General features: G+C 40.0%; 13 protein-coding genes, 5 long non-coding RNA genes and 1 other non-coding gene across 90 annotated transcripts; 9 read left to right on the top strand and 10 right to left on the bottom strand.

The window, feature by feature from the left end:
* Positions 1 to 8,569: 8,569 nt before the first annotated feature.
* rab38a (RAB38a, member RAS oncogene family) lies at positions 8,570 to 16,435 on the bottom strand. The gene is made up of 3 exons (XM_003441648.5): positions 16,020 to 16,435; positions 12,656 to 12,936; positions 8,570 to 9,857 (listed from the first exon to the last, which is right to left on the bottom strand). The coding sequence occupies exons 1-3, from the start codon at positions 16,219 to 16,221 to the stop codon at positions 9,702 to 9,704; spliced, it is 639 nt and encodes a 212-aa protein (XP_003441696.1). The 5' UTR covers positions 16,222 to 16,435; the 3' UTR covers positions 8,570 to 9,701.
* Positions 16,436 to 17,760: 1,325 nt separating this feature from the next.
* ctsc (cathepsin C) lies at positions 17,761 to 30,223 on the bottom strand. Its single transcript, XM_003441585.5, has 8 exons — positions 29,867 to 30,223; positions 29,379 to 29,524; positions 28,477 to 28,631; positions 26,772 to 26,927; positions 25,646 to 25,764; positions 24,156 to 24,287; positions 19,432 to 19,664; positions 17,761 to 18,915 (listed from the first exon to the last, which is right to left on the bottom strand). Exons 1-8 carry the CDS (start codon positions 30,024 to 30,026, stop codon positions 18,649 to 18,651), a joined length of 1,368 nt encoding a protein of 455 aa, XP_003441633.1. The 5' UTR covers positions 30,027 to 30,223; the 3' UTR covers positions 17,761 to 18,648.
* A 15,609-nt stretch (positions 30,224 to 45,832) lies between these two features.
* On the bottom strand, positions 45,833 to 132,245 carry grm5b (glutamate receptor, metabotropic 5b). Of its 4 annotated transcripts, XM_019345269.2 has the most exons (19): positions 128,634 to 128,830; positions 122,425 to 122,818; positions 121,454 to 121,882; positions 121,129 to 121,243; positions 113,201 to 113,275; positions 112,600 to 112,774; positions 68,279 to 68,514; positions 67,373 to 67,494; positions 65,467 to 65,591; positions 65,206 to 65,374; positions 64,813 to 64,939; positions 61,886 to 62,003; positions 61,593 to 61,779; positions 61,268 to 61,426; positions 60,453 to 60,578; positions 59,532 to 59,714; positions 58,800 to 58,966; positions 54,194 to 54,942; positions 45,833 to 54,152 (listed from the first exon to the last, which is right to left on the bottom strand). In XM_019345269.2, exons 2-19 carry the CDS (start codon positions 122,578 to 122,580, stop codon positions 53,863 to 53,865), a joined length of 3,708 nt encoding a protein of 1,235 aa, XP_019200814.1. In that variant the 5' UTR covers positions 122,581 to 122,818; positions 128,634 to 128,830; the 3' UTR covers positions 45,833 to 53,862. The 4 variants fall into 4 exon arrangements, with proteins under 4 accessions (XP_019200814.1, XP_019200813.1, XP_025754063.1 ...); XM_019345268.2 differs by lacking the exon at positions 128,634 to 128,830 and adding an exon at positions 132,105 to 132,245 and having other exon boundaries at positions 45,833 to 54,942; XM_025898278.1 differs by having other exon boundaries at positions 45,833 to 54,942; positions 128,706 to 128,844.
* Positions 132,246 to 138,462: 6,217 nt separating this feature from the next.
* Positions 138,463 to 143,088, top strand: tyr (tyrosinase). Its single transcript, XM_003441587.5, has 5 exons — positions 138,463 to 139,617; positions 140,022 to 140,238; positions 140,904 to 141,051; positions 141,257 to 141,438; positions 141,520 to 143,088. Exons 1-5 carry the CDS (start codon positions 138,790 to 138,792, stop codon positions 141,765 to 141,767), a joined length of 1,623 nt encoding a protein of 540 aa, XP_003441635.1. The 5' UTR covers positions 138,463 to 138,789; the 3' UTR covers positions 141,768 to 143,088.
* Positions 143,089 to 143,637: 549 nt separating this feature from the next.
* On the bottom strand, positions 143,638 to 161,655 carry nox4 (NADPH oxidase 4). 8 transcript variants are annotated; one of them, XR_003213877.1, is made up of 20 exons: positions 161,155 to 161,655; positions 160,757 to 160,852; positions 158,063 to 158,173; positions 157,688 to 157,772; positions 156,075 to 156,172; positions 155,458 to 155,485; positions 155,157 to 155,229; positions 153,751 to 153,831; positions 153,298 to 153,457; positions 151,840 to 152,004; positions 151,623 to 151,685; positions 150,887 to 150,947; positions 148,073 to 148,154; positions 147,267 to 147,386; positions 147,058 to 147,166; positions 146,626 to 146,694; positions 146,364 to 146,519; positions 145,235 to 145,323; positions 144,922 to 145,022; positions 144,803 to 144,842 (listed from the first exon to the last, which is right to left on the bottom strand). XR_003213877.1 is itself a non-coding variant. In XM_005474642.4 (19 exons), exons 1-19 carry the CDS (start codon positions 161,209 to 161,211, stop codon positions 144,718 to 144,720), a joined length of 1,818 nt encoding a protein of 605 aa, XP_005474699.1. In that variant the 5' UTR covers positions 161,212 to 161,644; the 3' UTR covers positions 143,638 to 144,717. The 8 variants fall into 8 exon arrangements, 2 of the variants coding, with proteins under 2 accessions (XP_005474699.1, XP_005474700.1); XR_003213874.1 differs by having other exon boundaries at positions 146,386 to 146,519; XR_003213876.1 differs by having other exon boundaries at positions 146,051 to 146,519; positions 161,155 to 161,654.
* trnad-guc (transfer RNA aspartic acid (anticodon GUC)) lies at positions 145,834 to 145,905 on the bottom strand. The gene has a single exon. It is a non-coding gene; the product is annotated as a tRNA-Asp (tRNA).
* A 2,455-nt stretch (positions 161,656 to 164,110) lies between the features above and the next one.
* Positions 164,111 to 175,961, top strand: naalad2 (N-acetylated alpha-linked acidic dipeptidase 2). The gene is made up of 20 exons (XM_003441651.4): positions 164,111 to 164,312; positions 164,868 to 164,973; positions 165,472 to 165,658; positions 167,386 to 167,487; positions 167,571 to 167,696; positions 167,899 to 167,979; positions 168,131 to 168,236; positions 169,036 to 169,129; positions 169,300 to 169,395; positions 169,863 to 169,948; positions 170,836 to 170,955; positions 171,035 to 171,117; positions 171,193 to 171,256; positions 171,352 to 171,419; positions 171,520 to 171,611; positions 172,582 to 172,672; positions 173,009 to 173,273; positions 173,381 to 173,462; positions 173,616 to 173,708; positions 175,135 to 175,961. The coding sequence occupies exons 1-20, from the start codon at positions 164,231 to 164,233 to the stop codon at positions 175,322 to 175,324; spliced, it is 2,214 nt and encodes a 737-aa protein (XP_003441699.1). The 5' UTR covers positions 164,111 to 164,230; the 3' UTR covers positions 175,325 to 175,961.
* On the bottom strand, positions 175,514 to 181,312 carry chordc1a (cysteine and histidine-rich domain (CHORD) containing 1a). The gene is made up of 10 exons (XM_013269386.3): positions 181,263 to 181,312; positions 180,982 to 181,039; positions 179,126 to 179,289; positions 178,578 to 178,681; positions 178,430 to 178,488; positions 177,817 to 177,887; positions 177,590 to 177,695; positions 177,104 to 177,223; positions 176,941 to 177,003; positions 175,514 to 176,714 (listed from the first exon to the last, which is right to left on the bottom strand). Exons 1-10 carry the CDS (start codon positions 181,310 to 181,312, stop codon positions 176,568 to 176,570), a joined length of 942 nt encoding a protein of 313 aa, XP_013124840.2. The 3' UTR covers positions 175,514 to 176,567.
* Positions 181,313 to 211,324: 30,012 nt separating this feature from the next.
* On the top strand, positions 211,325 to 220,693 carry LOC106097967 (secretory phospholipase A2 receptor). 2 transcript variants are annotated; one of them, XR_003213724.1, is made up of 6 exons: positions 211,325 to 211,446; positions 212,014 to 212,050; positions 212,470 to 212,673; positions 212,784 to 212,904; positions 218,293 to 218,387; positions 218,874 to 219,500. It is a non-coding gene; the product is annotated as a secretory phospholipase A2 receptor (long non-coding RNA). The 2 variants fall into 2 exon arrangements; XR_001224030.3 differs by lacking the exons at positions 211,325 to 211,446; positions 212,014 to 212,050; positions 212,470 to 212,673; positions 212,784 to 212,904 and adding an exon at positions 219,524 to 220,693 and having other exon boundaries at positions 218,086 to 218,387; positions 218,874 to 219,361.
* A 2,327-nt stretch (positions 220,694 to 223,020) lies between these two features.
* Positions 223,021 to 444,138, bottom strand: LOC100702702 (von Willebrand factor A domain-containing protein 5A). Of its 50 annotated transcripts, none has more exons than XM_019367317.2 (59): positions 443,988 to 444,137; positions 443,239 to 443,286; positions 441,984 to 442,186; positions 441,365 to 441,599; positions 440,076 to 440,242; positions 439,878 to 439,992; positions 439,608 to 439,783; positions 439,429 to 439,517; positions 439,186 to 439,330; positions 437,201 to 437,280; positions 436,996 to 437,110; positions 436,701 to 436,850; positions 436,512 to 436,615; positions 431,190 to 431,401; positions 430,949 to 430,981; positions 430,651 to 430,671; positions 417,244 to 417,291; positions 414,516 to 414,718; positions 414,198 to 414,420; positions 410,992 to 411,119; positions 410,794 to 410,908; positions 410,524 to 410,699; positions 410,345 to 410,433; positions 410,104 to 410,248; positions 409,474 to 409,553; positions 409,274 to 409,388; positions 408,979 to 409,128; positions 408,793 to 408,896; positions 405,759 to 405,979; positions 405,525 to 405,557; positions 405,190 to 405,210; positions 404,837 to 404,884; positions 403,542 to 403,744; positions 403,224 to 403,446; positions 402,476 to 402,642; positions 402,287 to 402,401; positions 402,007 to 402,146; positions 401,837 to 401,925; positions 401,595 to 401,739; positions 400,191 to 400,270; positions 400,000 to 400,114; positions 399,733 to 399,891; positions 399,544 to 399,647; positions 398,576 to 398,796; positions 398,217 to 398,264; positions 397,634 to 397,663; positions 397,351 to 397,383; positions 397,228 to 397,275; positions 396,536 to 396,565; positions 396,253 to 396,285; positions 396,130 to 396,177; positions 332,556 to 332,585; positions 332,273 to 332,305; positions 332,149 to 332,196; positions 331,419 to 331,457; positions 331,139 to 331,171; positions 330,065 to 330,210; positions 328,973 to 329,096; positions 327,803 to 328,856 (listed from the first exon to the last, which is right to left on the bottom strand). In XM_019367317.2, exons 1-59 carry the CDS (start codon positions 444,001 to 444,003, stop codon positions 328,777 to 328,779), a joined length of 6,372 nt encoding a protein of 2,123 aa, XP_019222862.1. In that variant the 5' UTR covers positions 444,004 to 444,137; the 3' UTR covers positions 327,803 to 328,776. The 50 variants fall into 50 exon arrangements, 46 of the variants coding, with proteins under 46 accessions (XP_025753792.1, XP_019222906.1, XP_025753781.1 ...); XM_025897983.1 differs by having other exon boundaries at positions 331,139 to 331,168; XM_019367318.1 differs by lacking the exon at positions 443,988 to 444,137 and adding an exon at positions 443,676 to 443,695.
* LOC112842101 (uncharacterized) lies at positions 292,511 to 293,441 on the top strand. The gene is made up of 2 exons (XR_003213735.1): positions 292,511 to 292,599; positions 293,279 to 293,441. It is a non-coding gene; the product is annotated as an uncharacterized LOC112842101 (long non-coding RNA).
* On the top strand, positions 355,873 to 357,528 carry LOC109205007 (uncharacterized). Its single transcript, XR_002064464.2, has 3 exons — positions 355,873 to 356,131; positions 356,212 to 356,272; positions 357,394 to 357,528. It is a non-coding gene; the product is annotated as an uncharacterized LOC109205007 (long non-coding RNA).
* Positions 444,139 to 445,756: 1,618 nt separating the features above from the next.
* On the bottom strand, positions 445,757 to 464,659 carry LOC100703789 (von Willebrand factor A domain-containing protein 5A). Its single transcript, XM_019367368.2, has 23 exons — positions 464,509 to 464,659; positions 462,394 to 462,441; positions 462,093 to 462,295; positions 461,775 to 461,997; positions 461,296 to 461,462; positions 461,107 to 461,221; positions 460,819 to 460,967; positions 460,640 to 460,728; positions 460,406 to 460,550; positions 458,920 to 458,999; positions 458,716 to 458,830; positions 458,415 to 458,573; positions 458,226 to 458,329; positions 455,764 to 455,978; positions 453,586 to 453,627; positions 453,314 to 453,373; positions 452,926 to 452,967; positions 451,201 to 451,251; positions 450,805 to 450,846; positions 449,676 to 449,819; positions 449,241 to 449,386; positions 446,865 to 446,988; positions 445,757 to 446,778 (listed from the first exon to the last, which is right to left on the bottom strand). The coding sequence occupies exons 2-23, from the start codon at positions 462,434 to 462,436 to the stop codon at positions 446,699 to 446,701; spliced, it is 2,538 nt and encodes an 845-aa protein (XP_019222913.1). The 5' UTR covers positions 462,437 to 462,441; positions 464,509 to 464,659; the 3' UTR covers positions 445,757 to 446,698.
* Positions 464,660 to 465,228: 569 nt separating this feature from the next.
* LOC106097973 (von Willebrand factor A domain-containing protein 5A) lies at positions 465,229 to 499,659 on the bottom strand. Of its 5 annotated transcripts, XM_019367365.2 has the most exons (31): positions 499,556 to 499,659; positions 494,214 to 494,261; positions 493,852 to 494,054; positions 492,442 to 492,664; positions 490,411 to 490,595; positions 490,213 to 490,327; positions 489,943 to 490,082; positions 489,765 to 489,853; positions 489,532 to 489,676; positions 488,701 to 488,780; positions 488,502 to 488,616; positions 488,211 to 488,369; positions 488,037 to 488,140; positions 487,624 to 487,844; positions 486,365 to 486,403; positions 477,923 to 477,943; positions 477,622 to 477,636; positions 477,351 to 477,374; positions 475,518 to 475,538; positions 475,218 to 475,232; positions 474,953 to 474,976; positions 472,996 to 473,016; positions 472,696 to 472,710; positions 472,487 to 472,510; positions 470,721 to 470,735; positions 470,454 to 470,477; positions 469,823 to 469,852; positions 469,104 to 469,247; positions 468,572 to 468,717; positions 465,995 to 466,118; positions 465,229 to 465,888 (listed from the first exon to the last, which is right to left on the bottom strand). In XM_019367365.2, the coding sequence occupies exons 2-31, from the start codon at positions 494,254 to 494,256 to the stop codon at positions 465,809 to 465,811; spliced, it is 2,604 nt and encodes an 867-aa protein (XP_019222910.1). In that variant the 5' UTR covers positions 494,257 to 494,261; positions 499,556 to 499,659; the 3' UTR covers positions 465,229 to 465,808. The 5 variants fall into 5 exon arrangements, 3 of the variants coding, with proteins under 3 accessions (XP_019222910.1, XP_019222911.1, XP_019222912.1); XR_002064460.2 differs by lacking the exons at positions 465,229 to 465,888; positions 465,995 to 466,118 and having other exon boundaries at positions 468,595 to 468,717; positions 469,827 to 469,852; XR_002064461.2 differs by lacking the exons at positions 465,229 to 465,888; positions 465,995 to 466,118 and having other exon boundaries at positions 468,595 to 468,717; positions 469,827 to 469,852; positions 470,721 to 470,732.
* Positions 499,660 to 504,251: 4,592 nt separating this feature from the next.
* On the top strand, positions 504,252 to 515,171 carry vwa7 (von Willebrand factor A domain containing 7). Of its 5 annotated transcripts, none has more exons than XR_002064459.2 (17): positions 504,252 to 504,556; positions 505,255 to 505,526; positions 505,719 to 505,952; positions 506,072 to 506,168; positions 507,256 to 507,390; positions 507,533 to 507,728; positions 507,843 to 508,012; positions 508,113 to 508,225; positions 508,348 to 508,464; positions 509,102 to 509,317; positions 509,483 to 509,615; positions 509,980 to 510,132; positions 510,285 to 510,377; positions 510,468 to 510,748; positions 512,837 to 512,973; positions 513,655 to 513,836; positions 513,956 to 514,072. XR_002064459.2 is itself a non-coding variant. In XM_019367363.2 (17 exons), the coding sequence occupies exons 2-17, from the start codon at positions 505,293 to 505,295 to the stop codon at positions 514,763 to 514,765; spliced, it is 3,030 nt and encodes a 1,009-aa protein (XP_019222908.1). In that variant the 5' UTR covers positions 504,252 to 504,556; positions 505,287 to 505,292; the 3' UTR covers positions 514,766 to 514,943. The 5 variants fall into 5 exon arrangements, 4 of the variants coding, with proteins under 4 accessions (XP_019222908.1, XP_019222907.1, XP_025753812.1 ...); XM_019367363.2 differs by lacking the exon at positions 513,655 to 513,836 and adding an exon at positions 514,205 to 514,943 and having other exon boundaries at positions 505,287 to 505,526; positions 513,956 to 514,115; XM_019367362.2 differs by lacking the exon at positions 513,655 to 513,836 and adding an exon at positions 514,205 to 514,941 and having other exon boundaries at positions 513,956 to 514,115.
* Positions 515,172 to 517,299: 2,128 nt separating this feature from the next.
* LOC100700618 (sodium- and chloride-dependent GABA transporter 2) lies at positions 517,300 to 549,341 on the top strand. 3 transcript variants are annotated; one of them, XR_003213733.1, is made up of 16 exons: positions 517,301 to 517,527; positions 517,616 to 517,831; positions 518,524 to 518,658; positions 519,997 to 520,137; positions 520,246 to 520,333; positions 520,487 to 520,619; positions 521,417 to 521,551; positions 521,623 to 521,726; positions 521,830 to 521,954; positions 522,865 to 522,977; positions 523,054 to 523,191; positions 523,342 to 523,444; positions 523,683 to 523,783; positions 523,860 to 524,030; positions 548,300 to 548,514; positions 549,207 to 549,341. XR_003213733.1 is itself a non-coding variant. In XM_025898030.1 (15 exons), the coding sequence occupies exons 2-15, from the start codon at positions 517,675 to 517,677 to the stop codon at positions 543,067 to 543,069; spliced, it is 1,734 nt and encodes a 577-aa protein (XP_025753815.1). In that variant the 5' UTR covers positions 517,300 to 517,527; positions 517,616 to 517,674; the 3' UTR covers positions 543,070 to 543,124. The 3 variants fall into 3 exon arrangements, 2 of the variants coding, with proteins under 2 accessions (XP_025753815.1, XP_025753814.1); XM_025898030.1 differs by lacking the exons at positions 548,300 to 548,514; positions 549,207 to 549,341 and adding an exon at positions 542,980 to 543,124 and having other exon boundaries at positions 517,300 to 517,527; XM_025898029.1 differs by lacking the exons at positions 548,300 to 548,514; positions 549,207 to 549,341 and adding an exon at positions 524,200 to 524,587 and having other exon boundaries at positions 517,302 to 517,527.
* Positions 529,637 to 533,017, bottom strand: LOC109205008 (uncharacterized). 2 transcript variants are annotated; one of them, XR_002064466.2, is made up of 3 exons: positions 532,754 to 533,017; positions 532,592 to 532,679; positions 529,637 to 529,892 (listed from the first exon to the last, which is right to left on the bottom strand). It is a non-coding gene; the product is annotated as an uncharacterized LOC109205008 (long non-coding RNA). The 2 variants fall into 2 exon arrangements; XR_002064465.2 differs by lacking the exon at positions 529,637 to 529,892 and adding an exon at positions 532,351 to 532,520.
* LOC112841725 (uncharacterized) lies at positions 545,302 to 546,574 on the top strand. Its single transcript, XR_003213734.1, has 2 exons — positions 545,302 to 545,789; positions 546,216 to 546,574. It is a non-coding gene; the product is annotated as an uncharacterized LOC112841725 (long non-coding RNA).
* Positions 549,342 to 549,417: 76 nt separating the features above from the next.
* On the top strand, positions 549,418 to 558,301 carry LOC106097976 (von Willebrand factor A domain-containing protein 7). The gene is made up of 11 exons (XM_025898028.1): positions 549,418 to 549,477; positions 549,670 to 549,903; positions 550,023 to 550,119; positions 552,759 to 552,838; positions 553,008 to 553,140; positions 553,503 to 553,655; positions 553,803 to 553,895; positions 553,986 to 554,266; positions 556,212 to 556,348; positions 557,331 to 557,490; positions 557,580 to 558,301. Exons 2-11 carry the CDS (start codon positions 549,805 to 549,807, stop codon positions 558,141 to 558,143), a joined length of 1,797 nt encoding a protein of 598 aa, XP_025753813.1. The 5' UTR covers positions 549,418 to 549,477; positions 549,670 to 549,804; the 3' UTR covers positions 558,144 to 558,301.
* The last annotated feature ends 332 nt before the right edge of the window (positions 558,302 to 558,633 follow it).

Genomic DNA, 558,633 nt, shown 5'->3' with positions numbered 1-558,633 from the left:
CCAGAAACACAGCTCCACAGGCCTTAAGTAGCTCTCTGCTGATTGACAATTAGCTGGATTCTGTGAGTAGCATCCAATGAGCCTACTGCTGTTACACTGCTGAGCTGCTGTCAGGACAGAGGAGGTGGAGCCTAGGCTCCACCTCCTCTGTCCTGACAAAACATAAGGAGTTAGTTGAGAGAAGAAACATCCTCCTGGGGGATGTAACAATCCAAAATATCCCCAGTTTGACACTGGAGGCTGGAAGGGCACACAAAACTCCCAAGTCCAAATAAAGGTGAGGGCATCTCACATCTGTGTTATATCAAATGAATGGATCCTCTACTGGGGTGGAAATGTGGGAAATAAGGGAGGAGCCAAATGTACCAATTTCCAGTTGCCTCTTTACACAAAATCAATGTGTAATGTGTAATCAATACACACATCACAATCAGTCTTTTTTCAGCTCTGTTTTGGTCTCCACCAAGTTCTCACAAAATTGGTATAAAGTTATTACCAAAATATATAATATTAATAATTTATGTATGTGTGATATTTTTATATTACTTTCCTTTGTAAGGAAACCCAACAGCATTTTTATGTTTTTTGTTCTTTAAATTGTTACTGTTATTATATGTGCAGTATTTTCCCCCCTCAGTGAAAAACCAGTGAAATTTGAGACTGAGTAAAGTTGCATCAGTTTTTTTTTTTGTTTGGTTTTTTTTTTTGCTGCTGTTGATTTTTGTTTGGTAATTTAAAAGCTGGAAATCAGCATGGCTGTAAATTAATGTGTCATGTGTGCAACATGTATAGAGTTCAGTACACACACACACACACATATAAATGCACATCCCAGCACCTTCACTGCAATTTATTACCTCTATTTATATCTGTTACAGCTATGTGGGAGAGGAGGAGTGAAAGTGAGTGGGAGGAGGAGAACTAGCGACTGGAGAATGCAGGGAAATGGGGCAAGAGGCAGCGATAAAGGGATATAGAGAACGTCACAGAAGAGAGAAGGGGATAAGAAGAGGGCAAGGAAGAAAGGAGAGAGTGGGTGTTTTGGCATTTTTTTTTTTAATAAAAAAAGTATTCATAAACAGGAGAAACAGATTAAGTATTGCAGAGAGAGACGAGAGAGGAGCGAGGTCTGTTTGATTCTGGGACAGCTGAGATCTTGCAGAACAAGACGACATCCTCTGTTGCCATGACAACTGCCTCTCTGTGAGCCATCGCTTCGTCCCATGCTCGCTCGCCCACACAGAGCGAAATCGCACACATACGCACACAAACGCACACAAACACACACAAACGCACACAAACGCACACAAACGCACACAAACACACATACATGCACTCACACACGTTTGCTTACAGACACAACTCTTAAACATGGCCTCAAACTCCCACGCTGCCTGGCAACTTACCTCTCATCCACCTACCTCCCTCCTTTCTATCCTCCCACTCTCCATCCATCCGTCCATCCATGCAGTCCACCTTCTATCACATCAACATCTGTGCTTCCTTGTTCTCTGTCTGCTGCCTTTAAGAAGATCAAGTGAGTCATTTCCATGCTTTAAGAATTTAGTTTGAAATATCAGACATACATGCCAAGTGCTAAAAGTGCAACATGCAAGAATCTTTTCAATGTCCTTTTCTTTTTTTTTCTCAATTCCCTGACTTTTACAGCCATAACCTTTTTATTAACATGGCTTCCTTTCTGTTTGTGCATGCCTGCATTTTTGTGTCGTTAGATTAATCCATGAGGTGGGAGTGTGCTTGTTGGTATGCAGTGCTGCACATGCACTGCTAGATAGCGCTGTAAGGCACCAGAGAGGACCGCAGCTGTTGAACTCCGTCTCCACACATACACAGTGACTCCAGAGTACAACTATAAACAGAGTTTTTCATGCATGTAAAAATATGGACAGACACACAAACACACACACACAAACACACACACATTATCAGGCTTTTAACAATTGGGATAGAGCACATTCAGCACAAGGTCACATTAATGTAGAGATTTTGTCCACGTGCTGTTCTGTACACATCCACTAGAGGAGACACGGTTGGCACAGAGAGGAAGGGCACTGCTGACCAATTTTCCACCTAGTCTTTTCCCTGCCAAGGCAAAGACAGACAGCAAACACTTTGCAGCTACACACACACAGAGCTGCAAAATCTGAATGACACATGCAGTAGCGGAGAGATGAATCTGACGGACAAATGAGCAGCAGCAGCAATTAACTTCCTGAGCAAAGATTCACTTATAAGAGAAAAGTAATAAATCTATTCTGACATAAATTAAACTGACATTTCTGAACTTTTATGAACAAAAACACTTTATTTATATACTAAATTGCTATTATACTTAAAATGAATACATCATAACAGCATAATACATGTACTAGTGTCACTATCAGACAGCCCCATGTGTCTTGGTTGCTGTCCAAGGTGCTGATTTTGGACTGCCTGTGGAGTAGTAAATTCTGCGTAACAGAACCATATGCAGTGATGGCAAATCTGTCTTAGGGAAAGGCAATATGTAACTTACTTGTCTTGAACACCACTAATGCCTCTTAAAATGCAGTCATGTATGTACAATGCATTTATTTTTAGCAAGAACTATCAGGGGCCCTTTTATTGTCTCTTTTATTTTGTTTTTCCGGGATTAATGAGACACGTCGGACACGTCATCACTCCACTAATGCACTTCTGGATGAGAAACAAACATCCTTGAAAGCTTTATTTTCTCCCATAAATCTTCTTCTCCGCGTGAGAAACAGTGTATGCTGGGAATAAAGGCAACAAAATACCCCGAAGAAGTCAGTAATCTACAAAGGCAGCATAGCCTTATACATTTACGCATCTGTGGGCTGTAGACAGAGGCCATCCTACCTGACTATGGAGTATCAAAGGGAAATGTAGGTAGAAACATGAGGACAATGCTGAATCAGCACAAGAAGTGCCTGATTTTTTTCTTGCTGTGGGTTGACCAACCTAATCTCTGCACAACTTTACAAAGCTTCTCTTTTTTTTAACAGAAAGGCTCTGTCAGCCCCTCTGGTGATCTCTGAGTTAGGATGGATCGCAGACAGAATTTGCATCTTAGAGAAAATTGTCAGCTTTCCAAACCAGGCACTGATCCAACTGCATACTAAGCTGTCTGAGAAGAGACCAGCAAAACTAATATTTGTTGTTTCAAGCCACAGATTGAAAACCAAAAAAAATGGTGATGTTTAAAAGAGTTTGGTGTGACAGTATAAAAAAATTCATATTTCATAGAGGTGACCTGCTCACTGGCTGATGTGGTGCTCGCTGTACTCACAATCTGAGCACTTGTCTTGCTAAGACAGAGCTCTGTGGCCTCTGTAAGTGTTCAGGTTTATGACTCTAACAAAACAAGCCTCCAGTGGGCAGTTGTTTGCAGTCTGAACAACCTTTCTATTCAGTTACAGACTGGTCAGCATGGATTACTTTATCTATGCATTATTTATTTTTGGCCTAGCTGGCACTATATTAGAGGCTTTGTTTCTGTGTTTCACCAGCGGCAAAGTCACACAAACTAAAAATTCCTGCAGTACTTCTAGCTGTGCTTGTGTGCATTGTCATTTAAGTGGCCTTTACTTCTTATCTCAACAAAGGAAGCAGAGCAACAATGTGAAGCGCAACATTTTCCAAAACATGCTGCCAGGTAATTGGGTAGTGAGTGCAGCAATTTGTCTGAGTATACTGTTGTGGACCGATGATGCAGTTGACCAACAAGTAAGCCAGCTCCACTGCTACAGACAGAAAATGCATTTCTCCACATTACCACTGTTTTACCCTGTATGCGGACAAAAGCTTTCTCCCCAACTGCTTGACTCATTTCATAGCTTCGGTTTAACGCAATCATGTCAGATGAATCAATTCAGCCCATTTGCTGCACAAATGACAATTTTCTAAGAGGCCATCCTCTGATTTTCACTGACATATGAATGCTCTTATGAAGAGCAAACAAAACAACTCCTTAAAATTGCCATCAATTCTAAAAGCACTGAAACGAGTGCTGGCGACGAAAAGCACAGACAAACCTCACGCAGACGTTTCAAATAGGATCTGCTATCCTATGATGTGTAAACAAATCCTCAAGTTTAATCAATAGTGTGTTTGTGTTGTGTGTGTGTGTGTGTGTGTGTGTGTGTGTGTGTGTGTGTGTGTGTGTGTGTGTGTGTGAGAGAGAGAGAGAGAGAGAGAGAGAGACAAAGGGAGAGTGCACTAAGTCTAGTATTGAATCAGATTCACTCTCAGGCTGAACTGGTTGTGAATGATTAGTCATTTGGAGCAAGTCTTTGAGAGTCCACATAGCACTATATTTTAAATTCACTGAAACCTTTGCTACTGTGAGGTCACACAGACATGGGCACACGCACACACACACACACACACACACACACACACACAGACACACAGACACACACATCGATCAGAGCTGGAGGTGCAGCCACTATTTTCATTCATCCAGAGTCTCTCCTGGCTCCTACTATTGATTTTCTTTTACTGTGTGTTTAATTCACAGCCAAAGTAAGCCTGCCACAGCCTCCACTTCCAACACCTCTCTCAGTGTTTATCGATTATGTAGTAGCACTACAACTGAGCTCTATGCCCATATTTTCTCCGTGGCTGCTTTATTGCAGCAGTTATAATTTATTTATACTTATACTGTATACAGTATGAATATCCTTTATCTCTTGAGGGTGATTTTTCACCTGAGAACACGTTGCTAAGTTGAATGCATATCAATTTTTTAGACCTCTGTGGGATTTGTTGCCTTGCAAGGTGAAGAAGAAATTCCTGTAAACTTAAGCTAGAGGCTACAATACAAACATTTAACAATAATAAAATAAAATTAAATAAAATTAAATAAAATTAAATTAAATTAAATTAAATTAAATTAAATTAAATTAAATTTAAAAAAAAGTCTGACTGACGCCATCTCAGGGTCCAAATTGTGGTATCTTTTGGACTATCCGTGAAAAAATATGTGCACATTAATGCATGCCAAGGCAACGCCAAAAACCATTCTGCTCATTATTTTGCTGACAGCAGCATGGCTCTGTAACAAAAGAGTCAGACCTCACCTGTCATTCACCGAAAACAGTTGGAAAACACCAAAAAGGACGCCTGAAACTGTCGAGTAGCTGAAATCAAGTTAGAATGGGAAAATGTTTTGCTTTCAAAACTTTAACTTAACTTAATTCCCAAATGTTTACAGAGGTTTGCTAATAGAAGAAGTGATGAAACAAGGTGCCAAACATGCTCAAAATTTTCCAGCAATTAATCCAGAACGAGCACGTTTTACAAAACTAACAAACTAACTAAATAAATAAATCTCCGTTTAGAAGTTTTACACGTATATATGTTATGCAACTTCTTGCGTTCTCGTTTTGAATGCAGTTGACACAGCATCACTACCTTTTGGACGCAGGTTGGTGTATTGGTGTGAAAACAGAGTGTGTTTGTGTTAGTGAGTGTGTAAATAACACGACTAAAGAGAGACTTTACACCAACCTGAAATCACATGCAGCTCATTTCCTCCTTATCCCTTCCTCCTTATTCCCTCTACTTTTTCCTTTCTGTGTAACATTGGAAAAGAAATAGAGGAGAACTACAAGGGCAGAGTCTTTCAGTAAAGAGAAACAAAGCTATGACTTTCTTGGTAGCTTGTTGCCTTAGAGACTAGCAGAGAGCGAGAGATAAATCTGTGAAACCTTCTGATCATCTGGGCATGTGTGTGTTTGACTGTGTGAGAGAGTGAAGACTGTGTCTGTGTGGGTGTACAGAGAAGGGGTTGGCTTCTGATTCAGAAGAAAAAAGAAGAAGAAGAAGAAGAAGAAATCTCACACAACTCTACCCTGCGCCTAACCTCTCCCCTCCGCTTCCTCGGCCCTGTGGTTTCTCTCTCAAATGATTACATCAATGCTGAAAATCCGAAAATCCAATCTAATTATTGAAAATTAGAAAGTGACACCATCTTCCTGCAGCGTGCGGCCTAACCTCTAAACCAATATGCAACGGAGAGAGAAACGCTAGACAACAGACGGTGTCTTTGTCTCCCAAGGATTAGAAGAAACCACAGTGTTAAACGAGGCTCAAAATGTTATCATTAGAGGGAGATAATTAGACAGTGAGTTTCAGGAGAAAACTGCTGGAAAATGAATTCATGAAAAATAACCACAAACATCAACTCTATGGTTGCTTAGATTTGTGGGGTTAAAGGCTCATTTAGAAATAAGTCACTAAACAATTTGCTTTGTGAGCTCTAGTAGAATTTTCCCTTTTGTAAAGCCTGTGATCAGCCAACTTGTGCTGCCACTCTCTTTTGGTTTTCCAGTTGAATTTAATAAGATATGAGCAAATGTTTCACAAGCTATATGGCCAGAGGGGTTAAAGTAGGCTGGAACAACTCCCATGCAGGATGCAGTAATCAGGAAATAAGGCACAGCCTGGTAGCATCAGATGGTCTGAAACATAATGTGAGGTGTTCTAATAGGAGTCAGGGTTCTGTTGCCTGTAGAGATCGTTGTGTCCCTCCATGGATATCCCCAGATCATCAGTGACCCACCAGCAAACCGGTCATGCTGAACAATGTTACAGGCAGAATAACGTTCTCCATGGCTTCTCACTTTCACGTCTGCCACATGCTAAAGGTGAACCTGCCCTCATCTGTGGCACCCTGTGGACCTGCCAATTGTGGTATTCTATTACAAATACCCATTGGGCTCTGCAGTTCTGGGCAGTGAGCACAGGTCCCGCTTGAAGACATCAGGCCTCAGGCCACCCTCATCAAGTCTGTTTCTCATTATTTGGTCAGAGACATTCACAACAGTGGCCTGCAGGAGGTTATTTTGTAGCTCTGGCAGTACTCATCCTGTTCCTCTTGCACAAAGGAGCAGATACCTGCTAAGGATCTTCTGCAGCCCTGTCCAGCTCTCCTAGAGTAACTGTCTGTCTCCTGGAATCTCTTCCAAGCTCTTGAGACTGTGTTGGGTGTTCCTTTAACGTCTCTGAGCATTGGAACCTTCTGTGTATGCAGCAGTCACATGATGGGTCAAAAACAATGCACAAGAACTATTATTATGTCCCAGTTTGAACTTTTCACTGTGAAATCGGATTTCCATCTTATCACAGGGTGTTACATAAACAGTGAGAAAATCCCTGCTCCAAAAGAAATGTCTGTGATCTCCTGTTAAAGTGTGAAAAATACAATTCAAAGCGTAGTTATGAGGTATGCTTGAATTTCTTCAGTGATCCTGATTTGATTTGATACACTAAACATGTGAATTTAAAATGCTATGCTGTTGAAAACTGCTGTCAGAGTTCAGTTTCTTGTGCAGTGCAAATGAACAACACAGAATGTACGTCAGCTTTAATTAACCACATAATCAAATGGCATATAAACTCATTAGTTGATGTTTTACAGCAAGTTCTATTCTTTTGCTTGCTGTCCTATGAAGCTCTGCCTTAGCTGTTGTTCTGTAAATGTAAACCTAGTTTTTCTGGTATAAAATCTGCATTTGATGTCTGGGAAAAATGTTCTTTTTCTGTTAGATGAGCATAATGCATGAAACTGTTAAAATCAAAAGAACTGAATGACACACAGAGTACAGGTGTGGTTTTTGCATGACCAATAATTCTCTTTTTCATTTACTACAAGATATGATACAAAGGGGAATAAATGCAATCACAAATTCATATCATCAGTTAAATACTGAAGTTACTTGACACCAGGTTTGTCATGCAGCTGGACTTCAGTTGGGATAGGCTCCGGTGGAATCAGTGCATGGTGATCTATTACAGCATGCTCTGATACCAGATACTCTGAATAACTGGTTTCATGTCAATCATTGTAGTATCTGCCATACAAAAGAATAAACACAAAGAAAAACTACATTAAGGTGTTGTTCTGCTGTATGAAATAGCTTGGCCTTTAAAGGCCTCCTGATCTGGGCTGAGTGACTTTATTTGCACTTTGTTCACCAAATTCTCTTCTACATGCCTTGTGTTTGTATTCCATTAGGAAGGATAGAGCCTTGGGGAGCAGGATGGGGGGAGTCTCAATGTTCACTGTTGTCAGTAAAGACAAGCATCACCAGTGCTGATCACTGATTCTTCTTGTGGCACAGCAAATATTTACCCCTTTTCACATCAGACCAGAGGACACTGGCTGGCTGACTTCATGTGGCTATGTGAATGTCTTTAGTCAGCAATAGACTGCTGCAGGCTGACAGTGATGGTTTGTCAGATGTGCTGCTTAGACACAGCCCAGGCTTCTTGTTTTGCCAACAAGGGGCTACTGCCACCTAACCCTTCTTTAGAGTAACCTGTATTGTCTGGTTAGACCTCCTCCCAGGACTGCGCGGCTAAGCATATGAGCAGACTTCTTAACTGACATCTGCCTCACGATCCTTAATTTATTGAATTGTTAGGATCCAGTCATTTATACCCTGATCATAGTGCATAGAGTGGATGTTAAAACCATATATGTGGGTGTATACAGACTTTTTAATGATATAATAAGAAGACAAATGGGAAACAGTTAGTCGTCAGTAAAGCCACGGTTTATTCACATGAACATTTTGAAAACTGGATACATCTTTGGTTCTACTGTATAATCTGTCTCAGTTTGCTGTATATAATATGTACATAGTTGTATACATGTTTGCATTCATCCCATAATTACAAACATTACAAATAAAAAAAATCACAGTGGGATAGAAAGTTAATATAAAACCACTGGATAGAAATAAGGGATACAATGGGCATTAACACACATTCAGCATTATTTTTAAAAGTGCTGAAATTGAAACGAGTTCAGTTCTTAATTAGCGATGAACGGAAAGACAAATGTGCACCATTAAGAGCACTTGTAAATAATATATAGTGGATATCTCTACTGCAGATATTAAATAAAATGTTGCTTTAGAAAAGGCACTTTAATTGCAATAATCTGTGTTACAGTGCTTCACTGGAACTAGTGGATGAACATGAAAAGTTAAAAATAAATGAAGCCATATTTGAAGGAGCCATGTAATGTGGCTGTGGTCTTATTAGGATTGAGAAGGGATTGCTTGGGAAAGAGTCGGTGGGAAAAAATTCTTAACTTGTTTGCTCTGCTTGCTTGTGAGCGAAGCATGAAAAACGTGACAAACCAAAAGTGCCGTCAGGTATGGGTTAGGAATTACAAACAAGCAGAGGGGAAAAAATGAGAGTAGAGGAAAAGAACAGAGACGACAGCAGGAAGAGAGAAAGAGGAGCAGCGACCATGGCTTCTATATAGTGATTACCTCCACACACCTCCAGTACAGATATTCTGTGATTTGCCACAACCTTTCTGTGCATGTGTTCATTAACTCCGTCTCCATGGTAGCCGAAGTGGCAGTGTCGAGGCCTGAAGTCACCCAGAGGGTGACCTTGCCTTTGACAAGAGCACACAGCTGCACCCATCTCTCTTTCTGCCTCTGCTCAAATCCATCCATTTCCTGAGCCAGCTGCCTCTCTGTCACCCACTCAATCCCCACACCCAACCCACCCCAACCCACCTCACCCAAGCTTAAAGACTGGAAAGGAGTTGGCACCCGCATCCTCTTCCTCGAAAACAGCCAAAAGGAGCCCTTCCTTGGTCTCTTTCTCACACACAAACTGAACACTATGTGTAATGAGAATCTATCTGCCAGGTCCTACTGGGATCTGAAGCATGAGGAGCATGTCCCGCCTTTGTCCTTTTCTAATTGAGGCGTGATGGTGTCTGGGACTTCCGACTGGAGCATGTCTTTCTCACTGGCAATGATGTGCTTCACCAAGCAGTTGGCTGCTTCATCGATGTTTATGTTTTCCTGAAAGCAGAGAGGGAAAAAGAGGAGGGGGGGTGATAGAGGAGAGGGGGAAAAGAAAGACAAAGAATATGAAAAGGTAGGAAAACACAGAAGATCAATCAATGTTATAAGGCACTAAACAAGATAGAAAAAAGCGCTTGCAGGAGGAAAAACCTGTGGTAGTAATTGAGTGAATCAAATGGACCGTCACTAAACTGAAAAGGTGGAAGAAACACAACAAAACAGTCAGCAGCAATGATGTGAACGCAAGCTGGAAAGAGATTTTTGCATTTACTCTGAGTGGTTGCCTCTGGTCTGACACACTGACAAATGACAATGCATCCCTCTTTTACACACAAAAATGAGGATAAAAGCATCCACAGCAAAACCTAATGAGACCTGTGATTACACTAAAAATGTATATTTTTTCAATGTAATGTATTTATACAGCACCATATACCAACCACAGTCACCTCAAGGCACTTTATATTGTAAAGTAAAGACTCTACAATAATACAGAGAAAGCCAAAACAATCCGAGATGATTGCAAAAATACTGGAATAGGCAAAACCTGGAATTATCCATTTGCACAGTATATATAGAACACTTATATATGTGTGAAAGACCTGCATTATGCAGACCTGAAATCTAATTTATATAAATTCTCAACATTAGAGTTTTTCTATCCTAATCTTAGAAAGAATTAAAAAACCTAGATGAACTCAGTGATGACACAGTGCGTGTCTTTGATTGATGGATACTGCAGTAGCTCAGAAAGGAAATGTCATCCTAGTCAAATGAGGTCTCTAATAAAAACAGAAATAACTTCCAGAAGTGTCTCTCACCCTACCCTGCTCTACTCTTTCAATATAAATTTAAATAAGCTGCATTTTTCTTTTTTTTCATGATCCAGTTATCAAAGTTTAGTTAGGAGGAATTTTACCTTAGTTTGATACATAAAACGAAGATGATACCAAAAAGTTTCTTCACATAGGAATTGGGATGCCTAGTTTTAACATTCCAGAGCTAAATGATCCTCTAAGGAAACTCATCTTCTACAAAGCTTCTCCACCCACAGGAATACAACCCAAATGTCAAACATCCATTTTATGCTGAGCGTGAAAAAAGACTGACAATCACTTATGATGAGAAAGATGCATTTTTCTAACATGTAAAGTCTACTGCAGCAGCAGTTGTGTGCTTAATATTTTAATATCCTAAAGATCTAGCAGTGTGCCGCTCAAATAAAATGTATTCTCTATCATGTGCCAGCTTCACTTCTTTCCTTTCGCAGTTTTTCACAATAAAAACTGTTGTTGCAAATTTTGTAGGTTACTGAGCTGCAAAAAAGTCCGTTATCACCTAGATATAATATAGTGTTTCCAATTAACATTCGAGGCATTAAGCTCTGAACTACTTAACATTTGTGATGGATTATTATTTATATTTCTGGTTAGTGGAAAAAAAAGATGACAGATGATTTATTAGGTGCGACTGTTTTGCAATGTCATGCTTTCAGCAAGGTTAATACTCAGTTTATCTCTGTGTGTTTTTTTAATCATTCTTCCCCTGAAACAATTATTGTCGTAGACGTTAACGTCATTATTTTTATAAAGCTTCATTAACTTGTTTGTTGGTCTTTTTCTTCTACTGTTTTTATACATTTAAAATATTTTACAGATTGTATTTTGTTTTCTAATGGTATAAATGCCATTTATACAGCAACTAAAACTATAGAGGACAATAATGCTTTGCTGAGGACACTGAGCATAATCTATTTCGGGCCTGTGGCAGCTGTGGACCTCACAGATTTATACAAATATTTGTACAAAAAAGCAAAAGTGAGAACAGATTTTGTATATGGTTAAGTGGCTGAGTGTTTTTGTTAAGTTTTATTTGCACTTTCAGTGCCGTATATGGCTATGCTTTCTCACACCTCAGTCTATTTTCTCCTCTTACCACCCAGCTGTGAGATTCCTAGCAGCCATACTCAGGTCTGAGTGTCCCGTGTGTTACTGTGTCACTGTGTGTTGCTCATTTCACAATTATTTTCTGTCTTCATGAGTGAGCCTTGAATCAAACTTTTACTGTATTGTACTGTCTTTTATTTCTTATTTGTGCTCAGTATTTAAATGTATTATCTAAATTCTTCCGTTCATCTTTAAATATTATTGCTATGCTGTCAGTCCAGTCTAAAATCTGTTACAAAGGCTTCAGACTGACTGAATATAGCAAATGTAACAAAATATACTTTGTAAGCAGTTTAGGTCTTTTAGCTGAAAGTTACGTTTTGGTTAAAAATATAATTTTCTAAATTGCATCCGAGTCTCTGCGAGCATAAGAATAACCACTTTTTTCCTTTATGGTTTGTGCAGTCAGTGGAAAACAGTGTGCCGGTATATTCCCTCAACACTCCTGGACATCCTGTCTGGATAACAGAGCACCTGATGCAAGTGCAGCTGACCTGGAATAACACAGAAGGAACGTCGACTGTGAGACTCTTGTGCAAAAGCAGCAGGGCTCCGTGATTGATATGCAAATACTGAACAGACTGGGACTGTTAAACTCAGCACTTTTAAAGGATTTCTTCACATCCTGAATGTGCCTCTGTGGTGGCATCTCCACAGGGTAATCAGGTGCTAGGTCTGATAGAGTCAAGGAGTCAGCTGCTTCCCAAGGACATCTGAGGAGACAGGACTTGCTGACACAGGGGGATTGAACCTCAGAGCTCTGTTGAAGGCTGCTCTTTGTTTCTTTGTAGTTAAAACACTGTGTGTGTACGTGTATTCGTGTGTGTGTCTGTGTGTCATCTTTCTCACCTTAGCAGAAGTCTCATACCATCCCACAAAGCCATTCTCCTGGCAGAACTGCTCCATCTTTATTCCGTTATTGGTCAGTACATCCCGACCCTGGTCACATTTATTGGCCAGAAGCACAGTGGCTACATGCTTCCCGTTGGCAAGTGTCAGTTTGGAATCCAAATCCTCCTTCCACTTTGTGACAGCCTCAAAGGAGGCAGGCCGTGTGACATCAAACACGATAAATGCACCCATGGCTTCACGGTAATACACACGGGTCATGTTGCCAAACCTCTCCTGACCTGAAAGACGTGCAAACAAAGTGACACACACACACACACATACACACACACACAAGATTATTGCTTGTTGTCACTGTGATGGTTTTTAAACTTTTCATACTTTATTAAAGCACATCGTGAAATTTTCAATAGACCAGTATCACAATGGTCTATCAAAGGTGTCACCTTATCAGCAAAATGTAAATAATGTAACCATTTTATCATTTTGGGTGTATTTATGGATGCTTTCTTCACATATTTCACCTGCATCCGACACTTCAGACACACAATTTTTTTTCCATTCCATTACAAGACAAGCAGCAACAGATGGAAAAAAGGCAGAATGGGAGAAAGAAATGTGTCTTTGGAGTCTCTGTGTGTAAGACTGTCTGTAAAAAAAAATTCCTGAGGGTCAAATTAATTTGATAAGCCCTGTTGGAATGTTGTATCCAAACACATTTTCCCATCCATAATTTCTGCTGGAGGACCATCAGATTCAGCTCCGCAGCTGCAGAATAAAATCAAGACATTTCCACACTGTGGAATAACCAAAAATCAAACTGGTCTACTCATCATGGCGTCCAAGAGAAGATGCGAAGAAAAAAGGTTTTGAGTCCCACAGCAGTGTTTTGGTTTTTTTGAACAGATGGATCAGACCACAAGGTCAGATGCAGAACAGGTGGGAGGCAGAGAGGTTTGCTCAAGGACTTATCTAGGGGCAGATGCTTGTTGAAACAGGTCGGCCATTGGAGTATGTCAAGCAGAAAATTATGCCCCTGGCCTTCTCAAACACACTGCTTTCTGGGCAAGTACATAATAGAGGATGTTTGAAAAAGCCTCACTAGAAAACTTAAGTATCTCTTTACAACAGATCAGATCAGGTATCTTTGAGTGTTACTACTCATGTCTTTGTGGATGTAGTGTTGTAGCTGTTTGCAAATATTGTATCTTTGCTAATATTTAACCTCACTCCTCAAAATAGGTACTACTTAGGGGCCTTTTAGGCTCATAGAAAGGCAGCAATAGTGTAACTCTGCAGTTCAACATAATCCACGAAAGTTCAAAAGACTGAAAATTATATAAAGTCAAAGAGAAAGAAACAAAACCCTAAAGGTTTTTTCTCTTATGTGTACATGTGAAGTTAGTTCTGCTACACTGACAGCACGGCATAGAAAAATGGGAGACAAAAATAGAAAGGTCGAAGTTGTTTATCTTGGTAAATGCACAGAACAGCGAGTGATTTATTACATCTGTTGCATGAGAAAACTGTAGCTCATTACCAAATCCCATAACAGAGGTGGGTGGGTTTTTTCTTAGATTCATAAAAGTGAGACGCAGTCATAAATATTTCAAGAAAAGGTTTGTACGTAGCGTATTTACTTGAGATAATCTTCCATCTTAAAGGGTTTAATAACCTTTAGGTGAGTGTAAGAAGCACAACAAGTACAGTGCAAGACCTGCGGCGCTTTTCTCTGAGGGAGACCCTCATCTTTGGCTCATAATAAAAAGCTTTCTGTGTACAGGAGCTTGGGCCTCAAATCTCCCTCACATGAGTTTGAGACACATGACTGCTTGCGCTTACTGGAGAGAGAGCGCACAGGAGGGGAGAGAGCACCAGGTCTGAGGATTCTTCTAAACCTCAGCAGACACTCATGTGACATGAGGCTGTTGTAGTCTTTCTGTCATCTTAACCAACAGCACTCCAGTCAAAAGCCAGTATTATATCTGATTTCTGTCATCGCCAGAAGCAATCTAAAAACTGTAAACCGACAAGTAAACATACTTGAATTTTTATTATAATAACTTTGGTTTTAAAGCAAATAAAAAACTTTCATTCCTCATCCCTGATGACATGGCATCCTAACACCTACAATTTACACTATTCAACTTATATATAATACTTCATTTACAAAGTATAGACTGAAGGTGTGTGATACTTGGGATCTACTTGGGGAAAAAATGAGAAAACACTTCCTTTAGTTACACTGTGTGTGTGTGTGTGTGTGTGTGTGTGTGTGTGTGTGTGTGTGTGTAAGACAGCTGCTTTAGAGCAGAAAAACTCCGTACTGGGGACCGCATGACATCAAATTATAAAGGTGATATAATAAACATGCTTTTATTATGTCATCAGCTGGAACATGAGCTCCCTGTTTCGTTCCAAATTAGATAAGATTATTAATTTTCTGGCTCAACAGACCAGCTGGTGCAGAAGGTTTTGCATAAGTCTGGAAACAATCTTAAAGTGGCACACCGTTACTATGACGACACTGATTTATCATGGGAGCATCGTGATGCTCCTTCATCAAGGTCACAAGCAAAAGCTCATCGTATATATGGCTTTAACCTTTTTAACATGTGATTGTATGAGTGCATAGCCAAGTGATTGGAAGGCAGGAATTTGGAGTCAGCTGGTACAAATGACGAACAAGTCTCGATGTGTGTGTGTGTGTGTGTGTGTGTGTGTGTGTGTGTGTGTGTATGTGTGTGTGTGTTAAAAAAGGGTGAACTGTAAAAAGAAAAAAAATTCTTGGACTGGTGTGCTTTTGTTTCCTTATAAACCTATGATTTTTTAAATCTAAAATAAACAATATTTTTACAGTCCACAATCAGACAGCTCACACATTTTCCTGAAATTACAAAACATGTCGTTTCTACTGGAGCAGCCAACCTCTCATAAGTATTTCATTAATTATTTGGAAAGCTTTAGCACAGCACTTACCGAGGAGTAGAAAGTGGTTTTTACAACGACAATCATTGTGTGATTGTGTGGCATTTAATGAAGACATAACGGGCTAAATAATTGTAAACAGAAATTTCTTTACGATTATAGCTTGTCACTTTCATTAAAGAGTTTTCAAATGTTATGGTAATTTCACTTAAAAGACTAATTAACCCTCTCCAGCATGTTTTCTGCATAAGAAAATCACACATTACCAAAGAAGTTATAAATTGATAATAATCTGCTTTGCATAACTTCTAAATGTAACATACTTAAAACACTTTTAGGCAAAAAAGGAAACAAATCGCACAAATCCTCTTGTTTCTTACAATCCCCGCGGTGTTATCGAACTGTTTCACCTCCGGTGGGTAAAAAGTTGGTTTACCTGCGATGTCCCACAGCTGAAGGCGCACGGTCTCCTGGTCCCAGTTGAGCACTTTGAGTGCGAAGTCCACGCCGATGGTGGCTCGGTAGTTGGGGCTAAAGTTGTGGTGGACATATCGCTTGATGATACTGGTCTTCCCAACCCCGAGGTCGCCTATCACAAGAATCTTATAGAGATGCTCCTTATGGTGGTTGTTCTGCATGGCGACCGAGGAGGGCGAGAGCCGAGCATGAATCCACCGTATAGGGAAGACCTGGGGATGATAGAGGGAGACGCACAGGACAGCGCAGAGAGAGCTGGGGAGAGCTGGGAATGAGAAGGGGTGGCAAGGTACGCCCTGGCCCACAGAGGGAAACGAAGCAGAGACGTCTGGACCTTGTGACTCACGATGGGCAGCTCCAAGCTGGAGAGGCAGCACTTCTCTTATACTGGCTGACTACTACTGCTTGTTTTGTATTTGCGGACTACTTTTTTAGATAAAAGCAGTCAGCAAAATGTAACCTGCTTTATGGAAATGATAAAAGATGGGGCATAACAGTGCCTGGCACTGGTCTGTATTATGTAAACTGAGCTATCACTACCGAAACGTCAGCACGGTAACATTTTTTGGTTTCGCAGCTCGTCGAAGCAGAGCGCAAGAACGGAATGGCCTATACACACTCCCCGGCCACTTTATTAGGTTCACCTGTTCATAGGCTCCTTAACACGATTCAGCCAATTGCATGTAAGCAGCTCATCGCATTTAGGTTTGTAGACGTGGTCAAGACGACCTGCTGAAGTTCAAACCGCGCAGCAGAATGGGTGATTCAAGTGACTTTGAACGTGGTGTGGTTGTTGGTGCCAGACGGGCTGATCTACTGTGCTCTACTCCCACAAACATCTTACAGGGTTTACAGAGACTGGTCTGGAGAAAATATCGAGTGAGCAGCAGTGAAATGCATTGTAAATGCAAGAGATCAGAGGAGCTCAAATACAACCAAGGTATGCAGAAGAGCATTTCTGAATGCACATGTCCAGCCTTGAAGCTGATGCGCCACTGCAACATAAGTTCATACTGGTTGCCCCTCATGTCGCCTAAGAACAGGAAGAACTGAGGCTATGATTAGCACAGACTGACAAACTGGACAACAGAAAGCTGGAAAGCATTACCTGGTCTGATGAGTCTTATCTCTTCTGCTGCAACATTAAGATGGTAAGGACATAACTCGGTTGCCTTAGCACCAGCCGTGCATCACTTTAAAACCAGTCTACCAGTATATTGTTGCTGACCATGCCATTTCTTTATGACCACAGCACATCAGTCCTATGACGGCTGCATCCAGGAGGATAAAATGCACCTGAGTTCACTCTACACAGACGGACTCCAAAGTCACTGGATCTCAACCCAACAGAGCACCTTTGGGATGTGGTGGAACACAACATGGATGTGCAGCCAACAAATCTACAACTGTGTGATCATGTTAATATAGACCAAGGATCTCTCAGTATCTTATTGAGTCTTTGCCATGAAGAATGAAGGCAGAACTGAAGGGAAGAACCTGGTACCAGCAAGATGTACCTAATAAAGTGACCAGTGGAAGTATCTAAATTTTATATTATGCTTTTTCCAATTATTTTATTTCATTTATACAAAATTGCATGACATTTTGTCTCTCTCTCTCTCTCTCTCACACACACACAAAATCTCAAAGCTTCCAAATTGAAATAGAAAGGGGATAGAGGAGGAGTAAGAGGCACTACAATCAGTTGCATCCCTTTATTAACTGATCCAGCAATCACAGCTCACTGGGGAACTCTTAAAAATCATCCCACAGAAAAACATGGCAGTTTTGGTTTCAATGTAGCAAGGACAAAAGAGGTTTCAACTCCGTTCAGTGCATTCCTGAGTCAAAGAACAAAAAACACATATCTGGACTTCCCTTTAAATGTGACAAGTAAAACTTACTGCTCGTCTAAGTATGTCCTAATCCACAGTGGTAGGTACTTGATTTGAAGTACTTACTGGCAGTTTGAGCTTGAATATTCAAAAGGCAGCTAATCAGTGACTGCTTAAATCAGCAAACATAAAAGAGTGGTGATGTTGGGGAGTGGCATCAAAAGAGCAGCATTACTGTTTCCCTTCAATTAAAAATCCATTTTAAGAGCTGTAAACAAGTGTAATTCATACAAACATAAAATCTTTGATACCCAAATACTAAATTTTTACATTTGGGAGCAAAAACTATAAAAAAAAATTAAAAAAAATCACAGCAACATATGAAATTATGTGGATAACCTACTGTTTGCACCATACTTCCTGATCTGAGAGCTGGCAGTTTATGAAAAATATAAATGAACAATGTTTAGATTTCAGATTTTTTTCCCTTTTAAACAAATTGCATATCCATTTGGAAGATCGCCATTACAGCGCAAATTCATAATTTTTCCATTTAATTAATCTTGCTCTGCTCATTAGTGCCACCCTGTGACAAAGGTTTTTTGTGAAAAGTTATACATTTAGCTTTAAATTGTCAACCTCCAATGGATATGTTGAGAAAAACCAAGGAATATCTGTGCTTAAAAATCTGTGACTCATAATCATTGGTTGTGTCAATCATCATTGGTTATGTCAATTCTGAGGTTTCAGCTTTTACAGCTTAGGTATAGGGTTGGCTGCGACAGCGATGCTCTCGATGGCACACTCGTCATTTCCACGGCGAATTCGGAAGTAGCCTTCCTCGCCCCAGCCGGTGCCCCAGCTGTTCTTGACAATCCAGTAATTCTGCCCAGTCTTGTGGCAGCGGCCATACCCCACCAGCAACACGGCATGGTTGGTAAGCTCAAAGGGATTGAATGGGTCTGCAAGGCCAGTGTGGTGGTAGATGCCCTCCTTATAGTTCATGAAGTCAGGATAGACCTGTGAACAGAAAGGGATCATTTTAATTTTAACTGGAAAGCAAATACACTCAGATATAAAGGATATAGAGTTCAAGGGGTTGCTTCTCTGCTCATCTCTCTGTCTGCTGGCTTACTTATTTGTTTGGGGTTAACAAAATAATTTAAACCTGGAACCTAGAAAGATTTAGAAAACAGTTTATATTGAATGTGGTGATTTGAAACAATTACAAGAAGCAATTTAGAAAATTCATGAAAATCTGTAACATTCAAAACCCTTAAGAGAAGTTGCTGAATAGGGTTTTCCCTGAGTGTTTTATAGCTGAGGTGAGCCACCGTCCAAGGACAGCCTCATCCAATACCAAAAAAAGTAATAAACTCAAGAAAATGAAAGATCTGTGAACAGCAGTTTGATCTTCTTCCCCCCCCCCCATTTCAAAAACACTGGTCTGTAGAATTCTTTTTATCTCTTAGTTTATGCTGAGGGTTGAATTTGCATTAACAGATCAAGCCTTAGATCGGGGAGAAGCTGTTGTACCTCGAAAGCTACTGCCATAGGTCCATTCTTGACAAGCTCCAACATCATGGCCGCCTCACTGCAGCCGCCGTAAAAGCCACCAACATAGTTGTATTCTGCTGCGTAAATGCGCTGGCATTTCTGAGGAACACCACACGGAGTGTTCTGTCCAACATATGGAAAGCATGACTCGTCCACAATGCCAAAATCCTGTGTGTACTTCCCAATCAGGTATGGGAACCCGCCATCACAACCTTAAAAGTAGGAGGAGAAAAACAAGCTTTGCTTAACATATTAAACCTGTCAAAAACCTTTCAAGGGCAAAACTTCATGTGATCCAAGAAGGGGGGGGCCAAAAAAAAAAAACAACACATTTTTTTAATGCGAAATAAAAAAAAAGAAAGAAAATTAATTACTGAAAATGCATTAATATTACTTTTTAAAGGCAGTGATGATATTAAATGCAAAAAATCCTTCAAAAAGGAGTTACAGCATCTGCAAAACCTGTACCCAATTTACATTTGACCAGTCAGTCTTTTTTTCTGGACCTGTAGACCTCTTCTAACATGGGTGCTTATAGTCTGCACCCTAGAAATCCTTCTGCGATTTCATATACTTTACAGAACATCTCCATCACACTTTGTACACGCTATTAAAATACTTCAGCAATATTTGTTCAAATTAAGGTTAAAGGCAAACCCCCCCTCCAAACACACAAAAAAATTCAATACAAACATTTTCCATCGTTACAGTGTATTGTGATATTCGATATTTACATCGACTGTAAATATTTTTCACTTTACGTTTTGTTAATTTTTTACTTGTAGCTTAAATGCCACACGCTCCCCAGAAAAGACAGTAAAACAAAGCCAGCAATTATTCTTCGGTTTGTGAGTCGCAAAACAAAGATTGAGTTACTGAAACAGGGTAAGAAGCTAAAAGGGACCGGTGTGTATTTAAATGAACATTTAACGAAAAAGACTGCTGAAATTGCAAGACAGGCACGCAGCCTGAGAAAACAAAATAAGATACAAGCGACATGGACGAGGAACTGCAAAGTAATGATAAGACTAAATGGCACTCCAGAAGAAGCGAAAGTTGTGATGATAAGAGAACTCAAAGACTTGGAGCAATATAAATAATCAGGAATCTGCTATGGAATCTATTGGAAAAGTGACGACTGGATAATGAACAATGGGTATGGAAAGTGTTTCTGGCCTTATGGCTCAAAAAACAATGGGAAAAACAACAACAAAAACACATAAATGACAAGTTTGGACACAGATTATAGGTTTCCATTCAGAGATATTGAAGAGGAAGACTTTGATTATGAGAAGGACTGTCAAGGAGGTTATTTTGCCACACACGCTGAGAAGATGAACTTCAAAATGTTTAACTATGCAGAGCACAACATGCATGACCCTGAAACTAACATTGACCCAGATAATTACTTCTACAATAACAATAATAGTACTTGTGAGTACTATACAGATGACCAATTTAATATGAATATTAAAATGGCAAATGCATTGTCAGTCATACATTTCAATAGTAGAAGCCTGTATAAAAATTTCTCTAAAATTACGGAATGTTTAAGTAAGTTAAAAAAGTTTAATATAATTGCAATATCAGAAACATGGCTCGATAATGAGAAAGTTAGTGAAATGGGACTGGAAGGATACGAATTATTTACAATGAACAGGGTGAATAAAAAAGGAGGCGGTGTTGCCTTATATGTAGATAAAGTTTTGAAATGTAGTCTGATTGAATGTATGTCAAGCACCATAGACGACGTATTGGAATGTGTTACTATTGAAATCCATGTTGAAAAAGCTAGCAATATAATTATAAGTTGCATCTATAGGACACCAGGATCATGCCTTGACACATTCAATGAAAAACTTGCTGCTATGTTTAGCAACCTAAATGATAAAAAAGTGCAAATAATTTGTGGTGATTTTAATATAGATTTGCTAAACCCAAACGGACATCAGAAAACAACAGATTTCATCAGTACAATGTATAGTAACTGCCTTTTCCCTGTAATTATAAAACCAAGTAGAATAACAATTGATACAGCTACATTGATAGATAATATATTCACAAATAAAATTGACCATGAAATAGTAGGTGGACTTCTTATAACTGATATAAGCGATCATCTTCCTGTTTTTGCAATTTTTCAAAATTATTTTGGGATTAAAACTAAAAAAAAGAATCAAACATTTGATATGATACGACATAGAACAACAAGAGCCATTGCTGCCCTCCAGGTGGACTTAAAGGAACACAATTGGAATGAGGTTTTTGCAAATGAAGATTCAAGTAGTGCATATGATGCATTCCTATCAACTGTAATTTCACTATATGAAAAACATTGTCCTTTAATGAAAATCACTAGAAAGCATCACAGATCAAATAAGCCATGGATCACAAAGGGGATAGAAGATGCATGTAAAATGAAAAATAATCTATATAAGAGATTCATAAAACTGAGGACAAAAGATGCTGAAATAAAGTACAAGTTATATAAAAATAGATTAGTAAATATTATAAGAACAAGTAAGAAAGAATATTACCAAACATTATTGGAGCAAAATAGAAGTAACACACAAGAAACATGGAGGATATTAAATAGCATAATCAAAAAGGGCTCAAAAAATAAGAATTATCCAGACTATTTTAAAAAAGATAAAGATATTGTGCTTGATAAAACTAAAGACATTGTAAATGAATTTAATGATTTCTTTGTAAATGTTGGCTTTAATTTAGCAAAAGAAATTCCAGAGTCAAGAAATAATAATGACCTAAATAAACATATTACTCAGAATGTGTCCTCCATGTTTATTGGTGCTGTAACTCATAGAGAAATAATTAACATTGTGAAGACATTTAAAAATAAAAAGTCCACTGACTGTTTTGGTATTGACATGAAATTAGTTAAGAGTATTATAGAATATATAGTGCAACCTTTCGCATACATTTGTAATCTGTCCTTTCGAACTGGTGTGTTTCCCTCACAAATGAAAATAGCAAAAGTTATTCCAATCCATAAAAACGGAGAGAGATGTCAGTTTACCAATTACAGGCCAATATCACTACTCCCACAGTTCTCAAAAATTTTAGAAAAGTTATTTGTTAATAGACTTGATAAATATATAGAGAAGCATAATCTCCTAAGTGATAACCAATATGGCTTTAGAGTGAAAAGGTCCACTTCGATGGCAGTGATGGAACTTGTAGAAGGGATATCTAATGCAATAGATAATAAGGAATATACCGTTGGTGTTTTTATAGACTTAAAAAAGGCGTTTGATACAATTGATCATTCTATATTAATGAATAAACTAGAGAGATATGGCATAAGAGGGATAGCATATAAGTGGATGAAAAGTTACCTGGATGACAGATATCAATATGTTGAAATCAATAATGTAAAATCTAATCAGTTGAAGGTAACTTGTGGTGTTCCTCAGGGCTCTGTGCTGGGCCCTAAATTATTCATATTATATATAAATGACATATGTAGTGTTTCCAAACTGTTAAAATGTGTATTGTTTGCTGATGATACCACTCTGTATTGCTCAGGTAAAGACCTAGAACAGCTTCTGACTACAGTGGAAAAGGAGTTAAATATATTAAAAAACTGGTTTGATGTAAATAAGTTATCATTAAATATAAAGAAAACAAAATTGATTATTTTTGGCACTAGACAAATGAAAAATGTATCTAAAATCAGGGTTAATGGAATTGAAATTGAAAGAGTGTTCGAAAATAAATTTCTTGGAGTGCTAATTGATGATAAGCTGAGCTGGAAGTCTCATATAAATCATGTGACAACAAAAATGTCAAAAACCATTGCTATTCTCTACAAAACAAAGCATGTCCTGAACAAAAAATCATTATACACACTTTATTGTTCTCTGTTGCTTCCATATATGACTTATTGTCTGGAGATATGGGGTAATGCATATAAAACAAATACTCTTCCTATTTTCAAGTTACAAAAAAGAGCTATAAGAATTATAAATCAATCAAACTATATAGAACCAACTAACATTTTGTTTATTAATCTGAATACCCTAAAATTTTATGATTTAGTCGAATATAAAATGGCACAGATAATGTATAAAGCACAAAATAACTTGCTTTGCCGCAGTATTCAGAAGCTGTTTAAAGTCAGAGAGAGTCAATATGACTTAAGGGGAACAGATGTCTTTAAAACAAACAAGATAAGGACAAACATAAAGCAAAGATGTGTTTCTGTTAGAGGAGTTAACCTGTGGAATAGTTATGACAATGATTTAAAAAGGTGTCGTTCATTTTCCTTGTTTAAAAACATGTTTAAAAACAGAGTATTAGAAAAATATATTAATCAAGAATGAAAAGAGCAAAAATAATAATTCTGAAACTCTTGATTGTTTTGCTTTGATGTAATTATCTAAGGTGGAAATTTTTTTTTTTGTTTGTTTGTTTGTTTGTTTTTGCTTTGCTTTCTTTTATTCTTTGCTTCGAGCCCTGTGTACAGGAGCTGCATGCAAAAGATTTTTTGTTAAAAGGGTTGGCATAATAAGCAAATGCTTCAGCCAATACCCTTTGATTAGCCTTGTCTCATGATTTTTTTGCTTTTTGGTAATCTTTATTTTGTATTCTGTATGCTGTAAATGTGCAACAGCCACTAACTGCTTTATTATTAATTGTACAGGCAGTCAAGTAGCAAATGCACAGATTTACTGTTAGTTTACCTTGAGAGTATTCAGAGCAAGAGACCACTTGTTGAGGGCTGAGGGTGGGAGCGTCGCTATTGTTGGTGAGGATTCGAATACGAGCTTCCAGCATTCCCATTGTGGCAAAGGAGTAGCAGCTTCCGCATGATTCTGAAACAGAAAATCCAAAATTTCCATTAAGAAAACACTACTATGAAACACAGCAGCACTTCAATAAATCCCAACATTGCAAAACTTGTGATGGCTGTTTTCTTGTTTGGTGTCCAGGTAAACTATGGCAACTTCTGAAGCTACAACGAGCCTAATTCTAATTCTTATACAGACACTTTGTTCCTATGGTAGTGGAAAAATGTCTGCTGGTCTAGTTTGTGAATGACAAACATTTGTATGACCAAGACAGAAAAATTAAAGCTTTTTCACAGGACTTAATAAATCTGTACTTTGCTAAAATAACATGCACCTGCAATCCTCCAGTGCTGACATGTAAGGGAGATCCAGGTGCAACATTAATAAAGAGTCATAAACGCTCTAACATTAGGAACACTAATCATTGTTCCTCTACAAGACCATTAACTGTACCCACAGATGGAATGAAGACTCTTAATATTTATATGCAACTTTTCAACCAACTAATGTCTACTTCTGGTAAATTCCCAGCAGTAAATCAGGCACCTTATAAAATACTGACTTCGTATAATAAATTTTAAAAATACTGGAAGCGGCCAGAGGTAGCACTCAGCCTCCAGCTAGATGCACCCATTGTATAAATTTTTGTATGAATCCATCGTCACCTTGTACTAAAGTTATCGCATTCACAAGATTTTCAGAAAACTTGACCTCTGACCTTCACCTTGAGGTCGAGGTCACTGAGATATTTAGTAGATACACCTATGTTATAAATTTGAAAGTCCTATGTCTTTTCGTTCTTGAGTTCTCACATTCACAAACTTGGGTGTCCACGTCACCTGCCCGCCCATCTTAGTGACGACAATACACTAAAACACTGCATTTCAAATGGGGGCTCTGATTGAGTGTATGGGCACTTTCCTTGCATTGCACCCTCTGCCAGACCACCCACATCAATTTACTTTCAAGCTTGCCAATTTTTGTGAACTGAAATGGAACCTTAAGAATCCACCTGACTTATAACACTGAAGCAGAATAAGCTCTGCAACTCTGCACAGTGGCTGAGTGCGCTTCGACTGAAACACTTCAACCCTCTCCAGCTCCTTAAACCCCATCCTACAGAGGCCCTCTCAGACACTTAAAGTACTAAGCATGCATAATCTCTCCACTCTCACACTAGGCTGTGCAGAAACACAGGAGGAAAGCAGAAAGCACACCCTGGCTTGCAATGAGGGAAGCAGGGTAGCTGGTGAGCAGTTGTTCAGTGCCTGGCTTAGTGACAGCTGCTCAAAAGGAAAGGTATGGCTTTGTCTGAATCTGACCCTTTAACTTTTCTATATCGTATTGAGTGAACTTTGTATTAAATTTATTATATTGCATACCTTGGTTTCTCACAGGGCTAACAAAGTTAACCCCGTCAACATTTCTCCAGTCCCACTGCTCAGGTAGAGCCGATGCCATCTTAGCGACGTCAGCTTTCACAGGTGCAGGGCGAACGCGCCTAAAATGTAAAAGTGGGTAATTTTACTTAACACATTTGCACTGAAAAGCAGTCCTATACAAAGCGATAACTATGGAAATGTAATGTGTGTAAATCCACATTAAGTAAGTTGGATCTGTTAGTCCAAGTGATATTTGTACCACAATTTGCTGAAATCCACTTAGAGGAGGAGACAGTCCAAAATAAAGAGGAAAGATTACAACTAAATGGCTAAAATAACTCTTAAATTGCTACTAGACCAAAAAAAAAAAAAAAGACAAAAAAAAACAAAAAAAAAACAGTGTGAGCAAATATACTACTGATGAATTCAATTCTTCATTGTGGCAGGACATCCTCCCTCTGTGGTAGAGAATTATATACTATTTATGATGCTTCTTGTAAAGTTTGCCTGCAGGAGAAAAGTCTTTACTGACTTATTAAATCATGACAATAAATTCAGCTGGTGTGTTGGAGTCCATACGACTGCAGGGGTGGAAACTCCCAGGATGGGCTGCTGAATGCTATGGAGGACTGCCACAATGACACAATGAACAGCCTTAGTTTTGTTGTGGCTGACCTTTCAAGATAAGGGTGTGGGGACTGTCCACACGTAAATTCTTTTATAGCACCAAATCAAAACAGGAGTGACTTCAAGGTGCTTTATATTTTACAAGCTAAAAACCCCAAAGTAACAGAGAGAAAACTCCAACAATCAAACAACACCTTTTGATCGAGCACTTGGTGATAGTGGGGAGCAAAAAATCCCTTTTACAGGAAGGGAGTTTTTGCTCTGCCACGACTGGTTGGGAGTGATGGGAGGAAGATGGGACAAAAGACAAGCAGTCATGGCTTAACCAGACACAAAACACAAATGTGTACTAACCTTTTTTTTCCCCTTTTGAAAACCCCTCCCAACCAAATCAACAGACTAGTTCCTAATATTGCAAACATATTACCTATATGTACATCTTTTGTCTCCTGTGTCCGGACCCCGGAGTACACAACGGGAAGTGCAAGTAAATACTCACACAGGGATACGAGAGGCGGGCCCGCCTGCTCTGTATTGCAGCTCCTGTAAAGTGTACATCTCGTGCTCTGGATAGGGCGCAGCCTTCCAGGATTTCTGAACAGAGTTGATCACATCAATAAAGTCCATGCTGTGTTTGTAGCGCTTCTGTGGCAGTCTGGAGAAATAATAAAAGTACATTACAGTTAATTAGGTACAGATTTAAAAGATTTTAAGGGGACTCCTCAGCCCCCAACAGAGAGAGAAACTGACTGAAATGGATTGAGTAAAATCACAGTATGATAGAAAGTAGGTTAAAATGTACAGATTTTATTTATTTATTTTAAATGCACGGATCTGGTAATTAATGCTGAAAAACATCTAATTTTACTGAAGCAGAAGCAGTATAGTGAAGGGGAAGACAAGACAGCTGTTACAGTCACTGTTCCCCTTTTCTGACCGCCTCAGCACTAAATTGTTAAATAAGGAGGCAATTGACAAAAAGGAAAGGAAACTAGTTTATGCAACATTGCACATGTTTGTGGCCATGTTCTGTACTTCTGTGGAATTCAACCACATTTTACAAATAAAAGTTTACAATAGTTATCTGATGGTTTTTTTATTTATTTATTTTTTAAATACTGTATGGGATGTTGTTGCTCAATATCATTTCAACCAAATATGCATTCTTACTAATTCATAACCTCAACTTGTTTTTTGTTTTTTTCAATGATGCAGTCAATGAGTGTGGCCTTTTTATGCCACTTCAGCCAAGTTGCTTAACTGTAAGTTGCAAAATAAAGACTTGTTGTGTTGGTTGGTTACACAACTCTCAAAAAAAGAAAAAGAAAAACAACAAAAAAAACCCACACTTCCACAAAGTGTGGAGCAAGGCAGTGGTAAGTGTGGGAAACGATCAATTAAGTTTCAAATCACTCACTTCACAATAGAAGAACCTGTTACCCACAGATAACTACTACTAAGTAAAAAGACATGATCATAAGGATCCCAGCTGTGAGGAAAACAGTAAAGTGTGGAGACATTTTGCTTATTCCCGAGTCAGTAACAGTTTTACTGTTATAAATACACACAAAAAAAAGGGCAAAAAACCCCAATAATTTCCAAATGATTTTTCCACTTTGTTATATTTGAAAATATTACAATGGTAAAATTGTACTTTTAAATAATATCTGCTTATTTGTACTAAACTGAATTGAATTTCCAGTGGGTGATAAATATTAAATGTAGGCCAGTTAATTTTCACCCCTCAGGGTAAAAATTTTGCAAAATTATTGGTGTCTGCACAGTTGTGCAGGGTTTTCAGGAAGGAAGTTGCATGTTTATATCTTGTTTAGGTTTGGACTTCTTTGGTTGACAGAGTTTTCAGTGACAAACTGTTTTTACTAACAGCAGCTTTAGGGAGTGATTTTACAGTGCAGAGTCGAGTCCATTTTCAATGCCGGGTCAAAGATAATAGCTGTACTGGTTTTTAAATCATGTCTCTGCCATACAAAGGTTACTTACAACTCTGAGAATGGTTTGTTATTACTCACCAAAGATGATGACATATCCAATTTATTAGCAATTTCACTATTAAAACTGTGAACCATTTGCACACCCATTTTTCTCTCAGCCTCTCAGACAGCTTCTTTTTATACCCAATCATCTTAAAGATCTTGTGACAGAAAAAAAACACAACAACAAAAAAGGTTGGTATAGTAATGTACCTGCTGCCGAAGACTGGTTTGTACTCTGTTCGGGGTGGTACTGGATTTACCCTCTTTCCAACAAAGCATGCCCAGTTACGCCCCAGGACATCATGGACCCACCCTGGTAGGGTCTGGTCACAGTAGCTGGTCACCTTAGGACCTTCTTGACTGTACTGAAAGTTCGAAGAGACACGCAGATTAAAGCTGGACATCGTGTGAACAATTCAGTCATATCGTTTTATATTTATTTAATATAAAGCACCTTTTTAAAAGCAACTGAATTAACATCAGATAGTTAAACTGGTATAACTCATAATTAATTAAGTTATTCAGGTAACCGTTGATGTTAAAGTTTGAAAATACAGTACAAGATTGTTTAAAAGTGTAAAAGAAAAAAAATGTCTCCCATATCATTACACTGAATAAAAATCAAGAACCAGACAATGGTCATTAGTGAACTGGACCACACTTGTGGTTATGACACATCTCTGAGCTCACTGTCATGTGACTGATAAGAAACACACACACACACACACACACACACACACACAGCCAAAAGATTCTGAAGTCTGAAACTGCTGCTTTTAAATAACACGAAATTCAAAGATTAAATGAGGTACAGAAAGAGGAAATTGAGACAGAGTGAAATCTTAGATATTTAGATAAAGGTTAACCCACGATTGAAATTCATTTACAGCTCAAGTTCTAATTGCTTTAAATGATGAGTCAAACTTTGACATATTAAGTCTTTTATCACTCTGGCTTCAGAAAAGAACAGTGCATAAAATACTTAAAAAACAGCACGACTTCAATAATGGTTGGAAAACTCAGCAAGCTGGGAGATTGCATGTGCAGCTCTAACATGGCATGAAATTTAAGACATCACTCAAATCCACAAATTAGTCGCAGCCATCTTTTACCTTGAAGAAGCCGAACCATTTGTACCCATTAATGACCACTTCAAAGCCTTGATTGTAGATGATGGTGAAGAAGCCGGTGTGCCCCAGCTCATCTGTGGCCACAGACAGTTTCTGCAGAGTCACAGTCACAGTGCTCTCACCTACAGCTGTAGAGAAACACGGCACACAATGAAAGGCAGCAAAAATCCCCTGAACAAAGTCGACCTTTAGATTGTTGTAAAGAGTTGATGAAGTCAAAGTTAAATTTTTGTTGGACCATTTTTACTACTTTCTTTAATGTATGTTTTACTTGTGCAATACTGCAAGTTTTAAAAATACAATTTAAACAAAGTACAACTTCCTGGAACTTAACACATGTCTCATCATAAGACTGTCACATGATTTCCTAAAAGCTAACTATTTTATTTCCTCCTCATGTGACCCCCATATTGTGTGACCGTTTGTTTGGTTTTTTAGATATGATGTGCTTTTTTGTTTGTTTTTTTTACCTTCAGCGGAACAGTTCACCGTCTTGTCATGCCCTCCTTTGGACACCTGGAACACCCATGTTCCCACCAGGTCTTCGTAGGTGCAGTTTGCTGGTGTGTCACTCCAGCATCTCTCAACACAAAGCAGGAACAAACACGCGAGCACTCCACTCAACCTCATCTTCAAACACAGCTAGCTTACCGGGCCACACAAATAAAACCTACGCGGAGCTGCTCCTCTTAAAAAAGATAAAAGTTTACCCTGACTAACTGCAAACTGTCCCACTTCCACTTGTCTGCCAGCCAGTCCCCAAACAGCGACCTTATCCAGACTGAAACTTCTGCACAGACGCAGATTTATAACTTGCCGTGTCAAGATAGCTCTCTGCTATCAGCAAAACGCGCATGCGCAGATTTAGCTAGCGCTACAGCCAATCGGCTAAGGTTAAACAAACATGTTAGTTTGTTCTTATTTTAGATCAATGTTAACATATGACACATTCCAGAAACATAAGTCTTCTATCATTGTGATCAACACGCATGCAAAATGTAATTACGCCATGAGTAGCTTATCGAGACTTTAATACAGTGTAATTAGTCTAACAAACAAGGAACTGATTGCATCTGAATCTCTTGCTCTCAACTGATCTTTGCTTCACAGTCCACTTCTTTAGTTTCGATTTCCTTGTCATATGACCTAGCTAAGAGCATGCGCAGTGGACATTTGAAAGACTAGCGGGGAAAACCAGGTGAGTTCACAGTTATTTTTGTTGCTAAAAATTGTGCTTGCATAACATTGCTACTTGAATATTAGAAATATGCTAAAAAAAAAAAAGTAATAAAATGAAAGGATGGTAAAAATATATAAACTACTTAAATCTTTAACACTGACAAGCAATAATATCACAGTTTTAGGATGCGTTCTGTGTTAGAACCTGATATGTGTTTTTGTTTACTGCATTTTTAACAGATTTTGTTTTTTTTAATTAGGCAGAAATAAACAGCAGCTGATGCATCTGTCTGGTGATTTAATCATAGACATTAATGATTAACCCTCCCCCTTTCCCCAAAAAGAGTTGGTTAAAAAAAAAAAAAAAAAAATTTTAATTTATTTTAATGGAACACAAAAAATTGTCCTTTCTGCCCTATAATATAACTCATCTGTGACCCTCTGCTTTGAGGACACAGAAGGAAGAGGTACAGGGTTTTATTGCTGATTATCTGGCATAAACACAAAGTCCAAACTCTTTGAATTCATGTGAGCACACATAAACAAAAAGACAGAGACTCTAAAATGCACAAGGGGCATGAAACCAAAAATACAGAGAAGGCATAGCCAGGGATATACAGCACCGAACAAAGGAATTGACAGGACTGTTTATACACACTGGTAGAGGGACTGAACAAACAGCTAAACAAGACACAGTTGAACACAATAAACAACAAGTGAACATAGTGAGGGAGTCAAAGCTAGACCAACAGGAAGTAAATCTGAAAGAAGACACAACAGAAAACAAACTCACAAAGTAAAACAGGAAATAAGCAGAGGAGACCAATCTTAACCTAAACACAAACACCTGTCAACAAATACGAGAAAGAGAAATACAAAGTTTATAAAAAAAAATATAATAACACTGAAAGCTACAGCGAGATCCAATCTGTGTATCCAAGAAAGTGGGAACTCAAAGAACTAAATAAAGGCCTAGCAAAACATAAAATGAGCAGAAAGCACTGATAAAACTAGTTATTATCTGTTATCTCAGAAGTGCTGTTAGAGAATGAGTTAACCAAATTGTGATTCTGAAAAAAGCACCTGCCATTAAAAATGCAGATTGGGCACATTTTATAGGCTTGTCAAGTCTGCTCAACGCATTTACGTTTTATGGCTGCACATACTTGCAGTAGAGTTGGTAAGGTTTAAAAACATCTAATGGCAGTTTGATCTCTGACGTGATCCTAATAAAAAATGCATTGCTCCAGAAAGTTACCCTTTTTGGTTAATTTCTGTCATAAAGTCATGTTTATCTTTTATTTCTGCCTTAATTTGAGTCTGTCTTTTTAGTTCTTGTGTGCCTGTTGTGCGTATAAAGGGGTTTCAAACAGTCCCTCAGGGGGGTTTTCACTTGTCTCCAGAGAGGTCAGAGAGTCAGCTTGCCTATTTATATGTTTGTGTGTGGGTGTCACTGTACACTGATAGGCCTGTAGTTAAAGGGGTTAAAATAGCTTATTTTAGCTAGCAGGCACTTAAGGGAAGTGCTGGAGGCTTTGATCACCATAGTAACCGTGACATAAACTGATTCATCTCCTTGACAGACCATAATAAGCACTCATCTGAAGAAAGGACTGAAGAGGTATTAGTCATGCACTCTCATTAGTGCCATTGCACTGTGTTTGTGTGTGAGTGTGTTTGTGCGTGTTACTGAGGGCTCATGTGTACGCTATCACATTTATGGGCCCATGTGCGGTGGTGCATACCAGTGTGTTTGTGTGCATGTGCGCCTATGCAATAACGCAAATGGAGGAGCAGGAAGAAGAGAGACGGAGGGATGATGTTTCGAATGTTAACAGCCTGATCCCACTGAGCTGCCTCTGAGAGTGACTCATTGAAAGTCGTGTTTCAATCTTGATATTGTTCTCGCTTCCCCTGGCAGGAAATTAAAACTCAAGTGACTTAGAGTTCTGCTTTATTGGCACCCACAAATTTGTTCCCTGCTCGCTTGGTTTCTTCGCTCCCTCGATCACGTTTTTTCTTCTTTTGCCATGCCTTCACGGTCTCTGTACGTTGCTCTCAGTCTCTCGTCCCCTGGCTGCTGCTCTACATGCTTCGTGATTGTGTGGGTTCATTTAAAAAAAATTCTTTTTTCCAGTGTATTTCCTGATTCCCTGATTTTCATTTTGACTACAGAATATCATAAAAATGATAATTAATAAAGAATAATTCAGTTCATTTGAAATCTACCTTACATGCAGGTGTGTATTAACAGTTACGCAGCATGCCTGAGCCTATGCATGCCTCGAGCTAAACCTTTCATCACATTCCCTGCACCGTTTCTCACAGACCTACTTTTAAAAAAATTTACTGTAAAAGTTAATACTAAATTTATGCAAATATACACTCTGAAATGTAATGTTTGCTCCAGTTCTCAGTTGAGAATGGTTAAGTCATTTCTGAAGCTGTTAAGTACCTGATGACATCTGAATAGATTTTCCCTAATTTATATATTAACATGCTGTTTGAACGCTATTAGGCTACTAATGTTGCTTGTGTTACCGCTGTTTTAGTTCCACTTGATGGGAGCTTGATGATAATTTGATCAGCTAAAAGGGTTTTACTATTTATATTGTGCCTAATAACATCTCTTAGCAGAAGCTTAGAGCTGCTTTTGTGCGTTGATACCGAGTCACAAAAAGGGTGCAAGAAGAGCATTTCGATAACTTGGAGGTGTGGGTGGAGCCTCTCCCATCACAGAGTGGGGTTAGCTTTTTAGGCCTGGTGGTGTTAATGTTAAGTTCTTCGCATTTAGATTGCAAGTCCTGTGGAGTGGCTTGACGATCAGTTACCACACCTACACACAAAAGCAGGTTACCACCTTCCTAGTGCATATGTCCATGCCCACACATGTATACGCTTAGCAAACCTCTGTATGTACAAGCACCAGTGTTGGGTAAGTTACTTTAAATTAGTAACTTAGTTACATTACTAGTTACTTCTCTAAAAAAGTAACTCAGTTACTTCAAGTTACTCGTTACTTTCAAAGTAACTAGTTACTAGGGAAAGTAACTTTGGTTTTACTCAGAATTCTCTTGTTAATGTGTTGCTTCCGTAACTGGATACCCAGCAAGACTGTCAGTCTTCTAGCTTGCTTACTTGCCACAAGTGCACTGTGCCACCTACCAATAGAAAGGAAAAAATAATGTGCACATTTCCACGAGAGAAATCCCACGCCTGGACCGTCGTTGACCGCCGCCATGATTCTAGCCTGCTTTTTACATCCAACACAAAAACTGCAGTCGTGGTGCTTTTGATTGTACTCAGAACTTGGAAATTCTGCCTTCTGAATAGGAAGATGTAGGTAACACCAGACTGCAGATGAGCTGCATACAGAGCTGGACTGGGACAAAAAAATCATCCCGGGCATTTTGACTAGAGACCGGCCCACCATTATAGGAAAAATCATAAAGCCTTTGAATGAAAATAAACACTGTTGTGACAGTGATGTACACTGTTCTGATGGTATATATGTATCAATCTATCAGTTGTTTGTTGTAAGACTCAGATAATTATTTTTTTTTAAAGCGAGACATTTTAAATGAGAATAATAAAGAAAAGTATTTCCTTGTGCCCCCCTTTCCCTGTTAATGCCCTACCTGGCCCCCTGGCAACACTTTGCTAGACCCGCCCCTGCACAGTTACCAGCTGTCAGCTACTTAGAAAAGGATGCTGGTGTTATTTGTCTCTCAGAAACAGTTCATAACTTCCCTTCAACTCATTCATGTCACCTAAAAGGTAAACCTGTTTCTCCATCACCTGTTCAGCTCTGATGATTCAGTAAGGACAACTCCTGGTTTCATCTGCATGTTTCCCTCTCACCAGATAACCAAACCGATATCATGACCAGCAGCTTTACAGCTGTGGCTCCAGCAAACATCAGCTGATACTAGAAATTAATATTAAATAAATTCTAACAACAGCTGATCAAGCTTAAACGTGCTGCTGTTGTTTAACGCGACATCCACTGGTTTCCTCTTTCTGGCGCAGAGTGGGCGATAAACAAACAAGAGAGAAAAGCCGATCAGCTGATCATTGATCAGTTTCGTGATTGAAGTAGAAATGGGAGAGGAGAGAATGAGAGAAGAAGAGGCAGCTGTGCAGCTTCAGCTTTGTGTCTTTTTCATTGTAGCTGAAGTCCGGGACAAACTGTGTTCCTTTTCACCTCAGTACGAAACGCGTAATATTTTCTCTGAATACGAGACGATTCTGTTTTTTACGGGACGGTTGGCAACTCTATTAATTAACCGTATGAACAAAATAAAGTTCAACATCAGTAACATAGCACCCACACAGCTGTATAGAAACTCCGTCATGCTAGCTAGCACGCAGTACGAAAATGTCAGCATACCGAAAATAAACTCCACCCAAACTTGGTTTATATCTGACCCAGATAGACTGCAGGTCTTAACTTCTTACCTGAAGTTCAGTTCACCTGACACGGCGGCCGCTCTCCTCTTGCCTCCCTTTTCCTTCATCCACCTGCTGGCCTCCACCACTTGCTAATGTTATTGAATCTGTGGAAGCGAGTAACGAGTAACGAGCCTATCTAAATCCCAGTAACGAGTAACGCGTTCCTGGTTTTGGCATAATAACTAGTTACCGTGCTCGTTACCACAATAATAACGTAGTTACTGTAACGCGTTACTTAATAACGCGTTAGTCCCAACACTGACAAGCACACACATGAACACGCTGTCATGACACCCTGCCCACATAGATTTCATGTGGGGACCATCTGACTAAGCTGAAACCACAAAATGTCACTACTTCTTCTGCTTTTGGCGTATTGCTTTTAGGGGTTCCAACAGCGGATCCTCTGCCTCCATCTCACCCTATCACTATTCGTCCTCCTCAGTCACGCTACCCCTCTGCATGTCCTCCTACACCACATCCATGAAGCTTCTTAGAGAAGTTCCTCTTTTCCTCCTGCCTGTCTGTCTGTTTGTTAGCATTCTAGTGTTAACAGTTTTCAAGACATCGTATTCAAATTCTGTGTGACAGTATCTGAGTTGGCTAAGCATTTGACCTTGACGTTCAGTGTTAACTCTCAAGATCAAAGTTGGCCTTGAAAAAAAATTCAAGAGCTGTACAACATGGTTTTTATTTTTCAATACGAATTTCAGCTAATTCTGCTCCAATCGTATGGGCAAAGATAATAAAATACACAGTTTTAGTACATAATGCTTCAAGGTCATAGGTCAAAGGTCATGGTCACATGAATTATGGAAACCCTTTAGTTTGTTTTCATTGGGAGACATAAGCACTTTCTTCCTTTCAGTTTTTAAAACGTGATTTTTTTCAATGAAATATTATGTGAAACTAAAAGATCAATACACTACACTAGATTTCCATATTACCAGGGTCACTTCAGTTTCAGTGTTTCTTGTTTCTAATTTTGTCCTGGTCTCTCCAAATCAAATATACTAAGAAAACTGATTAAAGTACATTTAGGTTTTGCTGCTTTACTAAAATGCATTTATTATTTATTTGTTTATTTTGCTTTTTTAATGTCATGCCCAAATTAATGCCCTTACTGTACTCCAAGTTTATTAACACTATAATATTATTAATGGTGTCTCGTGTAGTGGTTTACATGTTCCCCCAACTTGTGAAAGATCCCCTGCTCGAGACCTGGAGGAGACACAAATCCCTTGGGGGTAGCATAGGGAAGGAGCCATCCACTGTGGCGACTCCCTGTGAATAGGAGAGGAGCTAAAATATAGTAATATAGAAAATAATACAGGATCTCATGGGCATGAGAGCATCCTGTTTTTGCATCTATATGTCTACTAATTTCAAATGTCATATTTTATTACTTATTCTTTTATTTACTTATTACTTGTAATTATCATGAGACACATATATGAGCATATCAAGCAGTTTATAGAAGGAAATGTTCATGATAGTTTTTTAAAAGCATCTTTGACTGAGTGGAGCACACAAATGTGTTTGCTGTCATATTACGCACATGCGGTAGCCTAAACTGCCTCCATTGTAAAACAAACCATAATCTATTTTGTTGGCCATTTTCATTTGCCCACTTTTTTGTATTTTGGCTGTTATTATTATTGCCTTTTCATCCCATCCATTTACGCGAATAGCAAGCCATTTGCAGCAATTTGGAAATTTCATTTTGAAGACAGCAATTTCTGCGTTGAGAGGCCAAGAGAGAAGGAAAGAAAAGGAGAGTGAAGAAGAGTGACAGAAGGAAATACAGAGGACAAAACTGGGCAGAGATTTTGAGAAAGAATGAAAGATGGCAGGGTAATTTCATTGCCTTGACCTGCATGCCTTCAGTTAAATGAATAAAATGTTTTTGGAGGCTGATTCATAGCTGCACTGTGTCACTTAGCCATCCTGGCTGCTATGTGACACTGAAGGATATGGAAGGGGAAGCAAATATCACAGAAGCTGTCAAGGTGCTGTCTAGCAGCTTCCACTGTTTGGGTTCAACATGAATGCCAGTCTCACTGTTCAGGCACATTAATGCGGACTGGTAAAAACCAGCTCTGGTTGTCCAACTCTGATGTGTGTTAGGTCTAATTGTTGAATGTTGCCATTGTGTTTCTTAAATTTGTACAGTCTTAGTTCAAGCAGTATTATCAAAGCCATTCATTTGATCCTGAACACCTCTAACCACTTTGTGTTGGGGGAGGTTTTATTGTAGATACATCCTATGTGAAAGATCTGTTTCTTGTGTTGTAAGCTTCCTGCTTTTATGACCCTTTTGGTCAGCAGGTCGTCACACAAACGCACCCCCAAAACACACACACACACACACACACACACACACACACACACACACACACACACACACACATTCCTACTTACATATAAAAGTTCACACATATACATACAATGCCTTAGAACCATGTGGGCGTTGCTTTGCTGTGTTTTGTGTGAACTGTCTCTCAATAAAAGGCAGCAGGAGGAGGCCATCGTCGGGGTCATTTTCGTGCTGGACACAGATGAGGCCTCCCTTGCGCAAGTAATCGATCGATCGCTGACTGTCTTGTTTTCTTTCATTCATGATGAATAAGTCTCTAGAATTAGCGGGTTTGTGGGAACAGACCCAACATTTATTTGGTCCTTCGAGCCGGATCCTAACACATCGCATCCACCGCGAGGAGAGGGAGAGGACGCCACCGCAACGTCTGGGATGATTGACGGAAAGCCCTGATGCCTTGCTTGTCACCAGGCCGGAAAGTTTGCGTCTGAACTCCCCTCGGGATGGATGGCGATTGACGGGATACAGAGACTCTTCCCATGAACGTAAACAACACGAACAGTAAGTACAGAAGGCCTTAGAGAGCGGCTACGTGACCCTGCGTTGACCGCAGGTACGGGAGCGCGCTAGCCGCGTGAGAGAGACGCAGGCTTCTCCGCCGTGTGGGGCGTGGAGACAACCTAGGTTCGGTGACTCCGCTGTGAGGAGTGTTCGGAATCTCCGCCATTTGGGGCGTTTGGAGAGTGTCCGACGGTTGAATTCTCCACCATATGGGGCGTTTGAGAGTTTTCAACAGAGAGCGCTAGCTGTGCGTGTAGACGCAAGCGATAGGCCTATGTTGTGTGTGTGTGGGCCAGACGTGGTCTGTGTGAGTGTGGCTGATTGTTGTCTTGTGTGAGAATAAAATGTGTAAGGCTGCCTTAGAAGGGGATGTAAAATTTATGGAAACGTTGCAACCACATATCCATCCCTGACACAACAGAAAAAAAAACATATGGTGTTTAAGTCTGCCTTGAAAGAGGATGAAATACACTGCAAAGTTTTATTGGGCAGCACGTGGTGTGTGGATCGTTGACGAATGAAGTGAAATTGTGCTCTAAGCAGAAGTGAGTGTGAGCGTGTCTGACATCACGGTGTGTGTGAAAAGGTATCCAGCTGGGGCAGACGTGATTCTGCAGGTCACCTGCCCAGTGGACAAAGAAATAACATAAGTTGTGTGGTGAATGATAGCACGAAGAGTGTTTGGTGTTTCTCAGCCTGAAACAGCTGTAATGCTACTTTCTGTTTTGGAGAGAAGAACAGTTTAAAAAAGAGAGAGAGAGAGAGATGTGTGTGGTTTTAAGCAGTGATGAGAATAATGAAATGTGATGAGAGGAACACAAAAACATACAGAAAATACATCAACCATACTAACCCTACATGCATACACAATAAATGATACTCATGAAGACCAGACAGCATCTTAAGCATGAGATTCTGTTTGTCATCTTGTCCAAGTCACTAGTAAGATGAAAGTGATACATAGACTAGTGGACTGAATATTATAGTAGGACAGATGACTGCATCATAGAGGAGAAAACAGAATGCTGATGAGGGGTTTTAAATGAGTGAGCTGATTGTGAGTTTCTGGTGTGTGAAGAAGTTTTACCATGGCACACATTTGGTTACATGAGAAGAAACTTATTATGTGATGAGACAACAGGGTTATGCTGTATGTTGTGTGTGGCTGATTGGATGAATGTTTGAGATTAAACTGGCTGTTGATTTGTCTTTTGTTACTAAGTTGAGCCTGCCAAATGGGTTGTTATGATTTATCCCCCAGGCATGAAGAACACGTGTCATGACTTAAACAAGGCCTTTCTTTCCTTTGCTTTCCTTTCTTTTTATTTTGTTACTTTCATGGTGCACTGAAAGTTTTGGTTGATGATCTCTGTTTGAGCAGATATGCACGATTAGAACAGAAGCGTTATACGACTCGTCGTCGAGAAAACTGTTGCAAAGTGTTTCTCCAAAAATTAAAATGGGCTCGGGAGAAAGCCACTTATTTGGGACAATCAGAAAACAAGTCCCTGCCAAAAAGGATTCAGCGACGTAATCCGATTCTAAAGTTCTTCTTTTTCTTTGAAATGACGTCATTTTGCTGAGCGTGGAAACGAAATGCGACGATAGTTTCCACTATCAGCAAAGAATGAATGAATGAATGAGTGGAAAAATTGACTGACTGACAAAGCTGACAAGACTGACTGACTTAACACCATTGTGTGAAGTTAACCCCCACCTGACAAAGGTGTGGCTGTATCTCTGTGTGTGTCTTCTGTTGCAGGAACAGAAGGAGACCACAGGAGGAAACTTGGGTCACATGACTACGTGAACTCTGCAAATGTAACCTTTTTTAGTTTAAATTTTTCTGTGTCTGTGAATTCACCATGGGTGTGTTATTAACTACTTTGTGTTGCTCACAGAGATTACTGTGAGAAAGAGTGTATACAAATGCGCAGCGCTAACATTAACATTTCTTTTTACAGCAGATGGTTAATCATGTGATTTGATCATGTGATTTATAGCAGGACACAACTTAATGATGTTTTTCTATCACAGGATTACTGAGATTTTGTGTGAAGAAAACTGTGGTTACAGGCTGTGTGTTGATGATGAAATTACACTGTGTTGTGGAGAAAATATGAATGTTACAAGGGAGAAGTGAATACAGTGTGACACTGAAACCAGTGTTACTTCTTTTTACAGCAGAGTGTTAGCTTTATGACCTTTTACAGCACCTCTGGAATCTGGATGGCCGGCACCTGACCACCAGGATGAACCGTGTGTTTGGCTAATGTTTGTTTTTCTTTAAGAGTGCTTGTAAAGGATTCAGCACAGACAGACAAGCGACAATTGAACAAATGTGCAGTGGTTACAGAATAGTTGAATATGGGGCTCATTAGCTGGCCACTATTGAGCTCACAGTGATAAAAATGAGTGGAGTGACATTGCTTAAGGAAAGTCACCGATTAAATTGTGGAATAAATTAGGATGGTTCATGATTTGGGACAAATTATGATAATAATAATAGTGATTTAATGATTGGAGAAAACCTGCACATGATATTTGTCTTTTATGCTGAATACTTTATTACTCTTATGATCTATAGTTGGTTGAAAATGTGAAGGTTGATTTAAAGACTTTGTCTTCCAGGATACAGGCTCTGGGTGGAGCTGGGAGTTAAATAAGCTAAACATTTAATTGCTGACTGATGTTTTTACACAGGGTTACAGGTTGGAGTGAAGCTGCTCCAAGGGACAAACCCTGGAGAATGTTTTAGGGAGACTGTGCAACATTCTTGTACATGTCTCATTGGGGAGTTGACACATACCGGAAGCCATGTGGCGAGAGGAGTGTCATTTTAATTTGCAGATGTCACGAGATGCCATGACGAGAAGGAGTGACTGAGGGGATCATCCACAAGATCGAAGCTGAGGCCAGGAGAGAGTCTTCAGGAGTATCAGAGATCACCTTCGGCACAGAGAGCTGTGCTACTGGGCTTCCAGGAGATCGTCATGAGGAGACTCTGCACTGCAAAATCTTAAATGAGATAAAAGAGTTTCGACGTTGACGTTGAGGAAGACAACTAAGGTGTACGACGTGCTGTGCCTTTAAAATCTTCAGCAGCGTCGGAACATGAGAACCTGAGGGAGCGTGCCAAGCTCCAAAACGTGACAGCGCAGAGGAGGTCCAGCGATGGACTTGTGGTTCTGTGAACAGCACAAATGCCAGGTGACTGTGAAATAACTAACAGCACTTTTTCCACAAGTGAAGCCAGTAACTTACTATCCTAAAAGATTAGCTCTAGTTGCTTGTGCTTTACCTCCATGCGTGAGACCAGTATGTGCAGCAGCTTAAGCTGTACAATGTTTCAGGATATAGTTTTTCACCTTTTTGACACTGTTAGTTCCACACGAGGTAGATGTCTACTACTGCAGAGTAAAATTACATTTCTGTCACCTACAAGACACTTGTCTTTAATGTTACTGTTACTCTCACAACCACATATTACCATAAAATGGTGCACAATTCTGAATCTGTCAAACCCTTTTGCCAACGAAAGAAGAGGGCACTCCTCATGAGTGTAGAGACCACGTAGAGAAGGAGTGTGAGCCGAGGGATGACTTAACGGATGTGCCACTTGGTGAGGGAAAGGTTTGGTTTGTTGATGGTTTGAGTTTTACAACAGTAGAGGGACAGGCTAAAACAGGTTTTACTGTAGTAGATAGTGAGAAAGTTATCTGTGCAGGACAACTAGCATGTTTCATATTTGCTTGAGCAGCAGAGATGCTAGCTTTAACGGAAGTGTGTAAAGCTGCAGAGAAATAAGATGTGACAATATACACTGATAGCCAATATGCATTTGCTACGTTACATTTCTTTGTGGTGCAGTGGGTGAGACGAGGTGTGACAGCCTCTACAGGGAAACCTGTAGAACACGCCAAACTCTTGCAAAATCTGCTGGAGGCAGTGTTATTACCCAGTAGAATTGCCGTTTGTAAATGTGTAGCACACATGTGAGGGAAAGATCCAGTTGCATTAGGGAATGCTTTTGCAGATAAGATCGTGAAAGAGGCAACTTTAGGAGAACATGGTGTTAACGTTTTAGCAGTGCAACGCCAGCAGACGTTGGCTATTATGCAGGATGCACTGGTAGACATGCAGGGCCACTCATCTACTGCAGGGAAACAGTTGTGATTTACAGTAGGAGCGAGCTTGCAGGATGGTGTTTGTTATCTGTGTGATAAACCAATACTGCCTTAGAATTTGTATAAGACTGCTGCTATTTTGCGCCATGGGCTTTGCCATGTCGCAACAGGAGGGAGATAATGAGTAGTTTATACTTTAAGATTAAATACCCTTAAAAAAATTTTTTTGCAGGTCATGTATGATATGTTGCAAGCACAATTCTCGGGGTAATTTGAGACCTAAGAGAGGGAAATTCCCCAGACCCGGTCACCCATTTTAAGTTATTCACATGGACTTTATAGAGCTGTCCAACTGTAATAACTATAAGTACCGTTTAGTGATAGTGTGTCCTTTTTCAAAGTGGGTAGAAATCGTCCCAACTAGGGAAGCTGAGGAGGTATACGAATGTACATGAGGATTACTCCAACAGAGAATGGTCTGACTCGTTGAGATTATATATGTTAGAGCATTTAGAGTTCTAGTCTTCTGTAGTGATGATAGGAGAGCAGAAGGGAGAGCATATTAGCAGATTAGATGCTTAAAATGTGTAAAAATAAAGAAGTCTTGAGAACAAATGATCTGCCAGATGATTCTGTTTCTCCACAGGAGCAGAGTCTGAAGTCTGGAGATTGGATGTTGATAAGGCCATGGAGAGGAAGTGCTGGTCCAGTCCACGGTGGGAAGGTCCATATCGGATGCTGCTGACGACGACCACAGCAGTGAAGATTGCTGAAAGAAACACTTGGATACATCAAGCGCACTGCAAGAAGGTAACACACTTCCTGGCCGACTCTGGGTGATGGTGAAAAGTCCAGGGTACAAAGGGGGGAGTATATCTCTAGGACCTCTCCTCTCAATCCTGGTGAAGAAACCAACGGATCCTGAACCCAACTTAGAATGGCTGGGAATGTGCTGTTCGCCTTCTTGTGCCTGTGGACCCAGAGTGGGATGACAGGAGCGCACTGGGACAGAGCAAATCACACCCAGTACCCGCATGGGGTTTTCAACAACTACCTGTGGCAGTTTGTGAACACAACCGCTCACATAAAGAACGAGACCAATGGTTATGCTTGTGATGCCACTGGCTACACATTCTTCTGGACTGTGGCCATATAGCATCACTGAGAGTGAGACAGTTTGTTTGGTTGCCTTAGCAACACATCCAGGAGTAAACGTACTTGGAACACTGCCAACTTTTCAACTTCTGAACCTGAATGGACGGTTGGTTCACCAGTAGCTGGGACGGTGAACTGCTCTGGTACGACAGACCTGCTAGTCCGACTCCAAGTATCTGACTTGCTGCAGGACATTGAACAGCTAAATAAACTGGAAACAGGCCAGTTGCCTATGTGTATGAAGGGCAAGGGATTAGTCCAAGTTGGAGATTTATCATGGAATTTATACAACATCACGTATTCTCTTTGTCCTCTGCAAGAAGGATGCAAACAGAGAAGCCTTTTGTCTACATTTACATCATGAACACTTCTCTAAGATGGTTGAGGTTGTGAGCCAAGAAGATCAAAACACCTTGATCCAATTTCCTTTACAAAGCTTTTCCTGCGGTGACAACAGGACAGGAGAAGAGTTGTAAATGCGGATAATTCACCAGTTGACTCTAACCCCCACAGGATGCCTATAGTGAAAAGATCTGGGGGGGTTGATAGGAGTCATAAAGAAGGGTGTTGACCAGGCTACAGCTTTGAAGTTAGCTGAGAGCCACATGGACAAACGATAAAGTCAACTGATGTGTTTGAATGCCTATGTCTGTATACAGTTGTATTGTAGTGACATATGATTTTTGAGAATGTTGATTCTTCTTGTTTGACTGTTACATTCAGTTGTTTACTTGCAGGAATACATAATGAATCGCACAACAGGAGTAGATGCACCACAAGGCTGGATAACTTGGTGAATGTCTGGTCCTTGGTGGCATCTTCTTTTGAAAATATTAATTCCTGTTTTTGGACTGTTGACACTGATTTGCTTACGTATAGGATGTAGTTTACGGTGTATGAGATCAATGAGAAGCAGGTTAACTGCTTACATGTATTAACTGTGAACTTTTGCATCGATAGAAGGTGAATGAAGAGCAGTTGTGTATGAATGAAATCTACACTGACACTGTCCAAACAAAGGGGGCATAAGTTGAAATTTAAGTATATACAATGACAAAAAGGGGGGAAATGTTAGGTCTAATTGTTGAATGTTGCCATTGTGTTTCTTAAATTTGTACAGTCTTAGTTCAAGCAGTATTATCAAAGCCATTCCTTTGATCCTGAGCACCTCTAACCACTTTGTGTTGGGGGAGGTTTTATTGTAGATACATTCTATCTGAAAGATCTGTTTCTTGTGTTGTAAGCTTCCTGCTTTTATGACCCTTTTGGTCAGCAGGAGGTCACACAAACGCACCCCCAAAACACACACACACACACACACACATTCCTACTTACATATAAAAGTTCACACATATACATACAATGCCTTAGAACCATGTGGGCGTTGCTTTGCTGTGTTTTGTGTGAACTGTCTCTCAATAAAAGGCAGCAGGAGGAGGCCATCGTCGGGGTCATTTTCGTGCTGGACACAGATGAGGCCTCCCTTGCGCAAGTAATCGATCGATCGCTGACTGTCTTGTTTTCTTTCATGATGAATAAGTCTCTAGAATTAGCGGGTTTGTGGGAACAGACCCAACAATGTGCACTATAACAAATAATTTCTCTACTTAAGCTAAGACAAATCCTTATTTCTTCTGTTTTATTTATTTTTTATTGTTATTTATTTATTTGTTATTTACCTAATACTTTGACTGCAGTGCAATGAGGAGTCAGAATGATAGTCATTTTACAAGTTGGGATGCAATGATCCAATACCGGTGCTCTATTTTCCCCAGATTTAAAAAATACAACCTCACCGAGAGGAACTCATTAGGGACGTTTATGTAAGACTGCATTAGACCTGGGACTGCTGCTGCCTAAAAACTAAGTTGGCAGCCAAGCGTGAGTAAATAAACAGTGACTGAACAAAAAAAAAGACCTTTATTTAATGTTTGCTGACTATGTCACGACTGATATTTGATGTGCTTAAGAAAGTCAGAATACCTACTGATATTGCATCAATCTGCCTTTAATCGTAATAATATTAATATGTTTCTGTTTGTCATAAAGTTGCTCCATAATAGTTGCTGGATGCTGAGATTCAGTTTTAGTGCACCTTTCATATTAAAGAATATTAAACCTGAGGTTATTGACGTCCTTTTAACCATTTGATCAGATCATTCATTTATTTCATTCATTACGTTTTATTTCATTACTTTGCACATTCACAACAAATTCTGTAAAATCGATGAAACTGCTGTGAGTATTGTAAGTCTATAAAAGATATAATTAAACATCCATTTGTGCCCACATCCACACCTACAGCCAATTTAGAATCTTAAATTAGCCCAGCATGCATGTCTTTGGACTGCGGGAGGAAGCCAAAGCACCTGGAAACAACATGCACACTCATAACATAAAGGCACCATGCTGGTGCAAACCTGGAACCTTCTAGATACTTTGAACCAATGAAAAACTATTTGTTGGTCTATTACTCTTCAAAAACAGGATTGCTGACTTTTCACTGTTTATCTTGCAGTGACCCCTTTAATTAAAAATAATTATTTCACTTAATGCACAACAATTTTTTGCTCACATCTTTCGTATTATATTTACAAACTGTAAATCCAAAGTAATATATGTAAAAAATGTCAAGATACAAGGAAGTCAGTCATATTTTTTTAATAACAATTTCAATATTGATTCAAAGGTACTTTGTAGTACACTTACACAATGATTATCAATGGCATAAAAAGAAAGACTTTTTTTTTTTTTGTCATTTTTTCCCCCCACACAAACCACACAACCCTTCTCCTCTTGGACTCCACAGCACTGCTGCATGGTGGTCACATTTTCTGAAAGGTACCAAAATACATGTGTTATAGCCCAGTGAAAAAAACCAAACAAACCATATGTGACTCATATGTGTAAGTTAAAGACTGCTCTATGCGTTTTTTCCATGTTGAATTGACTACTCAGGCTGTCTCTTGGTGCCCAGCTGGTGGGCGTTTGACTACAGTGAGTCAAACTGGTGACTTTTAAAAATCGACCAGTTAATGCCAAAGTACTGTGGCAGCACAGTGTTTCTGCCGAGAGGAGATATGCACAACAAAAACGTGAATTTGTACGTTCCATCGTCACCTGACGCAGTTACAAAAGTAAAGAGATATTTTTCTGGTATGTGGATGTGCAGCGAGTTTACAGCTGCCTTGTGTTGACCTAACTTCTAGAGCTCACGTCGCTTCCTGGAAGCACAGGCTTCAAGGCTTGTGATTCTTCGGTGATCCCTTTAATGCATCTGCACTTCCTGCCTGTCAACTCATCTTTGTTCATCAGCTTTTTCCACTTATGGCACCAAGGAGAAAAAAAAAAGGAAGCAGAGCAAAACGGCAGTGAAAAATTGGAGGCACAGGACAATGATGCACGCGCTCTTAAAACACAGATCACCTATAATGTGAACATATTTCTGAGGAGGTTTGTCCAGATTTGTGCCAAATTTAAGCGGTTTTGAAATTAAACTTACTGGCTAATGATTCGATCGTACAATGTTAACTGTGCTTTTTATTGCTCAAAAACAACAACAAAATTCATCCACACTGGATGTCAATTTGAAGCCTCTCTCCCCCTGGCTATTCTTAAAAGGAAAAAAAAAAGACCTCCCTTATTGTTTTTTTTGGTATACCCTTTAACGAAAAATCTTTTGTTCTATTAAAAAAAATACAAGAAACAACTGATTAACACTCCCACTCTCCTTGTTCCTTTTGTTTTCTATTCCCCAGTGATGAAAGATCAGCACAGAGAAAGGCCTTCATGAGAGTAATCGTGGGCCCGATTGGAAGAAGACATAAAGATGAATTAATTGGGAGATGAGAAAAACTCTGCTTTGGCTAAATCTATTCCAGGTCTTCTGGGATCCTCTAAAAAGCCTATGAACAAAGCTCCAGTGTCAGCAACAAACAAGTGTGGAATCCAGTCCCACAAACCTTTGTGTTTGTTGCATCTGAGGCTGGGCTAAAACTAATTGAGTAATAAAATCTGCCGTAAGCAGACACGAACAAACTCCTCACATCACTTCTCGCTAACCCACAACAAAGCCACTGAGAAACAAACTGTATTTTCCAAACAGCCTGAACCACATATTCTTATATTTGACACTTTACACAACTGTGTGAAAATAATAATAATGATAGTCAACCATCCAAATATAAAACCATCTTCCGTTACATACAAAGCATCGAATTACATTCTAAAGTTCTGAACATCAGGAGTTAAGCAAAAACAAAACAGCAAAAATAAAGTCACACTTAAAAGTTTTCCACTAACAATCGAATCCACATGGGAGGATAAACACTACCATTTTCCATTAGGAAATGATCAGTTTGAGCCACTGTTATCATATCAAGATATTGGCACAGGTACACAGCTTATGAAAACTTTTCTTGCTGTTTTTTTCCAATGACAGATGTAACTGTGGTTTAGTCAGATTTTTCGCAGTGTTTGTCCACCCATTCAAAAAACATACAATGAGAGAAAGTTGGCACTGAGTGGAGAAGCTCGAATGAATAGTGCTGTGAGGAACCTGGGGTTACATTGCAACTGAAGCTGAACTTTTCCTTCATAAATTGTTAATAAAGAAGAATAACTCATTTACATCCATCATAAATCTTAATTTTAGTAGCTATTTTTTCATCTTGAGTGCCTAAAAACCTCTCAGTATATATAGAAAAAATATATTTGGTTCTATATACTCAGTACAGATAAATCAGCTCCTTCCACTTCTGTTTAATTAGATTTATAATAACCCATCATCTTTCTTTATCAAAATGAAGCTTAAAGTAGACCGCTCCGATGAGCTTGGCTGAATACCGATTTTGATAAATCTGGGACGTAAAGAGACTGGAGCGCAACACAGGCCCTTCATTTATATGCAGATGAGCTTCCTTTGTCAATAAATGAAATGTATTTTTCTTGCTCAGAATATCTGACTCAGTGTTCCAGAAAAACACAAAATATTTATATTGGATTACAAGCTTGTAAAAAGTCACAGATCAGTCAGCAATCAGACACGAACGTCTCGACTATCTCAAGTGAGCAGTAAAAATGTAAACGTCACTTCTGTAGGCAACATTCATCCTATTTATGTCACGAACGCTCTAGTGTCACACACTCTACTGCAAATGGACCTCATCAGAATTTGAAGCAGGGGTATTAACAAGGATTTTACTTGTGTTTTCATGTCCACTGCGGTTATCCAAGCTGAGATTGACACAAATGAGGAATATAAAAACACACAATAAATACAGAAGAAGTCAACGTCACATGGTGTGCTGTTCAGAACTGTTCAGCTTGGTTTAATTCTCTGGGTGTAAAGAAGTATATTTCATAAATTCTGCAGCCTCCTGCTCTGTATGTAAAACGTTAATGCTCTAAAAACAACACTGACCTGGTTAAAAATGTATTTCACTTCCTTACAAATCTTTAAGCCACATAAATAAATACTCAAACTTCTCTTTCATTTCTTATCAGTATAATATTAAAACCTAACCTCTTAGTATGAATTATTCCTCTATACTCTGAACAACATTACCCACACTGACTACCTAAATACCAAAATATCAAAATGCACATCCTCTTTAACCAGTAAAAAAAAAAGAAACAAACAAAAGCAACATGAGACCAGCAGCTTCAGACAAACATACAAAAATACAGTCAGTGATTTTTAAGACATCTAATTTACCTCCTTCAGCGCCTCGGTTTTCAGTAAGCCGATTGCAGCAAAAGTAGTTTCATGAAACTCTTCCAAAAAGCCAACATTCAGGACGCTGATATTCATCTTGTAATGTTTTGTACAGCACAGTTTAGAGTCTAAATGCCGTTATTTTATCCTGAAAATGCAATCTAGCTTTCAACTCGGTCGATCATCCAGTCATATTGAGGAATGTTCCTTTTTTGCAACACTACTGCAGGCCTGAGAATTAACTTGAAATAATCAGTATCAATTTATATCTCTGTCTTCCAATAAGAAAGCTAAAATAAAGAGCAGATATAACTACTTATAACTATATAACTGCTTGTGAGAAAAAGAGAAGAGGGCTTCGTTGCTCTCTGCCTTGAAAGACTTCACCAACACTTTTAAGAGTTAAATTATTTATAACATTCACTAAACTGCACTCAGACGGGTGGTCATCACAATACAATATAAGTACTAGAGTGACAAAGCAAACCTCTCTGGACATGCCCTGTCAGAGTACACAACCAAAAGTCTGTGTGGTGTTTACATAGTAAACATAACTCATTTTTTTCCCCTGTTACCAAATTAAATAAAAATTCTAGCAAGGCAGTGAGAGAGGCTGCTCCGCCACACAGCACTCCCAGTCAAACTCATCCCTAATGGAGAAATAACGCTCTTTCTCATGCCTCCCTCTGCAAGAGTCAGTGGTGAGGGTCAGCTTAAATGCACCACTCTTGGACCTCATAGAGTGATAGCCTTATTCCGTTCAGTAGCAATTCAGTAGAGTAGCGAACGTTTAAGATCGAGGCTTTCCTCACATTATGATCAACAGAGGAAAATAAGCATCACAGGAGATTATTATACATATTTATATCTGGCTCTAAATCAGCATATATGGGTTGAGAAGCAACAGGAACCGTCTCGATAACAGGTGGACTGATTTTATATTTTCATCCAAAAGGTATAAAAAAATGACTGTGTCATTTTGATGAGCAGCTGACCGCATCTGGATTAAAAGATATTTTTAAGCCCAGGGATTATCAATCCAATTCTATAAAGTGCATTTATCAGACTTAGTCAACACATTTTGGGGGGACATCATCAGGAAATCAAGATTTTGCTGAACATGATCATCACCATTATCAAGAGAATAATCATTAACTGAGTTCATGCTAGATTATTATGAGCCATCATGTTTGGGATTCAGGAGGCAGGATCAGGTCTGGTTTTCTGTTGCTTGCTCTGCATTTGTTGTGAATTAGAAATTCTCAATTTGACCTGGGAAAAAAATCCCATGATGCTAACTTTTCCTACTGTGTAAGAATTACAACATACTCTTAAAACCTACATCTGTAGATTTAAGGTGATGTCACAGAACTTAAAGAGAATAAGATAGCAACTGATGCAAGCACTGACCCTGTCTTTTCTGCAGGGGTAGCTCTTCTGTGTTTTTCAAGGGGAGTTGATAACACGCAGCTGCAGTGCTGAAGCAAGCTCCGTGTTACTCTATCGGCGCATTATACAGCATATTAACGGGCTCCTCCCAAATAAAAGCTCAACAATAGGGCAGGTTAATTTTTAACAACAGGTCAGGACACAGATTATTAAAATTAAATGAGTAGTTGTAGCAGTAGTAATGCAGCAGCAGCAGTTTCAGATGAAGAAGAGGGGCGAATTTTGTCTGAAGTTATGTTCAGAAAATCTTAGATGATTTATTCTTTCTCATATGCAAAAACCTCTGAGCAATAATCTGAGATTGTTGTTGTGTGCATCTGTGCATTTTTCCATTTGGGAACTAAAGAAAAAATTATTTTCTTGTTTTGACTTGGATGGATACCACTAAGGAGACATGACATCAGGTTTATGACTTAATAAACCTGTTCACCCCACACAAAAAGCAGCAAAAAAGTACAACAAATGATGGCACCAACAGTTAATGTCCTTACCGATCTAAATCTGCAGCCATGTCTTAAACAAACTGGACTCTAAACTGAGTAAGGAAATTACCACACATTTGTTGATTATTTGAAATCAACAAATGTCCTAATTTCATTCAATAAAGATTTCAAAATGCAAAGAAAATTTTCAACTAATCTCTCCACCCTCCTCCTAGTTCAATTGTCCTCCACAGAGTAAAGAATGATGAAAAAGAACCAGAAACAGTGTTTTGATTTGATTTAACATGTGCACCTTGTGTACAGATGGATAATATTGCTTTTACACTGGAAAATGTGGAGTATTTATATAGAAAATATCCAAAACAATATAAATAGTTTTACATTTACATCTTTTTTAAGAAATCACGTATTTACCCACAACTGAGTAAGCTAGACCCTTCCTAACCCCTTTGGCACAATAGTCATATTAATATTATTATATTGTATGTATACAAGACATTTGAATAGGAATGGTCACTCACACATTCAGAGTAGTAACACAGTTTCTGTAGTCGTAACACATATTGGTACTGTATGCTATAACATAGCTCAAAAAGATCTCTTTTTTCTTTTTCTTTTTTTTTAACTTTTGCTGATATGTAAATAAATGTACTTTCATCTGAAACAAAACAGAACTGTCATTGCATGCCCTTAGTATTTACAGAGTCATTTTGTCTGAGTTTGTTCTTGCTGGCTACTGTAGAGCACAAATTCGTAAGTAAACTCAAAAAGGAGGAACCAGACTGTGGACTATCATGATGGACAACAATACAGCACTTATTTTTGGTGTGTTGTGTTTATCAACGGTCCAATTAGTAATCGCTTTAATGGTATGTGCACACTGTATACACGCCACATAAAAATAAAATGTTTTAAAAACTGCTCATGTTGTGTATGAAAACCTCCTGGTTTTAAATTTTTTTTGTATTTGTGTTTTTTGCTTTGCTTTGCAAAAACTGAGCTGAAACAAAGCCAAGGCCTCGTTTCTCAAAAGCATCTTAGTAAATGTATTCAGTGGCACATTTTTCCTTCAGGTACACGCGTTGGCACATATATAAGAACACTCTATTTAAAGGCATACCCAAATCTTAAAAAGCCAAATCTGATCTCCTACAAATATATGAACTACTGTTGCCAAACACTTTGAGTTCACTCACATTTTCCTCAGTCTAGGATATATGGCATGAAGCCAGACTTTAAAGACTAAACCAATGGACTTAAATTCTTACTGAAGTGAGAATACTGACCGCATGAAGCTACAGGCGGTGAAGAAACAACTAGCCTTATTGTCTTGGTCTTAATTCAATAATTAAAATGTCAAATCTCAAAAACACATTGCTATTTCATAGGGGATCATTTGCATCTTGCTTCTATTTAACCATGACTTCCTGAAGTATTGTCATCACCACACGGTTGCCAGGCAACAAGCAGAGACTTCATACATTTACCTGACAGATAAAGCATGAGAGTGGTATCGATTGCCTGCTCTTGTAACCGCAACCAATTTTCCACAATAAGGAAGTATTCCTTTAAGTCAATACTACTTGAGGTCTGGGTAATTTTCAAGTCTGTGTTTTCCTCGATCTGCATCACTGACATTTTTATTTGGCTATACTGGATGTCAGTCATCATCAACAGTCAACTAGTATGGTCTTGTGAGACTAACAGTATGTGGCAGCAGTGTATTAAGTAAACCTAACATTTAAAAAAATCTACCTAATGCTCAATTTTTGTGAACATCTTTGGTTGTTCTGCCACCTTTGTTTAAAAAAAAAAAAATCATAGCACCTGAGCAACAGATGGACCTCATAGTGGCTGAGGAGGACGCTCCCCAGCTTCAATCTATCAATTTGCGCCCACTGACATTATAGATTGCCGTGATTTCAATTAAACCCATTCAGAGCACTGTCTGTGATGAAACAGAGCGACTGTGTCTTGCTGACATATTGTATAGAGAAAATGTCATGACTGGGATCCAGCTAAGCCTTGCAAAATGCAGTGTTAAATGTCACACATCAACATTCAGCTTTGAGATCAGACGTCTGCCAATGATCCACCTGAACCTCATTTAATGACTAAGATGTTTATGGTAAAACAAGGCCTGGTCTTTTCAGTCCCTTTCTCGTCCTCTTTCTCAAGTCACACACAGAAAGCTACAAAAGGTTTGGTCCCAACAGCTTCAGGAGTCATGTAGAAAACATACATTCAAACCTCTGAAGAAAACTAATTGGAAGAGTAGAAAATACTGAAACGATCGCAGGATAAAAGAAAGCCGTGAGGCAGAAAGGGACCAGGGACATAAATAGCTTGGAGCAGATTGGGAAGCTGAATAAATGAAAAGGTGGTTCTTAACATAGTGCCTGTATATGTTAACACTGTTGATGCAATGCACTTTGTCAGAAGCGTGTTTGATTTAATAATCAAAGAAAAATCTGTAACCTCATACATATTTACAGTGTTTCCCTTACATTGTATTTGTATCAGTGTGCCCACAGTTGTGTTTGTCAATGTGCACCTGTGTAAATGTGCCTACGAGCCAATGTCTGTGCCCTTGATAGCCTCTGACAATTCTTATAGGCTGAAGGAGTCTTTACTCATCAATACTGTTTGCTGTCATCTTGGCATCACATCTGATTAACTAAGATACAGTAAAAATACACTCACACTACCACGCACACACGCACACACATCCACAGTCTCTAATTAGTTGATAGCCAAGTTACCTTAAGGCCACTACCCAAACTTAAATGATGAGTAGCCTCAGACCCTCACAAATGATCCCTGGCCTTACTGGCTAAGTGGCCAATTTTGCAGTTTTCCATCCACATTCGTGAGAAACGGCAAGAAAATACAACATGGGCAAGTTTCTTAGACTCGCAACTCACTGCAAACATGTAAACACAAACACAGTTTGGTGTCTTCACCAACCATTTCTCGGGCAAATCGATTTATCTACCCATTATCTCTTCTGTTTACAAGCTGTGTTGTTTTTGAGTGCTTTTCTTCATTTCTGTGATTCATCTCTGCCTCACAGTGAGGATGAACTCTGGCTGTAGTTTCTGAGTGTCAGTCTGGTGTACCTGGGCGAAGGGGGCGAGGGGGGAGGGTGGGACGGGACTGGCGGGAGACAAAGATCTCTCTCAGAGACAGGTGAGCCACTGCTGGAAGCCAGAGAGTCACGGAAGGGTGACGGAGGAGTCAAAGCAATTAGCTCCTCCTCCAACTCTGCCCTCCTCAGAGGGGAGTCGGTGAGGCAGGTGAGCCGACCCCCTGGCATGGGGGAGCGGGACGGGGAGGCCTGGGGTGAGGGGGTGGCAGGGGGTAAGGTGAATGAGGCATAGAGTGAATGGGACAGCCACCCCGGCCCCCAAAGCTTGATTCAACAGGAGGAAGCGGCTGGACATCAGCGTAGGTGGTGAGGGTCGGGGGCATCTGGAGTTCACGGGGTAACAGATAGGGGTCGGTGGGATGAGGAGATGGAGGTGTTTGTTTCTGCATGTGTGAGTGTGATGGGGAGGACGAGAGCATCATACTGTTGAGCTCCGTTATGTTGGCAGTGAAGCGGTTAACCACACAGCTGATCTGATCCATCAGTGAACTCTGGGGCTCCCCTGGGCGATCGTCCACAATAACCAATCTACCGTCACTCCCTGTAACAATAGAGCCGCTGCTGGGAGGACCGCAACTGCTGCCGCTGCCGGCGCTGCAGATGCTGCTCGGGTACTTTGGAATACTGCCCATCTGAGGCTCCTCTCCCGAACTCGCTCCTATTCTCTGGCTGACTGTGCTGATGGGTGAAGGCGTCTGTGGCCGGTATGTGATCGAGTAGTGCTCCTCTGCTTCTGAGAGCTCATACAGGGTCTTGTCGGTGACATTGTCAGGATGAGTGGGGAGAGAAGACATAGACGGGAGTGAGGGCAGAGGGACATGTGGCGGCAGGTCAGCCCCACTGCAGTACTGTTCCTCAGGGGTTTTGGAGAAAGGCTTAATAACAGCAGTCTGATTGTTCTCTTTCTTCTTGATGTGGAATGACAGACGCTGCCACAGGTGGTTCCCACGTGAACTGCTGCGCTCTGTCTGTGCCCACGACACTGATTTACCATTGGAGCTGCAGAAAAGGATGAAAAAGAAACAAGAGAGTGGTAGGGAAAGATTTAATTTATTTTGTGCATGCACACAGTTTGACAAAAGGCTGTCTAAAGGATTACAAACATTTCTCTTACTTCTTTTAACTGAAGACAGATTTTTCTGGCATTATAAGTGTTATTTCAATCTTCTACTCAGAGGATTTGCTTGTGGTTCTGTTATTACTGTATGGCACATAACACTGTATATCATTTCAAACCCAAGATAGTACTGCTAAATTCATTTTTACATTTGTTTATCCAATACAGTTCGACTCATTATGCTGTTCATTAATATTTTAAGTCTTTCTAGTTAACAGTCATGTGAAAAAGAAAGGTAGAGATCTTGTATGAAACTAAGTACACCCTTACTGCTTCCACAGGAACTAAGATGATAAGTAGCAGCGAGGTGTTGCTAATCAAATGCACTTGAGTAACTGATCATTAACCATTGTGACCAATTCTTTTAAAACGGAAGTCTTGGCAGCACATTGCCAAGGAGGAAAATATCATCAGCAATACTCTTAGTTGTACATTTGTTGGTGCCCTTCAATCTGGGACGGTAAAGAGACCATTCTCAAACAATTTGAAGTCCTCCACAGTGAAGAAGAACTGACAGACATTCAAAATAATAGTCAGTCTTCCCAGGAATAAATGCCCTGGCAAGGTGAATCCGTGCCATGCTCAGTGAAACTGCAAAAAAACCCAAGAGCTACATCTCAGACTCTACAGGCCTCAATTAACATGTTAAATGTTAAAGTTAATCACACCGCAAGTAGAAACAGACTGAACAAGTATAGCTTGTTTGGAAGGGTTTGCCAAGAGAAAGCCTCTTCTCTAAAAACAACATAGAAACACAACTTTGCAAAGTTGCATCTGAACAAATCACAAGACTTCTGGACTTTTGAACAGATGCCACCAAAGACACTTGACCATAATGCACAGCACCCTAAACAGTGAAAACAAAACAGAGCATATCAGCACAAACACTTTATCGTGCTTAACTGCTGGTATAGAGTCCAGACCTCAACCTGATTGAAATCCTGTGGTCAGACCTTAAGAGAGCTGTGCATAAATGAATGCTCACAAACCCCAATGAACTGATGCAGTGTTGCAAAGATGAACGTTTCTTTTTCACATGTCTGTGTTGATTAGTAATGTCAGTTAATACTATATATAAAAACTTATCCAAATGGAGCCTTTACTCGGACAAAGAAACCAGTTTGACTTTATAAGCGTTGTAATTTAAAGCTTATAAAATCAGTAACTTGTTCTTCAGTGTTCTGTCAGGTTCTTTCAACCTGCTTTTATTTCTTCCTCCAGCTTACTTTTTTCCCCCGCTTCACATCAGTCACAGCGCTTCCACCCTCTTACCACCACCTCCATCCCTTTGTCAGGTTAATTAGTGTGATTAATCTAAAGTTGAACTCCTGATTAAAAGTCACACCGCCATGGCTGGGAGTGAAACGAACTGAAATCACTCTGGAGACACACAAACCCACACACAGGCTGTGATGCTTACACTCACATACACACACAGACACAAACCATACACCATGCATGTTGATTGAGCAAACCTGACAAAGCAAAGAAAGAGCTGATTATCTTATCTTAAATTTGATCCTATTAGAAATAAGGGTTTGGGAAGGCTTCTTGAGGGGCTAAGATTCTATCAGAGCCATTACAAGAAGAGAGAAACCACTTTGAGAATCATAAACAGAAGTTACTAAAACAATATAGCAGTATGACCCATCCATACCACCAAAAGGCCAAATATTTGCTTTGAAACTATACCAAGAAAAATGAGACCAGTGGTGATGTTGCACTGAAGCAAGTGAAGTTTGCAGCTCCACTGGAATTTGCAGTTCAAGTATGATCAATACTTATACCCTTACAGTTTTGCTCGAACACTTTCTCACACATTTGTCTAAAGTGTGATCATCTATCATTAACCCTTTACTGGGTACTCACTGAAATATTTGGAAATTTAAATTCAAAACCCTACAGTGTTATTGGAAGATATTAAGAGAGGTTTTTTAATTACTTTTGCATGTTATTTGTGTTATTATGGTGCAGATCAAGTTATTACATATGAATTATGATCTGTTAAAGGCTGGACAGAAGTTACGGAAGATCACAAATTTCACAGAATTAAGGTAATTTAGATTGAAAATCTAAATTAAAGATTGAGAGCAAACATCAACTTTTATCTGAAACTGACTTTTTTTTATGAAGGAATCAGCTTGATGATGAGAGCTGGGTCTCACACTACTACCCACAGAGGTAACAGCAGTACATTGGAATAGTCCATTGTGTCCAAGCCTCCAAAGAAAGGGGACTGGATAAAGACCACATCCTAGAATGTACTCATCTTCTTTTTGTTGGATAATCACCTTGAATTTGACTCTTACAGTCATTTTCACCACACAAATTACTACTGTGATATCTGTTGGCATCCGAGGAAGAACATTTGGCACATAACACCACAAGCCATCATGCACCTGCTCTCAGTGCAATGAACAAGGCAGGAATATTTTGACCACACAACACACTTGCTGCTTGCCACTGCCAGATTTGGCTCCCTGTGATGTAAGGGAGCCAGTTTTTAAAATGAGACAAGCAAAATTCAAATTGCATTTGTTTCTTACCTTTAATGTTTGGTTTCCAAACTTTATGCCGCACTTTGTGTTGCACTGAAAAATGCTCAGAAAATAAGCTACTATTTACACACTTAGTAATTGGTGGTGGTGATGGTGGTGGGGGGGAGGGGGTACAAGGTGAAACCTTTCACTGAAGATTTCAGGTTTTTCACTTTGTTTATTAGAACCCACTGAAAAGATTCCAGGTAGAACATTTATAAAAGTTTCCACCAGAAAATAAAACTGATTCACGTATGGGGACAAGTCGATGAACCCTGTTAAGGTCTGTTTACTCCTTTAATTTCTGAGAATGTCCTGAAGGAAAATCCAGTACTTTTCCACAGTTCAGACATCAGTCACACGTCCTTTCTTTTTCCTCAGGTTTGCTGGACTCATGTCTGTATGTGTCTGTTCAGTTTACACAATGACAGCACCTCAAAGGCAACAGCTTCCAGCCCTGCACTGAAGAGACAGACAGCCCTCTGCCAATTATCACCGCCCACAGAGGATGACAGGACCATAAGAGAAAAGGGGAAGAGCAAAGTAAAGCGAATGAAGAAGGAAACACTTGTGACATTTCATATAAGGGTGTGATTGAAATCTTGCTTGCCAAGCGGGGTGTGCTGGAGGAACCTGCTGACAAATGAAAATATTTCTTGTCTATTTTTCTCCCCTTTTCATTTCGGGCAAGTGGCTTTGCCTCACTCCCTTTGTGTCTTTTGATCGGTTCCTTGTCACTGTAGATGACTTGTGGATGGCCTTAAGCAGGGTGTGAAAGCTATTATGTCTCTTTGATCAAACTACTCCTTTACCCTTTTCTTTTCTTCTTTTCTTATCACTTCCCCTCTTCATCTCTCTCTCTATGCATCTTCTTCTCCATTTATAATTCTCTTTTTAGTATTTTCCTTAACCCTTCTTCAGTTCATTCCAATCTCTTCCTGTGCTGTATCTCCATTAGGCAATTGTCTGCAGTTCATGTCAGGGTCAGAAGAACAGTCAGGCAGACTCGATGGAGTTCAGAGAATCAATCTCTTAGAGAGCTTAAACACACTGACGCACACACACGTGCATGCACACACCATAAATAGTCTCAGAGTGGGCTAATGGAGAAATGGTGCCTTGGAATATAACTGCAGAGCAACCTGGCATTAACCTGGTCAACAAGCCTCTTGGGTACACACAATCCACACACGCAGAAATACCTGAGTGTCTCTCCAGTGGAGCCTCTCCGTTTCCACAGGTTAACCAGACTGGAGGAGCGGCTGGCAGCTGAGGATGATTTGCCATCGCCCACATGCATGCGCACCACCGTGCTAGTGGTGAAGGCACTGCGCACATTACGCTCTGGTTTAGCCAGAATGATGTACACCTGATGGAAACAGTTAGATATGAACAGTGACTACGTATAGTCATTTACTGCAAAGATAAACAGCACTATGCAAATTTCTGGAGATACTTTGATTGTGTTGGCTACACAAATTGGTCTTTTAATGTTTTTTTTAGAGTAATAATGAAGCCTCTCATGACTCACCTTAATATTATAAACATATTATAAAAAGAAAATTCTCAAGAGAAGCTTCTGCAAAGTATTTTTGATTGACTGAATTTCTTGTTTAGGCTTTTTTTTTTTTTTACTGTAGTGACACTGTACAAGAAAATCTAGATCCTGATATTATAAGTGCCGAAACATCTGTGATAAATATCAAAAGAGATGTTCTCTTCAATCTTAGCATTTATCTATTCAAATATTTGACTCAAATTTTCACAACTGGTGGGGAACAACAGTGAGCTCTGTTGTAATGTTCATTTGAAGCTTAATGTAGTTTATGCACAGATTTAGATTACAACTACAGTCGGTTTCAGGTAATATTTATAAAAACAACAGACAAGCAATCAGAATGAAATTAAAAGCAATTTAAGCAAAGCAACCTTACCTTGGGTACAAACATGCAGCACAGAGCCACAGTGGCACTCAGGCTGACACTGAAGCACATGGTGATAATTTTGTAGTTAGAGCCAAAGTAGATGGGTACAAACGCCAGCCAGATAATACAGGTGGTGTACATTGTAAAGGCAATGTACTTAGCCTCATTGAAATTAGCTGGGACGTTGCGGGTCTTGGAGGGAAAGAGAAAGAAAAGCACAAGTAAACATTCCTTTATTTCCCTTCACGATTGCTGTTGTGCATTTGGCTGTGATCAAGAAAAATAAAGCAAATGTAGATGCTCTTTACAGTGTATGCAGCGATACACATTCTTAACCCCTTACAGTTGTCATTTTATTGCTGTCCACACCGATCCGTGCGAGTGAATTAGGTGAGGCATGTGGTCCTTACCCTCAGCCTCCAAAGTTAAATTGGTTTACTCAGCTGCTGTGTTTAAAACTCGGTTAATTTATTTGTTTGAAGTGCAGTGCATTTATCTTCTGTCTCTTTTTACAATTCTGCTCTCATACTCCACAGAAAATGGATGGCCGCTGGCCATGGATAATCACAACATTGACTTTATAATTTGATTGGGGTAACATAATTTCATTTACTGCTGCCAAAAGATTTTAGAGAGGCAAAACCACAGTGGCTTAATCTTTTTTTTTTCACATTATGTCTGTGTAAACCTCCTCATATGTAGAGACACTCATACAGAGTATCTCTACGGATAACAACACACAGAATCTTTATTGCATGTCAACAGCGCTTAGAGGTTTGGATTTTAAACCACCTCTAACTGGCACTTTACCAGTTGTAACAATGGTTTCAGTCATGTTCGATACTGTGTTATAGAAATAATGCGAAATTGTCACAGGTCTTTTTGATATTGAAGTGGTAACGGGAAAAAGAGACAAACACTATCGCGTACCTTGAAGGCATAAAAGGTGCAGCTAAGGATAAGCAGGCCGTTGTATCCCAGCGGGGCAACCACGCCGAGGTTAGTGGTGTTGCAAATGAGGTTGACCTGGCGGATGCTGGGATAGTCGTGGATGACCTGCAGACACCAGAAGGAACGTGACATGCGTGTGATCCAAAGTGTGACAACACTGTTTATATTACGTCTTTAATAAAAATAAGAATTGACCGCAGTAAATCAATAGCGGCATGTAAAATTACAGTTATGGAAGTAATTTCACTGACATTTCATGATTATGCTGCCCACTTCTGATGCACAATATTTATTGGTTTATTGAAAAGGAATTCAGGCATTTCAGCAGATAACAACCAAATGTGATGGTAATCAACTTTACAAATTATATGTGCTGTCAGAAAATTTTAAATTGAACAACTACAGACTTACAAGTAGATGCTTCAATATCCAGCTAGGCTACATCCATTTAGGGGTATACACTAAAATTTTAAGCTTTGGTCTTGTTTGAATTCTTACTGCCTTTTATCTGCCAATCAAATCAATTATTTATAATCAGTGAAATTTCTGTTGACATTCAGATGCTCAGTGTCACACCTGAGGAAACATGTGAAACTGGTGAAGTAGTTTAACACATTTAACACAACTCAAAATACAAAAATCCAATAAGACACTCTCCTAATTTCTAATAGGGCAAATCTGCAATCTGTTATATTTCAAACTTAACATCCTCTGGTTATTTTTTATTTTATTAATCTTCTGAGTTGTCTCCTGCTTCTGATGATATTTTTTCTATTAAAACACACAGAGCCTACCTCCGGGGGCTCCATGAGGAAGAGAGCCACAATGATGCCCAGCTGTAGCAGTATGAGGAGGAAGGCAATGATAAGCTGAGCACAGGCAGACATGAAGCGAGGTTTCTTTGTGCAGATCTTCTTCTTGCTTCCTGCCAGGATCCGAGCAATGCGGTTTGTCTGGGGTCAGATTCCAAACATCATCAGGACATATAGTACATACTGAATATGCTGCAATCTGTGTTCTCCGTTCCTACAGAGCACTCACTGTTATTATGCAGACATATCAATGAAGAACACATTAACTGCACTAACTTGTGGACCCACCATTTCATTCAGGCCTTACCTTGGTGACAAGTGCAGAGTAGCTCATGGCAGGTGACAGGCCTATTCCCAGTCGCTGGAGGTAGCAATGGATGACGTGGGGTTTGGCTATGAGGCTAAAGGTACACAGGTACCCCAAACAGATACCTGCCAGTATTATGTAACACAGTTCCCTACTGGAAGATTTCACGACTGGAGTGTCCCGGAATCTGAATATCCACATTCATAAACACACGCAAGCAAGAATTTAAATAAACAGGAAAGAAAACAATTTCAAAAATTCAAAGATTTTAAGAAATAAAAGGGATACGTTACCTAATAAAGACTGCAGTGACAAAAAATGTAGCCATTAGACCGAGGCAGGCAAATACCACAGCAGCAATGGGTTCAGGGTCTCCCCATCGAAGGTATTCCACTGGTATTGGGTCACAGCCTGGGGACGTGGGGGACATCAGTTTGTTAAGGATTATTCACTGATCATCAGTTTATTTGATATGTGACACACAGGAATATATACAGATAATGAAGAAGGATAAGATTTGGGTAACAATGGCAAACTATTTTTCAGCATTTACTTTATGCTCATTCTCACACTTTCTTTTTCTTACATCCAGTTTTAACCATTCTGAATAAAATTGGACTTTGGTTGCTTTCCAAAGGTCTAACAGCTAGCACAGGTCGTAGTTAGAGTTGTACATGTTAGACCTCCAGGTGAGAAACGCTTGCGAGTTATCCGTTGTGCCAAGCTTTGCCTGCAAAATATGCAACTTTTGTATACAGATGTGGGTCTTAGTATAAAAAGCATGAGAAGCAAACAGGAAGGAAGGAAGGGGGTTGTTGGTGTAGATGCCCAAATGAGATGAAGACTATTTAATTACTATCAGTATGAAATCTCTCCACTATTGAACTATGGGACCTTTATTTATCACAAATTACAGTCGTATTTTTTCTCCCTTGCACCTCCTTCACTGCTATTTGTAATACTACTTCTAATAATACTTTACAAATAAGTCTTTGTACTTCTTTTCTTCTTATTCATCCATCCTCCTGGTCTTTTTTCCTCCTTCCCTGTCATTTCTTGTCTGTCTCCTGTTGCTCACCATTTCTTTGTAATAATCCATCCATCACTCTGCCTGCTTCCATTTCCCCTAATATCTTCCTTATCTCTCATCCTCATACCTCCCACCTACTCCTGTAATTCTCTACCTCCATCTCTGTCTTCCTCATAGGCAAGGAGATAAAGTGTCATTAATTAAAGGGACAGTTCTAATTACGAGCCGTCTTAATGCTTGCTGAATTATTGGTCAGTCTAGACATACTTTAGAGGGAAGAAATGCAAATAGTCTCTTTCTAATTCTCTTTCTGCCCCCTGTACATTTTACTTTTTAACCTTTTTTTCTTCCATTTTCTCTGCATGCAAACAGAGAAAAAGATCATTAAAGAAATAACTTAAGAAATCCATAAACTTTGTGTTTAACATGGTTAACAAAGTTTATTAAATCAGTAATGAGGTTAGGTCTAAGGGCGTAAACAAAAGCATAAATGGGAGCCAAAGGGCCAGTAAACAAACAGCGAAGCAAAGTCAGGCAGGACTTTCAGACTGAAATGACTGAAAAGCCCAAAGTGAAATATTAATGGAATGAAAACATATTAAAATCTTTCTGAAATACAATTTAAAATAATTTAAGGTATCCGTATCTGTTTCTTTGTCATCTTAAGAATATTTATGATGTTATGTTTATGCTGTTAAATCAGTACCTTTACAGCTGTTCCACATTAATAAACAAACTCAAAAACAATAACTACAGTACCTATCTTATCCAGTCATACAAGCTCAAGACCACCCACTAATGACAACGTAAGGTGGGTGGAAATTTAGCTCCAATTAATCTAGATGCTGGGTGGGAAATCCCAGATCAGTGTTTTTCCTCGTGGGCTTTCTCAGAGCAGTCAGGAAAGCATTTGCAAAGTCAGCAATTTGATAATTAGTTAGCTCATGGAACCTGCAGGAAATGCTGCAACGCTTGACTGTAAACCAAACTGATGCACGAAAGCAAGAGTGACCAGTTAAAGTGAGCAGTCAAAATAAAGTTTTTCAAACAATCTCAGACTCAGATTGTGGAACTTTACCAATCAGCGAAGAGGCTCAAATCCCATAGCTAATCCTCCCTTTTTCTCCCTCTTTCACTCTCCCTTGCTGCTGCTCACGATGGAGCCTCTATTCATCTCTATCCCACTTTCACCATGCCTTTATTTTTTAAGTCTTTTTCCTCTCCCAGTCTTTTCTTGTTTTTGTTCCACTGCTGTCTGAAAAACTATTTCTATGGTTTTCGCTCCCACTTTGCTTCTGTCCTTGTCAGCTGAGACCTTGCTTTACCTTTTCTCTCTGCTCCTTTACCTTTTTCCCCCCACCCCTTTTTATCTTTAATATTTTTTTTCTCAGATTTCTTTTGGCCTCAAGGAGAAAGATCAAAATGTCTGCTGGTGGAACAGGGCAAGCAGTTTGTTTACACCTCATTATTACTGTTCCATATAGCCCCGCAGGGGGACATGCAGCACTTATTGTTGATGAAACGAGACACATGCATGTAGTCACACACTCTGAGCCCACACTCACGAGCACTAACGAACACACGGACAACCCCAATTAAGCCTCCGTTCCTTTATCTTCTTTCTCCACTGTCAGCTTTCTGCTGATCATTTTCGCACTGATTTACTCCCTGTTTTAGTTTTTAAAGATGCTTCTGTCTCAGACAGAGAAGCTCCCTCTGAATTTTCAGCAGGGCTCAATTCATGTTTTAATCATTGAGCTTGGTGAGGAGCTAGCGTGCAGTATAATGAGAAGCTGAAAGAACAACAAGGCAATAGGCAACCTCTTCGAATGCAATGGAGGGGAAATAAATTTTCATTGCAACTGAAGTGTATTTGCATCGCAAGCCGCTCTCGTTGCAGAATAATTAAAACACGAGTGACCATGTTGGTAACAAATTAAGGATATGAGAGAGAGGGAGTGGCTGGGAGGAAACGGGAGTGGAGAAGAAGAAACTAGGAGGAGGGAAGAGGTAAATGGATGTCTCTCACTTTTTCTCTCTAGGGTAACTTGTGCAGGATTTCCTGTGCAATGCTAATATGTAATACACACTGACAGACTGGATTAAGAAAAAAAAATCCATCATGTGAATATTCTTTATCTCTTTTATGATTCCCGGGGTATTTCTGAGATTGCAGGTAAAGATACTGACCTGTGAGGTCATTATTAGGCCAGGAGCCCAGCTCACAGGCTTGGCAGGTGTACTCATCAAACACAAATTCATTTTCTTTGCAGGGGGTGCACGTCCAGCAGCAACTCACTTCACCTTTACGGATCACCTGGAGGAGACAGAATACACACTCACGCCATAAGCAGAGTTCAAACGAAGCCACTGTATTAATGTGAAGCTTTACTTTCAGTCATGTCATGTAAATGATGAAAGTAGAATACAGCCTGAGGTGAACTTGGCTGCTAACGTAAACATGATACAAATCAGTTTGTGATGATAATGAAAATTCCTCAAACACCCATCATACTAATATTTTTATTATTCAGTTATTTTAATCTAATTCCGGGTCTACTGTGTGAAAATGACTCATCTTACCTTAATCTGCCCTTTGTCACAGGGGTCACTGCAGACTGACTTGATCACGCTCTCTTTGCTGGGCCAGATTTCATCATCATCTATTTTTAAGCCTCTGTTGTCCCAACTGCCGACGTTTATGTAGTCATAGTAGTCCTTCCCCATCTTTTTGAAGTTCATTATTTCATACCTGTAAACAAAAGGTGCACATTGAACAACAGTGAGAGGTTGCTTGCACTCCAAAGAGATCTATGACATCTCTGCACAGTTTAAAGCACCTACCTGCCAGGTGAGTCTCCATTTTCATCAAATAAGATTCCTTCCCCTGACACACCGGTGAAGTTGGTTTTCATCAAAAAGTCCAGAAGTGTAGCCCCATCAATGGGTCGCATGGTATCACACAGGCCCTTAAAACACATAGATGGTCATGTCGCACCCAGAAAAACAGTTATGACCATCAACTTCAACAACATAAATAATTTTATGGAAAGAAATTGTGTACAACTGGCCTTTCGATTAATTATTATTCTCAAAACATGTTCACTGTACTTTGGAAGCAACACAATGTAAAGATACACTTTAACCAATCAGCTGTTGAGGTGAGTCGGCTCACCACATTCTAGGAAAAGTGAGAAGGACATTGTGGCAGTATGGTTTCCTATGCAAGCCAAACAGTGCAACATTTTCACAATCATCTCATAAAGTTTAGATAAACTTAAGCTCATGTGCCTAAAATATTACATTACAGTTGACATTTTTGCAAAAATGAATTTTAAGTCATCCCCACAATGTGTGTATAGGTGAAGCGGCACCGGTGTTTGGTGCCAAAAATAGAGAATCGTGCTGCTCTATACCTAAAATGGTTTACATTTTGCATTTTGCTTTCTGAATTTCTAAGTGAATACAAAGTTTGACATATACTATCAATGTTTGCCATCATTTTAATTTACATTTTCCTGAATAAATGCAAAGTGGGGTCCAAAGTCTATCATATTTCCATGTAAACCCCTTAAAAAAATGTTCTTGGGTAGTGATGTAGCTCCGAAGTTTGAGCAGCTGTGCCAAATTCTGAAATGCTACTGCAGGAGCCTTGGTTCAAGTATCTCCCTCCCTTCTTTCCTGTCCACTTAGTGTCCTGTCAAAACTAAAGTCTAAAAAGAGCCCCAAAATAAAATCTTACAAAAAGGTCAGCTTTCCTTGTTCGGTTTCTTCCTTTCTTTGAAACATGACAGCTAGAGACTTGCTCAAGCAAATACACTTGCATTTTTCACCTTTTATTAACTGCGCCTCAATTTTCTAGCAAAACATTTACTAAGTGGTGTGTTGAAAGCTGGAATCGTGGCATCAGAACTAAGTGATAGCGTCAGACGTCAAACTGTTATTGTAAGCAAAGAAAGACTAAGTGTGCATTAGATTATGGCTAGACCTAAGGTCTAAGGAGGCAACATCATCATCAGAACATCAGCACAACAAGCTTTGTTTGCTAAGAGATGAAAAAGTAACTTCATCACAGTAACACAGGGCTGTGTGTGATGATGCAAACAGGAAATAATTAATATATTAATTGATTTTCTTTACCTGTTACAGTACGGGATTTTTTGCACAAATCTTTAGAGCTTTAAATATCAAATGCAAACTACGACAGGACCTAAAATGTAACCATTTTACATCTAATTCTTATCCTTTCGTCCTTTTCCTAGCATTAGTCTTGCTAAGCTGGTGGTCTGTTTTGGTGAGTTTACTGAGAGTCTCTTATATGTAATCACCATAGAAACTGCTCGATCAGCCCAGTTTAACCTGCAGGAGTTTGTGAAAGCTCCTGTAACATGTTTTACTTTTGCAGCGGAAATAAATATATGTTTGAGGAAAACAGCTGTCACAGATAATGAGCTCAAAAAATAGTCTGAAAATAGTAAAGTAACTGCTCCACAGGCACTGCTGAAGCCCTTTAGAAATCTAGGCAAGACCTCGGAGAAGGATCTTCACTAGTGTTCCCAGACTTTTGGATACCAACTTACATAATGTGATAACAAGTTAAAAATGGGCCAAGTGGCGACTGTACCATGGCATCAATACTTAGGCTCTGTAAGTCCTGCTATTTTCCCTCTCCATCTCTTCATTACCCTCATTTTGTCTGTAGTATGTCTTAGTGTACCCCTCCTTGCTTATCCACCAGAGCAGCACCTACCTTGTAACCTGGGCAGAGTGCCCGTTGCATGTTATGCAGGCCGTATGCCATTGAGTAGATGGCGTTAATGACAAATCCCATCTTAGTGTCCTGTGCATATTGCTGCCGAAGTGACTCTCGCTCTGCAGAGGTGAATGGGTAGAGTTGGGGGAAATGGACAGTTGGGTTAGTGAGTAGCAGTAGGAAGAAAAAAGGCAAACATATCAGAGAAACCCTTAATTTCCCTTCAAGTCTTATGAAAAAACTGCCCCCCACCCCCAAACATCAAAGACCGCTGTCATTCCTCTTCCTCATCAGTTACTTTCCACCTCCGTGTCTCATTTTCTTTCTGTCTCTGTCTGTGTCCTGTTCATTTGTATTTCACGTCCCATTTCATTAGAATACATGAGACACGGGTCCCTTTGATGCCGCGCTCACACACTGTTTTGCCTATGAATGGAGGGAAAGGAACAGAGAGAGAAAGACATGGGGGCGGATAGAAGCTGAAAATAAAGGGAGGGTTCACTCACAGCCACAAGAGATGGCTGCAGACGAACTGGAAAGCTGTGTGCATCCATGTGGTCTGTGTGTAGGTGTGTGACTGTGTGTTCACATATTCTCTTTGTTTGTTATTTGCATTAACAGCAGCCATTACAAAAACACATCAATAGAAATGCAGATTGGTACTGTGGCATGTTATGCAGACTGAAAACAATATATATTGTCTGTCAACAATACAGACTCTTTCTTCTTTCAGTATTCAAGCACAGTACAGCTGTAAATTTCTGGTGTTATTCCTTATGTGAGTAAAGGGACTTGACCAATAACAAACCTAATGTAAACTATAATAACTCTATCATTAAAAATGTTCAAGTGCAATAACGAAAGTCTATTTTTGACTGTATTTCTATTTCTGTCTGTACTTACTGCTGCAGGTGCGGTTGTACTTGCTGTTCTCCTGGGTGTGACCTTTTAGTCGACACTGAAAACGATGCTGCCAGAACTCTGGAAACCAAGGGTTTCTGTGGTTGTTTTCAGGACGAAGTTTAAGGTAGTATTCATCAAACCATTTCACGTCAGCCGACTGGAGCTTGATGGTAATCCCGCCGGCCGCTTCCTTAACATAGCCATCTGTCACATCATACCTGTCCGCCCATCCATCACTGCAGAGATACAAATAAAATGATGACTCGAATTTTTGAGTAGACTCCAGCACACCAGTGAATTAATTCAGTCCAATTATCTGTGCTCCACTTTTTCACATCCAAACAGGATTTAATTTTTGGGTAACAGATGTCAATAATATGAGAGAAGTCCAACGTCAAACATCAAAATCAAAACAGACAAGCAAGAAGGCCCTGCAGGAACACCACAATGCTGCACAAAAGCAGAGGAGGAGTTCTTGTAGAGTACAGTATCAAAACAGTAACCAAATTTGGTGCACGTTTTTGTGACAAGACAGCCAAAATGCAGCTCAAGTATACAAGACTGCAGGAGAAATATTAGGAGAAATGAAAATAATGTCAGTAGTTGATATTATCACAATACTACCACAGAGTTATTTCCCATGATCACTTTGGAGTTTGGACACTTTTTCATGTCATCTAATTCCATTAAAGCACACAGTTAACAGCCATTTCTGCACTGCAGTGTTACATCCTGATTGTTTGATTTTAAAATCCAGTGTGGTGGTGTACAGAGGCGAAGTCACACAAACTTTCTCACTGCCCAAAAATGTATAAATCTGAATGTATTATCAAGGAAGCTTCTAATGAATCTTATACTGGTCCTTTATTTCCCCTTGTAGTTGAGCTCCTGTGCTTTGAAATGATTTTTTTGGCCTTTTTCAGCTTTATTTGACAGACGCAGTGAGGAGAGGACAAGAAAGCAGGGGCAGACATGCGGCAAAGGACCGCGGGTTAGACTCGAACCCGGGCCGGCCGCTCTTAGCTGCATGGCATGTAGCCACCCTTTCAACGCACTGAGCTAAACTGGCGCCAAGCTCCTGTGTTTTTAATGACAAATAGAACCATGACTGACCTCCACATAGAAACTCCTCCACTATAGGCTTTTGATGTCACCAGAGGCTATCCCAACAAATAAACTGTAGCACAGTCTTTCTTGTCAACTTATGACAACTTCCCAAATGTGCCCTATCTACTCAGCCTACATCATTTCATTTTGTTTACTCTCTCCCTCAGTTTTTGTTTTGCCTCCAACTTCTCTCCGCTGACTGTTCACAGTAAATGGCGTGGTTCAGCTAAAGGTCTCTTCCTGTCAAGAGGAAGTTCTTCTCACTTTCACTAAGGTGGGAAGAAGGGTCAAATTGTGGGATTGTCTGGGTTTGCTTAAAATCCAAGGTACCTTTTCACAGCAACCAGGGAGGAAAGTGGGCCATTCGAGTTTTATTATATCTTCACAGCTCAAAATACAGGAAACATTTAGGGGTGTGCAGGTTTAGCTTGAGAGGTAAAGCGCAGGGTCAGCACTATGTCACTGTAACAAATAAACCCTTTTTCGCACATCCACACGCAGACACTGTAGATGACATTTACTTTGTAAGTTTCCCAGTTCCTTTGCAGGAATGGAAGACCAGAAAAAAAACTGAAGCAGAGTGTTTGGAAATCGAGCTAAAGTCAGAGAAACAGAAATAAAAGAAGAGAAACCGTGTGCCGTGAAAGCTGGCACAAACCCAACGATTATCAGAGAGACAGACGACAGGGAGGCAGGGAGAGCTTATATCATTATGGACAATGTCCAAAAGTCATTTTATTGCTGAGAAATAGACAGAACTAGGATGCACAGACACATAAACACACACGCATGCATACGCCAGCCAGGCTCAGAGACGATCTAGGTCAAATGGAGTATTTTGGCTGCAGCTCAGCAGCAATGCCTCGTCAGACACCAGCAAGACGAATATAACTTCCTCACAATGCACATACATAAACTGTGGAGACATATCGCTGCATTTTGCATTTTTTTGGAGGAGATTTGGGTTTACTGTTCCTCAAGGAGGAACAGATGGCAAAGTGAGTGTGTCTGTGTGTGTGTGAGAGAGCAAGATAAAGAGAGAGAAGTGGATGTGAATGACAAATCCTCTCTCGTCCTTTCACAACTACACCCAACAAGGCCTCAAGCAAGACAACGATCTTTCTTTCTTTCTTTCCTCCTTCATTCTTCCCTTCTGATTTCTTTCTCTCTCTGAGCCTCCGGAGAACAAAACTCATTTTCTCCAACAGCAATCCTTGCAGTGTCTGTCTGCCATCAAGTGCATTCCCCTTTTTTTATTCTCTCTGTTGTTGCTGTCACCTCCTGCCATGTGCCTGTTGTTATAAATCAAGGTAGAAACATTTCTAGATTGCAATCCATTACATTAAACTTACAAATATAAGTGCACAAGGGTGCAATGTGTGGTGTTATATTGGTATAAAAGGGCTGGGTGTTGATGTGCTTCTATGAGGAAAGCTTGTTAACCTCTGTTAATGCTTTTATTATAGCTGTTCTATTTATTATTTTGGTTATATGAAATTAACCAAAACAATGGATGTTTGTTTTATGTCCATTTTTATTGAAATATGGTTTTATGGTTTTCATATTATGAATAAATAAATAAATAAATAAATAAATAAATCAAACTTCCAGTGAAGCACAGAATAACCAGCCATGGAATATCCACCAATTTCATACCAGATTGTTGTAAATCTACACATCTACACATTTTAACTCGATTTGAAGCCATGTGTCTTTAAAATGACTCCATAAAAAGTGAAAGTCAGTGGAGCTGGAAATAGTTTTGACCGCTGACTGCAGTAAATATTTGTCTATGGTGCCATGCAGAGGATGAGGGATCGATGAACAGTTCCCCTGCGGCAAGAAATGAAAGGATTTGGGGTATTTATGTGAGATTTTTCCTTCTGGGCTTTGTTTAACATAGTGTTGTACTGACATTATGACACACAGCAGGAGAGAGAGAGAGAGAGAGAGAAAGAGATTTTGATTTTTAAAAAAAATACGTTTATTTCTCATGAAATAATCGACATATGACCACACCTGTCACATTGAAGTGTAACACAAAATCAATAAAAAGTTACATCAACACCTGCCCAAAAACTAACTGCCCCTCCACCACACTACAGATTGCCCCCCTGTAACCCCAGACCTGAGAAAAAGTATGTAGGTCTGAGGCTGTCTTATAGAAATTAAATTCTAGCAACAGCCTAGACTTCACCATGCTGACAAACACAGGGACTACCCCAACATTCAGCCCTTCTGTCACCTTTCTCTTCCTGCTCATATACACTGCCATTTTTGCCTGTCCTAATAAAAAATTAAGCAGCTGGCATTTGTTCTTCCAAAGACGAGTAAATTTAAAACCACAAATGAAAATAGTCAGTGTAAAATCTTCCCCACATCTACTAAAGATGGCTTTTAGAAGCACAAACAGAGCCGAGAGGCAAACACATTCAGAAAAACAGTGAAACAGGGTCTCCCTCTGCTCACAGAACGGACATTTGTCTTCCACAGCAGCGTTAATAACAGAAACAAAAGAGTTTACAGCAACAATGCCATGAAGAATTCTCCACTGCAAGTCTGCATGTTTTTTCGTGAGGGGAGGCTTATAAAGGGACCTCCATGCTGGCTTGATGTCAGGTGCCAAGGAGAGATGGGTCCTCCACACCGTGTCATTGCGTCCATTCAGCTTGCCTTGATTGAGAGTTTTTACCAGCAGCCTATACAAAGTTTTTCCAGAGGCCCCTTCCAGGGACACCCCCGCAATATCCACATTATCCAGTAAAGGACCAAAGCAGTTCTTAAAACCAGGAAACAGTCTGATGGAAGGATAAGGATCTAAATGATTCGGAGAAAGACTGCCATCACAATAACTTCCCAAAAGTGAACACCCAACTCCACCTAACTTGCGTTTCCAGTGATCCAAAAGCTGACCAACAACTCGAGTAGACTGTATCCCAAGCTGTGCAGCGAGTCCCTCCGGAGCATCTAGCCGAGGTCCAGCCAGCTCCACCACCCTCTTCAGAGAACAGACTTGTGCAGCGTGGAGCCGTCTGGATAAAGTAGTCCTCCCCCCCGACAGGGCAATCCAGCAAGCTGCCAAACAGTACAGGTTCCTCCAGCAACCAGTACAGAGAATCAGCCTGCTGCCGCCTCGCTTTCCTCAGCAGAGCCCATACAGAAGAAACACTCTTGTAAAAAGGTGGAAGAAGTGAAGAGTTCAGCTTGCTTGCGTCCATCAGAAACAGAGATAAATCCAAACCCATATGACCAAGCTGCTGAAGAATACAGCACAATACACTCCTCCATACTAGATCTTGGGAAATGTAAGCAGCCTCTGAATAAACTGAAAGCGAAAAGCAGCTCCTCTACTGGCCAAATGGACCAGACCTTGTCCGCCTTCCTCTCTAGGGAGAAAAAGGACACTGAGGAATCCAGTGCAATTTATCCCAAAAAAAGTCCACCAGGATTCTTTGAATGTTAGACAAGAGGGTAACTGGGGGATCAACACAGGTCAACCGGTGCCACAAAGCAGAAGAAACCAGATTATTGATAACAAGAACCCGACCTCTGTATGACATGTTAGGTAAAGGCCATCTCCATTTGGAAAGCCGACCGTTGACTCTATCCACCACATTTTCCCAATTCTTCTGCAAAAAAGTGTCATTGCCTAAAAACACCCCTAAATACTTAAGCCCACCCTTTCTCCAGATCAAACCTCCAGGCAGACTGAGCTAATCCCCCAGCTGACCTGTCACAGTTACAGCCTCACTCTTTTCCCAGTTTATTTTGGCAGAAGAAATACAACCAAAAAGAGAAACTGTGTTCTCTAAAACCTTGATATCTGTCTGTGAGTTGATCAGGACAATTAAATCATCGGCATAAGCAGACAACTTCAAAGGTACATTGCACCCAGGGATATAAACACCACACAAGTCCCGTCTTAATTTGTGAAGCAAAGGTTCAGTTGCCAGGGAATACAGCATCCCTGGCAAAGAACAGCCCTGCCTCACCCCCCTTAGAACACTGAAAGGACCACTCAAGACCCCATTTATTTTCAGGACACTCGTAATGTCACGGTACAGAACCTGAATCATGGCTACAAAACCTGGGCTGAAGCCAAAAGCAGCTAAAGTGTGCCACAAATATTGGTGTTCAACCCGGTCAAAAGCTTTTTCTTGGTCTAGAGAAATGAGACCAACATCTATACCCAAAGAGCTAGAGAGGTCCAAAACATCCCTAATCAAAGTGACATTATCACTTATCAGCCTGCCAGGCACGCAATACGTTTGGTCCCCATGAACAACAGAAGCCATCACGTCACGAAGCCTGGTGGCCAGGACTTTGGAGAAAATCTTATAGTCTGTACAGAGCAACGATACTGGTCTCCAGTTCTTCAAACTGCGTAGATCTCCCTTCTTTGGCAGCAGAGTGATGACCGCCCGTCTACAGCTCAGAGGCAGCAATCCTCTCTGCAGACTATCCGTGACAACCTCCAGCAAATCCTCACCCATCACAGACCAAAAGTCTTTGTAGAACTCAACAGGAAGGCCATCCATGCCAGGAGCTCTACCATTCTGAAAACTCATCAGAGCAGCATGAAGTTCATGCAAAGTTGGCCGAACCTCCAGTTTTCGATTGGTTTCAGCCGCCACCTGAGGGAGTCCCTTGAAGAATCTACTCCACAAACTAGGATTTTCTGAGAAATCACTCTTAAAAAGGTCCTCATAAAAGCTGACAGCAAACTTTCTGATATCAGAAGGATCCGAGATTATTATCAGACAGAGAGTGAATAACTTTTCTTTGCCCATTCTTCTTTTCCAGTCCAAAGAAAAAGTGAGATGGGGCATCCATCTCCGAAACACTGAGGAAATGTGACCTGACCAAAGCCCCTTTGGCTGTCGTGCCCAACAGGTCAGCTAAAATAGCCTTTTTGGATTTGAGGGAATCTAAAAGCCCCCGGTTTCCTGTAGACGCCGCTAAACTCTGCAGTTCTACCACCTGAGTCTCTAGGTGTCTCATAGATCTGGTTATGTCCCTAGTAACATTACGAGTGAACTGTTGACACAATTGTTTGATCTGACACTTCCCAAAATCCCACCACTGCTGGTCAGATTTAGATTTCCGGTGAGTGAGCCAAAAAAATTCAAAAGCTGTCCTAAAAGTCTTGTCATGTAACAGGGCCGTACTGAAATGCCAGTAGGCACTCTGTACATGAACATTTTTAATGAAAACAGAACAATGAACCAGACAATGATCAGAGAAACCAACAGGGGTTATCTGACAGTCCTTAAAAATACTCAAATGATGTTTAAATGAGTATATGTCTTGCCAAAGATAAATGATTGTCCTTAGAATGACTCCGTGTGTACTGTCGCCGATGTCCATTGAAAAACCTCCACACATCTGACAGGTCTACAGCTGCAGCCAGCTGCCTAAGCCTGCAAGAAGACGCAGGATGAGGTTCGATGTGGTTCCTATCCAAAGGTGGGTTGTCAGTACAATTGAAATCTCCACACAAAAACAAATACTCATCATCACTAGAAACCTTAACAGTATCACACAGGACATCTAAAAAACCCATTCTGTCCACTCCTTTAGTTGGTGCATATACATTGAGAAAAACAAAAGTCACATGTTCATATTTGACTTTAACTTTCAGCAAACAGCCCTTGATTATTTCCTCTGCTTCGCAAGAAACAGGTAAAAAATTCTTAGAGAACACAATCCCCACACCTCCACTACAACTGGACTTATGACTAAAAAAAACATTTCCCCCACAGCCCTTCCTCCAGTCACTCTCATTGTCACCAGTACTGTGAGTTTCTTGAACCAACATAATATCTAATTTCTTTAAGTCCATAAGCTCGAAAAAAGCAGCTCTTTTCACCTCATCTCTAGCACCATTCAAATTTAATGTGCCTATTTTGAATTCAGACATGAGAGAAGCGAGACAGAGGAAAAAAGACAGGGACATATCGAGTGTGTTCTTAAACATCATCGTCATCATCAGCGGTAAGTGCTTGAGATCTCACTTTCAAAATCAGTTTCTTTAAACGATAAAGCTCTTGGTCTGTCAACACATCATCAAGAAAATTCCCTGATTTGTTTGTCAAGACCCGAGACGACTCAACAAAAAGCTTAAGGTCTGGAAAATGATCCTCCACTTTCACCATCCTGAGGCCTTTGGTTTTCTGCAAGAATTTCCTGATCTCAGCAGGAGAGTACAGATTCTGGTGTTCCTGGCTTAGGGACAAATCACTTTCAGACTCCATACTGCTCTCTCCTGTCTTGTTTCCTCTCTTAGCTTTTGACGTTTTTGTACTACAGTGGGCAGGTTCAGAGCTCTTCCTCTTTTGAGACAACTTCAGCAAATCCTCATCATGTATGTTCTCATCCTCACAAAGATCATCACACACAGACTCAAGAGTCGTGTCAGCTGTCTGACTGGTGTCAGAAAAACCAGCAGACTGGTCATTAGTCAGTTCCGTTTCTACACCATCAACACTTTTCAAAATGCCAGTTTCATCAGACCCGTTACTGCTCGGAAAAAGCCGGTTTTCCACAGGCGCCTCGGCAGCGGGGTCCGCCTCAGCTACGGCGGAGCCGCCCGCAGTCTCAGCGGGTTTCGCATGAGCGATCGCCGTGTCCCTACCAGGAGCCCTGGCTGGGACCGGCTCTCCAATGGCATCATCCGCTGGCTGCGCGTTTCTTAGCCTCTCCGGACAGGAGCGAATTAAATGCCCTTCTCCACCACAACCAAAACATTTCATGCTCTCAGATGAAGCAAACACCATGTAGTTGAAACCCTCTATTTTGAAACTGAAAGACAGGTTCAGCTCGCCAGCGGAGTCTTTGAGGATCATAAAAATCTGCCTTCTGTGACACACAACATGTTTGAGGAGCACAGATTTGCACCCCAAAGAGACCATCTTTATGGGCGAAACTAGTTGGCCATACCGTGACAGCTCCTCGGCTAAAGTTTCATTTTTAATAAAAGGAGGCGCATTTGAGATGGTAACCTTTTTAGCAGGGCTAACCAACGGGAGAACGGGCGTAAAGGTGTCGTGAATGACGACGCCACTTTCCACCAACTCATTAACTTTAGGTACCTTATCAAGAAAAATAACAATCACACCGTTCATACGGGAGGCAGATTTCACGCTGTCACAGCCCACCACCTCTCCTACAGCCAAAACAGCTTCCTCCACCGAACAATTCACAGTCGGTATAAGTTTGACAGCATGACGGCGTGTCAGCTTCTCAAACTCTGCACCACCCTCAACAGCGGGCATTGTGCCAAGCCAAGCCGGTAGCAAAAGCTACCAAACCAGCCGGCAACAAACAAAACACACCAACAACCGTATGTCGAAAAAATAAACACACCTGACAGTAGGGATGGGTACCGGTGTCCGGTGCCATGATGGCACTGGTTCTGACATAAACGGTAGTAACCAGACCGAAAAGCAGCGCACATTTCGGTGCTTTATTTCGGTGCTTTTTTTTTCCTGAGCCAATTCTAGCCAATCATTTTACGTTTCCGAGGATAGCTGATACTGTGATACTGTCAAAGGAGGTAACACCTCAAATCTGATGAAACACCTGGCGACGCATAGCGGTTTTTTTTAAAGCCGAGAAATGCGCCGTGTTTGATAGCTTGCTGCGAGACCTCACACCGTGCACATCTACTGCGGGTGTGGTGCCTGTTATCGACCCGGAGTTAGCAACATCCCCCAAAAACCCGAAGAGGAGAGTCCTGGCCCCTAGCCCTGCCAGCGTAGCAGAAATGATGACGGATGATGATGGCAGCAGCAGCCGTTCTCCTCTGCGTGAGTAGCTTCATGTTGTTCGTGTGTAATTAACGTTGAGTACGCCAACCACATTATTACATTAATGCATGTAAGGTGAACTAGCAAACACCGTCGTAGTTACATGCGGCTGTCTTCTTGTTTGATGGCAGATACTCCCTTCACCCTGGCCAAAAAGGCTAAAATGACCAAAGAAAAAGTGGAAAACAGTTAAACATGAGAGGCTTTTGGACAAAATTTGTGTTTTTTCCATTGTTTAAGCACTGCTTCCAGCCAAGAGTGAGACCATATATGCCCTATAGCTGCTGAAAAGGCTAACATTGTTATCTTTTTACAAAAAAAAACAGCTGAACATGAGAGGTTTTTGGACAAAGTTTGTGTTCTCCATTCTTTAAGCACCGGTTTGAGCACCGTTTAAGCACCGGCACCGTTTCAAAAGTACCGGTTTGGCACCGGTATCGGATAAAACCTAAACGATACCCATCCCTACCTGACAGTGAAAAAAGAAAAGAGGAACCCGAAAACAGAAATCCACTCACTCCGACACTCCCGTCCCCAGCTCCATTCACTCCGCCATTCACTCAGAGAGAGAGAGAGAGAGAGAAAGAAGAGACTGATAGGCAGGCGAGTGAAACCACAGAAGTAGAAAGAGACATACCGAAGTAAACAATCAATGATGATTAATCAGCACCATCTAATCCTCATCTCATCAGTGGGTTTCTCCTTTTTTCTCTGACACAGGTTTTTTTCCCCCATCTGTCTTTTTTTTCTTGCCTCCTCTCATTATCACCTCACCTTCAGCTTTCCCTTGAGCCCCTTTGCTCTGCTTTTCTACCCTGTTCTTTTTTATTCTCCGGCTCTGTCACATTCCACTGCAGCCATCTGTAATTATGTGCCTCTCACTCTCTCTTTTTTCTGCCTTTTTTGCCTCACCGACTTCATTTTCTTACTTTTCTTTCCATGGATAACGCCCATACTTTCAATACATAATTACTTGTTAATACACAGGCGCATTTCTCTCATTATTCTTCATGTTTAGCAATTATACTTTCCTCCTTTCCTTCTTTAACTTGCCACCACTTTGGTAACTTTCCAGGTCACACCTGCAGCTCCAAAAAAAAGTTAGTTGTAAAATTTGCAACATGCACACTCTTCCATTAATCATCCTCCAATGTTAAGTAATGGACATGGAAGCTTGTGGTAAATTTATATTTAAGTATGTATTTTAAAGGTTTCGCATACAAAACTTACAATGTTCACAAATACTCAATGTCTCCCCCTCCGAGTGCACAGCATGTATCCATACATGATAGATAGTCAAACTTCCCCTATGCTTTTGCTAGCATGTCTAGTGTCACTGCAGCCACTGTTGTTGTTATGCTACCTACCGCCAACCACGTGAAACTCACAAATCCCCTATTTCTAAGAGGACATGCTTCAGCTGTGGGATTAAATCACTGAAATCAGATGATTCTCTTTTATACACCCCATATTTATAAGCAAGGATATTTTTAAAAGCAGCATTCATGATTGTATGGGGGTGCATTAATGCCCCTTGGCATGGGTAGCGCACCCATTAATGCTGAATGATGAATTCAAGATTTGGGGCAACGTATGTGCCATCCAGATCACAACATTTTTTTCATTTTTGCCAGAAAATACCTGTCCACATTCTCCATGTATTACAAAACAAAAATGGAAAATCTCTGTCTTTCCATACTCCTGTGGTTTACTGCAAACGTGTTCCAGTTCCAAAATAAAATGTGGTGCTAGCATCAAAATGAGGAAAACTAAAACGTAAAATGAAAAGTTTGCTTGCTTTCAACTATTTTGACGAGTGTACTTGTCTGGTTTAACGCAGCACCGAGTTCTGTTCTGAATTTTAAATATGAATTTTGAATACTGTAATTCTTGAAAACCCTTAAATTCTTTGCAGTTTTGCATCATAATTTATCCTGAAACTGCTAAACTCATTTTTTGCTTTGTCCTTTTACATACCCAATACTCAATACCATTGCAGACCTGTTATTTAATAGGATAACACAACTTTTCCAGGCTTTCGTTGCTCTACCAGCCCAACTTTTGGCTTCCACTCACACTAATGACTGCAGAGGAAAAAAAAGAAAACAAAGATCTGCAGTGATTTATCAACAAACTTCTAATTGGGCCCTTCAGAAAGCAATATGTTTTGTGAGCTCTCCAGTACAATTGCAGCAAATGATATTTGCTCTGTTCTCTGTCTTGCATAAATAAAATAATAGTTTCTCAGATGGCTAGATGACTCCCACACATTTTGGAAAATGGAAGTTGTCTCCACAAATAACACATTTTCATCCAAATGCCAGATTCCTATTTTTAGTTTTTCACTGAAACATTTTACGGCTGTTCACACGTGCAGTCCACTGTTGTGCTCATGTGCATCACAAACTGTCTTTTCTTTAAACAATTTGCAATATGACTTAGCTAATTATGTATTAAGTAGCCTTTTTTGCTCTGCAAGTAGGGACTATTAATAAAGGACTGAGTTCACATACAGAGCCTGCATTAGACTGCTTTAAGGTGCCTTACATGTGAGATGTGTCATGTTCGATTTTGCTGTGGTGCAGTGATACTTTTGTAACACAGACTTAGATTTAGCTTCAGCTCTGCCTGTTTGGTATCTTGGTGACTTGTTTGCATCAAAGTAGGTTGTAGGCGGAGGCACAGTCGGGGTTGGTTCTTGGTTCTTTTTCACACTGCAAACTGTAACGTTGTTGTCAAGGACGAGGACATGCTAGAAATAGTTTTTTTTTTTTTTAATGACAGCACCTGCATGTAGCTAATGTGTTAATCTGAATGTTTCAAATACAAATTACCCACAGTCTGCAAAATATTTGTGGAGTGCTGATTACTAAGGAGCTGCAGCATGCAAAGAAGCAAGCCTGCACATCTTCAACAAGGATATTAGGATCCTTTAATAGAGTGGACTCATTTTGTTCAGGTACAAAGTGCCAGCGATTCATTGCATGGACCACACTGTTCTACAAAGCATGAGAGAAGTTGGTGTGATATGCGATGACTGACACTAGTTTCCAGCACACCCACTGCTAATGTATGGTAATTGATTCCTTTCAGTTCCCACCTCATTTTCAAGAGCACAACAGGCAAGCTGCATGCTTCCAAGCACAAAACCACCAAAGGTGTGCGAGGTTTGTCATCACTATGCATTTAAAGAAGCTTTGTACTCTTTACTTTCTTGCCAAAAAATTATTAAAGCCTACAGGTTCTTGTGCATTCTACAGTTTTGAACAAAAACACAAGGATGCACTTGCAATATGCAACTGTGTAGGTGATGTCACAAATGGAGGGAAATAGTTAAAGGCTTTACAGGAAGCTTAAGGTAGGTGTGTGTGTGTATGTGTATATGTATGTATGTATGTATGTATGTATGTATGTATGTATGTATGTATCTCTCTCTCTCTCTCTCTCTCTCTATATATATATATATATATATATATATATATATATATATATATATATATATATATATATATATATATATATATATATATATATACACATGCTTCATGTGAAGAGTAAAAACTGATTATGTGCGTACCTGTAGATGTGTCTGTGAAAACAGTAATTGTATGCAGTAGTATGTGTCATCATACATCAGGCTGATCAATCGCTCGCTCTATTTTTGATCACAATGGCTGTTTTAAATGACATCCTCGCTCTGCCTCTCTCCACATGTCTAGGAGCCGAAGGCCGTCGCCATGGTTTCCAGCCCACGCTCAACCTGCCGTCTGTACTTTGTGTCTCATTATAAGCACACTGGATTTTAAATGTATGCACACACACGCGCGCACACACACACGTGCTGTCTCGCTCTCCATGTCACACACATGCACATGCACTTTTTTATTCGCTATTCAATTAACATCAGGCGCCCCATCTCTACCAATATTGGAAATGCTATTTGCATAACCGTACAGTATGCCAGTGTTGTAGGCCACTGCACCACCTTAAGCAGAACTTTTAAAAACCAATTCTACATACAGAGGCCTGGGGCAATTGCCTTTCCATTCTGTTCATTCAGAGTATAAATAGAAACTGGAACTCATTTGCAAATGATTATTAATTTTCAGTCGGCTCTTTCTTGGTTATGAAATCTATCTAAGCCAGGCATTTCCAACTCTTTAAGTTCCAGGCGAGGTCTTCCAGGTGGACCAAGCACAATGAGCAAATGAAAATAAAATATTTTCAGTGTATCCCCCTTAACAATGATTTTTATGAAAATAGTCTCATGTGGAAAAGCAATTTACCCTTCCATCCATCAACTTGAATCTCTCCACTGACATAAAGCAGGAGACAGAGTATGCTAGACAGGGTGCCAGTCTATTACAGGTCAAACACAAATAGAAACAGACAACCACACTCTCATATCCACATCTACAGTCAATGAAGAATGATCAAAGAACCTATTCTGCATGATTCTGACTGTGGATGGAAACCAGAGAAAACCCATGAAGGCAGATTGAGAACAAGGGAGGCTCAGCTGACCAGGAGGTTCAAACCCAAAAACAAACAAACAAAGTCAAATGACACATGTTTACGTGAGACAATTTAAATATAGTTCATTCTAAATTATTTGTGTTTCTTTTCCATATGGACATTTATAGAGAAATACATCACACACGAGCAACATTTATGTAATCCTTGCACCTAGAAAAAACCTGTTTCTACTTGCCGTCTCCATCTGTTGCATCTCAATGTCTCTCAATCCAGCCATTCTTATCTTTCAAATTCAATTCAGCTTTAGATGTGAAAGGATGTGCAAGAAAGACAAGATGATCTGGCAGCGACAGCAAAGCTTTGGCCCATTTTGATCCTGAAAATTTTAAGAACCGTTATCTTTATCAGGTCATTTGAGATACACATATGTCTATTAATCACCTGAAACGGCAATAGTCATTAACATCTGGTTAGTAATCACAGATTTTAGATGGTTGTTTTGTGATATGGCGTCCCTTTTGCCTTCAGAGGTTCATCAAGGTGTTGGAAAGATTCCTTTAAAGTTTTGTTCCATATTCACATGATAGCATCACATAGTTGCTACAGATTAATCAGCTGTCCTTGCATGATGTGAATCTCCCTATTGGATTAAGATATTCTGACTGTGGAGGCCATGTGAATACAATAAACTCACTTTCATGTTAAAAGCACCCAGTTTGAGATGACCTGAGCTTTCTGATATGGTGGATTTCATTCATTCTATCATGATTACACTGTGATCATAATAGAATGAACATGGTCAGCAATGATTCTCAAGAAGACTATCTAAATGATGATCAATTGGTATTAAGGAGCCCAGGTTGTACCAAGAAAATATCCAACACTCTATTAAACCAGCAGAAGCCTGAACTGTTGAGACATGGCAGGATCATGCTGTTTATGCCAAACTTTGACCCTCAGAAATGTTTGTCTGCATACCTTGGTTATAAAGAGTGGTTATTTGAGAGACTGTTGCTTTCCTGTCAGCTCAAAGCAGTCTGGCTATTCTCCCCTGACCTCTGAATTCAACAAGGCTTTTTCACCCGGAGAACTGACACTCACTAGATATTTACTCTCTTCAAACAGTTTCTCTGTAAACCCTAGAGATGGCTGTGCAGGAAATGCTTACTTGGAGCTTGAGCAGATTGTTTTTACCCAAGCACCGAGCTACTGCGATATGATTGGCTGATTTGATATTTGCATTAATGAACAGACAATAATAATTAACAAAGAGGCCATGAGTGTAGCATGACACAACATGTAGGATGGATGACCTTCTACAGTAAACTGTAGGGACTGTACAAACTCACTGAGATATGACGAAACTGAAAAGGTTTAAAGCTAAAACTATTGTGAGTGAAATCATGACCTGGCTGTATCATTGCACCCCAAAACAAATCTTTGTTAATCACTTCATCCAAATTAAAATGAGTAAATGAAACACAGCATTTTTGATTCCACAACTTCAAATTTATCCATGCTATTGTTTCTTCTTGACCTCAGTTGTGGTTGCAGTTGGTCACGATACAGCTGTGGATGTTTTGCCAATGGGGCCCGAATTTCATTCCCAGTCTAACCTTATTAATATAGAAATTTGAATATCACTCCAATCATTGTAGTAAAATTGGTTTCGCTCAGGAAAATAAGGTCAGAGATTTTGGTTTGGCAAAATACTTGAATCTGATCTGAGGTTGTGCTGCCAATAGGTCACTTTAGTAATTAATGTCTGAGTTCAATAATAACATGCTACGCGACCCCAACCCACCCACTCTCTAGCTGCCATGGCAACCTGGCAAAGATTTTAGATGAGCATCTGCTGCTTACAACCATAAAGAGTGTACACACGCATAAACACAGAAACACACACACATCAGCGGTCCACCAGCAACATATGACAGCTTTAATTAGCTGGACAGACAACACAAGTAGAGCACGTGACTACACCAAGATACTGTAGATGCCTACAACTGGAAAGTAATTGTAAAAAGGAAGCTGGTGGTCCAACATCCGACAGCCTTACATTCACTAATTTTGAAGTAAGAATACAAACAAGGCAGATGTCAAAAGGATCCAAGTCACTGAATTTGGCTGCTTCATCTTTTTAAAATGCTGCTGCTATTGTAGCTGAAGGCTCCCCATGCACAATAACACAGCAACAAGTGTCAATTTCTGTCAGTACACACAACAATCTGCAATCTGAGACTTTTCAACCAAACAGGAAAATCACAAAAGTAGCAGCTATGTCTCTCACGTCAAGTTTTAAGTGCGAGGACTTAAATAGCGGATGCAAGATAGCTGTAATTTGCCCACTGAGGTATAGTTTTGACTCCACCATTATTATTAGTATGATTTATAAGAAGAAAGCAAACAAACAAAGAGGCATGCAGTAGAATGGGAGTTTAACCAACAAAGCCTGCATGCGCTTGGAAAAGGCTGGGGAAAGAGAGAGATTGTTTCAGTGACGCTGTGCCGGTGTGTTGTAGTAAAAAAAGAGCTTAGCCTGAAGGTGAAGCTGCTAATTTACTCATCAATCTACATTAATAACCTGACCTAAAAACTTTGGGTCACTATGGATAGAATAAGAAAAGAACAATAAGCTTCCCATTTTAGACTCTGTCTTATAGAGAGGATGAGAAATCCAGTCATTTGGGAAGGGCTCAGAGGAGAAACACTGCTCCTCTACGTTGAATAGAGCCAGTAGAGGTGGTTCAGGAGTCAGACGAGGCTGGCTCCTGGATGCCTGCTAAATGAGGTGTTTCAGACACGTCTCACTCGGAGGAGAGCCTGGGGTAGACCCAGGGCTCGCTGGGGAGATGACGTCCCTTGGCTGGTCTTTCTGATGACTTCAACTGAAAGCGGTAACCACTCCTGAGCTGTGCCGGCTCATCTGTTAATGGCCTCAGCCAAACGGAGGTCAAAGTTCACAGTTACAACAGCAAAACTCATTAAGCCAAATGTCAGAACTGTCTCACACATAGACACAGCGGCGCTAAAGTCTGAGCGTGTGTGTGTGTGTTTATGTTTGAGACAAAGAGAAAGATGCGAGGCCAGTCTCCATGTGTGTGCCCAACTGTGTAATTTTGAGAGTGATCGGACCACTTTACACGCCCATCATTCAATAACACACACACACACACACCTGCTTAGCTTGGCAGCAGGTTCACTTTTACTCATCTATTGATGCCACACTTCATTACCCTCTGTCTCTGTTTCTTTGACAGTCTTTTGCCTCTCATCTTTTCCTGTTTGTCTTTTTTACTACAACATTTCCTCACCTTATGCTGTAGCACTACTATTTATTTATTTTTCTCACATTTCCATTTTATTCTACTGCTGAGATATTTCTCCCAGTGGATCGCATTCGTATTTTTTTATTTTTTTTTTTACAAGAATAAAACTTAAATTGAGAGATTATTCCCAATATTTTTCTAGAAGAAGCAATTAAGTAACGCCTGACACAGATAGAAGCACATGCACAAAAGATTCATATTCATAAACACAAGAAAAATATATGGACTCCATTTGCATTTGCAGACAATGGTCACAGTTTTATATATTATGTTATTGACAGTGTATAATTAGTTACCTGTGATATCTACAAAGACACAGAAGGAAGCACCAAAGGCATACAGATTTTTGCAACATTATTTTTCCCTTGATTTGATGTGTGACAGAGGGACATATTCCCTCAATGGATTCAAGCAAGACTGTGTTCATGAGAACGAGACATGGAGACAGACAACCTAGACATATAATGCCTCAATTGTTGCTTTTACAGAGGAAAAGAGAAAAACAAAAAACCTGAAAGTGATGTTCAGACAGCCCATTTGGCTCACTCTCATTCATTCTGGACCGACACACTGCAGCCACTATAGCTCAGAGAAGGTCACTTGGACAGAAGGAGAAGTGATGGAAACAAACCAAAAGCACTTTCACAATGGAGAAAAATGAAGGTTTAAATCTGTTACTGCAGTACGACAGTATTATCCATTTTCCAGCATGTTAACTTCAACAATACCACTGACCATCTGGACCTATTGAAACTTATTCCAACACCGTTTGTCACCGAGTTGCTGCCCTTAGAAATAAAATAACATGCAATTTGAAAGAAATGTTTTGATCGTGTTACGAAAACCCAGCACACAAGGACAAACCTCTACCGTACCACACGAAATACACCACTACGAGTTTGTGTATTTTTAATCAGTGTATCCCCGGTGACAACTAAATCTCAAACCATCTAATGCATCAAATGTGTGCAGAATAAACATGGAAAAACAAATTCAAATGACAGCTCACATTTGCATTTACACTCAAAAATAATAATAATAGAAACACCACCAAGCTCTTTTGTTGTGTGATTATAACAAAAGGTTTTTCAAATTTGTTTTGATTTAATTCATTTGACTTTAACTGTGCTGCAGAGTGCAAATGTAAATTTAAGTAGACACTGTATTTCAGTTTAAATACTGGAAGACATTCTCTATACCTACTTTGATTTTTTCATTTTAGTTTGAATTAAGTTATGACTCTACTAATGCCCTAAATTCTTAGAAATATTCTGCTGAATTCTTGAAATTAAATAAGTACAGTATGTGTGTGTATGTAAGGACCCACACATCATCGTAATCACACTTTAGATAAATCTGGATCTAACTGTGTCTCTGGATTTACTAATACTGCTGTTTCTGTCCACATATGTACAGTTTTTAACTGTAATTCATCCTGCCTGTTTAAGTCTGACTTCATTATCTATTGCTGGGTGCAAAGGCTGGTTCAGTTCCCAAAATTAAACAAACTCAGGCTTCACTGAGACTTGGTATAAATTCTTTCAGTTTCATTAAAATGATCAGTGTGGCTGTTCTATCCCCACTGTTGCAATTAAGTTTAAAGTTCAGCAATCCATGAAAAAGAGGACTCATGTCAGCAGGAAGTTAGCAAGCAAGTTTCCAACTAAATATGAAATACCATGTTCTAACTGAAAAATTTTAAGCACAATACGCTGCTATAACGTTGGGTGTGAACAAAAATAGGAAAACTATATAGGAGATAGCTTAAATATAATAGCAACAGAGCGATGACTAGGTTATAAGCACAATAGCACAGGGAAGTTAAAGGGTTAAATTTTTCTTCTTAAAAGTAGATGTTGAGGCTGAAATACCATCATATGACATGGGATGTTTGGTCGATGAAAAAGAGAGAGCATCCGATATGACTTATCCACAAAGCGAGGTTAGTCATTAATATGTTGCTACACGGTTCGGTTACTATTAAGGTAATCTAAACCATGGAACCTATGGATTTCTATTAGTCAGCTTAATGTCCACACTGGGGCCTGCAGCCAGTTCCAGGGTCCCAGCCAGCCAGTGAATTAAAACCTGGGACCTTCTTGCTGTGAGGCTACAGCACTAACCACTGCACCACGGTGCGTCCGCGCATATAATAATAATAAGAAGAAGATTGATAAGAAGAAGAAGATTTTCCTTCTTCGCTGTAGTCACTGAAACGCTGAAGAAAAACACACAAAAGAAAAAAAAGCCGTAGATCCAGTGAAAATAGGCGCAAAGAGTGAAAATAACTTGCAATGGTGCATAGTCATGAACCGAGACAGATACAGAATGAGAGTACAAGGTAGGTTAGAAAATGGATGAGTGCAGATAACAGATATTATTCCCCTCCAGCTGTGGTCTTTGTCTGGATGCAGTCAGGTGTGAGAGCAACACACACACACACACACACACACACACACACACAGTTGGTCAAGAGATGTACATAGTCACTGGTTCACTAAAAATCTCATCTGCTGTCGAAAGGTGTGCATGCATGTCACTATGAGTGAAAAAGACTTTTGGAAATCTCAGTATTTGGGATCATCACCTACTACTTGTTTGTCAATCAGTATTGTTTACCAAACTTTATCAGAAAAGATAAAACGTGGAAAATAAGTACAAGGGGACAATAAACAGCAAGCCAGAGAGAATGAAACCGATGATTGAAATACCACAAGGCGTGAAAAAATAAAATCCACTGAGCTGAGAAAGAGAACAAGAGAGAGGTGGGGGGATAAAGTGACACAGATATGATCTCTAGGGAAGAGCTAGAATGAGTGGAGGGAAAAGAGGATCAAAAAGGAGCTAGCAGCGTTCTGTAAGGTGGATAAGTGTGTGCTTTGCAAGGTTATGAAGAAGAAGAGCAGTAATGTTTGAGGTGAAAACAGTCGAGTTGTGCAGCGGAGAAAGTCTCATCCCTGGACATCGAATGCTGCCATTTTTTCAGAAGCTATCAGAGAAATACAAAGATGCCCTTTGGCGTTTGTGCTCTGATGCACCTGCAGCAGTGGTTCTGGATAACATTAGCTAACAGTGCTGCTTTAAACACTGTACAAGGAAGAGGCAGTGGCAGTAGAGTTTCACTGCCAGCTTGGATATTGAGAACCAGGAGTCCTGTTTTAGAGACAAAGTCTGCATGGGAGGCAGGAAAGGCGGTGGTGGCAAGGCACAGGTTGTCTTATTTCCTTTGTTTTTGCTTGCAAATTATTTTTTATTAAGGTTCAGAAGAAGATTTTGGTTTGAGTAAGGCCTTCTAAAAATAAACCCCACATCCTAAAAAATGATGCTTAAGGATACCCAGTGAATTCAAATGTGACAGCAAGAGTCCTGAAAGAGCATCTGTATGTGATGAGTTGACCAATCTTGCCATTGCAGTGACCCTGTAACACTGCACTAAAGCCAAAAGGACTTTCAGACTTCAGCAACTTTGACACAACAGCAGAATTTGGGTCCCTGGGAATTAGAGCAGGCTGGAAAGAGAGAGAGGGAGAAGGAGGGAGCGAGAAATACGGGAATGGTGTCAGGGTGAAAGAGATAGAGGAAAAACAGAGGCTGTATATTCTGCCTATTCCTCCCGGTCTCACCTCATCACTTTTTATTGCTTCACACATAAAAGTGTCATCTCTCATATTCAGCACCGCAGACATTGTAATATCACCTGCTGAGGTAATACACCACCAAGGTAACATTACTCCCCCCACCTCCCCACCCCTCCGTCTTTCTTATTTCTGCTTATCTTTATCACCATGGTGGCCTTTTGGTCTTTGGCTCTCTCATCCCCTTTCCGTCTCTGCTCTTCCAAACTCCTCTCTATCATTTTCTCTTATTCCTCAGCACTCCCTCCCCATCTCCAGCTCTACGTTAAAGATATCTGTGCAAAATCCAAGGAATTTAACTGACTTTTAACAGCAATTACCCAGCCAGAGACCATACCGTGAAGTGACTTTGCATTGAAATAGTGTTAAAATGTAAAAGACAGTAGTAATACAACACTCCATGTGAGGGAATTTAATGCTCATATGACTTGTGAGTATAACATGAACATGGACTTAGATTTGCATGTCATTTTTTCTGGATTATAACGTTTAACGAGAGTGAAATATAAAAGCAGTCTAACATAAAATACCCATTCATTTTGTCAATTAATATTTATTAAATGCGGTTCTTTTATTTGAGACACCGACATTTAAGGCACACTCTGCAAGAGAGGTCGCAAGTTTCTAAAAACGCACACTCCTCCCTGCACACATGCGGACACACAGCCATTAACAGACAATCTTGTGTAGCCTAATGATGGGCCTGTGGCTTAGAAGCAGTAGTCAGAGTTTTTGCCTGCTTTACACGATGGTGATAATTATACTGGTTGGGCCTGCACGCGCTCACACACATACACAACCAGTCTGTCTGCTTGACAGTAGGGATTAGTGAGGAGAGGTGCAGCTAATGCCCAGTAACGAGACATCCAGCTTATCGCCCACAGAATCGTGTGTGTGTGTGTCTTTGTGTGCACATATGTGTGCGTGTATCAAAGAATAAGAGAGGGAAAGGGAGCGATTACCAGATGGATCTACAGTAAATTAGCTGCACACTACTGTGGATTTTAATGACTTTCTCCCATTTCATTGGTACCCCATGCCATAACCCGTGCTCTCCTCTTTCTTTCCTTATTTCATAGAAATAAATAAATAGATTGTGGATATGGCAATCATTTGGACTGTATGCAAAAGTTGTGACTCTGAGCTGCAATCAACTTTCCGCATGTAACACTTTTCAGAGAATAGCTACACAGTATTTCTATACAGGTCCATCACTTCCATGCAAGCTATGAGCAAACACAGCAATACAGGGAGTGCAGAATTATTAGGCAAGTTGTATTTTTGAGGAATAATTTTATTATTGAACAACAACCATGTTCTCAATGAACCCAAAAAACTCATTAATATCAAAGCTGAATGTTTTTGGAAGTAGTTTTTAGTTTGTTTTTAGTTTTAGCTATTTTAGGGGGATATCTGTGTGTGCAGGTGACTATTACTGTGCATAATTATTAGGCAACTTAACAAAAAACAAATATATACCCATTTCAATTATTTATTTTTACCAGTGAAACCAATATAACATCTCCACATTCACAAATATACATTTCTGACATTCAAAAACAAAACAAAAACAAATCAGCGACCAATATAGCCACCTTTCTTTGCAAGGACACTCAAAAGCCTGCCATCCATGGATTCTGTCAGTGTTTTGATCTGTTCACCATCAACATTGCGTGCAGCAGCAACCACAGCCTCCCAGACACTGTTCAGAGAGGTGTACTGTTTTCCCTCCTTGTAAATCTCACATTTGATGATGGACCACAGGTTCTCAATGGGGTTCAGATCAGGTGAACAAGGAGGCCATGTCATTAGTTTTTCTTCTTTTATACCCTTTCTTGCCAGCCACGCTGTGGAGTACTTGGACGCGTGTGATGGAGCATTGTCCTGCATGAAAATCATGTTTTTCTTGAAGGATGCAGACTTCTTCCTGTACCACTGCTTGAAGAAGGGGTCTTCCAGAAACTGGCAGTAGGACTGGGAGTTGAGCTTGACTCCATCCTCAACCCGAAAAGGCCCCACAAGCTCATCTTTGATGATACCAGCCCAAACCAGTACTCCACTGCCACCTTGCTGGCGTCTGAGTCGGACTGGAGCTCTCTGCCCTTTACCAATCCAGCCACGGGCCCATCCATCTGGCCCATCAAGACTCACTCTCATTTCATCAGTCCATAAAACCTTAGAAAAATCAGTCTTGAGATATTTCTTGGCCCAGTCTTGACGTTTCAGCTTGTGTGTCTTGTTCAGTGGTGGTCGTCTTTCAGCCTTTCTTACCTTGGCCATGTCTCTGAGTATTGCACACCTTGTGCTTTTGGGCACTCCAGTGATGTTGCAGCTCTGAAATATGGCCAAACTGGTGGCAAGTGGCATCTTGGCAGCTGCACGCTTGACTTTTCTCAGTTCATGGGCACTTATTTTGCGCCTTGGTTTTTCCACATGCTTCTTGCGACCCTGTTGACTATTTTGAATGAAACGCTTGATTGTTCGATGATCACGCTTCAGAAGCTTTGCAATTTTAAGACTGCTGCATCCCTCTGCAAGATATCTCACTATTTTTGACTTTTCTGAGCCTGTCAAGTCCTTCTTTTGACCCATTTTGCCAAAGGAAAGGAAGTTGCCTAATAATTATGCACACCTGATATAGGGTGTTGATGTCATAAGACCACACCCCTTCTCATTACAGAGATGCACATCACCTAATATGCTTAATTGGTAGTAGGCTTTCGAGCCTATACAGCTTGGAGTAAGACAACATGCATGAAGAGGATGATGTGGACAAAATACTAATTTGCCTAATAATTCTGCACTCTATGCTAGTGTCCAAAACAATCACAAGGAGGTTTTTGCCCTTCTGGTTAGGGAATACTCATTTTTTTCTGGTGACAGGTGGGTGACTAGGAAAAATGGGGCTCACTGACCATTCTGTTGGCCTGTGTGACTGAGCTTTAGCAATAAGATTCCCAGTAACTCCCATCAACATCCAGCAACCACTTGCCACCGGTCAGGGAATACTATTTTTTCCCCTCACAACCAGTGGTTGCGGACTGATCTCTAACCCTGTGCGACTGAGACTTTGTTTACATTATTCATTGATGCTACATTACCACAATGATTGTCATGTCCAAAATGGCCAGCAACTAATGTTACATGGTTAGCAAGATGGAAGATGGCGCCAGCAGTATGCACGGCGACACGTCAGTCAACTCTGCTAGCTTTGCTTTGGCTTTCGCTAGCCTTATCCTTTTCTATTTTATCCCAAAATGCCCTCGCTCTGCGTGTGTACAATCGCCAGTTACTCTTATGACCTGGCTCTTAAACAAACGGAGACAGGAGATGATTATGGGCCTCCTCCACCACTTTTTGAGCCCTATATTCCGGTTTATCTGTGCCAACACTCCTACACCACTTCCTGGAAGAAGCGTCCGAGGAAACGGGGAAAGCGGGCTGGTACACTCATCAAAGTCCGAGCTCTTCTCCGTGCTTCTCATGGAACTACTGGACCAGCAGAGTGCATCTTTAGATCGATCCTGCTTGTCCCTGGAGCTCCCACAACACTTGATCCCCCGCTCTCAGCTTTCTATTTCCCTAAGCGGCCTCGGACCAGTGGATGCGGTGTGGACCACAGAAATCTTCGCACACTTAACCGAACTGGAACATCTGATGTTAGGATCTACACAGTCCAAATGGCTTTACTAAATGTAAGATCATTAGCAAACAAGACGTTTGTATTAAATGACTTCCTAAAGTCACAACAGTTGGACTTTCTGTTTCTGACAGAAACATGGCTTCAACCTGGTGAGTCTGTAGCTTTTTCGGAACTGGTTCCTCCTAATTTCTCATTCTTCAGTCTCCCTCGGCCCTCTGGTACGGGGGGAGGCTTAGCCACCGTGTTCAACGCTCGATTTCATTGCCATCAAACATTACAGCACGACTCATTTTCTAGTTTTGAACTCCAGCTGTTTGAGTTACACCTAAACTCTGCTGCACCTTTGCTGTGTGCCCTCCTATACCGTCCCCCCAAGTGTAATAAGGATTTTATCAAAGAGTTTTCAGGTTTTATGGCTGGAATTGTTCTTAATTTCGACAGTTTTTTAATCCTTGGTGATTTTAACATCCATGTCTGCTGTGACTCTAAACCTTTGGTCAAGGACTTTTTAAATATTATTGACTCTTTTAACTTGACCCAGTGGGTTACCGGTCCCACGCATGAAAAAGGTCACACACTGGACTTGGTGCTCTCCCATGGGCTGGATGTGTGCATCACGGAAATATCCGAGTTGCGCATCTCCTATCATCTTCCTGTGTTGTTCACTCTAACGCTGCGCTGCTCGGTAGATAAGCCGTACGCTCCAGCGCGCAAAAAGCGAGCGCTTAATGCTCTAACAGCACCCGCTTTTTCTGCTGCCTTTATGGATTCTGGAATAATGAACTCCAACTGTAAAAGTGTTGAGGACCTTTCGGACATTCTTCATTCTACCTGCACTGATATCTTGGACTTTATTGCTCTGCTCAGGACTGTGCGCGCTAAACATTTATCAGAGCCATGGTTGAACGAACATACGCGCTCCCTCAGACGTGACTACAGACGCGCCGAAAGGAGATGGAAAAAGGACAGATTGCACGTTTCCCTACAGATTTTAAGGACTCGTCTTTCTGCTTACCAAGAAGCTGTAAAAACTGCAAAGACAAAGTTTGTCTCAAACTTAGTGTCAGTAAACAGTCACAGGCCTCAGGTACTTTTTAATGTCCTTAATCGCTTTCTTAGTTCATGTGATAATGCCGGAGTCATTTCTTCACCAAGTATGTGCGATGATTTTTTAGCATTTTTTAATGACAAGATTCTATTGATTAGGGCCCTTGTCTCGTCGTCTGCTGCTTCAGATCCGAGCCTTTCTCCTGTGTGCTCAGCTGTCTTTGAGCAGTTTGATCCCGTCTCCCTTAATGACTTGACTGCGGTCGTTAGTAACCTAAGATCATCACACTGCCCCTCTGATTGTCTCCCTCCAAGCTTGCTTAAAAGCACTTTTAATACTGTTGGGCCTTTTATCCTGAGATTAATTAATACGTCCCTTGCTACAGGCTGCGTCCCATCATGCTTTAAACAAGCTATAGTTCAGCCTGTTCTTAAAAAACAAAACCTGGACCCAACTGTTCTGTCCAACTACAGGCCTATCTCAAAGCTTCCTTTTCTATCTAAAGTCTTGGAGAAAGTGGTCTACCTACAGTTGCAGGCCCACCTTGATTTTAATATGATCTCTGAAAAATTTCAATCTGGTTTTAAATCACTACATAGCACTGAGACGGCACTTTTAAGGATTTTTAACGATATTCTTTTAACTCTGGACTCTGGCAGCCCTGCTGCCCTTTTATTGTTGGACTTGTCAGCAGCTTTTGACACGGTCGACCATGACATCCTGTTATCACGGCTAGAATTTCATGCTGGCCTAAAAGGATCTGCCCTACAGTGGTTTCGGTCCTATTTGTCAGAAAGGTCTTTTCATGTCAATATGGGCCCCCACAACTCCAAAATAGCCCCTCTTAAATACGGTGTACCTCAAGGCTCTATTTTGGGTCCTGCCCTGTTCGCACTCTATTTGTTGCCACTGGGCTCCATCTTCTTGCGGTACAGCATTTCATTTCACTGTTTTGCTGATGATTTGCAGATTTATCTACCTTTAAAAGCAGGGTCAGACCATCCCCAGCTCTTATTACGCTGTCTTGATGATGTCAAACAGTGGTTGTCATTAAATTTTTTAAAGCTAAATGAAAATAAAACTGAGGTTGTCATTTTTGGCAACTTTAATCATATTGACAGCACTCTGGGCGCCCTTTCCTCCTATTGTAAAACACATGTAAAAAACCTCGGTGTCTACATTGATGGTTCTTTTAAATTGAATAAGCAGGTGAGTGCAGTAGTTCAGTCCTGCTTTTTTCAGCTAAGACAGCTAGCCAAGGTAAAGCCATACCTCCCGGGTAACGTCTTTGAGCGTGTTATTCACCTTTTTCTTACTTGCAGATTAGACTACTGCAATTCATTGTATTATGGTCTAGATCAGGCCACCATCCATCGTCTTCAGATGGTTCAGAATGCAGCTGTTCGCCTGCTAACTGGTACCAAACGGAGAGAGCATATAACCCCAGTTTTAGCTTCTTTACACTGGCTTCCTGTCTCCTACAGGATCCAATTTAAAGTTTTACTTTTTGTTTTTAAGTCACTTAATGCCCGAGCCCCTCCTTACCTGTCTGAGCTCCTCTCTGCCTCTCCAGGAAAAACCATGAGGTCTAGCTCAAAATTAATGCTGTCCATCCCACGGACTTATCTCAAATCCCGTGGTGATAGATCCTTCTCTGTGGCAGGTCCCAGACTCTTGAATAGTCTCCCCTTAAATATTAGATCTGCACAAACACTTGAGCAATTTAAATCATTACTAAAGACACATTTTTATGCCCTGGCTTTTGACACACTATGATCCAAGCATTTTGGTCTTATTTGAATTCGTTTTAGTTATTGTTTTAATTCTTTTATTGTCCTATTATTGTTTTTTTATTGTTATTATTGTATTACATTGTTGCTTTTTAATGCCATTTTTATATTGTTAAGCACTTTGTGCAGCATCGGCTGTTTGAAATGTGCTATATAAATAAATTTGACCTTGACCTTGACCTAGCAGTCACGTGTCTTCAAAACCTCAATAGCTAACTGTAAGTGTGCAAACAAACATAGATTCTTTATGTATGTAAGCTTATGCAGATATCCATGTGCACAGTTTACTTAAGTCTCTGACCTGTTTGTATTGAACAGAGTAGAGTAAACTGCTTATCCTCCGTATCCTAATTATGAATATTTAAGAAGTCTAGTCTCTGGGTAGCAACGTTTTTCTGCAGCCAGTTTACAGAAAACCAGATAATGTCCATGGTGTTTGTGCGTGTTTATGAATTTTTATTAGTTAAATTAATAAGTGCCACTGTTAACTAGAAGTTAAAACCAGTGCCAGTTTCTTTGTGTATAGTGCTGGTGTTGCTGCTGTGTGAGAACTAGCCCCTGGGCCATTCTCTGGCTTTTTTAGTGCCAATGCTTTTTTTTATCCAAGAGTGTCAAATACTGCAATTCTGTCAAAAGCTGCTGGCGTCCTGGAAAAAAGGTGTCCTTTGTCACTGGTGCCTTAAGACACCAGCTGTGGCAATACTGGAGAATGTGAGCTAACAGCACTGCTTTAAAGAGCAACAAAAAGACAGAGTGGCAGCAATTTAGTGCAGTTTCTCTGCCAGGTTACTCTGATCTATGTCCCATTTGGGAGCTTGGTTTTGAAATTTGTTTAACTTTGTTTTTGGTTGCTTTTCACCTGTTTGGTTTGGCTGAGGTACCAAAACTTCTTGGTTAGGATTAGGAAAAGATGTGGTTTGGATTCACATATTCCACATTAACTATTGTGTGATTCCAAAGGCTGCTGAAAAAGCTTCCAGATGATAGGAGCTGGGTGTCATTATTGGGTACAACACCACAAAGATGCCAAAGAACATTTTGTATGTATCTCTAACAAACCACTATAACAAAATGGCAGCAATTGACTCCCTTGAGAATGAGGATGGTAGTTCCCATATAAAAGCGCCGTGCTACATTGATAAGAGTCTGGATTACTTCAGGGGGAATAGAAAGAGGATTTTATGTACTTTTTAGTGCTTGCAGAAGCAAACGATGTATTTCTAACACTTTTCTGGATGTCAGTGTCTGACAAATGTGTGTTTTTTTGGTATTATTAAAAACTACCATTATTGTTTTATTTGTTTTTATTGATATCTCCTGCAATTCTCTTTAGAGGTTTAGCTGCACTGTTTGCCATGTAAACAAATGTGATGGACATGACTGATTGGCTTACAATAATAATTAAACAGTGTTTCACTGTGCTTAAGGAAGTTTATAAAAATGCAGTTGTAGAATTGTCCTATACTGTGTAGTCCTAGTCTTTGCATTTGGTTTACAGTATTAATAAAAACAGTGTTATTTGTAACAACAGTCTCAGTTGCTAGGTTTTATCTAAACAGGCTTTTTGGGTCTCAGTTTTTGCGCTTTCTGATGACATGGCATTCACTCTGCATCAGTGACTTTGGAGCAATAAGTTGCAGATCATTAATATTTAAAGCTTTTACAGCAGATTGATATTCTTAAGGTGGACAAGTCTTCAGTTAGCTGTCGCTTTGTCCCTACACTACATATCTTTGCCTGTCAGATCTCTCCTTATAGTAATTGGACACAGATGGAAGCACATATATAGTACACAAGTAAACATCCCGATCCCTTTCTTGCAAACTTCTTCTCTTTCACACACTCGGTCTCTGCCGTTCTATAATTTTCTTGCCTTCTGTCTCCTTTGTTGCCATGGTAACAAGCTGTGCGGGGGCTGTGATGCGGCACACATCACACCCATCGAACTGAGCTCACCGGAAGAGAGGGGAAAGCAAAAGAGACAGAGACAAATAGGCGATGAGGGTCTGTTTGCCGGAGTCTGGAGGGGATAAGTGTCATTTGACACTAAGCTGAAAAAAAAAATTCTAATCTTGAAGTTCAAACAAATCATTTGAGGTTTTATGTTCTGCTTAATAGCTAATGACTGCAAACTTTATTGTAATCTGAATCTTTGGTTGATGCTAAACCTGGCCACCAGCTGCAGATTTCTGTCTGACAAAGGCTTGATATCGAGCGCAATCAGATCATCTGACACTTTCATAAAGACCCCCAACAAAAGCTTAATTGTTGATCACGGTAATGGCTCATGAGTCAGAACATTTTAAATATTGCTTGATTACGGTATGACAATAGCGATTGCTTGATTATGGTATGAGACTGATTAACCTTGTCTTAATCAGTCTTTACTGGACTGTACATTATCAGTAATTGGTGACACTCTAAACAGAACGATAAGTAGATTCAAGCAGAGTGACATATTATAGTGAGTGGCAATAGGCCACTTTTCAGCCCTTCCAGCAACTACCCAACATACTTTCTGATCTGAAGCATTAAAGGGACTTGTTACGCACCGATCTATCAGAAAAAAAAGCCCACTGATTGCCACTTTTTAACCCTGTCCAATTCCGGAGCTTTATTCATCAGGAACCTGTTCACACTCCCTACCCTCACTTTTGATCACTTTCTACACCTTTTTTTCCCCCGTCCATTGAAGTGGAGCTCTTTTTCTTTTGTCAGGTCGAATTTCAGCAGGCATGCATATTGAAAGCGAGGCTTGTGGAGAACAAAGCTTAACGCCAGTGGTCTCATTATTCTGCAGGCACTAGATTGTGTATTCAACAGTTACTTCATAACAATCAGTTACAGCAAAAGGCAAAAAAACAGTTCATTGCTATAAAGAGACTAAGGTTATTAACTAAATCTATCATCATGTTTCATTTTATAGCGCAAAATTGCTGCAGGTATAAAAACTGTTCATTAAACCCCTCCGAAAATAATGATCACTGAATGGGCAGCTCATCAGGATACAATACATAAGCCTCATATAATCCAGCAAAATGGATCCAGTCTTAGCACCACACAGGAGAAACAGTCTGTGCCAGGTGCAGATATAGATATTGCCAGCTGATCGGAGTTGTGCCAATGCACAATGAACTTTGGGAATCACCAACAATGAGATCACCAGGCGGTAGGCTGCGGCACCAACGATGTGGGACGGAGAGATTTCATAGGTCTTTCCAGCTGCTGTCAGACTCTAGACAAAGACTTTACAGATGACCACACACATGCAGACACATACACACACCTAATACACAATGGTAACTTTCGCCCTGTCTCCCTGATGTGCAATATTACCAAGTGCAATTTTCTTGATATAACAAAGTATTTTATTCTATTTCGTATAGTATGTCATTCTATTTTATCTTATTCCATTCTAATGGGGTTTTTTCTTAACTTTTAATGCTCTTAATTTGTACTGTCCACTTTCTGCCATGACCAAAGAATTTCCTGCATGTGGGACTAAAAAAGGTTTATTTTATCTTATCATATCTTACCAACACATAACTTAGCTTGCTTTTCTATTAATGCAATGAATAATCAATATTATTAGATACATCTCACTGGTCGTACCACCATCAGCACATAACCGACACTTAAAGTTCACGTTCACACTTTCTCTGTCTTTCTCTATGTACTCTCTTACATATAAGAGTACTTAGGATTTACAGTACTTAGGATTTTAAATCAGAAGTTAAAGTGTTTCAACAGAGTAAAAATGTTAATCTGCTATCCTCAGCTTTTTGGTCTCACTTCTTGAGTTTGTTTGTCAGCGAAAGACTGCATGTTTGTGAAGCTTGTGGCAAAGAGGAAAAAGAAAGACAGGTGAGCCATTTTTCACAAAAATGGGATTAAGTGACATATTAGAATGACACATAACTACAGTATAACACTTAAGAAAAAAAACAAAAAGGAGAATTTTGTGATTTAACACCATTTACCAGGCATCCCTGTCTTCATGACAGAAGTGGGAAATGGACATCCTGGTGTGTGCCTTTCTTTTACTACAAGACATAGTGCTATTTTTTTGTGTTTGGCTCACACAGTATGCATTATGGAGGGCAAACAGTGCTGCCTTAACGAGCGCATGTTAACCTCTGCGCCTGCCCACTAGCCATCATACAGGTTATTATTAATCTCACAGGGGAACTACAGGACATTGGAGAAGATGGCCCAACCCTAGAGCTTATCCATTAAGTGGCTGGAGATTGCCTAACAGTGTTCCCAAAGGGATTTTATTGGTTTGCTGTGTACTTTTGCTTCACCTCCCCCTCTTCTTTCTTGTTATTGGAGGTCCAACTCAGTTGGTAACTCATGGCTCCACAGCAACAGAAATGCAAAGAGAGCAGGGAGCTACCAGGTCATAACAATCAACGACATTCATTCACATTCAGTCACCTTTACACACTCACAGTTCAGTATCTCACCCAAGGATACTTTGTATCCTTATAGCCACAGCCGTACCGTCATCTGATGTCTGTACAATGAGACCAAAAAAAAAAAAAAAAAAAAAAAAAAAAAAAAATCAGTGTTAAGGAAACCAAGCTTACTGAATCCCCAGCGAAACAATGAGCTTTGGTTCATAATGTTCCCATTTCAGCTCAAAGAGGTCTTATCAGAGGCCGATGTGAGTCCATTTCAAAAGTTGTGTGTTACTCAGCCAAAGCAGCCCACTCTCTGCTAATGTTCCATTTAATCTGATGGCTTATTTCTTGCTGTAACATATTAACACATTAGGCAACAGAACCAACTGACAAATGTGGTAAATCAATGCAAGCATCTGCTTCACTAAACATATGAGATAGAGCTGAATAACAAGCGAGTTGAGAACAGTTCATGAAATACCAAGGATGAGCTGCATTAAGTCATGCAATCCAGTTTCTTTAATTGCTCCCATTTGTTCAAATGCTCTTCAAACAAGCCATGAAAAAAAAAAGAAAGAAATGTCGTATCACACAAAATAATAAACAGCTTCACTTTCTCTAGATTTTGTTTTATTACTCTGTATATTCTGCTTCACTGAGAGTTTGGAGTCATTTCTCAGAGAAATCGCAGTTCAGATTTCTCTTAATTACCTTTGCCTGGTTCAGAGTCTGAGCTAAATTAAGGGCCAATTAATTTCCTGTCCAGGCACTTCAGGACATAGAAGGCAATTCTTATACAGATAGCCCTTCAAATGTGTGATGAATAGATGGAAAGGCAAGTGGACTGGGAAGAGAAAGGAGGAGGTTGCAAAGGTCCTGCTGATTATGGAAATGAAGTTAAGAGAGAACAAAAAAAATATGAAGAAATGAAAGACTTTGAGAGAATGAACAATACAGAGAGATAACGTTAGTGCTTTCTGTGTCACGGTGAGATCTTTGTTGGTGTTAATTTATGTCATCGTGACAAGCAGTGTGAAAAGGCACATAGTTAGATGAATATTCAGAGCAGTCACATATCTCAAAAATGAAATTAAAGAAACTAAGAGGAAAACCCGTTAGATTCCAGTGTGGATTACTCTAACAACAACCATAAAAAGGATTTTGTGTGTACTGCTCTGTGTGTGTGTGTATTCGTGCATGAGCAGACGTGATGTAACACTTGGTTTAATCCCTTGGTGTAAATCTCAGAAATGAGCAGCAAAATACTGAACGGAGAGCTCATAACACACTAACAGCCCAAATAACTCTGTTTGTTGCACCAACACACCGATTCATACACACACACACACACACACACACACACACATTATCACACAAGGGCAGATATATATCTACTCTGGATTACCTTCTTTCTCCCTCCCTTTCCTACTATCACTTGTTCCCTGTTTCCCCTGTCTGTCAGTCTGTCTTCCCCTCCCAGCCTCTCTAATTCCAAGCACTTTTCCCATTGGAGTGCTGTAAGAGGATAAGGCCATTCCATGGGAGAGCAATAAGAGGATGAATATGTGTGTGTAGGTGTTTTTTGTGTGTCTGCTTATGCCTGTGACTGTGTGTACATAGGAGTGTGTTTTTTGTATGTTGCACATGTTGGTCAGTCTGTGCACCACCGAACACAGGATGTTTATGTGTACAGCTGTCCATCTGTGCTTGTTTATGCGTGAAATATCAATTTTTCCTGTTATGTTTGATGTGTCTGTGTGAACATCAACATGCCCAAGGCTCCACCCTCTTCATTCGCTTGAAAGAGATGCAACGTATTGGAAAAACACAGCAATTCCTGTTTTTTCTTCTTCTTTGTATCCAATCCTTTAATGTTTTTCTTTTTTCTTTTCTCTAACTGCACATTGATCATTAGCAGTCATTAATCAGTAAGATCAGAGAGAAAAGAAAATACGAAACATGAAGCCTCTGAACAGTCTAATGAAAACATTTTTTAAAGCAGCTACTTGTATTTGCATGTGCTCAAAACTTCTACTATGAAACCAGAAATAGTAGCAGAAACATTGATGGTGACGGGAAAGTTTATATTTAGGTTATATTTTAAAGAACGCTTGATTCAGTTGAACTGACTGATTTATCTGGCACTGGAAGAGCTTTTAGTCAATTAAAAACTAAAAATTCAAACTAAAAAGCACAAGAGGGCAAAATGTTTAACCAGTCAGCACCATGGGTGGATTAACGCTGTTGTACTGATTCAACCAATGTCAAGCTTGGTGTCATGGGATATGTTAAATGACACTGCTCATTTGTCTTGGGCACCACCTGAAATCGTGAAGACTGAAAGCAATGGCAGCCTGAGGATGGAAATGTGATATAACATTTTTAAAATTCTGAGAGCCATTCTTTTCCACCTATTTGTCTTAAAGGTGGCTGAAGGTTAGACAAGCAAATTACCTAAAATATAGCTGATGGTGACTAACTCACTATCACTAACTCAACTGTTGGTGATAGTTTACTTGATGTTACACCCATTGTTCCCTACTGTTGTTGGAGTTTAATTCTTTTGCTAAAAATAACATACTGCTAAATTGCCATGGACCACTGGTACAAGGTCAGTGCAGCACTAGAGTTAGCACGAGGTTTTGATGATGCATGATGTAATGCTATTTCAGCAAACTCGACATCACATCAAGAAGAATTCACAATTAAAATCTAACTGCAGGCTCTGACCTGAAGGGATTGAGCACAACAACAGCTGAGCCAATAGCACCAGTGCCTATGAGTGCTGCACTACAACTGAAACATATACAAATGTCAGAGATACTGAATTCTTTATTACTGTTAATAACAAGTTGCTAATATGTTAATCCCTCATACCGTCACACTGCCATGAAGAACTGCTGCCATGTTCTACTCTAATCTCATAACACGCTCTTATGTATCTTTTAAATTGGATGAAATGTCAGCAACTACTATTTTTAAATTAATGCTCTAAATGTGTGGTTTATGTTTATGGATTATTACCACAGATGAATAAAAGCTGCTTCCTTAGGTCTTTTTCCTCTTTCACTTCCTCTTCTCTCTTAGGGATCCTTTAAAGGGTTTTTGTGGTTTTAGTCTTGCTCTTATTTCTGATTAGTTTATTCTCACCGGACACTTTATTAGTTACACCTACTGGGTTGGACCGCCTGTTATAATCGGGATTGATTTAATTCTTCATGGCTTAGATTCAACAAGGTCCCCAGAAATTTACTCATATAGCTGTGGTGTTTGAACAATGCTTAGCTGGAACAGACCAGGCCAAAGGGTGCCAAGAAACCCCCAAACAATTAAACCACCAGCAGCCTGAACTGTTCATACAACGCAGGATGGATACGTGCTTTAATGTTGTTTACACCATATTCTGACCATAACATCTGAATGCTGCAGCAGAAATTGAGTCTCATCAGATAAGGTAACATTTTCAATTTTCTATTGTCTAATTTTGGTGAGATCGTGTGAATTGTAGTCTGCATTATTGAATTAATCCAACTCCTCTAACTGATAGGAATGGCACCTGGTGTGGTTTTCCGCTGGTTTAGTCGACCTGCATCAAGGTTGGACATGTTGAGCTTCGGGGAAGCTCTTCTGTATCCTTTGGTTGAGACAAGTTATTATTTAAATTACCGTTGCCTTCCTTCCAGCTTGAAGCAGTGTGACCGTTCTCCAGTAGATCAATCTATCTGGCACCTTTCTTCCTTCCTTGATGGTTAATTTGAACTTCAGCAGATCGTCCGGGCAATGTCTAAATGCACTGAGTTGCAGCCATGTGGCTGAAATTTGTGTTAACGATCAGCTGAACAGGTCTACCTAACAAAGTGGTGAGTTCAAGGGTTTACTTTGTGATTACCCTGGGTGTCTGAAACCAGTGCCAAGGTATTTTATCTAAATGTCTTATTTACTTTTTTTGTTATTTACACTTATCCTTTGTAACCAGACTCCACTGTATTTTCCCCTCTTTCTGTGGGAGACACTTGTGCTATACACTTCAAGAATTGTGTACATTTGAATGTTAGTGTGAAAATGTACGCAGTAGTAAATTCATCTGTTTTGACACATTGGCTGGAAAATCAGCCAATGTGGTAAATTTCAGTTTTTTTCCTCTGTTATTAGCAAAAGAGCGATGTGCAAAGTCTTCAGACAGCCTTCGATTTTAGCAGGTGCAGACTGTAATTTTCACCGGGTGAAATGGTAAAAGCAGAAAGTGTAGATTGTCACTAATCAGAATTAGTTCATGAGTAAAACTTGAGTCTTGACAGTTTTGTTTTTGTAGAAGCATCACCCTGCATCACAGCCGAATAACTGCAAATAGGCTGGGTGTGTCTGTGGCTGCAGAATGTCCCTAGAATGGCAGGTTTTCAATTTCAGGCGTCATACTGAACAACAATGAAGCTGCTGTCCTTGATATGGCTTTAAGTGTTTCTACTCAACTCACAAAATTCATTCATGAGAAAAACCCAGACAGAGAATATAAAAGCAGGGCACAAAGAAAGTGTCAAAAAGTGAGGAGCATGACAAAGAGGGAAGGAAGCAAGCCGGCCAAGGAAAGAAGCAGGTAGAGACAGACAGATAAAGACAGGGAACAGTGTGTGAGTTGAATAAAGAATTCTGTGATGTCGGGTAGTTTCATGCAACAGCCTTTTGATCGGCTGTCTTAGCGGACTTCACCCAAACTGACAACAGAAAATGGAAGCTAAGGCAGAGTTTTATTGGAGTTTATAAAATGAAGTCATACACCTTCTGCCAGAGCTCTTTGATATGTAGTTGACACTTTTGACACCACTGAATGAAAAGATCCAAGGCTCTTTGCTTTATGAATTTCTTCCATTGTCAAATTCACAGGGAAACTTTTGATGTGTTACAACAAAAGAATGTCAGGAACCGTGATGAAAACGGGACGCTTGTTTAAAAAATTCAAATATTGTGAAAGATGTTTCTACAAATGTGCATATTTGTCCAATAACAAACTGTGTGGATTATTGTTGTTATTCTTTTTTTAAGCAGTATTAAAGGAATACCTGTTAGCTAGACCTGAACCATTGCTAGCTAGTGTTAATGTAAAGGTTTGTTAAGCCACAAACACTGCATTTTTTCTTAATTCACTAGCTGGATCCACGTCCTCATTTTAGGTTTGACAGCGTTGTAGTAGGAAAAAGTGAATGCTTTGACATGAAGTGAGCTGCGGTTTGGGGAAGGCCTTGAAGGGGACTGGCGATGGCTCCCGGTCCTGGCAGATCCCCATGTACTAAATAGAAGTGAAGAGGTTGAAGAATGGAGAACAAGGAGGCAGAAACGGTGGGGCACGTAAACGAGAATGATCAGCTTGCAGAACTGGGGGAACCTATATAGATGACAGCCGGAAGGAGCGTGTTTGGAGGCGTGGTCCTGCTCCTGAAGTTCCGATACATAATCTCCAATATAATAGGCACCTGACATGAGGGGTGAAGCAGGGTTATGTCTACACATAAAAGACTACTTAGGAAAAAAATTAAATTATATCTTTATGTTTGTTATTAGCAGCCTGTTGAAAAAACACCTCATTTGTTCCTATTTGTTTAATCTATGAAAAATGCCGAACAAGACATTTTAGCAGACATAAAATACTATTTGGCGATTCCCAAAGAGTTGTTTGCCAGAATCTTGGCATGTCTCCTTAAAGAAATTAAGGAATCTGGACAAGTGGAGGACAAAAAAAAAAAGAATTGTCAGGCCTAAAAAAGAAATCAACAGCAGATAAACAGTATGTGAAATTTGTGTCCTTAAGAAATGGGGAACAATCCAGAAAAGACCTGACAGATGACCTGAGAAATACATCTGACTCTTCAGTTGAGCCATCTACTGTTCAGTGAAGCCTCTGAAATGGTCTCAGTGGAAGGGTGGCTGTCAAGAAGCCATTCTTAAGGAAGGGAAACAGGGAGAAAAGACTGAGTTGTGCCAAATTACACAATAACTGGACAGAAAATGCATCCAAATCTGAAAATTTTCATCCAGTAAGTACAGAGGAGGTGGATTTCTACAGTCATCTATAAAACAAGATGGGTCTTTCAACCAGTGGTGTTGGGAATCTTGTCAAACTATCTGGAAAGCATCTGATTGACAGCAGTTTAATTTTTCAGCATGACAGTGATCCCAAACACACTGCCGAAGCAGCAAAAGCACACCTGGATAGAAAAAACACACAATGCAACACTATCAGTCATGGATTGACCTTCACAGAGCCCAAACCTCAACATTATGGAAACAGTCTGGGATCGTCGTAGCCCTTTTTCCATTAGTATCTACTCAGATCGACTCAGCATGGTTTTCAGGGTTTTCCATTAGGTCATAGTACCTTTCAGCAGGTACTTTTTGAATTCCTTGGAGTTCCAAGCGATCCGAGCAGGTTCTAAATTGTGATGTCGTCAGACTGCATGCAACCGATTGGCTGGTCAGTAGCGTCACTCGATGAGTCATGAGAGCGTCTCATTCATGAAAATTAAAACTGCGATTTTTGAAACCTGAAAACGAGAAAAATGGCTACAAAAACAACGCCATGTTCCCCAAGTTTAACAAAAGGTAGTCATACCAAATATTGACTTTCAAGCTCATTAGAATTCCACATCTCTACTTTTGCTTTATCTAATATATTTCCATGCATATTAGCAAATTTCAATGAATCACTGCAACCATTTCTCGTTTTCCTAGCAAAATATAAAGAAATGAAAGGTGTCACAAGACTTTTACACATTACTGCACATTACTGCAATTTATTTTTCTGTTAGAAAACCTATTGAACTGAATGTTCAGCAAGAACAAACTGCATAAAATAACAAATTAATGGAAGAAAGAACCAGGCCTCAGCTCTCTACAGACAAGCTTTTAGTGTTTTCTGCAAATTCAAATTACTGAAATTAGAGCACTGGTTAAAGATTCACATTTCATATACAGATGGACATCTTCACTGCTCCAAGGAACAGTCTATTTTTTTTTAATTAAAAGTGTCTGATAGAGATTAATTCAAAGCTAGATGCTCCTGATGCCTCGAATGTTGAGTCATTAGCACAGCTTTCCAGTGTTAAATTTTTAAATCCAATTTACACCCATGCCAACACTTTATACTGGGTTATAAGAACACACAGTACATGTTTACATGCCTATATTCAGTTAAAATGCATCTATCGGTGAACCTCCGGAAACCGTCAGTACACCACAGGGAGATCACTCACTGTCACACGCAGCTGCACGCATGCACATTTACACACAGCGGAGGAAAATAAACACTAATGACGCATAATCACACATGTGGCAATGCACACGAAAAAACTCTCCCTCTCCCCCATTTTCATCCTTCGATCATTCATTACGACATATTCCCTCGTGCCTAATTGTCATCCGTCTTTTATTGCAAAGCTTTAAAAAGAAACAGCAGAATTAATTTCTATCGTTTCGCCAATTAAATTACATGAAACGGCTCTTGTTTTAATCAAGGGTTAATTAACATGATACTAGAAAACATTACACAGCTCCATAACCACTAACAGACTGAAACCTGCGCTTGTACAGTATGAGTGTGCCGATCAGCACCTGCGGGTGTCCACATGTAAATCTGTGTGTTTGTAAGGGCAGATGTATCCAAAGCGCAGCAGTGATGCGTAAATTACATTCCTACTGAGAGATTTGCTTCTTATGTGCGACAAGAAATCTTTTATAGCCTGATATACGAATGTGACACACACACACTGTCTGCTCTCTGCCCTGATCTGCTAATCTCTCCTCTCTTCAATCACAGTCTCCCTTCTTCTTTCTGAATTGCTTCTTCCCCTCCTCGCTCTGATTCCTTTCTCTGCCCTCACTATGTCTTTGGCCTCATCTCGCGACTATACAGGTGCACAACCCACTAAAAACCAATTCTGAAAGCAGGCTGCTTTGAGTCACTCAAACGTTTTACCATGAGATTTTTTTTCTCCAATTTCTCTCAGTCTAAAACACAGGAATGTTGGGCCTTAGCCCACAGCTGGGGTGTGAAGTGTGACACTGCAGGGCCTCCGTGCACTGATCAGCCACAACATAAAAACCACTGTAAACTGTTTAAAGTTGATCATGTTGTTACAAAGCAATGTTCTGCTTTGAAAGCTTGGATCCTGGTGTTACCAGCGCCATGCAGCACCCAACTAAACCTGACTGCAGACCATGCACTCCTCTCACGACGTCCTGGTGCCGGGCATCAAAGGATACCACTGTCAGAGCTGTTCTCTAGTGGGAGCTACACAATATTGGGCAGGTGGTTACGATGCTGTGCTTGATAGGTATACGTCACGCTGTTAATCTCTGAAAAATGCAAGCAGCTGGATTCATGGGAAGAAAATAAAGCAGCAGAGAGTGGGAGATGACAAGATAGAGTCATAAGTTGGTGGTACAAAAAGAGTGAATGGAGAGATGATAAGAAAGGAGAAAGAGTATTTAGACCTGTGGGGACGGATCTGGACAAAAGATGTATGGAAGTCAAAGCATTGTGTGTAAGAAATTAACTAAAATAGCCATAAATACACATGTATAAGCCCTTCTTCCAACAGAGGCAGAGATCATGTCAGGCCACAGAAAACCTCAGAATACAAACACACTTACTGACAGCCAAACACACACACATATATAGATGCACCCACGCATTCACATAGCCATTCACATAAACACATACGCATGCGCCACATATCACCCCAGCTGCTATGCTGGATTCATCCAAATATGGCTGGGGATATTTCCATGGCAACAGCAGGCAGAAGGGGTGCAGACTCGTGCGGGATGATCTCCAGAGAGACTCTGCTTTTTGACTTTTTGATTCAAACTATTCACTTTCAATTCATTCAGCAGTATATGAGCCTCTTCAGCAGAGTCAGAGAGTCTGCCTCTTATGGAAATACAGACAAGCCAGCACTGGTTACACGTTGGCTGACACAGTAATTCCCTGCAGCACCGCAGCCTTCAAAAATTTCCATGTACTGGTTTTAAACACATTTTGTAGTTGAAGCATTTGCATTTTTACTTTCTAACCAATGTTCTCTATGGGTTTTTTTACATTTACTTTGTGAGAAATAATGTGCACATTGTTACTAACGCTTCCCTGAAATGCGGCGTAACAGGTAACTGAGAAGCAGTGCTTGAGCAGGAGACATATCAAAGTATAATAGCGGACCATAAAATGCAGAAAATCTCACTAAAGTGGCGGCTGAAACTGATTTATCTCTCGCTGTCACTAAAAAGACTTCATAAAGGAGATGGTGTTTTACTTGAAGACAAATAGGAGGCTATTAAGTTGACAGAGAGAAAAACTGATGCTACGACAGAACCTGCATTTATGTTATTGCATTGAGTGTGCGGGGGTATCTACATGTCCCGTGTGGATATAGATATTATCTCAGCCCAGCTATTCATTAATGGGCTTGTAGCCCTCTGGCACCATAAGGAATTATAGAAGAGAAGCAATAAACATATTCAGATGCAGGAAGGAGAATCTCTGGGTCTACATTACGCTGCCTATGGGTGCGTGTGTGTGAGACATTAGTTTTCTTGCGATGTGATAGTGAGCCCCAGGACCTGATGTGGGTGTTAAGATTATTTCAAGAGGGAAGAAGATAAAAAATATAAAATCAGAAAAGCACTTAAACAAAGCAACCATTGAGGGTTCATAAAATTGGCAAAATCTAAATTTCAAGTTGTTGCAAAACTACTGAACTGAGGAGTTTGTAACAAATACAATGTTATATGCAAACTGTACACTGTTGATGTAGGAGCTGAGCCTAGATGTAGAACAGTCTTAAAATGTGAAGGGCTTCTACTAATGTCTGCAATAAGGTTACATACTATACATTAAGTTGCATCGGGGGGGACTGATGAAGACAACTAACAGCAGAAGCAGATTCATGCTGATTTTACTAAATCAGAAAAAGAAAAAGATGTGGAATTAATGAACCAGACAATATTAGAGATAATGGCACAGTGAGGGATAAATTACAGACCACCAATTTACTCAGATTAAATGCTTGTATTTCATGTGGCACTTGGCTTATTTAAACAGTATAAATATGGACCCTGGAGATCCAGAGATCTTGTGGTATTCCATGCTCATTTGCCCTCCATAAACCTGCTTTATCATCATCTTTGTGATTCTGCGGTAATCTAATTATCCTGCATTATACACCTGTCTCCCCAACTGGATTAATCAGAAGCTCCTTTCACAGACCTCCAGTTAGCAGGGCGCCCACCCGTGACCATCTCCAATTTACAACTACAGTTCATTTATGATAGTGATTCCTAAGGAAAGCTGGTTTTTAATTAATTGACCAAATCAAAACAGACTGGCTGATTTTTAGTCCTGATAACTTCTGCTGAGTGAAGAATAACTCTTCTGTTCTCTTTGAAGTTGCTAAAACGGAGATGACGACGATGTAATTGTGACTTATGACACCATAGTGATGTCCCACAACTGACTTTTTTTCCCACATTTGTGTATGTCAGTGAATCAAATCCAAACAAAAGAATTAAAGTAAACTTGAACAGATGAAGAGAAAAGAACGCGATGGAGGAAAAAAAACAACAGAATCGCTTCAGTTACTGGACAAACATCAGTAAGGAGGTATTTGTCAAGACATTATAGTGAAAATGACAATATCCAGCTAGGATTATTGGGTCATTTTCATTGTTATTTAATGCACTAGTAACACAGTGGTTTAATTCAGGCCTTTTTTGTGAATCCTGTTTAAATATAGGCATTTTCTTACACGTGTTTCCCATTTTCTAAGACAGCTTGACTTTATCATTTGTGGATAATCATGATATCCAGCAGAGCGTGACCAAATTCGGGCGAAGAAACATTGATGAATCACAAATTTGTATGTAAAACTTTTGCATGCACAGTTTGTGAATGAGGCCTTTTGTCACTGTTAATTTTTTTTTTTTTTCCCCTGGAGGTTCTGTGGAAATTATCCATTAAACTCTTTATATCATACATAGTCAGACCTAACAAAGAACTTCTCCCCTGACAGTGCATCAAAGTTACGACTGATTAAGTCCTTTAATTCTGCGAGGACAGAAAATGTCTGCCTGCTTCATGATCGTTCTCTCTCTCTCACTTCAATCTCTAATTGCAGACTCAGTACAGTAGACTTTACCTCATACAGACAGCGACGATGATGATGATGTTGATGAGGAGGAGAATGATGATGATGAGTAAGATGGTAATGAGCATCAAGGTGGTGATGACAACAAATATGATGCAGGGCATGATGATTTAGTGAAACAGCAGAGATCACTGGGGGGGGAAAGTAGAACAGAGTTGGAACCAGTTACACTTGTGTCATTTTAAAGGCAATCCCATCATGTTGTTTCCAGTATATGCAAAAAGCTATTGTATTTCCTCTTTGCACACTGGCTGGCATAGGTGCTAAAATCATTATTCATCTTATGTTAATCAACAGTTGGCATGGCAACCGAAACTCGAGAGGCTTAGAAGCAACTTTCATACAGACGTGTGTAGCCACACACACACACACACACACACACACACACATATATATACAGATGTAGGTAAAAACTGTTGATTTGGAAAGTTTTTCTTTCTGCATATCAATTCATCCACACAGAAATGGAGCTTTACGTGAAAACGACCTCATATAAAAAAATGTCAGTGCATACTGTACCACGACAATGTCTCTAGCTGTATATACTGAGTGTTTATCACCACTCCTGATGCAATAATGTAGCTTTTCCATAAACTGGCTTTTTGGGTTTGTCCGTTCATTCATTATTAACTGCTGATATTATTTTATTTAAAAAGGAAGACAGCTTTTCTAAGAAATACCTCCAACAAGACTTAGAAAATGGCTGTTACAGCATCTAATCATTTCCTGCAGCCTTCACCCCTGTCTGTGGCAGAGACAGAGCTGCATTTATGAAATGCATCAGTTTTTATTTCAGTTTCTAGAATTTTGTAACAAAGTCTTTATCCGTCCGACTCAGTTCAGCCGTTTGCATTAAGCTTATGTTTCAAAATTGCAAAAGACACATTCATTTATTATAATTATTATTATTATTATCATTATTATCATTATTATCATCATTATTATTATAGATATATACAGTTCAATCAGTCACAACCAGCTAGGGATGTGTGCAGCACTGCTAGTCAAAAACCAGGTTGTTGCTACTTTGAAGCACAGACTGGGCTTTGAAGTCTATTCATCAGCAGCAGCAGCATGCACATTTTATGCAAAAAAACAAAAAACAAAAACAGAGCAGAGCAGAGACTAGCTGAAAGTATATATTTACCAGATGGACTCTTATTAAATGTTCACAACTGTGGCTATAATGGTTGTTATTGACACTTAAAGTTCTGATTATTTTTTTTATTTTCAGTTACATCAGTCAGTTGACCTCCGAACATGCAAAAAACATCACAAAGCCATCCAACAGTGCAACATGAAATCACTAAATGTCTTCTTTTACCAGCAGACCAAACACATTCATGAAAAAAATAATTTGAAAATATCAAACAGCATTTAAGCATTTTTTCTAGAAAGAAATGCTTAAAATATTATTTTTAACAAAATATTTAAATAAAGATTGATCCAGTTATCCACTGATCAACTAAATAGCTGTGTCTGCGATTCTCAAAGACTGAGAGGTTTAGTTTAGAGAAGAGCACTAGGCCACAGCATCTGCCTTGTAAGGACATATTTTTTTCATTATTTTCCAGCTATTGTTTTTTAATTTATTTAATAACAATGCAATCTGCAAACCCACTGGCTACTCTGCTGACTGAAAACAGTCACTTTTTTAAGCCTTCCTGTAGTCCTTTCACAAATTCCTCATCAGTCTACCGGTAAGTTTGTGAATGCAAATAAATCTAAAAGGCCTATGAAAAACAATATCACCCTCATTTGATAGTAAATTCTTTTGAGCTTGCATTGTGGCCTAAGGTTTTTATTTTCATACAAACCGCACAAAGGAACCTCCAGTACCAAAAACACAGTGAGTTGCATGTTATAGAGTACACATTTAGCCCCACTAACCTGCCGATGAGAAGAAACTCTCCAACCAGTCCCTGGCGTCTCATAGCCATGAGGATATTTCGGACAGTCATGCCTTCACAGAAACATGCCACTACTCTAGCCTTAGGCAGATGGGCCCTCAGTCTCTCCAGCAGCCGATCAAAGCTCTGCTCTCCGGCATTGCTCCAGATTTTCCCTGTCACACAAATCCAAACACAGTTCTGTGATTCTCATGTGCTACTCACAATGTAAACATTTATAGATAGAAGAAATTTAAAAAATGAACAACACAATGACTTACAATCTCACCTTCATTGAAAAAATACTATTCCTGTTTATTTAGAATTAAGCTGTACTTTAAAGTAAATTTAACTTTTGTTTAACAGGCTGTTTGTGTTGACAGCATTAGGTGTACGACACAGTAGAGATGGTAATGCCCTTCCTAATGCTAAGCAGCACTTTATGTGGGTGATGCACTTCTGCTCTATTGCTTTTGAATCAGTACTAAACTATATACTAACTAAAATTCCAGCAAGCCTTTTCCTGTCTAATAATTTTTTTAATAATGTTTATGACTCCTACAGTTGACTTCACTGTGCCTATTTTGACCTGCGTCTCTTACCAGAGTGGGCGATACAGATGCCCTCCTTGGCTGCCATGTCCTTGAACGCCCCCATCCCACTTTCACCATAGTTCCCTAGAAATACAAAAATAAAAGGTGACGTTTTTAATTAGTTCAGTTTTGAGGCAGAATTACTTAAACAACTTTTTTAAAAGGAGAGGAAAATGTGTCTGTGTCGACAGATGGAAGCACATAGAGAGATAGATGAACTATTCCACACAGGAACTTGGGAAAATGTCAGGAGAATCAAGTCTAGACATTGCCCAAAGTTGCCCTTTCTCACATTTATCTCACAGCAGTTGAGAGTCCACTTCTGATAGATTCTCTCTGCTGGAAATCCAAGTGAAATAATGGGTTGCATGGACAGAGTAAGCCATCACACAGATTTTGTGGTAGGGAATTGGCAGATCAATGATGATTAAAGATCACTTAATATCGGATTCAATAGACTCATGCAACCTCTATAGGGTTCACTACCAGACAGACAGATTTTGGCACCTTTCAGACCTGATGTTGCTGAGCTGGCCATATCATTCCCTCCGTTTAAAAATGTACCAGACTATTGATTTTTCCCACTCATGAAGTTTTTCCTGTCTATTTGATGGGCTTTTTAGACTAATAATGGCATCGCTGGTGCCCTGGTCCAGTCTGAGGTCCAGTCTGGAGGTACTGAATAGACTGAAACATTGATTTAGGTCAGGCAATCATGGGGGCTTGTCAATAGCATCAGTTTCCCATGGAACTGCCTGTATACTCTCACCATATGAGGCCGGGCATTGTTGTGCACCAGGAGGAACCCTGGACCTGCTACACCACCGTAGGGTCTGATGATGGATCTAAGCATTTCATCACAATACCTAATGGCAGTCAGGGTAGCGTTGCCTAGCTGGAAAAGGTTTTGTGCGTCCCTCCATGGATATGCCTCCCCAGACCATCACTGACATACCATCAATGCTGAACGATGTTACGTTCTCCACGACTTCTCCATGTCTCAGGGTGAACCTCCGCTCATCTTTGAAAAGCACAGGGAACTGGTGGTGGACCTGCCATTTCTGGTATTCTATGCAAATGCTAATCAGACTACACAGTGCAGGGCAGTGAGTACAGGGCTCCCTATAGGATGAAGTCTGTTTCTGATTTGTTGGTCAGAGATATTTTATTGTACTACCTGTGCAACCTCTGTAGCGTCCAGGTATCGCCTCGTGATACCAGTAGTGACACTGACCCTAGCTAAAAGCTAAAACTAGTGAAAAACTAGTCCAAAAAGAGGCGCAGGGGAAAAAACATCAGTGGCCTCCAGCTGTAACACCTTTCCTGTTTTAGGGGTTGTCTCACTGTTGCCCCTCTAGTGTACCTGCTCTTAATTTCATTAACCCCAACAGCCGAAAGTGATTAACCACTCCTACTTAACTGGCCAGATAAATATTGCATTAGTTTAACTGGCTTGATGCTACATCCTGATTAAAAACTGTTTCACTTTTGTCATTCACAACTTGATTGTGTCATTTAAAATCCAGTGTGGTGGTGTTTGTCTTTGTCTTTGTCCAACAAATTGTGGACTTAACTGTAGATAGATAGATGCCTGCATGCTGAAATTTGTGTCAGAGAAAGCATCTCCCCACTGTGGCACCCCTTTCTTTGCCAGAGAAAGTGGGTGACCTGGAATTTATGCTAATGAAGGGTTGTACACACTGGCAAAGAACATGATAGGATTCCCCTCTCTAATTTTTCCTCCTCTTATCTCCTTCCTTTCTCAATGTTGATTGAAGAAAAGATCAAACCCCCCTCTTTTTGTCTAATGTTTGTTCCTTCCTGTCTGTTTGTAACAGAATGCAACCTAATTATGTATCATTGATCTGTGCAGCACATAAATTGATGAGGAAAAAGAAGAGGTCAAGGGAGAAATGAGGAAGAGAAAAATTATACAGAAATTAGAAGCGGTCCCACAGTCCCAGACCACTGTTGATCTCGCTCTGTGTGTGTGTGTGTGTGTGTGTGTGTGTGTGTGTGTGTGTGTGTGTGTCTGTCTACAGTCAGGCCAGTCAGTGTGGTGGAGTGAAGTGTAAAGTCCTGTAATTAGTGTCTCAGTGAGAGGAGTGGGAGACAGATGGTGCAGACCATCCTTTGACACACACACACACACACACGTGCACGCACGCACACACACACACACACACACACACACAGTTACCATCATCAAAATCGATAAAGCTTGTAACCTACTTCACTCAGGACTCAACAGGGATTTATGTGTGAGACATCTCGCCCTCTCTCTTTTTCTCTTTCAGTAAAGTTGCCGTGGTTCTCTTTATCTCTCTTTTTCTGCCTCTCACTGTCTCGGTTCTACTCAACAATGCTAACACACTGTCAAACAAACACACTTTTGCTCCCACCATTCCCAAACAAAAGCCAGCCCACACGCATAAAAGGGCTGCAACTGGTAGCGGTCTTCTCTTCCTCTGTACTGGTTCCCAAATTCATTTGTCTGTCAGGGAAACTTTCTGGCCAACACTGGGATGCATTTTGATTCCAAGCCTGGCATCACTTCTGGTGGAGTGATGGAGCTTAATGCATCTATTTCAATATAATTGTAAGGAACTAATAAGTAGGCGTGAAGTTAATGACAAATGCAAAAACTGGAGCTCTGCAAATCACACTGTAGGTTTCTCGCTTTTTGTGGAAGTGATATGATTTTAAATTGAACCTAACACACAACTGGTATGTACAGTTGTGGAGAAATATCTGAGATTTGAGGTGTTACCACTCCAGGAAATGCACACCAAAAAGATTCAATGTCATACAAACCCAGTTTCAAAACATTTCAGATGTGCAAAACCCATAAACCTACACAGTAGACCAGAGAAAACAAATGTCCAAAATGAGACATTTTAGTATTTAATTAAAAAAAATATTTGATAGCAGCAACACAAATTTGGACAGGGGCAACAAATAATTTTATAATAAAAAAAAAAAAAATTGTGTTAACAGTCAACAGTTCAGTAACATGATCGGGTATTAAAAATGCATCTTAGAGAGGCAGGGTTTCTCAGATGTAAAGATGGGCAGAGGATCATCAATCTGCAAACAGCTCTGCCTACTGTGAATAATAATCTTCAATATAAAACTGTACAAACTTATAATATCTCATCATCTACAGCATATAATATCATCAAAAGATTCCAGGAATCTGAAGAAATCTCTGTGCACAAGGGACAACCCCCCCCCAAAATCCATATTTAATGCTCATAATCTTTGGGCCCTCAGGCAGCACTGCATTAGAAACAGGCATGATTCTGTTATGGAACATTTCCAGAAATCACTGTCTGAACACAATTCACTGTGGCATCCAAAATGCAGGTTAAAGGTCTATAATGCAAAGAAGAAACCACATGTGAACATGAACAGGGAACACTGGTGTCGGAGCCAAAGCTCATTTAAAATGGACTGAGGAAAGTGGAAAAGCTGTTCTCATCAGGAATCTGGGTCTGCAGGTCTGCCTGTGGTCAGTGGAAATGTTAGGCATCTTTCTCCTCATACACAGCTTCATTTTGTTGCAAACCAACAATCGTTAATTCCCATTAAAAGCATATAGGTCAGACATGTCTCCCCTTTAATGACCATGTAGTTAGTCCCTCTTCATAGCGCCTGGTCTGAAGGATGTTTGGCAAACTACTATCTGTCTTAACAGAAGCCATTAAATTGATTCCCTGAACATGAGTTCTGAAACCCGAGGACAAGCCAATTTGAGTAGATGCAGTCTTGTGACCCCATGCTCATTAAACCACAAGCCATTGTTGTTGTTTGGGGACCCATCCAGAAACTGTCCTTCTTTGAATCTTCACCCTTAGGCAACACTTTTTTTCCCTTCTTGTCCATTCATTAAACCTTTCTCTACACTGCCCTTTCTAACCCCTCCTACTTTCCTCTTCCTCAATCCTAAAAAGGCACAGGAGTTAAATAGACAAGGACCATGTTTTGTTCCAGAGTGTGAGTGAGAGACACAATGGCAGAAAGGAGGACGACGAGAACAGAGAGGAAGACAAAACACAGAGGATGAGAGGCAGAGGGAGAATCTGCAGTGCTATGATCAAATGAGCCAATAAAGACAAACAGGAGAAAGAAATGAGAAAAGACAAAACGGTAGTGCGGCTACAGAGCAAGAGGTGGAGGGAAGGTTGACATCTTGATTTATTGAGACATTGATCAACTTCTGTTTCAGCGTGGCGGGGTGACACATGTCAAATATCATGCCAATAAAACCCATTCAGCTGAATTGGATTGAGGTGAACAGAGGAACACAGAGAGAAATGGGAGATGAAGGCCGCAGAGAAAGAGTGAAACAAAGAAATGGTAAACTCGGTGTAGTGAAGGATGATAATGATGATTCTGGCTGATTAAAGTCACACAATGAACAGCAAGTGAGTTGTTGGACTCGCAACCTATTGTGATCATCGTGTGAAACACATGTGATCAATGGCGGATGGTGCATTAGGAAAACGCTGACGGTAAAACGAGGGTCCCTTTCCCTCCACAGCATTTAGTGATGCAGATAAGCATCTTCAGTTATAGGCAGGTCTCCCCAAGGTGCTCTACAAAGGCTTTATTCCAAGAACTGCCAGTGTTTCTGCCACTGTCCAACAGACATCAGCTAAATTAAAAGGTCATTTATGAAATATTTTTTTAATATATGCTCCATGCAACTGACCTTTCAATTCTCTTGATGCTATTTCATCAAATGTTTTGGAACACGATATATCTGAGGTGTTACGTTACAGTTCCTGCCATAATTCACCTTTAGCATCTGTGGTTAAAGTGACCAAAGGAAGGCTATATAATGATGTTCTACTAATTCTCTGTTAATAGTAGTGCCCTATGTGATACATTTAAATCAGCTTTTGTTAAGGTACTTTGGCGTTTGAAATTTGAGGATTAGACACTGACATATTCGCGAAAGAACAAGCACCCATTAAAACTGAGTTACAGAGAGAACCTGTTACTTTGCATTAAAGGTTGTGGGAAAGTGCTTGGCTCGAGAGTTCTTACGTCCATCTCAAGCATCGATTTTAGCAGTCACAGCTGAAAAGATATTCTGTCAGGCCCACAGTCTGCGTTACACAACCAAGAAACAGTAATAACATCAACATATTGCATGCATGTACCTTATATCCTCCCGGTGAAAAAATAATACAGTATTTCATTACTTCACTGTAATGACTTTGCTGATATTCCATGTATTCCAGTATCTTGCATATCACTTTCCCCTGTCTTTTGCCTCCAGATGCAAAATTTTAATGCAGAGAATTAATGAGTCTCTGTAACACCCCACCACCACCACCACCACCACCAGCACCACCACCAGCACCACCACCAATCTTATTCCGAATCTTCAGCTCCTGTACGCTCTCTTATCTACTGCAAGCACTCCACATCGTAATACACACACAGACACACACCTTGTACTCTGTCTTCTGTCGTTTTCTGGCATTATTATCATCGGTTCCCTGCATTCTCTCTTCCCTCCTTGTTCCCCATTCTCAATTTATCTTGGTTCTTTTAAAAAAAAAAATAATAAATCATTCATTTCCCTTATTTTTCCTACAGTTTTCTCCGCACCCCCACCTTATATGTCCTCTCCCTTCAGTCCTCCACTCCTTTTCCATCCATTGCCTTTCGTCTTAATCCATTCTCTCTCTCTCGCACTAATTGTTTTTGCCATGTTTTGCATTTGACAAGGGAGAATCTGACCTTGAAAACCTGTTTCAAGGTTAAGCTGAGTCTTTGTAATTGAAAAGACCAGTATTTTCCGCACATTTAAGCTAAGACAAACACTCTCTCAGGCATAAAATCTGTAGAAATGTTGATAATATTGTGCACATTTCTCATGTGCTGCTAGAAGTGTCAGGACTCTGGTGGTGTCATGCATTGTATGGCACCAGGATGCCAGAAGAAAATCTTTTGGGTCCTGTGGAACACGCAGTCGAGCTTCTGTGAAGTGGGTTTATTCCAGTCCATTCAGAAGATTCTAGATAAATCCAGGATGTAGGAAGTTTGGAGGTTTGATCAATGTTTTGCGCTGTTTGTTGGATTCCCTGCCCTGTGCTTAAGGGTGGAGACACACACTGTCCTGCTGGAGAAGACCATTGCCATCAGGGGCTCTTGTATAGTCTGCCAAGTTGTACACACCTAAGTAATGTCCATGTGATTGTCAGGACCCAAGGCTTCTGCACAACACAGTGCTTAGACAGTGATTTCCTACTTTATGTTCCTAAATCATCCATTCACAGCCAAACAAGCACTTTTTTCTATGCTTTAGTGCTTTCTGAGACATCTTGCACAAGGATATTAAGATCCAGAACAGCCAGGGATCCAACCAACAGTGGTTTTAATGTTGTAGCTGTTCTGTATACATGCTGCTATAGCAATATATGTAAGCCCACAGGCACACACTTATTACAAGGAAAACAAAAATGTCACACATATGCACCATATTGTTCTAAATATGTGACCTGATCTTTCTGTAGCTCTTCATTTAAATAAACAAATTCAGACAAAATTTATAAATATGTCTCAACATCTGTGAACGAACCCCTTTCTCAATTTCACTGGAGGAGAATTAAAGCAAATAAGGATTTAATTTCACAAGGTTTTACTAGAATCAATCCATGTTACCAGGGTTCAGTGAGTCATATGCTCACTCACGCTCAATCAGTTTTAACTAAACATTTATTATTGCACAGCTCTACAGTGAAAGCGTTTGTGAGAGAAATTTATAGTGTATGAAAGTCATTTGGGCGCACTAGCGCAAATTACTTCGTGCTGATTTGTGGCACTCTTATTAGCAAATCTCAGGGTACAAAACACTCAGCAGCCTTATTTCTTCAAATGTACAGATCTGCTGTTTCTCACATACACTTATTTCTGTCATATACACAAACCTATATGCATATACACATATATACTCTTAGATAATTGCACACCACTAACACACACACCTACGCGCACACACACAGACTCATTACACCTAAATTCAAAAGCTCTTGCAGCAGCTGGAGGCAAAGCCAGAGGCCCGGATCAACAATCCTTGATATGTGTGTTTGTGTGTGTGCTTATCGCTCTTTATCGTACACTTTCAGGTTCAATAGCTGTTCTCTCGGCGGGCACAGAGGTACTCATTGTCCTGCAGTTCAGGTAGCTGTTGCACTATCTTCAGCATCTTCCACCAGTGAACCAAGTGACTCAACTCACCGCTAACTTCAGGGTGAGAGAGTGAATGAATGAGTCACACAAATCCTGCAAGTATTCTCTCTGTCTGTACTACACAATCCTCCTCCAGGTTTTCACGTGCTTTTCCCTTGTTATTTTCCACTGAGGATGGAGGCATTTATTTTGAGAGTTCGATCTCGGGCATAATTTGTAGTTCTCACGACCCCGCTGTCCTCCGGTCATCACCTTCTGATCTACTCTCCATCAGCTTCTTGGCACAGAGGTAGCTTTAGCCCATCTACAGTAATTCCATTTTTATCACATTTCCTTTCATAAGCTGAAAACTCATCTCTGTAATAACCACTTCTCCTTCGCTCTCTGCTGCGGCGTCGCTACGCCGTGGCTGATCTCGTCAGTTGTATTTCCCTCTCCCCTCTTCCTTCACATCCTTGCGCTGATAAAACTCCTTGCCTTGTTTCAAAGACAATTTTCCTGCTTTTTCTTTTTAGTTGGAATTTATGAGAAAGTTCTGGTTTTATGTTATTTTTTATTGAGGCATCACAGATTTCAGATGTCTTTCAGCTTGGACATGGCTGCATTCGAAGGTATTTCAGGCAATTAAATATAAAGAGGAGCCAAGAACACAGTATAATGAGGCAAACACAGAGAGAAAAAGAGAGAAAAGGACAAAAGAAAAACATAAGAGTCTGCGTGGGTGACCGTACCTTCTGTGTGTATTGCAGACACGTAGCTCCAGTTGTATCTCTTGACAATGTCCACCATAGCTCTTGCCTGCTGGGCATCTGAAGGCACCACCCGCATAAAGTATTTGTAAAGGCTCTGGAACAACAGAAACAAAAAGAGCGTCAAGCTGCGTTCTGCAGGAGCATGCAGGGCATTCAACTCAGTAAGTAATGAATAACTTTGCATAATTAATTTAAAGTAAAAGTGGCAGTAATAGATTTTCTCTGTAATTGATTCTTATATAATGTTTATTTGTGTGCAACTGTAGAGCTTCAGTAGCATTTGTCTACAAGGAACAGAGCTCACCTTATCGCTGAGGTCCATACTGGTGGCAGAGTAGGCAATCTGTGGTATGTTGAATAGCTGTAGCAAGTTCTGGACCTGGATGGCCACTGAGCTTGACCCAGGTCCAATTAAACCCACAATAGGTTTCTTCCCCCGCATTGGAGTGGCAGAGGGGTCTGAGCACTTCAGGGTCCCTCCTCCGCCTCCCCAAGAAGTTCCGCCGCCCCACTCCTCGGCCTCATCAGAGGAGACCAGCGAGTCCCGTATGAACTCGATGCTCTGCTCCAGAGCCACAGCCGAGTGCCAGCAGGAGTCCCTGATCTCACAGCCCAGGCTGATGTTGGGAAGGATGTACGGGTCAGCATTAATGCGGTCCAGTGTATGCATCATGGCCTCCACCCTCTGGATGCCATACTGCTCTCGCACCGCACCACACTTGCGTTCATGCACCTGATCAGACAACGCAAGGGGGATAGGAATCAAGCCAAAGTGAAGTGACATTTAGATTATTATAAATGGTTATTTTTACCCATATGAATGCAGGAGACCGTGCTTTTTAATACACAGGTGCTTCACTGTTGGAATAATATTGGTTTTGTATTCACATAGCTGCCTTGTTCTGATTTTTCCTGTTTGCAATTATCCTTAATGAGATGGAAAAAGCTTAAATGTCAGTGGGTGACTTCTGGTTCCCGGGGCAGCTAATGGAACTTAAATGTCGATGGACTCACAGAGAGCTACCCATTCTACAAATTGAAAGCATTCTTTGGGTCTCAGAACCAGAGCAACATTATAACCTTTGGTACAGGAGATTGGACAAAATGCATCAATTTTCTGTCGCTGTGTTAAAAGTATTAATTTCTATATCATTTCATGGCGTTTCTTTGAAATCCAGCAATAATTACACAGGCTCAGTTGAAGTAAAATGTAATCATTTTAGCCACAGATGATTCATTTATACCAGTATTAACCACACAACCACTTCAGTTTACCTTATCAGCAGGAGGCTGGTGATGGACAGAGAACAATGCTCCGATGATGATGTCACCAGGCATATGTGCTACAACTCGCCGTTCATTGGACTGAGCAGAGTCGGCTTGATCGGGACCCAGCCAAATGGACAGAACTAGCAGCAGCCAAAACATCATCTTGGTCCTTTCGGGTTACTAAGAAGAAGCAGACCTCAACTTTGTATTGTGGATCCGTCACAGGGAACTACTTGTCCGAGAAACTGTTTTCCTGGCCATGGCATGAGTTTGTGGCACGGAGGAGTTTTCGAAAACTGAAGATCTCAGAACGATCCTTTCTTCTGACTCGTTTTTGCTCCGTCTGGATTTCAAGGTGGGACCATCACTGCAATGGCTGGTATAGGTGCAGCGATGCAACCTGGGAAATGTAAAAGAAAATTCGGGTTAAATCCCATTGACTGCAATAACTCCTGGATCATCAAATTAAAAGGCAGAGGAATCAGTGATAGACAGACATGTTTATGTAAAGCTATGAGCATAAAATTTAGCTAGAAATTTAGCATCACGTATAATAACCTGGGTCTTTAATTTGAATTCATAAAACTTGTGGTTGAATAAAAGTACAACAGGGGTGGCAAAAATGGTCCAACCTGGTACAAATGGGTAGTTTTGCAAAGTGAGAAAACTGCACAGAAGAAGGACAGAAATAGCAGCTTTTCACTGTACCAGGAAGCACTGTGTTAAAGTGAAGAATGCTTCACATCATGAGAGTGGTTGTCCGAACTGTTTATTTCACCCTAGAGATCTGAATCATCGCCAGTTTTACAGCCTTCTTACTGGCAAACACATTACACATACATTACTCCACACTTGCCATACTTCACTAAATAACAATGGTTAGGCCAAGGAGCTTTGCCGACACATTTCTTAGTTTTATGACAGCACCATTTCTTTGTAACATATACGACTGAATTTATTAAAAGGAATAAGCTGTCCAAAGCTACCTACCGCCATATCAAAAAGTAATTGCCCTCTAAACCTAAAACCTGCCGCAGCAATAATTGTAACAGGCATGAACAACCTGTTTAAGGTTATGCCAAACCATCTCAAGCTGATTTAAGTCTGGACTCAAAAATCTTTGTTATGTTTGGGGGGGTTACCCAATGAAGGGTGGACTTGGTTGTGTGTTTTAGATCCTTGTCCTGCTACATAACCCAGACATTCTTCTTCAGGGTTTTCTGGTAGAGAGCATAATTATGGCTTGTTGTCTGGATCTTCTTGTCTGGATCTTGAAGCAGCAAAGCAGGCCCAGACCATCACACTACCCCCACCGTCTCTGACAGCTGGTATGGTATTCTTTTATTAAATGATTTTAGTTTTATCCAGATGTAACAGGACTTAAACCTTCAGAAAAGTTCGGTTTTTGTCTCGTCAGCCCACAGAATATTTTCACAAAGGTGTTGCAGATCTTCAAGATGTTATTTGATAAATGTGAGTCGAGCCTTTGTGCTCTTCTTGGTCAGCAATGGTTTTCTCCTTGGAACGCTTCCATGGATGCCATTTTGTCCAATGTCTGTCTTATTATTAAACCATGAAGGCTGACCTTAACCTAAGCAAATGAGGCCTGTAGTTCTTTAGATGTTATTCTGGGTTCTTTTGTGACCTCCTGCATGAGTTGTTGATGCACTCTTGGGAGTAATGTTGCTCATCCAGCCACTCCTGGGAAGGCTCGCCACTATTCCAAGTTTCTTCCAATTTTGGATAACAGCTCCCACTATGGTTATGTTAAGTTAGTATTCAGCCTTAGAAATGGCTTTGTAACCCTTTCCAGACCAACAGATGCCTGGAAAAGCCTTGGTGTGGCTTGTGAATTTGAACTTTCCAAGGTATGTAATTACGATTTAACATAGGGAGACAGTTACTTTTTTTTTTTTTTCCACAGAGCCAGGTAAATCGTGATTTACTGTATTTTGTATTTACTCTGGTTATCTTTGTCTAATATTAAAATTAGTTTGATGATCTTAAATACATAAGTGAGATAAGCAAAAACGTGAGAAATCAGGGAGGGGTCAAATACTTTTTCACAGCACTGAACACGCAAGTACTGGCTCAACGCCCTTGAGCTCAGATTGAATAGTGCATTTTTTGAATGACACATATTAAGTGATGTTGTGCTTTTTTTTCCAGCTACTGTTTGGAAAGTCCAGAAAACAGGACATTAGCACCTTAGTTTGTATTTTCTACCTCACTTTTTGTAATTCTAATCATTTAGTCGCTAATATAAAGGAAAACTGTGCAAATAAAATCAAAATATTGACCATTGCATTTGCCAGCAGCTGTGTCACACCTCACAGCTGCTGTGAGGTGTTTTATACAGTGCACAACAACCACAATGCCAACAAGTGCACATAAACCCATTAGAGGTCCCTTTTTTCTCTTTAATTCCTTTTTATGTTTTTGGTCCTTGAAGATTAGCTGCACTGTTTGAAACCAATGATGAGTACCAAATAAAACCATTAACATGGCATACCACAAGTCAATCCTCAAGTGTCTGCCCCCCGACTCTCTTCAAATCAAATTTGAGGGCATGTTATAGCTTATTCTCTTGCTGCTTTAATGATATTACTCTAATTGTGAATTTTGGGTGTTCTCTCTAAACTAAGCCCCCGTTGTGTTTTTATCATTACAATTTAAATTGTTTTCAAACTGTACCAAGACTGCTATACATCCTTCTGGCAAAAAAGCAGTGCTTTCAGGGGTGTTTTGTATTCCTTTTGTTCTGGCAAAGAACGCTGAGTATTCCATGTGTCTTGTTATTATAAATTATAGAAAGGATTCCTTTAATGAAGTGCAGAGTTTAGGCAACAGTGAAGAATCCCCTTTTGCAAGACGTGGGCAAGTCAGCTACTAAGTGGATGATTCAAAACGGCATATGGGACATATCTAGCTAAGAGATGTACACCAAGCGCCCTGTGTTTAACAGTCAGCCAAGTGCGGGGGCATCAGTTTCATCCTTCGGGTAAACTTTCAAGTAGCCATCCCTCTGCATTAATGGGTAAGACTTGTAATTTGCCTAACCCCGAAGCTGCACAAATACTTTCCTTCACCGCAACTGAGAAATTTAATTGACCGTAAACAGCAGGGGAGCTGGGACAGTTCAGCAGAGGATGGCATCCACTGCTTATGCAAAACAGGATCAAGGTCGTGGCAGGGATGTCAGGCGGTTAGCAGACTGGTGTTTGGGGGAAGAGAGAGAAAAAAAAAATGTGGAGAGCAGTGAAAAAGGGAAGGAAGCGAACAAAAAAGACAGATGGAGGAACACTGCAAGGAGAGGAAATGAGGAGGAAGAAACAGAGTGTATGCTGAAGACGGTAGAGGAAGACAGAGACAGAGTAGGGGATAGAGGAAGAAAGCGTGAACGATTAAAAAGAAAAAAGAGGCACCAGGGGACAGAGTCTCTCTGTACGTAATTAACGTGACAGTGTCAGGATGGCAACAGGGCTAACTGCTGCTCCAGTAATGAACAAATCAAACAAAACTCTGCTCTGTCTCACATGCGCTCCCTCTCCATCAGTGACGCAACTCTGTCTCGTTCTTGGCCTCCTCTTTTGTCTTTTTACTGACACGTTAACACAAAGATGAAGATGAAGAATCCTCATAGAAGAATCTCTCCCTAGAATTTCACTGCACAGCAGACACACATTACCCCCACACCAAAACCGCTTCACCACGTTCATTTCATCATTTCTCTCCCTCCCTTGAACGATCCACTGCTTCTGCATTGCACACTCAGTCAGACAGATACACTGTGTCTGTCTGTCCCTCCCCCCGTATCATTCTCTTGTTGGCCGAACTAAAAAGAAAGTCAAATCCTTATGCCCTAAACAAACATCTTGCACACGCCATTAGGCATTTATATCTCTAGCTCCATCCAAACTATGCACACGGGCATTATAAAACCTTCCAAATCAACTTTTACACAGACAGAAACACACAACACAGGCAGTAACAAACACTCTCCCTCCCCTTCCCCGCCTCGCATACTGCTTTATGTGTTGAGAAAGCATTTAATTTACTGCGTATTAAACAGGGGCGTTAAGAATTACACTAAATTTAGACGCATGGCTTGTAGACAAATGCATTTATTCTCTTTATCTTGTCCTGTATGACGCACAGACGTTTGTGTTTGCATTTAATGATGGGGCGAGGGGGCGATGTCTGGAGTTTTCAGAACAGATTATAGCTGTGCTTTCCATCATCTGAGCAGTTTGCGTTTGACTGTAAAAGCTCTCCACTGACTGCACATTCTGACAGGTTAAATGAGGGGAGAAGAAGAAAGCATCCTAAGACAGATGTACATCAGTAAGCTCACCGCCGTCATTAACAACACACGATCCCACAGAGAGACACATATCATGTCAAATGAAGTGTGCCAAATACAAATAGATGTGCGTTTACCCACATACCCTATTTCTCCAGCGCGCTCATTTAACGGCATGTGTCATGTGACGTGTCAAGATAAATGGATATCTGCACAAAAGATGTTTTGTTGCCTTTTCTCTGAGTACATTGGTGGTCAATGAAAACTAATATTTTGACAGGTTCTCTCAAAATATCCCCCTGTAAAACATTTTGAGGGGAATATTTTTGGGGGTTTGCAGCCTTTATAAAAAGGTTTGAGTAAACATGACATTTAAGTCTGAAATGTTATCATAAGTCTTTAACTTGAATCGTTTTGCATGAAAAACAAAATGTTCACCAGGCGTAATCCTGACATTAACAAAGAACTACTTCAATGATTGCAAGGTGTTTTTATACAACCGAAAGAAACAGGAGATGCAATACTATACTGCAACATACCACATAAAATAATAACATGAAACATAAACTGTCAACAGGAATGGACGGGCAAAATGATCTGGCATAATGGTGTTTTTTCAAATTACTTGCTGGTATCTGAAATGGGTCATATTGCTTTTCTGTGTTGTGTGCACATTCACTTATGCAGGGAAGGCTTTTGCTGAGTGGGCTTGTAACAATGGTTCTCTCCATGTGCCTCCTATTCCCAGCTAAAGAGATGGTCATTATTGTTGCTGTTGTTTTTTTTAGTTTTTTCTGCACAAACCCTTTGACACAATGTGTTTCTGCAGGCTTTAAGAAGACTAAAGATTTATTTTTGTAATTGCTGCCTTGTCTCTAGAATCATCTCAGTGCCACAGATGAGTGATGTTATTGGTTGTCTAATAACATCAGTGTCTCCAAGACACTCTTAGATTTTACGTTTCACCTGTCTGCAACATCCAGTACACCCACTAAGTAAAAGAACCACTAAACAGCATTAAACCTCTATAAGTGCACCACAGTGACATAGCTGATATGGGCATTTGATAGCTAATAGGTATGTCAGTGCAGGCCTGCCTTTGAGCACGGATCACCAACAAGCTCCTGGTATGAATGGGATACAAATATCACACATGCATCGTCACGCCAACAAGGCTTAGACAGTAAAGACTTAAACCGCTGCAGCCACATGAGACAAGGCGCCTGCAAAACTCCCCCAAAACAAGATGTGACCTTACAGCACTTATCTGGGACTCGCAGTCTCCATTAGTAGTAAGACGCTCGGCAGTTTTCAGCCAGGTGCATTTATTTATTTATTTGTGTCCTTTTAATCCTTTGTGGTTTCGTTGGTCTTCCTGTACCATCAATTTAAAGTAATTAATTGAATGATGTGACGCTTTGCAAGTGCTTAATCGCTGACAGGCACGTACAGCGTCTGCTCAAACTGAGTCTCTCCAAGGAGAAATCAAATCCAGAGACAACAACATCGACTGGTGCAGCGCTGCATCCGTTAACCGCAAGAAGAGGGGGAAAAGGAGAGGGGGGGAAGAGTCCAATATCTGCACAGAACCGAAAAAGAGATCGAAAGGTGCGAAACATGAAAGAGACACGGTTTGAAATGAGCACAGCTACAACACGCGCCGGTGAAAACCGCCTCTCTGGCCGTCCTCTGTCTCAGCGGCATGCCTATTTCTCCCATACATCAGCGCAATTGGCTGCTTTCTTTAACTAGGTTACAGCGAACCCGTGTAATTCAAGGATAAGTAAGCCACGTGTAAGTGCAAGTCCATTCAGGAATACTGCAAGACCAGTGGGTTATAACAAAGTGCGACAATATGAGTCTGAGCAGAATACAGACTATGTGCATGCAAAATCTGGATATCAAGCCTTACCTATAGGAGCCTACGTGCCCCTCCGACAACACTGACACGGTCCCGTTTGATAACCGGTGTGCAAGTTCCTACCGTGGAGCAAAGACGCGGCTAATAATGTGGAGTCCAATGTCAAGCTGCCTCTGGTGGCTGTGCAGCTTCCGAGCTTCCTCCGTTTTCCAGTCACGCACACCTGAGCCTCTCTCCAAACACCTCTTCTTCATCCCGCCCCCTTTTCCTCCCTCTTCTCAGCCTCTCTCCCCCGTATCTCATCCTCCGCAGACCCCACTTTCTTTGCCCCCTCCTGCTCTCCATCTTTGTAAATGTAGCCACCATTTTTCTGCAGTTTTCCCTCTATCCAATTGCACTTAAACACCTACTTCCCCATTTCCCTCCACTTTTCTTTCCCCCTCTCATCCCTTTGCTGTTTATGATTGAAACAGCGTGCCCATGGGTCATTCACTTTCTTTTTCTCATTTTTTTTTCTTCACTTCATCCATCTCACCACATCATCCTGCCCCTTCCTCCCATTGACCTGATGTGGTGAAAATGAAGACAAATCGCAAGTCTTGCTGTGAATAATAGACATACTGTACAGCTGTACTGTAGACGGCAGAGTAATCATTCGAGTGTCGGGGTTTATCTGCAAAGCTTTATAGTTTTATATCATTCTCATGTAAGGCAATACCCTACAACTGTAAGGCTAATCCATTTAGATCACAGGGTAGTATTTTTTAATGCCTTCTTCTTTATGGAATGGGGGGGGGGGGGGGGGGGTGTCTCCAAAATAGGAGGTTTGTTCATATTTGCACACAACATCACTGGCATCGTTCGCTCCTCATTATCATTTCATTCACTATGAAATACAGGTTGTGTTGTGTTGTCCGCACCTGCGCAGATGTGCAAGCTTTTTATGGTTGTTATGGTTGTAAAACTGCCGCTAAGAGTGTCTCTGATCATTATTTTCTTGTTGCTGCTTTAACATAGTGGCAAATTTTTTTTATAAGGATCCGGCATGTGCCCAGCTTTGATGCTTAGTGGTCCTGGATACCAGTATGCGAGGTCCCAGATGCTATTCCAGCTGGAATGGGAACAAATCAAGCCCTGGATGATTGTGAGTAAAAGTTAAATCGAGTGTTTTTAAGTGAATATGAGTACAAAAAGATGGAAAATATGAACGGACAGTTTGTACTGTACCAGACGGGCGTAGCACACTTTGGTAACGTGGGAAATTTCCTAGATTAACAAGCAAAGCTCTGTTAAAAGACAAGCAATGCCCCTGTGTAACCATAGCAAGGCATGAACGCTATATCCCACCAAAAGCAAGCCATCCTCTGAGCTGGAATAAAACAGAATTGATTATGTTGCAGCAGCCTTTCCAAGCTGGATAATGTGCTTGGAGAGGCTGCAAAAACCGCTAGGGAAAAATCAGGAACAGGACAACGAAAACTCCCCAGATCCGACCATGATCTTTGGGATACACTGGAACAAGCCCAAATCATGGACACCCAAAGGATCTGAACTAATTTTTCTAATGACAGTTTTGTTCAGGCATGTTTCATTTTAACATCCATCCGTTGGGCATTCTCCTGCTCCATACATCGTGTTGGTTTGATTCATTTTTAAAGCATTAAGTAAAGTCTATTGGGCACTACCAAAGAGATCATTTCTGTGTTCTCTTATCTATTGGTTTACAAGCGCTAAGTAATATTATGAATAATCAGCAAAATTACCCAACAATATATTGTTTGAGCACATTTGAGGTCCTCAGAGTTCAGTTTTAAAGTTGAAATGTCCAAAGAAAGACACTGATTATTTACTTTTGCTAACTTTATTGTTAATTTCAGCACGAGGCATCATTTTTACACCAGTTGCCCTTGCTGAAGCGACCCCAAAGGGATTTGAGTCTCCTCCAGGGCTCAAACCATCTTTTTTGCCACTTACGCCAGTCAATAAAATCACCTTTTGCCAAAATTTTACAAATCATGAGCATTCAACATTCTTCTCACAATTCCAGAATTAAGCCAGTATAAATCAATCAAATGTGTCTTGTGACTACAGCAGCGTTCAGTGAGCTCAGTATGAAAGTATGAAACAGTGCACTAAAAAATAGTTGTTTTTTTATTTCCTCTGTGGCAACTGATTGATTCCAGCTTCTTCCTTCCTTCCAACACACAACCATTTACCTCCCCCAACACACACACACGCCACCAACAACCTTTACAGGTGACAGTGGATGTTTAGTCCAGCCGCACCTTCAAAATAAGCAGTTACAAAATGCCTAAAGTTACTGAGTTACTGTAACACTCTTGAGGGACCGCGTTAAGAGGAAAACTCAAACCCTTGCAGGTTTGAGTGTAATTCACACAAACACTTTTTTCTTTAAAGCTTAAACTACACATGTGAGGTACTGTCCAACTTTGTTTCACCCCCTCCCAGCGCGCATCCCGCAACGGAGAGGACGCGATAAGTGACCGAGTGAAATCCACGAGTACAACACTGATCAGTGCGATGATGGAGCTTACTGATTTTGTGAGCCCAATGTCTAACTTCCTATGTCTAACTCGCATGCAGCCTACGTGTTTTCTCCGTGTGTCGCTATTTTCGCTCTTAATTCCTTCACTCCCACGCATCTCTAATCGCCCAGCTACAAACAAAAATTAGATCCGGATACTGTAGATTAAAAGTAGGCAACACAAAAACCCCGGATGGTTTGATTTGCCCCGTGAGCTGCACTGCCTCATATGTAGGAAGAAGATGATGGGCTAGACTATGAGAGTCTGTCTCCTCTCTGATCAAACAGACTTCAGAGGTGACACTGTGGGCTGAGACGACGGCACTGTATGAGATCGATAGCATTTGAAGTTTCATAGCGGTCAGATGAGTAAAGAGCCATTAACCTACTGCTTTGGCTGGTGTCCACCTAAAAGACCCACAGAGATCAAATCATTAAAGATGTAAAAAAAAATAGAAATAAATCAATGCAAATGTAATAGAAACATCGCGCTCTCCTGCAAATGTCTCTGGGCACAGGCTTTAACACGGACACTGCCATTAACCAATTTTAGCTTTAGAGAGAAAACCTAATTTTCCATTTGTAATGGCATCTTTGAATTTAAATTAAGTTTGCGAGTCTTTTTAAATATCTCGATTCAATAAATTGTAGAAAATAAAACCCAATTTTATGATTTCATCAATATATGCTTGTAGGTAATACAATAACAATAAAAAAATACATCTGATTATGTGGCCCTTTCTTTCTCACATATAAAAGACAGGTTTGCTGTTCTTTTCGTGTTGGCTTTCCTCTCATAAATGGGCCTATTAGTGTAAAAGCGGGTCGTTTGAGGAAGCGTCTCCTCGCACTTTGAGACGCAAAAGTCGTGTGGTTTAGGGAGAAAAAACGAGAATTCATGAGGTAATCCACGCCGTCCTCGTGCCACTATGTCTGATTCTGTCCACGAAAGGAGAAGAAGAGAAGTTGCAGCCTACCTTTGCTTGCGGGACAGGTGTATGTTCCCGGAGAAACACAGCATCCCTCACGAGTCCGTCAGGGCACTGCTCGCGGTGGTTAATCTACTTTTTCACTATGGCAACAAATGAACCCCCTCTCCTCTCTCTCTCTCTAGCGCGCCACGCGCTCCAATGAGGAGGCTCCGTTGAGGTCATCCGCCCTCTCTTTCTCTCTCTGTCTGTCTGTCTCTCCCGCTTTCTCTATCACACCTACCTCCAAGATACCATCTGGAGATAGATGTTGATAGAGAGAAGCAGGGATCGAGGGGAGAGGCAGGGAGATGGCAGTGTGAGATAGAAGTGGGTTTTAGAGCTTGGCTAGACAAGCATTGGATTAGTTTGCCGGCCAAATGCATTTGGGATTAGTAGACCATTAAAAGCGCATAGACATACACGCAAGCATGCACACACACATGCAGGCTGGACAGGCTTTAGATGTTGCAGTGATAGCCTTACTGACTTTTATCTCTCACTTCCTCCTCACCCTTCTAAGCTTGCTTTGACATGAGCACATGGGCTGACAGGAAAATATAAGAGTTCACATGCACGCATGAACAGACTCTCACATTATCTATGTGTGTTTGTAGTCTTCCAAGGGTCAGAGCAATAGAAAATGGTTAAAACTCCCCAAACATGACAACTGCCTCAAGACTCGAATGCAAACTTCCATTGACACTAGTGAATATATCGTTTATTCAAAGCTTCTAGAAGGCTGTGCAGCACTGTAGAAATGTTTCAAAACTCCATGGTGTCTTTTTCTACTACAATGTTTCTATTTTCAAGTTGGGCAAATGTGTGCTTAATCTAATGAATCAAGTGAAGTAGGCTACCTTTAAAATTGGGGGTACCTGTGAGCAATGCAACAGATGCAGCATGGCTTACAAATGATAAGAAATGGCCTGAATATGTGAGAAACAAGTCTGTGAGACTTCACAGTCGCAGCAGTAGCAGGTACAGGAAGAGCAGTGCAGCAGACGTGGTGTTTGCCCGCCCTTAAAAAATGACACAAAACACAATTTTCTGTGCAAGCTTGTATTAAAAACAGATGAGTAAGTGCAGGCTTCTGAATGGGGAAAAGGACTCAGCATGAATTCAACCTTTATGGGTAATGTTCAAGAACAAAACACAAAGGTAGGAGTGTTCTGATGTGAGGCCATATTTGGCATAGACAGATGGCATTTATAAGTCCACAAGGACCAAAACCCCAAATGTGTAAATAATGTTTATAGATGCAGGTGCAGACCAGAATGATGATGGGCAGCTGAGGACCAGTGAACTGGGTGAGAGGTTGCAGTTTGGGGAAGGTTCTGCAGCACCTCCTAGTTAAATGGTTTCTGGCAGAATATCTATGCATGACCAAGAAAATCAAATCTGTCACTGAAAATAAAAATGGATGAAGTCACATTTCTTTCTTCTTTTCTTTTTTTTAGTCTTGTATTTGGTTCTTAAATGTGGATGTCAGGCTGTAATTCAATTAGCCAAGCAGGTGTCTAATCAGTTGTGCTGTATACAGTTTCCACTTAGTAAACTTCTTTAATATAACAATTTGCAATTGAGGTCCAACATTTGCTCCTTTTTCAATCATACCAGATGTGTCATACATTTTCCAGTTACTACTGACTGCATTAATACCAGTGTGATATACACAACTTGGTTACCAATCACTGAATACAGCATTAAGAAACTAAGTGCAAAAGGACTATGGGAGCCAGATTGCAATGACTGTATGCACAGCTCCAGTTGTGAAAACATTGGGATGGTTTGCAAATGTCATAGACCCTTATTTTATCCACAACAGGCAAATTTATAAACTGAGAAAATGTATAATTTAAGGAAAAATATTAGCTCATTTTGAATTTGATGGAAGCAAGATGTCTCAAAAAAGTTAGGATTGGGGCAACAAAAGAAACAGTTGGGGAAAGGTTTTTCAACTAATTAGGTTAATTAGCAACAGGTCAGTAACATGACTGAGTATAGAGAGAGCATCTTAGAGAGTTTCTCAGAAGTAAATATGGACAACAGTTCACCAATCTCTAAAAAAAAAACCCTCATAAACTGATTGCAAATTGTGGAACAATTTCAGAATGCAAACACTTTATTCGTCAAATCATCGACAGTACGTAATATTTTAAATAATTTCAGAGAATTTGGAGAAATCTCTGTGCACAATGGGACAAAGACAAAAATCAGTATCCAATGCCTCAGGTAGCACTCAATTAAAATCAAGCACACTCAAAAAAAACATGTCCCAAGATACAAGATATTGCATTCAAAATTTCCAATTTTGATGTAAAATGTTATATTTAATGAACTCTGGGCACACACATACCAGATGTGTCCATATTCTGATTTCATAAGGTTAATGTTAGGGTCACCTTAATAGGTTAACAGACCTGTTCAAGATAAATGAACACTGGATCTCATGCTTAATGATACGGATGGCAGATCTCAGATGCCATTTCCATGACAACTCTTCACTTTCATAGTAAAACAGAAAATCAACAAGCATCTAATTGATCAGTTCAACTTGTCTCATTTGATGCCAACTAATCTTTCCTTCACACACGCACGCACACATGGAGAGAGATTAAAGTCGTTAATCACTCGGAGAGACACTTAAAACCTATTGGTGCAAGATTGGATCAATAAGTGAATTAATATTGATGAAGCTGAGACAAATCAATGACATGTGTTAGTATGAACTACGTCAAATGATGAAGAACTGGACTAAATGATATGATGGAGAAAAATCATCCACTGAATCATCCGGAGCATTTTTCTGACCCTGATACTGTTCAACAGAGTTTGTGGGTGCATCACAGAGCGGACAGAAAATATAATTGGAGCGACAAATTAATCATCCCAAGAAAAATTCACCCTGCAAAACACACCTGCACTCTGTATGTGTGTTTGTGTAATCAGTGTGTAATACTGTGCATCAGACACATATAATATCTATAGGGTAAAAGTCTTTTTAACGACACTCCTCCGCAAATCACAAGCACAACAGACTCACAGTCACAGTCGGAAAATCAATTATTCAATGGCATTTCAAAATAACAGTGGATACCCGTGGTTGCCATAGACACATAGCTGATTTACAGGGTTGTCACTTCTCTGTGATATTCCCACTCTAAGTAGGACAAATAGAGGGGGAAAAAACCTACAAATCGCACAATGCCAAAAGAGAAATGAGGACGTCAGTTATGAAACATGTAATGTGGCTACTGTTTCACTGAACAAGTGGAGAGTGGGTTTTAATATCACTTAGGTAGACTGCAGATTTGTCATCAAGCACAAAAGACAGACCTGTCCACGTACTTTACACATTATGGAGAAGTTCTGCAAAAAAGCTGAAACAAGTGAAAAAGCAGTAAGAAAAAAAGTCTCACATCATTGGCAGATCAATTTAGAAAAAACTCACTGCAGTCACTGTGGGTTTGGTAATGCAATAAATCAAAACAGTGTATATATTTTTTTTATAATATATCCAGGGAAATGTAAATTTAAATTTTAAAGGGTTTCAGGGAGGTTGCTCTCAAGTCTGCAGGCAGGCTGTTCCAGATACTGGGTGAGTACATTCTGAAAAGCAGCCTCAGTGTCGATGTAAACTGTCAGCATAGGTTGACAAGCTGTCACAGTGTCTCTGACTACCAGGACGCTGTGATAACAGGGATGGCACAGAGATTGGGGAGGCTGCAGCTCTGCGTTAGCTTTGCCCTGCAGAAATAAAATAAAACTTTGTAAAATTGCAGGGAAAATATATCACATTTAAAAAAGGAAGACGAGTAAAAGGAGGGGTTTTTTCTCCACAACTTAAAGTTTCATTTATAGAACCTGTTTCTGGATAAAGATTAGAAGCTCATAGTTTATGAAAATAATAGCTTTTGAGTATCTCTCCTGCACAAGCACACACACACACACACACACACACACACACACACACACACACACACACACACACAGATGAGCTGCAGCAGGTGCAGTTAGGTCTGTTTTCAAGACTGAGCTGAAATTCTTGTGATTTTCTTTTCTTCTTTTTGCAGATTTTCAAGTGCACATTAGATGTCTTTAAACGAAAAAAAAAGAAGACAATTTCCTCTTTGATCTGAGGAGGTGAGTTTTGTGCAGGTTGGCTTTTAAAAGCCTGAGGGAGTTTTGTGAGATGTCAAACGTAAAACAACCGTAAGAATCCCCTCCAGCTGGACAAATCAGCAGTCAACTACCTCCTCTGTTATCTCATTACGCATGATGAGGAGGACTGACTGCGTGCAGTAACCGTGCTGTGACAGGCAACTTCCCTGGTGGTCTAGCTTCAAATGACTCATGCTGCCCTCTTGTGTCTGGATGAAACAGAAAAAAAAAAGTTTTATGGGATTGTCTCAATCCGAAACCATTACTCGACGTCACGTGGTTTCCGAGTTATTCAGGAGTTACTGAAACCTACTGTTGTAATTTCAGGTTAAATTCTTGGTAAGTTCAAATAAAAGTACTTTTTCAAACACTCTGTGTGTGCCCCTGTCTCTCGCAGAGGAGCCCTGCGGACAGGTTCATCCTGTGATGGTCATTCCTGTGCGCTCCACTGCGCTCCTGCGGCGAGATAAGCTGCATCCCGTGCCTGGCTACGGTAGCATGTGACCGGCTTGTGATCCTAAAGCTTGCGCAGATGACTTTCTGCCCTGAGTACTGTACCAGTCTGAACGGAACCTGTGGAGAAAAAATCTCTCCCTTTCTCCTCCTGGAAGTTTTCACGTACAGCTGATCATCACGATGTACCATGTGGTGTGTACCATGAGGCTATACTGACAAAGACCCATTATTACATTTCACTTCTTATGCAATTAACCTTTAAGTGTATTTTATCAGCTATAAACTTCTTCTACATACTATTAATACACTGTCAGTATATTAACAATTAATACACTGTATTTATTACACGAAGCATCTTAATCATTTGGTGGAAAGTATGACTATAACTTCATATCTGTTCACTCGTCCATCTCATTTGTGTTTAAAGACTTGAAAAGCAAAGCAACTGTAACAATTTTACTGTACTTTTTCTCTTTTTGATTAAAAGGTTGAGTTTTCAACATGATTGCTGTTAAACAGCAGCAGCATTAAAGGTTTCATTCATGATTCCATGTGCATGAACTAGTGTTTTCAGCGTCAGTAATAACTATGTTGTATGTTTCTGCAACAGAAAAACAATCCACCCCTTTCACTCTTATTGATGGGGCATGAAATTAGGTCAAAATGAAATATCACACATGACTCTTATGGAGCCTGCATGCATCTGAACTAAAATTCCAGTCACAGAGTTCATCTTTAGATATTAAAAAAATATTATTTGTATGCTTATTACAAAAATGGCCTTGTTTCCTAAAAATAAAGGGTAGAAATGGTCTATTACCAGATCCTAAACAATAGCAAGGATTTCCTCAGCATTAGTGTTGGTTTTAATGTAGGTTGAAATGTCAAAATAGTCGATAATGTTACTGCTCTACCTGCCACATCAGTGTGTGGAAGTATTTAACCACCACAAAGTACACCTATGATTATGTTTAATCCTATCACCTTTAACTCATAAAGGTCTGTAAAGGAAATAAGTCCCCCCCCCCCCCCAACATTCTTCATTATGAGTTAAAAGAGTTTAAAACGCCTTCTGTGACAGGGACTGTTATATTATTTTGTCAAATTATAGTGAAGCTCAATCTAACCTTTTCTAAAAGACTTTTTTATGTGTCATGGTATAAAATAGCAAATTGAAAAAAATCTAATGTTTAATATATTAAACTTTAATAGTACCCATTTTATTAGAGCACATATTCTGAGATATTCTGAGACAGCACTAAACATAATCGCTGAAGGTAGATTACACTTTTGCTTTGTAGAAAGACCAAGACCAAATAGAAGCTCAAACTCATTCCACCTTAACACGCTGTCTTAATATTTAAATTCAAGCCTGACTTTCATTAATATACTGTCTGGTATCACTCTCCCACCTCCTCAACTTCTGCTCCTTTCTGTCACACGTTTATGTTTCTGTAGCACATCTGATCATGCATAAGTTCCTGGTCAGGCTTTGCCCATGGGAGGGGAGTACTGCACACACACACACACACACACACACACACACACACACACACACACACACACACACAGCGCAGACATTTTTGCCCGAGGTGAAGTGGAGTAGAGGTCAGCTGGTTTCTAGACAAAGTGAAATAAGAATATTATCCTAAGCATGTGATGCTGCGTGAGATCACACACTTTTCAGAGGACAGCCCCCTAAAACAGCTCAATGAGTAGGCAGAGAACAAGGGGCTGTTGGCTGGGTGTATGAGTGTAAGGGTTGAGGGAGGTTTGGTAGTTAGTTAGATGGTAGGTTAGAGGAGTAGATCTTACAAAACAGAAAAAACGGGGGGAAAAAACAGCAAAAGTTGGAAATTGGTTTTCTGAAGTTTGTTCTGAGTACCTAAAGATTGTGTAGCATGAACGTGTGATCCTGTATTTCTCTGCTTAACTGGAAGTAACCTTTTGTCAGTGAATCCATTTGCTGGTGCTGCTTTTTACTCTCTCTAACCTTCTGTGCGGGCAAGAGGTTCTCACACTTTTTAATGAGAATTTATTTCCCCCCTGAGTGGAGTGGCTTTGACTTTTCACCATGAGAAGACTGTGTGTGTCTTTAGTTCTCTTACAGCTGATTGGGGCTTGTTTGAGCCAGTTTCCTCGCCCTTGTGCCACTTCAGACGGACTGCGGACCAAAGAGTGCTGTCCGTTGTGGGATGGCGATGGCTCAGCCTGCGGTGCCCTGTCAGGCCGCGGTTTCTGCACAGACGTGGTGGTTTCAGACGAGCCACATGGACCCCAGTACCCTCACAGTGGGATCGATGACAGAGAGCGTTGGCCTTTAGCTTTCTTCAATAGGACGTGCCGCTGTGCTGGAAACTATGGAGGTTTTAACTGTGGCGAGTGTAGGTTTGGTTACTGGGGTTCAAACTGTGCTGAGTACAGAGAGTCAGTGCGCAGGAACATCCTGACTATGGCGACTGCTGAACAGCAGAAGTTCATCTCCTATCTGAATCTGGCTAAAAACACCATCAACCGTGACTATGTCATCGCCACTGGCACAAGGGCACAGATGGGAGAAAATGGCGAGAACCCCATGTTCTCTGACATCAACACCTATGACCTTTTTGTGTGGATGCACTACTATGTGTCCCGAGACGCCCTCCTGGGAGGACCAGGGAATGTATGGCAAGATATCGATTTTGCTCATGAATCTGCAGCATTTCTGCCCTGGCACAGAGTCTTCCTGCTTCACTGGGAGAATGAGATCAGGAAGCTAACAGGAGATTTTAATTTCACCATCCCATACTGGGACTGGAGGAACTCCCAGACCTGTGATGTGTGTACTGATGCCTTGATGGGTGGACGCAACTCCCTTAATCCCAACCTCATCAGCCCTGCCTCTGTCTTCTCATCATGGAAGGTAAGAAAAATTGATCCTCATGCCCTGGGCTTGAGTGTGTCTTAGAGTGGAAATACCCATATTTGATTATATGTGTTCCTTTAAGCAGTTTTTATACATTAAGAGACTGAAAGTTCATTTTCTTGTAAAAACAAACAGTTGGTTTAAGTTGGTTCATTCTGTTAATCCAACTGTTTGAGAGATTTTTATTAGAAACTTGTGATTTTTGAAAGCAGCATTGTTCTGAATACTCAGTGAGTTCCATTAGTTTTCACTAATGCCTATTAATGCTCAAAGCTGCTCAGAGGATCCATACTATTTGTAAGAAAGCCATATTAAAGCCTTATGGAGGCCCGCAAGTTTGTGAACTATAACAGCCCAAGAAACATGTATGTTTACACTTTTGCATTTATACATTTGTATAGGTTGTCTGCACCCTGTCAGAGGAGTATAACAGCCGAGAAGCATTATGTAATGCCACAGGGGAGGGTCCATTGTTACGTAATCCCGGCAACCATGATACCAATCGCGTGCAACGACTTCCCAATTCAGCTGATGTGGAGTTCGCTGTGGGCCTCCCCGAGTACGAGACAGGACCCATGGACCGATTTGCCAACATGAGCTTTAGAAATGTCCTAGAGGGTAGGAGTGAGAGGCAGACACGCACATACATTTGTCTTAGTCCTCTCTTCTTTCATGTTTAATCACCAAAGTCCAGCTTAATCTTACTAAGCTTGCGAATGAGCACTGGCACATTGGAACCACAAAAGGTAGACACAAACTAGTGTGTGTACAAGGAATCGCAAACTCTAATGCAGACATCGACACTAAAACCTGCTAGTTATTTTATGTATTTATTGTTGGAGTTTAACACATCCTGCACACGTTATATCATTAGACATGCTTCCAGTTTTGTTGTAAATCACAGGTTGTCCCTTAAGTTGAAGGAGTCCTGAATTAAATTATATCAAGTGCATTTGAACGAGGTGTGAAAGAGGACATTCTTTCATCAGGACATCAACCCTGTGAAAACTTCGAATGTATTTAATATGAAAATGATTCCCCAGCTGTCTCAGAGAATTAATTATAATAAATTACGTTTTTTGGTTGCACAGGTGAGCTGTAAGACTTTTAAGTCGTAATATATCTCGGTTCCTTCTCATTTTTGTTCCACCAAGCTCACGTTTCTCTCTGCACAAACACTTTTGTCATATAAACCTACAAACTGTTCACTACTACATTCATCCCTGAGCTTTATCTTCCTGTGTAAACATTGTTGTCATTCTTGTATCATGCACCTTCTGCAGGTTTTGCAAGTCCACAGACGGGTATGGCCGTGTCAGGCCAGAGCACCTTGCACAACGCCTTGCATATGTTCATGAACGGTTCCATGTCATCAGTACAGGGTTCAGCTAATGACCCAATATTCCTGCTACATCATGCTTTCATTGACAGGTATAGTAACACTTATCCGCCCATATTATTGGCATGAAGGTAAACTGCATACACTGGGTGTAATGCAGTGAGAAAGATAAAAGTAGTGAGACCTAGAGAAGATGTAAGGATGAAAAGTTGCATATCATGATATATATTCAATTTTTTCATGTATTTTTTTCTTTCTGTCCCTTTTCTCTTCTTATTCACTTCTTCTCTTCATTAGCATCTATGAACGCTGGCTCAGGAACCACCAGCCTCCACGAAGCAGCTACCCACGCACCAATGCCCCTATTGGTCACAATGATGGCTATTATATGGTTCCCTTCCTGCCTCTTTATAGAAATGGAGATTATTTCCTGTCCAATAAGGCTCTTGGATATGAATATGCCTACCTGTTGGACCCAGGTCAGTGCATAACTGTAAACATATCTCCTAAATGACCTTTTCTTTAAGCTTTACTGTCTTATCCTATCTGTCTCACCATAGGTCAGAGGTTTGTTCAAGAGTTCCTGAACCCTTACCTCCAGCAGGCACAAGAGATCTGGCAGTGGCTCGTGGGTGCCGGGATTCTGGGAGCTCTGATTGCTGCAATCATCGCAGTAATCATTGTTTTTGCAAGACGGAAATGGAAGCGCAATCAGAGGAAAAAAAGAGCATCAAGCTATGGGGAGAGACAGCCATTACTGCATAGCAGCTCAGAGGAAGGATCATCTTCATATCAGACCACTCTGTAACACAGATGCTGCACAACTCTGTGATGGTTATGAAGCCAATTAAAAACAAGAATCTGATTGTGTGTGTTTTTTAAAAAATATATTCATGCACAGATGAGCCAGTGAAGCAACTTTTTAAAAAAAAGGAAATGCAGTTCATCCAAACAAGAAAAAACATATTTACACCTCAGTGTCCTGCAGGTATCTACTATGGAATCAACACAAAGGAAGTGGGTAGTGGTGATAGCACTGATAAATCGCCACTTTAGCAACATAGCTGTCCATGCAGACAGTTACAGGTTTTAAAAAAAACTTTACATGGGTTTGCAGGATTTTTCTAATCCAGTAAGTGTTTTTCTAATTTTTTTTGTGTGTTTTTTTAGACAACAAGAAGCAACTTCCTTTGTATTAGCGTGATGGGGACAGGTGAACCAAACCTTTAAGATATGAGACCATTTAAAAAGAGATTATGAGCAAACAGCCAGGAGCTGCCACTGGGAGGATGACCTTAAATTGTTTTGCATTCAGTCGGCACACATTCAGAATAGAAAAATTATTCGGGGATTCCTTGAGGAAGTAAGGATCAAAGTAGTTTTTCTGATGTAGTTTTAACTTCCGTGTTTTTGTGAAGAATGCAATAAATGTAAAAATTGTACATTAACCACTGTTGTGAATTTAGTTTGGGTGGCTAAAAATATGATTTCAGAGAAAACACTGACTAAATTTCTAATGTGCTCTCCACTGTATTTGAACTGATGCTAAAAGACAGAGTGCAGTTTTGCTTGCAATCCTCTCACAAGCAAATTAATTGTAGTTGTTACAGTGCTTACAAAGATGAATCATGAGTTTGTACATGCTTCATTAAAAATCTAACTTGATGCAAATTTGCTGCCTATTTTTTATGCAATGATGTTGATAATCACTTTTAAAAATAACTAGATTGTGCATTTTACAGTGTGGTGGCAGAAATCTGCATGTAATGCTGATTGACTGGGCTGTTCAGTTACTGCACTGCAGTGTGATGTTTGAGTGGTCATTAAGACTAGAAATGTATAGTTGCAATTATAAATAAATGTAAAACTAAATCACACAATGACTGAAAACAGTACATTTAATAAAGATGTAATAAATATAAACCATTTATTTCATACTTGTGCCAAAAAAAGAAAGTTGATCTTAAAGATTTAGATAAATGTCAGAAATTTCAAATCATAATTACAATGTTTACTCAGTTGATCAAAAAAAAAAAATCAAGATGTTTGTTCTTTGGAGAAACCTCCAGTCTCCAGTTTGTGGCATTCAAAAAAGAAAAAAAAAAATCAGAGCTTGTAAACATGACAAATACTAAAGAAAACCAGTAAATCATCATAACCTGAAATGGTGCCAGCTTCCGTTATATACCTGTAAGTCTACTCAGTAAAGATTGCCAAAATCCTGCAGAACCTTGACATGTCAAATTGTACATTTATTTTAAACAATATAAATAAAGTAAGCAAAAAAAAAAAAAAAGTAGAAAAAGCTTGAGGTGTAGTGGTGTGTACTGCATCATCATGTGCCCATTTTTGAACCACACCGCCTCAGACTCTGAGATAAGTGTTGTAATACTTTTTTCTGCCTCTGAGTTTTGTCAAATGTCACACTTCCCTTCAGGCTGTCTACAAATCCTTTCACAGCGACAGAAACATACAGACCCGTAACAATCTGCAGAGACCTAAAATCCTAGCCCCCTTTTCTGAGCGTTTAAACCTAACATACATGCTAATACATACAGTGCTTGACAATTTTCTTCGACCATTGCCCCAGTGTAAGTTTAGCCCACAGTTGCCCTAAATTAACAGTACTGGTAATTACTAAAATCATTTTTATGTTGCTGTAATAGTTGATTCACCAGTATGCACACGTTCTCTAGAAATACCTTTAATGCTACAATATATTTATTGTTATTATCCATTTTCAAGTTTACCGCTTTACAAAACTATGAAAAAATAGAAAAGTAGATTATTATTATTATTTTTTGAGTGTGATACCAAATTACACTTAATTACCCGAACAGAGAAATCAGTTTTAGTGGTTTAATGTCTAATAAATTTGTTAAGCACTGTATTTGAAGAATGTAATCATCATTTAGTCAGCGTTCATCGACAAATCCAGGGTGATTACAACTTGGTAATAAGCAAGACTTAAGAATGTGTGAGCAGTATATTTTAGATGCTCATAAAGCAAATGTTGGGCCAGTTGATTCTGGATGTAGAAGATATCCATATATTTGGGATATTTAGAACTAGGTGGGGGCTTGGATCTTAAGTCTCTTAATACTGTAATAAGATCAAGACTGACTGGTGTGAGTCTGCAGTCAAGTAAAGGTCAAATAAAGTCTGGCTGGAAGTTGACACTAAACTAAATCCCTTGATTATCAGCTGATTTGCTTACTCCTAAATAAAAACTGTCTCATCCCTGAGTGATGTTTCAGTCGCTGGTCTGTAGATGAATTCCCTCATGTTTAATGTCTTGTTGTGTTTGTGGTTGAGAGCATTTTAGGGCTGAGTCACACCTTTTTCCACACACTCGACTCCAACATGAGAATGCAATTGTACTCCACAGAGGGGTGCAACAGGGCAGGGATGATACAGCAGCTTAAGGAGACTCCAAGCTTTTGTCACATGTTGACTGGATCACAAACCAAAGTCGAAGCTTATTTAAAGCTCTCAACAGGCTGTTTCGATGTGCCGGACCTTTAAAAACCATGTACAGAGATTGAATATAAATATAGTCTATCATTATTTGACTTTACAGTCAGTATTTATATCAAATGAAAATCCAAGAGTTGTTTTCAAGCAACCATGATTGTCCAAAGGTAGTAAGAACTAAAATTTAACTAAAAACTTTTCCCATGATTGAATGAGAAGCCATCCACCCCAAAGTAGATGACTTCTACTGATATGCCCTGACAGTGTAGAACCAGCTCTGAAGTTTAATCAGCTGAACGACTCTTTGTTGAATTCGAATGTTGTTCCACTGTATTGAGGTGAGTTGCACAGTCGGTGGAGAGTCCTGGAGATGCCCTTCGGTGCGCAGCAGAAAACACCAACACGTTTACTGAAACCACAGAGATCAATTGTAACAACAATGTTATACACACGAGTTAAGACTCACTGGATAGTCCCACTGTACTCACTGTTTGTTGGATTTTCCAATTTCATCAAAAAGTAACTTCCACCTGGGCCGACCAATCTGCATCCTTGATGTGAGTGGGCGGTACTTCTCCTCAGACATGCTCTGCAAAAAAAAGCATAAAAAACTAGGATGCTTTGAATTCACATTTACATTAGGTGGTACAAAAAGTTCATGCTATTACTACTACAGTAAAAAAACAAAACACAACAAAGAAACGTTTATGCTGTTTATGAGAAACATTTTTTGTTTGAGACTTCTGTCAGATAAAGTGCACATCTCTCTAAATCAATAAAGTGAAAAAGTCTGTCACTTACATTGTTTTCTCCTGTTTTCTCCTACAGGCTAAAGGAGTGTGGTATCTAATTTAAAGGCCACCAGTGCTGGACATAGCTGTGTTAGTCTACTGTTAGTAGAGCAAAGGAAATTTAGTCACAAAAAGGTGAATGTAAATGAAATGGGAATCAACCAATAAACTGTCTGGTTTGGTGAACCTTAACACAGTTGGAAATTTGGAACTTTTGGAGATTTATTTTATTCTTATTGCAACAAAGGGCAATTCAAATGCAATCTGCGTCCAGGACAGCAACAACCGCAGTCCACAGTAATGTAAAGAGTAGATTAACAAATTACTTTCTCAGCTAAGTAGTTAAGTAATTTTGAGTTCTCTGTTACTTTTGAGAAAAGCAATGAATAATGTGCCAAACATTTTTTTTTGTAAGGACCCCAACACTGATGGGAACACCCAGCGATGTTGCGTGATGGCCTGTCTCAGACCAGACATTTGTAGAGACAACGAGGCATAACCTCCTAAACTATGATCAAAATCCTAAACCCAGTCCTCAACACCAATTCTCTTACGGCATTATGGCTCTTATAGACTCACGGTAGCGGTAAAGGGATAAAAAGATGCTGTCTCCCCGTCGGGGAATCGAACCCCGGTCTCCCGCGTGACAGGCGGGGATACTAACCACTATACTAACGAGGAGATAGCGAGCCGTTGACGTATGACATACAAAAACCGAAGTCGGTCACTGTGAGCCTATCCCTGATTATAATGTATATTTATGTCAATACGTGGCCTGTATATCCCGTAGCAAAAACGGCTAGCTTCAGAATCGACGGCTAACTACCTCCTGTTATACGTCTTTGGAGTTCGCCGCTCGGGCCGCACGCTTAGCTTCTATGCTGTTATGTAAATTATCGGTGCACAAGTCTCCGAAGAAAAAAAACAAAAACAAAAAAAAAAAAACGAATAAATAAGGTACTCGGACCATAACGGACCCCAGAGGACTCAAGGCTCCGGACAGTTTAAAATAAGCAAGGGTCCGGTTGTGTCTGACTGACGTAAATTTCGTAAGCACCATGTTCAAAACTCCTCAAAATGTTTTCGATAAACTAATATAACAGAATTCGTCTCTCTATATTGGCTGGTTGTTACATCACCTAAAAGAACAAAAGCGTTTACTTTAATGGAACAGTCTGGAAAACATGCTGCGGTTGAGCTCTGAGTGTAATGTGCCAACAGCTACACTTTAAACTGCGCTGCAGCTTCTCTCTGTCGGTAAAGCACCGCCCTCTAGTGGGTGGAGTTCTTAAAATCTAACAAAAGATAAACAGAGAAGAGCAAGTGACAATGAAATACAATAAAATTACAAGATTAGCAAAGAGGGACGCTGATGTGTGTGTCTGTGTGTGCCACAATTACCTGCAGGCTGTCCGGTTGACTGATATACAGTTTCACATTAAAGTAGTCCGGTCTGTTTTCGTTCCAGAGCTAAATGAAAAACATGGTTTGTAGCGCTGCTGATGTGTATTTGCTTTCATTCATAAAGTACGATACAGGATATAAATTCAGCATTTGTTTTCTAGGTTTTTCTGACATACAGAAGCAGAGGTGAGACTACAAACAGCCTCAAGATGGTGTGAAACCCAGCAAACCAAAAACAGAGGCTTTTTGCTCAAGTCTACAACTTCTAATGTTTGTAACTATAAATCTGCTGTCTCACAGACACATAAACCTCTGACCTTCGTCTGCCAAGTGCCACAAACAATTAGAAAACTTGAATTATAGCTTGCCATTTAATTCCAGCATGATTCATATAACATGAAGGTTCTAACAGCCAGAGTTTGTCCTGACCTTGTGATGCAGAGCACACAGCAGCTCTGCGAACCAGTAAAAGGACTGGAGTTCCTTGCAGACCCACACAAAATACAACCTCTGCAACCTGAAACCCATCCAGCCATCACTAGGTGTACAGCAGGAAGGAAGGAAGGAAGAAGTCCATTAATAAATGCTCAGTCTGTGCATCATTTATAAGCATATAATATATTTTTGTAAGAACTCACAGCAGCGCCCGCAGCACACAGGCGAATGGGGTGACTCCTATTCCGCCGGCAACACAAAGACTGACATCATAGTTGAATACCTCTTCTGATGGACCTCCAAATGGCCCATCAACATAAACTCTGAACATACAATGTGGACAAAAAAAACAACAACACAAAAAACACAAAAGATAGTTGGCTGAGAAGCTACCTAGATAAATATACACATATGCAATTATATTTCTCCCTTGGGTCAAACACACATAAACATCCTGCATTTGAAATCCCAGTCTGGGTTCAGTTGTGTGTGTGTGTGTGTCTGTCTGTGCTCTCGTGTGTGTGAACTGACAAATAGACAGCAATCCCCCAAACAAATATCTCCACAACAGCTGCTCGCTCTCTTGTGTGATCAAGAATATACACACAAAAAATTAGACACAAACTTAACTCAGTGTAACACAGAATACTGAGAAGATATCACACATGAAACTACATCTAAGAAAATAACGTGAGGGCCATCCATACGAGGTGTGGTTTGCCATTACTGTCACATAATCATGAGTACAGGAATCTGTAACACTTCTGAAATATTTATATTCATGGTCAAAATATATTCCATTATTTAAAAAAAAAATGAAATTTGTCCCAACACAGGAGACCAAGGGGGTTTGGGCCTTTAACTCATCTGACTGTCTATCAAACACAGAGCAGGAAGAGCACTGAGTCAGAGGTCAAAAGGTCGAAACCTTAAGCCATTCTGGGATTCTGAGCCTTCATGAGAAATCAAGTCAGCCACATTATTTACGCAGACACACACAAAAACGTACTTGGGGTATCTCCTCTGTTGGGCCATGGGAAGGATCTCCATGTCTATCCTTGGCTCAGGAAGCAGCAGCTGTGTGAATCGTTCTGAGGACAGAGGAGAGGAGATAGTTTCAGGCATGGTGTGATTTTTGAAAAAACCAGAGGGATCTCCTAATGGTCACATATACTCTCAAGCCTATTAGAATATTTAGATATATAATGCTTCTGTCAATGTAACTTCCATCTATTTATTTTCTACTGCTTATCTGGGTCCAAGTTGCAGGGGCATGAGTCTGAGCGGAGAAGCCCAGACTTCCATCATCCCAGCCTCTCCAGCTCATCCAGGGTGACACAGAATTGTTTCCATGCCAGCTGAGAGATGTAATCTCTCCAGCGAGTCCTGCGTCTACCCCGGGGGTCTCCTCTCACTAGGACATGCTACAAATACCTCACCTGGGGAGCGTCCAGGAAGCATCCTAGTCAGATCCCTCAACTAACTCAGGAGGCTCTTTTCGATGTGCAGGAGCAGCAGCTCTATTCTGAGGCCCTCTAAATTGTCCGACCTCCTCATCCTGTCTCTAAGCGAGAGCACAGCTCCCTTCGAGTCCCTTGAAACCCTTATATTGATGCTATAATTATTATTCCTTGTAATGTGACAATAATCCGTATTCTTTCACCAATTTATTCAAAAATTGAGAAAAAGAAGCCAGAAATGGACAGGAGGAATCAATGGTTGCAATAGTTGTTAGTTATAGTTGCAGGCTGCGTCGAGGTGACGTGTTCTTACATTTCCAGGGAGTTGCACGTCAGATTAGGTTGCAGGTAGGATTATAGGGTTTTAGAAGTGTTTGCAGTTACGAGGTAGCTACGGCATGAATTTCCCACTGAAGCATAAATTTCCAGTAAGAGTTCACCCCCTTCCCTTTCCAAACGCCTTCGATGCTTGTTTCCTGCGGGGGAACACGGCGGGTCTGTGTGCCGCGCTGGAATGGTAGCACTGTGCAGGGCGGCTGCTGTGTTCGCTTCGGATTACTCCTAACCCCCCACCCAACCCTGTGGCTTGTCATGTCTTTTATAATGTTGTGCTGTGGACATTTATGTGCTTTTTGTGCAGAGGAGTTTTTTTGTTTCCTGTCCTCATGCTGTCCTACAATGGAAGCACAGCATGAGTAGTGCTCTCTTTTTTTCCTCTTGTACTTTCCCATTGTAATGTACATTTCAGTGTTTTTTTCTGTAACGCTACCGATCTCCGACTTGTATCCCCATGTAACGTCTGTGTTGTGTGTGTAAGGTCGGGGGGGGTCCTATTTCACTGCAGGGCAACCTGCATGTGACGAATACAGCTTTGATTGATTGATTGATTGATCAATTTTTGAAAATTAACTGGCCTGTAACACATTTCCAACATCATGGGCCACATGTCCTAACACATGAATGTTAGTACTGATCTTTCCACTCAGAGACACCCTTTGCAGCTGCAGGATGTGGCAGACAGCAGTCCTGGTCCATAGCTGCAATTTAGCAAGTTAAAAAAAATATGCACACCTCACCTTTGTAGGGAAGTCAACAACCAGACAAGCAGGGATATTTATAGAAATTATTTATGAGTCTGCTGATGCTCTGAATATGGTTCATTTGTCTTTTATTTAGTTAATTGTAATTTTTACTCTGAATGGGTGGTGCTGATTGGCATACTGGAATGCTGAAAAGCGACAGGCAGTGTCATCTGTCACTGATCATAAGTGCTGAAAATGAAAATCAGTTTCTGATTTTGTTCTTGTTCCCATTGTAGACCGTTTTCAGATGATGACACACGCATACCCGGGGAGGTTAAAAATCTTATTACTCATGTACTCCATGTCAGGACTAATGAGTTGCAGTACTCATTGCATCACGTTAGTGTGCCTACATGAACAGAAACAACTAATGACTGCAACGTAACCTCACATATGCCACATATCAGTACAAACACCCATCAGTCGTCCTTTTATGATCTTAAATATAACCAGAAAAAACGGCAAAGTTGGAGGATGCAAGATAGCCCTAGCAAAAATACGCTGACGCGGGACAGAAAGGCTGAGGGAGAAGCTTGTGCTCAAAAGATCAAAATGCTTCGAAAAGCCTTATATGGGAGCTGATTCAAAATAAATCTAGCAACAGTATCTATATGTGATATACATCCCAACACTGGTCATGAGCAATGCAACTAAAAGTACAGATATGGTTACCATGCAGAGATGTAGGCCCTTTCAGTACATCATTTATCTCCTTCTCATTTCATCCTGTCATCCAGGATGATTAACTTCCCTTCGTGTGTAGTAGGGTGTGTACCAAAGCAAGTGGAAAGGACAGTAAGTGTTTTAGCCAGAACTTCCACTAAAAGATATTTCCTTTAAGTTGGCTGCAAACCAGTCCTTTTTCCTGAACAGACTGCACATACTGTGTCCAAGTGACATCAGGTCCTTGTTCTGGTTTTATTAGTTAATGGAGTTCAAGAATGGTAAAAACTGCATTCTTGCCGTTTTTAACATTCTTGAACTCCATCAAATAAGGTCTTCTAGGAAGATAATGAACCTGTGGGAACAGTCTTGGCCTTGAGGTAAAGAAGGAGTCTTGCAAACTCACTCACACACACAAGGAGAAAAACACAGGGGATGATTACACACATCAAAATGCAGCTCTTCGGAAATGTGTCCTCAGCAGAGAGAACAAAACAAAACAGCTTCCATCCTGTCAGCTTTGATAGGGAATAGAAAGTGTGTGTCACTCTTTTCTCTCTGTGTGTGTGTGTGTGTGTGTGTGTGTGTGTGTGTGTGTGTGTGTGTGTGTGAGCCCACCAGTCCAGTCTCCCACAACTCGCAGATGGATGCCCAAAGTTTCCTTGTTCTCTGTGGGACACTGTGAGGAGTTAAAGGGCTGACAGTTACTCAAAATACAAACACACACATTAACACACAGAGACACGTGCAGCTAACACAAGAAAAACTAGCATGCACACAAACACACGGGTCAGCACATATACAATACATAGCTTCAGCTCTTTTCACTAAATTTAACAATCTACACACACACACACACACACACACACACACACACACATTGATGGACACACACATGCACGGCCTTCCTGTTGGCAGACAGTGTTACTAGCCTCAGGGGTCTGTCTGCTCTCTGTCAGAGTGATTCTCTACCCTCCTCCTCAAAGCTCTACAACACACCAGGCATAGGCATGCACAGTTATTGTGCTCCTTTGTGGGAATCAGTGGGTTTTGTATGTGGCTGTGTGTGTGTGTAAATGATTCCATCCCTTCCTGCTGTGCAAGCATACAGGCATTTCTTTACCCTCTCCTACTGTATCATGGAATCTGAACTAATCCCGCAAGCATCAATACACAGCGTGAAACACAATATTACTGCACAGCCCAGGTGTCAGTCAAGTGCCAGTCGTCAGCAGAGTGTGTGTTGAGTATCTACAAATAAACATCTGCATTCACGTGTGTATACAGAATATATGTGTGCTTGCACTGTGTCATGACAGAGGAATGCGTTAAAGCGAGCTGCAGAAGGTCTTACCATTGTGAGCGTGAAGGGATGGTTCTCAAATGAGGAGACACCTGGGCAGTTAAGAAGAATATACTGAGAAAAGAGTCATGGAGAGACAGCAGGATGTAAAAGAAGGAGGACGGGGGGATTAGAGAGGGGGTATGTCGAGAGAAAGAAATCATCAGATGAATCAAATGAGTGGAATTTCCCTTCTCTCCAAAAAGCAGCGGATATTTGACCAACTCACCTGTCCAGGTCGAGCTTTGAAGTTCTTTTTCAGCATGCGCAACTCCACGACATCACAAGGGTGCCTGATGACTGTCACTATGGTAACAGGGTCACGGCTCTGGATGTAGCGGTAGAAACGCTCCACGCAGTAGAGACAGAGAGGACCAGACACCCACAGCCACGTCTACACACACACAGAACAACACAGCACAAACCAGACACATGGGATAGATAATGAAAGCAGTTTCACAAAGACAGCTTTATGTCATGTGTGTTGCTCTCCTGAGTTTATTTTTTTGCAATGTCACTATGTTCAAAGATCTCAGCAGTTACTCTGGTGTGACCCCAACACTGTCACATAAAAGGAAAGATCTGAAAAATCAATGACTTAATAGCTCATGTGGCTCATGATCCATCACAGTTCCTGGTTACTGAAACAAGTGGACTACAGAAAGAAAAAGTTTTGTTGGTTCCAAGTTTGTTTGGTCTTTTTTGTAGATAATGGCCTCACTGTGGTTCTCTGGACTCCCAAAATCTTAGAAATTGCTTTGTAATTCTTTCCAGACAGAAAGATAGTTAATTCACGATTTAACAAGCAGAGAGTGATTTCATTTCTTTTGCACAGTCAATTCAATCTTTATTTAAAAAGTGCATTTTGAATTTACTCCCACAAGGGGGGCAAATACTTTCTCGCAGCACTGTAAGCAAATCAATGACTGCTGCCGCTGTTCTGGTGGCATCAGTATTTAAAAAACGGTTTGAATCATGAGGCCTGGCGATTTCAAACTTTGCATAATCAAGGCCATTCAAACTACAGCAGCAGAATTTTCCCTCGGGAATGTATCTAAGTCGGCGAATGCTAATACAGAAATGTGTACCAGGTATTTTCTATCAAAGCTTTGTAATTCCATCAGCCTGTTCCCCATCACAATAACCCGAGGAGACTCTGATCAAATCCAGCTGAAAAGACAGAGTATGTTCACGAGAATAAATACTAAATCGACTGATATCACAGTGTGAGATTTTTCTCTTCCTTTCTGTTGGCAGTTACCTGTAACAGACTAATTGCTCGCAGCTTCAGTAAAGCCCTGGGAGCACAACTGTACTTAAGGGGGGATTTATGGAACCAGTTGCTTAACGACCAAGTGCAAACACATCATCACACATGCAGGAGGAAACACACACAAAGACAGGGCTTGATGTAGAGAAAGGATGCAGCCCCTCCCTAGCAGTATTACACCCCTGCTCAATGGGACCAGCTCCTACCAACACTTCCCAAATACTCAGCATTCATCCAAAAGGCCCAACCACAAACCCCAAAACGCTGACAAAGACTTAAACAAACATTTCTTTCAACTCAAACTGAAACACAAACACATGGAAATATACTCATAACACACATGCCTGGACCACTCACTCTCACACACACACACACACACACACACACACACACACACACACACACACACACTCTGACCTGGGGATAATGTGGCTGGAAGTGAGCGTCCTCGCTGCATCGCCTCTCCTCTTCTTCACTCGTGTCCAGTTCATCTCCCTGCTGCTCGGTGCTGCTCTGGTTGGCTCTGAAGCAACCAGGGGGGTGTGCCTCTACGTTGGTCTGATACTTTAGAGCTCCACTAATGAAAACAACATAATGTTTTCATCAGTCACACTCTAGCACATTTACTCATCACTCTTTTACCACTACTCAGCCTGAATAGGTTTAAAAGGAAAACTAGGGGCTGAGAGTTCAACCACACAGAAGAAAAAACAGGCGCGAACAAGCACTTGGCTGAATGGGATGACTAGCACCTGCATTTGAATTTCACCTGAAAGACTTTCAGTTCCTTGGAAAAAGAAATGACTCTGTGTGTTGCATAAGTGTAGAGGGGAAACCCAAACACCCACATGCACTGTTAGTGCTACCTACCCAACCATGTGCATCATCAGGATGACGTAGAAAACAATGAAGAGGTTGTGTGTGTACCAGAAGATCTCGTAGTTGGACATGCTGTAATAAATTACAAGACGATCAGAGTTTACTAAGGACATGATGCACAGACTCCCAGCTCAGAGCCTGAGTGAGCAGAACATCAAAGATCAGTAAAGAGGTCGTTACACACAACAACCCCCCCATAAACACCGCAGACAACAACCAAGCTCTGGATTCTCCCTTTTTGAATGCAGCTCTTTTTAATGGTAGCTAAGATATACACATGGTGGCTAAGATATCCTGTTACACCCAACAATGTCATATCATTCTTATAGACTGGTTCTGTACTAATCAAAAAATAGCTTAATCTGATATTCATTCTCCAGAAATAACAACTAAACACAGCATAAATCTGATTTTAAGAACTTAAAAGAGCAATGTATCGCTCTCTGGCATGTAGTATAAAGCTCTTTTGTTTCTCTGAGTTATCTGTATTTGATCATGAAGTGAAATGATGCTAGAAGAAATTACTCAAGCTATCCCAATCTATCATTCCTGGGAAAGTGCAGGGAATTTTTGGAGAGGAAAGTTCCATTTCAAAAAATACAAAAACACTGTGGCCAGTGACTTGTGGTTTTTCTTTTTTATACACTCTTACACAAGATGTAAAAGTGAACATCTCATCATAGTCTTTAGATGAGCTCGTAGAGTACACATTTTCTCCTCCATGGACATCCTAACGCAAAGTTTCTCACAACTCAACACTTTCTAATGTTGTTAAAGGCAACAGGGACCAGACATGAAGGTACTACAATCCGTAAAACATAAATAACCTTGGGGACTTTAAAGTAAGTTCATATCCGTGGATCAGTGTGACTCATTAAGCAGGTATTCTTCTGCTGTGCAGCCGCCATCATCCCACCACTCCAGCCACTTAGCCAAATTCTTATCTAAAGCCTTAAGTGGTCTGGAAAAGCCTCTTATCCCCTGTTCAATTACCAAGGAAATCAGGGAGACCATTCGGAAGACTAATACACGTATAGTGAGTGACCCACTATGACCTGAATAAGGACAGAGCTGTGATTTTCTCTCCTGCAACCTTCTGCTATTGTGCCTCCTCACAGTCTCCAGCTTACATTTCACTTTGACTAACACAAAATGAGTCATGAGCTCAGACAGAAAGACAAAAGCGAAGAAATGCAACAGAGATACTGATGTCTCGTCTTCTGTCTGACAGACAGACATAAATACAAATCATGTTTGTATTGAGGAGCGGAGACGTGGAGCCGGGCTCCAATTCATCCCAATTACAGTTGCTCATCAAGTCTATGAGGGTTCTTTCCTCGCTTTTATTAATACAAAGACTATGATGACTATTATAATGGTGGTCTGATTTAGCATACCGTACACAGTAGGAGGAGGATATGAACATCAGGAAGAGGATGAGGACCAGCAGCACACCAGTGACTCCTGGGACTAAAGACAATAACTCAGTTACAGAATGGAGACAAAGCCAACAAAGTACTTAGGGGTCACAAACATGCAAACAAATACATAAGGAAATGTCTGATCACATGTTTAAAGCAATAATTGCCATTTAATTTAATATAAAAACTGAAGCTATTTCAAAAACACAACATGACTTCCTATTCTTTCTAAAGCCACTAATCTGTACCATAGTGTATGACAAAGAGTAGTCCTTACTTGTGGTCAGAATAATCAGCATGGGGTCCTAGGAAAGAAAGCAGAAAATAAGAATTGTGTTCACTCTTCTGCATTTCTGTGAGGACCAATGAAGAGTTTTTGATCTCACAGAGGAAGCCAAGTCTGTGCTTTGGAGAGAAAACTGTCTGCAGGCTTCTTTCCAGCACATCACTTTAGTTAGTGACTTTCTAGAATCTTCTTGAAGGTGAGCTAATCAGCAGACAAAATCTCCAGACGACTGGCTTTCACTTGCACATGGCTGGCTACCCCTGGCTGGAAGTGTGGACATATTTGGATATTTTCCTCACTTCCTCAAACAGGTTGATGCTTTCAGATTTAGAGATTAGCGTGCTTCACAATGAAAGCTTCTCCGATTATGTAACAGTAGCTTAAGCTTTGATATAAAAGACAGTTGAACATCTGGCAATGCAGCAATCATGTTTTCTTTTAGTGGATGTTTTACATTGTGAATGACCAGGTGTGCAGGACTGTTTTGCTCATGTGCTCCAGATGTGTTCAGACAACAAGTTTCAAGCATGTCTTTGTTTGAAGCACAGGATTTGCGGTGGGACGTGTCACTGTGATGGTGAGTTGATGGGGGTGTGCTTGAGTCTCACCTCTCCTCTGTAGCGAGCCAAATTGAGAGCCGGAAAGTCATCTGAGTATCTCACACTGAATCTGACAACATTAACCAGGTGGGCAGAAACGTGCATAACTAGAGGAGAAACAAAGCATTACACTGTGCTGATTTAAAACACATTTAGTGCGCACATACAAGACTTCAAACAGACACGCTCTCACTTAATTACACATGTTCAAACGAACTGCCTTCAGAAACTCATACAAACATTTCTTTGTCTATTCAGCAAAAAGTCAGCAAAACAACCTCCCCACTTACTAGCTGGCACACACACACACAGGACACACACTCCTAGCTGACATCATGGCCAAACCACGCAGTTGTTCAACAGCTGATGGAATTAGAGGGTGTGATCATGAGACACAAGGGTCCTATTTTCCCTACTCACATCCTTCCTCACTCCCACTGCCTCCTCTATTGCTCTCTTTTCTTTCTTCCTCCTCTCTGTCTCTCCCGCTGCCTCCCTTTGTTGTCATTTGTTGTCTCTGAGTTTTTTCTTCAGCACATAAGAACTTTGCTCCGGGGTTCGAGGCGGGGAGACGCATATGTAGGCATAGGCAACTGCTGAGTAATGTTTAATGAGCTGAGAGGTGAGTGATGATGAAGATAAAAGAAGGACTTAAGTTTACAGGTGATGCAATGGCAAAGAACTGATGCCAGCATTTGAAGTTTTTTTGGTTTTTTTTTAAAATTTCTGTCATTCTGCTGCCAAAATCTCAGCCGGTCAATCCAGGCTGGAATATCTGTGAAACCACAGAATGGAAGATTTTAACCGACATTCCCGGTCCCCAGATAATGGATTGCTTCTTGCTGACCATGAGCTTGACATTTTTGGTTTTAAGTAAAATGTCACTCCAACTGTTATATGGGCCGCGATAAAATGTGCTCTGAAAAAAATACAGGCATCCTGTTTCTATTTAATGCAAGTTAGCATGCTGATGTATGAATGTAAGCTGGTGAACATCAGTCTTTCTCTTCCATGGAGATGAACCTGCTTAATAAGCAATCAAGTAATGCAGTTTGATTGGCTAAACACTCTCAGTTGATGAATGAATGGCCTTATTTATCACTTTATCAGTAATCAGTAATGCATAATTTTGACAATCATCATCTGGCCAACTCTTCTCCGCAACCACCATTAATCACGTTAATTAGTCCGATATTTAGAGCGAGGCAGGACCTTTTTACAATGCCTGAATCTCTGCTGCGGGAAAGCTCACAGCATGTAGCTGCAGTTCAGCTTTTTGTGACACATGCAAGTTACTATAAGAAACAGCAATGCCGGTCAGGGTTCCCAGAAACATATGAATGAATAAGAGGAAGACCCCTGCAAAGCAGAGAGCCATTGGACCCACAGCTGCTTGAGGCTCCCATGATGTCATCTGAGGAGACTCATAAGAATAACATACACACAGACACGTAGACAGTAAAAAGAAACACAAACAGCAAGAAGAGCATCACAGCTGGTTCAGCAGAAATGCTGAGCCAGCTTGGATTCGTGTGTATACATTCAGCACACAGACTAACACAGACAGGCACACAGTGATACATGAATGAATATGAGGCAGGGTGACGAGTGACAGCTTTTACCAGAAAAGATGCAGATGGCAACGCCACAGGCCACATGAAAGGTCTTGCACTTGTCCAGCAGTCTGCGTGTCTTTCTGCTTGATATCTGCATCAGTGTGTGTGTCACACAGACAATAGTATTATTCACGTGGCTGGGATTCAGTGAAAACACCAACTAATCCTCTTCCTTCTACCCTAATCAAGACTGCAATCCTATTATGTTTCTATATTCATATTTGCCTCTGTGTTTTTCAGCACTTCTTTTACAATACATGAGTCACTTTTACAGAATAAGCCCCACACCCTGTTTTCACTGATACAACCAAACCCACTTGGAAGTTCTTCTTCCCATCCCTAAAAACTCCAATGATCCATCCTAGCTTTAGTCTTTCTTACCGTCCGTGTTCCTCGTACAAAGGTCACCAGAGAGCGACACATGGGCAAAAGCACCAAGCTGCAGTTCAGGTTTAGCACAGATGCAGACGCCCTGCTGATGCACAACCCTAGCTGGGAAAGACACACACACACACATTGTTAGGCAAGTTGCCAACACTGGGCCTCATTTGGTGGGTGTAAAGTGGCCTGGTGGATTAAGGTGCACATTTTTGATTGTTCCCATTCAGATATGAGCTATTCAATCGTGGCCAATTGAATAGCTCGTAGTGCTAGATAAAACTATCTTTGTCTTTCTCAGAATAGAGAGCTAAAGACCCCTTTAGAAGTCTGTTAGTCTTTAAATGGAAGACATTCATTTATTTTGGAAGTCATCCAGTATTTGGCTTTAAAAAGGGATTTAAAAAGACTGGAAAACACTGTTTATTCTCTAAGTATACACTCAAAGACTCTTCTGACTACACCACTGTTTTGTCAGCACTTGCAAGTTTTACAGCCTGTCATCCTTTCAGTGCAGAGCAAGTTAAGTACAGGCCCCTAACAACTGGATGACAAGTGGACAGTTTACCTGAAGCGACACAGGGGGGATGTCTGCTGTGTAATGTGGTTTTACGAATCTTAATCTTAGAGCTCGACAATCGAAGCTGCTTTCACGCTTAAAAGTTGGACGTCCTTTGGCATCTTGTAAACACAGCACATTTAAACACTTTCTTGGCAGCCTGAGCGTGCGCTGCAGGTGCCGTCTCTTCTGATTATCCCCAAGAAACTGAAATGACTGGTGTGAGAGATGAAGGTAAGTACAGATCAAAGACAGAGAGCGCGTCTGAAACTGGAGTCCAGCCTTTGAAGGGACGGCGGATTTAAATAGCGGTAAAGGTTTGTGATGGAGGTGCAACATAATATAGGAAGTGCGCTTAAAACAATGCGATTCCTTAAGGCAGCAGCAGCTTCTGGCCAGTCACCAGTTTCAAGTGATTAGCTGTCACAGTGTGCTGTACAACAGATGCTGAAATATAAGAATGTGGTGAAACAACTGGTCAAAAGTTAAAACCTACATATAGCAGGTGATGGGGGAAGACCAGCATGCTTAAAAATCAGACGCCTACACCTTTTAAAGACTTCCCACACGCACACGTTCACTCAGCATACCTTACTAAGAACAGCTGACGCCAACACCAAGCAGGAGGTCTGATATCCTCCCTGCTTTCTGTACATCCCCAAAACCCGAGTTACACAGGTGAAGGAGAAAAGTTGGATATTTGAAGTTAGAGCTGGATTCAGTTTGCCTTTGAAATACATCTCCGTCTTGCATGTACACACGTACACGTGCAGACACACACATAAGCTTAAGCCCTCTGGTAAGGCATTCAGTCAAGCCAGCAGCGTGCCCACACTTGCCCCTCTCTCCCCTTTGCTATCCACTGTACACGCAGTGCAATAGCTCACACATGCTGCTCGCTGCCACATCTAATTTTATCACTTATTTCCAGCTTTACCTTTGTTTTTTTCATCTGCTGGCTTTTCATACTAGCTTTTTTTGTGCTTTAACAACTCAGTTTACAAATACTCGTACTTCATTATATCTGCTAAACTTTGTTCTTGGCACATTTCAGTTATCAGTTTGGAGTTTGTTCAGCACAATTTGATGTATTTTTTAAACACAGAAGCCAGGTGAGCACTTTTTTTTGCTATATTTGCATAGAAAATGTGCTTTTTGGGAGAAAATCACAGATCTGGTGCAGAAGTAGTGACTGCAATTATTATTTCCAAAGACAAGGAACTTTTTCACTCACACAAGCATGCATCGAGATTCACACACCCACACCCACAGAGACACCATTGAGACCTTGTGACAAAAATTACACCACATGAGCCAGCAGCCATTAAAATCTAAACCTGATTCTATGTGTGTGTGTGACTGGTTGACCCAGCTCATGTCCCTGCTGCCTGGTTCTGGAGGTCACAATCACAAGCCACTATAAGCAGTGCTTTTATCTCTTCCTTAACAACAACAAGAATCAAATTTTTATCAGAAAATAGTGTAAAAGTCGAACACGTGACCGTGTTTTATTTGTGGAATTATGAAGAGCACTGTAGGTCTACTGAATGAAGCTACTGTCGGCAGTTCCCTTATTCACGAGGGGTCACCACATCGAGTTGGATTTGTCAAACTTTTAAGCCCTTCCTGACGCAGCCCTAAAGGGATCTGTGTCTCCTCCCAGGTCCAGAACCAGGGATCTTTCACTTATCAGCCAAATATGTGAATCACTACATCATGGAGCTACACTTTGTAGGCCTTATGAAGGTACATAATTTATAATTAATCTCAAATGATATGGTGAAAATGACAGAGCAGAGGAAAAAGAGTGATTTCAGAAGACGAAAGTCACTTATACGTTTCTCACAGCTGGTAAAAACACAGTTGCTACTTATATCATTAAGAGTGACCTTGTTCTTTTCAGTTTTGTGAAAGTTAGCTGGCATCAACATTACCACGACGCTCAGGGTCACTGATTAGTTTTTCCTATCTCACATGTCAAGATGTAAAAAAATAAAAATCTTGAAAAATCTGTTTATGTCTAATCAAACATATGCAGCCAAGAAGGGGTTTGATGTAAAGGCTCAGTAAAGGGTCGTTTCCTTCTTTAAGCTTAGTTCAACACAACACATCTAGAAAGTACATGTATCAGGTCTCACCCCGAGCATCTTGTAGAGGTAGTGGTATTCCTGTCCAGTGAAGTAGAGCAGGAAGCTGCTGATGAACAGCCAGGTATTAACTCCCAGCCACAGAATCTACCCACACACACACACGCAGAGAGAGAGAGAGAGAAACATCACAAACAGCACAAGAAACTGCCTCTAAAAGTCTCGTGCACATCTGTATCTGAGTTTAGGCCACAGCTGCCCTACAATAGGCAAGCAGACTACATGGATACAACATGTACTCAACACAGTAACTACTGAGCAGCAACAAATTCATTTGAGCGCTCTTGGAGAATTGTGTAAGTTAAAGATAATTAACAGATATATTAACGAGTTAACAGATTTAAGTCGAGATGGGAGGTTTTCAAATGTCAGACAAAAACTTTCCCCACCAGGACGAAGTGCTTCCCTCCTTCGTTGGCGACCCAGCTCCGCACCGACACAACCATGATGCCTTCAGGGGCTCAGCAGCTGCCCAAACTTTTCACCAAAGCTCCGGTGCGGTCAAGATCTCAGAGACTCGTCCTCCCTGCAGCTCTGCCTCAGTCTGTGTGCCAGACTGTAGTATCCACAGAGCAGCCGGTGCCTGCTCAGTCCAACCTCCCAGGAACTCCTCCGTTCACAGTGCATTTTCACTTTTTAGCCACCACAGCTCTTTCTCTCTTTGCCCCTCTCACTAGTTCCCCACATGAACGACACGCAAGGACATTAAGACAGCAGCTTCCCTAAAACATCGTGAATTTATAAAAAAAATACACAGGACGAACTCATTGAAACCACAAACACACTTGGGGAGAACAATAAACTACGATTCATCGCTCCTTGCTGCGTCTTTCTGGCACTAGAGGGCGCTATAGACCAGCGTATCCCCGTGAAGTCTCTCCCATCTTTGACTCTTATAAGGTACTTTTTTTTTTCTATACTTACTCTTTTATTCACACATTTAAATTTTTGTTTTTTAATTACAAAGAGTTGCAACGTTGAAGTTGCTTTGAAGCCGGAGTGTCAAACTCTTTTGCCTGATCTGAAGTGGGGTTGGTAGGTCGATAATAACCTGCCTGACTTTTAAAGGACAATTATTTTATTTAAAAAAAAAATCACATTTAACTAAACCAAACATTTTAAAGAACACATGAAAAGTCTGAAAAAAATACACTGACAATTTTTTTGAAGTAAACAGCTAATGTGTTGCAGTCTTTATGACAACTTTAGCAGGCATGACGTTACCAGTGCAATTAATTGGAAAATAGTTATAGATTTTACGCTTTAGCACACACACAGAGCCATGTAGTGGAACTATAATAATAATTTTTATATTACCAGGAAATTATTAACACTAACTTACTAACGCATTAACTTATTAATGTGCTGTTTGTGCAATCAGAAACCACTGAGATGAAGCTACTTTCAGCTGCTCCCTCTTCACAGCGGGTAGCTCTGCATGTTTGATTTGGCACCGGATGACCTTCCTGACCTAACACCAAAGGACAGCTGACCACAGAGAATTTATTGCTAAAATTATAACTATATAATCACTGTGAGAAATATTAGCTGTTTGATTTGAATTTTTGCCGACTAATGCGTATTTTAAATGATGGCATGACAAGTTATGGGTGTTTATCAGGTCTCAAACAAGCTGACTGTGAACTGCTGAAAAAAAAAAAAAAAGCATAAACAGTGCTCTGTTTTCCTGACATTTCCTTCAGGCAACCCAGGAATACAGTGAGACTGCGGGCCAGATGTGTTCAGTAGTAAACGCTGTTCACTTTTTATCTATTTATTTCTTTATTTTAGACTACTTCATATTTGCTGAAAACCCCAAAACATCCATAAACTGAGAATTGCTGTTTGGGGAGATGCATGTGAGAGTCCATGTTAAGATTGTGATTATGACCTTTAGATCTCTGCTTGGACAAACACCAGCATACATGAGAGAACATTTACACCCATAGGTCCCCAGAGGTCTCTGAGGTCATGTGATCAGGGCCTTGTGTATCATACCAGGCTGAAAACTAAAGCAGACAGCGCTTTTGCAACAGTTGCTCCAAGACTCTGAAGCTCTTTCTGAGCTTGGGTTCTTTGGGTTTGGTGAACGCTTTCAAAAACAGATAAAAACTCATTTTTTAGACTTTTTGTTTTTCAGTTTTTCAGCATTTTGTTGTGAAGCCCTTTATGATGTTTTTCTTGAAATGTGTTATACAAATAAAATTTTCTTACTTACACTTTATTAATTATACCTAAAAAAAACAAGTTAAATAAAAAAAAATCAACAGCTAAAGGCCGATAGCTTAATTAAATTTGATTTCCAGATAAACAACTTGTTGAGGAGGAGTCACTGTTGTGGTTTGTGAACTCCTCACATTCCTGAGGGCAGAGAGCCTCCTCCCCACTTCACGCTTCAGCCGACTGCATGAAAGAGCTATCCTATACACCACACAGCTGTTCACAGAGCCAGGAGGGGTCAAGCAGAGCAGAGGCATGCAAGTCTTTGCTGTGGGAAAACATGCATGACTATCAATAGCAACAGATAATGGTCTAATAGGAAATCATGAAATTTTAGCTGATATGGATCTTAAAGTAAATAAACTTGTGCTTATTAACCTGCTTCCCTCTGTAGGAACTCGGCTCACATTTCAGCATTGTGTAGAAAAAGGATTAAAGCTATCATACCTTTGATTGTGTGACAGAAATGGGCTTCACTAACCTGATTTGTTAGATCCCTCCTTTCTAAATAAAAGCCTCTGCAGCTGGTGAAATGTGCTTTTATTTCTCTAACAGATGCCTGTTATTTGAGATTAATTAATTTTTTTTTTTATTAAAAAGGCCAATATCAGACATTTCCAGGTTTGGTACTTTGATGGAGGTTATGAGAGAGTTCAGAAAGAACATGCTGGACCAAAGTTTGTTCAGCTGGATTGATGTCTGCTGACTAGAAGTGTCCAGTGTCCTACAAATGTTCCCCATGACCCAAGGTGATTTAGTATCTGCTATTCCATTTTCAGTCCCCCAACCTCTGCTTTTTTTCTCCACTAGAGTGTCATTACCCCCCCCCCCCCCCCCCCCCAACCAACCAACCACACACACACACACACACACACACACACACACACAGAGTTTGTACATTGTACATGCTACTAGGAAAACAGTATCCAGAGTGGCTATCTTGTTTTATACTGAGTAATAACTGAGTCAGCACTGGAACAGCCAAGGTGCACGACACGGCAATCAGCTCACGGGCAAAGCCAAGTATTAATGACTAGTTTCTTCTTTGCATTCCTGTCCAAGTTTTCACTCACCGCCTCTTTCAGTCAGCCACCACACTCCCTCCCTCTCTGTGTATCACACTCCACCTCACTCTGCCATTCCCCTGCTGTGCACTCCTCAAACAAATTACTCTCTATCGTTATCTCTGCCTCGTAGAGTCAGTTGTGTCCGCGTGTGGAAAAGTTGGAGCCGTGCAGTTCTAAAATGAGGAAAGAGAGCAGGTGGATTCGGTGGATCAAGTGGATTGTGATTGTGACAGTTTTGTTTTTGCTGGGCTTTTGCATAGGTAAGCGTGAAAACCCAACCCTAGCTTTATCTGCGTACTGACTGATATTGCCTGTGTGCTTTTCTGTTTATTTTTAATGAAGTCTCTAATGGCATTGAGGGAACAACAGCATAGCTGTCCTGGATATGAGTATTAATGAAGAAACCAGAGAGAGTTAACTAAATGACTTAAATAAATACACTGTTTAAGGACATAAAGCTTTTCTCTAAAATGATTCATGTGAACTGTTTAAAGTACTTAGTGCCATTTGTGATGGCACAGTTTTGAGAGCTTGAGTGTCACCACACTGACAGATTTGACATCTTTGTGCTCACAGCAGGTTAACACTCACTCCATAAACCCATCAAACCTTAGAATATAACACTGCCAACCCTTTGTTAAGCACCAGTACAGCCACTAGAGTCCATCCATAGCCTGCTGTTTCCTCTTTAAAATAACAATTTTAAACACAAAATAACAAAAAGTAGTGTGTGTGATAGCAATTTTCTTCTTAGGAGAAGTGATGCCATTGCAACTCACTCAGTGCTTGTTTGTGCTCTGTTTGTCTATGTGTAGGCTGGTTTGCAAAGCCTTCAAACACACAAAACCACAAGGATTCCAGCCATTACCTGAAGGATTTTCTGGGGGAAATGAAGGCAGATAAGATCAGAGAACATCTCAGGTAAAAAGTGATCACCAGTATACTGAATCTGTTGTGTAGCTCTGTATTGCAGTGGTCTCTATTGGAGGAGATAGATATGTTTAACAGTTTTGTCCACCTCTGTTCCAATGTTTTTAGTCGCACAGCAGTGCGAGTCATGACACTGACATCCCACTGACTCACCCAAATCTAACATGGTGTGCCAGGTGGTTTGTTGAGACCTCTGAGGACTCCAGCAAAGTGAACTGAAATCATGCTGGTTACTAAATATTTAGTTTTGATTTTAATTGTGGAGTCTAGTGTTGATCCAAAGAACCTGAAGGTGAACTATAGCAACATGAACTGTTTCAGTTAAGTGAAAACATCTGGGCATGTGCATCAAGTTGCGTTCAAGTGAAATCATGTATCAGCCTTGAATGCATGTAATAATTTTCTTTACATTTATTTTTTATGTATTCAGTTCAAAGTGCTATTCTCCACATAACAGTGCCACTGTAACCATCAGCATCCTCTCCACAGGAAATTTACACAACTTCCTCACCTGGCAGGCACAGAGCAGAACCTGAAGTATGCGGAGCAGATCATGAAAGAGTGGCAGATGTTTGGATTAGACTCAGTGGAGATGGTGCCATATGATGTCCTCTTGTCCTATCCCAATGAGTCACAACCAAATTACATCTCAATTGTTGATCACCTTGGCAATGAGGTACAGTATGCTGGAAAAATGTGTACTGAAAGTGCATGTTGATGCAACATTGATTCCAAAAGACAGCATGCAAATTGTTGTACAACCTTTCTATATGATGCATACCTCTACTTGTGTCTGGTGCAATATTTTCTGCTCTGAGTTTTTATCGCATTCGGATGGAAGTCATGGTTATGTCATTGCATAATCTGTAAAACAACCATTTTCATGTCTTGTGTTCAGATAGTGAAACCACTTTGGATTTATTTGTAGTTCACACAGTGGGAAACATTTAGTGACACTAATCCATTTCACCACCTCAAGAATTAAAAGCCTCTTGTGATTTTCCCATGCATTTGAACATTCAGACCTCTTACTACTTCTCACTGTATCTGGAGAGGTAACAAAGTTGCTGACTGCATGTAGAGATGACACACAGTAACATATTACTTCAACCCCCCTCTCCTCTCCTCCCCCACCCTTCTGATAGTCTTCACCACAGAAATGCAAGACTTACTTGTTTGAGTCCAAGGTCCTTTTAAGGTCTCGGTGTGAGATAAACCTCTGTGTCTGATAATGATACAACACAGAAAAACAGTATTAGTGCACTGTCATATATCAGCTGGTTGGGATGCATTAAGGAGTTTAAAAGCAATCAGAGCAGCTAAATGTCTGAAGCCTGGAAATTATTTCAGGAAGTCAGCTTGAGCTGTATTTCATCACACAGATGTAGCATGCCCCCCAAATGTTTTTTAAAACTCAGATGAGAAAAGAAGAAGTTTAGTGTTTGGAATTTTACTTGAAAAGAAACTTCAAATCTTAAAAATAGTTTCTCAGTATTGTAACTGATCAGTTAACCTCAATTTATAAAGTGGCTTTGGCTATCAGATGTAGTTAAATTAAAACAGTGTTTCCCTCCAATGCAGTGCCAGTACCTTTAATGTGTACTTAAATACAGTGCTGCACATGTTAGAACACTTATGACAGGGAGATCAATGGGAATAATTGAGATTTATACACCAGAGTGAACGACTGTCAGTTAACCTTGTCACATATATGAATCCCACCTTGTATGATCTGAAGTTTAATTTTATATACCTGACATAATCTTCTTCAGTGTGATCTGAAGTTCCTGCAATATGCTGCATGTAACTGGAGTGGAAAAAACTACTGCTATTTTGTGTCTTAGTGAGTGTAACTCCATGCTTTAGGAACTGAACTCTGTGTGACTTCAGGGAAAGCTGTATCTCTATGTTTATATGGTGACTTCACACAGCAGACTGGCCTTTAAGGGAGGCTGTAAGACATTTAATAGGCAGTATAATGGAAAGCTTGCTGAATGTTTTAAAAACGCTCAACTCTGTGGGGATCTGTGTGTAGTAGGTAGGCTGGTCACATTTGACAGAGGTGCTTCACACCATAACAAGCAGGAGTCGTGTGGTCCTGTGCTCTATATAAGTAAGGACCCAAAAGCGTCCAGTTTATACTGTCATCCTTTATTTTCTGCTGTTGGTGTATTTGCTTATGGTATACATCAAAGGGAGGCATCTGCTTCTGTGTTGGTTAACTCTGCTCTTTTTCTAGATGCTTTGCAATCTAGTCCAGACAACCATTGTCGTGTGTTTTTGCTTTTTGACAAGATCAAAGCTGAATTCACAGCTGACCAGCTTCTGATGGAAGCGAGGAAAGAGTTTCATCAGTTGTTTTAATCCAGTTTGGTTTTGCCTCGTCTGTCTTTACTTTCTCAGATTTTTAACACTTCCTTGGCTGAGCCGGTTCCACAGGGTTATGAAGATATTTCCAACATCGTACCTCCATACAGTGCTTTTTCTGCCAAAGGACAGCCTGAGGTAAACGAACATGTGTACACACGAACAATTATAATATTAAAACAGGCACCTGAGGCCTTTGCTTCTTGTTTGTTTCTCTTCAGGGGGACCTGGTGTATGTCAACTATGGTCGCACAGAAGACTTTTCTCAGTTACAAAGGGTGATGGGCATCAATGTGACAGGGAAGATTGTCATTGTCAGATATGGAAAAATATTCAGAGGCAATAAGGTAAGAAAAGTGTTTTTCCTGGTAAATTTCAAAATATGCCAAAAATGTTTAAATTCTCACTCATCCTTAAGCGATTAATGCACTCTGTCAATGTCACATCAGTCATGTGATTATGTGATGACTGGTTGAGAACAAACATGACACCTTTTCTTCAAAATGACCCACAGCTCCCTCTCTCCCTCTCACCCTGTCTGTCTGCCAGGTGAAGAACGCCGTGTTAGCTGGAGCAAAAGGGATCATTATGTTCTCAGACCCAGCAGATTACTGGGCTGATGGAATCCAGGTGGGAATTTTAAAAAGCCACAATGCAGTGACAGTATCTACAAACAACTGCAATTAATTTGTGATTAACCTTTTCTTCACTCACAGTCTGACCACTGGCACGTCAAGACAAAAATGTAAGAATTAGCATTTTAAAATTTGTTTACTTGCAGCCCTACCCCGACGGCTGGAACCTACCTGGCAGAGGAGCTCAGAGAGGAAATGTTCTCAACCTGAATGGAGCAGGAGACCCGCTCACACCAGGGTACCCTGCTAAAGGTGGTCGCTGCCATGTGCTAGAGTCTGTACTCTCATCATGAGCATGGATGTCATAGTAATTTGGGGCTTTTAATGGTTTCTTTGAAGCACCTTTAATGACTTTAAAGAAGAAGAATTAGGTATACAAGTTTTAAGTGATCTTGAATTTTCTCTAATTCACACAGTTACTCAAACTTTTACATACAGGGTCAGAAGTATTTAATATATTAACTGTTGCGTAAGTTAGAGCCTGACTAGAAACTTTTGGTAGTCATCAACAAGTTTCTGCCATATTTATGACTGGATAATTGACCACTTTCTTATCAGAACTGATCAAGTTCAGTTAAATTAGTTGGTTTCCTGGTATGGGCTATGCTTAAAGGCAGAGTCTATGCCAAGAAATCAACCAATATCGAACCAGAATTACACCAGAAAGATGTTGATGGCCACCAAAAGCATCTGGTCGAGGGCCAACTTGCTAAGAAATATTTAGCCAAATATTAGTGGGGATGTATATATACTTTTGACCCTATGTGTATAATTTTGAGTCTATGATTAGATTACATTAGATTACATTAGATTAGATTAGATTAGATTAGCGAAAATCCAAGATATTTTAAAACTTGTGCACACAGTTCTTTTTTGTTAAAGTCAATAAAGATTTTGTGCAATCATTCCACCCTGAAAAAAGAACAGTTCAAAGCAATCATTCAAAGCCCCAAATTACCATGATATTTATGCCCATGAAGACTGTAAGTAAACTTCTGACCACTATTCTACATAGAGTTTACCTAACAGCATAGAGTTTCCTCTCCTGCAGAATACACCTACAGATTCAGCCCAGAGGATGGAGTAGGACTTCCCAACATCCCTGTGCATCCAATTGGCTTCCACGACGCTATTCTTCTTCTGAAGTACGAATATTTTTTTTTCTTTTCAAACACTTGGTAATAATGACCAATTTATTAGAGCATTGTTTTCACTTTCACTTCCATCTGGAATTTAAGGTAACAAATGATACATTTCACCGGGGGCCCCTGGATGAAATTGCTAGTGAATTTGTAAATAATTTTTCATGTTACAGTAACATGGGAGGAGAGATTCCACCCAACAATTGGAAGGGAGCTCTGAACGTCTCCTATAGGATTGGCCCAGGCTTTACAGATGACTTTAAGAGCCAGTAAGTTCTTGTCTAAAGCTTAAATCCTTCACATTTTCATAATAAACCTCTTTCCTCTCCTGCTGGCTGTTATTCCTCTGCCACTTCAGTCCAGTCTCCAGTCTGTTTTTAGTGTTTGTCTCCTCTTTTTGTTGCTCTCGTTCACATTCCGTGACCCAGTGGCATCAAGCCAACTGAAATACAATGGAGGCCTTTGTACCGCCTGTGTGTGAGAGACATAATTAAACGCACACAACAAATCAAATCAGCTGTTCCTAGCAGACCTAAATTTTGAGCAGTTTAAAGTTGTTCTGAGGCCATTCATCATAAAACAAACTTAGATAATAGCATTTTGTGTGTGTTAAAACTTATACCCCAGACCTGATCCCCAAGTTTTTGCACTAGTCATTTCCTGTTAAATTATTTTGGCCTGTTTGTGTCTTAATACCTTTGCGTGTATCACTCATTCCTCAATCTGCCTCTCTCAGGAAGGTGCGTATGAACATCCACACTAACAACCAGGTAACCAGAATCTACAACGTCATTGGAAAGATTAGAGGAGCTCAGGAGCCAGGTACCAGAAACCCTTCATTCTGCATCACACAATTAGCATTAACGTGCAGACCGCAGCGTGCATACTGTTACGGGTTCGAAATTGAGGATGAGAGTAAAACAATGATAGTCCAGAAGAGGTCGTTCAAACAATTGATTTTAATGCACGCAGCGTGGAGAGGTGCAAACTGCAAAACAGTTGTACATCTCTGCCCAAAATACACTCTAGATTGCTTTTATAACATCAGGGTATTGTAACGCCCCTTCTTGCGTTTACAAGCACATAATTTGCATGTACAGAACATTCATGTATTTTAAGAATTAAATGCAAACACAGAGGTTCCTCTTTCTGGCATCCTTTTCCGAATATGGTGATGATCTAAGGCCTTTGAGGTCACCATGGACTGGACATCCTGCTGTCACCTGTAACTAGGCAAACTCAAATACCACAAGAAGCTGAATACATTCAGGCCTTTGCTCAGCTACTATTGTACTGTAACAATATACTCAGCATATGAGTTTTGATATATATATTTAACTCAATCCTTTTAAAGTAGTTATAACTGCACCTGTAATAAACATGTTAATATTTGATTATGATAACCCCTATAATATAAATTATAACATAATGCCAGCAGCTTCAATAAACGCTTTGATGAATGATAATTAATACAATGTTAAGGATGGTGGTTATATACAGTTCAGCAGTAAACTAATTTCTTTAAATATTACAATACACAAACAAATTCGATGTCTGCATACAGTACGATATATAGGAATGAAAATACAGCTTGATTTTTGTTTGTCTGTTCAGAGACATTAAAACCTCTTAGTGTCTTAGGAAACAGTGTCTTAGTGTCTTTTTATTTAACATCTCTTGCTACATGTACTGTTGGTGGGTTTGTGTAGACAGGTATGTGATTCTCGGAGGGCACCGCGATGCCTGGGTGTTTGGAGGAATCGATCCCATGTCTGGCGCAGCAGTGGTCCATGAAACTGTCAGGAGTGCTGGCAGGCTGCTAAGTACAGGTATGATTTTCCCAGTGAGTGAATGAAATAATTACTGTATTAATACTCAGGATTCATTCACATCTGTTTGTGTGTGTAGGCTGGAGGCCAAGGAGGACTATAATATTTGCCAGCTGGGATGCAGAGGAGTTTGGACTGCTGGGATCTACAGAATGGGCAGAGGTACCGTATATGCAAATGTACACACATGCTATCTAAAACACACACAGAATGACCTCACTTCACCCTCCTCGTCAGGATAATGCCAGGCTTCTGCAGGAGAGAGCTGTGGCCTACATCAATGCAGACTCTGCAATAGAGGGTGAGAATGTTTTTCTGTGCACATATTGAAAAAAAACTTAGTGCCAGGTTGTTTATGGTTTTATTTGTATGTGTGCATGTCTTTTTAAACTCCAGGTATGTACACTCTGAGGGTTGACTGCACTCCATCACTGCATACTTTGGCGTATGACATCACGAAGCAGGTGGGCAGATTTAAACTACCACAGATCTAAGTATATGATGCTTGTACAAGCATCCTCTTCTGTCGACCCTGAGGTCATCTGTTTTTATGTTTTGGAGCAGATACCCAGTCCAGAAGAAGGAGAAGAGGGAGTGTCTCTGTACGAGAGCTGGCATAAGAGGGACAACTGGACAAATGACCGTGATGCACCCAGGTAGAAAGCTACAAAGTTAGACAAAATAGGATAATAAGCATTATTATTGATAAGCAACAGTAAAAAATGTTGCCATTTGGGCACATTGTGTTGGTGTCAGATGGGCTGGTCTGAGTATTTCAGAAACTGCTGATCTACTGGGATTTTCCCACACAACCATCTCTAGGGTTTACAGAGGATGGTCCCAAAAAGAGAAAATATGTACTGAGCAGCAGTTCTCTGGGAGAAAGTGCCTTGTTGATTGCAGGGGTCAGAGGCGAATGACTGCTTCCAGCTGACAGGAAGGCTACAGTTACTCAGAGAACCATTTTTTACAACCAAGGAATGCAGAAGATTCACAATAAATGAATTTTTAAAGAAGATGGTCTACGGCAGAAGAAGACCACACCAGATGTGAGTCATGTTAGCTAACAACATGGGGTCACCAAAATTGGACAATAGAAGATTGGAAGAACGTTTGCTGGTCTGATGAGTCTAAATTTGGCTGTTTGGATGGATGGTAGGGTCAGAAGTTGGTATTAAAAACATGAAATCGTGGATTGATCTGGCCTTTTGTGAACATTTCAGGCTGGTGATGATGTAATTATGTGGGGGACATTATTTTTCACTTTGGGGTCTTCAGTACCAACAGAGCATCGTTTAAACACCACAGTCTACCTGAGTATTGTTTCTGATCATGCTAATAAAAAAGGGATTCTGACGGTTGATTCCAGAAAGATAACACTCCATGTTAGAAAGCAACTTTTTCTGAAGACAGAAGGTCAAACTGAATACTTTGCAAAGTGTATCTTATAAAACATCCAACGAGTGCATATACATTCTACTTAAAAACCAATATCTATTCAGTCTAGTCTTTTAGTGTTTTGACCACTAAAACTTGTGGTCAAAACACTGAACTTTTAGTTAAATTTTGAATGTGAAGAGTCTCGCTCATTTTTCACTTATATGGCTCAATCCTGGTGTTTCGTAGGATCAGTAAACTTGGGTCAGGCAGTGATTTCGAGGCCTATTTTATCCGTCTGGGAATTGCTTCAGGCCGAGCTCGATACACCAAGAACGCGGTGAGACATGCTGCACTCCCACATTTATCCATATAGTTGTTTTTATCACAATTAAGGTATATTGCTATGTGCTTTTGCTGTATTCAAGTGTAAGCCTTTGTATATCCAGAGTTCTTTATATTTGCATTTTTATTTTCTACTACAATGTAAATCTACTGTGTTTTATTCAAGATCGATGTTATTGAAAGTTTGGCTTCTGTCTTTACCAAAGGGTGGAGTATCTTAGTGAGAATAAGAGGCGAATAAGAATAAGAGACTGAAGGGTCTTTATTGTAGAGGTTAAGTAACTGTGAGCAAACATGGACTCATGGTGAAGTATTTCATGTGTCCATTCAGAAAACAGAGCGCTACAGTAGCTATCCAGTCTATCACAGTGTGTATGAAACCTTCGAGATCGTGGAGAAGTTCTACGACCCCTCGTTTAAGAGGCTTCAGGCGGTGGCCCAGGTGAGAGGTGCACTCATCTTCCTGTTGGCTGACTCCCAGCTGCTCCCTCTGGATGTTAATGAGTATGCAGATTCACTGAGGAAATATGCACAGAGCATAGCACAGCTGGCCCAGAAGAACTTGAGGGCGATGGTGATGTATAAGGTGTCATTTGGTGAGTTATGGTCACTATTAATATAATAATGTCATGACCCAAAGATTGCAGAACTGCTGTCACAGTATATGTGGTGCACACTTTTTAATTTTATCTATTTTCTCCAGATTCCCTCTTTTCTGCAGTCGAGAACTTCACTGTTGCAGCCAGGGATTTCCACGAGCGCCTTCAGACTCTCAACAAAGCGGAGTACGAATTGTGTTTAACGCGTTAAAAGTTTCAGGCATCTTAAACAAATGCTTCACTATACTTATCCGCATGTTTCCACTTTATACATTCCTTGAAATGTGTCTCGAGACACCTCAGATGGAGGTGTAATAGTATGTTTTTGTGTATGTGCAGTCCTCTTCAGCTACGGATCATGAACGATCAGCTTATGTACTTGGAGAGAGCCTTTATAGACCCTCTGGGCTTACCTGGCAGACCTTTCTACAGGTTAGTTTCTCACAAACATACACAAAAAACATTTTTCTATTCTTTTGTATTGTTTTACAGCTACACCTCAGTATACTGCCCATTAGTTAGCAGCATGGACTGAGTTAGCATTATTATGAGCAGTAAGATTGATCTAAATTAATTCATTTTTAAAAAATTTAAAAAATTTTGCAAAAACATGTCTGTAGCTTTGTATTATTCTTTGAGAATACCTGGACAGGTGGAGGCAATGCTCTGGAGAGAAGAGGAATGATGGAGAAGATTTAAGCATGTAGTGAAAGAGGGCATGCAGTGAGGTGGTGTGACAGATGAGGATACTAGAGATGGAGTCAGATGGAGGCAGATGATCTGCTGTTGTCACCCCTAAAGGGAGCAGCCAAAAGAAGATTTCTTAAAACTAATACATCACAAAGCAGTAGTCTGTGCAGTAGCAACGTTTTTAACTTGCAGCTTCTCAAGATTGAGCAGCCTTGTTAGTGTTGTCACCACCTTACTATGGCTGCTTAGGACAGAATGGTTTATTTCTTTGGTTTACATTTACAAGGCATAACATGTGAAACTATAAAGCATTAAACTGAGAAAACGGCTATTATGAGAAAAGTGTAACACTCATTGTATCTCATTGGTCTTTCTGGGATGTCCACTTCACCCTCTATTTCTGTCAGTTAATTTGAATTTAAACATAGTGCAGCTCAGCTCTATGGTTTACCGATCCAGTCTCAAAGTACACTTTGGGATGGGCTCCTATGTCATATGAGTCTCCAATAAAACACTGGTGCTACTGGGTACCTCACAAGACAGATAATCTTTAAAACTGCTTTGTCTGCGGTCCTTGTCACTGAATATATTCTGTATATTCTGTATGCATATTCTCTATGCTGTACAGTAGAAAATTTTACTCTTTTCTAAATGTGATATTTTAAACCCAAGACTAGCCAAGTTTACCTTGGTTTAGTCATCCTATGTGTGCATTTAACAGTAAAAAGAAAATTCTAAATGGCACAAATACTGTGTAGTAGCTTCTAGATTTTTTTAGAAGTGTTTATTCTGTCATGTGATGTTTTCATGCAGACAGCTGTCACTCTTTTTATAAACGTTCGTAATTATATTTTAATAATTACACGATAACTACAGAGTCCTTTCAGACTCTACAGTGTCCTTCAGACTCTTAAACTGGCTCCTAAAACAGATTTTAAATATTATTTTGATCCTTTTAAATTGTATGCATGACTGCTTCTCAGATTTATACATTTGAAAACACAGCTGACTGTGAGAGGCACTAGATGTAAAGACTCTTGTCCTCTTTACTTGTTCCCCCTCTTGAGCTTCTTTTTTTCAGAAATAGCAGAAGTATTTTTCTTGAAATACCAGTGAGTGCATTCCCCTAACAATACACTTCCATTTAATTCATCTCTTCTATTTTCAGGCATGTGATTTTTGCTCCCAGCAGCCACAATAAATATGCAGGGGAGTCTTTCCCTGGGATCTATGATGCTTTATTTGACATTGAGAACTCAGCTGACCCAGCAAAGGCCTGGGAGGAAGTCAAGCGTCAGATCAGCATAGCAGCTTTCACTGTCCATGCTGCTGCCATGACCCTCACACCACCTGCATGAAGACAATATAAAAATATATACTTAATTTGACAATTATAACATTTCCAGTTCAACACAGATGGGAGTCCATGTTTATTTGGATGTTTTCCAGAACACCTAGACCTGAAGAACAATGAGAAATGCTTCATCAGACCTTGAGAAATCTTTGTACTTTCTGTTTTATGATGTGGCTCCATAAATAAATCTGGGTTTTTTTTAATGTTTTGTAATAATATTTGGGGTTACAAGTCCACTCAACTCGCCAAACGTGGACACAAAAATCACTGATTTTAGTTATGCACTCAGATTTTTTTGACAAATTTACTCAAATGAAAGGTACACAGCAAAGTTTATTGGATGATAAAACGATCTCATGTTTTAGAAACACTGTCAAACATTTATCCTATGTTTAAAATGCTGAGCTGTCAAAGTTATGACATACAAGGAATGACATTACGAGGCAATGAAGCCTAGACATTCGAACAACAGTTATAAAAAAAAAAAAAAAAAAAAAGCTTAAGTGACAATCAGGTGTTCCGGCTCCCAGGAAAAGTTACAGTGTAAAGGCAAAAATATGACAATAATTTCACAAATAATAATAACAAAATATAATCCATACAATTAGGGTGAATAAATCTGATACTGTGTTAACTGGAAACAACATTGGTGTTCTTACATTCATAAATATGTTTTGTGAGGTTGTGTGGTTTTTGTATAAGGACACTTAAAGAGAATGCATAGAAATAACACATGAATTACATATTGTGGAGGCTGACAACAACACATACTCATTAGAGAAAAATGTCTTGATGCATGCTCAATCATCCAGGTAAGGAAATCCAGTGGGAGAAACATTTCGAGTCACTCATCCAAGTGACTTGAAATATTTCTGACATCTGAAAACGCTACATCCAGATGAACAGAATCAACTTTTTGGGATTAGAGAAAAATATCAAAGAGATAACTTAAGACTAAAATTGATTCATCCATGTGACTAGATAAACGAGCTGCCTAACCACAGTTATATTCCTTAAGCCTTCATTAAAGCTACAGTACGTTGCCAGTGTTAGTGCCTGTATCAGACTTGTGCGAGGTTTGAGATTTCATCTGTTTACTTCTAATAAAGGGTCTGACATTACACATTTGATTCAAAAGGAGGTCAAGTGCAAGAAATCAGATTTGCCACAGTGACACTACTGAAGGGAAGGACACGGGCGACAAAAGACTAAAGAGGGGAACAAGCTGGAAGTGAGGTCCGAGTGTGCTATGTGTGCTTGGTGTCCTCCTGTTCCTGATTCTGTGGGAGGGAAGGCAGGTCCAGACGGGCCCATGTGATTGGTTCATCCTTCTTAAGAGACACCTCCATCTTAGAAGCCATCAGGTTCACCGCACTGTTTTTTACCTCCACAGCCTGATAGGATCAAGAAAAGGGACGGTGTCTTTTAGGTTTTTAATTCTATTTTATATCGTTACTACCACTGGAGGGCGCCAAAGGCCTAACTTTCCAAAAGCATATGCTGCTTTATTAATATTAATCATTTAACAATAGTCAAAGTAAAATCAACAGTGATCATGCAATACAGCTTAATATGAAAATGCAAACAAAGTTCATAATGAAATACAAGGTGGTCACTTACCCCCCATAAAATGATCTTCTTTTCAAACTCTTTATCTCCTTCAAACACTACACGAATGTTCACCTGGGACAATCGGAAAATTACTTATTACTAACATTAGTCATAATTAGAGATATGATGGGGTGTATGTGTGAGAGGTAGAACATGACTTTGTGGTTTTTACCGTGGTGCTGTTGGCCTCGACATAACTGAGCTCTGGCAAGGAGTTCTTTGCATAGATGGAGATGATAACTTGACTGCCGGTCTGGTGCCAGTCAAATCTACACGGCATCACCTTCATCGCCTGGAGATAGAGAGAGTCAGAGAAAGACAAGATGATCATCATCAGGAAACTATAACATTTGTTAATTACACTATGACAAGAATGGGACATTTCAGTGGCTACAAGATGAGAAAAAAAAGGCTTCTTCTGCCTTACACTACTCACAACATTTCCATTGACATTAAATATAATTCCCTTTAAGAAAATGCAAGTATGTTAATGTTTTTACTGAAGGAAAATTAAAGAGGGGATTGAACAGGACACAAATGCCCTTTCTCTGCATGCAATACATAAGTCATGAACTGGAGTGAAGATCTGTGTGTTGATTATAATAATGTGCTCTTATATTTGTATATTTTTGCACTTTGATCTAATTCCCTAACAGACCTGATTGTTTTTCTTCCAGAGGTGGCTTCCTGTAGTGCAGCCCTGCTGGGACAGAAAGTTGTTGAAGTCTGATGTTTTCCTCCTGCAGCAGCTCCAGTACTTCATACTGCAGAAATATAGACAAATATAGCGTTATAATCAGTCAATCAAAAGCACCTCCACAATAAAATAACCCGAATGAACACCTTGCTAAATGTAATTGGACAGCGTGTTGCACGTCTTCTTACCCCTCATGGAAAATTGGAACTCCAGGGTGGTGAGTGCAGACTTCCTCATCACTTGCTGGTCCAAAGTAAGACTGTTATAGAACAGTCAGTCAGAAATCATGTAACTGTCATAACAACCTTTTTTTTTTTTAAATCATCAATTACCATTAAAAACAATATTTCAAAACACATTATAGAGAAGAATAGAAGAAAGAAAACTACGTTTATAGTAAGATATAACTGCCTAAAATATACACTGCACATATATGATGATGACTTGTCAATCACAAGGTAGCTACATTATAAACATGGCCTTCTTTATTGTCAGTTTTCCTAAAAAGGGGATTATCATTTACAAAAACATCGTGTTACATGAACTTTAAGACAATAGACTCATCGGTAAGTATACACAACTATACAAGTCACCACCTGGTGGCCATTAAAAAGAATGCAGGTTTAAGGTATTCCCACATCGGCTTCACTTCTCGGATCCAGAAACTTCTTTCCCATCCAACCATCTTTTCTGGTCTATGTATATAATAGAATTTCTAAGTTGAAAAACCTAAACTTTTTGATTAAACTGACACATAAAAATCACTTTAGACTCTGCCTGGCAGAAAAATCTGCAGCATACCTTAGAGCATCCTCCATTTTTACAAGAAGTACCAATCTTCACCTCCTCTCCCTCTTCCTCTGTGCAGAAAAAGAAAGACAGCTTAGTTTTCAAAAACCATTTACACTTTTTTAACTCTCTGCAATAACATCTAAATCTGTGTGTGTACCTTTGTTTTCAGGATATTTAGGGCCATTAAGGTTGAGTTTTTCAAGAGCCTGTTTCAGTGAAGGGGACACCTTTTGCTGTAATCTGACCAGCGGTGTCTCATCTCTGAAATAAATAAACACACTCAAACAAAGTGTAAATGATTCATTATCAACACAGCAGATAGGCATTTAAGTTTAGTATCCCTGAATTCACATATTTGCACCAATTAGTTTACATGACAGCAACGTCATTCAAAACTTTACAGGCTCTTGATATGCCTGAAAATATGTATACAAATGACAAGAATGTAATTTTTTTGTTTAATAGTTTGGACTGTGAGATTCTCTTCAAAAGAACTGTGACCAATCAGCTTTGATTAAAGATGAAACCTGTCAGATAGCCACCAATTACAAGTACTAGTCAACCAGCAGTTTATATTTCTGTATTATTCATCTGAATCAATTCCTTTACAGGAAGTTAGTTTTGGGAATAAGGAAACCAAAAACAGCTGCAGGAGGGACTCTTTGCTCTGCAAATTAGAGATGACAGAGAAACAAATTTGCCGACCTTGGTCTGTGGACCTGCTCCTGTGGTTTAGGAGCTTGAATGATGTAAGGGTCTCCTCGAGGTTTCAGCTCCTCTCCGATCTCCTTCTTCTTTCCTGACGTCTTCACCTTTGGCTGCACTGCCTCTGCTGGTTTCTCACTGTTGTGGGGCCCCCGGCTGCAGCCCTTTTATACACACAAAGGGCGAATACAGGATTTTTAAGACTGATCTGAATAAAAATCCGATTTCTTTTTCCTTTTCCTTTCAGGCAGACAAACATAAAAAGATTTCTATAACATTTGTTATACATCGTTATACATGAGACCTTAGTAAGATAATATGATAATGCAGTTTGTTTTTAAACTTGTTTCAGTATCACAGCAAATTGCAGATTACTTGTTTACAATTTGCCTGACTGCTCGGATCAGCTCAGAGTGTACTATGAAGTGAGATTAATCGGTTAGCAAGCTCTGCTGACTTTAAAAATCAAAGTTTTATGTGCCACTAAAGTAGTTTTTTTTTTAACCTGGTAATTTATCCTGTTGTGGTTTAAAATTGTCTGGAAGGACCACAATTTGACTGATTCTTTCAATTAGAACATATTTTAAGTGCAACACAGACTCTCTGCTGGTGAAATGTTTCATAACTGCAAGTTGTTAAACTGTACCTTCCTGAATGAAGTTCAAATTGTGAGCTGCATTGTCACTGGAATATGCATCTTAATTTGGTGATGCAGAAACTATATAAATGCTGTTTTACTAGAGTCTAATCTGATGTTGAGTCTCTTTTATATTGCTGGAATTGCAGCTACTAGAACACAGAACAAACACCAGGAATACCTGCTCAGTCAATAAAATTAATCTCACTTTGATCTGCTGACAAACTAAAGTGATTTCCACATCTCTTTTATTAGGCTGCGGAACAGTAACCTCTACTGTTTAAATGTATCAGGTTCAAAGTTTTAGAACACTACTAAGCACCCACTTCGTGAGGACTATAAAGCAGCACTAAATACTAAAATATTAAGTTGAACTTGAATCCCCAGATTGAGTTTCGGCAGCATTACTCTCATTTTATTTGCAATAGTGTTGCAATTTACTGTTGTATTGTTTATGTTCTTTATAGATTTTTATGACCATTTTGTCATCATAATCATCATCTGATAACATTTCCATTTGGAGTAGGTGGCACTCACAGGGATCATTTGGTGGGGAAAACAAAGCATAAGACATTCAGACAATGTAAAACATTTTTTTTTTACATTAGTGTGCTCAAAACCTGAAGCAGAAAGCCCTGCTTAACAGAAAAAAATTGAAAACCACCATTGTGATACTTGTTAAGTTTTGTCGAGCCAGCTAAGGCAAAGAAGAAAAAAAAGGCTCCTGTTTAACTTTATTCATAGTATGCATCCCTGGTTTTTTGTGTTTTTGGTATCTAAACACGTGCATTAGAGGGAGGTTGGAGAGTGCCCTCTGGTGAACAAACTATGCAACATCAACATTCAAACCAATAGGGCTTTGGAGTTGACGTCACTGGAGGTGGGCCACGCCCCCTTTCCGCCATGACAGTAGGCTAGACACAGGATACAGCTTCAGCTATGGTTCGTACGTGTTGTGTTATCAGTTGCAACGTTTGATCACACGATCGTGAAGGCAAGAAGCTGGATAATGGGCTCTCTTTTCATCGTTTTTCAACCTGGAGGCAACGTGAGGGATCCCATGTATCCGATATTACTAAACAAAGACGTCAGCTAATTACGATTATTGACCGAATATCGATGCTTCGGTTTAGAAGTTGGTTGGGTTCGACACCAAAGCATGACAGAAAAAAATGGATCAAACTGAACAGTGTTGCAATTTTCTGTTAACTGTACTCACTTTAATACTCAGGAAGTCTGAGAAGTCTGTGGTTCCCCCTTTTGCAGCAGGACCAACCCTGTAACAGAGACAAAGTACTTAAAACACAACAGCAAACCTTTTCTCTCTGTATTTGCACCATGCATCACAACCATCCTTATTTAAACAACAACTGTTGCTAAAGTTGCCCTTTTCTAACAGTTGTAAGTAAAAAATGACCATGAATACAGCAGGCTAATGCAGAATCAACGCCCCATGTATGCATTTAGCATACAGTATCATAGGGGCTGACCCCAGCTTACCTTGAGAGCATCATGAAACACGGGTACCCCCGGATGGAAGAGGCAAGCATCTGTGTGTGCAGAAAAAGATATGAGAAAACAACATTCCACGCAGTTTGCTGCATCGGCTTGTTCAATTTATAACAAAGCTACCAAAGTCATAATGAAAGCAAAGCACCAAGCATTGATATTTTTAAACGTCCTTTAGGTATTATGTTTACTGATCAAATGATGAATGATTTCCATTAATAAAATTGCACTGCTATCTGACAGCTAAAATATAAAGTAACAGCAAACCAAATTTTTACTGTGACAGACCAAAAAATGAATGGGCAATGATTTAATCGTAGATACCTAAAAATTCAAAACTGAACAAAAGTCGCTAATGACCACCTGACCACCAGCAATGAGTAAAGTTAGCAGACGGAAATGTCCTGTTAAGAAATAAATATATATTCTTAATGCTTATTTGCTGATTATATTGTTTTATGTATTTTAGTAATGAAGGCTTGTAAAGCAAGGCCACTTTTGACTCACAAACTAAGTGCTCAGCCAGACTGAAAAACAGGAAGTCCGTGTGCAGCTGTACAAGCATATTAATAAATACAGGGAGTGCAGAATTATTAGGCAAATGAGTATTTTGTCCACATCATCCTCTTCATGCATGTTGTCTTACTCCAAGCTGTATAGGCTCGAAAGCCTACTACCAATTAAGCATATTAGGTGATGTGCATCTCTGTAATGAGAAGGGGTGTGGTCTGATGACATCAACACCCTATATCAGGTGTGCATAATTATTAGGCAACTTCCTTTCCTTTGGCAAAATGGGTCAAAAGAAGGACTTGACAGGCTCAGAAAAGTCAAAAATAGTGAGATATCTTGCAGAGGGATGCAGCAGTCTTAAAATTGCAAAGCTTCTGAAGCGTGATCATCGAACGATCAAGCGTTTCATTCAAAATAGTCGACAGGGTCGCAAGAAGCGTGTGGAAAAACCAAGGCACAAAATAACTGCCCATGAACCGAGAAAAGTCAAGCATGCAGCTGCCAAGATGCCACTTGATGCCACCAGTTTGGCCATATTTCAGAGCTGCAACATCACTGGAGTGCCCAAAAGCACAAGTTGTGCAATACTCAGAGACATGGCCAAGGTAAGAAAGGCTGAAAGACGACCACCACTGAACAAGACACACAAGCTGAAACGTCAAGACTGGGCCAAGAAATATCTCAAGACTGATTTTTCTAAGGTTTTATGGACTGATGAAATGAGAGTGAGTCTTGATGGGCCAGATGGATGGGCCCGTGGCTGGATTGGTAAAGGGCAGAGAGCTCCAGTCCGACTCAGACGCCAGCAAGGTGGAGGTGGAGTACTGGTTTGGGCTGGTATCATCAAAGATGAGCTTGTGGGGCCTTTTCGGGTTGAGGATGGAGTCAAGCTCAACTCCCAGTCCTACTGCCAGTTTCTGGAAGACACCTTCTTCAAGCAGTGGTACAGGAAGAAGTCTGCATCCTTCAAGAAAAACATGATTTTCATGCAGGACAATGCTCCATCACATGCGTCCAAGTACTCCACAGCGTGGCTGGCAAGAAAGGGTATAAAAGAAGAAAAACTAATGACATGGCCTCCTTGTTCACCTGATCTGAACCCCATTGAGAACCTGTGGTCCATCATCAAATGTGAGATTTACAAGGAGGGAAAACAGTACACCTCTCTGAACAGTGTCTGGGAGGCTGTGGTTGCTGCTACACGCAATGTTGATGGTGAACAGATCAAAACACTGACAGAATCCATGGATGGCAGGCTTTTGAGTGTCCTTGCAAAGAAAGGTGGCTATATTGGTCGCTGATTTGTTTTTGTTTTGTTTTTGAATGTCAGAAATGTATATTTGTGAATGTGGAGATGTTATATTGGTTTCACTGGTAAAAATAAATAATTGAAATGGGTATATATTTGTTTTTTGTTAAGTTGCCTAATAATTATGCACAGTAATAGTCACCTGCACACACAGATATCCCCCTAAAATAGCTAAAACTAAAAACAAACTAAAAACTACTTCCAAAAACATTCAGCTTTGATATTAATGAGTTTTTTGGGTTCATTGAGAACATGGTTGTTGTTCAATAATAAAATTATTCCTCAAAAATACAACTTGCCTAATAATTCTGTACTCCCTGTACAGGAAGCTAGACAGAAAAAGGAAGCTACTGACATATAAGGAGTTGTTTGTATCAAAACTGTGTGACATGCTGCAAAATATATAGCAAGACGGGGTGCTGATGCCCCAGACTTGAGCTGATGTCTGTGTGCTCAGTCTCCATTTTCCGGAAAATGTAAAATTAAAGATCATTTTTTGAGTTAGACCACTTTGAGCCGTGTTTTTCTTCGCCGTTAAAAGAATACAAAGAACTGAATTCAATAGTCCGAAGGTGCTTTCGAGAAGTTTCGCGCACTGTCGAGCCACATAGCGTTACAGTTAAAGGAGAAGAGATACTGAAAATGTTTGTGGTTTCTTTGGACACGTCTGTGACGGGGGGCGGGGACAACTCCATATCTTAATCCGAACTGCCCTTTTATTATTTATTTAGTATTATCAAAAGATAATATTAATATTTTGAATACTGAAAGAATGTATTTTATCCACGAGGTTCAGTTGTACACCTGAGTCTTGTTCTTGTATGCTGTGCCATGCATTTATGGAGTGGCTGTTTGATTTCTCCAATGTAGAGGTCACAGCAATCCTCATTGCACTGCTTATGTTAGGCTGCTCAGCTGAGCTGAGTTTTGTCCTTAACCCTATAATGCAATTTGTATCATATTTGCTACATGTGTTTCTAAGACCTGTATCTCATCAACATGATCAATACTTGCCATAATTCCAAAATGTTATGTTTTTTTTTCTAAAATTAACATTGTTGTTAACAAAATGGTTGTATACAAAAACATATAATAAATATATAATAAAAATATATCATACACAGCATGATATAACAAAAAATATATGTGGATTTTGTTATAAGAGTTAGTAAACATCGCAGTTCCAAAAAAAATCAGAATTTTATGGCTATTTTTTGATGGGTTTGGTTTTATAGGTTTAAGATAAACCAGTCATAGTGTGTCATAGTGTATGACTGGGTCTGAAGTGCATCATGATTTCCTCGGACAAACCTTGCTACATAATGGATATAAGTCAGGGCCATGCAGAGACGTTTAAAGGAGCGGGTGCTCAAAGTTAAAAAGGGGCACACTAAACCAGGCTGAATAACAACAACACACATTCATCAAGAATCTAATATGGGATTGCATCATACTACATCACTGCTGTGAGGTGGCCTTGTTGTCTTCCTCCTTCATCTCCTCATCTCATCTATCACTCTCCGCTTGCTGTCCATCTGAGAACAAGGCACAATTTGCTATTGCAATAAACTATTATTTAATTATCTACACTTAACAACTCTTACACTTAATCTATAATAAAATGATGACTGAAAAATGTTATAGAAGCAAAACATTCCAGTTGTGCTTATTATTATTTTTATACTGGAATACCGCTCCAACAACTGGTACATGTGTTAATGTTACCTGTACTCTTTCTAATCCAGCTGGTGAGGGATCCACTGCCTTTAGTAGCCTCACACAGCTCCTTTTGTCACTGTTTCCTCCTCATCTCCTAACCAGGCATGTCTGGACAATGTTATATATAATGAGTAATAATTTAAAAAATCTATACACATAAAACACACACACACACACACACAGTGATATTTTAGACCTTCTTCAGAATACTATTTAATTGTCCACACTTAAAAACTCTCGCACCTAATCCATAATAAAGTAATGATAGAAAATGTTATAGAAACATCCTTACGAGGCATGTCTGGACTGTGTTATATCATGAGTAATAATTTTAAAAAATCTATATACATAAAACACACACACACACACAGTGACATTTTAGACCATCTTGAGAATACAGTATATACTGTGGACACAAGTTTGCATCATGGTGCTGATCCAGAATCCTTCCCTTATTATTTATTCCTAGTGCTATAATAATAAAGTAAAAAGAATACAAAAATAAATAATAAATATAAAATAATGTATGTTTGACTATCCACTCTGTACAGGCAGAAAGTTTATTAAATGTTTAAACTGTAGAGATACAATAATTTTACTGCTGTAAAATGAGCATTTTGTCATATTTAAAATATACATCTAATATAATCTGTTTCTTAACATATGTTCTTTAAATTACAGTGTGTTTTTTATATATCACAATAATAATAATCCATAATTATGTGGATATGCACATTACATCGTTTTTAGTGAAATATAAGCCCGCCTGAAAGGCAGGAAAAGCCCTGTAACTTACTTTAAAACTAAATATGTTCACTAAAACCACCATTACCTAGTTAGCCAAGCAGCTATGACCAGCACTACTTGTGCAGTTAATAAAAGGACAGGTAATGTTTGTCGCGCTGTTACACACACAGCACGCTCATTTGTTTCGTCAGTTGCCACAAGACCGCTTACCAACGTGTACATAATAAGCTAATACTCCTGTGTGCTATAGACTACAGTGTACGCTGTACACCTACTTACTGGTTTTGTCGCATCAGTCTGTGTCTCTGAGTTAATTTGTGTTTCTCCTACAGCTCTAGACCGCAAAATATGCGCATGCTCTTTGTGAGCTTGTTCCTGGTGTTCCAGATTAACTGGCGTCGCAGATTAACTGGATTTGGTCGAACAGATGTGTGGCAGACTTGTATGGAGGACCACAAGAGCCACGTGCATCGAAATAAAAATTTCTGTGCTTTAATAATGAATTGTAGAATAAATTCTGCAATTGTAAATTCATTTTTGAATTGCAATTTAATAAACTGCATTTCAAAATCCTTTTTCCAATTGCAATTTAATAAACTGCAGTTCAAAATCCTTTTTCCACCTGCAATTTAATAAACTGCAGTTCAAAATCCTTTTTCCACTTGCAATTTAATAAACTGCAGTTCAAAATCCTTTTTCCACCTGCAATTTAATAAACTGCAGTTCAAAATCCTTTTTCCACTTGCAATTTAATAAACTGCAGTTCAAAATCCTTTTTCCACCTGCAATTTCATAAACTGCAGTTCAAAATCCTTTTTCCACCTGCAATTTCATAAACTGCAGTTCAAAATCCATTTCCCTTTCCTGTTCGCTCCGGGATTAGTTGCTGGATTAGCTCCTGGATTAGCTCTTCGATTAACAACTTGCTGGAGGCTATTCAAATTAGCCACACCGTGGGATGTAAGGAGCTCTCTGATTGGTTGGTCAGACACAGGCTGTCTGCCAGCCTGGATTTTTCTAGCTCATAGCTTCGCCCTGCTACGAAGCGTGTGTGCTTGTACAAAGGCCGTTCAGCGTCGGGATTTACACTCGGCTCGACACGGATATGTGAAGAATGAAGGGTCCCTGCAGCAAAACGGAGAGCCAACCTCTGACTGCCTGTCTACACAGTCTGACCACCTGTTGAAGGTAAGGTGCTAACGTGGCTAACGCTAGCATCACCGCACGTAGCCCCGTTATTTTAAGGTCATCTTAGCTAATGAAAGTTTTACGTCGCAGCTGTACGAGCTCGCTACGTGTTTTGTAAGGGCTGTTTGATGACGATTTGGACTCCTCTGGGAGATGAGGACACACCCACATCTGTTCCATACTGCAGCCATTGATGGTGTTACAGTTACAAGAAAGAGATTAGAGGTAAAGTAGAGGATGCAGAGTCCATCACTGAGGCCGTCTCTCCTGCATGAAGTCCAGGTGCTGGTTTTCCAGTGTGTGCGTCTGATGGCCCAAAGCTGACTCAGAGCTGTAACACCATCAATGGCTGCAGTATGGAACAGATGTGGGTGTGTCCTCATCTCCCAGAGGAGTCCAAATCGTCATCAAACAGCCCTACAGACACAAAAACATGTGAAAATATAAACAACCAGACTATCAGCAGTGATTTAAGTACTTTAAGACCTCTGTGAAAATCATTTACAGTATACTTTGTATATCACAGAATTTAAGGCCTTTATAATCACAGAGCATACAGAGAAAAGTACTAAACTGAATCAATTTCAGCTTTCGTTTCTCATGATGTATATTGTATTAATAATTAAATTTCATTATCTGTATCTTTACCACACATTTGCCACACAGGTGTAGATACTATAGGTTCAGTGAATGCTTACATTGCACTGATTAGAATATACTGGACATCCAAAGCTAAGATTCAGCGCACTGTGTTAGAGGCTGGGATTTGATGAATTCATCATATATACAACCTTTGATCATCATTTATGTCCAGTTGAGAATGAATCTGTGCACTCACATATTAAATGAACTGAAATCAGTAGTGTGATCTCCAGTCTTGATATAAGGAATGAGAGAACTGACAGCTGTTATTTTAATCAGCCTGTCTCAGTTGTTTTAACTCGAAGTACCATAGAGTAATGTGGTAACATCTGGACTGACGAGTTTACTGTCAGCATTTTAATCGCTAGTTTAAAGGCTGTAGGTTGCAGCCATTGCTCTAACACCATATAAATGTAACAGGCCTCAGTGCTGGTTCTAACAGTCTGAGCTGCTTCCAGCTTTATTTGTGAAGAGCACAGCAGCTTACAAAACACGTAGCGAGCTCGTACAGCTGCGACGTAAAACTTTCATTAGCTAAGATGACCTTAAAATAACGGAGCTACGTGCGGTGATGCTAGCGTTAGCCACGTTAGCACCTTACCTTCAACAGGTGGTCAGACTGTGTAGACAGGCACTCAGTCAGAGGTTGGCTCTCCGTTTCGCTGCAGGGTCCCTTCATTCTTCACATATCCGTGTCGAGCCGAGTGTAAATCCCGACGCTGAACGGCCTTTGTACAAGCACACACGCTTCGTAGCAGGGCGAAGCTATGAGCTAGAAAAATCCAGGCTGGCAGACAGCCTGTGTCTGACCAACCAATCAGAGAGCTCCTTACATCCCACGGTGTGGCTAATTTGAATAGCCTCCAGCAAGTTGTTAATCGATGAGCTAATCCAGCAGCTAATCCCGGAGCGAACAGGAAAGGGAAATGGATTTTGAACTGCAGTTTATTAAATTGCAAGTGGAAAAAGGATTTTGAACTGCAGTTTATTAAATTGCAGGTGGAAAAAGGATTTTGAACTGCAGTTTATTAAATTGCAAGTGGAAAAAGGATTTTGAACTGCAGTTTATTAAAGTGCAACTGAAAAAAGGATTTTAAAATGCAGTTTATTAAAGTGCAATTGGAAAAAGGATTTTGAAATGCAATTGGAAAAAGGATTTTGAAATGCAGTTTATTAAATTGGAATTCAAAAATGAATTTACAATTGCAGAATTTATTCTACAATTCATTATTAAAGCACAGGAATTTTTATTTCGATGCGCGTGGCTCTTGTGGTCCTCCATAGACTTGCGTTTCAGTAGCTGCTACCGACAAACCAGCAAAAAAACGCCAAATGTGTCATCTGTGACACTTGTGAGGTTATCTCAAACACACTCCGTCAGTCTTGATGCCGTTGAACAACAAAATGTTTATAAATGTCACAAGTTTACCTGGTGATATTCTTATGTGCGACGCGATTGCGAAAACAGCAAACAATTAACACCACGCCGATGTTGTTCAAAGGACATCAAGAGTAAACGATCGGGAGAATCTTGTCATTCGTTATCGTTCCCCTCGCACGTTTCATTACTCCGATTTCAGCGTTTTTGCTTCACAACTAAAGCATGGAGTTTACTTTGTGTGCACTAAAATGGACTCCAATCAACGTCTTGATGCATTCTCAATCATCCAGGAAAGTAAATCTCCAAAAAGTTTGATTCTGTTCATCTGGACGTAACGTTTTGCGGGAGAAACGTTTCGTCACTCATCCAAGTGACTTCTTCAGTCTCAGCTGACTGCAGGTTTACCCAATCTTATAAACAGTACATTTGCATAATGACTGAAACCAGCCCGCTGAAGGAACAATGGGCTGGGAGGTCAGTTCCTTAATCTTAATTATGCAAATTCTCATGACCATTGATCAACAACCACTGACCAAAACCCACTGATCAAAGACCACTGATCAAAGCAAACAGGTGTCATATCTGTACCAGTGGTTAGCGGCTATCTCTTCAAAGGAGCCAAGCTCTGTACTTTCCACTCTCCATGTAAAGATTGGCTGGAGTGGGGGATAATTGAGAGCCCATGACACATCTATGCTTTTGTCTTTAGTAACCCTTATTGTATTTGAAATATGTGGTGGTAAAGCTGTAGTGATGGGATTTCTGGCTCTTTTTAGAGAACCGACTCTTTCGGCTCGGCTCACTAAAAAGAGCCGGCTCTTTCGGCTCCCAACCGGCTCTTCAGGTTGTTTTGTTGATTTAATTAATTTATTATTAACAATAATATAAAATTATGCACAAAAGGAATTACTAATGTAAAAAAAAAAAAGTGGTTTTATTTATATATATTTATATATAAATACAATATATGCGGTGGCCCCCAGAGACAAAGCACTTACAAACTCCAAAACACATTTCTAGCGTTAACTGAACTTCCAAAACAGAGCTACCTAGATCACCTAGATCACTTAAATTACACAACTGAAAGCATATGTGTATTGTTTGTGTATTTATACACAAGCACTCATATATATTCAAATAATTTAAAAAAAAATGTTCATTTACCTGTTACTACCACACACCAAATCCGGTCGTTGGTACTTCCTGGCTTGTGTAGCCACTAGGTAACAAAAGCTCAACACTGTGCCTAGCATTCTGGAGCACTTCTGTTGTCTTTTGTACGTATTTTGGAGTTTCTATGTGCTTCGGAGTTTGTATGTGCTTCGGAGTTTTTACGTGTTTTGGAGTTTTTATGTGTTTTGGAGTTTGTACGTGCTTCGGAGTTTGTACGTGTTTTGGAGTTTTTACGTGTTTTGGAGTTTGTACATGCTTCGGAGTTTGTACGTGTTTTGGAGTTTGTACGTGCTTTGTCTCTAGGGGCCACTGTAAATATACTTTTATTTATTCACTCCACTTAAAATGTAATAAATAAATCATATAATACAAAAGCCAACTATTCACATTTCAACTTTTAACTATTTAAATTTTCAGCTTTTTCCTTTTAAAGTGAAACAACACAAAACACTGCAAACCACAACACAATTAAATATAAATTAAAATATGAAAACAAAAAGAACATGCATATTCTCTGTCATATGGGCCTGCATGAATAAACTTTCTGAATCCTTTATCATCCGCAACTGAAAATAGTTGTGGATGATTACTATACCTTTCTAATGTGACGTTGTTGTCCCTGGCTCTCTTTCTCTGTCTCTCCCTCCCGCTCTGTTCCTGTGCTACTGCGAGTGTAACTACCGCCCCTCCCACTCTTCCCAAAGCACAAGGCTCGCGAGCGGAGTGAAGCAGAAAAAAAGTGCGAGAGAGAGGGTGAGAGAAAGGTAAAAAACCACATGGCTCCAAATGAGGAGCTGGCTTGCGTTGTTCACTTCAAAGATCCGGCTCTAAGAGCCGTTTCGTTTGCGACCGACACATCACTATAAAGCTGAGGTCTAACAGCATCCAAAAATCTGATCAGGGATAAAGCTGGTTCTATTGTGTAAGGAGCTGTCTTGCTGTATCATTTTCTGATTATTTTCTGTCTCTACTGTACTGTCTTAGTTGTAGGTGCATAAGTGAAAAGTGAGACCACATCAAAGGACACTATGATTTTATCTGGATTAAGCAAAAATTTGTGGACCTTGTTGGTGAAGTAAGTGGAGCTTTCCATGTGATGTGGTATGTTTTCCATGAGAGGAGCTAAGATGGTGGCAAGGTGTTTGAGAATATTGTAGTTGTAGTAGGTCCATACTGCTAACAATAGGTCTGAGTAAGACTCCTCTGGATCTTTGGAAGTCGGTGAATACAAAGTGCAGTCTCCCTGGGGTAAAGATGGTAGTATATAGGGTGCTCAGTGGCTTGTTGTAGGCAGCTGATGACTTTCTTCTGGTAGTCGCTTGTAAGGTCTCCTATAAAGACCTCATGAGTGCTGTTGTCACTGAGGAGTGTACCGTACTAATTTTTGTGTTATCATCAGTTGAGTTTAGAACAACTCACACTAACAGCTGACAAGAGGAGTGTCAGATAGAAGTAGTTTGACTAAACAAATCTTTTACAGTCAGGTCTCTGTATTTAGATTTGAATGAGCCACGTAGACAGACATTTTTATTTAACTAGGAAAAACAGGGAAAGCTATATCGCTGAATATACAAATTGTGCTGTTATCACCATCAAAATAAAGATTACTAAACAAAAGGTTTAATACTACTGCATACTGAAAAATAAAGAAATGCAAGTATCAACATTGAAAAATAAATCAATTCATCTACAATGTATGGTTTCAGTACAATCCACTACAAAGTCTAATGAATTAGTATAATAATAAATGAACAGCAAATGCAGTAAAGTTATTTTTCTTGTAATTATGCCTATGTACTCTACCACAGAGGATTTACAGTGGGTTGCAAAACTATTCGGCCCCCTTGAACTTTTCCACATTTTGTCACATTACAGCCACAAACATGAATCAATTTCATTGGAATTCCACGTGAAAGACCAATACAAAGTGGTGTACACGTGAGAAGTGGAACGGAAATCATACATGATTCCAAACATTTTTTACAAATAAATAACTGAAAAGTGGGGTGTGCGTAATTATTCAGCCCCCTTTGGTCTGAGTGCAGTCAGTTGCCCATAGACATTGCCTGATGAGTGCCAAGGTTTGGACATTAGGGTCCAAGATAGTATCTGATACGATGAAGGGAATTTTTCTATGGATGAGTATAGCCACTCCTCGGCCTTTACAATTTAATTGCAAATGAAACATTTGGCCCACCCATTCTTTGTGAATTTCAGACTGATCACAATTCCTGAGGTGGGTTTCCTGTAGGAAGGCAATACCAACCCCAAGATGTTGTAAATGAGAAAGGACCCTTTTTCTCTTGATTGCCTGGTTCATACCCTTCACATTCCAACGTCTAATTTTTACGTCATCATTATGTGGGACAAGGTCCAATTTACTCTTTGTCAGAACTATGCAATTCAAAAATATAGGTGTTTGCCCAATTTAAATGATAAAAAAGCAGTATATTCTGCCGTCTCTCTTAAAGCCTCATTCTCTTTAGCTAGCGAGGATTGGGAGGTCTCCATGCTGCTCAGTGTCTTGTCGAACTCATTCATTCCTTCTTCCATGTTGGCAATTCGTTGGCCGTACCCACTCAGGATTGAATGTAGAGAAGCAATAGATGCCCAGTTCTCCTCCCAAAACGAGTCGATAAAGGCTTGTACCGCCGTAACTGCATTTGCTAGCGGGTCCATGCTGTTAACGTTAGCATCTGTTTCTGTACTAGCCAAGGAGTTTGAATCGCCCCGCGCTGTGGATTTCCCACCCTGTCGTTTGGGCGGTTTAGGAGGCATTCATCCAATCATAGGATAATGAAGTCACCTACTAAATGTTCCAACAAAGTTCAACCGGTTGCGAGGTGCAGAATGAATTAATTTAATATATTAAAGTGGGAGCTGTGGAAGACACGTCTACTCACTACTCATGCTCAAGCGCGCCCCGAGAAAAGTTATTCTTTATGACATGAAACATGAATACACAGTTGTGGGTGTGTTTCTTTAGTAAAAACAGGGATGAGGTAAACAGCTCTATAAAGGGACTCTCATTTACATTTCTATCACATTTTGGAGACTGACGACAGGTCTACGCTAAAAGGGTAAGGCTGATAAAAACACATTACCACATAGTGTCTATGTAAATGGTAAATCCTTAAAAAACACATTTTAAAGTTATGTATTTCAAATATAAGCAGGAGATTAAATTGGAATTTTTAAATCACTTTTCTATTGCATTATAAGCAGATCCTTAATTTATTTCAACATCTTTAAACTTTCTATTCAAGGAATCTGGAAATACACTCTTTTTTTTCAAACTTATTGTTTGGCCAAACTGTGTGGCCAATAGTGAAACATTTATCTTCTCTTTTAACTTTCATGACTAATTATTGTTGCAGTTGTAGTTTCAGAATGTTTAACAATGGACATTAAATAACTAGCCTGCAATGAAATGGGGTACCTGAAATTTTGTGACGTTGCAGTCAGTAGTGTCTATCACTGTTTTTACCACTACATAAGTCACTCTGAATGTGACCATTTAACAATATTGATGGTGTATTTGTCTATATGAAGTCCTTACAATTTAATAACCTGCAAATAAGGCATGCTGTGCAATTCTTTCTTTAACTTTACTTTGATTTTTCTCTGTACTCACAGGCCATGGCTCTGCTGTTCCACCGCTCACTGCTACTGGGTATGTTTTTGACAGGGGATTTCTTTAAATCACCCCGTACTTCTTCAGCTGATAACACCTGAGTTAGAAAACACAAACACTGCAGTTGTCTTTCACTCGCGAGGGGCAGTCATGGAACGCAAGATCTGTGTCTCATCACTGTCTGCGTGCTTTATTTATACAAGTTTGTTCTCTGTGTGTGTGTGTGTGTGTGTGTGTGTGTACAAAGATAACAGAGTTATTCTTAGAACTCAGAGCTGAGGTTCGCCTTTTCTATCTGTATGTTCTAGAAAAGAGGAAGCTGCTAGTTGGTAAACAAGTTTATCATTACAAAAGTTATTAGGTGAAAAGTCACGTAGACATTTGCTCAGTGATCCTAAAAGAGCACATTTCATGAAACTGATAACACTACATAAAAACAATTTTCCTTTGACAGTTTTTAACTGACCATTTTTACATGAAATTGCTTTCTTATGTTTAAAAAAATGTCAGACAGTTTTTAATCACCTGCCTGAAACAAAAAACAACAAACAAACAAATATATGGAACTGATTGACTTGTTTGTGGTGCTCACTGTACATTTAAACATATATATAAATGGTAAATGGTAAATGGCCTGTATTTATATAGCGCCTTAATAGTCCCTAAGGACCCCAAAGCGCTTTACATATCCAGTCATCCACACACTTATGAGTTTTGTTATCCTTATAGTACCTCCATAGTGTATTGGTTTTCACATTTGGTTAGTTTAGTGCTTTATCAGTTCCAAAACAAATATCATCTCTGTAGGTTGCGTCAGTTAGGGAAACACCCAAATTGAATATGCAGAGTCACCTGTTGTGGGGAGCTGACAGCTTTCTACTAAAAGAACAAAAAATAAATAAAAACAATAAATAAAAACATTTCATGAGAAATGGCAGAGTTTTTAAATGTTAATTACAAAGCACCTACATTATTACATATTCCCTAAAATTAAAATGAATTAACAAGGAAAAAAATGTGCTAGTGTATTCAACTACATTTTTTGCAGTTACTCACTTTTGCATTGACTGATATTGATATATTTTCTAAGTATCTAATTATTTGTTGACAAAAACATCTAATTACACTCTTGGTGTGATCTTGCTCTGTCACAGTAATAATCCAGCTGCTCTTTGATGATGCCATGGGTAAGTTTAATTCAACACAGTGAAAGCCCAATGTCCTGCTGTTGTTACAAAAGCAGTTTATAGTATTAGATAGTTAGTTTTACCCTCTGCAAAAAGTAAGTCAGTTAATTATGGAATTATGATTTAATATAAGGCAATAGATGTGCAAAAAAGGGTTCAGTGCCCTGCTGAATTAAAGCCTAAATGTATCCTATGATCACTGGAATAAACCCAATAACCACAAAAGATACACAACATTTCTACATAAATTAAACACAATGCCCACCACATACTAAAATAGTTTACCTTGTGCCTCGCTAAGAAAGTTTATGTCTATTTAATTGACTTGTTGATAATTTTGGTTACATATGTTATAAAATTTATCTTTTTGACAAATTTGTCAATTTCAGTATCAGCTCTCACAATTAATTCATGATAAACTCTTTTTCTTTCACCCAGTCCTTTGCAAATCACCTGCCTCCATCTTGTCCTTTCCCTATGTCCTCTCTGTCACACTGAATTATCTAATACACACAGAGGGACAGACAGACAGACGAAGGTCTGTCATCTGGACTAATCGCATTTCCATTCTTCATCCTCTTCATAGCTACACTGACTTTCTCCTTAATAATCTTCTACATTTACTTATTCATCCCTCAGTCTCTCTTTTCTCTTTCATTTTCAACTCTTCAAAATACTCCTTTTATCTTCTCAACGCACCCGTCACTTGTTAGTACATTTCCATCTTATCCCTAATCACCGTTAACCTTCTGCACATCCTTTCCAGCTTCATCTCTAGACAGTCCATTCAAATCTTCTTCCTTCTTCCATTTTTGTACATCCTTATTCCATCAATAGGTTTTCTTGTCTTGTTTCCTCTATCCAGAGGATACACTAGACACATTCTTGGCAGTTTCCTTCACTATTTTAGCTGCACTTTCTCAGTCATCTGGTAATTCTGATAACTCCCTTTAGTAATGAGAGAGCCTAGTAGACTCTAATTCTGATAGACCCCTTCTTGGGGTCACTGGCTGAAGTGTTAGAGGGTCCCCATCTGGGAGCTACATTTTACTACTGGGAGACTTTAATACCCATGTGGTCAGTGACAGTGAGACTTTAGAGGTGCAATTTGAAGGAACACCCTCTAATCTGAACCTGAGTTGTGTTTTGTTATTACACTTCTGTACTAATTACAGTTTGTTCAGAATGAATGCCATGTTTGAGCATAACAGTGTTCGTAAGTGCACTTGGCAACACGACACCTTTGGTCACAGGTCAACAGAGGTGACAAAAGTACATATTTTCTTCACTTAAGTAGAAGTACAGATACTTGTGTACTTAAAATTACACTAGTAAAAGTGAAGTAAAGTACAAGCTCTGAAATGTACTCAAAGTAAGAAAGTAAAAAGTAGCTCCTTGAAGGACAATTCCACTAACCATTTTTGTACAAAGGTAATTAAAAACCTTGTGCTATAAGAATTTAATAATAAAATAATATTAGTAGCAATATTCCATAAAAATGCAAATATTACTCCAATTTAAATTAGAGGACACATATAGTGAAATACATTTTTTTAAAATAACTTTTTTTTTCTGTTGCTGAAATGGTAAGGGGTCACTTTGCCTCCACACCTAAAAAGTAAAACAAGAAAATTCAGGGGTTACAGTGGGATTTAGGAGGTGGGGTTGTAAGATCTAAGTTGTAAGTTGGGGTGGTAAGTTCTAAGATGTTGTAAGATCATCTGTTGTAGTGGCTTAGCAAAGGGATAAGATTAACAGCTCACAATAATTTCTAATGTGAGTTTCAGTAGTAGGTTTTTAATGTACATGCTGCTGTTTCTATATTTATACTACTTAATTCAACAAGATGTACGCAGATGTTTCACAGCTATCCCGACTGATATCTGTCCCCTTAAATGACATAATGTTGTTTATACTGTCTTTATACTAAACTGTATGCAGTTGGTATAAAGTTGGAAATTGGTGAATGAATCTAAACATCATCAGCTTAAATGCAAATTCATCCCTGGTACAGCTCATGTAGCTTAATTCTGACCACAAGCATCATAGCAACTGTACATGAGTCCAACATGCAATGTGATTTACTGTGAATTCATCACATTAAGCATACTAACCTGTTTATCTTGGAAAAAAAACTACCCTGTATTTTAATACAGCATTTCAATAATGCAAAGTTAGTAAAACTTCTGATCCAACACATTATAATCCCTGCTTCTGGGTCCAAACAAAACTGTGTTCATTAAGGCTGTTGTCTTTTTAACATGTTTTAATGCTTTGTATCTTGTTCTACTTAATCTGAACGAGGCCATAAAATTGTGATAACAACAAGAGGGCATTGGTGGGTAAGAGACGAAAATAGGGCCCTGCTTGAATGCTACTACGCAAGTAACCCCAGCAGAAGGGGTTACACAACTAGGATGAGGGACCTATGGAATCTTCAATACCCAACAGCGAAACAACTAGTAGTAGCTCAGTTTTCATGCGGAAGAATGGACTGCTCTCATGGCTAGAGATTGACAAGGTACAACACACATGCCACAGCAATGGTGAGCCAGGACGACAGGTCAGGGGGAGATATAATCACCGCCACTGGAGATTGGCTACCAAGCCCCAAGTGCAATGGAAGAAGGATTGTTGAGTGCGAGAAGAACTGACCTGAAAGATAGGAACGTGGCGACGCTTGAAACCTGGAGCCGGTAGCCATTTACCAAGACTACGTGAAGTACCCTCAGAAGATCTACTAGAGGATGTGAATACAGCAATATGGATGATACCTACCGCCATCATTACCGAGACTAACCCCGACGGCATCTACACCACGGCAGCAGTGGGAGCACTGGCTTAGATGAATGAGTGGGGCAAAGAAAGGAATTGGCAAGAGCATCAGCAGGCAGGTAGACAGAGCAGTCAACTGAGACTGCAAGACTAGGCTGACCAACCTGTGCACTGCCTGGATTGACAACAAGAAGGCCTGTGACTCAGTGCCGCACACCTGGATCCTGGAATGCCTAGAACTATACAAGATCAACAGGACCCCAAGAGCCTTCATCAGGAGCTCAATGAGGATGTGGCATACAACACTAGAGGCCAACTTCAAGTCCATAGCACGAGTCAGCATCAAATGCAGGATCTACCAAGGAGATGCTCTGTCCCCACCACTGCTCTGCATAGGCCTGAACCCCCTCAGTGAGATCATTAACAAGACTGGCCATGGATACCGACCACAGACATAGAGGACAGTTACACCTTGACCTTGGGACTCCAAGGAGTATAAAGTACAGATATTTGTTTTGCTTTTGGCAACAGTGGGAAGGAAAAACTCCCTTTTAACAGGAAGAAACCTCCAGCAGCACCAGGCTCATAGATGGGCGGCCGTCTGCTGGGACTGGTTGGGGTGAAAGGAGGAATACATGACAAAAAAACATGCTTTTAAAGAGAGCCAGAGATTAATAACAGTGCATCATGGGAATCTCCTACCCCTATTGCAGCATAACTAAGGGAGGATTCAGGGTCGCCTGAATCCAAATTGAAAGCTGGTTTGACAGAAGTAGGGCCTGAAAGCTGAAGGGTCTGCTGCCCATTCTACTTTTAAATACTCCAACAACCACAAGTAAGCCTGCAGTCTCAGAGTGAATTGCTCTAATGGGGCAATACTGTACTATAAGGTCATTAGGAAAAGCACACATTAGAAAAATTACATTCTGGATTTAACAGGGAACCAATGAAGAGAAGCCAATATTGAAGAAACATGCTTTCACTTTCTAGTCCCCGTCAGTACTCTTGCTGCAGCCTTTTGGGTCAGCTGAAGGCTTTTCAGGGACTTTTTAAGACATCCTGATAATAACAACCTACAGTAGTCCAGCCTGAAAGTAATACATCCATGAACTAGTTTTTTCAGCATTACTCTGAGACATGACATTTCTAATTTTAGAGATATTGTGCAAATGAAAGAAAGCAGTCCTCCATATTTGTTTAATATGTACCTTGAAGGACATATCCTAATCAACAACAACTCCAAGATCCCTTTTAGTGAGGCCAATGCAATGCCATACAGAGTAAGCATCTGTTTAGATACAGTTTTTCTAAGATTTTCAGGGCAGTAATCTCACTTTTATCTGAATTTAGAAGCAGGAAATTAGAGTCCATCCAGGTCTTTATGTCTACATTACATTCCTGCAGTCTAAGTAATTGGTGTGTGTTATCTGGCTTTCTGGATAGTTAAAGTTGGGTGTCATCTACTAATACTGATACTACTGATACTGCCTAAGGGAAGCATGTATAATGTAAACAGAATTGGTCCTAGCACTGAATCCTGTGGAACTCCATAATTAACTTTCGCTGTACTCTCTTTACTATACATGATAAGTGATGATCAGTGAGCTGTTTTTACAACTACTCTTTCAAGACTTTATGAGATAAAAGAGTTGGAGATTGGCCTATAAAACAGCAGGGTCAAGTGATGGTTTTTTAAGTGACAGTTTGAAGGCCTGTGGTACATAGCTGATTAATATAAATAGGTTGATCATACTTAAAAATCAACTGGAGAAAAATATTCTACAAAAATATCAAAAGTATTGAAAGTTATAAACAGACAGATTGGTGCTTTGACTGCAGTGATGCAGACGCTGTACTGGTCTGTCGTGGTGAAGAGAGCGCTGAGCATAAAAGCAAAGCTCTCAATTTACTGGTCGATCTATGTCCCTACCCTCACCTATTTTCACCCGCTTTGGGTAGTGACTGAAAAAATGAGATCGCAGAGACAAGGGACAGGAAAGGAATGCTTGTCTCCACAGAGCTCTGGCTTTTTGTCAACCTAGCTACAGTGCTGACAAAAAGCAGCAAAGCATTAAAGTGTGGGATTTCTGTACAGGTAGCTGCTCTGCCCTGTGTTGGCACATTGCATAGATGGAATAGTAACAGTGGATGAAGTTTATCCTTATGCTTAGTTACAGCTAGGGATGGGTACCGGTGTCCGGTGCCCGGTTCTGACATAAACGGTAGTAACCAGACCGAAAAGCAGCGCACATTTCGGTGCTTTATTTCGGTGCTTTTTTTTCCCTGAGCCAATTCTAGCCAATCATTTTACGTTTCCGAGGATAGTAGGCGGGGCCAGGTACGTACGTTCTTTCAGAGCAGAGCTACAGATTAAAAATGCCCAAGGCAAAGCGATCAAAAGTCTGGCTGTACTTCACAGCAAAAGGTGCAAACTCAGCAGCCTGCAACAAGTGCTTTAAGCTGATACTGTGATACTGTCAAAGGAGGTAACACCTCAAATCTGATGAAACACCTGGCGACGCATAGCGTTGTTTTTTAAACCCGAGAAATTTGCCGTGTTTGATAGCTTGCTGCGAGACCTCACACCGTGCACATCTACTGCGGGTGTGGTGCCTGTTAGCGGACCTGGAGTTAGCAACATCCCCCCAAAAGAGTAGAGTCCTGGCCCCTAGCCCTGTCAGCGTAGCAGAAATGATGACGGATGATGATGGCAGCAGCAGCCGTTCTCCTCTGCGTGAGTAGCTTCATGTTGTTCGTGTGTAATTAAGTTTGATTGAGTACGCTAACCACATTATTACATTAATGCATGTAAGGTGAACTAGCAAACACCGTCGTAGTTACATGCGGCTGTCTTCTTGTTTGATGGCAGATACTCCCTTCACCCTGGCCAAAAAGGCTAAAATGACCAAAGAAAAAGTGGAAAACATTTAAACATGAGGTTTTTGGACAAAGTTTGTGTTTTTTCCATTGTTTAAGCACTGCTTCCAGCCAAGAGTGATACCATATATGCCCTATAGCTGCAGAAAAGGCTAACATTGGTATCTTTTTACAAAAAAAACAGCTGAACATGAGGTTTTTGGACCAATTTTGTGTTCTCCATTCTTTACGCACCGGTTTGAGCACCGTTTAAGCACCGGCACCGTTTCAAAAGTACCGGTTTGGCACCGGTATCGGATAAAACCTAAACGATACCCATCCCTAGTTACAGCACTTTCAGAAAGACATCTGCTGTGATCTAGGAAATACTGTTAAACATTCAGTTTCTATGCCATATGTCAGAACAAGATCTAAAGTGTGACAAAAGTGGTGGGTTCTGTAATATTTTGAAAGAAACTACTTAAGTCTAGTAATAGGAATACTGTGTTCAGACTTTCACTTTTAGTATCTACCGTATTTTTCGGACCATTATAAGGTGCACTGTTGATGAACGGATCTGTTTTCATACATAAGGCACACCGGATTATAAGGCAAATTTATCGAAACAAAACAGTCCAATACGTCACACTTTACTCAACTTAATGTTGAATTATCTCGCAGCTGCTCTATTCCTATGTTGTTGCAGTATATTAATGATTAACCTCGTGTTGTAGATGGATTATCTCTGTTTTTCTCCTGACTGAAGTTTGGTCCGTTTACATCCTGCCATGCAATTGCTTTTGTCCCTAACCATTGGGAACCCTCACATTAATTTTTATCAAGTGGAAAAAAGTTAGCATTCATCCTCCAGCTTCACTATGTTTATGTTATGCTAAAGTAGCTGTGTCGCTAGCGATCATGTAGCACATTATTATATACCAGTTAGTCCAACTTCAGTAATCGTACAACAATTCACAACTATTCTGTCTTCATTTATGTTGGAAGTGATAGCAGAGCTGTATGTTTTAATTTTTTCCAGAAATCTCTCTGTCAGAACATGGTATATCATGTTTAGGTGGAAACTAGCAAACTAACTTCCTGCTTCTAACTTGTAACTCTGTTAAATTTAATAAATTCTGTTTTCATGGATGCCTGGATGTTAAACTTAATTGTTACACCTGGTAAAGCAGCAACGCTGATCATTTTATTAAAGATGAAAGAATTTAGACAGTTTTTAACTCTCAGTGATGCCGCAGTGTTCGTGTGACTTTGGGACCTGAAGCGGACGGAGTTTTGGACCCAGATTATTCCGCGAGGCTCCTGACTACGGTAGCTGTAATGCTCCGACAATCCATCAAGTGGTGCGGCTTTGTAGCTTACCAAAGTCGTACTAAAACATTTTTTGACAGATTTTTGAGAGCCGTGCACCACATAAAATTGGTTTGAGGTCAGTAAGCACAACCGGAATTCATAGATAAGGCGCTCCGGATTATGAGGCACACTGTCGATTTTTGAGAAAATTAAAGGATTTTAAGTGCGCCTTATAGTCCGAAAAATATGGTACATGGATGTTAAAATCACCAACAATAATTACTTTATCTCAACTGAGCACTAAATCGAATGTAAAGTCTGAGAAAACAGATAGAAACTCTGTATAAGGCCCAGGTGGACGATAGATAACAACAAATAAAACCGGTTTGAGTTTTCCAGGCTAACTAGGCTAAGCTTTCAAATGAATAAAAATACTGTCTGGATTTTTGGTTGATTAACAAGCTGGAGTGGAGATTGCTGATGAAGAACATATTCATATCCATCCAGAACACTGACAATTTGTTAAAATTGATAGCAGAACAATGCATCCCAAAAAGTTGTTTGTGTAGATAGCTCACCCATCCTCCATGGTAAGTAAGTATTGGTTTGGGGAGGAATATGAACACCAGAGGTATACTTTTAACTGGAGGCACAAGGGTTAATTTGGATTAAGTGTCCAATGATTTGTAATTGTTCTTTTTGTGTCAAGGTATACATCTGAAGTTCTACGAGGAAGCTGAAAGTTGGATTGATGCCTTGGAGCACTGTCAGAGAAATAAATCCTCCCTAGTTGAAATACACAACAATATAGTGAGGGATGAAGTGAAAATTCTCCTGCAAAATAAAAGCTTGCACAATGGGGTATGGATTGGCCTGGAACGGTCAATCTTTGGCAGAAAGAATGAATGGAAGTGGATTTCAGGCTCAAAACTACTATATTCTCTGGTAAACAACAGTGATGCAGTCAACCACTTAAACAACTACTGTGGAAAGATCATATTTGTACATGAGTCAGAAGAAATTAAGTGGTTGGATGGCAACTGTCATGAAAAGTTACCTTTCATTTGCAAAGGTAAGCTGCTGATTTGCTGAGGTCAGTCCTGCATAATATTGATACCAAATCTTAAATCCTTCCCTTTTCCATGTTTGATTTGAAATTACTAGCCATAATTAAACTTTTCAGGATTTTCATATACAAATTTGGATCTGAATTGGTTTTCAGGTTATAATTTTTTTAATTAGGGCCCGAGCACAAAAGTGCGAAGGCCCTATTGTATCTGCTCTGTTTCTTATTATTATTATTATTATTATTATTATTATTATTATTATTATTATTATTAGGGCCCGAGCACAAAAGTGCGAAGGCCCTATTGTATCTGCTCTGTTTCTTATTATTATTATTATTATTATTATTATTATTATTATTATTATTAGGGCCCGAGCACAAAAGTGCGAAGGCCCTATTGTATCTGCTCTGTTTCTTCTTCTTATTATTATTATTATTATTATTATTATTATTATTATTATTATTTCGGCAAATGAATCGGCCTTTTGAGGGCCTAAACATGCTCGAAAACTCATGAAATTTTGCACACGCGTCAGGTCTGGTGAAAATTTACGTATTTTAATGTCCGTAGACATGTCCAGGGAAAATTGGCTCAGTAGCGCCACCTAGAAAAATGAGAAACGCGAGCCCCCGAGATGGGTATGACCTACATGTATAAAACTCGGAACACATATCTAACGTTCGGAGACGCACATAAAAGTCTATTATGGCCATGTCCTAAACCCAACAGGAAGTCCGCCATTTGGAAGTGAAGGTGACATTTTGGCTCTAATTTTGCCATTTCCATGCCTCGAACTTTTGCGAACTCCTCATTGGAATTTCATCGTACAAGCTTCATATTTGGTCAGTGTCAACTACACACCTGGGCCATGTTAAATTGCGGAGCTTTTGAGTTTTCGGGTTACTGTGAGGCCGTGGCGCCACGGCGAATTTCGATGACTCGCCATGAAAATCTTATTGCCTCTCGTTCTGTCATACATTGTCCGACCTTGACCAAAGTGGACACATATGATAAGGCTCCACCCCTGAACATATTTCAACTGCCATATTTGACACCAGGGACAGCGCCACCTAGTGGGAACAGGAAATGTCATGTTTTACACTTTGGGGTACAGTATTGTAATGGGTGACATCTGCAGCCTCAAATTTCTCCAGGAAAGCCTTAAGGAGTTGGTCTTGGGTTACAGAGAAAACTGTGAGTTTTCGCTGAAGGGTGTGACCCCAGCAGCATGGCGAACATTGAGGTCTCGCCATGAAGAAACAAATTAGTGTAACTCAATGAAATCCAATCTGATCAGTACCAGATTTTACAGGGATGATGTCAGACCCGCCCTGAACAGATTGATATGCCCATTGTCAGGAATACGTAGAGCGCCACCTAGTGGCACCAGGAAATGTCATGTCTTTCATTTTGTTGTACTGATTTTCACAGGTTCATCGTGGCCACCTCAAAAGCGGTGAATATCACCATCAGTCCCTCTTGATGCTTCAGTGAGAAAATTGTGACTATAAACTGAACGGCGCACCCTGGTGGCAGCGCAGTTCACCATGAAAGATGAAGTGGCTTTTGAGGGGTTTGAAAAGTTTAAAAAGTCTTGAAATTTGGCGCACACCTCTAATGTGATGAGGGATTTCTTTTTATATGTTCATTTTCCTTGAAGAGCGCAAAATGGCTCCACAGCGCCCCCTACAAAATTTCAAAACAACAGCCCCTGCTCTGTGTTTTATGTATGAGTTTGAAACCTGGCAAGCTTATTGGAGATATCAAGATGTACAAAAAAGTCTCTTGGAGCAATATCCCAAATCCAACAGGAAGTCAGCCATTTTAAAATTAATGTGTAAATTTGGCGACATTTTCCCCTCTTTTCAGGCCTCATACTTTGACGAACTCCTCCAAGGGATTTCATTAGATTTACGCGATCTCCTGTGTGTGGAATCTAAAGACCTTTGTGATGTTAAATTGCGAAGCTTTTTACGTTCAGGGAAACGGGGTGGTCATGGCGGCACGTGGAGTTTCAATCACTCGCCAAAAAGCAGTAACCTGCTGTCGCTCAAAAACACAATGTCCAATCTCTCCCAAAGGTCGCAGGCGTGATGAGACTCGAGCTCGGAAATGTTTGTTATGCCATTTGTCAGTAATGGTTAGAGCGCCACCTAGTGGGACGACTATAATAATGGTTGAATGAGATGAAATTTTAGCTGGTGGGTAAATGCATGAATTCCATCAATGTGACATCAGATCGGAAGCGCTGGTTTTAGGTGTTGGGCTTGGCTCGACGCGCCGGGGGTGCGAGGGCCCTCATATCGCTGCTTGCAGCTTTAATTATTATTGATTTTGTGAGAGCAGCAAGAGATGGACACAACCATGAGGAAGCTGAAAGCGGAAGCCAGGAGAACAGCGGAAGCCAGGGTGGCAGCAACAGTCAAGGCTGCAATGGCAGCCAGAGCAGCAGCCACAGCCAGAGCAGCAGCGGAAGCCAGGGGAGCAACAGCAGTCAGGGGGCACCAGTGGAAGCCATGGTGGCAGCAACAGCCAAGGCTGCAATGGCAGCCATAGCAGCAGCCACATCCAGAGCAGCAGCGGAAGCCAGGGGGCAACGGCAGCCAGGGGGGCAGCAATGGAAGCCATGGTGGCAGCAACAGCCAAGGCTGCAATGGCAGCCATAGCAGCAGCCACAGCCAGAGCAGCAGTGGAAACCAGGGGGGCAACGGCAGCCAGGGGGGCAGCAATGGAAGCCATGGTGGCAGCAACAGCCAAGGCTGCAATGGCAGCCATAGCAGCAGCCACAGCCAGAGCAGCAGCGGAAACCAGGGGGGCAACAGAAGCCAGGGGGTAGCAGTGGAAGCCATGGTGGCAGCTAAAGCCAGAGCAGCAGCCAAAGCTGGAGCGGGGGGCAACAGCAGCCAGGGGAGCGGTAGCAGCCAGAGCAGCAGCACAGCCACTTTGGCAGCGGCAGCTAGAGAAGCATTAATTGTGTGCATCTAATTGGTTGGTGAAGCATTAGAAAAGCAAACTTATTCTTTACATATGGTTATGTTGTTTATATAAGACAGCTAACACAGAAATGTAAATGTATTTAACAAATTTTTACATGTCCTATATGTTCTTTTCTCTTTTTTTTTTTCTTTTCTCTCTTCTCTTTTTAAAAAAGAGAAGAATTGCCTTTATTTTAGGTCTATATACACTACCAGTCAAAAGTTTGGACATAACTTCTCATTTAATATTTTTTCTTTACTTTAATGACTATTTACATTGTAGATTCTCACTGAAGGCATCAAAATTATGAATGAACGCATATGGAATAGTAAACAAAAAAGTGTGAAATAATGCAAAACATGTTTTATATTTTAGGTTCTTCTAAATAGCCACCCTTTGCTTTGACTGGCACTGCAAGTAGAGACCATCTGTTCACCTTTTCTGCATCGTACAAAGACACGGTGGGTGGAACCAAAGATCTCAAATTTGGACTCATTAGACCAAAGCACAAATTTGCACTGGTCTAATGTCCATTCTTTGTGTTTCTTGGTCACAGGGTGGCTGTTTTCAAGAATTTAAAATATATGACAGAATATAAGACTTTTTTTTTCTTTGCTACATAATTCCATATATCTAGCTTCATATATTTGATGTCTTCAGTATGTATCTACAGTGTAGAAAATAAAAAAAATAGAGAAAATTATTAAATGAGAAGGTGTGTCCAAACTTTTGACAGGCAGTGTAAGTGCCAAATTGGATTGTACTGAGAATATTCAGAATCATGCTCTTGCTGCAAGAATGAAAAACTATTGTCTAAGTTAAGAACATAATATTTGGCATTTGACAAATCATAGTCAAAGGAAATAAGTATTTGATCCTGTCAAAAGAGAATATTGTATAATGTGATCAGCTATATGAAATGTATCTTTTTATTTTATCATTAAGCACATGTCTATGTGACTTTTCACCTAGTAACTTGTGTGATGAACTTATGCAGATACTAACCGCTTCCTGGTTTAAAGAACATTTAGATGTAGAGAAGTGAAACCTCAGCTCTTTTGCTAGAACATACAGATGTAGAAAAAAGGGGGAAAAACCCGCTGTTTTGAGTGACGTTGTTATCTTTGTAACACACACCACACACACACACACACACAGAGTACAATTTTGTATAAATAAAGGACGCAGACAGTCATGAGGCGCAGATCCTGCGTTTCTAGTCTAATCTAGTCACTCTAAGAAGATGAAGCGAATGAATGTTTTAAGAAAAGTAATGAAAATGATATTAATTGTATGCTTTAGTGTGTCAATACAGGTGGATTTCTCTCAACCTGGAACCTTGAGTACAGCGGCAAAAGTATAGATTAATTGGGGAAATAAGCCAGTCTTTGGCTAAAATTTTATAGCTTGACCTCTCACTTTGTCCTTTACCCTGAGAAGAAGCTCAAAGGACAGTTAATCTCATGATGTAGACTGACAGAACATCGTGGACTTGAAGAATTAACAGCAGGCAAAAGACAGTGCAAATAAAATAAGACTGACTGACGACTCCAGAAGCAGAATGAAAGAAACCACGTGATGAAAACATGCACGGGGAAACTGCAGGCTGGTAAAGAACAGTGTGACATGACTGTTCGAAGGCACTGAATGTGATATTTTGCCGGGCTGGAACTTAACTTAAAAGAAGAATACTGAAAGATCAAAACAGAGAAGAAACAGACTGTGAAAAAGGGACAAGGACCGGTGGGAGGTGAAGCCAGGACAAGTTCGAGTGCGAGAATACAGGGTATAATTGGATTGAAATTGAAGGCTGAACTCATGATTGTTTAGAGATGTCCACCACGTCACAAACAAAAAGAAGGTAAAAATAATGACAGAAATAACTGACAACTATATTAATGAATAGAAAACACACATACACAAATTGTTATATGTGAAATTATTTTTGGAAAGAGTCAGAAGTGAGATAGTCTGAATTTAGAACTCAGTGATAAGATGCATGAATTAAACCTTATTGTAACAAACACTTGCAATGAAGAAAGCAGCTTACACTCAATTAACATGAACGCAAGGAACACGCTTACATTTATACACTTGTACACATGACATAATGGGTATTTCTGACCAGAGAGAGAGAGAAACGGGTCGTTTAAGCACCAAATAATAATGAAAATGTCTCAGTTGTGTTATTTTTAGGCGCAAAGCAGACCTGGACCAATTTTCCACATGCAGCTGTCTGTGAGCTCAGTTTTTTTTCCCTCACACTTCTGCTTTGTTTCTGGCAGCAGTTTTTCTTTTTGTGTCCTGACTCATGTGTGTAAAGCCTTGATGCCATAGGCAATTTGTTTTTGTTTAAGTTTGTTTGTTTTGTTGACTTGAAAAACAAATTTGTGATCATACTTGTGGATCACAATGACACATAATGATTAGGCATATGATTTACTAATGTCTAGTTTTAGAGCTGTAAGCAATGCAAAGTTTTTTTTTTCCTAACTTAAAAGTTTGAAATATGTAAGATGTGTGAGTTCTTTGAAAAAATAGAAATGACCTAAATGCCTTAAGTAAAAATGTAGTGTTCTCAGGTGGTAACTGGCGTCTCACTACTGGCAACGGCTCTGCTCATCACGCTATCCATCCAGGAAGAAGGAAGAATTCATACTCTGGACAACTGGACAAAAGGTACTCAACTCACTCTTCCTGTGGGCAGGAGTTGGAAAAACGTGCTCTCAGAAGCGAGATACTGGACTATAGATTCGGCTTGTTTCTCAAAGCATCCTGGAAGGTCAACGAGGGACAAAACCAAGAAATAGACGCTCTCAGAATTGCTGTAATGCAACATCGTGTAGCACTGCACATGATCCTGGCTGAGAAAGGAGGATTGTGTGTCTTATTCAACACCACATGCTGCACTTACATACCAGATAATGTACATTCTTCAGACATGACTTCAGATTTTAAAGAGACTGTTGATTGTCGTTGGACTTTTCCTGATTTTATTTTGTTTTCTTTATTTGAGTTATTCCTTGTTTAAAAGCTGTAATTTCACAGATGATAAGTTTGTCATTCACAGCATACGCAGATGTACTGAAATCAATGAAGATCATGAAGACTTCTTTTCCTATTTGTCAGATGAAGATGAAGTGTAACTAATGATGTAGTAACTGAGAATGTGAAAGACAAGTAGTTACTCACTGATGAATTGTACATTTCATTTCGTGATCAACAGGAGGGTATGTCAAAGGAAAATCGTGTATTTTGTGATCAGCTAACATGAAATGTATTCTTTTATTGATCATTAAGCACATGTCTATGTGACTTTTCACCTAATAACTTTTGACATGAACTCTTCTGTGATAAACAACTTACAGCTTCCTCTTTCTGTTTTGGAACATACAGACTTAGAAAAGGGGAACCTCAGCTCTGAGTTCTAAGAATAACTCTGTTATCTTTGTACACACACACACACACACGCACACACAGAAACATCTTGTATAAATAAAGAAACGCAGACGGTGACAAAGTGCGAGTCCATGAGTGTCTCCTGTGCGAGTGCTCTGTGACCGTCCTCGCGAGTGAAAGAACTGCAGTGTTTGTGTTTTCTAACTCAGATGTCTCATCTGAAGAACGGCAGGGTGATTTAAAGAAATCCCCTGTCAGACTCCAAGGAAAGATTTTTTTTCTTTATGGCTAGAATAACATATAGACCTATTTGCACTAATAAAGAACAATACTCATACTTCTACCTTTACAATTTTCCAAAAGGTTAGAAAGTGAATGTCCACAATTTAGAATTTAGAAGAACATCAAATCTCTTTTACACTGCACTTTTATACCCACTCATCCTTTCTCCCTCTTCCTTCACTGGATGTCATATCTTCCCACTTTGGCCATCCAGTCAAGTTGTTGACATTTAATCATATGATGTCCACATCTACCTTTCTCTGTTCTACTTCAGTTAGATTTGTCTTTAGCACATTTTCACATAAACCTTTATTGTTTTCAATAAAAAGTTATTTATATTAGTTCTCCCCAAAACTCATGTATCAGATACACTTGCCTTTACAGGGTTGACTAGAGAGTCGCCATGTGTATGTGTAACCACAGTGGCAAATCAACTGTTAGTGATTCATTCAAGTGGTAGACTATCGATAAATCACATCCTCTTCCTCCTTCCTCCCATTATCTTATGGAGTAAGATTAGAGGAAGGGAGACTTTAATTTTAAACAGAGAAAATGTTGACTTTCTACTGCAGTAACCATGACAGAGCAGGTCAATATAAAGTACCTTTATACAGCAAAAATTAAAAGGAAATGAACTGAAAATTATATAGCTACTAACTTTTAAAAAGGAATGCTTCCTCATATGAATTAAAAAACAAACCCTAAATATGGAGATGACTTTTCTGAATGCAAATATTACTTCGCTTGGGATAATGTGGCATAGAGATAAGGTTACTGTGTGCTATCCACCATATACACGTTTATGCCTGCAGTGTATGTAGATAAGTAGGGAAGTGAACCTTTTAAGTCACATTTGAAAACGTGAAAAAAAATGGCATGATGTTAAATTTAAAGCACTTAATTAATTCTACAATTAAACAAGCAGGTGGTGGCAGATTAACTAGTGATCCAGCAACACTTCCTGTAACATTATACTAAAAATACACCTGAAGCTTTTTTGTATCATGCCTGTGACTCAATATATTTGTTTGCTTGCCTTGAAAAATGATAACCGCATATTTGTTTCCCATTTGACTGAACACACTTTCTCACTGTAAGGCCTCTGAATCTAGATTTACATATATACTTACATAGGGTAAAAAAAGGGAAGCATAACACTGTGAACTAATTCCAGAATGAGTTTCCTGTTATCAGTTTTTAAGGATGATTTGAAACAGCAGCTGCAAAAACAATAGTAAAATATGCTTGTTTAGATTTGTTGCATACTCTGAGACAAATATAAAGAAATCTAACCCACTATCAAGAAATATATATGAAAAAAAATCATGCTGCATAAATGGTTCCATTCTATTTCACTATTTTGCAAACTGTAGCTAAGAAATTGATTTCACTGCAAAGCTGGTATAGGCAGACAGGCATGATATGGTTTTATATATAATAGAAAACATCAGAGCTAAATGTCTATATTTCATTGGAACCCACTGCAAGTGTCATGTGAAGCATACAGTATATTTGTTAAACAAACAAGAATTACTTTGAAAGCTAAAATTACTTTTATCGAGACAGCTGTTCACAGAAGCACCCTTGATTTCATTAAGGAGAGATCATTAAAAGAAACTAGCATAATTTATTGATGTACAGAATTTAGATGGAGGTATTTGGCGATTAGACTCCAATTTTAGATCAAGGACGGGCAAACAATAGCTAATCTGTTGTAACAGTTGCACAGAATAACCTGACAGAGTTTATTTGAATTCTTTATTAGAATGTTCTTTTTTCCCCCTTTACTATATTAGACCAATTTTAGAAATGTTAACCACATTTCACATCCACAGGGCCTTAGGGGATTATTTTTAATTTTTTTTTTTTTTTTTTTTTTTAAAAGCTAAATAAGCATTTGTGGGTGTGTTTCTTTAGTCAAAACAGGTGACATCTGTACACCTGTGGATCTCTATAAACCAACTTCACATTTCTCTGCCTACGTTTTTATCACAACAGTGACAAAATCTTAATGGGGTAAGTTCAAGACATGTCTGAAGAACACAAGTATAAAAATCTGCTTATATGTGATTAATCTTTAAAAATAACCTTATTCAGTTAGTTAGCAAAGAAAAAGGAACATTTAGTTTGGTAGGTCCTAGCAATGCGTCTAATTGGGAGCTATTTCTTTTCTATACCAGCTGAAGTCTGAAGAGAACTGAATCATTGTTACAGTAGTTTATTTATGTTTATAGAGAAAGGCATTACCTGAACCTTCTGGCTATAATGATTTTATGATTAACGGACAAACTTTAATGGACAAACTGTTTCGACATTTGCACTAAATACTAGAATCCAAGTAATCTTTCAGAAGTGTTCTGTATCATAAAAACAAGTCTAAGGTATATAATGTGTTTCTATTTGAATGCCTAGATGCCAAAGCAAAGACAATGTACCCTAACGCTAGTTTTGCACCTTGGATATGTATTTTTAACAGTCAAGTTAACATTTGGGCAAAGGGTGGAAATATTTTAACTTTTCTATGTGAATGTGCTGTGTATGTTTTTTCATAACTTTCATATATTTTTCTGGTCATGATTACAGGTCATGGCAAGGCTGATCTATCTATCACTGCTGCTGGGTATGTTACTAACTGACTGGTCATGGTTAGAAACTTTAAAAAGTTATTTTTTTTTTTTTATCAGAATTACAATTCTAATCTAGTCACTGTAGCCATTCACACAGAAGAAAAATCCATTCTCTGCTCTAGTAAATACACTATTTTCGTTTTAAGAACGCAAAGTTATTTGGTTTTGTGCAATCCCTCTGAAACTTTAAAATGCATGTTTCTTGTAAAGTTCGTACTTGTCTATTTATTCATTTGTTCCTGCATTTCTTTATTTTTACAGTTTTTTTTATTACTACACATTATTTTCATTACTATACATTATTTTCTCTAATTTATTGATAAAATAAAAGTGATCCAGGAAAAGCAAACCACCTACAATGAAAGTAATATATATACAAGGATACTAAATACAGTTTTGGTGTGATCAACAGTCTGGGTGTTCAGCTGGTCCTCAGAAAATCAACAGATAGATTGGCCTGCTAACTGCATAGTTGACAATTGGAACTGGACACTTCAGTGTTTTAAAAACAGCACAAACCCAGATGAACTGATGATTTGGGGTCAGACCTTGCATCACTGTATGCCTGGGAGCAGCTCTGATAAAACTAGCTGTTTGTCTTTGAACGTAAATGGAGGTAAACTCTCCAAACCACACTTTTTTCTTATCTCTACTAAATTATCATATCAAAAACTGACATACAATAAGATGGCTGCATGTTGTGTGATTTTACATAATGTTTCCAAGGATCCAACAACTTACATCTGGTCAGTGCTCAGAACTGCAAGAGGATACCCCCTTCGGCTGTCAGTGGAAATCACTGTGACAAAAATCTTACTAATGGCATGTGTGTCAGCTTTACACCAGGGTAAATATGTCTTGCATCCATTCTGCTGTTAATGTAATCCTAAGAATCCTACATAGTGTACATCACAGGTAATTATTTTTTCTTACAGAGAGAAAATATGTATCTCTGTCTTGTATCTCTCTCTCTTGGGACCTAATGGGAAAGTAAGGATGAAATTTAACTGCACTCATGAAAACCCAGTCAGTATCTGTAATGACACGGGTAAGTTTTATTCAACATCTTGCTGCTTTTGAAGCAGTTTTCAGAACTTTTCAACTTAGTGCTTTACCTAACAAAAAACAAAAAAAGGCAATTACTTGGTAATTAAAAAATGAATGCTGACTGTTGTTTACAGTTGAAATATGACTCAGCATAAGATGTGCAGCCAGGAGAAGTACAGCCCCAGACTAGTCAGAAGAAAAAATGTAAATGGCCACAGTTAAAGAATAATGCAGACACGAGACTTTGTACATGGTAAACTAGAATTATAGTCATTTTAACATGATTCATTTATACCTGCATTACACCTGATGTTTTTAATGAATGTCCAGTGTAAAAAACTAAAAATGCGATCTTTTTATTGTAAAAACCTTTAAAAGAGTCAGAACTTTGCATTTGCAACAGTGAGGCAGAAGATAGTTTTGTGTCATAACATCTTAAAATCTTACCTTTTCTGTGTTCAGATCTGCAGTTCTACTCAGTAAACAAAACTTGGGTTGATGCATTGGAGCACTGTCAGCAAGAGAATTCCTCCTTGGTTGAAATCTACAATGACACAGTCGGTGTTAAAGTTAAAAATCTGCTGCAAAATAAAACAGAGTCACACACAGGGGTGTGGGTTGGCCTGGAACGATCCATTTTTGGCAAAAATCCTGAATGGAAATGGATTTCAGGGTCAAAGGTTTCATATTCTCAGTGGAACAACAGTTTTCCTGTGAACTCCTTAAACAACCACTGTGGAAAGATCATCTTGGTTAACGAGGCCAAAGAAATCAAGTGGCTGGATGCAAACTGCCATGAAAAACTGCCATTCATCTGTCAACGTAAGTGGCTGTTTTGCTTAAGATTAGGTCAGGTATAAGCACCCGAATGTTTTTAAATCTTATCTTTCTTCAATTGCCAGGTCAGAAGAACAAGCCTTGCTCTACTGAAGCACCTTGTCTGAATCCAGGTAAATCTACTGAAACTGTTTTTCAGTTTGAAAGCAGAAACTTGTAACTTTATGTTCACTTTATGTTCCTTAGAAGAATGTATGCAAATTAAAAACAAAAGTTATTCTTTTATTTGTTTTCATCATTTTAAATTCACATTTGCATTTTGGGTTACAGTGCTTTGCAATGACATCGACAACAACAATAGTTGCTAATAAATGAATCGAAAACAGGATATACTGCATCTCCCTTGTCACACTGAGATGAGATTGCTGAGGAAACAGACAAATGACCCAACATATCCAGTGTGTAAATACTCTCTTTAGGCTACTGTTGTGTTTCACAGGAAAACTATTTTGGATGTCATTATTTTTAATACTTTGTGTTATTGTAGTTATTTAACTTAAATTAAAAAGCCCCTTGAGGTAAGTGTTGTTGTGATTTGGCACTATATAATCAAATTGAACTGAAAACTGAAAACAGAATTATTTGTGATAGATTTTAGAAATGTCATGATCCTGGGTTAGTTTACCCAAGATCATAGTTTTGACTTTCTAGTTGTGTTACTTAAATATCAAATTTGATTTTTTGGTTTGTTTTTACTACATGCATTCTTTACTACATTTAGTTTTGCTAATAACTGTTTTAAAGTTTAATTCTGGTTTGTTTAAAACTCTTTACCTCTGTTGTGAACTGCATACAAAATTTGTGTTAACAAAAGCAAACTGATACAAATCTCTTTAGAAAAATACACACTCAACACACTCACAAGACAAAATAAAAACAGACTGCTCAAAGTAAAAGCAGAGCAGCTAAAAGCCATGGACATGCATTGAAATCACAGGTCTTGTTGAATAATTGAACATAAATTTCATAATCTATAGAGGCAGAAAAACTTTAAATTATTGTCTGCTGGAATATCAGCCTAGCTCTACTGTCATTGAGTCATTTTTTTGTTTGTGCTACTTTTTTAATGAACAATCAGATTGCTTATTATCTGCAAGGGTAAATTTATATGTTTGATTAATTAAGTAACCAAACATACACCTAACAGTTCAGGATAGGCTTGGTTCAGTAGGTTCTGATGTAGCTGTTTTCAAAATGTAATATGATTCTTAAAATATCTGACCTATATAAAGTACTAAGGTCTACCTTTTCAACAGTTTAAATAACTATTAATTATTAAATAATAATAAGTGTGTTCCACACGGTTCACTTTTAAATGACAAAATGTTAGAAATATGGGCCATTTATAACCTAAAAATGGAACCACTAGATGGTAAATAGAAGATGGCAACCCATTTATTTATTGAGTCATACTTTATGAATCACCCTGTTGTGGTACTGGGGAGGAAAGGGTAAGGTGTGACAGACTGCAGCATTACACAAGTAATGCATTTTGGCTAAATCAGAAGATCTAAAAAATAAACCGGTAATGAAATTTTAAATTAGACAAAAAGAGTTTACTGAAGTGCAGACAGCTTAATTTATAAGTCTTGCATCAACTGATCAGGAATTACAGTCAGCTTCATACTGACATGGAGTGTTTGCTATATACAACAATAATTTGTAGATTCATAGTAATTACTCTTATATAGTTTGGGGTTTTTTTGGCTCGTTTTAAATTTGTGCACTGTTTTTTTTTTGTAATTTATTTAGTTTGAGTTTTTGTAATTTGTCTATAAATGCTTGTGCTGCTGTAACTGTGAATTCCCACTGGGTGATTAATAAAGTCTGTGTCTATGCCAAACTGAGTTTTAAACTCCTTTCATGGTGACATTTTACTTTTACCTATCAAAATTTCTAAATTGCAATAAACTATGACATGATTATGTGGCATATTTTCCCCATTTGCAAGCCCACCCCAAAAATAAAAATATATATATATATAAAATTCCCCGCTCGCCCCTGCAGGCGGTCTCTCTTTCAAGCTCGGGTCCTCTACCAGAGGCCTGGGAGCTTGAGGGTCCTGTGCAATATCTTAGCTGTTCCTAGGACTGCGCTCTTCTGGACAGAGATCTCAGATGTTGTTCCCGGGATCTGCTGGAGCCACTCGCCTAGCTTGGGAGTCACCGCACCTAGTGCTCCGATTACCACTGGGACCACCGTTACCTTCACCCTCGACATTTTCTCGAGCTCTTCTCTGAGCCCTTGGTATTTCTCAAACTTCTCGTGTTCCTTCTTTCTGATATTGCTGTCATTGGGAACCGCTACATCGATCACTACGGCCATCTTCTTCTGTTTGTCTGTCACCACTATGTCCAGTTGGTTAGCCACCACCATTTTGTCCACCTGTATCTGGAAATCCCACAGGATCTATTTCGGTCATTCTCCACCACCCTAGGGGCATCTCCCATTTTGATCTCGGGGCTTCCAGGCCGTATTTAGCACAGATGTGTCTGTATACTATGCTGGCCACTTGGTTATGGCGTTCCATGTAAGCCCTGCCAGCTAGCATCTTACACCCCGCTGTTATGTGCTGGATTGTCTCAGGGGCATCGTTAGATAGCCTGCACCTGGGGTCTTGCCTGGTGTGATAAACCCCACCCTCTATGGAGCTTGTTCTTGTGCTGCCATGATTAGTGCCTCTGTGCTGTCTTTCAGTCCGGCTTTGTCTAGCTACTGGTAGGATTTCAGCCACCTCCTCTATCTGCCGGTGGCACATACCATGCAGGGGCCTGTCCTTTCATGATGGTTCCTCGCCTTCCTCCTCTTCCTTGGGTTTCTGCTGCCTGAGGTATTCACTGAGCATGCGGTCGGTTGGGGCTATCTTCGTGATGTATTCATGGATGATTGTTGTCTCATCCGTGGTGCTGACACTCACCAGTCCCCAGCCTGCTTCCTCCCACCTAGCGTACAGCCTCAGGGTGCTGGACTTGGGGTGAAACCCTCCATGCATGGTAAGGAGCTTTCTTGTCTTGATGTCAGTGGCTTTTATCTCCTCCTTTGGCCAACTAAAAATATAAAATGTTGAATTTTTTGATGTAAAACAAAAACAAAAAATAAAGCTTAAGATGTTAAAAATGGTGTGATAAAAACAAGAAAGAAGGTCCATGAGATGAGTACAATGACTAAAAAGAGAAGTACAAATTTGGGGAAATTGTGCTGTAACCACACGTTATAGAAAAACAGATGCATTATAAAATCCTTGAGATGTTGATTTATGTATTTGATTTATGCAGTAAATTCATGGAGACATCATATGTTAAAAAGGTGAGCTTAACAGTTAAGGTAAGGTCCTCCATGTACCCTGTACAAGTTTGTTTTAGATGTAGGTGGACTGAGGAAATAAGATGTAATAGTAAATATCTGAGTAGATCGTTTGTTTTATTGTAAACTGGAAAATCATTTTCTCTGTTTTGAAACATCTGCTGTACAGACTGCTAAGGGTTTGACTCATTGGAACAATGAAACAAAGAATAAGTGCACCAATAAAAGAAGAAGTATCGCTGCTACAGGGTTTCCCTGTTTTACATGTCCCAAGGTCAGGGCTGCTGGTTTCCTCTTGGCATTTTCTTATTTAAAAATCAGTGACTTAGAATTAAATACTTTTTATTACTTCATGACATGTAAGGTTTTTTTGAGTGAGGAGGGAAGTTGTATGGAAAAGGATTAGGGACACTGGAAAAAGAAAAAAAGTGGGGACGTGGGTTTTTTCTTTCAGAATCCAAAAGAAAAAAAAAAATCTGTATTCTGACTTTAATCTTAGAATTCTAGAAAAAAAAAAAGACGTCCCCACTTTTTTTCCCCAGTGACCCTAGTGACCTCTTCTGTATAGTTGCGAGTTGTTTTAGACAGTTGCTTGCACACAAAGGTTTCTGAAAGAGAAAACTATCAGACTGGTGAAGCTGACCTTAATAAATTATGTGTATATGATCAGTGTTTGGATATATGCATTTGTGAAATAGTGTTACATGTGGTCAAATTGTTTCGGATTTGTGTGTCTCTACTCTAGTCAACTAGAATGAAATCCCTTGTTTGTGTCCACAAACCTGATCATTTTGATTCTGATTAAGCAAATAGTCAATAACTGACAGTGTGTGTCCAAGGATCCAACAACATAAAACTGGACCCTGCTCAGAACTGCAGCAGCATATCCACTCCAACTGTCAGTGGAAATCATTGTAACAAAAATCTCACTAATGACATGTGTATTAACTTTACACCAGGGTAAATATGTCTTGCATCCATTGTACTGTTAGTGTAATCTTAAGAATCCTACGTAGTGTACATCACAGGTTATTATTTTTTCTTACAGAGAGAAAATATGTATCTCCTTGACACATAATGAGAAGGTAAGGATGGAATTTAACTGCACTCAAGAACACCCAGGCAGTATCTGTAATGACACGGGTAAGTTTTATTCAACATAATGAAACCAGCTTACTGCGTTTGAAGCAGTTTTTAGAACTTTTTCAACTTAGAGCTTTACCACACACACAAAAAGGATATTACTCTGTAATAAAACACTGCTGACTGTTGTTTATGGTTGAAATATGACTCAACATAGGATCAGCATCCAGGAGAAATGCAGTGCTAGACTAGTCAGAAGAAAAACCGCAAATGACCATATAAAAGAATAACGCAGACATGAGACTTTGTACATGCTAAAATAAAATTATAGTCATTGTGAAATGATGTATATTTACCTGCATTGCACCTGATTTTTTTTAATGAATGTCCAATGTAGAAAACTAAAATTTTATCTTTTCATTGTAAAAACATTTAGAAGAGTCCTCAGAGCTTTGCATTTGCAGCAGTGAGGCAGAAGATGGATTTGTGTCGCCACATCCTAAAATCTGTGTTGCAAACACCATAACCCACCTTTTCTGTGTTCAGATCTGCAGTTCCACCCAGTAAACAAAACTTGGATTGATGCATTGGAGCACTGTCGGCAAGAGAATTCCTCCTTGGTTGAAATCTACAATGACACAGTCGGTGTTAAAGTTAAAAATCTGCTGCAAAATAAAACAGAGTCACACACAGGGGTGTGGGTTGGCCTGGAACGATCCATTTTTGGCAAAAATCCTGAATGGAAATGGATTTCAGGATTAAAGGTTTTATATTCTCAGTGGAACAACAGTTTTCCTGTGAACTCCTTAAACAACCACTGTGGAAAGATCATCTTGGTTAACGAGGCCAAAGAAACCAAGTTGCTGGATGCAAACTGCCATGAAAAACTGCCATTCATCTGTCAACGTAAGTGGCTGTTTTGATTAAGATTAGGTCAGGTATAAGCACCCGAATGTTTTTAAATCTCACCTTTCTTCAATTGCCAGGTCAGAAGAACAAGACTTACTCTACTAAAGCACCTTGTCTGAATCCAGGTAAATCTACTGAAACTGTTTTTCAGTTTGAAGGCAGAAACTTGTAACTTTATGTTCATTTTATGTTCCTTAGAAAGAATGTAAGAATGAAAACTAAAAACAAAAATCATTCTGTTATTTGTTTTCATCATTTTAAATTCACATTTGTGTTTTGGGTTACAGTGCTTTGCATTGACATCAGAAATGACAACAGCAATAAATGCAAATAAGTCAATCAAGAACAGGATATATTACATCTCCCTTGTCACAATGAGATGAAATTCCTGAGGAAACAGATGAATGACCCAACATATCCAGTGTGTAAATACTCTCTTTAAGCCACTGTTGTGTTTCACAGGAAAACTATTTTGGATGTCATTATTTTTAATAGTTTGTATTATTGTAGGTTCTTTACCTTAAATTACAAACGCCTTGAGGCAAGTGTTGTTGTGATTTGGCACAATATAATTAAACTGAACTGAAAATAGAATTATTTGTGACAGATTTTAGACATGCCATGAACCTGGGATAGTTTACCCAAGGTCATAGTTTTGACTTTCTTGCTGTGCTATTTAAATATCAAGTTTGATTTTTTGGTTGGTTCTTTAGTACATTTAGTTTTGTTCCTAGCTCTTTTAAAGTTTGATTCTGGTGTGTTTAAATCTCCTTACCTCTGTTGTGAACTGCATACAAAGTTTGTGTTAATGAAATCAAACGGATGCAAATCTCTTTAGAAAAATACACACTCACAAGACAAAATTAAAACAAACAAACAAACAAACAAACAAACAAACAAAAAACCAGACTGCTCAAAGTAAAGCTCAAAAGTAAAGCAGCAAAGTAAAATCCAATAAACAACAACAATGTTGGGCCTTCCAAAATTTGAATGCACATGCTTTGAAGTCACAGGTCTTGTTAAATAATTAAACATAAAATGCTTAATCTATGGAGGCAGAAAAAACTTTCAATTATTGTCTGCTGGAATATCAGCTGAGTTCAAGTTACAAATTTTGGGTCATTTCTTTGTTTGTGCTACTTTTTGAATGAACTGCTTGCTTATTATTTGCAGACAGCTTTAATTTATAAGTCTTGCATCAACTGATCAGGAATGACAGTCACCTTTATACTGACATGGAGTGTATTTGTTATATATAACAATCATTTGTAGATTCATAGTAATTACTCTCGTATAGGTTTTTAGGCTAATTTTAAATTTGTGCACTGTTTTTGTAATTTGTTTATTTTTGTATTTTTATATTATATTTCTGATTCACTTTCTCTTCCTGACCCATGTACTGCTGTAACTGTGAATTTCCCTGCTGGGTGATTAATAAAGTCTGTGTCTATGCCAAATTGAGCTTTAAACTCTTTTTATGATGACATTTTACGTATCAAAATTTCTGAATTGCAATTACGACTATCACATGCATATGTGGGATGTTTTCACCATTTGCAGGTCAGAAGAATGACAGTGTCTGAAGCCTGTTTGCATATGTGTTGCACAATACTAGTACAGCTACCATTGCTACTACTACTGTTACTGCTACTGTACAAGGGCCTTGAATGGACATGTGGCAGCAAGGGTTAGAGGTCAGACACCTGGGGCCTGCAGGTTGGAGCTTGGGTCTAACAACCCTAGTTCGTACAAAGTACTAACATCCAAGTGGTAAATGGTGTCACCTCTGAGAAATATAAGACAGAGTGCTATGAAAATAGTTTGTGGCCATGTCCACACTAATAGGTTTTCGTTTGAAAACGCATCTTTTTCTCTCCATTTTGGCCTTCCGTCCACACCGAGACGCCGTTTTTGGTCAAGGAAAACTGAGCTTTTTGAAAACGCTCTCCAAAGTGGATAATTTTGAAAAAAGCGTTTTCGCGTAGCAGTGAGGACTGGGAAAACAGAGGCTTTCGAAAACAATGATGCATTTTAGTCATATGATGCAGTCTGATCCAGAAGTCTTCTGGTTTGGTGAAATGCAGTTTGGACAGTCTAAGCCTCCTTTGTGAATTTTTGGGATGTCCACTCCTAGAGAGATTGGCTGCTGTCTTGCTTTCCACGTGTCAATATATTTTCTCACTGTAGAAAAACTGACTTCAAATTGTTTGAAAATTGTTTTGTAACCATTCACAGACTGACAGGCAGCAACAACATGTTCCTTAAGATTATCTGATGATCAGAAAAGACACTGGCTATAATCAAGTGCATTAAATAGCAGAACCTGGCTGCTTCTTACTCTGTTAATTCCTATGGAGGCAGTAACTGTGTACCTAGTTTTCTTCTGCATTTTGGTTTAGTTAAAAAAATAAATATATATAAAATATATAATAACACAGAGTAATATCTGATGTGTTGTTTATCATCTTAGGCTGTATTTACTTAATTTAAAACTGATCAAATGATTTTTTTTTATGTCCTGATATGTTGAACTTACATGCTATTCTTAAAAAAAGTGAAAAGCACATATTTGCTTTCTATTCGACTGAAAAAACAACTTTCATGTTATCTCACAATAGTCTCTGTATTTATATTTGCATTAGCTACACGGAAACAGGAATTTGTTTTCTGTTTTTTCAGGAAAGAGTGGAAGCCAGATAATTTAATTTTAATATGAAATTTCCTGTTGTCAACATAAAAAAATAAAAATAGTACGTCAAAAAGATGTCTGGAAAGACATAGCTTAAAAATAAATGCTAAAAAAAAAAAAAAAGTTTTAAGGCCAGTTTAACCTCCAGCCTCAAATGAAATTTGAGGCTGTTGAACTTTGTTTGTGTAACCCAGATGTGTCTGCCGAAATACCCCTGAAGCCAGTTAGGCAGGAACTAGTGACATCTCAGAGGGCTGATACACAAACACATTGCCTAATCTCTCTGGCTGTCCACAAAACAGGAGCAAACTCACATAAGTAAAATGGCAAAGAACTATGCTAATCTTCCACTAACATATAAGCAAGTCTGACCACAGTAGGACAGATTCCACAGGTTAACCATGTTTCACTTTCCAAGATGACGTCAAGCTCACACTGACCAGCACTAATCCTGCAACCACAAAACACAGAGCCCAGTGTTGCTGCTGGAGCTAGATATGGATGTACACAAATGAGCAGCTGTTCAGGTGTGGCAAACATGGAATACAGAGAGAGCAGCTCTTTCATGAAGAGGCCAAAAGGTGATTGGATGTAACAATAACATTTAATCAACAGGATTAACTGTTTCTGGTAGATTTTTCATGTGCTGTGTTAGGTTGAACCAGATGGATAGATAGTACTGACATTAATAATGATCCACGTCACACAATATGTTTGTATTCCCGCATTTAAGCCTTTATTACTTATTCTTATTTTTTTACATTTTAAAAATGTTATTCACATTGCATATCCACAGTGTGTTTAGGGTGTTTAGGCGGGTTTGTTTCTGTAGTGAAATAAGGGATGAGGTCAACAGCTCCATAAAGTGACTCCCATGCACATCCCAGCGTTCATTTCTATCAGATTTTACAGATTGACAGAAAGTCCAAGGCAGATGTGACGAGCAGTCTTTACCACAGAATGATTATGTATGCAGTAAATTCTTAAGATTTACTTTGTATAATTGAAATTATACAATATAGCTAATGAGGAAAAATGAATTAAACTTGTGAATACTTTTTGTGTTGGTAGATATTTAAATAAGAAATCTATTAGTCAATATTCTTCTGCTTTATTTCTTGGATGATGTGTTTGGTAGGACAAACAAGCAAATAGAGAACAACTTCTGTAACAAATAAGTCATGAAAAAACTTAATTATTGTGATAGTAGTCTAGGTATGTCTCAAAAGTATTCAAGCCACATTAGACAAGCTGCAAAGAGATGAGGTACTTGAGCTGTTTTATTAGGGATCACTTTTCAGATCAAGTAAGAGAAACTGGATCCTCATCTGGACTTTCCTGTGAGTTGATTTCCAGACGTTTGTCTGTATTTCGGGCAGCATGTTGATGTGATGTTTAACACTGTCACCTCGCACCAATAACTAAGAAATTTGCATGTTGTTTCCGAGTACTCCAGCATCCTCACACAGAATATTTGGTTAACTGGTGTGAACTGCTAAGTCCCACTTGAGCTCTGAGCACTTTAACACATATTGACAGTAGGAAAAGGATCAAGTGAGTGTGAGAAACAGACACATGTTTAAAGATTTTAAATGTATCTACACTTTAACTTGTTAAATTTTACATTTTGTTTACATACATCAGGAAGTATTAACCTGACTTGTGAAGGTAAAGAAAACTGCGAGGGAAGCTCCAGCTCCAAACCATTGCAAGTCTTTGTCAACAACCAGTTTATCAATGTTGCACAACAGTAAATATGTCTTAGTTGTACTCCGTTAATTAACATTGCAGCAGTATTTTTTTTTAAGAATTGCTTGTGATGCCTGCTTTTTCATCACCAGCTGTACATTTTTTCTTACACAGAAAAATCTGTTTGCCATCCTCAACTCCACAGAATAATTAAAAAGTACTTATTAAATTTAAATGTGATCAAAACACCGTTAGTGTACGTACTGCTGATGAGTTGGGATGCTTGGGTGTTCCTGAACGTCCTATCAGGATGAACATCCAAATAACTTTTTCATACATGCATTTTTTCAAACTGATAATCACAGTTTGCAGTTGTTTAGTTTATCCAAATCTAAAATTCTCCTTCCTACATCTTCACTGACTTTCCTTAATTTTTCCCGTTGTTAAAAGTATCTCACGAGCATCCTGAACTGAAGGAAGTGGAATGGTTGAAATTGGCTTTGGTTTGTGAAACAAGTCAAAAGTAACCAAGTATGCACATTATCACCATCTAGTGGGAGAGAAAAAGAATGGACACACACACACACACACCTACACACACAGTAGATGTCTAATCTTTACTGTGTATTATGGGTTTTCAGATAATTCTGAACATTAAAGTCAAATTGGGCTCAAATGTAAAATAACATTTTATAACCAAACAACAATTCTGTTTTTATAACAATTATAAAATGTTAGATTTCACAAAGCAACACAGAGTCAAATGCAGTATGGTGTAAGTAGAAATGCTTCTGTTCACCAATCCACTTTCAGAAAACCCTCAGAGGCCCAGAGCTTCTTTCTTCACGCTGCAACCCAACAGGACATTCCCAGCATCCACACACTCTGTCACATACGGTGCTGAAAACACAAAACAGACATTAAAGGAATGAATGTGGGGGGAAGAGAAAGCAGATTGTAGCATGAAACAATTTTTTAAAGCATTTTTCTGTTATTGTCATTGCTACTACCATTCTGAGCACGGAGCCATGAGGCAGCCTTCATAGCCAGAAGCTCCCACTCGTCCTTTGCATCCATCTTGAAACCATGAAGCCAGAGCAGAGCCAGAATGGTGGCCCACACTTCACTGTTGGCCTAATTCACCAGAATAATAGACAATAAAATAAAACAGAGAGGACACACAAAGAAAAAAAAATATCCTACATGATTTTACTTTCTACAACCAGTAGTATTAGATATTTCTGGCTGCTTACTAGTCACAAGGGGTCACCAAGGTGTGTACCTCTGCATATTCGATTTGGCAGATTATTACACTGGATGCTATTCCTGATGTAATCCCAAAGGGATTTCTGTCTAGATGTGTGATTACCACCAGTGTTTTAGCTTCTGATATACAGATGTTTATTTTCAAGCCGTGAGTCAGGCCTACATTTAGTTTCACCTCATTGTCTTTTTTTTTGTTATGTTTTTAATTACATCATGTGTTTCTGTTCAAATCATGGAGCATGAAGCATGAAGCATCCGATTTACAATAACTAATATTATCATTTTGTTTGTTATTATTTAAACTGAAATCAGTCCACCTTTTCAGGCTTTGACTTTTCCACCTCCTCGTTGGTCTTTCCCAGTGCAGTAGCCAGAGCTGGATCAAGCAGCCAGCAGCCAGACGCCCCCTGCAGGGAGACTAAGTGCAGCAAAGGGTCTCTGGGTGGCTGCTCGGGGGCAGCAGCTGGAAAACCAAAGATGAAATACAAACTGGACGTGATTATGGTGCTAAATGAGAAGACAGAACTCTATAAACTAGTGCATAAACCACCTTCTTGTAAACTATGCAACAAATAAACATTTATTTGAGATCGACATCACAAATAAAATGTTTTCAACAGTGTGAACTTATTAAAGAAAAATAAAAGCTGGCAATAACACGCCATCAATTACCGAGGTTTTAATTAATACCATCTGAAAGTAAGTGAGTTGAAAGCTTGATAAATTATGATGTAAAGTATGCCGTTCACATGCTTAACAGAGAAAATATATGGCCCATATATTCAATTGTTTTGATCTGATTTATTGGAATAGAAAACTAATTACTCAGTGGCAGAAAACTGGATCTCATTATCTAAGCAACTGAACTAAACATTGTACAGTCACTTCCACTCAATGTTTAATTCCCTTCATGTCTACCAAGAAAGTCCATGTTTTTTTATTTTATTGTAACCCAGCAAATTATAACTGATGGGTTCACACACATTAAGAAAATAATAATTTTCAGAGGGACAAACAAACCCTGACATACATGATGTTCTGGACCACCAAACCAACTCCTACATGTAACAGCTCACATAATTTCCTCTGTGTCTAACTGTTTGTGTATTCACAGAAATGCCTAATTTACAAGTACAAAATATGGATTCTTACATTTATTAAAATTGTTTTTTCTGTATTTACTCTTTTTATTGCTTGTTTGCTCCTCTAACTGATGCATATGTATGGAGAAAAATGTGTTCAAAAGGGTTGACCCATAAGCCTAAACCAAGCTCTACAAGTGTGTACAATGACTTGGGTGTGACTTTTGAAGACTCACAGCAGCTTGAACTCACAGAAAAACGAAGCAATCTGACCTCACCTAAAATATTTTTGAAACGCATACATCTGTACATCCGATATGCATTTGCAACCCTTTTGAGACATATTTCTCTACATACATATGTTACTTATACACATATGAAGGACCACACAATGTGATTAGTACCGTATGAATAGAAATGCCTATATATTTGTGTTTTACTTACCAATGTCATGTAAAACTCCTCCTCCAAAGCTAGACCCTACATCACAAGGTTAAAATCATAAAAGAAAAGTAGATGGCATGAGACGAACACATTACATTTAAATTATTTAACAAGAAATATCAACTTTCTTCCTTCTGAGGTTATTAGTGACTACATACATACATACATACATACATACATAACCTAACCTAACATAACCTAACTCAACCTTCACTTTCTGTTTAAAGATACAGCCCATTATAACGGACACTAATAATGGCCTTGTACATACAGTACTGCATATTTCACATGTGAAATAAGTTTTTAAAAAAAAAAAGACAAAAAAAAAAAAGAACATGATGGGGGATTTTTTCCCACATGTACAGATACACACATCTACACATTTACATAGATGTTTAAATGTGTCATTTAGGTTCTACTTACTCTGGGTAATTGTGTCACACATTGCCACGGAGTCACACACTATAATGTAAAACAGAAAGAAAGAATTTAACGCACACGCACACAAAAGAGTCACCAAATTCTTGTGAAATGTACTAAGGAACACTAAATTACTGACTTGTTGATATACAAATACAAAACAAATAGTATAAAAGTATTTAAGTGTATATCATCGTCACCTTTCTAATTAGAATCTTGATTTCTTGTAACAAATATTTTAAAGTCAATCGCACTTTTTGCTTTTGGATCATCTGAACATGACTCAGATATTCTGCTCTTAAATGTATCATTGTAGTCTTTTATTCACATTCATCAGTCTTTATCTTCAAGGAAAGCAAATTACCATGAGAAAATCAGGTTAATATTTCATGTTAACATGTGATGTCTCCACATCATACTAAGTTTTCGTCTTCGGAGAGTCTCACAGCAAGTTAAAATATTACTAAAATATTTAAACTGTATTTAAATCTAAATGCCGATAAACATCACCTACATTTAATCATTCAATTTTGGACACATTCACTTATTACATGATCTTTTTCATTGTTTTTACTCTTTTGTGCAGTGAAGAAGAAATCACTGCTTTGTTAAAGGAGCCAAACATACACATATGGCCTTCTCTGAATTTCACAAAGTGATGGTATCTGTCACAGTATTAATAGGGCCACATTTTAATAAGTTACATTTCTAATTATTTACTAATTCAGAAAAATCTGTTTCACATGGAAGGAATCACAGCTAGATTATGATGCTGGCATGAAAATGTTGTGAAAGTTAGACATTTCATTTGCTGTTTAGATCAGTAAGTTAAGTAAAGCTTCTGAGGTCATTATAGTGACTTGCAGCTTGTCATAAATTCTACTACAAGTAAAAGCTTGCATGTCTTTAATTGCTGACTAAGGAATCAGCCAATTACAACAACTGTCAAAACAAATACTGCAGCAACTGTAAAGTTAATGTTTGACATTTAACATTTCAAATAAGTTCAAATACAAATATGTTGGTTTCTTTGCTTTTATTCTCAGAAATATATATATGTGTGTGTGTGTGTGTGTGTGTGTGTGTGTGTGTGTGTGTGTGTGGTCACTTAGCTTTTACTTACTAATAGCGGATGGAGCAGCAGCCATGCACACTATATTTACAAAAAAAAAAAAAAAAGAAAAAAAAAAATCAGGGTGAATGATTACAACAGTTTGAACAACACTGCTTTAAAAATGTATAAATCAACCTTAAACAGACTGAAGTTATCAGATAAAAGCCTTCACTTTGGGACACAGCCCATTACAAATGTTATCCAAGCAAATATTGCAACTGTTTGCATACAGTTTTGCACATCTAACATTTCAAAAAAGTTAACAACTTAGTCTTTAAAAAAAAAAAAAAAAAAATGCACAAATATGTGGTGTATTGTCATTCACTTTTGACTTACTCATGGGCACTGGAGCACACATTGGCCTGGCCATCTTCCCTATTATGTAAACAAACGAATAGGTCCAGACATTTAATTTCTTACTTTTTAACATTCATGGGCTGACATACCAATGCAACAAACAGTATAAACAGTGTTCAAAATATATACAATGTCTATCTGTTCAGTCTGGTTATTCTGTTTTCATGTCGTAATGTTCCTGACATGTTTACCAGTAAAGTTTCCTCACCTGCATCCTGTTGTCTGATTGATTCCTGCTGTATTTATACCTCTTGCTCAACACCTTGGTTTATACAACTCGTTAATTCCAATTTGTTCTCTAGCGTTTAGATTTTTTTTTCCAGTTAATTTTTATCTCATTTTGTGGTCATTCTGCATCAAGCACCGTGTGCCACAAAAATCACTCAGCCTCACCTCACCAGGTTATAATAATAAAAAAAACCTAGAGGATTAGCCAACAATAATAAATAACTGAACTAGTAAAATAATCAAATTCTGATATTACTGCAGTGCCTCACAGGTATGATGTAATGATAAAATAACAGTAAAATATCTCTTCTCATATTATAAGTCATATTTAAAGTGTAAAAGATGTTCACCGTTATTTTGAAGTGTAAACTCCCATGAAGACGAGATGAAACACATTAGGTCAACAACTGCATAAAAAGTTGAGTACTGACTTATTTACATTGTTTGGTTATACAGAAAAATAATACAAATACTTCAACAATACTAGCATTATTTAAAGTATATAAGATCTTAATGTGTTTAATCTGGTTTTTCTGTTTTCATGGGAGATAGAATGAACTACTACTGGATTATAATATTACAATACTACCTGTGAGGCACTGGAGTAAGTATAAAAGATGTTCACTAATATTCCAAATATAACAAAACATTCTGAATAAGTAAAAACAGAAATATTTTGGCTTGTTTCTATTTATTGTTAGAAATGCATAGATGTGCAGATGTGTGTTATACTGATATTCAACTTCTACTTACTCATAAATCCTGCTGAACACTGTGCCATGCCGAAGACACCTAGGATGTTAAAAAAAATAAAAAGTCAAATATTTCATAAGAATTTGTTAAAAAGAACTTGATGTTATTTTAGGGAAGTAGAAATATAACACAAACACTACAAACAGTATTTGTGATGTGATACGATACTGTGGCGTTTCAGAACTTATTACTCTCACCTCCCAAATGTGTCTGCCAGTAAAGCTTAGTCTTATTGGTCGCTGCAGCATTTATAGCACTTGTTTATTATCCTTTAAAAGCCAGATTTCATGCTTTTAATTACCCATGGCTGCTTGAGCACACATTGGCATTGATTTACATACTAAACAAAATTTTAAAAACCGCTGCAAGCTACGCTGGGAAACAAAGTGCTGAACAGGAAGCTCGGTGGTCAAGTTGCCGAAGAGGAGGCATGTGTGATCAAATGCTGTGATCCGTGATGATGACTCCCCAGATGTTCTTGGAAATCTTCTGGGCCACAGTGGTGGCAGTCACTACTGTGACGACAGGGCCAGACAGCGGCTCTGAGCCTTCCGCCTGCTTTGAGAGGCAACTTTGAGGACATCACCGCCGGCAGTTTCAGGCCAGTCGGATGACGGGGAGGATCAGCCGTTCACGTGAGCCCGGAAGCTGCACGATGAAGCAGCTAGGTGGCCTGGGCTATCGGAGGGGGAGGCGCACATGCTGACAAAACAGGCGTTTCACATCGCAGGGGTTCTGGCACCCTCCCCTGGTCCAGGAGGGACATACAACATTCCGGTAAGGTGTCAAGGGGGTATACGCCAGGCTTTGGTGGACGTGGGCCACATGCAGACTCTGCTCCACCAAACCCTGGTTTGCCCTTGCACATTGTTGGAGGCGGAGCGGGTGAAGGTTAGATGTGTGCATGGGGACATCCACAAATATCCCATAGTGCCGCTGCGTATTTAATTTAAGGGGAACACACATAGAATAAAGGCTGCAGTTAGTTGGCACCTGTCGCATCCTTGACTTTGGGGATGAATTGGCTGGGATTTAATAAACTTTTGGGCCAGTATGTCAGGATGTGATCACGACCAGTAGTAGCTTGTAGTGTCTGCGTGGTGCTAAGTGGTGACGCGGGGTTGTCCAACACCGACTCCTGGGGAGAAGAAGTGGTGGGTCCTTTTCATGAGGCCCAGTGAGGGATTCATTCGCCCCACAGAAGATTTTCCACTGGAGCAGTCTCGTGATGACACCCTACGCTCAGCCTTTGACCAAGATAGTAATCGATGGTCACTTGGTGTGCCCTAAAGCCGTGTGGCCCTACCCGTACTTTGTATCATTGAACGAGTGAGCTGTGACACTCACACAGAGGAGGAACACACCCAGTTGTTGGTGCTTAAAAGCCACTGAGATGCTGAAAATGGGGTTAATAGAAAAGTCGCACGGCACATAACGTACGAAATGTCACGGTTTGAGGCCTATCCTATGGCCCGGGTCGACGAGCTTCTGGATGAGTTAGGCACTGCCAAATTTTGCACGATGCTAGATTTAACCAAGGGCTACTGGCACGTTCCCTTGTCTGCAGAGTTTAAGGGGGAAAAAAACAAACAAAAAACAGCCTTCTCCACTGTGTATGGTTTGTACCAATTCTTCACACTTTTGTTCGGCTTGCTCAAAGCCCCAACCACTTTCCAGTCCCCCATGGACTGGGTGGGGCGGCCTCACGCTGCTGCCACCTACCTATATGATGTTATCATCCACAGTAACACCTGGGCGGAGCATGTGCAGCAGGTGGTTGCGGTCCTGGAGACTCTGCGGCAGGCAGGGCTCAGGGAAAACCCTAAGAAATGCGCATTTGGATGGAGGGAAGTACAGTATCTGGGTTACCACTTGGGGAGTGGGCAGGCGCGTACACAGATGGAGAAGACAACTGCCATTGTATCCTCCCCGCGCCCCAAGACCTAAAAGGAGGTGAGGCAGTTCCTGGGCCTGGTGGGGTACCATAACCAGTTCATGCCTAGTTTCAGCCCTTTGACAGATCTCACCTGAAAGGGTGCCGCAGATCTGGTCCAGTGGGTGGAGCAGTGCCAAGCAGCATTTGTGCAGGTGAAAAAGGCTCTCTGTGGGGAGCCACTCCTCCACAAACTTTTCCATCCCTTTCATCCTGCAGACAGATGCCTCGAACAGAAGGCTGGGGGATGCTTTGTCCCAGCAGGTAAGACGGGTTAACCGCCTTGTCCTCTACATCAGCCGGAAGCAAAATACAGCATGGTGGAGAACGAGTGTCTGGTGATCCGGTGGGCTGTCAATTCCCTTCATTATTACCTCCTGGGACACTCGTTCGCACTCTGCTCAGACCACGCCCCGCTACAGTGGCTCCACTGCATCAAGGATGTAAACGCCTGGATCACTCGGTGGTACCTGACTTTACAGCCCTTTAGGTTCAAGGTGGACCATAGGCCAGAGATGGTCATGGACAATTTCCTCTTCCGTTTACACAGGGGGAGCCAGATGCGGCCCAGGCCTCAGTCAGGCATTGGGGTTGTGTGGCAGGTGTGTGGTCTATGGCTCCGCTGCAGTGGAAGGGTGGTGCAGCGGACTCCAGGGCCAGTCCCAGGGAGACTGAGGTCCAGGTGGAGGGAATTAAGCTCACGAACACTCTCACGTTTTTAGTTATGCTGGGGACTAGCAGAGAGAGGGCCAGCTGCAAGCTTTTGGGAAACATAAGGTGCCGAACAGGAAGACTGGTGGTCAAGTTGCAGAGGAGGAAATATTGTGTGTGTGTGTAAAAGCTGTACAATAAAGACAATTTAATTGTGTTCGAACGCTGTGTGGGTCCGTGGTGTTAACATCCATCTTGATATCTTGATTCCTTGCATCATTTTTTTGCTACTGAATCTTAGTTTTTGCCTTAACCAACTTTTCTTTATATTTGTAATGTCTGGATCCTGTGACTCTTATAGTCTTCTTTTCAATATATCATTGTACCCCTTAATTCAAGTCTATCTTCATCTTCAGTCTATGGCTGACAGAGTTTTATTTTTTCTTTTGAAATAAACTCACCGGGTGTTGGAATATTTCTGCGCACAAGAGGTCCTTGAATCATTTCGCTGTTGTCTTTGTTGACAGCAATGAAGGCAGTGAAAGAACTGCTCACTCCTGATTGGACACTGAGCTTCACCACCTTCTCCTTCACTCCTCCATCTTGCTGTCCTCTGTTCTCTCTCTCCTGCATCTCCAGGGAGCGAATCAGAGCCCGAGCACCCAACCTGTGGACTGTTAGCCTGCAGACAAGAAGGCACAAAACCACAATAATTTCCTTTCCATCCATTTCCTTTTCATCACTTGAAAACAACAAAAAGATTTACACACAAATAGGGTGTATCTGAGACTAAGATACACATCTGTGTATCTTAGTCTCAGTGTCACTCTAACTTTGCTGCTTTGTTGCGGGAAAGGAGTCTGTACCTTTGAGTCAGATAAGTAGCTGTAGCAAAATACTCCACACAGTAACCTTAATTTGATCATAACAAGTTTAGAAAAGCTCAGGCTGCAGCACAGAAGTTGCTGAAATCAAGGAAAGCTACGATAAGCTGGAAGTGAGTCAAACGTTGATTACATTGGTAGTTGATTATTAACAATATTATTGTATGCATGTTTTCAGGAGCACTGACTCATGGGGTTAAAGTCCACTTGTTTTGAAAGAATTTTTGCAGAAAACAAAGAGCTTTGTACAGTTGTTATCAGAAGTTTATAAAGAAATTCAATTTTTTTTTATGTGCAAGGTTCCGGTCATAACACATTGAGCTCTCTCATTCATCAACCATTTCATGACCCTATTACTTTGGCACAAATACAAAATCAAATCAGTGTCCATCACAAATCATTTCTGTTTATTTTAAATGGTAAATCAACCTACTTTCAGACGTATTTCCCCACACATTTAAATCTGAGGTAATATTTGAGCATGAATCAAAAATTATCAAAGAGAAATTTCTGAAATTTTCAATGGACTTTCATACCATTGGAATAAATCAGGATCTGTAATTTGAGACAGATACATAAAAAAAAAAATGCCAGCACTAAAGACCTTTAGTATTGAAAACATGAATAGTAAAGGTCTTGAGTGCTGGCAATATTGCAAAATAAAGCATGAATACTTTTTAACATGATATTCTTAATAACAAAATAGAAGAAAATGCTATTTCTTTTCAATTTTATGTTATGTTGAGCAAAGATGATAAGTAATGGCACAAAAACAATCAGTAGGTTGTCTCTTCAAAATACAACATGAATATCGGAGTCTCCAGATGGTCGAGTGGAAAACACTGAAAAAAGCTTTGATGATTTGAAGTGGAGTCCCTCAGGTCTCACAAATGAAAAATATGCACATATTCTATTTGGGCAGGACAATCTGGTGATATTTTTGTTTTAGTAGTACAACCTGTCGTATTTGCTCGATCCAATTTGAAAGTAAAATTAAAGAGCATACTCAAACATTTTTAATGTCTGAATCCAAGATTAACGGATCCTGATTCATTTTGAGGTTAAGCGAGTCAGAAAAAAAAAAAAAAAAAGCCCCAAAGAGGGTTGACAGAGCATTTTTCAAAGAAACATATCTTGAGTAGTATTTCATTTTTGAAGTGAAAATTTCACAGCACTCATATGTGCCCACACTTTGTACCAGAACATTTTTATGAAAATCGTAGACGGATAGGCAGAAGTCCCATGTTGACTTTGAATGGAATAACCCATGTATTCACTGAGCTGGGCTTGGTTTTTCTGGCTGTTTGAAATTTGAAGTTACTTTGGAAACATTTTTTTTTTTTTTTTGGACTTTGAGAAGTACAAAAAAAATAAATCAGCTTAAGAAATCCCTGAGCTGTGCTTCAGTTAAAACGAAAGCTGGACCCATTTCCTAGACTTCAGTGTTGTGGTATTTGTTTTGGATATAGACATAAGTAAAATAGTTTTAACAGGAGTTATAGTAAAGAAAGGCTGCAGCTCAGCAAAAATCACCAAGGTCACTTTGATAGGCACTAGGCAGTATAAATTATTATCATTTGCAATTAGCCAGTTAATTTAATTCAATTTGGATATAAGCTTAAAACCCTATAATATTAGAGAAAAGAAAAATAATGACCAGATGCTCCCCATGAGCAAACACTTGGCAACCGGAGAAAGGAAAAGTTCTCTTTAAACAAGAATAAACCTCTGGCAGAACCAGGGTCACAGAGAGACGATCATCTGTTGAGACTGTTTGGGGGTGAGAAGGAGGCAGACGGAGTCAGTGTGAGTGTGAGTGTGTGTGAGTGCGCTTTAGAAAGTATGAGAGAGAGAGTGAGAGTTAGTACTGTTAGTACTGTTAGTACTCTCGCTGCAGTGTTTTCGATTAACTGAAGGTTTATTGTGGAGCTTTTCCAGTGACCTGATAATAATGAATTACAATAGTCCAACCTTAAGCAATAAATGGTCTAATTTTTTCACTAACTAATCATCACTTTGAGATGGGATGTTTCTAATTTTAGACATATTGCACAAATAAATGAAAATAGTACTAAATATTTGGTTGACATGTCAATTAAAGGAGATATTCTGATCAAAACTGACTCCAGGATTCTTCACAGTGTTGCTGTAGTTCAAAGTAAGGCTATTAAATATCTGGTCAGACACCATGTTTTGAAGATTTTTTAGCATCAAAGACAATAACATCAGTTTGGTTTGAATTTAGAAGCAGGAAATTAGAGTTTACCAAGGTATTGATGTCTTTAAGACATGACTGTAGTTTGATCTATTGATTTGTGTCACTGGGCTTCATGGAGACATTGTTAAGAAAGCAAAACGAAATGTAAAGATTTTTAAAGAGAATCTGATAAACATAGATAACAGTGCACTGATCTTACTGTAAAATGTAGGTGTTATTTTGTTATTAAAGTCCAAAAATGCATTTAAAAGATGATGAAAAAGTATTGCCAGTGACTATATTTTCAAGATTTATGGAATAAAGTTACCAGTTACCTTTGTGCTATAGTTTCTGTTTCTATCACTCACATTGACAGAGGATGGTGACCAATAGTCCAGACAGATGTACTTCGTCTTTCTCTACTTAACCCCAGTTATCAGGCTAAAGGAGTCCTAACAGTATCCTGTATAGATTTCTCTTTGCTTCTGACAGATTTGCCTCTAAAGGTCAGACAGACTATGTTTTCTTCTCTAAGCAAACACTATGACAGTCACGCTTTACAAAAAGAGGCACTGAGGGCACAAATTAGTTGCTGTTGGAGAGGTACCTGTGTGGGTCAAGCGGTTTGCTCTTCATGCATTTTACAGTAAAAGTGTCAGATTGTTGCACAGTAGTGTTTTGACTTAAGGTCAAAAAATGGCTCCTTGATTTCCCACAAACTGCGGACTGAGATTACTCTGTCATGTCTAAATGTTTGTGATCAGTAATCATATACTATTAGATATTATGATACCCCTAATTCAAGAAAATAAGATTAGAAAAAGTGAAACATGTTTAAAACTAGACAAACACCATTATGTCTGTGTATTATTAACTGTTTTCTAGTAAGCAGAGGTAAGTAGAGTTATGTTTCTGAAAATATTGTTTTAAATTCAAGACTCGCATTTCAAAACAGAAGTGTGCCGTTTGTGTTAAACTGTTTTACCCAGTGTCCTCTGCAGGTCTGAGACTGAAGTGCAGCTGGTTCTCAGAGGGATGACCTGCCAGGCTGTACTTCACTGTCACACAGCCCTCTGCTGCCTCTGAGCTCTGACACAGAATCACAGGGTTAGAAGTCACGTTATTTACTGTCATCAAATATCTAAACAACAGCATGAGAAGGTGCTGCTCCTACCTGTCCAGTGAGCTGGGCATAAATCAGCGACCTCTGACCCTGGAAAAGTGCTGTGATTGGTGGAGAGAGGACAGTGACAGACACTTCCTTTGGTAAATCCCATGTGACTGAGATGTCGACCACAGCCGGCTGCAGAGCAAATCGCAGCGACTGCATCACCTGAAAAACAATGAAAAACTCTCCAAATTTGCTGCTTCAGTGTTTAACTTGACATCATTATTACTTTTATTCTACAGGGTGGGCCATTTATATGGATACACCATAATAAAATGGGAATGGTTGGTGATATTTAAGTCCTGTTTGTGGCACATTAGTATATGTGAGGGGGGAAACTCCTCAAGATGGGTGGTGACCATGGTGGCCATTTAGAAGTCGGCCATCTTGGATACAACTTTTGTTTTTTCAATAGGAAGAGGGCCATGTGACACATCAAACTTATTGGTAATGTCACAAGAAAAACAATGGTGTGCTTGGTTTCAACGTAACTTTATTCTTTCATGAGTTATTTACACGTTTCTGACCACTTATAAAATGTGTTCAATGTGCTGCCCATTGTGTTGGATTGTCAATGCAACCCTCTTCTCCCACTCTTCACACACTGATAGCAACACCGCAGGAGAAATGCCAGCACAGCCATCCAGTATCCGTAGTTTCAGGTGCTGCACATCTCGTATCTTCACACCATAGACAATTGCCTTCAGATGACCCCAAAGATAAAAGTCTAAGGGGGTCAGATCGGGAGACCTTGGGGGCCATTCAACTGGCCCACGACGACCAATCCACTTTCCAGGAAACTTCATCTAGGAATGCTCGGACCTGGCACCCATAATGTGGTGGTGCACCATCTTGCTGGAAAAACTCAGGGAACGTGCCAGCTTCAGTGCATAAAGAGGGAAACACATCATCATGTAGCAATTTCAAATATCCAGTGGCCTTGAGGTTTCCATTGATGAAGAATGGACCCACTATTGTTGTACCCCATATACCACACCAAACCATCACTTTTGTTGTTCCAACAGTCTTGGAGGGATCCATCCAATGTGGGTTAGTGTCAGACCACTAGCGGTGGTTTTGTTTGTTAACTTCACCATTCACATAAAAGTTTGCCTCATCACTGAACAAAATCTTCTGTGTGAACTGAGGGTCCTGTTCCAATTTTTGTTTTGCCCATTCTGCAAATTCTGTGCGCCGATCTGGGTCATCCTCGTTGAGATGCTGCAGTAGCTGGAGTTTGTAAGGGTGCCATTTGTGAGTAGCTAATATCCGCCAGAGGGATGTTCGACTAATGCCACTCTCCAGTGACATGCGGCGAGTGCTACGCTGTGGGCTCTTGCTGAATGAAGCTAGGACAGCCACTGATGTTTCTTCATTAATGAAAGTTTTCTTGCATCCACATTTTGGCAAATCCAACACTGAACCAGTTTCACGAAACTTAACAAGCAGTTTGCTAACTGTAGCATGGGTGTAGGGTGTCTTGCATTGAAATCTGCTGCAATGACCCGATTACTGCGTTCACCAGATATCAACACAATTTCGATCCGCTCCTCACGTGTTAAACTCTTCAACATGTCAATGGCTGTGAACAAAGAGAAACTTGTAAATAACTCATGAAAGAATAAAGTTACGTTGAAACCAAGCACACCATTGTTTTTCTTGTGACATTACCAATAAGTTTGATGTGTCACATGGCCCTCTTCCTATTGAAAAAACAAAAGTTGTATCCAAGATGGCCGACTTCTAAATGGCCACTATGGTCACCACCCATCTTGAGGAGTTTGCCCCCTCACATATACTAATGTGCCACAAACAGGACTTTAATATCACCAACCATTCCCATTTTATTATGGTGTATCCATATAAATGGCCCACTGTTAAGGGATTTCTTAGGATTTTAGGATTTTTATTATGTTATGCTTAAAAGTACATTTCATTATCTAAATGTGTTTGCTCTTTCTTATTCAGCTTAACCTCTGCAACTCTGTGCAGACTCCTAAATGGGGAAGTTACACAGGAAGCCTGCAGTTCTATTTTCTCTCTTCCTGTATGTGCTCTCTGAATAAAGACTCTTCCTTTTTACTGCAGCGGTCCGAGTCTCCCTCGACCGTGTACACGTAAACCTGTCTGAGCCTTTTTATTCCAACCTGGGTTGCAATACAGGAAAACTCCTGACATTTCTTGGTCCTTCGAGCCGGATGGGACACAGCGACCTTTGTGTGACCCCACAGGAAAGCCTCATCGAGCCCCGACGTCGTGAGAAGCCCGCGCTGAAGTCTGTCGACAGCTCCTGTCCAGGTACAGGATAAAGTCCAGAGACGTGAATTCGGGTTCTGGCCAGCGTTTTTATAAGTGGTCCACGGCGGTGGGGGTCGATGAGGTTGACCTGAGAGACCGGCAGCAACCAGGTGAATATTAACACTCAGACACCTCGCGTAAAACGTTTAGGCTCGCCCAGAGGGGCTGGTAGCATTCCTAAAAGTAAAGGCTCGCCTGAAAAAGGGCTGGAAGCATTTTTAGAAGGGTTTCTAAAAGTAATGGCTCGCCTGAAAAAGGGCTGGAAGCATTTTTAGAAGGGTTTCTAAAAGTAATGGCTCGCCTGAAAAAGGGCTGGAAGCATTTTTAGATAAACCTCGTCCATAAAACGTAGTACGCGTTGAAAAGGTGTTGTTGTTGTTTCATTTTTGTTGGTGGAATAAGTTGATTTTACAGCACAATAAGGAGGCTGAACTATTCCACGATTTTGTTTGCTGTTGGCTACCCAAGTACTGGTGAAAAGAGAGAAACAGGTTGTGTTGACACCGCTTTCAAGAATAGCTTGAAAGTAGAAGGCCGTGTCAACTACCTCTCTCGATTCTCGTGCCAGTGAAGGTGCCGCAGTTGTGTAGTTGTAAAGTATTAAAATTAAAAGGATTAAAATGGGTAATGAAGCTTCAAAACTCACTGCTGACGAGCAGTGGTTAGAAAAGAAATGTCCAGGAGCTGGACAAATTAGTGCATATAGATGGAGAAATCCAAAGAAAACCTAAATGTCCCACGTGGGAGGGAAAATGCATTAACTAAATTATAAGAAACCCTCCAAGCAGAAATAAATACTGAAAAGGAAGCTAAAAAGAAAACAAAGAGTACACAAGAGTTGTAATATTTTAAAGCATGGAAAGAGGAATGAAGTGGAATAAACAAAAGGTTAAATTAAGGTTAACTTAAATTAAAGCAGAGCTTATCTAATGATAATCATGATAATAGGAGATAATAGGAAGGTTAACAACCTGTAAACTGGTATTAACAATGAAACATAGTTGGCATGACGACCGTGCCTAGAATGAATAGAATGCATGAAACCAGATAATTCACACGAAATATATCAAATGAAAAAGAGAGATGCACAAGGTATATTAAGGCTGTGTCATTGTTCAGCCAAGGAGAATGTCTCCAGCTTGGGAAGGTGTGAAGCTGCAGATTCGCACAGACCCGTGATGGATACATAATAAAATATAAGCTAATATACTATTGTATATTAGTAGTAAAGTAGTGTATTGTGATATACTATTGCTGTTATAAAAAAGGAAAAACAATACAATGATAACATTAACAATGACATACTATTAATAAGAAGGGGCACCTCAGTCAGTTATGATGTGAGGTGGAAGATTGTTAAAAGTAGTCTGATTCAAGCTTAAGGTTTGCTCAAACTCAGTACAATGATATATGAGATGAAGAAAATAAGGAATTAACTACACTAATCAGGTGCATGGAGACACTTGACCTGCTTGTAAACCTGTCATCTTAGATGAGACTTTGTTAAGATGAAGACCTATACTAACAACTAATGAGAAGCTGAATTAAATATGTGGACACTACCAAGCTAATGAGGAGCGGTGACGCGCATGGAGATGCTGGTTTTGCTCACTACAATTGTATAAATAGAGTTTGAATTCAGTACTGTGGATGTACAGTGAGTGACCTCTATATACCTTGAAAAGCATGTCTGAAATACTCGTATGAAAGCATATTTTGAGTGATTCTAACTGTGTGAATGCTGTGAGTAGTAGGTTTTGAGTGATTGGGTGTGATTTGTACAAAAATAATAAAACATAAGTAATAATAACACTACAAAGGTTCATAGTGAAAAGGCAGTGTGTGTGATGATACCTGATGTCTGAAAGGGCTCCATTCAGGAGTGTGAGCGTGACATAAAGGTGTATTGGTTTTAGATCAAGATTTAGCAGAATTAAAGAGGGTTTATAGACTATGAATACAAAGAGAAACAAAAGAGTTCGATTAGTCTGCAGAAACAGGAAATAGGTATATAAATATATATGTGTGCCTGTGGTGTGTCAAGACAGCTCGCAGAGAGAAACAGAACTCTATGAATAGACTCTATGAATAGAATGAATAGACAACACATACTCAAACACTTGCAAAGAAGAAAGCAGCTTACACTCAATTAATATGAACGCAAAGCCTTGATGCCATAGGCAATTTGTTTTTGTTTTTGTTTGTTTGTTTTGTAAGTTTGGAAAACAAATTTGTGATCATACTTGTGGATCACAGTGACATATCATGATTAGGCATATGATTTAACAATGACGAGTTTTAGAGCTGTGAGCTATGAGCTATAAGCAATGCAAAGTTTTTCCTAACTTAAAAGTTTGAAATATGTAAGATGTATGAATTCTTTGAGAAATAGGAATTGCCTAAAATGCCTTAAGTCAAAATGTAGTGTTGCATCTACACAGCAGATAGAGTTGTAGAAGCGAAACCGTTGACATCCTCACACACGCAGGCCAAGATATAAATATATACACTGACAGACAGCATGTTTTTTCAGCTGTGCAACACTTTGAGATCTTCTAAAGACACTATTAGAAGTAATTTTATTGCCAAAACGGTTAGCATTTTGTAAATGTGCTGCACACCAGAAAGGCTGCTCAGAGGTCACTAAAGAGGTCACTAAAGGCAATAACTTGGCAGACCAGAGCCGCAAAAGCAGCAGCACAACAAACTATAGACACATTAATGTCTGACTCCTCAAGTGCAAATGCCACTTGATGTGCTTATAAACGAACAGAAAGCCGCACCAACTAGAGAACAAAAGAGGTGGTTAAAAGGTGGAGCACAGCCAGAAAATGATTTGATGACCTGTAATAGCAAACCAATACTACCAAAGTCCCTACACATATCAGCAGCACTATTGTCAACAGGAGGGGGGGTAGGAGTGGTAGATAAAATTTCGGAAATTTATCGGAACATGCATGATTTGCCAAAAACATAATGCACATAATGCACACCACCTCATCCTTTTCATACAATCCACATGAGTTTTATTGAGCTAAATGAATGCCAAGGCTCAGAATACGCTCTAGTGATCATAGACGTGATCTCAAAATGGCCAGAAATCTATCCAGTAAAAAAGAGGCAGATGCCAGTAGAAAAATGTTTGTGCAACCATTTTATTTTAATATATGGCATCCCCACTCTGATAAGATCAGACAATGGGACACATATTGTTAATGAAGTAATCAGTAAGGTCTCTGAAGCACTAGGAAATAAAACAGAGACTGAGAAAATGCATGGAAGAAACAGGGAGACCATGGCCTGAGTGTATAGGCCTGGTAAAAATGTGGATGAGACTGACACAAAGTTCTCAGAAACTCACAACTAAAGAGATTGTTCTAGACAACTCTCCAGTATCTTGCAGGTTGAAACCAGGTGATTGGATCCTGATCAAAGTGCTCCAAAGGAAAAACTGGAGTTCACCGAGGTGGGAAGGTCCTTATCAAAGCTACTCACCACACCAACTGCCTGCAAAATAGCAGAAAGACCGTCCTGGATTCATCAAAGCCACTGCAAAAAAGTGAGTGACAACCTAAACGTTTAGACGCCGGCACCCCTAACTCCTGTATGGTGATCTATTGGTGGAGGGAGGGCTGATCGGGTATACCCCGCCTTCTTCTTCTTGCCAGTAGTCTACTCATCAGAGGTCACAGGTGTGTCTGGTCATCATGAAGACACTTGTCCTCCTAGTGCACTCCTGGTGAGTTTCTTAACACTCACCCGAAAGAAAGAAGATGAACAACGCATGGTTTCGATATATACATGACAGCACACCCAGAAAAGACTGCTATGTTTGCTCCTATATGCCCCCAATGACACAATACGCCACCTTGTATGCGAAGGGAGTGGACATAATTCAAGCAAAGTGTGCCGCAAGCTACGCCTTACAGACGTAAGGCTAAATCATTCCCAGTCTTTCTTGGAAACAATGGGAATTTGAGCCACAGCCTATGCTACCGCCAAGAGAACGGATCCACGCCGATGGGAAACACCACCACCAACTGCAAAGCAGTACAGACACACGCTCCTGGAGGGCCCGTGAAAAGCAACAACATCTCAAATGGCACCTTCTGGGTGCAAGGGATGGCCTGGGATATCCTTCCTGGGAATTGGACAGGTCAGTGCACTCCCATTTTCATATCTGACCACACTTTCAAGATAACCATGGACGCCACGTCAACATCAACGTCAACAACAAGGAATAGATGAAGCACCCCAGACCTCAAGCAGCATGATTCCATATGGGGTTCAGATGTCCCAGAGGAATTTGAACTTTGGACTGAAAGACAAAAGGTTCTGACTGCTTCATGTAAATTCAACGACGAACGGGGTCAGGAAATTGACGCTCTGCGCATTGCAGTAATGCAACACATTGGACATGATTCTCGCCGTGAAAGGAGAAAGGTGTCCTCTTTAACAACACATGTTGCACATACATTCCAGATAATGTGCACTCACCGAACATGACTGATGCTCTGGAAACACTCAGACAACTTCGGGATACTGTCAGGAATAGAAATATTGTCCTGCTATTAGTTGCTGCTATTTTTATAATCATCATTAACATTTCAGTGTTAATAGTGATGTTGCTTTCCTAGATGCATTCAGATGTTCAAACATATTGGTATTATATTAGCCTTTATTACAGGTCCAAAGAAGAACCATTTTAAATGGTTGAGTTGAATCTATAATTTAAATGGTATTAATGCTTTTATGATCTCTGTGTAGAGGGCAGAGACAGGAAAATACATTTTGTGCCAAAATGAGACAGGAAGTTATGTCTTTGAAGTTGCAGCTTTTGTAGAAGTGAAACCGAAAGCAGAGTGAGCGTAAGCTGAAAGAGTAGGGTGTTTATTCAGTAGATTACATATATAGTTCCAGTTAGGTTATTATATGTAAAGGGGAGCCTCTGGTCACGTGAAGGTCAGAAGTGTAACGGGTGAGATGTGAGAGCATTTAAGGGCGAGACATATACATACAGACACCAATAGTGAGAGGTCATGACACGTACGCAGTACACAGCATGCACGCGCCCTTGCACGTGTACGCACACACACATACACACCATGGTAGATCTATTTTGGTAGGGCAGAAATGCAGAAGTGTGCCGACGTACTTAGAGGAAGTGCACCAGACGAGCGACAGCGAAGGCGGGCTGACAGGAAGCATCAGCCGTAGACACGAAGATGATGTTCTATGTTAAAAGTCATTGTGGTTTTGGTGTGACGTATTTCTGCCTAGTAACAGAAAAGGGGGCTGTACAATTCTTAACCCCATAAAACAGTTGTCTGAATATGAGAAAGACAGTTCAACACTGATTGGGTTGTTGAACTCACACATGTGTTCATTAAAATGCTGTCTAATTGCACACGCCTGGATCTGTGGTTATTTATGGATTCTTCTCTCAACATTGAACCCTAACATTTGGGGGCTCGTTCCGGTGAGAGAGAGGGAATAATGTTGGGGTTTTGGAGAGATCCAGGGTCTGTGGTGATTAGATGGGCAGATAGGAGTCAGTGGTCTGAAGTGAGAGACAAGCCGGCTTAAACAAAGGTAAGGCACATACCTGTTGAATTTTCCAAAATGTGCTAGATTGGACATGTCAAATTAAAGTCTACTCACTGAAAATTACTGGTGAATGTCTGTTTTTAATTTTGGTGAAGTTTTGATGAAGTTTACCGGTTGAAGTAATGATAAGGAAGTATAAGTGACAGTACTGAGTAATGAGAATAAAGGAATGAAAAGAGAAAGCAGTTGGAGCTGCTAAGTGAACTCTTAGAATGATAGGGAATTTGGTCATTGTGTGGGTTCAAGTCCCATTGGTTATGCAACCCTGAAGAAGTTTCTCGGAGGTGACGCTCCCTGCTGGGTAAAGACGTTTATCCTTCACCTACCCTGAAGAGTAGGGATAGTTTCGGGCAACATCCGAAGAGGACTGGGGAATCTCTAAAACTGTTGAGGGTTGTCCTCAATCTTAATCCTGCTTCGGGTGTAGATTGTTGTTTCAAATTATTATAAATTTTTCTAGGACGACAGCGGCGTCTGTTAAGAAGCGCATTTTCTCGGAGGTAACGCTCCCTCCTGGATAAAGACGTTTATCCTTGACCTACCCTGAAGAGTAGGGTTAGTACGGCACGACGAGCCGGGAAGGACTGGGGAATCTTCAAAATTGCTAGGAGTTAGAGTCTCCTATTTTTGCGCTTATTGGGTATGCTGGCAAATTAAGTTAGGTTTAGAGATCTGGACAGGACAGTCTGGGACCGCCCTGGTGAATTGAGCACAAAAAGTCTGGGACTGATCGGTTGGAGCCGTTATGTTCTATTATCGAAATTACATAGGAGTTGAAAAGGCCTAAAAAATCTGTGCAGTTGTAATTAATAAGACGTCTGTAATATAAAATATGAGATCTATGAGTAGGATCAGTCTCTGTGTCAGTGATGCACAGCCGGATGTGCACGGATGGTGTGTAAATGCAAATGAGCAGCAGTGACGCGCAGAGAGGGTGGTTTCAGTTTTCGAGAGGACTGAGCTTTTTGCTAAATGCCTGTATATAAGAGGTTGGTGTTGTTTATTATGAGAGTGTAAATACAGTTTGAATATATTAGTGTGGATGTATAGTAAATGACTGAATATGGATAGATGTATATTTCGTGAGCCATAAATGTTGGTGTGTTTTATTTTCAGTTATGTGTGTGTGGGGAGAAGCGGGGTGTGAGACGATGAGAGGTTTCAGTTTTCTTTTTCTTTTTCTTTTGACTTGCTCTTTCTGATCATGGAAGGCATGTCCAAAATACTCATATGAAAGCGTATTGTGTGTGATTTTAACTGTGTGAATGCTGTCAGTATTTGATTTGAGTGACTCTGCATGATTTGTCTGAGTGAGTGGAAAATGGAAGTTTGAGAGAGAAAAGGCAGTGTGTGAGACGATTACTGAATGACTAAAGAGGTTAGAACCTTTAAACGTGTGTATGAAATAAAGGAGTGGGAAATATATTTCTTTTGTGAGGAAAAGTAGGATGTTTTAAAGTTTGAAAGTGCTTTTAATTCAAGAAATCCATGACAGATGTTATGACAGGTTGAGTGTATTTTTTCCGATTGAAAACACATAAGTATATACACTTGGGAAGCCCAGTTAAGAGATTATTGGGTGACTGATGCTATAAAACTGACCTAAAGAATGGTCCTGTGCGTGGAGAAGTGTTAGTTGTCCTGATGTTTGGAAGAGCTCTATTTAAAAGTGTGGGAGAGGAAGGTGTGTGTGTGTGACTGATGATGTCAGGGGAGCACCCAGAGAAATAGACAGAGTTAAATTCTAAGAAGATGAAGCGAATGCATGTTTTAAGAAAAAGTAATAAAGTAATAAAATTATATTAATTACAGGGTTTAGAAAAGAGACAGACCGAGAGAAATAAATACATGAACTAACAATTACATTAATGAATTGAAAACGCACGTACACAAACTGTTACATGTGAAATTATGGTTGGAAAGTTTAATAAAGAAAGCAGTTTACACTCCTTTAATTTCCAGAACCAGTGTGTCCCCTAGGTCTGATAACACCCTTGCCCAGTTGGCTCCTGTAGTAGGCGGGCATGGAAGGCTGGACAGCCCATGACGGGTAAGATCCCACCTCGAAACCCTGGGACAACCTAAGGCAAGGCGCAGTCACGATTGCTCGAACCTAAGTCCCGGAGTGACCTTGGAGTCACTGGAGGAGACGGGATTTAACAGGTAAGGCCACTGGGCACAGACGAAGGGGAAATGTCATTAACAATGACCAGTGATGAACCAGAGAGAGAAAATACACCCTGTCAAAGGAGTTTGAAACACTGCAAAAGAAACATTTATAGAAATCACACATACAAACGGAAAATGCACTAACCTTACAGAGATAAGCTCATGAAGAGTAATGCATAGATAGTGATTAAAACTTGGCTAAGAACACAAACATACGTAATTAAATCAGCCTGCTAATTTCATGAGGGTTAAAATGGTGTGAATGTTGAAGAAAATACACTTAAAACACACTTGGATAAAATAGAGTTGTTGTGGAATAACTCAAACGAAGCTGTATGACAAGGGAGTGAGTTATGGAAAAAAACAAAAAAAAACAAAAGAGGAGTGATTACTTAGGAGTGCTCTTGCACTGATTTATCAAAGTAAGTGATTAGTATAGAAAGAAAATGAAAATAATTCAATAATGTGATAAAGTTTAAACATGTATTTCTTTTGCCAAGTTAAATTGTTGAGATATGGCTGAGTATGCAAAAGTTTGAGAGCTCGTGTGAATGTGGACAGAGGAGCTTGCTGTGTGTGTGTGATTGAGGCCTTAAAGGAGGGGTAGATTGTTCAGAGGTGCAAATTTGATTAGGAGGTCTATAAATTAGTGTTGACACATTGTTGTAAGGTGTTAGGCTGAATCTGAGTATGGTAATGTGCTTAACCGGGGTTATTGTTGTGTACGAAACGGTGTAGCTTTTGGCGAGGTTTTCGGTGTGTTGAATGGGTGAAATTTAAGATTGTTTTAGATTTTTGAGGCTGTTGTTTCTATTTCAAGAGAGGGAGTTTTGATAAACATGGACATGTCTAAAGGGGCCCATAGTTTTTGTAACAGTGCACTTAGAGAAAAACCTGTCAGGTGATTTTGTTTGGTACTTTGATGAGCTAATAATCAGCTCTCTTTTTTCATTTTTGTTCTAAGCAGGCCTGGAAGAGAGTGAACGGACGGCGCTGACAAAATTACCAAGTACGAAATCAGGTGGGCTTTACAGATTATAATTGATTACAATCAGAGACTGATTGGCGGCAAGTCTCTGTCTAAAAAATGATTGCAGCGTGTCAATCCAGTCAAAAATATAGAGAACTATTTTCCTAAAAAGGAAAACGAAATAAAACAAATGATTGAGCTCATTTTGCTGATGTGGAGCATCTGATGACATGCGCAGAAGGCTGCAGTATCAGCAAAAAATATCATGTGTGAATGCATGGGAGTGAATGTGAGTGATGGGACCAAGAGGGGAAATAAATAAAAGGTTGACAAACAGGACAAGTGGGAGACTTAAATCTGGGGATGCTGATTTTGGGTTGCTGATGTATGTTTGGAGAAAATTTCTTTTTTACTGGGGTTAGATTATGGGATTACATTATATTGTTGGGAGAATGCTAAATGCTAAAAGGGAAACATTGATGTAACTCAAGTTACCATTAACTGAGGTAACACATGATTAATAACTGTTCTGTGTAAGTTTATTTTGGGGTTATGACACAGATTGGATCATATAGGGGGAGAGTTGAGTAAAGGTTTTGTTTGCAGGAAATTCCAAGGATCCAGACTTTGCATGGAGCAACGGGTTGAAGGAGATTTGACATGATGATTAAATTGATTTTGTTCCTTAAACACAGGTTTTCAGGGCTGAAGCAAAACACCGGAGAGGAGAATTGCTGAGCTGTTCTGAGAAATGAAATGACTAACCTTTTTTCCTTTTAATTTGTTAAGCTGGGGTGAAGCATGTTGAGTTTTTTGCCACATGAGATGTGTCAAAAAAGAGAGGGATTTAAGATTTAATTTGTTTAATTTGAAATGGGTTTTACTAGGATTCTATAATGATTGGGGTTGTTTGATAAGCTAGATATAGTAAAACTGAGGATTTGTTAAAAGAAAGGATTAAAATGAACTGAATTAGGTTTAGGAGATAAATTGCTGGGGTTAATAAGAAGTTGTACACCAAACTTAGGGGGAAACTGTGGGAATAAAGGATATGCTTTGGGGAAAATAGTGAAGATTTTATGAGTAGAAAATGTGTGATTTCTTTTTGATTTTTAGGATAAGTTGTCACAGTGACATAATGTTAGAATGTTGTTATAATGTAGGCTTTAGAAACAGATAGTAAATAGATTTATTTCTAGGGTAGAGGAGAGCTTTTTATGAGGATGTTAAAAGTGGTATGGACTCAAATGAATAATATTGGAGATTATATATGTAGAAATGATTTTTTCTTACACATTGCAATCGTGCTCATTAACAGAGTTGAGGTTCGGTCCATTTGAAGGTCATAAGCTTCGATGAGCGTTATGTCTCAGTCGATATATTGTAGGGGACTTGGAGCAACAGAAGGATAAACAGCATTCACGCTTACAAACACATATGGTTTAAACATAGGTGAGGCCTAGGGCCTGAAATTCCTTTAGCTTTTAACTGAATTTGAGTTGGCCCAATAACAAATGACAGAAAGAGGAACTGAATAGGAGTTTTGCTTGTAACTAAACTGAGTGACATATAAAATATTGAGATAACACATGCAGCTCTAACTTAGTCCTCTTATATAAAAAGCAGTTACAGAATAACAAATACTTGTTGAAGCAAAACAGAAGCAAAGGGAGAAAGCTTATATATGTTGGTTAAGTCTGATAAAGTTTAAGTTAGAAGGAGTCATTACATTAAAAGCAGCAAAATGAAATAAAATGATAGATTCAAACAGGTTATCACCCAGGAAATGGGAGTTCAAAATACAGTTAGAGTTCAGCTTTTAGCTATGATGAAGTTTATCTAGGAGCAATTAACTAGGTGCTTACACTTAGTGATTAAAGTGGTTGTTTTTTCTTTGATCCTTTTAGTAGAATAAGCCCTTATAATGATTTTATGATGATTTTGCTTGTGAGAGGTGACTTTAGATGAGAGGCAGGCCCTTGCAGCAGTGACAGTTTTGTGCACAGGATGTTGATGATCAGATAAGGAGCAAAGAGGAAGCACATGCAGAGACGTGCTTCCTTAGATTCTCTTAAAGGCAGTGCTGTGAGAGTTTTACAAATGCTGAGTACGGTTGAATGAGATATAAAAATAAAAGTCAAAAACCAAATACAAAATTAGGTTCATGTTTTGAGTAATATTAGCTGGAATCAGGTTTGAATAAAGTAGGGAGAAAGTGTTTTCTATCCTTTACAGGAGGAGATTTCCACGAGAGAGGGACCAAGGACGAACCTGACTTTACCCATGGAGTGTTCTTAGGGGGAGCTGGCATTGCTAGAGAGGGTCAGAGTAATGTTATAAGTGTATGGTGACCCTTTTTAAGGGTCACCAAGAGAGGGAGTGTCAGGAATAGAAATATTGTCCTGCTATTAGTTGCTGCTATTTTTATAATCATCATTAACATTTCAGTGTTAATAGTGATGTTGCTTTCCTAGATGCATTCAGATGTTCAAACATATTGGTATTATATTAGCCTTTATTACAGGTCCAAAGAAGAACCATTTTAAATGGTTGAGTTGAATCTATAATTTAAATGGTATTAATGCTTTTATGATCTCTGTGTAGAGGGCAGAGACAGGAAAATACATTTTGTGCCAAAATGAGACAGGAAGTTATGTCTTTGAAGTTGCAGCTTTTGTAGAAGTGAAACCGAAAGCAGAGTGAGCGTAAGCTGAAAGAGTAGGGTGTTTATTCAGTAGATTACATATATAGTTCCAGTTAGGTTATTATATGTAAAGGGGAGCCTCTGGTCACGTGAAGGTCAGAAGTGTAACGGGTGAGATGTGAGAGCATTTAAGGGCGAGACATATACATACAGACACCAATAGTGAGAGGTCATGACACGTACGCAGTACACAGCATGCACGCGCCCTTGCACGTGTACGCACACACACATACACACCATGGTAGATCTATTTTGGTAGGGCAGAAATGCAGAAGTGTGCCGACGTACTTAGAGGAAGTGCACCAGACGAGCGACAGCGAAGGCGGGCTGACAGGAAGCATCAGCCGTAGACACGAAGATGATGTTCTATGTTAAAAGTCATTGTGGTTTTGGTGTGACGTATTTCTGCCTAGTAACAGAAAAGGGGGCTGTACAATTCTTAACCCCATAAAACAGTTGTCTGAATATGAGAAAGACAGTTCAACACTGATTGGGTTGTTGAACTCACACATGTGTTCATTAAAATGCTGTCTAATTGCACACGCCTGGATCTGTGGTTATTTATGGATTCTTCTCTCAACATTGAACCCTAACAATACACAACAACGAGACTATGCCACAAACACAGAAGACTGGCTTACGTGGCTTTTAAGCGGCTCTTGGAAGTCCCTGCTGATTAAAGGACTTGTTTTGTTGGTGTTATAATACTGTTATTGTGTCTTTTCACTTCATGTGTCATACCTTGTTTGAAGAACATGGTATCAAAAATGGTAACTGCTTCAATTCATGCTTACATCACCCTATCACAGAATGATGAAGATGATAATGAGACAGACACTTGCTATACATATACACCCACCCTGTATATGTATAGCACTTCACTTTTTGATTAACAACCACATATTAAATATTAGTATGCATGTTTGAACATATACATAAACAGACACATAATCAACCTTACAGTCAGACATTTATTCCGACATACAAACTATGGCCCAAAATACAGGGGAAAAGATTAAGGGAAAGCTAACCAATAAAAATGTGTTTTCAGCAGCCGTTTAAAACAAATACAAAAAAAAAAATCACCTGACCTGATAAGCTGAAAACTATTCCAGGGTTTGGGCACCACAACCTCAAAAGCATGATCACCTCAAAGTCAGAGGGGAAAAAAACCTATACAAACCTATATATTTGTTCTGATAAAATTAATATTGCCACCAAGTTGTTTCAGTGCTGTGGTTTTGTCAGTAACCAGATTGTGGAGCAACAACTTTCTCGAAGAGTTTGGAAATTGGCCCATAATGACCTAAAACAGTGGAATCTAAGGATGGATGTTTTCCCTGGAGGAAAGACGCTGGGTATTTTAAAGATGAAAGGAATGATTTATAATAGAGAAAAGCCAAGGACAGATGACAAGCAGAACCTCCTAACGATTTTAGGAGAGACAATGTCCACTGGGCAGGAAAACGTGTGCAATAATGGGACGTATGGGACAAAAGTGTGTGAAATAATGTCAAGGAGATCTGTTGAGAAAATTAGTTTAAACTCAGAGAAGAGAACTGATCAAGAGACTTGAGTCAGTTGAAGACACACAGACTTGATGCAGTCACTGGAATACATGGCAGGGAAACCAGATTGAGGCAGATTAAGGAATCTGCTGATGGTGTCAAACAAAAACATTGGATTAAGTTTATTACCATTAGTCAAACCAGCAAAATAAGATGATGTAATATCTTTTACAAGTTGGTGAAGTATGGTTAATAAGTCCTTCATATGGTGTTATTATCCTCCTTCATAATTGTGTTCAATGTCTTACTTTTGGTTGCATCCTGTCAGTCCCTGTGATGAACTGAGCATGACCACCTCCTTCTTTGGCCATCCCACTGATGAGAGCAGAGCTGGCCCCTTCCCCAATCCCAAAAGAGAAACACCTGCAATACAACAGTTTTCTAAATAGAGAACATGTTGGACATTCTGGAAACTGTGTAGATATAGTTGTGTGTTTGTGGTTTCACCTGTGAGAACCTGAATTAGTCTTCACCAAATCTATCACTTCTTTGGTGTTCCCCACCTCTCCATCAGTAAAGACAAACAGCTAGAGAGGAGAGTTGGCACAAAAGGACATAACATCAGATCCACAAACACACAACTTGTTCTGAGAGCTGAGTTAGGTTTCAGAAATGGTGATTGTATTGAATCTTAGTAGTGCTTTTTCCTACTCTGCTTGAGAACCTAAATCTCTTTATACAACATGTCTCATTCACCTATTAACAAAAATGGGTGAATACAAGCACTTTTTTCCACGCTGAAGTGCTTTTATCTAGCTAATGTTTCTAAAGTCTCCAGTAAATTAATGTAAGCCAGTGTGTGTGTTGCATGTCTAGGCTGACTGGGAATGCAGGGCTGGTTGTAAGTACGTTTTAAGGGCTGCAGGATTCTGTCAAGCATTTACGCACACACATACTCACTCTGCATCATGTGCATTGGGGCTCAGGAACACATTGGTATGCAGCCAGGGATTGAACCACCAATGTTTTGATGAGCAGATCATCCCCCACCTGAGCCATAACGAAGAAAGTGTCAGACTGTGTGTGTTACCTGTCGAGGCTGACTGGGAATGCAGGGCTGGCTGTAAATATGTTTGAGGGGCTGCAGGATCTCGGTTCCTCCAAGATTAGCCTGCATCTGCTCAACTGTCTTCAGAGCCTCCTCCATGGTCTGCTGGCTGTACTCCACACTCTTACTGCCATCACAGAAACACATGCACCAAAACATCCATTCAGATACTTAACCAAGACTGAAGGGCCTTTCTTGGGCTGACTGAAATGACGGAGAGACTCACGGGAAGATGTGTTCATATCCAGACCCAAAACTGTAAATGTTGAAATAGCAGCCCATTGGTAAGCTCTTCAACAGGAGCAGCAGAGTATCCTTAAGAGAACAGGGAAAATATGGTGAGCCCACTGTGTGAGAGGAACACTATGAAATATTTTCTGACTCTAATAACTTAATAAAGGTACCCTGGCACTGCTGATGCGAGTTTCTTGCTGCTTGCTGTTTGTCATAGGACAGCCCATACTTCCAGATCGATCCATTAAGAACACAAACTCTCCACATGAAGCCATTGAAGACATCACAGACTGGGGAAACTCAGGGTACAGACTCACCATCACCACTGCATCACCCATCAGAGAGCCTGAGAAATAACAGATAAAAAAAAAAAAATTACTTAAATTTGCTTTTCACTATCAAAATCTTCAGAGTTAAAGAATATGGATAGTAAAATGTGTATTTGCAGACCAACTACTTCACTCATTTTCACTCACCCGGCTCAGCAGAGGCCTGTCCTGCCTCCACCACAGCAGTGGGCTGATGGGCGTCTTTGTAATAAATCAGCAGTTCAACATCTCTGTCAAACTTGTGTCCTGCAGCCAGCTTGACCTGCACACCACAAACACATCCATATTTAGTTCTCAGTAATAAGTACAGAGCAGACACATCAGCACTCTACCTACCGTGGCCTGGGTTTGATCAGTGTTGAGGTACTGGAGAGGGTCCAGGGAACAGTTGGACTCTACTTTAGAGATTGGACGAGGAGAGGACACTCGGGCAGAGAAAGACAGGCTGTAGGGCACCAGAGAGGCTGGAACAGAAGTCACCTGGACTCCTGCACCTTCACTACCTGTACTTGACATGAGAGATAGTTGCAAATCACTGTGGAGCATTTTAATTGGGACTTGTTATCACATCACATTGTTTTGTGATAAATATTAAACTTAATTATTAAGTGTTGGATGATTTTCCTACCCGGAGGTTGGTATCGAGGGTTGAGCACACCAGGCAGACAGAACCTCAGACCACCATCAGCCTGCACAGCCAGCTCAGTCACGTACTCCAACCTGATGGAGGCGCTCTCTCCTGGAGGCAGACTGCCCACACTCAGAGAGAATATATCTGGACTCTGATCACTCTCCTCCAATAGGAAGGCCTGCTGACCAGAGCTCAGAGCATCATCATACTCCTCACGAGCCTGAAGGACAGGTGACACATGTCAGTGACATTCACTGTGTTTATTGTTATTTTGAATCTTACTTATAATCAGGTTATATTTACTGTCCAGCTCACCTTCTGTTTCTCCTTCACCTCAGCTACAATCTGTGTCTGTCCGATCTTAGCACTGAAATGACAGACAGCAGCATCTCCAGGCAGAGGGAAGACAAAAACAGCCTCTAATGGTTTGTCCTCCTTATTCTCGTAGTTCAGAGTGGAGACCACTGTAGCCACATGGTCCCTCACCTCCAGCTCCACCTCAATGCTCTTCAGAGGAACTGACATAGATACAGAACAATTATAAATACATAAACGATACAGATGTTTTACAAATGGTTGTTTCTTTTGTTACATTTCAGCCACACAAAAGTTAACCATTAAACCAAGCTGGTACTTAAATATGAGTGTCCAACAGTGTTGCAATGTTTAATTTTTTTTTTAATATTATGATTGATTTATTTTATTTTATTATTTTTTTTTTTTTTAATCCATCGATTTTCTTCTGTGCTTTTGTAGCACAAGGATATAGTCTGCATGACTTGTAGCCATATGCAGAAGCACCCCACTGGTCAACTTCACCGAGTAAGCTTGAACTTTTCACCAGTCAGCATGGGAGGAGCAGAAGTTTTTCTTATGTATACTTTGGTGAGTAGAAGGTGAAAATGGCCATGAACCTCAATGCAATTCTCTTGTTGATAACCTAAAGAGCAAATGACCATCCAGGGTCTGTTGAGGGTTTGTTGTTTGTTGAGTACAGCCTCAGTCATGGTAAAACAATCATATATTATTATCTTCCACTACAAATGATAAAAGTCTTTACATTTGAATTTTAGATGGATGAAAAGAGGCTGCAGAGAAAACAGAAGCCCCTGTATTTTCTGTCAGTACCTGGTTCCTTCTGGAGAGTTAGCAGACCACAGCGGTTCATCATTGTACCTGTGAAACAAAAACATTTGAGGACTTAGTGTTGAAATAACATTCATAGCTGCTCTACATTCCAGACATTCCTAAGCGATATTAATATAGATAAAAAAAAAGAAATATTTCCAAATTAATCTCATCAGATAAAGTTGTGGTTATGACTGAATCAATGAATATGACAAATTTTGAAGATCTGACTTCCAGTATTATAATTGTTGTTAATAATTGGTTGAGGGTTAAAATGTTCACCTAGTGTTCCTCTGATGAGAATAATAAACAATGACAGCAGGACCTCCTCTCAAAAATCCAAGTTGGACCCAACCATTACTTTCACTCTCGTTATCTTCTTCCTGTGATCGACCTCACCGAGTTTAAAAACAGCACGAATATCTCAGATTTAATTGTTAATTGTAGCCGTAAAGACTTTGCTTATGGAATCACGGCATATACATATAGATGCTTTCACAATGATATATATTACTATACTAAGGTTTTCATGCAAGCAAACAGAAATCTGATGTAACATATAATGCACAAAATATCATTCAATTTGCAAAGTTATAAAATATGTTAATTAACTGTAAAACAAAATGTTTATTTTTCTGTTGCTTGCACTTTTATTCCATGTAGTTTACTCAAAAGCTTATTTACTATCCTCTGAACACAATATCAGTTTTCAACAATATCAAGTACATATTAATTATATTGTATTTATGACAAAATCTTTTTTTTCATAAATACCATTTGTTATTTTGATGCCACTATAAAAGAACTCAAATATACACACAACCATCCAACCCAAAAATGCTATCTGTCCAGCATCTATGGGGTTTGCCCTAAGACTTGTCCTGGTAGGACATGCAGGAAAGACCTCCTCTATGCATCCTGAAACAATGTATCATATTTTCTTCACCAGTTTTTCACACTGATATTTTTTCTGATTAAACAGTCTGTTCTATCTTCCTGTGAACATCAGTGCTTTGTTCTCGGTTCTAAAAGTCCAGGAAACTGCCCTGTTTGGCCTGTATGAATATTCACCTACACAGCCTCAACCAGTATTTTCTGAATGCCTCAAATTGTGGGAAAGTTGAGTTTATAAACAACACCAGATCATTTCAAGGATGATCAGAAATTCCCCAGGAGCAGAGCAAACTAGGTGGGGGAGACAGAGACTTTCACTCTCTATATAATTTTGCATTTAAGAAAATACAACTTCATATGGCATGTAAATACAAAGGATTTGTTTTGTTGTTGTTTTTTCCTGACAAATGAAACATGATGGACGAAACAAAACAAAAAAAAAAACATTGCAATTTCTAAAATAGAAACCAATGAGCAGTTCATTGTGATAGATCTGGATTTTTTTTCTTTTCAATATTTATTATTGCTCATTAATAAGACAAAGTCTTTCTTATCCGATTACTCAATGGAATAATCGATAGATTAATCTATAGCTGCAGCCCTAGTTGAATTTGAGTATAACTGTCTTTTCACTTCTCAGGAATTCTGCAGTTGATTGAGTTGAAATTCGGCACAAATATAGTTTGGGTGCAGGTCACATTTAAGATTCCATTGAATCGTGAATGAAGAAGCACATTACCAGCAAAAGTGAAAAGAAAAATAGATGAAAACTTGAGAAATGAAAATGAAAAACAAACTGTGTGTGTTTGTGTGTGCGTGTCTGGATTAGCGAGCAAGAAGATACCCTACTGTAAACCTTACTGAAAAAGCACATGAAACTTTAAGCTTTGGAGGCGGCTGATTTCACCCCGACTCACAGGGCTCACTTGACTGCGGTGGCTCTCCGCTCTAGGCTCTGTGCGCAGGGCCAGGGGGGTGGGGGACGCTTTACTGGTCACATGACGCTTCTAATCGATACTGCGCAAACCATAAAGAGATTTTATCAGGTGACGATGATTGAAAAATCTATAGCGAACAGAGTATGATAGACGCTGAATGCGCTCTCAGTGCTGCTGTTTATTTCTAACGTGACATCTGCACATTAGGACTAAACATTTTAACATTTGACCCTCGGATTTGTTAACAACTCAAATCAATAACATTTTTAAAATAGATCAATGAAATAATTAATTCAATAAATAAAATCGACCGAATTGATGATTTTATTGATTAAATTTGTATTCTTGAGTGCGTTCCGTGTTAGCAGCTGAAGTTAAAACTTCAACTCTGAACATAACCTGCTTCTGACCAACGCAACAGAGTGCGTTATAAAGAGTGCATGCTTTAGGGAGTGGTTCTCTTTTGTTTCTATCGTCCTGTATGAGCTCAGCATTTTAAAGAAGAAAACACTGCATTACTAGTTTATCTGCATTTATTCAGCGATAATCCGCACACAAATAACAATGAATACCCCTTTTAGTTGTCAGCACAGGGTAGTGCCTGTGACTCATCATGCAGGGCAGCTCGCAGGCTAAGCTTATTTTGGTCCAACCAGTTTAAGTTACTTAAAAAAAGAAAAATATCATTCATCCTTTAAACCATCTAAACATAATTTTAATGACTCGACACACGTCTCGCTAAAACTGAATCTTGGCTTCTACAAAGATTCGCATTAATGTGATCTGCCACTAGAAACATCTGGATTATGTTACCAAGCAGTGAAATGTTGGAAAACGCCAACAGAAAACACGAAAACCAGTTAAGCAGGAACACCGGGGACTTCTTCCACGCTCTGATAACTTCCAGTCGGAGGCGTTTTCTGTGCAGACAATTAATGGCATCTCTTTGTTATTGTGACAGAGTGACTGTGCACCTACCTGCTAGTATGTGACGCTTTCAGAATCCAAGGCAATAGTTCTTTTTCACTACACCCAAAATTATACAGTTTTGTGGCACTGAATAGTTGTGAAACTGTTTTGTCTGGGACCCGAAAACATTTTTTAAAAGGCAGTAATGAAAACTGAAATAGCAACCAATGACGTGACATTAGGAATGAACTGACCAACAAACTCATAAAGAATGGAATGGTTAAAATCAACCCGTGAGATATGAAAATATGGCCGCAAGTGAAGAATGATGCGCAACAGAAGCTTACCTCTATGGACGGGTGTATCCTGATAGGTTTACTACACTTCTCTGTTCTTGTAGCAATGTTTACGCCACAAACAGCAGACTTTATAGAAACAAGTCACTGCTGCCGGGTACGTCCCATTTCCTTGTTGTCTCCACCAACCGGTATGTACTGGGTGGGCGGAGCTTCAAATTGCAAAACATTTTTCTTTTGGTTTGTTTTTTTTTTTAGAATTCCTTCTATGGTTTACATTTTTACTTTCCAATAGCTCTGAAGTCCTGAAAAATCTCACGCTCACACTCTTACACTAAAAATAATTGTTCTTCCTCCTCCTTGTTCTCTATTTTACGGTGCAAGCTTTCATTAATCAGCACAAATAGGTTTTCTCCAGTTAGTTGGCTCATTGATTATAGAAATCGTTACAAAGAAAATTCAAAGAAATTCTGATAATATGGCATAGCCATAGAGAGATGGAATGGTGGCCCACACTTCAATGTTGGCCTAATTCAACAAATCAAAGACAATCAAATGAAACAACTGTGCAAACACAATTTATTTAAAATAGGTATTGCCACTGTTTTTGGTGTCTGATAAATAGATATCTACATCACACTATGTAACCCTCGTTCCAAACAACATATTTAACACATAGATGACTGATCTGAGGCCCCGGAGACCCCAACAATAATTTATTGGAAGAAGAAAGTTTATTATAGCAGCAAAACATGTTTCTTTACAAATCATTTTACTTATCTAATTAATTTTATCCAAAGAAAAACAACAATCATTACTAAGTTTGCAACATTACAATTAATTTACATATTTTATAAAACAAAACTTAATATTTTTCTATAATAAAACTTGTATCTTTTACACAACAAAATCCTTCATTCAGTATAAAATAAATGCCAGCCCAGAGATGTAATCTCTCCAACATATACGGGGTTTGCCTTCAGCTTCCTTCACTTGAAGGGTATGCACAGTATGGTTCCTTTTCATGCTGAGGGCCAGTCGCTCAACTGAGCTGAAAGGTCTACCAATGCATCTGAAGTTTGAGAAGATTAAAGACTTTGTGAATAAAAGAAAAAGCATTACAATAACCAGCTCACAGTAAATGCATAAACCTGTAAGCTTTCCTCAAAACACCATTGATCCACGTGAAAGTCGTTGTTTATAATATATGGCATTATTGCATCCTCTTGTGAACAAGAGAAAAATTTAGGAAACAGTAACTGATAATAGCGTTGAGTATTTTGCGAATATGGAAACTGTTGACCCATTTCAGTTTGAAATGTAGAAAAAGTGCAATCACTGCTTATTCATTAATTAATCAGTGTCTTTATTAGAGAAAGTTTACACCTCAGTTATACCAAAGCAACAAAAGCTGTAAAAGATACTTCATTAAGTTGCATCACCGGTGGTCAACAACAGGTACAAATTATTTTAAAATATAGTTTAAAGAGTAAATCAGACATTCAACTGAGATTTTTTTTAACACAATAGTCACACCTTAACACAGGACATTTCCTACACAGGATAAGGTAACACATGGCATTAATTTCCATAAAAAAAGCAAGTAAGCAAACTTAATTTGATTAGTTTAGTTTGGCTTCTGAATTTGTTCAGGTCACACATCGCCCATGGCTAAAACAGTCAGAGGTGGACTGGCTAATCAGGAGTATAGAGTTATTAAACTCGTCATACAAATCATCATCTAGAGTATACGTATCAATGGATAATTATGATCCAATAAAAAGTATGTAGTATTGTATATGATTCTGAAATGTCCCATTCTACATGTTGTTTTTAATTATTTAAGGTAATGTAAATGTATTTTTGTCACACAACTTGTTCAGTATTAAGCTAATTAACTATGATTACAATTTTGAATAAAGTAAAAAGTCTAAACAAATGTTTTCACTTGTCCAACACAAAATTACACTGTAGCATAAAGCATTTTTTAAATCATTTATCTGTTATTATCATTGCTACTACCATTCTGAGCACAGAGCCATGAGGCAGCCTTCATAGCCAGAAGCTCCCACTCGTCCTTTGCATCCATCTTGAAAGAATGAAGCCAGATCAGTGCCAGAATGGTGGCCCACACTTCACTGTTGGCCTAATTCATTAAATCAACAACAATTAAATGAAACAGAGCAGACCGGAATCACGATCTTCTGTCTAGAAATGTGCAAACACAAATAAACCAAAATAAAGCTGTTTTGACTGATGAGGAGAAACACTCTCTGCTGCTCTATGCTAATATGAATATCAGACTTTTATGGTCCCCTATGGTCTTCTCACTTTCTCTCTCTCCTGTTGGCGATCGGTGTTTGTTTATTGTGGTCTGTGCTCCCGGGTGGGTCCCTCTCTGGGTTTCCACCTCCAGCCCTACACACCTGATGTAATCACCTACCTGTGACCGATCTCATCCGTGTTTAAACAGACACACACCACCTTCCTGTGATATACCAGTCAGGTGTGTGTCTCACAATCTAAATACCAAATTTCTAGATCAGAATCATTGTTTTTAAGTTTTTGCTAAGTAAAATGAAGCAGCAGTGTCTATACTTACTGTAAGCAATATAAACATCATTAGAGACATGTGTACAGGAAAAGTGGATGCTCTTCCTGGCTTTTTTATTAGTAAAAAACTAACAAGAAGTCACAAGCAAAAGGAGAACACACCATGGCAGATGTTTAAACAAGGAAGGTTTATTCATCTTTGATTTATTATCAAAATAGACATAATCCCCCCCAAAAAAAAAAAAAATTCAAAGGACCACATCAGTGCAATATCTAACAGAACTGTCACATGATGTTAAACAGACGCTGTCAATTCAGCTGTACAGTGGGCAATCATAATGAAACCGTTCATTAGAAGTTTTAAATTCAAGCTGCTTTTGACCAGCAGATGTCACCAAAGATGACTGTGTTGAAAAGCTTTGAGTAATGAAACGTTTTTCAAAATGAGCTTCAATGCTTCAGAAAGCTTCATTTGGCCATCACTAATGAACACTAAAGAACCAAACAAAAGATAAACAAAAAGTAAGAACCTAGACCTGGAACCGTGACGAGAAGAGAACCACAGCAAACGTGACAATGAACAGAGGGAGACAGCTGGGATACATCAGACATGATGACACAGGGAGGAAGCAAAACTAAATACACTAAACACAGGACAAGGACTATCAAAATAAAACAGGAAGCACAATGAATACGGAGAAGCGGAGAAAGACACACAAGCTTAACACTGGGAACAAAGGGAGCATCGGGACATGACTTACTGGTGAGACCAGTGGCGGTCCTAGCCTGTTTGGCGCCCTGGGCGAACACTCCCTCTGGCGCCCCCCCCCCCACCCCCACACACACAAAACATATGAAGGATTGTACATTAACATAAAACTGGTGTCCACACACACATATGAAGAGAGAGAGAGTATGCATAGTATGCAAACAGCTACCAAACAGCCATCATAATTCGTCATACAATGAGAACAGGACAAATCAACAATTGACACTGACTAATCAATATTAAAATCTGTAACATAATGTATTGTTAGGAGTTTAGTCTGTTAGTGTTGCTATCTTTACCATTTCTTCTTGGAGCAACTGTAACCCACATTATTTCCTTAGCGATTAATAAAGTATTCTGATTCTGACTGTTTCAGGATGACCTGCCATTATCCAATGACACATCTGCTTACATGTATCTTTTGCTCGTTTCTCCTCCTCTTCTTTTCTCTTTTTTCTAAAGTGAGCACCTGATGGCTTTGAACTTTTCTTGTCCATCTTCCATTGGTTTTAATTTTGCACTCCAGTATGAACACAAATCCCCCAACCCGAGGATCACCACAACATGATCTAACAGACCTACACCTTAGTTCACAGATTCACTTTGTCTAAGGTTTATTTCTGGGATTTCACACAACCCAGGATTCAAATCATGAATACATAATAGACTTGGGTTTACAACATTATAAATGAAATGTGCTCTATTTGGAAGCAGCAGGTCTGCCTCCCCTTTCGACGGGTTGTGTGTGAGACTTTAAATCATCAAACTGTAAATTTTAAATTGTCATTGATCCCTTTACCCCTGGTCCAAAAGAGTATATTTATTTTCTTACTCTTCTTATATTTATTGTTTGTTTACTTGCACTGCTGTAACTGGAGCCACGTCGTCTCGTCTCTCTATATACTGGACTGTATGCAGCGGAGATGACAATAAAGTTTAATTTGACTTCAGCAGCGCGCAGGCGCACCGAGGGCTCTCGCGCTCACTTTTCGCGTACAGAATTTCGAAAAAACATTGGTGCAAATTATAAGTCTGTATCATGACGTCTGGTGTTTTCGTGTTTGTTGGTTTGTTTTTATTTTGTTTTATTTTGCGAGTTGGTTATTAGATGCTGCTCCAGTCAGCCAGAGAATCCCCCGCCGCCCCGCCCTCTGCTCTCTGCGCCGCAAGCAGCAGGCGCACCTCACAAACGGAGGGCGCCCTTACTCCCAGCAAATGGGCGATAGAAAACCGATCAATACCTATGCCATTCCCAATATGCGCTGGCTGCCGTCGGGGCAGCATGAGTACGAGTATTTTTTTTTTTTTTTTTTGCCGATGCTCGTGATGCCGCCCCCCATCACGATGCCGCCCCGCGCAACCGCCCGTGTCGCCCGTATCTTAAACCGCTACTGGGTGAGACCAAGAGTGTAGTGGTGATTCCACTGTTTGTCCAACCAAACATCCAACAATTTCAAATCAACGAGCCACTGCTGCACTGTGGTGATATTTTGTACACAGGCAAAAGCAGTCCAATATTTGAAAGTTGCGTTTTATGGTTTATTTATCCATTTCGGCAAGCGATAACCAAAGATCAATTTGTATTGTTACCTGCTGCTTCTCCTGCTCTGTCCCATAGGCCCACTCCAGTTCATGCTGGTCCAATACAAACCCTTATCTAAAATGGCCTTACAGTTCTTCCTGGCTTACTTATAAAGATAAAGAACAAAAACAAAACAAAAAATTAAGCAATTATTGATAGGTTTGTCTAGCACAGACCTGTTGCTGAAATGAGACAATTCTACTACACCAGCAAAAACAAGACGCAAGTCACCAAAGTTCTTTGGTAATCACATGCACGAGGGAGAGAACTGTGATGAGCGCTGTTCCTGACGCTCAAACCCCAGTCACTCTCAGTTAGCTCCCCCGTAGCACTGCTCTTTATTGAGGTTGTATGAATATGCATTAGTTCATTAACATATGGCATCTTACATAGGCATACATGTGAACAAAGAGTACCAGTCTGTGTATACGTGTAGGTATGGGTGTGTGTGGGTCAAGATGTGACCCCGTGAATGACTCCCCAAAATCTGCTGGGCCTGGAAGTCCAGCAGTTCATCTAAACAAAAGGCACTTACACCTAAATGGACATAGATGTGTTTACCATACCATAAAACAGTAAGAGAAGGTACAACCTCTCTCATCTCCTTACGATGTTTGTGTATATGCCAGAGCACTCTGGAATGCACACAAAGTCTTTGCAGACTACTAAGGATCACACATCCTATCACTACACAATCGATTATACACCTCTAAGAATATATGGTTATATATTTCTAAGCATAAATGACAATTCAACAATATAAACCTAACATTTATTAACCTACAAAAAAACTTTTTTGATAATCCCAAAATATAAGTAAACCAAGAACAAATTTGAACTAAACAAGAAACGTGAAAGACAGGCAAGACACAAAGGATGAAAACCTAAAGGCTAAAAACTATAACATGAGCACAAAACAATTAAGAAAACCAAAACCACAAATGACACTAAATCAAAGAATATTAACGAAACTCGAAAACACATGAACACTGTGTCACCAGACCCAGGACCATGACAGAAAGAGACTGGCCCCAGTCAATCGTACCAATTTCTTATCTTTCAAGAACTGTTTGCACACAAAGAATCCAGTATTTAAAAAAAGTGTGTAGGTCTTCCAAATATTATTGGGAGCACATCATCATGTATAATTTTGAACAGTATCCTTCTTTGTCATGAAACATGGAACCATGCCTCCAGCCCCTGATGATATCGATGTTTGACCCAACCCTGCACTGCTTTCTGCATTAGCGTTCTGTGACCGAGCAAAGAAAAGAAATGCACACAGTTTTTGTCTGAGTAGACACATTAAGACAAGAACAAACTGAACAAAAAGAATAATAAACCACTGGTGGTTGACAAAGTTTGCTTTTTAAAAATAAAAAACAAACATGTTAACTTGGAGTGACAAATTATAATTCGTCAGTTATGTTCAGGCACCCTGTATGTGTTCAGCTCACGGACTTTGTTATAGAAGTGTTGAATGTTTAGTGGTGTATAGACGTTGTGTTTTGATTGGTGAGCACAACTGCAACGGGAGAAACAGATTACTCAGAAAAGGTTTACTTGAAATTTAAAGATTACTTAGAAAAGTAGGAATAAAGAGTTTTGATTCACAACCAATTTGTTTGATGTCACAGACTGGGCACAGTTTTGTGCCTCTTTTATCCTCTCTGTCATGAGAAGCGTGCACAAAATCCTCAATGTAACTAAGAAGGAGGACCTCGAAAGGGGCATTGGTTTACAGCAGGGGTGGGCAACTCCAGGCCTCAAGGCCCGGTGTCCTGCAGGTTTTAGATGTGTCCTTGATCCAACACAGCTGATTTAAATGGCCAAATTACATCCTCAACTTGTCTTGAAGTTCTCCAGAGGCCTGGTAATGAACTAATCATTTAAGGCCTGGAGTTCCCCACACTGGTTTACAGGGAGTGATTCACAAAATACAAAATGCCTCTTAACACTAAGAACTAAGCATGAAAAAGAATATATAGAAATTCTGACTGCATAACAGCAGCAGGGTATGTAACATAAAACAGCACTGAATCAAAGGCAGTATGGTGTATGCAGATCTGCTTCTGATCACCCTGAAGGTGAAGCCGCAATAAGAAACCCCTCAGAGGCCCAGAGCTTCTTTCCTCATGCTGCAACCCAACAGGACATTTCCAGCATCCACACACTCTGTCACACACGGCGCTGAAAGCACAACACAGATATTAAAATAATGAATGTTGGAGAAAAGCTGACTGTAGCATGAAACAATTTTTAAAACATTTTATTCTTTAATTATCATGTTACTACCATTCTGAGCATGGAGCCATGAGGCAGCCTTCATAGCCAGAAGCTCCCACTCGTCCTTTGCATTCATCTTGAAAGCATGAAGCCAGAGCAGAGCCAGAATGGTGGCCCACACTTCACTGTTGGCCTAATTCAACAAATCAAAGACAATAAAATAAAACACATAAAAACATCCTACATGATTTTACTTTCTACAACCAGTAGTATTAAATATTTTTGGCTGCTTCTTTGTCACAAGGTGTCACCAAGATGTGTAGCTCTGCATATTTGATTTGGCAGATTATTACACTGGATACTGTTCCTGATGTAATCCCAAACTGTGAAGCTCTAAAATAATGTGCTGAAATATTTTGTCAAGAACTGATGATTAGAAAATAATTGTTGCTGTGTGTGGTTACTGTGTTTTATCTTCTGATATACAGATGTTTACTTTCATGCTGTGAGGCACGCCTACGTTTATTTTGACATCTTTTTCATTTATTTTATCCTGTTTTTGTTGTTCAGACCATAGAATCAAATTCGTTGTACAGGGTGGGCCATTTATATGGATACACCGTAATAAAATGGGAATGGTTGGTGATATTAAAGTCCTGTTTGTGGCACATTAGTATATGTGAGGGGGCAAACTCCTCAAGATGGGTGGTAACCATGGTGGCCATTTAGAAGTCGGCCATCTTGGATACAACTTTTGTTTTTTCAATAGGAAGAGGGCCATGTGACACATCAAACTTATTGGTAATGTCACAAGAAAAACAATGGTGTGCTTGGTTTCAGGCTGTGATGTTCTCCTTTATAGTGGACAGAAATTATTTTTTTGGAGTGGCACAAATATCTTATTGAATGCAGAACAGCTGATTGTTCTGTAAATAGTTTGAAATGGTTATTTAAAAAATCAAGGTAAAAGGTAAATGGATGCAAATAAATTTGTTTGCAAAACTTGTGCATAGGATTTTAAAATTGACTCTTTATATTTGCATTTAAAGTTATGAAATATGATTCATTAAACATGTTTGTGGTTGCTACAGTAAAAAATATAACTTTTTCTACTCTGATTTTATGTTTTTTGTCTGATTATAGATCAATTGTGTTAAAACAGTATGTCAAAATGAAAACATAACTGTAAATTCAGACACGTGAGGTTGTGCTGAAAAGGATGATACCAAACAAGGCAAAGTAAATAGTTTTTAAAGGTAAAATGTGGAGAGAAAATCAAAAGTAGTTAAAAATGGCCAATTATAACCTGGACCCCAGAGGGTTAAATGTTTTTTTTTTTTAAAGTAACGCAATAGTTACTTTTCAAGTAATTAATTACTTTTAGAATATTGTAACTCAGTTACTAACTCAGTTACTTTTTTGAAGAAGTAACTAGTAACTATAATTAATTACTTATTCAAAGTAACTTGCCCAACACTGGTTATTATTCAAACTGAAAAAAAATCCACCTTTTCAGGCTTTGACGTTTCCACCTCCTCGTTGGTCTTTCCCAGTGCAGTAGCCAGAGCTGGATCAAGCAGCCAGCAGCCAGACGCCCCCTGCAGGGAGACTAAGTGCAGCAAAGGGTCTCTGGGTGGCTGCTCGGGTGCAGCAGCTGGGAAAACAAAGATGAAATAGCAACTGGACCTGATTATGGTGCTAAATGAGAAGACAGAAATCTATATGATAAATCAGTGCATTAACCACCACATTGTAAACTAAGAAATATTGAAGAAAAAAAAGAAAAAACTGTATGGTTGGTCATATTTTTAACAGTGAAAATTTGTGGCCAATATATTGAATTCAGGAGCTTAAACAGTGTTTCAATTTTTATTTGATTTATTGGAATATAAGACTAATAGATTATTCAACAGGAGAAAACTGGATTTCATTATCTAAGCAACTGAACTAAACATTGTACAGCCACCTCCACTTAGCTTTAAATTCCATTCATTTCTACCAAGATGAGAAAAACAGAAAAAAAAATAAGCATGTACTATTTTATTCTAACCCAGTAAATTCTAACTAGTGGTTTTACACACATTAAGAAAATAAGAATTTCGATCAGTTGACAAAACACGTGTTAATTAATACTAAATACATGCTCTCATTTTGGGGTTTTTTACTTTGACTGAATGTGCTCTCTTTTCATTCTCTTTGCTTCTGCACCTGAATTAGTAAACACAAAAAAAGCTTCTGAGGTTAATTACAGACCATTCCTCAGGAAAATATCTGTGGTATGTGGCAAGTGGTATGTCATCCAGATATGGGCCAGGCCTTGCCAGATGGCACTGTTTACGTGATGGCATGCCATATCTGGCTCGATTGTGGTTTGGTTTATTTGGCCCAGGCTCATAGAAAACGGGTCTGGCCGAGAAGCTGGCACTTCTGACTGACTGGTGTCATGGCAGAGTGTATGTCAACCAGATGTGGGCCAGGTCAGGCAATGATGGCACAATGTTCCAACTTTAAAATGTATAAATAATGGTAAAAGTAATCACCTTCTGTCTAAGAATACAGTTGTTTACAATCGACACAAATACAGTATTGCACAGAAAGCATTTTAAAAAGTTGAAACAGAAACATGTTGGTTTATTTCTATTTTTCAGAAATCCACAGACCTATAGACTAAACTACACCTTTCATTGTATATGTACAATCAAATTGTGGGTGCTCCACATCAACTGTGCAGGATTAAATAGTACATGTGTATGTGTGTGATGTACTGTCATTCAGTTTTTACTTACTCATGCAAGGCTGTGGAGTATAAGCGTAGCACGCTGGCACTATTGTTATGTAAACAAAAAGGAAAAAACTCAAACAAATGAAAAATGTCCAGACATTTAATTTCTTACTAACACAAAGAGTACAGTGTTTAAAATCTATGCATCCTGTTCTCCAATTTTAACATTCATAGACTGATATACAACACAAATAGTTCAAACTATTGTTTGTAATATAGAGAGGGGGTTGTTTTGTTTTTTTGTTGGTGTTGTTTGTTTGTCTGCTTTTCCGACAGCCAAACCCGTCTGTTCTCTGATTCGATAGTTTAATTTGTGAATGACATGACATTGACCAATCAGCTGAAAAGAAAAAAATAGGGTCAAAATCTGTACTTGTAAGTTGAAACCTGAGTGCAGTTTCACACGTATTTTTTAGCTATGTCCACACACAAATCTTTTTTACACATACAAATCCTGATTTACAAGTACAAAATATTTATGACCACAGTTTGAGCCCATAGATCCAAGATGTACCAATTTTGCAATGTGGGCTGTAGTTATTGCAGGTACTGCACTGCAGTGCTTTGTATCATATCTATCTAATAGACTCTAATTTGTTCATATAAATGGAGAGTCCTCTTCACACACTAAGGTTAATTATTCCACAGGGTTCAGTGCTAGGACCAATTCTGTTTACTTTATACATGCGTAACTTAGGCAGTACTATCAGAAGGCATAGTGTACATTTTCACTGCTATGCAGATGACACCCAACTCATCTCGATCCATGAAGCCAGATAACAAACACCAATTAGTTTAAACTGCAGGAATGTCTTAAAGACAAAGACCTGGATGGCCTCTAATTTTCTGAGGTTATTTTACTCGGCCCTGAAAATCTTAGAAATGTGGTATCTAAGCAGCTTCTTACTCTGGATGGCATTAGCTTGGCCCCCAGTAACACTGTGAGGAACGTTGGAGTCATTTTTGACCAGGATACATCCTTCAATGCACATGTAGGACTGCTTTCTTCCATTTACGCAATATCTCTAAAATTATAAATATCCAGAATTCAATTCAAAATCCTGCTCCTCACATACAAGGTCTAAACAATCAGACCCCATCTTATCTTAATAAACTTATAATACCATAGCACTGCAGGCCTACTTGTTGTTCCTAGAGTATTTAAAAGTAGAATGGGAGGGAGAGCCTTCGGTTTTCAGGCCCCTCTTCTGTGGAACCAGCTTCCAATTTGGATTTGGGAAACAGACACTATCTCTACTTTTAAGATTAGTTTTTAAACTCCTCTTTTTGCTAAAGCATATAGTTAGGACTGGACCAGGTGACCCTGAATCCTCCTTTAGTTATGCTGCAACAGGTGTATGCTACCGTGGTGCATTGAACATTTCCTTTTCAGTCACCTTTCTCACTCAACATGTGTTAATAGACCTCTCTGCATTGAATCATACTTGTTATTAATGTCTGTCTCTCTTCCACAGCATGTCTTTTATCCTGTCTTCCTTCTCTCACCCCAACTGGTCGCTGCAGACGGCCGCCCCTCCCTGAGCCTGGTTCTGCCGGAGTTTTTTCCTGTTAAAAGTAGAGATGGACCGATCCGATATTGCGTATCGGTATCGGTCCGATACTGACGTAAATTACTGGATCGGATATCGGTGAGAAATTAAAAATGTAATCCGATACATTAAGTATAAAAAAAACCAAAAACACCTCACAAAACTTGCGACACGGCGTAACTCGGCTCATAACCGTAGCACGTCGGAGCAGTGTGCTCACGTGATAGAGCGGCTGTGTGTATTTGTAGCCTCGCTACCAATCCAGCATTTCATCTCCGAGGAAGTTATCCCAGAGAGAAGTAAAGCAAGTGTGTAAGTTCATCTCTGAATGTTTGTAAAGCGTTCCCATGTTAAGCTTAACAACCGATATATGGAGCGACTGCCTCTCCCTCTCCTGCTGCTACTTCTATCGTGAAACTGATCAATGATCAGCTGATCGGCTTTTCTGTCGCGAGTCCGTCTCTCTTCTTTGTTTTTGGCCCACTTTGCACCAGAAAGAGGAACCCAGCGGCTGAACAACAGCAGCACGTTTAAGCTTGATAAGCTGTTGTTAGAATTTATTTAATATTACTTTCTACACCAGGATCCTTTTCTACGTAGCTGACGGCTGGTAACTGTGCAGGGGCGGATCTAGCAAAGTTTAGCCAGGGGGGCCGATAGGGCATGAACAGGGAAAAGGGGGCACAAAGACATACTTTTCTTTCTTATTCTCATTTAAAATGTCTAGCTTTTAATAAATAATTAACTGAATCTTACACCCAAAGTTTTAATCTGATGTAAAATGTATAGAAGTCCATTACTGTATATAGTAACTGTTAAGTCTAATATACCCTAGTAAGCTATAGTACTTTTTCCTTTGGGAAGGTACCATCTGTGCAGTCTGCAATTCTGTTGAAGAAAGATGTTGAATCTATTTAATTATTCTTGAAAAATAATTTAATTCTGTGCATTTTTTTTTCACCCTGCTTCAAATTAAAGTTGATTACATCGATTAAGCATCATGAGGTGGAGGGTGGGGGGTGGTTCCCTATTTTCTTTTGCTGGGAGTTTGCAACCCTATTAATTAGGTTGCTTAATATGTCTGCTAAGAACTCTTTAAAATACCAGAATAGGGAGGATGGAGTAGGTTTAAGTTTATTAGATTGATCAGTGTTGCTGAACTATAAAATATTTTGGGTGCAGTGTATTTTTTACATACAGGTATAACAGAATAGCTTTAGTGTTGTTGTTTATTTAAACTTGAGTATGAACTTATACAAAAAGCAGCAAGATATTAAAAAAACAGTTTTATTGATTAAAAAACACACTATATCGGATTCATATCGGTATCGGCAGATATCCAAATTTATGATATCGGTATCGGTATCGGACATAAAAAAGTGGTATCGTGCCATCTCTAGTTAAAAGGAAGCTTTCCTTCCCACTGTCACCAGAGTGCTTGCTTATAGGGGGTCATATGATTTTGGGGTTTTTCTCTGTATGTATTTTTTGTAGGGTCTACCTTACAATATAAAGTAACTTGAGGCGACTGTTGTGATTTGATGCTCTATAATTAAAACTGAATTGAATCTTCAAGGAAACAGTTCATGTTAACATGCCAGATTAACCAAGTTTCTGAGAGTATTACAGCAAGTTTAAATATTACTACAATATTTAAACTGTATTTAAATCTGTATGTTGGTAAATACCACCTCCATTTAATCATTTAAGTTTGGACACACTGACTCACTACAGGGTCTTTTTCATTGTTTTTACTCTTTTGTGCAGTGTAGAAGAAAACCGAAAGGATAAAAACCATGAAATAACACAGTACCACCTCCTCCTGTTCAGTGCTCTATGAAAAGAGCAACACGTACACGTACGACCTTCTCTGAATCTCACAAAGACTTTAACAGGATCGCATATTTAATATTTTAAATTTCTAATTATTTACTAGATCCCCTAAAAAATTGGTTTCACATCAAAGGAATTGCAGCTAGATTTTGATGCTGATATGAAAATGTTGGAAAAATTTAACATTTCATTTGCTGTTTAGATCAGTAAGTTTATGGTTTCTGGGGTCATTATTGTGACTTGCAACTTGACATAAATAGTATTATAAATAGAAACTCAAACAACTTCACTTTGTGACTAAGAATACAGCCGATTACAGCAACTATAAAAAAAAAAAACTTGATTGTACCTGTGCAGTCAATGTCAAATACTGATGTGTACAAATGTGTTGGTTTCTCTTTTTTTATTTGCAGAAATGCGCAGAATGTATAGAAATGTATAGATGTGTGATGTCACTCAGCTTTTACTTAATAAATCATGTTTGAGCACCGTACACAACAGGCCTTGACACAGACACTATGTTTACCAAAAGAAAAAAGAAAAAAAACAGGTCGAATGTTGACAACAGGCTGAACATGTTAGAAGAAAATAAAAATGAGCAACACCACACCCTCCAGCTTTAAAATGTATAAATAAAGGCAAAAGTGTTTACCTTCTATCTAAGGATACATTTGTTCACCATCAACACAAATACAGTATTGCACATTTACCATTTCAACAGAAACGTGTTGGTTTGTTTTTACTTCTCTTTTTTCCAGAAATCCACAGACCTATGGAATAGACTAGCCCTTTCACTGTACACGTACAATAAAATTGTGGGTGTTCCAGACCAACTGTGCATGAATAAATAGTAGATTTGTTTATGTGTGATGTATTGTCATTCAGTTTTTACTTACCCGGTGGCGGTGGCGGTGGCGGTGGAGCACACATTTGCAACTGCTGCCCTATTGTTATGTAAACAAAAAGAAAAAACTCAAAAAAAAAAAATGTCCAGACATTTAATCTCTTACTAACACAAAGAGTACAAACAGTGTTTAAAATCTATCTATCCAGTGTTTATCTGTTCAGTCTGGATGCTCTGTTTTCATGGCGTAACGTTCCTGACATGTCTGAAAGTAAGTTTTCCTCATCTGCATCCTGTTCTCCAATTGGTCCCTGCAGTATTTATACCTCTTGCCCAACATCCTGGTTTAACATATTTGTTCTCTAGTGTTTAGTGTTTATTCTGTATCAAGCACTGTCTGCCACAAAATCACTCAGCCTCACTTCAAGTTAACTAACAAAAATAAATCAATAAAATAAATAAACTAGCTGAATAACTGAATTCTGATATTATTTATAATACTACCTGCGAGGCATTGGAGTAATGATAAAAGATGTTCACTAATATTACAAATAAAACAAAATGTTTTAGCAACTCAACCCAAAGTTTGTCGCTTGCTGACTCAGGCCTATTATAATTACTACCAAAGCAAATCCTACAGCAACTGTCCATACAGTATTTATTATTTAACAATTTGAATATGTTTAAACAGAAATGTGTTGGTTTGTTTTTACTTCTCTTTTTTCCAGAAATCCACAGACCTATGGAATAGACTAGCCCTTTCACTGTACATGTACAATAAAATTGTGGGTGTTCCAGACCAACTGTGCATGAATAAATAGAAGATTTGTTTATGTGTGATGTACTGTCATTCAGTTTTTACTTACCCGGTGGCGGTGGCGCACACATTTGCAACTGCTGCCCTATTGTTATGTAAACAAAAAGAAAAAACTTAACAAAAAAAAATGTCCAGACATTTAATCTCTTACTAACACAAAGAGTACAAACAGTGTTTAAAATCTATCTGTCCAGTGTTTATCTGTTCAGTCTGGTTGCTCTGTTTTCATGGCGTAACGTTCCTGACATGTCTGAAAGTAAGTTTTCCTCATCTGCATCCTGTTCTTCAATTGGTCCCTGCAGTATTTATACCTCTTGCCCAACATCCTGGTTTAACATATTTGTTCTCTGGTGTTTAGTGTTTATTCTGTATCAAGCACTGTCTGCCACAAAATCACTCAGCCTCACTTCAAGTTAACTAACAAAAATAAATCAATAAAATAAATAAACTAGCTGAATAACTGAATTCTGATATTATTTATAATACTACCTGCAAGGCATTGGAGTAATGATAAAAGATGTTCACTAATATTCCGAATAAAACAAAAATGTTTTAGCAACTCAATCCAACTTTTGTTGCTTGCTGACTCAGGCCCATTATAATTACTACCAAAGCAAATACTACAGCAACTGTGCATACAGTATTTATTATTTAACAATTTGAATATCTTTAAACAGACACGCGTTGGTTTGTTTCTATTTTTTTTTTTCAGAAATCCACAAGCCTATAGAATAAACTACACCTTTCATTGTATATGTATTTTGGGTGCTCCACATCTGCTGCGCGGGATTAAATAGTACATGTGTATATGTGTGATGTACTGTCATTCAGTTTTTACTTACCCGGTGGTGGTGGCGGTGGACCACGCATTGACCGGCCCACTATTACATAAACAAAAACATGTCCAGACATTTAATTTCTTACTTTTTGTCATTCATAGGCTGATATACAACACAAAGAGTACAAACTATTGTTTGTAATATAGAGGGGGTTGTTTTGTTTTTTTGTTGGTGTTGTTTGTTTGCCTGCTTTTCTCTTTGTCTAATATTAAAATACAGATATATATTCCAAATAAACATTCTAAAAATAATAATAATAGTAATAATAATAATAATAATAAATTATTATTTAATTTATTAAATACAACTGGGAGCTGCCACTTACATTTTGCTACAATTCTGAGGAATTGAAATTGTTTGTCATACATGTTGATCTCCATTGTCTAGCAAGATTGTGTATAGACAAAATCTATGCATATAAATGTCAGGTTTCTGTTTCCAGGAATGTTGTACTGATCCTAATGTAAATTCTCTGTGTAAGACAATTAATAAAAACTACAAATATTAGGAAAAGAAAATCATAGATGTGCAGAAGTATACTGATATTCAGCTTTTACTTACATTTTCGTGAACTACCTGCCCAGTTCCGAGCAACTAGAATGCAAAAAACAGAAGAAAGAAAAAAAGAACTTGATATCATTTTAGTGATGTAGACATATTAACATAAACACTACAAGCTATCATATCATGTCCTAACTAATCATGTCCTAACTCCTCTGTCATTTCAGAACTTGCTTGAGCACACATTGGAATGGATTTACAAACTATTATGTAAACAAAACTAAAAAGTCCAGACATTTTATTTCTTGGAAAGAACATTATTAGGGTGATATACAAAAAAACCCAACAAACAACTACTGTTTGTAGTATTTGTTGTTCTCTGCTATTTATAGTTTTTCTCTCCGAGTGGTAAGGCGACAAGTATGGGCTCAAATTGTGGTCATAAATATTTTGTACTTGTAAATCAGGATTTGTATGTGTAAAAAGAATTTGTGTGTGTGTAAAAAAAGATTTGTGTGTGGACTTAGCCAAAGAAAAATACGTGTGTGCAAGTTGCAAGTACGAATTTTGACCCTATTTTTCTTCCTTTCATCTGATTGGTCAATGTCATGTCAATCACAAATTTAACTATCCAATCAGAGAACAGATGGGTTTGGCTGTTGGAGGGGCACTTTTTTGAACTGCAGGTCCTTGAAGGGTAATACAGTTTGAAGCTGGAGGATCTCTATATAAATATCCGATAGCAGCTAGGTCCCCTAACTTTCAGCAGCTGTTGAAAGGATAAAGTTGTGGTATGTCAGTGGTTAGAAAAACCATTATTACTATTATTAGTTTAACACCAAGTCAGGGCTGTCCCGGGACCATTGCCGTGAGTCACAGTGCACAGCATGAAGGTCTTTTCACATCGATACAGGATGTGCTGTTAATGCTAACTAAAAGCAAAGGATCCAGAATTTGTTGTGCTGGCTGCTGAGCTCTGTGGGTTTTTGCAGCAGCTCTACCTGTACTAGATGCACCTGCTCCTTGTCATCCAGGGGCGGATCTAGAAGGGTGGCATGGGGTGGCAAGTGCCACCCTAAAATAACCCCTTGCCACCCCAAGTGCCACCCCAGTTTTGCATAAGACAGTGTTGTTTATTAAGATAAGATAGCATTAACAGTTTGAGCGTAGTTACAGTCAACAGTGAATATAAATGCTAAAACTGAATATATTGCATAGTGTTCCCCCCGTCCACCATTAACAAATGGTTCAGCCCATAGCAGGACCGGCCTTTTTCTTGTTTTCAGTAGCAAGCGATGTTTATGATTGTCCCAGAGCACATTTTGAACAACACCATGGGAATTTTGGATTTTACACAGGTGGTTGGATGTTACACTCTGGAAATGGAAGGAAGGTGAGTGTTATTAACCCTCTGTGGTCCACGGACACGCTGCACCTCCAAATCACATGACTATTTTAAGCTGACATAGCAAAAAGCTGCAGCCACGCTGAGTCTCTATTTCAGCCCACATTGAAAGTTCGGTCTTCAAAGTTTTAAAATTTTAATTACAGGCCAGTAAATCCAGAGTTATGATAATATATATAAGCCACGCTTTTTACTAAATACTGTCGTCACGTTTTTGTGTGTGTGTGTTTTAAGCGTTTTCTAAGGACAGCGCGAAAACTGTAAAGAAAGGGGGGAAAAAGCCACCTCTTTCCTATTGGTGGAAAAATGCACCATGTCGACCAATTAAAAAAAAGTCAACATGTGGGATTTGGTTGTTTAGGAAGAGGGAAGTTCTGGGAGTGACGGTAACGGCAGCGAGACAGAGCAAGCGAGTGAGAGAGCGAGCATTTTTAGATGTGGTAGATTTGTGACGTTTAGTGTGGAGTGTATACTTAGTGTATTGTGCTGTCTTGTGTAGCTGTTCTGTTGTGTAGTCGTTTTGTTTTGTGTGTCAGTGAGGGCACTAATGAATGTCACTAAGGCACATTTGCAACTTAAACACTGTCACTAAGTAGAAAACCAGCGGAGTGATACACCTCCTGCTGTCAGGCCTGCAGGTTTATCCCTGTGCTGTTCTCCTCTGTCTTTTGGTGGACAAACTTTTTTTTTTTCTTTTTTTTTTACTGGCACACATCATTTGTGGGGCATCTTATTGCGAAACCTGATTGTTCTCTCATTTTAGTTTTAGTAATATTTTTAAATGGTTGTACAAAATGAAAAAAACGGCAGGTGTGTTGGCTGCATTTTTAGATAAATAGTTGTATATGTTTACAAAATGTACATTTTATATTTGCATTTCAAGTTATAAAAATTTAGTCAACATGCCTGTGGTTTTTTTTAACAGTAAAAATATACTACTAGAATTTTAGGTTCTTTGTGTGATTTCAGATTAGTAATAGTACTGTTAATAGTAATAGCAGTACTAATGCAGTATGTCAGTGAAAAAAACAACAAAATTCAGTTGAGCTGAAAAGAATGATACCAAACAAGACAAGGGGAAAAAATAAAATGAAACAATCTGAGGGTGAAATACAAACGTAAACTCAAAAGGAGTCAAAAATGGCCGGTTGTATTTCAGACAGTGCAGATTTCTGACATTTTGTGTAATTTAAGCTGTAACAGTGTGATTGTTTTCTAACAAAAAACAATGTGAAACTTAAGTTAGACTTGTGTTTGTAAATGAACCGCCCCATGTTGTGTAGCTTTCTGGATTTTATACTTATTGGGCTACATGTTTATTTATTATACAGGCTATACAGTACATAACATCAAAACTCACGTTTTATGTAACTAAAGTGTGTAATTATGATTTGATTATTTATTTGATTTTGCCACCCCATTTGATTTCTTTGCCACCCTCATGCCACCCTAAGAAAATTTCTCTAGATCCGCCCCTGCTTGTCGTTTCTATCTCGGACTTTATGTCCTCTACAAGAGTTTCTGGGTTTTTTGCTGGTTCTTCAAATGTTCAATAAAAACATGTATCGCTAATTCATAATGAAGAAACCTTTCTAACTATCCCCAATAGTGAAGACTGTCATTTCCAAAACATTGCCCCCCGTGGTCTGCAGCGCTGTTGAAAAGGCTGTGAAAGTCCCTGTATTAAGCACGTAAACCTGTGACACAAATATCACCAAACTCAGACCACCACAGACTGTTTTCCTTTGTAGTGATGAAGGAAAATGCTGAGCTGGCATGTAAAAGGGCAATTATTCCCTTCAAGGACCTGAAGCTCCATAAAGCGCCCCTCCGACAGCCAAACCTCTCTCTTCTCTGATTGGATAGTTAAATTTGTGATTCACATTAGATTGGCCAATCAGATGAAAGGAAGAAAAGTAGGGTCAAAATTCGTACTTGCAACTTGCAGAGTTTCACACGTATTTTTTTGGCTAAGTCCACACACAAATCTTTTTTTACACACACACACACACACACACACACACACACACACACACACACACACACACACACACACAAATTCTTTTTACACATACAAATCCTGATTTACAAGTACAAAACTGATTTACAAGTACAAAATATTTATGACCATAATTTGAGCCCATAGACAAGCCTTTGGAACTTCAGGTCCGTGCTAACCAAGCCCACCTTGGATATGACCAAGAGTCAGAAAACTGAAGCCATTTTGTCTTGAACGTCACCCGGATTAACAAGATCTGCATCAGGTGTTGAGGAACTAGGACACACTAATGAGAAGTGGGCTAATGGAACGAGAAGGCACAAGTGGGCAAGACATGAGAACACGGCTGTTGGATTGCTACTATGCGAGAAACCCCAGCGGGGTAGAGTGCGAGAGGAACTGACCTGAGTGATAGGATCATGGCAAAGCTTGAAACCTGGACCCTCTGTAGCCAGTTACCAAGATTACATGAAATACCCTCTGAAGATCTACAAGATGATCTGAATGCAGCACTATGGGCAATTCCTACTGCAACCATCACTGTGACTGATCAGCTGATCTACACCACAGCACAAGTGATCAGTGAGACGCTTGCCTACAAGAAGAACAGCCACAAGGAGCAGTACCCTTCATGGAGAAGGAGACTACTGGTCAAGATCAAGGTAGCACGGAGGGAAGTTAGCCAACTATCAGAGTTGCAGAAAAGTGCAATGAAGACGTGCCTAAGAAGTATAGCAAGCTGTCCATACCTGAGGCCTTAGAAACTGCCAAACAACGACTCACAGCCTTGGGCAGCGGCTTGAAGAGATACGCCAGAGAGATAGAAGGCAGGAGAATAAACCAGCCAAGGTGTACTCTCAGTGGCAGGGGAAGAATATGAGAACAGCACCACTGAGGCTGGAGACAGAGCAATAATTGAAGAGCATTTGGGAGGAGGACACAACTCATAACGGTAATGCTCAGCTATTCCTAGGACTGCGCTCTTCTGGACAGAGATCTCGGATGTTGTTCCTGGGATCTGCTGGAGCCAATAGCCCAGCCTGGGAGTCACTGCACCTAGTGCTCCGATTACCACTGGGACCGCTGTTAACTCCACCCTCTACATCTTCTTCAGCCTTCATAAGTTCTGCTGTCAATTTGGATGCTGGGTAACAAAGATTCCATAAGTCCCTCATCCCATTCATGTAACCCCTTCCGCTGGGGTTACTTGTGTAGTAGCATTCCAACAGCCACCTATTTTCCGTCTCTTACCCACCAATGCCATCTTGTTCTGATAGCCCACTTCTCATAAACAAAAACATGTCCAGACATTTAATTTCTTACTTTTTGTCATTCATAGGCTGATATACAACACAAAGAGTACAATCTATTGTTTGTAATATAGAGGGGGTTGTTTTGTTTTTTTGTTGGTGTTGTTTGTTTGCCTGCTTTTCTCTTTGTCCAATATTAAGATACAGATATATATTCCAAATAAACATTCTAAAACCAATAATAATAATAATAATAATAATAATAATAATAATGATAATAATAATAATATCCTCCGGATAAGCTGGAGGAGGTGGCTGGGGAGAGGGAGGTCTGGGCTTCTCTGCTTAGGCTGCTGCCCCCATGACCCGGCCTAGGATAAAGCGGATGAAGATGGACGGATGGATGGATAATAATAATAAATTATTATTTAATTTATTAAATACAACTGGGAGCTGCCACTTACATTTTGCTACAATTCTGAGGAATTGAAATTGTTTGTCATACATGTTGATCTCCATTGTCTAGCAAAATTGTGTATAGACAAAATCTATGCATATAAATGTCAGGTTTCTGTTTCCAGGAATGTTGTACTGATCCTAATGTAAATTCTTTGTGCAAGACAATCAATAAAAACTACAAATATTAGGAAAAGAAAATCATAGATGTGCAGAAGTATACTGATATTCAGCTTTTACTTACATTTTAGTGAACAACCATTCCTCACCCGATCTACTAGAATGCAAAAAACAGAAGAAAGAAAAAAAGAACTTGATATCATTTTAGTGATGTAGACATATTAACATAAACACTACAAGCTATCATATCATGTATAAACTCCTCTGCCATTTCAGAACTTACTACTCTCACCTCCCTGATGTGTCTGCCAATAAAGTTACCTAACCTAACCATCTTTCTCTACTCACTCCTTCATTATCCTTTTCATGCCAGACTGCCTGCTATTAGTACTCACGGCTGCTCGAGCACACATTGGAATGGATTTACACACTAAAAGAAGTCAAGACATTTAATTTCTTACTTTTTAACATTAATAGGCTGATATACAACACAAACAGTACAAAATATTGTTTGTAATGGGGGTGGGGGGTTGTTTTGTTTTGTTTTTTTGTTGGTGTTGGTGGTTGGTTGCCTGCTTTTCTCTTTGCCTGTAATTAAAATATCAACCAGTCATATATTCCAAATAAACACTCTAAAAATAAAATTAATAATACATTATTATTTAATTTATTAAATACAACTGGGAGCTGCCACTTACATTTTGCTACAATTCTGAGGAATTGAAATTGTTTGTCATACATGTTGATCTCCATTGTCTAGCAAAATTGTGTATAGACAAAATCTATGCATATAAATGTCAGGTTTCTGTTTCCAGGAATGTTGTACTGCCCCTAATGTAAATTCTTTGTGCAAGACAATCAATAAAAACTACAAATATTTAAAAAAACAAAGAAAAAAAAAAAGAAAATCATAGATGTGCAGAAGTGTGTTATACTAATATTCAGCTTTTACTTACATAGTGAACTACCTGCCCCCCTGCAAGCAACTAGAATGCAAAAAAGAAGAAAGAAAAAAAGAACTTTGCATCATTTTAGTGATGTAGACATATAACATAAAGACTCAAGCTATCATATCATGTCCTAACTAATCATGTCCTAACTCCTCTGTCATTTCAGAACTTGCTCGAGCACACATTGGAATGGATTTACAAACTATTATGTAAACAAAACTAAAAAGTCCAGACATTTTATTTCTTGGAAAGAACATTATTAGGGTGATATACAAAAAAAACCCCAACAAACAACTACTGTTTGTAGTATTTGTTGTTCTCTGCTATTTATAGTTTTTCTCTCCGAGTGGTAAGGCGACAAGTATGGGCTCAAATTGTGGTCATAAATATTTTGTACTTGTAAATCAGGATTTGTATGTGGAAAAAGAATTTGTGTGTGTGTAAAAAAAGATTTGTGTGTGGACTTAGCCAAAGAAAAATACGTGTGTGCAAGTTGCAAGTACGAATTTTGACCCTTCCTTTCATCTGATTGGTCAATGTCATGTAAATCACAAATTTAACTATCCAATCAGAGAACAGATGGGTTTGGCTGTTGGAGGGGCACTTTTTTGAACTGCAGGTCCTTGAACTCCAGGCCTTGAGGGCCGGTGTCCTGCAGGTTTTAGATGTGTCCTTGATCCAACACAGCTGATTTAAATGGCTAAATTACCTCCTCAACATGTCTTGAAGTTCTCCAGAAGCCTGGTAATGAACTAAACATTTGATTCAGGTGTTTTGACCCAGGGTGAGATCTAAAACCTGCAGGACACCGGCCCTCAAGGCCTGGATTTTGACACCTCTGATGTAACCCCTTCCACTGGGGTTACTTGTGTAGTAGCATTCCAACAGCCACCTATTTTCCATCTCTTACCCACCAATGTCATCTTGTTCTGGTAGCCCACTTCTCATCAGCTTTGTCAACACCCGACATGGACCTTATTAAGCCAGGCAACGTCTGAGCTGGTATGGTTTCATATTTATCTCGCTTGGTTAGGACAGGCCGTCCAGCCTAGTGAACTGACTCTAAAAGTCTGTTCATTAACTTATAATTTTACTCCTTTCATTCACATTCAGCTATCTTTATCTTCAAACTGACCGACAGAGTTTTAGTTTTTTCTTTTGAAATAAACTCACAGGGCATTGGAATATTTCTGCGCACAAGAGGTCCCTGAATCACTTCGCTGTTGTCTTTATTGACAGCAATGAAGGCGGTGAAAGAACTGCTCACTCCTGATTGGACACTGAGCTTCACCACCTTCTCCTTCACTCCTCCATATTGCTGTCCTCTGCTGTCTCTCGCATCCATCTCCAGGGAGCGAATCAGAGTCCGAGCACCCAACCTGTGGACTGTTAGTCTGCAGACAAGAAGGAAAACAACTGCAGTTCTAATGGTTATCATTTTACTACATTTTATCATGTTTTGCATTTTTCTTTCATTAGTTTATCAATAACTTGTATTTATTTCAAATACCACTGTATAGACTCTGGCATCCCCAACAGAAAGGAAAATGCATAAAAATATACTTCTTAATGCTCTTCCACAAAACTATAATAATTCCGCAAGTTAAAATTTTTGATCAGACACTTTCTTAAAATGAGAAAGTTCTTTGGTTAAAATAAATACTTGCAACCTAGAACAAAGAATGTTAAAGTGTTCTGCCTATTCAGAATAAGTTTCATAAGAATAATACAAATTGTTTTTTTATCGTTTTGCATCCCCAAAATAGACTTACTTCTTTGAATGTTCCTTCTTTATCTGAGTCTCAACTAGCACCTGATTTTAGCTAGATTCTGTCTTTTTGGGAGAATCAACTTATCTCTTTCAAAACAAAATATCACTCTGTGTTAGATTTAGAAAGTGGGTTATGTTAAAATTATATGTTTAAATATGTGACTGAATGTTCAAATGTGGTGGAATTTGCTCCTTTCACAATAACTGAAAAGAAGAAAATGTAGTGAAGTGCTTTTGAAGTTTAAATTCTAGACTCTGTATTAAATGACTTACACCAAAGAATCAAAAAACCCAACTTTTGCATTGTTTTACTGATAATTACGCAGTGTATTGTCTCATTGCACTCTGAAATGAAAGCGTAGTATAAATAATCAAGTGGAGTTTAAAAAGTAATCATGGAATCAATTTATAGACCAAAATGTAATCTATATCTTTTTTTTTTTATATTTATGTGTTACCATAGCGACAGGAGAGCATTAAGGGGGAGAGAGGAGGATGTTACTCTCAATGTTCTTGGCACATTTCAGGTGGATGCTGCTAATAAAGTTACACAATTAGACGGTGGATTCATGTTTATTACTATATTTACAAAATATTACAGTTTTTGTCTTGGTCGTACCATTTTTATTTTGGTGTGTTTATGGTGTAGGGTTGTTTTTCAGGAGTTCAAGGGTTGACCCTTGGACATTTTAGATCTTTTTGTGCTTTGTTCCCACAAAGTTGGGAACAGTTTGAGGATGGTCCTTTCCTTTTCCTAATTTTGTGCACTAGTGCACAAAGGTCCATGAAAACATGGATGAGAAAGTTTGGTGTGAAAGAACTTAGATGGCACAGAGTACAGTCGTGGCCAAAGATTTTGAGAAACCAAAATATTAATTTTTAATTTTCACAACTTTTGCTGCTAAACTGCTTTTAGGTCTTTGTTTCAGTTGTTTCTGGGATGTACTAAATATTATTACAAGCACTTCATACGTTTCAAAGGCTTTTATCGACAATTACATGACATTTATGCAAAGACTCAGTATTTGCAGTGTAATCCGACTGGGCATGCTCTCAGTCAACTTCTGGGCCAAATACTGACAGATAGCAACTCATTCTTTCATGATCGCTTCTTGGAGTTTGTCAGAATTAGTGGGTTTTTGTTTGTCCACCCGCCTCTTGAGGATTGACCACAAGTTCTCAATGGGATTAAGATCTGGGGAGTTTCCAGGCAGACCCAAAATTTCAATGTTTTGGTCCCCGAGCCACTTAGTTATCACTTTTGCCTTATGGCAAGGTGCTCCATCGTGCTGGAAAATCCATTGTTCTTCACCAAACTGTTGTTGGATTGTTTTGGTACCATTCTTTATTTACGGCTGTGTTTTTGGGCAAAATTGTGAGTGAGCCCACTCCCTTGGATGAGAAGCAATCCCACACATGAATGGTCTCAGGATGCTTTACTGTTGGCATGGTAAATGGTAAATGGCCTGTATTTGTATAGCGCTTTACTAGTCCCTAAGGACCCCAAAGCGCTTTACACGTTCAGTCATCCATCCATTCACTCACACACACACACACACACGCGCACACGCACACACACACACACACACACACAGGCGATGGCAAGCTACATTGTAGCCACAGGTGCCCTGGGGCGCACTGACAGAGGCAATGATACAGGACTGATGGTAGCGCTCACCTTTTCTTCTCCGGACAAGCCTTTTTCCAGATGCCCCAAACAATCGGAAAGAGGCTTCATCGGAGAATATGACTTTGCCCCAGTACTCAGCAGTCCATTCACCATACTTTCTGCAGAAGATCAATCTGTCCCTGATGTTTGTTTGTTTGTTTTTTTTCGAGAGAAGTGGCTTCTTTGCTGCCCTTCTTGACACCAGGCCATCTTCCAAAAGTCTTTGCCTCACTGTGCGTGCAGATGCACTCACACCTGCCTGCTGCCATTCCTGAGCAAGCTCTGCACTGGCGGCACTCCGACCCCGCAAATGAGTCCTCTTTAGGAGGCAATCCTGGCACTTGCTGGACTTTCTTGGACGCCCTGAAGCCTTCCTAAGAAGAATTGAACCTCTTTCCTTGAAGTTCTTGATGATCCTGTAAGTTGTTGATTTAGGTGTAATCTTAGTAGCCACAATATCCTTGCCTGTGAAGCCATTTTTATGCAACGCAATGATGGCTGCACATGTTTCTTTGCAGGTCACCATGGTTAACAGTGGTAGAGCAATGATTTCAAGCATCACCCTCCTTTTAACATGTCAGGTCTGCCATTCTAACCCAATCAGCCTGACATAATGATCTCCAGCCTTGTGCTCGGCAACATTCTCACCTGAGTTAACAAGACGATTACTGAAATGATCTCAGCAGGTCCTTTAATGAAATGCAGTGGAAAGGTTTTTCTGGGATGAAGTTAATTTTCATGGCAAAGAAGGATGTATGTATGTATGGAGTATGTTAACACTATTGGAAGTAACAATAACTTGAACTCCAATTTCGAAAACACAACTTTCTTTTTGTTTTATAAACCTCTGAATTGTATTATGAGTATGAGTCTCTAGTCTGGGAGAGAGTCCTGTAACTCTCTGTCTGCAAAATATAGTATATAATGACCAATGCTGGGCAATTAATTATATAGTTACTTCTTCATAAAAGTAACTCAGTTTGGCAAACAGTTTTTTGCAGCTATTTTTTTTAAATGCAGCCAAGGCGTTTTTTTAAAATAAACAAACTATTTACAGAACAATCAGCTGTTCTGCATCAAATCTGATGCCACACAAATCATTTGTGCCACTCCAAAAAATCATTTCTGTCCACTATGAGATAAAGGAGAACAACAGCCTGATACCTGCAGGCCTGACAACAGGAGATGTATCACTCCTCTAACACCTGTAACATTCAGCAGTCGCCTCATTGTTCTGACACACACAACAAAACTACACTACACACTAACTACACAAGATTTGCGCCAAACGTCTCAAATCTCTCACATCGCATAACACCGCCGTAACTCCTAAAACTTCCCCCCCCGTTTCTTAACAACTAGATGCCACCTTGCCATATCATTTTTTGATTGGTCGACATGGTACTTTTTTGGACGAATAGGAAAGCGAGAGGGCGGTGGGGTTTGTTTTTGCTCACAGGCGGAGAGTGCTTTCGAGCCTTTTTTCTTATAAAACGCAGTTTTTACTGTTTCTTCCCGCAGTAAATATAAACGACGACAGTATTCAGGAAGAAAACCAAACATTGCATATATTTTACCATAACTCTGGTTTTACGTGGCCTATCAACACAACTTAAAAACTGGTATAAAGTCCACACTTTTCCCGTTAATTCTTCCGTCTGTCCTGCTCACATCTCCAATGATTGTGCACGTTGTCATTAACGTGGCTTCACTCCACATCAGCCACGCCGATTTGCTAGCTAAAACACCGGTGTCGGCACATAAGGACGCTGTCATAGCCTGTCAACGACGTTGATTGGCTGCATATATACGAATGTAAATCGCATTATTGGCTGGACTATGGGATAAGGTGGCATCGTTCTAATCCCATATGGGAGCAGCCAGTCACTTACTGACTAACACTGCAAAACAGGATTGTTAAAGTATTAATTTTAATTTCAATTCAGGTTAGATTTTTTTGTGCGCAACGCAGATTTTCTGTGCGCAGAGACCGTGGCAGCACTGCGCAATTGCGCACATGCGCAGTGAGAAGAGTAGAAATATTATGCTGCTATTATTTGCTGCTATTTTTATGATCATTATTACTATTCCATTAATTATTAATATTGATAGTGCATTTAGATGTTTAAACATATTGGCACCCAATTAAGCTTTTATTACAAGTCCAGTAAGAACCACTTTAAACTGTTGAGTTGAATCTATAATTTTAAACGCTTTTCAATGCTCTTATAATCTTAAATGTTTCTGTGTAGACTGCAGGGACAGGAAATATACTCTGTGTAAAGACAGGAAGTTACATGTTTTTGAAGTTGCATGCTTTGCAGGAAGTGAAACCGAAAGCAGAGTCTGAGTGCAAGTACTGGGAGTAGGTTATGAAACTGTAGTATTTTATTATGCATTTATATCTTTGGGTTAAGCTTTTAGTAGAGGCTTTTGATTAAAACATTTATTCAGTAGATTACATATATAGTTCCAGTTAGGTTATTACATGTAAGGATGAGCCTCTGTTCTGGTGAAAGGTCAGAAGTGCAGAGGGTAAGATGAGAGAGCATTTAAGGACGAGACACACATACACACACATACAGATACATATAATTTCAGCTGTGTACGTGCGCAGGCCTTACGTCTGAAGATGACTAGAGGTGTAAGGTGAGCCGGGGTGCAGGAGAGGTCATGACACGTACACAGCACACACACACCCACACACACACATAGGTAGACTCATTTTATATAGGTAAGAGTTTAATCATGCGACTGCAAAGTTGTGCCTGCCTATGTGACAGTTTGTGCAGAACGTGGGCCTGATGTTCCAGAAGATAAGCCTGGGCAGGATGGTGAGGGGAAGCACCTGGGTTCGAGCCGAAGACAATGTTCTTTTTTAAAACTGTGTTCAAAGTTAACTGAACGTTTGTGGTTTTGGATTGACGTATGCTGTGCTGGATCTGCCTGGCAACGGAAGAGGGGGCTGTACTATTTTCACCCCTATAAAGTCTTTGTTCTGACTATTGTAAGATAGTTCAACACTGAAATCTGCACAGTGTTGGACTCCGCATGTGTATTCATTAAAATGTCGTCTAATTGCACCCGGAGGATCAGTGGTTATTATTTTTGGATTCCTCCTCAATATTTGAACCTTAACAGCAGCTTAGAGGGAACATTGGCCGTGAGGCTCCTGACTACAGTAGCCATAACGCTCAGACAATTCATCAAACGGTGCAGCTTCGTAGCTTAGCAAAGTCCTACTAAAATATTTTTTGACAGACTTTTGAGTGCTTTTGAGAATTCATAGATAAGGTGCGCCAGATTATAAAGCACACTGCAGATTTTTGAGAAAATTAAAGGATTTTAAGTGCGCCTTATAGTGCGGAAAATCCGGTAAATAAAAATTTTACTTACTTAAAATTATTAAATCCACATCAGAGTAAATCCAACATGTATCTGGTTAGGCACAATGTTTCTAAGATTTTTAAGGCCCAGTAAAATAACCTCTGCTTTTTCACAATTTAGGGGCAAAAAAATCTGAGTTCATCCAGGTCTTGATCAATGTTGGACAAGTTACTTTGAAAAAGTAATTATTTATAGTTACTAGTTACTTCTTCAAAAAGGTAGGGCATCATGGAGACCTAGTTAAGAAGGCAACTAGAAATGTAAACATTTTTAAAGAAAATCTGGTAATCATAATTCAATTCAATTCAATTTTATTTATATAGCGCCAAATCACAACAAAAGTCGCCAGAGGTGTGGACTCGAGTCACATGACTTGGACTCGAGTCAGACTCAAGTCATTAATTTTATGACTTTAGACTTGACTTGAAAAAAGGTTGTAAGACTTGTGACTTGACTTGGACTTTTACACCAGTGACTTGGGACTTGAATTGGACTTGAACCTGTTTACTTGAAAAGACTTGATATTTTACCCAAATCTAAAATTTAACATACATATTATATAAAAAGTGCGGACCATTAATTCACTTTATTCATTCATTCATTCTTACCACACTCCGTATGTATGTGAGCGTGGGCTGTAGCACAGCCAATCAAATTAACCAGATTTGAAAAAAACAAGAACAAAAACGCTCGAGCCAAAAATGCTCCCAAGAGTAATTTCTTTCAGGTACATAAACTACGAAGTAGTCAACAAAAAACGAAATGCAATATGCAAAACATGCAAGAAGAGAATCACAGACGGAGATGGAACAACTTTGTCCGACATTTGAAGTTGCATAAAGAACGGTAGGTGGTGCTTTTTTTTTTTTTTCTTGCTACGATGAGACAGCTGACTTAGCTAACTTCATCTTATTAGCAAATGTTCTTCGGGCTACGTTGATGATACTGTTTGGCTTTAACAGGTATGATATGTTTGTCATGCTATTTTAAATCCGGTTCTGCAAGCACATCCAAGAATAACATGCAACTTGTTAGCTCAGAATTGTCGGTGAATGGTGAGCAGGGTCCGTTTCAGAAAGTGGGTTCTGTAGCTGTACTCAGTCTCTCTCCGTCTCCTCCCCATCATTAACCCCGTAGATTTAACCCAGTTTAGACTGACAAATATTTATTTTACCATCACATCACAATTCAAAATCACTGTGTTTAATTTGCAATTAGTGTATGGTCGTGTTTAACTTTTGCATGTCTGAGCCAGGGAAAAAAAATTTTTTTGGTTAGAAAATCTGGCCCACTTTAGTGTGTAATTGAGTAGTCCTGCTATACATGGCCTTTTTCTTCTGTCATTTATGTCAATACATCAAATAAAATACTTTGATCTTATATTATTAGCTGTTGTTTATTTGCAAAGGTTATTCTCAACAGGGATGCTAGACAAAAACGGCGTTTTCTACAGACAGCCTAGCATACGCTCTCCACTTGCGAGTGAAAAAAGAAAAGAAAAACACCCCTTCCCTATTGGTGTTAGAGTTTACCATGTCAGCCAATCAAAAAAATGATAAGGCAACATGTGACATTTGGTTGTTTAGGGAGAAGGGGAAGTTTTTAGGAGTGACACCCGCGACGGAAAGCGGGCGAGCGAAAGAAAGAGAGAGAGAGAGTTTTCATATGTGAGACATTAGTGACGTTTAGCGTGTTTGGAGGCTATAGTTAGTTTGTTGTGTAGCTATTGTTTTGTACTGTGTGTCGGTTAGACTGCTGAATTTCATATTTGATCTAAAAAAGCTGTCAAAGGCAGATTCCAGTGTAAACGCTGTCTCCACATAGAAAACTGGACTGTTGCACGTCCAGTTGTCAGACCTGCAGGGTTTAGGCCTGTGGTGTTCTCCTCTGTCTTATACTGAACACAAACTACATTTTTTGGACTGGCACAAATAATTTGTGTGCCTTCTTATTTGATGCAGCACACCTGATTGTTCTGTAAATAGATTTAAATGGTTATATAAAGAACGCCTGAGGCCTTGGCTGCATTTTTAGGTAAATAGTACCATATAACTTTGTTGTTTGCAAAACTTGTGCATAATTTTTAGAAATGTACAATTTCTATTTGCATTTCAAGTTATGAAAATGATTCGTTAAACATGTAAAAAAATATAACTTTTTTCTACTCGGATTCTGAATTTTTTGTCTGAATTTAGATCAACTGTGCTAATATAGTATACCAAAATGAAAAAAATAACTCAAATTTCAGATATTTGAGGTTGTGCTGTAAATAATGATACCAAACAAGGCAAGAAAAACATATTTTAAAAGTGAAATATAGAAGTAAAATCAAAAGTAGTCAAGAACGGCCAATTATACCCGGGACCCCAGAGGGTTAAAAAAAAGACTTGAAAGGACTTGAAATTCAAAGTTTCGGACTTGGGACTTGACTTGAAAGTTGTCTGTCTTGACTTGCGACTTGACTCTGACTTGCTTGACTTTACTTGAGACTTGACTTGTGACTTGAGGATAAAGACTTGGGACTTACTTGAGACTTGCAAAACAATGACTTGGTCCCACCTCTGAAAGTCGCCTCAAGGCGCCATAGATAACAATAATTTGAACTTCCTGTAAAAGGTAGGTGTTTTTGATTGTGAAGTCCAAAAGTATTTTTAGAAAATAATTCATCATTTCTAGCAATTGCATTTACAAGATTTAAAAATGAACCAAAAAAGTTATCAGTTACCTTCATGTTACACTTCTATCACTCATACTGACAGAGGATGGTGACCTATAGTCACACAGATATGCCGTACCGGTCTCTGCTTAACCCCAGTTAAGTAGTCCTGACAGTATGTTGCACAGATTCCTTACTGATGCTGAACGATTTGCAACTAAAGCCCAGACAGACTATGTTTTTTTCTCCGAACGAATACAACACTGTTACAATGTTGAATGCACAGACAATTCTGTAATGCTTTACCAAAACATGTAATGGGGACACAAATTAGTTGTTGTTGGTGAGGTACCTCTGTGTGTGTCAAGCTGTTTGTTCTTCATGAATTTTACAGTAAAAGTGGCAGATTATTGCACAATAGTTTCTGGACTTCAAACAATGGCTCCTTGATTTCACACAAACTGCAGACTGAGATTACTCTGTTGTGTCTCAATGCTTGTGATGATTAATTACAGAAAATTGGATATTATATTACCCCATAGTCCAAGAAAATAAGATCAGGAAGAAGTGAAGCATGTTTAAAAGTAGACAAATAGCATTAGGTCTGTGTATTATTAACTGTTTTCTAGTACATAGAGTCAGTGTGCTGTTTGTGTTAAGCTGTTTTACCCAGTGTCCTCTGCAGGTCTGAGACTGAAGTGCAGCTGGTTCTCAGAGGGATGACCTGCCAGGCTGTACTTCACCGTCACACAGCCCTCTGCTGCCTCTGCACCCTGACACAGAATCACAGGGTTAGAAGTCAAGTTAATTACTGTCATCAAATACCTAAACAACAACATGAGAAGGTGCTGCTCCTACCTGTCCAGTGAGCTGGGCATAAATCAGTGACCTTTGACCCTGGAAAAGGGCTGTGACTGGTGGAGAGAGGACAGTGACAGACACTTCCTTTGGTAAATCCCATGTGACTGAGATGTCGACCACAGTCGGCTGCAGAGCAAATCGCAGCGACTGCATCACCTGAAAAATAAGGAAAAACTCTCCAAATATACACAAACAGCTGGAACAGAGATTTTACTCACTGCAGGTCTGATCTCAAATATGTATCTGCTGCTGCTGCTGTTTAACTTGACTTCTAATTGTGTTTAATGTCTTACTTTTGCTTGCATCCTGTCAGTCCCTGTGATGAACTGAGCATGACCTCCTCCTTCTTTGGCCATCCCATTGATGAGAGCAGAGCTGGCCCCTTCCCCAATCCCAAAAGAAAAACACCTGCAATACAGCAGTTTTCTTTAAGTACATGTTAGACATTCTGGATATTGTGTAGATATAGTTGTTGTTTTGTGGTTTCACCTGTGGGAACCTGAATTCTTCTTCACCAGATCTATCACTTCTTTGGTGTTCTTCACCTCTCCATCAGTAAAGACAAACAGCTAGAGAGGAGAGTTGGCACAAAAGGACATAACATCAGACCCACAAACACACAGCTTGTTCTGAGATCTGAGTTAGGTTTCAGAAATAGTAAATGTTTCTTATATAGCACTTTCTTACTTTGCTTGAGCACTCAAACCTCTTTATACAATATGTATCATTCAACCATTCACAAAGAAAGGAAAAGACAAAATCAGTGAATACAAGCACTTTTCCCAAATCTAAGTGCTCTATTTCCAGCTTAGGTTTTCAAAAGTTCCCAGGAAATTAATGTAAATGTGTTTGTGTTACCTGTCGAGGCTGATTGGGAATGCAGGGCTGGCTGTAAATATGTTTGAGGGGCTGCAGGATCTCTGTTCCTCCAAGATCAGCCTCCATCTGCTGAACTGTCTTCAGAGCCTCGTCCATGGTCTGCTGGCTGTACTCCACACTCTTACTGCCATCACAGAAACACATGCACCAAAACATCCATTCAGATACTTAACAAAGACAGCAGGACTTTTCTTGGGCTGACTGAAATGACAGAGAGACTCACAGGAAGATGTGTTCATATCCAGACCCAAAACTGTAGATGTTGAAATAGCAGCCCACTGGTAAGCTCTTCAACAGGAGCAGCAGAGTATCCTTAAGAGAACAAGGAAAATATAGTGAGGCCTCTGTGTGAGAGGAACACTAGGAAAGATTTTCTGACTGTAATAACTTAATAAAGATACCCTGGCACTGCTGATGCAAGTTTCCTGCTGCATGCTGTTTGTGACATGATCGTCCATACTTCCAGATCGATCCATTAAGAACACAAACTCCCCACATGAAGCCATTGAAGACATCACAGACTGGGGGAACCCAGGGTACAGACTCACCATCACCACTGAATCACCCATCAGAGAGCCTGAGAAGTAAGACAGAAACAATTTAAAACATTTCAATGTTTATTCAAACTCCTGACTTGAAGAGTAACGATAATATGCAAATAAAAAGTTAATTAACTACTTCACTCATTTTCACTCACCCGGCTCAGCAGAGGCCTGTCCTGCCTCCACCACAGCAGTGGGCTGGTGGGCGTCTTTGTAATAAATCAGCAGTTCAACATCTCTGTCAAACTTGTGTCCTGCAGCCAGCTTGACCTGCACACCACAAACACATTCATATTTAGTTCTCAGTAATATGCAATAACCACACACAACAGAAACAGCAGCACTCTACCTACCGTGGCCTGGGTTTGATCAGTGTTGAGGTACTGGAGAGGGTCCAGGGAACAGTTGGACTCTACTTTAGAGATTGGACGAGGAGAGGACACTCGGGCAGAGAAAGACAGGCTGTAGGGCACCAGAGAAGTCACCTGGACTCCTGCATCTTCACTACCTGTACACAACATCAGGTTAGAAATGCTCTAAATATTAAGGCTTTAATTAGCTACAAGTTTTTTTTACATGCAAAACAATGTAAACCTGTTCTTAGATGCCATATTTATTTTTGTTTCAAAGTGTTTTTGTTTCACTAAATATTCCCATGTTTTAAATAAACTATGGACAGTAGTATGTACACTAGTTTAAAGCTGCCAAGGTGTTCATGAATAAACAGAACATCAAAGCTTAAGTTACTGACAATTTAGTTTAATTCCATTCAATACAATGTTATTTATATAGCACCAAATCACAACAACAAGGTGCTTATCCATGTGTTCTGCAAATGATTTACATATTTGATGAATGTAAACAGACACCACTGCAAACTGGGACATGCTCCAGTCTTAATTTATAACAATGTTGGTGAAATAATTAAATATCCATTAAAAAATTTACATATTCTCATTTCAGTTACAACCTTTAAAGCTGATAGAAATTCTACACAGTGACCGTCTGTTTACTCAATGCATCTTCCTCTGCTTTCTAAAAAACCAAAAATGTTTATATTCTGACAAATATATTTGAAAGAAAAATCACTTTTTCTGCTAGAAAATGAATTAGAAGCTTGACTGTTTCTGCCATATATTGTGTTCTGTCTGTATTGTGAGGTTGGTTCAAGACCTAATATGGTTTAACCATTTCTGGTCCAAGTATTTTAAAGTGTTCCTACCCTGAGGCTGGTATCGAGGGTTGAGCACAGCAGGCAGACAGAACCTCAGACCATCATCAGCCTGCACAGCCAGCTCAGTCACGTACTCCAACCTGATGGAGGCGCTCTCTCCTGGAGGCAGACTGCCCACACTCAGAGAGAATATATCTGGACTCTGATCACTCTCCTCCAATAGGAAGGCCTGCTGACCAGAGCTCACAGCATCATCATACTCCTCACGAGCCTGGAGGACAGGTGACACATGTCAGTGACATTCACTGTGTTTATTGTTATTTTAAATCTTACTTATAATCAGGTTATATTTACTGTCCAGCTCACCTTCTGTTTCTCCTTCACCTCAGCTACAATCTGTGTCTGTCCGATCTTAGCACTGAAATGACAGACAGCAGCATCTCCAGGCAGAGGGAAGACAAAAACAGCCTCTAATGGTTTGTCCTCCTTATTCTCGTAGTTCAGAGTGGAGACCACTGTAGCCACATGGTCCCTCACCTCCAGCTGCACCTCAGTGCTCTTCAGAGGAACTAAAAGAAACAGAATCAGGTTATACATAAACCATATATGCTTTACAAATGGTTGTTTCACACATGTTGGATTTAAATTTGTAATTTCTTTGAAATTCAGAAGAAGGAATGGGATAATATTGTTAACCTCTGTTTCATACTTTGTGGATGTTTGTATCAAGTCTGTCAAGTCATTGGAATATGTATATGATAGTGAGCATGTTGGTGATTAGGCTGAGGCCATTGAAACTGTCAGGCAAAGACTAATAGCCTTGAAGAGGTATACCAGAGAAACAGAAGGCAGGAGAATAAACCAGCTGTTCTCCACAGAATGATCCAAGGTGTACTCTCAGTAGCAGCTGAACAAAATGAGAACTGCCCCACCAAGGCCAGATACAGAGCAAAACTGGAAGAGGATCTGGGAGAAGGAAGCAACTCATAACGGTAATGCCCAGTAACTACAGACCACAACAACCTCCCTGAATAGGATCTTAAAAAAGCTTAAAAAACTGACTGTACTCAATGAGCGTCTCTCAGCACAAATAAACCAGCTGCTAATGGATGAGAGACACCCAGAATGGCTAGCTGACCAGACAGTCCTGATCCCCACCGATCAACAGGAATTCCATGAGGATGTGGCAAACAACACTAGAGGTCAACTTCAACCAACTGCACAAGTCACCATCAAGTGTGGGACCAATCATCAGCCATCTCCTCTACATGGATAACATGAAGCTGTGTGCCAGGAATGAGCAAGACATCGTTTCACTGGATACCTCAGGCAGCAGAAACCTGAGAAAGAAGGGGAGCAAAGAGAAGAACCATCATGGAAGGACAGGCCTCTGCACGGTATTTACCACCGACAGGTAGAAGTAGCTGACATCCACACATCCTACCAGTGACTTGACAAAGCTGGACTGAAAGAGAACGCAGAGGCACGAATCATGGCAGCACAGGAACAAGTTCTAAGTACAAGATCCATGAAAGCAGGGGTCTGTCACACCAGTCATGACCCCAGGTGCAGGCTGTGTAAATATGCCCCTGAAAAAAAATCCAGCACATAACAGCAGGGTGCAAATTGCTAGCAGGCAAGGCATACATGGAACGCCATAACAAAGTGGTCAGCATAGTATACAGAACATCTGTGCACAGTGTGGCCTGGAAGTCCTGTGGTCAAAATGGGAGATTCTCACTAGGATGGTTGAGAATGACTGAGCTAAGATCCTAGTGGGATTTCCAGACACAGACAGACTGATGGCTAACCAACAGGACATAGTAGTGGTGGACAAGCACAAGACAGCCATAGTTATAGACATAGCTATACTGACTGACAGCAACATCAGGAAGAAGGAACACAAGAAGCTGGTGAAGTACCAAGGGCTCAGAGAAGAGCTTGAGAAGATGTGGAGGATGAAGGCAACAGTGGTCCCAGTGGTAATTGGAGCACACAATGCAGCGATCCCCAAGCCGGGCGAGTGGCTCCAGCAGATCCCAGAAAACAACATCTGACCAGAAGTGTGCAGTCCTGGAACTGCAAAGATATTGCACAGGACCCTCAAGCTCCCAGGCCTCTAATAGAGGACCCAAGGTTGAAGGATAAAGACTGTCCACAGGGCAAGTGTGGAATTAGTAAATAATAAATGTATATAATAATACAAATGATAGAAGTCTTTACATTTGAATATTAGATGAATGAAAAGAGGCTGCAGAGAAAACAGAAGATTCTTTATTTTCCGTCAGTACCTGGTTCCTTCTGGAGAGTTAGCAGACCACAGCGGTTTATCATCGTATCTGTGAATCAGAAACATTTAAGGACTGTGAAATAAAATTTATAGTGGCTGTGCATTCCAGGCATTCCTTACCTATGTAGATGTTAAAAAATATTTCCAGGTTAATCTGGTCATATAATGTTGTAGTTATGATTAAATCAATGAATAATAACAAACTGATGAGCTGACTTGCAGTAGTGTAATTGTTTTTTATAATTAATGCTCGAGAGTTAAAATGTTCACCTAGTTTTCCTCTGACAAGGAATGGCAGCAGAATCTATCGTCAACATCCAAGTTAAGACTAACCATTACTTCCATTCTCTAGTTATCTTTTTTCTTGTGATCAGCCTTACTGACATTAAAAACAGCACAAATAACTCAGAATGAATGCAACTGTTCGTTGCAGCTATACAGACTTTTTAGGTAATCAAAATATATCAGTACACATTATTTATGTTGCGTTAATGACAAACTCATTTAGGGCCATTTTGATGCCATTAGTAAACAAGTGAAATACTCACACAACCAGCCAGTTCGTTTCAAGAATGATCAGGAACAGCGCAAACTAGCTGCTCAGAACCCCGTAATCCAATGACAGAGTAAGTCACGTGACAACAAAAATAACACTTTGGAAGTGCAGGTTTCACACATCTGAAAAAAGAGAATCTCTTGTAGTTAGATGTTCACCTGACAAACACGGTGCGTGTTTCTAAGGTAATGGCAACTCGGCCTTTAGTTTTGGTTTGTTGTGGTCTGTGTCGTGCGTTGCTGTGTCTCCAGGAACAGATACGAAGTTCAACTCAACACTGCTTTCTGTGCACAAGCTGGACAAGAAAAAAAAAAAAACTAAAACCCTCGTTGGAGATAACAGGTATCATGAATGTAGTTATGAACCTTTTTTTTTTTTTAAGTCGGTCTTTCTGCAGGAAGGTCTGCGAGCACTCACGACAGAAACGGCGTTTAACTAGTCACGTGACGCTTCTTACGCGTCCAGCGCAATCCAGTCAGAGACTTTATGAAGTGATGATGATAAAACGATAATTAAAAATCTATAAAAAAAAAACAGTATATCATAGTAAAAAGAGCACCGTTGGAAATAAGAAAACATTTCTTGCTGCAGAAAATTTGCAATGTCACCATTTTAACGCGGAGTGCGCTCTCAGTGCTGCTGTTTACTCCTAACTTGACGTCTTATTAACCATTTAAATCGTCTAAACATAATTTTAATGACTTGACACACGTCTACTAAAATTGAGTCTTCTCTTCTACAAAGATTCACATTAATATGGCGACTCTGTGACCAGAAGCATCTGGATTATGTTGCCACGGATCATCTTACACGTTGGAAAACGCCACCAGTAAACACAAAAATCAGTTAAGTGGCAGCACCGGGACTTCTCCGACCCTCTGATAACTTCAAGTCAGAGGACTTTCCTGTCCCGACGATAAATGGCATCTCTTTGCTCTTGTGATAGAGTGACTGTGCACCCACCCGATTATATGTGACACTTCAATCGTTCCGTTTTGTGAAACTGCATAGGTTATACTGCATGTTTTGACTGTTATCCGAAAACGTTTTTTTTTTTAAAGACAATAATGAATCCAGAAATAAAACCCGATGATGTGACATTAGGAATGAACTAACTCATAAAGAACGGAATGGTTAAAACAAACCTGTGATAGATGAAAATGTGGCGCAGGAGACCGCTAGTGAAGAATGATGTGCAATAGAAGCTTACTTCTATGGACAGACCAATGACTGTAGAAAACAGACGTGTATATCCTGACAGGTTTCATTTTCTTTTTCTTCCTCTTTATACTGTTTAGTGGCGGCTGGCAAACAGCCAAATGGTGCATTATCACCACCGAGATGTAACTGTCTCCTCTCTCCTGTTCCTCATTTTTTCTATTTCCCTTTGTATTTTATAAAACCATCGCCCTTTCCTCTCTTCCTCCCATTGTTTTTGCCACCTTTCTTTTATTTTGTCACATATTCTACTCTTGATTGCTGTCCTACTAACACTGATTTCCATGTCCATAATGGTCTCTTTGTAGCTTCCTTTGCTGTTCTGTCTGCCATAATCATTTCCCTTAACTCTATGATGCACTGGTACAAGGGCTGGACTGGGGCAAAAAAAGACAGCCCGGGCATTTTGACTAGTGACCGGCCCACCATGGTATCATAGGAAAAGCCATAAAGCCTATATAATAAATTTAAAACTACATTGTCCTCCCTATCCTAAACAGTACTTAGCAAAAATATAAAACAACCTAATTTGTAATTACATATACCTAATAGTGTTACCAAGTCCCAGTAAAAAAGGAAAAAAAAAATAGGGAACCACTCCCCCCACCCTCTGCCTCCAGATGCTTTTGACAAAACTGATTTTAAAACGGTAAATGGACAGAATCTTATTAGTGCTTTTTGGTTTTTTTCCTTTTGCCTGTCCCATTTGGTTCTTTAGCTAACAGAATTGTTGTCTAAAGGCAAACGAAAATGCCCAACGGATTTATCCAAGTGAATCATCACAGCCTTGCAGTATTGGTCCATTTGATCAACCTTTGTTTTTATTATTTATTTTATTTTCAGTTGTTACAGATGGGACAGACATGGCTGGGGGATAGGAAAGGGAGAAAGAAAGAGAGGAGGGAAAAGAAAAACAGAGGGGAAGAGGGACAGTGAGAAAGCGCACTTAAAAGGAAAAAAAAATCACCCGGATCACCTGTTGAGAAAAAAAAAGAAAAGAAAAGAGAAAACAAGCAATAAAAAAAAAAAGGGAGAGAGACCAACATAATAAACACAACACCATTGCTTTAGTCTAGCTAAGTGTAAGTAACAGTAAATACTAAATATTGAATAACACACAGGACCGACAGCGCACATTGTGCTTTGAGGTAGCAGCCAAGATAGGTGTAGTTTGTGTGAACACCTGTGTGGATGGGCGCGCTTGTGTTCAAAAGGTTTCTCCATGTAACGATCTGCTAGAGCAGGGGTAGGGAACTCCAGGCCTCGAGAGCCGGTGTCCTGCAGGTTTTAGATGTGTCCTTGATCCAACACAGCTGATTTAAATGGTTAAATTAGCTCCTCAAAATGTCTTGAAGTTCTCCAGAGGCCTGATAATGAACTAATCATTTGATTCAGGTGTGGTGACCCAGGGTGAGATCTAAAACCTGCAGGGCACCGGCAGCTCGTCCAAGATGGACGAGCTGGCCCTGATGAGAAGCATGAACAGAGACTTTGCCTCCTCCTGTGTCTTATGTTTTACGGAGTCGTGGCTCTGTGAGGACATCCCGGACTGCGCGCTCAAACTGGAGGGTTTTCATCTGCTGCGCGCGGACTGGCAGGCCTCTCTCTCTGGTAAGACCACAGGTGGAGGTGTCTGCTTCTACATTAATAGTGGCTGGTGCACAGATGTAACAGTGATTGCTCAGCACTGCTCTTCCTCTCTGGAATACCTTTTTATTCACTGCAAACCGTTTTATTCTCCACGGGAGTTTGCTTCATTCATCTTGGCCGCTGTTTACATCCCGCCAGATGCGGATGTGCAGGCAGCTCAGTGCGCCCTCGTGGAGCAGATACTGCACATGGAGCGGACATTCCCGGACTCTCTCATTATTGCTCTTGGGGACTTTAACAAAGCCAATCTGAGCCAAGAGCTTCCCAAATACAAGCAGTATATTAAATGCCCGACCAGAGAGGAGAGGATATTGGACCACTGTTACAGCACGATCAGCGGGGCCTATCGAGCGGTGCCCCGCGCTTCACTCGGCCTTTCTGATCACGTCATGATCCACTTGATCCCCGCGTACAGACAGAGGCTGAAGCTCTCCAAACCTGTCGTGAAGACTAAAAAACTGTGGAGCAACGAGGCTGTGGAGGAGCTTTGCACGTGTTTGGAGTCTACAGACTGGGACACAATGAAGGCTGCTTCTAACAGCTTGGATGAGTTTACAGACACTGTCACCTCCTATAACCACTTCTGTGAGGACAGCATTGTGCCATCACGCATCAGGGTGAGTTATAACAATGACAAACCCTGGTTTACTCCTAAACTCAAAAAGCTGTGGCTGGAAAAGAGAAAGGCGTTCAGAAGCGGAGACAGGGACTGCTACAGTGAGGCCAAGTACAGGTTCACTAAAGAAGTGGACATTGCTAAACATCAGCACTCTGAGAAGATGCAGCAGCAGATCTCAGAGAATGACTCGGCCTCTGTGTGGAAAAGTTTTAGGAACATCACCAACTACAAGCCTAAAACCCCCCACTCCACTGATGACTTGCTCTTGGCCAACACCCTTAACGACTTTTACTGCCGTTTTGACAGCCATCAAGCAGCCTTCACACCTCCAACGGCCCCAACAATAGAAACACTTTGGACACTCATTCCCCCGCCTCTCCCCCTCCATAGAGCCATCACCACCATCAAACACTTCACCTACAACACCCCCCTCCTCACCCCACACCAAGGAGGATTTCACACCACCTTGGGGAACACCAAGGCGTTCCCAGGCCAGCTGAGAGATATAATCTCTCCAGCGTGTCCTGAGTCTGCCCCAGGGCCTCCTCCCAGTGGGACATGCCCGGAGCACCTCACCCAGGAGGCGCCCAGGAGGCATCCTTGTCAGATGCCCGAACCACCTCAGCTGGCTCCTTTCGATGTGGAGGAGCAGCGGCTCTACTCTGAGCCCCTCCCGGATGGCCGAACTTCTTACCCTATCTCTAAGGGAGAGGCCAGCCACCCTTCGGAGGAAGCTCATTTCTGCCGCTTGTATCCGCGATCTCGTTCTTTCGGTCACTACCCACAGCTCGTGGCCATAGATGAGGGTAGGGACGTAGATCGACCGGTAAATTGAGAGCTTCACTTTCACACTCAGCTCCCTCTTCACCACGACGGACTGGTGCAGCGTCCGCATCACTGCAGCCGCAGCACCAATCCGTCTGTCGATCTCTGGCTCCCTTCTCCCATCACTCGCGAACAAGACCCCGAGATACTTGAACTCCTCCACTTGGGGCAGGAACTCATCCCCGACCCGGACTGAGCACTCCACCCTTTTCCGGCTGAGAACCATGGCCTCAGATTTGGAGGTGCTGATCCTCATTCCCGCTGCTTCACACTCGGCTGCGAACCGTTCCAGTGCGAGCTGGAGGCCTTCACCCGATGAAGCCAACAGAACCACATCATCCGCAAAAAGCAGACATGAGATTCTGAGGCCACCAAAGTGAAAGCCCTCCGCCACTTGGCTGCGCCTAGAAATCCTGTCCATAAAAACTATGAACAGAACCGGTGACAAAGGGCAGCCCTGGCAGAGCCCATCACCCACCGGGAAGGAGTCCGACTTATTGCCGGCAATGCGAACCAAGCTCTTGCAACGGTTGTATAGGGAATTAATGGCCCGTAGCAATGGGCCAGACACCCCATACTCCCGCAACACCTCCCACAGGACACCCCGAGGGACACAGTTGAATGGCTTCTCCAAGTCCACAAAACACATGTAGACTGGTTGGGCAAACTCCCATGCACCCTCAATTATCCTTGAGAGGATAAAGAGCTGGTCCAGTGTTCCGCGACCAGGACGAAAACCGCATTGTTCCTCCTGTATCCGAGGAATCGACTAGCGGACGAACTCTCCTTTCTTTCCAGCACCCTGGCATAGACTTTCCCAGGGAGGCTGAGGAGTGTGATCCCCCTGTAGTTGGAACACACCCTCCGGTCTTCCTTCTTAAAGATGGGGACCACCACCCCGGTCTGCCAGTCCAGTGGGTACTGCCCCTGATCTCCATGCAACATTGTAGAGGCGTGTCAACCAGGACAGCCCTACAACGTCCAGAGCCTTCAGGAACTCAGGGCAGACCTCACCAACACCAGGGGCTCTGCCACCAAGGAGTTGTTTAACTGCCTCAGTGACCTCGCCCCCGGAAATTGGCGGGTCATTCCCCTCATCCCCAGACTCTGCTTCCTCCTCGGAAGACGTGTCAGTGGGATTAAGGAGGTCCTCGAAGTATTCCTTCCACCACCTGACCATTTTCTCAGTCGACGTCAGCAGCGCTCCGCCAGCATTATACACAGTGCAGGTAGAGCAATAATCCGCACACAAATAACAATGAATACCCCTTGTAGTTGTCAGCACAGGGTAGTGCCTGTGACTCATCATGCAGGGCAGCTCGCAGGCTAAACTTATTTTGGTCAGCAATTTGAACCCGTTTAAGTCACTTAAAAAAGAAAAATATCATTCATCCTTTAAATCATCTAAACATAATTTTAATGACTCGACACACGTCTCGCTAAAATTGAATCTTGGCTTCTACAAAGATTCACATTAATGTGATCTGCCACCAGAAACATCTGGATTATGTTACCACGCAGTGAAATGTTGGAAAACGCCAACAGAAAACATGAAAACCAGTTAAGCAGGAACACCGGGGACTTCTTCCACGCTCTAATAACTTCCAGTCGGAGCCGTTTTCTGTGCAGACAATTTTTTTTTTTTTTTAACCTGTCCCGTTTGGTTCTTTTGCCATCAGAATTATTGTCTAAAGGCAAAGAAAGATGCCCAACGGATTTACTTTACCAAATGGACCATCCCAGCCTTGCTGTAATGGTCCATTTGATTCAACTTTTTATTGTTTATTTTATTTTCACTTGTTGAATACGGGACAGACTTGACTGGAGGAAAGAAAGGGGAGAAAGAAAGAGGGAAAGAAAAACAGCTGAGAAGAGGGACGGGGAAAAAGGGCAAAAAACAAAAACCAACAGAATAAGCAGACAAAAAATACATATATCGATCACCTGGATCACCTGTTGAGAAAGAAAAAAGAAAGCAAGCAGAAGAAAACGAGAGTAATAAACAAGATCACAATGATATATGGGAATATGACAGTAAATACTAAATATTAAACATTATTGTGCAGCACGTGAGGTTGACAGCGCACAGTGTGCTTTGAGGTAGGAGCCAAAAAGGGTGTAGTTTGTGTGTGTGATCACCCATGTGTACACCTGTGAGCATGAACGCGCTTGTTTTTAAAAGGTTTCCTTCATGTAATGATCTGCTAGAGGGTGTGGTGGGCCATAGCCCCGTCCACCAGGGCATGAAGCAGGTATGGAGGAGATCAAAACTCCAGACATCCAGAGGCCCCCAGAACACAAGAGACCAAGGAAGACCAACAGAGGGGCAGCCGCGCCACTATCCCAGAAAGAGCTGAGGAGAGTCCCAGATGAGGGGTCACTCAGCAGCCGCGGAGCAGAAGCCAGGGGGGTTGCAGTGACGTGCCCGTGAGCTCCGCCGGCAGCCAGCTGTGCCTGAGTGGCCGAGCCCCGGGCCGAGAGGCCGAGGGCACCCCATCCCCGAAGTGGCCCGAGCGAGCCCCAGGCTCCAGGCCCCAATAAGCAGCCGCCAAGGAGTGAGCCGGTGGGTACCTGGGCGCCCACCCCCGGACACAGAGAACCACCAACGCACCGATGTCTGAGGGCGTCTGCCACCGGCAGGGGAAGTGGTGGGGGGAGATGGGCCTCCAAACCTTGGAGGGCCTGAGATGTCCCCAGAGAGGTGGCGTCTGATACCCAATCTGACATATAGACACAGACAAACAGGCACACACAGATACAAACATCTATTCCCACCCTCATGCTCTCAACACTCACCCAACGTGGAGACAGACATAGAGAGACACTGTACACACAATCACACTCCCCAAGCGTACTCTAAGCCCCGGGTCTAGGTACCCTTGCCCCTGGAGGGGGAAACTGCACCCAGACCCAGGTGGTGTTACCCTTTTCCCTGCGGTGGGGAGAAGCAGACCGCCCCAACTCCGCAGCAGCAGGGAGGCCCCACATACCAGACCCCAGTCGGACGGCCAACTCCTCCTCCTAGCCCCCCCGCTCCAGCAGGCCGCAGAGAACGGGGGTGTAGGAAGACTCCAAACCTCCCTCATATGTAGTGTTGATGTATGTGTGTTCTAAGGTGCATTTAAAACCCAGGAGGGCATGGAGCCACCTGCCAGAGCAGCAGGTAAGCGTATAGCCCCTCCTGCTAGCCCTCAATGTCTACGTGTATTTAAAATTGAGAGGTGGGCAACGACGCCAGGGGTGAGGTGTACACCCTGATGGTAATTTGGAATCCGTGTAGCGTGCCCACCCCCAAGATCCTATATGTATGTGTAATGAGAGTGTGAGTAATGTGAATGTCTAAGTTGTGGGATAAAATTGAGGCAGAGGCAGCCAGAACGGGACGGGGGGGGGATGCCTCTTCTGCACCCTGGTGACACACCCCTACCCCAAGGCCCTGCATGTGTGGGTGATTGTGGTGGAGCGGGAAGAGGGAGGCCGCTGGAGATGGGGAGGGAAGGAAGGGAGGGGCAAGTGACCCCTCCCTGGGGCCAGCTCCCCCGCTGACCCCAGTAGGCACCCCCATGCTCTGCAACCCGCCAGGGAAAGGGGGCCCAGGCCCATCCGGACCGGGGCCCAGTGCAGCAGCGCCGCCCGGCCCCACAGAGCCCGGGACAGTCCACCTGACCCCACCACAGAGAAAACTGCACCCACCCCATCATCCACTCATCTTCCAGACTACACAAGACAATAGACGCCCAGGCTGAGATCTTCCTCCACCTCTCCTGTATCTCCCCCTCCTGCAGAGAGAGTTCCTGAAGAGAGGAGAGCTCCTGCAAGATGTGACAACCTCCCCCACCAGTTGAAGAGCCCCCCAGGTGGCTCGATGCACCGGCGGCACCCTGCGCCAGGGCCGGGCCCCATACACCCACCCACCCACAACCTCGGCAACACACCAACCAGGACCCAAGCCCCTGAGGCCCGGCCAGGGCCCCAGCCCAGAGACGGAGCGCCCCCAGAACCTCACGCCCATCCCGGACCCACCCAGGGGAAGCCAGGCTACCAGGTCAGTAACCCTCTGTGCAGACAATTAATGGCATCTCTTTGTTATTGTGACAGAGTGACTGTGCACCTACCTGCTAGTATGTGACACTTTCAGAATCCAAGGTAATAGTTCTTTTTCACTACACACAAAATTATGCAGTTTTGTGCCACTGAATAGTTGTGAAACTGTTTTGTCTGGGACCCAAAAACATTTTTAAAAGGTAGTAATGAAAACTGAAATAGCAACCAATGATGTGACAATGAACTGACCGACAAACTCATAAAACTGGAATGGTTAAAATCAACCCATGAGATATGAAAATATGGTCGCCAGTGAAGAATGATGCCCAATAGAAGCTTACCTCTATGGACAGGCTGGTGTATCCTGAAGAATTTTGTACAGTTATCTGTTCTTGTAGCTTTGTTTACACCACACACAGCAGAATTTGTAAAAATAAATAAATAAATTAAAATTAAATTAAATTAAAAAAACAAAAACTCTACTGGGTACGTCTCAATTCCTTGCAAGGCTTCACCCACTGGTATGTACTGAGTGGGCAGAGCTTCAAACTGCAAAACAATTTTTATTTTGGTTTGCTATTTTTCTTTTTGTTTTTTAAAGAATACCTTCTGTGAGTTCCAATTTTACTTTCATTAATCAGCAGAAATACGTTTCTCCATTTAGTTGGCTCACAGATTATAGAAATGGTGCAAAAAGAATTCAAAGAAATTCTGATTATATAGCATAGTCAGATCAGAGGCAGAACAGCGGTAGAAAAGTAGGAATAAAAATTTTGATTCACAGCCAATTTCTTTGATGTCACAGACTGGGCGCACTTTTCTGGCTCTTCTGTCCTCTCTGTCACAAGAAGTGTGTACAAACTCCGCTGCACAAAAGGTGCATTGGTTTACAGCAGGGGTGGGCAACTCCAGGCCTCCAGGCCCGGTGTCCTGCAGGTTGGCTAAATTACATCCTCAACTTGTCTTGAAATTCTCCAGAGGCCTGGAGTTCCCCACACTGGTTTACAGGGAGTGATTCACACAATACACACAGCAGTTTTTAAATTCAGGCACACACACTAAATTTGATTATCAACATTTTCTATATAACTTATTTTACTGAATATTCGGTATTGTAAACCTCACACTTGTAAAATAACATTTTTATTTTGGTGTTCACAAAAACACTACATCCACCAAACTGATAGCATTTTATGGAAAACCCCTGTGAGAGAAACAATGATGTTCTGTATGAGTTCACTTAATTTGACCATAATATACTTACTTTTCTTTTGTAGAAGTGAACATAAACTTTGGACTTTTTGGAGTAAAGTCTCTTAACAGGCATTTTAGCTATTTAGCTCCATTCACTCCAATTCACTAAGAACTAGCAGCAGGGTACATAATATGTAACAGCACTCAATCAAAGGCAGTGTGGTGTACGCAGATCTGCTTCTGATCACACTGAAGGTGAAGCCGCAATAAGAAACCCCTCAGAGGCCCAGAGCTTCTTTCCTCACGCTGCAACCCAACAGGACATTTCCAGCATCCACACACTCTGTCACACACGGCGCTGAAAACACAACACAGATATTAAAATAATTAATGTGGGAGAAAAGCTGACTGTAGCATGAAACAATTTTTAAAACATTTTATTCTTTTATTATCATGTTACTACCATTCTGAGCACGGAGCCATGAGGCAGCCTTCATAGCCAGAAGCTCCCACTCGTCCTTTGCATCCATCTTGAAGGCATGAAGCCAGATCAGAGCCAGAATGGTGGCCCACACTTCACTGTTGGCCTAATTCAACAAATCAAAGACAATAAAATAAAACACATAAAAACATCCTACATGATTTTACTTTCTACAACCAGTAGTATTAAATATTTTTGGCTGCTTCTTTGTCACAAGGTGTCACCAAGATGTGTAGCTCTGCATATTTGATTTGGCAGATTATTACACTGGATACTGTTCCTGATGTAATCCCAAACTGTGATCATGGAAATGCTCTAAAATAATGTGCTGAAATACTTTTATAAGAACTGATGATGAGAAAATAATTGTTGCCGTGTGTGGTTACTGTGTTTTATCTTCTGATATACAGATGTTTACTTTCATGCTGTGAGGCAAGCCTACATTTAGTTTGACTTCATTTTCATTTGTTTTATCCTGTTTTTTTTGTTCAGCTCATACAATCAAATCTGTTGTACAATATCTCACATTATCATTTAGTGTGTCATTATTCAAACTGAAAAAAGTCCACCTTTTCAGGCTTTGACTTTTCCACCTTCTTGTTGGTCTTTCCCAGTGCAGTAGCCAGAGCTGGATCAAGCAGCCAGCAGCCAGACGCCTCCTGCAGGGAGACTAAGTGCAGCAAAGGGTCTCTGGGTGGCTGCTCGGGTGCAGCAGCTGAAAAAACAAAGATGAAATAACAACTGGACCTGATTATGGTGCTAAATGAGAAGACAGAAGTCTATATGATAAATCAGTGCATTAACTACCACATTGTAAACTAAGAAAAATTGAAGAAAACAAAAATGTATTTCATTCATACAATTGCAATAACAAAATTGTAATAACAACATAAGTGATCCACTGCACAAATCAAATGTTTATAACAGTGTAAACGTATTAAAGAAAAATAAAAGCTGACAATAACACACCATCAGTTATTGAGATTTTAATGAATAACATCTGAAAGTAATCAACCTGATGAGATGAAATAGATTATGGTAAAATGGTAAATGTATAGCGCTTTACTTAGTCCCTAAGGACCCCAAAGCACTTTACACATTCAGTCATCCACCCATTCACACAAACATTCACACACTGCTGATGGCAAGCTACATTGTAGCCACAGCCGCCCTGGGGCGCACTGACAGGGGCGAGGCTGCCAGACACTGGCGCCACCGGGCCCTCTGACCACCACCAGTAGGCAACGGGTGAAGTGTCTTGCCCAAGGACACAACGACCGAGAACTGCTAACTCCTAAGCCACAATCGCCCCTATTATATACTAGATTATTCAACAGGAGAAAACTGGATTTCATTATCTAAGCAACTGAACTAAACATTGTACAGTCACTTCTACTTAGCTTTAATTTCCCTTCATGTCTACCAAGATAAGAAAAAGATAAAAAAAAAAAAATAAGCATGTACTATTTTATTCGAACCCAGTAAATTCTAAATGATGGTTTTAGACACATTAAGAAAATAAGAATTTCTATCAGTTGACAAAACACCTGTTAATTAAAACTAAATACATGCTCTCATTTTGTTTTTTTACTTACCTTTACTGAATCTGCTCTCTTTTTTCCTTCTCTTTGCTTCTGCACCTGAATTGGTAAACACAAAAAAAGTTTTTGAGGTTAATTACAGACCATTCCTTAGGAAATTATCTGACTGCATGGACTTCAAAGATGGTCATATTCCAAAACTTACTCATGCCCATTGGAGCAGCCATCAGCACAGAGTCCAACACCATGATGTAAAAAAAGAACAGAGTCAATACATTTCATAAGAAGTTGTTAAAAAGAAGAACTGACTTTTTATGTTTTGAACAAATACAGAATAAAAGTATTTAAATGTATAACATCTTCATCTTTTCTATCAGGATCTTGATTCCCTGTAACAATTATTTTAATGTCAATGTCACCTTATTGCTGTAACTGTCATTATTTGGGAGTGGTACTTTTGGATCCTCTGAACTGACTCAGACAGTCTGCTCTTAGTTATCTTAGTTACTCTTTGATTCATATTTATCTGCCATCTCTAGACCCGGCGGTCTTAATTAATTATAGGTCAATCTCTAACCTTCCTTTCATATCATAAATTCTTGGAAGAGTAGTTGTCAAACAGCTAACAGATCATCTGCAGAGGAATGGCTTATTTGAAGAGTTTCAGTCAGGTTTCAGAGCTCATCACAGCACAGAAACAGTTTTAGTGAAAGTTATAAATGATCATCTTATGGCCTCTGACAGTGGACTCATCTCTGCTTGTCCTACTAGACCTTAGTGCAGCTTTCGATACTATCGACCATATTATATCTTATTAGAGAGATTAGAGCATGCTCCCACATATCATGCAGGTCTGGTCTGGATCTGGTGTCAAGCAAACAATGCTGGCTGTCTTCTGGCATGGTAAGTGATATGTCATCCAGATATGGGCCAGGCCTTCTATAGATGCCACTGTTTATGCGATGGCATGCCATATCTGGCTCGATTGTGGTTTGGTTTATGTGGCCCAGACTCATAGAAAACAGGTCTGGCCCAGATCTGGCATCAAGCTGGCACTTCTGACTGACTGGTGTCATGGCAGAGTGTATGTCAACCAGATATGGGCCAGGTCTGGCAATGATGGCACTATTTATGTTCCTATTTTTCTATTTTAGTTAGAAGACCCAAATGCCATGTTGCAATACTATACTGCTATGGTAGCCAACGTTTCAAGGTTGGCAGGTTTGACAGATTTGTGAGTGTGCACTTTATCCAAAACCTAGTGAGGGTTTACTCATGTTTACCACTGGGTGGTTGTAGGTCACCTACAGATTGGAAGGTTAGTGGTTCGATTCCTGGCTCCTCCAGTCTGCATGTCAAATATCGTTGGGCAAGATATTAACCCAAAGCTGCTCTCTGATGCATCCATTGAAGTATGAATGTAGTTAGGAAGCAGTCAGTTTAGAGAAAGTGATTGGGTGAATGTGTTGTATAGATCACTTTGAGTACTCCGCGAGAGCAGAAAAGTGTCCAAAGAATCAGTTCATTCACTGTCCGAACAGAGTTTCGTCATGTTACTTTTGTTTTTACTCTTTTGTGCAGTGTAGAAGAAAACCGAAAGGATAAAAATGATGAAATAACACAGTACCAGCTCCTCCTGCTCAGTGCTCTATCAAAGGAGCAACACATACACATACGTCCTTCTCTGAATCTCACTAAGACTTGCTATCGCTCAAATTTTTTAATATGATTGCATATTTAATATTTTGAATTTCTAATTATTTACTAAATCAAAAAAAATGGTTTCACATAAAAGGAATCGCAGCTAGATTTTGATGCTGATATGAAAATGTTGGAAAAATTTGACATTTCATTTGCTGTTTAGATCAGTAAGTTTATGGCTTCTGGGTCATTATTGTGACTTGCAACTTGACATAAATAGTATTATAAATAAAAACTCGAACAACTTCACTTTGTGACTAAGAATACAGCCGATTACAGCAACTATAAAACACTTGATTGCAAGTTGGAACACAAATGTGTTGGTTTCTCTTCTTTTATTTACAGACATGCATGGGTGTGTAGATGTGATGCCACACAGCTTTTACTTACTAAGTCCTGATGAAGCACCAAACACAACAGGGCTTGACACACGCACTATGTTAAAAAAAAGAAAAAAAGAAATGCAGGTTGCATGTTTACAACAGGCTGAACATGTTAGAAAAAAAATAAAATGAGCAACACCACAACCTCCAGCTTTAAAATGTGTAAATAAAGGTAAAAGTAATCACCTTCTGTCTAAGGATACAGCTGTTTACTATCAACACAAATACAGTATTGCACATTTACCATTTCAAAAAAAGTTTAAACAGAAATGTGTTGGTTTATTTCCATTTATTTTTTTCAGAAATCCACAGACCTATAGAATAAACTACACCTTTCACTGTATATGTACAATAAAATTGTGGGTGCTCCACATCTACTGTGCGGGATTAAATAGTACATGTGTATATGTGTGTATGTGCTGTCATTCAGTTTTTACTTACTCATGGGAGGTGGACAACCCATTAGCCCATTTACCACTATTACATGAACAAAAACACAAAATGTCCAGACATTTAATTTCTTAGTTTTTATCATTTATAGGCTGATATACAACACAAATAGTACAAACTATTGTTTATAATATAGAGAGGGGGTTGTTTTGTTTTGTTTTTTTGTTGGTGTTGTTTATTTGTCTGCTTTTCTCTTTGCCTGCTATTAAAATATCGACCAGACATATATTCCAAATAAACATTCTAAAAATAATAATAATAATAATAATAAATTATTATTTAATTTATTAAATACAACTGGGAGCTACCACTTACCATTTTGCTACTATTCTGAGGAATTGAAATTGTTTGTCATACATGTTGATCTCCAATGTCTAGCAAAATTATATATAGACATATAGATTGTATCTATGCATATAAATGTCAGGTTTCTGTTTCCAGTAATGTTGTACTGCCCCTAATGTAAATTCTTTGTGCAAGACAATCAATAAAAACTACAAATATTTAAAAAAAGAAAATCATAGATGTGAAGAAGTGTGATATACTGATATTCAGCTTTTACTTACACATTGGTGAACCACCTCCCCTCAAGCGAGCAACTAGAATGCAAAAAAAAGAACTTGATATCATTTTAGTGATGCAGACAGCTATCATAGCATGTCCTAACTATTCATGTGTTAACTCCTCTGCCATTTCAGAACTTATTACTCTCACCTCCCTGATGTGTCTGCCAGTAAAGTTTCCTCACATGACCCTCTTTTCCACTCACCTGCTTCCTCCTCTCTTATTGGTAGCTGCAGTATTTTTAGCTCTCCTTCATTATCCTTTACATTCCAGACTGCCTGCTTTTATTACTCGTGGCTGCTCGAGCACACATTGGAATGGATTTACACACTATTATGTGTCAAGACAAAAATGTCCAGACATTTGATTTCTTACTTTTAACATTAATAGGCTGATATACAACACAAATGGTACAAACTATTGTTTGTAATGGGGGGGGGGGGGGGGGGGGGGTGTTGTATTGTTTTGGGTTTTTTTGGTGTTGGTGGTTGGTTGTCTCTTTGCCTACTATTAAAATCTGTTCATATAAATGTCAGGTTTCTGTTTCCAGGAATGTTGTTCTGCTCTTAAAGTAAATTCTTTGTGCAAGACAATCAATAAAAATACAAATATTTAAAAAAAGAAAATCATAGATGTGCAGAAGTGTGTTATACTGATATTCAGCTTTTACTTACTCTTATATGTTGGTGAACCACCTGCCCTCAAGGGAGCAACTAGAATGCAAAAAAAAAGAAGAAAGAAAATAGAACTTGATATCATTTTAGTGATGTAGACATACAACATAAACACTACAAGCTATCATATCATGTCCTAACTATTCATGTGTTAACTCCTCTGCCATTTCAGAACTTACTACTCTCACCTCCCTGATGTGTGTCAGTAAAGTTACCTAACTTAACCATCTTTCTCCCCCAGCAGAAGTGATTACACTAATAAGATGCGGGACCTGTGGACTCTTTGATACTCAGCATCAAGACTGATGGTGAAAATAACAATCGCTCAGTGTTTCAGCATTCGGAAGGAGGAACTGTTCTCACAGCTACAGATTGATGAGGTACAACACAAATGATACAGCTGGGGGGGGAGCCAGGACAACAGGTCAGCGGGGGAGTATCATCATTACTAAGCCATGAGCACGATAGAAGGAGAGTAGAGTGCAAGAAGAACTGACCTGAGTGATAGGATCATGGCAAAGCTTGAAACCTGGACCCTCTGTAGCCAGTTACCAAGATTACATGAAATACCCTCTGAAGATCTACAAGATGATCTGAATGCAGCACTATGGGCAATTCCTACTGCAACCATCACTGTGACTGATCAGCTGATCTAGACTAGGCTACAAGGAGCAGTACCCTTCATGGAGAAGGAGACTACTGGTCAAGATCAAGGTAGCATGGAGGGAAGTTACCCAACTATCAGAGTTGCAGAAAAGTGCAATGAAGACGTGCCCAAGAAGTATAGCAAGCTGTCCATACCTGAGGCTTTAGAAACTGCCAAGCAACCACTCACACCCTTGGGCAGCTGCTTGAAGAGGTACGCCAGAGAGATAGAAGGCAGGAGAATAAACCAGCCAAGGTGTACTCTCACTGGCAGGGGAAGAATATGAGAACAGCACCACTGAGGCTGGAGACCGATCAATAATGGAAGAGCATATGGGAGGAGGACACAACTCATAATGGCAATGCTCAGCTGTTCCTAGGACTGCGCTCTTCTGGACAGAGATCTCGGATGTTGTTCCTGGATCTGCTGGAGCCGCTAGCCTAGCCTGGGAGTCACTGCACCTAGTGCTCCGATTACCACTGGGACCGCTGTTAACTCCACCCTCTACATCTTCTTCAGCCTACATAAGTTCTGCTATCAATGTGGATGCTGGGTATCAAATATTCCATAAGTCCCTCATCCCATTCATGTAACCCCTTCCGCTGGGGTTATTTGTGTAGTAGCATTCCAACAGCCACCTATTTTCTGTCTCTTACCCACCAATGTCATCTTGTTCTGGTAGCCCACTTCTCATCAGCTTCGTCAACATCCGACACGGACCTTGTTAAGCCAGGCAACGTCTGAGCTGGTATGGTTTCATATTTATCTCGCTTGGTTAGGATAGGTCGTCTAGCCTAGTGAACTGACTTTAAAAGTCTGTTCATTAACTTATAATTGTACTCCTTCCATTCACATTCAGCTATCTTTATCTTCAAACTGACCGACAGAGTTTTAGTTTTTTCTTTTGAAATAAACTCACAGGGCGTTGGAATATTTCTGCGCACAAGAGGTCCTTGAATCACTTCGCTGTTGTCTTTATTGACAGCAATGAAGGCAGTGAAAGAACTGCTCACTCCTGATTGGACACTGAGCTTCACCACCTTCTCCTTCACTCCTCCATCTTGCTGTCCTCTGCTCTCTCTCTCATCCATCTCCAGGGAGCGAATCAGAGTCCGAGCACCCAACCTGTGGACTGTTAGTCTGCAGACAAGAAGGAAAACAACTGCAGTTCTAATGGTTATCATTTTACTACATTTTATCATGTTTTGCATTTTTCTTTCATTTGTTTATCAGTAACTTGTATTTATTTCAAATACCACTGTATAGACTCTGGCATCCCCAACAGAAAGGAAAATGCATAAAAATATACTTCTTAATGCTCTTCCACAAAACTATAATAATTCCCTAAGTTAACATTTTTGATCAGACACTTTCCTAAAATGAGAAAGTTCTTTGGTTAAATTAAATACTTGCAACCTAGAACAAAGTGTTAAAGTGTTCTGCTTATTCAGAATAAGATTCATAAGAAAAATACAAATTGTTTTTTTAATCATTTTGCATCCCCAAAATAGACTTACTTCCTTGAATGTTCCTTCTTTATCCGAGTCTCAACTAGCAGCTGATTTTAGCTAGATTCTCTCTTTTTGGGAGAATCAACTTATCTCTTTCGAAACAAAATATCACTCTGTGTTTGATTTAGAAAGTGGGTTATGTTAAAATTATATGTGTAAATATGTGACTGAATGTTCAAATGTGGTGGAATTTGTTCTTTTTACAATAACTGAAAAGAAAAAACTGTAGTGAAGTGGTTTTGAAGTTTAATTCTACACTCTGTATTAAATGACATACACTAAAGGTCAAACGTTTTAGAAAACCCCAACTTTTGTATTGTTTTATTGATACACAGTTTATTGTCTCATTGCACTCTGAAATGAAAGCGTAGTATAAATAAGCAAGTGGAGTTTAAAAAGAAATCATGGAATCAATTTATAGACCAAAATGTAATCTAAACTTTTGACTCTTCAAAGTAGCCAGCTTTGGCAGATATAACAGCTGAACACACCCATAGCATTCTTTCTACAATAGAAATCAAATGTATTCAGAAAGTTCTTCCCATATCTGTTGCAGAAGTTCCCATAAATGTGTGGCATTGCAGGTACCTTTGCTTTCACTCCTCTGTCCAGTTCATCCCAAAACAACCCGATGGGATTTAAGTCTGAAGGCTGTGCTGGCCACTCCATGTTTTTAAGCTTACCACCTTGTTCTTTTTTCCTGAGGTAGTTCTCGCATGTTGGGCTCGTCCCGTCAAACATGCAGCTTGAAGTCTTCTCTTCAGAGTTGAAACTGAAACTTGCTTACTACGACCACTATTAAGCTGTGCTTGAAGCCTTTATCCTGTGAGCCGCTTATCACACAAGCGGTTAACTCTCAGAAACTTGTCCTCTGACTCAGTTATGGCTTTGGGTCTGCCAGACCTCTTCCTGTCAGAGTTTGCCCCAGTTTCTGAGTGCCCTTTGATGGTGAAGGAAACTGTACTCACTGAACCTCTTTGTAGGAAAGATGTACATTTTTAAATGTCATCATGGTCCATCTCTCTTCCATTGTTAGTTACCCTTTATTTGCCATTTTTGTAGCAACACACTTCTTTCTACAGTGCAATACCATTCCACACTGGAATGGTAAACCACACTGTGTTCCAACACACTGGGTTGTAAGGAATCCCAAAAAGTTGGACCACCTGTAGGAATTAGTAGCACCAACTTTCAAGGCTTGATCAACCTCCATTGCTGCAGAAGAGCGTTAAATTCTTAACCTAGTTTGTGTTCTCTGAAAAAGGCTTTTTAGTATAATTCTGAAATCTACATTAATTTTCAGTTCTGGGTAACCTTACCTTTTTTTTTTTAATACCTCTGGCAGTTCACCACTTACCTTTGTACCATTTCAAGCTATTCATTGAACTTGAATGACTTGGATTGCAATAAGTACCTGGAAAAATTGGTGTGTTCTAAAACTTTTGACTGGTAGTATATGTGGAAAAGTCAGTTTTGCTGTAAAATGTATGATTTTGCTGTTCATATGATTCTGTGTATTACACTCTGTTCCAAGAATGCTACTCTTTTCCAGAGGATCTTTTTGAGTGATCTGATTTTAATTGGATTCTGTAAAGCTGGACCTACAGATCATTGTCATGATAAGGTTATCGTATTGGTTTAATATTTGCGACCACACTCCTGCTTAATTACTTTAATAAAATATCCTGCAATTAATGTCTGCATACTTGCTCAATCACCCAGATAAGGAAATCCTAAAAAGTTGATTCTATTAATCTGGACGTAGTGTTTTCAGTGGGAGAAACATTTTGTCACTCAGTCCTGGCCTGATGAGTTAGCTCTTCTGTGTTGTGTCGGTACCGGCCCGTGAGTCGTTTGGTACCGGGCTGCAAGAGTTGAGGCTCGGTTGTGAAATTTATGGTTTTCGGGGTTTTTATCGTTAACTCTGTTTCCCTGGTTCTTTTCCCGTGTTGTAGTTGTGTATCTTATTTTTAAAAAGAAATATTTATGTGTTACCATAGCGACAGGAGACCATTAAGGGGGAGAGAGGAGGATGTTACTCTCAATGTTCTTGGCACATTTCAGGAGGACGCTGCTAATAAAGTTACAAAATTAGACAGTGAATTCATGTTTATTATTATATTTACAAAATACCACAGTTTTTGTCTTGCTTGTATCATTTTATTGTGTTGTATTTATCCACAACACCTTAAAGGCCAGTCTGTGAAAATATTGCCTGACATTAAACCAGTCCGTGGCGCAAAACACACTGCATCTGTGTGGCTTTAAAACAATCACATTTCTCCATCTGGGAATCTGATGGACAAGGATTTGCTGGTTGCCAGATCCAGATTCTTGTCTCACTGCAAAGTTTGATAGAGGGAGGATTATGGTGTGGGGTTGTTTTTCAGGAGTTCAGGGGTTGTCCCTTGGACATTTTAGATAGTTTTGTGCTTTGTACAGTTTTCTGTTCCCAACTTTGTGGGAACAGTTTGAGGATGGTCCTTTCCTTTTCCTAATTTTGTGCACTAGTGCACAAAGAAAGGTCCATGAAAACATGGATGAGAAAGTTTGGTGTGGAAGAACTTGGATGGCCTGCACACAGTATATTGAAAGCAACCCAATCAATGTCTGACCTAACAAATTTCCTTCTGGAAGAATCATGATAAATTCCCAGAAACACACTCCTAAAAGTAGTGGATAAACAACATTATCAGAATTTAAAATGTACAAAGACCGTAATTCACTGGTGTTTTTAAAACAGTAAAGTCTAACGTTGGTGTTTTGTTGTGGGAAAGGACTCTCTGCCTTTGATTCAGATGGGTAACTGCAACTGCTTTTAGTTTTGCAACTATTTTGATGTACTGATGTTTGATGTTTTTTGTTTTCTTCTGTACTTTGTTATCAATATCTTAAAAGGTGCCACATAAATAAACATTTTTCTTTCTTAAAATTATTAAATGCACATATTTTTAGCTATTCAAAGTAAATCCAACATGTATCAGGTTAGGCACAATGTTTCTAAAATTTTAAGGCCCAGTACAATAACCTCTGTTTTTTCACAATTTAGGGGCAAAAAAATCTGAGTTCAAGTTACTTTGAAAAAGTAATTATTTATAGTTACTTCTTCAAAAAAAGTAGGGCTTCATGGAGACATAGTTAAGAAGGCAACTAGAAATGTAAAGATTTTTTTTTTAATTTTTTTTTTGTGGAAAAAAAAAAAAAAAAAAAAAAAAAGAGAGAAATGTAAAGATTTTTAAAGAAAATCTGGTAACCATAGATAACAGTGAATTGAACTTCCTGTAAAAGGTAGGTGTTTTGATTGTGAAGTCCAAAAGTATTTTTAGAAAATAATTCATCATTTCTAGCAATTGCATTTCCAAGATTTAAAAATGAACCAAATAAAGTTATCAGTTACCTTCATGTTACACTTCTATCACTCACACTGACAGAGGATGGTGACCTATAGTCACACAGATATGCTGTACTGGTCTCTACTTAACCCCAGTTAAGTAGTCCTGACAGTATGTTGCACAGATTCCTTACTGATGCTGAACAATTTGCAACTAAAGCCCAGACAGTCTATGTTTTCTTCTCCGAACGAATACAACACTGTGACAGTGTTGAATGCACAGACAATTTTGTCATGCTTTACCAAAACATGTAATGGGGAAACAAATTAGTTGCTGTTGGTGAGGTACCTCTGTGTGCGTCAAGCTGTTTGTTCTTCATGAATTTTACAGTAAAAGTGGCAGATTATTGCACAATAGTTTCTGGACTTGAAACAATGGCTCTTTGATTTCACACAAACTGCAGACTGAGATTACTCTGTTGTGTCTCAATCTTTGTGATGATTAATTACATAAAGTTGGATATTATATTACCTCTAGTCCAAGAAAATAAGATTAGGAAGAAGTGAAACATGTTTAAAAGTAGACAAATAGCATTAGGTCTGTGCATTATTAACTGTTTTCTAGTAAGTAGAGTCAATGTGCTGTTTGTGTTAAGCTGTTTTACCCAGTGTCCTCTGCAGGTCTGAGACTGAAGTGCAGCTGGTTCTCAGAGGGATGACCTGCCAGGCTGTACTTCACCGTCACACAGCCCTCTGCTGCCTCTGAACTCTGACACAGAATCACAGGGTTAGAAGTCACGTTGATTACGGTCATCAAATATCTAAACAACAACATGAGAGGCTGCTGCTCCTACCTGTCCAGTGAGCTGGGCATAAATCAGTGACCTTTGACCCTGGAAAATGGCTGTGACTGGTGGAGAGAGGACAGTGACAGACACTTCCTTTGGTAAATCCCAAGTGACTGAGATGTCGACCATAGCCGGCTGCAAAGCAAATCGCAGCGACTGCATCACCTGAAAAATAATGAAAAACTCTCCAAATATACACAAACAGCTGGAACAGAGATTTTACTCACTGCAGGTCTGATCTCAAAATGTATCTGCTGCTGCTGCTGCTGCTTAACTTGTTTTCTTTTTTGTGTTTAATGTCTTACTTTTGGTTGCATCCTGTCAGTCCCTGTGATGAACTGAGCGTGACCTCCTCCTTCCTTTGCCATCCCATTGATGAGAGCAGGGCTGGCCCCTTCCCCAATCCCAAAAGAGAAACACCTGCAATACAGCAGTTTTCTTTAAGTACATGTTAGACATCCTGGATATTGTGTAGATATACAGGGTGGGCCATTTATATGGATACACCGTAATAAAATGGGAATGGTTGGTGATATTAAAGTCCTGTTTGTGGCACATTAGTATATGTGAGGGGTCAAACTCCTCAAGATGGGTGGTGACCATGGTGGCCATTTAGAAGTCGGCCATCTTGGATACAACTTTTGTTTTTTCAATAGGAAGAGGGCCATGTGACACATCAAACTTATTGGTAATGTCACAAGAAAAACAATGGTGTGCTTGGTTTCAACGTAACTTTATTCTTTCATGAGTTATTTACAAGTTTCTGACCACTTATAAAATGTGTTCAGTGTGCTGCCCATTGTGTTGGATTGTCAATGCAACCCTCTTCTCCCACTCTTCACACACTGATAGCAACACCGCAGGAGAAATGCCAGCACAGGCATCCAGTATCCGTAGTTTCAGGTGCTGCACATCTCGTATCTTCACACCATAGACAATTGCCTTCAGATGGCCCCAAAGATAAAAGTCTAAGGGGGTCAGATCGGGAGACCTTGGGGGCCATTCAACTGGCCCACGATGACCAATCCACTTTCCAGGAAACTGTTCATCTAGGAATGCTCGGACCTGGCACCCATAATGTGGTGGTGCACCATCTTGCTGGAAAAACTCAGGGAACGTGCCAGCTTCAGTGCATAAAGAGGGAAACACATCATCATGTAGCAATTTCCAATATCCAGTGGCCTTGAGGTTTCCATTGATGAAGAATGGACCCACTATCGTTGTACCCCATATACCACACCAAACCATCACTTTTGTTGTTCCAACAGTCTTGGAGGGATCCATCCAATGTGGGTTAGTGTCAGACCAATAGCGGTGGTTTTGTTTGTTAACTTCACCCTTCACATAAAAGTTTGCCTCATCACTGAACAAAATCTTCTGCGTGAACTGAGGGTCCTGTTCCAATTTTTGTTTTGCCCATTCTGCAAATTCTGTGCGCCGATCTGGGTCATCCTCATTGAGATGCTGCAGTAGCTGGAGTTTGTAAGGGTGCCATTTGTGAGTAGCTAATATCCACCGAAGGGATGTTCGACTAATGCCGCTCTCCAGTGACATGCGGCGAGTGCTACGCTGTGGGCTCTTGCTGAATGAAGCTAGGACAGCCACTGATGTTTCTTCATTAGTGACAGTTTTCTTGCGTCCACATTTTGGCAAATCCAACACTGAACCAGTTTCACAAAACTTAGCAAGCAGTTTGCTGACTGTAGCATGGGAGATGGGTGGTCTCGCAGGGTGTCTTGCATTGAAATCTGCTGCAATGAGCCGGTTACTGAGTTCACCATTTATCAATATGATTTCGATCCACTCCTCACGTGTTAACCTCTTCGACATGTCAATGGCTGTGAACAAAGAGAAACTTGTAAATAACTCATGAAAGAATAAAGTTACGTTGCAACCAAGCACACCATTGTTTTTCTTGTGACATTACCAATAAGTTTGATGTGTCACATGGCCCTCTTCCTATTGAAAAAACAAAAGTTGTATCCAAGATGGCCGACTTCTAAATGGCCACCATGGTCACCACCCATCTTGAGGAGTTTGCCCCCTCACATATACTAATGTGCCACAAACAGGACTTTAATATCACCAACCATTCCCATGTTATTACGGTGTATCCATATAAATGGCCCACCCTGTAGTTGTTGTTTTGTGGTTTCACCTGTGAGAACCTGAATTCTTCTTCACCAGATCTATCACTTCTTTGGTGTTCCCCACCTCTCCATCAGTAAAGACAAACAGCTAGAGAGGAGAGTTGACACATAAGGACATAACATCAGACCCACAAACACACAGCTTGTTCTGAGAGCTGAGTTAGGTTTCAGAAATGGTAAATGTTTCTTATATAGCACTTTCTTACTTTGCTTGGGCACTCAAACCTCTTTATACAATATGTATCATTCAATCATTCACAAAGAAAGAAAAAAACAAAATCAGTGAATACAAGCACTTTTTCCAAATCTAAGTGCTGTATATCCAACTTAAGTTTTCTAAAGTTCCCAGGAAATTAATGTAAATGTGTTTGTGTTACCTGTCGAGGCTGATTGGGAATGCAGGGCTGGCTGTAAATATGTTTGAGGGGCTGCAGGATCTCAGTTCCTCCAAGATTAGCCTCCATCTGCTGAACTGTCTTCAGAGCCTCCTCCATGGTCTGCTGGCTGTACTCCACACTCTTACTGCCATCACAGAAACACATGCACCAAAACATCCATTCAGATACTTAACAAAGACAGCAGGACTTTTCTTGGGCTGACTGATATAAGGGAGAGACTCACGGGAAGATGTGTTCATATCCAGACCCAAAACTGTAAATGTTGAAATAGCAGCCCATTGGTAAGCTCTTCAACAGGAGCAGCAGAGTATCCTTAAGAGAACACGGACAAGATGATGAGCCCACTGTGTGAGAGGAACACTAGGAAAGACTTTCTGACTGTAATAACTTAATAAAGATACCCTGGCACTGCTGATGCAAGTTTCCTGCTGCTTGCTGTTTGTGACATAATCGTCCATACTTCCGGACCGATCCATTAAAAACACAAACTCCCCACATGAAGCCATTGAAGACATCACAGACTGGGGGAATTCAGGGTACAGACTCACCATCACTACTGGATCACCCATCAGAGAGCCTGAGAAATAAGACAGAAACAATTTAAAACATTTCAATGTTTATTCAAACTCCTGACTTGAAGAGTAAAGATAATTAACTTTTTATTTGCAGACCAACTACTTCACTCATTTTCACTCACCTGGCTCAGCAGAGGCCTGTCCTGCCTCCACCACAGCAGTGGGCTGGTGGGCATCTTTGTAATAAATCAGCAGTTCAACATCTCTGTCAAACTTGTGTCCTGCAGCCAAATTGACCTGCACACCACAAACACATTCATGTTTAGTTCTCAGTAATAAGTACAGAGCAGACACATCAGCACTCTGCCTACCGTGGCCTGGGTTTGATCAGTGTTGAGGTACTGGAGAGGGTCCAGGGAACAGTTGGACTCTACTTTAGAGATTGGACGAGGTGAGGACACTCGGGCAGAGAAAGACAGGCTGTAGGGCACCAGAGAGGCTGGAACAGAAGTCACCTGGACTCCTGCACCTTCACTACCTGTACACAACATCAGGTTAGAATTGCTCTAAATAATAAGGCTTTAATTAGCAAGATTTTTTTTTTTTTTTTTTTTTTTTTACACATACAAAAATAATGTAAACCTGTTCTTAGATGCCATATTTATTTTTGTTTCAAAGTAAAAGTAAAAGTGTTTTTGTTTCACTAAAAATTCCCATGTTTTACATAAACTATGTACACTAGTTTAAAGCTGTCAAGGTGTTCATGAATAAACAGAACATCAAAGCTTAAGTTACTGACAATTTAGTTTAATTCCATTCAATACAATGTTATTTATATAGCACCAAATCACAACAACAAGGTGCTTATCCATGTGTTCTGCAAATGACTTACATATTTGATGAATGTAAACAGACACCACTGCAAACTGGGACATGCTCCACTCTTAATTTATAACAATGTTGGTAAAATAATTAAATATCCATTAAAAATTTTACATATTCTCATTTCAGTTACAACTTTTAAAGCTGATAGAAATTCTACACAGTGACCATCTATTTACTCAATGCATCTTCCTCTGCTTTCTAAAAAAAAAGTTTATATTCTGACAAATAGATTTGAAAGAAAAATCACTTTTTGTGCTAGAAAATGAATTAGAAGCTTGACTGTTTCTGCCATATATTGTGTTCTGTCTGTATTGTGAGGTTGGTTCAAGACCTAATATGGTTTAACCATTTCTGGTCCAAGTATTTTGAAGTGTTCCTACCCTGAGGCTGGTATCGAGGGTTGAGCACAGCAGGCAGACAGAACCTCAGACCATCATCAGCCTGCACAGCCAGCTCAGTCACGTACTCCAACCTGATGTAGGCGCTCTCTCCTGGAGGCAGACTGCCCACACTCAGAGAGAATATATCTGGACTCTGATCACTCTCCTCCAATAGGAAGGCCTGCTGACCGGAGCTCAGAGCATCATCATACTCCTCATGAGCCTGAAGGACAGGTGACACATGTCAGTGACATTCACTGTGTTTATTGTTGTTTTGAATCTTACTTACAATCAGGTTATATTTACTGCCCAGCTCACCTTCTGTTTCTCCTTCACCTCAGCTACAATCTGTGTCTGTCCGATCTTAGCACTGAAATGACAGACAGCAGCATCTCCAGGCAGAGGGAAGACAAAAACAGCCTCTAATGGTTTGTCCTCCTTATTCTCGTAGTTCAGAGTGGAGACCACCGTAGCCACATGGTCCCTCACCTCCAGCTCCACCTCAATGCTCTTCAGAGGAACTAAAAGAAACAGAATCAGGTTATATATAAACCATATATGCTTTACAAATGGTTGTTTCACACATGTTGGATTTATATCTGTAATTTCTTTGAAATTCAGAAGAAGGAATGGGATAATATTGTTAACCTCTGTTTCATACTTTGTGGATTTTTGTATTAAGTGTGTCAAGTCATTGGAATATGTATATGATAGTGAGCATGTTGGGGATTGGGCTGAGGCTATTGAAACTGTCAAGCAAAGACTCATAGCCTTGAAGAGGTATACCAGAGAAACAGAAGGCAGGAGAATAAACCAGCTGTTCTCCACAGAATGATCCAAGGTGTACTCTCAGTGGCAGCTGAACAAAATGAGAACTGCCCCACCAAGGCCAGATACAGAGCAAAACTGGAAGAGGATCTGGGAGAAGGAAGCAACTCATAACGACAATGCTCAGTAACTACAGACCACAACAACCTCCCCGAATAGGATCTTTAAAAAGCTTAAAAAACTGACTGTACTCAATGAGCGTCTCTCAGCACAAATAAACCAGCTGCTAATGGATGAGAGACACCCAGAATGGCTAGCTGACCAGACAGTCCTGATCCCCACCGATCAACAGGAATTCCATGAGGATGTGGCAAACAACACTAGAGGTCAACTTCAACCAACTGCACAAGTCACCATCAAGTGTGGGATTTACCAAGAATATGCTCTGTCCCCACTGCTGCATAGGCCTGAACCCCCCCCGTGAGATCATTAACAAGACTGGCTACAGATACTATGGAATGGACCAATCATCAGCCATCTCCTCTACATGGATAACATGAAGCTGTATCCTAGGAGTGAGCAAGACATCGTTTCACTAGATACCCCAGGCAGCAGAAACCTGAGAAATAAGAGGAGCAAAGAGAAGAACCATCATGGAAGGACAGGCCTCTGCACGGTATTTACCACCGTCAGGTAGAAGTAGCTGACATCCAGACATCCTACCAGTGGCTTGACAAAGCTGGACTGGAAGAGAACACAGAGGCACGAATCATGGCAGCACAGGAACAAGTTCTAAGTACAAGATCCATGAAAGCAGGGGTCTGTCACACCAGTCATGACCCCAGGTGCAGGCTGTGTAAATATGCCCCTGAAAAAAATCCAGCACATAACAGCAGGGTGCAAATTACTAGCAGGCAAGGCATACATGGAACGCCATAACAAAGTGTTCGGCATAGTATACAGAAACGTCTGTGCAGAGTGTGACCTGGAAGTCCCGAGGTCAAAATGGGAGATGCCCACTAGGATGGTTGAGAATGACCAATCCTGTGGGATTTCCAGACACAGACAGACTGATGGCTAACCAACAGGACATAGTAGTGGTGGACAAGCACAAGACAGACACAGTTATAGATGTAGCTATACTGACTGACAGCAACATCAGGAAGAAGGAACACAAGAAGCTGATGAAGTACCAAGGGCTCAGAGAAGAGCTTGAGAAGATCTGGAGGATGAAGGCAACAGTGGTCCCAGTGGTAATTAGAGCACACAATGCAGTGATCCCCAAGCTGGGCGAGTGGCTCCAGCAGATCCCAGAAAACAACATCTGTCCAGAAGTGTGCAGTCCTGGGAACTGCAAAGATATTGCACAGGACCCTCAAGCTCCCAGGCCTCTGGTAGAGGACCCAAGGTTGAAGGATAAAGACTGTCCACAGGGCAAGTGTGGAATTAGTAAATAATAAATGTTTATAATAGTACAAATGATAGAAGTCTTTACATTTGAATATTAGATGAATGAAAAGAGGGTGCAGAGAAAACAGAAGACTCTTTATTTTCCGTCATTACCTGGTTCCTTCTGGAGAGTTAGCAGACCACAGCGGTTTATCATCGTATCTGTGAAACAAAAACATTTAAGGACTGTGAAATAAAATTTATAGTGGCTGTGCATTCCAGGCATTCCTTAGCTATGTAGATATTAAAAAATATTTCCAGATTAATCTGGTCATATAATGTTGTAGTTATGATTAAATCAATGAATAATAACAAACTGATGAGCTGACTTGCAGTAGTGTAATTGTTTTTATAGTTAATGTTCGAGAGTTAAAATGTTCACCTAGTTTTCCTCTGACAAAGCTAATAACCAGTGGCAGCAGGATCTCTCGTCAACATCCAAGTTAGGACTAACCATTACTTCCATTCTCTAGTTATCTTTTTCTTGTGATCAGCCTTACTGACATTAAAAACAGCACAAATAACTCAGAATGAATGCAACTGTTCGTTGCAGCTATACAGACTTTTTAGGTAATCAAAATATATCAGTACACATTATTTATGTTGTGTTCATGACAAACTCATTTAGGGCCATTTTGATGCCATTAGTAAACAAGTGAAATACTCACACAACCAGCCAGTTCGTTTCAAGAATGATCAGGAACAGCGCAAACTAGCTGCTCAGAACCCTGTAATCCAATGACAGAGTAAGTCACGTGACAACAAAAATAACACTTTGGAAGTGCAGGTTTCACACATCTGAAAAAAGCGAATCTCGTGTAGTTAGACGTTCACCTGACAAACACGGTGCGTGTTTCTAAGGTAATGGCAACTCGGCCTTTAGTTTTGGTTTGTTGTGGTCTGTGTCGTGCGTTGTGTCTCCAGGAACAGATACGAAGTTCAACTCAACACTGCTTTCTGTGCACAAGCTGGATATGAAAAATAAGACTAAAACCCTCGCTGGAGATAACAGGTATCATGAATGTAGCTATTAACTTTTTTTTTAAGTCGGTCTTTCCGCAGGAGGGTCTGCGAGCACTCGCGATAGAAACGGCGTTTAACTAGTCACGTGACGTTTCTTACGCGTACAGCGCAATCCAGTCAGACTTCATCAGGTGATGATGATAAAACGATAATTAAAAATCTATAACAAACAGTATATCATAGTAAAAAGAGCACTGTTGGAAATAAGAAAACATTTCTTGCTGCAGAAAATTTGCAATGTCATTCACCATTTTAACGCGGAGTGCGCTCTCAGTGCTGCTGTTTACTCCTAACTTGACGTCTTATTAACCATTTAAATCGTCTAAACATAATTTTAATGACTTGGCACACGTCTACTAAAATTGAGTCTTCTCTTCTACAAAGATGCGCATTAATATGGCGACTCTGCGACCAGAAGCATCTGTATTATGTTGCCACGGATTATTATACACGTTGGAAAACGCCACCAGAAAACACGAAAATCAGTTAAGCGGCAGCACCGGGGACTTCTCCGACCCTCTGCTAACTTCAAGTCAGAGGACTTTCCTGTCCCGACGATGAATGGCATCTCTTTGTACAGTGTGACTGTGCACCCACCCGATAATTTGTGACACTTCAATCGTTCCGTTTTGTGAAACTGCATAGGTTATACTGCATGTTTTTGACTGTTATCCGAAAACATTTTTTAAAAAAGACAATAATGAATCCTGAAATAAAACCCGATGATGTGACATTAGGAATGAACTAACTCATAAAGAACGGAATGGTTAAAACAAACCTGTGAGATATGAAAATGTGGCGCTGGAGACCGCTAGTGAAGAATGATGTGCAATAGAAGCTTACTTCTATGGACAGACCAGTGACTGTAGAAAACAGACGTGTGTATCCTGACAGGTTTCATTTTCTTTTTCTTCCTCTTTATACTGTTTAGTGGCGGCTGGCAAACAGCAAAATGGTGCATTATCGCCACCAACTGGTGTGGAGTATCGAGATGTAACTGTCTCCTCTCTCCTGTTCCTCTCTGTCCTTCTCATTTTTTCTATTTCCCTTTGTATTTTATAAAACCATCGCCCTTTCCTTTCTTCCTCCCATTGCTTTTGCCACCTTTCTTTTATTTTGTGCCATTTTCTACTCTTGATTGCTGTCCTACTAACACTGATTTCCATGTCCATAATGGTCTCTTTGTAGCTTCCTTTGCTGTTCTGTCTGCCATAATCATTTCCCTTAACTCTATGATGCGCTGGTACCCATATGAGGGTGACCATAAGCCCTATCATAGTAATTCTATATAATGTTTGCTGAGTCTCTATCAGAATGTGAGGTCTGCAATCTGAGTGACTGTCTTGCAAACTTACCAATGATGAAATTGAGTCTGAGCATATCACTGATCTTAGTGGTCTTGCATCGTCAATCCATTGAACAGTATTGAAACTATTTCTCCCGTGTACACTGATGAATCATCACTGATCCCTTTTCTTACTTATGAATATAAATACTAAAAATAAATATACAATAATAGTAATGAATCCAATGAAGAACACCAACATCAAAAAGATAATAAAGTCAATCGGCAATCAAAAAAAGAGAATTAATTTTTACTGTACATATCTTTCATTAATCAGCATAAATACCCACCTAAACATTTAGTTGGCTCACAGATGTAGAAATTGTTCAAAAGAAAATTCCAAGAAATTCTGATTATATAGCACTCATAACAGGGTATATAATACAACAGCGAATTGAAGGCAGTATGGTGTAATTAGATCTGCTCCTGTTGACTAGCCCTGAAGGTTAAGCCACTTTGAAAACAAGATGTAAAAATCAAAAGTGGCTTTATTGCTGAAGTTAGATAAGAAAATAAAACAACCACTCACAAACTCACAAGTGAGGCTCATTTGGCTTGTAAGAAAGAACATTGAAAATGTGTGGCTATTATCTGGTCTTTTAGCTATTCGTGTTCAAACATTGCTGCAAATGTGAATGTGCAATGAAATAGTGTGTGTGTGTGTGTGTGCGCGTTTATTGAAAACTAAAGTTTCACTGCAAACATTGCATATGTTCAAACTTTACTATAATTTTTTTTTCACAGTATTTCTTCTTGTAACATAGTGACTGTGCACCCACCCAATACTATGTGACACTTTATCTTAGGACCCATGGCAAACATTAGCTCAATCAGTTGCTTCATTTATTAAAACTTTACTGAAAAGATTCTGTGCTTTTGGCCTGCAGGGCCAGAAAGATTATCTGGACAGTTTTACTGCAGGTCCCTGTTCTTGTAACAGTGTTTACACTATGAATCACAGACTGACTGTGCTAGTTCCTTGTAGATGAGGACCTGGGCAATTGGGTATATTGCCTGTACTATACAATATGGCTTAAGTGCTAAAATGTTAATGTGCATACCTTTTATTATTCAACATACACAATTTTTCCCAAACATTTAGTAGTCTGTCAGATTATGGAAATATATGTTTATTGAGTTGCATTAGATTTCATAGCATTTCTATCTAAACATTAAGCAGACAGATAAACCTGATTACAAAATATGACTAAACCTGTAAATAAAACATTCACTCCGTTTTCAGCTTTCTTCAGAGTTTTCAAAAGTATTTGCAACTTAAAAGGGAAAAAAAGCAAAATATTATGTTCACATAATCATTCAATTTGCTGTGCTGGTAAATGAATAGTTAGGCACACAGGCGATACTGCAGCACACCTGATATGACATACATTGCACTCTTTCCTATTGTAAGCCATGATCCCCACAGCCTCAGTGATGGGCCCACTGGCTCTTTCTTACCTAACCACACCTAGCCACTAACACTGCTGGTGCCATTTTCCCCCAAATAATAAAAATGCTGTCTTTTGTAATTGCTGACTTGAGCCAGGCCCTGTGGGTTGGCTATATATTTTTTTCCTTTGCTTCAGATAAAAAAACCAAACCACTGGTTGTTCCATCATCCTAACTGACAAATTAGCATATATCGACTCAATGTTAGCATTTTGTGGATAAAAAGGAAAAATCTGCAAGAGAAACAAAATGTCATCAATATTGTTTAATTTCAATGTGACCATATAAACAGCGCTATAAGATAAAATTAGGACTTTGTCTAGAAGTAGGCATAAAAAGTTAACTTTGATTTGGGACTGTAACACAAGCATTTTGAATTAGAACCTTTCTCAGAAGAACAACATGAAGTGGAATGTATAAAAACAAGTAAAAAGTAACAAATTATGAACAACATCGCCATATGGTGATGGAAAACAGGAATAAAAACATACAATTTAAATGAGTTGCCATAATAACTGCTTGTTTTTTGAAACGATTCTGATTATATAACAATTACAATAGGGTAAATAGCACAAAAATGAATTAAAAGCCATATGGCATGATTCGCCAATCCTGAAGGTGAATCCACTTCGAGAAAACCTAGAGTCCCAGAGCTTCTTTCTTTATGCTGCAACCCAACAGGACATTTCCAGATTCCACACACTCTGACACACATGGCGCTAAAATGAAAACGTAAGTTATTATACGAATAAGGAGAGGGCTGATTTTTTTTTTTTTTTGTGGTTTCAAACAGTGTTTAAAAGAATACTTTATTTGATATTATCATTGTTTCTACCATTTTGAGCACGGAGCCATGAGGCAGCCTTCAAAGCCAGAAACTCCCACTCATCCTTTGCATCCATCTTGAAAGCATGAAGCCAGACCAGAGCCAGAATGGTGGCCCACACTTCACTGTTGGCCTAATTCATCAAATGAACACATGAAAATCATGATCTCACTTTCTACAACTGTGCTAACATAAAGTAAAATAAGGCACTGAAATGTGTTCAGTAGTTCTGACTGATGAGAAAACACTTTCTGCAGTGCAGCTCTGTGGATACTTAGGAGAGTCATTACAACCAATATTTTATCCTGTGATATTTACAGATTTGTTTTCATGCGCCAAGGCAGGGGCTACATTTAGTTTACTTCTTTTTGTTATATTTGTTATATTGTACTTCCATGTTTTTAATTGCATCCTATGTTTTGTTGTTCAAATTATCCAATCAATTTTATTTTAAATCTCATATTATCATTTTGTGTTATTACTTAAATTGACAGCCAGTGTTAACTGAAAATGTTGATTTAGTTTTAGTTTTAGTCAGTTGTTTTACTAAACATTTATTTTTATTTATAATTTAGGCGTCTAAATTTAGATTTGGTCAGCTAAATATTATAAGATTATAGTAGATATAGTTTATTCAGCTGATTAAAATCTAATGTATAGTGTAAAGGTTTGTTGTATTTTTGCTGGTAAGAGATGCTCCAAATGGTTTACAAAGCATCTTATTTTCTTTAATATCACATGCAAAATCTGTCCAGGTCTTCTTTTCCTGTTCTTCTTTTCAATGTTTTCATGATAAACAGGGAGCATGGGAGTTTCCCCCTGCTTGTCGGTGGCAGATCAAATTGTGGGTGTCTAACTAATCTAACAAGGAGATCCCTTCTGATTTTATCACGTCCAAATTCGCCTCACCTTCCTACACAACTTAATTAGTTCTGATTGGATTTCGTCTCTCTAGAAAATTTTCATCTCGTTTTTATTCGTTAGTGAAACTGTCAATACATTTCAAGTTTCTGTCTTCCTGCGTTCGTTTTTATTGTGTTTTGTTTTTCCCTCACAAAGGTTATTGATGAAAATTATGACAAAAATGACAATTCAGCCCACCGTTCTGGGTTTGATCTTTTCCACCTGCTGACTGGTCTTTCCCAGTGCAGTAGCCAGACCAGGATCAAGCAGCCAGGAGCCAGACGCCTTCTGGAGGGAGACTAAGTGCATGAAAGGGTCTCTGGGTGGTTGCTTGGGTAACGCAACTGGAAAATCAAAGATTAAACAAAAGCCAGACCTCAATATGGTGATAGATAAGAAAACACAATTCTACATGACAGAGGATAGCAAAAATGTAACAGTGTACATAAGGCTTCCACACAGCAAATTAAGAGTTTTCAACAGAAACTGAAGAAAGACTAAAACTGGAAAGAAAAAAAAGATAGCTTTATTTTTTTCAATGTGTATACCACAAATAGGTTGATATTTTTAATGTTTTTATCAAACAATAGCTTCTAAATGTAAACAGCAAGAAGATTTGGGATGACACACACACATACTGTGGATCATATAATTTCCTCTGTGGTTATTATATGAGCCATATTTATAGAACAAATATTTTTTGAGCTTACAGTCAGCTTTTTTCGTACCCAACATAGATTTTACTGCAAGGTAGGCGTTCATCACCATGATGTTTGTATAAAAACAGTATATTTAAAATATTATATTTGAATTTGTTCAAATATTGTTTAAAAATTGGGTCAAGACATTTGCTGAAGAATTTGTCATTAATGGGACTTAAAGGGACTTTCATAGTTTTTACTCTTTTCCACAGAAAAAACTGAAAAGTTCCAAACTATAAAGTGACACATTAACACCTCCTACCCCCCACGTGTACACATATGATCTAAATCTTTTCTAAATCCCACAAAGACATGGCAGCTGGAAATACAAGTTTTAGATTTGAAATCACAGTTTTAACACAATCTTATATTTAACATTTAAAATCTGACTAAATAAGAAAATGACTTTCACACAGGTGGAATCAGACGGACGTTGAACTTGGTATTAAAATGTAGATGAAAATGAGACATTTCAAATGCTTTAACTTGTTTTGACCAGTTACCCATCCCACATTTCATTTTAGAACTGCATAGATAGCTTGTCTTAAACTTCCATTCAGCTTGTACTTACAGTCATCCAGGAAACCACCGCAAAAACTATCTGCTGTGAAGTCAAGATGAAAAACATGGAGTCAGCAATTTCATAATAGTAAATGAAAAAGAATAAATAAAGTACAGACATTATATACAGCCCAATACAATGACTATGATAGCAAATACTGCCGATGCTGTCCATAGAGCATTTCATATTTAAAATTTTCAAGTTAAACAGAGTAAAACAGAAAACATTTATTTTTAGAAATGCACTGATGTGCAGATGTGTGTTACACTGACATTCAGCTTTTACTTACACGTATCTGGTATTGAACACATTGCCATGGAGGAGCCAACTAGGATGTAAAAAAATGGGAAAAATAAATAATAAATAATAAAAAAAATTAAATATTTTATAAGACTTTTTTCAAAGGGTGTGTTTTCATGTCATTGATTTAAACACTGATTAAATGTTTGGGATCTTCATGTAGTCAGTCCGGATGCTTCCTCACCTACCTCCAAGGTCCCTGCAGTATTTACAAAGCTTGATCACCATGCTTGATTTTCAGATTGTTTAATTTTCATTGTTCTTCTGTGTTTAGTTTCTTCCTATCAGTATTTTGATTCCTTGTAACAAACCCTTTGAAGAAAACAAGCCACATTTTGCTTTAACTGGCATGTTTTTGGATTCTGACTTCAGGAACCTCTAAACTGGTTCTAATGTTCTGCTACAAGTTATCATTGAAGTACTTTTATTCATGTTGATCAGCCTTTGTCTTCAGGTTGTGTGTGACAATTAGTTTTTGCTTTTGTAGTAACAAATGCATAATTCCTCTAATACTCTTCATACTCAAAATAAAACTAAAATCTTCTGATTGCTAATTTTTAAAATACTGGGATACTGCCGTGTCTCTCTGCTCTTAACATTATCACTGCCCTGCTTTCATTCACTCAGCTGCAGGTATACATGTGTTAAATCTCAGGGATGTAGCAAACGTCCATGCACACACGTACCTTCAAACGCCAATAACTCTGCTTTGTACTTACTTCTTCTTATAGGAGGAGCAGGCAATGCTGATCCAAATCTTGGTGTCACTTTAAGATTAAAAAATTGTGGATTGTGATTTTACTGCGCAGATGTGTGGTGTTCTGCCATTCACTCTTTACTTACCCCCAAGACACGGAATACGTCTGTTCTCTAAATCTACCATGAAATCAAGATGAAAAACATGGAGTCAGCAATTTCATAATAGTAAATGAAAAAGAACAAATAAAGTACAGACATTATATACAGCCCAATACAATGACTATGATAGCAAATACTGCTGATGCTGTTCATAGAGCATTTCATATTTAAAATTTTCAAGTTAAACAGAGTAAAACAGAAAACATTTATTTTTAGAAATGCACTGATGTGCAGATGTGCGTTACACTGACATTCAGCTTTTACTTACACGTATCTGGTATTGGCAGGGAGGAGCAACCTAGGATGTTAAAAAATGAGATTAAAATATTTTTTGCGAATTTTTTCAAAGGCTTTTTTTCATGTCATTGATTTAAACACTATTAAATGTTTGGGATCTTCATGTGGTCAGTCCGGATGCTTCCTCACCTACCTCCAAGGTCCCTGCAGTATTTACAAAGCTTGATCACCATGCTTGATTTTCAGATTGTTTAATTTTCATTGTTCTTCTGTGTTTAGTTTCTTCCTATCAGTATTTTGATTCCTTGTAACAAACCCTTTGAAGAAAACAAGCCACATTTTGCTACTTTCATTCACATTTTTACTTCATGCTAATTTCTGATCTGTGGAGATCACTTTGGAAAACAAGCAACTACTACCTAACTGGTTTGGTTTTTAAGTTAAGTTTTTTAGGATTTAGAATTAACTCTAATATTCTGCAGTTAAAGCTGTCATTACATTCGCCTCATTGAAGTTCGGCCATCTTTATCTTCAGAGCTGTGGCTCACAGAGTTTTAGTTTGGGGATTTAAAATAAACTCACTGGGTGTCGGAATATTTCTGCGCACAAGAGGTCCTTGGATCACCCTGCTGTTGTCTTTGTTGACAGCAATGAAGGCAGTGAAAGAACTGCTCACTCCTGATTGGACACTGAGCCGCACTAACTTTTTCTTCACTTCTCCATCTTGCTGTCCTCTACTTTCTCTCTCCTCCATCTCCAGTGAGCGAATCAAAGTCCGAGCACCCAACCTGTGGACTGTTAATCTGCAGACATGACACAAAAAACATCTTCTGTTCTAATGTCTATTATTTTACTAGATTAACTTATCAGTAACTTTGTCTATACCACTGCATCCTCTTCAGGGTCCTACAGAGGTGAAGTTTAATCCACCACTTTGGGAAAGAATCACAATGATAACATATCAAGTTTATCTGAAGACAGTAGAGTGATCCAATATATACATGGATACAAACATACATACATTGAAATGCATGCATGCATTCATGAACTTTAGTTAATCAAGTTTAGTTCGTAAACATTATAAAGTGTTTACTGTATATTGTAGAAAATTGTTTAATGTATAATGTTACCATTTTTATTTTAATGAAATGACGTATGCCCATTCTTATGTTTACTTTTTAGACACTCATCATCAAGCTCAGCAATAATAGGGTTTAAGATGTTAGAGTTAAATTCCCCTTTAAATTTTTGGTTAAAATAGCTTCATTTATTCCTGTGTTTTCTGAATCATGAAATTTGAACTAAGAGAAATGAAGCCAGTTGGTTTTGGGCAGATAATGGCTGCAACTGGAATATTAAATGAGTAAACGCTATTGTCAGAATATCAAACATAGAAATACACTGTAATTCCTCATTGTCTCTAATGATGAAAAAAGGATGTGGTAAAACCAGGTCATAAAAATATCAAAGATATGCACAGTAATATGTTTGTGCATCTTAAATAAAGTAAACCAAACCAAAAGGGTGCTGTTGTTATTAAACTGTTTTACCCAGTGTCCTCTGCAGGTCTGAGACTGAAGTGCAGCTGGTTCTCAGAGGGATGACCTGCCAGGCTGTACTTCACCGTCACACAGCCCTCTGCTGCCTCTGAACTCTGACACAGAAACACAGGGTTAGAAGTCACATTATTTACTGTCATCAAATACCTAAACAACAACATGAGAAGGTGCTGCTCCTACCTGTCCAGTGAGCTGGGCATAAATCAGTGACCTCTGACCCTGGAAAATGGCTGTGACTGGTGGAGAGAGGACAGTGACAGACACTTCCTTTGGTAAATCCCATGTGACTGAGATGTCGACCACAGTCGGCTGCAGAGCAAATCGCAGCGACTGCATCACCTGAAAAATAAGGAAAAACTCTCCAAATATACACAAACAGCTGGAACAGACTTTTTACTCACTGCAGGTCTGATGTCAAATATGTATCTGCTGCTGCTGCTGCTGCTGCAATGCTTAACTTGTTTTCTTTTTGTGTTTAATGTCTTACTTTTGGTTGCATCCTGTCAGTCCCTGTGATGAACTGAGCATGACCTCCTCCTTCTTTGGCCATCCCATTGATGAGAGCAGAGCTGGCCCCTTCCCCAATCCCAAAAGAAAAACACCTGCAATACAACAGTTTTCTAAATAGAGGACATGTTGGACATTCTGGATATTGTGTAGATATAGTTGTTGTTTTGTGGTTTCACCTGTGAGAACCTGAATTCTTCTTCACCAGATCTATCACTTCTTTGGTGTTCCCCACCTCTCCATCAGTAAAGACAAACAGCTAGAGAGGAGAGTTGGCACATAAGGACAAAACATCAGACCCACAAACACACAGCTTGTTCTGAGAGCTGAGTTAGATTTCAGAAATAGTAAATATTCCTTATATAGCACTTTCTTACTTTGCTTGGGCACTCAAACCTCTTTATACAATATGTATCATTCAATCATTCACAAAGAAAGGAAAAGACAAAATCAGTGAATACAAGCACTTTTTCCAAATCTAAGTGCTGTATATCCAGCTTAAGTTTTCTAAAGTTCCCAGGAAATTAATGTAAATGTGTGTGTGTTACCTGTCGAGGCTGACTGGGAATGCAGGGCTGGCTGTAAATATGTTTGAGGGGCTGCAGGATCTCAGTTCCTCCAAGATTAGCCTCCATCTGCTGAACTGTCTTCAGAGCCTCCTCCATGGTCTGCTGGCTGTACTCCACACTCTTACTGCCATCACAGAAACACATGCACCAAAACATCCATTCAGATACTTAACAAAGACAGCAGGACTTTTCTTGGGCTGACTGAAATGACGGAGAGACTCACGGGAAGATGTGTTCATATCCAGACCCAAAACTGTAAATGTTGAAATAGCAGCCCATTGGTAAGCTCTTCAACAGGAGCAGCAGAGTATCCTTAAGAGAACACGGACAAGATGATGAGCCCACTGTGTGAGAGGAACACTAGGAAAGATTTTCTGACTGTAATAACTTAATAAAGATACCCTGGCACTGCTGATGCGAGTTTCCTGCTGCATGCTGTTTGTGATATGATAGTCCATACTTCCAGATCGATCCATTAGAAACACAAACTCTCCACATGAACCCATTGAAGACATCACAGACTGGGGGAACTCAGGGTACAGCCTCACCATCACTACTGAATCACCCATCAGAGAGCCTGAGAAGTAAGACAGAAACTATTTAAAACATTTCAATGTTTATTTAAACTCCTGACTTGAAGAGTAAAGATAATTAACTTTTTATTTGCAGACCAACTACTTCACTCATTTTCACTCACCCGGCTCAGCAGAGGCCTGTCCTGCCTCCACCACAGCAGTGGGCTGGTGGGCATCTTTGTAATAAATCAGCAGTTCAACATCTCTGTCAAACTTGTGTCCTGCAGCCAACGTGACCTGCACACCACAAACACCTTCATATTTAGTTCTCAGTAATAAGTAACAACCACACACAGCAGAAACAGCACTCTACCTACCGTGGCCTGGGTTTGATCAGTGTTGAGGTACTGGAGAGGGTCCAGGGAACAGTTGGACTCTACTTTAGAGATTGGACGAGGAGAGGACACTCGGGCAGAGAAAGAGAGAGTGTAGGGCACCAGAGAGGCTGGAACAGAAGTCACCTGGACTCCTGCACCTTCACTACCTGTACACAACATCAGATTAGAAATGCTCTAAATAATAGTTTAAAGCTGCCAAGCTGTTTTTGAATAAACAGAACATCAAAGCTTAAGTTACTGACAATTTAGTTTAATTCCATTCAATACAATATTATTTATATAGCACCAAATCACAACAACAAGGTGCTTATCCATGTGTTCTGCAAATGATTTACATATTTGATGAATGTAAACAGACACCACTGCAAACTGGGACATGCTCCAGTCTTAATTTATAACAATGTTGGTAAAATAATTAAATATCCATTAAAAATTTTCCATATTCTCATTTCAGTTACAACCTTTAAAGCTGATAGAAATTCTACACAGTGACCGTCTGTTTACTCAATGCATCTTCCTCTGCTTTCTAAAAAAATGTTTATATTTTGACAAATATATTTGAAAGAAAAATCACTTTTTGTGCTAGAAAATGAATTAGAAGCTTGACTGTTTCTGCCATATATTGTGTTCTGTCTGTATTGTGAGGTTGGTTCAAGACCTAATATGGTTTAACCATTTCTGGTCCAAGTATTTTGAAGTGTTCCTACCCTGAGGCTGATATCGAGGGTTGAGCACAGCAGGCAGACAGAACCTCAGATCATCATCAGCCTGCACAGCCAGCTCAGTCACGTACTCCAACCTGATGGAGGCGCTCTCTCCTGGAGGCAGACTGCCCACACTCAGAGAGAATATATCTGGACTCTGATCACTTTCCTCCAATAGGAAAGCCTGCTGACCAGAGCTCAGGGCATCATCATACTCCTCACGAGCCTGAAGGACAGGTGACACATGTCAGTGACATTCACTGTGTTTATTGTTATTTTAAATCTTACTTATAATCAGGTTATATTTACTGTCCAGCTCACCTTCTGTTTCTCCTTCACCTCAGCTACAATCTGTGTCTGTCCGATCTCAGCACTGAAATGACAGACAGCAGCATCTCCAGGCAGAGGGAAGACAAAAACAGCCTCTAATGGTTTGTCCTCCTTATTCTCGTAGTTCAGAGTGGAGACCACTGTAGCCACATGGTCCCTCACCTCCAGCTCCACCTCAATGCTCTTCAGAGGAACTGACAGAAGCATGATCAGGTTATACATAAACCATATATGCTTTACAAATGGTTGTTTCACACATGTTGGATTTATATCTGTAATTTCTTTGAAATTCAGAAGAAGGAATGGGATAATATTGTTAACCTCTGTTTCATACTTTGTGGATTTTTGTATTAAGTGTGTCAAGTCATTGGAATATGTATATGATAGTGAGCATGTTGGTGATTAGGCTGAGGCCATTGAAACCGTCAAGCAAAGACTCATAGCCTTGAAGAGGTATACCAGAGAAACAGAAGGCAGGAGAATAAACCAGCTGTTCTCCACAGAACCATCCAAGGTGTACTCTCAGTGGCAGCTGAACAAAATGAGAACTGCCCCACCAAGGCCAGATACAGAGCAAAACTGGAAGAGGATCTGGGAGAAGGAAGCAACTCATAACGACAATGCTCAGTAACTACAGACCACAACAACCTCCCTGAATAGGATCTTAAAAAAGCTTAAAAAACTGACTGTACTCAATGAGCGTCTCTCAGCACAAATAAACCAGCTGCTAATGGATGAGAGACACCCAGAATGGCTAGCTGAAGACCAGACAGTCCTGATCCCCACCGATCAACAGGAATTCCATGAGGATGTGGCAAACAACACTAGAGGTCAACTTCAACCAACTGCACAAGTCACCATCAAGTGTGGGATGGCTGTAGCTCAGGAGGTAGAGCAGGTCATCTGCTGATCGGAAGGTTGTTGGTTCGATTCCTGCCCCCCCCCCAGTCTGCATGCCCAAATATCCTTGGGCAAGATACTAACCCTGACTTGCTCTCCGATGCATCCATCGGAGTATGAATGTGTGTGAGTGTAAGTTAGTGAAAAGCACTAACAAAAAGCACAGAGTACTTGTGTGTATGGGTGAATGTGGCGTGTTGTATAGAGCACTTTGAGTACTCCAGGAGAGTAGAAAAGCGCTATATAAGAATCAGTCCATTTACCATTTACCAAGAATATGCTCTGTCCCCACTGCTGATCTGCATCGGTCTGAACCCCCCAGTGAGATCATTAAAAAGACTGGCTACAGATACATACTATGGAATGGACCAATCATCAGCCATCTCCTCTACATGGATAACATGAAGCTGTATCCTAGGAGTGAGCAAGACATTGTTTCACTAGATACCCCAGGCAGCAGAAACCTGAGAAAGAAGAGGAGCAAAGAGAAGAACCATCATGGAAGGAGAGGCCTCTGCACAGTATTTACCACCGTCAGGTAGAAGTAGCTGACATCCAGACATCCTACCAGTGGCTTGACAAAGCTGGACTGAAAGAGAACATAGAGGCACGAATCATGGCAGCACAGGAACAAGTACAAGATCCATGAAAGCAGGGGTCTGTCACACCAGTCATGACCCCAGGTGCAGGCTGTGTAAATATGCCCCTGAAAAAATCCAGCACATAACAGTATGGTGCAAATTGCTAGCAGGCAAGGCATACATGGAACGCCATAACAAAGTGGCCGGCATAGTATACAGAAACGTCTTTGCAGAGTGTGGCCTGGAAGTCCCGAGGTCAAAATGGGAGATGCCCACTAGGATGGTTGAGAATGACCGAGCCAAGATTCTGTGGAATTTCCAGACACAGACAGACTGATGGCTAACCAACAGCACATAGTAGTGGTGGACAAGCACAAGACAGCCATAGTTATAGATGTAGCTATACTGACTGACAGCAACATCAGGAAGAAGGAACACAAGAAGCTGGTGAAGTACCAAGGGCTCAGAGAAGAGCTTGAGAAGATGTGGAGGATGAAGGCAACAGTGGTCCCAGTGGTAATTGGAGCACACAATGCAGTGATCCCCAAGCCGGGCGAGTGGCTCCAGCAGAAAACAACATCTGACCAGAAGTGTGCAGTCCTGGGAACTGCAAAGATATTGCACAGGACCCTCAAGCTCCCAGGCCTCTGGTAGAGGACCCAAGGTTGAAGGATAAAGACTGTCCGCAGGGCAAGTGTGGAATTAGTAAATAATAAATGTATATAACAATACAAATGATAGAAGTCTTTACATTTGAATATTAGATGAATGAAAAGAGGCTGCAGAGAAAACAGAAGATTCTTTATTTTCCATCAGTACCTGGTTCCTCCTGGAGAGTTAGCAGACCACAGCGGTTTATCATCGTATCTGTGAAACAAAAACATTTAAGGACTGTGAAATAAAATTTATAGTGGCTGTGCATTCCAGGCATTCCTTACCTATGTAGATATTATAAAAAAAAATTCCAGATTAATCTGGTCATATAATGTTGTAGTTATGATTAAATCAATGAATATAACAAACTCTGATGAGCTGACTTGCAGTAGTGTAATTTTTTTTATAGTTAATGCTCGAGAGTTAAAATGTTCACCTAGTTTTCCTCTGACAAAGCTAATAACCAGTGGCAGCAGAATCTCTCGTCAACATCCAAGTTAAGACTAACCATTACTTCCATTCTCTAGTTATCTATTTCTTGTTATCAGCCTTACTGATATTAAAAACAGCACAAATAACTCAGAATGAATGCAACTGTTCGTTGCAGCTATACAGACTTTTTAGGTAATCAAAATATATCAATACACATTATTTATGTTGTGTTCATGACAAACTCATTTAGGGCCATTTTGATGCCATTAGTAAACAAGTGAAATACAACCAGCCAGTTCGTTTCAAGAATGATCAGGAACTAGTCACGTGACGCTTCTTACGCGTACAGCGCAATCCAGTCAGAGACTTTATGAAGTGATGATGATAAAACGATAATTAAAAATCTATATAAAAAAAACAGTATATCATAGTAAAAAGAGCACCGTTGGAAATAAGAAAACATTTCTTGCTGCAGAAAATTTGCAATGTCATTCACCATTTTAACGCGGAGTGCGCTCTCAGTGTTGCTGTTTACTCCTAACTTGACGTCTTATTAACCATTTAAATCGTCTAAACATAATTTTAATGACTTGGCACACGTCTACTAAAATTGAGTCTTCGCTTCTACAAAGATTCGCATTAATATGGCGACTCTGCGACCAGAAGCATCTGGATTATGTTGCCACGGATCATCTTACACGTTGGAAAACGCCACCAAAAACACGAAAAAACAGTTAAGCGGCAGCACCGGGGACTTCTCCGACCCTCTGCTAACTTCAAGTCAGAGGACTTTCCTGTCCCGACGATGAATGGCATCTCTTTGTACAGAGTGACTGTGCACCCACCCGATTATATGCGACACTTCAATCGTTCCGTTTTGTGAAACTGCATAGGTCATACTGCATGTTTTTGACTGGGATCCGAAAACGTTCTTTTAAAAAAAAAAAAAAAGACAATAATGAATCCGGAAATAAAACCCGATGATGTGACATTAGGAATAAACTAACTCATAAAGAACGGAATGGTTAAAACAAACCTGTGAGATATGAAAATGTGGCGCTGGAGACCGCTAGTGAAGAATGATGTGCAATAGAAGCTTACTTCTATGGACAGACCAGTGACTGTAGAAAACAGACGTGTGTATCCTGACAGGTTTCGTTTTCTTCCTCTTTATACTGTTTAGTGGCGGCTGGCAAACAGCCAAATGGTGCATTCTCGCCACCGAGATGTAACTGTCTCCTCTCTCCTGTTCCTCATTTTTTCTATTTCCCTTTGTATTTTATAAAACCATCGCCCTTTCCTCTCTTCCTCCCATTGTTTTTGCCACCTTTCTTTTTTATTTTGTGCCATATTCTTGCTGTCCTACTAACACTGATTTCCATGTCCATAATGGCCTCTTTGTAGCTTCCTTTGCTGTTCTGTCTGCCATAATCATTTCCCTTAACTCTATGATGCGCTGGTACAAGGGCTGGACTGGGGCAAAAAAAGACAGCCTGGGCATTTTGACTAGTGACCGGCCCACCATGGTATTATAGGAAAAGCCATAAAGCCTATATAATAAATTTAAAACTACACTGTCCTCCCTATCCTAAACAGTACTTAGCAAAAATATAAAACAACCTAATTTGTAATTACATATACCTAATAGTGTTACCAAGTCCCAGCAAAAAAAGAAAAAAAAATAGGGAACCACTCCCCCCACCCTCTGCCTCCAGATGCTTTTGACAAAACTGATTTTAAAACGGTAAAAGGACAGAATATTATTAGTGCTTTTTGTTTTTTTCCTTTTGCCTGTCCCGTTTTTTTCTTTAGCTATCAGAATTGTTGTCTGAAGGCAAACGAAGATGCCCAACGGATTTATCCAAGTGAATCATCACAGCCTTGCAGTATTGGTCCATTTGATCAACCTTTGTTTTTATTATTTATTTTATTTTCAGTTGTTACAGATGGGACAGACATGACTGGGGACAGGAAAGGGAGAAAGAAAGAGAGGAAGGAAAAGAAAAACAGAGGGGAAGAGGGACAGTGAGAAAGGGCACTTAAAAAGGAAAAAAAAAATCACCCGGATCACCTGTTGAGAAAAAAAAAGAAAAGAAAAGAGAAAACAAGCAAAAAAAAAAAAGGGAGAGAGACCAACATAATAAACACAACACCATTGCTTTAGTCTAGCTAAGTGTAAGTGACAGTAAATACTAAATATTGAATGTTGTTGTACAACACACAGGACCGACAGCGCACGTTGTGCTTTGAGGTAGCAGCCAAGATAGGTGTAGTTTGTGTGAACACCAGTGTTGGGCAAGTTACTTTGAAAAAGTAATTCAATTATAGTTACTAGTTACTTCTTCAAAAAAGTAACTGAGTTGTTACAGTATTCTAAAAGTAATTAATTACTTGAAAAGTAACTATTGCGTTATTTAAAAAAAAAAAAAACGTTTAACCCTCTGGGGTCCAGGGTACAATTGGCCATTTTTTAACTACTTTTGATTTTCCCTCCACATTTTACCTTTAAAAACTATTTACTTTGCCTTGTTTGGTATCATTCTTTTTAGCACAACCTCACATGCGTGAATTTACAGTTATGTTTTCATTTTGACATACTGTATTAACACAATTGATCTAAAATCAGACAAAAAACATAAAATCAGAGTAGAAAAAGTGATATTTTTACTGTAACAACCATAAACATCTTTAATGAATCATATTTCATAACTTCAAATATTAATTGTCAATTTTAAAATTCTATGCACAAGTTTTGCAAACAACAAAGTTATTTGCATCCATTTACCTTTTACCCTTTTCTAGAATAACCATTTCAAACTATTTATAGAACAATCAGCGATGCCACACAAATTATTTGTGCCACTGAAAAAAAAATAATTTCTGTCCACTATAAAGGAGAACATCACAGCCCGATACCTGCAGGTCTGACAGCAGCAGGTGTATCACTGCTGTTTCTACCTGGAGACAGCAGTCACCTCATTGTTCTGACACACAACACAAAACTATCCACAACACTACACACTAACTACACAAGACAACACATTAACTACACACTCCGAACACGCTAAACGTCACAAATCTCTCACATCTCAAAACTCACTCTCTCTCTTTTTCTGCTCTCTCTCTCTCTCTCTTTCTCGCCGTCACTCCTAAAACTTCCCCTGTTTGGTTTTTTTTTGCTCATAAGCAGAGAGTGCTTGCTAGCGCTAACGTGGCGAAACTATTGAGGAAAAAACGCCGCGTATATACAGTACTGTATTGTTTATCATGACTCTGGTTTTACGTGGCCTATCGACACAATTTAAAAACTGGTATATATCACCTTGTTGCTTTGTCTTTAAGTGGTCACGTGATTGGCTTACCACGAATACTTTATTCTTCTGCTTCAGTCAAACAGCAGCACTCATGCGATTGTTTTGCCCCCTGAGCTCCAGGTGTTGTGCTAGACAGTGATCGTGATTGCCCTCCGCGGGAGCGCGCAGCTGCTTAAAGCTGTAGCGTCCAGATTACTTACAGCTGCTTCCGTGCAACTGATATAAGATGCGGTAAGCTGAACACAGCTTCAACCGTCTGTTTGTTGAAAAATAGTAACGGACCGCGTTTCCTTGTTAGTAACTGTAACGCCGTTGTAACGATAGGAATAGTAATTAGTTAGATTACTCGTTACTGAAAAAAGTAACGCCGTTAGTAACGCCGTTATTCCCATCACTGGTGAACACCCACCTGTGTGGATGAGCGCGCTTGTGTTCAAAAGGTTTCTCCATGTAACGATCTGCTAGAGCAGGGGTAGGGAACTCCAGGCCTCGAGAGCCGGTGTCCTGCAGGTTTTAGATGTGTCCTTGATCCAACACAGCTGATTTAAATGGTTAAATTAGCTCCTCAAAATGTCTTGAAGTTCTCCAGAGGCCTGATAATGAACTAATCATTTGATTCAGGTGTGGTGACCCAGGGTGAGATCTAAAACCTGCAGGGCACCGGCAGCTCGTCCAAGATGGACGAGCTGGCCCTGATGAGAAGCATGAACAGAGACTTTGCCTCCTCCTGTGTCTTATGTTTTAAGGAGTCGTGGCTCTGTGAGGACATCCCGGACTGCGCGCTCAAACTGGAGGGTTTTCATCTGCTGCGCGCGGACTGGCAGGCCTCTCTCTCTGGTAAGACCACAGGTGGAGGTGTCTGCTTCTACATTGATAGTGGCTGGTGCACAGATGTAACAGTGATTGCTCAGCACTGCTCTTCCTCTCTGGAATACCTTTTTATTCACTGCAAACCGTTTTATTCTCCACGGGAGTTTGCTTCATTCATCTTGGCCGCTGTTTACATCCCGCCAGATGCGGATGTGCAGGCATCGTGAAGCAGATACTGCACATGGAGCGGACATTCCCGGACTCTCTCATTATTGCTCTTGGGGACTTTAACAAAGCCAATCTGAGCCAAGAGCTTCCCAAATACAAGCAGTATATTAAATGCCCGACCAGAGAGGAGAGGATATTGGACCACTGTTACAGCACAATCAGCGGGGCCTATCGAGCGGTGCCCCGCGCTTCACTCGGACTTTCTGACCACGTCATGATCCACCTGATCCCCGCGTACAGACAGAGGCTGAAGCTCTCCAAACCTGTCATGAAGACTAAAAAACTGTGGAGCAACGAGGCTGTGGAGGAGCTTTGCACGTGTTTGGAGTCTACAGACTGGGACACAATGAAGGCTGCTTCTAACAGCTTGGATGAGTTTACAGACACTGTCACCTCCTATAACCACTTCTGTGAGGACAGCATTGTGCCATCACGCACTAGGGTGAGTTATAACAATGACAAACCCTGGTTTACTCCTAAACTCAAAAAGCTGTGGCTGGAAAAGAGAAAGGCGTTCAGAAGCGGAGACAGGGACTGCTACAGTGAGGCCAAGTACAGGTTCACTAAAGAAGTGGACATTGCTAAACATCAGCACTCTGAGAAGATGCAGCAGCAGATCTCAGAGAATGACTCGGCCTCTGTGTGGAAAAGTTTTAGGAACATCACCAACTACAAGCCTAAAACCCCCCACTCCACTGATGACTTGCTCTTGACCAACACCCTTAACAACTTTTACTGCCGTTTTGACAGCCATCAAGCAGCCTTCACACCTCCAATGGCCCCAACAATAGAGACACTTTGGACACTCATTCCTCCACCTCTCCCCCCTCCATAGAGCCATCACCACCATCAAACCCTTCACCTGCAACACCCCCCTCCTCACCCTACACCAAGGAGGATTTCACACCACCTTCTCCCACTACAACCCTTCATATTCATGAAGCAGATGTGAGGAAGCAGTTTAAGAGTATGAATGCTCGGAAGGCTCCTGGCCCAGACGGTGTGTCTCCTGCCACCCTCAGACACTGTGCAAACGAGCTGGCCCCAGTGTTTTCTGGCATTTTCAACTCCTCACTGCAGGCATGTCATGTGCCTGCCTGCTTCAAGTCCTCTACCATAATCCCTGTCCCCAAGAAACCAAGGATCACTGGACTAAATGACTACAGACCTGTGGCTCTGACATCTGTGGTCATGAAGTCCTTTGAGCGCCTGGTTCTCTCCTACCTCAAGACCCTCACGGCCCCCCTCCTGGACCCCCTGCAGTTTGCATACAGAGCCAACAGGTCTGTAGACGACGCTATCAACATGGCTCTACACTTCATCCTGCAGCATCTGGACTCCCCAGGAACCTACGCCAGGATCCTGTTTGTGGACTTCAGCTCTGCCTTCAACACCATCCTTCCAGACCATCTCCAAGGCAAGCTTTCCCAGATGAATGTGCCTGAACCCATCTGCCGGTGGATCACTGACTTCCTGACGGACAGGAAGCAGCATGTGAGGCTGGGAAAGAATGTCTCGGACTCCCGGACCATCAGCACCAGCTCCCCTCAGGGCTGTGTTCTTTCTCCTCTGCTCTTCTCCCTGTACACTAACTGCTGCACCTCCACCCACCAGTCTGTCAAGCTAATCAAGTTTGCAGATGACACCACCGTTATTGGACTCATCTGGGACGGGGATGAGTCTGCCTACAGGAGGGAGGTTGTGAACGTCTGGTGTCCTGGTGCAGCCACAACAACCTGGTGCTGAATGCCCAGAAGACAGTGGAGATTATTGTGGACTTCAGGAAGCACACAGCCCCACTCCCCCCCATCATCCTGACTGACACCCTCATCACCTCTGTGGACTCATTCCGCTTCCTGGGTACCACCATCACCCAGGACCTGAAGTGGGAGCCCACCATCATCTCCGTCATAAAGAAAGCCCAGCAGAGGATGTACTTCCTGAGGCAGCTGAAGAAATTCAACCTGCCAACACGGACGATGATGCAATTCTACACTGCAATCATCGAGTCCATCCTCACCTCCTCCATCACCGTGTGGTACGCTGGAGCCACTATCAGGGATAAACAGAGACTGCAGCGTGTTGTGCGCTCTGCTGAGAAGGTGATTGGCTGCAGACTCCCATCTCTGCAGGACCTGTACACCTCCAGGACACTGGGGCGTGCAGCTCGGATCACAGCTGACCCTTCTCACCCTGGACACAGTCTGTTTGACCTGCTCCCCTCAGGCAGGAGGTTTTGGTCCATTCGCACCAGAACCTCTCGCCATAAGAACAGTTTCTTCCCCTCTGCTGTTGGACTCATGAACAATAACCATATGACTGTTCCCACCACTAACACATGACCCTACACTGTGTTCACTGCATCATTCCATGTTTGGCACTGATCACCATCTGCATTCATGTATATATCTATCTACTTAGCACTTTTAATTTTAATTTTTATGTTTATTTAAGCGTTATCCGACAGTATGTTTGCACTAAGTACCGCAGCAATTTCCTAATGTTGTAAACCTGCTCAACATTTGGCAATAAAACACTTTCTGATTCTGATTCTGATTCTCTCGAGGACTAACGTTCCCTACCCCTGTGCTAGAGGTTGTGGGGAGCCATAGCCCCGTCCCCCCAGGGCATGAAGCAGACATGGAGGAGCGCGCTTTTTTTTAGTGCTTTTTCTACTCTGCTTGAGAACTTATATCTCTTCATACAACATGTCTCTTTCACATATTCACAAAATGGGTGAATACAAGCACTTTTTTCTATGTCAAAGCACTTTTCTCTAGCTAACGTTTCTAAAGTCTCCAATAAATTAATGTAAGCCAGTGTGTGTGTTACCTGTCTAGGCTGACTGGGAGTGCAGGGCTGGTTGTAAGTACGTTTGAAGGGCTCCAGGATCTTTTTCTATATCTTTTTTTTAATATATATATTTATTGAGATTTTTTTATATAAGAAAAAACAAACAAACAAACAAAACAAACGAAAAAACAACAGACAACACAACAGCAAGGGCTAAAACACACAAATAAGACAAAAGTTTACACTGCAACAACGAAAATACTGCTTCAACACTGGCAATAAACAAAAATAAAACCCTAAGGTGGAAGGCTAAGTTATTGGTGATCGATCAAATAGGACTTTGTTTTAATACATGGTCTAAAAATGGTTGCCACACATCAAAGAAATTACTAAGTTTGTCCGCTAATATATACCTAATTCTCTCCATATGTAGTAGAGCAGTCAGTTCTGTGAGCCACATTTTGAATTGAGGTACAATATCCGTCTTCCAAAGAGTCAAAATAATTTTTTTAGCAATTACCATTCCGAACAAAACTGTGGTTTGTGCAGCAGAGCTGAGGTGTAAAAGGGAAGAGGAAGATCCAAACAATGCAATTATTGGGTCCGGCTCTAATGTGCAATTATAGATATCAGAAAAACAGTTAAAAATATTCAACCAATAGTTATACAATTTGGGACAAGTCCAAAACAAATGAGTAAGAGAGCCTTCTCCAAGTTTACAACGATCGCATATCGAACTGATAGAAGGAAAAATCCTGTGCAGTTTAGTTTTTGAATAATGAAGTCTGTGAAGCACTTTAAATTGAATTAACTGATGCCTTGCATTTATAGAGCAAGAATGGATCCTACACAGACTCCTCTCCCACACCTCATCTCCAATCAGCAAACCAAGCTCTTCCTCCCATGCCATCTTCAAAAAGTCAGATTTAAAATTTAAATACTCAGAAAAGGCTTTCACAAAACCAGAAACCAACTTTTTAGAATCCGGGGAACTCAGAAGGAGTGTAAAAATTGACCCCTCTTCCGGAAGAGATGGAAAATTAGCAATACTCTGACGGACATAGTTTCTTATCTGTAAATAATGAAAAAAATGTGACGCAGGGAGAGAGAACTTGTTCTGCAACTGAGTAAATGATGCAAACTGCCTGTCAATATATAAATCTTTGAGAGTAATAATACCTTTCTGTGTCCAGATATCAAAAGAGGCGTCTAAACATGAGGGTGGAAATGCATGATTACCGTATATTGGAGTGTGGATCGAAGTGTCTGGTAGACCACAACCTTTTTTGATCTGACTAAAGATTTTAACACAGTTCGAAACTATAAAATTATTGACCTTGGTTCGCGAATTAGAGGATGAAAAAAGAAGAGCAGGGAGGGAACTATTCTCAACCCCACCACTCTCTATGATCACCCAAGGTGGGGTATCGGCAGACTTAATTTTTTTGTACCCTTCCTGCCAGTAAGCAAGAGTTCTAGCATTTGCAGCCCAGTAATAGAACTGAAACACTGGCAAAGCAAATCCACCCTTAAGTTTTGACTTACATAGATGAACTTTTGATATCCTGTGAGTTTTAAAGCCCCAGACAAATGGTAATACTACTGAGTCGATCACTTTAAAAAATTGCTTATTCAGAAAAATAGGTAAGTTTAAAAATAAATATAAAAATTTAGGAAGGGAAACCATTTTAATTACGTTAATCCGACCTACCATGGAGATAGGGAGAGCCCTCCATTTCTCAACATCTATTTTCAATTTTTCTACTTGTTCAAGATAATTCAACTTAGAGATCAATTTAGGATCCTTAGGCAAAGTGACACCCAAGTATTTCAATCTGTCTGTAATTTTAAAAGGCAAAACTTTTAAAAAAATCAACATCCAAATTTGCAGTTAAAGCCACAAACTCACTCTTCTGCCAATTAATTGTATAACCTGAGATTTCCCCAAATGACCTCACCACATCTAAGAGTACAGGAACAGATCGCTCAGGATTTGACAAAAACAAAACAACATCATCCGCATATAAGGAAATGTAGTGCTTGATATTCCCCAATCTGACAGGGTCAATAGAGGGCTCATTCCTAATGGCTATTGCAAGAGGTTCAATAGAAATTGCAAAGAGCAAAGGGCTCAAAGGGCAGCCTTGTTGTGTCCCGCGGTGTAAAAAAAAAGGCGCTGATCTATCTTGGTTAGTAAGAATGGAAGAAGAGGGATGCCTATATATCATATCAACCCATGATATAAACTGTTCGCCTAAACCGAACTTCTCCAGTACCCGGAGCATATAGGCCCACTCAACCTGGTCAAACGCCTTTTCGGCATCTAAGCTCAGTACTGCGATCTTGGAAGCTCCCCAATGCCTATGATACATAATATTCATCAATCTTCGAACATTAAAGAAGGAAAACCTCTGAGGAATAAACCCAGTTTGATCCGGATGGATAATTGATCCAACATGTCCATTTAATCTGTTTGCCAAAATTTTAGTGAAAATTTTCATATCCAAATTCAACAAAGCAATAGGTTGATAAGAGGAACATTCTGTTTCATCCTTTCCTTCTTTCAATAACAAAGAAATATTAGCTTCATATAGCGTACGAGGAAATGCTTGAGTATGGAAAGAATGCTTAAACATTCTCAATAAAAGCGGGGCCACCTTTTCAGAATATTTTTTATACAATTCAATGCCAAACCCATCTGGGCCTGGGGACTTTCCATTGGGGAATGACTTAATAGCTTTCGAAACTTCTTCAATAGTAATATCTGAGTTTAAAGCCTCTCGTGCAGCATCATTCATTTTCGGGAGATCCAACTTCCCTAACCAATCAGAAATATTGCCCCAAGATTTTGACATATAGAGCTCTTCATAATATTCTCTAAATCGCTCATTAATAGCTTTAGGGCTAATTAAAATTTCACCTGATCTTGATTTATCCATCCATCCATCCATCTTCATCCGCTTTATCCGAGGCCGGGTCGCGGGGGCAGCAGCCTAAGCAGAGAAGCCCAGACCTCCCTCTCCCCAGCCACCTCCTCCAGCTTATCCGGAGGAACACCAAGGCGTTCCCAGGCCAGCCGAGAGATATAATCTCTCCAGCGTGTCCTGGGTCTGCCCCGGGGCCTCCTCCCGGTGGGACATGCCCGGAGCACCTCGCCCAGGAGGCGCCCAGGAGGCATCCTTGTCAGATGCCCGAACCACCTCAGCTGGCTCCTTTCGTTCTTTCGGTCACTACCAACAGCTCGTGGCCATAGATGAGGGTAGGGACGTAGATCGACCGGTAAATTGAGAGCTTCACTTTCACACTCAGCTCCCTCTTCACCACGATGGACCGGTGCAGCGTCCGCATCACTGCAGCCGCAGCACCAATCCGTCTGTCGATCTCTGGCTCCCTTCTCCCATCACTCGCGAACAAGACCCCGAGATACTTGAACTCCTCCACTTGGGGCAGGAACTCATCCCCGACCCGGACTGAGCACTCCACCCTTTTCCGGCTGAGAACCATGGCCTCAGATTTGGAGGTGCTGATCCTCATTCCCGCTGCTTCACACTCGACTGCAAACCGTTCCAGTGCGAGCTGGAGGCCTTCACCCGATGAAGCCAACAGAACCACATCGTCCGCAAAAAGCAGAGATGAGATTCTGAGGCCACCAAAGTGAAAGCCCTCCGCCACTTGGCTGCGCCTAGAAATCCTGTCCATAAAAACTATGAACAGAACCGGTGACAAAGGGCAGCCCTGGCGGAGCCCATCACCCACCGGGAAGGAGTCCGACTTATTGCCGGCAATGCGAACCAAACTCTTGCAACGGTTGTATAGGGATCGAATGGCCCGTAACAATGGGCCAGACACCCCATACTCCCGCAACACCTCCCACAGGACACCCCGAGGGACACAGTTGAATGCCTTCTCCAAGTCCACAAAACACATGTAGACTGGTTGGGCAAACTCCCATGCACCCTCAATTATCCTTGAGAGGATAAAGAGCTGGTCCAGTGTTCTGCGACCAGGACGAAAACCGCATTGTTCCTCCTGTATCCGAGGTTCGACTAACGGACGAACTCTCCTTTCCAGCACCCTGGCATAGACTTTCCCAGGGAGGCTGAGGAGTGTGATCCCCCTGTAGTTGGAACACACCCTCCGGTCTTCCTTCTTAAAGATGGGGACCACCACCCCGGTCTGCCAGTCCAGTGGGTACTGGCCCTGACCTCCATGCAACATTGTAGAGGCGTGTCAACCAGGACAGCCCTACAACGTCCAGAGCCTTCAGGAACTCAGGGTGGACCTCATCAACACCAGGGGCTCTGCCACCAAGGAGTTGTTTAACTGCCTCAGTGACCTCGCCCCCGGAAATTGGCGGGTCATTCCCCTCATCCCCAGACTCTGCTTCCTCCTCGGAAGACGTGTCAGTGGGATTAAGGAGGTCCTCGAAGTATTCCTTCCACTGCCTGACCATTTTCTCAGTCGACGTCAGCAGCGCTCCGCCAGCATTATACACAGTGCAGGTAGAGCGATAATCCGCACACAAATAACAATGAATACCCCTTTTAGTTGTCAGCACAGGGTAGTGCCTGTGACTCATCATGCAGGGCAGCTCGCAGGTGAGAAGAGATATTTTACTGTTATTTTATCATTACATCAGAATCATATAATAAGCATTGCATTAAAAGCATTTATTGAAGCTATTGACATTACATTAACATTTGTATTACAGTGATTGTTATAACCTCATGTTAATCTTCTATTTACAGGTGTTGGTATAATCATATAATCTTTCATTACAGGTGTAACCATGATCATCTTTATACATATTGCCGCTTGGTGCTTATTATGGAGTTGTGCTCATGTCAGTAAGGGTTAAAAGCTACAGTCAGCGGGTTGTCTGGCTGATCTATTGAGGGAAGTGACTGTTAGGGTTCAATGTTGAGAGAGGAATCCATAAATAACCACAGATCCAGGCGTGTGCAATTTAGACGGCATTTTAATGAACACATGTGTGAGTTCAACAACCCAATCAGTATTGAACTGTCTTACAAAAAGTCAAAACAAAGACTTTATAGAGGTGAGAATTGTACCGCCCCCTTTTCTGTTGCTAGGCAGATTTAATACAGCATACGTCAGCCTAAACCACAATGACTTTTAACATAGAACATCATCTTCGCGTCGACGGCAGATGCTTCGTGTCTCCATCCTGCCCAGGCTTATCTACCTGGAACATCAGGTCCACATTCTGCACAAAATGTCACTCATACAGGCACAACTTTGCAGTTATAAACTCTTACCTAAATGAGTCTATCTGTGTGTGTGTGCACGTGCGGGGGCGCATGCATGCTGTGTACTGCGTACGTGTCATGACCTCTCACTATTTGTGTCTGTATGTGTGTCTCACCCTTAAATGCTCTCACATCTCACCCGTTACACTTCTGACCTTTCACCAGAACAGAGGCTCATCCTTACATATAATAACCTAACTGGAAATATATATGTAATCTACTGAATAAATGTTTTAATCAAAAGCCTCTACTAAAAGCTTAAATCAAAGATAAATGCATAATAAACACCCTACTCTTTGGCTTGCGCTCACTCTGCTTTCGGTTTCACTTCTGCAAAACCTGCAACTTCAAAAGCCTATAACTTCCTGTCTCATTTCGGTTTATAGATTCAACTCAACAGTTTAAAGTGGTTCTTACTGGACCTGTAATAAAGACTAATATGATACCAATATATTTGAACATTTGAATGCAATATCAGTACCTCTTGTATCAATACTTCTTGTATACTTATGCTTGCTATATGTTTATGATGCAACAGTAATGACAGTAATACCAATAATAACAAAATAATAAATCAAAATAACAAAACATACTACTTCCTTCTCCACAGTAGAGCGTAGAAGGCCGCACATGCTTACAAGACACTTACATCATGTTATTTTATGATCCTTTATTTAGATATATTTTTTGTTAACCTTTAAAGTAGTGTGTATTGGCAATAATTACTCATTAGTTCATTTATGTATCATCATTAATTGTTACTTCATTAGAGAACTTCTTTAGGCTGTCGGCCTTATGTTACAACTTGTATTACAGGTATTGTCATGATTCCAGGTTAACATTTTCTATTACAGGTGCAGTGATAATCCTTTGGTATACACATGCATTGTATTTTTGTGCTTGCCAATGAGGGGGGCTCGGTCAACTAGTGGAGGGTCGGAAACTTTGTTCAGCGCGAGGACTGAACAATCTATTGTGCTAAGGATCTTGAGCTATAGAAAGAACAGGCTTACAAAACACATATATCATGTTATTCATCATTATCCTTTATTCATTTATACTCTTCTTATTAAGCTTTGAGTAGTGGCATTTGATTAGAACATTTATTACATGTATGATTTCGGTTAGGTTATTGCACACATGCAGAGTTGGCCTCTGTCCTTATAGACAGAATGCTGAGGTCGAGTCACACACGCACACACACAAGCAGTAGTTAAATTCATGTAGAGGGGAGAGTTCAAATATTTAAATAATAGTTTGCAAGGCCTTGTAGCTGTTTGATTATGCTTGCAGGAGAGACTGTTTGTTCCAGGGGATAAGCAGAGTTAGAAGATTACTGGGAAGGATCTGGCCTCGGGAAGAAGATGTTCTTTTAATGTGTTAAAAGTTGTCAACATTGATTGTATTGTACCTACTTTACGCATGAGGGGGCGTTCCAATACCCTGATGTTCATAAAAACTATTGTTGTGTGGTTTTCAGGGAGAGATCTGGTGCTGTCTGCGTACAGTGTCCCATCTCCCACACGTGTGCATTAAAATCATCGTTTGACTTGACCCGGCCGGACCAGTGTTGTTATTTTGGTTTTCCTCCTGTATCAATCCCCAATATTTTGAAACCGTAACACAGGCTAAACTTATTTTGGTCAGCAATTTGAACCCGTTTAAGTTACTTAAAAAAGAAAAATATCATTCATCCTTTAAATTATCTAAACAATTTTAATGACTCGACACACGTCTCGCAAAAATTGAATCTTGGCTTCTACAAAGATTGGCATTAATGTGATCTGCCACCAGAAACATCTGGATTATGTTACCACGCAGTGAAATGTTGGAAAACGCCAACAGAAAACACGAAAACCAGTTAAGCAGGAACACCGGGGACTTCTTCCACGCTCTGATAACTTCCAGTCGGAGGCGTTTTCTGTGCAGACAATTAATGGCATTTCTGTGTTATTGTGACAGAGTGACTGTGCACCTACCTGCTAGTATGTGACACTTTCAGAATCCAAGGCAATAGTTCTTTTTCACTACACACAAAATTATGCAGTTTTTGTGCCACCGAATAGTTGTGAAACTGTTTTGTCTGGGACCCAAAAACATTTTTAAAAGGTAGTAATGAAAACTGAAATAGCAACCAATGACGTGACAATGAACTGACCGACAAACTCATAAAACTGGAATGGTTAAAATCAACCCGTGAGATATGAAAATATGGCCACCAGTGAAGAATGATGCGCAATAGAAGCTTACCTCTGTGGACAGGCTGGTGTATCCTGAAGAATTTTGTACACTTATCTGTTCTTGTAGCTTTGTTTACGCCACACACAGCAGAATTTGTAAAAATAAATAAATAAATAAAAATTAAATTAAATTAAAAAAACAAAAACTCTACTGGGTACGTCTCATTTCCTTGTAAGGCTTCACCCACCGGTATGTACTGCGTGGGCGGAGCTTCAAACTGCAAAACAATTTTTATTTTGGTTTGCTATTTTTCTTTTGTTTTTAAAGAATACCTTCTGTGAGTTCCAATTTTACTTTCATTAATCAGCAGAAATACGTTTCTCCATTTAGTTGGCTCACAGATTATAGAAATGGTGCAAAAAGAATTCAAAGAAATTCTGATTATATAGCATAGTCAGATCAGAGGCAGAACAGCGGTAGAAAAGTAGGAATAAAAATTTTGATTCACAGCCAATTTGTTTGATGTCACAGACTGGGCACACATCTCTGGCTCTTCTGTCCTCTCTGTCACAAGAAGTGTGCACAAACTCCGCTGCACAAAAGGTGCATTGGTTTACAGCAGGGGTGGGCAACTCCAGGCCTCCAGGCCCGGTGTCCTGCAGGTTTTAGATGTGTCCTTGATCCAACACAGCTGATTTAAATGGCTAAATTACCTCCTCAACTTGTCTTGAAGTTCTCCGGACGCCTGGTAATGAACTAATCATTTGAGGCCTGGAGTTCCCCACACTGGTTTACAGGGAGTGATTCACACAATACACACAGCAGTTTTTAAATTCAGGCACACACACTAAATTTGATCATCAGCATTTTCTATATAACTCATTTTACTGAATATTCGGTATTGTAAACCTCACGCTTGTAAAATAACATTTTTATTTTGGTGTTCACAAAAACACTACATCCACCAAACTGATAGCATTTTATGAAAAAACCCCTGTGAGAGAAACAGAATGATGTCCTGTATGATTTCATTTAATTTGACCATAATATACTTTTCTTTTGTAAAAGTGAAGATAAACTTAGGACTTCTTGGAGTAAAGTCTCTTAACAGGCATTTTAGCTATTTAGCTCCATTCATTCCAATTCACTAAGAACTAGCAGCAGGGTACATAATATGTAACAGCACTGAATCAAAGGCAGTGTGGTGTACGCAGATCTGCTTGTGATCACCCTGAAGGTGAAGCCACATTAAGAAACCCCTCAGAGGCCCAGAGCTTCTTTCCTCACGCTGCAACACAACAGGACATTTCCAGCATCCACACACTCTGTCACACACGGCGCTGAAAACACAACACAGATATTAAAATAATGAATGTGGGAGAAAAGCTGACTGTAGCATGAAACAATTTTTAAAACATTTTATTCTTTAATTATCATGTTACTACCATTCTGAGCACGGAGCCATGAAGCAGCCTTCATAGCCAGAAGCTCCCACTCGTCCTTTGCATCCATCTTGAAAGCATGAAGCCAGAGCAGAGCCAGAATGGTGGCCCACACTTCACTGTTGGCCTAATTCACCAAATCAAAGACAATAAAATAAAACACATAAAAACACCCTACATGATTTTACTTTCTACAACCAGTAGTGTTAAATATTTTTGGCTGCTTCTTTGTGTAATGGGGGTAGGCTTTAGGACCCAGGGGACCCAAGGGAGGGTATAAAAGAGGAAGTAGCAGCAGGTGCTCTTCATTTGCACTGACAGCGGCTGTGAACAATGGTTGTGTGAGTAGGTGAAGAGCTTGAGAAGTTTTAATTGTCTTCTACACACAGTTGTTTTAAACCTCTACAGCAGAGGTTCGAGGTACAGGCTGTTTTTCTTTTAGTGCTTTTTGTTAAATTTGTTGAAATGTATTTGATGTTTATTGTATTTTATGTTTTTAGTAGTGATTTTAGAAAAGCCAAGATAAGCCAGGTGTGCAGCAAACACAGTTGTCTGCTGGAGGTATGTTAACTTAATATATTTGACATTAAAAGAAGTATATTTATGCACTATAATCTAATTTATATTGTATTGCCTCCTGCAGGACAGGCTGCACATGTGAATTTGTCACTGTTTTTTCCTCCTCCTCTTTTTGTTGCGTTTTTTTGGTTTTACTAGGGTCACCTTTTAAAACTGTTTTTTATGCCGGGTTTGTTTTTATTTTCAACGGGCTGGTGCAATATTAGTCGGGCAACGTGCAACCCCTGAGCTGGGCTCTTACCTTAGGGGAATTAGGTCTTTTAGAGGTGCTCCGTGTGGATTTGCAGTGAACAAGTTTTATTAAGAGTGATTTTAGTGCCACCAATCATTGCCTGGACTACAACACTTAGTGCATGCGATAAGTGTTCTGTTGGGCTCGTATTTATTTGGGGTGGATTTGTTTCTTTTAAAGTAACGAGCATCTGGGACCACCGGGGTAGAGCAAGCTCTCAGGTGATAGTTGCATTGCTGGCAGGTTGCACCAATAAGACTATCTTGTGGTCGTTTGTGACCTTTTCCATTTTGATGTTTTAGTCCTTTTGCAAACCCTTTGTGTTTTCTTTTAAAATAATAAATTTTAACATATCTGACTGATATTGACCCTCTTGTCCCGTTTATTCTGGGCTCGTTCCTGTGAGAGCTTTGGGCCTGAAAGTTTGCACGAGTAGTATAGAGGCCCTTAGCGAACACTTGGTGGCTTTTACTCGCTACATTTGTCACAAGGTGTCACCAAGATGTGTAGCTCTGCATATTTGATTTGGCAGGTTATTACACTGGATACTGTTCCTGATGTAATCCCAAACTGTGATCATGTAAATGCTCTAAAATAATGTGCTGAAATTTTTTTTCAAGAACTGATGATTAGAAAACAATTTTTGCTGTGTGTGGTTACTGTGTTTTATCTTCTGATATACAGATGTTTACTTTCACGCTGTGAGGCAAGCCTACATTTAGTTTGACTTCATTTTCATTTGTTTTATCCTGGTTTTTTTTTTGTTTGTTTTTTTTTTTTGTTCAGATCATACAATCAAATCTGTTGTACAATATCTCACATTATCATTTAGTGTGTTAATATTGAAACTGAAAACAGTCCACCTTTTCAGGCTTTGACGTTTCCACCTCCTTGTTGGTCTTTCCCAGTGCAGTAGCCAGAGCTGGATCAAGCAACCAGCAGCCAGACGCCTCCTGCAGGGAGACTAAATGCAGCAAAGGGTCTCTGGGTGGCTGCTCGGGTGCAGCAGCTGGGAAAACAAAGATGAAATAGCAACTGGACCTGATTATGGTGCTAAATGAGAAGACAGAAATCTATATGATAAATCAGTGCATTAACCACCACATTGTAAACTAAGAAATATTGAAGAAAAAAAGAAAACAAAATGGATTTCATTCGTTTGAAATATTACATCTTAAAACTGTAATAACAAGTGATCCACTACACAAATCAAATGTTTATAACAGTGAATTTATTAAAGAAAAATAAAAGCTGACAATAACACACCATCAGTTACTGAGGTTTTATTGAATACCATCTGAAAGTAATCTACCTGATTAGATGAACTAGATTATATAATAGATTATTCAACAGGAGAAAACTGGATTTCATTATCTAAGCAACTGAAGTTGTACAGTCACTTCCACTTAGCTTTAAATTCCCTTCATGTCTACCAAGATAAGAAAAAGAAAAATAAGCATGTACTATTTTATTCAAACCCAGTAAATTCTAAATGAAGGTTTTAGACACATTAAGAAAATAAGAATTTCTATCAGTTGACAAAACACGTGTTAATTAAAACTAAATACATGCTCTCATTTTGTTTTGTTTTTAAACAAAATGAGAGCATGTATTTAGTAAGTAAAAATGATAAAGGTAAGTAAAACCTACCTTTATTGAATCTGCTGCCTGTTTTCCTTCTCTTTACTTTTTCACCTGAATTGGTAAACACAAAAAACACCTTTGAGGTTAATTACAGACCACTCCTTAGAAAAATATCTGAGTGCATGGATTTCTCAAAAATAGTCACATTCCAAAACTTAATCATGTCCATTGGAGCAGCCATTAGCACAGAGTTCAACACTATGATGTAAAAAAATATATAATTAAACAAAAAACAGTCAATACATTTCATAAGAATCTGTTAAAAAGAACTAAAGAACTGACTTTTTGTTTTGAACAAATACAGAGTAAAACTAGAAAAATTTGCATTTCCTGCGAAAATGCTGTGTGGATGCCTTAACGCTGAAGTTGGCTGCTGAAAAAGCTGAAAATTTGCAAAAAGTTATATGGCGGTGCAAAAACTGGAAATTCTGCAGAAAACAGGTGAAGAAGCAGAATTTTTTTGCTGAAAAGTTGTGAAAAGTCAAAAATTCTACTGAAAGGGGTAAAGACGGAGAAATCTTTGCTGAAAAGTAGTGGGAAAAAAATGTTCCCCTGAGCAGGATTCGAAACTGGCCCTTCTGGTCTAGAGGCAGCTATTCATCTCACTGAGCCAGACTCAGTCTGACCAAGAATAGGTGGAGAGACTGCCAATTTTGCTGAAATGAGCAGAAGCTGCTGAGGATTGTGCTGATAAGAGGTGAAAAGGCTGAAAATTTTGCAGAAGAGTTTGTTACGGGTTCGAAATTGAGGACGAGAGTAAAACAATGATGGTCCAGAAGAGGTCAATCAAACAATTGATTTTAATGAATGCACGCAGCGTGGAGAGGTGTAAACTGCCAAACAGTTGTACATCTCTGCCCAAAATACACTCTAGATTGCTTTTATAACATCAGGGTATTGTAACGCCCCTTCTTGCGTTTACAAGCACATAATTTGCATGTACAGAACATTCATGTATTTTAAGAATTAAATGCAAACACAGAGGTTCCTCCTTGTGGCATACTCTTCTAAATATGGTGATGATCTAAGGCCTTTGAGGTCACCATGGACTGGACATCCTTCCGTCACCTGTAACTAAGCAAACTCAAATGCCACAAGAAGCTGAATACATTCAGGCCTTTGCTCAGCTACTATTTTACTGTAACAATATACTCAGCATATGAGTTATGATATATATATATTAACTCAATCATTTTAAAGTAGTTATAACTGCACCTGTAATAAACATGTTAATATTTGATTATGATAACCCCTATAATATAAATTATAACATAATGCCAGCAGCTTCAATAAACACTTTGATGAAATGATAATTACTGCAATGATAAGATGATGGTTATGTAAAATAATCCCTGTAATTCCACAATTCCCCCTTTTGACGTCTTCCAAAGACGTCACTACACCATTCCCAGGTCCACTACCTTCGCTCTGACCCTCTCTTGCCGCCCCCTGACTCAGCAAATCAGACAATAACCTCCTGTCCTCTAGGTGGTCTAGTACTAAACACCAGCCCCCACTTGAAAACACTTCATGCTTAGGTAATCTCCGCTCCTCTTCTGGGTCTCTCTCTAGTGGAAATCTTCTCCTGTAAGGGATAGAAAACAAACAGCCTCTCTCTGCTACACCTTACTAACCTACTGTGTTCATCTAAGGTTCCTGTCATTATTCAAAGTTAGTTCACAATATCATATCAGGCAAAATCACAAACCCTACTGCCACGTCTGCTTTGTTAAGCTCTTCAGTTAGACTCTGTACCAGTTTGCCAATCTGTGTGTACATGCCTCTACACTTCTAATGTCTAAATGCACATGTGTATGTATGTCCACTTGTATGTCAATCTACATCTATGAGTCAATGATTTGTCAGATATAAGGCGTTAATGTGAGAAATGTTTCCTGACTATTAACTCCTGATATTGGAGGGACTCTCCTGTTTGCCCAACCTCCTAGGTTTGGCCTTTTACACTTTTACTAAAGAAATTTTAACAGAGCCCAAAGAGATTTTTATTTTGCTCCTGTGCTTGACAGGATAAGGGAAGTTGTTTTTGTTTTGTTTCGAAATTTCCCCTTCTGTGTGTGTGTGTACATAAGTAAGGATATGATAATCAACATAAGATCCCTGGTTTGCAAATGATTTTCTGCCCCCGCTGCAGGGCCACATCCTGCATCATTTTGTGGTGAGTCTATGTTGGCTAGTTTAATGCAGATATGTATCAGTTGCTTCATTGCATTGCCCACTCAGAGTTGCGCAGTTTCAAAGTATGTGGAGAGTGTTTTCACAGTTTAAACATAGGTTACTCACATTTCTAGCCTGATTGTTTCCCAATAAAAGTGAAATCAAACATTACATTTGATTTTACTTATGTATTATCCTGTTCTGGGCTCTATCCATTATATTAACTTTATTTAATCTCAATACTCTTTATGTGTGTGAGCAACGCTTTTAGTCTTATTAAACACAACCCAAGTAAAATACACACCATCCCCATGTCAGCCTAACTCTCCGCTAAAAAGCACACTTCAAAGTTTTCTATCTGGATTTACGCCTCTTTTGGCCTCAAGCATATACATAACATGCAAAGGTTACTGTTAATGCCCGTTAGACAAGTTTCCATTATCCACAACATTTTGTTTCACCCGGCTCACCCTTACACATTTCCTGTTCACTTATTGCATATTTATCTTTAACACCATTTACCTCAGTAGTTGCTAAGCAGAAACAAAGCAACCTGTGGTCCACCTTTACCCTGTAAAATAAACCCCTGTCATGTTTGTGTCTGTAAGCATGTTTTGCATTCATTCATTACACTCCCCGCCATTCCTGCAAGTTAGGAGCTGTAAAGTTAAAAGCTACATCAAGTCCAGGCCTTTGGCCTGGCCTATATATAAATCATGTGTGTTTGTAAGCGTGCGTGCAATTAACCTGCTATGTTCTCATCTTCCCTCAACATGTATCACCTGGACACTCTCACCAGTGAAGCTTAAAACCTGTTTGGACGGAACATCAACTCTAAACAAGCACAGTTACGCATTGTGTATAAAATTAACTCAACCTGTAAATAGAGACATCACTGTTATGACAAACATAAAATAATACTGTACAACACGTTATTAATACAGTCATCCTAAGGCAGATTATATGATAGCAATAAAAAATCTCTAAATCCCCAATCCCAACAGGTCCTGCTTTTAAATCTTTCCTGACTTTCGCTTCAAGTTCTGCTGTCTTAATACAATAATTAGGTCCTCCTAATCCCATTAAATCTGCCATATTGATTCCTTCATGTGTAAATGTCAGGTTTCGAGCATCTAAAACTTTACTCAGTCTCTGTTGTGCTAATGATGTCATAGTGAACGCCTGCAAGTTCACATAAGCCACCACACTATGTTAGTTAGAACTTTTAGTGAGTGTTCTCTCCCTACATGTACTGTTTCCTATATTATTTTGGCCACCCCTGCTGCATGCTGTGCACATTTAGGGTGCCTTGCTTCTGTTGGACTCAACCTCATACTAACCTACATAAGTACCTGTCTTAAGAGAGACCTCTGCACAGCTCAGACGCCAGTTGCAAGAGCTCTCTAACATTAGAATCATCAGCTGTGACTTATATAGTGTTATTTCGGTACTTTATACTTCACACATTTTCAACGTTGTTTATATGGGGAGTTCCTCTTTTTGTGTCTATATTTATTAATATGCCTTGTGCACTAAAACTTCCTGTTTTTCAGTCTGGCTGAGAGCATCAGGAGAGAAGCTCCAGAGAGGCATCTTCCATGTTAAACACTAAAATATAACAAAAGAGATCTCCTCAACGTGTTGTATATTTTCAATATTTCCTTATTATTTTGTCATAAAATAAATCACCCAAATAACTTAAGCTGTGTGACAGCACCTTGCGTTTACGCCGGGCTGTGAGCTGCCCTGAAGCTACACCCCCTTTTACCCCATTTACTTTCTCAATCTTAGTTTAAACTATTCCTGACCTTCTCCTTCTCTCGTCTGATCATCTCAAGTACGTCCTGTACCAAATTTGCTTCCTCTTTTCAAGCCCCACATTTAATTACAAGCTCAAACATATTTGCCCTATATTGCTGTCTCGACGTGTTTCCTGTCCACTTAACAGAGTTATTCTCAGAACTCAGAGCTGAGGTTCCCCTTTTCTAAGTCTGTATGTTCTACTAGAGAGCAAGTCGGTAAACAAGTTTATCATCACAAAGGTTGTTAGGTAAAGGTCACGTAGACATTTGCTTAGTAACCCTAAAACAGCACATTTCATGTAGCTAATCGCATATATTAACAAGTTGAATAAGCAAAATTCTGAAAATTCTGCTGAAAAGAGGTCAATCAGCATAATTTCTGCTGAAAAGAGGTGAATGAGCAAAATTCTGCTGAAAAGAGGTTTTTGCTTAAAACAGCTGAAAAAGCTGGGATTTGTGCTGAAAAGTGGTGAAAAAACTGGAAAATTCTGGTGAAAAGGGGTGAAGAATCTTACATTTGTGTTGAAAAGAGTTAAAACAATATAATTATGCACTGAAAAAAATAGTTGCCATAAGCGGGATTTGAACCCGGGCCTCCCGCTCTGAGAACTGCTGCTCATCTCACTGAGCTAAAATACAGCTCACTCCAGGGAGCAAAATCAGTGACCACATTGATAATGTGTTCCATTCATTTCAATGGTCAAAAGTCATAGCACACATTAGCAGAAATAGCAGAATTTTTTTAAAGTCTGAACATAGTATTTCTTCTAAATCATAATATTTGAACCAAACGATAGTATTTCTGCCAAATCACAGTATTTCTGGTAAATCACAGTGTTTGTGCCAAATCACAGTATTTGTACCAAATCATACCACTTGTGACAAATCATAGTGTTAGCTGAATCTGTGCTAAAACACAGTATTATTAGTATTTATACTAAATAATATTTTTTCTTACAAATCATAGCATTTGTGCTGAACCATAGAAAATTCTGCCAAATCATAGTATTTGAGCCAAATCATACAATTTGTGCTGAAACATTGATTTATGTATGATTTATGATTTAGCAGAAACACTGGGACTTGGTAGAAATACTATGATTTACATGAAATACTTTGACTTAGAAGAAATACTATAATCTAGCAAAAAGTACTACAGCATAAATTCAGAAATTCTATCATTGAGCAAAATTACTAGGATTTAGCAGAAATACTATGATTTGGCACAAATACTATGTTTTAGCACAAAAAATATGTTTTGGCTCAAAAACTTTTATTTTGCAGTTATACTATGATTTGGAAGAAAAACTATGCTTTGGAAGAAATACTATGCTTTGGAACAAATACCATGATTTGGCAGAAATACTATGAGCAGTAATAATATAACATAGCAGAAATACTATTATTTGGGTGAATGCTATTGTTTGGCACAAACACTATGATTTAGCACTGTACAGAATGGTGTACATCAGTTTAATGCTGGGTGGTGCTGCAATAGTAGCTATCCTCGGTCAGAAGGAGAGGCTGGCATCCAGGGATTAGATTACCACAGGTGGAGTTTATTGGCAGTCAGATGGATGTTACAGGGAGATATGGCATACAGTAGGAGGATGTGGAGGGGTGATATGGTGTGGTTTCTATGATTGAGAACAGGGTATACATTACAACATGAATACGGATTAAAGATTAAAGAAACTGGTAACAAATTCCTCCACTACAAACCAGTCTGATACCACTTCTTGCAGTGTTCACATTTACTAAGGCACTACCCAAAAGGCGTCACAAGAGGGCACTCCAACACAAGAGATGACCTATGTACACTGATGCACTTAGTAACAGTCAGCCTCCTACTTAGGCCACTACGTAATACAGCAATATTACAGTGTACAAATTCACATAAATATGATTTGGCAGAAATACTCAACTTTGGCACAAATACTATAATTGAGTACAAGTACTCTAAGATAACAGAAATACTATGATTTAGCAGAAATACAATGTTTTTGCAGAAACACTGTAATTTCACTCAAATACTATGAGATAGCAGTAATACTATGATTTGGCAGAAATGCTACGTTTTAGTACAAATACTATGACAAAGCAGAAATACTATGACTTAGAAGTAATACTATCACAAAAGGGATTCCTCAAAATACTATGAAATTGCAGTAATTCTATGATTTGGCAGAAATACGGTACTTCATACAAATACAATGCTTTGGTACAAATACTATATTTTGGTTTGAATACTATGATTTGCAACAAATACTATGATTTGGCACGAGTAGTATGATTTAGTACAAATACTACGAATTGGCAGAAATACTGTGACTTAGTAGTAATACTATAACATAACAGATATACTGTTATGCTGCAGACAGTCTATGTTTCAAACCTAGCCCTCCTGGGCTCAAGGCGGCTACTCATCTCACTGTGCCAAACTGACTCTCACAAGGAAGGAGATGGAGAGACTGACAATTATGGTGAAATGAGCAGAAGCTGCTGAGAATTGTGCTCATAAGAGGTAAAAGGGCTGAAAATTTTGCAGAAAAGAGGTAAATCAGCAGAATTTCTGCAGAAAAGAGGGAAAGAAGCAGAACATTGCGCTGAAAAGAGGTGAATGAGCAGAATTTCTGCTGAAAAGAGGCAGAACAACCTGGTTCTGCTCAAATTCACCAATCAGAGGTACTGCTTCTGTCTGCTTCATCAGGCTGTTTACTTGTATGTATTTCTGCCATGTGGTGTTGACAAGAATCTGAGGTCCATATTAGAAAAGCTGCTAAAATCATGAAACTTTGCAGAATTGTAATAAATTAGCAATATAAATTACAGGTCTGTGATAGTGTATAAATTTGTAGTGAAAAAAAAAAACGTGGACCAAGGTGGGATTGAACCCACGACCTTTGAGCTGCAGAGCCGTGTCATTACTGATTGCGCCACCTGGAAAGGGGGCGGCGGTCCGAAAGACAGATACTTGGGCAGTCAGAAAATAGATCGCGGTGAGAGGCGAAAAACGCCGTTTTTTGGAGTTACAAAACGTCGTGTTACTCAAAAACTAGGAGGGCTAGCAGCATAATTCTTGTACTGGGTGAATCAGCGGACTTTGGTGTATTTTGACTGCGATTTTCATAGCTCGTTCTACCTCCGTCGCGGAGATATGACGAGAGAAGAAACGGCTTCATTTCCAGAGTTTGAAGACTGAGAGAAGGACAGATTTCCACCCCTCAAACAAACGTAATTCATTGCTCAACGGTAAAATAATTGTAAAAACTGCTTCCACTGTGAGTGTCAGCAGTGTCTGAAGATATATTGGCACAAGCCTCATGTCCTAACTTTGCTTTGTTAAAGAGATATGGCGATTTTAAAATGCCTCCCGTTACAGAATTTCAGCTCTGAATTTCAAAACCTCCCCATAGACTTTGAATGGGGAGTATTGAGACCTTGTGTCACTCCGAGGCAAATTGCGAAAAAACGGTAAATCTCACAATAAAGATAGTGACATTGTCTGAAAGCCAGCAAAAATACCTACGTTTTGATGTATAATTTGTGGGGGTTGAGTGCAAATTGAGCCAGTAGCAAGAAGTTGTTTAGACATGAAGAGAAAATTCAGAACGGACCAGCCCTCACTCTGACTTAATTGCATAGCAACCATAGCAACGCATGTATTTTCTGAAAAATCACAATGTTGCAACTGAAAACTTAAAGAGGTATAAGATTAAAACGGCAGAAGATCTGAAAAAGCTGAATCAGACAGGAATAGCCCAATAATCTGAGAACATTTTAAAGTTTGAATGGAGTTTCTAGGTGAAAGTATGACAAAGTAGTTGAGTTTCAAAGACAAGCAAGTTTTAGCAGAATTGTGGAAGTTTTCCATTCATTTCAATGGGACAAATTAAAGGAAAAAAGTGTAATATTTTAAAAAGTATAACAGTAATAAACACCAAAAGATATAGCCGGCATTAGCAGAAAGAGCAGAACAGTTTAGAGTTTGAACGGAGAAAATCGGCTGAAAACTGTGGGAGTAGATCCACGGCGAAAAACGTACGGAAGCGACAGGAATAATAAAGAATAAAGAGAAACAGGAACTCAATAGTGTGGAAGCCCTTGAGGGCATCCACACAATTATTTAAATGTATAACATCTTCATCTTTTCTATCAGGATCTTGATTCCCTGTAACAATTATTTTAATGTCAATGTCACCTTATTGCTTGTCATTATTTGGAAGTGATACTTTTGGATCCTCTGAACTGACTCAGACAGTCTGCTCTTAGATATCTTAGTTTTGCACTTAGGAGTACAATTACTCTTTGATTTATATTTATCTGCCATCTCTAGACCCGGCGGTCTTAGTTAATTATAGAACAATCTCTAACCTTCCTTTCATATCATAAATTCTTGGAAGAGTAGTTGTCAAACAGCTAACAGATCATCTGCAGAGGAATGGCTTATTTGAAGAGTTTCAGTCAGGTTTCAGAGCTCATCACAGCACAGGTTATAAATGATCATCTTATGGCCTCTGACAGTGGACTCATCTCTGCTTGTCCTGCTAGATCTTAGTGCAGCGTTCGATACTATCAACCATATTATATCTTATTAGAGAGATTAGAGCATGCTCCCATGCAGGTCTGGTCCGGATCTGGTGTCAAGCCGACAATGCTGGCTGTCTTCTGGCATGGTAAGTGGTATGATCCAGATATGGGCCAGGCCTTGCATAGATGCCACTGTTTATGCGATGGCATGCCATATCTGGCTCAACTGTGGTTTGGTTTATTTGGCCCAGGCTCATAGAAAACAGGTCTGGCCCAGATCTGGAATCAAGCTGGCACTTCTGACTGACTGGTGTCATGGAAGAGTGTATGTCAACCAGATATGGGCCAGGTCTGGCAATGATGGCACTATTTATGTTCCTATTTTCTATTTTAGTTAGAAGACCCAAATGCCATGTTGCAATACTATACTGCTGTGGTAGCCAACGTTTCAAGGTTGGCAGGTTTGACAGATTTGTGTGTGTACACTATCCAAAACCTAGTGAGGGTTTACTCATGTTTACCACTGGGTGGTTGTAGGTCACCTACAGATCGGAAGGTTAGTGGTTCGATCCCTGGCTCCTCCAGTCTGCATGTCAAATATCGTTGGGCAAGATATTAACTCAAAGTTGCTCTCTGATGCATCCATTGGAGTATGAATGTAGTTAGGAAGTAATCAGTTTAGAGAAAGTGATTGGGTGAATGTGTTGTATAGATCACTTTGAGTACTCCGCGAGAGCAGAAAAGTGTCCAAAGAATCAGTTCATTCACTGTCCGAACAGAGTTTCGTCATGTTACTTTTGTTTTTACTCTTTTGTGCAGTGTAGAAGAAAACCGAAAGGACAAAAACGATGAAATAACACAGTACCAGCTCCTCCTGCTCAGTGCTCTATCAAAGGAGCCACACGTATTTCTAATTCACGAATTTCTAATTATTTACTAAATCAAAAAAAATGGTTTCACATAAAAGGAATCGCAGCTAGATTTTGATGCTGATATGAAAATGTTGGAAAAATTTGACATTTCATTTGCTGTTTAGATCAGTAAGTTTATGGCTTCTGGGTCATTATTGTGACTTGCAACTTGACATAAATAGTATTATAAATAAAAACTCGAACAACTTCACTTTGTGACTAAGAATACAGCCGATTACTATAAAACAGTTGATTGCAACTGTGCAGTCAATGTCAAGTACCGATGTGTACAAATGTGTTGGTTTCCCTTTTTTTAATTTACAGAAATGTGCAGAATGTGTAGATGTGTGATGTCACTCAGCTTTTACTTAATAAATCCTGTTTGAGTACCGTACACAACAGTCCTTGAAACAGACACTATGTTTACCAAAAAAAAAAAGAAAAGAAAAGAAAGAAAAACAGGTTGGATGTTTACAACAGGCTGAACATGTTAGAAAAAATAAATAAAAATGAGCAACACCACACCTTCCAGCTTTAAAATGTATAAGTAAAGGTAAAACTGTTCACCTTCTATCTACCATCAACACAAATACAGTATTGATGTATAAACAAAGTATAAAAAACCCCCCAAAAAACTCAAACAAAAAATCTACAGACATTTAATTTCTTACTTTTTATCATTAATAGGCTGATATACAACACAAAGAGTACAAACAGTGTTTAAAATCTATCCAGTGTTTATCTGTTCAGTCTGGATGCTCCGTTTTCATGGCGTAACGTTCCTGACATGTCTGAAAGTAAATTTTCCTCATCTGCATCCTGTTCTCCAATTAGTCCCTGCAGTATTTATACCTCTTGCTCAACATCCTGGTTTAACATATTTGTTCTCTAGTGTTTAGTGTTTATTCTGTATCAAGCACTGTCTGCCACAAAATCACTCAGCCTCACTTCAAGTTAACTAACAAAAATAAATAAATAAAATAAATAAACCAGCTGAATAACTGAATTCTGATATTATTTATAATACTACCTGCAAGGCATTGGAGTAATGATAAAAGATGTTCACTAATATTCCGAATAAAACAAAATGTTTTAGCAACTCAACCCAACTTTTGTGGCTTGCTGACTCAGGCCTATTATAATTACTACCAAAGCAAATCCTACAGCAACTGATGTAATTTCATTCAGTTTTTACTTACCCACGGGAGGTGGACGACCCATTCGCCTGGGGATGCCCACTATTACATAAAGAAAAACAAAAAATGTCAAGACATTTAATTTTTTACTTTTTAACATTCATAGGCTGATATACAACACAAATAGTTCAAATTATTGCTTGTAATATAGAGAGGGGATTGTTTTGTTTTGTTTTATTGTTGGTGTTGTTTGTTTCTTTTTCTGTTTGCCTACTATTAAAATATCAACCAGATATATATTCCAAATAAACATTCTAAAAATAAAAATAATAATAAATTATAATTTATTAAATACAACTGGGAGCTGCCACTTACATTTTGCTACAATTCTGGGGAATTGAAATTGTTTGTCATACATGTTGATCTCCATTGTCTAGCAAAATTGTGTATAGACAAAATCTATGCATATAAATGTCAGGTTTCTGTTTCCAGGAATGTCGTACTGCTCCTAATGTAAATTCTTTGTGCAAGACAATCAATAAAAACTACAAATATTAAAAAAAAATCATAGATGTGCAGAACTTATATACTTATATACTGATGTTATACTGATACCGTGCAACCCTGACTAACGAATACCCCATTTAACGAAAAATTCAAGTTATGAAGGCACTGAACAGCAATACAGGGAGTGCAGAATTATTAGGCAAGTTGTATTTTTGAGGAATAATTTTATTATTGAACAACAACCATGTTCTCAATGAACCCAAAAAACTCATTAATATCAAAGCTGAATGTTTTTGGAAGTAGTTTTTAGTTTGTTTTTAGTTTTAGCTATTTTAGGGGGATATCTGTGTGTGCAGGTGACTATTACTGTGCATAATTATTAGGCAACTTAACAAAAAACAAATATATACCCATTTCAATTATTTATTTTTACCAGTGAAACCAATATAACATCTCCACATTCACAAATATACATTTCTGACATTCAAAAACAAAACAAAAACAAATCAGCGACCAATATAGCCACCTTTCTTTGCAAGGACACTCAAAAGCCTGCCATCCATGGATTCTGTCAGTGTTTTGATCTGTTCACCATCAACATTGCGTGCAGCAGCAACCACAGCCTCCCAGACACTGTTCAGAGAGGTGTACTGTTTTCTCTCCTTGTAAATCTCACATTTGATGATGGACCACAGGTTCTCAATGGGGTTCAGATCAGGGGCCCGTTCTTCGTACCTCGCTTACTACATCCAAGATCAAATGACACATCCAAGATCAAATCATCGCGCTAACTTTGAGCTCGCTAATCCGGTTCTCCGAACACACCTGTTGTTGACGATTAGTATAGCTGGATGAAGTAATCTGAGATCACTGGGTGGCTTAAAAGGGGCTACGCATCGATAGTAGAAACATTGATCGGCAACCCTGTGATTGGTCGGCGAAGATGTCGAAGGAGCGCGCACAGTATTTCACGGCAGCAGACCAAGAACTCTTGATTGAGGGATATCAGGAGTTTCAGAGTTTAATTAAAATGCAGGGGAACACTGCAAAGGCTGCAAAAGCAAGGAGAGAGGGCTGGCAGAAAGTTGCTGACGAATTAAACTCGTAAGTGATCCATGATATTACATTATATCATGTGATATTATATTATACCACATTATATTATATTACATCATATCCTCTTTCACATTAGAGCCACAACAGGACCCACTAGAACATGGGAACAAGTAAAAGTGAAATATAAGAATATTCCACAGAATGGTAATATTTATCACTTATATTGCTTTTAGTCTATGACAAGAGACCCTGGAATAATCTGTTTGTTTGTTTATAACAGCAACCAAGAAAAGGGCAGAGCAAATAAAGACAGGTGGTGGTCCTGCACCCCCTCGTCACACCCCTTTTTGTACTGTGACATTTATTGACATTGTGGGTTTTTTTGTGTGTAGTTTGACATAACACTCCATCACTTTTACCTGTTCCCATGCAAAGGGTGACTGAAGCATGCACAGTAAGTCAGGAGTAAGTATATACAGTACAGTAAGTATATATATGTATATATATATGTATGTATATATATATATGTATATATATATATATATATATATATATATATATATATATATATATATATATATAGATAGATAGATAGAGAGAGAGAGAGATAGAGAGAGAGAGAGAGAGAGAGAGAGGAAGAAAGTAAATAATACCCTCACGGGAGAATCGATATCTCTCTATGAGCACACCGTCGCGCTGAGCTAAAGGATCCTGTCTATCCCGCAATATACGCTAAATTCTGTAAACTCTCCTTATCAATCTTGCACCTTCCTTGCTCGCGTACAAACGGACAGGACATGGCTGCGACAGACTTCCCAAATCCACCTTCGCTTTTATAGTCGTGGTCTCTCATCTTGATTGCACGAAGTAATTTACTATTACTACTCTAAAATATGAATTACATCTGACATGATCTACTACATGTAATAGAATGATTAATAGTACATTTCCCTTTTTTTCGGAAATGACCTGTATGTATCTGTATGAAATCAATAAAAGAATCAAATGCTGCATTATCTTTAGTTACATTGATAATATTTATTTATGGTAAAACAGTGGCGAAATATCGCTCTTGCTTTCATATAACTGCAGCGGACATACCTGAGTGGCCGCGATCTAATCCTGTTTACATAAAGTAAACCTGCTCCCGAGCAGGTTTACGCTTACAGATCTGTTGCTATGACAGCAAGTCCCAGATGAGCTTCGGAGAACCGAATGATCCAAGATCACGCGAAATCGTCAACATTCAAATCCGGCCAACTTACTTAGCGAGGTACGAAGAACGGGCCCCAGGTGAACAAGGAGGCCATGCCATTAGTTTTTCTTCTTTTATACCCTTTCTTGCCAGCCACGCTGTGGAGTACTTGGACGTGTGTGATGGAGCATTGTCCTGCATGAAAATCATGTTTTTCTTGAAGGATGCAGACTTCTTTCTGTACCACTGCTTGAAGAAGGTGTCTTCCAGAAACTGGCAGTAGGACTGGGAGTTGAGCTTGACTCCATCCTCAACCCGAAAAGGCCCCACAAGCTCATCTTTGATGATACCAGCCCAAACCAGTACTCCACCTCCACCTTGCTGGCGTCTGAGTCGGACTGGAGCTCTCTGCCCTTTACCAATCCAGCCACGGGCCCATCCATCTGGCCCATCAAGACTCACTCTCATTTCATCAGTCCATAAAACCTTAGAAAAATCAGTCTTGAGATATTTCTTGGCCCAGTCTTGACGTTTCAGCTTGTGTGTCTTGTTCAGTGGTGGTCGTCTTTCAGCCTTTCTTACCTTGGCCATGTCTCTGAGTATTGCACACCTTGTGCTTTTGGGCACTCCAGTGATGTTGCAGCTCTGAAATATGGCCAAACTGGTGGCAAGTGGCATCTTGGCAGCTGCACGCTTGACTTTTCTCAGTTCATGGGCAGTTATTTTGCGCCTTGGTTTTTCCACACGCTTCTTGCGACCCTGTTGACTATTTTGAATGAAACGCTTGATTGTTCGATGATCACGCTTCAGAAGCTTTGCAATTTTAAGACTGCTGCATCCCTCTGCAAGATATCTCACTATTTTTGACTTTTCTGAGCCTGTCAAGTCCTTCTTTTGACCCATTTTGCCAAAGGAAAGGAAGTTGCCTAATAATTATGCACACCTGATATAGGGTGTTGATGTCATTAGACCACACCCCTTCTCATTACAGAGATGCACATCACCTAATATGCTTAATTGGTAGTAGGCTTTCGAGCCTATACAGCTTGGAGTAAGACAACATGCATGAAGACGATGATGTGGACAAAATACTCATTTGCCTAATAATTCTGCACTCCCTGTATTTCTGCCCGTGTTACAGCAAAATGCCCGTGTAACGAAATCCGCTGGCTCTGATTGGCTGAGCCTAAAATGCCCACAATGCCTTCCGAATCATGTGACAACCCCTTGGCTTTCGTAATTGCGCTTCGCTGTTCCACTTGAACGACATATTGTTGTTCTAGTTAGCAATTAGCCTATAGCCTATCGTTCAGCGATGGGTGCTTCGACTTACGGAAATTTTCGACTTACGAAAGACCCTCAGGAACGAATTAATTTCGTAAGTCGGGGTTCCACTGTATTAAGCTTTTACTTACTCTTATATGTTGGTGAAGAAAAAGAACTTGATATCATTTTAGTGATGTAGACATACAACATAAACACTACAAGCTATCATATCATGTCCTAACTATTCATGTCAACTCCTCTGCCATTTCAGAACTTACTACTCTCACCTCCCTGATGTGTGCCAGTAAAGTTACCTAACCTAACCATCTTTCTCCACTCACTCACTCCTTCATTGTCCTTTACATGCCAGACTGCCTGCTTTTAATTACTCAGGGCTGCTCGAGCACACATTGGAATGGATTTACACACTATTATGTAAACAAAACTAAAAAGTCCAGACATTTTATTTCTTGGAAAGAACATTATTAGGGTGATATACAAAAAACAAAACAACCCCCCAACAAACAACTACTGTTTGTAGTATTTGTTGTTCTCTGGTATTTCTAATTTTTTTTCTCCTGGTGGTAAGACAACAAGCCTTTGGAACTTTGGAAAAAGTAATCACCTTCTGTCTAAGGATACAGCTGAGAAATGTGTTGGTTTATTTCTATTTTTTTCCCCAGAAATCCATAGACCTGTAGAATAAACTACACCTTTCATTGTATATGTACAATAAAATTGTGGGTGCTCCACATCAACTGTGCGGGATCAAAGAGTACATGTGTATATGTGTGTATGTGTTGCCATTCAGTTTTTACTTACTCAATCGACGTGGAGGACCCATTGACCCGGGCATGCCCACTATTACGTAAACAAAAACACAAAATGTCCAGACATTTAATTTCTTACTTTTTAACATTCATAGGCTGCTATACAACACAAATAGTTCAAACTATTGTTTGTAATATAGAGAGGGTGTTGTTTTGGGGGTTTTTTTTGTTGGTGTTGTTTGTTTGTCTGTTTTTCTCTTTGCCTACTATTAAAATATTGACCAGACATATATTCTAACTAAACATTCTAAAAATAAAAATAATAATAAATTATTATTTAATTTATTAAACACAACCGGGAGCTACCACTTACCAGTTTGCTACTATTCTGAGCAACTGAAATTGTTTGTCATACATGCTGATCTCCATTGTCTACCAAAATTGTATATAGACAAAATCTGACATATAAATGTCAGGTTTCTGTTTCCAGGAATGTTGTACTGCCCCTAATGTAATGTGCAGAAGTGTGATATACTGATATTCAGCTTTTACTTACTCATACAACTCATGGGAGCACCTAGAATGCAAAAAAGAGAAAAAAAAGAAAAAAGAAATTGATGTCATTTTAGTGATGTAGACATACAACATAAACACTACAAGCTATCATATCATGTCCTAACTATTCATGTGTTAACTCCTCTGCCATTTCAGAACTTATTACTCTCACCTCCCTGATGTGTGCCAGTAAAGTTTCCTCACATGACCCTCTTTTCCACTCACCTGCTTCCTCCTCTCTTATTGGTCGCTGCAGTATTTTAGCACTCTTTCATTATCCTTTACATGACAGACTGTCTGCTTTTATTACTCGTGGCTGCTCGAGCACAAATTGCAATGGATTTACACACTATTATGTATCAAGACAAAAATGTCCAGACATTTAATTTCTTTCTTTTTAACATTAATAGGCTGTAATACAACACAAATAGTACAAACCATTGTTTGTAATGGGGGGGGGGGGTATTGTTTGGGGGGTTTTTGGTGTTGGTGGTTGGTTGTCTGCTTTTCTCTTTGCCTACTATTAAAATATTGACCAGACATATATTCCAAATAAACATTTAATTTATTAAATAAAACTGGGAGCTACCACTTGCCATTTTGCTACAATTCTGAGGAATTGAAATTATTTGTCATACATGTTGATCTCTATTGTCTAGCAGAATTGTGTGTAGACATAATCTATGCATATAAATGTCAGGTTTCTGTTTCCAGGAATGTTGTACTGCCCCTAATGTAAATTCTCTGTGCAAGACAATCAATAAAAACAACAAATATTAAAAAAAGAAAATCATAGATGTGCAGAAGTGTGTTATACTGATATTCAGCTTTTACTTACACATTGGTGAACCACCTCCCCTCAAGCGAGCAACTAGAATGCAAAACAAAAGAAAAGAAAAAAAAGAACTTGATATCATTTTAGTGATGTAGACATAACATAAACACTACAAGCTATTATATCATGTCCTACCTATTCATGTGTTAACTCTTCAGCCATTTCAGAACTTACTACTCTCACCTCCCTGATGTGTCTGCCAGTAAAGTTACCTAACTTAACCATCTTTCTCCACTCACTCCTTCATTATCCTTTACATGCCAGACTGCCTGCTTTTAATTACTCAGGGCTGCTCGAGCACACATTGGAATGGATTTACACACTATTATGTAAACAAAACTAAAAAGTCCAGACATTTTATTTCTTGGAAAGAACATTATTAGGGTGATATACAAAAAACCCCCAACAAACAACTACTGTTTGTAGTATTTGTTGTTCTCTGCTATTTATATTTTTTCTCCTGGTGGTAAGATGACAAGCCTTTGGAACGTCAGGTCCGTGCTAACCAAGCCCACCTCGGATATGACCAAGAGACAGTAAACTGAAACCATTTTGTCTTGAACGTCACCCAGATTAACAAGATCTGCGTCAGGTGTTGAGGAACTAGGACACACTAATGAGAAGTGGGCTAATGGAACGAGAAAGCACAAGAGGGCAAGACATGAGAACACGGCTGTTGGATTGCTACTATGCAAGACACCCCAGCGGAAGTGATTACACTAATAAGATGCGGGACCTGTGGACTCTTTGTCTCAGCATCAAGACTGATGGTGAAAATAACAATCGCTCAGTGTTTCAACATTCGGAAGGAGGAACTGTTCTCATAGCTACAGATTGATGAGGTACAACACAAATGCTACAGCTGAGGATGACAGGTCAGCAGGGGGGCATCATCATTACTAAGCCATGAGCACGATAGAAGAAGGACAGTAGAGTGTGAGAAGAACTGACCTGAATGATAGGATCGTGGCAAAGCTTGAAACCTGGACCCTCTGTAGCCAGTTACCAAGATTACATGAAATACCCTCTGAAGATCTACAAGATGATCTGAATGCAGCACTATGGGCAATTCCTATTGCAACCATCACTGTAACTGATCAGCTGATCTAGACTAGGCTACAAGGAGCAGTACCCTTCATGGAGAAGGAGACTACTGGTCAAGATCAAGGTAGCATGGAGGGAAGTTACCCAACTATTAGAGTTGCAGAAAAGTGCAATGAAGACGTGCCTAAGAAGTATAGCAAGCTGTCCATACCTGAGGCCTTAGAAACTGCAACAACTCACAGCCTTGGGCAGCTGTTTGAAGAGGTACGCCAGAGAGATAGAAGGCAGAAGAATAAACCAATGGGTATCAAAGATTCCATAAGTCCCTCATCCCATTCATGTAACCCCTTCCGCTGGGGTTACTTGTGTAGTAGCATTCCAATAGCCACTTATTTCCGTCTCTTACCCACCAATGTCATCTTGTTCTGGTAGCCCACTTCTCATCAGCTTCGTCAACACCCGACACGGACCTTGTTAAGCCAGGCAACGTCTGAGCTGGTATGGTTTCATATTTACCTCGCTTGGTTAGGACAGGCCATCCAGCCTAGTGAACTGACTCTAAAAGTCTGTTCATTAACTTATAATTGTACTCCTTTCATTCACATTCAGCTATCTTTACCTTCAAACTGACCGACAGAGTTTTAGTTTTTTCTTTTGAAATAAACTCACAGGGCGTTGGAATATTTCTGCGCACAAGAGGTCCCTGAATCACTTCGCTGTTGTCTTTGTTGACAGCAATGAAGGCAGTGAAAGAACTGCTCACTCCTGATTGGACACTGAGCTTCACCACCTTCTCCTTCACTCCTCCATCTTGCTGTCCTCTGCTCTCTCTCTCATCCATCTCCAGGGAGCGAATCAGAGTCCGAGCACCCAACCTGTGGACTGTTAGTCTGCAGACAAGAAGGAAAACAACTGCAGTTCTAATGGTTATCATTTTACTATATTTTATCATGTTTTGCATTTTTCTTTCATTTGTTTATCAGTAACTTGTATTTATTTCAAATACCACTGTATAAACCAGGGGTCGGCAATCCGCGGCTCTTTAGTCCTTATACTGCGGCTCCGCGTGGTTTGGGAAAAATAAATTAGAAGTATTTAGCTGAAGTGCATTTTATTTGTGTTTAGTTCTTTTTTTAAAAAAAACTTGTAGTTCTATATTGGAAGATTGTTGTGATTTTGAAATATAAAAATAAAATTATATTTTATTATTTTTTTCATCGCTCAAAATAAGCGTCACACTCGGGGAAGCCGGTGTACCCGCCGAAACGCCGTGCATTTATTGAGACTTTCAACTCCAGATAGGCCAATTATGGATCTTCGGATCCACATTATGTCAGCAGCTGTTCTCAACCGCTGTGGCGTGTCCAGCGGGGTGGCCTGGGGGGCACAGGCCACCCCCCCAACCAGACTGGCCACCCCAGGTGCCACCGCGAAGCCAAAACAATAAAATCCAATGAAATATCAAATGTACGATTATGTTTTCACAGTGAAGCTCAGATATCCGAGTGTAAGTGAATGCAGCATCGGCTTCTGCGCTATGAGCATCATGTTAGCAAAGGTAGGAGAGCCAAGCACGAACGACAGCACCACAGAAAACAGTTTTTTGGCAAAAGATTAACAGTTTAACATAGCTGGACTGGCCATCGAGCATGGCGGAGCTTCCACAACGGCTAGCAGGTGGATGAGGGAAAGGGGAGGCAGGAGGAGAGACCCGAGGCAGTCGCCAGTCCGAGTGTCAGGTGAACTGAACTTCAGGTAAGAAGTTATGACCTGCAGTCTATCTGGGTCAGATATAAACCAAGTTTAGGTGAAGTTTATTTTCGTTGTGCTGACTTTTTACAGTCAGTTACAATAACTCTTACTGCGTGCTAGCTAGCATGATGGAGTTTCTATACAGCTGGACGGATGCTGTGATGTTACTGATGGTGAACTTTATTTTATTCATAAGGTTAGTTAGTAGAGTTGCCAACGGCTCCTTAAAAATGGAATGGTCCCTCATTCAGAGAAAATATTACAGGTTTTGTATTGAGCTGAGAAGAGACGCAGTTTGTCCTGTACTTAAGCTAGAATGGAAAAAGACACAAAGCTGGAGTTATTCTGTGTCTTTGCTGCACAGCTGCCTCCTCTTCTCTCATTCTCTCCCCCTCCCTCTCCTGTTGCTACTTCAATCATGAAACTGATCAATGATCAGCTGATCGGCTTTTCTCTCTTGTTTGTTTATCGCCCACTTTGCGCCAGAAAGAGGAAACCAGTGGATGTCGTGGGGCCAGGTAGGGCATTAACAGGGAAAGGGGGGCACAAAGAAATACTTTTCTTACTTATTCTCATTTAAAATATCTAGCTTTTATTAAATAATTATCTGAATCTTGCGAACAAAGTTTTTATCTGACGTAAAATTGATAGAAATCATACAATTATGTTCTAAGTTGAAGGCATTGTAAACGTTTTGTTGTTCAAATTTAGATGATGAGGATGTAAACCTGAGGGGGTAGGGCTAAATAAGTATATACTTCAGCCTACTCCTTTTCAAACAACTGCATGGAATGATTTTATGAAATGTTGGTGAATGTATATGTTTGAAATAAAAATGAACTGAACTGAACTGAACTGAACATATACCAACAAGACAGTGTACATCACTGTCACAACAGCGTTTGTTTTCATTCAAAGGCTTTATGGCTTTAATACCTGGTGGGCCGGTCTGTAGTCAAAATGCTCAATTTTTTGTACCAGTCCAGCCCTGCAGGTTAATACTGGCAGTGTCACCATGCCAGCTATATTTCATCATCAGCCAGTGTTGTTATTTATACATCAATATTACCAAACTTTACCATAAGGCAGCATAGAAAGTATTTACTTGCTTTCAGATTTCATTCAAATGTTAGTCTTTTCATTTGTTTCCCCACTTTTTTCCTGTTTCAAAATCAAACACCAGTTTGTAAGAAGATTATCTTCTTTTTTTAATAGGCAGATAAAGTTTTGCATTGGCTAATTTGGCAATTGTATGTTAAAAATGTTTGTATTTTAATATTCAAAAATGTTTTTGCCCAAAACATATGTGCCCTATATGTCAGTAAAAATACTATGCAAATATTGCTGTCCTTGAATGCTGAGTAAACACTGACAAAGCACTGATTGTATCTCTTGTACTTCATCAACGCAGTATCTAAAAACTTTGCACTGTAGTGGTTAAAACCTCATTCTAATAAGAGTCAAAAGCAAATTCAGTTATTAGGTTTACAGGGTTATTGAATGATGGTTAACGGTTGGTAGATTTTTTTTTTTTTAACATTATCTGCCAATTACATCTGCCACCCTTCTCCAAATCTGTGCCCCTACCTGCCCCCCCCCAACAAAAATTTTCTAGACACGCCACTGCTCAACCGAGAACTATGTTAAAAACAAACACCGCTCACGCCTCACAGATGACAGCTTACAGTCCTGCGTAAAGATGAAAGCCCCGATTTGCAGACGCTGTGAGCAGAGGTTCAGGACCAGAAGTCTCATTGTAAACATATCACGGCAGACCCGACGATGTTTTACATGGACATGCTTTTCAGCATCTCTTTATTGACCACTTTTCACACACGGTTGCTGTACGCATAAAGCCGGCTGTAGCTTTTCAGCTCACAGCCCGACAACACAACAGCAGAAAGAGCACAGACTTTAAGGCGGCGAGGCGCGATTGCGGGTGCCGCTCAGGTGCGTCCGACTCCCATTCAGCGGCACTGCAGACCACGCCCCGCCACACACATTAACAAGGTAAAATAGATATTTAGGCAGAATTTTGCAAATATCTTTTTTTTTTTTTTTAGCGGCATAGTGCTTCTTTTCCAATTACTTTTTAAAGGGGTGGCGGCTCACAACAGTTTTTGTTTGCTACATGGATCATTTTATGTCTGTGAAGGTTCTCAGTCATCCAGGTCATCGTAGTCAAAGGAGTTTGCAAAGAAAAGCGTCTGGACTTCTTTGAGTTGGATCATTTTAGTTCAGCTGGGTGTCTTTCCTTTTGTTATATTTCTTTAAGAGTTCAAAATGTGTCAATTACATAAATAAAATGTAATTTTCTCTGTAGCACTTCATGGATTTTATAAGCAACACACCTTAGTTGCTCTGTGGATTCTTTTAAAAAGCAATTAAAAACTTTTCTGTTCAAACAAGCCTCTTGTTGATCTACGCATTTTATATTCTTTATTATTATTTACATTTGATCTTTTACATTGTGTATAATGTCTATTGATTGTATTGTTTATTTTAATATTTGTGTACAGAGCTTTGTGACTGCCTGTCTATGAAAAGCGCGTAATAAACTTTACTTACTGACTTTAGTTGTTCACACAAAGCACAAAGGTAAAAAAACAATATATACAGTGTTATCTTCATTTTAGATTTCAAAAAGTATTTGCGGCTCCCAGTGTTTTCTTTTGTGTGGAAACCGGGTCCAAGTGGCTCTTTGGGTGTTAAAGGTTGCAGACCCCTGGTATAGACTCTGGCATCCCCAACAGTAAGGAAAATGCATAAAAGCATACTTCTTAATGCTCTTCCACAAAACTATAATAATTCCCTAATTTAACATTTTTGATCAGACACTTTCCTAAAATGAGAAAGTTCTTTGGTTAAATTAAATACTTGCAACCTAGAACAAAGAGTGTTAAAGTGTTCTTCCCTTTCAGAATAAGTTTCATAAGAAAAATACAAATTGTTTTTTTGTTTTGTTTTGTTTTGTTTGGATCCCCAAAATAGACTTACTTCCTTGAATGTTCCTTGTTTATCTCAGTCTCAACTAGCAGCTGATTTTAGCTAGATTGTCTCTTTTTGGGAGAATCAACTTATCTCTTTCAAAACAAAATATCACTCTGTGTTTGATTTAGAAAGTGGGTTATGTTAAATTTATATGTGTAAATATGTGACTGAATGTTCAAATGTGGTGGAATTTGCTCTTTTCACAATAACTGAAAAGAAAAAACTGTAGTGAAGTGGTTTTGAAGTTTAATTCTACACTCTGTATTAAATGACATACACTAAAGGTCAAAAGTTTTAGAAAACCCCAACTTTTGCATTGTTTTATTGATACACAGTTTATTGTCTCATTGCACTCTGAAATGAAAGTGCAGTATAAATAAGCAAGTGGAGTTTAAAAAGAAATTGTGGAATCAATTTATAGACCAAAATGTAATCTAAACTTTTGACTCTTCAAAGTAGCCAGCTTTGGCAGATATAACAGCTGAACACACCCATACCATTCTTTCTACTATAGAAATCAAATGTTCTTCAGAAAGTTCTTCCCATATCTGTTGCAGAAGTTACCATAAATGTGTGGCATTGCAGGTACCTTTGCTTTCACACTTCTGTCCAGTTCATCCCAAAACAACTCGATGGGGTTAAAGTCTGAAGGCTGTGCTGGCCACTCCATGTTTTCAAGCTTACCATCTTGTTCTTTTTTCCTGAGGTAGTTCTAGCACATGTTGGGCTCGTCCCGTCAAACATGCAGCTTGAAGTCCTCTCTTTAGAGTTGAAACTGAAACTTGCTTACTATGACCACTATTAACCTCCTAAGACCTGAACTCTTTCATGGCATGCATTTTTAAATTCTCTTTGCTATTTAGGCTGTTTGGGACCTGATTAATGTAAAAACAAAGAATTACCAGATTTTTTTTTTTACCTGATTTTTCTTTCTGAGAGAAATGAGATCCACATATGAGGATATTTGCTTTAAATTTCGATAGAACAAAGGCAGTATAATGTCCTCGTAAGTGGAAATCAGGCCCTTGTAGAGCAACATTTTGTATTTTGGTCTAGACATCCCAAAATGTGATGTCCACATATGTGGACGCCAGGTCCTAGGAGGTTAAGCTGTGCTTGAAGCTTTTATCCTGTGAGCCGCTTATCACGCAAGCTGTTAACTCTTAGAAACTTGTCCTATGACTCAGTTATGGCTTTGGGTCTGCCAGACCTCTTCCTCAGAGTTTGCCCCAGTTTCTGAGTGCCCTTTGATGGTGAAGGAAACTGTACTCACTGAACTTCTTTGTAGGAAAGACGTACATTTTTAAATGTTATCATGGTCCGTCTCTCTTCCATTGTTAGTTGCCCTTTATTTGCCATTTTTGTAGCAACACACTACTTTCTACAGTGCAATCCCACACTGTGGTTTACCATGGTAAACCAGTGTAGTTCATCCAGGTCTTGATCAGTGTTGGACAAGTTACTTTGAAAAAGTAATTATTTATAGTTACTAGTTACTTCTTCAAAAAAAAGTAGGGCTTCATGGAGACATAGTTAAGAAGGCAACTAGAAATGTAAAGATTTTTAAAGAAAATCTGGTAACCATAGATAAGAGTGAATTGAACTTCCTGTAAAAGGCAGGTGTTTTGATTGTGAAGTCCAAAAGTATTTTTAGAAAATAATTCATCATTTCTAGCAATTGCATTTCCAAGATTTAAAAATGAACCAAAAAAGTTATCAGTTACCTTCATGTTACACTTCTATCACTCACACTGACAGAGGATGGTGACCTATACTCACACAGATATGCTGTACCGGTCTCTGCTTAACCCCAGTTAAGTAGTCCTGACAGTATGTTGCACAGATTCCTTTCTGATGCTGAATGATTTGCAACTAAAGCCCAGACAGGCTGTTTTCTTCTCCAAACGAATACAACACTGTTACAATGTTGAATGCACAGACAATTCTGTAATGCTTTACCAAACCATGTACTGGTGACACAAATTAGTTGTTGTTGGTGCGATACCTCTGTGTGTGTCAAGCTGTTTGTTCTTCATGAATTTTACAGTAAAAGTGGCAGATTATTGCACAATAGTTTCTGGACTTCAAATAATGGCTCCTTGATTTCACACAAACTGCAGACTGTGTCTCAATCTTTGTGATGATTAATTACATAAAACTGGATATTATATTACCCCTAGTCCAAGAAAATAATATTAGGAGGAAGTGAAGCATGTTTAAAAGCAGACAAATAGCATTAGGTCTGTGCATTACTACCTGTTTTCTAGTACATAGAGTCAATGTGCTGTTTGTGTTAAACTGTTTTACCCAGTGTCCTCTGCAGGTCTGAGACTGAAGTGCAGCTGGTTCTCAGAGGGATGACCTGCCAGGCTGTACTTCACCGTCACACAGCCCTCTGCTACCTCTGACCTCTGACACAGAATCACAGGGTCAGAAGTCAAGTTAATTACTGTCATCAAATACCTAAACAACAACATGAGAGGCTGCTGCTCCTACCTGTCCAGTGAGCTGGGCATAAATCAGTGACCTTTGACCCTGGAAAAGTGTCTTGATTGGTGGAGAGAGGACAGTGACAGACACTTCCTTTGGTAAATCCCAAGTGACTGAGATGTCGACCACAGCCGGCTGCAGAGCAAATCGCAGCGACTGCATCACCTGAAAAATAAGGAAAAACTCTCCAAATATACACAAACAGCTGGAACAGAGATTTTACTCACTGCAGTTCTGATCTCAAATATGTATCTGCTGCTGCTGCTGCTGCTGCAATGCTTACCTTGTTTTCTTTTTGTGTTTAATGTCTTACTTTTGCTTGCATCCTGTCAGTCCCTGTGATGAACTGAGCATGACCTCCTCCTTCTTTGGCCATCCCATTGATGAGAGCAGAGCTGGCCCCTTCCCCAATCCCAAAAGAAAAACACCTGCAATATAACAGTTTACTTTAAGTACATGTTGGGCATTATGGATATTGTGTAGATATATTTGTGTTTTTGTGGTTTCACCTGTGAGAATCTGAGTTCTTCTTCACCAGATCTATCACTTCTTTGGTGTTCCCCACCTCTCCATCAGTAAAGACAAACAGCTAGAGAGGAGAGTTGACACATAAGGACATAACATCAGACCCACAAACACACAGCTTGTTCTGAGAGCTGAGTTAGGTTCAGAAATAGTAAATGTTTCTTATATAGCACTTTCTTACTTCGCTTGAGCACTCAAACCTCTTTATACAATATGTATCATTCAACCATTCACAAAGAAAGGAAAAGACAAAATCAGTGAATACAAGCATTTTTTCCAAATCTAAGTGCTGTATATCCAGCTTAAGTTTTCTAAAGTTCCCAGGAAATTAATGTAAATGTGTGTGTGTTACCTGTCGAGGCTGATTGGGAATGCAGGGCTGGCTGTAAATATGTTTGAGGGGCTGCAGGATCTCAGTTCCTCCAAGATTAGCCTCCATCTGCTCAACTGTCTTCAGAGCCTCCTCCATGGTCTGCTGGCTGTACTCCACACTCTTACTGCCATCACAGAAACACATGCACCAAAACATCCATTCAGATATGTACAAAACTTGAATCTGTTCATCTGGACAGTTCATCTGTTTATAAGGTTGGGGAAACCTTATAAACCTGCAGTCAGCTGAGACTGAAGAAGTCACTTGGATGAGTGACGAAACGTTTCTCCCACAAAACGCTACGTCCAGATGAACAGATTCAACTTTTGGAGATTTACTTTCCTGGATGATTGAGAATGCATCAAGACATCCATTCAGATACTTAACAAAGACAGCAGGACCTTTCTTGGGCTGACTGAAATGACGGAGAGACTCACGGGAAGATGTGTTCATATCCAGACCCAAAACTGTAAATGTTGAAATAGCAGCCCATTGGTAAGCTCTTCAACAGGAGCAGCAGAGTATCCTTAAGGGAACACGGACAAGATGATGAGCCCACTGTGTGAGAGGAACACTAGGAGAGATTTTCTGACTGTAATAACTTATTAAAGATACCCTGGCACTGCTGATGCGAGTTTCCTGCTGCATGCTGTTTGTGATATGACAGCCCATACTTCCAGATCGATCCATTAGAAACACAAACTCTCCACATGAAGCCATTGAAGACATCACAGACTGGGGGAACTCAGGGTACAGACTGACCATCACCACTGGATCACCCATCAGAGAGCCTGAGAAGTAAGACAGAAACAATTTAAAACATTTCAATGTTTATTCAAACTCCTGACTTGAAGAGTAAAGATAATTAACTTTTTATTTGCATATTAACTACTTCACTCATTTTCACTCACCTGGCTCAGCAGAGGCCTGTCCTGCCTCCACCACAGCAGTGGGCTGGTGGGCATCTTTGTAATAAATCAGCAGTTCAACATCTCTGTCAAACTTGTGTCCTGCAGCCAGCTTGACCTGCACACCACAAACACATTTATATTTAGTTCTCAGTTATAAGTAACAACCACACACAGCAGAAACAGCACTCTACCTACCGTGGCCTGGGTTTGATCAGTGTTGAGGTACTGGAGAGGGTCCAGGGAACAGTTGGACTCTACTTTAGAGATTGGACGAGGAGAGGACACTCGGGCAGAGAAAGACAGACTGTAGGGCACCAGAGAGGCTGGAACAGAAGTCACCTGGACTCCTGCACCTTCACTACCTGTACACAACATCAGGTTAGAAATGCTCTAAATAATAAGGCTTTAATTAGAAAGATTTCTTTTACATGCAAACATAATGTAAACCTGTTCTTAGATGCCATATTTATTTTTGTTTCAAAGTAAAAGTGTTTTTGTTTCGCTAAATATTCCCATGTTTTAAATAAACTATGGGCAGTAGTATGTACACTAGTTTAAAGCTGTCAAGCTGTTCATGAATAAACAGAACATCAAAGCTTAAGTTACTGACAATTTAGTTTAATTCCATTCAATACAATATTATTTATATAGCACCAAATCACGACAACAAGGTGCTTATCCATGTGTTCTGCAAATGATTTACATATTTGATGAATGTAAACAGACACCACTGCAAACTGGGACATGCTCCAGTCTTAATTTATAACAATGTTGGTAAAATAATTAAATATCCATTAAAAATTTTACATATTCTCATTTCAGTTACAACCTTTAAAGCTGATAGAAATTCTACACAGTGACCGTCTGTTTACTCAATGCATCTTCCTCTGCTTTCTAAAAAAATGTTTATATTCTGACAAATATATTTGAAAGAAAAATCACTTTTTCTGCTAGAAAATGAATTAGAAGCTTGACTGTTTCTGCCATATATTGTGTTCTGTCTGTATTGTGAGGTTGGTTCAAGACCTAATATGGTTTAACCATTTCTGGTCCAACTATTTTGAAGTGTTCCTACCCTGAGGCTGGTATCGAGGGTTGAGCACAGCAGGCAGACAGAACCTCAGACCATCATCAGCCTGCACAGCCAGCTCAGTCACGTACTCCAACCTGATGGAGGCGCTCTCTCCTGGAGGCAGACTGCCCACACTCAGAGAGAATATATCTGGACTCCGATCACTCTCCTCCAATAGGAAGGCCTGCTGACCGCAGCTCAGAGCATCATCATACTCCTCACGAGCCTGAAGGACAGGTGACACATGTCAGTAACATTCACTGTGTTTATTGTTATTTGAATCTTACTTATAATCAGGTTATATTTACTGTCCAGCTCACCTTCTGTTTCTCCTTCACCTCAGCTACAATCTGTGTCTTTCCGATCTCAGCACTGAAATGACAGACAGCAGCATCTCCAGGCAGAGGGAAGACAAAAACAGCCTCTAATGGCTTGTCCTCCTTATTCTCGTAGTTCAGAGTGGAGACCACTGTAGCCACATGGTCCCTCACCTCCAGCTCCACCTCAATGCTCTTCAGAGGAACTAAAAGAAACAGAATCACGTTATACATAAACCATATATTCTTTACAAATGGTTGTTTCACACATGTTGGATTTATATCTGTAATTTCTTTGAAATTCAGAAGAAGGAATGGGATAATATTGTTAACCTCTGTTTCATACTTTGTGGATTTTTGTATTAAGTGTGTCAAGTCATTAGAATATGTATATGATAGTGAGCATGTTGGTGATTAGGCTGAGGCCATTGAAACCGTCAAGCAAAGACTCCTAGCCTTGAAGAGGTATACCAGAGAAACAGAAGGCAGGAGAATAAACCAGCTGTTCTCCACAGAATGATCCAAGGTGTACTCTCAGTGGCAGCTGAACAAAATGAGAACTGCCCCACCAAGGCCAGATACAGAGCAAAACTGGAAGAGGATCTGGGAGAAGGAAGCAACTCATAACGGCAATGCTCAGTAACTACAGACCACAACAACCTCCCTGAATAGGATCTTAAAAAAGCTTAAAAAACTGACTGTACTCAATCAGCACAAATAAACCAGCTGCTAATGGATGAGAGATACCCAGAATGGCTAGCTGAAGACCAAACAGTCCTGATCCCCACCGATCAACAGGAATTCCATGAGGATGTGGCAAACAACACTAGAGGTCAACTTCGACCAACTGTGCAAGTCACCATCAAGTGTGGGATTTACCAAGAATATGCTCTGTCCCCACTGCTGTTCTGCATAGGCCTGAACCCCCCAGTGATATCATTAAAAAGACTGGCTACAGATACATACTATGGAATGGACCAATCATCAGCCATCTCCTCTACATGGATAACATGAAGCTGTATCCTAGGAGTGAGCAAGACGTTTCACTGGATACCCCAGGCAGCAGAAACCTGAGAAAGAAGAGGAGCAAAGAGAAGAACCATCATGGAAGGACAGGCCTCTGCACAGTATTTACCACCGTCAGGTAGAAGTAGCTGACATCCAGACATCCTACCAGTGGCTTGACAAAGCTGGACTGAAAGAGAACACAGAGGCACGAATCATGGCAGCACAGGAACAAGTTTTAAGTACAAGATCCATGAAAGCAGGGGTCTGTCACACCAGTCGTGACCCCAGGTGCAGGCTGTGTAAATATGCCCCTGAAAAACTCCAGCACATAACAGTATGGTGCAAATTGCTAGCAGGCAAGACATACATGGAACGCTATAACAAAGTGGCCGGCATAGTATACAGAAACGTCTTTGCAGAGTGTGGCTTGGAAGTCCCGAGGTCAAAATGGGAGATGCCCACTAGGATGGTTGAGAATGACTGAGCCAAGATTCTGTGGGATTTCCAGACACAGACAGACTGATGGCTAACCAACAGCACATAGTAGTGGTGGACAAGCACAAGACAGCCATAGTTATAGATGTAGCTATACTGACTGACAGCAACATCAGGAAGAAGGAACACAAGAAGCTGGTGAAGTACCAAGGGCTCAGAGAAGAGCTTGAGAAGATGTGGAGGATGAAGGCAACAGTGGTCCCAGTGGTAATTGGAGCACACAATGCAGTGATCCCCAAGCCGGGCGAGTGGCTCCAGCAGAAAACAACATCTGACCAGAAGTGTGCAGTCCTGGGAACTGCAAAGATATTGCACAGGACCCTCAAGCTCCCAGGCCTCTGGTAGAGGACCCAAGGTTGAAGGATAAAGACTGTCCACAGGGCAAGTGTGGAATTAGTAAATAATAAATGTTTAAAATAGTACAAATGATAGAAGTCTTTACATTTGAATATTAGATGAATGAAAAGAGGCTGCAGAGAAAACAGAAGACTCTTTATTTTCCGTCAGTACCTGGTTCCTTCTGGAGAGTTAGCAGACCACAGCGGTTTATCATCGTATCTGTGAATCAGAAACATTTAAGGACTGTGAAATAAAATTTATAGTGGCTGTGCATTCCAGGCATTCCTTACCTATGTAGATGTTAAAAAAAATATTTCCAGATTAATCTGGTCATATAATGTTGTAGTTATGATCAAATCAATGAATATAACAAACTCTGATGAGCTGACTTGCAGTAGTGTAATTGTTTTTATAGTTAATGCTCGAGAGTTAAAATGTTCACCTAGTTTTCCTCTGACAAGGCTGATAACCAGTGGCAGGATCTCTCGTCAACATCCAAGTTAAGACTAACCATTACTTCCATTCTCTAGTTATCTTTTTCTTGTTATCAGCCTTACTGACATTAAAAACAGCACAAATAACTCAGAATGAATGCGACTGTTCGTTGCAGCTATACAGACTTTTTAGGTAATCAAAATATATCAGTACACATTATTTATGTTGTGTTCATGACAAACTCATTTAGGGCCATTTTGATGCCATTAGTAAACAAGTGAAATACAACCAGCCAGTTCGTTTCAAGAATGATCAGGAACAGCGCAAACTAGCTGCTCAGAATCCTGTAATCCAATGACAGAGTAAGTCACGTGACAACAAAAATAACACTTTGGAAGTGCAGGTTTCACACATCTGAAAAAAGAGAATCTCTTGTAGTTAGACGTTCACCTGACAAACACGGTGCATTGTTTTAGTTAATGGCAATTCGGCCTTTAGTTTTGGTTTGGTTTGGTCTGTGTCGTGCGTTGTGTCTCCAGGAACAGATACGAAGTTCAACTCAACACTGCTTTCTGTGCACAAGCTGGACAAGAAAAAATATTCTAAAACTCTCGTTGGAGATAACAGGTATCATGAATGTAGTTATTAACTTTTTTTAAGTCGGTCTTTCTGCAGGAGGGTCTGCGAGCACTCGCGATAGAAAGGGCGTTTAACTAGTCACGTGACGCTTCTTACGCGTACAGCGCAATCCAGTCAGAGACTTTATCAGGTGATGATGATAAAACGATAATTAAAAATCTATATAAAAAAAAACAGTATATCATAGTAAAAAGAGCACCGTTGGAAATAAGAAAACATTTCTTGCTGCAGAAAATTTGCAATGTCACATTTTAACGCGGAGTGCGCTCTCAGTGCTGCTGTTTACTTCTAACGTGACCTCTTATTAACCATTTAAATCGTCTAAACATAATTTTAATGACTTGGCACACGTCTACTAAAATTGAGTCTTCGCTTCTACAAAGATGCGCATTAATATGGCGACTCTGCGACCAGAAGCATCTGGATTATGTTGCCACGGATTATTATACATGTTGGAAAACGCCACCAGAAAACACGAAAATCAGTTAAGCGGCAGCACCGGGGACTTCTCCGACCCTCTGCTAACTTCAAGTCAGAGGACTTTCCTCTCCCGACGATGAATGGCATCTCTTTGTACAGAGTGACTGTGCACCCACCCGATTATATGCGACACTTCAATCGTTCCGTTTTGTGAAACTGCATAGGTTATACTGCATGTTTTTGACTGGGATCCGAAAACATTTTGTTAAAAAGACAATAATGAATCCGGAAATAAAAACCGATGATGTGACATTAGGAATGAACTAACTCATAAAGAACGGAATGGTTGAGATAACCTGTGAGATATGAAAATGTGGCGCTGGAGACCGCTAGTGAAGAATGATGTGCAATAGAAGCTTACTTCTATGGACAGACCAGTGACTGTAGAAAACAGACGTGTGTATCCTGACAGGTTTCGTTTTCTTTTTCTTCCTCTTTATACTGTTTAGTGGCGGCTGGCAAACAGCAAAATGGTGCATTCTCGCCACCAACTGGTGTGGAGTGTCGAGATGTAACCGTCTCCTCTCTCCTGTTCCTCTCTGTGCTTCTCATTTTTTCTATTTCCCTTTGTATTTTATAAAACCATCGCCCTTTCCTCTCTTCCTCCCATTGCTTTTGCCACCTTTCTTTTATTTTGTGCCATATTCTACTCTTGTTTGCTGTCCTACTAACACTGATTTCCATGTCCATAATGGTCTCTTTGTAGCTTCCTTTGCTGTTCTGTCTGCCATAATCATTTCCCTTAACTCTATGATGCGCTGGTACCCATATGAGGGTGACCATAAGCCCCATCATAGTAATTCTATATAATGTTTGCTGAGTCTCTATCAGAATTTGAGGTCTGCAATCTGAGTGACTGTCTTGCAAACGATGAAATTGAGTCTGAGCATATCACTGATCTTAGTGGTCTTGCATCGTCAATCCATTGAACAGTATTGAAACTATTTCTCCCGTGTACACTGATGAATCATCACTGATCCCTTTTCTTACTTATGAATATAAATACTAAAAATAAATATACAATAATAGTAAACAATGAAGAACACCAACATCAAAAAGATAATAAAGTCAATATAGGCAATCAAAAAAAGAGAATTAATTTTTACTGTACATATCTTTCATTAATCAGCATAAATACCCACCTAAACATTTAGTTGGCTCACAGATGTAGAAATTGTTCAAAAGAAAATTCCAAGAAATTCTGATTATATAGCACTCATAACAGGGTATATAATACAACAACGAATTGAAGGCAGTATGGTGTAATTAGATCTGCTCCTGTTGACTAGCCCTGAAGGTTAAGCTACTTTGAAAACAAGATGTAAAAATCAAAAGTGGCTTTATTGCTGAAGTTAGATAAGAAAATAAAACAACCACTCACAAACTCACAAGTGAGGCTCATTTGGCTTGTAAGAAAGAACATTGAAAATGTGTGGCTATTATCTGGTCTTTTAGCTATTCGTGTTCAAACATTGCTGCAAATGTGAATGTGCAATGAAATAGTGTGTGTATGTGTGTGTGTGTGTGTGTGTGTGTGTGTGTGCGCGCGCGTTTATTGAAAACTAAAGTTTCACTGCAAACATTGCATATGTTCAAACTTTACTATTTTTTTCCACAGTATTTCTTCTTGTAACATAGTGACTGTGCACCCACCCAATACTATGTGACACTTTATCTTAGGACCCATGGCAAACATTAGCTCAATCAGTTGCTCCATTTATTAAAACTTTACTGAAAAGATTCTGTGCTTTTGGCCTGCAGGGCCAGAAAGATTATCTGGACAGTTTTACTGCAGGTCCCTGTTCTTGTAACAGTGTTTACACTATGAATCACAGACTGACTGTGCTAGTTCCTTGTAGATGAGGACCTGGGCAATTGGGTATATTGCCTGTACTATACAATATGGCTTAAGTGCTAAAATGTTAATGTGCATACCTTTTATTATTCAACATACACAATTTTTCCCAAACATTTAGTAGTCTGTCAGATTATGGAAATATATGTTTATTGAGTTGCATTAGATTTCATAGCATTTCTATCTAAACATTAAGCAGACAGATAAACCTGATTACAAAATATGACTAAACCTGTAAATAAAACATTCACTCCACTGTTTTCAGCTTTCTTCAGAATTTTCAAAAGTATTTGCAACTTAAAAGGGGAAAAAAAGCAAAATATTATGTTCACATAATCATCAATTTGCTGCTCTGGTAAATGAATAGTTAGGCACAAAGGTGACACTGCAGCACACCTGATATGACATACATTGCACTCTTTCCTATTGTAAGCCATGATCCCCACAGCTTCAGTGATGGGCCCACTGGCTCTTTCTTACCTAACCACACCTAGCCACTAACACTGCTGGTGCCATTTTCCCCCAAATAATAAAAATGCTATCTTTTGTAATTGCTGACTTGAGCCAGGCCCTGTGGGTTGGCTATATATTTTTTTCCTTTGCTTCAGATAAAAAAACCAAACCACTGGTTGTTCCATCATCCTAACTGACAAATTAGCATATATCGACTCAATGTTAGCATTTTGTGGATAAAAAGGAAAAATCTGCAAGAGAAACAAAATGTCATCAATATTGTTTAATTTCAATGTGACCATATAAACAGCGCTATAAGATAAAATTAGGACTTTGTCTAGAAGTAGGCATAAAAAGTTAACTTTGATTTGGGACTGTAACACAAGCATTTTGAATTAGAACCTTTCTCAGAAGAACAACATGAAGTGGAATGTATAAAAACAAGTAAAAAGTAACAAATTATGACCAACATCGCCATATGGTGATGGAAAACAGGAATAAAAACATACAATTTAAATGAGTTGCCATAATAACTGCTTGTTTTTTGAAACAATTCTGATTATATAACAATTACAATAGGGTAAATAGCACAAAAATGAATTAAAAGCCATATGGCATGATTCGCCAATCCTGAAGGTGAATCCACTTCGAGAAAACCTAGAGTCCCAGAGCTTCTTTCTTTATGCTGCAACCCAACAGGACATTTCCAGATTCCACACACTCTGACACACATGGCGCTAAAATGAAAACGTAAGTTATTATACGAATAAGGAGAGGGCTGATTTTTTAGTGTGGTTTCAAACAGTGTTTAAAAGAATACTTTATTTGATATTATCATTGTTTCTACCATTTTGAGCACGGATCCATGAGGCAGCCTTCAAAGCCAGAAACTCCCACTCATCCTTTGCATCCATCTTGAAAGCATGAAGCCAGACCAGAGCCAGAATGGTGGCCCACACTTCACTGTTGGCCTAATTCATCAAATGAACACATGAAAATCATGATCTCACTTTCTACAACTGTGCTAACATAAAGTAAAATAAGGCACTGAAATGTGTTCAGTAGAAGTTCTGACTGATGAGAAAACACTTTCTGCAGTGCAGCTCTGTGGATACTTAGGAGAGTCATTACAACCAATATTTTATCCTGTGATATTTACAGATTTGTTTTCATGCGCCAAGGCAGGGGCTACATTTAGTTTACTTCTTTTTGTTATATTTGTTATATTGTACTTCCATGTTTTTAATCGCATCCTATGTTTTGTTGTTCAAATTATCCAATCAATTTTATTTTAAATCTCATATTATCATTTTGTGTTATTACTTAAATTGACAGCCAGTGTTAACTTTGACAGAAAATGTTGATTTAGTTTTAGTTTTAGTTTTAGTCAGTCGTTTTACTAAACATTTATTTTTATTTATAATTTAGGCGTCTAAATTTAGATTTGGTCAGCTAAATATTATAAGATTATAGTAGATATAGTTTATTCAGCTGATTAAAATCTAATGTATAGTGTAAAGGTTTGTTGTATTTTTGCTGGTAAGAGATGCTCCAAATGGTTTACAAAGCATCTTATTTTCTTTAATATCACATGCAAAATCTGTCCAGGTCTTCTTTTCCTTCCGAGTGTTGAACTTTTATCATGTTTTCATGATAAACAGGGAGCATGGGAGTTTCCCCCTGCTTGTCGGTGGCAGATCAAATTGTGGGTGTCTAACTAATCTAACAAGGAGATCCCTTCTGATTTTATCACGTCCAAATTCGCCTCACCTTCCTACACAACTTAATTAGTTCTGATTGGATTTCGTCTCTCTAGAAAATTTTCATCTCGTTTTTATTCGTTAGTGAAACTGTCAATACATTTCAAGTTTCTGTCTTCCTGCGTTCGTTTTTATTGTGTTTTGTTTTTCCCTCACAAAGGTTATTGATGAAAATTATGACAAAAATGACAATTCAGCCCACCGTTCTGGGTTTGATCTTTTCCACCTGCTGACTGGTCTTTCCCAGTGCAGTAGCCAGACCAGGATCAAGCAGCCAGGAGCCAGACGCCTTCTGGAGGGAGACTAAGTGCATGAAAGGGTCTCTGGGTGGTTGCTTGGGTAACGCAACTGGAAAATCAAAGATTAAACAAAAGCCAGACCTCAATATGGTGATAGAGAAGAAAACACAATTCTACATGACAGAGGATAGCAAAAATGTAACAGTGTACATAAGGCTTCCACACAGCAAATTAAGAGTTTTCAACAGAAACTGAAGAAAGACTAAAACTGGAAAGAAAAAAAAGATAGCTTTATTTTTTTCAATGTGTATACCACAAATAGGTTGATATTTTTAATGTTTTTATCAAACAATAGCTTCTAAATGTAAACAGCAAGAAGATTTGGGATGACACACACACATACTGTGGATCATATAATTTCCTCTGTGGTTATTATATGAGCCATATTTATAGAACAAATATTTTTTGAGCTTACAGTCAGCTTTTTTGGTACCCAACATAGATTTTACTGCAAGGTAGGCATTCATCACCATGATGTTTGTATAAAAACAGTATATTTAAAATATTATATTTGAATTTGTTCAAATATTGTTTAAAAATTGGGTCAAGACATTTGCTGAAGAATTTGTCATTAATGGGACTTAAAGGGACTTTCATAGTTTTTACTCTTTTCCACAGAAAAAACTGAAAAGTTCCAAACTATAAAGTGACACATTAACACCTCCTACCCCCCACGCGTACACATATGATCTAAATCTTTTCTAAATCCCACAAAGACATGGCAGCTGGAAATACAAGTTTTAGATTTGAAATCACAGTTTTAACACAATCTTATATTTAACATTTAAAATCTGACTAAATAAGAAAATGACTTTCACACAGGTGGAATCAGACGGACGTTGAACTTGGTATTAAAATGTAGATAAAAATGAGACATTTCAAATGCTTTAACTTGTTTTGACCAGTTACCCATCCCACATTTCATTTTAGAACTGCATAGATAGCTTGTCTTAAACTTCCATTCAGCTTGTACTTACAGTCATCCAGGAAACCACCGCAAAAACTATCTGCTGTGAAGTCAAGATGAAAAACATGGAGTCAGCAACTTCATAATAGTAAATGAAAAAGAATAAATAAAGTACAGACATTATATACAGCCCAATACAATGACTATGATAGCAAATACTGCCAATGCTGTCCATAGAGCATTTCATATTTAAAATTTTCAACTTAAACAGAGTAAAACAGAAAACATTTATTTTTAGAAATGCACTGATGTGCAGATGTGTGTTACACTGACATTCAGCTTTTACTTACTCGTATCTGGTATTGAACACATTGCCATGGGGGAGCCAACTAGGATGTAAAAAAATGGGAAAAATAAATAATAAATAATAAAAAAAATAAAATATTTTATAAGACTTTTTTCAAAGGGTGTGTTTTCATGTCATTGATTTAAACACTGATTAAATGTTTGGGATCTTCATGTGGTCAGTCCGGATGCTTCCTCACCTACCTCCAAGGTCCCTGCAGTATTTACAAAGCTTGATCACCATGCTTGATTTTCAGATTGTTTAATTTTCATTGTTCTTCTGTCTTTAGTTTCTTCCTATCAGTATTTTGATTCCTTGTAACAAACCCTTTGAAGAAAACAAGCCACATTTTGCTTTAACTGGCATGTTTTTGGATTCTGACTTCAGGAACCTCTAAACTGGTTCTAATGTTCTGCTACAAGTTATCATTGAAGTACTTTTATTCATGTTGATCCGCCTTTGTCTTCAGGTTGTGTGTGACAATTAGTTTTTGCTTTTGTAGTAACAAATGTATAATTCCTCTAATACTCTTCATACTCAAAATAAAACTAAAATCTTCTGATTGCTAATTTTTAAAATACTGAGATACTGCCGTGTCTCTCTGCTCTTAACATTATCACTGCCCTGCTTTCATTCACTCAGCTGCAGGAATAAATATGTTAAATCTCAGGGATGTAGCAAACGTCCATGCACACACGTACCTTCCAACGCCAATAACTCTGCTTTGTACTTACTTCTTCTTATAGGAGGAGCAGGCAATGCTGATCCAAATCTTGGTGGCACTTTAAGATAAAAAAATTGTGGATTGTGATTTTACTGCGCAGATGTGTGTGTTCTGCCATTCACTCTTTACTTACCCCCAAGACACGGAATACGTCTGTTCTCTAAATCTACCATGAAATCAAGATGAAAAACATGGAGTCAGCAATTTCATAATAGTAAATGAAAAAGAACAAATAAAGTACAGACATTATATACAGCCCAATACAATGACTATGATAGCAAATACTGCTGATGCTGTTCACAGAGCATTTCATATTTAAAATTTTCAACTTAAACAGAGTAAAACAGAAAACATTTATTTTTAGAAATGCACTGATGTGCAGATGTGCGTTACACTGACATTCAGCTTTTACTTACTCGTATCTGGTATTGGCAGGGAGGAGCAACCTAGGATGTTAAAAAATGAGATTAAAATATTTTTTGCGAATTTTTTCAAAGGCTTTTTTTCATGTCATTGATTTAAACACTATTAAATGTTTGGGATCTTCATGTGGTCAGTCCGGATGCTTCCTCACCTACCTCCAAGGTCCCTGCAGTATTTACAAAGCTTGATCACCATGCTTGATTTTCAGATTGTTTAATTTTCATTGTTCTTCTGTGTTTAGTTTCTTCCTATCAGTATTTTGATTCCTTGTAACAAACCCTTTGAAGAAAACAAGCCACATTTTGCTTTAACTGGCGTGTTTTTGGATTCTGACTTCAGGAACCTCTAAACTGGTTCTAATGTTCTGCTCTAAGTTATCATTGAAGTACTTTTATTCATGTTGATCCGCCTTTGTCTTCAGGTTGTGTGTGACAATTAGTTTTTGCTTTGTAGTAACAAATGCATAATTCCTCTAATACTCTTCATACTCAAAATAAAACTAAAATCTTCTGATTGCTAATTTTTAAAATACTGGGATACTGCCGTGTCTCTCTGCTCTTAACATTATCACTGCCCTGCTTTCATTCACTCAGCTGCAGGTATACATGTGTTAAATCTCAGGGATGTAGCAAACGTCCATGCACACACGTACCTTCAAACGCCAATAACTCTGCTTTGTACTTACTTCTTCTTATAGGAGGAGCAGGCAATGCTGATCCAAATCTTGGTGGCACTTTAAGATAAAAAAATTGTGGATTATGATTTTACTGCGCAGATGTGTGTGTTCTGCCATTCACTCTTTACTTACCCCCACGACACAGATTACGTCTCTTCTCTAAATCTACCATGAAATCAAGATGAAAAACATGGAGTCAGCAATTTCATAATAGTAAATGAAAAAGAACAAATAAAGTACAGACATTATATACAGCCCAATACAATGACTATGATAGCAAATACTGCTGATGCTGTCCATAGAGCATTTCATATTTAAAATTTTCAACTTAAACAGAGTAAAACAGAAAACATTTATTTTTAGAAATGCACTGATGTGCAGATGTGCGTTACACTGACATTCAGCTTTTACTTACACGTATCTGATATTGCCAGGGGGGAGCAACCTAGGATGTTAAAAAATGAGATTAAAATATTTTATGCAAATTTTTTCAAAGGGTGTGTTTTCATGTCATTGATTTAAACACTATTAAATGTTTGGGATCTTCATGTGGTCAGTCCGGATGCTTCCTCACCTACCTCCAAGGTCCCTGCAGTATTTACAAAGCTTGATCACCATGCTTGATTTTCAGATTGTTTAATTTTCATTGTTCTTCTGTGTTTAGTTTCTTCCTATCAGTATTTTGATTCCTTGTAACAAACCCTTTGAAGAAAACAAGCCACATTTTGCTTTAACTGGCATGTTTTTGGATTCTGACTTCAGGAACCTCTAAACTGGTTCTAATGTTCTGCTCTAAGTTATCATTGAAGTACTTTTATTCATGTTGATCCGCCTTTGTCTTCAGGTTGTGTGTGACAATTAGTTTTTGCTTTTGTAGTAACAAATGCATAATTCCTCTTCACTCAGCTGCAGGTATACATGTGTTAAATCTCAGGGATGCAGCAAATGTCCATGCACACACGTACCTTCCAACGCCAATAACTCTGTTTTGTACTTACTTCCTCTTATAGGAGTAGCACGCAATGCTGATCCATATCTTGGTGTCACTTTAAGATTAAAAAAAAAGAGTGAGGGTATGAGGTCTGGATAGGACAGGAAGAAATGCAAAAATTGTTTGTTGTACTTTCATTCAGATTTTTACTTCTTGCTAATTTCTGATCTGTGGAGATCACTTTGGAAAACAAGCAACTACTACCTAACTGGTTTGTTTTTAAGTTAAATTTTTTAGGATTTAGAATTAACTCTAATATTCTGCAGTTAAAGCTGTCATTACATTCACCTCATTGAAGTTCGGCCATCTTTATCTTCAGAGCTGTGGCTCACAGAGTTTTAGTTTGGGGATTTAAAATAAACTCACTGGGTGTCGGAATATTTCTGCGCACAAGAGGTCCTTGGATCACCCTGCTGTTGGCTTTGTTGACAGCAATGAAGGCAGTGAAAGAACTGCTCACTCCTGATTGGACACTGAGCCGCACTAACTTTTTCTTCACTTCTCCATCTTGCTGTCCTCTACTTTCTCTCTCCTCCATCTCCAGTGAGCGAATCAGAGTACGAGCACCCAACCTGTGGACTGTTAATCTGCAGACATGACACAAAAAACATCTTCTGTTCTAATGTCTATTATTTTACTAGATTAACTTATCAGTAACTTTGTCTATACCACTGCATCCTCTTCAGGGTCCTACAGAGGTGAAGTTTAATCCACCACTTTGGGAAAGAATCACAATGATAACATATCAAGTTTATCTGAAGACAGTAGAGTGATCCAATATATACATGGATACAAACATACATACATTGAAATGCATGCATGCATGCATGAACTTTAGTTAATCAAGTTTAGTTCGTAAACATTATAAAGTGTTTACTGTATATTGTAGAAAATTGTTTAATGTATAATGTTACCATTTTTATTTTAATGAAATGACGTATGCCCATTCTTATGTTTACTTTTTAGACACTCATCATCAAGCTCAGCAATATTAAGGTTTAAGATGTTAGAGTTAAATTCCCCTTTAAATTTTTGGTTAAAATAGCTTCATTTATTCCTGTGTTTTCTGAATCATGAAATTTGAACTAAGAGAAATGAAGCCAGTTGGTTTTGGGCAGATAATGGCTGCAACTGGAATATTAAATGAGTAAACGCTATTGTCAGAATATCAAACATAGAAATACACTGTAATTCCTCATTGTCTCCAATGATGAAAAAAGGATGTGGTAAAACCAGGTCATAAAAATATCAAAGATATGCACAGTAATATGTTTGTGCATCTTAAATAAAGTAAACCAAACCAAAAGGGTGCTGTTGTTATTAAACTGTTTTACCCAGTGTCCTCTGCAGGTCTGAGACTGAAGTGCAGCTGGTTCTCAGAGGGATGACCTGCCAGGCTGTACTTCACCGTCACACAGCCCTCTGCTGCCTCTGACCTCTGACACAGAATCACAGGGTTAGAAGTCACATTATTTACTGTCATCAAATACCTAAACAACAACATGAGAAGGTGCTGCTCCTACCTGTCCAGTGAGCTGGGCATAAATCAGTGACCTTTGACCCTGGAAAAGTGTCTTGATTGGTGGAGAGAGGACAGTGACAGACACTTCCTTTGGTAAATCCCATGTGACTGAGATGCCGACCACAACCGGCTGCAGAGCAAATCGCAGCGACTGCATCACCTGAAAAATAATGAAAAACTCCAAATACACATCCTATACATATAACAAATATGTATCTGCTGCTGCTGTGATGTTTAATGTGACTTCTAATTGTGTTTAATGTCTTACTTTTGCTTGCATCCTGTCAGTCCCTGTGATGAACTGAGCGTGACCTCCTCCTTCTTTGGCCATCCCATTGATGAGAGCAGAGCTGGCCCCTTCCCCAATCCCAAAAGAGAAACACCTGCAATACAGCAGTTTTCTTTAAGTACACAGAGGACATGTATTGTGTAGATATAGTTGTGGGTTTGTGGTTTCACCTGTGAGAATCTGATTTCTTCTTTACCAGATCTATCACTTCTTTGGTGTTTCCCACCTCTCCATCAGTAAAGACAAACAGCTAGAGAGGAGAGTTGGCACATGAGGACATAACATCAGACCCACAAACACACAGCTTGTTCTGAGAGCTGAGTTAAGGTTCAGAAACACAATACTTCATTTTTAGTTAGAATGTGTAAAATGATTCATAATTAGATGCAGATTGTAGTAAATTGATAGTAAATTACAGATTACAATCAACTGATTTCTCTTTTCTTACGCCTCAGAATCCTAGCTTTGGTGCTGCTATAGGACAAACATTTTTAGTCATCCAACAGAGATGAAAAACATTAAATTTAGATTGTACCCCAAAATGGCCCCTGCCAGCCAGTATGTTTCTACTACGTACTGTTTAAACTGGACTGGAGTTTTCTCCCATTTGTGGAAGGCTGTCAGGCCACTGTTTACCTCAGCTGTTCTTTATTCTGGACGAGGCTGTAAAACTTCATGAAAGGAATCTGATATGAGTCAAAGAGTCAGAGAAGCTTGCATCTGACTTATGACAGCCATAAATAAGTTGAGTTGTTGAGGATATACTGAACTGTCCTTAAGCACTGTTGTTAGCTGCTTTTAGTTGCTGTTAGCCTCTCTTAACTGCTGTAGCCTCTTTGAAGTGGATGTAAGTTTAGTGGACTCTGAATAAACTCTCATACAATGTAAGAATGTTATAAAACTGTTTATCACAGGCAAAGTGTGATTTGTAGGATACTGGATACACTGTGTTAAGAGCCCTGACATCAGTGCAGTAGATGAGGCTTGAGGCAAGAGGAAAGTGGGTGACATTTTATTAAAATGCTGGTGGCATTGTCTATTTCTTTCGAGTTTTCATTTCTTTGGTGAATGGGATGCCACTCTGACAATTAAACATGAAAACATGAAACACGAAATTTAGTCTGAAGGTGTAGACACAAATTTAAATGTCCCTTCACGGTATGCAAAAACCTATAAGTTTCTTACTCCACCTTTAATGTACTCTGGTCAGTCTCTAACCACATAGGCAAAATGCCATTAGTTAGAGAAGTCCTTCCTGGCCATTGTACTTAAATATAATGGGGGAACATAGCAGCTTCCACAAACCGTAAATCACACACTCAATTCTATTTATTTCTAAGATATTAATAATAAATTAATGAGAATGCATCAGTTTGTTGGAAGATGTGATTACAGAGTACTGTATGTAAATTTATTTATGTACTTTTATTTATGAGTATAGTATCCTTTTTTCTCTTAAATCACCTAATTGAGATAATGATTGTACATTTAAGGTCAGAGTTAGGCAAGCGGTAAGTAAGGTTAAGTTTCAAGGAAGTCTTGAGGAAACTAATCCAAGCCAGTGTGTGTGTTACCTGTCGAGGCTGACTGGGAATGCACGGCTGACTGTAAATATGTTTGAGGGGCTCCAGGATCTCTGTTCCTCCAAGATCAGCCTGCATCTGCTCAACGCTCTTCAGGGCCTCTTCCATGGTCTGCTGAGTGTACTCCACACTCTTACTGCCATCACACAGACACCAATACACACATATTTAACACAAAAGACACAAAAACATGAAATGAATACTTTTGTTGGGCTGACAGATCTGAGCCTTACGGGAAGATGTGTTCATATCTGGACCCAAAACCATAGATGTTAAAATAGCAGCCCATTGGTAAGCTCTTCAACAGGAGCAGCAGAGTATCCTTAAGAGAACAGGGAAAATATGGTGAGTCCTCTGTGTGAGAGGAACACTGTGAAAAATTTATGACTGTAAGAACAAATACCTTGGCACTGCGGATCCGAGTATTACTCATACTTCCAGATCGATCCATTAGAAACACAAACTCTCCACATGAAGCCATCACAGACTGGGGGAACTCAGGGTACAGACTCACCATCACCATTGAATCACCCATCAGAGAGCCTGAAAAATATTAGGGACAGAAAAATGACCAAAAATTTTTGCCGTGTACTCCAACATCTTTAACTACTGAGTTAAAGAAGACGGATAATGATTTTTTAAAATTTATTTCAAAACTAACAACAAATCTCATTTTCACTCACCCGGTTCAGCAGAGGCCTGTCCTGCCTCCACCACAGCAGTGGGCTGGTGGGCGTCTTTGTAATAAATCAGCAGTTCAACATCTCTGTCAAACTTGTGTCCTGCAGCCAGCTTGACCTGCACACCACAAACACATTCATGTTTAGTTCTCAGTAATAAGTACAGAGCAGTAACATCAGCACTCTACCTACCGTGGCCTGGGTTTGATCAGTGTTGAGGTACTGGAGAGGGTCCAGGGAACAGTTGGACTCTACTGTAGAGATTGGACGAGGAGAGGACACTCGGGCAGAGAAAGACAGGCGGTAGAACAACAGAGAGGCTGGAACAGAAGTCACCTGGACACCTGCACCTTCAAAATCTATACACAAATGACACTGATTATAAATAAGCCCTGTATTCAATTCAATTCAGTTGTATTTATACAGCACCAACTCATAACAGCAGTTGCCTCAAGGCACTTTATACTGTAAGGCAGACCTACAGTACCTAAAAGAAAAAGCTTTGGCAACAGTGGCAAGGAAAAACTCCCTTTTAACAGGAAGAAACATCAAGCAGAACCAGGCTCAGGAAGGGGCAGCCATCTGCCATGACCGGTTGGTGTGAGGGGAATAAGACAAAAGACTAGCAAAAAGGAAAGTTTTAAGCTTAATCTTAAACGTAGAGACAGTGTCTGTCTCCCAAATCAGAAGCTGGTTCAAAAGCTGCTTCTACAGGAGAGGCGTGACTTTTTGGGGTTTATAATAAATAATATATTTATAAATAAATCTATAAAGCCCACATTCTTTTTAGACACCACTCAGACTTGTTGCAGCTTTAAGTTTTTATACATTATATAGATTATGAGAAAAATTTTATTTTCCAGTAAACATGCAGATAAATCCAGGTTGTATCTAAATCATTTCCACATTTGACATTTAAAATGTCATCTGCTTTTCCTACCCTGAGGCTGGTATCGAGGGTTGAGCACAGCAGGCAGACAGAACCTCAGACCATCATCAGCCTGCACAGCCAGCTCAGTCACGTACTCCAACCTGATGGAGGCGCTCTCTCCTGGAAGCAGACTGCCCACACTCAGAGAGAATATATCTGGACTCTGATCACTCTCCTCCAATAGGAAAGCCTGCTGACCAGAGCTCAGAGCATCATCATACTCCTTACGAGCCTGAAGGACAGGAGACACATGTCAGTGACATTCACTGTGTTTATTGTTATTTTGAATCTTACTTATAATCAGGTTATATTTTCTCTCCAGCTCACCTTCTGTTTCTCCTTCACCTTAGCTACAATCTGTGTCTGTCCGATCTTAGCACTGAAATGACAGACAGCAGCATCTCCAGGCAGAGGGAAGACAAAAACAGCCTCTAATGGCTTGTCCTCCTTATTCTCGTAGTTCAGAATGGAGACCACTGTAGCCACATGGTCCCTCACCTCCAGCTGCACCTCAATGCTCTTCAGAGGAACTGACGGACAAAAAGAATGACCAAAAAACATAAATCACAGATGTTTTGAAAATGGTTGTTTGTTTCTTCTTTTTACAAGTGTTACATTTCAGCAAAAGAAAATACTACTTGTTAACCAAGTTGATACTTAAACATGGTTCTGTACAAAAAAAAGAAGAAAAAGCTGGTGTGATTTTGTCAATATTTATATTTAACTTACCCACTCTATTTTTTTAATAACTTTCTTATTATTTAAATTTTTTTGTAGGAACTGTACTCGCAAAACATAAACGTGCAGATCATGTGTATATTGGGTCCGTCAGTTCATAACCAATTCTGGACATCTATGCAACGTCCAAACTAGGCCCACAATCTGGACATCCAACAATGACCCAAGTTAGACGTTAATATGACGTTCAACATTTTAACTTTGGACTAGCTAATTTTTCTGGACATCACGTGGACGTCTATGAGAGGTGCAGGAAATTTACATGATTAATAAATGTAATATTTTTTTGTTTAGAAATATCAAGATCGTTGTTATGAACATGATACATATGAATACAAACTATTTATAAAAAAACAAAATTTATTAGCCTATGTATTTGTTCAGTACATGTGGGGTTTTGGGGGGGATTTTTTTTAACTGGTTATTTATTTCATTATATGTCCTCCACCCTCTGGAAACATGTTACTAAAGAGCCTACAGAAGCAGTATAAAAATGATATCTAAAATAATATAAATTTGATGTTGAAAGAACATCCACAACAACCACATGTGGACTGCTCGTACACATATTTTTACTATTTTCCCCAGTTTAAAAAAAAAAAAATTTATTTATGTATTTATGTATTTATTTATTTACAAGTATCCTCTCTATCACAAAAAGTATGTGAAGCAAAATGGTAAATAAATGGTAAATGGCCTGTATTTATATAGCGCTTTTATGGTCCCTAAGGACCCCAAAGCGCTTTACATATCCAGTCATTCACCCATTCACGCACACATTCACACACTCAAAATATTACATGCCAAGCAGCGAGCCCTTACATATAAGGATTAAATAAATGACAATTGGTCAGAGAAAAACGTAAGTCTCTTTGTATCAGTACCTGGTTCCTTTTGTAGATTTAACAGACCAGAGCAGTTCATCCGCGTACCTGTGAACCAAGAATATTTGAGGACTTGTATTAAAAATAAGTATATCCTTTTATCCATTCATCCATCTTCTTCTGCTTATCTGGGCCCGGGTCCTGAGGGCAGCAGCCTCAGCAGAGAAGCCCAGAAATCCACCAAGGCGTTCCCAGTCAACGCGTTAGCGCCATGCAGCCCCACCACGCTAACGGAGATTTGCCACCTTAATGAGGTTATGGCGTTAATGTCGTTAACTCTGGCAGCACTATTTGAAACATTTGAATAGAAAAGGCTAAATATTTCTTGAGCTTTCAGTCAGCTTTTTACTTACTCCAGCTCCTTGCAGGTCTTGCTGCAGAGTAGTATTGATAACCATAACAGGAAAAAAGGGAAAAGGAGGTTAGTATGAGGTTAAGGCATTACAGGAAATATCAAATGCGGTTATTATAGTGATTCGCTAAATACTACCAATAGTACTATTTATAAAAAAAAACTCCTTTAAACTTCTTTAATCGCTGCTTTAGGAGACAGTCTATGTTTATTACAGTCTGTTTTTGGGGGGGGGGAGTTTCTTACATTTAATGTTTCAAATAAGTTAAAACGAAAATTAGATGGTTTTGTTTACATTTATTTTTAGAAATGCATAAATATGAAGCTTTTACTTACATACACGCCATGGACGATCTCTCTCCATTTCAACTACATGAAGTCCAGATGAAAAACATAAAGTCAGCAATTTTACAAAAAGCAGTTAAAAAGAACAAATAAACACTTTTTCACAATATTTTTGAAAAAAATATATAAATACTTTAAATACCATTTAAAACTTCTAATTTGTTTGTTAAGTCTGGTTGTTACATCATTTCACAAACTGTCTGCTATATCGTCCAGTAAACTCACAGGGTGTTGCAATATTTCTGCACAGAAAACATCCTTGAATTGTGTCTCCGTTGTCTTTGTTGACAGGAATGAAGGCAGTGAAAGAGCTGCTCACTTCTGACTGAACACTGAGCTGCACCAGCTGCTCCTTCACTCCTCCATCTTCATGTTCTTTGTGCTCTCTGTCCTCTATCTCCAGGGAGCGAATCAGACTCCGAGCCCCCAACCTGTGGACTGTTAGCCTGCAGACAAGAAGGAAAACAACTGCAGTTGTAATGTTTATCATTTTACCACATTCATTCATTAGTGTCTGTTTTATACCATTGTATCCTCTTTAGTTTCATACATAAATAGAGTCTAATCCACCATCACATTAATAAAATGTTTGAACGTAAATGCTCCCTACAAGGGGTCTAAATCCAACAGACAAGTGAACACCTGCTGTAGATTTTTTTTCAAACTTGCCATTTAAGTGAAAAGGGAAAGACTATATCTGAGTCGAGGAGGGGGCCTGAGGGTACATCTTTCGCCATCTTGCAATGCTGTGATTGCAGCCATTCCCCAACTCTCTGTGAGTGGTACTCATGGCGATTGATCAGCGGTCTTTGATCAATAAGCTTTGATCAGTGGTTGTTGATCAATGGTCATGAGAATTTGCATATTAATGATCAAGGAACTGACCTCACAGCCCATTGTTCCTTCACTGGTGCTAGTTTCAGTCATTATGCAAATGTACTGTCAATAAGATTGGGGAAACCTGCAGTCAGCTGAGACTGAAGAAGTCCCTTTGATGAGTGACAAAACATTTCTCTCACTGAAAACATTACGTCCAGTTGAACAGACTCAAACTTTGGGGATTAACTTGCCATTATTTTTGTAATCAAAGTTAGGGCTGTTATCGGGGCGGAGGCCCTGGTGTTTTTCTACAGGGAGACTTGACCCAACGCTCACGTGGGCAATGACAGAGAGACCTGAAGCATTGTGATTGGGAGGACCAGCCTGCCTGATCTGAACCTGAGTAGTGTTTTGTTATCAGACTTTGTCCATAATGACCACCATATTTCAACATGAGAATGGCGATAAGTGCACGTGTCACCAGGACATCCTAGGTTTTCAGTTGATGATCAATTTTGTAATCTCATCATCGGATCTGCAGCCATATATTCTGGACACTTGCGTAAAGAGATGATCTGAACTGATAGCTCACTATCCAACTCACCAACTGATGGTGGAAGAAAATAAATGGAAGAATAGATGGAACAGAAATAGAAATTCCTATTCCTTTCGAAATAATAGTCCAACCCAATCTATATATGGATACAGACATACAGTACAATATATGCATGTGTTTATGAACTTTAATTATTCAACTTGAGTTCTTAAAGTTTTAAACTCATTGGCACAATAGTATTTTTTTAATAAAATTAATATGAGCTATATTCCTACCTGATGATTTCCTCTTTAGGCACTCATAATCAAACACAACAATACAAATGGTTTAAGAGAGTTACATTCCTCTTCCATTTACAGTTTTTGGCCAGCTGTGCCATTTCAATATTCAATATGAAATACATTCTAAATTCAACACCACAAAATGCTTAAAGAAAGAAGTAGTAAATATTCTACTAAAACAGGGTCCTAAAAAGAATCTGCTTTGACGACAGTTTTTTTCTACTTTCAAGCAGAGTGTCATCTATAGCAAACCACCCTCGTTTACCCACACCTATATATTTGCACAGAGAAATTGAGGTTTCCTGTTACATTTACTGAGATCAGCAGCAGACATTCTGTGTTTACGACTCAATAAAATGACTTGGTTCTTTAATGTGTTTTACAGCATTGCAGACCTCAGTTTCTAACTGTCAATGTTACAGTGAATGATGGTCAGATTAGGGTTGATCTTTAAACACAGGAGTGTAGCTGCTCCTCTCTATCAACCTATTACAACTGATGCCGCAGCACTTTCAAAACCAACAAACCACAGACATAACATTTCTTCAGAGATGGCCTTCATAGCTGCAGGATATCACAGACAGCACCCCCATGCATAACTGCAAGTCAACAGTTTGAAATAATAAGCTGCAGAGTTTACCTTTGCAGAGAATTCTGACTGTCAATGATTAGGGTTGATCTTTAAACACAGGAGTGTAACTGCTGTGTTTTCCTCAAAGTCACCGGGTGACATACATTTTTCTTACTCATCAGCAGAGATAAATATAATTTTTACAGCATTGAGGCATAAAATACTTTACAATGAGAAATATACTGTAGGATAAATGGAAGATTCTGTCAGTTCCTTCAGAAATGCCTCTTATAGCTGCAGGATGTCAAAGATAGCAGACTGCAAACTATTTTTTTTTCTTTTTCTTTTAATTTTTTAATTAAAATAATTTAATTATTCCTGTGTTTTGTGAATCATGAAGTTTGAGCTAAGGGAAACATGAACCAGTTGGTTGATGGTGGCTAAAGCTGGAATATTAAATCAGTAAATGCTGTCATCAGAATGTAAAATGTAAAAACCGTAAACACGAGGCAAAGAGTAAAAGAAGTACTTGGTTAAGCCAGCTTTTAAAAGACGTCAGTGATATGTGCACTTTGTGCATCTTAAATAAAGTTACCTAAACTGCAGTCACTCATTCAGCAAACCACAAACAGTTAAAACACCTATGACTTCACTCAGGAGCCTGACCACATGTGTGTGAATGTTTTAGTCTGTTTATTGTGGTTGGTTTATTGTGAGAAATGAGTCACTTGTTTAGTGTGAAAGAAATATCTGCAGAAAAATAAAGTGCAAGATGTCAGTTTCGTTTCATCATAAAGTGTTAGATGACATCAGGCTGCAAGTACAGGTGTTGCTGAAAGGAAAGAGAGCCAAGATGAGTTGGACGAATCAAACAATGACTGCACCTGTGCTGGAAGTGAGATTCTGCTGTCTTTTGTTTATATCATATTTATAATCAGTACTAGCACACATTGGTATTTTGTAATTGGAAAACTAAATTTTACTAAATAGTGTAGCCTTTCTCACAGTGCTGTCATTATTAAACTGTTTTACCCAGTGTCCTCTGCAGGTCTGAGACTGAAGTGCAGCTGGTTCTCAGACGGATGACCTGCCAGGCTGTACTTCACCGTCACACAGCCCTCTGCTGCCTCTGAACTCTGACACAGAATTACAGGGTTAGAAGTCACATTAATTACTATCATCAAATACCTAAACAAAATGAGAGGCTGCTGCTCTTACCTGTCCAGTGAGCCGGGCATAAATCAGTGACCTTTGACCCTTGAAAAGTGTTGTGATTGGTGGAGAGAGTACAGTGACAGACACTTCCTTTGGTAAATCCCATATGACTGTGACAATAGGGTGTAAAGAAAATCGCAGCGACTGCATCACCTGAAAAATAAGGAAAAACTCTCCAAATATGCACAAACAGGTGGAACGCTCATTTTACTTACCGCAGGTCTGATTTCAAATATGTATCTGCTGCTGCTGCTGCTGCAATGTTTAACTTGACTTCTAATTGTGTTTAATGTCTTACTTTTGCTTGCATCCTGTCAGTCCCTGTGATGAACTGAGCATGACCTCCTCCTTCTTTGGCCATCCCATTGATGAGAGCAGAGCTGGCCCCTTCCCCAATCCCAAAAGAGAAACACCTGCAATACAACAGTTTTCTACATAGAGGACAATGTTGGCTATTCTGGGAATTGTGTAGATATATTTGTGTTTTTGTGGTTTCACCTGTGAGAATCTGAGTTTTTCTTCACCAGATCTATCACTTCTTTGGTGTCCCACACCTCTCCATCAGTAAAGACAAACAGCTAGAGAGGAGAGTTGACACATAAGGACATAACATCAGACCCAGAAACACACAGCTTGTTCTGAAATCTGAGTTAGGTTTCAGAAACACAAATGTTATTATGATAAGGTGCAAAGAACAATAGACAGTATCTCTAACAAAAACAAAACAACAAAATACTGGCGGTCGCCAGTCCCCTCAGCCTCCTACTACATACACCTATTCTACACAATAGGTGAAAAAGGTCATAAAGATATGAAAATCTTAGGTACTTTACTGAAAACGACATGTGACCTCAAGGTTGAGATCACTGCGATTCAAACTTGTCTGATATGTTTAGAAGATGCAACTATGGTACAAATTGCGAAATCCACCATCAACTCATTTTACTCATGTTGTAGAAATTAAGTCTATTTACACAGTCCTGTTATGGAGAAGTGAAGAAAGACCCCATGATTTAAGTCATTACATTTCAAGACTAAGGGTTGTGTTAAGGTTAGAGTTAGGCAAGTAGTAAGGTTATGATTACAAGAAGTCCCCAGAAAATTAATGTGAGCCACTGTGCATGTTACCTGTCTAGGGTGACTGGGAATGCAAGGCTGGTTGTAAATATGTTTAAGGGGCTCCAACATCCCTGATCCTCCCAAATCAGCCTCCATTTGATCAACATTCTTCAGCGCCTCCTCCATGGTCTCTTGGCTATACTCCACACTCTTACTGCCATCACATAAATACCAGTACACAATTACATGCACTTCATACCAAAAACAGAAAGTCTTTTGTTGGGCTGACTGAAATCACGGAGAGACTCACGGGAAGATGTGTTCATAACTGGACCCAAAACTGTAGATGTTGAAATAGCAGCCCATTGGTAAGTTCTTCAACAGGAGCAGCACAGCATCCTTAAGAGAAGCGGGAAAAGATGGTAACAGTCACTGGCTGGTAGGGACACTATTAAAGATGTTATGACTGTAATAACTTATTAAGGATACCCTGGCAGAGCTCATACGAGTTTCCTCCTGCTCACTCTTATTGATAGCACAGTCCATACTTCCAGATCGATCCATTAAGAACACAAACTCTCCACAAGAAGTCCCTGAAGACATCACAGTCTCTGGGAACTCAGGGTATAGACTCACCATCACCACTGGATCACCCATCAGAGTGCCTGAAAAATAAAAGGGACAGAAAAATGACGCAAAACAGTTTTTACTGTTTATTCCAACAAATTGCAGCAAACAACTTCACTCATTTTCACTCACCCGGCTCAGCAGAGGCCTGTCCTGCCTCCACCACAGCAGTGGGCTGGTGGGCGTCTTTGTAATAAATCAGCAGTTCAACATCTCTGTCAAACTTGTGTCCTGCAGCCAGCTTGACCTGCACACCACAAACACATTCATGTTTAGTTCTCAGTAATAAGTAACAACCACACACAACAGAATCATTAGCACTCTACCTACCGTGGCCTGGGTTTGATCAGTGTTGAGGTACTGGAGAGGGTCCAGGGAACAGTTGGACTCTACTTTAGAGATTGGACGAGGAGAGGACACTCGGGCAGAGAAAGACAGGCTGTAGGGCACCAGAGAGGCTGGAAGATAAACCAACCGGAAACCTTTAGATTTCCTACCTGTATACAAATGTGACTGATTATAAGTAAACGTTTTTTTTTTCCAGTTGTAACTTCAAATGACAGCACAAGAAAGCAGAAAGGGAACTGCAGGCATGATGAGGGTCAATCAAATGTTGTTGTTTTCAATATTCTTGGCATGCTCACCCTCCAATCACTTTATAGATTCCATGGTATAAACAAAAGATTGACAGTCATGTGATTCCAAAGAGAGGTTAACACTAAGATAAAAAAATATGTATTTACAGTAGTATAGTGATCCAGGTTGAGAAAATAAAAAATATGTTCATCTTTACCAAGATTTTTATGTAGACACTCCAAAATTTTTTCTTTAAATGTTTTTGAGGTATTCATGTTTAAACATTGCAAAAAACACATGACTGAAAGTGAGTTGACAGAGCATTTCACATATTTAACAATTTATAATAATTGTATAAGAATGATTATACATGTTCCAACTTTCTATCATACAAATTTCAGGAAAATCTGTTTTGACGCAAATTTTCATTAAAAAAAAATTATAACCAGTACATTTTTGTATTTGTTCAATAGTACAGATTTATTTTGATAGTTAGAAAGACAAATATAAACATAAGGCTTTTATTTTTAATTCTTTTTTTGATATTCATGTTCAAACATTGCCTCAGTTTCAATGTATGAAAAAGGGGCCACTAAACTAGGTACACGGATCTTTTTCCAAAAACATGTACATGGAAAAGCATTTTAGATATAAAGCAAAAAATTTGACCCCAAAAATTATAGATGCTCAAATTTTGCACCATAAAATGTTTTTATTCAAATTGATAACAATTAGCTCTTTGTCCTCTCAAGGATACTTGAGGGTGCACTGGAGCTAAGCCAGTCTGCATGTGTTTTGTAGATTTTCAACAGTGTACCTCGGAGTGTCCTGTGGGAGGTAATGTGGGAGTATGGGGTGTTTGGCCCTTTGCTACGGGCCATTTGATCCTTATTCAACCGTTAAAACAGCTTGGTCTGTATAGCCGGCAATAAGTTAGACTCGTTCCTGCTGGTTGATGGGCTCCACCAGGGCTGCCCTTTGTCACCAATTCGGTTCATCATTTTTATGTACAGAATTTCTAGGCATAGCCAACCCACATAGCAAAAATGGTATGGCCCGAATCTGACCCACACAATGTGCTTACACAAGGCCCACATACCGCAAGAACTCTTTGGTGGCCCAGATTTGGTTTGCCAGAAGTGGCCCACACATGGGCCAGCACAAGGCTAGTTGCAGACACACCGGTGGCCCTGTGTTGGCCCAGCACAGTTTCCGCTCTGGCCCCAGATGCCAGCCTAATGTGTACCTTAATCAAGCCATGTAATAAGAACAAGTGGAGGAACATAATAGTACAAAAGTAACATGAGGAAACTCTGTTCAGACAGTGAATAGACTGATTCTTATATAGCACTTTTCTACTCTCATGGATTACTCAAAGTCGTCTATACAACATGCCACATTCACACACTTTCTCTAAACTGAGTGCTTCCTAACTACATTCATACACATTTACACTCTTGACACGTAGACTGGAGAAGCCAGGGGTCGAACCACTAACCTTTCGATTGGTAGCTGACCTGCTTTACCTCCTGAGCTACAGCCACCCAGTGTTAAACATGAGTAAACCCTCACTAGGTTTTGGATAAAGTGTACACTCACAAACCTGTCAAAGCTACATTTGAAACGTTGGCTACCATAGCAGTATAGTATTGCAACATGGCATTTGAGTCTTCTAACTAACATAGGAAAATAGCAACATAAACAGTGCCATCATTGCCAGACCTAGCCCACATCTGGTTGACATACACTCTGCCATGACACCAGTCAGTCAGAAGTGCCAGCTCAATGTCAGATCTGGGCCAGACCTGTTTTCTATGAGCCTGGGCCACATAAACCAAACCACAAATGAGCCAGATGTGGCATGCTGTGAAAAGATTTTGTTTATTATTCAAATATGCTTTGCTTGAGATTGTGTAAACTCTGAATGACGATTCACTCTGATAAACATGAAGCCTTGCCTATGCTTATCAAATGCCTGTGAAGACAAGTTCCTGTGTAAAGAAGAACGGAAAATGCCACTTAAGCAGACGTTTAGTATAGTACGGACAGAATGTTTAGTAAGATATGCATTTGTAATCTATATTCTGAGAACAGGCGGAGACTGCCTCCGTCCTGTTGAGTAACCTACATGCCTATATAACCTGCAATAAAGAAGAGTACTGGTGTGACTCTCATTAGAGACGTTCACCCCATGTACATGTGATTGATTATATTGTCTCACTGTGTCTCTGTTTTACTTTGGCAGCCTTTTATTTGGGAGATTTCCTCCAACACATGCCATCACATAAACAGTGCCATCTATGCCAGGCCTGGCCCACATCTGGATGACATACCACTTACCATTCCAGAAGTCAGCCAGCAGTGCGGGCTTGACACCAGATCCAGGCCAGACCTATCTGCTATGTGGGAAGTGGCGGAATGCTTTCACTTGGGTGGTCTCAGAATCTCATCTCTGCTTTTTGCAGATAATGTGGTTCTGTTGGTTTCATTGGGTAATGGCCTCTAGCTCGCTCTGGAATGCTTCACAGCTGAGTGTGAAGCGGTGGGAATGAGAATCAGCACCTCCAAATCTAAGGGCCATGATCCTCATCAGGAAAAGGGTGGAGTGCCCACTCTGGGTCAGGGACGTGTTCCTGCCCCAAGTGGAGGACTTTAAGTATCTCTGGGTCTTGTTCATGAGTGATGGGAGAAGTGAGCAGGAGATCGTCAGACGGTCTGTTAGGCTAAAGAGAGAGCTGAGTGTAAAAGCAAGGCTCTCAATTTACCGGTCGATCTATGTCCCTACCATCAGCTATGGTCATGAGCTGTGGGATTTGAGATGGAATGACTTATGGTAGTTATTTTTCGGTTAACATTTAAATAATTCTATGGTGTATTTTACTCATTTCCGCTTATGCAGTTATGAAACCTTTTATATGTTTGAATTTGAGGGGTTTGAGGGTGTCAAGCATTTTTCATACCCAGATATTTGTATTGAGGGTTGAGTACACCAGGCAGACAGAACCTCAGACCATCATCAGCCTGCACAGCCAGCTCAGTCACGTACTCCAACCTGATGTAGGCACTCTCTCCTGGAGGCAGACTGCCCACACTCAGAGAGAATATATCTGGACTCTGATCACTCTCCTCCAATAGGAAGGTCTGCTGACCAAAGCTCAGATCATCATCATACTCCTCATGTGCCTGAGGGACAGGTGACACATGTCAGTGACATTCACTGTGTTTATTGTTATTCTGAATCTCACTTATAATCAGGTTATATTTACTGTCCAGCTCACCTTCTGTTTCTCCTTCACCTCAGCTACAATCTGTGTCTGTCCAATCTTAGCACTGAAATGACAGACAGCAGCATCTCCAGGCAGAGGGAAGACAAAAACAGCCTCTAATGGTTTGTCCTCCTTATTCTCGTAGTTCAGAGTGGAGACCACCGTAGCCACATGGTCCCTCACCTCCAGCTCCACCTCAATGCTCTTCAGAGGAACTGACAGACAAAAAGAATTACCAAAAAACATGTGTTACATTTCAGCAAAAGAAAGTACTACTTGTTAACCAAGTTGATACTTAAACATGGTTCTGTCCAACAAAGTGTCAACTTAAAAAAAAAAGAAATAAAAATCTAAACAAAATTTTTTTACTGTTAGGATTGTACTGCGCTTTACATTTGTGGGTTTTGTGATTTTTTTATTATTGTTGATGATGATGATTTTTTATGGCAAAATGTTTTTAAATTGTGTTTTATTGTTTGGCAGAAATGCAGTGGAGGAAGGTCTAACCAAGGAACAGTGTCAGCTATTAGACTGTAAGGCACATAGAGCCTTCAGTAAGAAATAGAGGTTCTAAGGCAGGGGAGGGGAACTCCAGGCCTCAAGGGCCTGTGTCCTGCAGGTTTTAGATGTGTCCTTGATCCAACAAAGCTGATTTAAATGGCTAAATTACTTCCTCAACATGTCTTGATGTTCTCCAGAGGCCTGGTAATGGCCTACTCATTTGATTCAGGGGTGTTGACCCATGGTGATATATAAAACCTGCAGGACACTGGCCCTTGAGGCCTGGAGTGGTATGTCTGTCTGGAGAAAGACATAACACTTAGATGAGGAGGCTCATGGGAGAACACCAAACAAACCACTGATAAATAATCTTAGTGCAATACTGTCTGACAGAGAAGCAAATGGAATTTGGAAATGGATTTAGGAGGTACTTCCCTCACTGGTGTTTTATTAAGGAACAAGATGATGTACTCGCCTCATACAGACCTCTCGGGGACTGTGAGGGTCCCATGGCTCATGGTTTGCAGCGATGGAATACAGCAACAGGTTAACCTGAGAGTGCAGCAGTCCCAGAAAGCAAGGGTATACACACCTTTGTTTTTATCAGCTGATCTATCAAGAATAAATGCTATTGTCTCATTGAAATACAATATGTCTAGTCTGCTGAATTGGACCAAGCTTCATAACCACAACTGGTGCCTAATGCAGAACATATTGCTTGGTTCATAGGCCGTGCACCACATGACTATAATTATGGGCAAGCATGAGATAGGTAGTCGGAATTCCAGATTCAAGCCAGGCTTGCATCCTTATCATTCCTACAACTGTTAATACTAAGGGTGACAATGCCTTATTCTGTACTATGACAGGTGCAGGCAATTTACATGACTGACCTATTCTTAGCACCAAGATGATGTGACTGTTAATTGCAGGCTCACATGGCTCTCCCAGCTTTGGATAGTCTCATTAACAATCATACACATCTCACAGAAAAGTTAAAAACTTTAATCCTTCAGCTACTTTTAATATTACGTGGTTACGAGCAAGCACAAAATTGTCAGTCTTTCTAACTTTTATAGAGCATAGCGGTTCTGCCCTTTTGGCACCCTAAGAGGAAACCAATAGAATTCCCTCACTGGGTTAACCCATGCAGGTTCCACAGCATAGAAAATCCATATGGGGAACCTAAAGGGCAAAATTCCCATCAGCCCTCTGTAGGCAGACCAACTGGCAATTACCTCATGTGAGATAAGTGTGGGTTTGCCCAGACAGTTCCACAGTTCACCCACAGCTGCCCACTGTGGTCCCACACAGGGAGGCATGTTGGCACATTGTTTATAATAAGGAAAAAGCGTAGAGAGAAATGTGACTATTGTGGATGATGAAATCCCAGAACATTTTTTGGTAAACTGTCAGAAAATGAGACTTAGAAAAGACAACTGACAAACTTCATTAAAGTTAAAATAAATCTTTTTGATCGATTAGGTCATATTGCATTTTCTCAGCCAAATTTAACAAGATTTTATTCTTTTTTTTGTTTGAGGGCATGTGGCTCCAAAGTGTATTTAGTTAAATGCTGGACTTTCAATCTATTGGTTCGAGTGTGGAAGGACACACAATCTTTTAGCAGTTGTGCCAGGAAGGTCATGTGGTGTAAAAATCTGCCAAATCAACTATGTGCTCATTCTTTGTGAATAAAGAAGTTACATTTTTTTTTAAACAAAATGCTGATCCATACTGCATACTAATTGGTCATGGTAATGATCCATGGGGCACTGGTGGGCAGTTGCCTGTGGCTGCCAGTACCATCATAAAATATAAGTCACTTTTGGGGACTGAACACTAGGGGCCCAGTAGGTCAACCCATATTTATTTACAGTGTAGACATACATTGTTTTTGTTAATTGCTGGTGTAATTTCTTTCATATTTAGATGTAACTTAACCAGGCTATTTTTTGTTTTGATACAACTTGGACGTTAATATGGCGTTCATCATTTTACTTTGGACTGTGTAATTTATTTGGACATCATGTGGACGTCTACGACAGGTGCAGGAAATTTACATGATTAATAAATCTGATACATATGGATAAAATAAACAAACACAATTTGTTATTTGTTCGCCTATGTATTTGTTCAGTACATGTGAGTTTTGTTTTGGGTTTTGTTGGTTATTTTATTTTACATTTTGAAATTCCTTTTAAAAGGAGTAAAACCCCAAGTCTCATTGTATCAGTACCTGGTTCCTTTTGGAGATTTAACAGACCAGAGCAGTTCATCGTCGTACCTGTGAACCAAGAATATTTGAGGAATTAGTGTTAAAACAAATGCATGCTTTTAATTTGGCCAATTTTCTTGTTATGAACATATAATTATATATATTATTTTTAATCAAGATGTATGTCTGTGTTTCTGAGCCCAAGAATAACTATTTGAATTTTTAAATTAATCTTCTGTTCCGAGATACGTGCTTGTCACAGGAAAGGCACTACAAAAATCTGATTAATAGAATAATACTGGACATTAAACAGAATATAAAGTATTTTAAATGAGCTCAACCTGAAACATTTGCAGCAGTTATATTAATGATACAGTTTTATGTAAACTGAGATGTTTTCATTTTGTTTTGTTTTGTTTTATTAAAGGAATAGTTTGAAAATTTCCTCCATCACTTGTCATTGTCAGCTAAAGGTAAATAATTTTGGTAATATAATAGATATGTCAGGGACCTGGGTCTGAGCGACTCAGGTCAGCAGCTGACCACACCTGAAGATCATCACACACACCTGGAGCTGATCAAGCCTCATCGGGGACCTACTTAACAGTGTGGCTGAGCGTTCCTCGAGGTGGGAAGTGTCACTACCCGATCCATACCGGAAACCCGATCCGTACCCCGCATGCGCAAATCTTACGTCACTTCCTCTCTTTGCCAACATTGCGACGTTCAATATATTTGAATGATACGGTTAGCGCCCAGTTAGCTCCTAGCATTTCTCAACAGCTCTGCCTCCTTTTCGACTACCGGGACATTTAAACAATGGATAATCCGTATACAAACAAATTCATGCTTTTCTCCTCAACAGAGAGCGTCCCCCGATTGAACAACAGCGCCGTAAAATAAGAAGAATGGCACTGTTGGGATTAGAGAAATTATTTCACTGCTACTGTTCATATTATCATGGCATTAATCACATAATCTCCAAGTAGGGATAGTGCATTTAGATGTTTAAACATATTGGCACCCAATTAAGTTTTTATTACAGGTCCAGTAAGAACCACTTTGAACTGTTGAGTTGAATCTATAATTCTAAATGCTTTTCAATGCTCCTATAATCTTAAATGTTTCTGTGCAGACTGCAGGGACAGGAAATATACTCTGTGCAAAAGGAGACAGGAAACGCCAGGCTTTGCAAAAGTGAAACTGAAAGCAGAGTCTAAGTGCAAGTTAAGAGCAGGGTATTTTATTATGCATTATATCTTTGATTAAGCTTTGATTAAGCTTTAAATAGTTGTATTAGATTGAAACATTTGTTTTATATATTTTACATATAAGTCAAGATCAGTACACACAGGATGGCCTTAGCCTGGGTGCCTAAGCTGAGGTCAATTAAAGTGCAGCGTGAGGAACACACATGCACAGACATACACACACATACAGACACATATAGTTAGAGAGGTCAAATAAGGTGCAGAGCGAGGGAAACACAGCACATACACCCACACTAGTAGACTCATTTAGTGGGTAAGAAGTTAAGATGTGTTTTGCTGTAATTGCAAAGTTTGGGTGCGTACGTGTTAGTCTGTTCCAGGAAGTACACCAGATGTCCCAGAGATAAGCGACAGCGAAGGCGAGCTGAGGGGAAGCACCTGGGTTCGAGCCGAAGACAATGTTCTTTTTAAACTGTGTCAAAAGTTAACTGAACATCTGTGGTGTTGAATTGACGTATGCTGTATTGTGTCTGGGAGGAGGGGGGCTGTACTATCTTACCCCTATAAAGCCTTTGTTCTGACGGTTGTAAGACAGTTCAACACTGAATCTGCACAGTGTTGGACTCCACATGTGTATTCATTAAAATGTCGTCTAATTGCACCCGGCAGGATCAGTGGTCATTATTTTTGGTCTTCCTCCTCAATTTCTGAACCCTAACAGCACCTAATTACAGAGTTAATAATACAGACTTTGTAATATGTCACATGAAGATTCATCACCCAGATGAAGTGTTTACTGACAATTGACAGTGGTAGCGGACATCATCATCACTATTCCTGTCATGATCCTGAGTCCATGACTCAGCGGTTTTGGGTTTGGTGTATTTATTGTTATTATTTGTGGGCTGTTTGGGATGGTTTGTGTTTTGGGATTTTGATACTGGGTTTCTGGGTTTGTGCTCCCTCTGTTGGTCCCTGGTGTGAGTGTTTCCCCTGTCTCGTCAGGTTAACCAGGTCCAGCTGTGTCTCCCACCTGTGTGTGATTTCCCAGTGTCCCTCTGTGTATTTATTGTGTGTGTTTGCCTTTGTTCCTTGTTGCGTCGTCTGTGTTCATCACTCAGTGTCACCCTGCCTACTCTGCATTGCTCTGTGTTCCTCCTCTGTGTCACCCTGCGTGCTCTCCCTGCTGTCCTCCCTCCATGCTCAGGTTTGCTGCTCTTTGGTTTAGATTCTCCCAGTTTAGTTCATCTTTAGTTCTGTTTTACCATCTCCACTTTATGTTTGGTATTCATAATAAATCTCCTTCACATCTGAATAAGTACTGCATTTGAGTCCTCCCTTCCACACCTCACACGGCCGCTGCCCCGAGCCGTGACAGTACGACGCAACCACAAGATGGACCCAGCAGCACTTAACCCGTCTAAAGAGCTACGGGAGAACCTCATCGATGCCACTCAAGAGCTCATCGACCTGTGGCTGGAAAGCCAGGATTACAAGTCCCAGCGCGCTATAGAGAGGCGGCTACAGCGTCTGGTGACCGGTCTCCCTTGGCTTTTGGGCTCGCTATACCCGTGGGAGCAGGAATTTCTCCTTTTGGATTTGGGACTTCATCCCCCACCTGCATTTCCTTCCGAGCAGCCAGAAGCGGTGAGTGAGCGGGATGCTTTGGCTCCCCCAGATTCCGGGTCTTTGTTTTCTGGGGCTATCCAGAGCGGGATGAGAGACAATATGTATAGCTTACCCACCTTCGTGGTGACGGACCCTTCCCAAGTGGGGGTCTATACACCGTCTGCTAAACCTAAAGACCGTATCTCTGCCGCTCCTTCCGAGCCTGGACTTTATTGCCACCCTCCAGCCCAGTTTTGCGGTCAGCCGCTAGCAGCACCGCCATTAGCTCCCCCAAGAGCACCATTTCCTGTTCAGTCAGCCACTCGGCTACCATCACCACTAACATCACTGCAACCCCTATTTCTGTCCATGACTCAGTCAGTAGTTCAGTTAATGGCTGAGTCACGATCTTCACTCGCCCCTCTACAGGAAGCTATGTCCGTGCACCCTTTAAAGGACTGTTTATCCACCACTGTTCCTGAGCAGGGAGACAAACTGTTTCACAAGGGAACTGTTCCTCAAATGCTGACAACATTAGAGACTGTTACTCACTCCAGGGCTTCCCCAGAGGCTAGGTTACAACCCTCAGCTAACTCTGGACCCCTGGAGGCCAAGTTGCCAGCTGTGGACTGCACCCGGCTATCACTGCCTGAGCAGGGTCAGGGCTCTGTGCAGCTACAGCCCTCCTCGTGTGTGCCAGAGGCCCACGTGCCTACTGGTTTTGTTTCACGTGTACCAGAGGCCCACGAGCCTGCTGGTTTTGTTTTGTGTGTGCCAGGGGCTTCCATGCCCACTGGTTTTGAGCCTGTTTTCGCTGGGGGGACCGAGGAGCCCATCCAGCCTTCGCCGTCATCAGCAGCTTCCGCTGAGGGGTCTCAGGAACCGCTTCAGCCTGCTGCTTTCGCTGGGGGGACCGAGGAGCCCATCCAGCTATCGCCATTGCCTGCAGCGCCTCCATCTCCGGCTCTCACGCCTCCACCGCCTGCAGCGCCACCATCTCCGGCTCTCACGCCGCCACCGCCTGGAGCGCCACCATCTCCGGCTCTCACGCCGCCACCGCCTGGAGCGCCTCCATCTCCGGCTCTCACGCCGCCACCGCCTGCAGCGCCGCCATCTCCGGCTCTCAAGCCGCCGCCGCCTGCAGCGCCTTCGTCTCCGGCTTTCACGCCACCATCTGCAGCGCCTTCGTCTGCAGCGCATTCACCTACGGCTTCCACGCCTCCGCCTGCAGCGCCATCGTCTCAGGCATCTTCACTAGCTGCAGCCTCTTCGTCTTTACCAGCAGCACCAGCGGCTCCATCACCGCCTGCACTAGCAGCTCCATCACCGCCTGCACCAGCAGCGCCATCACCGCCTGCACCAGCAGCGCCATCACCGCCTGCACCAGCAGCGCCATCACCGCCTGCGCCAGCAGCTGTAGCAGCTCCATCACCGGCTGCACCAGCAGCTCCATCACCGGCTGCACCGGCAGCTGCAGCAGCTCCATCACCGGCGGCAGCTGCAGCAGCTCCATCACCGGCGGCAGCTGCAGCAGCTCCATCACCGGCGGCAGCTGCAGCAGCTCCATCACCGGCGGCAGCTGCAGCAGCTCCATCACCGGCGGCAGCTGCAGCAGCTCCATCACCGGCGGCAGCTGCAGCAGCTGCAGCAGCGCCGCCGCCTGCAGCCTCGTCATCTTCGCCAGCCGCAGCCTCTTCGTCTTCGCCAGCCGCAGCCTCTTCGTCTTCGCCAGCCGCAGCCTCTTCGTCTTCGCCAGCCGCAGCCTCTTCGTCTTCGCCAGCTGCAGCCTCATCATCCTTGCCGGCTGCAGTTTTTGCTTCTGCCTCCGTGCCTTCGCCTGGGCCGGCTTCAGAGCCTTCAGCATCACCTGCTTTAGCTTCAGCCTCACCTTCGTCCTCGTCTGGTCCAGCCTTCGTGTCTGCATCCTCGTCTGGTCCAGCCTTCGTGTCTGCATCCTCGTCTGGTCCAGCCTTCGTGTCTGCATCCTCGTCTGGCCCAGCCTCCTCATCGGCTTCAGCCTCGCCTGCAGCAGCAGCTTCGTCGTCATCATCAGCACCTGCCGCAGCTTCTCCTGGCCCGGCCTCTGCATCAGCTCCAGCCTCGCCTGGCCCGGCCTCTGCATCAGCTCCAGCCTCGCCTGGCCCGGCCTCTGCATCAGCTCCAGCCTCGCCTGGCCCGGCCTCTGCATCAGCTCCAGCCTCGCCTGGTTCGGCTTCAGCAGCAGCTTCTGCCTCATTGTTCTCCTCGTCCTTGCCTGGTTCTGCTGGCACGCTGCCATCCGGTCCACGTCCGGCACCTCATTGTCACTGGCTGTTTTCTAGGCCGCTGGATGGTCGTCATCGCCGATGTGGGCATCCTCCTGAACGAGGTTGTCGCCGCCACCGCCTTCCACGTGGCCGGCCTCCGGACTTCTGCGGCTGCCACCGCCTTCCGCGTGGCCGGCCTCCGGACTTCTGTGGCCGCCACCGCCTTCCGCGTGGCCGGCCTCCGGACTTCTGCGGCCGCCACCGCCTTCCGCGTGGCTGAACTGAACTGTCCCATACTGGCCTTCTGTGCTGTTGGGCCCCAGGTCGGCCGCCTGAACTATGTTTCAGACTCTGCTCCCCCATGTGTTTGTGACCATTTTGTTTGGGACTCTTGGGCCTCCGTTTTGGTCCTGGTCCGGTCCCTCCGTCCTGGACCCCCTACCGCCCACCCGGGTCTGGTGGTGTGTTTCTGTGGCTGTCGGGAGCCAGCCCTTGAGGGGGGGTACTGTCATGATCCTGAGTCCATGACTCAGCGGTTTTGGGTTTGGTGTATTTATTGTTATTATTTGTGGGCTGTTTGGGATGGTTTGTGTTTTGGGATTTTGATACTGGGTTTCTGGGTTTGTGCTCCCTCTGTTGGTCCCTGGTGTGAGTGTTTCCCCTGTCTCGTCAGGTTAACCAGGTCCAGCTGTGTCTCCCACCTGTGTGTGATTTCCCAGTGTCCCTCTGTGTATTTATTGTGTGTGTTTGCCTTTGTTCCTTGTTGCGTCGTCTGTGTTCATCACTCAGTGTCACCCTGCCTACTCTGCATTGCTCTGTGTTCCTCCTCTGTGTCACCCTGCGTGCTCTCCCTGCTGTCCTCCCTCCATGCTCAGGTTTGCTGCTCTTTGGTTTAGATTCTCCCAGTTTAGTTCATCTTTAGTTCTGTTTTACCATCTCCACTTTATGTTTGGTATTCATAATAAATCTCCCTCACATCTGAATAAGTACTGCATTTGAGTCCTCCCTTCCACACCTCACACGGCCGCTGCCCCGAGCCGTGACAATTCCAATCAATCCTCTCCACACAGACAAGCAAAAACACACTCGACTATCACTAAATCAAATTTAACACAAGTTTGTAATGACGCTAATTCAGTTTACAATAGGGTTCATTCGCTCGGTCAGCAGGTATCCTCGTACACTGGGGAGTAAACTGCCATTAAACGAACAGAAGAAGAAGAAAACCCCTGCACATGCGCGGTACGGATCGGGTAGACCCGATTTGTATGGTCCGACTTTGCACATGCGCAGTAAGGATCGGGGAGTCCTGATCCGTAACTATCTTTATATTTTTCCTTTTTGTCTACATTATATTGAAATGTTTCATTATTGGAAACATTTTAAGAGATACTTATTATTGTTAACATCTTAACAGATACTCTGACCCGTAACTATCGTAAAACGCTTCGACTGGAAGTAGACACCTTTCGTGCATGCGGGGTACTGATCGGGTTTCCGGTATGGATCGGGTAGTGACAGGAAGTATTCAATTTTCCAAGATTCCAAGATGGCGCCATTTCCCAGTCATCTTTGATGCCGAGCTATGTAAAACAGACCTGAACTGGCTCCCACCGGCTCGTGCGCATAATTAGCTCTGGGGTTATGGCCAATTTTTCTGAGGCCTTTTTAAAATCTGCCTTTTTTGAGAATGATTGTGCTACATTTTCCTCAGCTGAGGAACTCACTAATTCTATGCTCTCCACATGCTCCTCCATACTGGACACTGTGGCTCCAGTTAAGGTGAAACGTCCTAGAACTTGCTCACAACCCTGGTTAAATGACTTTACATGAGCCCTACAACGCACATGTCGTCAAGCTGAGAGGAGGTGGAAGAAAGATAAGCTTCAGGTGTCCTTTGACATCCTACGTATGAGCCGTTTGAGATATCAGAAGTCTGTTAAGATGGCTAAAGCAGCTATTATTACAGTTAATAATCATAATCCTCGTATGTTATTTAAAACTTTTAACTTAGTGGTTAATCCTCGCCCTGACATGCTGAGAGTGACTTCCCCGGCTCTCTGTGAACAATTTTTAAACTACTTTACAGAAAAAATTAGTTCTCTTAGAGTTCCACTTTCTCCTGTGTTTAGTCAAATTTCTGCTTCGGGATGCACCTCGTCCTTCCAGTGGTTTGAGCCGGTGTCACTCTCTACCCTGAAGGAGATAATTGAGCATCTGAAAAATTCTAACTCTGTACATGACATCCTCTCATCTCGCATCATAAAGAAGGGTTTTAATGTAATTGGGCCTAGCATTCTATCCTTAACAAACTTATCATTGCTTTTAGGTTGTGTCCCGACCACTTTTAAACATGCGGTAGTGCAACCTGTTGTTAAAAAAACTAGCCTTGACCAAAATGACCCTGCAAATTATAGGCCGATTTCCAAACTTCCTTTCTTGTCTAAAATTCTAGAGAAAATAGTCCTTTTGCAACTACAGGCCTATCCAGATGCGAATAGCATCACTGATAAATTCCAGTTTGGGTTCAAATCATGCATAGTAGGGGAAACGGCACTGCTGAGAGTCTTCAATGACCTCCATTTAATCGATTCAGGGCACTCAGTGGTTTTAGTTTCATTGGATTTGTCCTCAACGTTTGATTTAATGGACCAAAATATCCTTTTAGCGAGGCTAAAACACATGGTAGGCATTAAGGGTAATGCTCCTAGTTGGTTTAAATCGTACCTTTCAGAAAGGTCCTTCGCTGTTACGATGGGAAGTTATTCTTCCTCTGTTGCCCCCTTTTCCTGTGGTGTGCCCTAAGGGTCTGTGTTGGGCCCTATGTTGTTTTCTTTGTATTTGTTACCTTTAGGTTGCATTTTTGAAAAATATGAATTTTTCTTCCATTGCTACGCAGATGATATTCAAATTTACTTTCATCTGACTGAGGATGTCTTACCTTCACCACACTGCTTTTTTGATTGTATGAGAGAAGTTAAGGATCAGTTATTGAGTAAATCAATCATTTTAAATGAAAAGAAAATGGAAATTGTTGTTTTCGATAGCCATATTCCTAGGGGCCAACTAACAGGCTCACTTGGGCCATTTGCTACGTTTCTTTCTGATACTGTAAGCAACCTGGGTGTTCTCCTGGACAGTTCTTTTAAACTTGACAAACAAGTCTCCACTGTAGTTAAGTCTAGCGTTTACCAACTACACCAAATTGCCAAGGCCAAGCCTGAATCGGTTCAATCTTTTAAATCGCAGTTGAAAAACCATTTATTCAATCTAGCCTTCCCTAATTAATGTCTGTATTCTGCAAATGTTCTTTAATGTACTTTAAATCTTTTTATTCTATTTTATTGCTGAATAATCTTAGTCGAGTTGTGTCTGTATTTTCTTTTACATATTTTCACTGCGCTGCGGCTAATTAGTGCTCTCCACCTGTTGGTGTATTTATTCCCTGTTAATGTTTCTTTCTCTAAATTATTGTATCACTTTAAAGCACTTTGGTGTACCGCTGGTTTTAAATGTGCTATACAAATAAAGTTGTATTGTATTATATTGTAAGACTCCACGTCAGTGTCTTAGCTTAGTTTAAAGTCAGTTAGTGCATGCCTGTGGGAGTGTGTGTCTTTACAGCTGCCTCTGGTAGTTTTCCCCCAGGAGAAGTGTGGAAACAGGAGGGCAGAGAGCACAGTGAGTGCAAAGACATGGGAGCCGAGAGCACAAATGTAGAACATCTGACTAATATTGTTCATTAATGCTGCTTTAATATACCTGTTCCGTGTAGTACGCTGCGCACGCACGCAGTGAGACAGCGCGATGGTGAGACCCGCCCCCCGGGAGTGAGGTGGCTTACGTGTAATGTCTGCTCAGTTACACAGTAAAACAAAGCTTGCTAGTGATCACGAATCCAGACTAATTACTGAACGTCAAACATGGTGTCAGAAGCTGTGGTTCGGTCGTGTGCTACAGCCCTGCCGACAGAGTGGTAAGGCTAAAGTTTTCTCAGCACTTTGCGGACGAAGCAAGCAAGTAACCAGCTAGCATTGCTCGGCTATCGTAGCAAAGGCTATCGAGGATTAACGACCATGTCAGATGGATTCCGTAGACCAGAACCATTGGTGTTCACTGGAAACATCGCCGAGAAGTGGTGTGTATTCGAGCAGGAATACGACATATTCATAGCCGCTGCTCATTCCGATAAGGATGCTCGAACTAGAGCGTTCATCCTGCTAAACCTGGACGGCTCTGAAGCCATCGAGCGGGAGCGCGCCTTCGGTTATGCGCCCGCTGTGCACGCGGGGGAAGGAGAACACAGACGACTGGTGACCGAAGCAGAATCGAGAGAAGACCCGGAATGTCTCAAGCGCAAATTTCGGGAGCTGTGTAATCCCCAAACAAACATAACAATGGAAAGACACAAGTTTAACACCAGAAACCAACGACCAGATGAAACAATTGAGTCTTACGTGAGTGACTTGAAAAATAAGGCAGGCAGTTGCAGATTTGGCCAGCTTAAAGACGAGCTCATCAGAGATAGACTCGTTTGTGGCATAAATAGTGACAACATGAGAAAGCAACTGCTGCGTGACAGTGACCTAACTTTGAGCAAAGCAATTGAAATGTGCCAGATATTCGAGCAGACAAATCAACATACAAAAGCTCTAGCAACTCCAAAACAAATGGCAGCAAAGGTGGATACCTTGCATCACACAATAATGAAAAAACATCCACACAAAGTCAAGACGAAGGCAGGCAATGAGCAGCGTGCAGCACAACCAGAACAGAGGCTCGCTCACTCAATCACAAACTGCAACAACTGCGGGGGCAGCCACGAGGCAAAAAGAGACAAATGCCCAGCATATGGCCAGCAATCCCATAAGTGTCAAAAATGGAATCACTTCCAGAAATGCTGCAAGTCATCACGAACACGGCAATTCAAAAAGGGACCCGTTAACCATATTGAGATGCAAGCGCCTAGCAGCGATGAGGAAATGTTCTATGTGAATGGAATTAATATAGACACTATAAATCCCTGCTTTCCATACAAGAATGACATTTTCACCACGGTGCATATTAATGGAAAACCCTTAGAGCTCAAGGTGGACACTGGCGCCAAATGTAATGTCATGCCAGCTGACCTTTTTGAACAACTGAGACAAGATGAAAGACTCCTGCCATCACAGAAAACTAACCTGGTGGCATATGGAGGTGAGGAAATTCAAACAGCTGGCACAGCAACACTCTCATGCCACTCTGCAGGCAAGGAATACCCTCTGCAGTTCTTCGTAGTGAAACGAGACGTACAAACCCTACTTGGCTTACCAGACTCACTCCACTTACAATTAATCACATTGAACAAAGAAGTCCACCATGTAGCCAAGGATGTGGAAAGCACCTTTTCAGAACAGATCTTCTTAGAGTATTCAGACCTCTTCGAAGATAAACTTGGTAAACTTCCGGTTACCTACTCCATGAAAATAGACCCAGAAGTCACACCAGTAGTAAAGCCTGCACGCAAAATACCAGTTCCAATGCAAGACAAGGTTAAAGCGGAATTAACCCGCATGGTCGAGTTGGGTGTGATCACCCCTGTCACCGAGCCAACAGAATGGGTGTCGTCTATGGTGGTGACCCACAAGAAAAATTCAGATGACATCAGACTCTGCATCGATCCAAGAGATCTAAACAAAGCGCTAAAACGCCCACATCACCCTATGCGCACTATAGAGGAGATAGCCGCCCAAATGCCTAACTCCAAAGTCTTTTTCTGTCCTGGATGCAAAATGCTCCTTTTGGCAGATAACGCTTGACCACAAATCATCCATGCTCATGACTTTCAGCTCGCCGTTTGGCAGATTCCGCTTTCTCAGAATGCCGTATGGAATAAACTCAGCCAGCGAGGTGTTCCAACGTGCAATGGAGCAGATCTTTGCTGGATACCCCTGTGCTGTCATTGTCGACGACATAATCATCGGCGGAAGAGATATGAAAGAGCATGAACAGAATCTCAGAAAGGTACTCGACCGTGCAAGGGAAGTCAAACTGAGACTCAACCCCCTGAAGTGCAAATTCAGTCTCACAGAAGTCTGTTATGTTGGTCATGTCTTCACAAGCAAGGGCTTAAAGCCTGACCCAGCAAAGACTAAAGCAATTAAGGAGATGCCCACACCTGAAAACGTCACAGCTCTCCAACGCTTCTTAGGGATGATTAATTACCTAGGAAAGTTCATTCCCAAGTTCAGTGAGCTCTCAGCCCCACTTCGGGAGCTAACGTGCAAAGACATTCAGTGGTGCTGGCTGAAGCAGCATCAAGATGCATTCGATGCTTTAAAACAGAGCCTAATCAGTCCACCCACCCTCAGCTACTACGACGTCCAGAAACCCGTCACGCTAACGTCTGATGCATCGCAGTATGGACTCGGGGCTGCATGCCTCCAGGAAGGTGCCCCAATCGCCTACTCCTCTCGTACTCTGACGCAGACCGAAATGCGTTATGCGCAGATCGAGAAGGAGCTTCTTGCAGTTGTATTCGCCTGTTCCAAGTTCAATGATTACATCTATGGAAAGCAAATCCGAATCGAAACCGATCACCAGCCGTTAGTCACTATCTTGAACAAGCCAATACATTCAGCTCCAGCCAGACTGCAACGCATGATGCTCAGACTGCAGAAGTACAAGTACAACTTTCAGATGGTGTACAACAAAAAAGGCTCGCAGATGTATCTCGCCGACACTTTGTCCCGTGCACCCACAACCTCGACAGATCAGCACAGTGATGAAACAGCTGACTACGAGATCATGTTGATCCAACAAATCTCTTCTTCCATGCTGACACAGCTAAAGGAACACACTGCCTCTGATCCAGAGCTACAGAAACTGAGCACTGTCATAATGAGAGGCTGGCCCTGCAGACAAACTCAGCTGCCCACAGAACTTCGTCAATACCACCCATATCGAGATGAACTCACCCTAGAAGATGGCATTGTCATGAAAGGCCCGAAGACAGTGATCCCCAAGTCTTTGCAAAAAGATTATATTGCCATCCTCCACAGAGGGCACCCAGGCACGGAAGCCACTAAACGCAGGGCCCGTGGTATCGTGTTTTGGCCCAAAATGACTGAAGATATAGAGCAAGAAACAGCTGCGTGTCCAGTGTGCAACAGCACCAGGCCACATCAACAGAAAGAGCCACTGAAGCTACATCCAGTGCCGGACTTACCCTGGTCAACCATCACCGCTGACATCTTTGAGTGGAATGGTCAACATCACCTGGTTGTCGTCGACTCTTACTCAGGTTGGTTCGAGGTAGACTTGCTTTGTGACCTAACTGCCAACGCTGTCATTTCAAAGCTTAAAAGACACTTTTCCGTCCATGGCTGCCCGCACACAGTAATATCAGACAACGGCACCCAGTTCACCAGCCAACGCTTTGCAGACTTTGCTTCGGCCTGGGACTTTGTTCATGTGACAAGTAGCCCAGACTATCCGCAGGCCAATGGACTGGCTGAACGTGCAGTTCGCAGTGCAAAGCAGTTAATGGAGAGGTCAAGGAGAGATGGAACAGGTATATTAAAGCAGCATTAATGAACAATATTAGTCAGATGTTCTACATCCCCTTTCTTTAGCTTAAGACTGCATAAACGACTAACAACATCTTTAGCAATAATACATTAACAACACATCCTAGTCCATAACATTCTAGCCTGGACATTAACGAATTACTTCACACCTGGAACTGTGTCATTGGTAAGAACATAGTGAGCATTTAACTTTGTTAACATCATATCACAACAAAGACATGGACTTTTGGGAGAAAACACAGCATGAGAGTGAAGGGAGAGCATGGGGATTTATTGTAATTTACTGCACTGTAAATAAACGCACTGTTTGCAGTGAAGAGTCCTGCGTTTTGGGTCCTATTTTATCCCCGGACCGTGACAAGATATTTGTTAGAGGTTAAGACGTTCATATTGAGTGCAGACAGGAAACACAAATAGTATGTTGCAATTGTAAAATGGTGGAGGAAGGTGTTTTTGTTTATGTGTGTTTTGGGTGGGGTGGGCAAAATCGTGTCTGCTAGATGAGAAAACACAAAATTCTATATTATATATTCTTCTCCATAGATGTTCAAGTGTTTACAACAGCCTGAAAGAAAAAGACTCCTGTTTTCCAGTTTATGAATGTCTGAATGTTTAAAAAGATAAGATTACCAGTGTTTTAATTAATAACTTGTGATACTAAATAACTATACAAGGCTTGAGATGACACAAAACATATTTTGAATCATATCATTGTCTATGTGTTTATTATTTGAAACATTTGTATAGAATAGCCGAAATATTGTTTGAGCTTTTAGTCAGCTTTTTACTTACTCCAGCTCCTTGCAGGTCTTGCTGCAGAGTAGGTGTTTATAACCATAACATGAAAAAGGGGAAAAAGGTTAGTATGAGGTTAAGGCATTATAGGAAATATCAAATGCAGTTATTATAGAGATTTGCTAATAACTACAAGTAGTAATATTTATTAAAAAAACTAAACTATGTTTATCACAGTCCGTTTTTTCATTTGTTTGTTTTTTACATTTATTATTTCAAACAAGTTAAAACAAAAATTAGATGGTTTTGTTTATATTTATTTTTAGAAATGCATAAATGTGTAGCTTTTACTTACATACACGCCATGGACGATCTCTCTCCATTTTAACTACATGAAAAACATGAAATCAACAATTTCATAAAAAGCAGTTAAAAAAACAAAGACTTTTTCACAATATTTTGGTACAGAATAAAACTTTACTTAACTTTACTTTAAATACCATTTAAAACTTCTAATTTGTTTAAGTCTGGTTTTTTACGTCATTTCACAAACTGTCTGCTATATTGTCCAGTAAAGTTTCTGCCAGTAAACTCACAGGGTTTTGGAATATTTCTGCACAGAAAACGTCCTTGAATTGTGTCTCCATTGTCTTTGTTGACAGGAATGAAGGCAGTGAAAGAGCTGTTCACTCCTGACTGAACACTGAGCTGCACCAGCTTCTCCTTCACTCCTCCATCTTCATGCTTTTTGTGCTCTCTCTCCAGGGAGCGAATCAGACTCCGAGCCCCCAACCTGTGGACTGTTAGTCTACACACAAGAAGGAAAACAACTACAGTTGTAATGTTTATCATTTTACTACACTCATTTATTAGTGTCTGTTTTATACCATTGTGTCCTCTTTAGTTTCATACATAAATAGAGTCTAATCCACCAATTTAAGTAAGAATTTGGGCCTTTCGTCCTTGCGTTTAGAATAACCGAAAACTGAGATTTTTTAAAACGTTTACGTGTGGACGAGGAATACAGAGTTCGTCACACAACGTCAAAGGTATGTGCCTTTTTTCACGTCACGCTATGCGCCACGTTATTGTTTACATGAGATGAATTGCAGAATGGCAGATAGAGACAAAATACTGTTAATCTGACTGTTCTTCAGGTTTTACACGCTTACATATACACACGCAGTTACTGTCCCTCCATTTAGAAAGGCAGAGGCGTCACGGTGTGATTATTCTACGTGCAGTTGTTTTTGTTCCTGTGTAATAATATTCAACATTGCTATCAAATCAAAAAATGCCTCTCTGTGCAAAATGTTTTCAAAAACATAAACAACTGTGTGATATTATTTGTATCGTGCTGTAACTTTACTGTATAAAGAGCTAAACTCTCCAAAATGTCAGAAGTAGTTAGTCATTAAGTGTTTGTGAACTAAAAATATGGAATGTGGGATACTGTTTGTCAGTGATTTGGTGATTTGGTCCCTGCTCCTGGCGCAGGGAAAACCAATTCTGCAGGAGAGACCTACCTTGGCACTTGTGCAGGTGAAGCCAAAGGGAAGATATGCTTCACCATATTTTCTAGTCTTTGGGTTGGAAGGAGGTTTGGAAACATCTTCAGCTATATATATATCTATATATATATAGATATATATATATATATTACTACAGGATTACGTGAAGTACCCTCAGAAGGTCTGCTAGATGATGTTAATGCAGCACTACGGACGATACCTACAACCACAATTACCGACACTAATAAGCTGATCTACAATACGGCAGCAGTGATCAGTGAGATGCTTGGCTACAAGTTGAACAGCCACAAGGGGCAGTACCCTCCATGGAGAAGGAGGCTAGAGGGCAAGATCAAAGTAGCACGGAGGGAGGTTAGCCAACTAACGGAGTTGCAGAAAGGTGCGACAAAGACGGTGCATAAGAAATACAGCAAGCTGTCCATACCTGAGGCCTTGGAAACTGCCAAGCAAATACTAACAGCCTTGGCCAGCCGCTTGAGGAGGTACACCAGAGAGATAGAAGGCAGGAGAATAAACCAGCTGTTCTCCACAGAACCAGCAAAGGTGTACTCTCAGTGGCAAGGGAACAATAAGAGAACAGCACCACCAAGGCTGGAGACGGAACAATACTGGAAGAGCATATGGAAGAAGGACGCAACCCATAACGGCAATGCTCAGTGGCTAGTGGATCTGAGGGCAGACCATAGCGACCTCCCTGAACAGGGTCCAGTAACCATCACAGTGGCAGATATCCAAGAAAGGGTCTCCAGTATGAAGAGTTGGACGGCACCAGGGCCCGACATGGTTCACGCCTACTGGCTGAAGAAGCTGACTGCACTCCACGAGCGTCTGGCAGCACAAATGAACCAGCTGCTAGTTAACGAGAGACACCCGGAATGGCTAACCGAAGGTCGGACGGTCCTGATCCTCAAGGACCCCAAGAAGGGACCGGTCCCATCCAACTACCGACCAATTACCTGCCTCAGTACTACATGGAAGCTCCTGTCAGGCATCATATCGGCTAAGATGAACAGGCACATGGGTCAATACATGAGCGGGGCACAGAAAGGGATTGGCAAGAATACCAGAGGCGCAAAACACCAGCTACTGGTAGACAGAACAGTCAGCCGAGACTGCAAGACCAGACTGACCAACCTGTGCACTGCCTGGATTGATTACAAGAAGGCCTATGACTCAATGCCCCACAGCTGGATACTGGAATGCCTAGAATTGTACAAGATCAACAGGACCCTAAGAGCCATCATCAGGAACTCAATGGGGATGTGGCGTACAAAACTAGAGGCCAACTCCAAGCCTATAGCACAAGTCACCATCAAGTGCGGGATCTACCAAGGAGATGCTCTGTCCCCACTGCTGTTCTGCATAGGCCTGAACCCCCTCAGTGAGATCATTCACAAGACTGGCTACGGATACCGACTACGAAACGGAGCGGTTGTCAGCCACCTCCTGTACATGGATGACATCAAGCTGTATGCCAAGAGTGAACGAGACATCGATTCACTGATACACACTACCAGGATATACAGCAATGACATTGGAATGTCATTCGGACTGGAGAAGTGTAGTCGGATGGTAACAAAGAGAGGGAAGGTAGTCAGAACTGAGGGGATTGAACTACCAGAAGGCAACATTGCAGACATAGAGGACAGTTACAAGTACCTGGGGATCCCGCAAGCGAATGGGAACCATGAAGAGGCCGCTAGGAAAGCTGCAACCACCAAGTACCTGCAGAGGGTCAGGCAAGTCCTGAGGAGTCATCTGAACGGTAAGAACAAGATCTGGGCCATCAACACCTACGCCCTGCCCGTGATCAGGTACCCTGCTGGGGTAATAGGCTGGCCAAAGGAGGAGATAGAAGCCACTGACAAAAAGACAAGAAAGCTCCTTACCATGCATGGAGGGTTTCACCCCAAGTCCAGCACCCTGAGGCTGTACGCTAAGCGGAAGGAAGGGGGCCGGGGACTGGTGAGTGTCAGCACCACAGTCCAGGATGAGACAACGAACATCCAAGAATACATTGGGAAGATGGCCCCAACTGACCGAGTACTCAGTGAATACCTCAGGCAGCAGAAACCCAAGAAAGAGGAGGGAGACGAGGAACCATCATGGAAGGACAGGCCCCTACACGGTATGTACCACCGGCAGATAGAGGAGGTGGCTGATATCCAGAAATCCTACCAGTGGCTGGACAAAGCTGGACTGAAAGACAGCACAGAGGTAGCACAAGAACAAGAACAAGCTCTGAGTACAAGATCCATAGAGGCTGGGGTCTATCACACCAGGCAAGACCCCAGGTGCAGGCTGTGTAAAGATGCCCCAGAGACAATCCAGCACATAACAGCAGGGTGCAAGATGCTAGCAGGCAAAGCATACATGGAACGCCATAACCAAGTGGCCGGCATAGTGTACAGGAACATCTGTGCCGAGTATAACCTGGAAGTCCCGAGGTCAAAATGGGAGATGCCCCCAAGGGTGATGGAGAATGACCGAGCTAAGATCCTGTGGGACTTCCAGATACAGACGGACAAAATGAAGACGGCTGTAGTGATCGATGTAGCGGTTCCGAATGACAGCAATATCAGGAAGAAGGAACACGAGAAGCTGGAGAAATACCAAGGGTTCAGAGAAGAGCTCGAGAGGATGTGGAGGGTGAAGGTAACGGTGGTCCCCGTGGTAATCGGAGCACTAGGTGCGGTGACTCCCAAGATAGGCGAGTGGCTCCAGCAGATCCCGGGAACAACATCGGAGATCTCTGTCCAGCAGAGCGCAGTCCTGGGAACAGCTAAGATACTGCGCAGGACCCTCAAGCTCCCAGGCCTCTGGTAGAGGACCCGAGCTTGAAGGACAAACCGCCCGCAGGGGCGAGATGGGTGTTTTGGTGTTTTTTGTTTTTTTTCAGGATATAAATATCCTGTAGAATATATGGAATATATGTTTGGTCTATTCCTTCAGAAATGCCCTTTATAGCTGCAGGATGTCACAGATAGCAGACTGCAAACAATGGATTTTGTTTCTTTAAATTTTTTTATCAAAATAATTTAATTATACCTGTGTTTTGTAAATCATGAAGTTTGAGCTCAGGAACGTAAAACGTGAACCAATTGGTTTTCAGCTGATGATGGCTAAAGCTGGAACATTAAATCAGTAAATGTTTTATCAGAATGTAAAATGCAAAAACAGTGTAATTTATCATTGTCTCTAATGAGGTAAAGAGGAAAAGAAGTACTTGGTTAAGCCAGCTTTAAAAAGAAGTCAGCGATATGTGCAGTTTGTTCATCTTAAATAAAGTTACCAGTTAAATGTCAAAACACCTGTAAGTTCACTCAGTAGCCTGACCACATGTCTGTGAATGTTTCTATAAGGTTTATTTAAGACTAGTGAGGTTTATTGTGAGAAATGAGTCACTAGCTTAGTGTGACAGAAGTATCTGCGGAAAAATACAGTGCATGATGTCAGTTTAGTTTCATCAAGTGTTAGACAAGATCAGGCTGCAAGTACTGATGAGCTGAATGAATCAAACAATGACTGCACCTGTGCTGGAAGTAAGATTCTTCTGTCTTTTGGTAATATAATATTTATCATCATTACTGGCACACCATGGTATTCTGTAATTGGCAAACCAGATTTTTGTCACAGTCTTGGTCTGGTGACCCATAGCTTGTGTGTATTTTTTGTGTTTCCTCAGGCTGGTGATCCACGCAGGTCGTCCGGCCCAGGATTCTTGATAATGTTTTGTTTTCTGTATGTAGTGTTGGTTGTGTTCTCTCCCTCTTTTTCTGTCTCCGTGCCTAAGTTTATCTTTGCTCCTGGATGTTTTGTGTCACTGGAGGGTTTGCGACCCCGGAAGTGTTCCCGCACTGGAGGCTGTCACACCTGCTGCTCGTCAGCCATCACTAGCTGCAGCTGATGGCCTAATTAGGAGCCCACTATTTAAGGGTGTGGGATTATATGGAGTCAGAATCGTTAGTACACCTGTTGAGTTATGTGTGACCAAAATCTTGCTATAGTGGATTGCCCTGCCAATGTGTGTATGTGTTTTTGTCTTGCCAGGAATCAGGTATCGAGTGGCGTTTTTTTTTCCCCCCGCCAGAGTGGAGTCATGGTATTGGAAGAAGAGCTTTGGAGTTGCTGTGTTTTCATGGACATTTTGCACTGTGTGGAATTCTGGGGAGGAATCACCACAGGAGCCACAGAGCCTGGGATGTGCACATAGTTATGCTACTTTGCTTACTGAAAATAAACCTCACTGTTTATCTTCATCGGAGTCCTGTGTTTGAGTCCAACTTTCCCACAACTCCAGGGTCTGCCATCACAGTCCATGACAATTTTACTAAATAGTGTAAATAGTGCCTTTCTCACAGTGCTCTTGTTATTAAACTGTCTTACCCAGTGTCCTCTGCAGGTCTGAGACTGAAGTGCAGCTGGTTCTCAGAGGGATGACCTGCCAGGCTGTACTTCACCGTCACACAGCCCTCTGCTGCCTCTGGGCTCTGACACAGAATCACTGGGTTAGAAGTCACGTTATTTACTGTCATCAAATACCTAAACAACAAAACGAGAAGGTGCTGCTCCTACCTGTCCAGTGAGCTGGGCATAAATCAGTGACCTCTGACCCTTGGAAAGTATTGCGATTGGTGGAGAGAGGACAGTGACAGACACTTCCTTTGGTAAATCCCATATGACTGTGACAATAGAGTGCAGAGCAAATCGCAGCGACTGCATCACCTGAAAAATAATGAAAAACTCTCCAAATATGCACAAACAGGTGGAACGCACATTTTACTCACTGCAGGTCTGATCTCAAATATGTATCTGCTGCTGCTGCTGTTGCGATGTTTAACTTGACTTCTAATTGTGTTTAATGTCTTACTTTTGCTTGCATCCTGTCAGTCCCTGTGATGAACTGAGCGTGACCTCCTCCTTCCTTTGCCATCCCATTGATGAGAGCAGAGCTGGCCCCTTCCCCAATCCCAAAGGAGAAACACCTGCAATACAACCGTTTTCTTTGAGTAAATAGAGGACATTTTGGACATTCTGTGAATTGTGTAGATATAGTTGTGTTTTTGTAGTTTCACCTGTGAGAATCTGAGTTCTTCTTCACCAGATCTATCACTTCTTTGGTGTCCCACACCTCTCCATCAGTGAAGACAAACAGCTAGAGAGGAGAGTTGACACATAACATTACATCCAGAAACACACATCTTGTTCTGAGAGCTGTGGTTTCAGAAGCACAAATGTTTGTATTGTAATGTGCAAAGAACAATGCACAGTTAGTATCTCTAACAAAAACAAAACAACAAAGTGCAGGCAGTTGCCAGTCCCCTTAGCCTCCTAGTAGATGTGCCTATACTACATGATAGGTGAAATAGGCCATAAAGATATGCAAATCTTAAATATTTTTCTGAAAACCTGACCTCTGACCTCCATCTTGAAGTTGAGGTCACTGAGATTGAAACTTGTCTGATATGTTTAGTAGATGCAACTATGGTACAAATTGCAAAATCCACCATCAACTCATTCTTGGAACATATGTGTTTGATGCAAGTTTTACTCATTTTGTAGAAATTAAGTCTGTTTATACAGTCCTGTTATGGAGATGTAAAGAAAGACATGTGCAATGACATAAGTAATTACATTCCAAGGCAAATGGTTGTTTTAACTTCCTAGGACTTAGCATTCACATATGTGGACATGACATTTTGGCTTGTCAAGACCACAATACACAATTTTGCTCTACAAGGGCCTGATACCACTTACGAGGATATTATACTGCCAAAACTGCTAAAACGAATGTCCTCGTATGTGACTATCAGCAGTGTTGGGGAGTAACGGAATACATGCACTGCCGTCACGTATTTAAAATACAAAATATGAGTAACTGTATTCCGTTACAGTTACCGTTTAAAAAGGTGGTATTCAACAGGAAAAGACATGTGGTCTCATTCATATGTTAGGCTATCCCCTCTCTATTTTTGGTAGTTCCACGCCGGTGGAAACCCAAACAAAACACGCATTAAGAGGCTCAAATGCCTGTGTCTCAATCTCGCATCTCATAATGACTTGAATAAATATTTTTAAAAATTATTTAATATGAAGGCAATAGGCAGAGTGTTACAGGCATCACGCTACAAAATGTAGCCTTATGGGCAGAGTAGTGCTGCAGGGAGAATGGACTGCCATACCCGTTATGTGTCTGTGAGCCAGGGAGGGAGAAAAAGGAGAGTTGAAAAGTACGAGCTGTCATCGAGCAGAAACGGGAGATGGAAGCATGTAAATATAATAATGACCACTGCAGCTAAAAAGAGTGCCTGACGAGCCCAGTTGTAAGTAAGTTATTGAGACTCGGCTTTCTTCGTGTTTTCCTCCGAAACAATAAGTTCCATTGGAGCAGCCTTTCAACTCCTCTCTCTGTCTCTCGCTAGCAAAGTTGACCCAGACAACAAAGTAAAGCTAGTGTTCGTCTACAAGCCCGACACGGAACCCGACGTATTAGCCAGAGGTCCCTTTACGGTTTGGAGCTGCGGACCTGTTTTATATACGCGCGGAATAGTTTTCAGTACGAGATCGCAGCCTTACCTAATGTCCACCCTACTGTTACTCGTTTTATATTAAGATTTAAATATCTAGTTGGTATTGTTATGGCGAGTAACCTTCAGTAATACTAATAAATCACACAGCAACAGTACATTCATGTAGTTGTAAAAAAGCATGATAATATATTAAATAATCCAAAGTATTCAGAATATGTTACTCTCATTGAGTAACATAACGGAATACGTTACAAAATACATTTTGGGGCATGTATTCTGTAATCTGTAGTGGAATACATTTTAAAAGTAACCTTCCCAACTCTGACTATCAGGCCCTTGTAGAGCAAAATCAGGTAAAAAGATAATTCGTTGTTTTTACATCCAATCAGCCCAAATAGCAAAGAGAAATTAAAAATGCATGCCATGAAAGAGCTCGGGTCTTAGGAGGTTAAGGTTAGAGTTAGGCAAGTAGTAAGGTTATGATTACAAGAAGTCCCCAGAACATTAATGTGAGCCACTGTGCATGTTACCTGTCTAGGGTGACTGGGAATGCAAGGCTGGTTGTAAATATGTTTGAGGGGCTCCAGCATCCCTGATCCTCCCAAATCAGCCTCCATTTGATCAACATTCTTCAGCGCCTCCTCCATGGTCTCTTGGCTATACTCCACACTCTTACTGCCATCACATAAATACCAGTACACAATTACATGCACTTCATACCAAAAACAGAAAGTCTTTAGTTGGGCTGACTGATACGAGGGAGACAGACTCACGGGAAGATGTGTTCATAACTGGATCCAAAACTGTAGATGTTGAAATAGCAGCCCATTGGTAAGCTCTTCAACAGGAGCAGCACAGCATCCTTAAGAGAAGCGGGAAAAGATGGTAACAGTCACTGGCTGGTAGGGACACTATTAAAGATGTTATGACTGTAATAACTTATTAAGGATACCCTGGCAGAGCTCATACGAGTTTCCTCCTGCTCACTCTTACTGATAGCACAGTCCATACTTCCAGATCGATCCATTAAGAACACAAACTCTCCACAAGAAGTCCCTGAAGACATCACAGTCTCTGGGAACTCAGGGTACAGACTCACCATCACCACTGGATCACCCATCAGAGTGCCTGAAAAATAAAAGGGACAGAAAAATGACGCAAAACAGTTTTTACTGTTTATTCCAACAAATTGCAGCAAACAACTTCACTCGTTTTCACTCACCCGGCTCAGCAGAGGCCTGTCCTGCCTCCACCACAGCAGTGGGCTGGTGGGCATCTTTGTAATAAATCAGCAGTTCAACATCTCTGTCAAACTTGTGTCCTGCAGCCAGCTTGACCTGCACACCAAAAACACATTCATGTTTAATTCTCAGTAATAAGTAACAACCACACACAACAGACGCATCAGCACTTTACCTACCGTGGCCTGGGTTTGATCAGTGTTGAGGTACTGGAGAGGGTCCAGGGAACAGTTAGACTCTACTTTAGAGATTGGACGAGGAGAGGACACTCGGGCAGAGAAAGACAGAGTGTAGGGCACCCAAGAGGCTGGAACATAAACCACCTCTAAAGATTTAGATTTCCTACCTGTAAACAAATGTGACTGATTAGAAGTAACCCTTTTTTTTTCACAGCTGTAACTTCAAATGACACCAAAAGAGAGCAGAAAGGGAACTGCAGGTATGATGAGGGTCAGTCAAATGTTTTCTTTCAATACTCTTAAAGGACAGCACCAATACAGAATGGCATGTCCATCCTCCAATAATTTATTTACAATAATTTTATAAGATTCATTATATATATTCCAACTTTATATCATAAAAATTTCAGCTAAATCTGTTTAGACAGAATTTTTTTTTCTTTTTTTTCTTTTAGCTAGTACATGTTTGTATTTGTCCAAGAGTATAGATCCTGATTTGTTTTGATAGTAACAAAGATCAGTATACACATAAGGCTTTTATTTTTAAACATCTTTTAGATATTCATGTTCAGAGATCTTGATGCATTCTCAGTCATCCAGGTAAGTAAATCTCAGAAGGTTGATTCTGTTCATCTGGTCGTAGCATTTTCAGTGAGAGAAACGTTTCATCACTCATCAAAGTGACTTCTTCAGACTTCAGCTGTTGATCAATGGTCATGAGAATTTGCATAATCATGATGAAGAAACTGACCTCCCAGCCCATTGTTCCTTCACTGGTGCTAGTTTCAGTCATTATGCAAATGTACTGTCAATAAGATTGGGGAAACCTGCAGTCAGGTGAGACTGAAGAAGTCACTTTGATGAGTGATAAAACATTTCTCTCACTGAAAATGCTACGACCAGATGAACAGAATCAGCCTTTGGAGATTCATGTTCAAACATTGCTGCAGTTTCAATTTATAACAAAAATGCCATTAAAGTAGGTGCAAAAGTCATTTTTCAAAAATATGTATGTTGAAAAGTATTTTAGATATAAACAAAATTTTGACCGCAATAACTATAGATGCTCAAATTTTGTATCATAAAATTTTTATTCAAATCAGTGGCAATCAAGCAGAAAAGATTCTACAAATTGCCCATTTTGAGATGGAATGACTTACAGTAGTTATTTTTCGGTTAAGATGTAAATAATTCCATGTAATATCTTACTCATTTCCACATATGTAGTTATGAAACCTTTTACATGTTTGAATTTGAGGGTTTCTGCTAGTGTCAAGTGTTTTTCATACCCCGATATTTGTATTGAGGATTGAATCGAGGGTTGAGCACAGCAGGCAGACAGAACCTCAGACCATCATCAGCCTGCACAGCCAGCTCAGTCACGTACTCCAACCTGATGGAGGCGCTCTCTCCTGGAGGCAGACTGCCCACACTCAGAGAGAATATATCTGGACTCTGATCACTCCCCTCCAATAGGAAGGCCTGCTGACCGGAGTTCAGAGCATCATCATACTCCTCACGAGCCTGAAGGACAGGTGACACATGTCAGTGACATTCACTGTGTTTATTGTTATTTTGAATCTTTTTTTTTTCTCCGCCTGTCCCGTTTGGTTCTTTTGCGTTCAGAATTATTGTCTAAAGGCAAAGAAAGATGCCCTGTTGAGAAAGAAAAAAAAGAGAAAACGAGCAAAAAAATTGAGCAATATAATAAAGAACATCATCGCGGTGATCTATGTGAATATAACAGTAAATACTAAATATTGAATATTATTGTGCAGCACGTAGGATCGACAGCGCAAGGAAGACCAACAGAGGGGCAACCGTGCCACTCTCCCGGAAAGAGCTGAGGAGAGCCCCAGATGTTTTGAATCTTACTTATAATCAGGTTATATTTACTGCCCAGCTCACCTTCTGTTTCTCCTTCACCTCAGCTACAATCTGTGTCTGTCCAATCTTAGCACTGAAATGACAGACAGCAGCATCTCCAGGCAGAGGGAAGACAAAAACAGCCTCTAATGGTTTGTCCTTCTTGTTCTCGTAGTTCAGAGTGGAGACCACTGTAGCCACATGGTCCCTCACCTCCAGCTCCACCTCAATGCTCTTCAGAGGAACTAAAAGAAATACAGAATCACCATGAATACATAAACTAAACATGTTTTACAAAGAGTTGACTCATCGATTATTTCTTCTTTTTACAAGGAAATTCTACCTGTTTACCAAGCTGATACTTAAAAAAAGGTTTTGGCTGACAGTGACAAAGGTCAAAGTGTCAAAACTACTGTTTTAAAATGTTTTAAAATATACTCTTATGATTGTAGTGGTAAAGTGCCCTTTTCATTTGAAAGTTTGTTGAGTTTGTTCTTAATGTTTATGATATTATTCTCTACAATATGCTTTTAAATGGTGTTTTATGTCTGGCAGAAATGCAATGACATGCTGCATGCCAAACATTTTGCACCGTACCCTACTGTGCATGCGATGCAGGCTCACAATGGATTCAAACTCACACCAACAATCAACATTAAAAATCATTCAACTGTTTTGGCTAATTTTTTGAGCAGTATGCTTTCAATACAGATTTAAATGTTTTATTAGAAATACTTGTGTTGTTAGGTCCTGCCTGATCTTTCGATCCCCTTTGAAGAAAAAGACATCAATAAACTCAATCCAAGATTATTTACAATACAGAACATGAGGACTAGTATAATGTTGTTAAGACTGCTTTCATCCTTCATGGACTTTTGAGTTGAATCATAACTTTTCATTGACTGTGTTAACTATATAAGACACTTTCTTTAATGTTTATTCTGGAAGTTACATTTAATTTAAACAGACTTTCATTTGACTATTCAACAGTAATATTATTTAAACTGAATTAACATGAAAGACTAGATTTTTGTAGTTCTAAATTTTTATACTTTAATTTTATTTTATTTTTTAAAGAACTACACAAGGACAAACATGAAATGTATGACATTGCGGACTGTATTTCTGCTATTTGTCCCTGTTTTCAAATACTGTTTTTAATTAGATATTATCTCTATCACAAACGATGTGTGAAGCAAGATATTATGTGCCATTATAATCAGTAACCAGTTACATTAAAATATTGCATAATCCAAAAGTGGTCAGAGAGAAAACAGAAGTCTCTTTGTATCAGTACCTCGTTCCTTTTGGAGAGTTAGCAGACCGGAGAAGTTCATCCTTGTACCTGTGAACCAAGAACATTATTTTAATGCTAATAGGAACATCTTGGTAGTTAGTTAAATTTTAATTGCATTATTAATTTGATTACTTATGCACAGTTTTCCAGTCATACAGTTTTATTTATAGTGAGGTGTTTTCATTTTGTTTTCTTGTTTCTTTTCCTAAAGGAATGATTTGAAAACCACTTGTCAGCATTGTCAGCTAACAGTGAATATAGTAGATATTTAGTTAGGCTTAAAATGTCCGTGTTTGAAAGCAGACAGGCAGCACAAATAGTGCTTTAAACTGGTCCAATTTATGTTGTGAAATTGTTACATGGTGGACGAATGTGTTTTTCTTAGTGTATGTGTGATGTGTGTGGTGGGTGAGGTGGGCGGAATCGTCACCGCATACCACTGTTGTGATGACAGGTAACAGCTAGCCTGAAGCACCTTCCGGTTTAGTTCTTCCTGTTGTTTGCATCAGGAACCCCCCCCCACACACACACACACAGATGTCTCTCTGTAAATGCGGTTGTCTGTTGCAGCGCAACCGCATTTCTTTATATCACGATAAAAACATATAAACAAAATTAATAAAGAACTTCAATGTGACAGCATTCAGACTGCTATCCTTAGTTTTAAGGTTTTCGTGTCAGTGTGCAGTAATGTGTTGCTGAGCAGTGAGTGATCAGGCTGCTTAAATAAATGCACGGTAGGAGCTTACCTCTAAAGCCCGACATGTGTGTCAGATGTCAGATGTTTTACTGCAGTCCCCGTTTGTAAATATTAAAGGCCAAAGTGTTCACACAGCACAGACTCAGCTGATATGTCACCTCTGTCTGATATTCTCACTTACTTGTTGTGATGTGGGTGGAGCTTTTTTTCTCAGCCTTAGCTCTGAGAACCGTCATCAGGACTTGAACCTCGCGTTTAAAAGTCTTGTGGTGGTACAGAAGACTGTAGGGTGGCTACAGGGGCGTATGGGAAAATGTTCTTAGTGTGCCACTGAACTTAGATGGGGTAGCAAAATCATAGCCATTTCTTTACACATATGGAGGCGTTACGGTTGATGTATCTTTGATTAAAATACATAAGCAACAACAGCAGGCATATATCCAAATAATTAAACATTTCAGGTACATAAAAATGTGAATTTTGATTTTATGTACTGTATAGCCTATATAATAATGAGCATGTGCCTCAATAAGTATAAAAACGTGAAAACACAAAATGTCAGAAATCTCCACTGTCATGAAGAAATGGATGTTTTTCACCAGAAATGTAAACTTCATCTTTCATGATTTATTATGTTAAATTAACCACCTGTGTTAAAATCTGAAAAGCCCGTTTTATTGATTCAAAATATGTGCTGGCACAATTATAGGTTAGATTATATTATAACTAAGAAATAAAGTAATTTTGACACTTATTTTTATAAAGAACATTGTCATATGGAAAACTAGGGTTGCACTAGGGCTAGCAAGATTTACCACCACAATATCCGCCGCTCCCCGACTACACTTTATGGATCCACCTGTCTATATGGAGTCTCACATACAATTTCACATTTTTTGTCTATAAGCTGCGATAAACCCAGAGCAATAAACCATATAAATCTTTATTATGTAAGTGCCCTGAAATGCAGCCATTTTTTTCTTTCCTTAAAATCACTTTGATATTTCTTTATGTGTTAAACAAGTAACAAAGTATAAATTTCATCACCAGAAAGTGGGAGAGAAAAAAAGGGACAGTCTTTCTGAAAGAGCTGCTACAGTCTTTACTTTCTCAATGTTATGATAACAATTCTGATTTATCTGTTTATTTGTTTACAATGGTAAACACAATTGTCAAATACCAATTTACAATACAAATATATAACAATTCTAATTATATAATTAAAACAAATTATAACACACACATAATATTGTTGTCCGGTTGTTCCATACATGTATATACATCATGTGTTTGTGTTCAAATTTTGCTATATTATCATTATTATTATTATTTTCACAATATCTCAAATTATCAGTTTATGTTATTATTTAAGATGAACAAGTCACCTTTCCAGGCACTGATTTCTCCACCTCCTTGCTGGTCTTACTCAGTACAGTAGCCAGAGGCGCATCAAGCAAAAAGCAGCCAGACGCCTGCTGGAGGGAGATTAATGTCAGCAAAGGGCCTGTGGGTGGCTTCTTAGGTACAGCAGGTAGAAAACAAATTAATTAAATATTTGGTGTATTTAAATATTTATAATATTTAATACCTACCAGATAAACCAGTGCATAAAACCACTGCACAAGAAATAACTGACACACACACGCACAGCTTTCCCGTTTAATTTTTCTGCCTTCAGTGGCCCTAGCATATATCTAAAAGTTTAATGTTATTAAAAAATAAAGCGAAAATGCATTCAGATCACAATTCTGATTGCAAAGCTGCCAGACAGGATTTAAAAAATAAATAATGAAATAAAACAAAAGTCACAAATCAAGGTTTTACTTGCTGATTATTGATTTTTATTATTGTAAAAACAGAACTGCCATAATCCACCTGCATACAGTTTCTCTTGTTTAACTGCTCAATGTATTCATAGAATTACAGTACTTGTCAGTACGTGGAGATTTTGCACCGATAACTAATAACTGACTAACGAATTAAAAAAATGCTGCAACTTGGACAGTAGTGGGAGATGTGTTTGTTGTTTGTTTTGGAGTGTCCCTTTCACTGCACAACATTTTTGAACCAAAGTATTAAAATGAATCACAAAGGTGATATACTAAAATCAGTGGCAAACAACAATCGTCCATCAAGTAAGCAGGCATGACTGTGATCATTGCCACTGGACAACACTGAATCAAAGGCAGTATATTCTAAGTAGATTTGAAGGTGAAGCCACTTCAAAGCCCTTTTTCCAGTAGCATCTACTCGGGTTCGCCATGACTCGATGCAGCATGACTCAGCTCAACTTCTTTTTCATTAAATCGAATAAGACCCAATGTGCATGGGGTTATTATAGCAATTCCGCCAAATGTTCTGTAATATCATTTTTGTGTGACACGAACGCCACAACAAAGGTAGTGGTATACCTGTTGCTCAGTCTGTGGCTTTTTGGCAGAGTCAGTGATCACGGTGTTGTCTTTAGTGTAGACATTTCCCTTGTTGCTAGGTTTCAAAAATGACGGTTTAGTTAGTTAGTCATTAAGTAGACGCTCTCATGATTCATCGAGTGACACCACTGACCAATCAATTTGTGGCACGCAGTCTGTTGATGTCACATTCTACTTGCATGGATCGCTTGGAACCCCGGCTGAGGAGGTACTAAAAAACTATCCACTACCAGATACTATCACCTAATGGAAAAGGCTAAAAACAGAGTTGAGCCGTGCCGACCCAACCCAAGTAGGTACTACTGGAAAAGGGTTTATAAGAAATCCCTCAGAGTCCCAAAGCTTCTTTCGTCACGCTGCAACCCAACAGTAAATTCGCAGCTTCCACACACTCTGTCACCCATGGTGCTGAAAACACAAAACAAAGAAAGACAGCTGAGTGTAGCATCAACCAGTGTTAAAAAGCACTTTAGCACTTTCATACTTTTTACTACCATTCTGAGCACGGAGCCATGAGGCAGCCTTCATAGCCAGAAGATCCCACTCATTCTTTGAATCCATCTTTAAACCATGAAGCCAGATCAGAGCCAGAATGGTAGCCCAAATGTCCTTGTTGGCCTAATTCACCAAATCAAACAAAATCAAATGATATAGACAGAACACAATCCTTCACATGGAAAATGCTACCCAGTGATTATGATCTTGTTTTCTACCACTTTGAAAACATAAATAATCTGAAAGAAGGCACTGAAATACTTTCATAAGAGTTTTTTGACTGATAATAAATATTTTTTGCTCCATTTGCTGACTTCAATGTAATTTGTTTATGTTATAGTTGCATCCATATATTATGTTATGCTCATCTGAAGTAGGCCATAGTGGCAGCAGACTAATCCATATATTTTCCATATTCCTTCTGGGAGATCCAAGTGCATTCCAGGACCAGACAAGGAATATAATTTCTCCAGCAGATTCCCGGGGTCTCTTCCCTTTTGGTCATGCTCTAAATATTCACAAAGGAAGGCACCCAGGAAGCATCCTAACAGAGGGCTAAATTACCTTGACCTGCTCTGTCTGAGATGGAGGAGCAGCGGTTCTACTTCAAGATTTTTCTACATGTCAGAGCTTCTCACCCTATCTATAAGACTGAGCCCTACGGAGCAAACTTAATTCAGCCGCTTGCAGTCATGACCATATTCTATGGTCATTACACATATTTCATGATCATAGGTGAGGGCTGGGATGTAAATGGACTGGATAATTGAAAGATTCATGTTTTGGCTCACATTTCTCTAAACCACAAGAATCCAGGAAACATTCCACCACTTTCCAACAAAGAATCATGGCTTCAGACTTGGAGGTACTGACTTTCATACCAACCATTTCAAACTGTGACAAATTGCTCCAGTGGATACTGTCACAAGCTGGCCCATGGCAAATGATAGAGGGAAGACAAGACAGATTGTGTTGCTAATCATTACTTTATTCAAAAAAAGGAAATAACAAGCATGGGATATGAGAAGTCATAAGTATCAGTGGCTGAATGGAATAGATTTGTGCTAATGTAACACAGAAGGTCATGCTCCAGTGAAGCATACAGAACCACATATATCACTTAATTGCAACAGATCATGTTGGTTGATATATATATATATATATATATATATATATATATATGTCATTTGCAAAAAAAACAGATGTTATTCTGAGATTCCCAAAGCAGATGTCCTTCTTGAAATTTAAGAATAGGATCGAAAACAACAGGCAACCCTCCTGCTCCTCCTCCTGTTCAATGATTGGCCGGAACATCTTTTCAAAATACCCTGAATTAAGCTTTCCTTGGGAGGCTAAGCAGCGTAATACCCCAATAATTTATTATAATAATAATAATAATAAAATGAGAACCACCACCCTGGACTGCCACTCCACAGGCACTGTCCCAGATGAAACATTAAAAACGCATACAAGTAACCCTTCCTGCCTGCTTCTCAACAATCCTGGTGACCGTCTGCAAGTGTAACTGGTGAGACTTACCCCAAGTGTTCAGGCTCTCCCTCCTTCATATGGAACGTTTTGCTTGGGTTTTAGAGTTCCTCAACATGCCTTTTCCTCCACGGGACAGCAGTTCTCCTCCCCAACTAAACATGGCTTAGGCCAAACCCAGCTTTTCCCTCCTGAGTACCCAGATAGCTTGACAGACCTTCTTTGATGCCTGCCAAAAGCCCTCCTCCATAGCTTCTCTGAACTCATCACACACCCAGGTTTTTGCTTGAAGTTCTGTTCAACTGTTGAAGCCACAACCCCATTTGGCCCCACAATACCTGCTTCGGGAGTATCCCTGGGCCAACCCAGTCTAGAAAGCCTACTCCTTAACCTTTACAGCCTCTCTCACTACTCTTGCATCCCGTGGGAGGTCCAAAACCTCCCTCTTTACCCATTTAGGTTTTCTAGGACTGTTTAGCAGTCCTCCCTGCCATCTAGTCTGACTCACCATTAGGCGGTCAGTTGACAGCATTGCTCTCCACCAAAGTGTGCAAGACATAGTGCCTCTAATCAGATACAAAAACAAAATCAACCACTGACCTTTTGCTCTGGCACAAAGTACACTTACAAACAACCTTACACTTAAACATATTATTTGGTTGACCAACCTGTACCTAGTACAGAAGTCCAATAACAAAACATCATTCTGATTTAGAGCAAACAGGCCATTCCCCCCAATCACTCCTCTCACAGTGCCTCCAGGTACAGTCCCTTCCATGACGGCACCCAAAAACTTTGTGTTATATATGAAAATTTTTAATTAGGTTTCATACTGTGAAATCTGACATTAGCACTTTATGTAATGATTTAAATTGACAGCAACCCACCAATACTGGCTTTGACTTCTCCACCTCCTCGTTGGTCTTTCCCAGTGCAGTAGGCAGAGCTGGATCAAGCAACCACTTGCCAGTTGCCTCCTGGAGGGAGACTAACTGCAGCAAAGGATCTCTGGTTTGCTGCTCGGGCACAGCAGCTGAAAAACCAAAGATGAAACAAAAGCTGGACCTGATTATAATTATTCTACATGTGACGACATAAAAAGTCTACAATATAAAGCAATCCATAAACCACCATAAACTTTGAAACATTTGTAATATATTTATATGCCTCATTCAAGTTTTTGTTGACTATATTTTCACATTATTATTTTCTTTTTCCTAATCCACTAGCACACACTACACATACATGTGATGAGCCAACTACAAATGTCTGGCATTCTGCAAATGATGGAAGCTGATAGTTTTTTGGATTTATCTACTTACATCTAGCATTACCTTCGGACACAGATTTTAGAGCACCATCAGCCACCGTCTTACAAGATTTCCAAAAGTCACTTAGTATCTTCTTCATCTGAGTAAATACCCCTGTCTTGCTGTCAGACTTATTTCTAGGTTTGTAGTTACAAGCTGGTGAGAGAGCAGATAAACAACACCTTGGTATAGATCAATTTACTGTTATTAAATGCATACTACATCGAATTTTAGTGTTTTGATACGAGCTTCCTTTAATATGATGAACATTTGATTAAGTTTATTCCTCCACAATAAACAGAAATCCACATCCATGACCATGAGCAACAATGCCTGTCTAAAACAAGGCAAATAAAAGCCCTCTGATTCCACTTAATGTGGGGGCCTTAACTAAGTAAACTGTCACCCAGTGCAATGGTTTGTAACTTGGTAATGTAGGACAATTTCTTTGGAAAGGTTATTTTTTTCTTTGTTCCGTTTTTCTTTTCTTTTTTAAAAGATGTGTCACAAAACTAAAAACACTTTGTCACTTCAAGGTTTTAAAACAAATAGTAACTGTTTCTGACATGGGAATTGAGAAATGAAACTACTAAACACACGTTTACTATGGTAATAAAATGATTCACAGTAAGTACTACTTAACATGGGCAAATTGTTATGACTACAAAGGAAAAGGTAAATGTCAACTGTTCCACAAAAATGTGGTAGTTATTTCAGTGTTTACAGCCATGTATTCATAAAGAAACACTGTTTCTATAGCATTTAGCTTTTAAATTTAACTTTAGCATAGGGCATGTCTTCTGATTGAGATAAGCAAGGTAAACAAACTGTTTTTTTAAACAGTCATCATAATGCCACAATCCTTTGTGTCTTCAAGACTTCAACTTAATAACTATAATACTATACTACGGTATAATAACATTTACACTGTTTCATGACTCTTTTCAAAGGCAGAATTTCTTTAGCAGGATTTAAAATATCACAAAAACTTAAAGAATTAACTTTTCACGTTAAAGTTGCAAAAAAGTTAAACAGTAACTGTGCCACAGAAATGTTTTGTTCAATGTTTACAGGCAGTCACTCTAATTATAGAACATAAACACACATCTGTGTTTCTGTTTTATTTAGAATTTTTGCTCACCTTCATAATCCTGATCAAGAGGCAGAGCGCAATTCATGTAATCTGTGGAAAACAAAGAAGGCAAAGAAATTAAGCCAAGCTTCATGCCATGAATCGCAACAATCCATTTAAAACTTATACTTAGAATAAATAAGCTTGTTAAATGTTCAAAATTGTAAAAATAAAATGTGATCATTTTAACACGCTGTAATTTATAACTCCTTACAACAGTGCAACTTTTTCCACAGGATTTAATGTGTCACAAAGGTTTATAGGGGCAACATTTTACATGTAAATTGCAAATGAGTTAAACAGTATTTGTATCACAAAAAATGTTGGTTTGTTCAGTGTTTACCAGCATTTAGACAAGAAAAACAAACCAAAACAAATCAACAAAAAGGTTAGGTTTTTGCCTACCACCAGATTCCTGATCAGCATCCATGTAACCTATGGCAAGAAAGGAAGGTTCTTTGAGATATATAAAAGAGGTGAGGGGAAGACATAACAAATAATGAATCATGAAAATCAGTTTAAAATGTATTTATAATAAAAATGTTAAAAATGTCAAATGTTCATAACTCATCCCAAGTGTGTATGTTCTTCAGTAATATTTAAAATATCACAAAAATGTAGAGGAACAGTGGGGTTTTGGGGTTGTTTGTTTTTTTACAATAAAGTCCCAAACAAGTTAAATAGTATTTATTTGTTCATGTGTTTCCAGGCAGTTATTTTTTTCTTTTATAGAAAATCATGTGTTGTTCTTTCTCATACAGCTTTTTATTTTTATTTTTATTTTTAAGTAATAGATCAGATCAATCAAGGCAAGAAAAAAAAAGAAATTCCAATGACTACAGTCTCATTCAGCAGGATATGGAGCCCTGAGTCCAGAGTCCATCATGACCACTTTGCAAATCCAACTCCTTCATAGTTTATACCGTTACAAAAACAAACAAACATAAAAACAAAAAATCACTATCGGCTGATGGCCAGTCCAGCTGTGCAGTCAGCTGGTGGGCAACAGGCATCTCCGAAAACATTAGAACACTTTTGCAAATATGTGGTGTCTTTATAAATCGAACGAGAGGGGCTGTTATTGTGTGTGTATATGGATAATAGCAAAGAAGAAGAATTTTGTTCGCTCAAATTTAGCTTTTCTTCGCTCAAAATAAATTTCTCCTCAAAATGCAACACTTGTACTTGCAAATTTTTTTTACGTGTGCTCAGAATAGTGGCACAAAAATAACGGCATAGACCCGTCCAAACCCTCTGTGACAAATTTTTGCGTGTGTCTTCAGAGAACCGTTAAGTTTTGTATACAGTGTTGTAAAAGCAGAAGGGATGAACTGCCTAATTGTTTTCCTTACCTATTCTCTTGTTCATTAAATTAGGGAGTTAGGGTAGTGGTTGTCTTTTATTTGGCTTTTGTTTCATGCAGGGTTTAGGTAGCACCTTCTTTTGGAATAGCTTGTTTTGTGTATTATTTTAGCCTTTGTTCACCCCAGAGTTAGCACTGTTAGTTTTGGAAGCAAAAAAACTCCACTTTGGGGGTTAACCCTAATGTTGTGGTTCTGTTCCCCTAGACTGGGATGTAAGACCAGATACCACAGTATACCATCCAGGAACTGGACTGTCAGGACTGTTTTAAAGGAAATGGGGGACCAACACAATATTAGGCAGGTAGTAATAATGTTATGAGTTATCTATCAATCTATCTATGACTCCCTTGTAGAAGTAGTCCAAGAACACTTTAGAATGAAACGACTGTAATCTGCAGTAACTAAAGAAGGTTTTTTCAGGCACAAAACAAAGGGAGAAGTGACGACATTACAACTAAATTTTGTACCACCAATGGCAATGATCAGTTTAGCATGTTCTTATAATTAAAAGGTTATTAAAATGTCAAAATAGTGTGATTATTTTTGTTATTTTTTTATACAGTGATTCATATGCCATTACAAGGCAGCAGGTTCTTCAGTAATATTACCGTCATTTAGAGGAACAGCTTTTCACAATAAAGCTGCAAACAAGTTAAATACCGACTGTCCCACAGGAATATTGGTTTGGTCAGTGTTTACAGGCAGTTATTCTATTTATAAAAAAATCTATTTAAGAATGTTGTGCTATAATTAGCCATTTACTTACCTTCACAATTCTGATAAGGATTCAGGGTGCAACCAACGTAATCTGTTGCAATTAAGAAAGGCATTTTCAGATCCAAAAGCGAGAAGTTAAAGACATTACGCTAAGCCTCATATGAATCACAGCAATCAGTTTAAAATGTATTTACAATAATAAGCTTGTTAAAATGTTCAAAATGTCAAAAATGTTTTTCTTTTCACACACTGTGATTTATAACTCATTACAACGGTGCAACTTTCAGTAAGATTTAAAGTATCACAAAAACATAAAGGAACAATTCTTTTCATTAATGTTGCAAATGAGTTCAGCAGTTACTGTGACACAGAAATGTTGGTTTGTTCGGTGTTTACCAGTATTTAGAGAAATAAAAAACAAACAAAACTTAGCTTGCCATAAGATTCCTGATCAGCATACATGTAACCCATGGTAAGAAGGGAACCCTCTTGGAGATCTAAAGGAGAGGGGAGGTAAAGAAATTATAAAGAAATTTAAAACTTAATCTTGACAACAGTTTAAAATGGATTTATAAAAATGTTCCAAGTGTTATGAATCACTGTGTTTTATGCACAAAGATTCATAACCAAAGGTACGAGTTCTTCAGTAATATTTAAAATATCAAAAATTTAGAGAAACAATATCTGTTGTATTTAGCTTCTTGCTTACCTTCATAATCCTGGTAAGGACTCAGAGTGCAATCAATGTAATCTGTGGCAAGAAAAGAAGGCATTTTTAGATCCTAAAGATGGACGGTAAACACATAGTTAAACATCATACCATCAATCATAACAATCGGTTGTAAAATGTACTAATAATATGAAGCTGGTTAAAATGTCAACAAAGTGGGGCTTTTTTCACACCGTGATTTAATAAGTGCCATTTAACAATATTTAAAATATCACAAAATTTATAGAAACAATGTATAAAAACATGTTGTCATATTTCAGTTGTAATCATGTTAACTTTGCAACAGAATTATTGGTTTATTCAGTGTTTACAGGCTAGTTAGTGGTTAATATTTTCATAGATCAGGTCCATTGGATCTTTTAAGGATGTTTGGATATCACCTCTTCTTAAAGTCAATAAAGAGTTCTTTTTACTGATGGCAGTAAACTTGACTTTAATGAGTTGTACAATCTTGGGTTGATATTGTTACAGCATCACCTTGATCACAAACTATGCTACCATCAAACTAAAAAAAAACATAACATTCAATGAGATAGTAAAACAGGTACAATAGAGATATAAAATGATCTATATAACATAAAATATACCTTGCGGGCTGACCCATGTTTAGAGGCTGAAATGAGCACTGTACAGATACTTTTAAGAACACTTTAACATTCCCGGACTTAAATTGGCCTCTCCTGCTTCAACTTGCCATGCTCATGCTTCAAAATGGGCGCGCATCTCATAGTTCCTATATGAGAATTTCTAAAATAAATGTCCTATTGACATAAAATATGCGTAATGCAAAATAAAATACATTAACTAAAATTATGTCAGTAAAACATTTAGCATCAAACAACTGATGTTTTTCAAAATTTTATAATTTGAGTAATTAGAAGGTCCCGGATCACAGAGAGTGTGAGGATTGTTGCTCTATTGCCTGTTTATATCGTGACAAATTCTTTTTGCATAACGTGGACAGTATTGTGTTAATTTATATTTCTGTGAGTTTGTCTATCTGCATCTGGTCCCACAGGATCTTAGTCTGGTCTCTCTCAACCACCCTATGGGGCGTGTCCCATTTTGAACTCAACTTCCAGGCCATACTCGGCGCAGATATTCCTCTATACTATGCCGGCAACTTGGTTATGGTCTTCCTTGTATGCCCCGCCTGCTAGCATCTTGAACCCTGCAATTACGTGCTGGAAGGTCTCAGGGGCAACTTTGCATAACCTACACCTGGGGTCTTGCCTGGTGTGGTAGACTTCAGCCATTATGGATCTTTTGTTGCCATGATTAGTCTTTCAGTTCAGTTTTGTCCAGCCACTGGTCGGATTTCTCGATATCAGTCACTTCTTCTATCTGTCAGTGGTGCTTGCCCTGCATGGACCTATACTTCCATGATGGTGCCTCTTTTTCCTCCTTTTCTTTCTCAGGTTTCTGCTGCCTGGAGTATTCCCTAAGTACGTGATCAGTTGTGGTCATCTTCCTGATATGCTCATGGCTCTTTTTTTTAAATTTTATCCTGGATAGTGGTTCTGACACTCACCAGTCCTTGGCCCGCTTCCTTTCGCTTGGCGAAAAGTTTCAGGATGCTGGACTTGGGCTGAAACCACATGCATGATAAGGAGCTTTCTTGCAGGTGTTGATGCCCAGATCTTGCTCTTCTCATTTAGCATACTCCTCAGGACTTGCCTTACCCTCGGTCTCTTCTAGAGGCCTCTTGATGGTTCCCATTTGCCTGTGAGATTCCAACGTAGTTTCTGGCAGTCCAATCGTGTCCGTTCTGATTACCCTCTCTGTCTTTGTCACCATCCGACTACACGTCACCAGTCGGAATGACATTTGGATGTCATTGCTGTTTTATATGTTTTTCATTCATCTATTTAGTCCCTTGTTCAGTCTGCCCTCTCTGCACTCCATTCCATTCAGCTGCCTCCTGAATGGGCCCCACAGCATATAGACCTCTGGCTGACCATCCTTTATTTGGTACACTGTCAGTGTTGACCAATGGCCTTTTTTCCCTTAATATTTTGGTTTTTAGTTTAATGAGCTTGTTTTCAAATCATCTTATAAAACAATTTTTTAATCATTGCACTCCCTTTATTCATGCACCGTAATTTTGATCTTCAGAGTTGTGGGTGAAAGTTTTAGTTCTTGCTTTTAAAAACTCACCGTGTTTTGAAATATTTTTGTGCAGAAGAGGTCCTTGAATCGCCTCGCCATTGTTGTTGAAGACAGCAATGAAGGCAGTCAGTGAACTGCTTATACCCGATTGGACACTGAGCTGCACCACCTTCTCCTTCACTTTTGTGTCTTGCCATCCTCTGTCTTCTCCCTCCTCCAGGGAACGAATCAGAGTCTGAGCACCCAACTTGTGGACTGTTAATCTGTAAAGAAGTACGGACATATTTTTACTACAGCTGTTTACCGGTGACTTCTCTGTTTTTATTATATTGTATGCTCTTTAAGGTCAAACATAGATGGAGATAAACCCACTACGTCATATAAGAATCATAGTGATAACATGAATGGTGACAAATGCTCACACCAAGAGAAAATCTCCTAGTGGAAATCTCTTCCACTAGGAGCAAGTCTTCACATTAAAGGTGAACACTTGCTTCTTCTTAAACTTTCCAATATTTCTGTTATCAGAGTTTAGGCTGTCAGAATATACATAATATTTAGGCCAAAATAATTCACAGTCATGACAATAATTTAATATTCATATCATTTTGGTGTTTGTTACAAACTGAATATGAAATTAATATTTTCTATTATCACAATGTAAGGTTGCCTACAATATACATAAAGCACATTAAATATTAACAAAGTTAAAAAAAAAACGTAAATATCATGTCTAGTAATGTCTAGTAAACTGCAGGTACACCTATAAGTTGAGTCAAGGTAAGGTCACATTAACACATTTAAAAAGAGGAAACATTATCTCAGAGACAGCAGAGCGCTGAGGAAACAGAGTAAACAGAAGCTCATGGTAGCATTTCAAGTGAAAAGAGATAATGCGATATAATTATTTTCCACTAGTTGCACTGGGCAGTGTATGGACAGGAGGCCTCTATTAGGACCTAAATTCGACATGCGAACCTTTTATTAAGCTGAAGGTGAAACTGATGAAATGTGGAACATAAAGTACAACAGGAAACAGAAAGCTATAAACTACCGAAATCTAAACTGGGAACTAATACTAACAGTAGGAAGCACTGGAGCTGGGAGACAGGAAGGGAAAGTGAGCTGATGTTCTGACAAAGGACAAAAAGAGACTGAGGCAATAGGTACGTTCCAAAAGTTAATTTTGCTTCTTAACTGAGAGACATGACTGAAATATCTGCAAAGCGACCATATTAAGAGCTGCTCAGTTCTCTAAATACTAAGGAAAGGCGCTTCAATGCTTCTTTTATTGTTTCTTTGAGCAAAGGATACACTGGACCATCCTTTACAGAAAGGGAGGAGAAAATGCTCTCCCATAATTCACTGTGAGGACCATCCAACCATTCTTGGAAACAAACATAATAAACACAGTTGCGCAACAACATTTGCTAATGGCACAGCAATAAGTGGAACAATAAGTGGGGTTCACCTCTAAACAGTCAGCGTGAGGACAGAGGGAAGAGTTTTAGGACAGAGACAAAGTTTTGGCACTGCAATAAGAGCTTTAAGCATCTATGCAAAGTCCCAATTACACACTAGTTCTGATAACTCCTGAAAATAGACTCTCCTAGCACCAACTATTACAGCCGCAACAGATGTGAAACTATTTTTCTGCATTAGATTTTGTGTGTAATTTAGGTAACATTTACTTGACTCATTTAAACATTCTTCTACAACTGCATATGCTTTGAAGCCAGTCGCAAAATACTGTTTTTCACAACTTTCACTCACAAAACTGACACTGAGCCTCAGTTTCAGCAGATTTTTTGTGTCAAAACAAGGCTTTCAGCTGGTGCAGACATTTGTTAATCTGAGCCTTCCTCTTCAAAAATCCAGCTTTTGTAATCAAGTGATGATTTTTCACAGTCTGTTCCTGTTTATATGATCTCTATAAAACAATGGTGTCAAAGCACATTGTCGTGAAGTAAGATGCTTGTTTTCTAGGCTATCTTCTGGATATTGTAGTTCCAACTCAGCGAACATCCGGTGTCATGATGTTAAGGAGAGACGAGTGTAAGGCTGCTCCGATTCTCAGCACAAGACTCTTTTCTTTTCCCCAAGTCCTTAACATTTCCGCTATGCAGCTGAATAGTGTAGTGGTAAGACTACACACCTTTGGAGCGGGAGTCTTAAGTTCCATTGTCACCCGGTATCCAATAAGGGTCCTGGCTAGACCTCCATGTTAAAACAAAGCCCGGGAATGGAGCGGCTACGTCTGCAGCCTGTCCGCAGCTCGAACACAAGTATTTCACTACATGTTGTACTGTGTATGGAACAAATAAAATTAGAATTTATAAGTTATTTATTTAATCACCTAACCCTGTTGACGTGATCGTCAAGGTCAAGTAAAAGAGGTTAGAAATAGAACATGGGAGGGATTAACTGGATAGTATCATATGCTTCTTTAACTTTAAGTCTAAGGTCACGATCCACAGAACAGTGCTGTTTATAACAAAACTCAGTTTTACCCAGTGTCCTCTGCAGGTCTGAGACTGAAGTGCAGCTGGTTCTCAGAGGGATGACCTGCCAGGCTGTACTTCAGCGTCACACAGCCCTCTGCTGCCTCTGAACTCTGACACAAAATCACAGTGTTAGAAGTCACGTTATTTACTGTCATCAAATATCTAAACAACAACATGAGAGGCTGCTGCTCCTACCTGTCCAGTGAGCTGGGCATAAATCAGTGACCTCTGACCCTGGAAAAGTGCTGTGATTGGTGGAGAGAGGACAGTGACAGACACTTCCTTTGGTAAATCCCATGTGACTGAGATGTCGACCACAACCGGCTGCAGAGCAAATCGCAGCGACTGCATCGCCTGAAAAATAATGAAAAACTCTCCAAATATACACAAACAGCTGGAACAGAGATTTTACTCACTGCAGGTCAGATCTCAAATATGTATCTGCTGCTGCTGCTGCGATGTTTAACTTGACTTCTAATTGTGTTTAATGTCTTACTTTTGCTTGCATCCTGTCAGTCCCTGTGATGAACTGAGCGTGACCTCCTCCTTCTTTGGCCATCCCATTGATGAGAGCAGAGCTGGCCCCTTCCCCAATCCCAAAAGAGAAACACCTGCAATACAACAGTTTTCTTCAAGTACACAGAGGACATGTTGGGCATTCTCAAACTGTGTAGACGTACTTGTGTTTTTGTGGTTTCACCTGTGAGAATCTGAGTTCTTCTTCACCAGATCTATCACTTCTTTGGTGTTCCCCACCTCTCCATCAGTAAAGACAAACAGCTAGAGAGGAGAGTTGGCACAAAAGGACATAACATCAGACCCACAAACACACAGCTTGTTCTGAGAGCTGAGTTAGAGTTCAGAAACACAAATGTTTTTATGGTAATGTGCAAAGAACAATGTATGGTTAATATGAACTCAAAATATGGTACTTAAGAAGATGGAAGAAGGGTAGTATGATAATGTCACAGAGCTAAGAGACATATGTACAACATGTTTATATCATTCTATCATTCTATTCAACTATTATTCAGTTTTTTCAAGTTAGTGAAATGTCTTCTGAAGTCAAACATACTGTGTGTGTGTGTGTGTGTGTGTGTGTGTTACATAGTTGAGTTTGGACTCTTTTTGGGGGTGCTCAAGGAAATTTCCATCAGAGCACTGTGGCAGGGCGTGGCTGGCGGTGCCACAGCAGCGAAGGTGGACACATCTGCGTGTCATCGCAATCACGCCTGGCCAGCTTAAGAGTGGTGTGAAGTCCTGTTGTATTGTTGTTGTGTACGTGTGGCTGGCAGCTGGGAAGCTGACCCGAGTTGTACAAACGGCAACCGTTTAATAAAGTAAGATGTTTCAGAATGCAGAATCGTGGTCGCGTCATGCCTCATTCTTGCCACAGTGGTGCCAAAACCCTGGAAGGGTAAGCAGAAAGAACTCCGGTACTGGATTGACTGCAGCACACAAAGGATTGCAAATCTGGCAGCGCTAATCCAGTTCTGACCGACACCACCGCCACCCCCACCAGGTTCCCCAGCGGCAGGCAAGCAGCAGGGTGCGACCAGCCAAGATGCAGCCTGCCGCCACACCCATGCCCAGTCCTCGGGCGGGAGCGGCTAGTGCCCAGCGCGGTGCCTGCGCTCACATCTTCCCTGTGGAGGAGTGCCACAGAGCAACTACTGTGTCCACAAACTGCTCAGCCGAGAGCAGTGGAGGAGCCACGTGGGGAAGCTGCTCCAGCCGGAGGTGGAAGAGGTGCACAAGGGTCCATTTTACAGGATTCATACCAATCTAAACACGGTGAACAGGATGGCTGTCATTACATTCATGTAAGGGAATACAAATCTATTCTCCACTCGTGAAATTGGGGTATATAATGCTGAGTCTGCATCATAAAGGGAGGGTTTGTATGAATTAATATAAAACAACTCTATTACCAGTTTGCTTCAACGGGTGGATTAGATAGAAATCTCTGTTTATTCACTCTGAATAGATCATCGTACCAGTTAGGCTGCTTTTGAAGGTAACATTGTAATGTTATTAAACTGAATTGAAGTTTGCAAATCTGAAAACAGTTGATGACATTTGCAAAAGCATATTTCATTAATATTAATCACAAGAAACTGTATGGATGAAATTATGTTTGGGAGCTGAGCTCCCTCTGAAAGTTTGAACCTAACCTGGTGTGTTACCTGTCTAGGCTGACTGGGAATGCAGGGCTGGCTGTAAATATGTTTGAGGGGCTGCAGGATCTCCGTTCCTCCAAGATTAGCCTCCATCTGCTCAACTGTCTTTAGAGCCTCCTCCATGGTCTGCTGGCTGTACTCCACACTCTTACTGCCATCACACAAATACCAATACAAACATGCATGTATGTATTTCATGTCAAGGACAAAAGGACCTTTGTTGGGCTGAGAGAGACTCACGGGAATATGTGTTCATATCTGGACCCAAAACTGTAAATATTGAAATAGCAGCCCATTGGTAAGCTCTTCAACAGGAGCAGCAGAGTATCCTTCAGGAAAGAAAGAAGAAATTATGAGCCCACTGTGTGAGAGGAACACTATAAAACTAAAGAGTTTATGAGTAAGTATATTATGGATACCCTGGCACTGCTGTTGCGAGTATTACTCATACTTCTAGATCGATCCATTAAGAACACAAACTCTCCACATGAAGCCAATGAAGACATCACAGACTGGGGGAACTCAGGGTACAGACTCACCATCACCACTGAATCACCCATCAGACAGCCTGAAAAATAACAGACAGAAAAAATTATATAAATTTGCTTTTCAGTGTTTTTTTCATACACATTTAACTTCTGAGTGAAAGAATGGTGATATTAAAAATCTGTCTTTGAAAACAAGCTACTTCACTCATTTTCACTCACCCGGCTCAGCAGAGGCCTGTCCTGCCTCCACCACAGCAGTGGGCTGGTGGGCGTCTTTGTAGTAAATCAGCAGTTCAACATCTCTGTCAAACTTGTGTCCTGCAGCCAACTTGACCTGCACACCACAAACACATTCATGTTTAGTTCTCAGTAATAAGTACAGAGCAGACACATCAGCACTCTACCTACCGTGGCCTGGGTTTGATCAGTGTTGAGGTACTGGAGAGGGTCCAGGGAACAGTTGGACTCTACTTTAGAGATTGGACGAGGAGAGGACACTCGGGCAGAAAAAGACAGGCTGTAGGGCACCAGAGAGGCTGGAACAGAAGTCACCTGGACTCCTGCACCTTCACTACCTGTACACAACATCAGGTTAGAAATGCTGTGAACAATAAGGCATTAAATATTAAAGCTTCTAAAAACATCTGGTCCAATTAAAGTTTTCAGGGAAATTAGGTACAAGGCTGGCACAAGTCTTTTACATTTTTTCTAATCTGATAAATATATTTGACAGTCACAGTGTTATGTCTTATCTTTTCTTCGAGAAAATAAAGTTGAACTTTGAAGCTTTTTCTGCCATATATTGTGTTCTGTCTGTATTGTGAGGTTGGTTCAAAACCTAATATGGTTTAACCATTTCTGGTCCAAGTATTTTGAAGTGTTCCTACCCTGAGGCTGATATCGAGGGTTGAGCACAGCAGGCAGACAGAACCTCAGACCATCATCAGCCTGCACAGCCAGCTCAGTCACGTACTCCAACCTGATGGAGGCGCTCTCTCCTGGAGGCAGACTGCCCACACTCAGAGAGAATATATCTGGACTCTGATCACTCTCCTCCAATAGGAAGGCCTGCTGACCAGAGCTCAGAGCATCATCATACTCCTCACGAGCCTGAAGGACAGGTGACACATGTCAGTGACATTCACTGTGTTTATTGTTATTTTAAATCTTACTTATAATCAGGTTATATTTACTGTCCAGCTCACCTTCTGTTTCTCCTTCACCTTAGCTACAATCTGTGTCTGTCCGATCTCAGCACTGAAATGACAGACAGCAGCATCTCCAGGCAGAGGGAAGATAAAAACAGCCTCTAATGGTTTGTCCTCCTTATTCTCGTAGTTCAGAGTGGAGACCACTGTAGCCACATGGTCCCTCACCTCCAGCTCCACCTCAATGCTCTTCAGAGGAACTAAAAGAAAAACATAAACATCCAAACACATTTTTTTTTAATTTAATTCAAAATTAGTTTAGTCTCCTGCTCATTTTGGATGTTCATCAACTTTTTACCTGGTTCCTTACGCGCAGTTAGCAGACCACAGGCTCTCATCATTGTTCCTGTGCAAGAGACAACCACCACAGAGATTTACTCCAAATAAAAGAATTCAGTGTTGCTTTCATTTTGGCTCCAGAAGCCAAATAAATAACAGATGACAATGACAGTTAGGAGGATCTGACTGAGGAACAGTTAAGATCTAAATCTAGAACTAGGGAATAGTTACGTAATATAAGGATTTAAAAGCTTTTCAAAGTTTTAAAGAAAACAATTAAGCATCCAAGAGCCTTTTCTCTATAAATTGTTTCAGCATCTGGCAGCTGAAGTTTAAATAAACTGTAAGTAGGGGATAAACTTTTGGCTGTGACTTTAGCAGACAGAATTAGAGTAGTTTAAATCTGATAAAATGAAGGCATGTATTTCATGTCTTTCACTTGTAATTTAAACATTTTTTTTTACTTTTCCCACATTTTTTATTAAAAGTAAGGATGACTGTAAGACCTTAATTTGTAGCCTAAATCCAAATAAAGTCCAAAGCTAGAAATGACATCCTGTTTAGGAGCAGACCTAATGTTTCACGATTGTACACATCAGGTCATGCATTAAGTTTGGGGCGCTGTTATGTGTGGCCTGAGAGCATCGGTCCGGTCATCGTCTTGTTGTGTTTTTATTGTCACCTTCATTAACCTGCTCTCTCACATCTCTGATTTATTCTTAGTGCTGAGTGTGGGCGCTCATGGCTTGCTGCATGAATATAAACCTGAAGACAGCACAACAAGGGGGTCGCCAACTGGTGTTTCGGTCCTTCTCTCCATCTACCTGAACTCCATCAGCATCGGTTTCATCTTTCTGTTCCTTTAATAGTTTGGTTTATCAAGTATAGGTTGAGTTGAGAGTTACCAGTACTCCTGGTTTTGGTTTCTGTTATTCTAGTTTTACAGAACAAAAGCCTGGATCAAATGGCACATTGTGTGGTTGATTCATGGACTTCTTCCTCTTTGTTTGTTTTAGTCAGGGCTTCCATCTCTTTTTTCCCCTGTTTGTCATCTTTGAGTAACTATATTCCCAGTAATAAAATCTTGTGTATGGCAGCAGCTTTGTGGCATCTTATATGCTGGACAAATAGAAGTTTTGGGACATCAGAGAGGATTTACTTCTGTTACTGCGTATCATCAAAAGTGCTAAATATCAAGATGGATAATTTACAATAATGTAGATGTCTAATCTAGCTTATTTTTTTACTTAATTATTCATATAATCTCTGACTTTTCCCCCCATTTGCAATAAGTTGAATTTTATATTTTAGAAAAAGATACATCTGGAGTTGATGTAAAGCTTGGAGGGGGGATGGTTTCTTTATTAGATGTCAAACTATTGCATTTGTAAAACCACAGAACAGAAGCAGTGCACAATGAATAATAGTGGTAACAAAGAGGTTTTTTCAGGGACAACAACAACAAATATAGCAGGATGATGTCTAATTGACAGGCTGAAGAGTTAGAAAAAACAAAAGGTTAAGTACAGGTGAGAAGATTTTTGCAAATGATATAAATTTATTGATTGTTATTTTTACAGAAACGCTCAAGAAACTGTTTGCATATCTCGGTGAATCCTTCACTTTGTTTGCTATGAACAGGAACGTGTATGCACACCGTGCTTTCTTTCTTTTTTTTTTTTTTTAACATAAGGCTACCTGCATTTTTCTAAGAGCTTCTGGCTGTACAAGATTAAGAAATAAGGTCTGTGTTGCGGTTAGAAAGAAACACTTTAGTTTTTACCCAGGTTTCGGAAATCTGGCTACTAAGTGATATGTATTGTTGCATTAACGTGTTTGACTGGGCCACAGCATCGTGATTTAGCTTGAAAAGACAACAAATTGTGTTTCTCGCCACTGAAATTTGAGGTACCCAAACTCGTTACGTTTCACCGCCTACTGCAGCAGCCCTGGGTGAGATTTTTTTTTTAGACTCAGAACAAGTTTTGATATTATTCTGGCAGTAAATAAAAAGGAAAATACAGACTGCATCTGTATACAGCTCCTGTCAGTACACTTCTTACGGCGTTTTTTATGAAGTGCGTCAGGTTAAAACGTCTAAAGAAAAGTTAAAGTGAATTGGAGAAAAGCATACCTTTGAAAAGAGGGATCTGTGGGTCCGATAAGCACCGATCTGTAGTATGTGTGTGAAGTTCAAGCTTATGTGTCTACAATACGCGCACGCAGTTCTACTCCGGTGACGACAGAGGCTGCATCCCTCCAATGAGATCGTTTAGTGAGCGAGCCTTCACAGATGTACTAACAGGAAATTAAGTTATCAACTTTATCTTTCCACATTAAAAGCTTTACGGATAGTAGTGAGTTTAAGAGTTACAGTTCAGTTTCAGATATGTCTGTAATGGTATGTTTAGGCATTATATTTTATGCTAAAGTATAGGTTTTACATTTACAGCCTTTGCTCACGTTTACTTATCAGAACTTATGTTTTGATAAACTTATTTTTCCCTGATGTTTTGTGTTAGTTACGTGTCTTTTTATTGTAAAGCTTTAATGTGACTTGTCCTGTTTCTACAAATGCAGACTGGTAGTTTACATCTTATATTTTTTGTATATTGACGTCCATGAGCATGTGTTTTCCCGTTAATAAAGAATGAAGGAATAAGCACCATGGTAGTTCTTCAGTGTAATTCGATACTGTACTCCTGTATATCATTATTCATTTTCTTGAACTGAAGCTATAGATCTTTACTCAGAAGGACTGAGTTAAACCAAAGACCAAATTCTTAATCTTCCAAGCACCAAGTTTAATTTTTAATTTTCAGTTCAAGGCACAAATGGAAATACAAATAAAATAATTTGATTAAGTTCAAAAAGCATTTAGAACAATTGCAACAAAATAAAAATGAAACATTAACAATAAATATAACAGCGGAGACATCATTCAGTACAATTTAATTCAGTTTTGTTTATATAACTCCAAATCACAACAACAGTTGCCTCGTGCTGCGTAACAATGTGAAGCTAGACAGCCAGCAAACAAAATAGAAGAGATACAAGGCTTGCTTTTCTTGACTTTGAAGACCTTTTTAAACCTTTTCCTTTCTTACGGCTTCTCCTCGTTTTTCTAACTGAAATGTACAGAAAATGAAACATAAATTACTTGCTAATATACACATCTTAATCACAAAGACAAACGTTTCCCAAGGCACAAGTGTGTAGGGCACATTAAGCGTGTACATGAGCGTGCTTTCTCTCTTATTTCTGAGGGGAGGGAGCAGGACAAAAGACACACTATGGAAGAGAGCCAGAGATTAATGATAACTGATGATTAAATGCAGAGTGATGTATAAACACACAGTCAGTGAAAAAGGTGAATGAAGAAGACACAACACTGAATCAAAAGGCATTTGGCATGACTAGCTCTTTGAGAAAACTCAGAGTCCCAGAGCTTCTTTCTTCACGCTGGAACCCAACAGGACATTTCCAGCTTCCACACACTCTGACACACATGGTGCTAAGAACACAAAACACAAGGATTAAAAGAATGAATGTGCAAGACTAGCTGATTTCAACTTTGTGTCATGGATATACAGCGTTTTCTGTTATTATCGTGTTACTACCATTCTGAGCACGGAGCCATGAAGCAGCCTTCATAGCCAGAAGCTCCCACTCGTCCTTTGCATCCATCTTGAAAGCATGAAGCCAGATCAGAGCCAGAATGGTGGCCCACACTTCATTGTTGCCCTAATTCCCCAATCAAAGACAAATAAAACAGAGAGCACACACTCACACATATACACACACCAAGCCTGAGAGCAACTGACTTTATTCAGTACAATAAACAAGCCATGCACACTTATTTTGTGTGTTTTGCAGAGGCTTCTCTCTCCTGCAGTGTTATTGATGTTATCCTGAGGTATTTCCGAGGGCATTTGATAGAGTATCGGCCTGTATCGGGTCCGCCGATACAGTATCATCTCCTGCGATACTCTCTTTAGACCAGAGGTGTCAAACTCATTTTACATTGTAGGCCACATTCAGCCCACTTTGATCTTTAGTGGGTCGGACCAGTGAAACTAAAGTTGTTACATATTTAACTGTTTTTCTACATAATGAAGAAAAACCTGCTGTAACAAAGAAGGAAACCTGTCACTACGACTCTTTGGACTTAAATTGTAAGAAATAAATGTGTAAAATTGTAGCTCATTGTCCAGACTGTCCAGTTTTTGTTAGTCACCAAAAAAGCCCAAATTTCTATAGTTGAAAGTGAAAAACTAACTTCTCAGTCATTTAATTGTTTATTGGTTAATGCGTCTAAGACACTGAGCCATGGCTCTGGAGGAAATCCACATATTTCTGCATCTCTGTCATTCAAATACACTTTGTATATAGTTTATTTTATGTAATATTCAACACTGAACTGTCATTTTAGTTTTTTTCAAGGAAGCAATTTTTCATTCAGTGTTTTCATAAAAGCTTTATTTGTATGCATTTACAACTACTACTAGGGAGAACACACATGAGGTTTAAGGCCTAGACACGTTTGTCTTTTACCCTTAATGGAAAATGGCTGAGGTATCACTTTAGACAGCTCTCAATTTTATAAATTCTGCACTTTGCTTTGCAGTCTCCAATGTCATTGAAATGCAGCCAGTTGCTGCTCATTTTACGTTTTCGCTCGTTTCTTCACTTTTTCCTGATATGCTTGCATTTAAATCCAGCTTCCTGTCTCGCTGTCTCTACAGCTAAAATGGCAACAGGCAGCCAGTCACATGTGAACGTAGGTACACCAAAACAAGTTAGTGTTCTGCACACAACTACATTACATAATAAAATGCCACACAAGGTTTCAGATGTTACTTTCTGCAATTGTGATAACATAAATAATGTAAGAGGGAAATACTTTTTCTCAGTTTTTACTAGGGGTGGGTTTTGATTTATAGATTAAAATCCATTCTAGCTTAGATAACGTGATATCGATTCATTAAAATCCTGAATCGATTTTTAAATATAAATTTATTTTGCCCGAAATGCCAGAATCTGAGGTTAAACCTCACAAAATTTAGACAACCACCAAACAGCTAAAACAGTAAGTCAGAGCAGGTACACAGATTCCACATAAATACGTAAACACAAAGCACGGACCCGCTGACGCATCAGAGTCAGTGAGATGTCGATTTTCTCACCCCATGGCACGTAGCTACACGGACACGCCGTCGAGGCTGAAAGCTGACAGCTCACTGATTCTGATGCGTCGGCGGGTCCGCTCTTTGTGTTTACGTCTTTTTTTGCGCTAGATTCTGAAGCAGCAGCAAAAGAAGATCCAAACTACGCTTCACATATACATTGTCATGAATTCCCTGTTACTTTTGCTGTTTTGCCTCCACCACGATAAAATCATACTTCATGCACAGCTCTCTCTCTCTCTCTCTCAGGAGTAGTTTTCCATCGAAAAATCTCTGTTTTCTGCAATATTCGCTTGCACCACCAGTCCCACCAGTTTACTATTGTTTACAGTGCTGTTGCCCGCTGCTTTTTTTTTTTTTTTTACTTCTGAGAAAGCCTCGTTTCTTCTGTGCAATACTGAACAAATGTAAACTTTTTAAAATTATGCAAAATTGCAAAACCCTTTGCTGTGTCTCTAATTAAACCTCTGTAACTTTCAGCTTCAGCAGCATCAGGTAATGTTCATATGGTGATTAAAGGTTTTCTTTCGTTTTTGACCTACTGCAGAATATATTTTAAGAACATCTGCTACAAAAACCCAAGCAAAGAAAATCTCCTTCATGTTTTTCTGTGTTTTATCCTCAGTTATTTTGACACAAAGGCATCTGCTGTGATGCTAGTGTCAGCTTACTTTTATAGATATAAAAATATGGATATGCACTGATAAGTGATCAGAATTATAATATTTCTGACTGTCTGAGGCAAAATTTCCCCGATTCAAATCAAATCGAATCAAATTGAATCTAATCGTGGATCGAATCGAATCGGGACCTTGTGAATCGGAATCGAATCGATTCTAGAAATCAGTGATGATATCCAGCCCTAGTTTTTACTACAGCTGAATTAATTTTCATCTGTTATGTTATGTTACAGTTTAATTTTTTAAATTTCTCTCTGTAACGTGCACTATAAAATTTGATTAACACCCATATCATCACTTTTTGTTATGACTGAAACTGACAACAACCCACCTTTTCAGGCTTTGACTTTTCCACCTCCTTGTTGGTCTTTCCCAGTGCAGTAGCCAGAGCTGGATCAAGCAGCCAGCAGCCAGACGCCTCCTGGAGGGAGACTAACTGTAGCAAAGGATCTCTGGGTGGCTGCATTTGTACAGCAGCTGAAAAAGATCAAGTACAAAGATGAAATAATAACTGGACATAAAGTGTCCAGTCTAGTGCTATGTATCTATTTTATATATACATACATATATAAATTTTTTCTATCTATCTATCAATATATATATAGTAGAATTCATAGTAGTCAATTTACTTGGCTGAAGGACTATAATATGATAGTGTAACATAAATGTGTATGAGAAAATAGAAAGATAAATATTCTACAGTAAATTTATAGTAAAGCACATTTTGCTCTTTTTTTTGCAGTGCAGTGTTATGGTGAGATGAGTCTAATGTGGCAACAACAATGAAGAATGTATTGGGTGCCCTGATATTCTGTAAATGATGGAAACTGAAAGCTTCTGTGTCTACTTTTAACCAACATTACCTTCTGACACAAATTTTGGATGAGTATCATCATAGTTGGCAGACGTCTTACGAGATTTCCAAAAGACAGGTATCTTCTTCTTCATGTGAGTAAATAGCCCTTTTTTGCTGTCAGACTTGTTTGTTGGTTCATAGCTATCAGGTTCTGAGAAATTAGAGAGACCGAGACTCAGTAAAGCTCAAGTCATTATTATAAAAAACACACACTACAGTCCAACTGGGTGATCTGGTAATTCATTACTTTCATATGACTAACACTGAGTTAAGTTTATTCCTTCCCGATAAATAGAAATCCACATCCATCCATTGCAGTAACGGTCATCTAAAACAAAGTAAATATGAGCTGCTCCAATTCTACTGGCTGTGGAAGCCCTCACTAAGCAAATGTGCAACAAGTGCAATGGTATCTCTCTTAAATGTAGGAAAATGAAAACTCTTCAACTGCTATATGTCAGGAACTGGTTCATATGTTTTTTAACAGTCATCACAATGCAGCAATATGTTGTCTCTTGCCGGAGCAAATGGTGACCTGAGAATCGAGAAGCAGAACAACTATCACTGGATTGGAATGGTAACACAATAAATGCAAGATGTTAAAGGCTTCTAAGGCAAAATTAGAGATCAACTGTGCCGAATGAATGTGGTGTTTAGTTGCATGCTTAGAGCCATGTAACGTATTTATAATCACACTGTTTCTGCAACATTTAGCTTTTTACTCACCTACAATAGAGCGCATGACCTGCGATTGAGCTAAGCAACACACAGCGAAAAGCCTGAGGTTAAAATCATTAAACAAACACTATCATCCATTTTTTATAATCATAATTCACAACAAGTGCTTTAAAAATTCATAAAATAATGAACAGTGTTCAAAATGTCAAACACAGAATGTCACGTGACCATAAGAGATGCGCACACATCTATGTCATGTCTTTATAGTAATGATTGATTGTTGTTAAGCAGTCATTGTTGTGATATAGTAGTAAGCACTAAAGACATGGTTAATTTTCTTAAAATTGACATAACATGAAACAACTTTTTCTCTATGAAGTGTCTTTCACATCAAAGCTTAGAATGGATAAAATACCAACTTTGCCAGAGAAATGTGTTAGTTTATTCAGTATTTGCAGACAATTGCTATATTTATAAAAATCCCAGAAAGCCTCACAGATGAATTTAAGTACATTTAAAAAAAACAACAACTCAACCTTCACCTTCATCAGCCTATGTTACAAAACAGATCATACTAAAAAAAAACTTTTTTCCTTACCATAATCCATGAATGAATGTAAAAAAATTCTTACTTACTCTTTTTTATGTTACAATGCAGGAAAAAAACTTTTCAACTTACCGTCATTTCTGGATGGAAGACACTCTGGTCAAGGATAAAAATAGGTGATTTTCAATAATTAAGAAAACAAACTCAGTGGATGGCTTCTGATGTTGCTATAATTAGTTACTCACTAAAAAACAGTTTTTTTAAGTCTACAAAGTTGTTAGTTATTCAATAACCTTTGAAATATCACACAAGTTGTAACAACTCAGTCTTCATCACTTGTTGCTTTAGACAATGTTAATAATTACAAAACACAAAATACTAAAAAAAAAGTTTCCTTACTATATTCCACGACTGCTGAGAAAGCAAAAAAGAAAGAAAGAAAAGAAAGAAAGATGAAAGTTGAAAACTTGTTAGCAAACAGAATTTATAAACTTTTTGGTTGTTGAGCTTCATACTGTGACTCATCACAAACAATTTAAACATTGTGCAGAATAATATTCATATTCACTTTGGAAGAATAAAGCAGTCGAGGTAAATCAATCACATGACCACTTCAAGATGACCAAGCAAGGTGATATGTAACAGTTTTTAAATTGTGTTGATAGGCCACGTAAAACCAGAGTCATGATAAACAATATATACGCGGTGTTTTTTCCTCACGTCACGTTTACTGTCTAAGGACAGCGCTAGCAAGCACTCTCTGTTTATGACCAAAAAAAAAAGGGAAAAAAAAACACCCCTTTCGTGTTGGTGGAAAAATGTGCAATATCAACCAATCAAAAAATTATATTTGGTGGGGAAGTTTTAGGAGTGGCTGCGAGAGAGAGAGAGAGAGAGAGAGAGAGTTTTGAGATGTGAGAGATTTGTGACGTTTAGTGTGCTTGGAGTGTGTAGTTAGTGTGTTGTCTTGTGTAGTTAGTGTGTACTGTAGTGGATAGTTTTGTGTTGTGTGTCAGAACAATAAGGCAATTGCTGAATGTTACAGGTGCTGCCAAAAAGCCACCAAAGGCAGATTACAGTGTAAACGGTGTCTCCAGGTAGAAAACAGGAGGAGTGATACACCTCCTGTTGTCAGACCTGCAGATATCAGGCTGTGATGTTCTCCTTTAGTGGACAGAAATTAATTTTTGGAGTGGCACAAATAATTTGTGTGGCATCTTATTTAATGCAGAACACCTGATTGTTCTGTAAATAGTTTGAAATGGTTATAATAAAAGGTAAAAGGTAAATGGCTGCAAATAACTTTGTTGTTTCCAAAACTTGTGCATAGGATTTTAAAATTAATAATTTATATTTGCATTTAAAGTTATGAAATGTGATTCATTAAACTTGTTTGTGGTTGTTACAGTCAAAAATAAAACTTTTTCTACTCGGATTTTATGGTTTTTGTCTGATTTTAGATCAATTGTGTTAATAAAGTATGTCGAAATGAAAACATAACTAAAATCAGAAATGTGGGGTTGTGCTGAAAAAAAAAAAATAACAAGGCAAAGTAAATAGTTTTAAAAGGTTGAATGTAGAGGGAAAATCAAAAGTAATCCAAAATGGCCAATTATACCCTGGACCCCAGAGGGATAAACATTTTTTTTTTTTTTTTAAAAACCACAATCTTTTAACTGAGTTACTCAGTTACTTTTTTGAAGAAGTAACTAGTAACTATAATTAATTACTTTTTCAAAGTAACTTGCCCAAAACTGCTCAGAAAACAGATTTTTGACCCCACAGATGAATATTACTAAACAATAAAATGAATGCCACACATATACTACAATCCCACAATTAAAAAACAAATTTTTATACTCAAAGTTCTGTCAAGTATGTCTAAATGGGTTATAGGAGAGCAAATAGCAAGAGCTTGTACTTTGGACTTGTTTTTACTGTACCAAAAACTTCTTAAAGAACATTTAAAAAGAACACACAAAATAAAATGAAGAAAAAATACAACACTATTCACACCTCTGTGCTGTCAGCTCAGTCTTTACTTAAGACTAAGCTGACATCACAGAGGTGTGTGCTGTCTGAATGCTTCTTGTTTTATATGTTTTCTCTTCTTATTCTTGTTACAATGTAAAAAAATTTTTTTTAAAGAAATGTTTTAAACTGACCTTCTCTTTTAGGTAGAAGACACTCTAGTCAGGGATAAAATAGATATACGAGGTCAACACACACATTTACGCATTAAAAGCATTGTTTAAAGTCTACAAAGTTATTCAATAATCTTTGAAATATAACAGAAGTTGTAACAACTCAATCTTCATCACTTGTTGCTCTAGACAACAGCCCATGTTAATAATTACAAAAAAAAAATTCTTACCATATGACTCGAATGCTGAGAAAGAAAAAAACGGGAAGAAAGAAAATAGGTGAAAACATGTTAGCAAACATAATTTACAAAATTTTTGGTTGTTAAGCTTCATACATGACCCATCAAAAACAATTAAACATTGTGCAGAATAATATTCATATTCACTTGCTGCTTTGGACAACGGACCATGTTAATAACTATGAAAAGTGTAGTTAAAAAGCAGCTGTGTCACAGAAATGTGCTGGTTTGTTCACTGTTTGTTGTCATTTACTACATTTATACAACACAGAGACACGGCTTTTAACCTACCAGGTGGGCGAGCACAGCCATCTGTGAGACAGGAGACAAGAATAAGATTAAATATAAGTGGCAAAATGTATCAACTGGACTTCTTATCATGATTCAAATCAAGTGGTTCAAAAGGTACTTAGAATAATATCACAACATGAAATTTTGTACACACAAAACACTTTATCACATGAAGAAATGTGCACACACTGTAAATTCAAATGTTCAAACTACTTAAATTAAGTCATGTAAACACTTATTTTTTAAAACAGTTCTACTAACCTGAATAGCTTAAGAGCTCCAACCTTCAAAGGGGGTTCAAACAGGGTATGCCCAACACATTCTACACCAAACTTTCAACCATCTTATTCAACCAAAGATCTTATTCAAATAGAAGGCTCCCAAAACAGGTCAGTCAGCAAATGTATTTACAGAAATAAATAAAAAAATCACAATGGAAAGAGATATAACATGAACCTTAAAGCAAGATTTTTCATTCTAGCATCCATTTTGTTTTAATTTTTTGCTTTCCTATTTCTCTTCTGCCTGCTTTTAGCTCAATCCTAAACATCATTTCTTCACCAAGCCCACTGTCTCTACTCTGCACACATTCTAACCATCTCACCTTTGCCTCTTTATTTTATTGTCACTTGGGTTCAGTGGCCTCAGAACTGATTTTATAACTAAAAAAAAACACATACCCTTCAAACATAACTCTTACACACCAAAAGTCAACACGCAAGACTTAATAAAAGACAAACTCAATGTTTGGCTTGTAATGTCATGACAACTCACTGCAAACTGTTTCAAGTGTACAAGTTATTCAATAATACTCAATATATCACAAAGATTATAGGAATTCAACCTTCTTCACTTTGTGTTTTAGTCAACAGTCTGTGTTAATGACTACCAAAGCAAACCTGAAAATAAAACAACTTGTACTCTATAAACTGTTTTAAAATGTGCAAAATGGAAAACAGTAGTTGTGCCACAGAAATGTGCTGTTTTTTCTGCACTCATAGTCATTACAGCAGAAGTTGCAGTACTGCATGCAGAAATTGTAGTACCAGCAGAGGGAGATGATGCATTTAAGTAAATGTCTTAGTAATCTCTCTTTAAAGGCTTTCCTGTGATTATTTTCACATTGGTTTAAAATTAAATCTTTTCCTCTACTGGTACTGCAGCTTACTGCAACTTCTGCATGCATGTCCTATGAAATGGGCACAATGAACTGGTGTGTGTATAAAACATTTTGCCTGAGCACAACAGAAATGATGATTTCAAACGCATTAGGAAGGCAGGAAACTTCCACCAGTTAACTTAACAAGTCAGCAGCAAATAGCAGCCAGTATCTGTTAGACCTCTTACCATGATTCACACAAAGGAGTTTAAAAAATATAAATAAAATAATGAAGACATTCAATATGTCAAAGCCTCCTACATACAATACATTTGTAAAAGAGACTTCATCTATTCTTACTAATCCGCCGTAGATAGAAGGCCCTGTGTTAAGGCACAGAATAAATATGACTATGAGACTATTATTTAACTAGTAAAACACACTCAGATAACAGAGTTTTAACCTCACAGATGAATTTTACTAAACAATAAAATGAATGCCACACATATACTACAATCCCACAATTAAAAAAGAAATTTTTATACTCAAAGTTCTGTCAAGTATGTCTAAATGGGTTATAGGAGAGCAAATAGCAAGAGCTTGTACTTTGGACTTGTTTTTACTGTACCAAAAACTTCTTAAAGTACATTTAAAAAGAACACACAAAATAAAATGAAGAAAACATACAACACTATTCACACCTCTGTGCTGTCAGCTCAGTCTTTACTTAAGACTAAGCTGCCATCACAGAGGTGTGTGCTGTCTGAATGCTTCTTGTTTTATATGTTTTCTCTTCTTATTCTTTTTTAATGTTACAATGTAAAAAACATTTTTTTTAAAGAAATGTTTTAAACTGACCTTCTCTTTTAGTTAGAAGACACTCTGGTCAGGGATAAAATAGATATACAAGGTCAACACACACACAAAAATAAGAAAACAGATTCAGTGATTGGCTTCTGATGTTGCAATAATTAGTTACGCATTAAAAGCATTGTTTAAAGTCTACAAAGTTATTCAATAATCTTTGAAATATGACAGAAGTTGTAACAACTCAAGCTTCATCACTTGTTGCTCTAGACAACAGCCTATGTTAATAATTACAAAAAAAATAAATAAATCTTACGATATGACTCGAATGCTGAGAAAGAAAATAACAGGAAGAAAGAAAATAGGTGAAAACATGTTAGCAAACATAATTTACAAAATTTTTGGTTGTTAAGCTTCATACATGACCCATCAAAAACAATTAAACATTGTGCAGAATAATATTCATATTCACTTGCTGCTTTGGACAACGGACCATGTTAATAACTATGAAAAGTGTAGTTAAAAAGCAGCTGTGTCACAGAAATGTGCTGGTTTGTTCACTGTTTGTTGTCATTTACTACATTTATACAACACAGAGACACGACTTTTAACCTACCAGGTGGGCGAGCACAGCCATCTGTGAGACAGGAGACAAGAATAAGATTAAATATAAGTGGCAAAATGTATCAACTGGACTTCTTATCATGATTCAAATCAAGGGGTTCAAAAGGTACTTAGAATAATATCACAACATGAAATTTTGTACACACAAAACACTTTATCACATGAAGAAATGTGCACACACTGTAAATTCAAATGTTCAAACTACTTAAATTAAGTCATGTAAACACTTATTTTTTAAAACAGTTCTACTAACTTGAATAGCTTAAGAGCTCCAACCTTCAAAGGGGGTTCAAACAGGGTATGCCCAACACATTCTACACCAAACTTTCAACCATCTTATTCAACCAAAGATCTTATTCAAATAGAAGGCTCCCAAAACAGGTCAGTCAGCAAATGTATTTACAGAAATAAATAAAAAAATTCACAATGGAAAGAGATATAACATGAACCTTAAAGCAAGATTTTTCATTCTAGCATCCATTTTTTTTTTATTTTTTGCTTTCCTATTTCTCCCTGCTTTCAGCTCAATCCTAAACATCATTTCTTCATCAAGGCCACTGTCTCTACTCTGCACACATTCTAACCATCTCACCTTTGCCTCTTTATTTTATTGTCACTTGGGTTCAGTGGCCTCAGAACTGATTTTATAACTAAAAAAACACATACCCTTCAAACATAACTCTTACACACCAAATGTCAACACGCAAGACTTAATAAAAGACAAACTCAATGTTTGGCTTGTAATGTCATGACAACTCACTGCAAACTGTTTCAAGTGTACAAGTTATTTAATAATACTCAATATATCACAAAGATTATAGGAATTCAACCTTCTTCACTTTGTGTTTTAGTCAACAGTCTGTGTTAATGACTACCAAAGCAAACCTGAAAATAAAACAACTTGTACTCTATAAACTGTTTTAAAATGTGCAAAATGGAAAACAGTAGTTGTGCCACAGAAATGTGCTGTTTTTTCTGCACTCATAGTCATTACAGCAGAAGTTGCAGTACTGCATGCAGAAATTGTAGTACCAGCAGAGGGAGATGATGCATTTAAGTAAATGTCTTAGTAATCTCTCTTTAAAGGCTTTCCTGTGATTATTTTCACATTGGTTTAAAATTAAATCTCTTCCTCTACTGGTACTGCAGCTTATTGCAACTTCTGCATGCATGTCCTATGAAATGGGCACAATGAACTGGTGTGTGTATAAAACATTTTGCCTGAGCACACAAAGGAGTTTAAAAAATATAAATAAAATAATGAGGACATTCAATATGTCAAAGCCTCCTACATACAATACATTTGTAAAAGAGACTTCATCTATTCTTACTAATCCGCCGTAGATAGAAGGCCCTGTGTTAAGGCACAGAATAAATATGACTATGAGACTATTATTTACCTAGTAAAACACACTCAGATAACAGAGTTTTAACCTCACAGATGAATTTTACTAAACAATAAAATGAATGCCACACATATACTACAATCCCACAATTAAAAAAGAAATTTTTATACTCAAAGTTCTGTCAAGTATGTCTAAATGGGTTATAGGAGAGCAAATGGCAAGAGCTTGTACTTTGGACTTGTTTTTACTGTACCAAAAACTTCTTAAAGTACATTTAAAAAGAACACACAAAATAAAATGAAGAAAAAAATACAACACTATTCACACCTCTGTGCTGTCAGCTCAGTCTTTACTTAAGACTAAGCTGCCATCACAGAGGTGTGTGCTGTCTGAATGCTTCTTGTTTTATATGTTTTCTCTTCTTATTCTTTTTTAATGTTACAATGTCAAAAAAGAAAAAAGAAATGATTTAAACTGACCTCTTCTTAGAGGCTGATAATGCTCTGGTCAGGGATAAAATAGATATACGAGGTCAACACACACACACACACAAAAATAAGAAAACAGATTCAGTGATTGGCTTCTGACATTAGCATAATTAGTTACGCATTAAAAGCATTGTTTAAAGTCTACAAAGTTATTCAATAATCTCTGAAATATGACAGAAGTTGTAACAACTCAAGCTTCATCACTTGTTGCTCTAGACAACAGCCTATGTTAATAATTACAAAAAAAATAAATAAATCTTACGATATGACTCGAATGCTGAGAAAGAAAATAACAGGAAGAAAGAAAATAGGTGAAAACATGTTAGCAAACATAATTTACAAAATTTTTGGTTGTTAAGCTTCATACATGACCCATCAAAAACAATTGAAACATTGTGCAGAATAATATTCATATTCACTTGCTGCTTTGGACAACGGACCATGTTAATAACTATGAAAAGTGTAGTTAAAAAGCAGCTGTGTCACAGAAATGTGCTGGTTTGTTCACTGTTTGTTGTCATTTACTACATTTATACAACACAGAGACACGGCTTTTAACCTACCAGGTGGGCGAGCACAGCCATCTGTGAGACAGGAGACAAGAATAAGATTAAATATAAGTGACAAAATGTATCAACTGGACATCTTATCATGATTCAAATCAAGTGGTTCAAAAGGTACTTAGAATAATATCACAACATGAAATTTTGTACACACGAAACACTTTATCACATGAAGAAATGTGCACACACTGTAAATTCAAATGTTCAAACTACTTAAATTAAGTCATGTAAACACTTACTTTTTAAAACAGTTCTACTAACTTGAATAGCTTAAGAGCTCCAACCTTCAAAGGGAGTTCAAACAGGGTATGCCCAACACATTCTACACCAAACTTTCAACCATCTTATTCAACCAAAGATCTTATTCAAATAGAAGGCTCCCAAAACAGGTCAGTCAGCAAATGTATTTACAGAATTATTTAAAATTCACAATGGAAAGAGATACAACGTGAACCTTAAGGCGAGATTTTTCATTCTAGCATCCATTTTGTTTTAATTTTTTGCTTTCCTATTTCTCTTCTGCCTGCTTTCAGCTCAATCCTAAACATCTTTTCTCCACTAAGCCCACTGTCTCTACTCTGCACACATTCTAACCATCTCACCTTTGCCTCTTTATTTTATTGTCACTTGGGTTCAGTGGCCTCTGAACTGATTTTATAACTAAATAATACACAGCTTTCAAACATAACTCTTACACACCAAAAGTTGCTGGCTGACACTGACAACAATATTATCATGAGTTGCAGAATCCTCTGGGTCAAAACTACTGTAAGATGACGTCAAGACTCCAGCAACACTTAAAGTATTGAACAACAACTCTGTTGGGTGACCAATGCTTTTTGGCTTGTGGCCTTCATCAGGGTCATTACGAAATATCAAACAGTTTTTGTTTAAATAAAAAAAGGACACAGAAGAAATCCAAGTGGACCAATCATACATTTACAAATAAACAAGCTGACCAATTAACATTTAAAGAGGTGTTACTGGCTGATTGGTTAAGCCACAACCCACATAGGCTCTAAACTGAACCACTACAGATTAAAAGAGGGAAAAAATTCCCCATATGTCCAAAAATCTTCTTAAAAACATAGAAACACAAAAGTAAAAATCGCAGAAACTCATTAATAGATAAATCCTCATTTATACCTGTAAAGTGAAACTCTTTAAACAAAATATCCAGAATGCTTCTCTTTTTTATCAGATAAAATTAATATTACCCTCTCTTTGACTGGGTTTAATGGCTTCAATGACTATATAAAATAAAAGTGAATTACAAAGGGTTCGGTGCTAGGACCAATTCTGTTTACATTATACATGCTTCCCCTAGGCAGCATCATTAGAAGACATAGCATAAATTTTCACTACTATGCAGATGACACGCAGCTCTATCTATCCATGAAGCCAGGTGACACACACCAATTAGTTAAATGGTAAATGGCGCTTTTACTAGTCCCTAAGGACCCCAAAGCGCTTTACACATCCAGTCATCCACCCATTCACACACACATTCACACACTGCAGGAATGTCTTAAAGACATAAAGACCTGGATGGCCGCTAACTTTCTGCTTCTTAATTCAGATAAAACTGAGGTTATTGTACTCGGCCCTGAAAATCTTAGAAATATGGTATCTAACCAGATTCTTACTCTGGATGGCATTACCTTGGCCTCCAGTAATGCTGTGAGGAACCTTGGAGTCGTTTCTGATCAGGACATGTCCTTCAACGCACATATTAAACAAATATGTAAGACTGCTTTCTTCCATTTGCGTAACATCTCTAAAGTTAGAAATATCCTGTCTCAGAGTGATGCTGAAAAACTAGTTCATGCATTTATTACTTCCAGGCTGGACTACTGTAATTCATTATTATCAGGATGTCCTAAAAACTCACTGAAAATCCAAAATGCTGCAGCAAGAGTACTGACAGGGACTAGAAAGAGAGAGCATATTTCTCCTGTATTGGCTTCCCTTCATTGGCTTCCTGTTAAATCCAGAATTGAATTCAAAATGCTGCTCCTCACAAACAAGGTCTTAAATAATCAGGCCCCATCTTATCTTAATGACCTTGTAGTGCCATATCACCCTATTAGAGCACTTCGCTCTCGCTCTGCAGGCCTACTTGTTGTTCCTAGAGTATTTAAAAGTAGAATGGGAGGGAGAGCCTTCAGTTTTCAGGCCCCTCTTCTGTGGAACCAGCTTCCAGTTAGGATTCAGGAGACAGACACCATCTCTACTTTCAAGATTAGGCTTAAAACTTTCCTTTTTGCTAAAGCATATAGTTAGGGCTGGACCAGGTGACCCTGAATCCTCCCTTAGTTATGCTGCAATAGACGTAGGCTGCCGGGGATTCCCATGATGCATTGAGTTTTTCCTTTCCAGTCACCTTTCTCACTCACTATGTGTTAATAGACCTCTCTGCATCGAATCATATCTGTTATTAACCTCTGTCTCTCTTCCACAGCATGTCTTTATCCTGTTTTCCTTCTCTCACCCCAACCGGTCGCAGCAGATGGCCGCCCCTCCCTGAGCCTGGTTCTGCCGGAGGTTTCTTCCTGTTAAAAGAGAGTTTTTCCTTCCCACTGTTGCCAAAGTGCTTGCTAGGGGGTCATATGATTGTTGGGTTTTTCTCTGTACCTATGAAGCACCTTGAGGTGACTTTTGTTGTGATTTGGCGCTATATAAATAAAATTGAATTGAATTGAATTGAATTAAAGTTTTTGATTAAATTGTTGCAACAGGACTGGTTAAATCATTTCCCTTAATCGAACTTCTGTGTTCATTAATTTACTCTTTTAGAGGGCAGGCCTTCTTGATATGATGTTCTTCTGCCTGGCCGCTGTATCTGTGGGGATGATGTTTGCTCTGTGTTGCAGATGACACCAAGTTTGTGCTCCAGTGAACTAATTCACCCAGGTGTCATTCATCACGTGGACTGGGAAATGTTTCACGTGGCTGCTAATGACATTGATGAGTACACAGACTCAGTCTGCGGATTTATCAGGAAATGCGTGGAAGATGTCGTCCCATCCAGAACAGTTAAATCCTTCCCAAATCAAAAACCCTGGATTAACGGAGATGTTCGCACGGCACTGGCGGCACGGAGCACTGCTTTTGCCTCCGCGAACACATCGGACTACAAACATGCACATTACCAACTCCGGAAGACGATCAAAGCAGCCAAACGTGAGTACTGGGACAGAGTGGAGCAACAGTTTGACAACCCTCGGAGTATGTGGCAGGGACTAAACACGATCGCAGACTTTAGAGGGAAAACCAGCACATCGCAGATGATGGCCTCTCTGTGTGAGGATCTAAACGTATTCTACGCTAGATTCGACACAGCGAACACCATGAGACCGGACAGTGTGCGCACTGCGGATGACGTCAGTGCGCACACTGTGTCTGAGGAGGATGTGCGGAAGTGCTTCAGGAAGGTGAACGCACGCAAAGCTACTGGTCCGGACGGGATTCCCGGCCGCGTCCTCAAGTCATGCGCGGCTCAGCTGGCTGGAGTGTTTACACACATCTTCAACCTTTCCCTCTCTCTGTCTGTAGTCCCAGCCTGCTTCAAAATGGCCACCGTCGTCCTTGTACTGGCGACCTGTAGCCCTGACCCCCATCGTGAGCAAATGCTTCGAGAAGCTGGTCAGGGACTTCGTTTGCTCTTCACTACCCGACTCACTGGACCCCCTACAGTTCGCATACAGCCACAACAGGTCCACTGATGATGCCATAGCCCTGACACTACATACTGCCCTGTCACACCTGGAGAAGAGAGACACGTATGTGAGAATGCTGTTTGTAGATTACAGCTCAGCATTCAATACCATCATTCCCTCGAAGCTGGACGGGAAACTGCAGGATCTAGGACTGAGCAGCTCCCTCTGCAGCTGGATCCTTAGCTTCCTGTCTGACAGACGCCAAGTGGTCAGACTGGGCAGCATCACCTCATCCCCCATCACACTGAACACTGGTGCTCCACAGGGGTGTGTACTGAGCCCTCTCCTGTACTCACTCTACACCTATGACTGCACAGCCACTAACAACTCCAACATCATTGTGAAGTTCGCGGACGACACTACAGTGGTGGGTCTTATCACCAACGGTGATGAGACGGCCTACAGGGAGGAGGTCAGCGCCCTGACCCACTGGTGTCAAGACAACCATCTCACCCTCAACGTCACAAAGACAAAGGAGTTGATAGTGGACTTCCGGAGGTGCAGAGAAGTACACACCCCCATCACCATCAACGGCGCTGCAGTGGAGAGAGTGAGCAGCTTCCACTTCCTTGGTGTACATCTGGCGGAGGATCTTACGTGGTCAGGACACATAAACAAAACAGTGAAGAAGGCGCAGCAGCGCCTCTTCTTTCTCAGGAGACTGAAAAGATTTGGCATGAGCCCCCGCATCCTCAGGACCTTCTATCGCTGTGCCATTGAGAGCATCCTCACTGGATGCATCATCACCTGGTATGGCAACAGCACCGCTTACAACCGCAAAGCTCTCCAGAGAGTGGTGCGGTGCTCTGAACGGATAATTGGAGGTGACCTTCCCTCCCTCCAAGACATCTACAGGAAGCGGTGCCTGAGGAAAGTGGGGAGGATCATCAAGGACTCCAGTCACCCCAGCCATAAACTGTTCAGACTACTTCCATCGGGAAGGAGGTTCTGCAGTATCCGGTCCCGAACCAGCAGACTGAGAGACAGCTTTTTCCATCAGGCCATCAGACTGCTGAACACGTCATAGACACCTCACCTTCACTACTTGAACTTCAACATTATGCACTCCAGACTGTACATTAATGCCACTGTTTTGCACATGTTCAACTACCAACCTCTGTATATTTGATATATTTTATTTCATTGTTTACTCTATTTAATTTGTAAAATATGTATACACACACACACACACACACACACGAAGAAAAACATATTTAGTATACACATCCAGTAATGCATATACTCTTATATATTGTACATATATTTATTACTTTCAGATTTAGCCATTCCTATATTTTGCTTGTTTTACTGTTGGGTCTGTTCCCACAAACCCCGCTAATTCTAGAGACTTATTCATCATGAATGAAAACAAGACAGTCAGCGATCGATCGATTACTTGCGCAAGGGAGGCCTCCTCTGTGTCCAGCACGAAAATGACCCCAAATCCGGCCTCCTCTCGCTGCCTTTTATTGAGAGACAGTTCACACAAAACACAGCAAAGCAACGCCCACATGGTTCTGAGGCATTGTATGTATATGTGTGAACTTTTATATGTAAGTAGGAATGTGTGTGTGTGTGTGTGTGTGTGTGTGTGTGTGTGTGTGTCCTCCTGCTGACCAAAGGGTCATAAAAGCAGGAAGCTTACAACACAAGAAACAGATCTTTCAGATAGGATGTATCTCCAATAAAACCTCCCCCAACACAGAGTGGTTAGAGGTGCTCAGGATCAAAGGAATGGCTTTGATAATACTGCTTGAACTAAGACTGTACAAATTTAAGAAACACAATGGCAACATTCAACAATTAGACCTAACATTTACGTTATTGTATTTTTGCACAACTCTGTTGCTTGTGAAGCTCACACACAAGAATTTCACTCACATGTACTGTACCAGTGTACCTGCACATGTGACGTGACAATAAAAGTGATTTGATTTGATTTGATTTTGATCTACACATCCTAACCAATGACTTAGTGGTGTTCCAGGGTAGGATAACAAAGCATTCTTTTCCACCTCTTTTGCATGGTTGGCTACAGTGGGTGAAACTGGGGAATCAGTCAGGGATCTGGGTGTGAGGACCCAGGGTCCTAAAATAGTTTATGAACTTGTCTTTATGTGCTGCTCTGTCTTAGTCTGGGGCCATGTGTTTGTCTGGTACTCCTGTCCCTCGATTCCATGTTTGTGTGTATAGGAGTGTGGGTGTGTGTGTGTGTCCGGAGAACTGGCTTACAGGCACTCTCGGGCCTGGTGGGTGTATCCCGCCGGGAGGCTGGTCACACCTGAAGTGGATGATGACACACGCCTGCTGTTAATCAGCTTCGTCTGGAGGGAGCTACTATATAGAGTGGCTGAGCTCCCATCAATTTGGGATCGTTGCATGACTACCTGTTAGTTTCCCAGCAAGTCAGTGAGTGTGTGCTTGACGCAGTCTGGAGTTTACTGACGGCTGCCTCTGTGTTTTTCCCAGAAGGATTGTGGGAACCAGAGGGCTGAAGGGCAGAGCAAACACACTTGGTAGATGCTGAGATTGGTCCTGTTGCTGAAGTTAGGGTTATCCTGTAATCTCTTACTAACCACTGCTTCAGTGACTGGAACACAAGTGAAAAGAGATGTGACATCGTACGAGACCATTGTTTCATCTGCCTTCATAATGACATCTTTTACCTTCTCAACCAAATCCAAGGTGTTCTAGATGTGGTGTTCGGACCTGCCTACCAACGGGTTGAGGATTGAAGCCAGAAAATTTGTGAGGTTATAGGTGACCAAGGTTATCATACATTGCTGAGACAGGCCGAAACTCTTGTCCATAGCTGCTCTGCTTCCACATTTGCAATGTTGTTGTTTCGGATTGCTGTTTCTGTGGATGTGATCAGTTTCACTAGCGGGATTTGTCTCGGTGTCACACCAAAGTCAACCCTTTTGCAAGGATGTTTTTCTCTGCTTGGGTGAGTTGTCTGTCAGACAAATCCTTGATGTGGCATCCATCTCTTTTCTGACTGCTGTGGACATCCATCCATCCTTCCATCCATCCATCCTCTTCTGCTTATCTGGGGCTGGGTCACAGAGGCAGCAGCCTAAGCAGAGAAGTCCAGACCTCCCTCTCCCCAGCCACCTCCTCCAGTTTGTCCGGGGGAACACCAAGGCGTTCCCAGGAGATATAATCTCTCCAGCATGTGCTGGGTTTGCCCCGGGGCCTCCTCCCGGATGCCCAACACACCTCACCCAGGAGGCGCCCATCCTTGTCAGATGCCTGGCTCCTTTCGATGTGAAGGAGCAGCGAGACCCTCCCGGATGGCCGAACTTCTCAACCTATGTCTAAGGGAGAGGCCAGCCACCCTTCGGAGGAAGCCCATTTCTGCTGCTTGTATCCGCGACCTCGTTCTTTCGGTCACTACCCACAGCTCGTGACCATAGGTGAGGGTAGGGACGTAGATAGACCGGTAAATTCAGAGCTTCCCTTTTACACTCAGCTCCCTCTCCATCGCATCACTGCAGCCGCAGCCCCAATCCTGACAATGGTCAGGATCCGTTCCCTGATGCAGAGGCGAAGGGAACAAACCCTCTCGTCCACTGGGAGGAACCCCAACATACAGGCAGCAAGCTGAGGGGATACCAAGATACCCACCCTAGTCCCCCGCCTCTCACCAGGGGCAACTCCAGACTGAGACAGTCCAGCTCCTCTCCAAGAGACTGGTTCCAGAGCCCAAGCTGTGCGTTGAGATGAGCCTGACTATATCTAGCTGGTACCTCTTAACCTCATGCACTAACTCAGGCTCCTTCCCCACCAGAGAGGTGACATTCCATGTCCCAATTGCGAGTCTTGGTAGCCGTGGATCGGTCCACCAGGCCCACTGCTCCTGGCCACCGCCTGACACACAATGCACCCGACTGATACGGAGCCTCCTGTGGGTGCTGGGCCTGCAGGACAATGGGCCCATGTCCCTTTTTCGGGCTGTGCCTGGCCAGGCCCCATGGACTTAGGCCCGGCCACCAGATGCTCGCCCTCGGGCAACCTCCCCGGGCCGGACTCCAGGGCGGCTGAGGACACTCTCCATATTTTGCTGTGGTTTCCCACAGCAAAAGTGAAATGTCCCTTGTTGTCTGGTTTTAGACTTTTCATGCTGTGCTAGACGAGCCTTCTCAGTTAATTCAAACACTTTTTCAAGAGTATTCTTATCTAGAAGCATTGTAAGTCTCTGTCGGATCCGCTCCTCTTTAGATTTTAGCACATCGATGGTAAAAAAATTTTGTCTTTAGTAAACTGAAAAAGTGACGGATGTAATGTGTACTACTTAGTCAGCATTTTTTATTTATGTTAGAAGTGTCAATATTTTCTTTAATTTAATTGGTATGTATTCCGGCCAATCCAGTGATAGTCTTAAGTGGATGAATGGGATTTGGTGGGGAGCTCTGAGTGTGAGAGAGGAGCTACAGGTATGAAGTGGACATTTGAGCGAGTAACACAGTAACACACGCTGAAGAATATAATGCATTCATTGTGCAAATGTATAACTAATTAAATGTAAAATCTAAATAATATTTTCCGTTGTCATTTTTAACTTATTTCAAAGTACTAACCTCTTCAGTGTTTTTCACTGTACACAGGCAAAAAGAGTAAACACAAAGAAAAACCCTAATATGAGTAGTTAAAGGATCTTTCAACATTTTGAAAGATCCTGCAGATGCTTCTTTCAATAACACTTATTCAGGTTTTTACTTACTACGTAGAGCACTCTTCACCACAGGACGACTCTGGATCACTTTAAAGATAAAAAAAAGGAAAAAAGAATGAGTTCAAGATTTGAGAATCAGTGAAAAAAACCTTTCTCACATGCATCCCTCTCTCTGATACTGCTGTCTTATGAGTACCTACATTCTACCATACATTACCACCTTGTTTCTACTGTATTTTTTGGACCATAAAGCGCACCGGATTATAAGGCGCATTAAGCGAAACAAAACAGTCAGATAAGTCAAACTTTACTCAACTCATTCTTCTTGCTTCCTTTACTTCCGTACCATTGATTCATTAATGTTGAAGTCTCTCGCAGCTGCTCTATTCCCATATTGTTACAGTATATCCTCGAATTGTGGATAGTTTATCTCAGTTATTCTCCTGACTTAAGTTTGGTTTGTTTACAGCATCCTGCCATGCCATTGCATTTGTCCCTAACTATCGGAAACCCTTGTTAACTTTTATCGAGTGGAAAAAAGCCTTAGCGTTCATCCTCCAGCTTCACTGTGCTAATGTTATGCTAACATAGCTGTGTTGCTAGCAATAATTTAGCACATCATTATATACCAGGTAGTCCAACTTCAGTGACCCTACAAAAGTCACTACTGTTTAGTTTTCTGTCTTCATTTATGTTGGAAGTGATAGCAGAGCTGCATGTTTTAATTTTTTCAGAAATCTCTGTCAAAACATGGTATATCATGTTTAGGTGGAAACTAGCGAGCTAACTTCCTGCTAACTTCTAACTCTATTAAATTTAATAAATTCTGTTTTCATGAATGCCTGGAGATGAAAGATGAAAGAATGTAGACAGTTTTTAACTCTCAGTGATGCCACAGTGTTCGTTTAACCTGTAGCTGAGTTTGGACTCATATTATTCTGCGAGGCTCCTGACTACAGTAGCCGTAATGATCCAACAATCCATCAAGCAGTGCGGCTTCGCAGCTTACCAAAGTCGTACTAAAACATTATTTGACGGATTTTTGAGCGCCGTGCACAACATAAAATCCATTCAAGGTCAGTAAGCACAACCAGAATCCATGCATTAGGCACACCGGAGGCGCACTGTTGAGTTTTGAGAAAATTAAAGGACGTTAAGTGCGCCTGATAGTGTGGAAAATATAGTACTTCTTTCATTTGAGTCTGACTGTTTATTAAACCAAACATTCTACTGATTTTATTTGTGCTGAACCATCTTTGCTTGAGATCTGGGGCTGACTTTTAGTTTTGCTTTTGGGAAAAACTCACTGGCTGTTGGAATATTTCTGCGCACAAGAGGTCCTTGAATCACTTCGCTGTTGTCTTTGTTGACAGCAATGAAGGCAGTGAAAGAACTGCTAACTCCTGATTGGACACTGAGATGCACCACCTTCTCCTTCACACCTCCATCTTGCTGTCCTCTGTGCTCTCTCTGCTCCATCTCCAGGGAGCGAATCAGAGTCCGAGCACCCAACCTGTGGACTGTTAATCTGCAGATAAGAAGGAACACACCAAGAGATGGGTGACTTAACTGTTTCTTTGTTTTTTTTAAATACTTTATTTCAGATCTGAACACAACATATTTCAGTTCATATTCATTATAATCTACTGCTATTTTCAACCCAATATATCTAAAGTCATGAACCAATGAAAAGTACTGAGTTTCTTAATCCCTTTTTTACCCAGTGTCCTCTGCAGGTCTGAGACTGAAGTGCAGCTGGTTCTCAGAGGGATGACCTGCCAGGCTGTACTTCACCGTCACACAGCCCTCTGCTGCCTCTGAGCACTGACACAGAATCACAGGGTAAGAAGTCATGAAATAGTTAAACAACAACATGAGAAGGTGCTGCTCCTACCTGTCCAGTGAGCTGGGCATAAATCAGTGACCTCTGACCCTGGAAAAGTGTCTTGATTGGTGGAGAGAGGACAGTGACAGACACTTCCTTTGGTAAATCCCATGTGACTGAGATGTCGACCACAGCCGGCTGCAGAGCAAATCGCAGCGACTGCATCACCTGAAAAATAATGAAAAACTCTCTAAATATACACAAACAGCTGGAACAGACATTTTACTCACTGCAGGTCTGATCTCAAAATGTATCTGCTGCCATGTTTAGCTTGACTTCTAATTGTGTTTAATGTCTTACTTTTGGTTGCATCCTGTCAGTCCCTGTGATGAACTGAGCATGACCTCCTCCTTCTTTGGCCATCCCATTGATGAGAGCAGAGCTGGCCCCTTCCCCAATCCCAAAAGAGAAACACCTGCAATACAGCAGTTTTCTACATAGAGGACATGTTGGACATTCTGGAAACTGTGTAGATATAGTTGTGTTTTTGTGGTTTCACCTGTGAGAATCTGAGTTGTTCTTCACCAGATCTATCACTTGTTTGGTGTTCCCCACCTCTCCATCAGTAAAGACAAACAGCTAGAGAGGAGAGTTGACACATAAGGACATAACATCAGACCCACAAACACACAGCTTGTTCTGAGAGCTGAGTTAAGGTTCAGAAACACAAATGTTTTTATGGTAATGTGCAACGAACAATGTACAGTTAGTATGAACTCCAAACTAAAGAACAAAGCTGTTACATGAACAACGATTATATTCACAGGGTTAAAATATGTGATATATTAAAAGTTAGATTGTACACTAATGCCAATGCTGAGAAACATTTGTAGAGCATAATGTGTGTGGTCCAAGTTTTGTCCAATGTTTTTATGAAATTGAATCTGCTTTATGTAGATACATCCCTATAAAGCATCTTCATGGTGATATAAAAAAAAGTTAAAATATCCTAAATCATTATATTTTAAGATGAAGTTGTTCTAAGGCTAAAGCAAGGCAAGCAGAAAGTAAGATTAAGTTCATAGGAAATTTCCAAGAAATTAATGCAAAGCAGTTTGTGTGTGTGTGTGTGTGTGTGTGTGTGTGTGTGTGTGTGTGTGCGCATGTACGCGTTCTTACTATCTTGGTGGGGACCAAAATCCAGGTCCCCATGTTGTTGAAGGCATTTTTCACACTTAAATTGTGGTTTTAGTGTTTTAGGGTTACAATTGGTTTATGGTTCGGTTTCGGATAAGGGTTAGGCTTAGGGTAAGCAGCTAGGGAAAGCATTATGTTATTGGGATGTCCCCACGAGGACAGCAAACCGGAAGAGCGTGTGAGTGTGTGTTACCTGTCGAGGCTGATTGGGAATGCAGGGCTGGCTGTAAATATGTTTGAGGGGCTCCAGGATCTCAGTTCCTCCAAGATTAGCCTCCATCTGCTCAACTTTCTTCAGAGACTCCTTCATGGTCTGCTGGCTGTACTCCACACTCTTACTGCCATCACATAAACACATGCACCAAAACACCCATTAGGATATTTTAACAAAGACAGCAGGGCCTTTGATATGAGGGAGAGACTCACGGGAAGATGTGTTCATATCTGGACCCAAAACTGTAAATGTTGAAATAGCAGCCCATTGGTAAGCTCTTCAACAGGAGCAGCAGAGTATCCTTAAGAGAACAGGGAAAATATAGTGAGGCCTCTGTGTGAGAGGAACAATTTGAAACTAAAGAGTTTATGATTAAAATATTACAGATACCCTGGCACTGCGGATGCGAGTATTACTCATACTTCCAGATCGATCCATTAAGAACACAAACTCTCCACATGAAGACATCACAGACTGGGGGAACTCAGGGTACAGACTCACCATCACCACCGGATCACCCACCAGAGAGCCTGAAAAATAACAGACAGAAAAATCTGAGAAATTGCTTTTTGTTTATGTCAACATATTGAACTTCCAAGCAGAAGTAGATAATTTTTTTTTTAAATTTGCAAATCAACTACTTCACTCATTTTCACTCACCCGGCTCAGCAGAGGCCTGTCCTGCCTCCACCACAGCAGTGGGCTGGTGGGCATCTTTGTAATAAATCAGCAGTTCAACATCTCTGTCAAACTTGTGTCCTGCAGCCAAGTTAACCTGCACACCACAAACACATGCATATTTAATTCTCAGTAATAAGTAACAACCACACACAGCAGACACATCAGCACTCTACCTACCGTGGCCTGGGTTTGATCTGTGTTGAGGTACTGGAGAGGGTCCAGGGAACAGTTGGACTCTACCTTAGAGATTGGACGAGGAGAGGACACTCGGGCAGAAAAAGACAGACTGTAGGGCACTAACCCCGCACTCGAAAGACCCCCTATGAGCAAGTGCCTTGGCAACAATGAGAGGGAAAAGCTCCCTATTTACAGGAAGAAACATCCAGCAGAACCAGGTTGAGGGAGGGGCAGCCATTTGCCAAGACCGGTTGAGGGTGAGAGGAGTAAAACAGGACAAAGACATGAAGTGGAAGAGAACTTGAATTAAATGCAGAGGTATGTGTAAACGTATAGTGAGTGAAAAAAAGTGAGTGAAGAAAAAACACTTAATGCTTCATGGGAACCTTGACCAGTGTAACTAAGGGAAGTTTCAGGGACACCTGATCCAGTCCTAATTATGTGCTTTAACAAAAAGGAAAGTTTTAAGCCTAATCTTAAAACTAGTAATAGTGTCTGTCTCCTGAATCCAAACTGGAAGCTGGTTCCATAGAAGAGAGGCCTGAAAACTGAAGGCTTTCCCTTCCATTCTACTTTTATATACTCTAGCATCCACAAGTAAACCCGCAGGCTGAGAGCAAACTGCTTTAATGGGGTGATATGGTACTATAAGGTCAATGAGATAAGATGGGGCCTGATTATTCAACACCTTGTGCATGAATTTGAATTCAGTTCTGGACTGAACAAAGAAGCCAATATGAGAGATATATTCTCTCTCCAGTCCCTGTCAGTACTCTCGCTGCAGCATTTTATATCAGTTGAAATCTTTTCAGGGAGTTTTTAAGACATCCTGATGTTAATGAATTACAGTCATTAACATGCAGTCCTACACATTTGTTTAATTTTTGAGGTAAAAGGAAGGCTGGCCTGTAATTAGCTAAGACTGCTGGGTCTAGAGATGGCTTTTAAAGTAACAGTTGAACTACTGCCAGTCTGAAGACCTGTGGTACATAGCCGCTTAATAGAAATAGGTTGATCATATTTAAAAATGAAATATTAATTATTGGCAGAGTTTCTTTGAACAGTCTTGTAGGTCTAAGAGACATGTTGATCATTTGGAGGAAGTAATTACTAAAGTTAACTCAGAAAGATCAATTGAAGAAAAAGAGTAAATAAATATCAATTGTGCCGAAAGTAACTCTACACATTGTTAAGTCTGTGAGATGATTATGAGGTTTTTCTCTAGTAGATAAAATTTTATTTGTGAAGAAATTCATGAAGTCATTACTAGTCAACATTAAAGGAATGGTTGGCTCAGCAGAGCTCTGACTTTTTGTCAGCTTGGCGACAGTGCTGAAGGGAGAGCTCGGGTTGCTCTTATTTCCTTCAATCAGTGATGAATAGTAACCTTCTTTACTGAAGGCTTTTTTATAAAGCAAAAAACTATTTTTTAAGCTAAATGATGATATTCTGAATTAGGGAGACACCGTTTCCTTTCTAGCTTACTTTATCTGCTTTAAGGTGCACCTTTGCAAGTTACACCAGGGAGTCAAGTACTTCTTATTTGAGGTGGTCTCTTTCAGAGGAGCCACAGTAACCCCTGTGTTTAGATTCTGGTTAGAAATGACACAAAGAGCAAAGAAACTGCAGTTACAGTAATGGTGGAAGGGTAATCAAATAATCTCATATGTTTGAAAGACAGAATAAATACAGAATGAGAAAGAAAGAATGAGATATCCTAACACAGCACAGATACTCCATAACCCAAAGTCCATCCCCTAATCATGTTATAGATTCTGGACTTGAAAATAAAGTGTTGACAAAGACAGTTGTTTTCAATGTTTATGTTTCCATGTTACGCTTAATTCTTTATAAGTTTATCTTTTATGTGTACATAACAAATTCAAAAATATTTTATTTATGCAGGAAGAGAGACGGAGAGAAAGAAAGAGGTTGGAAATTCCTCCACCACCATAGTTGCAGTTATGAAACCTTTTTCTATACAGAGGTGTGAGTTTGAGGCTTTCTGTTAGTGTCAACGTTTTTTCCTACCCCGAGGCTGGTATCGAGGGTTGAGCACAGCAGGCAGACAGAACCTCAGACCATCATCAGCCTGCACAGCCAGCTCAGTCACGTACTCCAACCTGATGGAGGCGCTCTCTCCTGGAGGCAGACTGCCCACACTCAGAGAGAATATATCTGGACTCTGATCACTCTCCTCCAATAGGAAGGCCTGCTGACCGGAGCTCAGAGCATCATCATACTCCTCACGAGCCTGAAGGACAGGTGACTCATGTCAGTGACATTCACTGTGTTTATTATTAATTTGAATCTTGTTTGTTTGTTTGTTAATTTATTTCAATCATGTAAACAATATACAAGTACATTTAGCAAAGAAAAGAAGAAAAAATAATGCCATACAAAATAAAGCTAATATATTTCAATATTGCTTCAACTGTTCCGTTTCTGTTACATATCAAAAAGGAGTGGAAAGTAGTACACACTTATTTAATCCCATCCCTTTGCCTTAGGCTAACTGTCAATATTTAGTCAGCTTTCTTACTGATATAATCTGCAGTAAAAATAGCAAACAGATTTCAGATATAATAGTGTATATACATCACATCATGACATTTTCTAAATAGAGACATTCACTGAATTTCAACATTTTCCTTTTCTTTTTAATTCATGAAGATCATTATAACTATATCTTTATAACTCTTTTTGAACTGCTTTATGTTTGGACATTGCTGCAACTCCATATTCAAACTGCTCCACAGCTTCACTCCATGGACAGAAACGGAAAAGCTTTTTCTGGTAGTACGTATCTTCACAACTTTGAAGTTAGAAAAACCCCTTAAATCATAACTTCCTTCTTTGAATAAAAAAACATACTCTGAATATTGCTGGGTAGTTCCTTATTTTTTGCTTTGAATAGAATTTGTCCTGTTTGGAATTGCACTAGATCAGCAATTTTCAATATTTCAGACTGCAAGAATAGTGAGTTTGTATGATCCCTATAACCTGCACTGTGGATGATTCAAACTGCTTTTTTTAAGAGTAAAAAATGAATGTAATGTACTTTCATAGTTATTGCCCTAGGCCTCTGCACAATAGCTTAAGTATGGTGAAACCAGTTAACGGTAGAGAATATGAAGTGATGTCCCATCTAATACCTGCTTTGCCTTGTTTAGGATTGCAATGTGTCTTGATACTTTGGAATGAATGTATCTTATGTGAGTTCTCCAGTTACGTTTTTCATCTATTATTATCACCAGAAATTTATGTTCACTGACTCTTTCAATAGCAACACCATAACGTTCCAGTTTTCTTGTTAGTATATCGTGATCTAAAGTGTCAAATGCCTTTCTCAAGGCTATGGATAACCTACCACACATTGCTTTTTGTCTATGGAATAGACAATCTTACTTATAATCAGGTTATATTTACTGCCCAGCTCACCTTCTGCTTCTCCTTCACCTCAGCTACAATCTGTGTCTGTCCGATCTTAGCACTGAAATGACAGACAGCAGCATCTCCAGGCAGAGGGAAGACAAAAACAGCCTCTAATGGTTTGTTCTCCTTATTCTTATAGTTCAGAGTGGAGACCACTGTAGCCACATGGTCCCTCACCTCCAGCTCCACCTCAATGCTCTTCAGAGGAACTGACAGACAAACAGAATTCTAACAGTCACACTTAATAGTAGCATTTATTTTTTAAAGTCAAAATTAGATTGTTTTTCTGCTGAGCCATCTGTCCATGCAACTCTATTTATTTTTGATGATAAAGTGAAAATCCATTTTAATGTTTATCAGATTTTTACCTGGTTCCTTCTGGGCAGTTAGCAGACCACAGGATCTCATCATTGTACCTATATAAGAGACAAACACCACAGACAGTTTTCCTCAATAAAACATTTCAGTTTACATAGTACATTATACTACACTTATCAGCTTTTTTTGGAGTCTGTCTCTTCTGCACAGAATCAAAGCGAATTTTCACATCACCAGACTGAAAAACATTTATTCTACCAGCTCAGAAAATGGTTTGTTTGAGAGAAATGAGTTTGAGACATCCTTAATGTTTCAAGTGTCACAACAAAACAGACTAACAAGTCAGTGATTCTGTAATACATCCTGCAGCAGATACATCATATATACATCATATCTAAACACACTACCCCCCTCCCACCACCACCACACACACGCACACAGTGTTTGAGTGCAAAAATAATATATTACAATAATAATAATATCAGTAGCATCATTCCAGCTTTTGATCAGCACCATGGACAGCAACCATATTCTTGGATAAGGTGAACACTATGAAGTCTTTTTCAGCTAGGCCAAAATAGGTTTAAAAATAAAATTTAATAAAGACAGCTGTCTGTAAACATGTGAGAAGAGATATTTTACTGTTATTTTATCATTACATTAGAATCATATAATAAGCATTGCATTAAAGCATTTATTGAAGCTATTGACATTACATTAACATTTGTATTACAGTGATTGTTATAACCTCATGTTAATCTTCTATTTACAGGTGTTGGTATAATCATATAATCTTTCATTACAGGTGTAACCATGATCATCTTTATACATATTGCCGCTTGGTGCTTATTATGGAGTTGTGCTCATGTCAGTAAGGGTTAAAAGCTACAGTCAGCGGGATGTCTGGCGGATCTATTGAGGGAAGTGACGTAGAGCGTAGAAGGCCGCACATGCTTACAAAACACATATATCATGTTATTCATCATTATCCTTTATTCATTTATACTCTTTTTATTAAGCTTTGAGTAGTGGCATTTGATTAGAACATTTATTCAACAGATTACATGTATGGTTTCAGTTAGGTTATTGCACACATGCAGAGTTGGCCTCTGTCCTTATAGACAGAGTGAATGCTGAGGTCGAGTCACACACGCACACACACAAGCAGCAGTTAAACTCATGTAGAGGGGAGAGTTCAAATATTTAAATAATAGTTTGCAAGGCCTTGTAGCTGTTTGATTATGCTTGCAGGAGAGACTGTTTGTTCCAGGGGATAAGCAGAGTTAGAAGATTACTGGGAAGGATCTGGCCTCGGGAAGAAGAAGATGTTCTTTTAATGTGTTAAAAGTTGTCAACATTGATTGTATTGTACCTACTTTACGCATGAGGGGGCGTTCTAATACCCTGATGTTCATAAAAACTATTGTTGTGTGGTTTTCGGAGAGAGATCTGGTGCTGTCTGCGTACAGTGTCCCATCTCCCACACGTGTGCATTAAAATCATCGTTTGACTTGACCCGGCCGGACCAGTGTTGTTAATTTGGTTTTCCTCCATGTATCCATCCCCAATATTTTGAACTCGTGACACATGGAACTGACAACGCTACCTGGGTGTGGAGATATACCCCAGGAAATATGGTTGTTGACAAGGCAAAGACCTAGAAAAACTAATTAAAGGATTTTTATTAATAAAATAACTGAAACTAAGGAGCAGCAGGGAAAAAAACAGCAAACTACGTGGCAGGACTTACAATACTACCAGGCCTGAATTTAAAACACTTTTCAGACACTAATTAAAAGAACAAGATTCACTGACACTATGTTGCTCTAGCAGCTTAACAAAAAAATTAATATGCCTAAAGACAGGCCACCTGTGGCGTTGTGCCCAAGGAGGTGCCATCCATTACTCACCCTTGACGTCGAACTGCAATCGTCACTGCAACGTAAATGGTGCTTTATACTTGTATCCCGGTTTTTACACTCACATGCATAAGGCTACATCCACTCTTACACCGCGGTCAAGTGAGCACTCACATGTGAAGTCACAGTCAAGCGAGCCGCACCCCCAGCCGCACCTACAATCTTGTTGCACTTATACGCCTATTACGGTATGGGTGCCAAATGGCTTAGAAACACGAGTCTTCTGTATACTGGCATTTTTCCATTTTTTTTTTTTACTTCTTAATCCACTCAGTTGATATATTGAAAATAAAAAACACTTTAACATATTCTGTAAGAGTTGACAATATATTTCCAAAGCATTGTATTCTCACTGTATTGTACATTTCTGTTCAACCTGACCTAAAATTGACATAAAATTGCCGTACAGTATTTTTGATATAGTGTGTGTGTGTTTTGTTTTTTTTTCAAGAAAATTGTTAAAGGTGACGCGAATATTTCACTGGACTCTTACTCTGGGTCACCCTCACTGTTATTCCGTCCGCCTCACAGCGCAAAGAACTGAGCAATATGCGTAAGAAACGCGCAACAAGATTATAGGTGCGGCTGGGGGTGCGGCTAGCTTGACTGTAACTTCTCATGTGAGGGCTCACTTGACCGCAGTCACACGGATATTTATTTATTTATTTATTAATTTTGAAAACGCAGCTTTTCCTATGCGTTTGCACCTTTTGTCCAAATTTTCATCATTGAAAACTGAGATTTTTAAAAACGCCTACCAGTGTGGAGATTTTCAAAACCTCCGTTTTTGCGTTTAGGTTTTTATTTGTCACCCAACGTCAAAGGTGTGCGCCGTTTTTGACGTCACGCTGTGCGCCACGTTATTGTTTACATGAGATGAATTTCTACAATGGGGGATACTGTTGCTCTTAATCTTACTATCTGCAGTTTTTACACGCTTACATATACACACGCAGTTGCTGGCCCTCCATTTAGAAAGACAGAGGTGTCAGAGTGAACTTCGGACGTGGTTTCTACATTCAACACAGACGCAAATCCCGACGTCGGTTTTGAATTAAAAAATAAATAAATAAATAAATTAAACTTATGTATGCTGTATGCATTTTGTTCATTCCTAAGTTGTGACACCAGCGAAAATACTGTCTTATTTCTTAACATTTAAAATGATGAAGGCACTTGAAAAGTAACGCAAGCTGCCCCCCCCCCCCCAAAAAACAAAAAAAAAACTTTTCAGAAGTACTTATAAGGTTTTGTGAGGACACAAAACCCTGTTTACTCTTTCTCGCCCAGGTTTCTAGGCTTCTGATTGGCCAACATTTCTTAGTGGGTTAGGGGTTCTGGTTTGACTTCGTTTTTTGCGTTTACATGGAGATATTTTTGTGTGGACGAGATTTTTTTTAAACGAAATCGGAAAATGTACGTTTTCAAAAATACCCGTGTAGTGTTTAAGAGAGAACCTCGCCAAACCCCCTCATGTGCTCTAACTGTCCCACTGACACCCTGATCACCTCCTCGATCAAACCATAATAGTTTCTTTATCGTTTATTTATATATACTGCACGTTTAATTACAACAACAACGTTGACCAAAGTGCTGTACAAAAATACTAAATAACTAATACCAAATAACTTATAATATTAGTACCAAACAACAAATAAATACCAAATAACTCTCATACTGTATTAAAAGCCAGTGAATACAGGTGTGTTTTAAGATGAGATTTAAAAGGTTTCACAGTAGGAGCCTGTCTGATGTGTAGGGGTAGATTATTCCACAGTTTAGGCAGTACGACCCCAAACGCTCGATCATGTGAACCAGCCTCGACCTTGGTATCGATAAAAGCAGAAGATCATTTGATCTAATAGATCTAGAGGGCGCATAAGGCTGCAAGAAGTCAAACAAATACCCAGGAGCCTTTCCATTCAGGGTTTTATAAGTCAACAATAAAATTTTAAAATCAACTCCAAAGTGAACAGGGAGCCAGTGAAGAGGCAAGCACCAGGGAAATATGTTCACGTCTTTTGGTTCAGAAGACAAGCTGCGGCAGTTTGGACCAACTGCAGTCTTACAAAGCAGATATGTATAACTCCAACGTATAAGGAGTAACAGCAGTCCAACTAGGATGTAATGAAAGCATGACTCGCCCGTTCAAAGTTTTTAAAAGATAAAAATGATTTTACCTTAGATAAAAGCCTCAGTTTGAAAATAGACCGCTGTGCAACTGAGCTAATCTGTTTTTCAAAGTTAAAATTGCTGTCAAATATAACCCCCAAATTAATAACTTAATAATTTAATAAAAGGCTCCAGACTGTGCAGGTTAAAATCAGAGCTAGGTGCTGGGATTGCCACTTGGTCCAAAAATCGTCACTTTGGTTTTGTTCTCATTAAAGTTAAGGAAGTTAGAGGCCATCCAGGCTTTAACTTCACAAGACACTGAAGTAATGGTGGGGTAACTATCCATAGCAGTGGGGCAGGGCAGCTTGTCTTCAGTCCTAGATAAATCTGAGTGTCATCGGCGTATGAATGGAAACAAATGTTATATTTTCTAAAAAAAAAAAAAATTAGACCTCGAGGTAGCATATAAATAGAGAATAAAATTGGCCCCAATATAGATCCCTGTGCAACACCACAAGTAATCAGAATGAGAATTAGAATACTTTATTAATCCCTAAGGAAATTATGTGGGTTACAGGGAGCTGAGGAAGAGATAAAATCTCCAAAGCTCACAGAGAAAGTCCTGTCAGACCTGAACCACTCTAATTGAATGCCCTTGATTCTGCAATGCCGCAATGTGAGATCAAGATGCTGTGGTCAACAGTATTAAAGGCAGCTGTCAGATCCAAAACCAAAGGCACAGCCAAGTCTCCTGAGTTAGTGGCTAAAGATCGTTAAAAACTTTGTAGTTTGAGTGCTGCCAAGAGCTTTAAAACCAGACTGAAACCTCTCAAGAACACCGTCTACATTTAAAAAGAGATTGCAGCTGAACTAATAAAATCTTTTCCAAAAAATTTTGACAGGAAAGGAAGCTTTGAAATAGGCCTGAAATTTGAGAGGACAGAGGAATCGAGGTGATTTTTTTTAAGTATAGGCTGTACAACAGCATGTTTGAAACGGGCTGGCACAACACCTGAACTAAGACTGCTGTTAAAAATCCTTAAGATGTCAGTATCGATAACCTTAAAAATCTTTTTTCTTTTAAATATGTTGGAAAAACATCATTTGGACAAGATGATGTCTTCATGCTCCACGTGATCAAAACACACACGCTCAGACTGATCAAAACAGCAGAGCAGATGAATATTTGAGAATAAGTCATGTGAAGGCAGGGTGATCACAGATCGAAGCTGTTTTCAGTTTTTATTTGTTTTTTGTTTTTTTACAGCCCTTTTTTTGTGAAAAGAAAAATAACAGAATTTTCCGCAAAACACGCAACGCCTTCAGTGTGCAGGAATGGTTTTCAGAGAAATGCCTACCTTTGAAAAGAAAGACAGATGTCTCCTCAAAGTACTTTCGTTCTTCAGTGTGTGAAATGTGGCTTGAATGCCCCCACGCCAGTTTTCTATACCAAACTGAAACACTTTCCTGTATCCGTGGGAACCCTTCAGTGAGATCCTGTCAGAGTCGAGTGGGTGGACCTTAAATTTTTTCTTTTATTACTACTATACAACACTTACCCTAGGAATGTATAGCGCTTCCAACACTGTTGTTAAAATAGTCTGGTCTGGTATTTGAAGACCAAAGAGCACCATACAAGACAAGCATTTTGAAATACAAACATCTGCATTTAAGACTGAATTCTTAAAGAGTTTTTATACAGCGTTCTTAATACATCTTCAAACGCAGTTTGTAAACAGCCAGCGCTTTAACCCAACAACATATATATAATATATTGTTGGGTTAAATATATCTATCTATCTATCTATCTATCTATCTATCTAAATATATGCACACACACACACACACACATACATATATATATATATATATATATATATATATATATATATAGGGAGAGAGATAGAGTAATAGTACCTTCCAATTCTCTGTGTGTCTCACATGTCTCCCTTATCAGATCGGAATAAATATGAAGTCTCCACACTACTCATTTTGCCTGCCGCCTGGTGGCCAACATCTCCATTACCGAAGACATTTTCTCCTTATGAAAAAGCTGCAGCAGCGATAAATGCTAACTTTTGCCTTCCTCACATAATGGTTTAGCTGAACACGTGTAAGGTCTTGTACTATTTACCAGCTAAATAGCATGTCTGTGTTTCTGCAAAGCACTTGGAATCAGCAAACTCTGGATAAAAATCTCTTTCACGCAATACACCCCAGGTTTATTAAGCCTATGTCAAAATAATAGAAAGTTTAAAAACAAAATATAATGCAGTCAGCTGAAGTTATGAAGGTAAAACTTTACTTTAGCCTTATTTTTCTTGATACATTTTTCATTCATTTATTTTCATTTTTAAGTGAAGAGACCCACCTACACCATTTACATTTTTTTAATCCTCCATGTGAGGGATACTTTATCACACAATCTTTACACCAAACAGGAAGCTGACTCTCTTTCTGTTACCTGCTAGGCAAACCTTGCCTGCTCACTCTTTAAAGTCATTCTGCGGTGACCCTTTAGACCACTGTAAACAGGGAGAAAGTCTTTCTATCTTCCAATGTTTCTTGTCACTGAGGATGAATGTGCTCTGGCCTAGTCTGCTGATGGACCAAAGTGGTGGTCGAGAAACTAGGCTCTCCCTTTCCCATGTGTTTGCTTACCTGAACTTTATCTCTGTAAATCTAGGTCCCCATACACTGGTTCTCCACTGCTTCACACACCAGACACAAGCCAATCTGTACTTTTCAATTATGGAGAATTTTCTTTCAATTGGTGACAGGATGCAGGATACAAATGCAATTACGCATTCAATGTTGTTTTTGTGAAGCTGAGCTAGGATAGTTTCTCAGTCTCAGAAATCTACGGTAACAAAGGTATGCAATCCAGGGTCATAAATCACAAGTGCTAGGTTTTCCAGTAACCTAGCACTGACCAGCTGCATCACTGCATGGTACGGCAGCACTACTGTCATGGACCGCAAATGCCTGCAGAGAGTGATAACAACTGCGGAGAAGATCATCAGGACTCCGTTGCCCTCTCTGCAGAGCATCTACCATCGCAGAATCCAGAGGAGAGCTGCCTCCATCCTCAAAGACCTCACACACCCCCAACACGGACTGTTCACACTTCTGCCCTCGGGACGGAGGTTCAGAAGTGTGAAATCCAGAACATCCAGACTCGACAACTCCTTCTTCCACACTGCCATCAGACACTTGAACAGCTGACATATTTTTGAACAGTAATAATAATTTATTGCACATCAGGTCGTCCAGCATATTAAGCTATAGCTCTTTTGTACACATCTCTGTTCACACTTCAATATTTTGTCTCCTTTTCTGTCTTCATTTATTTATTTGTACTATTTGTATTTTATCTATTCTATTTCTATGTTATATATATTATGTATATATATATATATATATGTATATATATATATATATATATATATATATATATATATATATATATATATATATATGTATATATATATATATATGTATATATATATGTATATATATATACTTGTGATAGGTTTTAGTCTCCCTGAAGCTTTCTTCTGCCATTAAATTCCACTGCATTTCAGTCTGTGTATTATTTCCCAGAATGCCTCATCACTGTTGTATAGTCAGGCAAAAACTTGGAACACAGGCTATCTCTGGAAATCACATCTATCAGAAATGGAATGCTGGGTTGGCTGAACGAACTTTTTTTTGTTGCATTTATGTGGAGGCGTTTGAGGTCTGCCTACAGGTGGGGATCATGGGCCCTCTTAGAGTCTCCATAGACTACAATGTTATGAATGTAGTTTTGCACCCCAGGAAAAATCTTTCAGGATGTAGGGGTTTAAGCTCTCCAGAAACCTTCTTTTTATGCTCAGAGGTAGGGATCTCAGTTTCTACAATAGAATTTATTTTGTTTTGTTCACTTGCCTCTTTTGAATTCAACCATTCACATGTCCAAGGTGATTGGCTTAAGCCATATCAATAGCATAGGTAGTAGAAATTGAAAGAAGTTCTGAAGTGTACTGAAGTGGAGTGTATAGGTAGATGCTGTAGATATTAAATCTATGCTGACATTGCAAGTTTGTTGTAATATTTTGTAAGTATTATTGAAAAAAAGTAGACAGCTATCATTCATTTTCTTGAAATCAGCCTGCCAAGACAAAAACAAAGAGTAAATTGTTAAACTTTAGGTTAGAGATATAAACATTTTTTAAAGTAGTCAGTTCTTAAATTTAGAAGAGAGTGTTCATAAATGTGTTACATAGTTTGCACAACACTATGAACAGATGACATGCAAAGTCAATAATTAAAGGAATGGAGCTCATTTCATCCAAAGCACTGAGTTTATTTTTCAATTACTGCCAAAAGAAAGATACATACAAGTAAAACAATTAGAATTAAGCTAAAAAAAAATAAAAAAAAAAAAGCAAAAAAAAAGCATTTAGAACAATTCTGAAAGCCTTTGATTTTTCACAAATAAGACTAAATAATGTCTGTCTCCTGAATCCAAACTGGAAGCTGGTTACACAGAAGACTGCCTCCTGTTCTGCTTTTAAATACTCTGGGAATCGCAAGTAAGCCGCAGTCTGAGAGTGAAGAGCTCTGATTGGGTGATATGGTACTATAAGGTCATTAAGATAAGATGGGGCCTGATTATTCAAGACCTTGTATGTGAGAAGCAGGATTTTGAATTCTGGATTTAATAGGGAGCCAATGAAGGGAAGGCAGTATAGGAGAAATAGGCTCTCTCTTTCTAGTCCCTGTCAGTACTCCTGCTGCAGCATTTCGGATTAACTGAATGCTTTTCAGGGAGTTTTTAGGACATCCTGACGATAACGAATTACAATAGCCCAGCTTAGAAGTAATAAATGCATGAACTAGTTCTGAGACAAGATGTTTCTAATTTGGGATATACTGCGCAAATGGACGAAAGCAGTCCTACACATTTGTTTAATATGTGCATTGAAGGATATATCCTGGTCAAGAATGACTCCAAGATTCTTCACAGTGTTACTGGAGGCCAAGGTCATTTGAAAAATGTCTTTAAGACATTCCTGCAGTTTAACTTATTGGTGTGTGTTATCTGGATTCATGGATAGATAAAGTGGGTGTCATCTCAATAGCAATGAAAATGTATGCTATACCTTCTGATGATACTGCCTAAGGAAGCATGTATAATGTAAACAGAATTGGTCCTAGTACTGAACCCTTTGGAACTCTGTTATTGGAAAGAAGACTCTCCAGTTACATGAATTATAAAAATAATAAGACACAAACTGTACTGTTCAGTACAGAAAGAAGCTTTTGTAAAACTTGCTTTAGGTGACAGACAGAAATGTCAGTGTGGTGAACTAGATTATGTTACTGCAGGTGAACAGGAAACAGTAACCTTACCCTCAACAACCTCAGCACTCTTCTGGTAAATTGCAAAAGTTAGCAGAATTGTTTAGCCTCTTTCTTGCTATAAGTGCCTTCATGGAACCATGTACAATGCACCTGTCCTTCATTAGAATTGCAGCTCCTTAGCAAAGCCTCCCACTGATCACTTTCTATAACACACTAAAATTTCCTCTTGGGTGTGTTTTGGTTTGCCAGGGCAGGAGAGTGAGACACAGCAACAAAACAACCGTTGCATCTCTTGTTTCTCTTTCAATTGTAATAATTAATTGTAATAATTAAAATGCCAAAAAGGGTATAACAAAACACCATAAGAAAACAGCAACAAAAACACAAAGCAGAGACATCCTGTATTCTTTATAACCTTAACCACGGTTCAGTCCTGCAAGCTCAACACTTTCTTTGGAGTTGTCTAGCAACTGATTCCCCTCTTTGCAGCGCCTTTGCAAAGTGCTTTTTTTTTGGTTTTGTGAGGAACACAGAGTGTGATACATGGCAAAGAGGGGGTTGGGGTAGGCCTTAGTTGAACACCCTGACTGGTAATATATTCAGCCCTATTGTGGTGAATCAATGCACCGTGGTTTAATGGGGAGATAAGGAGGGGCAATGGAGAGCTATGACGAGATATCTTTTGCTCCACAGTGCACGCCTAAAGCTAAGAAGCACACCCAAGACTATGCAGTATCACCTAAACTCTCATCTGAAGAAAGTGCCTCTAACATTCAGGTCCTGTTTTTTTTGTAGGGGGTGGGAGGGTTTCTATATCCCTGAGGAGCAAATAAGACACAAGAGCTCAAGGACGCACAAATGTGAAGACTTTGTTATTTTGTTTCGAAGACGGAAATGTTGTGATTTGCTTCACCACTGACAAGCCTGTGTTGTGGCGTTTCTCTGTACTCTTGATGATGTGCTGCGTGATCAAACAGATCTACAGAGCTAGACATACAGGATGAACTGAGGTGAGACTGTTTTTACCAAGTTCTTTGGTTCTGACTACAGCTCTAAAGAAATATTTGCATTTGTCTGCTAATGTGGAAGCTAATAAAAATAACCAGTATGGCATGAAGTAACTCATACTTCATGCTCATCTAGTGCTCATTTTTGTACTGGAGTCAGTTAACGTATTAGGCTAAAGTGTTAAAAATAGATTAGTTGTGTTGGTAAATGGCAAGCGATTGCTTAAACTGACCAACACTACCAAAGGTTTTGCTTTGTGAAATGTTAAAGTGAATGACTGTCTTTGAATCAATCCTGTGAAAGGGGGAGAGTTTTAATTGAGACCATGACATAGTAAAAGGAACAGGTTGTTTTTATCGGCCTTGTGCTTTGTTGCACTCTCTCCTCGTGAAAGCACAGACTGTGAGAACAATCCCAAAGAATGTATCTGAATTAAGATGAAAAAAACCAAAACAATAGGAGGCTCTGTACAGGCAAGGCTGAGAAAAATCTGAGAGGAGCTGTCGGAGGTGGTGGTAAGAAGCGGGTGATGACAGAATAGTACTCATGGTTGAGTGGCACAGCTTGATCAAATTAGCACAAAACTTTACTGAACAATAGAAGTCGGGTCAGCTCAAATCCTTTCAGTTAAAAAAAAATAATCATGAAGCTTAACAAGAGTGATATCAGGCAAATGACATTTAGTTTTTATTTCATGCAGGTAGGACGTGGCCTGCTCACTCTTTCCTCCAGAGCACAATGTCACAGCACAGAGGAATCTGGAGGAGGCAGGTGCACCTGTTCACCCTCCCTTACCTTCTTCTCCTGGCTTCACCGTGCGTGGGTTTCCTCCCTGACTTTTGGTCTAGAGTGCTGACTCTGTCCTGGGACTCACATACTCACCAGTACATTACAGAGCGGGCCATTCTAAATGTTACCCTGGAGACTCTGAGCGGACTAAAAAAACACCATGGAAACCATGATAAAGAGGAGGTGAGGTCATGTTTGCAGTCAGGAGATTTACTGAGTAACGCAGCATCAGTGGTTCATAAAGTGTTTGAATTACCACTTTAAGAAAGTATGCAAATTTAACTGAATAACTCTTTCTCCCTATGGTGATATTTGAACACAGACATATTGCATTTCTTTCAAATAATGATAAAAGTCCTGGTCTAACGACTGCAGAGCAGACTGGGCCGTGGATTTTGGAGAGCTGTGGGAGAGGTGGTGAAATCCAATGCAGCCACGGACTTCCGGAGCTCCACAAGGTCTGACCCAGTTTACCACTTTGATTCAGAGCATATTGAAAGTGCCACAGTCATGCTACGACGGTTCTGGACCCACACTGTGCTCTCAGTGCGGGCCAAAGAGTATCAAAGTGCCCGTCATAGCCTGGGTCAGCTATTTCATTCACTGCAGGTAATCTGCCACACAGAACTGAATTTTAATAAGAGAGGGAGGGTTAGCTTAACCTTAGAGATATTTCATGACGTGAAATGTTATGGCTATGTTTTTGTTTTGAACATCTGCTCTGTCAGGACTTCTACAGCCACAGTAACTGGGTGGAGATGGGCCAGAGTTCTATTTACCTCCATCTGCTTCAGCCAGACGAGCCTGCCGTGCCTGTAGCTAAAGGTGATTCATGAATGTAACATTACAGGCCCATTTAATCACAAAAACCAAATTTAGTTGTATCTACACATCATTGTAAAGGACCTCTTGACAAGACTAGTTATTGAGGTACCAGCTTTACAGAATTTTTTCATTTTGCATCATTTCATCATACTGCATAGCTTCACATGTTAAAGTTACAGCTCTTCCACAGTTTTCCTACTACTGATTTTGCTGCTTCTTCAGATGCCATTCTATTATGGTCTAATCTGTTTTAATATGTTACTGTATAGTATTTATTTCATCATGTAGAGACCATTCAGTTATTATTTAACAATTCGATTATTATGCTATTTTGTAATCAGACTTGTAGCAGAATAGAGTCCCAGCAATGATAGAAATTAGGACAATGAGAGTGAAGATGAAGACGGAGGCTTGGGTGGTTCTATTAGTGACAAGGGGGAGGCAGAGATGAAAAGGAAGTGGGTTTCATGAACAAGAATCTGAAAGGCAAAATGACTAAGTGCTGAGATTTAAACTAGGCAGAGCAGAGGCTGACTGACTCAACAAAATAAAGAAAATGATTGGACCAGAGCAATGATGTCAGTATTTAGTTTAGCAGGAAAATGGAAGTGATGTAAAAAATAAAGTAGTTGCTGGAGCACCAAGGAAGGCAGGGTGCATAATGTTTCATTTAAAAGAATATAATATTTATATAATGTGTTGGGGTTTTTTTCAAAACTCAATGTGTCACTCAGTGTGTATATGTATATACACACATATACACTACACACACACACACACACACACACACACACACACACATATAATTATCCACGTTATTTAACTATTGACCCACCAAGTCTCATAAAGCACTCCCCATCTTTACTAATTAACTTGACCAGCCAAACTAATGTTTAACATTCTTTCAAATGTGGCTTTAAATTGTTCAGTGGAAATCAACTATCATTTCTATTGGTCATGCATTTAACACAGGCTCCCAATGTTTTTGAAAACCTGGCTGTACATATGTCAATATAATATATTCATTATTACATTACAAAAAAAGTTTAAATGTAAAAACTAAAGCCTTCATCATTTCTGCTTTCAGAAGACACACCTACCTGTATGGAGTGCTTCAGCACCACCTGTCGAAACAACCTTCTGCCAAGACTGAAAACCACACAGGAAAACTCTCAGCTGCTCACCACTGGATATTTCAGCACTTTTCCTCCAAAACCTCAGGGTAAACCTCAGCCACCTGCAGACAAAGTGTTACGAAAACACAATAAATAAACACATTTGGTTTTTAGAATATTTTAAAGACTTTTCCTTTTCAAATAATTTTCAATCTACAAAGCTGTAAATATGTTGTTGTTTTTTTTCAGGCAAATGCAGTCATGGAGGTATTCTAGACAGCAGCCGCTACTTGGGCGCCAAAGGGGGCATCAACAAGGACAGCACCTCACCTCTCTTCTCTCCTCATCATTACCTCCATCTCAAAGCTGCCACTTTGGCTACTGAGGCCACCCTGACTGTGCTGAGAGACCTCAGAGACTCTGTGGGCCACAGAAACTTTCTCAAGTAAGTTTAAACCACTGTTAAAGCTCCCTGAACTGTAGACTTGTTACAAGATTCAGGTGATGCCTGTGCTGCATGAAATGACTGTCTTTAATTGCTGCTGAACTCTCTTTGAAGACTCTTTAGTGTGAAGCAAGTTCCTGCACTGGTTTTTGTCATGGACACCACAGGCAGCATGTTTGAGGAGATCCACGCTGCTCGTCTTCGGGCTCAATCCATCATACAGAGCCGAGCCAACAGCCCAGGGCAACTTGGCACCTTCGTGCTCGTCCCCTTCCACGATCCAGGTGACAGCTGGTGGTAAACAGCACCTGCAGGTCACAGAGACTGCAAACAAGCTGTTCCTTATCACAGTCTGTAAGCATGTATATTTACTGTACTGTGCAGGAGTAGGACCAGCGTATGAGACTGATGATCCAGGCCAGTTCATGCAGCACATGGAGGAGCTGATGGCTCTTGGAGGAGGAGATGAACCAGAGATGTGCCTCTCTGCAATTCAGGTGCATTTAGACGCTAAACACTCAGAGAGAATAAGTGATGTTGTGTGTGTGCGTGCATGTGTGTGTGTACAGTTGTATAGATTGGACATGTCACCACTAACTTGCTCTCTTCTTGTTATTAGCTGGCACTCACTCACAGTCCACCTCTGTCTGAGATCTTCGTGTTCACTGACGCTTCCCCTAAAGACGCCCATTTATTCGATGTGGTGAAGGCCCTCTCCCTTGAGAAACAGAGCAAGGTATATGCACCTTTGAAGGGAAGTCTTTTTTTTTTTCATCTGTCACATAACATTGTGTTTAGCAAAAATCAGAGCTGCTTTAAGGTTGACAGTAAAGACAAACACCAATCGAGAGCTGCTGTTTAAGAACCTGTTCTCAGATTTTCTAAAATGTAAAATAAAAGCCTTCATCTGATGTGAGTGCTACTGGTTATACAGCTTCTGTTTGTATGTATATTTATAAAGAAAGCACTGCGTGAATTACATTTCCAGATGGGTTTTAAAGGAAATAAGAATTTCCTGGAGAAACTGTGCCTGGTGGAGATTACCTGCCTCATGTGGCCAGCAGGTGGCAGCAGCTACACTAGTTGAAAATGAAAAGTTTAATGGAATTGTAGTTTTTGTGACTGGCCACACAGTGGTGCTATTGTATCATGAGACCTTTTAACCAAAGGACAGTTTTGTTAACAAAGAAAATAATTCATCCAGCAGTTATACTAATAAGGAGCAAAAATAACATGCAGTCAGATTGAAAGATTGAAAGAACCACTCTTGTTTGCCTTCTCTTGCTCACTGTGAAATTACTTTGGACAGGGGGACTGCAGTAAAGCAACCTGTATGTCAGTGTACTTGCAGCTCATGCTGATTTTCCCTACAGGTGACTTTTCTCCTTACTGAAGATCCCAACTACACCAAAGAGAGCCGAGGCAGGTTAATGAGGAGGAAGAGGAGAAGTAGAGAACCTTTATCTCCTGATCGTTTTAATCTCTACTCTTCACTGTCCTCCCTGTCAGGAGGATTAACAATATTCACCACCAACTCTGACATACACAGGGTCTCCACAATAGTGGAGGACAACACAGCAGCTGACAAGGTGCCAAAATAAGATTCTTTACTGGAAATTCACTCCAAACTAATTTAGCAAGTTATGGAACTGAAGCAGTACATTAGCTCACAGTAGATGTTAACTTCACTCATTCTAGTGGTCTTAATTTCCCACCTTCATAATTCATCAACCATTTTTCTTCTCCTACCTCAGGTGACCCTCCTCCATGTGGAAAGTCACAAAAACTTGATGTCCGTTCATACATTTAGAGTTGACAGCTCGGTAAAAAGTGTCACCCTACATGTCTCTGGCACTATGATGGAGTGTATTCTTACCAGTCCATCAGGTAATTTTCACATCATATTAACAGCAGCTATGAAGTCAGGGTTAGCTTTTTTTTCCATCACGACACTGCACTTTGTAACATACTTTTCATTTGCTTGAAATATCATGTACAGGGTGCAATTTCCCTGTAATTAAATTGAATTTCAGCATATTTACTTTTAAATAGCAGTATAATTATATTTAAATGTAAATATTAAAAGGTATTTACGCTACACTGAAATTCAGTTTAGTTACAGGGGAATTACACCCTAGATGTATCACACATACTTTAAAGTGTTACCTTGCAAAGATCATTCTTTAAGGTTTTTTTTTTCTTTGCGATTTGAGGGTAAAATAAACCCAGCTGTTTATGCTTCTCTTCTCAGACCAAAGTCAGTCTCTGTTGAATGAAGAAGGTCCCCTAGCAGTGATACAGCAATTTCAGGGACTGTACCGCATCAGTCTGTTTCCTCCTTTACAGCCTGGCCAGTGGAAACTGCAAGCCAAGAGCGATGGGCATCTTACGTTCAATGTCATAGGTAAAAGAGATAATATCGAGTACATCAAGCAGATCACCTGGCAGATATTCATTTTCACTTTAACTGCAGTTTTAGTGTGGTATGAGATTTAATTAAAAAAAAAAACAACAACATTTTTTAAAATTGATTTGTCTTGTGATCCACACCATCAGGTGACAGTGGTGTAGACTTCCTGTATTATTTTGCAATTGTAACCAATGAGACACACCCGGGTCTGGCCAGAGTTGATGGTAATCCCACAGCAGGTGAGGGATTTTGATGAATTTACACAATCATAAGGATTTGTGAGCAAACAACATGTTTCCCGCCTAAGAATATACCTTTCTAATTTTCAGGTGTTCCTGCTTTTCTGGTGGTGGTTGTTACAGGCCTGGGTTCAGTTAAAGAGGCATCTTTTAGTCATGCAACACTGCTGGGGGCTGAAGGAGAGAGTCTTCAGCAGGTGAAGCTCAACTCCTCATCTTCATCTATCTATTCCTTGGAGGAGCTGGTGGGCTTGGTGGACCCTGTTCCCAGAGTTCCCTTCTGCATTAGACTTTCAGGCCAGGACAGCAGAGGAAACAAACTGGAGAGGGTTTCCACAGAGATGGTGGAGCCCACTCACATTCAGATACAGGTAATCATTAGCAATAATGCTGAAGAGGACAGAGGCTGCCTTCTCCTCCAACTTTACTATAGTTCATCTCCGTTACTCTGTTATGTACATCTATTCAATCAATTTTTCTTATATTCTATATGGAAATTGTTTTGGTTCAGTTATTTCAGTGCACAATAAATGTAAAGCACTCTTACAGTGTATCAGGAAAGTATTCCCATCCCTTCACTTGTTACACATCATTTTCATGCCTGCCTTATTCCAAAAAAAAAAAAAAATTATATATATATATATATATATATATATATATATGACCCCATTGAGTTCCTGATGAAGGCTCTTAGGGTCCTGTTGATCTTGTACAATTCTAGGCATTCCAGCTGTGGGGCATTGAGTCATGGGCCTTCTTGTAATCAATCCAGACAGAGCACAGGTTGGTCAGTCTGGTCTTGCAGTCTCGGCTGACTGTTCTGTCTATCAGTAGCTGGTGTTTTGCACCTCTGGTATTCTTGCCAATCCCTTTCTGTGCCCCACTCATGTATTGACCCATGTGCCTGTTCATCTTAGCCGATCTGATGGCTGACAGGAGCTTCCATGTAGTGCTGAGGCAGGTTATTGGTCGGTACTTGGATGGGACCGGTCCCTTCTGGGGGTCCTTGAGGATCAGGACCGTCCGGCCTTCGGTTAGCCATTTCGGGTGTCTCTCGTCAACTAGCAGCTGGTTCATTTTGCCAGACACTCGTGGAGTGCAGTCAGCTTCTTTAGCCAGTATGCATGAACCATTTTGGTTCCTGTTGCTGTCCAGTTCTTCATACTAGAGACCCTTGCTTGGATGTCTGCCACCGTGATGGCTACCCTGTTCAGGGAGGTTGCTATGGTCTGCCCTCAGATCCACTAGCCACTGAGCATTGCCGTTATGGGTTGCGTCCTTCTCCCATATGCTCTTCCAGTATTGCTCCGTCTCCAGCCTTGGTGGTGCCGTCCTTGCCACAGAGAGTACACCTTGGCTGGTTCTGTGGAGAACAGCTGGTTTATTCTCCTGCCTTCTATCTCTCTGGTGTACCTCCTCAAGCGGCTGGCCAAGGCTGTTAGTATTTGCTTGGCAGGTATGGACAGGCTCCCCTGGCTCCCCCTTGCCGTAGCATTTATGTTGTACCTCGTCAATCTCTAGCTGTGAGAGCAGTGCCTTCTTCCGAATGTTGGAACACTGAGCTACTAGTTGTTTGTTAGTGTGGAAGCTGGGTATCGAAGATTCCATAGGTCCCTCATCCTATTCACGTGACTCCACCAATCAAGCCTGTATGGTAACATGACCAGACAGAAGCCAGTCCTCTGTAAAAAGCACATGACAGCCCACCTGGAATTTGCTAAAAGGCACCTGAAAGACATTCAGACCATGAGAAATGAGATACTCTGGTTAAATGAATTGAACTTTTCTCATCACTGCTTATTACCTGACCGATACCATCCCTACATTGAAGCATGCTGGTGGGAGCATCATGCTGTGGGGATGTTTTTCAGTAGTAGAATCTGTGAAACTAGTCAGAGTCGACTGAAAAATAAATGCAGTGAGGAAGAGACTTTCTTGATGCACTTTCCACTTTGGATCCAGGACTGGGGTGAAGGTTCATCTTCCAACAAGACGACCCTATGAAGACTCTCTAAGACCACTCCTTTGTTATATCCTGGAGTGTCCCAGCCAGAGACCAGGTTAGAACCGGATTGAACATGTCTAGAGAGATTTGAAAATGGCTGTGCATTGATGCTTCCCATACACCCTAATGGAGGTTGAGAGGTTCTGCAAAGAAGAATGAGAAAAATGAAAACAACCCCAAAATGTCAGTATGGGATATTTTGTGTGGAATTCTGAGATGAGAAAGCTGTAACATGGCAAACTGTAGAACAAGTATAGTGCTGTGAATACTTTCTGGATTCACAGTTTTCTCTGTAAAACTCTATTGTCTTGCTTCTTTAAATTCTGCAGGGCCAGATGGCAGACCTATAAGTTATTGATTACCTCCAGTATCTACGTAGAGGTGTCAGGTGATGACCTTTCTTTGACCAGTGGTCCGTGCAGTTTTGACACAGTCTGTTTCACACATTATTCAGGTGCTTTCTCTTCCTGACCTCGTGCCTGGTCAGAGTGCAGTGGTGAACTTTGAGATCCAAAACCATGGTGCAGCACGGAACTTCAGTTTGACAGCCGATGATGACTGTGGATATCTTCATATGACAGGGCCACACAGGTAGATCAAAACGAAAATACATCTTGCTCAGGTGCAAAGCAAACTACAAAGAACTTACATTGCCATCCTGTTTCTTTTGTCACCTTCGCTGGCATTCTCTCACCTTTGCAAACTATTTAAACTAAGTAACACAAAATTATTTTTAGAGCAGTTATTAAATTATACAGTTATGTACAAAATTCTTGAGTCACCCCTCAGTTCTGCCCTTCTTATCAGATTAGCTTTCTAATTTTCTTTTTTTCTAGTGGATTTGATATTAAGGGTGTGCACTTATTGCAGTGTGTACTTGTGCTTTAGATGGGGAAAAGAACTAATTTTAAATTATAACTTTATGCACATTGTTATTAAAACACATCATTTGTTCCCATTTTTTTCTAATGAAAATTTCAAAGATAACACTATGAAACAGCAACAAAAATTGACCAACAAGATGATTCAAAAGAACTATTAGCTGAAAACTTGGCATATTTTACCATGCTGTGCAGTGTGTGTCATTAAAAAGTGTGAGGAAACTAGACCAGTTGAGGACAAAAGAAGAAGTGGCATGTCCACTTAACTATCCATAACAGATAAAGATGCCTTTAAAGGCCGTCATGAAGCCATCCCCAAGGAAGGGAAACAGGGAAAAGCTTAGATATGCCAAATTATGGACTGAAAATCTATTCATTCACTCACTGGTAGAGGCAAGCTACAGCTGCCCTGGGGCAAACTGACATATCGCACCATCGACCCCTCTGGCCATCACCAGTAGGCAGTAGGCGAAGTGTCTTGCCCAAGGACACAACGACCAAGAGTTGGGGATTGAACCAGCAACCTTCCGGTTACGAGATGAGCTTTCCAACCCCATGAACCACGGTCACACAGTTGCGTTTATTTTGGATTTTAAGAACAATATAAATTAAATGATGGCTGGTTCAAAACTCCGGCACAGTATTGTAAGTATAAGTTAAATGATTTCACAATTCATGTTTTTGCCCTTCAGCTTTCCTGTAGCAGAACAAAGGTCTTTTCGTGACCAGGTGTCCCTCCACACTCCTGCCACAGCTCAGGCAGGGGTGACAGTCACCCTTACACTGACTGTAAATGATCTTCATTCTGCTGACTCAAATTATGCAGTGGCCTACTTGACTGTGGTCCCTCAGGTGAGCAATAAGAGAAACTGCAGGATATTCTGCCAAAAACTTATGCTTTTTGGTTTATGGTGTGTATGATGATTTTCTCTTGCCTACAGGATTCAGACACGTCCCCACCATCCTGCTCTGCAGCACGAGTCCAATCTAACTGTTCTGCAATTTGCAACGCGACTAGCTGGAGTGTGTCTCTGTCTGTATCAGATATCGGACACTCTGGCCTTGATGCTCTGCAGCTACAGGAGGGTGAAGGTATTCTGACTTTGTTCCACAGGACCCCAACCTCAGAAGACAGCCTTGGAGAGCCTGGCCTTGAGCTGCAACAGACAAAGAGGGATAAATCAACAAATGGAGACTACCACCACCACCAAGAACAGCACAACCAAAAGGCCAGATTAGAGACAGGAGGCCCCACTTTCAATATTTCTGAATGGTTGCTGGATGTATCTCAGCCACTGTTTGTGAGGTACACATCCAGCTGCTGCTCTACTCAGGCAGAGATGCTGGTTTGGGACAAAGCTGGAAACATGAAACGCTGCCATCTAACACCTGGTCAGAAGAGGCAGCTACAAAACAAGAGTACAGAAACCAGTGGGACTGGACAGAAAATGCCCGGCTTCTTTTTCTTGCTGTTAGGCCTGCTGTGCTTTCCTCTGCTTTAGCCGTGTGATTACAAATGTTTTGCTGGTCAAAATGATCTGTGGATCACTTGGTACAAAGCTTGTTCTGTATTTTCAAGGGCAAAATCTGAAAAACCAATAAAAAATTTTTTCGTATTGATATTAAAAAAATGCAAATTTGCAAAGAATAAAAAATATTTTATTGCATTTCCTTTTATTTTGCTACAACTAGATTATTATACCTTTCATGTGTGAGAGGTCGATTTATTTGTAGTTTGTAGTTGGTGAGCAGCACCAATTACACCAAGGCAAGCTTTAATGCTGATCAAGGCATAAACAAAGTCCAGAATCTCAGAAATTAATTACAAAAACAGAAGATGTAAAATTCAGAGATTAGTATTAGTTATTATTAATCTCTGGCTCTCTTCCAGCATGTCTTTATCCTGTCCTTCTACCCTCACCCAAACCAAGACAGAGGGAACACGGAAAGTGGGACCAGGGCAGGCACAGAACAGAAACCTAACAAATGGCAAATCTTAATGGAATACACAATCAGAATAAACAAAAGCATAAGTCTGAGTCACCAGACTCAGGACAATGACAGTCCTACCCTCACCCCCAACCGGTCATGCCAGATTGTTGCCCCTCTCTGAGCCTGGCTCTGCAGGAGGTTTCTTCCTGTTAAATGGGAGTTTTTCCTTCCCACTGTCACCGAAGCACTTGCTCATTGTAGTGGAGATATCAGGGATAGGCACGATTGTGGCACTGATTCAGTCTTTAGTACTATGGTCACCCCGGTGTGTCGGCCAGAACACCACTTAAGGCCAAATAGTCCCAGAGTATGGAAGAAGGAGCTTGATGTTTGGTTTGAGGCATTTTATTCTCACAATTCAATTCCTGTGGCTGTAAACACAGGTGTCTGTGTGTGTGTGGTTTCCTACAAGGGAAATTCACAATACAAATAAATGATTAAAAAAAGAGAATAGATAAGTGACATATTCGGATATAGACATAATACAATATAGTTAACATAACTATATATAAAGATCAGAGCAATGTAGTACACTTCTACTTAAACTGTGCAACTGAACGGCACAAGTGCGAGGTTAAGTTACCGTCAGCACATAGGAACTATTTCGGTAGTTGTAAAAAATAAAGGCTTCCCTTTATAAAGGCTTGAAGGGCAAGCGCGAACGTGATCCTTCCGGTGGAACTACGATCGGTATTTTAACGATCCTCATAACAAATTGTCCGCTACAAACTCCGTATTATAAAGTAAACAACCACTTGCACCACATACATACAGAGAAGCTCTGATAACACAGCAATGAAGTTATTGACATATGAGAGACCGTACAACTAAAACTAAATCAGGATAAGCTAACTAAGATCAATTAGCATATGGAATGAGGGTGAACTCACGCGTTGCATGCGTGGCCTATGAACTACATTGGCTCCTAAATAGTGAACATATTACAGTATCAACACAATGAAACACAGGTTAATACTCACTTATCATTCACGCACACATATTCGCAACTTTTCCAATCTTAAATAAAAGAAAAAAGTAGAAACAAAGCAATGGGTAAATAACTCTGTATTGTTTTCACAAACCATCGTTTAATGTTAAAGATGAAAAAAGCATTTCTTAACAGATTGAAAAAAGTTGTTTTACTATGATATCATGCAGACACCTGACAAATGTAGGAAGCAGTGTATGTATACCACTAATCAGAGTAATATTAAAGAGTAGCCCATAATAAGAATTGACTGATGGGTCTTCACTTTTCTCCTCTGAGGTCCATTTATCTAGACAAAGCAAGTATTGAACACTCTCAGTGTCTTTAGACCTTGAATACAATCTGGCAAAGGTAAGAAAGTTGGAAACAAAGAATTTTGCAGAGTCATGCACCTTGTTTATATTTAACTGAAAAATCCCACATCCCACACAAATGTACTGAGAAACCTTCCTTTGTGCTTCAACTGTAGGATTTTAACTTAAATATTTAAACTAAAATTAAACATTTAAGTACTTTCCTACGACCCTTGCTAAACCCTGCTACTCAGTTATTTATTTGAAATTCGGCTCTCTCTACCTTCATTGCCAGCCTTAGAAAACCAACAGAAGCTACTGCAACCACCAACACAACCTCACAGTCAAATTAGAGACTTGAGACCCCCCTTTTAAGTGCACCTCCTCTTCTGCTCCAACCCCAAGGTTTTTACTCGCAATATGCTCATGATGGTTTCCTTCAAACTTTTACTTTGACCAACACAAAAGACTGGCAAGTATGGCTTAACGAACGGCAGTTGTGACATAGCGATGCAGCACAACTAAATTTTAACCCCTCCTATATCTGAGATGCATCTTGATAAACATAGACCCCAACAAATTAAAAGTGAAAGCTTTTAAATATTGAAACGTTTTTTTGTTTTTTTCACCCAGTTGTTTTCCTGGAATTAATTAATGTTTCTACTGAAAACTTATTAACTCATTCCTCAACACAGAATTGGCAGAGAATATAAAGGCAGTGATGATTAGAGCACCAAATGCAGAGGCATCATTTAAAAAGATTTTTATTAAATGCATTGCTGTTTGTGATTCATATTGCTTGCCAGAAGCTCGTCCTTGGATGGCCTGCTGGGCGGGAGAGCACGCCTGTGTAACATGTCTTGATAAAAAGAGGAACGGAATGTTCCAGTAAGATAGCCACATACTGTTGTATAGTCATTTTTCTGAGAAGAGCGAAAATACGCCGCCCTGTTGTGTGGGCACCAGTGACTATAAATGCACGAATAAAGAGGTACACTGTGTGACTTTCTTCTGAGACGCTCACCCATGTACATGTGATTCATTACGCTGTCTCATTGTGTTTCTGTTTATATTTGCAGTCTGCGGTTTGGGATTTTCCCTTAACAATCATTGTCCGCACCCTGAACTTTTGGAAAGGATGAAAAGAAAATCTATACAGAGAGACACACAGCCAAAGGTGGAGGAGCGAGGACACTGGGGAAATAAGGTCGAATTTCTCCTTGCTGTGGCAGGAAATATTGTCGGCGTGGGGAACGTGTGGAGGTTTCCCTACCTCTGTTACAAAAATGGAGGGGGTAGGCATTCCTAACACTTATGTTTAATTCATTTAATATATTTATTTTACATTAACTAACCAAAATGTGTGTTAATCTTGTAGGATTATATTGATTGTGCAAAGCATGAGCAAAATAAATTGCTAGTTCACAGTCTCTGAAATGAGACTGAAAGTGTGACTTCAAACTCCACTGGTACTCTGGGAAATGTTAATTTTATCACTTGAGGTGACAACTGTAGGTGAGGCCAAGCAGGGCTCTCCATCTGTTTGAAGTATTTTGGATTTGCAGCACCTTGATTCCCTCAAATCTGATGCCAGCATCCAAAGTAGAGACTCTGCTCCATTGAATTCAATAGTATCCAGTCCTCAAGCAGCTTGTTTACTTGCAACAGGATCATTATAATAAAAAAAAGAGAAAACAATATTATTAATTTATAAAAATTGTAATTTTAATTGTGAAATCAACTTTCACAAATGAAGTAAAGTTCTAGTACAAAGTAGTAGTAGTAGTAAAAGTACTAATCAAATAATTAATTAGTAAACAGTTCATTTAATAACTTCCCAATATGTTATCTTAATTCTGGTAGTATGTTTAAACAACTGATATATGTTTTGTTTTAAAAGCATATACCAGGTCCATATTTAATTCAGTAAGCTTGTTACTCAGAAGCTGCACAACAGATATGTTTGCTGTGTATGTTTTTAATTCAGGTGCATTCCTGGTGCCATATCTGGCATTTGCTGTAACCTGTGGTGTACCTGTGTTCCTGCTGGAGACAACTATAGGGCAGTTCACCCAGGAGGGTGGCATTACCTGCTGGAGGAAGCTTTGCCCACTAGCAGAAGGTAAGCTGTTCAGGCATCTATAATAACAAGAAAACATCATGTTATCCTTCTCTTCAATGGCCATTTATTCACAGTCTTGCACAACTGTGTCTCAAACTGTAGTGAACAAGTTAATAAGTATTTAAAGTTAAGCCAGTTCTGTACTTATCAATCCTCAAGTTAAGAGTTCAAGCCTTAACTGAGAGCAAACAATTACTGGCAACATTGTGTTTTGCAAGCAGTGATTTAGGCAGTTTTAAAGGAATAAGATATAATATCTATGCATTTAAATTGAACATTTTTAGGCTAATATTATGCATGTGGTTGACTTTTTACATTATCTCAAATATCTCCCATGATGTTCAAATTAGAAATACTCAATTTTATTAAATATTGACATTTATTTGTCCCCTTTACTGCAGAGAGCTACCCAGCTAATGTATAAAAACTGTGTTTGTGGCACTCATTATTTATTTATTTTCAAAGGATTCTTCTGACCATGAATAACAGGTCCTGGACTATCCCAAAACTGAATTCTACACATAAAAGTAGCTACTGTAGCTGCAAGTTATTGGACAAGTTATTATTATTATTATTATTGTTTTGGCCAGCTGAGTCTTAACATTTTGCTGAAAGCACTGAAAATACAGGCAAGTCACAATTACAGCTCACCCAACTTTTTACTAGGCTCCCTTTTCACATGTAACCTGCTACAGTATCTTGAGATATTATTGTAGCAAAAATCTGAATACGCACACATGGATTTCAATACCCACACACAAATCAAATGTGCACATGCAAAATGAAATGTATATCCAAGGAAAAATAGGATCTCTCAATGCACAACAACCTTGAAGGAGATGGGCTTCAGCTGTAACCATACCAGGTGCCACTCAGATAAGAACAGGAAACTGAGACTGTGATTCACAAAAGCTCACAAAAACTGGAGAAGAGAGCAAACCTTTTGTCTGATGGTAGGTTTGGCATAGAAGCATGAGTCCACACTGCCTTGGATGAGTGGGTCAGGATGGTGGTGGTGGTGATGGTTGTGTAATGTGGTGGAAATTTTCTTGGTACACCGTGTGCCCCTTAGTACCAACTGCACATTGTTTAAAGGCCAGCGCCTACCTAAGTATTGCTGATGACCATGGCTACTTTGAGCAGGATAATGTCATATTATCCTGTTATATCACAAAATCATCTTAAACTGGTTTCTTGAACATGACAATGAGTTCACTCAAATAGCCACCACAGTCACAGACCTCAAGGCAAAACTGTTTAGTAACCCTAAAACAATAAAGAGTCTGAGTAATTGATAAATGGAGATTTTTGTCATCATTACCTGTAAATGCCTTTCAGGGATTGGCTTTGGTGGACAGCTAATCCTCTTCTATAACTGTATGACCTACATCATTATTCTGTCCTGGGCTTTGCTCTACCTCGTGTTCTCCTTCAGCTCTCAGCTTCCTTGGGCCTCCTGCAACAACTACTGGAACACAGGTAAAATGCAAAGACTGTTTCCAATTTCCAATAAAAATTGTTGAAGTATGTTTAAGTATTTGAACTTTAATGTTTTGACACTTTGGCACTTTGACACTCTCCTCTCAGAGGGCTGTGTAGACTTTTCAACACAAAATAACACCGTCCACTGGACCAACCAGACAAACTCGACCTCTGCAGCCACCGAATTTTGGGAGTATGTCTATGTAGATGGACTAAAAAAGCCTACATACCAAGTTATTTAAAGCCCAATAAAACATTTTGTACCTTTTGCAGCTATATATATCTCCATCTATCTATCTATCTATCTATCTATTTTTTTAACCTTCTACATTTAATTTACTTCTAGACGACGAGTGCTGATGATCTCAGGGGGCATTGAGGAAATAGGCAGCATCCAGTGGGAGGTGCTGTTGTGCCTCAGTGCTATGTGGATCGTCTGCTACTTTTGTATCTGGAAAGGAGTCAGATCTACAGGAAAGGTAGTTGTGCAGGCTGTAAAACTGTGGTAAATTCAGTGGGGTGGAATAATTATTTGATCCCCTGTAGAAGTTGTAAATTTGTCTACTTACATGACTCTCTAATGAGTCTCTAATTTTAATGGTAGATTAATTTCAATGGAGTGAGGCAGAATATGACATAAAAGGTATGTTATTAATTGATTTGCATGTCACTGAATGAAATAAGTATTTAACTTGAAGTGTTAGCTACCTCCACAGATTTTCTATATTTTGTGGAGAAAATATAGAAAACTGTTGTCAACGATCTGTGGGTGCAGATCGTGTGTGGCAATGTGAGGACCCCGGTGCAGACGACAGAGGGAAACAGGAACTTAATAACAAAAGGCGAAAAACACAAAGGTACAAAAGTAAGAAAACCCAAAAGCCAATAACTAATCTAAAATGTGAGAAACTAAACTCAGGGCAACACTCAGGAAAAATAGACATAACGACACAGGGGAAACTGTGTCATTAGCCAATCTATGGGAACCAGAATTCTGGCTAGGTTGTAAGGGCTCAAGTACTTATTTCACTCAATGACATGACATGGTTTTTCTCAATGACAAATCAGTTTATAACTTTTATTTAATGTGTTCTCCATTAAAATTAAATTACCACAAAAGTTAGAGACTGTTCACTGTTTTATACGCAATGAAACTTACAAAATCAGCTGGGGATCAAGTAATTATTTTTCCTCAGTGTAGCTATATATACAGTACATATACATAGTACATATCGAGTAAACACTTAAATGCTCTGAAATGTTTTTTTTCCCACAGGTGGTATATGTCACAGCTACCTTCCCCTATGTGATGTTGTTAATTCTGCTGATTCGTGGCCTCTCTCTTCCCGGAGCATTAGAAGGAGTGATGTTTTATCTTCTGCCTGAACCCTCACGACTAATGGACCCTCAGGTACGAGCTCAAATCTAAAACAGTGTCTAATACAGGTGGACAAGTGTAATACTGTTGCTTTGTTGGAACAGGTGTGGATGGAGGCTGTGAGTCAGATCTTCTTCTCCTACAGTATCGGTTTGGGTTCCCTAACTGTGCTGGGAAGCTACAACAAATACAACAACAACTGCTATAAGTACATCATGATCAATAGTTATTTAAGCTTAATTTTAAATAAATATTTCAATCCTCATATTTTGCCACATGCAGTGACTGCACTTTGTTTTTGTGACCTGCAGAGATTCTCTGATGCTGTGTTTGCTGAACAGTGGTACCAGTGTTGTAGCTGGTTTTGCTGTCTTCTCAGTGCTGGGATTCATGGCTCATGAGCAAGGCGTTCCCATTGCAGAAGTGGCCGAGTCAGGTATATATCACAAACATGCAGCCACATTCTCCTGGACCCATAAATATGACATAACAGTGATCTATAAATGGACTCAATCTTACATAACAATATTATGGCAGCATGTCTCAACTGGTCACAGACTTGGTAACAGAAGGTTAAAGATTTTAAATTTTTCAGGGCTCTGTTTAATTGTTAGGCTTGATTTTCAAGAACAGTATTTTTTTGAATGATTTCAGCATTTTTTGTTTACAAAAGTTAATTTCTCAGTAGTGAGTTTATACCTAATCTATGGGAACTTGTTTCCAGGATTGGAAGAAGAACAACAAAGCACTTTTGCCATTAAAAATTCAAAATTTACTATATCTCAATAAGAAAATAGGCATCCAAACATTGTGTGAAAGTTTCCTTGTTATCTTGATTATAGGAATTGGGGGGTTGTGGAAGAAGAGGAGAAATGTGGAACAGAAGGATTGTTTTTTCTGTAATATTCACATTTCTACAGAAAAACAGAATGCTTTGTTAAATGTTTGAGTCACTAAGTTGACATTTTGTGATGCTTAATTTGAAATTAAGACTTAGGTCTCACTGGCATAAAATTATTTTTACAGCTGTGGAAACAAACTACAATACTAATCAGATGTCAGCATCCTTCGAGTTCCAATAGGCAGACTATATTATGTGGGCTAAATCAGTCAGTGCCATTGTGCCATCACAGTCAAACACATGATTAGTGGTGAAAACCTGGTGTCATTTGATTTTTCCCTTTAAATATGAGCAGGCACAGTTGATTGTTCAATTTTCTGCATTCCTGCTGCCATATTTATGCCATTACACACCACAAACTGTCCAAACTAAAACACAAATATTCGACTCAGGCTGGCATGTTTTGTGTAGAAGGAGCTTAGTGTTCCATCATGTTGTGTTTCAGGTCCAGGCCTGGCGTTCATTGCATACCCTCAGGCTGTAGCCATGATGCCCCTGCCTCAACTGTGGTCCATCTGTTTCTTTGTTATGCTCATTCTCTTGGGTCTGGATTCACAAGTAAGACACACACAACTTTAGAACATTGCATTTATGCTTTGAAATGTACTCATTATTTTGTCCATTCTCTGCGCAGTTTGTTAACATGGAGGTGTTGATGACGTCCTTCATCGATGTGTTTCCCAAAGTGTTGCGCAGGGCCGGCCGAAGGGAGATTTTTCTCCTTCTCTTCTGCCTAATATGCTTCTTCTCTCAGCTTGTCATGGTTACTGAGGTCTGTATGTAATGTATCACTGCCAAAACATGTTTTGGAAATGTGTGCTTGAGTCTGAAAGAAAATATTAAACATTACATATACTAATTTTCTGATTTTAGTGAGAAAAATAAATGCATGCGAAATAAATATCTGTGTCATTGTCTCCAGGGAGGGATGTTTGTGTTCCAGTTGTTTGACTACTATGCTTGTAATGGAGCCTGCCTCCTCTTCCTATGTGTGTTTGAAACTCTGGCACTCGGTTGGATATTTGGTAGGTGTGCTCTTGCTTTTATATCTCACACTAATGATGTCGTGACGATGACACGATCAGGGAAATTTTCTCAGATTTAGGACACTTGTGAGGACATTATAATGGAGTCTTTACATGACTGATTATGACTCCTTTGGCTGTCATTTGACCTTTATGTGAAAAAAATACATCCATGGCGTTCCATTGACACCATGTGTGATCTTTATATGTTGTTAATTTTGTTTCTTCTCCTATTAAGGGGTAGATAAGTTGTATGACATTATAAAGGACATGACAGGAACACGAGCCAATTACTTCTTTAAACTCTGCTGGCTCTACCTCACACCACTGGTCTCACTGGTGAGTTGGGCTTTAAGTGTCAAGATGTCAACACTCAATTCTTTACCAACTAAACCATCTCCTTTTCATTTCTCAGGGCTCTTTTATATGTTCTTTAATCGAGTACCAGCCTCTGACCTTTAATCGGTGGTACGTCTACCCATCCTGGGCATATGTGCTGGGGTGGATACTGGCTCTCTCCTCCATCCTGCTTGTTCCAGGATGGGCCCTGTATAAGCTGGGCACTGGGACTGGGACTCTAAGTCAGGTGGGATGACTGTGTTTTAACATTAAATATATAGTTAAACAAAAATGTATGGGTTTCATGTTTACTGGGTTATTTTTAACATGATAGAAATCATGATAATAATAATAGCTTTTTTAGAATTGCTATGAAACTTTTAAATTAAGACCAAATAATTTTCTCCATTTTGTAGCGTTTCCATCATCTGTGCCAGCCTAATCTTGAAAATTTAGAGAACCAAAAGAGGGAAACTGAGCTAGAGACCATCAGAGAACTTCTGCAGTAGTTCACACTCAACTGATACAAAAGGTCATCTGATACCAAAGTCTTTGTAACACCTACGATTTGGAGCCGAATGTAATGTCACTTTCTTTATTTTCCTTTACATTTTTCCACTTCTGTACCCATTTGAGCTGCATCATAGTGATTCTGGATACTGAAGCTGCAAAGAAAAATATCACTTCATTTGTACATTCATTCTTTCTTCATTACTTTGCAAAAATATAAAAAATAATGAGGCCTTGGTTAGCATGTTCAATTTTAAAGTTAAAGGCAGCTCAGTTACTAAAACAGTGAACAAGTTTGTGTTTGGCTAGTTTGGAGGTGTTACCAGGTGAATGCCCCCTCTCTCTAAGAAACGTTTACAGAGTTGGATCTGAACAATCTACAAGACTTCTTGAGAATTGTTTTTGCACAGATGAGACCAAAGTGGAGAGCGGCACATTTGGAGAAAACCAAACAGCAGAGCAGCACAAACACCAATTACTCTAGCAAGAATTCAAGACAACTGTTCATAAACAAACGTCTGCAAATGTCAATGAACTGAGGCAATTTTGTAAGAAAAAGTGGACCAAAATTCCTCCACAATAATGTGATCTCCCTTTGCAACCGATGCCACAACTGCTGTTATGGGCCGATGGAGAGGAACACATATGTTTGTGTTACAGAATGACACAGAAAATGCTGCTGCAATTTGATATCATATGAAACATAGCACTAAGTGGACAGAGGATTATTTCTGACATGGTACCTATCAAACAAAATACACGCAAGATTGCCAGTCTTCTAGCTTGCTTACTTGCCACAAGTGCACTGTGCCACCTACCAATAGAAAGGAAAAAATAATGTGCATATTTCCACGAGAGAAATCCCACGCCTGGACCGTCGTTGACCGCCGCATGAGTCTAGCCTGCTTTTTACATCCAACACAAAAACTGCAGTCGTGGTGCTTTCAATTGTACTCAGAACTCGGAAATTCTGCCTTCTGAATAGGAAGGTGTAGGTAACACCAGACTGCAGATAAGCTGCATACAGAGCTGGACTGGGTTAAAAAAAATCATCCCGGGCATCTTGACTAGAGACCGGCCCACCATTATAGGAAAAATCATAAAGCCTTTGAATGAAAACAAACACTGTTGTGACAGTGATGTACACTGTTCTGATGGTATATATGTATCAATCTATCAATTGTTTGTTGTAAGACTCAGATAATTATTTTTTTACAAGCTAGACATTTTAAATGAGAATAAGAAAGAAAAGTATTTCCTTGTGCCCCCCTTTCCCTGTTAATGCCCTACATCAGGGGTGTCCAAACTTTTTTCACTGAGAGCTACATACATAAAAATATAGGAGGGGCTGGGCCACTTACTAGAAATTAGGTATATAACCTTAACTGTAGTGTATTAAAGTTAGAAAATCATTTAAAAGTGGTCAAATGTGTTATATTGTTGAATATAATTAAAGACAAAACAGCTTTGGTAGCTCACTCTCAGAACAGCAGCAGATTTCTTCTTGGACAGAAGATTTACAGCACAGAGAAAAAACAATAAAAGGGAAAATGGGACGGGTAAATTTCAAGCTTGTTATTTAAGTTCTTAGACTTAGCAACACACCTATTAACGTTCGTTTGAAACGGTAATCAACATTAAAAGACTGAACTGGACTTAATAACATGAGTCCATATAATTTTAGTCAATTATTCTGGTGAGTATCAGCTGCGCTGGGTATGTAAATCGGGCCATCCAGCCGCGGTGCTGATCGTACGCCACTTGTGCCAAAAATCCGGACAAATGTCACTTGATCAAGGAGCAGATCTGCATCAGATGAGATCAGCTGACTTTGCGTGTGCGTGCGCTGTGCACAGCGGTGTGTACTCTGTGTGTTAACAAGAAAAATGCATATAAGAAAGTGGTGCGCAAAAGCAGGGTAGTGACAGAATTGATGCGCATTATTGATATTTGAAGCATGTGTACCTGCACATGCATGCTTATTAACACACGGGTACTGTGGAATATATTTTTTACTCACCTAAAGTGCTCGTGCTCTCGTCCACTCCCCGCAAAAAAAAAAAATTAGCAGCTGTGCGGCGTCTGTGGCATCAGTGCTCGGATCGCATGCGATGGAGTAAAAATCAAAAGCACAGCTTTATCAGACAGTTGCAGTTTAATGTTGGCTGACGAGTCTTCAGTGCGTCGCACAACTGTATTTCTGGACATGCTGACGTTGTTGAAGTCCTGCACTTTTTCCGGGCACATTATTTCGGTGACTTTAACGAAGCAGCGTTTTATGAGGTCTCCATCTGAAAAAGGCTTGCCATGTCTTGCGATGAGTTGGGCGACCTCATAGCTGCTATTGTAGCCTTTTCCTGGACAATTTGAGCACGAAAAAAATACTGTTGCTGACCCCGCAGGATAGCTACCCTTTGCTTTAATTTCTGCTCTCGCTCAGCACCAGTGTAGGATGCATAGGCCTGATGTTTGGTTTCAAAATGACGTCGTACATTATACTCTTTCATAACTGCCACAGTTTCAGTGCAGATCAAACAGACACACTTCCCCTTTAAGTCTTTGAAGAAATATTCACTCTCCCACCATGTCTGAAATTTTCTGCACTCACTTTCTACCTTTTGCTTCTTTGGTTCTGCCATGTTTGGTAACTTGGGGTAAATTTCTTCTGTGATTGTCCTTTTTGGTAGAGCAACTGCCTTGATCAACAGTAGCTCCCCCTGGTGTTAAAACTAAGAAGTGCAATACACTCAAGCAAAAGTTGAAGTGCGGGCCATTTTCTATTCTATTTATAAAATTACTTGAGGGCCAATTAAAAATGGACCGCGGGCCGGACTTTGGACACCCCTGCCCTACATGGACCCCTGGCAACACTTTGCTAGACCCGCCCCTGCACAGTTACCAGCTGTCAGCTACATAGAAAAGGATCCTGGTGTTATTTGTCTCTCAGAAACAGTTCATAACTTCCCTTCAACTCATTCATGTCACCTAAAAGGTAAACCTGTTTCTCCATCACCTGTTCAGCTCTGATGATTCAGTAAGGACATCTCCTGGTTTCATCTTCATGTTTCCCTCTCACCAGATAACCAAACTAATATCATGACCAGCAGCTTAACAGCTGTGGCTCCAGCAAACATCAGCTGATACTAGAAATAAATATTAAATAAATTCTAACAACAGCTGATCAAGCTTAAATGTGCTGCTGTTGTTTAGCGCGACATCCGCTGGATTCCTCTTTCTGGCGCAAAGTGGGCGATAAATAAACAAGAGAGAAAAGCCGATCAGCTGATCATTGATCAGTTTCATGATTGAAGTAGCAACAGGAGAGGGAGAGAATGAGAGAAGAAGAGGCAGCTGACAGCGTAAACACAGAATAACTCTAGCTTTGTGTCTTTTTTTATTGTAGCTAAAGTACGGGACAAACTGTTCCTTTTCACCTCAATACGAAACGCGTAATATTTTCTCTGAATACGAGACGATTCTGTTTTTACGGGACGGTTGGCAACTCTAATAATTAACCGTATGAATAAAATAAAGTTCAACATCAGTAACATCGCACCCACCCAGCTGTACAGGGAGTGCAGAATTATTAGGCAAGTTGTATTTTTGAGGAATAATTTTATTATTGAACAACAACCATGTTCTCAGTGAACCCAAAAAACTCATTAATATCAAAGCTGAATGTTTTTGGAAGTAGTTTTTAGTTTTAGCTATTTTAGGGGGATATCTGTGTGTGCAGGTGACTATTACTGTGCATAATTATTAGACAACTTAACAAAAAACAAATATATACCCATTTCAATTATTTATTTTTACCAGTGAAACCAATATAACATCTCCACATTCACAAATATACATTTCTGACATTCAAAAACAAAACAAAAACAAATCAGCGACCAATATAGCCACCTTTCTTTGCAAGGACACTCAAAAGCCTGCCATCCATGGATTCTGTCAGTGTTTTGATCTGTTCACCATCAACATTGCGTGCAGCAGCAACCACAGCCTCCCAGACACTGTTCAGAGAGGTGTACTGTTTTCCCTCCTTGTAAATCTCACATTTGATGATGGACCACAGGTTCTCAATGGGGTTCAGATCAGGTGAACAAGGAGGCCATGTCATTAGTTTTTCTTCTTTTATACCCTTTCTTGCCAGCCACGCTGTGGAGTACTTGGACGCGTGTGATGGAGCATTGTCCTGCATGAAAATCATGTTTTTCTTGAAGGATGCAGACTTCTTCCTGTACCACTGCTTGAAGAAGGTGTCTTCCAGAAACTGGCAGTAGGACTGGGAGTTGAGCTTGACTCCATCCTCAACCCGAAAAGGCCCCACAAGCTCATCTTTGATGATACCAGCCCAAACCAGTACTCCACCTCCACCTTGCTGGCGTCTGAGTCGGACTGGAGCTCTCTGCCCTTTACCATCCAGCCACGGGCCCATCCATCTGGCCCATCAAGACTCACTCTCATTTCATCAGTCCATAAAACCTTAGAAAAATCAGTCTTGAGATATTTCTTGGCCCAGTCTTGACGTTTCAGCTTGTGTGTCTTGTTCAGTGGTGGTCGTCTTTCAGCCTTTCTTACCTTGGCCATGTCTCTGAGTATTGCACACCTTGTGCTTTTGGGCACTCCAGTGATGTTGCAGCTCTGAAATATGGCCAAACTGGTGGCAAGTGGCATCTTGGCAGCTGCACGCTTGACTTTTCTCAGTTCATGGGCAGTTATTTTGCGCCTTGGTTTTTCCACATGCTTCTTGCAACCCTGTTGACTATTTTGAATGAAACGCTTGATTGTTCGATGATCACGCTTCAGAAGCTTTGCAATTTTAAGACTGCTGCATCCCTCTGCAAGATATCTCACTGTTTTTGACTTTTCTGAGCCTGTCAAGTCCTTCTTTTGACCCATTTTGCCAAAGGAAAGGAAGTTGCCTAATAATTATGCACACCTGATATAGGGTGTTGATGTCATTAGACCACACCCCTTCTCATTACAGAGATGCACATCACCTAATATGCTTAACTGGTAGTAGGCTTTCGAGCCTATACAGCTTGGAGTACGACAACATGCATGAAGAGGATGATGTGGACAAAATACTCATTTGCCTAATAATTCTGCACTCCCTGTATAGAAACTCCGTCATGCTAGCTAGTACGCAGTACGAAAAAGTCAGCATAACGAAAATAAACTCCACCTAAATGTGACCAAGTGGTCGGCGGGGTTAGATAAAAGGAAATAAAATGACAACGCCACCTAGGGGATTTTCACCCCTAGGAAATATATTTAAGAAAAATAGATAAAAGGAATAAAAAGAGGCCGCACAGATTCAAGGATGCACTCCGAGGCAGGTTGGCTCCAATATTAAAACAGTTTATTTATAATAAAAATAAATAAAATATTAGAAACCAAAATGTAGCGTCATTGTTGACAGTGTCTTAACGTGAAAATAAAACAATCATGGAACTTGGACTTACCAGCAGCCGTGGACCCAAAAGAAAATCACACAAAACGAAAATCACTGCAGCCCACCCGGTGCTGTACAAAAGAAAGTGTGAAAACGACCCACCACCTAAGGTCCCAGGGCCACTGGTACGTCCTCCGTTCACTAAAAGAAAACACAGAAAAATATGTTAAAAGAATAACAGGACACTGAGCGTCAGGCTCGCTACAGATGATACAAAGAACTAAAACACACTTTAATAGCTTTAATAAAAGAAACCACACACACACACACACACACACACACACACACAGGAAGGCTTGTGCCCCGCGGGTCCACTCGTACTGGTAGTAATGGTCCCAGCCTCAATCGCGAGCTGGTCTGGCTCCCCACAGGCTAAGACCAGCAACGGGGGCAATTTAAAATCCCCGGCACGACACTCGGGCAAAGAATTGCTTCAGCCCGATCACAGAAGCGTGGGCACACGCAACAATCCAGAGATAAAATAAAATAAAACCAGGCGAACCAGGAAATGGTAGGCCTACTCTGTGGCGTGTCCAGCGGGGTGGCCTGGGGGGCACAGGCCACCCCCCAACCAGACTGGCCACCCCAGGTGCCACCCCGAAGCCAAAACAATAAAATCCAATGAAATATCAAATGTACGATTATGTTTTCACAGTAAAGCTCAGATATCCGAGTGTAAGTGAATGCAGCATCGGCTTCTGCGCTATGAGCATCATGTTAGCAAAGGTAGGAGAGCCAAGCACGAAAGAGGCACCGCAGAAAACAGTTTTTCGGCGAAAGATTAACAGTTTAACATAGCTGGACTGGCCATCGAGGCGGAGCTTCCACAGCGGCTAGCAGGTAGATGAGAGAAGGGGAGGCAGGAGGAGGAGAGACCCGAGGCAGCCGCCAGTCCGAGTGTCAGGTGAACTGAACTTCAGGTAAGAAGTTATGACCTGCAGTCTATCTGGGTCAGATATAAACTAAGTTTAGGTGGAGTTTATTTTCGTTGTGCTGACTTTTTACAGTCAGTTACAATAACTCGTACTGGTGCTAGCTAGCATGACGGAGTTTCTATACAGCTGGGTGGGTGCTTTGATGTTACTGATAGTGAACTTTATTTTATTCATAAGGTTAGTTAGTAGAGTTGCCAACCGCTCCTTAAAAAACGGAATCGTCCCTCATTCAGAGAAAATATTAAGCGTTTGGTATTGAGCTGAGAAGAGACGCAGTTTGTCCCGTACTTAAGCTAGAATGAAAAAAAGACACAAAGCTGGAGTTATTCTGTGTCTTTGCTGCACAGCTGTCTCTTCTTCTCTCATTCTCTCCCCCTCCCTCTCCCGTTGCTACTTCAATCATGAAACTGATCAATGATCAGCTGATCGGCTTTTCTCTCTTGGTTGTTGATCTCCCACTTTGCGCCAGAAAGAGGAAACCAGCGAATGTCCCGCTAAACAACAGCAGCACGTTTAAGCTTGATCAGCTGTTGTTAGAATTTATTTAATATTTCTTTCTAGTATCAGCTGATGTTTGCTGGAGCCACAGCTGTAAAAGCTGCTGGTCATGATATCGATTTGGTTATCTGGTGAGAGGGAAACATGCAGATGAAACCAGGAGATGTGAATCATCAGAGCTGAACAGGTGATGGAGAAACAGGTTTACCTTTTAGGTGACATGGATGAGTTGAAGTTATGAACTGTTTCTGAGAGACAAATAACACCAGGATCCTTTTCTATGTAGCTGACAGCCAGTAACTGTGCAGGGGCGGATCTAGCAAAGTTATGCCAGGGGGCCAGGTAGAGCATTAACAGGGAAAGGGGGGGACAAAGAAATACTTTTCTTTCTTATTCTCATTTAAAATATCTCGCTTTTATTAAATAATTATCTGAATCTTGTGAACAAAGTTTTTATCTGATGTAAAATTGATAGAAATCATACATATACCAACAAGACAGTGTACATCACTGTCACAACAGCATTTGTTTTCATTCAAAGGCTTTATGGCTTTAATACCTGGTGGGCCGGTCTCTGGTCAAAATGCCCAATTTTTTTGTCCCAGTCCAGCCCTGCGGGTTAATACTGGCAGTGTCACCATGCCAGCTGACTGTATTTCATCATCAGCCAGTGTTGTTCTTTATACATCAATATTACCAAAGTTTATCATAAGGCAGCATAGAAAGTATTTACTTGCTTTCAGGTTTCATTCAAATGTTAGTCTTTTCATTTGTTTCCCCACTTTTTTCCTGTTTCAAAATTAAACACCAGTTTGTGAGAAGATTATCTTCTTTTTTTAATAGGCAGATAAAGTTATGCATTGCCAATTGTATGTTAAAAATGTTCTTATATTAATATTTAAAAATGTTTTTGCCCAAAACATACTTGCACTATATGTCAGTAAAAATACTATGCAAATATTGCTGCACCATAGTGGTTAAAACCTCATTCTAATAAGAGTCAAAAGCAAATTCAGTAATTAGGTTTACAGGGTTATTGAATGATGGTTAACTGTTGGTAGAATCTTTTTTAACATTATCTGCCAATTACATCTGCCACCCTTCTCCAAATCTGTGCCCCTACCTGGCCCCCCCAACAAAAATTTTCTAGACACGCCACTGGGCCTACTTAATAAAACCAAATAAGACAAGGTAAAACAATTCAAAACCAAACAAGACAAGACAAGACAGCAGGCTCCACTGAGGAGGAGCCCTCACAACAACGGCTAGGCAGGTGTCTTGATTCTTCACTTAAGGCTGTGTGAGTTGCCACGGAGGTGAAGGCAGCGATCACACCCTAAAACAGACAAATATAACCTTAGCCTCTTGTAGTGGTGAACGCTAATAAAAATAGTTTGAACAGCTTACCCCAGGACCGGAGGCGTTATACTCTCACTGGCGGGGGAATCACACAAGCACCTCTCTTCGCAACGCCGGAATAAAACAACCTGCCGCGCTACAACAGGCCGCAAAAACTATTACTATACATTCCAATACTAAGAGGGAATCTGAGGTTAAGCGAGAGCATACCTGTGGCTGTCATATGATCTACTCTTGCCGATCAGTCCGTCGCAGAGTGTCAGCATTTACTGCTGCTTTGCGCTGAATGCATGGGAGGAATAATCCAAAGAAGCACCGGCTTAGCTTTATACCTGGTGCCAGCCTGCAATCAATATGCAGGTGGGTTCCCAATTGACCTAGTTTTGCAGTAAGAGCGAGCGCAGGAGAGAGCGAGAGCAGTAGAGCGAGCGAGCGAGAGAGAGAAAAGAAAGGCGAGTAGCCCATCCGGCTACATCAACTTGGTTTATATCTGACCCAGATAGACTGCAGGTCATAACTTCTTACCTGAAGTTCAGTTCACCTGACACTCAGACAGGCGGCTGCTTCGGGTCTCTCCTCTTGCCTCCCTTTTCCTTCATCCACCTGCTGGCTTCCACCACTTGCTAATGTTATTGAATCTGTGGAAGCGCCGCGATAGCCACCACACGAAGTAACGAATAACGAGCCTTTCTAAATCCCAGTAACGAGTAACGCGTTCCTGGTTTTGGCATAATAACTAGTTACCGTGCTCGTTACCACAATAATAACGTAGTTACTGTAACGCGTTACTTAATAACGCGTTAGTCCCAACACTGATGATTACCATACCTTTCTAATGTGACGTTGTTGTCCCTGGCTCTCTTTCTCTGTCTTTCCCTCCGGCTCTGTTCCTGTGCTACTGCGAATGTAACTACCGCCCCTCCACCCTCTGCTCAGCACAAGCACAAGGCTCACGGGCGGAGTGAAGCGAAAAAAAGTGCGAGAGAGAAGGTGAGAGAAAGAAAGAAAAAAAAAAACACGGCGCGTCGTTCACTTCAAAGTGCCGGCTCTAAGAGTCGTTTCGTTCGTGACCGACACATCACTAGTCCTCAGGTGTTGTCCCATCTCTAACAAGAGTTCAAACTGTCCCACTGACATCCTGATTACCTTCTCGATCAAACCATAATAGTTTCGTTATCGTTTATTTATTTATACTGCACATTTGATTTCAACAACAACGTTGACCAAAGTGCTGTACAAAAATAAAAAATAACTAATACCAAAAAACTTATAATATTAGTACCAAACAACAAATAAACACCAAATAACTGTCATGCTGTGTTAAAAGCCAGTGAATACAAATGTGTTTTAACACTGTAGGAGCCTGTCTAGATTATTCCACAGTTTAGGCGGTACGACCCCAAACGCTCGATTGCCTCTGTGAACCAGCCTCAACCTTGGTATGGATAAAGGCAGAAGATCATTTGATCTAATAGATCTAGAAGGCGCATAAGGCTGCAAGAGGTCAGACAAATACCCAGGAGCCTTTCCATTCAGGGTTTTATAAGTCAACAATAAAATTTTAAAATCAACTCCAAAGTGAACAGGGAGCCAGTGAAGAGAGGCAAGCACCAGGGAAATATGTTCACGTCTTTTGGTTCGTGTCAGAAGACGAGCTGCAGCATTTTGGACCAACTGCGGTCTTACAAGGGAGATCTGGATAACTCCAACATATAAGGAGTAACAGCAGTCCAACTAGAATGTAATGAAAGCATGACTCGCCCTTTCAAAGTTTTTTTTGTAACTGTGTGTTTATTGAATTTTAAACTTTACACTGACACCAAAATTAAACAAGACAAAACCAACATAATAGAACAAAACAAAACAAACAAAACAAAATAAACAGACAAACAAACAACCCGGCTCATGAATACAAAGAAATAAATAGAAAATCCAGACATTTTAATTATAAGATACGATTAACAATACATATATGTAAAACAGCAGTGATCTGCTTGCATTATACCAAGGCCCGTGAGAAAATAGCAGAGATATCCAGACCAACATACGCCATAAATGGGTCCCATATTTTATGAAACTTTTTGTCCCTACTATGTAGCCTACATGTTAAGAATGACACATATTCCAATACCGTCCGGTGCCATTGAGTTTTAGATGGGGCCGTGTCCGTGATCCAGTTCAAGAGGACACATTTCCTTGCACAGAATGTTAACAGTGCATAGAGCTGATTTCCAAACTTCCCCCTGATTTTGTCATTTACCACTCCAAGTAGCATGCACAGTGGATTACATTCAGTGTCAGTGGTGAAGATCTTATCCAGTTCGCGCTTTATGAGAAACCAGAATTGTTGTATTTTCCGGCAGGACCATAGACAGTGCGTTAGGTTGCCCACCTCTATTTTACATTTAGGGCACAGCGGAGAAAGGTCTGAATTGTATTTATGGCATTGAGAAGGTGATATGTGAACTCTGTGTAGGATTTTAAGTTGGATTGCCTTTACTTTATTACAGACGCTCAGAGATTTAGCATTCTCCCAGACTTCGTCCCATACCTCGTCACTGATCCCTATATGTAATTCTTTTTCCCAAGTCCTCTTCAAATAGGTTGTGTCAGTGACCCCAAATTTTATTAACAGGCCATAGCAAATTTTTATAGAAGTTCTAAGATTTGGCTGAAATATCTGCTTTTCACATTTAGAGACGGTCTGATTAGTGAGTATCGTTGTAGCCCTTTGTATATGGTCCCTCACTTGTAAATATCTAAAAAGGTCATGCCTATGAATGTTGTATTTATTGATTAGCTGGTTAAAGGACATAAGATTAGACCCGTCCATTAAGTCAGAAAAGGTAGAAATACCATTCGCAGCCCATTTCCGAAAGCCAGGGTCAGTCGTCCCAGGCAAAAAAAGAGGATAATCGGATAGGGGAGTGAAAAGAGATGTTAAGTGAGACCTTCCTTCTAGTTTTTGAACCATTCGCCAAGCTTTAACAGTAGCTAATGTGAGTGGGTTGCTACAGAGCGTCGTTAAGGTCTTAAGTTTCCCCACAAAAAGCAAACTTTTCAGAGGGAAGTTAGACATAGAGCACTCAATATCCAACCAGACAGGAGAAGGCTGTTGTACCCAGTCGGCAGCTATACGCATATGAGTGCTCAGCTGATACTTCCTTATATCTGGGAGATCAAGGCCCCCTTTTGAGGATGGAAGACATAACGTGGATATTTTAAGACGAGGTTTCCTCCCTGCCCAAACAAAGGAGCTAAACCAACCATTTAGAGTTTGAATAATTTTATGTGGGAAAAGAGTCGGAACCATCTGTATTGGGTAAAGTAGCCTGGGTAGAATGTTCATTTTCAGAAGAGCGATACGACCGAGCCAGGATAATGGTAAGGACTTCCATCTCTCCAGATCTAGTTTGACCTGCTCAAATAGGGGGGTAAAGTTACTTTTATACATCTGTTCAAAGGCGGGCGTGACCCTAATTCCTAGATACGTAAAGCCCTGTGGGGACCAAGTGAAGGGAAATGGAGAAGGGGCCTGTGGTTTTTGTTTCAGACTGCCCAATGGCATCGCTTCTGATTTATTATAATTAATTTTATAGCCTGAGATTACACTAAACTTATTAATAGTTTCAACCAGAGAGGGGATTGATGTTTCCGGCTGAGTCAGCACAACAAGTACAGCATACAGAATAATCTTATGCTGTCTTTGTCCTACAGATAGACCATGTATATCCGCCTGAACTCGTACTGCTTCTGCCAATGGCTCTATGGCTAAGGCAAAGAGCAAAGGGGAGAGAGGGCAGCCTTGTCTGGTTCCCCTCTGTATCCGGAAGTTGGAGGACCGCACCCCGTTTGTCAGGACTGCAGAGCAGGGATTGTTATAAAGTAGCTTAATCCAGTTTATAAAGTTTCTACTGAAACCGAATTGGTGTAGTGCAAAAAACAGGTACGACCATTCAACACGGTCAAATGCCTTCTCGGCATCAAGGGAAATTACCACCCCAGGTAGAGATTTTTGTTGGAAGAGCTGGATCATATTCAACAACCTACGCATGTTATTATATGAATTGCGCCCTTTAATGAAACCCGTTTGGTTCTCATTAATAAGCGAGGGGAGTAAAAGTTCCAAACGTTTTGCTAATATCTTGGAGAGGATTTTCAGATCCACATTCAACAAAGAGATTGGCCTGTAGGAGGCACAATTTTCAGGTAGCTTACCCTTTTTAAGTATAAGACATATATTGGCTTCCCTTAGAGAATTGGGCAAGAGACCCTTTTTAAAGGAGTCATTGTACATATTCAACAGCGGGCCAGCTAAAATTTCTCTGAATTCTTTATAAAACTCGGCACATAGTCCGTCTGGTCCCGCTACTTTGCCAGCCTTCAGCTCTTTAATGGCATCTAATACTTCCTGTTTCGATATGGGAAAATCCAATTTGAGGTTCTGGTCTTCAGACACCCTGGGAAGATTAAGAGGGGCAAAAAATACATCTAATAGGTCTGCTGTATTTGTCTGAATTTGCGGTTCATAAAGGTCTTCATAGAATTTTCTAAATATATTATTAATACTGATGTTGTCAAAAAACTGTTTACCATGTACATCTTGGATTGAAATGATATTCTGAGTCTGATTTCTTCTTAGTCAAGTAGGCTAAGTATTTCCCAGGTTTTTCACCATGTTCATATAACTTTTGCTTAGCAAATCTAATTTTAGTCACTGCATCTTTCGTCAGTAGACAGTCTAATACCGAACGTAGAGCATAAATTTCTGTGAGTTTGCCCTTAGAAGGTTTTTTAAGATAATCGCCTTCTGTGTGTTTTAGCTTGGATTCCAAAACCTTCCTTTGCTCTGCTTGTCTACGCTTTTTCCCTTTAGTATGTGAAATGATGAGACCTCTTGAGTAGGCCTTTAATGTCTCCCAGAGTAGCGACGGGTTATCTGTGGAGGGTGTATTAATTAACAAGAACTGTCCAAGTTCCTCTGTGAGGTAGCCTGTCAATCCAAGATCGTACTGAATAGAGGTGTCAAAGTGCCAATGTCTATCCTGGGGGGCTGGATTCCTGACATTACAATGAAGGAAAACTGCTGCATGGTCTGATATAACTATATTACCAATTGAGCTAAACGTAACTGATGGCAAAATAAGGTTTGGGACAAAGAAGTAGTCAATTCTTGTATAACAAGTATGTACTTTAGAGAAAAAGGTAAATTCCTTATTTGCAGGATGCTGTGCCCTCCACACGTCGACATAATCCAGTTCCCTACATAAGGTAACGAGGGTCTTGGCTTGAGGTGAAAGAGAGAGTTTACCCTGAGGAGATTTATCCAAAATTGGATTAAAATGACAGTTAAAGTCCCCTCCAATGAATGAGTTTTTAACATTTAAGTCCACAAATTTTGTGAAGGCTATAATCAAAAAGTCTCCCGGGTGACCAGGGGGACAGTAAATATTCATAATGGCAATTTCCTCTCCGTATAAATCACCTTTCACTATAACAAAACGGCCCTCAGTATCCCTTATACAATCAAGAGGTGTGAATGGTAGGTTTTTCCTAATTAATATAACTGTACCACTGCTCCTTGATGTAAAGGATGAAAAAAAAACTTGCCCAAATCCCCCCTGCGCTAGTTTAGCATGTTCCACAGGGTTCAAATGCGTCTCCTGTAATAAAGCAATGTGGACTTGCTCACTCCTGAGATAATTCAAGACCTTTCTTCGCTTAACAGGCGTATGGATACCATTCACATTCCAGGTGCATATGTTCACTGTTGACATGCTGGTCTTTTATTATTCAGATAGGATCTGGAGTATTCTACACATCTTCCTAAGATTAAATAATGACAGTAATTCAGGTAAACATAAAAACAGAGCCGGGCCAAAACAAAACAGGTAAACAAATACCAAGCTAAACAAACAATACTAAACATTACCAAAACAAAACAAAAATAAGAAGAACCCACTGTTCCCCTCCTGAAATGGAGGAGCTCGAGTGTAGAGGTTTCCTAACAGCAGAAGATACTTCCCTGCCCAAAAGAAAAAAGAGAAAAAAAAACACCCCAGGAGTTCTAGCAACGCTCACAACATACCACAAATGTTCCGCAGAATGATTCTAGTCGACCTCAAAGCGAACGGTAATGATAGTGGAGCTCCATGTATGTAACGTCTGAAAAACAGGAAGAGAAATCAGCTCTCACTCGTCATCAGCCACAGGGGTTAAGTCCAGCGACTCGATGAAGCATTCTACCTCCGCCGCATCTCTGAAGATCTTAGTGGATCCGCGATGGGTCACCTTAAGCAAAGCGGGGTAAATCTGCCTATAGTCAGCTCCAATGGACCTAAGGCGCTTCTTTACCTCGTCAAAACTTTTCCGTTTATGTACAACCGCGGTTGAGTAATCCTGGAAAATCATCACTGTGGCGTTCCCGTGCTTCAAGGGCTGGTTATTCCTACTCATCGCCCATGCTGCGTTCATGGTCTGCTGTTTGTCTTGATAATTGTGCAACCTCACCAATGCAGGACGCGCTCTCTGTCCAGAGGACGGGGCTTGCGCTACTGTGCGGTGCGCGCTTTCCACTTTAACTCAACCAGCTTTTGTTTTGATATTGAGAAGCTCAGGCAGCCAGGACTCAAAAAAACTGATAGGATTGCTACCTTCTGCGCCCTCCGGGAGACCGATGATACTGATATTTTTCCTCCTCCCTCTATTTTCCAAATCATCAACGCACTCTGAGAGCTCCTTTACCCGTTTCTCCAGCGACTGGAACTTATCCAGCGCTGGATTGGTGGCGTCCTCCAAAACCGAGATCGGGGCCTCTGTTCTTTATCCTTGCCTCATGGTGCTCCAGCTGCTTTCCTTGCGCTTGTAAAAGCAGAGAGACTGGTCCAAGTTTATCTTCAATAACTTTAGTGAGGTTCGCAGTTACTTCCCGAATCACCTTGCGGATCGCTGGTTCCGATCTAATAACCAACTCCGCGTCAGCTCCCATACTCGTCCCCTCGTTAGCTTCTCCCGCTCTGTAGGTAGGTTGGAGCCCTCTGCGGCGTCAGACACTGCAGCTTTCCTTCGCGGCATGTTGTCGGACTGTTTCAAAAAGTAGTTGCTGATGCTCATCCCAGACTTACAAATAGTTAGTATCCGTGTTGCAGCTTTAACTGCGGGTTATCAGTGTAAAATCAGTGAACTGGCGTGCTAGCACTCTCTGGTACAACCTTACTTCAAGCCGCCATCTTGAAAACCCCTGCATCCCGTTCAAAGTTTTTAAAAGATAAAAATTATTTTACCTTAGATAAAAGCCTCAGTTTGAAAATAGACCGCTGTACAACTGAGCTAATCTGTTTTTCAAAGGTAAAATTGCTGTCAAATATAACCCCCAAATTAATAACTTAATAACTTAATTGACTATGTGCACGATAGCATATGCTAGTTCCGGTGCGGAAAATCCTGTGTGGAGCTTTGTTTCCGGTGTCCTATTCGCGCCCTGTTTAATGTCCAAAAGAAGTTAACCAAATGAATGAATTAAGCGTCGATTTACATTTCTATAGATGTCTTGGTCATTTACCCAATATATCTGTAAATGATGTTCACGGACTTGTCGATATTTTGCCCCCACGCCTCAGAGCAAAGGAGAAAAGGGATTCAAATGTTATATTTCTCAGCTGTCCCTTGTTTATTGCGGTGTTATGTTCTAAAAATAACCAGCGATGGGTGAAATCAAGTAGCCAATTTTATTTTTTTGATGCGTGGACATCGTGGACATCCAGTACTGCACTTTTTAATTTAGAAGGTAAGTCACAACATACCCTTCATACATACTAATGTATAGAAACCCTCACCAGCAATCGTTCATTTTTTGTGTGGCCTTTTTCACGGTTTGTTAACATGCTGTGTAGGTGTGGACATAACGGAAACATCTGTGACTGTTGTTCACCTGTAGTTTGAATGCTGAACATTTGCCTGTTTAAAGAATAAGACCAGTCACTATACAGAGATGTGCTTCTGAATGTGGACGATGTGTCTTATGCTGCAGTGATGCAGTTCTGCTTGTGTTGAGTGATGCAAACAACCAATCGATCTAAACTCTTTAAACGTCAATCACGTGGTTACCGGCTACCGGCGAAAATAATCGGGACGGTAAGCCAATTTCTGTTTTAGAGCATTTGCGCCGCTGTGTGTTTTTGTGGTCTTCTTTTGCGGCTAATTTAGTGAATTTTGGTCTGATCGTGGTGAAACTTGGTGTGTGGAGTCAGTGATAGCTCTGGGAGCTAACCAGCCTATCTTTAACCAGTTACTTATATGAAGTCTGAATAATTTCTGGTTCGGTTTTGTTTGTTTAGCGGACTTCTGCGCATTTACGTAACTGCTCCTTTAATCGCGGCTTATTTTCGGTGTGTTTGGTGGTTGTAGAAATGGTTTATATGACATTTTAGCTGAGATTATGAGGTTTCTGTGGATACCACACATGTCTGGACTTATATTTCTCAACCCGCGTTATAACCGATTAAACGTGATCTCCTCCTTTTTGCCCCCGGTACCAGAGACGTGGGGCTTAAGTGGTTAAACGTCAAAATCTATCATTAGATTTTTTTGTGACACAACAGTGGTGAGTGTTCCCACCTTCTGCTCTTTGGAACTTAACGCAATCTTTCCATTTTCAAGTTTTGGACATGATTTTGGAGTATATCTTCGCAGTAGCGATTTACTGCAAAGTAAAGCTACCGGAAATGTGCAACCCCACATCCGGCCTCAAACCAGGAAGTTAGCATTTTCTCGTGCACATAGTCAATAAAAGGCTCAAGACTGTGCAGGTTAAAATCAGAGGTGCTGGGATTGCCTCTTGGTCCAAAAATTATCATTTTGGTTTTGTTCTCATTAAAGTTAAGGAATTTAGGGGCCATCCAGGCTTTAACTTCACCCACACACTGAAGTGGGGCAGATCCGAGTGTCATCAGCGCATGAATGGAAACAAATGTTTTATTTTCTAAAAATTAGACCTCGAGGCAGCATATAAATAGAGAATAAAATTGGCCCTGGGTAACACCACAAGTAATCAGAATGAGAATCAGAATACTTTATTAATCCCTAAGGAAATTATGTGGGTTACAGGGAGCTGAGGAAGAGATAAAATCTCCAAAGCTCACAGAGAAAGTCCTGTCAGTTAGGTATGACCTGAACCACTCTAATTGAACGCCCTTGATGCTGCAATGCTCCAATCGTGAGATCAAGATGCTGTGGTCAACAGTATTAAAGGCAGCTGTTAGATTCAAAAGCAAAAGCACAGCCGAGTCAGTGGCTAATAAGAGATCCTTAAAAACTTTTTAAAGTACAGTTTCAGTGCTGCCAAGAGCTTTAAAACCAGACTGAAACCTCTCAAGAACACCGTGTCCATTTAAAAAAAAGATTGCAGCTAAACGAATACAATCTTTTTCAAAAAATTTTGACAGGAAAGGAAGCTTTGAAATAGGCCTGAAATTTAAGAGGACAGAGCATTCAAGATCATTTTTTTTAAGTATAGGCTGTACAACAGCATGTTTGAAACAGGGTGGCACAACACCTGAACTAAGACTGCTGTTAAAAATCCTTAAGATGTCAGTACCGATGACATAAAAATCTTTTTTTAAAATGTGTTAGAACAACATCATTTGGTCAAGATGATGTCTTCATGCCATCACATAGTTCCTCCACGTGATCAAAACACACACTGATCAAAACCAGCAGAGCAGGTGAATATTTGAGAATAAGTCATGTGAAGGCAGGGTGATCACAGATCAAAGCTGTTTTTCAGTTTTTATTTGTATTATTTTTTTACAGCCCGTTTTTTCATTTTTTCAGAATTTTCCGCAAAACACACGCAACGCGTTCCGTGTGCAGGAATGGTTTTCAGAGAAATGCCTACCTTTGAAAAGAAAGATAGATGTCTCCTCAAAGTACTTTCGTTCTTCACTGTGTGAAATGTGGCTTAAATGCCCCCACGCCAGTTTTCTATACCGAACTGAAACTTTCCTGTATCCGTGGGAGCCCTTCAGTGAGATCCCGTCAGAGTCGAGTGGGTGGACCTTAAATTTTTTTTATTATTATTATTATACATTACTTACTTTAGGAATGTATAGCACTTCCGCCACAGTTGTTAAAATAGTCTGATCTAGTATTTGAAGACCAAAGAGCACCATACAAGACAAGCATTTTGAAATACAAACATTTGCATTTAAGATTAAATTCTTAAAGAGTTTTTATACAGCGTTCTTAATACATCTTCAAACGCAGTTTATAAACAGCCAGCGCTTTAACCCTCCTGTTATATGTTTGTTTCTCAGGTACAGCAATAATGTTCCAGGGTCAGTCCCCCAAATCCCTGTTTATAACACTGTTTATAACAATTTACATGGAGTAATAATACCTGCCAATTCTCTGTGTGTCTCACATGTCTCCCTTATCAGATCGGATTAAATATGAAGTCTCCACACTCATTTTGCCTGCCGCCTGGTGGCCAACGTCTCCATTACCTAAAAGACATTTTCTCCTTGTGAAAAAGCTGCAGCAGCGATAAATGCTAACTTTTGCCTTCCTCACATAATGGTTTAGCTGAACACGTGTAAGTTCTTGTACCATTTACCAGCTAAATAGCATGTCTGTGTTTCTGCAAAGCACTTGGAATCAGCAAACTCTGGATAAAAATCTCTTTCACACAATACACCTCAGGTTTATTAAGCCTATGTCAAAATAATAGAAAGTTTAAAAACAAAATATAATGCAGTCAGCTGAAGTTATGAAGGTAAAACTTAGCTTTAGCCTTCTTTTTCTTGATACATTTTTCATTCATTTATTTTCATTTTTAAGTGAAGAGACCCACCTACACCATTTACATTTTTTTAATCCTCCATGTGAGGGATACTTTATCACACAATCTTTACACCAAACAGGAAGGTGACTCTCTTTCTGTTACCTGCTAGGCGAAGCTTGCCTGCTCACTCTTAAAAGTCATTCTGCGGTGATCCTTCAGACCACTGTGAACAGGGAGAAAGTCTTTCTATCTTCCAATGTTTCTTGTCACTGAGGTTGAATGTGCTTGGGCCCTGTCTGCTGATGGACCAAAGTGGTGGTCGAGAACCTCGGCTCTCCCTTTCCCATGTGTTTGCTTACCTGAACTTTATCTCATGCACAGGTTCTCCACTGCTCCACACACCAGACACAAGCCAATCTGTACTTTTCGATTATGGAGAATTTTCTCTCAGTTGGTGACAGGATGCAGGATACAAATGCAATTACGCATTCAATGTTGTTTTTCTGAATCTGAGCTAGGATAGTGTCTCAGTCTAAGAAATCTGTGGTAACGAAGGTATGTAATCCAGGGTCATAAATCACAAGTGCTAGGTTTTCCAGTAACCTAGCACCTAGGTTTTAGTCTCCCTGAAGCTTTCTTCTGCCATCAAATTCCACTGCTTTTCAGTCTGTGCATTATTTCCCAGAATGCCTCATCACTGTTGTATAGTCAGGCAAAAACTTGGAACACAGGCTATCTCTGGAAATCACATCTATCAGAAATGGAATGCTGGGTTGGTTGAAGATAGTTTTCTTTTGCATTTATCTGGAGGCGTTTGAGGTCTGCCTACAGGTGTGGATCATGGGCCTTCTTGGAGTGTCCATATACTACAATGTTATGGATGTAGTTTTGCACCCCAGGCAAATCTTTCAGGATGTAGGGGTTTAAACCCTCCAGAAACCTTCTTTTTATGCTCAAAGGAAGGGATCTCAGTTTCTATGATAGAATTTTTTTTGTTTTGTTCACTTTCATCTTGTGAATACAACCATTCACATGTACAAGGTGATTGGCTTAAGCCATATCAATAGCACAGGTCTTAGATATTGAAAGAAGTTCTGAAGTGTACTGAAGTGGAGTGTATAGGTAGATGCTGTAGATATTAAATCTATGCTGACATTGCAAGTTTGTTGTAATATTTTGTAAGTATTTTTGAAAAAAAAAAAAAAAAGTAGACAGCTATCGTTCATTTTCTTGAAATCAGCCTGCCAAGACCTAAACAAAGAGTAAATTGTTCAACTTTAGGTTAGAGATATGAACTTTTTTTTTTCAAGTAGTCAGTTCTTAAATTTAGAAGAGAGTGTTCATAAATGTGTTACATAGTTTTCACGAAACTATGAACAGATGACATGCAAAGTCAATAATTAAAGGAATGGAGCTCATTTCATCCAAAGCACTGAGTTTATTTTTCAATTGCTGCCAACAGAAAGTAAAACAATTAGAATTAAGCTAAAGAAGCATTTATAACAGTTCTGAAAGTGTTTGATTTTTCACAAGTAAGACTAAATAATGTCTGTCTCCAGAATCCAAACTGGAAGCTGGTTCCACAGAAGACTCTGCCTCCTATTCTACTTTTAAATAATAGAACGGGGCGATCGTGGCTCAAGAGTTGGGAGTTCGCCTTATAATCGGAAGGTTGACGGTTCGATCTCCGGCTTGGACAGTCTCGGTCGTTGTGTCCTTGGGCAAGACACTTCACCCGTTGCCTACTGGTGGTGGTCAGAGGGCCCGGTGGCGCCAGTATCCGGCAGCCTCGCCTCTGTCAGTGCGCCCCAGGGTGGCTGTGGCTACAATGTAGCTTGCCATCACCTGTGTGTGAATGGGTGGATGACTGGATATGTAAAGCGCTTTGGGGTCCTTAGGGACTAGTAAAGCGCTATATAAATACAGGCCATTTACCATTTAAATACTTTGGGAACCACAAGTAGGCCTGCAGCAAAGAGCTCTAATTGGGTGATATGGTACTATAAGGTCATTAAGATAAGATGGGGCCTGATTATTCAAGACCTTGTATGTGAGGAGCAGGATTTTGAATTCTGGATTTAACAGGGAGCCAATGAAGGTATGGGGATGTGGGGGAAATTGGACCCAAACGCAGGACTTGGTGCAAGGAAAGCAGTGTGTTTATTTACAGTGAGGCAAATTTTACATGACAATAAATCCCTGTGAGTTCCCTCGACTCCCGTGCTGTCTTCTTCCCAAAAAGTCCGTGCTCTCTGCTCCTGTGTCTCTGCACTCCCCGTGTGCAAATTCCCTGCTGACTCGGCCTCAGGATGGCTAGAGGCAAGAATCAAGCGCACCCAAATGAGCGCATCATTGATCATGTGCACATCACGCAGAGGGAGAGTGGGAGTGAGAGACGAAAGGCGCAGTGACAGAGCATGGCAGTTGTAACGCAGTTTGTGTGATTCCGTGTGCGTTAATGAAACTGTAAGTGTTATTACCTTTGACAGGTTAACTGGTACGATAATAGTTATAGTTGTTTGTGCATGTTAAAGCTAAAGTTATGCCTCGGTACACTGATATCACGTTAGTAGGTTTATTTAATTATTTAATTATTTCGTTAATTTGCACTAAGTTAATACCAGTGGCCAGAATCTCCTCCAACGATTACATCCCGCGGTTAAAGGATTTTTCTGTTATTTATTGCTTAGTTTAGCTGTTGTTAGCTTGCCACATTCTTGCCTTGGTACTAGCAACTGGGAATATATGTGCCATTTAGCCAACTTCTGGTCTTACGGTGACCCCTTGTGGACATTGTAAAATATTGCTGTGTCTGAGTAGATGATGTGTTCTGATTGTTGCTTAGTTATCTTTGACCCTGCTAATTATAGTATTGCCTGTTTCTGTTTCCAGAAAACCATGCTTATAGTCACCAATACTGCATCTGCCACAATTATAAGTGCATATCTGGCTGTACCACAGTTGGATTTATCATGGCAAGCCCTGCTGTAACCAGTTCTTCTGTGAAGTTTCATTAAAGACAGTGAACTAAAAACTCCTGGACTGCTGCAGTCTTTCTGACCGAAGACTTAGGCCAGACTCGTATACACCGCCCTTCCCGTATATATATTCTACACCCCGTGCTCACTGCTCTCTCTCGTCTCATGCTCCTCCTGGGGGAAATAATAGAGGCAGCCATCAAAACACTTAATTCCTGCAGGCATACACTCACTGAACTTTAAACTATGCTAGAAGACTGACGTAGAGTCTCACACAACAATTCCTCGCCAAGGAGCGCTCAGCCACACTCTTAAGTAGCTCCCGACGAGGCTTCATTAGCAGCAGGTGTGTGTGCTCATCCGCTTCAGGCGTGGCCAGCCTCCAGACGGGACACACCCACCAGGCCTGCCTGAAACCCAGTGCTCAGCCACACCCATACACACACCCACTTGCCTATATATACACACATGCATGGAGAACACAAGAACAGCAGCACAGTGCAGCAAACATACATAATATAAAATGAGTCCACAACTGCTCATGGACCCTGGGTCGCTCAGACCCAGGTCCCTGACAGAGGGGAAGTCAGTATAGGAGTAATAGGCTCTCTCTTTCTAGTCCCTGTCAGTACTCTTGCTGCAGCATTTTGGATTAACTGAATGCTTTTCAGGGAGTTTTTAGGACATCCTGACGATAATGAATCACAGTAGTCCAGCTTGGAAGTAATAAATGCATGAACTAGTTCTGAGACAAGATGTTTCTAATTTGGGATATACTGCGCAAATGGATGAAAGCAGTCCTACACATTTGTTTAATATGTGCATTGAAGGATATATCCTGGTCAAGAATGACTCCAAGATTCCTCACAGTGTTACTGGAGGCCAAGGTCATTTGAAAAATGTCTTTAAGACATTCCTGCAGTTTAACTTATTGGTGTGTGTTATCTGGATTCATGGATAGATAAAGTGGGTGTCATCTCAATAGCAATGAAAATGTATGCTATGCATTTTGACAGATACTGCCTAAGGGAAGCAATTTGTTCTAGCACTGAACCCTGTGGAACTCCAATATTAAACTTTGTCTGTGAAGAAGACTCTCCAGTTACATGAATTATAAAAATAATAAGACACAAACTGTACTGTTCAGTACAGAAAGAAGCTTTTGTAAAACTTGCTTTAGGTGACAGACAGAAATGTCAGTGTGGTGAACTAGATTATGTTACTGCAGGTGAACAGGAAACAGTAACCTTACCTTCAACAACATCAGCACTCTTCTGGTAAATTGCAAAAGTTAGCAGAATTGTTTAGCCTCTTTCTTGCTATAAGTGCCTTCATGGAACCATGTACAATGCACCTGTCCTTCATTAGAACTGCAGCTCCTTGGCAAAGCCTCCCACTGATCACTTTCTATAACACACTAAAATTTCCTCTTGGGTGTGTTTTGGTTTGCCAGGGCAGGAGAGTGAGACACAGCAACAAAACAACCGTTGCATCTCGTGTTTCTCTTTCAATTGTAATAATTAATTGTAATAATTAAAATGCCAAAAAAGGCAAAACAAAACAGCATAAGAAAACAGCAACAAAAACACAAAGCAGAGACATCCTGTATTCTTTATAACCTTAACCACGGTTCAGTCCCGCAAGCTCAACACCCTCTTTGGAGTTGTCTAGCAACTGATTCCCCTCTTTGCAACGCCTTTGCAAAGTGCTTTTTTTTGGTTTTGTGAGGAACACAGAGTGTGATACATGGCAAAGAGGGGGTTGGGGTAGGCCTTAGTTGAACACCCTGACTGGTAATATATTCAGCCCTATTGTGGTGAATCAATGCACCGTGGTTTAATGGGGAGATAAGGAGGGGCAATGGAGAGCTATGACGAGATATCTTTTGCTCCACAGTGCACCCCTAAAGCTAAGAAGCACACCCAAGACTATGCAGTATCACCTAAACTCTCATCTGAAGAAAGTGCCTCTAACATTCAGGTCCTGTTTTTTTTGTAGGGGGTGGGAGGGTTTCTATATCCCTGAGGAGCAAATAAGAGACAAGAGCTCAAGGACGCACAAATGTGAAGACTTTGTTATTTTGTTTCAAAGACGGAAATGTTGTGATTTGCTTCACCACTGACAAGCCTGTGTTGTGGCGTTTCTCTGTACTCTTGATGCTGTGCTGCGTGATCAAACAGATCTACAGAGCTAGACATACAAGATGAACTGAGGTGAGACTGTTTTTACCAAGTTCTTTGGTTCTGACTACAGCTCTAAAGAAATATTTGCATTTGTCTGCTAATGTGGAAGCTAATAAAAATAACCAGTATGGCATGAAGTAACTCATACTTCATGCTCATCTAGTGCTCAGTTTTGCACTGGAGTCAGTTAACGTATTAGGCTAAAGTGTTAAAAATAGATTAGTTGTGTTGGTAAATGGCAAGCGATTGCTTAAACTGACCAACACTACCAAAGTTTTTGCTTTGTGAAATGTTAAAGTGAATGACTGTCTTTGAATCAATCCTGTGAAAGGAGGAGAGTTTTAATTGAGACCATGACATGGTAAAAGGAACAGGTTGTTTTTATCGGCCTTGTGCTTTGTTGCACTCTCTCCTCGTGAAAGCACAGACTGTGAGAACAATCCCAAAGAATGTATCTGAATTAAGATGAAAAAACCAAAACAATAGGAGGCTCTGTACAGGCAAGGCTGAGAAAAATCTGAGAGGAGCTGTCGGGGGTGGTGGTAGGAAGCGGGTGATGACAGAATAGTACGCATGGTTGAGTGGCACAGCTTGATCAAATTAGCACAACACTTTACTGAACAATAGAAGTCGGGTCAGCTCAAATCCTTTCAGTTAAAAGACAAAATCATGAAGCTTAACAAGAGTGATATCAGGCAAATGACAGTTTTTATTTCATGCAGGTAGGACGTGGCCTGCTCACTCTTTCCTCCAGAGCACAATGTCACAGCACAGATGAATCTGGAGGAGGCAGGTGCACCTGTTCACCCTCCCTTACCTTCTTCTCCTGGCTTCACCGTGCGTGGGTTTCCTCCCTGACTTTTGGTCTAGAGTGCTCACTCTGTCCTGGGACTCACACACTCACCAGTACATTACAGAGCGGGCCATTCTAAATGTTACCCTGGAGACTCTGAGGGGACTAAAAAACACCATGGAAACCATGATAAAGAGGAGGTGAGGTCATGTTTGCAGTCAGGAGATTTACTGAGTAACGCAGCATCAGTGGTTCATAAAGTGTTTGAATTACCACTTTAAGAAAGTATGCAAATTTAACTGAATAACTCTTTCTCCCTATGGTGATATTTGAACACAGACGTATTGCATTTCTTTCAAATAATGATAAAAGTCCTGGTCTAACGACTGCAGAGCAGACTGGGCCGTGGATTTTGGAGAGCTGTGGGAGAGGTGGTGAAATCCAATGCAGCCACGGACTTCCGGAGCTCCACAAGGTCTGACCCAGTTTACCACTTTGATTCAGAGCATATTGAAAGTGCCACAGTCATGCTACGGCGGTTCTGGACCCACACTGTGCTCTCAGTGCGGGCCAAAGAGTACCAAAGTGCCCGTCATAGCCTGGGTCAGCTATTTCATTCACTGCAGGTAATCTGCCACACAGAACTGAATTTTAATAAGAGAGGGAGGGTTAGCTTAACCTTAGAGATATTTCATGATGTGAAATGTTATGGCTATGTTGCTGTTTTGAACATCTGCTATGTCAGGACTTCTACAGCCACAGTAACTGGGTGGAGATGGGCCAAAGTTCTATTTACCTCCATCTGCTTCAGCCAGAGGAGCCAGCCGTGCCTGTAGCTAAAGGTGATTCATGAATGTGACATTACAGGCCCATTTAATCACAAAAAACAAATTTAGTTGTATCTACACATTATTGTAAAGGACCTCTTGACAAGATTAGTTATTGAGGTACCAGCTTTACAGAATTTTTTCATTTTTCAGAATTCCTGAGGTCAGATGGCCCAGGATGTGAGTGGGCGTAAAGGCGTCTGGGGAGGGAACTCAAAACTGGATTATAGATGGCAGACAGTTGGTGTCGTAAACCACCGCCTCTGTTCAAAGATGGTCGCTCACAGTGGACATAGATGGCCTCTTTCACTCCTCTTTCAAACCATCTGTCCTCTCTGTCCAAAATGTGAACGTTGGCATCCTCGAAAGAGTGACCTTTATCCTTAAGATGCAGATGGACTGCCTTCAAGACCTTGAAAAGGACAAAATCATTGACCGCCTCACATATCACCGCCTTTATCCAGGGGATGCCATACCCTGCATTTATGGACTTCCTAAAATCCACAAGGAAGGGGTCCCACTCAGACCCATAGTCAGTAGCATAAACTCAGCCACTTACAACATTGCGAAACACCTTGCCACCATCCTTGCACCTCTTGTGGGGAACACCCCACACCACATCAAGAACTCCACCGACAAAGTCCAGAAACTTACCCTGGACCCAGATGAAACCATGGTATCCTTTGATGTAGTCTCTCTCTTCACTTGCATACCCACCACGGAAGCAGTGGAGACTGTCAGAAAACGACTACAAGAAGACAGCTCCTTGGAAGACAGGACCAACTTCACACCCGATCAGATTTGCACACTGTTAGACCTCTGCCTTACCACAACATACTTCAAATACAACGAAGGCTTCTACAGACAAAAACATGGCTGTGCCATGGGCTCCCCCGTGTCACCTATTGTAGCCAACCTTTACATGGAGGAAGTGGAAAGAAAGGCTCTTGGCTCTTTTAAAGGGAGAGTACCCAGCCACTGGTACAGATATGTAGACGACACCTGGGTCAAAATCAAGACACAAGAAGTGGAATCCTTCACTGCGCACATTAACGCCGTGGATAAAAACATCAAGTTCACCAGGGAAGACACAAAGGATAACTGTTTGCCTTTCCTGGACTGCGCTGTGCACATTGAAGAGAATGGCAACCTCAACATTGAAGTTTACCGGAAGCCCACACACACGGACCAGTACCTCCTCTTTGACTCCCATCACCCTCTGAAACACAAACTTGGAGTAATTAGGACCCTACACCACCGGGCAGAACATGTTCCCTCTAAGCCTGAAGGGAAAAAGAAGGAACACACACATGTAAAGGAAGCACTCAAAACATGCGGTTATCCGAACTGGTCGTTCATAAAGTCAGCAAAGAGGCACAAAAGAAGATCAGACACCAGCGAGGGAGGATAAGAAAGACAGACGCAACAACGTTGTCATCCCCTATGTAGCCGGTGTATCAGAGAAACTCAGGAGAGTTTTCTCCAAGCACAACATCCCAGTGTACTTCAGACCCAGCAACACACTCAGACAGAAACTGGTTCACCCGAAAGACAAAACTCCAAAACACAGACTTAACAACGTGGTGTATGCTGTACAGTGCAGCAAGGAATGCCCAGACCTCTACATTGGCGAGACCAAACAGCCACTTCACAAGCGCATGGCACAACATAGAAGAGCCACTTCCACAGGACAAGACTCAGCAGTCCACCTGCATCTTAAGGATAAAGGTCACTCTTTCGAGGATGCCAATGTTCACATTTTGGACAGAGAGGACAGATGGTTTGAAAGAGGAGTGAAAGAAGCCATTTACGTCCACTGTGAGCGACCATCTTTGAACAGAGGCGGTGGTTTACGACACCAACTGTCTGCCATCTATAATCCAGTTTTGAGTTCCCTCCCCAGACGCCTTAATGCCCACTCACATCCTGGGCCATCTGACCTCAGGAATTCACATGACAAGGTGGGGCCAGGTTTCACAATGAGCTCACCCGAAACCCTGGCTGATTAGGTCCCACACCCGCTTTCACACCTTAGCGCATGTGATTAGAGGATCACCAGGGGGTCCTTTGTCCCTCCTTGGGGGGATACTCCCACTGGGTTTAAATCTGGGACTCTCGGCCATTTGACCTTAGAACTGAAGAAGATTCTCGGATGAGAGGTGAAACGTCTTCAAGCAACTCAAAGAAGTCCAGACGCTTTTCTTTGCAAACTCCTTTGACTACGATGACTGAGAACCTTCACAGACATAATGGAATTGTAGTTTTTGTGACTGGCCACACAGTGGTGCTATTGTATCATGAGACCTTTTAACCAAAGGACAGTTTTGTTAACAAAGAAAATAATTCATCCAGCAGTTATACTAATAAGGAGCAAAAATAACATGCAGTCAGATTGAAAGATTGAAAGAACCCCTCTTGTTTGCCTTCTCTTGTTCACTGTGAAATTACTTTGGACAGGGGGACTGCAGTAAAGCAACCTGTATGTCAGTGTACTTGCAGCTCATGCTGATTTTCCCTACAGGTGACTTTTCTCCTTACTGAAGATCCCAACTACACCAAAGAGAGCCGAGGCAGGTTAATGAGGAAGAGGAGAAGTAGAGAACCTTTATCTCCTGATCGTTTTAATCTCTACTCTTCACTGTCCTCCCTGTCAGGAGGATTAACAATATTCACCACCAACTCTGACATACACAGGGTCTCCACAATAGTGGAGGACAACACAGCAGCTGACAAGGTGCCAAAATAAGATTCTTTACTGGAAATTCACTCCAAACTAATTTAGCAAGTTATTTAAGGAACTGAAGCAGTACATTAGCTCACAGTAGATGTTAACTTCACTCATTCTAGTGGTCTTAATTTCCCACCTTCATAATTCATCAACCATTTTTCTTCTCCTACCTCAGGTGACCCTCCTCCATGTGGAAAGTCACAAAAACTTGATGTCCGTTCATACATTTAGAGTTGACAGCTCGGTAGAAAGTGTCACCCTACATGTCTCTGGCACTATGATGGAGTGTATTCTTACCAGTCCATCAGGTAATTTTCACATCATATTAACAGCAGCTATGAAGTCAGGGTTAGCTTTTTTTTCCATCACGACACTGCACTTTGTAACATACTTTTCATTTGCTTGAAATATCATGTACAGGGTGCAATTTCCCTGTAATTAAATTGAATTTCAGCATATTTTCTTTTAAATTGCAGTATAATTATATTTACATGCAAATATTAAAAGGTATTTACACTACACTGAAATTCAGTTTAGTTACAGGGGAATTACACCCTAGATGTATCACACATACTTTAAAGTGTTACCTTGCAAAGATCATTCTTTAAGGTTTTTTTTCTTTGCGATTTGAGGGTAAAATAAACCCAGCTGTTTATGCTTCTCTTCTCAGACCAAAGTCAGTCTCTGTTGAATGAAGAAGGTCCCCTAGCAGTGATACAGCAATTTCAGGGACTGTACCGCATCAGTCTGTTTCCTCCTTTACAGCCTGGCCAGTGGAAACTGCAAGCCAAGAGCGATGGGCATCTTACGTTCAATGTCATAGGTAAAAGAGATAATATCGAGTACATCAAGCAGATCACCTGGCAGATATTCATTTTCACTTTAACTGCAGTTTTACTGTGGTATGAGATTTAATTAAAAAAAAACAACATTTTTTTAAATTGATTTGTCTTGTGATCCACACCATCAGGTGACAGTGGTGTAGACTTCCTGTATTATTTTGCAATTGTAACCAATGAGACACACCCGGGTCTGGCCAGAGTTGATGGTAATCCCACAGCAGGTGAGGGATTTTGATGAATTTACACAATCATAAGGATTTGTGAGCAAACAACATGTTTCCCGCCTAAGAATATACCTTTCTAATTTTCAGGTGTTCCTGCCTTTTTGGTGGTGGTTGTTACAGGCCTGGGTTCAGTTAAAGAGGCATCTTTTAGTCATGCAACACTGCTGGGGGCTGAAGGAGAGAGTCTTCAGCAGGTGAAGCTCAACTCCTCACCTTCATCTATCTATTCCTTGGAGGAGCTGGTGGGCTTGGTGGACCCTGTTCCCAGAGTTCCCTTCTGCATTAGACTTTCAGGCCAGGACAGCAGAGGAAACAAACTGGAGAGGGTTTCCACAGAGATGGTGGAGCCCACTCACATTCAGATACAGGTAATCATTAGCAATAATGCTGAAGAGGACAGAGGCTGCCTTCTCCTCCAACTTTACTATAGTTCATCTCCGTTACTCTGTTATGTACATCTATTCAATCAATTTTTCTTATATTCTATATGGAAATTGTTTTGGTTCAGTTATTTCAGTGCACAATAAATGTAAAGCACTCTTACAGTGTATCAGGAAAGTATTCCCATCCCTTCACTTGTTACACATCATTGTCATGCCTGCCTTATTCCAAAATAAGTAAAAATATATATGTATATATATACGTATATGTATATACCTCTGGTATTCTTGCCAATCCCTTTCTGTGCCCCACTCATGTATTGACCCATGTGCCTGTTCATCTTAGCCGATCTGATGCCTGACAGGAGCTTCCATGTAGTGCTGAGGCAGGTTATTGGTCGGTAGTTGGATGGGACCGGTCCCTTCTGGGGGTCCTTGAGGATCAGGACCGTCCGGCCTTCGGTTAGCCATTTCGGGTGTCTCTCGTCAACTAGCAGCTGGTTCATTTTGCCAGACACTCGTGGAGTGCAGTCAGCTTCTTCAGCCAGTAGGCATGAACCATTTTGGGGCCTGTTGCTGTCCAATTCTTCATACTAGAGACCCTTGCTTGGATGTCTGCCACCGTGATGGCTACCCTGTTCAGGGAGGTTGCTATGGTCTGCCCTCAGATCCACTAGCCACTGAGCATTGCCGTTATGGGTTGCGTCCTTCTCCCATATGCTCTTCCAGTATTGCTCCGTCTCCAGCCTTGGTGGTGCCGTTCTCGTATTGTTCCCTTGCCACAGAGAGTACACCTTGGCTGGTTCTGTGGAGAACAGCTGGTTTATTCTCCTGCCTTCTATCTCTCTGGTGTACCTCCTCAAGCGGCTGGCCAAGGCTGTTAGTATTTGCTTGGCAGGTATGGACAGGCTCCCCTGGCTCCCCCTTGCCGTAGCATTTATGTTGTACCTCGTCAATCTCTAGCTGTGAGAGCAGTGCCTTCTTCCGAATGTTGGAACACTGAGCTACTAGTTGTTTCGCCGTTAGTGTGGAAGCTGGGTATCGAAGATTCCATAGGTCCCTCATCCTATTCATGTAACCTCTTCCGCCAGGGTTACTATACAGGCTTGACTCCACCAATGAAGCCTGTATGGTAACATGACCAGACAGAAGCCATTCCTCTGTAAAAAGCACATGACAGCCCACCTGGAATTTGCCAAAAGGCACCTGAAAAGCATTCAGACCATAAGAAATGAGATACTCTGGTTAAATGAATTGAACTTCTCATCACTGCTTATTACCTGACCGATACCATCCCTACATTGAAGCATGCTGGTGGGAGCATCATGCTGTGGGGATGTTTTTCAGTAGTAGAATCTGTGAAACTAGTCAGAGTCGACTGAAAAATAAATGCAGTGAGGAAGAGACTTTCTTGATGCACTTTCCACTTTGGATCCAGGACTGGGGTGAAGGTTCATCTTCCAACAAGACGACCCTATGAAGACTCTCTAAGACCACTCCTTTGTTATATCCTGGAGTGTCCCAGCCAGAGACCAGGTTAGAACCGGATTGAACATGTCTAGAGAGATTTGAAAATGGCTGTGCATTGATGCTTCCCATACATCCTAATGGAGGTTGAGAGATTCTGCAAAGAAGAATGAGAAAAATGAAAACAACCCCAAAATGTCAGTATGGGATATTTTGTGTGGAATTCTGAGATGAGAAAGCTGTAACATGGCAAACTGTAGAACAAGTATAGTGCTGTGAATACTTTCTGGATTCACAGTTCTCTGTAAAACTCTATTGTCTTGCTTCTTTAAATTCTGCAGGGCCAGATGGCAGACCTATAAGTTATTGATTACCTCCAGTATCTACGTAGAGGTGTCAGGTGATGACCTTTCTTTGACCAGTGGTCCGTGCAGTTTTGACACAGTCTGTTTCACACATTATTCAGGTGCTTTCTCTTCCTGACCTCGTGCCTGGTCAGAGTGCAGTGGTGAACTTTGAGATCCAAAACCATGGTGCAGCACGGAACTTCAGTTTGACAGCCGATGATGACTGTGGATATCTTCATATGACAGGGCCACACAGGTAGATCAAAACGAAAATACATCTTGCTCAGGTGCAAAGCAAACTACAAAGAACTTAGACTGCCATCCTGTTTCTTTTGTCACCTTCGCTGGCATTCTCTCACCTTTGCAAACTATTTAAACTAAGTAACACAAAATTATTTTTAGAGCAGTTATTAAATTATACAGTTATGTCCAAAATTCTTGAGTCACCCCTCAGTTCTGCCCTTCTTATCAGATTAGCTTTCTAATTTTCTTTTTTTCTAGTGGATTTGATATTAAGGGTGTGCACTTATTGCAGTGTGTACTTGTGCTTTAGATGGGGAAAAGAACTAATTTTAAATTATAACTTTATGCACATTGTTATTAAAACACATCATTTGTTCCCATTTCTTTCTAATGAAAATTTCAAAGATAACACTGTGAAACAGCAACAAAAATTGACCAACAAGATGATTCAAAAGAACTATTAGCTGAAAACTTGGCATATTTTACCATGCTGTGCAGTGTGTGTCATTAAAAAGTATGAGGAAACTAGACCAGTTGAGGACAAAAGAAGAAGTGGCATGTCCACTTAACTATCCATAACAGATAAAGATGCCTTTAAAGGCCGTCATGAAGCCATCCCCAAGGAAGGGAAACAGGGAAAAGCTTAGATATGCCAAATTATGGACTGAAAATCTATTCATTCACTGACTGGTAGAGGCAAGCTACAGCTGCCCTGGGGCAGACTGACATATCGCACCATCGACCCCTCTGGCCATCACCAGTAGGCAGTAGGCGAAGTGTCTTGCCCAAGGACACAACGACCAAGAGCTGGGGATTGAACCAGCAACCTTCCGGTTACGAGATGAGCTTTCCAACCCCATGAACCACGGTCACACGGTTGCGTCTATTTTGGATTTTAAGAACAATATAAATTAAATGATGGCTGGTTCAAAACTCCGGCACAGTATTGTAAGTATAAGTTAAATGATTTCACAATTCATGTTTTTGCCCTTCAGCTTTCCTGTAGCAGGACAAAGGTCTTTTCGTGACCAGGTGTCCCTCCACACTCCTGCCACAGCTCAGGCAGGGGTGACAGTCACCCTTACACCGACTGTAAATGATCTTCATTCTGCTGACTCAAATTATGCAGTGGCCTACTTGACTGTGGTCCCTCAGGTGAGCGATAAGAGAAACTGCAGGATATTCTGCCAAAAACTTATGCTTTTTGGTTTATGGTGTGTATGATGATTTTCTCTTGCCTACAGGATTCAGACACGTCCCCACCATCCTGCTCTGCAGCACGAGTCCAATCTAACTGTTCTGCAATTTGCAATGCGACTAGCTGGAGTGTGTCTCTGTCTGTATCAGATATCGGACACTCTGGCCTTGATGCTCTGCAGCTACAGGAGGGTGAAGGTATTCTGACTTTGTTCCACAGGACCCCAACCTCAGAAGACAGCCTTGGAGAGCCTGGCCTTGAGCTGCAACAGACACAGAGGGATAAATCAACAAATGGAGACTACCACCACCACCAAGAACAGCACAACCAAAAGGCCAGATTAGAGACAGGAGGCCCCCCTTTCAATATTTCTGAATGGTTGCTAGATGTATCTCAGCCACTGTTTGTGAGGTACACATCCAGCTGCTGCTCTACTCAGGCAGAGATGCTGGTTTGGGACAAAGCAGGAAACATGAAACGCTGCCATCTAACACCTGGTCAGAAGAGGCAGCTACAAAACAAGAGTACAGAAACCAGTGGGACTGGACAGAAAATGCCCACAGGCTTCTTTTTCTTGCTGTTAGGCCTGCTGTGCTTTCCTCTGCTTTAGCCGTGTGATTACAAATGTTTTGCTGGTCAAAATGATCTGTGGATCACTTGGTACAAAGCTTGTTCTGTATTTTCAAGGGCAAAATCTGAAAAACCAATATTTTTTTTGTATTGATATAAAATGCAAATTTGCAAAGAATAAAAAAATATTTTATTGCACTTCCTTTTATTTTGCTACAACTAGATTTGTATGCCTGTCATGTTTAAGGCTGTGTGAGAGGTGGATTCATTTGTAGTTGGTGAGGAGAACCAATAACACCGAAGCAAGCTTTAATGCTGATAGATCAAGACATAAACAAAGTCCAGAATCTAAGGAATGAATTACGCAAACAGGAGATATAAAACTCAAAGATTAGTTAGGATACAGGACTCCACAAACACAGAATACACAGACAATATAAAGACAAGGTTATGAGGGGAGTGGGAACCGGTGGGAAACCAAGCTGGAGACAACTAAACAAATGAGATGGAAGGAACAACACTTGTTAAAA

The sequence above is a fragment of the Oreochromis niloticus genome, linkage group LG14 (assembly GCF_001858045.2).
Source record: "Oreochromis niloticus isolate F11D_XX linkage group LG14, O_niloticus_UMD_NMBU, whole genome shotgun sequence".
NCBI classification, from domain to species: domain Eukaryota; kingdom Metazoa; phylum Chordata; class Actinopteri; order Cichliformes; family Cichlidae; genus Oreochromis; species Oreochromis niloticus.
This window is presented reverse-complemented; position numbering and strand designations above follow the sequence as displayed.

Excerpts from the sequence above, each read along its gene's own strand:
- rab38a (XM_003441648.5), bottom strand. The coding sequence starts at position 16,221 with ATGCAGAACAACCACCATAAGGAGCATCTCTATAAGATTCTTGTGATA. Across the intron at positions 12,937-16,019 it reads TCAGCTGTGGGACATCGCAG|GTCAGGAGAGGTTTGGCAAC; the intron begins GTAAACCAACTT and ends CACGTCTTTCAG. Across the intron at positions 9,858-12,655 it reads GGTATGAGACTTCTGCTAAG|GAAAACATAAACATCGATGA; the intron begins GTGAGAAAGATG and ends CTCTGCTTTCAG.
- ctsc (XM_003441585.5), bottom strand. The coding sequence starts at position 30,026 with ATGAGGTTGAGTGGAGTGCTCGCGTGTTTGTTCCTGCTTTGTGTTGAG. Across the intron at positions 28,632-29,378 it reads AATGGTTCGGCTTCTTCAAG|TACAGTCAAGAAGGTCCTAA; the intron begins GTAAAAGATGGC and ends TCGAACTTTCAG. Across the intron at positions 19,665-24,155 it reads TTGCTCTGAATACTCTCAAG|GTTGTGATGGCGGGTTCCCA; the intron begins GTAAACTAACAG and ends CCTACTTTTAAG.
- grm5b (XM_019345269.2), bottom strand. The coding sequence starts at position 122,580 with ATGATGTTTTGGCTGCTGCTAGTTCTGTCCATTTGGCTGGGTCCCGAT. Across the intron at positions 61,427-61,592 it reads ACTCTGCACTTGTCACCAAG|ACAAACCGCATTGCTCGGAT; the intron begins GTAAGGCCTGAA and ends ATCTGACCCCAG. Across the intron at positions 54,943-58,799 it reads TCCACTGGAGAGACACTCAG|CTCCAATGGTAAATCAGTGT; the intron begins GTATTTCTGCGT and ends CCTTTTCTGCAG.
- tyr (XM_003441587.5), top strand. The coding sequence starts at position 138,790 with ATGAGAAGACTGTGTGTGTCTTTAGTTCTCTTACAGCTGATTGGGGCT. Across the intron at positions 140,239-140,903 it reads CTTTAGAAATGTCCTAGAGG|GTTTTGCAAGTCCACAGACG; the intron begins GTAGGAGTGAGA and ends CACCTTCTGCAG. Across the intron at positions 141,052-141,256 it reads CATCATGCTTTCATTGACAG|CATCTATGAACGCTGGCTCA; the intron begins GTATAGTAACAC and ends TCTCTTCATTAG.
- nox4 (XM_005474642.4), bottom strand. The coding sequence starts at position 161,211 with ATGGTTGTGTCGGTGCGGAGCTGGGTCGCCAACGAAGGAGGGAAGCAC. Across the intron at positions 152,005-153,297 it reads TCCAGCCACATTATCCCCAG|ACGTGGCTGTGGGTGTCTGG; the intron begins GTCAGAGTGTGT and ends GTGTGTGTGTAG. Across the intron at positions 144,843-144,921 it reads ATTGGAAAATCCAACAAACA|TAAACGTGTTGGTGTTTTCT; the intron begins GTGAGTACAGTG and ends CTGTGGTTTCAG.
- naalad2 (XM_003441651.4), top strand. The coding sequence starts at position 164,231 with ATGAGGAAAGAGAGCAGGTGGATTCGGTGGATCAAGTGGATTGTGATT. Across the intron at positions 164,974-165,471 it reads AAGATCAGAGAACATCTCAG|GAAATTTACACAACTTCCTC; the intron begins GTAAAAAGTGAT and ends TCCTCTCCACAG. Across the intron at positions 171,257-171,351 it reads TGCAGACTCTGCAATAGAGG|GTATGTACACTCTGAGGGTT; the intron begins GTGAGAATGTTT and ends TTTAAACTCCAG.
- chordc1a (XM_013269386.3), bottom strand. The coding sequence starts at position 181,312 with ATGCTTGCCTCTTCCATCCGGGGGTACCCGTGTTTCATGATGCTCTCA. Across the intron at positions 179,290-180,981 it reads CAGACTTCCTGAGTATTAAA|GGCTGCAGCCGGGGGCCCCA; the intron begins GTGAGTACAGTT and ends TGTGTATAAAAG. Across the intron at positions 178,682-179,125 it reads GAGCAGGTCCACAGACCAAG|AGATGAGACACCGCTGGTCA; the intron begins GTCGGCAAATTT and ends TATTTATTTCAG.
- LOC100702702 (XM_019367317.2), bottom strand. Across the intron at positions 403,745-404,836 it reads AAATCTACAAAAGGAACCAG|TTCCTCTGAAGAGCATTGAG; the intron begins GTACTGATACAA and ends TTTGTCCGTCAG. Across the intron at positions 397,384-397,633 it reads CCTGGCAATATCAGATACGT|ATTTAGAGAAGAGACGTAAT; the intron begins GTAAGTAAAAGC and ends ATTTCATGGTAG.
- LOC100703789 (XM_019367368.2), bottom strand. The coding sequence starts at position 462,436 with ATGATGAGAGCCTGTGGTCTGCTAACTGCGCGTAAGGAACCAG. Across the intron at positions 461,222-461,295 it reads CTGATCAAACCCAGGCCACG|GTCAAGTTGGCTGCAGGACA; the intron begins GTAGGTAGAGTG and ends TGTGGTGTGCAG. Across the intron at positions 450,847-451,200 it reads TGCTGATCAGGAATCTGGTG|ATTACATGAATTGCGCTCTG; the intron begins GTAGGCAAAAAC and ends TGTTTTCCACAG.
- LOC106097973 (XM_019367365.2), bottom strand. The coding sequence starts at position 494,256 with ATGATGAGATCCTGTGGTCTGCTAACTGCCCAGAAGGAACCAG. Across the intron at positions 488,781-489,531 it reads TTCCCAATCAGCCTCGACAG|CTGTTTGTCTTTACTGATGG; the intron begins GTAACACACACT and ends TCTCCTCTCTAG. Across the intron at positions 473,017-474,952 it reads TCTTCTAACTAAAAGAGAAG|ATGGCTGTGCTCGCCCACCT; the intron begins GTCAGTTTAAAA and ends CCTGTCTCACAG.
- vwa7 (XM_019367363.2), top strand. The coding sequence starts at position 505,293 with ATGTCACAGCACAGAGGAATCTGGAGGAGGCAGGTGCACCTGTTCACC. Across the intron at positions 509,616-509,979 it reads TATTCTTACCAGTCCATCAG|ACCAAAGTCAGTCTCTGTTG; the intron begins GTAATTTTCACA and ends TTCTCTTCTCAG. Across the intron at positions 510,749-512,836 it reads CCACTCACATTCAGATACAG|GTGCTTTCTCTTCCTGACCT; the intron begins GTAATCATTAGC and ends CACATTATTCAG.
- LOC100700618 (XM_025898029.1), top strand. The coding sequence starts at position 517,675 with ATGAAAAGAAAATCTATACAGAGAGACACACAGCCAAAGGTGGAGGAG. Across the intron at positions 521,955-522,864 it reads TGCAGAAGTGGCCGAGTCAG|GTCCAGGCCTGGCGTTCATT; the intron begins GTATATATCACA and ends GTTGTGTTTCAG. Across the intron at positions 524,031-524,199 it reads GGACTGGGACTCTAAGTCAG|CGTTTCCATCATCTGTGCCA; the intron begins GTGGGATGACTG and ends TCCATTTTGTAG.
- LOC106097976 (XM_025898028.1), top strand. The coding sequence starts at position 549,805 with ATGCTACGGCGGTTCTGGACCCACACTGTGCTCTCAGTGCGGGCCAAA. Across the intron at positions 550,120-552,758 it reads AGCCGTGCCTGTAGCTAAAG|GAGGATTAACAATATTCACC; the intron begins GTGATTCATGAA and ends CCTCCCTGTCAG. Across the intron at positions 554,267-556,211 it reads CCACTCACATTCAGATACAG|GTGCTTTCTCTTCCTGACCT; the intron begins GTAATCATTAGC and ends CACATTATTCAG.